Source organism: Triturus cristatus, chromosome 11 (genome assembly GCF_964204655.1).
Source record: "Triturus cristatus chromosome 11, aTriCri1.1, whole genome shotgun sequence".
NCBI lineage: Eukaryota > Metazoa > Chordata > Amphibia > Caudata > Salamandridae > Triturus > Triturus cristatus.
In genome coordinates this window covers 543,399,199-543,975,914 of record NC_140594.1, presented here as the reverse complement: position 1 = coordinate 543,975,914, position 576,716 = coordinate 543,399,199, and the positions used below count along the sequence as shown (strand labels likewise).

The 576,716-nt window shown below is 45.1% G+C and overlaps 1 protein-coding gene across 1 annotated transcript; it reads right to left on the bottom strand.

The window, feature by feature from the left end:
- Nucleotides 1-118,568: 118,568 nt before the first annotated feature.
- On the bottom strand, nucleotides 118,569-396,362 carry LOC146785048 (indoleamine 2,3-dioxygenase 2-like). The gene is made up of 10 exons (XM_085633495.1): nucleotides 396,067-396,362; nucleotides 290,669-290,764; nucleotides 258,532-258,651; nucleotides 250,979-251,097; nucleotides 240,850-240,864; nucleotides 206,553-206,652; nucleotides 168,983-169,100; nucleotides 136,965-137,016; nucleotides 133,439-133,587; nucleotides 118,569-119,289 (listed from the first exon to the last, which is right to left on the bottom strand). The coding sequence occupies exons 1-10, from the start codon at nucleotides 396,163-396,165 to the stop codon at nucleotides 118,919-118,921; spliced, it is 1,239 nt and encodes a 412-aa protein (XP_085489621.1). The 5' UTR covers nucleotides 396,166-396,362; the 3' UTR covers nucleotides 118,569-118,918.
- Nucleotides 396,363-576,716: the final 180,354 nt, after the last annotated feature.

Genomic DNA, 576,716 nt, shown 5'->3' with positions numbered 1-576,716 from the left:
GGTGGTATTGGTGGTGGTGGTACTGGTGGTGGTAGCACTGGTGGTACTGGTGGTGGTACTGGTTGTGGTGGTACTGTTGGTGATGGTACTGGTGGTGGTGGTACTGTTAGTGATGGTAGTGGTAGTGGTGGTACTGGTGGTGGTGGGGTTACTGGTGATGGTATTGCTGGTTCTGTGTTGGTTGTTGCACTGGTAAAGTTTGTACTGACAGTGGTGGTACTGGTGGTGGTGTTGATGGTAGTACTGGTGGTGGTGGTACTGGTAATGGTGGTAATACTGGTACTGATGGTGGTGGTAGTGCTTGTGGTGGTGGTACTGGTAGCAGTACTGGAAGTGGTACTGGTGGTACTGGTTCTGGTGGTACTGGTACTGGTGGTGGTACTGGTGGTGGTGATACTGGTACTGGTGGTAGTGTTGGTACTGGTGGTTGTACTGGTGGTACTGGTGGTGGTACTGGTGGTGGAGGTACTGGTGGTACTGGTGGTAATAGTACTGGTGGTGGTGGTACTGGTGGTAGTGGTGGTACTAGTGGAACTGGTCTGGTGTACTTGTACTGGTGATATTGGTGGGGGTACTGGTGGTGGTGGTACTGTTGGTAATGGTACTGGTGGTGGTGGTAATGGTGGTGGTACTGGAGGTGGTGGTTTTACTGGTGCTGGTACTGGTGGTGCTTTTGTGGGTACTGGTGGTGGTACTGGTGGTGGTCCTGTTGGTGATGGTACTGATGATGAGGTTGGTACTGGTGGTGGTACTGGTGGTGGTACTGGTGGTGGGACTGGTGGTGGGACTGGTGGTGGTACTAGTGGTAGTACTGGTGGTGGTAGTGGTACTGGTGGTACTGGTGGTACTAATGGTGGTAAACTGGTTGTATTGGTGGTGGTGGTACTGGTGGTGATAGCACTGGTGGTGGTGGTACTGCTGGAGGTACTGGTGGTGGCACTGGTTCTGGTGGTACTGTTGGTGGTACCAGTGGTGGTGGTATGGTTGGTGATGGTAGTGGTGGTGGTGGTACTTTTGGTGGTACTGGTGGTGGTGGAGTTACTGGTGCTGGTACTGTGGTGGTGGTGGTCCTGGTAAAGTTTGTACTGGCAGTGGTGGTACTGGTGGTGGTGTTACTGGTGTTGGTGGTAGTACTGGTGGTGGTGGTACTGGTAATGGTGGTAATACTGGTACTGGTGGTACTGGTGGTGGTACTGGTGTTGGTGGTACTGGTGTTGGTCATGCTGGTGGTAGTACTGGTGGTGGTAGTACTGGTGATGGTGTTACTGCTGGTGGTGGTACTGGTATCAGTACTGGTGGTGGTACAGGTGGTATTGGTTCTGGTGGTACTGGTACTGGTGGTGGTACTGGTGGTAGTGTTGGTACTGGTGGTTGTGATACTGGTGGTGGTACTTATGGTGGTACTACTAGTGGTGGTGGTACTGCTGGTGGTACCAGTGGTGGTGGAACTGGTGGTTGTACTGAGGGTGGTTGTACTGGTGATGGTGTTGGTGGTATTGGTGGTGGTACTGTAGGTGGTACTGGTGGTATTGGTGGTGATGGTGCTGGTGGTACAGGTGCTGGAGGTACTGGTAGTGATACTGGTTGTGATACTAGTGGTGGTGGTGATACTGTTGTTGATAGTACTGGTGGTGGTGTTAGTGTTGGTGGTAGTGGTACTGGTGGTAGTAGTGGTGATAGCGGTGGCGGTAGTACTGGTGTTTCTTGACTGATTGTACTGATGGTACTGGTGGTACAGGTGGTGGTACTGGTAGTGGTGGTGGTACAGGTTGTGGTGGTACTGGTAGTGGTAATGGTGGTGTGGTACTGGTGGTGGTACTGGTGGTGATGGTACTGGTGGTACTGGTACTGGTGGTGGTACAGGTTGTACTGGTAGTAGAAGTAATGGTACTGGTAGTGGTGGGGTTACTGGTGGTGGTAGCAGTGGTGGTACTGGTGATGGTACTTGTGGTGGTATTGTTGGTGATGGGACTGGTGGTGGTACTGGTGTTGGTGGTACTGTTAGTGATGTTACTGGTGGTTGTGGTACTGGTGGTGGTACTGGTGGTGCTAGTGAGGGTGGTGGTACTGGTGTTGGTGGTACTGGTGGTTATTGTAGTGGTTTTGGTGGTGGTACTGGTGGTACTTGTGGTATTGGTTCTGGTGGTTCCTTGTACTTGTGGTGCTACTGGTGGTGGTACTGGTGGTGGTGGTACTGTTGGTGATGGTACTGGTAGTGGTAGTACTGGTGGTGGTATTGTTGGTGCTACTGAGGGTGGTGGTACTGGTGTTGGTACTGGTGTTGGTACTGTTGGTGGTAATACTGGTGGTGCTACTGGTGGTAGTGGTGATGGTACTGGTTATAATGGTACTGGTTGTGGTACTGGTGGTGGTGATAGTGATGGTGTTGGTCGTACTGGTGGTAGTGGTGGTACTGATACTGGTGGTACTTGTGGTATTGGTTCTGGTGGTTCCTTGTACTTGTGGTGCTACTGGTGGTGGTACTGGTGGTGGTGGTACTGTTGGTGATGGTACTGGTAGTGGTAGTACTGGTGGTGGTATTGTTGGTGCTACTGAGGGTGGTGGTACTGGTGTTGGTACTGTTGGTGGTAATACTGGTGGTGCTACTGGTGGTAGTGGTGATGGTACTGGTTATAATGGTACTGGTTGTGGTACTGTTGGTGGTGATAGTGATGGTGTTGGTCGTACTGGTGGTAGAGGTGGTACTGATACTGGTGGTACTTGTACCGGTGGTACTACTGGTGATGGTACTGGAGGTGGTGGTACTGTTGGTAGTACTGGTGGTGGTGGTACTGTTGGTGAGGGTACTGGTGGCGGTGGTACTGGTGGTGGTACTGGTGGTAGTACTGTTGGTGCTACTGAGGTTGGTGGTACTGGTGTTGGTGATGGCACTGATGTTGGTGATGTTACTGGTGGTGGTGGTGGTACTTGTGGTGGTCCTTGTGGTACTATTGGTACTATTGGTAGTGGTGGTGGTGGTACTGCTGGTATGACCAGTGGTGGTGAAACTGGTGGTTGTACTGAGGGTGGTTGTACTGGTGATGGTGTTGGTGGTATTGGTGGTGGTGGTGGTAATGACGGTGGTACTGGTGGTATTGGTGGTGATGGTGCTGGTGGTACTGGTGCTGGAGTTACGGGTAGTGGTACTGGTTGTGAGGTGGTGGTACTGTTGGTAGCACTGGTGGTGGTGGTACTGTTGGTGAGGGTACTGGTGGTGGTGGCACTGGTGGTGGTACTGGTGGTAGTACTGTTGGTGCTACTGAGGTTGGTGGTACTGGTGTTGGTGATGGCACTGATGTTGGTGATGTTACTGGTGGTGGTGGTGGTACTTGTGGTGGTCCTTGTGGTACTATTGGTAGTGGTGGTGGTGGTACTGCTGGTGGTACCAGTGGTGGTGAAACTGGTGGTTGTACTGAGGGTGGTTGTACTGGTGATGGTGTTGGTGGTATTGGTGGTGGTGGTGGTAATGACGGTGGTACTGGTGGTATTGGTGGTGATGGTGCTGGTGGTACTGGTGCTGGAGTTACTGGTAGTGGTACTGGTTGTGATACTAGTGATGATGGTGATACTGGTGGTGATGGTACTGGTGGTGGTGTTACTGATGTTAGTGTTGGTGGTGGTGGTACTGGTGGTAGTAGTGGTGGTAGCGGTGGTGGTATTACTGGTGGTTATTGACTGATTGAACTGGTGGTACAGGTGGTGGTACTGGTAGTGGTGGTGGTACAGGTTGTGGTGGTTCTGTTGGTGAGGGTACTGGTGGTGGTACTGGTGGCAGTACTGATGGTGCTACTGAGGTTGATGGTACTGGTGTTGGTGGTGGCACTGATGTTGGTGGTGGTATTGGTGGTGGTGGTGGTACTTGTGGTGGTCCTTGTGGTACTGATGGTAGTGGTGGTGGTGGTACTGGTAGTACAGGTACTGGTAGTACTTGTACTGGCGGTACTGGTGGTGGTGGTACTTGTGGTGTAGTTGGCACTGGTGGTAGTTGTGGGACTGATGGTACTGGTAATGGTGGTACTTGTACTGGTGGTATTGGTTGTGGTACTGGTGGTGGTGGTACTGGTAGTACAGGTACTGGTAGTACTTGTACTGGTGGTACTGGTGGTGGTGGTACTTGTGGTGTAGTTGGCACTGGTGGTAGTTGTGGGACTGATGGTACTGGTAATGGTGGTACTTGTACTGGTGGTATTGGTTGTGGTACTGGTGGTGGTGGTTTTGGTAGTGGTAGTACTGGTGGTGGTACAGGTAATGGTGGTTGTGGTGATACTGGTATTGGTACTGGTGGTTTTGGTGGTACTGTTGGCGATGGTATTTGTGGTGGTGGTACTAGTGGTGCTAGTGGTACTGGTGATGGTGCTACTGGTGGTGGTACTTGTAGTGGTACTGCTGGTGGTGGTACTGATGGTGGTGGTACTGGTGGTACTGGAACTGGTGGTGGTGCTTGTACTGGTGGTAGTGGTAGTACTGGTGGTACTGGTGGTATTGGTGGTACTGGTGGTGGTACTGGTGGTAATGGTACTGGTGGTGGTACTGATGGTGGTGGAAGTGTTGGTGATGGTAGTGGTGGTGGTGTTACTGGTGGTGGTACTGGTGGTGGAGGAGTTACAGGTGCTGTTACTGTGGTGGTGGTGGTACTGGTAAAGTTTGTACTGGCACTGGTGGTACTGGTGGTGGTGTTACTGGTGTTGGTGGTAGTACTGGTGTTCGTGGTACTGGTAATAGTGATATTACGGGTACTGATGGTGGTGGTACTGGTGGTGGTACTGGAGGTGGTGGTACTGGTGATGGTACCGGTACTAGTGGTACTGGTGGTAGTGGTACTGGTGGTGGTGGTACTGGTGGTGGTGGTGCTGGTGGTAGTGGTGGTGGTACTGGCAATGGTTTTGGTGGTGGTGGTATGGGTAGTGCTGATAGTGGTGGTGGTACTGGTAGTGGTGGTGGTGGTACTGGTAGTGGTGGTACTGGTAGTAGTTGTGGTTGTGGTACTGGTGGTGGAGGTACTGGTGATTATGGCACTGGTTGTGATGGTACTGGTGATGGTACTGGTGGTGATGTTACTGGTGGTGGTAGTACTGGTGGTGGAAGTACTAGTGGTGGTGGTTCTTGTGGTGGTGGTACTGGTGGTGGTACTGGTGGTACTGGTACTGGTGGTACTGGTACTGGTGGTGGTGGCACTGGTGGTGGTGGTGGTACTGTTAGTGGTGGTGGGACTGGTAGTGATGGTGGTACTGGTAGTGGTGGTACTGGTAGTGTGGATGGTGGTTGTGGTAGTATTGGTACTGCTTGTACTGGTGGTGGAGATACTTGTACTGTTGGTACTGGTGGTAGTGGTTCTGGTGGTTGTAGTATTGGTGTTGGTGGTATCGGTGGTGGTAGTGGTGGTATTGGCGGTGGTACTGTTGTTGGTGGTGGTACTGGTGGTGGTGGTCCTTGTAGTGGTGGTGGTGGTGGCACTCGTGGTACTGGTGGTGGTGGTACTAGTTGTGGTTACTGGAGTTGGTCGTACTGGGGGTGGTGGTACTGGTGGTAGTACTGGTAATGGTAGTACTGGTATTGGTGGTACTGGTAGCAGTACTGGTGGTGGTAATTGGGGTGCTGGTGGTACTATTACTGGTACGGTGGTACTGGTGGTGATGATACTGGTAGGGGCGGTACTTGTGGTGGTACTGGTGGTGGCAATGATGGTGGTACTGGTAGTACTTGTACTGGTGGTGGTACTGGTGGTGGTGATTCTGGTTGTGGTACAGGTGGCGGTAGTGCTGGTGATGGTGGTACTGGTGGCGGTGGTACTGGTGGTACTGGTGGTGGTAGTGGTACTGATTTTGGTACTGGTAGCAGTACTGGTGGTGGAGGTACTGGTGGTACTGGTGGTAATGGTACTGGTGGTAGTACTGGTGGTGGTGGTACTGTTGGTGATAGTACTGGTGGTGATTGTACTGGTGGTGGTACTGGTAATGGCAGTTTTACTGGTGCTGGTACTGCTGGTACCGGTGGTGGTGGTGGTACTGGTAAAGTTTGTACTGGTGGTACTAGCTGTAGTGGTACTGGTGTTGGTGTTACTGGTGTTAGTGGTCGTACTGGTGTTGGTGGTACTGGTAATAGTGGTATTATGGGTACTGGTGGTACTGGTGGTGGTACTGGAGGTGGTGGTACTGGTGGTGGTGGTACTGGTAGTACTGGTGGTGGTAGTGGTGGTACTGGTGCTGGTACTGGTACTAGTCATACTGGTTGTACTGGTACTGGTGATGGTGATGGTTCTGGTGGTAGTGGTACTGGTGGTGGTAGTGAGGGTGGTGGTGGTGGTGGCTCTGCTGTTGGTGGTACTGGTGGTGCTGGTGGTACTGGTGGTGTTGCTACTGGTGGTAGTGGTGGTGGTGCTGGCAATGGTTTTGGTGGTGGTGGTATGGGTAGTGCTGATAGTGGTGGTGGTACTGGTAGTGGTGGTACTGGTAGTGGTGGTTGTTGTGGTGGTGGTACTGGTGGTGGAGGTACTGGTGATTGTGGCACTGGTGGTGATGTTACTGGTGGTGGTAGTACTGGTGGTGGTAGTACTAGTGGTGGTGGTACTGGTGGTGATGGTATTGGTTGTACTGGTACTGGTGGTACTGGTACTGGTGGTGGTGGCACTGGTGGTGGTGGTGGTACTGTTAGTGGTAGTCGTGGTGGGACTGTTAGTGATGGTGGGACTGGTAGTGGTGGCACTGGTTGTGAGGAATCGGGACCTGAGGCGCCTATCTAGCATCTAACAAACTACGAGTCCCAGCAACCCTGGAACCAGGAAATGGGCGTCTATATAAGGATGTAACGCACGGCAGAAGACGTGCGTTATTTTGAATCTGAGAATCCCCTTTCGTCGTTCGGAGCTTGGCGTCCCGGCGGGAAGTGGTATTAGCAGCACCGAAGGAGAAGAACCCGAAGACTCCACCTTCCCCGTCCCTCGGAGCTCAGCGTCCAGGCGGGGAGTGGCTGGGAGTAGCGGCGAACAACGAGGAAGCAGGTGAGAGGTGGCGGAGCTCGGCTGAGCCCACTACTGTCGGCACCTGGCAGACCTCGATACCCGGCCTTCCCCTTCTAGACTCACGCATAGGCTCGGACGAGCCTTAGTTAACCGCGCTGGAAGAGCGCATAGAGGTTTCAGGCTCGGAGGAGCGTAACTGAGGTTTTTTGATCGCGCTCGGAGGAGCGAGCGGTCGACTTTCCAAATCCGCGCAGTGAATTGCGCTATTGACCTTCTTTAGGCTCGGAGGAGCAAACCCTTGGTGTGTCCACGCTCTAAAGAGCGGAAGGTAAATTCAGGCTCGAAGGAGCTTACCTATTGGTTGTCCAGGCTCGGAGGAGCTTACCTATTGTTTGTTCAGGCTCGGAGGAGCTTACCTATGGATTGTCCAGGCTCGGAGGAGCTTACATAGTCAGACAGCGCTAGCAGCAAGACTAGGTGCTCAGTGATGCATACAAAGACTCACCGCGCTGGAAGAGCGCCTTCAACGGTCATAGAGAGAGCGAGACATTGGGCTGTATTGAGGCACCCTAGGCTAGGGACAAGACCCCAACAAGACCTAGCGTGTTGATTCTCACCAGGTGAAGGAGCGCTACAACTTAGGGGCTACAGGCGGCGGTGCCTTCACCGTGGAAGCCGATTAATACTTCTCTTTTGATACATACCCTACTGAGAGGGGACAACTCAACCGTAGCAGGGGTCTGTAGTTCAAATCACCAGAAGTGAGGTCCATTGCTCTCCCTACCTTTTGTAACCTCCTGTATTAGTGAGACCGAAAGAGAGTAGACTGTCTTGGTTGTACTGTTGTGTTGTGTTTTGTCATTTCAGAGCCTTATCCCTGCTGACGCCTTCCCCCATCCTTTCCCTCGCCTGATCACCTCTGGGCTCTGTAATCTTTTGGTTGGAGTCCGGGGAGATCTGGAGGTGGACCTCTATATCATCACCCGGATCCTGAGGAGTTCTGCAACTTGACACTGGTAGTGTGGATGGTGGTTGTGGTAGTATTGGTACTGCTTGTACTGGTGGTGGAGGTACTTGTACTGGTGGTAGTGGTTCTGGTGGTTGTGGTATTGGTGTTGGTGGTATCTGTGGTGGTAGTGGTGGTATTGGCGGTGGTACTGTTGGTGGTGGCACTGGTGGTGGTGGTCCTTGTAGTGGTGGTGGTGGTACTGTTGGTGGTGGCACTCTTGGTACTGGTGGTGGTGGTACTAGTTGTGGTACTGGAGGTGGTGGTACTGGTGGTGGTGATTCTGGTTGTAGTACCGGTGATGGTAGTACTGGTATTGGTGGTACTGGTGGTGGTGGTACTGGTAGCAGATACTGGTGGTGGTAATGTGGGTGCTGGTGGTACTGGTACTGGTACGGGTGGTACTGGTGGTGATGGTACTGGTAGGGGCGGTACTTGTGGTGGTACTGGTGGTGGCAATGATGGTGGTACTGGTAGTACTTGTACTGGTGGTGGTACTGGTGGTGGTGATTCTGGTTGTGGTACTGGTGGCGGTAGTACTGGTGATGGTGGTACTGGTGGCGGTGGTACTGGTAGCACTGGTGGTGGTAGTGGTACTGATTTTGGTACTGGTAGCGGTACTGGTGGTGGAGGTACTGGTGGTAATGGTACTGGTGGTAATGGTACTGGTGGTAGTACTGGTGGTGGTGGTACTGTTGGTGATGGTACTGGTGGTGGAGGTACTGGTGGCGGTACTGGTGGTGGCAGTTTTACTTGTGCTGGTACTGATGGTACCGGTGGTGGTGGTGGTACTGGTGAAGTTTGGACTGGTGGTACTAGCTGTAGTGGTACTAGTGGTGGTGTTACTGGTGTTAGTGGTCGTACTGGTGGTGGTACTGGTAATGGTGGTAATACTTGTACAGGTGGTGGTGGTACTGGTGGTGGTACTGGTGGTAGTACTGGTGGTGGTAGTACTGGTGGTGATGGTACTGGTGGTGGTAGTACTGGTAGCAGTACTGGTGTAGGTACTGGTGGTAGTACTGGTTCTTGTGGTGGTACTCATGGTGGTGTTGGTGGTACTCGTGGTGGTACTTGTGGTATTAGTGGTAGTGGTGTTGGTGGTACAGGTGGTACAGGTACTGGTTGTACTTGTACTGGTGGTACTGGTAGTGGTACTGGTGGTGGTGGTACTTGTGGTGTTGGAGGTACTGGTGGTAGTGGTGGTACTATTGGTAATGGCAATAGTGGTACTTGTACTGGTGGTATTGGTAGTGGTTCTGGTGGTGGTAGTACTGGTGGTGGTGGTACCCGTAATGGTGGTTGTGGTGGAACTCATGGGGGTACTGGTGGTGGTACTGGTGGTGTTGGCGGTACTGGTGGTGATGGTACTTGTGGTTGTGGTACTGGTGGTAATGGAGGTGCTAGTGGTACTACTGGTGGTGGTACTGTTAGTAGCACTGGTGGAGGTGGTACTGGTGGTGGTGGTACTTGTGGTGGTGGTAGTACCGGTTGTAGTAGTAGTACTGGTGGAACTTGTACAGGTGGTATTACTGGTGGTGGTGGTTCTGTTGGTGATGGTACTGGTGGTGATATTGGCAGTGGTGGTACTGTTGGTGATGGTGGTGGTGGTGGTGGTGTTACTGGTGCTGGTGGTACTTGTTCTGGTGGTATTGGTGGTGGTACTGGTAGTAGTGCTGCTGGTGGTGGTACTGTTGGTGATGGTACTGGTAGTGGTGGTACTGGTGGTGGTACTGGTGGTGCTACTTTGGGTTGTGGTACTGGTGTTGGTGGTGGTTTTGGTGCTGGTGGTACTGGTGGTGGTACTTGTGGTGATACATTGGGATTGGTGGTGGTACTGGTCGTATTGGTGGTAGTACTTGTAATGGTGGTATTGGTGGTACTGGTACATGTGGTATTTTTGGTGGTGGTATTGGTGGTAGTACTGGTGGTACTGGAACTAGTAGTACTGGTTGTGCTGGTACTGGTGGTACTTTTGCGGGTAGTACTGGTGGTACTGGTGGTGGTGGTACTGGTAGTGGTGGTGGTGGGGTTACTTGTGGTGGTGGTACTGATACTTGTGGTGGTGTTGCTACTGGTGGTGATGGTACTGGTGGTGGTCCTTGTGGTGGTGGTACTGTTGGTGATGGTACTGGTGATGTTCCTGGTGCTGGTACTGCTGGTTGTGGTGGTACTGGTGAAGTTTGCACTGGTGGTACTGGCAGTGGTGGTACTGGTGGTGTTGTTACTGGTGTTGGTGGTAGTACTGGTGGCGGTGGTACTGTGGAAATGTGGATTTTCCTGGTCAGTTATGTCCCCTATCTTGGACCCCAACGGTTCTATGTGCATGTCACAAGTACATGTATGTTCCCTCCAGTTCCAGTTATGAAGACGCAAATACATGTGCGTCCACCGTCAACATGTCCTCTGTCAGATCCGCCATGAACAGGCCGGATATTCCATTCCTAAATATGAAAGGCCACCGGCTTTATATGGTTCACTTATGCCATTTTTACAGTCCAGGCAAGTAGGCCCTGATTCTGCCATCGAAACTCCTCTTGCCTTCTGCCTCTGAAAGCTCCAGTCTGAGCCTGCATCTGTGACCATGAACTTTGTCTCATTCTCTGCGCGGCCCACGAAGCCTGACATCAGCCTATTCTCTGCCAAGAGCTGTATTTCACCTTCGAATTATCTGCTTCCCCCTCAGCCGATGCATTCCTGCCTAGTAGCTTAAGTAAACATTCCTCCAGTTACCAAGCAAAAGGCCCGGTTTCTCTGTCCTCATGCAAGTAATTCATAGCCCTGTTACCATGGAATATTCCTACCCCCTCGCATTTAGTGTAGACACTTAGACGCTTGTGCACGCACACACAGTCAGTATAGAATAGATTCTGTCCGAGAGCCCTTCCCTTGTGGATAACATAGTTCTTTAAACATAGGATATTAGATATGATTTGGGATTAGGTTGACATAACCCCAGACTTTTTGTCTCCACATGTAGAGCTAAATGTCAAGTCCCTTTCACCCTCTAGTTGCACGTCTATCACACGTCATGCTGCTGCGCGCGCATCTCTGCCAAGTATTTCTGCTGACATTGCGAAATCATCTCCAGGTATCCACCCACACATGACAAATTACACATTATCATCAAGTGGACGCCCACATGGACGCCCACCTTCACGCCTACTTACACGCCCACATGCTCTTATCTCATTCTCTCTTGCTCTCTTGCTTACGTACAATTGAGAAATGTATATATACTGTACTCTGTGAATAATGTTTTGAGAATATTGAGAATACTTTTCAGCCCCGTCCAGATCCTTTTTTGGTGATGGAGATATTCTCCCTTTGACTCGAGTTATTGGAATAAAGCCCTTTATGAATCTGATACCACAGACTCAGCCTCTTGCTTTATGCATGATCTTATTGATATCTGAAAAATTATGACAGCGTGATATTTTATTTACCACAGAATGGCGCCCGAACAGTTTAATCTCTTTCCCCACACGCCGGAGATGAAGGTCCTGTTTTGCCCCCTTCCATAGCCGTGATGGACTTCAAGCGTGCACGTCGCGGGTTTTCCCGCCAACTCCCTCAGGCCACCGAAGGGGACAGACTGTGACCAGGCATCCATACGAGGCGGTGAGGAACGCAGATTGTCTACCCAGAGCCCACCTGCGAGAGAGCTGCGTCCGAGGTATACAGAGGCCAACCAGGTTTTCAAAGTCCCGATGTCCAGAGGGTCCGATGTCCGCAGTCGTCGAGTCCAGTCCATTCTCCGAGGCCTTCCGTTTCAAGGAGCTACCCGGTGAGTACCATCGCCGGGGAGGCGTGTTGACGCGCACATAGGTTGTGCCGGTCAAGACGGATTTGGGTACACAAATCCGGTCTGCACTGTTTAGCAGTGTATATGTACTGTTTAGCAGTATATCAAGTATTCCGAAGTATCTAGTTATTGTCAAGAATTCTGCTTGGTGATTAGTTATGCAGACTGTCATCATTGTTGGTCATTTTTAAAGGTTAAAATGTTTAATGTTCAATGTTTAATGTGTTAAAATGTCCTGCATATTGTGGTATGAATGATTGTTCATTATTGTGCGTTTTTGTATTAAGTGTGTTCAAGACCAGGTGTCAGATCAGTTGTCAATATGCCGCTCTTTTCGAAGTTAAGACAGATTACTACTAGAAAAGGGGTGCTTGAAGAAGCAGTTCCTATTCCTCCTAGGGACACTCCAGGGCACTTTATGTATCACAAGCATGGCTTAGACGCCATATTATTCCTTGATCTATGGGTGGACTACACCAAAGAGTTACCAGAAAGTCAGAGATGGCCCGTAGCTGGGACCTGGGATGCCGAATGTATCATGAAAGTCGAAGAAGAGTTGTGGAAGAGGAAAGCTAGACAGTCACAGACAGACGCTGTTGAATTATGGCGTAAAGAATAGCATAGACGCACAGAGTAAGCGCTCAGAAAAATAGAGAAAAAGTAGGGAGGATTCAGACAAAGCCCGAGAAAGCGTATTAGTTGAGGAAGGTATCTGAGTAAAAGCAGAACAAGTAGACAGACAACGAAACACTCTTATGTAAGAGGAAATGTAGACCAGCATGAAAGGATGCCATTGAGTTTTTGGCGCAAGGAGTGACATAGAAGGACAGAGTAAGTGTTTCACGAAGCAGAGAGAAGTGGACTGGTGTCTGGAAAAGCCAAGGATGAGATGTTACAGGAGGAATTAGAGCTGGTAAAATGAGCGTAGGCTGACAGAAAAAGAAATACTGACGTTGCTGGTATTTATCCCGTCCTTTCAGAGGACCTAGCAAGAGTGGCCCCAGCAGAAAGACCAGTTATAATACATATAATAATTACATAGTAGCCCAAAGGTTCTTGAGCCCCCCACCAAATGAACAGCGCATAGCTGGTGTTTACATGGTCCAACATTTGACTACGTTGTCAATAGGAAATTGAGAGGGGTGCAGCTAGAGAAGGAGCAACTCCTGTGATTTGATGACACCCCTAATGTACAAAGTGTTAACGAAAAATAATTAGTGACAAGTTTAGCTTGGAAAAAGAATTGTGGGTATTTCGAATTTGCAAATTTTTCATGAATACAGGTTTGTGTTCTTGATGGTCCAGTGAGCCAATGTGCTGGGTCAAGTCGGTAAGATTATGACCCCCTGAGTGCAAATTGTATGTAAAAATAATTTTTCAATTGAGCGAATTATTGCAGTTTTTATGGAATTGAGTAGTCTTTTTGTCTTTGACAGCTTCAGAGTAAGGAGAAGGTGGGGGCCGTGTAGAGCAGAATGTGATACAGAAATCGGAGACAGATTCTGACCTTGTAGCCAGTGTAGGTGGGGGCCGATGAGAGGAGCAGAACAGGGCACTGCTTAGAAGGCTTCTCTGACATCGCATCTGTGTAATGCCTGCAGCTGGAGAGCCTTGGGGCCAGGAGTAGGAAAAACAAAAAAAAGATGGCTGGCAGCCCAGGCTCAGGCCGCGCTGAGGGGCTATTTTTAACTTCTCTGATAAGACAGGGCAGCTGAGAAATGTAAGTCGAGAAAGATTCCCTTGTTCTATTCTGTGCAAAACAAGTGCCCCGAGGAAATGTCTATGGAGAAGATTTGTTTTATTTTTTAGCAATTGTTATATTGCTTCTGGTCAGAAAGTAAAATGTTGCTCTTGTTTGGAATTTTAAGGGCTATGTGCCTATATAAAAACGATTTTCAAATTCAGACATTTTTGAATTGTGGCCACAAGCTGCCACCAGTTGCATTGGATAAATGATCCAGTGGTTACGGGTCTGTGAGGAAAGATGTGAGATGCATCTTCGACTAGGACATGAGGGTACATTGTGTACAAAGAAGCATAGCACATTTTTATAAAAAAAAAAAAAAAAAAAAAAAAAAAAAGAGACAGGTTCGTGTGTTCGTCATTTTTTGATTATTGTTGCTGATCCTGTGTGTCAGACTTGACGCGGTCATCATTGGGATGACCCACTGCCAGATGGGGTTGTATAGGGCAGGTAAATAAGTTATTGATTATAAACCTGACAAATTAAGCAGGCCAGAATGTTCGCATCTGAGCTGTAGGTACTGTAATTGCGCATCGCTGCTCATTTATATATGTTAGTGTAATTGTCTATGCTTTCTGTGCCTGGTATACTGATGGCTTGGCATATGTATTTTTATATATGTTTTGTTTTTGTGTTGTATTGACCAGTCTGTTTAGCGTTACTAAATTACTAAATTTCACAGACGTGATATTACCTTTATCATGCTGTCAAAATAGCAGACAACACGTTATCAGTGTATGTCTAATTGGTGTTGGAGATGAATGAAACAAAAGAAAAAGGCTATGCAAGACTAAAATATTTTTCACATAACTGCCTTTCTCTTATAGACAGGCAGCCTCGGTCATATGTTTCCAGATTGGACATTAAGGAACAATTATGATCTGTGCACTCGCATTTTAACTCTTGAAAGGCCTGTTTTAAATAAGGACTGCCACCACAGAGTGACAAATAAGGCTCGGTATTTAGGGTAATGAGAAAATATCTGACAGGATTTCCTTTTTAAAGTTTGCTTTAGTAAGCTCATTCTTGTGAGTGGTGGCCCCAAAAGTTGACTTGTTTTTAAATTAGGCTGTTTATTGTATAGGTGGAAATTATTGCAGAATTACTGATTTTTTTTTTAGCAGATGAATTATTAATTATCAACATTAACAACTGTTCTTAAACTTGGTTTTCCGAATATTTAGGTAATTTAGCATTCCTATTAGGGCCTCCTAGCATTAATATTGACTTCAGGTTGGTGTAGGTTCATGTAATAGGGACATTTGCATATGAGATGTCATTTGGCCAGCTTATGAGCTAACACAATGAGGTTTGTACATTAATTTGAAGGATTTCTCGCCGTTTCACATACGCTGTGTATCTCCTATAATTTTGCTTACGCCCAGTAGCTACACACAGGGATTAATAGTGTTGACAAGACACAGGGTTTGATAGTGTTTGACAGCAGTGAAATCTGTTTCAGATTTACTCCTGTCAAAAAGGGGGGGAATGAGGAGAATATTGGCTTTCTGCTGGCCCCTGAGGAGGTTCGCTTCCCGCTAGCCCCTTAAGAAATTAAGGAAATAGGTATGGTGCTTTCCCCTTTTTCTCATGTTTTATTGTGATCTTTCAGGGGAATTAGTTGTGGGCACCGGAACGTATTCAATTGATTTCTGGTTTTTCACAGCCCAAGACACAAAAAGACTAAAGTCCTCAAGAACACACTGTGGCATTTGAAGAATTAAAGAGAGCTTTATGTCAAGCACCAGTTTTAGCAAACCCTGATTACAACAAATCGTTTATGTTTTTTGTGACAGAGCGGGATGGAACAGCACTATCTGTCCTAACACAAGATCATGCAGGAAAACACGAGCCCTGTGCTTATTTTTCTAGTACATTAGACCCAGTAGCCCAGGCTTTGCCTGCGTGCCTAAATCAGTTGCAGTAACGGCCTTAGCCATAAGACAAAGTGACTCGATAGTGCTGGGCCACCCTCTGACAGTACAAGTACCACACGCAGTAGAGGTTCTCTTGAACCGGACACAAACACAACACCTGACTGTAGCTAGACTGACGGATTATGAGCTGACGTTATTTCAACCACACATAGAGATCAGACGATGCAACATACTGAATCCCGCTACCCTTTTGCCCTCCAGTACAGAAAGCGTTTCACCACACAACTGTGTTGAAGTAATACATACCGTGACTAAACCAAGACAAGACTTGACAGATGTTGCACTCCCAGACCCCGAGCTAACACTATATGTTGACGGCTCATGCATGAGGACAGGGGCGGGAGAATTAGTGGCAGCATATACAGTGACTGCTGATACTGTAATAATAGAGACTAAAAGAATAGACATATTGTCAGCACAAGCAGCAGAGCTCATCGCCCTGACACAAGCGTGCATAAGAGCTAAGCACCTGAGAGTAAACATTTATACCGATTTTCTGGCGAGAAAGAGGTTTCTTGACCTCTCATGGGGCCAAGATACAGCATGGCCCCCTTATTCAAGCCCTACTGGAAGCAATACATTTACCAACAGCCATAGCTATCCTAAAATGTAAAGCACATACTAGAGCCACAGATACCATTTCCCAAGGCAATGATCTGGCAGACCGAACTGCTAAACAGACAGCTCAGACCCCACTAGACATAACAAAGTTACAGGTTCAATAAGTGTCCAAAGCCATGACAGTTAGGGATCCTTCCAGGGATGTACAAGACATTCAGACACATGCTACTGTAAACGAATTAAAGAAATGATCGGAACAAGGAGGGGTACTGACTGATCAAGGTTGGATGACAAAGGGCAAATCCACATGGTTTCTTCCTGATACCATGGTACAAGTGATTATAAATACCGCACATAGTCCTGCACACTTAGGAGAGAAAGCAATGATAGATAGCTTACAGAATATATGGTTCAACAAGCACCTGCGTGCAGCAGCGAAACAAAAGGTCAGAACATGTATGATCTGTTGCCAATTCAATGCAGGTAAAGGCATTCCGATGGAACAAGGTGGATTCCATCCACCTGACCACCCTTTTGAAGTGCTCCAAATGGATTATATCCAAATAAACAGATGTAGAGGTTACAAATATGTCCTGGTACTAATGAAGCAGGTGTCCCTTCTGTTAGGGTATACCTGGAAATTCCATTGTGTGCGACATCCTGAAGCAGCAGGCCTTGTAGAAAGACATAATCAGACATTAAAATTTTGCGCAGACAAAGGTATAGACTGGATGGTAGCCCTGCCGGTTGCCCTCTTTTACATGCGAATGGTAGCTCATTCTAGAACAGGCTTATCTCCCTATGAAGTGGTCTTTGGTAGACCACCAAAATATGTGGGCACTACAATGCCTAAAAGATTACTTATGTTGACAGTAACATGCTGACAGATTACCTGGCTTCCTTGATGTCTGCACTACTCTCTTGTTGTTCGCAGGTTGCTGCCGCCTTCCCTGACAACACCCAGGTCAAAGAATACTCCATCGCTCCTGGATGACAGGCGCCAAAGTCAGTGCTCTGGACCACGGGGACGGCCGTTAAAGTCAAAAGGCGGAAAGGATGATTGCACCTTCACCACTCTTTTACAAAGGAAAAAAAAACTTTGAACTTGGATTTTGAACAACATTTTCTAGAGGAGAATGCCCAGAAGTTTCCACAAAGCTAAACCTTGATTCAAAAAGTCAGAACCCGTTTGATCAATTAAGTCCACTAGGTGGTGAAGCGGTTGAACATGTATTCTGGGTCGCATAAGATCTTGGACAATAACAAAGCAAAAATAAGAGAGCTAGATAAGAAGCAAATAGATGTATAGTGATTGTAATTTTTCAATATCTTAAGAGCATCACGATAATATGTATCAGCTTAATACTACATGCTATTTTTCCTCCTATTGCCTCACTCTTATACTCCTCCACTAATGATACCATAAAGCACACCATAAAGCACACATTTAGTGATCTGCCATCCTATGAGCTATCATATCGACTTGCCTTACGCAACAATACCTTTATTCAGATGCTGCACCATTCACATCAGACTAGCAATGCTACAGACTGCTGGGTCTGTGGCCGACTCCCCCCCTATCAGAACTATAAGGGAGTTTTGCCCCTTTATTCTCTATCCGTTCACACACAATGGCTCCTGTGGAGCATGGTTTAGTTTGATTAATTCCCTAGATTCGAATTCCGCAGTTTATCAAGACAACTGGGTATGGGGAAACCTGAACTTAGTTTTGCTTAAAGTCTGCTACCCTAACAAGGAGGGACTTCCCAAAAGAACAGGAACTGATCTAAGAAATGAAGTATATGGATTAGGTAATTTTACACTTAACCTCATGATCCTGAACGTTGAATCTGAAACTACACCAATCTTGCCCGCCATGTCCGTATTCCCAGTAAAAGAGGAATTATGTATAAGAAAGAATGGCTCCATACACATGGGCCATAGTAAATGCACCACTGTAATAAAATTCAGTGATCAAGGCAAGTCTACATTTAGAGCTTCTCGTCATTCCTACTTTATATGTGGCCAGACCGCATATATACGCCTACCTCTAGATTGGGATGGTACCTGTTACATAGCATTCCTCCTACCATCTGTTTTCCTAACTCCTCCTGATTCTCATAGAAATACTCATTTAGTACACAATAGACAGCAGAGAGATCTCCCAATTGTCAATTACACTGAAACAGCATGGGAAAAATACACAGATTTCAATAAAGGTTTCTTTCCCTATATAGGTACAGTTACCAATAGTAAGCTGATACGTAGATTAACCAGAACCCTTGAAGCAGTAGTGAACGAAACTATTCCCGCCTTAGGCAATTTAACAGAAGAGCAGTCTGCTATGCGGATTGTTGTGCTTCAAAATAGTCTTGTCCTTGACGTTATCCTGGCCGATAGGGGCGGAGCTTGTAGGGTCATCGGATCAAGCTATTGCATTTTTCATACCAGAAAATTCGCCATCTGTATATAAAGCCATAACTCGCCTTCATAAGATTGTAAGCCAGATACACCAGAATCCAGGCACCTGGACTTGGTCCGGTTGGTTTTGGAGTGTATTATCTACCTTTGGATGGAGGGTCCTATCCTTCCTAGGTATTGGCCTTCTCATACTATTCAGTTGCTGTCTATGTCTACAATGTGGACCAGCGATCTGTGGTCTGTGTGCCACATCGTGTATTCCACCACCAAGATTTCATTCAAGATCACGGAAGAAGAAAGAAGAACAAATGATGCTATATGAACAGATCAATGGATTGATGAAGATTGATATCTCTTGAAGGGCAAGTAGGGGACAAGGAGGGAATGTGGAAATGTGGATTTTCCTGGTCAGTTATGTCCCCTATCTTGGACCCCAACGGTTCTATGTGCATGTCACAAGTACATGTATGTTCCCTCCAGTTCCAGTTATGAAGACGCAAATACATGTGCGTCCACCGTCAACATGTCCTCTGTCAGATCCGCCATGAACAGGCCGGATATTCCATTCCTAAATATGAAAGGCCACCGGCTTTATATGGTTCACTTATGCCATTTTTACAGTCCAGGCAAGTAGGCCCTGATTCTGCCATCGAAACTCCTCTTGCCTTCTGCCTCTGAAAGCTCCAGTCTGAGCCTGCATCTGTGACCATGAACTTTGTCTCATTCTCTGCGCGGCCCACGAAGCCTGACATCAGCCTATTCTCTGCCAAGAGCTGTATTTCACCTTCGAATTATCTGCTTCCCCCTCAGCCGATGCATTCCTGCCTAGTAGCTTAAGTAAACATTCCTCCAGTTACCAAGCAAAAGGCCCGGTTTCTCTGTCCTCATGCAAGTAATTCATAGCCCTGTTACCATGGAATATTCCTACCCCCTCGCATTTAGTGTAGACACTTAGACGTTTGTGCACGCACACACAGTCAGTATAGAATAGATTCTGTCCGAGAGCCCTTCCCTTGTGGATAACATAGTTCTTTAAACATAGGATATTAGATATGATTTGGGATTAGGTTGACATAACCCCAGACTTTTTGTCTCCACATGTAGAGCTAAATGTCAAGTCCCTTTCACCCTCTAGTTGCACGTCTATCACACGTCATGCTGCTGCGCGCGCATCTCTGCCAAGTATTTCTGCTGACATTGCGAAATCATCTCCAGGTATCCACCCACACATGACAAATTACACATTATCATCAAGTGGACGCCCACATGGACGCCCACCTTCACGCCTACTTACACGCCCACATGCTCTTATCTCATTCTCTCTTGCTCTCTTGCTTACGTACAATTGAGAAATGTATATATACTGTACTCTGTGAATAATGTTTTGAGAATATTGAGAATACTTTTCAGCCCCGTCCAGATCCTTTTTTGGTGATGGAGATATTCTCCCTTTGACTCGAGTTATTGGAATAAAGCCCTTTATGAATCTGATACCACAGACTCAGCCTCTTGCTTTATGCATGATCTTATTGATATCTGAAAAATTATGACAGCGTGATATTTTATTTACCACAGTACTGGTGCTGGTACTGGTGGTGATGGTACTGGTGGTGGTGGTACTGGTGGTAGTACTGGTGATGGTAGTACTGGTGGTGTTAGGACTGGTGGTGGTGGCACTGTTAGAAGTACTGGTGGTGGTATTGATGGTGGTGGTACTGGTACTGTTCATTTTACTGGTGGTGGTGATACTGGTGGTGGTAGTGGTGGTGGTACTGGTGGTACTAGTGGTGGTACTGGTGGTGGTGGTACTGTTGGTGATGGTACTGGTGGTGGTGGTACTGGTGGTGGTGTTACTGGTGCTGGTACTGCTGGTTGTGGTGGTACTGGTGAAGTTTGTACTGGTGGTTCTGGCGGTGGTGGTACTGGTGGTGCTGGTGGTAGTACTTGTGTTGATGGTACTGGTGCTGGTACTGGTGGTGATGGTACTGGTGGTGGTGGTACTGGTGGTAGTACTGCTGATGGTAGTACTGGTGGTGTTGGGACTGGTGGTGGTGGCACTGTTAGAAGTACTGGTGGTGGTACTGGTGGTGGTGGTACTGGTACTGTTCATTGTACTGGTGGTGGTGATACTGGTGGAGGTAGTGGTACTGGTGGTACTAGTTGTGGTACTGGTGGTGGTGGTACTGTTGATGATGGTACTGGTGGTGGTGGTACTGGTGGTGGTGTTACTGGTGCTGGTACTACTGGTTGTGGTGGTACTGGTGAAGTTTGTACTGGTGGTTCTGGCGGTGGTGGTACTGGTTGTGCTGGTGGTAGTACTTGTGTTGATGTCACTGGTGCTGGTACTGGTGGTGATGGTACTGGTAGTGGTGGTACTGGTGGTAGTACTGGTGATGGTAGTACTGGTGGTGTTGGGACTGGTGGTGGTGGCACAGTTAGCAGTACTGGTGGTGATACTGGTGGTACTGGTGGTGGTGGAACTGGTACTGTTCGTTGTACTGGTGGTGGTGGTACTGGTGGTAGTGTTGGTACTGGTGAAGGTACTGGTGGTGGTAAAGGTCATGGTACTGGTGGTGGTACCGGTGGTGGCACTGGTGGTGGTACTGGTGGCAGTAGTACTGGTAGTGGTGGTACTCGTACTGGTGGTTGTTCTGGTACTGATGGCGGTACTGGTGGTGGTGGTACTGTTGGTGCTGGTACTGGTAGTGGTAGTACTGGTGGTGCTACTGAGGGTGGTGGTACTGGTGTTGGTACTGTTGATGGTGGTGGTACTGGTTGTGGTAGTACTGGTGGTGCTACTGGTGGTAGTGGTAATGGTGGTACTGGTTATAATGGTTTTGGTTGTGGTGCTGGTGGTGGTGATAGTGGTGGTGTTGGTGGTACTAGTGGTAGTGGTGGTACTGATACTGGTGGTACTTGTACCGGTGGTACTACTGGTGATGGTACTGGAGGTGGTGGTACTGTTGGTAGTACTGGTGGTGTTGGTGGTACTGTTGGTGATGATACTTGTGGTGATGGTACTGTGGTACTGGTGGAGGTAGTGGTACCGGTGGTGGTGGTGGTACTCGTGATGGTACTGGTAGTGGTATTGGTGGTGGAGGTAGTGGTGGTACTGGTGGTGGTGAGGGTGATGGTGGTGGTGGTCCTGGTGGTGATGGTACTGGTAGTACTGGTGGTAGTGGTACTGGTGGTAGTGGTACTGGTGGTTGTGGTATTGGTGGTGTTGGTATTGGTGGTGGTAGTGGTGGTATTGGCAGTGGTAATGTTGGTGGTGGTGGTACTTTTGGTGGTCCTGGTAGTGATGGTGGTGGTACTGGTGATGGTGGCACTCATGGTACTGGTGGTGGTGGTACTGGTGGTGGTGGTACTGGTGGTGGTGGTAGTACTGTGCTGGTGGTACTGGTGGTGGTGGTGGATGTACTGGTGGTGGTGGTGGTACTGGTGTGGTGGTGGTACTGGTGGTGGTACTGGTGGTAGTGGTACTGGGGTGTTTGTACTGGTGGTGGTGTTGGTGGTATTGATGGTGGTGGTACTGGTGTGGTGGTGGTACTGGTGGTGGTGAAACTGGTGGTGGGGATGGTACTGTTGGTGGTACTGGTGGTAGTGGCGCTGGTGGTACTAGTACTGGTGGTACTTGTGGTGGTACTGGTGGTGGTGTTACTGTGGTAGTGGTGGCACTGGTGGTGATGGTACTGGTGGTGGTGATACTGGTGGTAGTGGTGGGGGTGGTAGTGGTATTGGTGGTGGCACTGATGGTGATGTAGCAAGGACTTGTAGAAAAGACTCTTGCTCGGAAGCAATCTGCTCCTTTAACTCACTAACAAGTTACTAAAATTGTTTTGCGTAAACTAATCCGCACCACATTAATATGTGTGTTAGTGAAGCTTGCTTTTGTGATTACTAACGCAAATAGCATGAACGAAGGACTAAAGCCACTTTAAACGGGGAATCTTTACTGCGCATGCATCAGCTGCATCTATGCAGTATGACAAGCTATCGCTTGGAGGGAAATTCTTGCGCATGAGCAGAAGGCACTAAAATGGCGTCTTGAAGACTCGCGTGCATGGCATCTGCTGGTTGAAACAAAAACAAGCTATTTTACTAATGCTGATGCGGGGAAATTGTTTATTAAGCAAATAGATGGGTGGCATACAGTGAAACCATTTATTCCTGAAATTAATATTTGTCTTTTTGACTTCATCACTAGTGCGCATTTGGGCCTCTCATATATAACTGAAGTAAGCTGAGTAAAGGGAAGACTGCGCATGTCTACTGAAAGTTAACCCTGAGTGAGGTTGAACGGAAGCCAAGGTCGCAAAGTGTCCTACCCTGGGAATGGACGGTGAAAAGTTCAACAAATGTGGATTTGTATTCAGACTGTTAATCATAATTTTGCAAATAAAACATGAATGCGTGTGTGAAATAAAATTTTGAATACAAATTAAGGGGATGGGTTTGTGAACAATGGTCGAACTGATTTAGATTACATGTATGCATGGTGTGATGATCTTCCCCCCTTGTCTGACCAATTAGATTTATATATATTATTTTTACGATATTGAAACTTTAATGGGTGGTAAATGAAGAACGAACGGTATAATTGAGGTAGCTTTAGATAGTTAGTTAGAGATCGGGGAGAATTGAACGCTGTGAGCTTGGAGCGGGAGATGCTGATGCTGGGAGAGATGCCGTGAGATGCTGATGAAGAAGCCTAATGCAGAACCTCCTATCCTAATTTAATTGGGTTAGATAAGAAGATAGCAGAAGAATCTCGAGGAGGAAGAGAGTGTCAGAGAGGGGTGCGGCGCAATTGTCGGTATTCTAGAGAGGTCAACTGTCCTGTCCTGAATCCTGTCCTGAAGTCTTTGTCGCCTGATCTATCCCGGGGTACCCTTACCAGCCCTTTGGACAGGGGGTTAGTCTTCACACCATTCTTCGTAACTATAAATTTCACGTTATTTACAGATGTTCTTCTCTCTATGTCCTCTCCTTTCTGAGCATTGATTATTGCATGAGTCCGAAGTAAGTGTTTTGATGATTAATCAATTGAATTTTCTCTCCTATGAATGATAGTGACTGTACTGTAATATTGAAGTGGTTCACATGCATTTAATTCAGATAAAGATTTTAAAACTTCCACAGTCTGTGGTTATTTACTTTAGTATTAAATTGATTTTATTGGCAGAACACAAGGCAGAGCAATACAGGACAGTGTTGCCTACAACCCAGCGGGCTGGCAAATGCCTGGTCAGCGCATGACAGCAAGATAATGAACTAGAAGCACGCACAGACAGGGCTGGCCGCCTGTATAAAAAAGGGGGGAATTGGCAAACCACTCCCACTACGAATGGGTATCCACAAAATCCAGTGTGCAGCAAAGCCTGTGAGCAGTATTAAGCCAACTGCCTGTAACAGATAGTGACATAGTAGTGATTCTGCTTTTGCCAAGAAACAAAGAACAACAAAAGAAAGGAGTCAACCCCCAATCCCACCCCCACCCACCCTCCCCAGTGAGCAAAAACAAAGAAAAGGAAAGGAATCCAGCCTGTGAGCACTGTTCGATGCAGGACTCCACCTAGTCTGAAGGGGTTTGGAAGTCCAGCGGGGAGCAACCACACTAGGCGGCCGCACTGTCCTCGGGAATCAATTTCAGGATTCGGAGATAACTAGGGCAGGACAGTTCCCGGAAGTCAGTGGAGAGGATGGATAAAAGGAGATTTGGGCCAAATCTTGGCGTAGTCTGTGCAGTTCTCCAAAGTAGCCATTGAAAGTCTCTCCATGTCTAAGAGATACCATAGTTGATGCAGCCATTGCGTGTGCTCCGGAATCGTATCCGATCTCCACCCTACCAGTATCACCCGATGTGCAGTGTTCAGCGCTAGCGCCATCTGTCTCCCTCTAGTAGAGCGCAGGGGAAAGGTCAGTGCATTGGGTAGTCCTAAGAGAGTGTAAGCTGGAAGCCTGGGAATGGTGGTGTTGAAGGCCTTATCAATATCATCCAGTATTCTCTCCCAGTATCGAGTGAGCTTTGGGCAGTGCCATAACAGGTGAAGTAGGGTACCAGGGCTACTACAGCCCCGCCAGCAGAGGCCATCGCAGTGAGAGTGCCACTTGGCGAGGCGGGCTGGGTTATAGTACCAATAGGACACAGTTTCAAAAGCAGTTTCAGCGAGACCCATAGAATATGCTGTGTGGTGGTGCCTATAAAAGATATCTTCCCATTCCTTATTGGACAGTGTGCATCCCAGTTCCGCCTCCCAATGCCTCTGTCCAGCTGTGCATACTTTCCGGATGCCTAAGGTGAGAAAGGAGTATATTTCAGAAATAAGCCTGCGATCATCCTTTTTACTGATGAGCCATTTCTCAAACGGCCACATCGGTCTAATAGCCAAGGTGCGGGTTGTGCACTCGAGATCCAGTGCGTCATTTGTGAATTTAGAAAGAGATCGGAGCTGGAAAGGCCGTAGTCCCCCTTCAGGTCTTTGAAGGGGATGATACCTTAGATGTCAAATAGATGCCGTAAGTGCTTGCAACCACCCTCCAACCAGCGCGTAGTGACTCTTTTGTCCATCCCAGGTAGGAAGGCAGGGTTTGAGAAGATCGTGGTTCTTGGTGAGGAACACGTAGTCAAGTTAGCCCTCAGAGAGACCCTATTCCAGACAAGCCGAGTGAGGTGGGTAACTGGCGAGGAGTAGACCCCCCAGGCGCGATCAGGTCTTGGCAACCAGGCTTCTCGTAAGATGTGGTGGCCCGCCACGGTCTGGTCTATGAAGTCCCAGTATTTCTCTATCATAGGACGATTCCATTCCATGAGGTACCGTAGTAGTGAGGCTTGGAAGTATCGTGTAATGTTAGGCAAAGCAAGGCTGCCCTCCTTCTTAGGGCGTTGCAGCAAAGTCCTTTGCAACTGAGGGGAGATCAGGCCCCACACAAAACGCTCGATCGCGGTCTGGATGTGGCGGAGCGAGTGCGGCGGGGGTTCCAAGAGGAGCGCTTGAAAGAGATACAGGGCCCACGGTAATACATTCATTTTAACAGCAGCCAACCTCTCAAACCATGTCAAAGGCAGGCGCTGCCAGTTGGCCAAGTCCTCACGGATGAGAGAGAGGAGAGTTGTATAGTTCAGTTCCGCTGTTTTAGCGAGACTTTTGTGGAGGACCAGCCCAAAGTATGTACTACCGTCCATCACCCAGTCGAAGGCGAAGCGGGCCCGTAAGGCTTTGACTGTTGGTTGTGCTGCAGTAAGATTGAGTACTTGAGACTTCTGCATATTCATTTTAAAGCCCGAGACTTGGCTGAAGGTCCATAGGTCATCCACAATAGATGAGATCAGGGGGTGAGCCACCGAGAAAATGACGTCATAGGCGTAGAGGCTAATGAGATGGTGATCTGACCCAAACGGGATACATTGCGCTATGGGGTTATCCCGAAGCCGTTGAGGGAAGGGCTCCATATACAGGGCGAAAATCAGAGGGGAGAGGGGGCTTATCCCCATTCCCACCACAAAGTTGTCAGAGAGCAAGCCACTGACTCGAACAGCCACTGATGGAGCGCTATAAAGGCTCGCTACCCATTGCCGAATCCTGGGCCCCAGTCTGAAGCGCTCAAGAGTCGCAAATAAGTATGGCCAATGCACACGGTCGAAGGGCTTTTCTGCGTCAACCGCTAGCAGCAGGGCTTCTTCTTTAGACCGTTGCACCTTGTCAATTAAGTGGCAAATCCATTTGGTATTGTCCTCACATTGCCAACCCGGAATGAAGCCAGACTGGTCCGGCTCGACCAAGCCTGACATGCGAGAATTCAATCTGTACGCCGGAATGCTAGAGAACAGCTTTGCATCGGCATTCAGTAGGGAAATCGGCCGGTAGGAACTACAAAGCTCCGGATCATTCCCCAGCTTGGGGATGACCGAAATAGAAGCTTGCAACATAGAGGCCATAAGGGAACCCGTGTCAGCAAAGGAGTTGAACAAATGGGTGAGCAGCGGGGCGAGTTCGACACAGAAGATTTTATAAAAAAGATCGCTAAAGCCGTCAGGGCCCGGAGCCTTCTGGGGCTTCAACCGGGCAATAGCAGAGATCATCTCCTCAATATATATGGGGGCCTTCAGGGACTCTGCCTCACTGGATGGAAGAGGAGTGACCGCCGCACCCTGAAGGTACTCATTGGGATCAGGCAGCATGGAAGGTTCCGTGGTATAAAGGGTGTTGTAAAAAGATCAGAAGGCCGTCACTATTCTGGCATCATCCGTAATTGCCGACCCGTTCTCTCCCCGTATCGCTTTGATAGTCGGCGCACTCTGGCTGCAGAGGCAATGAACCAACATGCGGCCCCCTTTATTAGAGCTCACATAGTATTTGTGCTTCAGTCGGACCACTGCATGCTCAGCCCGGTCAAGATCAATAAGTGGAAGTTGGAGTCGCTCCTTTTCTAACTGCTGCCAAATTCTGGGGGCACCAGTGCGTTTATAAATTGCTTCCAGTTCTCTAACTTTAGCTTCTAGTTCCGCGTGCTTGGACTGCCTGGTCTTGTTCTCGTAAGCCGCTTTGGTGATAAGGGCCCCTCTCGCAACCAATTTAAGTGCTTCCCACACCGAGGACAGCGGCGTAGAGCCCACAACGTTAAGCGCTAGGTAGTCGGTCAGACAACGCCTAATGTCGTCCACCACTGCCGGAGATCGGAGCAGTGAGTCTTGTAAGTGCCAGTGCGAGGTGGGGGAAGACTGCACAGAGGGAAAGTGCATGGTCAAGGTAATGTGTGCATGGTCGGACAGGGAGTGGGCCTCAATGGTGGAATCTGTGTTACAAGCCCAAGCTGGCCTAACGAGGAAGTGATCTAGGCAGGCATAGGTCTTATGGGCCTCTGAGTAGTATGAAAAGTCCCGCACGTCAGGGTGCAAGCAACACCAGGCACCTCTGATCCCCGCGTCACGCAGCCACCATTCACTGACAGAGCTCCCTCACCCCAGGACCGCGAGCCTGAATGGTCCAGCCTGGCATCCATCACTAAGTTGAGGTCACTCCCCACCACCACCATAGAGTCAGGTGTGTCAGCATAGGCAGCCAGCAGAAATTTCTCCGGTCGTTCATTTGGGGAGTAGATAGATGCTACAGTGAAGTGAGAAGGCGCCATACGGAAGCGCAACGCTAGGAGGCACCCTTTGATCTCAGCGATAGGTCCCACTACAGAACCCCTGAAGCATTTGGAGAGCAGAATAGTCACCCCACCCTGCTTACTATTCCCAGAGGACCAATTCTGCAAGGGAAAGTGACTATGGTGCATGCGGTGTGGGTCGCTGTGAAGTAGGTGGGTTTCCTGAAGAAGACAAACATCACCCCCAGAGTGCTCAAACAGGGAAAGGACCACATTCCGTTTGGTGGGGTTGTTAAGTCCCCGAGCATTGAAGCTAACTACCTTGATTTACATCCAGGAAAGACGGACCCACTGGTGCTACCGTTAAGGTCCTGGGTGGAGCGATGAGGGGCAGGACTTGAAGGGGACCCCCGGGGAGAAGGAATGCAGACATCGCTGGACAAGACCAAGTGCAAAGGAAAAAAAGGCTCACGGGAGAGAGAACCCTCCCCACCCCAAAAATAGAAAGAAACCCAGTTATACCCGACTAAGTTGTATTTGTATGTACTCCAGCCCTGCTGCCTCTAGCTGCTCAGCCAGAGTGAGAGATGGTAATGGAATGTTGGTGTGCCTGTGATGCGTGGAATGCCTGGGTGTCTGAGTGGATGAGTGTTGGCAGTTAGAGATGGCTGAGCAGCTAGGCAGGCTGCTCCTGGTGGGGCTGGTACCACACCAGTGCTGGCTGGTTTCAAGTCTGATGTAACTTGGACTGAAGACTGAATAAAGAAGTCTTGAATATACATCCTGGCTCCTGGTGTCTACCTTTACAGGACACAACATATTTTGGCGACAAGCGGACTTGGACCCTAGAGACTCTTGGTACAGCACAGAAACAAAGAGACTACGAAGAAACTTCAAGAGAAACCAAGAGATCCCACAAGTCACTACATTTAAAAAGTATTTCCAGACAAGCCAGCGCCAGCCCCACCAATGTCCTTAGCAATGAACAGCCCCACCATACAATGTCATAACCAACTGACTCTTCAGCCTGGAAATACTCAAATGGATTTACATAGCTACAGCAAGTTGGAGGAGTAGTTCAACTACAACCGCATTTGGTGTTCCAGCCACAACGTTTTCTACATAAAGGATTACAGTGCGTTGGAGGAGTAGTTACACTACAGCCACATCTGGTGTTCCAGCCACATCGTTACCTACAAAAGTCGTGAGTTGGATGGGTAGCTTCGCTACAGCCAGTTGTTGGTGTTTCAGCCACATCGCTCTACAGAGTCTACAGTGTATTTAAGAAAAAGGTACATTTTTGGGATTCATCGTGATAATAATGTCAGTACAAACAGCGTGCAGTGGCTGCACAGATGAAGAACTTTTGGTGCTTAACTGACATTTGCAACATGTTGGAACTTGAACCAACATCAGTACCTACTGGCGCTACACAGGAGCAGTGTTGTTTTGCCATGAATAGTGTCTTTCCGCAACATGAGGAGCACTATTGTGTATGTTTTCACTAATCTTTGCTCTACCAGCACCATGATTGAGTGCTCCATTTACATGATTCCTGGGAGTACTTAACATGTGATGGCCGGATAAAAGGCTGAGTTTGGAGAACTTGTGAGGTGAGACAAATTTTTGTTCACATTTGTCTAGGGCAATCTTTCATCTGTTGTCTTTTAAGGTTTTACGTTACGGTTAAGTTCAGAGCGCATGCTGCGAGAATTTACTTTTACGTTTAAATTCGGAGTGCATGCTGCATGAATCTATTTTTGATTTACACTCTGTTCAAGTACGGTGTCTACAGCGTTGGTTTCACTAGTGAGGGTGGACACCTGTTTGTCTGTCATTATTGGACTCCTCTGAGACTTTATAACAGCTAGTGGTAGACAACCGCCGTGCAGCTGTTTAAAACTGTGGCACAAGCTCAACATAGCACGAGCACATTACCTGCATCTTCAGTGCCCATGTAGCCTTGCGACGCCGTGTTCTGCTGCTTGCTTGCAAACGCTGGATACATGACGTGCTTGTAAAGTCGGGCCTCAGGCCCACATTATGCTAATGAGACAGAGACGGACACCAGGGTCTATGGTACAGTAACTGGCCACGAGCACGTGCACCCGGGCCTTTTTATTAGCGGGGCCACGTCACTCGTGACACCCGTGATGGATGGGTGTTGGGTGCAGTGTGTCCAGCCCTCGAGGGAGAGACTGGGATTACAGCTTCCTGCGAACCACTAGAACGTGTCTCGCAGGACACTACATTCCTCCCCAACTTTATTGAAGGACAAATAAAAGTGTCAGTCCAACCTGTGGGGAAGAACAAACGGTTAGTTAAATACCACAGGGTCCATCCGGCTCTCGAGTCAGGTGGCAGGACGACATCAGACATGGGCTGGTGAACTTGGCTAGCATCAGGACCTTCTCCGCAGACACCCGTACTTTAACCTGAAGGACTCAGGACACGACTGCTGGCTTGGAGACGTCCTTTGCATACCGTCCGTTCGCTGACAGTGGCATGTCTTGCATGGCTCCCTCTTGGCTGACGTCCGTGATGGTCTGTGGTGAGATCTAACAGTTATTTTGGTGGGCTGCGTCATGACCATGGATGGAGTCTAACGTGAGAGTTCGCGGAGGTGTTGCTGGACCGACTGTCCCTGTGGAACTTCTTGGCTGTGACCGGTACCCTGTCGGTGGGGCAATGTCTCTTCTCGCTCTCCCGCCAGGGGAGGCCCGTCGTCGGGGTTGCTGCGGGACTATAGGAAGGCTGCACTGGAGCCGCTGCTTGTGCGCCGTCTGGGGGCAGCTGCAGGACCGCCGAGGAGCCGTTGCTTGGTCGCACGCACAACCCTCCCGGGTGGATGAGTCTTGGCCAAGACTTGCACTCGCTGCCGCGGTTCCGGTGTAGGCCAGGTTCACAGGAGATTTTGGGTTCCATTTAGTCGGCTTGTGTGGCAACGGTTTGGGACTCCAGTCCATCGGTACTCAGGGAGTGGTGCTTGACGCATGTGCCGATGGCGGGCGTGGGTGATGGTTGCCAGCCATGTGGTGATTCGGAATGACAGGTGTTGGTGACTTGCTGGGAGAGTTCAGATGTTAGGATGGACTTGGGCAGCCACGTGCCTCCGCCTTGTTGATGTTGAGTGTCCATGGCGGCTTAACACGTAGAGTGTGTTGACCCTCTCTTGCCTGGCTTGGGGGCCACTGCCGACTCCATCTTGAGGCGGTGTGAGGGCGGACACTCAGGGCACATCTTCACCCATGGCATCTGCGGACAGGAGCAGGGATGCCACTTGACTTGGACAGCCGACGCTTGGGGAGTGGGCGTTCACCTGAAGACGCGTTATGGAGATACGCGGTTTGCGACTGCTGCGGCTTACGTTCGGTTCTCTTGTGAGGCTGTGTCCAGGGACGGTGGTCCGCCTTGGTGGCTGTCAGATGTGTCAGGGTGAGTTCTTGGCTTGCTGTGAGTCCCCGGTCTTCTCCTTTTTCCGGTCTATTCAGTCTACCTGTGTCTTCCGGTTTTCCAGAGTGACAGGGCTGTCACTCTTCTTTCTTCGAGGGCGTTGTACTTGGACCTCGAGGCGGCGATGTTCGGGCGCCGGCTTCTGCCTTCGCTCCGGCGAGCTCCTTGCTTGCTGGGCGACAGGATGTCCAGTCGCGTGTCGCTGGCGCGTCTGTTGCTGTGGCGGCCGCCACGTGGAGTGTCCGACTCCTTCCTTGCCTGTCGTGGGTCACCTCCGACTCCATCTTGAGGCTGTGTTGAAGAGGACACTGTGTCGCGGACACTGTGTCGCTGCGGGTGTGACTCCTCTCTTGCCTGTTGTGGGTCACTGCCGACTCCATCTTGAGGCTGTGTTGAGGAGGACCCTGTGTTGCTTTCAGCCCACTGCGGGGCTTCGCTGGTGCAGTGGGGACGTGGTCGCTCTCTGTGCTGCATTCAGCTGTGTTTTGTTGCGGAGATGCTTCTATCTCCCGGGCGCCTGCCCGTGTTGTCGGATTCACTGGTGTGGCCTTCTGCTCGCGTCGGACCGCATGCGCTCCGCCTTCGGCGTTCTCTTCGGGCAGCTTGCGTGCCTGTGTTGTAGCTTGCGATTGTACCTGTTCACTAGTAGGAGTGGATGATGCCACCTCTTCACCAGCGGTGGCGTTGGGCAGCCACGTGTGGGGAATGCTCTGCACCAGTCTTTCTCACGCTGTTGCTGGGGCAGATCCCTGGAGACGTCGCTGTCTTAGCTGGTCGTCCATTCTTGCTAGTGGTGGCTGCCCGTGTGTAGCTCTGAGTCTCTTGTAGCTGCTTGCGGGGTTTGTCAGTCTCTCACCGCACCTTGCAGAGGTGGCAGGCAGTGCTCATGCCTCCGTTGTGTCGGTTTGTGCTGGTGCAGCTTGGGGTGTCTGGGTGGCCTCTTGAGTGTGGCAGCTGCCTGGAGACCCCGCTGTCTTCAGGGGCGTCTTGGCTGTTCACATTTGCGGGGTACCAAGGGCCGCTCTAGGCGCAGACTCCTCTGTGGGCACTTCTTGCTGTGCCTGTTATAGTCCGAGTCAACCACTGGGGTGAGCAGGCAGTCCTCCTGGTAGTGGCGGTGCGCACTCTTGGCTCTGTTGGCTGTCGTTGCTGGCTGGTGAGCCGGACGCTATGCTGTGCTCTAGTACTGCTGGTCTGTCGGGGCAGCGTAGCCACACTTGACGCTGATCTGCTGACGTCGGTCGCGGCGGGCGGTCAGCGCGCTGGACCGCTCTTTTGATGTGCCGGCGCAGACCTCTTGCAAGGAGCTCTTCGCAAACTCCTCTCGCTGATCCTGCCGCTTCTGGCAGGGTAGTGGGGTGTCAGGGGCTCTCCTCCAGTCTCTGGTGCTGCTTGGGCTGACAGTCGCAGGGCACTGCTGGCTGACTGCTCTGACCAGGCAGTATGTCTGTCCTTCAGCGCTTTGTGACTGAGGGGCTACCAGGTGGCACTGCATCTGTCGCGGTGGCTTACCCTGATTGCTTCAGGTCGTGGCTGCTGGGGGGAGCCAGTGCAGTGACTGTCCATGGCCACAGTGCGGTAGCTGAGAACACTGAGTGGTGCACTTGGTGCTAGGGTGGAGTGAGCTGCACCCTACCCTTGTGTGGGGTCTGAGGCATTCCTTACAGCTTAGCCTGGTTCAGCCTTGTCCCCAGGCTGGGGTTTTTCTGACTGCAGCGGCTCTGTGGGTGTATGGGCTTGGATCTCCCTGCTGCCCTGATGAAGTTATCGCTATTGGCTTCGCATTGCAGGCTGTTTCTCCCTTCCGTGCCTGGTTAATGCAGCTGCAGTGCCACTCGTGGTCGCTAGGTGGCAGTGCTGTGCTTCAATCTCAGAGCCCGGCAGTTCCTTCTGGACACTGCAGGCTTCTCCTCTTTACTGGCTGCGGCGGCGGTCTCGAACGGTGCTCTATCCCTCTGCTGGCGCTGAAAAAGGAAGTTAAGACACCGGGTGTCCCCCTCCTCCTACTACCGGCTAGTGCGTGTGCCCGTCCTTCCCGATTCCAGGAGCAATGTGGCGCTGTGGCCACCAGGTGGCACTGCAGCCACTTGTCGGGCGGCAGGAAGAAAACCCTTGATGGGGCCTGGAGGTTGTACGGAGTAGAGAAGCTCACCGGCAGGTAGGGAGTGCCGCCGTCTGCTTGGCTTGTGTTCAGAGTTGTCTCTCACTCACTCTCGCGGGGCCGCGGCAGGAGGTGTCAGCCTGGCGGGTGCTTGTCAAGGCTGCTTTGGCGCTGGGAGCTGATCTGTGCCACTGGATTCAGGCGCCTGCTGGTAACGAGAGCTTGCGGCCCCGTGTCTACTTCCGGACCATGCTGGTCGCTTGCGAAAGGTAGGGGGCACAGTAGGGGCAGCGCACATGGGCTGGGCGGCTCGCGACTTGCTGGCAAAAACTTAGGCGCAGGCTTCCCACAGCGAAAACAGACCTGGTTACCTCCATCGCCGGGTGGGTGTGCTTCAGGGTGACGGCCTTCTTGCTCTCACGCGCACTGCATGCACTGGGCGCCGCTTCGTGCACTGCGTTCGGGTAGCGTTTGGGCGACCAATGGTGCCTTGTGGACGGAGGAGGCACGGGGACACTCGCCACCTTCCTTCCGGCGCCGCTCAGACTCCGGTCATCACACTGCCTATTACGGTGGGCAGAAGCACTATATCGCGTCAGTGACCCCCATGCCGGCAGCATGGAGAGGTTCCCAGGGAGCTCTTCGGGGTCTTGGTTCTCCGTAGCGCCTCACCGTGAAGTGACGTTTGCAGTTCTCGCAGTGATGTTTGCAGTTCTCGCCTCGTGGCGCTGCTGCCCCTCACCGTCGTCACAGGCTATGGGCAGTGGCTGGGGGTGTGCACAGCGGTGTGGCAGCCCTGCGCCCTTTCCTCTCTCTCAGGCCACTGAGCGCCAGCTGGCATTTGCAGGGTCTCGCTGTACGGTCAGACAGGTGCCGGTGCCTCAGCCTCAGGGTATGTCACTCTCCCTCCAGCAAGGCAGATGTAGCTGTCGTGCACGGGGGTTAGTACCCCCTCGTCGCCATTGTAAAGTCGGGCCTCAGGCCCACATTATGCTAATGAGACAGAGACGGACACCAGGGTCTATGGTACAGTAACTGGCCACGAGCACGTGCACCCGGGCCTTTTTATTAGCGGGGCCACGTCACTCGTGACACCCGTGATGGATGGGTGTTGGGTGCAGTGTGTCCAGCCCTCGAGGGAGTGGCTGGGATTACAGCTTCCTGCGAACCACTAGAACGTGTCTCGCAGGACACTACAGTGCTGAGAGCCATCTGGCAGTACGTCTGCAAACGTGCCTCCATCTTGTGGTTGGTAGCCTTCTCATCGCATTTTTGACAACCACGCTGTTTTTTTTTCATCTGCCTTAATAAAGTTTTCTTTAAATCCAAAGAAGTGCGGGGACAATGCAGTGTTTCTTGGTCTGGAAGCAGTTGAGGAATCGTTGTCATCTGAGCGATTCCTTATGAAGGTCCAGTGCGACTTGGTACAGCTCAGGACTATGAGCTTACATCTTCTTGGGCGTCGTTTTAGCAGTACTTTGTGGATACACTTCCTTTGTTTGAAGCCTTCCCTATGAAAACTAAAGATACATTTTTCTGTCTTTGCTAAATGACCGTTTTTGGTGGCCTCACGGTATCCGTGATTTACGCTGTACTTTTGTGTTTGGACTTGACATTATACCATCGTCTGGACATCCTCTGAGTGGAATCCTCTGTTTGATGTGTGTCGGAGCGGATTTCACATTGCCGTTTTTTTTTTGCCACCTTTTGCTCATTGTAGAAATTCTTCTTCCGGAATCCTTCTATTTGCCTCATGTTTCATGAAGAGCCAAGGAGTGTTTTCATCAAGTCTGTGGCAGTGTGTGCTTGGTGTATCAGTGTATACACACAAGTGTCTTTGGGTGTGTTTGCGAGTGCCTGGGTATGTTACTGTATCTATCTGTGTGTGGGTAGATGTATTAGTGTATCAATGAGTGTGTGCTTACATGTGTAAGTCTATGCATGAGTGTGTCTGGGTGTGTTAATGTCTGTATCAGTGTGTGTCCAGGAATGGTAGTGTATACAACATTGCTTGGGTGGGTGTGTCACAGTCTCTATCGGTGTAAAAATGGGTGTGGGTATTGATATAGAAGAGTATGGGTGCATGAAGGTGTGAATCAATGACTAATTGGCTGTGTGAGTGCCTGTATAGGTGATAAACTGACTTAGTCGGAGGCTGCATGCAATATTGAATATGTGTGGCACTAGCTGTATAAGTAACTCACAGGCTGTGTTAGCAGTTGTTTAGATAAGTGAGTGTATGTGTCACTGTTTACAGGAGTAAGTAGATGTCTTTCTAGCTATATGGGCCAGTGATTAGATGTATCTGTAATTACATGGGAAAGTGACTGAGTATGTTAGTGATGCATGGCTGACTAGTTGTATAAGGTACTGTCGAGGTGACTGAGTGCATGTTTTATACCTGTACTAGGGAATAACGTAGTGTTTGAATATCTGTATGGGTAAGTAAAATCATGTAGTAGTTGATGTACTTGCAAGTGAGACAGTGTTTTCTTACCTGTGACACTGTGTTAGTGGTTGTGTAATCAATGTATGTGTGAATGTGTTAGAGCATGTAAAAGACTCTACCTTGGTGTATAGTTTTACAGTGTAAACCTGCTCAAATACATTGAAAGTTTTAATTGCAAAATAGGCAAAACAAAGTGGTGGAAAGCTATAGCACAATGCCTTCATGTTTAAAAACAGTCTCCATGGGCATCTCTAAGCAAACTTTCTGTAATAGAAGTGTTTTTAGACCTCAAAGACTTTCAACTGCAGTCGATATTGGAACTAAAAAAAGAACCTAAATATATGCTAGTATTTCATTTTCAAAATTACAGAAACCTAACAGTATACATCGGTAACAATGACACTATATCACAATGTAGTACAAATTTAATTCCCCCTTCTTTTTTTACTGTTCTTAGCTTTCATACTTCACCATATTTGATGGTCTGTGTGAAGCATCATCCTTGAACAGTGGGGAAAAAAAAAATCCTATAGATTGTTAAAAATTAAAACACACAAAGCTGCACAGTACAGCTCTGTAAATAAGTGACACTATGGGTTGCTCTCACTGCAATTCATTAATCAATTGTCTTAACAATAGTTAATACAATAATCTAAATAAACCTATGTTAAAAATATTTCTGGTACAATACTACAAATAAATATAAAGCACTCTTGAATTTAGGAGATTCCTTTGAAAACATTAATTCTGGTAGGCCAAATGATGTTTAAAATGCTGATGATCAATTAGACAAAATCCCATACAGTAGTTTCTTTCTACAAATAGTTGCTAGAAGTTTGATTGATGAAACAAAAAGGGATAATTGCATAGTTTTGAAGGCAGTTTTAAGTTTCTTCTTAAGGTTGTTGTGATTGAATTGTGTCCATTTAGTGTCAGTCTTTAATTAGAGAATCTAGTATTTAGATGTGTTATTAACTCCTTTTTGGAAGATAAAAGGACCATTGAATTTTGAAGAACTTTTTAAAGACATTACCCCCAATAGGCTGGATAATGTCTAAAACACTGATGAATCTCGTCCCTTTTTTTTATCCAGAATTCCTCTTTAGAACTTTGGTTGCGGAAAGAAAAGATAAGAGTTTGGTAGTTTTAGTGGAAGTTTTGGATTGTATTTAAGGTTGATGTCATAGAATTCTGTCCATGCAGTTTAGCTCTAGACAGTGTAGTGCCCAAATATTGTATTACTACCTTTGTGAAAGATAAAGGGTGAAGTAGTAAAAGTTCTTCCCGAAACTGATACTTGTCCAGCTCTGCACTGTTGTAGCATTATTTTATAAGCTATTTTCCCGTTGTTTCCAAAATCAAAGTAGACATAACATTTGATCTGCAGTTTGGGCAAGTCATGTTTTGGTTGGCCTTCTTCAACAATTTGTCAAAAGGCACAATTATGAAATCTGGTAATGTTAAATAGAGCAAACTCTCAGAATTTATTTCAGTTGTAAATGAATCACAATCTTCGGCCATAGTTTCATGTGTAACTCAGTCGAAATAAATTATGAATGTTTACATTTTCTTGTGGTAAATCTCCAAACAAAACCATAATACATTCTTGTGCATCTTGTTGAGAGCTGAGAGTAAATATTACTGATCTGTTACATAGATCTAAAAGATCTTGAATACCTGAAGCAGAATGTATGGCAGTTCTGTTAGTCAGTAAATATTGGAGTGAATGATACAGCCCAAAATATGTATTTGTTATGTTTTTTTATTTGATTTACTAGATGTGGTTAATAAAACAGTGCACTGAGAACAACATTTGCATAGCAGTTGACACTTGAACTATTTTCCAACTTGTTACCTACGATATCTCTGCCATTTTCCAGTTTTGTCACCTTAGAATCTTCTAGTCTGTCCTTGTGTTCAGGTAATCTTAAGGGTTTTGGGGGCCCTGGGCCAATCGTATTTTGGTGGACCCTGTTTTGAAAAGCTTTGAATGTATAATCCAGTTTCAGCTCTTTTATACCCTCCTTGGCCCGGTCACTTACAGTGCACAGTGATACTTGTCAAAATTCTAAATGAGTTTACATTTAATATTCAGGAATGGATGTGTTTTCAATATTTTAATATTATATAACACAGAAGTGCACTAATATTGCTACAAATAATCTCTGTGACCCCCTCCCATTTTTGCATATTTGAGGTCATATTTTGATCTAAAATAAACGTTTTTAATGGATGTTAAATGAAACACATATACAATATGTCTCCACAAACTGTCTGTAATAGACTCCCAAATGTTACCCACTTGGCAAATAAATGAAAGGAAAATTGTATTTAAAGCAATCTGTTAGAGAATTATTCAAGGTCATCAGGGAAGGATTGTGTTTAGAACAGAGCTGAGCTATTAAGGGGCCCCCTGAAAAGCTGGGGCCCTGGACCAGAGCCCACTTTGCCCATGCCTTAAAATGTTTCTGCTTGTGTCCTTTCTTTTCTTCAGCATCTGTACACTCTTGTATTCTTCTGCTTTGAACAGATTATCTGTTTCTCATTAACAGGGTGTTAGCCTAAATGAGGCATGCACTGTCTTCTTAACCAATTGTACTCTCTAACACAGCTTTATTATCAAAATCAATCAAAAACAAACCAGTCAATATTCTAACTTGCGACAATGCAACATATGACATTCCTTCTTTAAAGATAGTACTTCCAATACCAAAAGCTGCATCTACACTTATACCTTATGATTTATGGTGTGGGAAATGTTGGTGCTGCTCATGTAAGTCTTTCACTAGCAAAAAATGTACAACACATCAGCCAATGTGTTTCACGCCATCAATCTGATGAAATCTTGTGGCCAAGTATTCAACTCATCTCTATTTGGAAAATGTATAAAAATCAATAACTTTACCCATTGCTCCATTAACTAAACCTTCTTCAACACTTAAATTACACCTCAATATTACTCCACTGTTCTTGCATACATGTAAATGCTTTTTTAATCCTACAGTCCTGGATAAAGACTTCTTTAATGTTTTGCTTGTAGTTTTTCTGTGAGTAGAATGGTCACTCCCTGATTTTCAATTTTATCGACAGCTGTAATTTAGAAAATATCTTCTTTCTCCAGTTTTGGTAATTGTTCAGTGAAGTTGCAGCACTCTTGAAGTGTAGGCATTAAAGCGACTATAGATGCCTGTTCGTGAAAAAAATTGTATATTAGTTATGCTTCTGTAATGTTAGATGAATATAGTTTCTTGATGAGCCGAACTTCTAATGCCCATTCTCCATTGTTTGTTAGAACTCCTATTCTACTTTCCTTAGGAATATTTCCATAATCCTCATCAGATGCATACTGCTTATTTTCCACTCGTTCCTTGTATTCAAAACACGCATTTTGAAAACAGGTTGTCCTTTTACAGGGTCAGTTGCGGTATGTCAAATACAATCAAATGCTTTCCTCCAACGATACATCTTTGTTTGTTTTTAAAATCTGCTGCATTCTTAGCTATATGAAGGCAAGCATTAAGTTGGATACCATGCTGACATCATCAATGATTAAAATCTTCCATTTCTTCAATACTCTTGATACCTCATGGCAAACTTCACCAGATAGTTTCTGGTATTCCAGTCTGTCATGTTCAACATGTTGCATTAATAGTCAATGTAGACGTAATTTTATGTGCAGCTTATCTTGTTGGTGCTGTTAGTACACATGACAAATTGGAATCTGTAGTCTTCTGTAGATTATCTGTGAGAACTTTAATAATAAGCTTTTTCTAGTAATATATGATGTTACCGTTACTCCGCAGTTATTTACTTCAAAGTTTTAACTTCGCAAATACCATTACTACGCATGATTTCAGTTCACAAATATATACAAATACATTAAAATTGCTTTTACTTCGCAGTTAATTATTATGCATACCGTTACAACGTGTTATTGGTACTTTAAAACAAAAAATGTATAGTAATAGTAACCTATCCCCTGGCACGCACCCTAAACCCTAGAAATATCCCCTACACCCCAAAACCCTATCTCAACTTGACCCCTAAAAATATCCCATTCCCCCCAAAATCTAAATGCACCCTGAACCCCAAAAATATCCTAGCACCCCAAAACCTAAACACACCCTGAACCCTAAAATTACCCCCCACAACCAAAAACGCTAACCCACCCTGACCCCTAAAATTACCCTAGCACCCCAAAACCTAAACACACCCTGAACCCCAAAAATACCCCAGTACCCCAAAACCTTAAACGCACCCTGAATCCTCAAAATACCCCATGCACCCCAAAACCCTAACACACCCTGACCCTTAAAAATACCCCAGTACCCTAAAACCTAAACGCATCCTGAACCCTAAAATTACACCCTACATCCCAAAACCCTAACCAACCGTGACCCCTAAAATTACCCCAGCACCCCAAAACCTAAACACGCTCTGAACCCCAAAAATACCCCTGCATCCAAAAACCATAACTTCACCCTGAACCCTAAAAATACCCCCTACACCCTAAAACCCTAACCCACCCTGACCCCTAAAAATACCCCTGTACCCCAAAACTTTAATGTGCACAGTATCTCCATTATGCGTAGTAAGCGCATGCTAAGTAATGGAACATGCGTAGTGAATGCATGCTAAGTAAATGCATGCTAAGTAATGGCATCTGCAAACTAAAATATGCGTAGTAATGGTAATACAAAGTAATGACCGCGTAGTAATGACCGCGTAGTAAAGGTAGAATACTTTTTTTGAATATATGATGTTACTTAGCACGCTAAGTAATGGAACATGCGTATTAAATGCATGCTAAGTAAATCCATGCTAAGTAATGGCATCTGCAAACTAAAATATGCGCAGTAATGGTAATACGAAGTAATGACCGTGTAGTAAAGGTAGAATACCTTTTTCTAGTGCCAGCTTGACCACTGATGCAGGGTAATATTGGTTTATATGAAGAATATTCATATTGTTTCTTCTCGTGGATAAATCCTTGCTGTATTTCATCTATACCTTCATTGTAAATTTCTTTCTGTTCATTGTTCAGTTGTTATACTATCTGTTCAAAATCCGCACTTTCCTTTCTTGCTTGCAGCATTTATTTCTGCAACTCATTCATAACTATAGCTGCTTTATTTTGAATTTTTTGTTCTCCAAGAGGATCTAGACTTGTTGAAGCAGAACTTTGACTACTTTGTGAACTCTACTTGGCTATCTCAGCAGCAATGTTTTCTTCCTGTTCTATCCCTGATTTCAACATTTGCAAATATGTTTGAAAGACTGAACACTCAATACCGTCTTTCAAGGCTTTGGAGGAGTCTTCATAACAGTCATAATGTCAAAGTAAATCCACATCAGCATGCCATGGCTTGAACGACTGCAAAAGTGCCAAGTAGAAACTCTTTACTCTCTGGAGTTTGGCAACTAATCTTTCTATGGTTAATTAGATTTCATTTATTATATCTCACCAAACAGCTGTCACATCCAAGTAAGGCATTTCTCCCTTCTGTTTTTCAGTTATATTACTTCTATATGTATAATGTTGCAGTACTTCATAAAGACACATATTTTGAAGATATGGACAACTCTTGCTTAGTATATATCCAACATATTAGATTTCAGAATGTCTCTACTTTCTGGATCAAATTCTGCTAGGTACTATATTCCTGGGTAAGACTTTAATACTGTATTGTGACTGCTTGAAGACCTAGGATTACCCACACAATTCCTCTTGACTTTAAGATCAAATTAGTCAAGCTCAACTGGTCTGAGCACTCGGAGGATCCTATTTCTCTGTGGGAAAGGATTTTCGAGCTGAAACTGTGCAATTTCTTAGTAAGACTCTTCTGCAGACATCTTTTCCCACATCTCTTTCATTTCTGTTGTCTCCGATTTTGTTAAAGCAACAGAGATGGAATTTTAGATTCATATTTACATTCCACATCTTCAAAATAACAGTGTTGTATTAATTATCTCCCTTTTAGATTGCCTTAGTAAGATGATGGAGAAAGTTGTCAACACCCAACTGACCACTTATCTGGAAGAAGCAAATGTGCTTCATCCCAATCAATCCGGTTTCAGATCCCAACATTCAACCGAATCAGCCCTACTGTATACTGCTGAAGCTCTCAGAGCAGCCCTTGATCAACAACAAAATACAGTTCTGGTTCTATTAGACCTGTCGGCCGCGTTCGACATGGTCTCACATGTCATCCTCTTAGACCGTGTTAAATCTTGCGGTATCTCCCACACTGCCCTGGCCTGGCTAAAGAATTTCTTGCAGAACAGCAGACAAGTTATCACGCTTGGTCAATACAAATCTAAAGAAAAAACACTGCTCTCCGGTGTTCCTCATGGTTCCAGTCTCAGCCCTACACTTTTTAATGCCTACATTCGCCCGTTGATCAGCCTGATATCGTCCTTCAACATAGAGACCATCTCATATGCGGACGATACGCACTTAATTCTAGTCCTGGACAAAAACACCACTCAGGCGGAAGAAAACCTCTACCTATGTTTGACTGCCACTTTCTATTGGATGAAAACCAACCATCTAAAGTGCCACCTGGAAAAAAACAGAAATACTACCAATAGGGCAAGAGAATGCTTTTTCCCTGAACACCTGGTGGCCAGCTGATACCACCCCCACCTAACACAGTGAAAGTGGTCAGAAATCTCTTTTAAACAGCAATCACTGGCAGTCGCTGGAACCTGGTTTCATATCATAAAATCACTTAAGAAATTCTTTGATCGGCTTCCATTACCAGCCAGACAGACTGTTGCTGTGGCCCTAATCACGTCTAGACTGGACTACTGTAACAGCCTCTATGCAGGTACCAACAGGTCAATATTACATAAGCTTCAGATGGTTCAACACGCTGCAGCACGTCTGGTTCTGAAATCGCCAAGTAGGTCCTCTGTATCGTCAGACTTCATTCTCATATGACTGAGAATGATAATGTGAATTTACAGAAAATATGCTCTACTACAGGGATCTAATGAACAACTAGAGTGCTAACATTCAGAATTTATGGCAAATGTGTGACACATCTGAATGCCTTCTTGATGGAACCAAAGTAAAAAACTGAAAGTATTTCCTACTGAGGAGACTGCAGTAAATGAGGAAATTAGGAAACTTCATAACAAATAAGTCTCCCAAGTTGGCCACCAGAGACAAAAGAGCACAAATGTAGCACAAATATCACCCAGATGTAGCCCAAGTATAGCCCAATGACAGAATGTCCCAGAGTGTTCTTAAGAACAGCTAGAGCGCTTACTGTCTTACTTATGACAAAAGTATGGCACACCTGAAGCAATCCTGATTGGAATATACTGGTAACACTTAAAACATTTAATTTAAAAAAGAACACAATGAGGGGGTTAATTTTGCAATAGAAATTATGATTAGTGCTGAAGAAAGAAAAATTAGGGCACATTTTGAGTGACTTCTCAAATCCTCTTCTATTTCATTAAAAACTTCTGACTGAAACATGCACTTTTAATACCAGCAGCAGACTTCCGTGGTGAGCGGTAGCTTTACTACAGTAATCTAATGAGCAACTAGAGTGCTAACATTCAGAATTTATGGCAAATGTGCGACAAATCTTAATACCTTCCTGATGGAATCAAAGTAAAAAACTGAAAGCATTTCCTACTGAGCACTGTAGTAAATGAGGAAATTAGGAAACTTCATAACAAATAAATCTCCCAAGATGGCCACCAGAGACAAAAGAGCCCACATTTAGTACAAATATCACCCATATGTAGCCCAATGACAGAAGTGTGCAAAGCACTTTTTATTTTTTGTGTTTTTGCAGTTTTATTTAGTGCAGACTTGTCAGGTATTGGAGTGCTTAACATGAGCATTGGTTACATCACACAAGAACAAATTAATTTTGGTTGTAGACATGGGGAGATTAGGTGATTTGACCAGAATCACAGAATGTCGAGCTGAAGCAGAAACTTCAACCTGGTTCCCCAGTTGCAAAGTCTGCAACTCTGGAAGTAACACCACATCCTCCCAACATTTAATCAAGTGGTCAACTGGATAAAAAAACATAAAGATAGGAAATAATTTAAAAGTGCTTTGTTGCTATTTGCAAACGCAGAAAATATGTCCTCATTTTAGTTTTTTAGAGCACTAACCATCATTTCGATGCAAATAAGACCCTCTCATATATGTAATTTCTAAAGGAAATGCTCTAGGTATTAAAGTTTTGATTACATCAAGATGACGTCAGGTGTTCCACACTTTTGTAAGAAATATAGAATGTTAGCAATCTAGTTGGTCATTAGGATACTGTTGAGAGGCAGAGGCCAGGGGCACGGACCCTGAAAATTGAAGGTAGGTAGGAGGGTGCAGAAGCAACAATTTGACCACACTGGGCAGGCAGGAAGGGCAGTGGCAGCACAACAGACTGTGGAGGTCAGTGGAAAGGGGGCAGGGGCAACAAACCAACAATACAAGACTGGCAAGAGAGGCTGTGGCAATATAATAGACCATTGTGGGCAGAAGGAAGAGGCAGTGGTCGTACAACCATACATGCCAACAGACCCGATTCAGCCAGGAAACGTCCAATGTTTTTAAGCCCAAATGGGTTTTATTTGATCTGTCTCCAGTCTACAATCTTCTCTTTTTCAATTTAAGTCCAAGGGGAAATTCAATACCCCAGTTTTTTTTTCAAAATCTCCCTCGTACCAAGTTCAAAATGTTAGCAAGTATGGTACATTGGATCATGAAGGCAGGAGGAATTGGAGTAGGCACATGGACTTGGATAACAGAGGACAGGAGGGACATCGAGAGGTGCACCAAACTGACCTTACAGGGCAGGCATCAGGGTTTGCAGCAGCACAATTCACCACACAGGGCATGCGGGACAGGAGTGCAGCACAACAATCCATAGAAAGCAATAGGGAGGGGACAGGACCATGCACATGGACAACAGAGAACAGAGGGGAAAGAGGCAATGGTAGCTAGCTGACCATAATGGACAGACAGGAGAGAAAGCTGCAGCATAACAGACCATAAAGGTCAGGAGGGACGGATCAGGGGCATTACAATGGAACAGACAAGCCAGGAGGGAGGGAATAGGGGTCTGCACATGGAAACAGAGGGCTGGGGGCAATGGGGCAGGGCAGGAGCAGCAAGATGACCATGGAGGTCAGGCAGGATGGGCACTAGAAGCAAGACACACCATGGAGAGCAACAGTGAGACTATGAGGGCATACACACAGACCATGGAGGGAAGGTGGGAGGGGGTCAGGGGCAGCTAGCTGACCACACAGGGAAGGTGGGAGGGGCCGTGGCAGCACAGAAGACCATGCATGGCAAGCGGGAGGGTTAGTGGCAGCACAGTGGCTATGATGGGCAAGAAGGAGGGTACAGGGGCATGCACAAAGGACCATGGAGGATAGAAGGGAGGGTCAGGACCTGGGCACAGACAAGAGAGTTCAGGGGAAGGGGCCTCACAACAGACCACATGGGGCAGGCAGGAGCAGCAGTTGCAGCACAACAGACCAGGGAAGGCAGAAGGGTGTGGCAGTAAAATGGACCATGGAGGACAGGAGGAAGGGGATAGGGGCACGGAATGGAATGGTTCTTGGTGGCCGACAGAGGCTGGCAAATGCCCCTGTCCCGTACCCAAGGTCACAAACTTGGGAGTGTTGTTCGACAATCAGCTCAATTTTTCAGCGCATGTCATTAATCTTGCGTCCTCCTGCTCCTATTTAATAAGTTTGTTGCGGAAGATCTTCCCTTTTATTGAACCTGATCTTCGCAGGAATGTGGTAGTGGCCTTAGTGCTATCTAGAATGGATTACTGTAATGCATTGCTATTAGGGATAAACAAGACTTTGATGAGGAGATTGCAGACTCTGCAGAATGCGGCAGCCAGACTCCTGTTAGACGTCCCCAGAGATCAGTCTATCGCTGAGGGAATCAAAGCACTTCACTGGCTCCCAGTTCAGCAGCGTATATATTTTAAGGCTCTATGCCTAGTACACAAGGCTGTGTTTGGGGGGGGAGCTAAAGATGTTCAGAAGCTTTTCATTCCTTACTCCCCGGGTCGGGCACTTAGGTCCTCCACTCAAAGCCTTATTAAGTTAAATCGTGTCAGGAAAGCCAGATGGGGCGGCAGAGCCTTCTCTTTTCATGCTGCTAGTCTCTGGAACAAGCTTCCTTGTTCTCTGAAACTAATAGATAGTCATCAAGTTTTCAGAAAATTGCTAAAAACACGGCTTTTTGATGAGATCCGGTGCTAAGATGGGGTTTTTCTCTCTCTACTCACCAGCGCCAAGACGCTTCGGCATTCGTTGCGCTTTATAAATGGTTATCCTATCCTATCCTATCCTAATGTGGACAGGCAGGTTGGAGGTGGTAGGGACAGGTTACAGTCATCTGACAGGGGGGAGAGTGGCAGCTCAACAGATCACTCAGAGTAGATAGGAGTGGCTGGTCCATGGAACATGGTGGGAAAAAAGGATGGAGCAGGGGCATGCACAAAGATATTTGGAGGGCAGGGGGGAGGTGAATAGGGGTTGCAAGCTAAGCACAGAGGCTAAGCAGGAGGTCAATGATGGAGCATAGAATTGGGGAATGGAGGGCAGGAGGAGTGGACTGGTACATCATGCTAAATGGAGGGCAGTGGTAGCACATCAGACCATGCATGGCAGGAGGGAGGAGGCTAGTCCATGGATTCAGACCACAGAGGATAGGGAGAAGGTGGATGGGGCAGCAAGCTAACTGTTCAGGGAAGGCCAGTGGCAGAACAACGGCCACACAGGGTGATAATAAGGGAGCAGGGACATGGACTTGGACAATGGATGGCTAGGAGCAGGGAAGGCAGGAGCAGCAACCTTGGGTGGGGCAGCACAATGCCAGGCCCTGCTACCAACCTCCCACCATCTATTGTGATATGCATCTTACTTAACGTTAAAAAAAAACAAGAAATTTGCTGCAAAAAACAAAGATTACAGGGATGGTATAGTTAGACTCAGATTTCACTCATACACAACCAGTGAAATTCAGCAGTTATAGTTACCTGTGCTAACTATAACTTACGCCCCCGCAATGTACTGCTAATGACCTCAGACATTACATCATTCATGACATGGTCAGTTACATCACTCAGGACATCACTCATGACATCTCAAATGAGCTGTGATTGGAATGGAACTATAATCGCTAGAACTTTATTTAGGGATAGTGTGTGTATATTAACACCCCTTTTTTTCCTTTTCTTTCGTGTAAAAACCGTTATAATACGCAACGTGCCCAGATTAATATGACCGATAGCCTTTCACTTTAAAGTAATGTGTAGTCCATTGTTTATGTTGATGTTTGCAATTCTAAGTATGTTTATTATGAATAAGTCACGTTGACAAACATACAGGTATGGGGGTCACGGGGCAAGATATGCTGAAATGACATTGTGTGCATATTAACCCTTGTTTTCTTTTCTTTATTGTATCAATTCCTGAATTTTCACATCGTGACCAGGCCAATATGGCCGCCAGCATTTTGGATTAAAGTAATGCACTGCTGATAACTTCACATATTACATCACTCATGACATAGTCAGTGACATCACTGATGACATCACTGATGACATATCAAATGACATTACTAATGACATCATCTACATGATCATCTGATGCACCTCCTCACACCCTAAAATACAGACTACCATTCTTGAAACCATAGACACACCAATACTAGTACAGCTGCAATATTCTCTGCACTATGCATGCAGACCTCTAATCAGCTACATAGCTTTGATACAGTCTTTTAAATACTCAGAGAGTACCTATGCAGTCTAGGAATTCTTCTGTCTGTCCCATGCACTTCTCCATTCAACCATTCAACCATCTAGCACTATCTACATATCCTATCACTCTGCCAATACCTAAGCACTAATACATTTAGCATGCACTCTCTTTGCAGCACTGAAATACTCCAGTTATTTGTCATATACTTAAGGAATGGCCTAGCCACTAACACAAGTGCAGGTACAATATTTTATACACTATGCATGCAGACCTCTAACCAGCTACATACTATTGATACGCTCTTCTAAATACCCAGTTAGTACCTATGCAGTGTAGGAATCCTCCTGTCTGTCCCATGCACTTCTTTAATCACTTATCTACCACTATCTACTTATCCTATCACTCCACCAATACGTAAGAACTTATAAATTAAGTGTTCACTCTGTTTGCAGCACTGTCATCATTCCAGTTACAAGTGGCATTCTTATAAAATTACCTAGGCACCAACACAAGTACACATGAAATATTCTGTGCATAATCCCTACAAATCTCCAAGCAGATACATACTATTTCTCCACTCCATTAAATACTTAAGTAGTACCCATGCAGCATAGGATACCTCCTGTCAGTCTCATGCAATTCTTCAATCACCCATCCAGCACTATGTTCTTATTGTATCAGTCTGCCAATACCTAAGCACTTATGGGGCAGATTTACAAGCACCATGTGCCACCAGTACGTCACTTTTTGTAACGTAGTGCTGGCTCCAGGCACTCCTTCATATTTACAAGGAGCGGAAAAGCCACCCTGCGTGGTTTTTCCTCTCCTTGTAAATACGACCCCTTCATACACAGAACTTTGCGTTGATGGGGCGTCCCATTGGTGTTGCTGTGGGTGTTCCCACGCAACACCAATAGAACAAGACACATCTCCAGATTTATGAGAAAACGTAAATCTGGGGATGTGTGAATGCTGCGCCATCCTAGAGTTGGTGTAGCAAGGCGCAACAAGGAGAATTGTTTTCATTTCTCCTCATTTTTCCACTTTCAATGCATGCTGCATTCCACAGCATACATTGAAATAGGAAAATGCCTTTACTGATTGTTTTTGTGCAGGAAGGTGTCCCTTCCTGCACAAAAACAATCTCCACACGACACAGACATCCTTGCACCATGGTGCAAGGGTGCCTGTGTCACCGCATGGCTGCAGTTTCTGCAGCAGTGCAGAGGGAAGCACAGAGTTGCAAAATATTCATGTACATATGCCACATCCCTGTGCTTCGGAAGTGCCACAGTGCAGTGCAGCTAAAGAGCTTGCAGTGTCACGCTGCAGTACTTTCTCATAAATCTTCAGCTATAAATTCACCATACACTACTAATGCATTCTATCAGTCAATCATGCAGTATACATATATTCAACCTAACTTTCACACAATACCTTGAAATTATAGTTCTTTCTTTAACCAGATAAGGTAGTTCTGATAAGAACTTTTTTTTTTCTTCTTTTTCTTTTGTATTTTTTTTTTACAATTTTGTATTTTTTTGGGGTGTTTTTTAAAAAAATGAACAAAAAAAGAACAAATAAAACAGGAAACATTTGGAATTACTTATCATTCCAAAAACAAAAAAATTAACAATGATGGTTGCGTTGTGCAGCACAAACTGCATCCACCAACTGCTCACTAAAGCATATAAGTTTCTTACACTTCACGCAGTGTTGCTCGAGAAATGCGAATTCTGGCCTAATGTCCATTGCAGGTGTTCCTGAGGACTCTCCAGATGTACTTGCCACAGCAGGTGAGGGGTTCAAAGCAGCTCACCTCATTTTCTCCCGAGCAAGATTGAGAGGATGTGTGGTCCGGAGATGCTTGTACATAGAAGCAGTGCCAAAAAAGTATTCTTTTTCACTGCCTCTTGACAGGACTCGGTCACAAATTTTGCACTTCACCTTTCTAGCATTTACTTTCTTCTCTCCAGGTGGAAAAGTGAAGAATTTCCACACGACAGATTCCGGCCTCTGTGGACGTGGTGCCTCCTGCAAGAATTCTTCTTCAGAAGATACTTCCTCCTGCTGCTGCTGCTGTCCAGATGCCATTTTGTTTGATATTTTTTGAAAAACACCGAAAAAAACAAGCAAAAAGGTTCTTGTAGGAAAAGAGATGTCTCTATAAAGATGCTCCAACAAGAATGATTAAAATGGGTGGGGTCCTTCAATAGTTACAGTGGGAAATGTTATGAACCAATGAAATCTTTTTTTTTGAGGTCACATGGGATCCGTGCTCTCTGCCCTCACGAAGCACGCACCTGACGCGACTTCGCGAAAATATATTTAAAAATAATAAAAAAGTTTATTATAAGTACAAATATATTATTTTTATGAATATTTTCGATAGTCTCTTGCCCTAATATGTATATTAAACACACACACATATCATTTTAGAACATACAATTTTTTTGCAGGAGTCGCGCACCCAGCGCGCCCCAGCACATATATGACGTCATGCGGGACCCGCCACCGCGCAAGCATCGCGTACCGTAATGCGCATGTGTCGCGGATGCGCGGGAGCAGGAGTCACGGACTGGTCGCATACCAATCACGCACATCACATAATATTAAATGTATGTGATGTAACTGAAAAACATGCAGCCGTCGCACACCGTCCGCGGATCCTTCACAACATTTCTACAATGGCAGCTAGAATCCGCGCACCCACCGTAATGTGTACGCTTTGGGTGCGCGACTCCGAAAAAATGTTGGAAAAAAATAATTAAACAAAAAATAATATAAATAAACGAAAATAAAATATAAAACAAAAATATTAAACAATATTTCAGTTTTAATTTTAATTTTTTTTTGCAATTTTCTGAAAACTATATAATTTTATTTAATGAATAAAATATTTATAAATAAACAGTTAAAAAACTGCAGAAAATCAGTACAAAAAAATAGGTATAACTACTATTACACTTAAAAATTAGCATTTAAAAAACCTTTGAAAATCACTGAAAAAACCATAGGTGTCAGAGACGTTATAGTTAGAAATTAGCATTTAAAAAAGCTTTGGAATTCACTAAAAATACCATAGGTTTCAGAGACGTTATAGTTAGAAAATAGCATTTAAAAAAACTTAGAAATTCACAGAAAAAACCATAGGGTTCAAGGGTGTTATAGTTAGCTGGACATTTCACTCGTACAAAACCATAGACATTCCTCCGTTATAGTTAGTTCTGCTAACTATAACTCGCGCGCCCGCAATGCACTGCTGATGATGTCACATATTACATCATTCATGACATGGTCAGTGACATCCCTGATGACATCACTGATGACATCTCAAATGACATCACTGATGGCATCACTGATCACATCATCCACATGACAATCTGATACACCTCATCATACACTAATATAACCTTTCATCACTCACTGTAAAATACAGAGTACCATATTTGAAACCATTGACACACCAATACCAGTTACTACATACCCGCTCACTGATTCCTAAGTCTACACACACAACTACCCATTCAACAACAGAATCACTTATACATGCAGTCACTAATTAATAAAACACTTTCAAATGCACTTATACACATATATAGACATTGACACATCAGCAGTCATCTTAGTCGGTTATGCAGTCATCCTACTCACTCATGAAAAAAATTAATCACACTTACATTTACTCACTTACACAATTATACACACAACACCTCATTTATTCAAACACAGGGGGCCCGATTCACAGAACTAACTTAAGACAAAATCCTAAACTTACTAATTTTGGTATTCACAGAAGTTAGGATTTTGTCTTAAGTCTGTCTTAAGTTTGTCTTAAGTCTGTCTTAAGTCTGTCTTAAGTTTGTCTTAAGTCTGTCTTAAGTTTGTCTTAAGTTTGTCTTAAGTCTGTCTTAAGTCTGTCTTAAGTCTGTCTTAAGTTTGTCTTAAGACAAACTTAAGACAAAATCCTAACTTTTGTGAATATCAAAAGTAGTAAGTTTAGGATTTTATCTTAAGTTAGTTCTGTGAATCGGCCCCATAGTAACTCATAGATAATATGTTAAAAAATCACCGTTATAATTATACACTCATTCATATAGTTACACTCACAATCACTGACTCTTATATATACTAAGGGTGGGCGTAGTGGGCGTAGTGGGGCTACGTGAAGCAGCACGTAGTGTGCCCAAATCTACGCACACTACGCGCTTCGCGTAGCGCCACTACGTGCCACCCACCTCCCGCCCGCCCTCCTTTTAAATAATATCAGCAATGTAAAATAAATTAAAGTAAAGCGACTTACCGTAAGCGCGGCGTCTCCGGGGCTCCCTCTTCTTCGTTTCTAATTTCTTCTGACAAATGCGCATGCGCGAACGCCCACGCATGCGCATTTCTCTCAAGAAATGCGCATGCGCGGGTGTCCGCGCATGCGCATTTGCCAGAAGAAATTAGAAACAGAAAGAGGGAGCCCCGGAGACGCCGCGCTTACGGTAAGTCGCTTTACTTTAATTTATTTTTCATTGCTGATATTATTAAAAGGAGGGCAGGCGGGAGGTGGGTGGCGGGTGGCAAGCAGCTACGCTTCGCCCTCGGCGTGTGCGTAGCGCTGCCCTGCTTCGCCTACTTCGGAAAGTGCGAAGCAGGCAGCGCTACGTACACTACGTGGGCGAAGCGTAGTGCTACGCCCGGGGTTAATATATACTTATTTATATACACCAACTCTCACATACAATGCCTTTTATTTTTTTACTTTGTTGAAGATATACAACTAAAACATATATTCGCTCAACAACACACAAATAAATACACTCAGTCACCCAAACAACTGTTTCCACATGCACTCTTAAACCTATACACCTAGTCAATCAACCACTCACACATCTATGCACAGAGTTACACACACACCATCCAACCACACACAAACTCAGTGTCCCATACAAATACTCACCCAACTAATCAATAACTAATATACACACTCCTGTAGTTATTGACCAACTGATGCAGCATGTTATTCAACAAAAGAGACAGTGATGCATACATTCACATAGTTTAGTTACTAATCCATGTATTATATGAGACACTTTTAATTACTCACTTAAACAGACAGTCAGACAGCTACTTAATCCTCCATCCTGACAGTTATACATCCACTCAATCTTCAATACAGATTGGTATATATATAATACATATTTAATTTTCAAACTAAACCACATTCACTGGATGATGTCATCAGTGATGATATCATTGATGTCATTTGAGATGTCATCAGTGATATCATCAGTGATGTCACTGACCATGTTATGAATGATGCAATATGTGACATCATCAGCAGTGCATTGCGGGCGCGCGAGTTATAGTTAGCAGAACTAACTATAATGGAGGAATTTCTATGGTTTTGTACGAGTGAAATGGCCAGTTAACTATAACACCCCTGAAACCTATGTTTATTTCTGTGAATTTCTAAGGTTTTTTAAATGCTAATTTCTAACTATAACGTCTCTGAATCCTATGGTTTTTTCAGTGAATATATATATATATATATTTCCTACTGGCAGTCGCCAGTAGGTAGTTATAGTTAGGACCTATTATCCATAGAAAATCTGCAACATTCTATTTGGAATAACTTTAGCGCCGGTTGACGAATCTTCGTGAAATTTTCAAAACTGGTGGGGTGCTCTGGTCTGCTGCTATCCTGAAAGATTCGTCAAATGGGGGCCGAGAAAAAAGGGGATCCCTAAACGTGTTTCCCCCATGCAATTTTCCATAGGAACCTTTAATCGCAGCTATAACCCAAACTGCTGAACTGAATTACACCAAATTTGGCAAAAAGGTAGCCCTTGGTTCAGAGTCATGCTTTTTGGTTAAATGGTGTAAATCCATTAATTAGATCCTGAGAAAATCAAAAGTAAAATCACATATATATCTGGGCTGACCCTAACCACACATCTCATCGTGAGATCTGATTGGATGTCAGCACTTCATCCAAGAAGTGTTGGCAGCCATCTTGGGACCAATATACATGATAGCACCTCATTGAAAAGCATTTCAGTTAATATAAGCTTTTAAGACTTAAGTTAGATTATAAATCATTTATTGATTGTACCATGCTCATTATAGGAATTGTGGTGTGTTCTAAGGTGATTTTACCATGTGAAAAAGCCTTCTGCTGGGATATAATGAATCATGTTTGAGAGAAAACTATTTTCTCCTGCTTTTCCCACAGAGGTTTGGAAGGTGATCTATAAGCTAAACCGAGAGCATATTTTCTGTAAACTCACATTATCTTTCTCAGTCATGTGAAAATGAAGTCTGACATTCTCAGTAAAACATGCACATCCAACAAGGGCAGAGACTGTCAGTTGATTCCTTTGTGTTCTACTGTAGCTTCCCAGAGTGTTCTAAAGAACAACTAGAGCGCTAACAGTCCTACTTATGACAAACGTATTGCACACCTGAAGCCATCTTCATTGGAATAAAGTGGTAACTCTTAAAACATTTAATTTAAAAAGGAACACAATGAGGGGGTTCATTTTGCCATAGAAAGTATGATTAGTGCTGCAGAAGGGAAAATTAGGGCACATTTTGAGTGACTTCTCAAATCCTCTTCTATTTCATTAAAAATTCTGACATGCATAAAGAAACATGCACTTTCAGTACCAGCAGCAGACTTCCCTGGTGAGCAGCAGCTTTACTACAGTGATCTAATGAGCAACTAGAGTGCTAACATTCAGAATTTATGGCAAATGTGTGACACATCTGAATGCCTTCTTGATGGAACAAAGTAAAAAACTGAACTTATTTCCTACTGAGGAGACTGCAGTAAATGAGGAAATTAGGAAACTTCATAACAAATAAGTCTCCCAAGATGGCCACCAGAGACAAAAGAGCCCAAATGTAGCACAAATATCACCCAGATGTAGCCCAAGTATAGCCCAATGACAGAATATCCCAGAGTGTTCTTAAGAACAACTAGTGCGCTTACTGTCTTACTTATGACAAAAGTATGGCACACCTGAAGCCATCTTGATTGGAATAAACTGGTAACACTTAAAACATTTAATTTTAAAAGGAACACAATGAGGGGGTTAATTTTGCCATAGAAATTATGATTAGTGCTGAAGAAAGAAAAATTAGGGCACATTTTGAGTGACTTCTCAAATCCTCTTCTATTTCATTAAAAAATTCTGACATGTAGACTGAAGCATGCACTTTTAATACCAGCAGCAGAGTTCCGTGGTGAACAATAGCTTTACTCCAGTGATCTAATGAGCAACTAGAGTGCTAACATTCAGAATTTATGGCAAATGTGTGACATATCTGAATACCTTCTTGATGGAATCAAAGTAAAAAACTGAAAGCATTTCCTACTGAGGAGACTGCAGTAAATGAGGAAATAAGGAAACTTCATAACAAACAAGTCTTCCAAGACTTGTTCCGGGGTTGCTGCTTTAGGCGCCATCTTGCTTTGGGCTTCATGTTTTGTTTGCGGGCGCCATCTTGGAGCGTACTGACGCTCGGTCGGCTCAAAGGAACGCCTATTTAAGGCGGACTCGGTATCTGGACTCCGGTCAGGTACTGCCTCTACTTTTAACACGCTGTTACAAGCGTTTTTGTTCGCTCTGTATTTTAATGCTAGTTTGCTGTTTTTAGGCTTTTTATTTTCATTCCGTCCTAGCAGGACTTGGGCTCCATCCCCCCCTCCCTCTTACCGCATATAAATTGTTGGAAACACCGTCATTTGGCGGGTCCGGGGTCCGTGGGTGGTCCGGGGTTGCTGCTTTAGGCGCCATCTTGCTTTGGGCTTCATGTTTTGTTTGCGGGCGCCATCTTGGAGCGTACTGACGCTCTGTCGGCTCAAAGGAACGCCTATTTAAGGCGGACTCGGTATCTGGACTCCGGTCAGGTACTGCCTCTACTTTTAACACGCTGTTACAAGCGTTTTTGTTCGCTCTGTATTTTAATGCTAGTTTGCTGTTTTTAGGCTTTTTATTTTCATTCCGTCCTAGCAGGACTTGGGCTCCATTCCCCCCTCCCTCTTACCGCATATAAATTGTTGGAAACACCGTCATTTGGCGGGTCCGGGGTCCGTGGGTGGTCCGGGGTTGCTGCTTTAGGCGCCATCTTGCTTTGGGCTTCATGTTTTGTTTGCGGGCGCCATCTTGGAGCGTACTGACGCTCGCTCGGCTCAAAGGAACGCCTATTTAAAGTCGTCCTCTCCCGCGCAGCGGGTACGCGCAGTGGGACGCCGTCGCTTAGCCGGAGTCGTGCCTGAGTCCTGCCCGTCTGCGCCCGTCCGCGCTAAGGACGCGCAGGACGCAGCGGAGCCCTGTTAGTTGGTCTCGGGTTCGGCTCTCGCTACCATGCTGACGTATTCTGGCGATACCTTGTGGGGTATTGGTCGCTCACTTGTAAGTTGTACCCTTCCCCCTATACACCCACTAGCGGGCCCCTGTCATTGTGCGTGTGGTAGGTGGTCTTTAGATTCCCCTACCCTGAGCGCACACGAATATTCTACGGTTGCCCCCAGTAAGATCCGTGCTAAGCATTCCCTTCGCATCTTCAGCCTGAATGCCAGGTCTCTGGTGCTGCATTATCAGGCCGTGTTTGACCTGATACAGGAAGAGGCTCCGGACATCGTAGCCATCACCGAGACGTGGCTGAAGGATGACGATGCGGCCATTATCAACTTGGCATTTCCCTCTGATTTTTCGGTTTTCACCCTTAACCGATCTACTAGGGGTGGGGGTATTGCGCTGGCCTTGCGACCTGGTCTCACTGGCAGCTGGTCGGGTCTGACCATTCCGGGATGTGAAAGTGCGGTGTTCAAGATCTCGGTCACCCCACATTTTACATTCTCAGGGATGGTGGTCTATCGCCCCCCTGGGAGTGATGTGGCGTTTAGAGCGGCCTTCCCCGATGTGGTTAGTTCCTTGGTGGTAGGTTGCTCTAACTTCTCGATCTTGGGAGACCTCAACCTACATTTTGAGAACCTTACCTCCCCCTCGGTTAGCGGTATTCTTGCTGACCTGGAGGCCCTTCAATTGGTGCAATTGGTTCGTCAGTCTACCCATTTAGGCGGCCACACCTTAGATCCGTTCTTCACCAATCTGACTGACGCTGTGGTCTCCGCCGTCACACCTCTTGGCTGGACGGACCACTCTTTGGTTACCATCTGCACCCCTCTGCCGGGAATGGTTATTATTCCCCCGGCAAAGCTGGTTACAAAGCGGCAATGGAGTAAATTACGGCTGGAGGACTTACATCGTATCCTCGCTGAGGAGCCGTTAGAACCTGCAAGGCTGGTTGATTCAGGTTACGAGAAGTTCTGCTCCTGGATCTCCAAGGCGCTTGACGCCCTTATTCCTATTGCCGCCTGTAAAGTCAGCTCCAGGGACTCCAGTCCGTGGTACGATGGTGCCCTACGTATACTCAAGGGTGGTTGTAGGCGAGCAGAGAGGGCTTGGCGGAAGGCGTACGATAGCGGGAAGAAAGCTTTGTATCTCGCCTCCGTCAAAGCTTACCATCGGGCTGTTTGCCAAGCTCGGGCAGCTTACTATGCCACTGAATTTGGCAACAGCTCCAACCCCTCTAAAACCATCTTTAAAGTGTTGAAGGACCTTTTGGCAAAACGTGTCTGTACCACGACTACTGGTTCCACCTTTCACTGTGAGGCTCTTGCTCGATTTTTCCTGGAAAAGGTCGAAAACATTTATCGGACGTTCCCCTGTACAGGGCCTCCGGCAGAGCCTCCGACCAACATCTATGGTGGTACCACCTTGCACGTTTTGCCCTCGCTTACATCAGAGGAGTTTGACCTCCTGGCCCTGCAGGTTAAATCAGGGTCCCCCGCTGATCCCCTTCCAGCGACTCTTTTTAGAGAGCAGTCGTTTGTGGGACGGGCCGTGGTTCACTCCCTCATTAACATCTCGTTGGAATCGAGCACGGTACCCGCTAGCTGGAAGCGGGCAGTGGTTTCTCCCATCTTGAAGAAGCCGTCCCTGGATCCAGATAAACCTGAAAATTATAGGCCCATCTCCTTACTTCCGTGGCCGACTAAAGTGTTGGAGGCCCACGTCAACAAAGTTCTTTCTGCCCACCTTATCCGTGCTAACATCTTGGATCCCACCCAGAATGGGTTCCGTGCTGGTCACAGCACGGAGACCGCCCTCCTCTCCATGGCTGAACATCTTCGCACGGTGATGGATGCGGGACAGACAGCAGCGCTCGTCTTATTGGACTTGAGCGCCGCGTTTGATACTGTTTCGCATCCTATCCTGTTGCATCGCCTGGAGGAGATCGGGCTGGGTGGACCTGCCCTCCAGTGGTTCCGGTCTTTTCTTGACGATCGGTTCTTTAGCGTTGCCGTCCCACCGTTCCAGTCCCAATTCCATCCTTTGAAACAGGGGGTGCCGCAAGGATCCTCGCTGAGTCCCACGTTGTTTAATCTCTACGTGAGACCGCTGGCTGAGGTCGTCAAGCATTGGGGCATGACCATGGTCTCATATGCTGACGACACCCAGCTAGCGGTTACGATCAGCGGGGATGCCGACCGGGATGCCCCCAGGTTTCAGAGTGGACTTAGGGCGGTGGCGAGCTGGATGAGGAACAACTGTCTCCAGCTCAACGCCAAGAAAACAGAGATCATGATCGTGGGTAAGAGATCGGAGCTATGGGGGGACAGGTGGTGGCCTATGGAGCTGGGGCCGGCCCCCCTTCCGGTCACGGAATTAAAGAACTTAGGAGTATGGATGGATCCCTCCCTCAGCTATGTTGGCCATACGAAGAAAATTGCGGCCTGTTGCTTTGGTATCTTACGGTCGCTTCGCCCCGTTTTGAAGTTCTTTGACCATCGCACCAGGCAGCTTATCGTCCAGGCGACAGTGTTATCGCGCCTGGACTATGCCAGCTCTCTTCTGGTAGGGTCCAATGTGGCCGAGGTCACCCGCCTCCAACGTGTCCAGAACTCTGCGGCGAGAGCTATTGTTGGCCTACCCCGTTCTTGTTCTGCCTCCAGCACATTGAGATCACTGCACTGGCTGCCTATTCGGGCCAGAATCCAGTTTAAAGTGCTGTGTATGGCGTTCAAGATTTTGAGGGGGGTAGGCCCTTCTATTCTTGCGGATCTTCTGTCCTGGTATGTGCCCACTCGGCCCCTGAGATCCTTGGGTCAGGCACTTACTGTGATCCCCAGATACAGGCTGTGTCGGGTTGGCGGCCGCTCTTTCCGGGTCAGAGCAGCCGAGCTCTGGAACTCCCTTCCCCCAGAGTTGCGCCTGCTAGATGATCTTTTAGTTTTTCGTAAAGCCCTAAAAACCTTTTTGTTTTAATAACATTTTCTTTCCTCTGTGCTGTTGTGTTTTCTGTGGTGTTGCATTTTTACCTGCCGTGCGCCTGGACGCCCCTTCGCTGGGGCAGCAGTGCGCATTACAAATGTATGTAACATAACATAACAGATGGCCACCAGAGACAAAAGAGCCCAAATGCAGCACAAATATCACCCAGATGTAGCCCACATGAAGCCCAATGACAGAAGTGTGCAAAACACTTTTTATTTTTTGTGATTTTACAGTTTTACACAGTGCAGACTTGTCAGGTTTTGGAGTGCTTTACATGAGCATTGGTTACATCACACAAGAACAAATTCATTTTGGTTGTAGACATGGGGAGATTAAGTGATTTGACCAGAATCACAAAATGTCGAGCTGAAGCAGAAACTCCAACCTGGTTCCCCAGTTGCAAAGTCTGCAGCTAATTTAAAAGTGCTTTGTCGCTATTTGAAAACTCAGAAAATATGTCCTCATTTTAGTTTTTTAGAGCACTAACCATAACTTTGATGCAAATAAGACCCTCTCATATATGTAATTTCTAAAGGAAATGCTCTAGGTATTACAGTTTTGATTACATAAAGATGATGTCAGGCGTTCCACACTTTTGTAATAAATATAGAATGTTAGCAATCTAGTTGTTTATTAGGATACTGTTGAGAGGCAGAGGCCAGGGACACGGACTCTGAAAATTGAATGCAGGTTGGAGGGTGCAGAGGCAACAATTTGACCACACTGGCAGGCAGTAAGGGCAGTGGCAGCACAACAGACTATGGAGGGCAGTGGAAAGGGGGGCAGGGGAAACAAACCAACAATACAGGACTGGCAAGAGAGCTGTGGCAATATAATAGACCATTGTGGGCAAAAGGAAGAGGCAGTGGTCGTACAACCATACATGCCAACAGACCCGATTCAGCCAGGAAACATCCAATGTTTTTAAGCTCAAATGAACTTTATTTGATCTGTCTCCTGTCTACAATCTCCTCTTTTTCAATGTAACTCAAAGGGGAAAATCAATACCCCAGTTTTTTTCAAAATCTCCCTCTTACCAAGTTCAAAATGTTCGCAAGTATGGTACATTGGATCATGGAAGGCAGGAGGAATTGGGGTAGAGACATGGACTCGGATAACAGAGGAAAGGAGGGACATGGAGAGGTGCACCAAACTGACCCTACAGGGCAGGCATCAAGGGTTTGCTGCAGCACAATACATGCTGGATGGGAGTGCAGCACAACAATCCATGGAAAGCAGTAGGGAGGGGACAGGACCATGCACATGGACAACAGAGAACAGAGGGGAAAGAGGCAACGGTAGCTAGCTGACCATAATGGACAGACAGGAGAGAAAACTGCAGCATAACAGACCATAAAGGGCAAGAGGGACGGATCAGGGGCATTATAATGGAACAGACAAGCCAGGAAGGGGTGAATAGGGGTCTGCACATGGAAACAGAGGGCTGAGGGCAAGGGGGCAGGGCAGCAGCAGCAAGATGACCATGGAGGTCAGGCAGGATGGGCACTAGAAGCAAGACAAACTATGGAGAGCAACAGTGAGACTATGATGGCATACATACAGACCATGGAGGGAAGGTGGGAGGGGGTCAGTGGCAGCTAGCTGAGCACACAGGGAAGGTGGGAGGGGTCATGGTAGCACAGAAGACCATGCATGGCAAGCAGGAGGGTTAGTGGCAGCACGATGGCTATGATTGGCAAGTAGGAGGGTGCAGGGGCATACACAAAGGACCATGGAGGATAGAAGGGAGGGTCAGGACCTGGGCACAGACAAGAGAGTTCAGGGGAAGGGGCCTCACAACAGACCACGCGGGGAAGGCAGGAGGAGCAGTTGCAGCACAACAGACCAGGGAGGGCAGAAGGGTGTGGCAATAAAATGGACCATGGAGGACAGGAGGAAGGGGATAGGGGCATTGAAAGTGGACAGGCAGGGTGGAGGTGGCAGGGACAGGTTACAGTCATCTGACAATGCTAGGCAGGTGGGAGGGGAGTGGCAACTCAACAGAATTCTCAGAATAGATAGGATTGGCAGGTCCATGGAACATGGTGGGCAAAAAGGATGGAGCAGGGGCATGCACAAAGAGGGCAGGGGGAAGGAGAATAGGGGCAGCAAGCTAAGCACAAAGGCTAAAAGGAAGGTCAATGATGGAGCATAGAATTGGGCAATGGAGGGCAGGAGGAGTGGACTGGTACATCATGCTAAATGGAGGGCAGTGGCAGCACATCAGACCATGCATGGCAGGAGGGAGGAGGCTAGTCCATGTATTCAGACAACAAAGGACAGGGAGGTGGTGGATGGGGCAGCAAGCTAACTGTTCAGAAAAGGCAGGTATTAGGAACTTTATTGTTTTTAAAATGTGTGTCTGTGCGAACTACTTAAAATATGAACAAGTATGCAGCATAATCTCACTTTTATTCAGGAAGAAGAGGACGTTTGTGACTGTGACTCCGGGCTCACTTGGCAGAAACACCCCCTGACCCTCCACCCCCCCATCGTAAAATGTAATGCCCATGAAAAGGGTAGGTGAACGCAGTGTTATATAGAATATAGTCCTGAGAGCACGATTGAAAATAAAAACTAGATATAGTGTATGGTATAAACTATGCACCAAAAAGTGTGATATAAGATGAACCGGGGCATAAAATATAATATGCAATACATTGTGCGCAATGACAGATTCATTGGTGAGCGTGAGATAGCACAGGCACTAGGTCGTGCTATGCGATATGCACCTTGGAGTGTAATATGCACAGGCAGAGGTTTGTAACCTAACTAGTCTCTAAAGTTGTAAAATAAAATATGTGCTGGGAAGTGTAATGCTGCATATGCACTGTGACAAAGATATGGATCCCAGATTGTAATATGTATGGCATAGCGCTGTGAGTTATAACATAGGCATCGAGGAAGGCACATTAGATGGGGCAATATAACCCGTGCGAAGGCAAGTGTGGCATGACATATTCACGGGGTGATGTTACAGTGCACATGGGCTAGAGAGTGTCATAGCATACGCACTAGTTGGTGGAATACAACACAGAGATGTGTGGCACTCGACGGGCACTGGTGGGTGTAACACAGCATTGGGTTCAGCCAGGAGCATGCTGTGACACTCAAGTGAGGTTCGTCTTCTTTCCAGAGAGTAAAATAAAAGTTATGACACATCCGGCGGTGGATGTGTGTTTTATTAACCGTGAGGGGGGTTTCTTGCATAGTTTTGGTCAAATTTTTTTCTAATCCCCTTTGAATGGCTTGGTGTGCGTATGTATTAAATGTGCCCGTCAATAGCTAGCCATGTTTGTTTAAAAAAACAACAAGGGTGTCTACTTGGAGAGTACCCACCGGCAGGGCGCCAGGATTAGGCACAGTAGGGCGTTAGACAAGTCAGAGCTCACTAGCAGTGTAAATACATTTCACGTGGATTCATTGTATGCATAGTCGCCTTTTAACGAATATCACGCAAATCGTCATGGTGATAGGTACGTACGGTTTGTCCAGCATGTCTTAGGTGTTTCGATAAATATATATTAAAAAAAATAATAAAAAACAAAGGCCGGTCCCGGGGGATGGGGTTCCCAGGGCCATAAGTGGCCTGAGGAGGGGGCAATGCAGCACCCTCCTAAAGAAGTAAAAAAAATAAAAAAGGCCATGCCCCGGGCTTTGGTGTCCCCGGGGCCGATGAAGGCCTAGGGAGGTGGGCCACTCGGCCCCCTTCCAAATTAGTTTTTTTCAAAAAAAAAAATTAGGGGGCAGGCCCTGGGGGGTGGGGTCCACAGGGCCAATAAATTAGAAAAAGAGGGGGGGCCACACAGCCCCCCTTCTTTAAAAAAATAAATAAATAAAAGACCGGCATCGCGCTGGAGGCCACGCCCCCTCCTTGCAGCACTCTGCAAAAGCACCCCCTGTCAAGTTGTAAGTTGGGGAATTAATTCCCCTACCATACTGAGGGTCCCTCAGGGCCAACTAGCCCAACAGGTATCTCCAGTATGCACCAGGGAGCTGCGTTTCAGACAGGTGTTCTGAGGCCATGCCCCTTTTTACACCTCTCTGCAACGCAGCTCTGTGGCAATTAATGGAGGTACCTAGTGGGCTAGTTTCACCCTAGGGACCCTTAGGATTCAAGGGGACTTAATCTCTCAACTTAGAACGGCCACAGGGCACGTTTACACAGTGGTGGAGGGAGGGGACTGGACCTGAGGTGACGTGTGCAAACACGCCCTGTGGCGCGTTTTAAATTGGGGAAATAATTCCCTTTCAATCCTGAGGGACCCTAGGGGCCAACTAGCCCTCCAGGTGCTTCCAGTAAGTGCCACTGCGCTGCGTTGCAGAGAGGTGGTGTGGGCCGTGCCCCTTTTTACACCTCTCTGCAATGGCACTTACTGGACATACCTAGTGGGCTATAATGCCCCTAGGGACCCTCAGGATTCAAGGGGACTTAATCTCACAACTTAAAATGGCCACAGAGCATGTTTACACTGTGGGGAAGGAAGGGGACAGGGCCTGAGGTGACGTGTACAAACACGCCCTATGGCGCGTTTTAAGTTGGGGAAATAATTCCCCTTCAATCTTGAGGGCCCCTGGGGGCTATCTAGCCCACCAGGTGCTTCCAGTAAGCGCCACTGTGCTGTGTTGCAGAGAGGTGGTCCAGGCCGTGCCACTTTTTACACCTCTCTGCAATGCAGCTCTGTGGCGCCTACTGGAGGTACCTAGTGGGCTAGTTGGACCCTAGGGACCCCCAGGATTAAAATGAACTTAATCTCCCAACTAAAAACGGCCACAAGGCGTGTTTACACAGTGGTGAAGGGAGGGGACGGAGCCTGAGGTGACGTGGTCAAACACGCCCTGTGACACATTTTAAGTTGGGGAAATAATTCCTTTTCAATCCTGAGGGACCCTGGGGGCCATCTAACCCACCAGGTGCTTCCAGTAAGTGCCACTGCGCTACGTTGCAGAAAGGTGGTGCAGGCCGTGCCCCTTTTTACACCTCTCTGCAATGGCACTTACTGGACGTACCTAGTGGGCTATAATGCCCCTAGGGACCCTCAGGATTCAAGGGGACTTAATCTCCGAACTTAAAATGGCCACAGGGCGTGTATACACAGTGGGGGAGGGAGGGGACAGGGTCTGAGGTGACATGTACAAACACGCCCTATGGCGCGTTTTAAGTTGTGGAAATAATTCCCCTTCGATCCTGAGGGCCCCTGGGGGTTATCTAGCCCACCAGGTGCTTCCAGTAAGCGCCACTGCGCTGTGTTGCAAAGAGGTGGTCCACGCCGTGCCACTTTTTACACCTCTCTGCAACGCAGCTCTGTGGCTCTTACTGGAGGTACCTAGTGGACTAGTTGGACCCTAGGGACCCTCAGGATTCAAATGAACTTAATCTCCCAACTAAAAATGGCACAAGGTGTGTTTACACAGTGGTGAAGGGAGGGGACAGAGCCTGAGGTGACGTGTGTAAACACGCCCTGTTGCGCGTTTTAAGTTTGAGAAATAATTCACCTTCAATCCTGAGGGACCCTGTGGGCCAACTAGCCCACCAGATGCTTCCAGTAAGCGCCTCTGCACTGCGTTGCAGAGAGGTGGTTTAGGCCGTGCCCCTTTTTACATCTCTCTGCAAAGCAGCTCTGTGCCGCTTACTGGAGGTACCTAGTGGGCTAGTTGGACCCTAGGGACCCTCAGGATTCAAGGGGACTTAATCTCCCAACTTAAAATGGCCACAGGGCGTGTTTACACAGTGGGGAAGGGAGGGGACGGGGCCTGAGGTGACGTGTGCAAACACGCCCTGTGGCGCATTTTAAGAGGTACTTTTAATCCCCCTGCCCTATTATATACTAGGGGCATACAGAGGAGGTCATGCTAATCACAAGGGGACCCCAACGCATAGTGTTCCCTAGTGTATATAGGTGTTTTCACTGTATTCTAAATGTCTTTTAACATAGCATTGGCTCTAGGACTGGTTAGTCAGACTCAGTAAACACCAGTATCCGTCTGAAAAAGTTGAGGGTACTGGATGATTTTGCAACAAGGCTTCTTTCTGCTCTTCTGTTTGTTCTTTCTGCACGTTATCCTTCTTCCTGTACTTTTCTTCATCTTTCAGGACTTCTGTTGCTTCTTTCTGCATTTCTCTTTTTTCTTTCTGTGCGTTTTTTCTTCTTTCTTCACATGTCCTATCCCTGTAGGCATAGTTAGAAATTAGCATTTAAAAAACCTTTGAAATTCACTGAAAAAAACATAGGTTTCAGGCACGTTATAGTTAGGAATTAGCATTTAAAAAACCTTAGAAATTCACTGAAAAAAACATAGGTTTCAGGGGCTTTATAGTTAGCTGGACTTTTAACTCGTACAAAACCATTGAAATTCCCCCGTTATAGGTAGTTCAGCTAACTATAACTCGCAGCCCGCAATGCACTGCTGATGACATCACATATTACATCACTCATGATATGGTCAGTGACATCACTCATGACATCACTCATGACATCTCAAATGACATCACTAATGACATCACTGATGATATCATCCTTGTGATAGAGTGGCAGACCTCCTCTCACCCTAATATAACCTTTGATACACACATTCAAAAATAGAAACTAAAATGTTCAAAACGATGGACATACCAATACCAGTTACAAATACCTATTGAGTAATTCTAGGATCCACATACATATCCACTCATTCACCACCAGTCCTATACAGTCACTCATAAATGTACTCACTCATCATATGTACTCATAGACCTATACATCCTGTTACACAACACCACTCATCCATAGAGTTACTCACACACATAGTCACTCATGCTAATAAAGAATCAAACATCCATTTACTTGCATATACAGTTATACACACACCACCACACTTACTTCTACAGAAATTTACACATACTTAGTTTTTTAAACAATCACTTATAGAAACACATACTGTAAGGAATCTCGGAGCTTTCCGCAGGAGCGTCAGGAACCAGTAGAGTAAGCCTCAATCTTCCCCTGCGGTTCTCCGACTCTATCAAGCACTAGAGTCTCGGATGACACACCAGGGAAACAGGGAAACAAAACAAGGGAAGAAGGGGGTACAGTCTAGGGTTGGTTGAAGAGGACTTCAGGATAAGGCAACACTCCGCAAAATTCTGGTAACTTCGGAATTGGAACAGGTTTAATTGATGACTTCCCTCAGGAACATCAAGTTCAGTGGAAGGGTTCTCCTTTGAAGAGTGGAGGCGTGGTCTGTCTAGTGTTGCACTTCAATGGTAACACGGAACACGTTTTCTTCTGTCGAGTCGAGGTTACGGCACAGTGGTTCACGCCAGATACCCCTTCTGCCTATGGGGCGACGGATTCAGGCTCTAAGCAGACTACACGGATACAACTCGTAGGATGAGTGTAGCCAGAACATACAAAAGTGTTATCTCATAGTTCTGGAAACCACTTCAGTGGAGCAACAAACCACGGGTGACCAGGACCCACAAATACAGGTAAGGTGAAGGACAAACTACCAACATAAACCAGGAGTGGGGTAAGGTAGGGCCACTGCCGAAGAGCAGACAATGAACATCTACAAGGACATAGGCAAGGGATGGCACTGAAACGAAGGAATGGAGCTGGCAAGGATTGGGGTTAGGAAGGGGCACCGCACAGGAGCCGACAATAATCCACACAAGGAGGATTAGGCAAGGAATTGCGCGGAAACGAAGGAAGGGCGCAGACACACTCACTCGGTTGATGGGGGAGTGAGCAGATCCACGGTGAACCAGGAACTTTGTAAGTGCGGCTAAACGGGTGACGGGAATCTTGGGACACCAGGAACCGTACAGGGAACTAACTGCAACGGCGTCTCAAACGCCAACAACACGGCCGCTATCTATCTCCCAGGACGCTCACTAGAACACCCAACTCGGACTACGAAGCCTCCGGGACAGGAAACAGGAAACAACCAAACGGAAGTCAGGCAAAGGTTGCAAAGGACGGAAACAGGGCTCGGAGCTAGAACGCTAAGCGCGTTCGTTAGCGTTTCAAGTCCTTATATACTGGACCTTCGTACCCGTTCATCCTCGAAGCATGACATACTTATTCATACAGGAACTCTTTCAATCTCTCACTCTCACATATACTCACTTATATTCACCATTAGTCGCATATACTAGTTTAAAACATATGTAGTTACTCATAAAGACACTGAGACAGTCATTCACTCACTAACACACCCATACACTCACTCATCCACCCATACAGTCCTGCACACATGCTGTCTTCAACACATACAAACTGTGAGTCACTCATTCATGCATCTATGCACTACGTAATACCCCCACCAAACCATACAGACACTCAGACACTCATACTGATACTCAAAAAACCAACTAATAACCTATATAGACACTCATGTAGCTACTCGCCAACCCATGCAGCCACTTACACACAAAGTGAGAGACTGATACAGATATTTACATATTTAAACAGTACTCACTAAGCCATGTATTCACTAAGATACACTTAATCAGTCAGTTATACAATCGATTTTTCAAAAGAAAATCATCCATTTAGACACTTATATACCCGTTTATTCTTCCATCGACCTTGAGATATACATATATAAAACATATTTAATTTTCAGAAAAACACACATTCACTGGATGATGTCATCAGTGATGTCCTCAGTGATGTCATCAGTGATGTCATTAGAGATGTCATCAGTGATGTCATGAGTGATGTCACTGACCATGGCATGAGTGATGTAATATGTGACGTCATCAGCAGGGCGTTGCGGTTGCGCGAGTTATAGTTAGCTGAATTAACTATAACAGGAGAATTTCAATGGTTTTGTACGAGTGAAAAGTCCAGCTAACTATAACGCCCCTGAAACCTATGTTTTTTTCAGTGAATTTCTAAGGTTTTTAAATGCTAATTCCTAACTATAACGTGCCTGAAACCTATGTTTTTTTCAGTGAATATATATATATATCAGGATACGGTTGCTCTGCAAGCAAGCGCGCACCCGGGACTCATAAATCCTGCAAGGACACCAGCGCGCACCTCCAAATTATCGGTCTGACACGTTTCAGAAATAATTCCTTCCTCAAAGGCTTCCATCAATAATTCGCTATGCTGCTGACGCCGTCATTAGAATATCAACCCTCCAATGAGCTTTCACAATGTATTCCAGTGCATACTGGGAAATGAAATTTACAGCAGCCAACATTAAACCAAATGGTAATTGATGTGATTTATTAAAAATATTTAAATTAACCCACAACTGGGAAGAAGTGTCCATTAGCGTCCCAAATCCATGCTTGAATCCCCACTTTCCTGGCAACGGCAGATTCTGTGTCGCGTGGCCCCTTATTATCATCTCAAGGGTGGTGCACCCCTTCACGCCCGGAGCCGGCGTGTTAATATCAGGATAGGGTTGCTCTGCAAGCAAGTGCTCACCCGGGACTCAAAAATCCTGCAAGCACACCAGCGCGCACCACCACATTATCGGCCTGACGCGTTTCGGAAATAATTCCTTCCTCAAAGGCTTCCATCAATAATTCGCTATGCTGCTGACGCCGTCATTTAAATATCAATCCTCCAATGAGCTTTCACAATGTATTCCAGTGCATACTGGGAAATTAAGTTTACAGCAGCCAACATTAAACCAAATGGTAATCGATGTGATTTATTAAAAATATTTAAATTGACCCCCAACTGGGAAGAAGAGTACGTTAGCGTCCCAAATCCGTGCTTGAATCCCCACTTACCTGGCAACGGCAGATTCCGTGTCTCATGGCCCCTTATTATCAATCATCTCAAGGGTGGTGCAGCCCTTCACGCCCGGAGCCAGCGTGTTAATATCAGGAGGGTTGACTATATATATATAAATGACCATATGTGAGAGTGAGTGATTGTGAGAGTGGCTGTATGGATGAGTGGATGCTTGTATCAGTGATTGTATAAGAGAGGAAGTATGTGTTAGTATCATTGTGAATAAGCGAGGTCGTGTATGTATAACTGTATAGGTGAGTAAAGGAGAGTGTGATTGATTATTTGCATGACTGACTAGGTGTGTGAGTAACTCTAAGGGGGAGTTGAGGTAGGTGAGTGTTTGTATAGGTGTATGAGTGCATATGAAAGTGGCTGTATTGATGAGTGACTGCATGTATGAGTGACTGTATGGGTTAGTGAATGCATGTGTGTAGACCTAGGAATCAGTAAGTGGGTATATACTAACTGTTATTGGTATGTCTATGGTTTTGAGAATGGTAGTCTGTATTTTAGAGGAGGTGTATCAAAGGTTATATTAGGGTGTGAGGAGGCCATCATATGATCACATGGATGATATCATCAGTGATGTCATTTGTTTTATCACTGACTATGTCATGAGTGATGTAATATGTGACGTCATCAGCATTGCATCGCGGGGTGCGAGTTATAGTTAGCTCAACTAACTGTAATGGCCGAATTTCTCTGGTTTTGTATGAGTAAAATGTCCAACTAACTATAACGTCCCTAAAACCTGTTTTTTCAGTGAATTTCTAAGGTTTTTTAAATGCTAATTTCTAACTATAACTTCGCTGAAACTTATTGTTTTTTCAGTGAATTTATACGTTTTTTAAATGCTAATTTCTAAAATGCCTACATAGGTAAGACATGTGCAGAAAGATGAAGAAAGTTGCAGAAAGAAGCAACAGAGGTTCAGAAAGAGGCAAGAGGGGTGCAAAGAGAGGGAAGAGGGGTGCAGAAAGAGGCATGTGGGGGGCAGAAAGAAGCAAGAGATGTGCAGAAAGAAACAAAAGAAATGCAGAAAGAAAGAACAGAGGTGCAGAAAGAGGCAACAGGGGTGCAGAAAGAGGGTGGATTATTGGAGAAAGAGACAAGTGGGTGCAAAAGAAGCAAGAAAGCTACAGAAAGAAACAGAAGATATGCAGAAAGAAGGAACAGAGGTGCATAAAAAGGCAAGAGGGGTGCAGAAAGAGGTAAGAGTGGTGCAGAAAGAGGGAACATGGTTGCAGAAAGAAGTGAGAGATTTAGAAAGAAACAAAAGAAGTGCAGAAAGAAGGAACTGAGGTGCAGAAAGAGGCAAGAGGGGTGTGGGAAAAGGGGTGTGAAAGAGGCATGAGGGATGCAGAAAAAGCAACAGAGGTGCAGTAAGAAGCAACAGAGGTAAAGAAAGAGGGAAGAGGGATGGAGAAAGAGACAAGAAAAGTGCAGAAAGAAGTAACAGAGATGCAGAAAGGGCAAAGAGGGGTATGGAAAGAGGCAAGAGGCATGCCGAAAGAAGTAAGTGAGGTGCAGAAAGAAACAAAAGAAGTGCAGAAAGAAGGAACAGAGGTGCAGAAAGTGGCAAAAGGGGTGCAGAAAGACACAAAATAAGTGCAATAGGAAGAAACAGAGATTTAGAAAGAGGGAAGAGGGATGGAGAAAGAGGCAAGAGAAGTGTAGAAAGAAGCAACAGACATGAAGAAAGGGGGAAGAGGTGTGGAGAAAGAGGCAAAAGGGGTGCAGAAAGAAGCAAGAGAGGTACAGAAAGAAACATAAGAAGTGCAGAAAGAAGGGACAGAGGTGCATAAAGAGGCAGGGGGGGTGCAGAAAGAGGGAAGAGGGACGCAGAAGGAGGCAAGAGAGGTGCACAAAGAGGCAAGAGGTGTGCACAAAGAAGCGAGTGAGGTGCAGAAAGCGGCAACAGAGGTGCAGAAAGAGGCAAAATAGTTGCAGAAAGTAGAAACGATGTGCAAAAAGAGGCAAGAGGGGTACAGAAAGTGGGAAGAAGGGTACAGAAAGAGGCAAGAGAGGTACAGAAAGAAGCAAGAGGGGTGCACAAAAAAGCAAGTGAGTTGAAGAAAGAGGCAGCAGAGGTGCAGAAAGTAGATTAGATGTGCAGAAGGAGGCAAGAGAAGTGCAGAAAAAGAATGAAAGGTACAGAAATAAGCAACAGAAATGCAGAAAGAGACAAGAGAGGCGCAGAAAGTAGCAAGAAATGCTCACACACCATTAGTTCCAATTTAACACCCACATTTAGCAATAATTAATAGGTGACCATTCTAGGTCTGCAAAGGACCTTCCACCACGCTGTAACACTTGTTTCTGCATTTTTGGTAACGTTTGAGCCGTTTGAGTTAGAAATAAGGCTTTTTTTGTTCAAATCTGCAGATTAGGCAGCAGGTGATAGATTGTGTAACTAATGCAGGAAATGTTTTATTGAGCGAAAGTCGGTGCAGCCAAACAGTCATATAATTCCAGTGGCCCTGCTCATACCTCTTATTAGGTCTAGAACTGTTCCTCAGTGATGCCTTAATTTTCTTTGTCTCATTGAGTTCATAGTTTAGTTTCTATGGCAATGAGGAAGACTAAACCTGAGGTTACCACCCCACAACAGAGACTAACATACCACATAATTATTTTCCATAACACATAATCCCACTCTACATAATTCCTATATACTAAATATCACATACTTTGTATCCACATAATTTCTTCTTTTTTTTATTTTACTTGGAGATCAGGTAAATATATATTTACATTATCTGATTATTCATATATTTGCTTTACATCTGCAGCAATGGTCTCATTAATGAATTCACCTACGCTGGCATTACTATTTACATCTTTACATATTTACGCATATTTACACAGCATTTTATTCTCCTACCTTTTTCATCCAAGCTATTAAGGGATCTCATATTTTCATTCCTTTCCGTCTAGCTTTGAAACCTTTACATTTATACAGAGACATTTCCTGCTGACCTACTTTCTGTATCCTACGTACCCATTGTTGATACAAGGGGGGTTCCTTATCCTTCCATACCGTGGCTACCAACAATCTTGCCACTGCAACCATTATAAATACAAAGTCTCTCTGTGGAGTGTTTAATTCCATCCTATTGTCATACCCTAAAAGCATCAGCTTTGAAGTAATTCTTTTTTCTATATTCAAAGCTCGTAGCCAAAAGTTCTCTATACCAATTTTAAGTTCATCTTATTTCCCAAAAGAATAAAACATATGGATACTATCTGCCGGTCTAAATTGACATCTTGGGCATTCATCTGTAGTGCTCATTCCCCGACCAAACAACTTTGCTGGTGTATAATAGAGGTCATACAAAGTTTTATACTGTTGTGCTTTCAAATTTGATGACAACAGAGCCCTAATCCAGATCTTTATTATCATATCAAAATCTACCTTCCCATGTACGTACTTTTCTGCCCATTTTACCTCTATTTTCTCCATATCATCTGATGATCTCTGTAACAGTTCCACATAGAAATCCCTGATCGTGCTATCCAAACGTTTCATTACTCTCAGTATTGGTACCTCTTCCACTTTTACAGTTCCCCCTAGCGAGACCCTTTATGCGATGGTGTATCTCTATATATTTGAAACAGGAGCTTCGGTTTAGGCCAAACCTTTGAACAAGCTCCAGAAAAGTTACTTGTTCTTGATTATTATACAGATCTGCCACCTTCTCAATCCCCGCCTGCTCCCATTTCCTTGCCATCCCATCATACAATGTATGTGGGAGAAAATATGAATGCCACACTGAGGTATATTTATCATATCTAGAGATTTGACAGTGCTTCATCGCCTTTTCCCAAACCTTTATTACCCCCTGGACACACTTATACCGATTTCTTTTGCTATAGCTGGGTTCAGATTGCCTTTGAAAGAGACCTTCTGCCTCTTTCCCCATCGCCAGCTGATAGATGTTAGGTATCTTCGATCCTCCAGGCCTGTCAATTTCTGAAAAGTACAGTGTACCATGCTGTTGTAGGGCACACACCCAGTAATAAAATAATATGTTAGGAGCTCCCCCCTCCCTTCCCTAGGCAGACTCTGGAATTTAAATGCCCGTCGTATCTTTTGATAACCCCAGATAAAGTTTGAGGACATATGCTCGATTTTTTTTATTTTACTCCCAGGTAGTTCCAGCGGTATCGCTCGCATTAACTATAAAATCTTGGGGAATATCCGCATTTTTATTGCATTCATTCTACCTATAATCGTAAGATGTAGCGTATAAATTTGTCTGAGTTCAGCCTCTATTTTCCCCAATACAGAATTTATATTGATGTCCCACAAATTACCTATCTGTGATGTCACATTGACCCCTAAATGCATGGCCTTCTCTGTTACCGGAGGATCCTGCAGGTGACATTGGGAGGAGCATATAATTTGTGTTTTATCTTTATTTAGCACGTAGCCAGACTGCCTCCCAAACTTTATTGCCATACTTTCTATTTCTTTAATTGTCCCTTGCGGGTCTGATGTAACTATCCCAATATCATCTGCATACGCAAGGATCTTTGTCTCGTATCCTTGCATGATAATTGGTTTGATCGCCTAATTGTTCACAATTCTTGCTATAAATGGATCAAGATAAAATGCGAATAAAATATGAGAGCAGGGGCACCCTTGTCGCGTGCCCATAGAGATCTCGATCCTCCTTGATGTATTACCCATCAATTGAATCTGTGTATACGGTTTAAAATACATGGCTTGAATAGCCCTCAAGAATGCAGGGCCAAGCCCTCTCTTGCCCAGAGTGCCCCAAAAATATTGCCATGACACCAAGTCAAAGGCCTTTTCTGCATCCAGGAGGACCACAGCCACTTCCATAGCCTCTGCTTCTGCAATATCTAATATTGATATAACACGCCTAGTGTGGTCTGTGGTCCCCTTGCCGGGAATGAATCCACGTTGCCAAGGTGATACCAGTGGAATAGTTATACTTTGCAGCCGAGAGGCCATTATTTTAGAATATATTTTTGCGTCCGCATTCATTAACGAGATTGGGTGACAATGGCAGTTTTAATTCTTTACCCTTCTTAGGGAAAACCACCATATCTGTACCTACCACGATGCTGGTGGGATCCCGCTATATTGTATACCTAAAAATAAATCATGTAAAATAGGGAGAATCTGTATAGCTAGTAATTTATAGACTTCTACCAGTATTTTATCTGGTCCGGCAGCTTTCCCTGCAAAGAGAAATCCTAACGCCTCCTGCACCTCTTCCATAGTAATTTCTTGCTCTAATTCCTGTGCTATGTCTTCATCCAATTTAGGCAAAATAGGATTCCTATCCTCTATCTCTGCAGAATCCAACTCAGTATCCACCTGATATAATCTGCGATAAAACTCCTCAAAAACCTCCATTATCTTCTCGGAACCCTCCACTATTTGACCTTTTCTATTTTTAATTTTAAAGATATTATTTCTAACACTTTTTTGCCTTATCCTATAAGCCAGTGTTTTTCCTGTTGTCTCCCCATATTCATACATTTCCCCCTATAGGCTTTAAATATTTGGGCCACCTTCTCCTGGAAGTGGGTATTAATACCTGATTTAGCTACCGCTAACTTGATCATTTGCTCCCATATTGCCTCTTCCACACTTCCCTTTCTTATTAATAAAACATGCCCAGCTTCCAATTTTTTCAGTTTTCCGATCATTTGATCCATTACTTCTTTCCACTGCTTTCAAATTCGGGCTACATATCCTATAACTTTACCCATAAAAGCAGCTTTGAAAGTATCCCATACCATCAGACGAGCAGCGCTATATCTATTACTATCAAAGAATTCCATTGCCCATTTTTTAATATAAGAACAAAATCCCTCATCAACTAACAATTTTTTATCAAAAGACCTGGAGCTCTGTTTTTGCCTCTCCACGATTCCTCTTATTTCCAACACCAAGGGGTTATGATCAGAAAAAAGTTAGGGTAGTTTCCTAACATCTAGTTGATCCCTCAGCTGAAAAGAAGCCAAAAAATAGTCCAGTCTAACAAATGTCCTAACGGGGTGAGAAAAATACATATATCCAGGGTCTTTTTGTTTCTTTTCAATCCAGACGTTTATCAGTCCATGAGTACCTTTAAATGTGTTTATTGCTCTGTTTACTTTAGGTTTCCTCCCTGAGTACTTCTGAAACTGCGATTGTAGGTCTGCTTCTATATGTATATTAAAATCTCCACATATTACCAATGAATATGACCAAGTGGCCAATTCCACCTCCAGTTCTTCCCAAATGGTTTCATCATCTAAATTAGACACATATATGTTAACCACAGTTAGCTCCGAATTTAACTCTATTATGGCCCAACGCCCCCACTTGTCTGCTGCTGTGCGGATAACTCCCCCAACGCCCTGTTTCACATATATTTCCACTGCCCTTCTCATGGTTGTTTGCGAGGAGCACACTGCAAGGTTATATCCCCTAATTTCCAACAGATCTTTATTCTTCCAGGGAATGTGTGTCTCCTGGAGACAGATGACGTCTGGGTTTACCGTTCTAAGAATCTGAAAAACCCTTTCTCTCTTTTTCTTGTCGTTCAAGCCACCCACATTAGATGAGCATATCTGTAAACTATCCATCCCTATTTATCTTATTTCCTTTTGCTCCCCATTGCTTATCATATTTCAACGATCCTTCTTTCCCTTTATCGATATGTACACCTTATTTCCATATTTATTTAGTTTTCACCCCCCAAACCTCCCCCCTTGCCCCCATACACCCTCCTCCATCCCTATCCCCCTGTGACTCCACACACACCCCCAACCGCTACTACCCCCACACCAACCCCATATTCCCACCCAACCCCCCACCCTTCTCCCAATAAACCGGCAAAAGGGCCCATAGCCCTTGCGATGGGGAGAGACTCGCCCCTCGAATCCCCCTCTCTTCTTGTCATAATTAGATAAACAGTCTATTCAAGCAAATGATTACAGTTGCAAAAGACCCTGATAAATACATACTAAACATTGCTTAAATTAAATATTGTGAAAAAATCTCTATAGATGTTCGACTCTGAGCTTTTCCCAGATAATTTAGCGCTCTACCCTATAATTGCTCCAATAGAGCCCAAAAATTATTTTGCCTGTATTTCTGAAATAAAGAAACGTGTCCCTTGTTTACCACTTTCAATGCTGCAGGGTTCAGCAGTTAAGCGAGTGCACCTTTACTCTGGAAAGGGGTTAAAAGTTGTTGCAACTGCAACCGTTTTTCAACAGTGTGGTGGCAGAAATCAGGTCTTACAAAAAAAGTTTACCCCCTTTCCCATCCGCTTCCTATCGGGATGGGCTAAATCATATAAGGCTTGACGTGCCAAAACATAATTTAAACATATCAAAATCGCCCTAGGTCTAATTTCTGATTGTCCCCTATTTGCAGCAGTCTGCTTAAACGGAAACCTATGGGCTCTTTGCACCTCACAAACCCAATACCATGATGATAGTTCAGGGAAAGCTTCTGTGAATATTTCCACCACTAATTTTCGGACATCCGGTCCCTCCATTCCTTCTGGAATGCCCGATATCCTGAGATTATTCCTGCGTAGTTGATTTTCTAGATCAACCAGTTTATGTTGAGTGTCAACTCGATGAGAGGTAATAGCATTCAAAGTAGCTTTTTGGTCACCCATTTCGTCCTCTAGTACCAATATACGTCCCTCCGCTATTCTCTTTGAAAATTCATTACAAGTTTTGGCTATTCTCCTGACGGTGGTTTGCAGCTTACGACACGCTTTGTGTGTCTTGAGGTTCTCCCTGCGAGTTTCCGCTCTATGCTCTATTATAGACTGATATAGTGATGCCACCAAGAGTACAGGTTGCATTGATATGCTAAGGCTCACACCCTTGTTCAGACAATCATCTTCCACTACGCCAACTTGTAAAGCCTTCATTTTCCCATCATTGGTAATCGTTTGCCTTTTCTTACTTGGTGCTGTGAACATTTGCGGAACCTTTTTTTTGTTAGAGTTCATAGGGGGCTCAGCCCCCAACATCAAGCTATCCAAATCTCCAACTGCCCCCTGTAGGGCGTGTGAGAAAGTGCCATCTTTCTTGAAATGCTGATGTACTTTGACTGAGTGTGCCCTGGGCTCCTGCCAATCAGGTGCCCAGGGCCTGTGTTCCTTCCCTAAAACTACATTGAAGCCTAAACCCAATTGGCATCTCTGGCCACATGCCAACCCTGGTAAATGGTACCATAGGTACCCAGGGCACTGTGACCAGAGAAGGCCCCTAAGGGCTGCAGCACTTATTATGCCACCCTTAGAGGCCCTGTACTCTGACACACACACACACTGCCTTTGCAGGCTGAGTGTCTTGGTGCAGAACAAAACAGAGAGTCAACATGGCACACATCCCTGTGTGCCATGCCCACAAACACACTGCCCTGGCATACCTCAGTCACCCTTCTAGCTGGGTGCACTATGCCAGTGGTGTGGGTACAGGTGCATGAGCCCTGTACCCCTACAGTACCCAGGTCCATTCCTGGGCACTGTAAGTGCAGTGCTGCCATTAAGAGTATATGGTGCTGGGAGGTCGTCATCACAAACTCCACAGCACCATGATGTCTACACTGACACCTAGCAGACATGTTGCTGGACCCCTGGGTAGAGAGCCATCCGCTCTCGTGGGTCAGCAACAATGCACATCCTGGGCGAGGTGATAGCTCTCCTCCCCCAGGATGGGCAGGGGAAGCTTCAAAGGCATGCCGCCTTTGTGAGCTTCTCCAGGCCACTTGCTGTACTCAGCAAATGGCCCCCACCGGTTCTGACCCCCACTCTGGCGGGAAGACTGGCAGGAAAGCCCAAGTGAGGAAAGGGGGTGTGCCAGCCTCTGCCAACCCCACCCCTCAGGTGGGGGAGGCGAGGTGAAGCACAACTCCAGGCTCTCGCCATCATGAGGATGGGGAGCCCTACCCAATCAGGACTAGACTCCTGCCCCCCTCCCACTGGAGAGTGACCGGATAGGGGGTGTACCCACCCCAGGGAAGGGACCCATTGGTTCCTGGCCTCTACCTACCTGTAAAGCCCCTAAATTAGCATTTAGGGGCACCCTGAACCTTCCTTCCTCAGATCCCAAATCCAAAACAAGAAAGAAGTACAAAAAGAAAGAACACCTGCTGTGCAGCTGCTAACAAGAGGACAACACCAACTGACTTGGCCCCAGCCCTACAGGCCTGTCGATCCTCGAACCTGCTCCTGCTAAATCCTGGCATCTCCAGTGGTCAGCAACCTCGAAAACACTGAAGGACCTGACTGCTTTGCTCATCTACCAAGACTGGGACTCCCACGAGCAGTGGTCCTGCTCAGAAACAAGCAACAACCCCTGGTGCCAGCCAGGAACCGTGAATCCAGCACACTCTGCACCCGCTGAGCCCGGCCTGTGCCTGAGTGAACAAAGACCCCGAGGACGTCCCCCGGCGACTGTGACCAAGAATCCAGCACCCAAGGACCCTCCTCGATGCTCCTGACGACGTCTGAAGCCTCAGGACCAGGGACTCCTCCAACCTCGACCAGCAGAGGGTAAGATTTCCCCGATGCGAAAAGACACCCCTGCACCCAGCGCCCTGTGGTCCCCTGTGCCCAGCTCCTGGGTGCCTACCTAATCTACAGCTTCCCAACTTACCTCTCGAAGTGGTGGTCGCACCTGAAGAATCTCCGTACCCGAGCTTGTAGCCTTTGTTCATCTTGCAGCTTCTCCATTGAAATACCTTGAGCACCCAACAGGTCAAAAGCACCCTGCACCCAGCTGCCCGAGTGCCCCTGGAAGTGCAACATCTATCTTATCTTACTTCCCCACTTCCCCTGTGTAAGTGACCAGGAGCCCAGCTCCCACAGCCGCATGGCCTGCCTGCTAGCAGCCACCAACCAAGGGCCCCCTGCCCGCCATAGGCTAACATTGGGCCTAACGCTCTTTGCACACGGCAGCCCCTGTGCCGCTGAGGGTGTATTAACTGTACCTACCTGACCCTGGGAGACCCCTGAGTCCATGCCCAGAACCTTAACTCTGACAGTCGAGTACTTATCTGAAAGTCGATAACCTACATTGTCTCCATAGGGTAACATTGACTGGTTTCACTTGGAAATTCTTCGCAGTGTCGAGTTTTGAAACTTTTAAATATTCACAAAAAAATCGCCCGATCAAGGAAAATGAAATTACTCACCTGTTATCAGGAGAGATCCCAGTGCTGGATCTTGGTGCCCAGCACTGATCCTGAAAAGTAATTGTAACTGTACTTACCGATTATTTGATTTTCCTCCATAGGATAACGTTGCCTGGTTTTTGCCAGAAATCTTCTAAGTGTCGATTTTTGAAACACAAATATTCCTTAAAAATCGCCTGTGTAACCAAAACGATATCTTTCAACTGTTTAAAGGAAATGCACCAGGGCTGAATCTAGGATCCAACCCTGAGTAAGAAAATCATACGCAAAGTAATTGAAGTTGCATTTACTTAAAAATTCCCATTGAGCTCAATGTTATAATTGTGTTTGAATTGTGTTGCCTATTGCAACAACTGTAAATATTGCATTTAAAAGTCTATTGCTGATTGAAAGTACTCAACTAGAGCATTTCATATATTTTTATATACAAAACAATTGGCCTAGGGTTCAGTTCTTGAGTCTGTGAGACCATTTGCTGACAACAAATTCTTTACACTGTCCTCTGATACTGCCTTACTGCTCGACCAAGCTACCACTTTAAAGAGTAAGGTTATATCTAACTTTAGCCTCTGCCAACCCTCTGGGGACTGTGGACTCTGTGCACACTGAACCTTACTTGGTACAGTATATACAGAGCCACTTTCTTACAGGGCGGCTTTCATATTGCTCCCCACAGTCTCTGTGCCTGCTTTTCTGGTGCGAGCAGAGGTCTCTGTCTTGCCTCCACGCGTTGATTTTGGTGGCATATTAATCGTGTTTAGCGTGTTTAGCTGCCACAACAAACTAACTGAAATGATCACCACAGCACCGCAACACCCTTTCACAGCTTTCTCCACTCTCCCGCTTTGTCACAGCCAAAACCAGCACCCAGCAGTACCTCCTTACCTTTTTAGAAAAACAGGAGTCTCTGCTGTAATTAAATAATCACTTGCCGAGTATTCCCATCAAACGAGGCGGCTTATCGCTAGTTAATTTACTGACTTTAGCGTCTGTTTGGGCAAGAGATGCATGACTTTATCCGTACTTCACCACCGACCGCAGCCGCCAGCCTCGGATCCTCTGTTCTTGACTCCAACTCCCAGTCTCGAGAGCCACCAAGCATCTGCAGCTGCCCTCTCTGCTACGGCATCACCTCCAGCAGTTCGAACACTCAACTAACCGGCACGCCCTCCTGTGGACTTCGAGGCCCCGTCAGCACAGGATAGCTGTAGTCGTTTGTTTCCTTATCCAGGGAACGAATTTCTTAATACTTAATTTTCCGACACTTTTAGTTTTTAAGCCTCTGTCTTTTTAAGTTTCCATTTATCTTCTCCCTCCGTCGACCGCTATGAACGGGTTATCTCGAAGAGAGGGGAATTTCATTGAGGAGCTCATTGCTCACACGTCCAACCTGTGGACGCCATCTTATCCATATAATTTCATTGCACAACATACCACATATTTCCACTACACACAATATACATCCACTCCACTCCACTCCAAAAAACATTAGCAAAAAACATTTACATGTACAATGTCAATAGCTCTAACTCTCGCAAATGTGAAACCTATTACATTGCAAATGTTTCTTTAACTAGTAGTCGAGTTTGCACAGTGGTAGAGAAAGAGTGCTGGGCCTCTGACCAGCGCTCAGGAATTCCTCTGCGTAGGACGTCCCTCAGGAATAAAGTGGACTTCATCCCCCAACCAGTAGTGTGTCAGGAGTCGCGTTTACAGAGTGGTGGAGAAAAGGTGGGCGTGGCCTCGTAAGACCTCTTAGCAATCCCACTATGTGGGACTTTCTGGAGGGAACAGGGGGAGTAGTCGGCCCCCAAGGACATCTTTAGGGGCAAACTACCCCTCCTATTACCTCCAGTAAGTCCCAAACAACAGCATTGTTAAGTCCTCAAAGCAGGTCACACCCCCCTTTGACCACCAGTCTGCAAACGCCCACCCTGGTGTGCTCTTGGATGGGGATTAAAGTCCCCTTCGATGCTGGGGGTCCTTAGAGGCCAACTAGCCTATCTAACACTTCCAGTAAGCACCAGATTGTGGGATTGCTGAGATGTGAACACAGGCCATGCACTCTTTCTCCACCACTCGGAAAACACGCCTCTCGGCGTGCTCTTGGTTGAGGGATGAAGTCCCCTTGTCTCCTGAGGGTCCCTGGGCGCCAACTAGCCCTTCTGTTATCTCTTGTAAGCCCCACACAGCTGGATTGCTGAGAGTGGTCCGAGGCCACGCCCCCTTTTTGCACCACTCTGTTAACGTGCCTTCTGGTGCACTGCTGCTTGGGGAATGAAGTCCACTTTAGTCCTGAGGTCCTCTGGACACAAAAGGACCTCATTGCCTCACCAGCAGTGTGCCAAGAGGTGCATTTGCAGAGTGGTGTAAAAAGGGGCATGGACTTGGACCACCTCTCAGCAATCCTAACCTAATCCCCCAACCCAGAATGCACCAGGAGGCGCATTTGCAGAGTGGTGCAGGGAGGGGGCAGGGTCTCTGGCAAGATGCCACCTTTTTTTCTTCTTCTTTTATAGTTATAAGGGGGGCTTTGTGGTCCCCTCTTCTCTCGATACTTTATGGGCCCTGGGGACCCCATCACCAAGGGCCTGTGACATTTCTTTAAAAACAAAAAACAGGAAGTGGGTCGAGCGGCCCCCCCTCCCAAGCCCGGTTTCATCCCCGGGGACCCCTTTGCCCAGGGCATGACCACAATTTTTATTTAAAATATATATATATAAATATTTAAGGAGGGGGGCTGCGCCCCCCTGAGGCCATTATGGTCCCCGGGGACCCCATCCCCTGGGGCTGTGCATCATTTAAAAAAATATATATCTTTACGGGAGGGGGGCCTCGTTGGGCCTGGCCAGCGTTTATTTTTTTTGGTGAGATGGGCCACTTGGTCTCCCTCCTGAGCCAAATTATGGCCCCTGGGACCCCATTACCAAGGGCCTGGCCTTAAGTTGGGGACTGCGGGCGGAGCCCCAATGTCCCTGCGGTCCCAGACTTCTCCCCAGCCTCCTGTAGGAGCCTGCATTGCTTTTGGACAAGGGAAGCTGCTGACATGCAGCTAGACTTGTTCAAAAGCAATCTGCTTCGCTTCTTGCAAGCGAGAGCAGGTTTTCTGCTCTCGCTTCCATGAAGAGAAATATAGTTTGCAATGACAGGGCAGGAACCGTGCTCCCTCCCTGCCATTGCAAAATGCAATGTCCCGGGAGTGGGCACCCCAGGACATTGCTGGAATCGGCCCTGAGGGGTGGCAGTCCCCAGTGCCATGGAGTGCTCCAGGAGGGGGCCCTTGGGCCGTGTGGGTGGGTTTGAGCCCCCCGACACAATTGTGTAATGTAGCCCTGGGGAGGTGGCGGTCCCCGGGTCTTGGGGGGGGCCCATGAGGCCCCTGCCCATTAATGATGAAAGCCCAGTGGAGGTGGTGATCCCCGGGGCAAGGGGGCCCACGAGGCCCCCGTCCATTCATAAAGAAAGCCCCAGGAACTTCCATTAATAAAGAAAGCCCCAGGAAGGTGGCCATCTCCAGGGCTTTGGGGGCCCACAAGGCCCCCCAACCACAATTACTAAAACCTCGGGGAGTTGGCGGTCACCTGGGCTGCAGGGGCCCGTGTGGCCCCCGGATATATATGGCACATTGACCCCGGGACCTGGCCAAGCTGGGGGCTCACAGAAGCAAAACATGGGAGCCCACACTTCATTTTTTAAATATTTTTACAGCCGGATTTACGCACACAGCACGAATCCGGCCAAAAATATATTTTTTAATGACTTTTTTGGCCCTGGGGGTCCCTGTGGGACCCTTTGAGTAGGCCCCTTTTCTTGTTTTTTAATATTTTTTCTCCTTTTTTCTTGTGACTTGGTTCTACCGAGTCACAAGATGGCTGACAGCACTTTTTGGTTTAGAGTATTAGCAGCCAATCAAAATGAAGCTTGTGATTGAGTTGGTTTGTGAATCCTCCTCGGTCACCATATATTGATATTTTTTTTTTCTCAGGAACTACTGAGCGGATTTACAACATTTACAAAAAAGGTCGCTTTCTAAATCAAGAGCTACCTTTTTGCCAAACTTGGTGTAATTCCGTTCAGCAGTTTGGGCTGTAGCCTGTTCCAAAATATCCTATGCAAATTAACATGGATAATATGTGTTTTGGGACCCCCCTTTTTTCTCAGGCCCTCTTGATGGATCACCCCGAAACTTTCAAGTCAGGAGCTGACTGGAGCAGGGCATTAGTTTTGAAAATTTCACAAAGATTCACACAATTTCACTAAAATCACCATAAGGCTTGTCTGGATTAGTGCAAGGTGCTTCACTTAAATAGGTGTGTACCATATACTAAGTCAGCCTCTATAGTATCTGACTAGTGAGTCTGTGGGTGGCAGTGTTGGAGGTTGCTTTACTTAGGAAGAGACCCTCACTTGATGTTATTACAGGCGCCAATTCCTACCCTGCTTTTTCCTGAGACAACCTAGTGCATTTGGAGTATTCTAGTTAGAGTAGTAAACGACAATATGGAAAGCTTTTCTACCTGCACTGATGCTGATGCCTTGCCGGAAAACTTATGCTTACGAGAAAATCACAGCGGCAATATCTAATAACTTAAGAAAGGAAGTAACACTGAGAAAGAGACAGGCAAATGGTTGGTTTAACCATGATTGTACACGGGCAAAACAGAACTTGGTTAAAGCCCTACATGAAACACAGTGAGATAGGGATGAAACTAAGCGGCTTTGACTTCTATTTAAACAAGCGCTAAAAAACAGGAAGAGGGAGGTACAAGAGGAGGCCATGGCGAAGCTGAATAAAGCAGCAGAGACCAGGGATTCCAACTTATTTTGGAAGGTGATAAATTCACTTCCGTGGAAAGACGATCAAGATCCTATCGTCGAAACAGTTATTGCTCCAAAGGATTGGCTCACCCATTTTAGTGGAATTTTTAATGTATCTACTAACAAGACAGAACAGCCCTCCCCTATTGCCGTGACACCTCTTGGACAAATTAAATTGGAGGAGGTCACTATGGCAATAAATAGGATGAAGCAGGGAAAGGCCCCTGGACCCGAAGGGGTCCCAGCTGATGCATATAAAAAATATTTAGAGCTGTGGGCACCCATTTTAACCCAGGTCTGTAAAGCAGCTGCTAACGGCCACGTTCCAAAGACCTGGACAGATAATGTTATTGTCCCAATCTTTAAAAAGGGGAACCGATGTGATGCAGGATGCTACCGCCCCATATCCCTTCTGGACTCATCTGTTAAAATCATGGGACGTATAGTATTGGAAAGATTGGAGAACTGGGTAAACGATAACAACATCTTGACTGACACTCAATATGGCTTCAGGGGGATATGGGGACAGTAGAGCAATGCATAAACTTACATCTAATTATAAATAAATACAATATGGCAAAGGAAGAAAATATCCATTTATGCTTCGTAGATTTGAGTTCTGCATTTGACTGCGTAAATCATGTCAAATTATGGGAGGTCATGACGGAAATGGGCACCTTTGCCGATATTATATAATTTCTCTCACAACTTTACTCAGGGCTGACATCCAGAGTAAGATATGGAAGGGAAGGAGAATGCAGCAGACATTTTAAGGTACTAAGGGGAATATGACAAGGGTGTGTCATTGCCCCACTTTTATTTTCATTATATATAAATGGAGTCGATAAAACCCTTCAGAACCTCAACACAGATGCCCCGAAAATAGGTGCGAGATAGACCCCTCTGCTCCTGTGTGCAGATGATGCAGTTCTAATCTCGAGAACTGCAAATGGACAGCAAAAGCTGATTGAAGAGCTTGATTCATACATGGAGCAGAGGGATTTAAAGTTAAACCTCACCAAGACGTTTGGGATGACATGTGGTAAAAGGAGGGTTAAGAAAAAGACCCATTACGTCAGGAAACATAAGTTAGCTGAAGTTAAAAATTTCTCTTACTTGGGTGTTTTATTCACCACTAATTGCAACTGGATCCCCCATCTAGACCAGACCAGACTCAAACTGATCAGAACCATGGAGGCGGTTTTTAGATTTTGCAACAAGTTAGGCAGTAAACCCATTTGGGACATGTTAAAAATATACGGTTGCAAATGTTTATCTGTAGCTAATTACGACTCCTTGGTATGGGGTAATGCCAACTGTAATGGACTACAAACATGCGAAAACTACTTTCTATACCGTATGGTGGCTTCCCCAAGATCCACTTCAACATATATTCTGCACAAAGAATTATACGCATTATGTGTGACTGATCTAATTCAAGTGAGAACGCTTTGTTCTTGGCACAACATTTGGCACAAGGAAGGTTTAAAATTTACTAGGGACCTTATCATGGACTGTCTAGCTTTAGAGAACACAAACAAGATACCTTGGTTAGCTTATATGGACAGCCTATTTAAGAGCACTAACGGAGACTCATCGGCAAAAAACCCACGGTCATACTACAATTTGGTAAGAATGATGTGAAGAAAATGTATTTGGAGAGAGTAAGCCAAGTAAGAGCCGGGATAGAGGAAGGAAAAGTTAGCGTACTAAGATATGCGCTAAGACCGAGTCACTCGGCCTCCCAAACTATTTGGTAAAAGTTACAAACACGCAGGATAGATTTTATTTGACACGATTGCGGCTGGGTATAGTCCATGAAATGGTGGCTTTCCCCAAACTGAATAAATGGCAAAAAATAGAACATAAATGTCCATGTGAGGGAAAAGCCAAACAAACAACGATGCATGTTATGTTGTATTTTAAGTTTTACCAAGATATTAGAAAACAATTTTTACGTCCAATTCTTATCTCACAGAAATTATTTTTTATTAGATGCGATGAAATTTATATGTACCCTTGAAAATGAATTAATCTGTAGTGCTGTTGTTGTTTTTATAATTCAGGTCATACAAAGAAGGAAATCCTTAACATTTTTAGACCAACATGTTTATGAAACAGAATGAATGATGGCTCTGGATAAAAGGTACTTCATGATTAAGTGGGATTACTTAATGATGTGTACTGATGAAGTTCTTAACTAAAGATTATTGTATATTTTTATAAATGTGAATATACATTTTAAACTGTATCTACCTTTATGAATCCAACAAAGATTTGAATAAAGTTTTTATTGATTGATTGATGGGAGTATTCTAGTCTTCATTTGTATTCATCTACCTTAATAAGCAACCACACCTGCTAATGATTATTTATAAATGGAAAGCCCAAAAGGGAAATGGTGTTGCATCGAGTCAGATGCTCACACTAGCTCCACGTCATCCCAGCAGCATGGATTTAGCTCTTAAAAAAGCATTTTGAAGTGTCATCTGAGCTGCCACAGAAACACAGACAGAACTGATCTTGCCTGGCACATTATGTTTCCTGACTAAGCACTCAGCGCTCACAATGCAGCATCTCATCAACAACTGTAATCCAGATGAGTAAATACGCACATGTTTGAATTTGCTTAAGGTTCATCAGCCACTTTCTACGGCTTGCCCATTCACAGTTAATGTTGGTGTTGACATTTGCTATAAACCTGATGACTGGTTCTCCTCATTCCAGTTTCACAATGCAACATACCCACCTCAATGACAGGAAAAAGGCATACAACCTATTCAAAGTTGTCAGACTGGGTTCCCTGGCAATAAGTCTGGTAGAGACACCAAGGTGGTGCGCCATCATTTCACAACAGGGTGCTGAGCAGCAATCTTTGTAGGGGACTGGAATCATTGTGAGAGACATCGATCCCTGTGAGTAACATGATAATCCCCCTAATATGAGGGGTCTTTTCTTTGTACAGGTATTATATAAATGCCATGTGCTGGGCTACAAATCGAAAGTGCCATGGGAAGAAAAGTCTTGCCAATTCAGCTAAGATGGCACTTCCAGTCAGCCCCAACTCTGATGTTAACGAAGTGACTACTCAATGTCTTACCAACCTTTCTGTCTTGATAGACAATTTAGCTCCACTTTAAAGCAAAACGAAAAAGCCCATACCTTTTGCCACATGGTTCAATAATTCCCTCTATGATGAAAGAAAAATCTAAAGTACCTGGATTAGAAATGGAGACAATGGCCCTCTACCATTAATCTTTCTAATATCCGATACGCTACATTAAACTACCACAAACACATTTTCTACAAACAAATCAAATTACTTCAGAACCCGACTTGACTCTGCCAAGAACAGACCAAAGAAACTTTTGACTTAATCAGAACTACCATTAATACCCCCTCATCAACTAACATAACATTTGTTGACACTCCCAAGAAAGCAGAAGAATTTCTTCAATACTTTGATACAAAAGTTAATTTGCTCCTTGACCGTACTTCACATCCAATCCCACATGAGGAATGCAAATCCAAAGGCTCCTGGCACAGCTTTGACACCATCACCTCTAACACCCTTCTCAAGAACATTTTAAAAACAAAACCCTAGAACCACTCTCTGGACCCTATCCCAGGAGACCTCTCAAAATACCTTTACAACCACATGGTCTCCTTTTGGTCTTATCTGATTAACCTCTCTCTCAGCCAAGGTTCCTTTCCTGATGTCCTCAAAACAGGTCATTGGACCTCACTACTAAAGAAATCATCCACTCATGTGAACGACATGAGTAAATTCTGCCCAATCACCAACCTCCCTTTACTTGCTAAAATCACTGAAAGATGTGTAGTGGATCAACTCACCCAACACATCCAGAACAATAACGCTCTTGATGAATTTCAATCTGGCTTCAATCAAGCCTGCAGCACAGAAATAGCGCTGCTACATGTTATCAACGTTGCTCTCTGTGTACTTGCCTATGTTAGCTCTTGCCTCTTGATCCTGATTGACCTCTCTGCAGACTTTGACACTGTAAACCATTACACCCTTCCTAACAATCTAAAACATCAAATGGGGTTTGAAGGCGTAGTTCTTAAATGGTTTGAATCATTCTACACTGGCTGATCTCGGACAATCAAATTTGAAAACTGTTTCTCAACATCAAAGGCTGTTGATCATGGTGTCCCTGTAGGCCCTATTCTTGCTCCCACCCTAGGAGAATTACTTCAAAAGTTTGGGATTGCTTATTACCTCTATGCTGATGACACCCAACTCTACCTCAAGGTGTCCTGTGCACTTGACATTTCACTCCTCGCCACCACCCTCAACTCTAGCCAAGAATGAATGACATCTCCCCCCCTAAAACGAAATCCCTCGAAAACTGAGTTCCTTCTTATCTCAAACTCAGACTCCCCACCTCCTGTACAATCTTGGATAGATAATCCTGACATTCTGAACTGCAAACCTAGCTGATAGTACTAAATCCCTAGGAGTCATCCTATATAAAAGACTTAACCTCCATTCACAAATCAGCACCATGGTAAAAAATGCACGCTACCAGCTTCGCCTTCTCAGGGGTATCCAATGCTTCATTTCCAAACAAGACCTAAAAAACATTGCTCAATCTTTGGTACTCTCCAGACTTGACTATTGCACTTCACTCCTTGCAGGCCTCCTCAACATCCACCTTTCTCATTTGAAATCAATCCTTCATTCAGTGGCGTGCTTCGTCTACAAGGACAAGAGAAACAACCACATCACACCTATGATGATAACTCTTTGCTGACTTCCCATTAAATCCAGGTCAATTTTTAAGACTGCTTGCATCATCCATAAAGCCATTCATACTTCCAACCTTCGCTATTTAGCTAAAAGAAAAATTACATCCCAGCTGGATCAAGACCCTCACGTAATGCTGAAATCCTACTGCTTGAACCTCCGACTTTCAAAAGGGAAGGACTTATTGCACAATCTTTCTCCGGTAGTGCGAGAAGAATTTGGAACTCAGTTTATCTATACCTCCACACCCCCACCTCTTTCACATCTTCAAAAAGGACTTTAAAACCCTTCTCTTCAAAAGACACTGTTACCAATAATTCTCTGAGTTTTATGTTCCTCACTGGAGAGCTAGTTTGTCCTGTCTCTTCAATGGTGGAATATGTACTTTTGAAGCCCTAATCCCTCCAAATTTAGGTTGCAATGTGTAATCTTTAGTGAATCTTTATGTTGTACATATATAACTATCACTCTGTGTCAGTCCAAGACCATGCACATATCTGAAGGGCCAGTCACATGTCAGGTGTACCACAGAAAGGCTGGTGGGGATGTGGGACAGTTGGTCAAACCAGGTGCATCTTTGGCAGGTAGATAAGACTAAAGAAGGCACTAGTCAATTGTTTGGTGAGTCTATTACATATTGGTAAGAAAGGAGCAGAGTTAGTCACATGCCAGATGCACCTCTTTTCAAAGTCAGTCATATGTCAGGTACATCTGTAAAAAATCAGGATTTATGAGGCACAGTGAAGCATTTGACAGGTGCACCTTTGACAAACGAGATAGACTGAAACAGCATCAGCCACATCAGATTAAGTGCTGTCAGGGAGTGGGAGCTGGGTTAAAATCACGTTAAACGGGGCATATGATATCATGCTGGCTCAGGGCAGAACAGTCTGTTTTTAATTGGACTTTCTAAAATGCTACTTTTAATTCGGAATTTTTCGAGATAGGGCATGAGTGAAAAAGAGTAAAAAAACGCTCGCTGTTTCTGATGTCATTTGCCTGCCTCTCATGTAGTTATTTGGAGAAACTATGCAGTCTATCTAGTAAGATTTAACGCTGTTTGCATCATAAAAAGGACTCAAACCAATGCTAAATCCTTTTGAACTAATTTACTCTCCAGTGCTAAACTTGTTTAATGCTGGAATACACTCAAAAGTACTGCAAAACAGTGGATAGTACTGCTTTGCAAGGAGGCGTATCATGGGTGGTGCTTAGGAATTCCCATGCAACCAGCCAAGGCTTCTAGCGGCAAATCCTTTTTACTTAAAAACGTTGACTGGGTTTAGTGGGAGAAAATGGCACCCATTTAAAATAGGCACTATGAGGAGAAATGCTTTTATTTCCACTTTCTTTTCCAACTTTATATGTACGGTGCACTGTACAGCACAAATGCAAAGTTGGAAAAGATTTAAAGTTAGTCTAAACATGGTATTTTGTACTGGAACCATTCCCTCACTGGAAGGGTTCCCTCACAAAGACACCCTTGCCCTACAGTGCAAAGGTATTTCCGTGGATCAGGGCAGCATATTTCTGCACGGGCGATAGATATGACACTCTCCTGCTCTCTCTTCCACATGCAGTGCAGCACAGCCTTTGCAGCTACAGCACTGTGCTAGAAACTGGTCAATTTAACTAGGAGTTAAATGTATGTGCTTTAAACAGTGTAATAAAAAAACATCAACGTTCATGTTGGAGCCGGCCTCGTGGTGTGGTCCTGTTCCCCCTCGCTAAGCCGCACGAGGGCCCATGCACCTCGGGGCTCCTCCATTTTGGATTGTACGTGACTCTACGTAACCACCTACGTGACCCCGCTCCGCCAGGCCTCGGTCCCAGCGAGGCCCGACATCGGGGCGCCAACCCCTGGCCAGGGGAATACCACGTGAACACCTCCCCACTCCCGGCGGAGGGCAGTATCGATGGGACCCCCAACCGTCCTTCCACACCTAGGTGCGATCGCCCCACAGCTCCCTTGGGCCTGGCGCCTCTCCTGCTGGGCGTCTGGCCGCTCCCGACCCGGCCTCTCCGCCCCCCCGGGCGCAAGGGTCCGGACATCAAAGGGCTCCAGACCTATATCTGGGGCGACCCGGCAACAAGACGGCAGTTGTATCCCGGAGTCAAGAGCCCTGCTGATCGGATCGCGGCTGACCCTACGGAGAAAGACTCGTCCTGAAACCCCACTCTGAGCCCTGCTGACGACGTCGCGGCTCCATCGTGCTTAAAAGACCTTCACGAACCTTTTGGGCCCTGCTGACGCTGTCGCGGCCCGACCTTGTTGAACTTACCATCAGAGCCCAGCTGACCTCGTCGCGGCTCGACCGAAGCGGACCTACCACCGGAGCCCTGCTGACTGTGTCGCGGCTCGACCTAAGCGGAACTACCACCCGAGCCCTGCAGACACCGTCGCGGCTCCCCACGTCCGAGCTGCCTTGAGACCAGCACGCAAGGTCTGGCGCAGAGCCTCCCCGTACCAGGCTGGTACTAAGACTGTCCCGCTACCCTACCCCCACAAAGACATTGAGACTCTTTCTGGATCACTCGATCCCCCTGTAAATATATTGAATGTGCTACCATTGATAAAGAACCAAGATAAGCAACTGATACGGAGTCCGGTGTAGTGGTGTTACTGGGCCTAGTACGATCACAGGAGAAGGACCACTCCTTTGGAGGCTTCTCGGCGGCGCTCGGCTATAACTTTGCGGTAGGAAGGTGCCCCGGAGTAGTCCCCCCGACTCCCCGGTGGTCCTCCCTCTAACAGTTCATCTCTGCTCTGAGCCACTACATATGTTTATGATAAGGTAACATGGGGACGGACACGCATGCACACCTCATTGACCCAAATCATGAGTCAAGTGGAGTAGAAAACCAATTTGGATTTCTGCTCCGTCTGATCTCGACTGGCCTAATGCACCCACACCCAGGTTTCTGTGGGAGATGGAACAGTAGACCCAACTTAACTGGCCAGAAATTCCAGTCAATAAAATCACACTAGGCTTTCACTGCCACAGCAGCCATTTTTTTCTTGGGTGAGGAAGCAGCTGACCTGATTTATCCACCCAAAAATTACAACCTGTAAAATCGATTTAGGCTTCAATTGAAACAACAGAAATGCAGGGCACCGTTGCCCTGTCTAACCTCCTAAATCAAGTCGGGGTGCAATGCTCTCCTCTGCCAGTAGGTGTCTTCCTTTCCATCCCCTCTCCTGCCCTCACTACCCCACTCTCTCCACCTCTGCCCTGCACAGAAGTCCTGGCTTCTATATAACACCTGCTTAGAATAAGTGGTAAATTGGAGGAGCTAATCCCAAGGAATTGGGAATTACAAGTGTTTATTTTAAACCGGTAAGAATAGTTATTCCTCATTCCATCGTGTTTAGCTCATAATATCATGATATTGGTGGGCTGTTACTGTAGGGTACTGATAATTATGATTGAAGAGTTTGCTTCCACTAGTGTGTCCAAAATAAATCTTTTATAACTGATGTCATTGGTGTTTGTGTGGAACTTGCAGTCTTTTTGCTTTCACTATACTTGTTCTTTGTGTGAAAGACACATTCCTCGTGCACTTACGGTATCTGTTATGTGGGGGCAAGCATTTCTCAGCCTTTAATGTGGGGCAAAGAATATGGGCACCCCTTCCAACATAGTGCTCTCCCCATAAACATTAACTACCCCACCGACTCTGCGCTCTGTATTGCACTCCGCGCTCACCCCTTTCAACCTATTTGTGTATGGTGAAACAGTGTTCACCAAGCATTAATTTTGCGAAATGAGAATTGCACCGATAGCTGTGAAAAATAATTTAGGGTACAGAATGATCCCGGCTCACATCTCAGAAACCAGTACCCAACCGGTATATAATTTTATGAAACAAACCTGTTGATCTGGTAACAGAATAAAATGTCCATCACGATCGTTGATCGTCAAAAAATGAGATGTATTCCATTCCACAACATAAATATGGAACTTTCTGCTTAATGTACAAGTATAGTCATCAGAACCCAGATGTTGAACTGAATCCGATATGCGATGACAGACACACATTTGCTTCTTCAGTGCTAATAAAATGCAAAATAGGTGCTTAATCAAAGAGTCACCATTGTAATTCCAACTCAGAGGAATTAGTCCAACACCTGCAAACCATGGTGTCCTTCAACCATCAACGACAACTCAGCAACCATGGTCAGAGAGAAGAATGATTAAGTAAATCACACAGTACTTATATCCTCAAGAACAAAGAGAAAGAACCCTATGACAATGGAATCGAACGCTGTTGGAACATCGATAAGAACCCAAATCTCAAAACATGGTTTCAAAAGATAGCACTGTTATCATGTAATCTTCACTAACATGAAGAACAGCTACCGTACCCAGCATATCTATGCTTCTGCACACTCACAGATCACATACTGCTGTGTCACCACTAGTGCAAAGACCTACTCTAGTTTTGAATATTTTATACATTTCAACCTCAACATAGTCGTCTTTCCACTTCAAATAATAACCTGCCTTCCACAAAAGCTACTCAACCGCTTTAATGAAAATAAGAATAAATAACCATTCCAACAAGCTTTATTTCAGTCAGTGTAGACCATAAAAAGTAAACAGTACAAACAGTCGCAGAAAGAGCACATGGTAAAAACCAATACATGAAAATGGGAACAGAACTTGATTATAAACAGCATTAGAATTAATCACAGGAAAGGGGGTTGATAACATTCAAAATTTCATCCGGCATTTACCCCACATCATGTTGAATTAGTGGAGTTTCAGTTCATCAATAATATCCATTTTTGGAATGTAAAAAGGTTAAAAGGTAAGTTAAGAATGAGTTAAAAAGATAAAATGATTAAAATGATTAGAAAGTGACAAGATGTACACTGTGGATGTTTTATACTAGCAGTGATGAGTTTAACAACACCCTTTGCTTGTGCCACTTGGAGTTAAAAAACACACGGGAGACGGCAAAAACAATAGGTGGGTGAGCATCTGTTCTCAATATTCTAAATGCCTCCACGAACGGCCTACACCCCAGATTTCTGCAAAGTGGGACTAGCCATCGCCAATTAGTAACAATATAGGGGCAGATTTATGTTCCCTGGCGCATCCCTGCAAATCAGCATGGATGCGCCAGGGAAGATGCGTCACGCAAGTTTGCCCTTGCGCCACCGCAGATGCGCCGCATTTACAATGCAGTGCATCGTGGCGCAAGGACAAGCAGATACGTGACGCATCTGCCGGCGTAAGGTTGGCGCAGTGCTGAAGTTGCGTCGCAAGCGCGACGCAACTCCAGCACTGTTCCAACCTACCCTATCCCTAACATGGTGCGTCAAGCATTACGCCTGCTTCAAGCAGGCGCAGGGTTTTGACGCATCAGCGTTGGGAAAGTGACTCAGTGAAATCTTATAGATTATAGTCACCTACTTGGCACCCCACATACCTACCTGCTCCCTGCTGACGAGAGGCAATTACCTCGAAACACATGTCCAGGGATGGCATTATAGTGACACACTCGTGGCATAGGCATACTCACCGTTGCTACTACATTATCCAGAGTTCTATGGGGCTATTTGCGGGTATGACGAGCAGTGTGCGACCTACTTTGTTAATCACCTTTCAGTGGCGTTCCTGCAACGGAACGCCCCCCCCTGTGTCGAAACGCCCATGTGAAACCTGACGCAGGTTTCATGTGGCGCAGGGCTTTACACCATGACGCATCTCCATAGATGCGTCACGATGTAAATGGGGCGCAACGTGGCGCAGGGTTTACGCCGCCGCTGCGTCACAAAAGTGACGCAACGACGGCGTAAAAGGAGCGCAAGTCCCACATAAATCTGCCCCATAGTGCGCACACAGCAAGCTTTACATATTTTAAGTACGGTTCTGGCAACATTTAACCAAAATGAGATTTATGCCTTCTATTGTTACACTATGTTGTATTACAGATAATAATCAACAAGTAACAACATATTCTGAGCTTAAAAAATGTTTAGATGTTTACCACTGTATATGTTGCCTCTTTGTCCCTCTCTACCTTTTTTTAGACCACCATATACGCATTAAAATCCATTCCTGTGTAGGATTTGCAGATATTTGTTCAAACGATAGTATTGCATATTGCTTCCCTAGGAACAGAATTAGAAATACGAACCAATTCTAATGTCACATTTTGATCGCTTGCTACAACATACTTCTAGTGCCATCTACTGGTCAATGAGCAGCAGCATGACGCATGATGGAATTTATATAATAAAAGTAGGTACGTGTTAACTTTTCTTTAAAAGCACAAGCTGGGGTTTTGAGAATTTAAGAAGTGTAGCGTAAGGTGTACAACAATGTTATGCCTCCTTTTCATTGGTTAAAGGAAATCTGGAGGGTGCATTGAATATGCTATAAGATTCACTTTAGCACCCAGGATGTCCCGATGTGTTAAGCAGTCAACACTGGTATCAGCAGGCTACGAGTTATCACCCGACTGAGTTTATTCTGACATTCATCCTTTAAAGGTCGTTAGATTACCATTACATTGTGAAATACTAACACTTATTACAGAGCTTAGCAACGTCAGTAATTTACTGTAGAGAAAACGAGAGTGTGCTAGTGACGTGCACTAACAGAGTTTGTGAGTTGCTACTCACTGTGCGACATCATGCTCTCTCTTTTAGATTGTGAGGTCTTAGTAATAAAAAGCTGTTAGTCTACTTGGTAGAAAGAAAACAAGATCCTGGACCCTTCTCAACTTGGGTTCAGATCAGACCATAGCATGGAGATGGCCTTCTTTGCATTGATCGACTCCATAAGATGTTCTTTGGATGCTAACATTCTCTCTATGCTTGGTCTCTGAGATCTGTCACAGCTTTCAGCACTGTGTTGCATGATAAGCTGCTGCAAAAGCTAAATGAGATGGGGATTTTTGGGACAGCCTTGGAGTGGTTTCATGACTTCTTTGACAACAGATGTCAAGTCATCTCATTGGATGGCTTTAAGTCATGGACCATGTTTGTGAGAAGGTGGCCTGGTATATGCTGTCCACTAATTAAAGTGGGCACCCTGTACCAGTCCATGCGACCCTTATGATGTATGAGGTCAAAGATAACCTTATTGAAAGCTATCCTAGTGGTAGCTGTGGAGAGCAGCCTTCAGGCTTAAGCTTGAAGGAATGTACAGAAGCCTGCTTTACCAGAATATCACCTTCTAAATGACTAAATGAAAGGAGAACCACACAGTAGTTATGTAAAATATGTATTTATTAACATAAAACTCTCTACTAGTCTCTATATGAGACTATGGCACAAAGTACACAATACTGAATCAATAGAACATTCGTAAATAGCAAAATACACAGAGGGCTCCAAGGGGAGACAGAACCATATACTAAAAAAATTGTATAGCAACAATGACTTGACTAGACACAGTGCCTTGAGCCCGTAGAATCGCTGGGACCCCAAGGAACCACTCAGAGGAGTGACACAGGGAGCCCACGGAGGACGGGTGCAGTGAGGAAACACGGACACGTGCTCCGTACAACTCTATTGGAAAGTCGCGGTTGTAAAATTACAAGTTAAGGACACTTCTAAGAGGACTTCGAGCAAACCCTTTGGAACATAGGAGGTTCTAAGGCCATCCCACCAGTGAGTACTGAAGTACCCGTGTTACCTATCCCAGAGGAGCCGGGTGTATAGGGATCAAATGGTGTCGGAAACCTTTGTGGTTTTCAATGCAGAGTTGCAAAGGAAGTACTGCTGCCAGGAGGAAGAAGAATGTCCAGTGGAATCCAAACCTGGATTCGAGGTGAGAAGAACCTGAAAGCAGAGGGGACAGAGTCTGGGTCACTTCAGGTAACCAGGGGCTCAGTAGTCGAATGCCCACCGATGTCAAGTGCTTCAGGATTGAAGAAGGGTTGCTTGACTCTGCAGCCACGGGGACCAGCTTACACAGTCTACTGTAGCAGGCTTGTCATGTCAATTTGGATGGCCTCTCAGGGGTGGCATAATACATGCTTAATACATGCTTCAGCCCATGGGAGGTCTCTGGGGTACCTATGCCCTCGGTACATGGTGTACCATATACTAGGGACTGATAAGGGTACCCCAGAATCCACTCTGAAGTGTACCTAAAGAAAATGCATATCAATTTAAGGGAGAAAGCAGATAGACTGGGGTCCTGAACAGCAGGATCCCAGTCAGACTAGTCCAAAAACAGTTTGACATCAGCAAAAAGTGGGGGTAACCATAAGAAGCAGATACTACTTTCCTACAATGTTGATGACAAAGGTGTACTTCAGGGATCTCTAATCAGCCCCGCCTTGTTTTACATATATGTGGCCCCTCTTGCCAAGCTTATTAAATCCTTTAGTGTTGAAATCCTGTCTTACGCTGACAACACTCAGCTGGTTATTATTAGGCCTGGGCAAAAATTTCGTTCCGTTCGCGGAAATTGCGATATTTTGACATTTTTGCGTTCCGCGGAGAGCGCGAAAATGTCAAAAATTCCGGTTTCCGCAGCTTGGCGATAATTTGTTTCTTGCTCGCGCTGTAAAATGATACATTCTCGCGCGCGCACGATCGCCTTACCTGAATCCCTGCGTTCGCCGACAAGTTTTCTTGATCCGGTCGCGTTCTCCATGAGATGTTGTATTGTTTTTAGCCATTTGCGCTGTCTCGCGACAGTTCGCGCCCGCAGTGACGTCATGCGTCGCGCGATCACGTCTTTCTTCTCGCGATCATGCACCGCGAGAACAACTCAAAACAAGATGGCCGCGCCCGCAAGCAGCCACATGGGTAAGTTGGCGACCCGCAACCATGCAGAAAATCGCGCGAACATGCCGGAAAAAAACTTCCGCATCTTCGCGATATTTCTGCTTGTTTGCGATAATTTTAAACATTCTCGCGATAATTTGCGAAGGTTAATTCCGCAAATTCCGCCCACCCCTAGTTATTATTTCCTTCGATAATAATGTGTATAAAGTGAAGGAACACTGATGAAGGCAATAGCAGAGTGGATGTCAGATAATTACCTTCAGCCGAATGTTGAAAAGATGGAGATTATGCTTTTTGCCAAAGCACTACAAATTTGGAGTCCTGATTGGTCACCATCTGAATTAGAAAGTGCTCCTATCCCTAGTCAGATGGTAAACAATCTTGGTGTTAAGTTGGATCAAGCTCTCACAATGAAAGAGCAGGTCCTTTCTATAACAGGCACTTGCTTCATATGTTGTTTTTATTGAGGAAGAACTTCCTTTTCTACTGCAGGCTCTTGTTAGCAGGCTTGATTATGGCAATGCTATTTTAACTTCTGCCAATGAAACATTACTCACTAAGCTACACGGTGTGCAAAAGACAGCTGCATGGCTCATTCATAATCTCCCATCCAGATCTGCATCTACCCCTCTTCTAAGAACATTTGTTGGACCTGGCCCTTTTTTCAGGTTTATCTCTGTAGGAAAGTAGGATCTGCTTCTTATGGTTACCCCCACCTGTTGCTGGATGTACTAATGTTTTTGACTAGGCTGACTGGGACCCTGCTAATCAGGACCCCAGTCTATCTGCTTTCTCCTCAAACTGTTCTGCTATGTACTTTGGTACACTCCAGATTGGATACTGGGCTACCCTTGTCAGTCCCTAGTATATGGTACCCATGTACCCAGGGCATAGGTACCCCAGAAGCCCCCCCATGGGCTGAAGCATGTATTATGCCACCCATGAGAGGCCATGCAAAATGGAACCTACAGGCCTGCAATTGCAGCCTGTGTAAGTTGGTGCATGCACCACTTACTTAAGATGCATACAGGTTTACTATATCTAAGGGTCACTGCACTTAAAACCTATAAGTCACCCCTCTAGCAGGCCTTTACAATCCTGATGGCAGGATGATTAGTTCTAAGTGAGAGGTTGTCACTGCATGAGCAGAACACCCCTGCAGCCTACGAAGTCCATTCTCCCGGGTTGTCAGTGAGGCAGGCATTTACAACAAACAGAGTGTCATTATGCGACCATGTGATGACCAACTCCAAAACGGCTGAAACTAACCCTATCGTGTTTGGTGTCAAACATGTTGGAATCATACCCCCACACCGGTAATCAGTGTGGGAGGTATAATTCCACCCCTCAGAAGCGAGCTTCGTTGGGTCCCTGGTATTGCCGGTACCAGCCTTCTAGTCTCCCGGGCAGCACAAAATGGTTGCTGCCGACCAAAGACACATTTCTGCCCTCCTGCTGCTGAGCCAAGCTTGAGCAGGGGAAGGCAGAACAATAGGCATCCTGTCACAGGGAGTTGTGACCACATCCCAGACAGGATTTAGTGTATTAGGGCTGGGTTGGTGGGCTTGCAGTGACCGAAAGTCTGCATGAGGGGCACATTTGGTGTCCCTGTGCATAGTCCATTTCAAACCAGTCCTGGGAGCTGTTGACACCTGCTCTGGCACGTAACTGGACAAAGGACATGGGAGTAACCTCCCCACAGTACAGACCCACTCCTGGGAGGGTCCTCTGAATCTGTCCAACCCTCTCCCATGGGTACAAAAGGGCTTACCTGGCTGTAGGACCTTAGATTCGATGTGAACAAGCATCTGAACCAGAAACCACTGAACTTTGACTGTCTGGACACTCTGGACTTCGCTGGACTTCATTTGGGCCCGACCTCGTCTCCCTCTCAGTCTGAAGCATTATCTGTGCTTGTGCACCATACAGGATCTGTGCAGGACCTGTGGAGCATCAAGGACAACTGGAGATATCCCCCTTGGAGTGAAGGAGTCACTCCCCTGCATTTGTAGGCACCACAACCCTACTGTCTGGTCTGCTGACCCTAAGCTCCTACGGACTCTGAAGGCTTCAGCAACACAGGAGATGGGTTTCTATGTTCCTCGAGGTCTGTGATGCCCTCTCACTAAGTTTGAGGTCAGAATCCCCTATGTTGCTGCAATACCTGAACCCCTGTGCACCGTGTACATTTGCAGATACATGTTGGCCTTTCCCCACAAGTGCATTGGGCTCCGAGTAGCCCCGACCTCTGCCACCATTTCCTAACAAGAACTCTGGCCTACTCACAACGAGTGCTCCGTGGGCTGCTCTTTGGTGAAATCGCTTGAGGTCTCCTCGCGATTCCTGTGGCCCCGGCCTGTTGGTCCACTTCAGAGTGAACTTTGCTTTTCTTGGGCTCCCCTTGTTGCTCCAGCCCTTCCCTGGCTCCCCTTGCTGTGGTGTGTCTCCTGGATCTTGCTGAACCGAACCGTACCATCCTTGACCTTCTGCGTGGGTTGCCGTTGCCAAGGCTTGTTGCTGCTCCCGCCAGACTCCGACCCCTCAGTACTCAACATCCTTCATGGAGCAGCTTGTATCTGACACCTGGTCATGCTCAACATCTCCTGGTCCCCGTAGCTGCAGAGTCAAGAACTCCATCAATGCACCTTAAGCACCCAACATTACCTCCTCGTTAGTCATCCTCGCCACATGACTAATGAAGTGAGCTTCAGCTCCACCACAGAACCCTCCAAAGCAAAAGTTAGCCTCCCATGCATCCCATCCCTTCCCAATATGGCCGACCCTTACCCCTATGACACTATAAGAGATGGGCCGGGCCAACCCCAAAGCCTGTTTTTTTTGTTCTGCACTCTCTCCGGAGCGCTTCAGGTGAGTGGTGCCTGCTGTAGCAGGTGCGTGGGTCCATGGTTGGAGGTCCTGCTATAGCGGACCCTAGGGGCTTGGACTTCGTTTATTCCCCCTGCCTGTTGCCCCCGGTGTCTTTGATTATTTTCTTGTGCCGGTCAGGCTCTGCTTTAGCGAGCCGTGGGGGTTCAGGGTGGGGGGGGGGGAAATGCGTGGGATTCGAACTTTCGGTTCCCTTGTGTATGATTGTCATCCCCTTCGCCGCCCGCCTTTGTTTGTTTTCGGCGGGCGACAGCTCTGCGTCTTGGCCCTCACCTGTTACGATCTTCGTTTCCACACGATCCTTCGTTTTGCAGGTCCCTACCCCGAGCCGTGTGTTCGTCTTCCCTCGGGCGTTGGGGGGGCGGCGGCTCTGCGGAGTTTGGGACGGCCGGTTCGGCTCCGGCGCGGCGTTTCTGCAACTGCCGGAGCGGCCATGGTGTGACGCTTGTTTCCCTGCGTCCGGTTGGTCATTGTTGGATGTTTCCCTTCCGGATTGGGTGCCCTCCGGGGTCGGCGGCGTTGCTGAGCGCTGTTTTGTTTCACATGGGGGCCGGCTCGCATCCAGGGGGCGGGGCTTCGTTGCGTGTTCTCCCACCTTCCTTTTCCTTTTAAAGAGCTGGGGTTTTCATTCCCTTTCGTGCCTCACTGTGCCTGGTACGTGTGTTTGCCTTGCTGGTTTGGGCTGGGGTTTTTTTGCGCTTCCTCCAGGATGGACGGTGAGGATGTCCCTGTTGGGGATGTTCTGTCCTCCCAGGCTCCTTCGGGGGCGATTACCCTGCAGTCCATTCAGGACATGATTCAGTCCGCTGTTTCTGCTGCCTTTGCACAGCGCTCGTTGCCATGACCCTCCTCCCCTAAACGTCCACGTCTGGATCCTTCCTTGATCTCTGACACTGAGGGGGAGGAGGAGGATCTACGGGGGCACTATGTGCAGGGTCAGGAGTTGCGGGAGGTCCTGCTTCATATCAAACAGAACATGGCTTTCACTGATCCGACGGCATCGGACCTGTCTGAAGACTTCTTCTTACAATATCAGCGTAAGGAGCTGGAATCGCTGCCTCTTCATTCCTCTGTCAGAAAGGTGTTGGAGGGGGAGTGGTTGGAAGTCGACAAGCAGGCCTTCCCGCGATACCTGTCGAAACGCTATTCCATCCAGGACTTTGCCAAGGATTTCCCTTCTTCCGTCAAGGTTGACTCTCTGTTGGCGGGGCTGGCCTCGCAGGGTTCCGTCATTTCCGAGGACGCCTCACCCTCGGACCCTGTTGACAGGCGGGTGGAGGCTGCGGCCAAACGGGCTTACTCGGCGGCCAATTTCTCCATTCGCGCCTCTGCCTACTTGTCCTACACAGTTCAATCCTTGTTGAAGGATTTCCAGTCCTTGGCGGAGTTGCTTGATCAGGGGGCGGATGTGGTTCCTACCCTGGCGCTTATGGAGCAGCAGACCCGGCTCCTGTCGGACATTTCCTTTGACACCTTGGGGGCTTCTGCTGTGGCTGGAGGCGCTGCCATTCAGGCCAGGCGGCAGATTTGGTTGCGCAATTGGAAGGCGGAGGCTGCCCAAAAGGCCTTATTGATGAGGATTCCCTTCTCCGGTCCGAAGCTCTTGGGTGCTCCGCTGGAGGAGTTGGGTAAAAAGTCGGCTGAGGACAGGAAGCTGCTGGCTCCTCTTCGTTCTTCCAGGGCCCGCTTTCCGGGTCCCAAGAAGGTGTTCTCCACCTCTTCCACGCCACGGGGGGGTGCGCCCTTTCGTGGCCGGGGTCGCGGCCGGGGCGCCCCCTTCTTCTCCAAGTCCCGGTCTCAGCCTGCTGCTTCCACCTCCACTCCCAAGTCCTGACTGTCTCCTGGCCCCGCAGGGTGGCCCTCCGGTGGGCGGCCGTCTGCGCCACTTCCTTCCGGCTTGGGAGTCCTCTGTCTCGGACCTTTGGGTTGTTCGGATCGTGAGGGAGGGTCTCACCATCTCCTTCAGTTCCCCTCCTCCGGGCGCCTTCCGCGCTACCCCTCTGCCTTCTTCGCCGGTCAAGAGGGCGGCATTGCTCGCTGGCATCCAGGACCTGCTCGTGAAGGGGGCCATCCGGCCTGTTCCACCGTCTCAGCGGGGCCTCGGCGTTTACTCCATTCTGTTCCTGGTAAGAAAGGTGTCTGGGGATTTTCGGCCGGTTTTGGACTTGAAGCAGTTGAATACTTTCATTCCGCACACTAAGTTCAAAATGCTTTCTCTGCAGGAGATTCTGCCGCTGCTGGTCCAGGGGGAGGTGGTGGTGTCCCTGGATCTTTTGGATGCCTACCTCCATGTGCCAGTCCACCTGTCTTCTCAGCCCTTCCTCCGGTTCTGTGTGGGTTCTCGCCACTTCCAATTCCAGGTACTTCCTTTTGGGTTGTCTTCTGCCCCGAGGGTTTTCACCAAGGTCCTGGCGCCCTTGGTGGGCATCCTTCACCAGGAGGGGATCAGGGTTTTTCCCTACTTGGATGACTGGCTAATCTCTGCTTCTTCTTTTTCGAAGGGGAGGCTTCACGTCCGGAGGGTCTGCGAGGTCCTGTCTACCCACGGCTTCCTGATCAATCTCCGGAAATCCCACCTCGAACCTGCCCAGGACTTGGTCTTCATTGGCGGCCGTTTGGACATGCTTCAGGGCAAGGTGTTCTTGCCACTGGCTCGCCGCAATGTCTTGTGGCGGGATCTGGGGGCTCTTCTGGGGAGGGATTGTGCTCCTGTGAGTCTGTGGTTGCGGGTCCAGGGGTTGATGTCTGCTACCATCAATGTCCTCCCCTGGGCTCGCCTTCACCTGTACCCCTTGGTGAATCACCTCCTTGCTCATTGGGACCCTCGCTCCGAGGACTACGAGGCTTTGGTTCCGGTGTCTCCCCTGATCCGGTCCGACCTGGGCTGGTGGCTTGTGACGTCCCATCTGTCGGAGGGTCTTCCCTTTCTGGCCTCCCCGTCCCGGATTGTTACGACCGATGCCAGCCTCCTGGGCTGGGGGGCGACCTTGGGGTCCCGGTCGGTTCAGGGTCAGTGGGGTCCTCTGATGTCACGCTGCTCCTCCAACTACCGCGAGTTGATGGCGGTCCGGCTGGCTTGCCGGGACTTTGCTCCCTCCCTCCAGGGTCATCATGTTTTGGTGCGGACCGACAACCAGGTGGTTCGGTGTTACATCAACCACCAGGGGGGTTGCCGGGTGCGCTCCCTGTGGTTGCTGTCCCGGGAACTGTTGTCCTGGGCGGAGGGTGCGGTCTTGTCGATCAGGGCGGTCTATCTCCCGGGGTTGGAGAATGTGGTGGCGGACCACCTCAGTTGGGTCTTCACGCCCCTGAATGCCCTCTCCCTGTCGCCGTCGGTTTTTCGCCTCCTGGTGGGCCTGTTTGGTCTTCCTCGGGTGGACTTGTTCGCAGAGTCGGGGAATACCCTCCTGCCCTGCTTCTGCGCTCTCCTTCCGTGTCCGGGGGTGTGGAGGGTGGATGTTCTGTCCTTCCCGTGGCCTCGGGGTCTTATTTATGCCTTCCCTCCGTTCCCTTTGATTCCTCGGGTCCTTTGCAAGATCCGTTCGGACCATGCTCTGGTGCTCTTGGTGGTTCGCGGTTGGGTGCGCCGCTCCTGGTATCCTCTCCTGGGCGAGCTAGCGGTTCGGGCTTACTGGCCGATCCCGGACCACCCGTTCCCCTTGCGGGGCACTCCTCTGCCCAGGGAGGTGTTGCGCCGGCTCCATCTGCAGGCTTGGCTGTTGAGAGGGTGACCTTGTTGGCCCAGGGGTGCTCCCCGGGGGTGGTGGCTTTCTTGCAGGGGTCCAGGCGGTCTTCAGCCTTGTTGTCCTATTCCCGGCACTGGTCCTCTTTCTCCCGTTGGTGCGGGTTGCTGGGTTCTGACCCGGTGTCGGTGGATCCCATGAGGGTTCTGGATTTCTTGGCGGAGGGTTTTTCCCTGGGGTTGGCTCCCTCCACTCTTAGGGCTCAGTGGGCTGCCTTGCGGGTTTTCCGCAGTCCGGATCTGGACCTCCTGGAGCCTCTGGTGGCCGCTTGCTGCGCAGCTTTTCTCTGCAGCGTCCTGTGGCTGTTTGCCTTTCTCCTCCCTGGGACCTACCCTTGGTCCTGCGGGCTCTGCAAGGTCCTCCGTTTGAGCCTCTGCTGTCGGTGGACCCGAAATTCCTTACCTTCAAGGTGTTTTTTTTGGTCGCCATTGTCTCGGCCGGCCACATGGGTGAACTGGGGTCCTTTCTTCGGTCTCCCCCCTTCTTGAGGATCCTGCCGGACCGGCTGGTCCTGCGACATGATCCCCGGTTTCTGCCTAAAATTCCTTCCTTGGTGAACCGCTCGCGTGAGGTTTCCTTGCCTTCCTTCTACCCCTCGGTGGGCGTTCCCCTGTCTTTGTTGGATGTCCGGCGGGCGGTGGAGATCTACTTGGTGCGCACCGCCTCCGTGTGTCAGTGTGATAGCTTGTTTGTGACCTTTGGCCTGGTTCGGTCGGGGCACAAGCCTTCTGTTTCCACTCTCAGTCGCTGGCTGAAGCAGGCTATCGTGCTGGCTTACGGGGCCCAGGGGTCTGACCTCCCGGGGTCTATCCAGGGGCGTTCCACCCGGGGTGTCTCGGTGTCTTGGGCCTCGTTCAGGGGTGTGTCCACTGAAGAGATTTGTCGGGCGGCCACGTGGTCCTCTCCCCACATGTTCATGGAGCATTACCGAGTGGTCCTGGGGGGCTCGGTTCCTGGGGATTTTGCGGGGGCGGTCCTGTCTGCGGGTTCTTCCGCCCCTTGATTTGTCCTTCTTGGACTGTTTTATGGTGTTGTTTTCATTACACATTGTATTAAAGTTGTTTTGTTAACCTTTTACCGCCTTGGTGGTGTTTTGTGTGTACCATGAAGCCGTTTGGCTTGGGTATGTGCTCACTTCGTTAGTCATGTGGCGAGGATGACTAACGAGGAGGTAATGCCCCGATTACTCACCGGTAATCTTCATTACTCCGAGTTAGTCTTCCTCGCCACATGAGTTCCCGTCCCTCCCTCCCTGTCTGGCTATCGGCTTCATGTTTTGCTTGGTAGTTTCAGGCTTTGGGGTTGGCCCGGCCCTTCTCTTATAGTGTCATAGGGGTAAGGGTCGGTCATATTGGGAAGGGATGGGAGGCATGGGAGGCTAACTTTTGCTTTGGAGGGTTCTGTGGTGGAGCTGAAGCTCACTTCGTTAGTCATGTGGCGAGGAAGACTAACTCGGAGTAATGAAGATTACCGGTAAGTAATCGGGGCATCAATGGGCATTCGTCTACCGAGCTCCTGGTCACTCCTGGGTGACCCAGACTCTGTCCCCTCTGCTTTTAGGTACTCTTCAACCAAAATCCATCTTTGGATTCCAAAGGACACTTTTCTTCCTTCCAGCAGTGACTCTTCTTCGAAAACCTCCATTGAGTTCGACAGCAATTTCCGAAGCCACTTCAGACCTATGCACCCAGCTTCCCTGGGATATGTAACTTAGGTACCTCGGTATCCACAGGTGGTGTGGCTCTCCAACCTCCTAACTTCCATGGGGTTTCTTCGAAGTCCACTGGGAAGGATCCTTAAACTCTAAAACTTCAACCATGACTTTTCCATAAAATTGTATGGAGCACACGGTCGTTTTCCCACACTGCACCTTTACTCCGTGGGGTCCCTATTTACTCACCTTGGGTGGTTCCTTGGGGTCCCAGTGATTCTACAACCTCTTGACAATGTCTTGAATTGAGTTATGGTTCTTATACCACTTTTATTTAGTATATGGTTGGTTTGGTCCCCCCATGGTGCCCATTGTGTGTTAGTGCTATTTACTGTCATTTCTGTGCTTAAGTATTATTTGCTTTGTGATTGTCTCCGTGTAGGAGATACTGTGACGTACTAGAGAGTGCTATATTAATAAATACATATTTTTCTAACTACTGTGTGGTTCTATTTTCATTTAACCAATACTAAAAGGTTTAATTCTGGTAAAACAAACTGCTTAACATTCCTTCAAGACTGAGCCTGAAGGCTGCTCTCCACAGCTACCACTTGGATAGCTTTCTAAGGTTATATCTGACCTCTTAAATCACCATAAGGGTTGTTTGGACTGGTTCAAGGTGCCCACTTTAATTAGTGGACAACATATACCAGGCCAACTTCTCACAATCACTAAACTTTTTGCCTTTTGCCTCCTATATTTCTGACCCTGTTTCTGTTGGCTTTAGGACTCTGGGCACTTTACTACTGCTGGTCAGTGCTTAAATGCATATGCTCTCTGTGTAAATTGTAATTCTGAACGGTTCTCCATGATTATCATATTTGATTTACTGGCAAGTCCCTAATTAAGTGCACTGGGGGTACCTAATCCAGTTTCGGGCCCCTGGAGATTGTTCCTGCTACAGAAAGCTGTCAAAAACAGGCCTGGCCTGTGCATCCGAAGAGTCAATGCAGCACCTGTAGGGGGCATTAAAAATCACTGCACTCTGAGTCCTGTGCACCGAAGTCTGAGATCATCCCACCGTCTCTGATGCAGGCCCTGCTGTGCATCTAAAAAAGATTGATGCATCGTTGGACCACGGATAAGGAAAGCAAAGCATCGACATCCAGCACATCCGAATTTCCATGCATCGCACCTGTGTACCAAATCTACATCAATGCTGGGACTGCAGTAAGAAACCGACACATCACATCCCCACACAGTAGGAAACAGATTCATCACCTCCTCTCCAGTAAGGAACCAACACATCACGTCCCCTGCTTGGCAGTAAGGAACTGACTCATCACCTCCCCTGGAGCAAGTAACAGATGCATCACCTTCCCTAAACATAAGGAACTGATGCATCACCTTCCCTGGGCCTATTTTTCTTGTGAGTTTTGCCACATCCCAGGTACTTCGCAACAAAATTGATGTATCCATAGTTTCAATGGAAACTAACAGTTTTTACCTTGCAAAAGTCATATTTTGATATCTGTATGTTGGATTTTTGTTGATTTGGTCTTGTTTGGTTTAGGGAATAATACTCTATTTTTCTAAATTGGTGTTGTGTCTATTTGTGGTATTTTCACTGTGTTCCTGTGTTACAAAATCTTTACACATTGTCTCTGTAGCTTAGCTTAACTGCTCTGTGCCAAGCCATCAGAGGGTGAGCACAGGCAAACTTAAATGTGTACTTTACTTATCCTGACTAGAAGGAAGGGTCCCTACTTCAACAGGGTGCATACCGCTGCCAACTAGAGACCCCATTTCTAACAACATTACACTGACTACCTGTCAGAAAGAAATTCACATTTAGGATTGGTTTCCTCACCCACAAACCTTTAGTTGGGAAAGGACCAACGCTTTTTCCCAGTGAGGAATTTGCAATCAATGGATAAGTAGCTACTTACCATACCCTGCATTTGTGGATCAAGGTGTGGAGGCAGGTCTTTTTCTTACTTGGCCCCCACCTACTAGAATCATTTGACTTTTCACATTTGTGCACGCACTGATTACACCAACTTCAAGAAATCATCTATTTTAATCTTGCTGCCTGGTCCGGCTATTGTGTGTAGCCCGAGATATGCTGCTGGGGTGATTTGTGTGAGATATTAAATTAAAATAACATAACAACATAACATACTAACTGCTTCCAGTCGCTCAGTACTTCCATCAGCTTGTCCAAGTAAATCCTGTTTCCTAGCAAGGGCAGGTGAACACCATCATGCTGAAACAGTATCAAGCTTTCAACACTATATTTGTTCTATACCATTTCCATCTCTTTGTTTTTGCAGTACTATAAAACCTCCCTATTCATTTCTTCCTTTACCCTATAGATTGCTGCAGGCTTTCTCACCCCCAATCACCCTGGGCAGCAGGTGTGTCTATAGTACTTTTGTCCACATCAAATTATCCTTATCATCTTTAACTACTACGGGCCTATAGAATGTACCAAGCTATTTTCTTCCTGGTATATCAACATCATATCCGGCCTCTGCATTATTCTTGCATTACCCATAATACAGGCATCAACTGACCCAATCTAATGAACTCAACACCTGACCTGCTGATCGTAGTGCTGCCTGCTTTCTTGCGCCCCTGCCCAGTTCATTAATGTAGTAAACTAGGCTGCTTTTTGCCCCCATTTGTACTGCTAGATGCTGTGGTAATTGATCTGAGAGTGTGCTGAGTTCTGCTAACCCAGCCCAGCACCAGTGCTCTTGCCCTTAAACTGTAAATGTGCATTGGTACACCCATTCACAAGTGCTGATACACCACTGTAAGGCCCTTGTATATATGGTACCAATGGTACCCAGCGCAGTGATGTAAAAGGTGTACCAGGACAACAGCACTTATTGTGCCACACTGAGTGACCCAAATAAAACCGAAGTCTGCAGGACTGCCATGTGAGCCCTCCATGAGCAGCTTGCCTGCTCAAGTTTGACCATGCACACACCATGTGTGACCAGGTCACCTCACTGCATTTAATATATGTCAATCACTCCAAGAGCAGGCCTCCTATAGCCCAAGATGGAGGATGCATTATATTACATCTGTGGGAATATATGTGCAAGCATAAATTGCCCTGTAGTAGCACTCTGGATGTAACTTTACAGCAAGTGACCGGCGGTCCATAGGATAACATGTGCTGGCATGTGGACATTACCTATATGTCCATTTCCATGATGGCCCACCCGATGTATTTCATATTTGGTGCCAAACACTGTGCTTTTTATCCTCCGACATGATGGTGGTGTTGAGCTTTAACCAGCATGTACTTATGTGGCACTTTAGTCAGTGTCCACTAAGTTAACCCAGTGTTCTTGTGCCTTGGCAAGCTTTTCCGAAGGTTTCGTGCCAAGGCAGAAGTCTAACCTCATGAGGGAGAGTGTGCTGCTCCCAGAAGCCAAAGACAAATATCTGTGTGAGCAGGAGGAGTCACATCCACCCACACAAAATAGCTAGTGATCAGACCGGTGAGGCAGTCAAAAGCTTCAACGGTGTGACTGGACAAAGGAACTTGTCCCACACTCGAGGACAAAGCCTCCCCCTTCCCCAGGCAGGTGGGACAGGAGCTATGCAGGAGGTGTCCACCTCCCCAAGGCTGACCACATCTCTAGGGTGTTGTAGCTGAGGTATACAGTCAAGGATGGTTTTGGGCATCTTTAATTTAGGCTAGAAATTACGTTCTGACTAGTTTTAGTGAGATACATCCACAGAATGTGGTCACTATTGGGGTGGATTAGGGGCAGGGCTAGATGCCCATTGGCTACTAGTCCTCACACCCAATAACACCCCCTACATCCAGGACTTAAGGGGCACCCCAGAAACCAGAACCTCAGACTTGATGTGATACCAAGAAGAGACCCATTTCCACAACAGGGCAGGACTCCACAAAGCTCGGTGCTAAGCTCTGCACCTGTGCAGCCACCCTGCACCCACTGGATTTTGACTTGACCAAGGCAAGAGACCTACTCCAAAAGGAAGGTGAACATCTCTGCAAACTCCAGACTTCACCAGAATTCCTTTGGGCTAGAGGAACTTGTCCCCTGCAGTCGGCAGGCACAAACTGCAAAGTCCACGACCTTGAAGTCTTGCACCCCTAGTCTCCCGGCATCACTGCTCAAAGTCTTTGTGCAGGTGGCTTCTGGGAACTGTAGTACCGACCCTCAGTAAGGCTCAACTTCCTACAATGTTACCCTGGTCCTCTTGATGAAAATGTCCTCAACAGGAGTGCTTGCAAGTACCAAGGCTTGTTGGTGGCCAGTATGACTATAACCTGCTTTTTTCGATGCTTCAAAAGAAGAGGTTCATCTGCTCAAACAACAAACCACTCCTGTGGCTCCTTTGTAAAGATCTTACATTTGTTTTTACCTTCTCTTTGCACGCCTGCCAGCTGCAGATCTGGTTCAGTACCAAGGATAGCCAAGACCACCCCTATAGGTAGTCCCCCGAGACAGGTTGATTGAACTGTCTGGAGACTCCAGGTCCAGGGCCAGCTCATTGCTTTATTTCCAAAGTGTTTTGCTCAACTCACCAGCAAGTACCTTTTTGCTAAGGTAATCATTTCAACACCATGAGCTTCATTTGACAGCTGAAAGTGCAACTCTGCACCCCACTCCCCTGAGCCAGGTAAAATTGTGATAAATGTTGTGAACTGGTCTAAGGTCTCCGGAGACCTTAACTCTGAGTGGGTTCCTTTGAATTCACCCTCTAATGTGTTGATTACATATATATGTTTTTATAAATTGAACTCAATGTTAATAGTTTTTGCTCTGCAAATTATTGATTTATTCATTGCTTGTAAATTGATTACTCCAGCTATACTGTATGTATTGATTTCGTTTTGGTGTCTAAAATATAGATAAAAAGCAGCAATTTTTATAAACTGGTGTCAAATTTCTGTCAAGGTATGTCAGTTCCTTATTGTCCATGTTGGTGATGTAAAATGCTTAACACATGTTCCTCTAAGTAGCCTGTCTGCTCTTTGCCACTCTACCAGGAGTGGTAGAAGGTGTACTGAGAAAGTACCCGTGATCCATCTTTGTGTATTGTGTTAGTATTCCATGGTAAGGCACCCCTGCCGTACCACATAATATTTTCGCCTTGCAACAATGGTTGAGCTCTCACAACTCCAAATGCCTGTTTTCCTAAAGTTCTAAGCTATCAGACCTGCAGAATAAACGAATTAGCCATCAGTACTCACCATCTTCTTCCTAGTCTCAGGTACCCCCATGCAATCACTTTTCCATCTCCACATTCTCTTCAATATTTCCTCCCTGAAACCGCACTTGAACTCTTCCATAGCTGCAGGTATATGGAACAAATGTGTCCTGTACTTACACTCTTCTATGTACTCCTGTCGAAGACACACTTTCAGCAACCCCAAACTTGACTAGCAGGGTCTGCCCTTGTGCACACCCTGCCCTTTTCGTTTCCTCCCAGATGCAAAAAGTGCCTCCTCCGTTTCACTCGGCCACTCCTGAAGCACCAACCTGTGCCTCTTTCCCTCTCGCCCTCTGATTGGTTCTGCACTTACATACTATCACCCACATCCTGTCATGCACATGCCTCACATCCTCCCTCAACAGTCTTCTATAACTCTTTCCCCATACAACTTCTAAACACCATTATTGACTCAAAAACATGTCCGCAACTGCAGACCTAAGTAGCCAAAATAACCTACATTCTCAAATGGATGCACATACGGCTCTCACCCAGGGTACTGTTCTCCTAAATATGTAAACTATTATCATTTTCCTTTCATCCTCCACTATCCCCATTTCTCTGGCCCTGCTTTTCAAAAGCCTGCTCGCCACTTCCTCCTTAACCTCACGGAGTCCTACCCCCAAAAAATTGAACATAGAAGGCGATCACTGCCAGCTTCCCTGCTAGAGTAACTGCTGCTAACGCTTAATCCACCAAGACATTTGAACATAACATTTATGGACTCTTTGTACCCTGGGAATAAAGAATTTCTCAGACGGCTATTATTTCACATTTCATACCACTATTTTGGTACTATTCACTGTGTGATCACATAAGCACAGAGCACTTACTTTGCAACATACTACCAATATAAGCTATATTGCATACTGAATAATATATTTCTGCTGTTCATTAAATCATTTGGAACCTTTGTTAATTGCATGCCCCTGGTTCCAGGTGAGTTTTGGGCTGTCACTGTTTCATCAAAGTAATCAAGAAATGTATCACGTCAGTTTTCCTGTCTCCTGGACCTCCCTGTCATTGCTTCTCCTGTTCGCCCCTGACGCACAAACTCGGTCCATCCTTGTTGAAATGGCCAGCGACTTCCCTGTCAAATCAGGGCCGGGCGGTCCTTTTTTGCCCACTGGCTTTTCCCGATGGGCTGGAGCCACTGGAAACCGGTTTTGAACACACAGGGCCTCTGGTCCCTCTGACACTTTCACCATCTTCCCGGGATTCATTTCAGCAGGTGGGGGCTAAGAGAGAGAGCGCACAATTCGAGTGCGATTAGAGAAAGGAGAGAGTGGATAGATGAAAAAAGATAGTGCGAGAAGAGGAAAGGAGTAAGGGTGCCCGAGCCAAGGTCCGGGAGCCAAAGGAGGTTCTACGAAGACCGCGACGGCGCCCCGTTAGTCCTTCGGGCGGTTGGGGGGCCTGACCAACCGGGGGTGTGCCACAACACGCTCCGCCCCCGTCAAAAGGGGCGGGAGTATGCGACAGATCACATGATCCAAAGGATGATCTGAAAATATGTGCCGCACTGCAGGGCATCGACCCACCGTGCGTGCTGGCTCGCCAGGCGGGCGGAGCAGCGAGGGGCTGCTTGCCCTGGATCGCCCGTAAGATAACCCACTTATCGTCATACTTGTGTTGTATGAAATAAACCTGCAGCAGTTCTTCACCCACAATGAAAGTGTCAGTGTAATCTATGGGTGACGTCTGTGCATGCGTGTTGAGTGGAGCGGATGATGGTGTGGTCACTAGAACGGGCTACCACGTACCGGGAAAGAAGAAGTAGAGTGCTGGTATTTGTGTCCCACAGAAAATGAAGCGAGTCATCGCCCCAACAAGTTAGAAGGCTACCTGGCCTTGCATAGACCGGTTCGCCCACATTCATCCTCTGGGGCTGGAGCATGTTGGGCGTCAGCGCTCCTCTGAACATTGCCAGGAACTGCCCCAGAGTATCAATCTTCCCCAATCTTCCGCACCTGGGCCATCAGCCGAGATGGAGGCAGAGGATACGGCATGCCCCCGGGAGGCAGACAGCTGCCACTGCAACTGAGAGCAGGAGGAGTGCTTATGCTACACCAGCCACCTTGATGAGTGAACTTATCCCAGACAGCAAGCACTAGGAACGTGAGAACGACCTGCAACGTGCTGAAACTGTAGGTAAGTGTACTGTAGGCCCCCTGTTGGCCACCTGCCGCCACTACAGCACTGAAGAAGCGGTTTTGGCTAAGTGAGACACCAGTTGTTCTGGGCCCTCAAAGAGTGAAGGGGAGACAACTCTGTAGGATAGCCTGCACTTGGGACTGCCAGCACCTCAATGGAAAAGCACCCACAGCACCATCTAGTGGCCACAGAACCACACCGCACCCTGAGCAGCCAAACGAAAAAAAATATGCAAAAGGACGTGACAGAAACAGCCAGGACTGGTGCTAAGAGCACCACACATCCCCCAGTGGCAGTAGATCACTACAGCAGCAGCACAGAGCCCTATGAAGACAAAGCTGCACCAGCATCAAATAGACAAGCCCCACAATGAAGTACATGAAGACTGTACACATAGCGTGCAAACCCCAAACACAGTCTGATGCCTCTACAAGTGAAGAAACTGCACCACACGTCCCTGGTGCTGAACGGCCACCACCACAAGAAAGAGGAGCAAGCCCACTAACTGCCAAAAGAGGGCACCCAAGAAGAGGACGGAGTGCACAAGGTCACGTGCACAGAAGGCCGCACCAGCGAACCTGACAACATGGGCAGGCACCCAGGAGATAGAGACATCTCAGCAGAGAAGAAGCAATGCTGAAGGCAGCAGGGCAAGCCTCCACATCTCCACTGCACCAGTGAAGCCCCGCAGTGGGCCAAAGGACAGCACAGAGTGCCCTCCCTCACACTGCCTCAAGACGGAGTCACCAGGCAAGAGGAGAATCGCACACTCCATGTGGTAAGCTGCCATCACAACATGTGCTCCAACGACAGGTGACAAGTGGCCGGACACCACATCGCACAGCAAGAAGGAGCACGTCACACGAAGTGACCAACCCACCAAGCATGCCTGCATGGAGGCATGAGCAGGCGTTATGATGGCGCTGGCTTGAGACGCAATCACGACGCCCTCAAGAGAAGAGGTAACTTGCCATCCTGGCCGAGGACCACCATGGAAATCCATGAGGAGGGGATGGTGCCCGTGAACGGTCCTCAAGTAGAAGAAGCAAGTCCTACCGACAGGACAGACCTGCGAAGGGTCCGCAGAAAAAGGAAAGAACGTCCTAAGAACCGAACACGACCTGCGAAATGTTCATGTGGAGCAAACATGAGACATGTGGCAGGCCGCCACATCCGAATGATGCACCTGGTCGGAAGGAGAAGAGCATGGCATGACCCCACTCAGCGAAGAAAGGATGGAGAGTGGCACGACACCACAGGGCAAATCACCCCCACAGGTACGCAAGAAGGAAAGAAGACGAGTGAAAGGACAGAGAACTCGTGCCAGCATTGGAGAAGGTGTTCATCAGCACAAACCAGCCACGGCGTGCAGAGACGTCACTGGAGACAGCTTTGCGGGAGGACCTGCCTTAAGCCGCTAGCAAGTGCGATCTGTATCCAGGCCCCATGCTTCGCGGTTCGACCGTCCTCTCAGCTGTCACTGACTGCTTGGCATTGATAGCACCACGCCTAGCAAGTGCACCTGCTGGAAGACAACTGCAAGTGGCCACAAAGTCCCTCCAGTCCTCAATCTATGAAGTCACCGAAAGCAAGGGATCGCCGCCTGTTTGCCCAACTGAAGGAAAAGTACCATGTTCATCATCCAATGTGCATCATCACTGAGAACATCAAAGGAACATCGCACCACCAGATTGGATCCAACCACTCAAGACAGCCGGAGTTCAATGAGGCATTCCAAGTGCTGTGGGACGCTAGCCACCCAGGAATCTTCTGTGTGCCCCTGTACACCTGAAGCCTGCCGAAGAAGAGCATGCCTGACCATTGGACCATCCACCCTTAAGGGTTACACGAGGCTTGGCAGTGGCCTTGTTTGGAGTTCCGCAGCGACCCCTCAGCACAGCCTACGAAAGGCCCGCATAGCCCATGCGATCATGTGGCAATCCTGGGGCAAGGGCCTCAATGGATTTCCTCTGAGAGGAGAATCCAGGCAGGAGACACAAGTCTGAAGCTGCTCGGCTATTCGGAACTGGTAAGATCATCAAGTATGTCGCCTCCAAGGAAAGGCCTCATCCACTAAGAGCTTCCTCAATAGTTGTAGCTTTGTCGTCCCCTGGAACCTAAGTGCCTGCAAGATCTCCAAAATGGACTCCACCACTGCTCAAGATGCACTGCTATTTTGAACTTTGTAAATAGACTCCAACACCCCGAGACCAGGCCGGTCTGAACTACATTGCCGAGGTGGACTAAAGCATCCTGACCATATGGTCCAGAGCTCCAGCACTGCCCAGCATTGTTGTTTCTTTTCCATTAAAGTTTGGGAGGGATGTAGTGTCCTGCTGGACACGTTCTAGTGTTTCACCCTGTATTACACCCACACTAACACCCACCCATCACAGGCGTCACCTGTCAAGTGACCCTGCTAATAAAAGGGGCCGGGCGCACGTGCCCTGGCCCAGTTCCAGTACCCTACAACTGAGTGAGCTTGCATTATTCTGCAAGTATGTGGGCCTAGCTATCTATCTGATTATTCCTCTGCTAGCCTCTTGTTGTCATTCTCCTCTCTTACTAAACAACCTCTCATCTGGTCCCTTCACATGAATGTTCTGCTGAACAGTCTGCCCCCTTCCCGAGTCTCACAGTCCGCTCTGTGTAAAGCCAAAGTCGGTGAGCTGGGAGCAGCTCAGTGTTCCACCACCCTGCTGGCACCACCACTGTCTGACTGAAATTCCTACATGCATTGTCTTGTGCTGTCTCTCATCTTGAAAGCGGTTAGTGCTTTGACCTCTCTTGTCTCACAAATTCGACAACCCATGTCGACCACCTTATGCTCATTAGGATGATCAACTGGAAGATTGCATCACTCATCCTATGAGTACCCCGTCACTTCTGCCGCCTGTGTCCGATTACTCAGCCGTCAAGCTCCCACAACCATGATGGTGCCTCTGCTTGTTTGTCCCACACGTGAACTGCTACCTCACTGTTCCCCAGAGGCCTTGTGTCAACTGTTTTGCTTCTATCCCTGGGATAAGTCTCACCTGCTAGCATCAGCTGTCCTTAGTCTGTGTCCCTCCATTTCTTTCTAGCCAGTACCACAATATGCCACATGTGGACAGCATTCCTCCCTCCTTTACGTCCTCCAACTTCCTTCATTGGGGTGCCACCCACAACTTTTCTTTCCCTGTCACTCCTTAAAACCCTATGTCTCCTTCAGTAGCAGGCTACATCAAATCACAGCAGCCCCAAGGTTCATTGTAGAATTCAAGATAGCTGGATGCATATATTTTTTTCAGGGCAGGCTCAGTTTTCCATCCGGATTTGATGGAATAACATTGCCTGCATCCTGCAAATTCTGCCCTGCCGGATTAGGCAACCACGCGTGAAATTGCCCTGTATTGGCTAAATCATCCTTGCCATGCTAAATAGGATAATTGGCAAGACTTACAAAAGGATTTTGCATTTGCTTCTGATTCGTAAATTCAGGACATTTGCAACCACCGAAAGATCTTTTGACATGTAAAAACCTCAAATTGTGATTCAGTAACATGTTGCTTAACCGCAATTTGGATTTACAACTAAATACTGGTATGTGGAAGGGGTATGTTTAGGTCTTCCTTTTCAAATACCGATTCGAAATGAGATATATTACTGTTGCAACCAAAATCCAGTTGCAAAACATAATATCATCAGACTTCATATTTTTGCAGTAACCCATTTGCAAATGAGAAAGTGTCCATAAGGAAAACTTCTGCCCCTTTTCAATGTTGACAAAAACATTTTTAAGACTAGGTAATGGTCTTATGGACCACTGCCTACTCTTAAAAAATGTTATTTAAACTTTAACTTTTTTTGAACTCATCCCCTTTTCCTTTAAGGATAATGGGCTGCATTTAAAAACAAACAAAAAAAACAACATTGAAAAGCCGCTATAGACATTGACCACCATTTTTGTAATGGCTGCAAATCACAGTGGATCGCAATTTGCAATCTTCCTCTTTAATATTCAGGAGGTAGTTCGAAATGTGACCTGCTACGATTTAGTATTTTGCGAACTGTCTTATTAGTACATTGTTCTGTTGGCAAAATATCACACTGGCCACAAAAATACTGGTTGCAATTGTGACTAGTACTTTGCGACCAAATGCTTAGTACACCTGGCCCATGGTGCTAAGATCCATCCTCATAAGAATATTTCCTCTGAATTTCTGTTCTTTTTTAACTCCTTGCTTGGAATACCTAAAATACCGGAAGGCATTCTATCCTAGTATTTTCATAGTGGTTGACCGATTCTTCCTTCGTGGTTTCAATATTTTGTGTCAGCAAATGGAAGTTTTCAGGCATGTGTGCAAAATTATCTGCCATCTTCTTTCAAAATATTACTTCCTTTTGTCTCACTCTTTAAGGTTCTTAGAGATAAAATCGAAAGCAGGCAAAGATTAAAGAGGTAGGCTCTTTCCTCCCTTTGATCAGCACTTCCCGAACTGTTCTTTCAATCATCTTCGGAAGCTTTTAGAAAGAGTGGGACAGGCCAGAGAACCTCCCCCACTGCCTGCTGACATTGGGCTTCGACTTACTCTTAGGAGAACAATCAGAGAAGTAGCAGTTTTTGATGTTGCACCAGGGCCAAATGGCATGAGGGACCCAAATGTAGTCTAATGTTGGCTGTCAATTAGCACCCAGTTGGAGGTGGAGGGGTAAATAGCTAATTTCCTTACTTGCAATATGGCTCATGACATCAAGGCCACACCAATGATTTTGAAAGAGGAATCCTGACACTTTTCGCTATTTCTATCCATTATTAGCCCCCTCACAGACAAATTGATGATCATCTATCGCTTACCTGTTTTGCGTGCTGGTGTTTTGATCCCAAGAGACTTACAAGCTTCCAGGTAGCAGGCAGAAATGTAACAGACAGACAACATTCCTGACATCTGATTCAGTATCACACCTTCTCATAGACACATCACCCTATCTGTTGGCTGAAGGAGCTCACAACCGGTACCAACCCCAACAGGTTACGGGTCCAAGATGCTTAGGGGCATATTTATGAGATTAATTGCCTCGTTATTGCACCATGCAGTATGGGGCAAGAGTGATGCAGGTCCAACATGCGATTTATTGAGCCATGCAAGGACACCTTGCATATCCCTGAGTGTCTTCATAAAGTTGAAGTAAATCAACGCAGTACAAATCTCTGTGTTTGCGTTACTCTGCTCTTTGGAAGGCGTTTCATGGGCTTTGCATGGTGTTCCCATGCAGTTCCCATGCAACTCTCATGGTTGTAGACACATTGCCAGGTTTACCAAAAGTGGTAGACCTGAGAATGTGGCAAAAAGACACACCTTGTTGGGGGAGGTGTAATGAGGAGAAATACCTTTATTTCTTCTTGTTACTTCCTCTTTCTGTGTGCTGCATTCTGTAGCACACATAGAAGGAGGAATATGCCTCAGGGAGTAAGGTTAAACTTCCTGCACAAAAGCAATCCTGCATGAAACAGAGTGCACCATGGTACAAGGGGGCTTGCATTGGCACCAGTGCAGGGCAAAGGCAGGAATGCACTGTATTTTTTAAAATACAGCAAATTCCTGCCCTGTCAAGCAGTGCTGCAAGGTTGTTTGGAGATCCCGCTATAGAGAGTGTTGCCGTAATCCAGCCTGCTTGTGATGGATTTACTTGGTATGGAATTAAGGTGAGAAGGAAGAGGGGCAGTTAGGTAATTGTGTTACACCATAATAATCAGTGCCGTGCATGTATCGGCTCCCTATGTGTGTCTTCAGAAAAATATCAGATTCTTAACCTTTATCTCAATTTAAGAAAAACACAAGATACTTGCATGATGCATAATTGAACTTCGTGACAGTAGTCTATTCCACAGTCAGAATCGAAATTAATGAAAAAGAGCCGAAATGCTTAAAAATATGTGTTTCTTGGGTGCTGCCATGTTCTTTATCAACATAAGCCACTCAATACCATGTGCACACTTTAAATGTTTATCGTCTTTTTATTTTATTGTACTGAGTAAAATACATTTTGAAAAGTCTACATTATTTTATTAGAATTCTTTCACAATACAAGCACATGAAATAAAGTTCTGTAATGTAATAACAAATATAAATAGGCATTTTATATTTCCATTGGTACAGTTCATAAGCATGCCAATTTGTATTAAACATCCAATCACTTTGCTATGTGACACATTAAAGCTCAGTTGAAAGATGTTAAAAAAAATTTGAGTTTTTCATGGCATTACATGAATACAGTATCAGATTACATGGTGAAATACGCACGAGTCCTCTAAACACAAATTTCATCATTGACCAATGTCCTGTCTTTAAACTTTGAAGACCACTTTTTTGGTTGCGTCGCGGGCACTTTTCAAGAAACACATGACTCCAGTTCCTCCGGTACCTTTTGCTTCTAGTGAGGATGGAGGGGCAGGGAGAGGCTTGCCAGCATTCATCAATTTTGCTGCGTTTGCAGCTCTGGCATTCACTCCAGCAATAGATACATACTTGCTCACTACTGTTATGTGGTAGTTCCTTACTTCAACTAGGGCCTCTACACAGTTATTGTAAGCAATGCACAGACTGCTGTTTCCAGAGGACATTACATGCTGTTGAAGAGAAGGGATCCGCCGGATTTCTTCTAAAAAAGCCTTGTGACTTGGTGGCATGTAATCTCTCATTCTATGAAGAAATGAAGCTAAAAGAAAGAGCAAAACCGAATGTCACGAACATATTACAAGCAAATTAACTAAAAAAAAAAAACATTAAAGAAGAGATGAGTGCAGACACTGCGAACAAAATGAAAAACAAAAAAACAAAAAGAAATCAACACCTTGGTAGGAAATCTAGTCCAAGCAGTGTAACCTCTATCCCACAACAAATAATACGATTAGTAGCCGAACAGCATCAAAAGCTCTGGTTCAGAAGTCCAAGGTTGGGGCAAAATTCCGATCCCAGTGCAAATTTATGTTTCTCCAGGGATCAGAAGAATGACCACTGCAGAGATTTATGAATGTGGTCATTAGCAGGTGTGATAAACGTTAAATCCCCCACGATTTTCCCAGGTCAGTTTTTGCAGGTCAAACTTGTTGAGAATGTTGTGTAATTCAGTGTGGCATGCACTGAAATATACCTGCTAAGCCCCATTTACGAGTTAAAATGCAATGCAGCGTAGGAGGAATTCACTATATCTGGTAAATGCCTGAACCCCATTCGGTGAAGTCATAATGGGGCTAAAAGTGACTGGGGCTAAAAGGAGCTCTCATTATTAGATAATATCTTCGTACACACCCACAGCTCACTGCAGAGAACATCCATGTTCTTATTCTGAAAAAGGCCATTTAGAGCAAAAGGAGTATTCGAAAGAAATGCCCTAACATATCAGTGTCTACATGCTGAGAGACTAAAAGTCCACACTGTGTGCAACATCATGTCACACCTCAAGCCAAATCAAAGCCAACTGTATTTGTGTGAGATTTTTAAAGGGAGGAGACAGAATAATCGCCGCTGCTGACATTATGAAGGCCCCCGACACTAAAATGAGGCAAACAGACCTTCAGTTTGGCAGAGAAGGTACTCCGTCGCCATTGCTGTAAAATGTCACTATACTTCACTATGAAGTATAAATTTAGATGGATCATTAGTAATATGTCTCTCTCAACTTCACAACACATTTCCATGAAACACTTATTTCTGTATTTGTTTTTTACTTTTATATAGTACAAACCTGGCCCAAGAGCATCAATGGCAGGATGAGGGGCCGAGCTGACTGTCATCTGCCACACTTGTACTTCAAAGGCACTTTCTCAGCTCACATACAAAGGACTTCACACTAGCCTATTGAGCCCTCAGACAGACTGGGACCAAGGCAGGTAGGAAGGAAATTCCAGAACCTTCTGCAAGGGAAAAGTCCATAAGCTTCTCCTACTTTAAAGGTTAAGGGGGCAGCAAATGTAAAAATTGGACTCTCTGACCCACTCTTCAGTACACTCCTAAACCTGTGGATGCTACAGAAAAAGGACTGCCATGCTGCCCTGCTGCATAAGGCCTGCCCTGCTGTCTGAGAAGGAAGACAGGACCTGTACCCTTAGTACCAGGCTGAAGTGACTTCATGGGTCAGCAGACTCACCTTCTGTTCTGAGCTAATGGGATACAACAAGCTCCAGAGGCCTCTCTGTAACTGCTCGGCCTGCTGCACTGGGTCTGCAACTGGACCTGCCTGAGCTCTGCTGGCCTCTGCTAAAGTGAGTTCCTGATCCCCAAGGTGTGCCTTCCCCATACTAGACCCTTCGTGTGGCGTCTGTCTAACTCCTCCTTGAAGAAAGGGATTCATCCTGAAGTTATAGACTCTTCAAGATAGCAAGCAGGCACATTCAAGCCAAGAACTTGATGCCTGTGCCCAATGCCAACACGAACCTCTGGTCAACTGGATGGCCAGCTATGACCATCAATGGGAGGTGTGCAATTTCTTGCCACAGTATCGACAGCACACAGTGACTGCCAATGTGAATCTTGAGCAACAACCATCGGCGACGCCCAACAGGATCTTGGTGCTGCAGCTACGCCCATTCAAGATTCGTGGCCTGCTCTTCGCGCTGCAGCAAAGAAAATTACCAATGCTCACCCAGTTCCTCAAGGCCTGCTCCACCACAAACTGGAATCTACATGCTAGACTTTAGAGTGTAAAATTCCAGCAATATGTGGTTGGCCTGAAGTTGTTACTTTCACCCGGTTCGCATGACTAGATAATTGCGAGTGGAGCTTTGCACAATTGGCACTATACTGACCTTAAATCTTAGAAATTTCATATCTCCTGTTCTACTTTTTGGATTTTTGCTGTTTTCATGTCAAAAAAATTATAAAAGTTTACTCTATTTTTTAACACCAGTATGGGATTTTTCTTGTGGTGTTTTCACTTTATTACTGTTTGAGTGCTGCATAGATACTTTACACATTATCTCTAAGTTAAGCCTGACTGCTTATTGTGCTATGCTACAACAGGGTAAAGCAGAGGCTAATTGAGTGACTTTCGTGTTTACCTCTTACAAGGATAGTGGCTGTTGCTTGAGAGACACTAACAACCCTCTCAACCAACAATCCAATTTCTCACAAACATGAAAAATGTACTATTATAAAAAAAAAATGCATAGGCCATTGGTATAGTTGAATGATGGCAGCCACAATACTATAGCATGTTTTGGAATTATTTATGGCTACCTAAATGTTTTGAGTGTGTAGCCACCTGGACAACCTCATCTCAGGATAGACATCTCAGTGTGTATGATACCAACACCTGTTCTTATATCTTGGTTGTATTCTATTATTTCAATGCCCTCAGCACTTCTATTCAACCATTCTCTTCGTGTTTTTTGTTGGGTCCGTGGCACCAGCTTTTTTGAAATCATGCATGTTTTATTTTCTACAACATAAACACAGGAACACAAAAAAGCAATGATCTGAGACAGGTCTACACTAGATGTGTGTGTTGAGGTAATCTACACATTTGGCCCACGTAACTAAATCTACAGGATTTATTTATTAAACCATTGCCTGCTATTGTGGCATGGTTCGTCACAACAGTGCGTGAAGGTTTATTGCGTATCATTATAAAGAGAATGGTGAACAAGCCTCAATTATATTCCTTTTCACTCCTTTGTTTGTGAATGGATTTACAGGAAATCATAAAAGCTTGAAACAAAAGCATAAAAAGCTTGCTAGCTTCCAAAGAGATGCTCAGGCCGTTAACATAGAGGAAGGACAATAGCCAAGGAAGCAAGCAGGTGACAATGTCATATATAATAAATATGGACTTCTGCAAGAAGCACAAGGATAACATCAGAAATATCTTCCGTTGCTCATGGTGAAGGCATTTTTGTTTCATCTTGTTTCATCTCTTCATTGTTCTTCATTTTGTTTTATTGTGTATGTTATGGGCACAATAGTCCTGATTCCGATTTCTTCTTGTCAAATCCAATACCGATGGCTTTAGTTTGTCAAATGCTTTCAAACACCATTTTGATTTAATGCATTAGCATTTTAAAGTCAGACTTAGCTTGTGTTCTTGGATTGTGACGGTATGTGGAGGTTTGAGAAGTGACGAAAGGATCTTAGAAAGCACAGGGAGGACTTGCAATGCAGGTTTTGATACTACATGTTTTTCTATATTTGTATATGCTGCTCGCAGTTCATAGCGTTGTTTCCAAGAGTAGTTGTGACTTACTACTAAGTTACTCCTCAATATCTAAGATTAAGGCATACGTAGTCTTAGACATAATATTTGGGAACATGTCCATACAAAGTTAACCTTACTGTTTGGTGTTACCTTTAGTAACAGAGAAGAAGCCACTTTATTAACAAAATTGTTAAACATTTTGAAACTTTAGAAATAAAATAGTACATCCTTTCAACTACTTGTATTGCTAAATAAGTTTAGCATTCATAAGGTAACAATTGGAAAAATGCTTATATTCTTAAATGACACATATTTATGAATTCTAGTTAAATGCTAGATGTTAAGATCTGGGAGTAATCTGCAAGTCACGGTTCAAATTGTGACAGGGCCACCTTGGACTATCATGGTACTGAAGTTGACAAAACACATTCCATTGAGATGATATTAGTATATTCTGGTATTTACAATGCAACGGTGGTAGCAAATGTTGTATAAAAATGTCAAGTTATCATTAGAAGTAAATAATTAAGGAATTTAAAAAAAGGTTCACAAAATTGTAACCCATTTTCGAGGTGCCCCGAAAGTAGAACATCATTTAGTTTGGGCACCCATCATAACACAATTTATTTTGGTTATGCTGACACTCTTGTGTGAGGTGTGCATTTCTTTTCCTATTAGCACAGGGGAAAATGCTAAGCTCAAGATATGTAATTTGTGTTAGAACATTTTATGTAACAAAAACAAGTGTGTCCATCATGCACACCACAGGCCATGTTTAGAACACCAAATGCCCAATAGTGGTTACAAAAAAATGGGGTATTTACAAAGAGCAAACAAAACAGTATATGCGTTGTGATGTGTATTGTGTGTGGCACACAATAACTGGTAATTTTTTAAGGCATTCCAAGGCCTACACATGGGAGGTTCTGTGGTTAGAGACTCAAATCAACAGATAACATTTAATAATTTGCTGCCCTCCCAGTGCCATATTTTCTAAAAAGGAAAACCTACTCTATTCCACACACTAGAAAATACTCTTTAGAAATAGATACAGATGGAAATACTTATGGCGACACCTTCTAACAGGCCTCAAACCCAACATGAGGTGCACACTAAAGAAAGATCCTGTAAGTCAGTTAACCCCCTAAATGCATACCGGATCCCCTCACGAGTATAGTGGTTGCACTGAATGCACTTCACCTGTCTTAACCCTAGCAAGACATACACCCTAAGAACACAATGGGCCATCTCAGCAATGAGGCGATAAAAAATAATCGCCGCTTTTGCGTCCATTTTCGGGCGAAAAGCGGTGATAATTTTATCGCCTAATCAGCAAGGTCACGCTATCGCGTGAAACCTTGCATGAGCGCCTGAATTCTGAACACCCAGCTTTGCATCTCGAATGAGATGCAAAGTGGGCGTTCCTGCCCTGACATGACTGGAGAAATGTCGCTATGCGACATTTCTCCTATCATCAAGCCCCACGCTATGAAGCATAGCAGCAAGAAATGTAGCTATAACCCCTGTTAGCACTACTTTCCTTACGCCTGCTTCAGGGCTGACTTAGCCATGATATCCTATGGAAGGTGGATATCGTGACTAAGTTTGCCTAGCCCTATCATCAAGCTAACGCCAAACTTCGTGAGATTATCGCTGGGTTTCCTGCCTTTCTCAAACCTCATGCCTATTGGCTTTGTCAGACTGTCACACAATAATTAAAGGCATAAAATAGAACCAAATAAAAGAGCAAATCGATATATATACACCTCAGGATAGTGCCCCTTTTTAATAACATAAAGCATTATATACAGTCACTTACTGTCAACAATGTACATGTCAATACCCATTTCAATGTTCAACATAACTAAGTGTGCAAGGCTTTCTTCTACATTTCCCCTGTCTGAAAAACAGCAACAGAACATAGGAACAAAGATCAATGCACTATAGAACATTTAGATAGAAATCACATCCCCAGGAGAGCTTGTCTGTCAGCCAATAAGTAACTCTCCTGGAGTTACTCTTTAAAGGCCCCAGAAGACAAAGGGCTACAACAGCAACATGAACTGTGGGTTTCTGTGGGATGATGGTCAACAACTACTTCTGGGTGGCTCCTAAAGCAAATAAACTATTTCTGCAGTGCATCTGTCCTCCCTGAAGTAGAAAGGCAGTAACAGGAGGGAGTGTGAAGCACATTCCCCTTTAGAAATAAACTTCATGACACAGGACCTCCCAAAGATAGACAATAACAAAATCGCTGGTTGATGAAAATAGTTTTTAGTACCGGCAGCACCCAGGGCCCATGGGCCAGACCACCATAAAGGGAACAAACAAAGGTAGTTTTCTCTGGCCTGTTGGCCCAAACTGAACTATGTTTAATGAGTTGTGCTGGTGGTGTTAGGATCTAGCCACTATGAGTGCTGGATTAGGTCCTCTGGCCTCTACATTTTCAGCTGTTTCATGTGATCTTTCTGGTCTTTCAACTGTTCAGCACATTTTATTAGGAGCTTGATGTAGATTCTTTTCCCTCCAAAGAGGAAAGGCTCTGGGTCTGCTCTCCTGCCACTCTAGCTCTTATACCTGATTGTAAAGTGCTTTTAAAGCTTTTACACTGAGCTACCTTCCCCATAGTTCTCAAGGCAGGTTACACTCTCTATCTGCTCTACCCAGATCCTATGAATTGTGGCCACTGTCAGGGTGCTTATGTGTCCAATGGGAAACAGAGTCCCTATTCTATTTTAGAGGTTACATTTAGTCTACATTTTGGCATTTCTTTTTAACTTAGCATCTTTTTAAGATGGTGGTTTGAGTTTATTTACATTATAACGTGCAAGTATTGCGCATACATTAATATTTGAGTAGACATTATTGTGTGATAGTTTGCACTGTTAGTTCAAGGGTCATACATTTTAGAGTGCAATGTCTTTGTTTTATTATGTGCTCGTAGAAGTCAACTTTTTCCCTCCACACTAACTAAAAGTTTTTTTGCGCCTCTGGCACAGTGCAATAAGGCTGGCATTTTATTATTTAAACAGCATCCATGCTGAATACAGTGAGAGGCCCTTCATACTGAAGTTCTCATGGAAGCTACTGTGAGCTGTGACAGATGCAGCTCTGCAGATCCCAAACTTCATCCTGAGAAGGAAGAGAGCCATGCAAGAGAAGTGTGGAGGCCTGCAAACTGGGCCGGACTGAATACTGAACCTTTTGGCATGCTCCCGAGCTGGGGGCTGATGTCACTGCGGTGGGGGTTAATTTTGTTGATGGAGACCTGTGTGTGCTTCGAAATAAACAAAGCAAAACAAATTTCATTCAGCGCACGCAGGTCCCCATCAGCGAAATCAGCCCCCAGCTCGGCAGCATGTCAAAACGCCCGGTAACCAGTCCGTCCCTGCCTGCACACTCAGACGGGGTTCATTCGTTAATGCACTGAGACTGTCTTCCTGAGCTATTACACCAAGGTACGGGGTTAGATCATTCCAACAGGTCTTGTAAGAGTATTCTCAACATGCTCTCACTAGTATAGAGTTATTAGTAGGGGTGGGCAGAGCACCACGAAGTTCCGCAAGTGAGCGGGGTATTGCTCGTCCACCCCTCGCTGCGTGTAGAGCAGTCAAGGGCCTATGTTTCGGCAAATTAAATTCCGTGTTACCCTTACAGCACCTGACAAGAAGTTCTCTTTATTGTTAGAGTCCTATTAGCATTTTTATAATAACTACAGCAAAATTATGGTGCGCATGTCCTTAAGAGGACCCCCATTCACTTTAAGTAATATCCATTGGCCAGGGAGGTAGTGTCTGGTGGGGAGCATCTCCGTGGCACTGGAGAGGAGTTCAAGACCTGGCTGTTACAGTGCTTCATTTGCCTCCAGCTGCCAAAACTGTGCCTCTCTTGTGCCTGCTGCCCTTCTCCTGTGAAATTCGAGACCCTTTGGTCACTCCAGCATCTGACAACTCCAGGTCAACCCCCGGGCTGTGTGATCCACAGCCGGGTGGGGTCCTGCCTCTTGCACGAACGGATCCGCATCTACGGTCGAGTTCCTGTGGAACAGGTGCCTGAGGCGTCCAAAGCCGCCCTTCTTCTCCTTGCCACTCTATGGGGTGAGTGCTGCTGTGGGCTTCTCTCCGCAGCTCTTGGTTGAGTTCAGTGGGCCTGGGAGAATCAAGGCACGGGCTGGCTCTCCTGTGTCCTCTGCTGCTGTCTTTCACCAAGCACTTCCGGGGCAGAATGTTATGTTGGGGCTGTGGAAGGCCCATCTCAGGCTAGGAGCTTACACGCGGGACTCATTCTGGCACATTTCACTACTAAGTCATTTACTCAATTAAACCGAACCACAAACAGATGTGCACAGGCATGCGAGGCACGCAGCCTGGCTAGAATCTGCGGCCATGCAAATTCATGAGGAGGGGTTAGGGGCCAGTAGACTCCGCCATGCTGTGCATATGGAGTTTTTTGTCAAACTCAGCACCACAAGTGGAACGCCGAGTGGCAAAACTCTGCACACTCTGTTGGCAGAGCGGAATTTACTGCCCACCCCTAGTTATTAGTGATATAGGAGTAATAATAGACACAGTTTACATGGTTGAATTGTTTGTGTTTTTCACCATTCTAATAATGTTTATAACAATGATGTCTTATCTATCTAATAATCGCAGCTCATGATTTATTTACAAGGATTAGATATTTTCAATCAACATTTGAAAATGTATTCTTGTATCTTTACTTCGGGACTCCTTGGGCATGCAAAAGTGACAAACTAAAGGGTTAGTTCTCCTTCCACGAACTCCTTGGGAATCAAAGTGGTCATGTTCAAGGTTTCTGACAACATCTATAACTATGGAAATCTAGAGGTTTAGATGTGGTACTATGAGTTAGCTGAACCAACACCTACTGATGACATAAGAAGACTCAATCTCTTCATTGTGAATTTTGTTGATCCAATACACAGTCCACCTAAATTCGTAGAAACTATAAAACAAACCAGGGGTATCAAACACAGGAACAGTCCACATAAATTCCAGAGGATTCCTCTCCTCTAGAGTCCCTAGGAAGTCTACCCTTTAATGTCCCCGGAGGAGCCAGTGCCACTCGACAGTAAGATAAGGGTCTAACACAATCCAAAAAAGTGAAAGTCCACAGTGTCTTTCACTCCAAAGAGGAGTTTACCCACACAGGTTTCTTCAATTAATATATTCAGCTGTTCCCAGAGATTCCCAGAGATCTCTGCTTGTGGAAGAATGTAAAGGTGGCTGTGAACAGGTCTAATAAGTGGGCATCTTTGCCACATATTCTCTCCATGCATGATGCATCTGCCTACACAGCATCATGGATCTTTCAAAATGGAGAATTCATGTTTTGGTCAGCCACACCTCTCCTAGAGCCTGTACTTGTGCACCAGACATAGCAAGCTGTTCCTTTGCTCCAAACTTCAAAAGGAAGGCCCTCCTGAGAGTGGTCCCAGAGGTCTGTCTGCCTCTCTTTCTTTTGGGGCATGCCCTAGCTTGAAATTGTGAGTTATTAAGCCCATGCAGCAGGCTAGCCCTCAACAAATCGGCTTCTGTTTTAGGGGACGCTCTGGTGGGAGGCTTACCTACCTGCTGGTCAGCAAAGTAGTTCAGAGCCTTAATCCATCTCTTTATCCCTGAACCAATACCTATATATTTTTTTACCCAAACCACTTTCTCTCCCATGAGCAGGCTAATCCTCAGCAAATGGGCCTGTTGTCTTGGGGGAGACTCCGGGCGATATTGTGGTCTACCTGCTGGCCAGCATGGTAGTTCAAAGCCTGAAATGCTCATGCACGGGCGTCCGCGCATGCGCATTTGTCACAAGAAGTTGAAACAAGGAAGAGGGAGCCCCGGAGACGCCGCGCTTCAGGTAAGTCTCTTTACTTTTAATTATTTAACATGCAGGGTATTAATTTAAAAGGAGGGTGGGCGGGAGGCGGGCGGCGCGTACTGGGGCTACGCGGAGCGCGCGAGTGTGCGTAGATTTGGGCACATTACGCGCTGCTTCACGTAGCCCCACTACGCCCACCCTTATTTCTTATAGACACAGGAATGATGTTATGTTAAAATAAATATTTGGTCCTAGTCGCTCTAGCTTGATGGCCGGCTAGTTACTTCTTGTATCTTGATAGTTTGTGTCAATACAGCCCGAATTGCATCAGTGAATTTCCCTAGTCGGGCGACTGTTTGAGTTGTATTAGCAGAGAAGCACAAGTCTGAATCTTCTCTGCATCGTCCGGAGCCATGAGACCTGCAAATTGGGAGTACCAGGCAGTGCCACTCTCTAGCTAACTTTGGGCAGCAACGCAACAGATGAAGCCAAGATTTGCGGTGGTAACTGCAAATACGACAGGCAACTGAATTGTCTTGCTGGGCCCAGGATGGATTAAAGTCCACAATAGGCAGTGCTAGAAGTCTCATGTAAGTGATTCTTTTCCAGGGCAGAATTGTCAGGGCTTGCTCTAAATAAGGCTTAGGTTTTCCCAGGATATTAGAGACATCTAGTGTCGAAAGATTGGATTGATGGTGTAGGCTCTCCTGGTCCTTTTTGAAGGATATTCTCCTAACCTGTGTGTTCACTGTCTTTTTTCAGGCATTTGCCAGGACATCCGGATTGTGCACATGTTGGGCTTCTATTTCAAGTAGTCTTATAGCTACTGCCAACTGTGCCTGCCATGGGGAGCCATTCTCTTTAAAGATTGTTTTGATATGGGTTTTCAATGTGGATACAGAGGCACACAAAGCACTAATATAGTATTTTTAAAAGTCCCCTGAGCAGGTGATATCCAGGCAAGTTAGGCCCAGCTCCAGCCTTACTTTGGATCTCCTGGCCTGTCGTGGGAGAGCTAGAACCTTCTTGTAGGCGGAGATTTGGAGGTTTGTGAGGAGCTTGTTGAAGGTGCCGGGGAAGACTAAATGTCCATAGTTGAGAGGGAACAAGTTTTACTCTTACAACTTTCAGGATTGGTTCTGCTGTTGGACTATGAAGTCGCTGGTTTAAGCGTCGCAAACTGTAAATAATGCTGGCCCCCTTGCTTCTTAGATGTTTCAGGTGGACTGTTGGCTTTGCCCCTTCAGATTGCCTAATGCCCAGGAAGTTAAAACTTGTGCATGTTTTGATTTGCAGATCGCCTAGGCACCATTATGCTGTTTGCTTTTGGTGATACTTCCCAAAAATAAGTATCCTGGTCTTCTCCTGGTTAGCCGGAAGGTTGTTCTTTTGATTGTACCTGTGAAGCCCGTTTAGAGCTTTTTGTAGGCCAGACCGCGGGTGATCCATTATCATGATGCTGTCGACGTACTTAAGGATTTGGAGCTGCACTTTCCCCAGCTTTGGTGTTAGTAAACTTGCTCCTTTCAGGGCTTTTCCCAGGTCTGCTGTATAAAGATTAAAGAGAACAGGGGCGAGTACACACTCTTGTTTCAGGCCAGTATTGGTCAGCACCTTGGCTGTTACCGTGGTTTGGCTGGTCTCGATGCGGAACGAGGTCTCCTGATAAGTGCAATTATTGCCCTTGGCAACTGTTGGGGGATTCCCCAGGAGTCAAGTTTTTCCCACAGCTTCACTCGATCAACCTGGTCAAATGCTGCACTGTAGTCCACGAAGCAGCAAAAGAGGGGTAATAGTGCTGGCTGGGTCGCTCGATGTGACAGATGCCCCAATACTAGGATGTTATCCAGGGTGGAACTTTTGGGCCTAAAACCAGATTGAAAGAGGGGAAGAATGTTGTTTTCTTTTTCCCAGGCTTCTAGTTCTTTCAGTAGTATTCTTGTGTACACTTTCGCTTCAATGTCTACTAAAGCAATAAGACGGTATTTTTCTGGTTTCATACTATCCACTTTTTCATAAATAGAGAAGAGAATGGAACCTTTCCATGACGGTGGGACAGTTGAAGTAGCGTAAGCGTGCCTGAAAAGTGGTGTGAGCTGTTCTGCCCAGAAAACAGGTGATGCTTTAAACACTGATGCAGGGATCCCATTGGGTCCTGGGGCACCGTTTGTCCTCATTTTTTTTATCAAGATGATTACCTTGCCTCCGTGATGATAGGTGTTTTGTCGATCTTGTATGTTACCGGGAAACGTTGTTGTGGGTAAATGTGGGGCATGTTCTGGTGGTTAGAGTATAGCTGCTTTGCGTGTTTGACCCATTCCGCAGCTACCACGCCATTCTCTTTTGTCTGGCCAGTATTACTATGTTGATTTATTAGTTTCCATAGTTGGATGTGTCCCCTTTCTTTGAGGAGGGTGAATATTTTCAACCATTCTGCCTCGATTCTCTTAGCTCATATGTCCCAGACTTTCTTTCTATGTTCCGCGCAAAAAATTGTTATTGCCTGTGTTTGCTGATTTTTTGGTTCTCTTTCTTCTTGCCTTCAAGGCCTTTAAGAGGCTGCGCTTGGTTGGGTGAAGTCCTCTTGGGTGAATTTGTGAGAGGAGTCGGGGAGTGTGGATGGCCTGCCTTTGGGTGTTTCCTGATTCTCCCCTTAGGGCAAGTTTTAGTTCCTGTAGGATTGCTTTCCAGTGCTCCTGGGGGGGGTAACAGTTCATGTGACTGTGGAGTTCGACTCTTTGTGAGTAATCCACTCCATGAGTTTTGGGCCAAGATTTATAGTCCATTTTATTCTACTGAGAACTTCATGGTGCTCTTCTCCAGTTGAGGCCCCCAGTGTTTGCAGTTGTACTGTAGTTTTTTCATTTAACTGAAAGGTTACCCTCAGCGTCCTGTGGTCACTCTTGTCCCTGTTATCTACTTCGAAGTTGATAAAATATGATGCCAGGTGATCTGAGATAAAGACTTAGTCGATGGTGGACTTGTCCCTGAAGGTGGGGAAAGGGAGCCAGAGAGGGTCTGCAGCCATTTTGATAGCGTGCACAGAGACCAAGTTTTTATTGTGAGAAAGCCGCTGCAGAGGAGTTGCGCTGGAATGAGGTGGAAGATAGATTTTCGGGTTCTCTAACTCCCGTGTGTTCAGGTACCCGACTATAACTGGGTAGTGTGAGTCATATTTGTTGGAGATGATTCATTTTTGTTGTCAGTGTTTTTAGTGCTTGTTTTGTTGCTGGGAGCTGGGGTGGACATAGCAGTTGATTAACAAAAGGCGAATTGGGTTATTGTTACTTTTACGCATGCTAACGAGTGCCGCTTGCAGATCTAGGGTGTTAGTTGCAATTAAAGTTGTCTCTATTTTGCGAGCTTTATTGATAATGATTGAGAGACCGCCAGATGCTCTCCCACAGATATTGCGCTTCATGGCTGCGGAATGAAGTTCATAGAAACCTGGGAGCATTAAGGGTTTGGTTGCCCAAGTCTCTTGGAGGCACAGGATATCATTTTCTTGGAAGTATTTAATTACTGAATTGAACACAAGAAGGCTTTTTAAGCCGGCTATGTTCCAGGATATTAAGGACAGCTGAGTATTAATTCCAGGGATTCTGGTGCTGACACTGATGGTTAGCTCTCAAAACCATTTTGCAAAAGCTACTAGTAAATGATACTCAGGTAGTGAGACTCACTGAAAAACATGACTCGAAAACCTGGTGGACCAATATCAAAATTCTAGGAGGTTATGAGGGGATCTGCAACCTCTTCTTCATAGTATTAAATGATTTTCAGCTGACAAACTCTGCACTGCTCAAATTCAAGCCCTTTGAGATTGGGGAAAAATTATAATGCATGACATTGTGACCCATAAATCTCTATTCAAACCACATTATCAACTTTGGAATTCCCAGCAAATCACAAGAAAAGTATTCAAATATGTATGGACATTATCATCTTTCATGCAATTTGTAGGGACAATGATCTGCCACGCCTCCGGTGGCAATAAAGCCTTGACATTTTGCTGCCTTCACTTGTCAATTGCTACCCATTGACAAAGTGGAAGGTTTTGTAACAGTGGGAATAATGGATGGAAGCATTGTGGGGGGTAGATTGGGTCCTATGGAGCGCTGCATGTTTTCACCAATGTCCCATATGAACGTTTCCTTTTGTTTTGTCATTGTAATTGCAATGATAGCGCTTCGTAAATGCAAATGCTAGATGAAGATCAGCTGTCTAGTGTGGTCCTACCAATCTGCATTTGCACCTGGTTGCACAGATTTGCAGAATGAATTTGTCTGGTGGAGTAGGATGTTAGGGAATCTTTTTGAGAAACTGCTTTGCGATGTGCTTATTGTTAAATTCAGCACACAACAAAATATTTGTCTGCTCACATTGCATAGACTGTGCAAAAACAACCCTTCTAGGTGAATTAATCAATAATATATATGGACCATTTAGTCCCAAAGCCTCTGTTGAATTTAGCAATAGCAAGGTGTTGTAACCAGTCAAGTTCAAACACAATCCCGTAGCAAGTAAGTTGATTTCCTCTTTTTATATCTCTAGGGAACATCTATTTACTCAATGTACAATCATTTCCATTTCTCATTCAATTGCCTATCATTTCCTGAAACACTTTTTAAACCATGTGTATATTGATCATTTGCAATATTTGTAAACTCGAGATAAAATCATTTGCAATATTTGTAAACTCAAGATAAAATATCAGTGGTATTAATTTTTCCTGCAAAATATTTACTGTGATTTTAGTCATAAAAATAAAATCTCCCGCTAAAGAATGGAACATTTAGTATTTTAGTTCAACACATTATGCATATCATTTTTGACTTACCACTCTCTTGGCTATGTTGAATGCCTAAGAGTTCATCAAAGGTCTGGAGTGTTGTGCTCTGGGCAGCACTTCCTCCTGAATATGCTATTGGCTCTTCAGAGACTCCTTCATATATCAAGCCATCTGGCATTGCTGAGTTATCCTTCCAACTGCAGAAGAATATAGTTCAAAAAGAATAAGTGATTTTGCACTATGATATCTAAGAACTACATTTGCAAAGGTAGAGGTAGGTGTCATAACTAAACAAATATTGGATCCTATGTACTATTGTTTTGCAGTTTGGTAAACAGTATGAGATTTATTTCCGAATGCCAACAGTGTGATTAGAGACACCCATCTTCTAGAATGAAGCACCTTCATTTTTAAACCACTGCACATTGGTGAGACTTTGAGGGAAGATGGAACCTAAAGAAGAGGAATGAAGCGACGACTGTGTTCACTTATTGCTTCTTAAAGAGGACTACAGGCTTGTATTTTCTCAAACTCAGTTGGCTCAAGATAATGGCACATTGACCTCTCCACTCCTTCTTGGTCTGAGTCAAGGGTGGATTTGCTGTGCACCCTAAAGCAGAGCATCTCTTGGATAGCTATAGAGCAGTTTTTGCCAGGGTAAAGGGTACCTCAGACTCTGGCAATACAAGTTGGTGTCCTGTAAGTGGGTAGGAGGCCAAGGGGCTTTTGAAGTGGAGGCATTTGATAAACTCCATTTTCAGGGCCATGGGGTGATGCTAAAGAGAGACACCGGGCTTGACGTGCAGGATGTGGAGGCAATAGTTCACGTCCTTGAGCTCTTCCTCAATGGAGGAAGCACATTGAAAGTTAAAAAGCTCCAGATAAAACATCTGAAAATGTTGAAGAGAGGAGGCCCTGCAATCCACTCCTGTTAACTGAAGCATTACACGAAGAGTGAAACACAACAAACTCCATGTTAAAGTCCCATGCGGATCGCAAGAAAACTGTCTATGAGCTTCTTGCTCCTAAGGCAGCTGTCTGGTAGGTCCCCAGGCTCACTAAGTAGAGAAAAACCTAATTGCCTCCAACTGTTTCATAGATGCCCCCTTCGGAAGGCCACTGCCACAGAGGACCCGTCAATGTGTGTTTTGCATGCTATTTACCATAAGATTATGCCCCAAAGGGAGGGCAAGTGTCAATGGGGATCACCCAGCTTTCAGGTGCTACAAGGTGTGAGATACAAGACCCACCATAAAAAGCCACTGTGGAACCCCAAAACTGTGTAGAAAGACCCAGTAGAGGGATGGCAGGCATGAGATGCATCAACTCTCTCCTTTACCTCATTACCCCCAGAAGGAGCAAAGCAGAAGATGGGCAAGCACACAGTTTGCCTGCTGCCAACTGCAAGGTCTGTGTCATGACTGTAAAGGGGAAGCAGGAAGCTAGCTCCAGTGCTCCACTCCCAAAGAGCACATGGTAGGGGATGAGCAGGTGTGGAAGTACACAGTTCCCCCTGGAGAAACAGCATAGAAAATGATTATACTCTCCAAGGGACAACTTTATTTATCATACGAGGTTTGTATATGTACGTAAATTACCAATACCCATATTAAACTATAGCCAGTACTCCATAAATGAATCACATTCATTTACTATAAAGAACACTCTCTTGTATTCCAAAGTTATTCTGTTTTTCTTTTCATATTTTTCTTTACCCAAATCAATTAATTCACCATTTGCTATATATGTGATTACATTAAATAATGACAATTTTTAATACATATTTAGCTTGTCCCTAAGTCTTGGTAATTCCTAACAAGACTAACACTTCTAAATGGAAAGAACAGTTCAAGTATGTAAGCCTTGTACCAATGTCTTTTTTTTAATGACCTTGTGTATTGTTCATTTTCGCTTGTCCATCCGCTGTAGTTCAAGGTCCCAATTTCTAGGTTGTATGTGGAAAAAGGCTATTTGTAAAACGGTCAATGTGTTTCAACCTCTCATTTTCTTTTATGGGCCTTCTCAGGAAGACTTGCTCAAGGATCTAAAAATTAAAAAATTAAAAATGGTCTATATATTTCTGTTGCTCTATCCAGCAGGCTTGTCATAGTTTGCTATCCCTACGTTATATGTGGTGTATGTTTATCTCAATGACCCACGCTAGTGTGCCCTTTGGCCATAATGGTTGTAGATCTGGTCATATATGGAATTAAACATCTTCAGCGTCTTTCTGGTGCTACCGTGTACTACATAACCTGTCTGTGCCTATATCTCAAACAATGGGTGAGATCCCTGTATTGCTCGGCTATATCTGTAAAAATATGTAGGCATGTGACTGTATAACCTATTATATGACATTTATATCCATGTGACATGCCTGTTTCCATGTGTAATACATCCATATATTTTGATATTTATCACTGCAGTTCAGGAAAATATTAACATGTGTGAGAAATAAATGGACTGCCTTTTATATTTCTGAATCAAAATTTTTCACTTTTGCAGTGGTCTTCCAACATTCCATGCAAAGCCCGATAGTATAAAATCTGTAAAATCATCTCCAAACTTCCCTCAACCAATAAAAAGACATATTTGAGTGAGATTAAAAATGTTCATTATTGCAAGGATGAAAAAAAACATTTAGAGGATTGTGACTTATATTTCCGGAAATGTAGATCAATCCACTTATTCAGTACCAATTTTTAATTTATAAAACTAAATATAAGCAGTGGAAATATTTCAAATGAGCCAAACACTTATAGTGGGATCAAACGAGTGAGCGACAATCTTCAAATTCTCGAAAACATTAGTGTTGCTTTCACTCATACTAAATGCAGTATGTAACACAAAAACAATTGCAAGCTACGCAGCCAACGTATCAAAGGTACTTAGAGGACACAGGCCTATTTTGTCTGTGTAATTCTGAAAATAGTTTTTTTACTTTTCTCCTTTAATTTTCGAACATTAACATATTGACTATTTCAAACACTCTACTGTGAAAAGATTCCCTTCAATTGCATAAAATGATAAGTACATTAGTCATATCTTATGTCACAGCCCTAGGCCCCTTGTGGAGCCCTTCATGCCCCAGATAGTGGCACACTGTACATTTAAAAAAACACTGCTATATTGAATTTTATCACCAAAATTGTTTGCGAGCCAGTATGATACGTTCATTCTGTCCATCAACTGTTGTTTTTGCATTTGTCACCCGAGTGGGACGGGTATGCTCAGACGTGGGTCCCGTGCTCTCCATGTCACTGGAATCAAGCTATCCTGAGTGAAGAAGGGTGAAACCCAGAAACCGGTCCTAGGATGCTTGTTCCAGTCCAGGGAGGACCTGGCTTGGCAATACAGGCTGGACTGTTCCCATGAGGCACAGGGTCAAGACTGATTTGCATATGGTTCGGTTCAAACTGGAACGGCATGGTGAGCAAAAAAACGATGGATTTAGGCCCAGATCTCTGTACTGGGGTGAATGTATGACATTGTTCTGCATTCTGTCCATCAACTGTAGTTTTTGCATTATTAAAACACAGCTACATATTTGGATTAATTAATAATCAATACTTACCCAGAAAGAAAGATCCGCATGACAATATAAAATATTGCTGGATCAACATAATCTGAGAAAAGAAAATGTGAAGTAAGTTTTCTTGTGTCAACAAACAAATGCATCTGTCCAAACATACAGCTTTCACTAAGTTGAGGGGACTGCAGTCATAAGAAAAGCTTTGAACTTCGAGAGCCTCTTTTGCTGATCTCTCTAGGAGATTTTTAAAGGTGACCTGACAAATTCTGAATTCTTTCTACAGTTGCAACTGTTGTAGTGTAACTTCGGCAGCATGGGAATCCACACATAACAGTTAAAATAGGATTAGTTCCTTCTTTTGGCCAACAAAGGAATTCTGCCACCTGTCTGATGGTACTACGTCGAGCCAACACAGTGGTCTAGCTTATGTAATAGTAGCGGCCTGTGTATTGATACAGTGGTGAGGTGGGGGGACAGGCGTGGCAGGACAAGATGAAAACAAAAACACCTACCTGCATTGCGCCCCTCTCTTTGGAGGCACAGGCTCCCCCGACTGCACTGCAGCCAATCCGGACGCTGCTTTCACGCTGCTGAAACCAGCATCAGGATTGGCCTGAGTTCCGAGGATTTGCACTCACAGTTAGACTGGGAGCCTGTGCCTGCTGTCTCTAACCTGGCAATGCAGCTCGGGTTGAAGAGCATTCAGTGCTCATGACGATTTGGCTGGCCTGAGATGGCCAGCCAAACCATTATGCACACTGATAACAGTGCCCACCACTCCCTCTCAGTCTCTGTCACCCCCTGGCCATGCCCCCGAGAATCCACAGTAGGAGAAAATAAAACTATAAAAAACATGGTTTAGTATCATTTTATTTTTCAAGTTTTGCAGCTGCTGCTGCTGGCGGGGAGGTGACACTCCTTCATCACAGCGGAGGAGCTGCCACTGTTAAGTAATTAACGCTTCTAGGAGAATAACCTTATTTGACCCCCCACTCAATGGGGATGTAATCCAATCTTCCCTTGATGCAAAAAAATATTCTCATTCGGAAACTCAAAAGGATATTAAACCACAAAAACTGATTATTCCAAAACTCAGGGTCTGATTTCTATGATGGCAGTGAACATACACCATTGCAACAGCAACAGAGTATGCTTACAGCCAACATAATGGTGTGCCCACTAAATTTAGATTTGGACAGAAGTTTGGTTTATTCATGGTGAAGACTACTCTGTCTCCGTCATGATTAAACCCATTTGATAGCCTTGTGGCGTAAGGGTCATCGGAGTCAGAACTCTAATTCCGGCCACCTCTTATATAAGGGAGAAAATAAATGTTAGTTTTCACTGCCCATCATTGCCAAGGGAACCCTGGTGAACTGAGGCAGTGAAAAACTGCTAAATGCTTCCCTCTCACCATGGGAGAGGTCTCTCATGGCGAGGTGAGCATTTTATTTTTTATTTTCAAAAATAAAATCCTGCTGCTGGATTTTCTGTTAGAGATTGGTGCAGGGCTTCATCGTGTTAATGCAGCTTTGCCCCAAACTACAAAAAGTGCTGAAAGAACTACCGTAATGGTGGTTCCTGGAAATGCTCTAAGAAATGACCACCTGCTTGGTGGTCATTTCTAAATCCAGTGGACGGTACCTTCATAGGGGGGATAGAGTGATTAACTCTGCCGCACTGGCAGAGATGCAGGGCTTTGTGCAGATTATGAATCTGGCTCTTAGTCTTCCCTGTGTGAGTGAAGACAAATTCCACAACACAGCTTTTAAAATGTATTTAAAAAAAAGAACAGGCTACCATACCTCTATTAACAATTCTCACAATGGAGCAATTTTTACAGACTGACAGTGGGGAACTTTAAATGAAGCCAGCTGGCCCATATATAAAGACTGTTTATATGGTAAACAACCATAGCAACAAATCCTAACTGTATGCATTTTTGTAAAACGTTTCAAGTCACAAAGTAGCCTGGCAGCATCGATGTAGTGTTTTTACCTACAATGATGGAAGACCACCCCATACATAAAAGTGAATACTGTTCGCAAGAACACATGGGCATTGGGAAAATTCAAACATCCGCAAGCAAAACAAAATAAAATTGGTAGACAAAACATTGTCAACCCTGAGTCTCCATATTGAGACTATATTACTGTACCACACAAGCCATTATCACACATGGCTTTACAACCTGCTCAATACAATGCCTGCGGCACTACCACAAAAGTCTTTACCATGCAAAACTTTACCACGCATACAGTGAGATCTTAAGGATTGTGGGTGCCCTGGGCCAAACATATTTAGGGGGTCCCTGTTTGAAACAGACTTTATTTTATAATCCAATTTCAGCTCTCTCATGCCCTCTTTGGCCAGGTCACTGAATGCAGCTCCTTACTCATCGAAATTCTAAATGTGTTTAAATGTAATATTCAGGTATAGTGACTATATTGTAACACACCAGCAGCTCACTAATATTGCTGCAAATAATCTCTGTGATACCCTCCCATTTCTCATATGAGAGGCCCTGATTTGATCTAAAATAAATCATTTTATGGATATAGACTCAACATTGTTTCAGATGTAAACACATTTCTCAGCAAAATGTCTATAATACACTGTCATGCAGCACCCATGTTAAAAAATAAATTAATGGAATACGGTATTTAAAAAATCTGTTTCAGAGTTATTCAAGGTCATCAGGGAAAGACTCTGTAGAACAGGGTTTGCTCTGTCAGGGTGGCCCCTGAAAGGCGGGGGCCCTGGACCACAGCCCACTTTGCCCATGTCTTACAACATCTCTGCACGCATATGCCTTTACCACGCATGTCTTTCCAACAACGTTTTGTGAATGGTAAAGGCATGTGTGTGTGTGTGTCTATATATAACAATATTTATATATATATATACCGTTGCCTCGTTGCTCTTTCCAGTCCAGCGGGACCCTTGGGAAGTGGCGCGCACGCCGGCAGAGCATACCAGCTAATCACACAAAAGTTCCAGTAGGCGCGCTCTCAAGATATAGTACACTCGTACCACGTGAGAAGTTGCAAAAATTATTTTATACACAACGTGTTTCGTCTGCCAAGCAGTCTTGATCCCGTGTAATGTGCATACCAATCCAGTGCCTTAAAAATGCATGGTTGAAACAAACGATGGTTACATGAGGAATGCTAACATGTCGGCCATATTAGAATGGTGTCGGCAATAAAGCATGCATTGCCTAAGTAAAAATCAAATGGTACAAACACCTAGAAGAAGAAATAAGTATTTAAACCTACCTTGTGAAATACAAATAATGGCATATGTTCTGTATGTGGTAACTCAAATTGTACAGACTCCAAAAGAAGCAAGCATGTGCGACTTGGCTCACATTAATTTCCAGCCACATGTCGATGTAGTGCATGGCTCTTGTCAAAGTACAGCTATTTGTTTTCATTGATTCTGCACATGCTTGCTTCTTTTGGAGTCTGTACAATTTGAGGCACCACATACAGAACGTATGCCATTAATTATATAAAATAAACACGTTGTGGAATAAACAGTTTTTGCAACTTCTCGCATGGTTCAAGTGTACTATACCCTGAGAGCGCACCTACTGGAACTTTTGATTATAGCTTTATATGTGTATATATATATATATATATTCACTGAAAAAACCATAGGTTTCACACATGTTATAGTTAGCGGAAATTTTACTGATAAAAAACCAATGAAATTGCCCCGTTATTGTTAGTGCTGGCAACTATAACTCACGCGACCGCAATCCTCTGCTGATGCTAATACTGTATTTAGACACTTATTTGCCCATGTCTTCTTCCATACATTTTTAGCTATACATATATTACAAATATTTTTTTTTATAAAGACACATATGTCATCGGCAGAAGATTGCGGTCGCGTGAGTTATAGTTGCCAGCACTAACTATAACGGGGCAATTTCATTGGTTTTTTATCAGTAAAATTTCCGCTAACTATAACATGTGTGAAACCTATGGTTTTTTCAGTGAATTTGCAAGGTTTTTTAAATGCTAATTCCTAACTATAACGTGTGTGAAACCTATGGTTTTTTCAGTGAATTTGTACGTTTTTTTAAATGCTAAGTTACTTTACGCCATTCGAGGCGTGCGCGCCCACTTAACGCAGTTCGTTCCGTGCACGGTTTTTATCAACTTTAATAGGCCCTGTACATTTGGTGGCCTTCGGCCACCAAAAGCACAGGGGGTGGGGTCAATGTGGATAGTGTTTTTTTTATTTCGATTTTATAATTTCATGTTTTTTTTCATTAATAATAAGCCCTGTACATTGGGTGGCCGGCGGCCACCAAAAGCACAGGTGGTGGGGTCAATGTGGATAGTGTTTTTTTTATTTCGATTTTATAATTTCATGTTTTTTTTCATTAATAATAAGCCCTGTACATTGGGTGGCCGGCGGCCACCAAAAGCACAGGGGGTGGGGTAAGTGTTGATAGTGTTTTGAGATTCAATAAGCCCAGTACATTTGGTGGCCTGCAGCCACCAAAAAAACAGGGGGTGGGGTAAGTGTGGATAGTGTTTTTTTTTTTCCATTTAATTACCGTACGCGTACGGTAAGCGTACTCGGCGAAATTGCCGAAAAAAAAATATAACCGTTTTTGCTCTTTGGGGATGTTTGGGGACTCCCTCAACATGACTGTGTGGGAGGGAGTTGTCAAAACTGCCCCGTAACATGTTTTTGGGCATCAAGTTTGATAAATAACTCTCAATGCGAGAGACAAAATGGCGGACGCCGCTTCCTGGTTTCGGCCGATTCGAATGTTTACTAAGATCTAAGAGCCAATCAGAATCGCGCTCGCGCACGCCACCGTACGGTAAGCGTACGGTAAGCGTACCGTAAGCGGGCTCAGATATATATATTGATTTAAAGGCTATTTTCTCAGAATCTACTGAACAGATTTACACCAAACCTACAAAAGGCACTTCCTTGACCTAGGGACTACCTCTCTGCCAGCCGTTCGGGCTGTAGCTCATTCTAAAGGTCCTATGGAAAAATGCATGGGAAAAACGCGTTTTGGGACCCCCCTTTTATCTCAGCCCCCGCTTGACGAATCCCCCCGAGACTTTCAGGGTAGGAGCGTAGCGTAGCGCCCCACCTATTTTGAGAAATTCGCGAGGATTCCTCGACCGGCGCCAAAGTTATTCAAAATAGAATGTTGAGGTTTTCCTATGGAAACGTGGTCCTAACTATAACTACCTACTGGCGACCGCCAGTAGGTAATATATATATATATATATATATATATGAGAAGAAAAGGTTGCCCTGCATGAGACTGCACACACGGTAAGTTTACCACTTCATTGAAGACTTGCAGGTTACACAAACTCACAGCTGGAGTCCTCCCTGGAGAGCCTGACGCGTTTCGAACATTACGTTCTTAATCATAGGCACAAAACGAAGCAGCCACAGCATTGCAGAATTTATTCAATTTGAGGATGCGGATTTGTGGCGACTTTGATATGAGGTTGCCGACGAAGCGGTAAGGTCCCCTTGTTGTTGCTTACATGGGCAGTTTACTCGAGACTTGCAACTGTGGATTTTCGCTTTGCTGGGTATTATTAAGAACTTTGTATGTCAGCAACACCCACTTGGGTTTTTCATGTGTCTTTGCAGAACTTCAACCCCCAGAAGACACTTTGGTACACGCCCACTGGGGCGGGATGTTGGAAAATTGAGAAAATTGAATAAATTCTGCAATGCTGTGGCTGCTTCGTTTTGTGCCTATGATTAAGAACGTAATGTTCGAAACGCGTCAGGCTCTCCAGGGAGGACTCCAGCTGTGAGTTTGTGTAACCTGCAAGTCTTCAATGAAGTGGTAAACTTACCGTGTGTGCAGTCTCATGCAGGGCAACCTTTTCTTCTCATATATATATATATATATATATATATATATATATATATATATATATATATATATATATATCATCATCATCATAACTTTGTTCGACGGTTAAGTCATCAAAGTACATCATATAAAAATACATAAATTATTCAAATTACAGCGAATTTCCAAAAAATGTAAAATGGTTAAAATTAACATTCCATTCCATGACACAACATATAAAACTACAATATCTTTAAATATTCCCAATTTACTATAATTTATAACATATTCAACATTTCTAACACATTTAAATCAATAGTAAATATCAATATACTCAAATTAGGAAGACGTCTAAAGGCGGCTTTTAGAGCGAATTGACCATGTCCATTAGAGAAATTTCGCAACTGCTATCGCAATTGTAGGGTTAGAATCTGTACTTAAAATTCTCAGGGCGTCAACATACCTCCGAGTACCCATAAGCCGACAAATGGGTTTTATCCACATTCGGCGAGGGGCAAGATATTGAGGACAGCCAAACAAAATGTGACTGACAGATTCTTGTTGGTCCGGACACCAGGGGTATCTGTCACTTGAAGACCCCTCCCATTTCACCATAAACTGCCTAGTTGAGAGGGTACCAGCGCTAAATTGAAAATACAGTTTACGATCATATGGCCTTTCAATAACATCCCAATATTCTTCAAGCATGGGCCTGGTCTTAAATTCAAGAAAACCACCTGTGAGATTTGTTGGTAACTTTTCCAACATGATTGAATGGTGGACCATTTCCCAATATCTTGCTTTTAAAAGTTTTTTACATGTGAAGGTTGCATTTTGAGGATTATCCCACAGATCTACCATTCCCATCTTCCCTAATAGGGATCTAATCTCACTGAGCCATTTTATTTTATGAAAAGGATCATTTTTAATAATATCCATAAGGCCTCGAGCGTATTGCGTTAACTCCTCTGTACTCCATATTCTACACCAATATAACAATGGGCGCAAAATTACTAAATATTTAATCCCTTTTCTACCTAGATCCCATTGTAGAGGGATTAAAGGGGTGCTTTGTGGTACACCAGTCAATTTGCGAAAAAACTCATTTTCCACCTTGGTCAAGCGGGATACGTTTTCAAAACCCCATAGTTCAGCTCCATATAGGGCTGAACTTAACACCTTCATCCCATAGATCTCAAGAGCTGGGCGGATAGGTTTAGTCTGTGATGCTTTGAATTTTTGTAGGAGACAACCTGCTTGTTGCTGATGCTTGAGGACAGCCAGGTTAATAAGGTTATTCCAATGCATGTCTCTCTGCAAAGTCACCCCTAGGTAAGTGAAAGCGTCCACCTGTTCTAGTGGACATTTGTCCATGACTATATTGCCTCTTAAAGATCCGTGTTCATTAAACGCCATGAACTTAGTTTTGACAGTGTTTATTTCCAACCCATGCAGGCTACAAAAATCTACAAAACGCAACAAGGCTTTCTGAAGGCCGCAGGGAGTTTGAGAGATGAGCAAGGTGTCGTCCGCAAACAAGAGGACAGGGATGCGAATACCATCCAGCACCGGGGCATTGGTGGGGGTCAGAGAAAGGTAATCCACCACCCCATTGACAAAGAGCGAGAACAGGGTAGGCGCCATACCGCACCCCTGCCGCACTCCCCGCTCAATGGGGAAGGCTTCAGTAACCTCCCCCTGTATTCCCCACCGAACCCGTGCAAAAGTGTCCTCATGCATGCGGACGATCAGTGTTAATAGTTATGCGGCCATCCCCAAATCCTTCCAAACCTGCCATAATTTGTCACGTTGGGACTAGGTCAAAAGCTGCCCTCAAATCCACGAACACTGCATACAGGGACCCTTTCCCTAGGACCACAGTGCGCCAATACAAAGTTACAAAGCTAAAAACTTGGTCAATTATACGTGTTTTCCTACGAAATCCCGCCTGTAATGAACTCAAGATATTATTATCATCCATCCAAACCTACATTTTAATTAGCACTAGCCTTCCCATAATTTTTTTAATGGAATCAATCAGGCTGATAGGTCTGTAGTTACCTGGAACAGCCTTGTCCCCCTTTTTATAAACCGGCACTATTTCTGCCCCCTTCCTAGAGGAGGGAACAGCCCCGCCCAGGGCTATAGCATTTGCCAGTTGAGATATATACAGCTGCCATGTTTGCTTATCATTTAAAAAAACATCTGCGGGGATGCAGTCCATGCCTGGGGCCCTTCCATCTGTTACAGTCTCCAAAACCCTGTCCACATCTTTCAGACTAAAGGTAACATCTTTATAAAACGTAAATTGATTAGCGTGAGCGCACTCATAACTTCCACTACGTGCGTATTGTGGTTTAAAAAACTCTACCCACAAGTGTTGCACAACATTATTCTGTGGGCGTTCAGGACACCCCCCCCTATGCCATTTGAATATATCCCAAAACAATTTTGGATTCTTAGCGTCTTTCAACTCCTGCCACTTACATCTATCCCATAACTTCTTCGCCTCAATCTGAACCTTCTTATACAGCCCCCTCGCCTCTCTAACCAATGTGGGATCCCGCTTCTTTATAGCCACACCCAGATTCAATCTGGCTTGTTTACAAGCTGCATTCTACCAGCTTTCTACATTCCTTCTGTTTTTCCTATTTCCAAGGCCCGTTTACAAAAATAAAACTTCAGGTGATCAAAGAGTTTTTCATGCTCTTGGACAATGCAGGACTGGGGGTCAGCAGTCTTCACAAGGGATCCCAAATCTATCAATACTTTATTTACATCTTCCCTAATTAGCGACAAGGTCTCGGGGTACTTAGCGACCTGGCTCCACTTAAGATGTCTCTCGTCATTTGCTAGGGCTACTTCGGGGACTATACTATCATAGTTAACTACTCCCACTCTACCTATTTCCAATTTAAAGGGAGAGGTAAGTGAGTTATGATCACTCTCTAGGCGTGTAATGACAGCCATGTCCATAAGGCAATGCCATAATTTTAAATGGACAAGCAAGTAATCTATTCGGCTAGACTTATAGCCGTTGTCATACGTAAAACTTCCCTGCCTATCAGAGTGCGTGCGCCCATTGGCGGCCCTTAGATAATTTCCCATACATAATCCCTTAAATTGTATAGCCGCTTCAGTCCACTTTTTTATGGGTACCAACTCAAGTTGGGGAATACCCCATCTGGAGTCTTCCTCCTCCGTTATCTTTTGGTCCTCGTAGCCTAACGGTTCGAATGTAACATTAAAATCCCCCGCAATAAGCGGGAATGAGTTAATTGCTAGGGTCTCAATTAAGTTATCCAAGGCTGAAACTACCATCGATTTTTTACCTCCTGGGAGCCCTCTTGCATAAACATTAAAAATATCTAAACTACCACCAGCCGACAAACTAAGTCTCACCGCCAATATATATTTATTTAGAACCGGGAGTTGCCGCATATTACAACTTAGTCCCTGTTTGACCCAAATCACTAATCCTCCCATTGGCCGTCCCCTTTCTGTCAGCAGGGACAAAGAAATTCACATACCCCTTACGAAAGGCAGGTTCCACCAACCAGGTCTCTTGGAAGAGGCAGATGTCATATGTGTCAACAAAAGTGTACCAATCAGCCAAATTCAATTTGCAACCGAGACCCGCCACATTCCAAGATACCTGTGACAAAGATGAAGATCTATTGGATTTACTATAAACATTTTCAACCCCCCCTGTACCTACATCCAATTCAATTAGATATGGTGAAGTCACCATTACATTACCTTCCTGTTCTAATTGAGCTATAATCTCTGAGCTTGATTGGTTCACACCTGAATTTCGGGGTATACCTTCATATAGATTCTCATCATTCACCTGCATGACCCGTAAACATCTTTCTAGTGGTGGTGATCGACGTCAATCACAATCTTCCAATCCTGACAATACCTCAAATCAATTGCAATCTGAAAGACCCCTTACATTATTCCTATTCCAAACCCCTCTATTCGATAACAATTTCCTGGGTGCTGGAACTATTACTGGATAAAAAAAGTTCAAGGGTAATGACTGAATCACAGTGTTTGCAACCTCATAAGCCCATTTACAAATGTGATCAACAGCCCTCCGATCTCTAAAATTAATAATTATACAATCACCATCTATTGACTTTCTCCGCACCCCCACCCAATCCACTCTTCTCACAAACAATATTTCCGCAGATACGTCTGGAGGCAGAGGGCGATTTGTATTAAGCCAAAAGATACATTTGTTCTTAAGTTCCATGTACGTCTCCCCCTTATCCTGACACAACTGGGGAACACCCACAAGAACCACCACATACGGAGTAGAATCCGGTGGAAGATCAATGCATGGGAAATTTTGTGAGGGGTGCATTGCAAGGGTAGTAGCATCCCTCACCACTTGAGACTGGGTCACAGATCTCGGAACATCTGTTACCACTATCCTATCGCTAGAAGGAGGTGGATTAATAGGTTCTACTGGAGATTTATCGATGGGTAAAGATATAAGGCCAAGGCCCATAGATTTGTCATCGTTTTTTTCCTTCCCCCCTGAGAGGAAATTGGGGCTACTACGATTCCTGTTTTCTCCACTTGAGCCTTTTTAGTGTTTTTTGCTCCATTTACCCACACACCACCCCGCAATTGGCCCGATGCAAGAGCAAGTTCTAGACAAACGAATCTACTTTCAATGGTATCAAGTTTGTCATAGATTGGGAGGCAAATCTTTTTAAATATGTCCTCCAACTTGCTCCAAAAGTTAGATCCCAATTCATCTGTCGAAACATCCACTGTGGGGCTCGGAGGATCCACGTCTATTTCAACAATTGGATGGCATGTGATTGGGCTAGTTGAAGGTATTGGAGCTGAAGGACCATTAGTTTTCATAACTTTGGCTTTCCTTCCCTTTATTTGTGGTTGTGTTCCACTCCACTTCCTTTTGTGTGTTTTATTTACTGCTTGGTGACACACCCCAGCTTTATTACCATGGGCAGATCTAGTCTTAACACATGATAGCGGTGACCCAGAGTCTCTAGTGTCCAATTTAGAATTTACAGTGGCAGTAGTGCGGATTTTACGTGGCTGCAAGACAGTCCGACATCCATCCGTCTGTAAAGGGGAATTCCCCTCTCTTTCATCGGTATCTATCACTGCATCAGTAACCGATACCGAAGAGGGCAAGGGGGAACCAGCTAGGGTTAATCTACCCAGGGAAGATTGTTTACTAAGCGCAATATCCAACGATAATCTTTTTTCTGTTAGTTCGATTTCATGCGCTAAAACGGACGAAGCTCTGACAAGGAACTGGTCCAAAGTGCCTACTGTAAGACCACCCGACATAGTTTTTTTTAGAGGTTAGGCATGGATTTACAACTGGTACACTGACCTTACTTGCCGATGTTATGGGGGTGGCCTGTCCCATCCTCTCTGTTCTCGAACGGGCTCAAACGGGCCCGCCCTTGCCCGGGCTTCGCCCGTGCGCGTCCCGCGATGCGTTAAAGGTGCGTGGTTAATTACCACCGCTAGGTGGATAGGAGGTGACCGGGAAGAGGCACCAGCTGTGTCAAGAGCTAGGGCTGCTGGTCCTCGCAGTCCCGCAAGAATGTCCGCAATGCTGCTACGAGCCAATATATATTCACAGAAAAAAACATTGTTGAAGGCGGCAGACAGATGATGGGAGGTCGCCGGGAAGAGGCACCAGCTGTGTCAAGAGCTAGGGCTGCTGGTCCTCGCAGTCCCGCAAGAATGTCCACAATGCTGCTACGAGCGGCTCCCGCGAAGCGGGGGCTGCAAGCAGTTGAAGGCGGCAGGCAGATGATGGGAGGTCGCCGGGAAGAGGCACCAGCTGTGTCAAGAGCTAGGGCTGCTGGTCCTCGGCGTCCCGCAAGAATGTCCACGATGCTGCTACGAGCGGCACCTGCGAAACGGGGGCCGCGAGCAGTTGAAGGCGGCAGACAGATGATGGGAGGTTACCGGGAAGAGGCACCAGCTGTCTCAAGAGCTAGGGCTGCTGGTCCTCACAGTCCCGCAAGAATGTCCACGATGCTGCTACGAGCCAATATATATATATATATATTCACAGAAAAAAACATAGGTTTCAGGGGTGTTATAGTTAGCTGGCCATTTCACTTGTACAAAACCATAGAAATTCCTCCGTTATAGTTAGTTCTGCTAACTATAACTCGCGCGCCCGCAATGCACTGCTGATGATGTCACATCATTCATGACATGGTCAGTGACATCACTCATGACATCACTGATGACATCTCAAAGGACATCACTGATGACATCATCCAGTGAATGTAGTTTAGTTTGAAATTTAAATATGTATTATATTATCTACTGGCGGTCGCCAGTAGATAGTTATAGTTAGGACCGAGTTCCCATAGGAAATCTGAAAATTCTATTTTGAATAACTTTGGCGCCGGTTGACTTATCTCCGTGAAATTTTCAAAACTAATGGGGCGATTTGCTCAGCTCCTACCCTGAAAGTCTCGGGTGATTCGTCAAGCGGGGGCTTAGAAAAAAGGGGGGTCCCAAAACGCGTTTTCCCCATGCATTTTCCCATGGGACCTTTAGTCGAAGGTAGAGCGCGAACAGCTGAACAGAATTACTTGAAATTTAGCAAAGAGGTAGTCCTCAGGTCAGGCATGTGCCTTTTGCTTAAATGGTGTAAATCCGTGCAGTAGTTCCTGAGAAAATCAAAAGTAAAATCACATATATATCTGGGCGGAGCCTAACCACACATCTCATCGTGAGATCTGATTGGCTGTCAGCACTTCAGCCAAGAAGTGTTGGCAGCCATCTTGGGACCAATATACATGATAGCACCTCATTAAAAAGCATTACAGTTAATAGAAGGTTTTAAGACTTTAGTTACATTATAACTCATTTGTTGATGGTACCATACTCATTTTAGGAATTGTGGTGTGTTCTAAGGTGATTTTACCATGTGAAAAAGCCTTCTGCTGTGATATCATGAATCATGTTTGGGAGAAAACTATTTTCTCATGCTTTTACCACAGAGGTTTGGAAGGTGATCTATAAGCTAACTGAGAGCATATTTTCTGTAAATTCACATTATCTTTCTCAGTCATGTGAGAATGAAGTCTGACATTCTCAGTAAAACATGTACATCCAACAAGGGCAGAGACTGTCAGTTGATTTCTTTGTGTTCTACTGCAGCTTCCCAGAGTGTTCTAAAGACCAACTAGAGCGCTAACAGCCCTACTTATGACAAACGTATGGCACACCTGAAGCCATCTTGGTTGGAATAAAGTGGTAATTCTTAAAACATTTAATTTAAAAAGGAACAAAATGAGGGAGTTCATTTTGCCATAAAAAGTATGATTAGTGCTGCAGAAAAAAAATTATCCTCTTCTATTTCATTAAAAAATTCTGACCTGCAGACTAAAACATGCACTTTCAATACCAGCAGCAGACTTCCCTGGTGAGCAGTAGCTTTACTACAGTGATCTAATAAGCAACTAGAGTGCTAACATTCGGAATTTATGGCAAATTTGTGACACATCTGAATGCCTTCTTGATGGAATCAAAGTAAAAAACTGAAAGTATTTCCTACTGAGGAGACTGTAGTAAATGAGGAAATTAGGAAACATCATAACAAATAAGTCTCCCGAAATGGCCACCAGAGACAAAAGAGCCCAAATGTAGCCCAAATATCACCCAGATGTAGCCCAAGTATAGCCCAATGACAGAATGTCCCAGAGTGTTCTAACGAACAACTAGAGCGCTAACAGTCTTACTTATGACAAAAGTATGGCACGCCTGAAGCCATCTTGAATGGAATACAGTGGTAACACTTAAAACATTTAATTTACAAAGGAACACAATGAGGGGATTCACTTTGCCATCGAAATTATGATTAGTGCTGCAGAAAGAAAAATTAGGGCACATTTTGACTTCTAAAATCCTCTTCTCTGTCATAAAAACATTCTGACATGCAGACTGAAACATACACTTTGAATACCAGCAGCAGACTTCCCTGGTGAGCAGTAGATTTACTACAGTGATCTAATGAGCAACTAGAGTGCTAACATTCAGAATTTATGGCAAATGTGTGACACATCTGAATGCCTTCTTGATGGAACCAAGTAAAAAACTGAAAGTATTTCCTACTGAGGAGACTGCAGTAAATGAGGAAATTAGGAAACTTCATAACAAATAAATCTCCCAAGATGGCCACCAGAGGCAAAAGAGCCTAAATGCAGCACAAATATCACCCAGATGTAGCCCACATATAGCCCAATGACAGAAGTGTGCAAAACACTTATTTTTTGTGTATTTGCAGTTTTATATAGTGCAGACTTGTCAGGTATTGGAATGCTTTACATGAGCATTGGTTACATCACACAAGATCAAATTCATTTTGGTTGTAGACATGGGGAGATTAAGTGATTTGACCACAATCACAGAATGTTGAGCTGAAGCAGAAACTCCAACCTGGTTCCCCAGTTGCAAAGTTTGCAGCTCTGGAAGTAACACCACATCCTCTCGCCAAGGTGCAACATTTAATCAAGTGGTCAACTGGATAAAAAAACATAAAGATTACAAATAATTTAAAAGTTCCTTGTCGCTATTTGAAAACTCAGAAAATATGTCCTCATTTTAGTTTTTTAGAGCACTAGCCATAATTTTGATGCAAATAAGACCCTCTCATATATGTAATTTCTAAAGGAAATACTCTAGGTATTACAGTTTTGATTACATCAAGATGACGTCAGGCGTTTCACACTTTTGTAATAAATATAGAATGTTAGCAATCTAGTTGTTCGTTGGGATACTGTTGAGAGGCAGAGGCCAGGGGCACGGACTCTGAAAATTGAAGGCAGGTAGGAGAGTGCAGAGGCAACAATTTGACCACACTGGGCAGGCAGGAAAATCAATACTCCAGTTGTTTTTCAAAATCTCCCTCTTACCAAGTTCAAAATGTTCGCAAGTATGGTACATTGAATCATGGTAGGCCGGAGGAATTGGGGTAGGGACATGGACTCGGATAACAGAGGACAGGAGGGACATGAAGAGGTGCACCAAACTGACCCTACAGGGCAGGCATCAGGGTTTGCAGTAGCACAATACACCACACAGCGCATGCGGGACGGGAGTGCAGCACAACAATCCATAGAAAGCAATAGGGAGGGGACAGGACCATGCACATGGACAACAGAGAACAGAGGGGAAAGAGGCAATGGTAGCTGGCTGACCATAATGGACAGACAGGAGAGAAAGCTGCAGCATAACAGACCATAAAGGGCAAGAGGGACGGATCAGGGGCATTAAAATGGAACAGACAAGCCAGGAAGGGGGGAATAGGGGTCTGCACATGGAAACAGAGGGCTGGGGGCAAGGTGGCAGGGCAGGAGCAGCAAGATGACCATGGAGGTCAGGCAGGATGAGCACTAGAAACAAGACACACCATGGAGAGCAACAATGAGACTATGGTGGCATACACACAGACCATGGAGGGAAGGTGGGAGGGGGTCAGGGGCAGCTAGCTGACCACACAGGGAAGGTGGGAGGGGCCATGGCAGCACAGAAGACCATGCATGGCAAGCGGGAGGGTTAGTGGCAGCACAATGGTTATGATGGGCAAGAAGGAGGGTGCAGGGGCATGCACAAAGGACCATGGAGGATAGAAGGGAGGGTCAGGACTTGGGCACAGACAAGAGAGTTCAGGGGAAGGGGCCTCACAACAGACCACGCGGGGCAGGCAGGAGGAGCAGTTGCAGCACAACAGATCAGGGAGGGCAGAATGGTGTGGCAGTAAAATGGACCATGGAGGACAGGAGGAAGGGGATAGGGGCATGGCATGTGGACAGGCACGGTGGAGGTGGCAGGGACAGGTTACAGTCATCTGACAATGCTAGGCAGATGGGAGGGGAGTGGCAGCTCAACAGAACACTCAGAGTAGATAGGAGTGGCAGGTCCATGGAACATAGTGGGCAAAAAGGATGGAGCAGGGGCATGCACAAAGACATCGGAGGGCAGGGGGAAGGAGAATAGGGGCAGCAAGCTAAGCACAGAGGCTAAGCAGGAGGTCAATGATGGGCCATAGAATTGGGCAATGGAGGGCAGGAGGAGTAGACTGGTACATCATGCTAAATGGAGGGCAGTGGCAGCACCACAGACCATGCATGGCAGGAGGGAGGAGGCTAGTCCATGGATTCAGACAACAGAGGATAGGGAGGAGGTGGATGGGGCAGCAAGCTAACTGTTCAGAGAAGGTGGGTATTAGGAACTTAATTGTTTTTAAAATGTGTGTCTGTGCGAACTACTTAAAATATGAACAAGTATGCAGCATAATCTCACTTTTATTCAGGAAGAAGAGGAAGTTTGTGACTGTGACTCCAGGCTCACTTGGCAGAAACACCCCCTGACCCTCCACCCCCATCGCAAAATGTAATGCCTGTGAAAAGGGTAGGTGGACGCAGTGTTATATAGAACATAGTCCTGAGAGCACGATTGAAAATGAAAACTAGATGTAGTATATGGTGGTTCAGTGACTAAATATCGAGGGACAAAATATAGACTATACAAAAAATCGACACTAAAATATCGAGAGACAGAATATCGACTCCCTATCTACAAACAGGTAAGTACTAAAATATCGATTCCAAAATATAGACTGTCAAAATATAGTTAGCCAAAATATAGAATTTTTTAAATGTATTAAAAAGAATATTAAATTAATTAAATATTAAAAACAATTAAATAAAACATATATAATATAATATAAAATAGCTTAAAATGTAAACATAATATAAGTAATTTAAAAAAAGTCGAGATTTTGTTGGATACTGAGAGCGTAAAAATTACTATTCCCACTCCAGTGAGTGCAACAGTAGGGAAAGCGTTGGATAGCGTAGGGGTAAAAATTACTATTCCCACTCCAGTGAGTGCAACAGTAGGGAAAACGTTGGATAGCGTAGGGGTAAAAATTACTATTCCCACTCCAGAGAGTGCAACAGTAGGGAAAGCGTTGGATAGCGTAGAGGTAAAAATTACTATTCCCACTCCAGTGAGTGCAACAGTAGGGAAAACGTTGGATAGCGTAGGGGTAAAAATTACTATTCCCACTCCAGAGAGTGCAACAGTAGGGAAAGCGTTGGATAGTGTAGGGGTAAAAATTACTATTCCCACTCCAGTGAGTGCAACAGTAGGGAAAACGTTGGATAGCGTAGGGGTAAAAATTACTTTTCCCACTCCAGAAAGTGCAACAGTAGGGAAAGCGTTGGATAGCGTAGAGGTAAAAATTACTATTCCCACTCCAGTGAGTGCAACAGTAGGGAAAACGTTGGATAGCGTAGGGGTAAAAATTACTATTCCCACTCCAGAGAGTGCAACAGTAGGGAAAGCGTTGGATAGCGTAGAGGTAAAAATTACTATTCCCACTCCAGTGAGTGCAACAGTAGGGAAAACGTTGGATAGCGTAGGGGTAAAAATTACTATTCCAACTCCAAACGGTGCAACAGTAGGGAAAGTGTTGGATAGCGTAGAGGTAAAAATAACTATTCCCACTCCAGAGAGTGCAAAAGTAGGGAAAGTAATGATTTAAATTAAATATAAAATGACATTAATTATCAATACTGATAAAAAGGTAATTAAAAATAATTACCAATTAATAACAATTAATTACCATTTAAAAATATTAATTATCAATTGCTAAAAATTTAATACCAATTAATAATAATTAATTACCAATTACAAATTAATTATCAATTATCAATACACATAAATAAAAAATTAATTATTTACTTTATTACAATTAATTTACTTCCCACCCAATTCCCCTACAAACCCACAACCCGCTCCTATTAATAACAAATACAATTAACATAATTATCAATTAATCAATTAATATATATTAATTACCAATTAATAAAAATAAATTACTAATTAATAATTAATTATCAATTAATTAATTATCAAAACATATAAATATAATTAACATTTAATTAACCATAATTAAATTACTTCCCACCCTATTCCCCTACAAACCCACAACCCACTCCTATTAATAACAAATACAATTAACATCATTATCAATTAATCAATTAATATAAATTAATTACCAATTAATAAAAAAAAATTACCAATTAATAATTAATTATCAATTAATTAATTATCAAAACATATAAATATAATTAACATTTAATTAACCATAATTAAATTACTTCCCCACCTATTCCCCTATAAACCCACAACCCGCTACGGAATTAAATTACGCAATAATTAAATTACATAACATTCATTTGTTTAAATAAATTAAACATACATTACAACAATAATACATCATTTTAACACATATACTACCATACATAACACAAAAAAAAAATCGATATTATGGTAATCTATATTTTAAAATTCGATATTATGGTATTCGATATTTTTAAGGTCTATATTTTGGTAATCTATATTTTTAAGGTCTATATTTTGGTAATCGATATTTTGTACCCCAATTTCGATATTCTGACCTATCTATATTTTGTAGAGTCGATATTCTGTCCACTCTATATTTTAACTTCGATATTCTGGGCAGTAGATATTTTGGAATCGATATTTTGGGTGTTTACCGTATGGGGTATAAACTATGTACCAAAAAGTGTGATATAAGATGAACCGGGCGTGAAATATAAAATGCAATACATTGTGCGCAATGACAGATTCATTGGAGAGCGCGAGATAGCACAGGCACTAGCGCGTGCTATGCGATATGCGCCTTGGAGTGTAATATGCACAGGGCAGTGTTGTGTAACATAACTAGTCTCTAAAGTTGTAATATAAAATATGTGCGGGGGAGTGTAACGTTGCATATGCACTGTGACAAAGATATGGATCCCAGATTGTAATATGTATTGCATAGCGCTGTGCGTTATAACATACACATCGAGGAAGGCACGTTAGCTGGGGCAATATAACCCGTGCGAAGGCAAGTGTGGCATGACATATTCACGGGGTGGTGTTACAGTGCACATGGGCTAGAGAGTGTCATAGCATACGCACTAGCTGGTGGAATACAACACAGAGGTGTAAGGCAATCGGCGGGCACTGGTGGGTGTAACACAGCATTGGGCTCAGCCAGGAGCACGCTGTGACTCTCAAGTGAGGTTTGTCTCCTTTCCAGAGAGTAAAATAAAAAGTATTACACATCCGGCGGTGGATGAGTGTTTTATTAACCGGGAGGGGGGTTTCTTGCATAGTTTGGTCGAAATTTTGTCGAATCCCCTTTGAATGGCTTGGTGTGCGTGTATATTAAATGTGCCCTTCAATAGCTACCCATGTTTGTATAAATAAACGACAAGGGTGTCTACTTGGAGAGTACCCACCGGTGGGGGCGCCGGGATTAGGCACGGTAGGGCGTCAGACACGTCGGAGCTTCACTAGCGGTGTAAATACATTCCATGTGGATTCATTCTATGCATAGTCGCCTTTTAATGAATATCACGCAAATCGTCATGGTGATAGGTACATACGGTTTGTCCAGCATGTCCTAGGTGTTTCTATAAATATATATATTTTTAAAATAATAAAAAACAAAGGCCGGCCCTGGGGGATGGGGTCCCCGGAGCCATAAGTGGCCTGAGGAGGGGGGCAACGCAGCCCCCTCCTAAAGAATTTAAATAAAAAAAAGGCCATGACCCGGGTATTGGGGTCCCCGGGAGGGCCAAATTTATTTTTTTCAACAAAAAAAATTAGGGAGCAGGCCCTGGGGGACCCCATCCCTCAGGGCCAGTAAATTAGAAAAAGAAGGGGGGCCACACAGCCCTCCTCCTTAAAAAAAATACAATAAATAAAAGACAGGCATCGCGCTGGAGGCCACGCCCCCTCCTTGCAGCACTCTGCAAACGCGCCCCCTGGCCAGTTGTAAGTTGGGGAATTAATTCCCCTTCAATACTGAGGGTCCCTGAGGGCCAACTAGCCCAACAGGTATCTCCAGTGTGCGCCAGGGATCTGCGTTGCAGACAGGTGTTCTGAGGCTACGCCCCTTTTTACACCTCTATGCAACGCAGCTCTGTGGCGCTTACTGGAGGTACCTGGTGGGCTAGTTTGACCCTAGGGACCCTTAGGATTCAAGGGGACTTAATCTCTCAACCTAGAACGGCCACAGGGCGCGTTTACACAGTGGTGAAGGAAGGCGGCGGGGCCTGAGGTGACGTGTGCAAATACGCCCCTATGGTGCGTTTTAAGTTGGGGAAATAATTCCCCTTCAATCCTGATGTCACAGCCCACTTGCCGGGAAAACCTGGAACCCTGCCAAATCGCGTTCGAGTGCGCGGGAAGGGGAAGAACTACTAATCCCATGAGCCTTGGAACACCCGCTGACGGTGGTGACGTCAGGACGCTCGCGTGTGGCGAGCTCAAAGAGGTTCCGGGGCATCGAGGGAGCGCCGCTTACTCTTTGCCGAGAGCTGCGCTGGACGTCGTGAAGACTGGTAAGGGTGCCAAGTGCACCGACCTGCGTTCGCTGTTAAGTTGTGGCTCAACTTGATTCCTGGTGGCCTTTCCTGGCGGGGACTCGGATCGTGAGTCTCCTTGTGGCAGGTCCGTAGATTCGTCCCTGGTTCCTCCCGCGGTGAATACCCGTAGTACAGCGCAAGGCTGGTATCGGGAAACCGCTGAGGAACTTCTCCTTGGGTGCTTCCTTCCCGCGTTGGTGAACTCGTGGTACGAAGTTCGTGCGGGGAAGGAAGGCACTATTCGTGACTTTGTTAGCGGGGCTCTGTGTAGCGACACACGGGGTGCTGCTGGCTTTCTTCCCTCGTTGGTGAACTCAGGGTACGAAGTTCATGCGGGGAAGGAAGGCACTATACGGAACTTGGTGTAGCGGGGCTCTATGAATTAACCTCACGGGGTACTGCTGGACTACAAAACTTTCGTTGACAGTGTCGTGGGGGTTCCGACTCTGCCGTTTCCGGCAAGGCAGAATGCGCTGTCCTGGAACCTAATTGGAACTTATCTGAGGGTGCATGACTTAATGCATAAGTGAGTCCAACTAGCCAAGGCCTGTTGTTTAATGGTGGAATTCTCCACACCTGCGGAATTATTTTGAGAGTTTTCTTTCTTTTCAGGTACGTTTCTCATTCTTAGAGAGAGGGTGGAGTCAGGAAGGGAGTTAGGCAGGGTGTTATTCATTACTGTCCTGTTTCTGTCTTCACAGGTCTCCCTCCCTGCTGTCCCCATCCTTCCCTTCCCCCGCTGGACCACTCCATGGAGTCTGTCATGCTAAATCAGACCATGGTGGTGTCGAGAGAGGGACCCCTTTAGAGCAACGTACGATCCTGAGGATTCCGGCCTCAACACCTGAGGGCCCCTGGGGGCTAACTAGCCCACCAGGTGCTTCCAGTAAGCGCCACTGAGCTGCGTTGCAGAGAGGTGGTCCAGGCCGTGCCACTTTTTGCACCTCTTTGCAACGCAGCTCTGTGGCGCATACTGGAGGTACCTAGTGGGCTAGTTGGACCCTAGGGACCCTCAGGATTCAAATTAACTTAATCTCCCAACTAAAAACGGCCACAGGGCGTGTTTACACAGTGATGAAGGGAGGGGACGGAGCCTGAGTTAACGTGTGCAAACAAGCCCTGTGGCACGTTTTAAGTTGGGGAAATAATTCCCCTTCAATCCTGAGGGCCCCTGGGGGCTAACTAGCCCACCAGGTGCTTCCAGTAAGCGCCACTGAGCTGCGTTGCAGAGAGGTGGTCCAGGCCGTGCCACTTTTTATACCTCTCTGCAACGCAGCTCTGTGGCGCATACTGGAAGTACCTAGTGGGCTAGTTGGACCCTAGGGACCCTCAGGATTCAAATGAACTTAATCTCCCAACTAAAAACGGCCACAGGGCGTGTTTACACAGTGGGGAAGTGAGGGGACGGGGCCTGAGGTGACGTGTGCAAACACGCCCTGATGTGCGTTTTAAGAGGTAGTTTTAATCCCCTGCCCTATTATATACTATGGGCTTACAGAGGAGGTCATGCTGATCACAGGGGGACCCCAACGCATAGTGTTCCCTAGTGTATGTAGGTGTTTTCACTGTATTCTGAGTGTCTTTTCACATAGAACTGGCTCTAGGACTGGTTAGTCAGACTCAGTTACCACCAGTATCCGTCTGAAAAAGTTGAGGGTACAGGATGATTTTGCAACAAGGCTTCTTTCTGGTCTTCTGTTTGTTCTTTCTGCACGTTATCCTTCTTCCTGCACTTTTCTTCGTCTTTGAGGACTTCTGTTGCTTCTTTCTGCATTTCTTTTTTATCTTTCTGTGCGTTTTTTCTTCTTTCTTCACATGTCCTATCTCTGTAGGCATAGTTAGAAATTAGCATTTAAAAAACCTTTGAAATTCACTGAAAAAAACATAGGTTTCAGGCACGTTATAGTTAGGAATTAGCATTTAAAAAACCTTAGAAATTCACTGAAAAAACCATAGGTTTCAGGGGCGTTATAGTTAGCTGGACTTTTCACTCGTACAAAACCATTGAAATTCCCCCGTTATAGTTAGTTCAGCTAACTATAACTTGCACGCCCGCAATGCACTGCTGATGACATCACATATTACATCACTCATGACATGGTCAGTGACATCACTCATGACATCACTGATGACATCTCAAATGACATCACTAATGACATCACTGATGACATCATCCTTGTGATAGAGTGGCAGACCTCCTCTTCCCCTAATATAACCTTTGATACACACATTCAAAAATAGAAACTACAATGTTCAAAACAATGGACATACCAATACCAGTTACAACAACCTATTCAGTAATTCTAAGATCCACATACACATCCACTCATTCACCAACAGTCCTATACAGTCACTCATACATGTACTCACTCATCATATGTACTCACACACCTATACATCCTGTTACACAACGCCACTCATCCATAGAGTTACTCACATGCATAGTCATTCATGCTAATAAAGAATCAAACATCCATTTACTTGCATATACAGTTATACACACACCACCACACTTACTTCTACAGAAACTTACACATACTTAGTCTTTTAAACAATCACTTATAGAAACACATACTTATTCATACAGGAACTCTTTCAATCTCTCACTCTCACATATACTCACTTATATAACCAATAGTCACATATACTAGTTTAAAACATATGTAGTTACTCATAAAGACACTATTGAGACAGTCTATCACTCACTAAAACACCCATGCACACACTCATCCACCCATACAGTCCTGCACACATGCTGTCTTCAACACACACAAACAGCGAGTCACTCATTCATGCACCTATGCACTACGTAATACCCCCCACCGAACCATACAGACACTCAGACACTCATACTGATACTCAAAAAACCAACTAATAACCTATATAGACACTCATGTAGCTACTCACCAACCCATACAGCCACTTATACACAAAGTGAGAGACTGATACAGATATTTACACATTTAAACATTACTCACTAAGCCATGTATTCACTAAGATACACTTAATCAGTCAGTAATACAATACATTTTTCAAAAACAAATCATCCATTTAGACACTTATATACCCATTTATTCTTCCATCGACCTTGAGATATACATATATAAAACATATGTAATTTTCAGAAAAACACACATTCACTGGATGATGTCATCAGTGATGTCATTTGAGATGTCATCAGTGATGTCATGAGTGATGTCACTGACCATGTCATGAGTGATGTAATATGTGATGTCATCAGCAGTGCATTGCGGGCGCGCGAGTTATAGTTAGCTGAACTAACTATAACGGGGGAATTTCAATGGTTTTGTACGAGTGAAAAGTCCAACTAACTATAACGCCCCTGAAACCTATGTTTTTTTCAGTGAATTTCGAAGGTTTTTTAAATGCTAATTCCTAACTATAATGTGCCTGAAACCTATGGTTTTTTCAGTGAATATATATATGCACAATGCGGCGCCCCCCCAGCCTAGACTGGTTTAAAGGTACTGGGGAGAGGGAGCAGATTGACTGCTGAGAGGGTTGCCTGGCAACAGTGAAATCCACCATGTTGATCCCACAGAATAAAGGGAGCAGGTGAGTCAAAAATAGCATTATTATGTGCAAGGGCGGGTCACTGTACCTTGCTCTGGATTTTGGACTGTCTTGTTCCTGATATCGGGATTCTCTGCACAGCAACCCGAGGATTGTTGGGCAGGAAAGCGGCAAGTACTATCTGGAAGAACTTTCTCTCTCCGCTTTCTATTGCCATAACCCTCAGCCAATGAGAATCCTCGGCAGGGTTTTTAACAAAAGCCCCGCGAAAATTTACGGCTTGGAGCACACAGCAGACACCCGGCATTGAGGAAGGCATCCGCCGAAACGCGTCTGCCAGGGGCTCACAGTGTGGATATCGCGAAGATTGCTATGTGTATCCTGGTGGCATTAAACCTGAGTTTGGCAACCCTAGCATGTGTCAGACCCGTTTTTAATTAAGTGGGATTGGAGGAGTATATATATATGTATGTATGTGTTTATGTATGTGTATATATGTCTATAAGTATGTAAAAACACTTAAAACACTTAAGGCCTAATTACGAGTTTGACAGTCAATAGTGCGCCTGCCATGAATAGGGTTGTGGTGAGAAAACAAAGCTGTCCCTACAGGGCCCCCTGTTGCCTCTGTGCACTGATGCATGCATGTGGGCATATATTGTGCCCCTGTATTTTTGCACCCCCTTTGCCTGCATGGACAGAAATGCACCACATTGTACATTTCTGTCTGTGCAGTAACTGGCTGCACACACTCCTATAACAGTGCCTTTGTAAGGCTCTCCTATGAGGCTTATAAAGGCATTGCCAGCACAGGACCACCCACCATGATTACAACTCGTAATCTGGTGGGTGGACTGAATACGGGTTTGTAGGTCTTGGAGTGGGGAACTGACGTGCCAGCCCGCTCCAAAACCAGCAAGTTCGTAATCAGCCCCTTAATATTTGAAACAATTATACTTACTTTTAAAAACTTTAACAACTAATATGTCTTTACCATTCATGCCTTTACAACGAAATTCATTGTAATAGCATGCGTGGTAAAGGCATATTCATTGTAAAAACATGTGAGGTAACTGCATGCGTGGTAAAAGCATGCGGGGTTCTGGCTTTGTTGTAAGGGCTGTTCACCCGTCTTCACTCTACTTCTCTTTGATAAATATTTCAGAGCATTGAAGTATGATATGTTAACTAACTTGCAAAGTCACTTTCCTAAGACACATAGCAGATGCCTTTTATTTATAAGTTCATGACACTGAGCTATGTATTTGCTTCAAAAGATTTTCAGAAAATGGTAAACTTTATCACCCTTCTTTACTGCCAAATTCTTTCTACTTTCATGAAGTCATATATTTGTGCATTCTGGCTAGCTTTCTCACTCCAAATGTTGTCCAACATTTGCAAGGTACGCTGTTCAAAATTCCAAAAAGATGCAGCAATTGTTTGTGTCTTTTTAACAGGCTTCGACAAAATTTAAATTATGTTAACTTCGAGTAATTTTGCTTTGCTCTTGTTGCTCACAATTCATGAAAAGTTCCAATATGCCACTCCTTGTATTAACACATCATTTGTTGTACAAATTCACCACAAAATTACTGCAAAAGCGAGAAACAGCAGAACGTGTGGGACTGTTGCTGAAAATTCTTTTTTCTGATTTATCTTAGCAAAATAGAGGTCTCCATTCACAAACTGACACAAGGATGCATTTTGCACAAAAATATAGTGCTAAATGATGAATTTGCATTTCATATAAGCATTCATATTTTTCCTTAAATTTTGTGTAATTACGCAGAAATAAATGACAGGAATTTCAAAAACACCCGCTTTTTAACTTGGCATGCAGAAAATATGGATTCCACTAACTTAGATTGGTGAGCAAATGCTGGGAAAGCCTTCACTCTCACAAAGAGTGGACAATTTTGCAAAAACGAAAGTTAGTGATTGACCCTTTGTTATAGTCTATTAAAGATATGCTTTTCAAACATGCTTAACTCACTGCACTTTGCCTTGTCATAAATGCCAATTTATTTACCTCCTCAAAACAGACCTGTCAATGTATTTGGTCAAAAGAGGAAGATATGTGCACAGTTTTGAAAACACCTTTGGCAGGTGGACATGTATTAGAGAGTTGTTCCCAGGGTGGAAGTGAGAAAATTGGTTAATTGAAAATGTTAACTCATTAGTCAAAAGTGGAAATGAGTTCTTCACTAGCAGTATGTTCGTTAATGTGATAATGAATGTCTCCATCAGTAGCCAAACTCTGATACCGGATTTCTCGTGACTAGTTCGTGCTATATATTTTTTTTTTTAAAAAGTCTATGTTCACTGAATTACTGACTGCTTTCAATAAACTACCTATGCACCACACCCTGTATTAATTTCTTCCAGCTGGTTATTTTAGATATCCATGGAAGAATTCAAGCTGAAAGTTTTGCTTTCATCCCCAGACTTTCCCATTTCGAGCACAGCACTATGTGTTTCCTACAGTGCTTAATTTGAGCCGGTGGTCGTCACTGGGGCTCGTCGGCACACAATTTTGGAGCTGGCACTTATTTTTCCTCATCAGACATTGACAGAGAACCTCTAGTTGGTAGTGTGAAAATATTTCATCAGCCCAAGTCATGAGTATTTAATGGAAACAATGTCAGCAAATTCCTTGAGGTCCTAATATAGTAGCTAAAATACACCCTCGAAACTGAGGATGACAAGTAGTTTGTATTGGGCAGTTGTAGTTTAAACTTTTTACTTTGGTAGAGGAGTGTTTACTTTGGTAGACAGCAGTTATTGATACTTAGGCACTTGTTTGTGATCCATAGAGGTGGGTATAGTCATTGAGGGGGTTTAGGTGGGTTGTGAAGCTGAAGATCAGAACTTTTCCTAAGGAGCTCCTGCCACTTACCAGAAATCTTGGACTGAATTTTCAGAAAAATCATCAGAAAAACTGAAAGCACTTCTGGGTCTCTTCTGACAAAAAAATTCAAGTTTGTCACTCAACTATCATAGAAAGAACCAATATGTGGTTTTAGTAGACCTCTAAAAGAACCGAGAAGGAGTTGAGGGGATTCGATAGAATGTTGCTGATCACCCGGGTTTTTCATTTTTCATGCTTGTCGGAGGAGGGTGGCCAACACACTACTTGTTATCAAGAACTGACACTAACATCGTGCTTTCATTGTCATCTGTGGTCATGAACATGACCAATGTTTTTGTTATCACTGTGCATATCAATGTAGATACAAGATCCTTGATGGATGTAGTTGTTCTATTCACATAGCACCATGTGAGATTTCTCTTCCTGTCATTGAGACCAGCGAGAGGGCAGGCGATCCTAGTCGAGGCCATTATGAAGGATGAACAGAAACAGCTCTGCAATCGACCCGCAGTAGTTAAAGTGCATACTGTGTGATCCGTTAGTTCCCAATGCACATACATCTGTTTCCGACCCTTCAGGCCAGGGTGGCAAAGTGATCAATATGATCACTGGGGAAGACATTGATCACTTTGGCTCATTCTATTTCAAGATATTGGAGTTCAGTATTGTGTCTACACACTAAAGAAGCATACATACTTTTTACTCATGGAGGACTTTTAGAAAAGGAATGCTCTTAATTTGCAAGTGTGTGCAACTGCCGTTTTTCTTTTTTTGCACCTGTCTTTCTTCAGCCAGCAAACAACATCTGTTGGCAACTACCTGAAATAGAGAGTTTTCCCCAATTTAGTTATTGGAGAATTAGATATTTAGCGCCATGTATTATAGAGTCTACAAGTTTGATAGCTGGATCCTGATATTATCTATATTTATTTAAATTTTTGCAATGAATATACTCTGCATCTACTAGCTATACACTATACTGAGGTAATCTCTCTTAGAAGCAATGTTTTTCTCCTACAGCTAGGCTTAATATATGGTTCCATACCTGCCAAAAAAAGATTCCATGCATTCTTCTATTGTGCCTTTCTTTTACCATGTTTAACTTCTGTTTCCTGTAGAGCTTCACTAAAGCATTTCCTCAGAAGGCTTCCTGTTAGCTTGGTATGGTTCCTGCTATACAGAGTTCCGCTGCAATGCTGACGGGGAGCAAGTTACTTATGGGATCGTGTGAGCCATCAACACAGGGTGTATCACGCTCGTGGTAATGACCGCATTGTAAAGCCATGCGTGGTAAAGGCTTGCGTGGTTCCGTCATACATTTGTGAAGAAACCTCATTGATGAATTGCTGCCATAACTTTATAGCCAGTATAGGAGAAAGTTACAATATCGGGTATTATTAGTCATCTGAAAGTCCAGGAATATATGAGGTGCTGATTCCTATCAATTCTTGTGTCCCTAACTGTTTGTTCTTATTGTTGGGAAGGATTTGGTTTCTGCCTGAAGCTTGCTTGATTCAAATATTTTTAAAGAGATAATGATTCATATATATACATATGAGAATTAATGTACAGTCATCATCTTACAAACATCTATGAAATGTATTGCTGCCTGGCTGTAAGGGGATGGTTTTACAATTGAACCTTGGCTTCATTGCTAGTGCAATTTTCTATAGACCGTTGATACCCCCCCATTGTAATAGTCCATAAATTGAATCGCATAACTACTTCAGATTTGCGTTTTTTTCCTGAAACAACAAATAAAGAAATAAACAGAGCGAACAAAACTTCTATCACTATTTGACAGCTTCTGGTGGAGTGGGCAAGTCACCTTAGGTTACAGCAGTGTGACTTTCTTCAGTGTTAAGGGAAGATTATGGCGTAGTGGAGTATCCCGTATGTCTGACTCCTGTACATAGTGGTGTGTACATCTGTGCAGGGAAATCGGGGGCCCGTGCAAGAAGATGTACTCTTAGGACGGACTGGCAATGAGGACCCAGCCCATCTGTGGGGCCGTCTTGGATCAATGCAAGGGTGTACATGCATCGCTGGGTTGCTGCCCCCGCTCGAGTAGAATCTCTGTGCCATTACCCCTGCAGGCCCAACAGGGCGAGGGAGCACGGGGTGCAGGAGAGGCGGGTTCCTATCAGAGAGCCATGGTGTGAGGGTGGCCCAGTATCCTCCCCCGAGGAGGCAGCGCTGGTCCCGTCTTTCCCCCTTGATGAGGTCCAGCAGAATATTCCATGTCTCCAAGTCCCTGTCCGCATTCTCATTCATGTGAACCTGTCTAGGACTATGCTCCTCCGCTACTCCGCACTCCCGCAGGTCCGCCCTTCATTTCTCCGGGGGGGCGTGTCCATCTTCCAATAAATATCTATGCAGCGTTTTGCTAATACCAGCCCAAGCATAGCAAACTTATATTGCATGTGAGCTGTGGGCTTGGGTGTCAGGAGCACTCCCAATAGGCATCGCCTGATTGAGGCATCAATTGAGAGCTTTGTTGCTCTTCACAGGGTGTCCAGCACTATGCTCCAGTAAGAGCCGAGTCTGGGGCAGTCCCAGGTCACAAGTGGGCTCGGGAGAAGCCGCATCTGGAGCACATAGGTGCGTGTGTTGGGTCAAACCTAGCTAAACATGCGGATGTTAGGTAAGTGCGAAGCAGATAATTGAACTGCGTAAGCTTGAACAGAGCGTTACTCGATATGTCATGAACCAGCGTCAGAGCGTGTTTCCACTCTCCGTCTGTTAATGGTGTGGGCAGGTCTTCCTCCCACCTCTTCCTCGTTGGCGCCATGTCTATCTTGCAGTCTGCTTTTAGGGCCTTGTGCAGCAGGGACGAAACTTGGGTCACAAATCGTACACAACTTGTTCGATTTATCTGGCTCCATTTGGAACATAGTCCAGATTTCCAAAAAAATGCGGGTAAATATATATATATATTGAGTTCCAATTCCTTCAATTGGGATTGGGCGCCAACACCAAGGAAACGACTTGTTTGCAATTTGCTGTTCTCTTGCACTTTATTTAATCCGCTGTAAAGCGTTTCGGCATTATAGCATTATATATATATATACAGAGAAACCCATTGGACTTTGTTGCCCGTTCCCTGTAAAATAGTCAAAGATAATTAACTGTTCTCCAAGCCCTTTTCAGAGCAACACCTTTCTCATTAAGGTTTTCCAACTAATGTTTAATTTGTAAAAGAATAAGTGCCAGGGGCACTCACTGGTTGGATACTAAAAAACAAAGGGGCAGATTTACAAGCCCCTTGCGCCTCATTTACGCCGCTGATGCGTCACTTTTGTGACACAGCGGCGGCGCAAATCCTGAGTGATGGTGCGGGGTACTTACAACGTGACGCATCTGGGAGATGCGTCACGTTGTAAAGCCCTGTGCCACATGTAGGCGTTCCTGCGCAGGGGGGGGCGTTCCGGGGCAGGAACGCCTCCTAAAAGTGGCTGAGTGAAATCTACAAGATTTCACTCAGTCACTTTTAAGCCCATGCTGCGTCAAAACCCTGCGCCTGCCTGAAGCAGGCGTAAGGATTGACACAGCATTAACAAGATAGGGCCCCCCAGAGGATTGCTGGAGCTGCGTCGCGCTTGTGACGCAACTCCAGCAATGCGCCACTTTTACGGCACAGATGCGTCACGCATCTGTGCTGTTTTTGCCCCATGGTGCGCCGCATTGTAAATGCCGCGCATCCATGGTGACGGAGCTGTGGCACACAATAACTGGCGCATCCCTGCTGATATGCAGGGATGCGTCAGTTATTGTAAATATGCCCCAAAGTTTTATATTCTTCATTCTGACTCATGTCTCTTTAATCTATGACAAGTGTTCCCTGCTTCCTAATCTTACTCTTGCAGGTTCTTTTTCATCCCTGCTTTCACTTTTTGTCACGATTCTTCCGACGCTCTTTTCCTCTTTCTATCTTCTTTTGTGTTTTTGTCTGCTTTGCTCTAGATCAATGTATGATGTGGTAAAATAAGTGTTGGTCCCTGTAAATGAGTGCTGGTGAGCCCCACCTGCAACCACAAGCTCACATTAAACATTGCTCCCAGCTGTTTGACAGGCCATATATTCTGAGCATGTTTTTTGTGACATACATATTCACACTGAGATTTGTGCTTGGGCATCAATGGTGTTCGGCATGTGGCTATTGTTGTTGATCTCCTTCCTATGGGGTTGCTCAGCATTTTCTCAAAAATGTCTTCTGGTATTTTAAATTTTTGAAAAGTATTACATTGTAACTTTCAGGAAAAGGGTCTTGGAATACTAAATTAAAGGGTACTACTTTAGTTAACATGGACTAGCCAGACCATACCAAAACACTTGCTGCATAGCATTGCCGTATTAATGTACCTAGAGCCATTGAGCTACACTGGTTGGTATTTTTTCTGTAACATTTAGGATCACACCGCTGTGTTTATTAACATGTGGGCCCCAATATACGTTTTTTAACCCCATGCAAACCCGTTTGAACAGGAATCAGAATTCTGAATTGACTGATAAAGTCTGCACCCTTTGTTACATTCAGGCAATTCAAACCATATAGAATTGAACAGGGGTGAAGAGCACAGTATTTACAGTGACAGATGTGGTGCAATAAGCATCAAAATCAGCATGCATGTTATTCCACAAACAGTCGGACTAAGAAAATCTTTTCAAGCCCACTACATCCTGAAAGCTAGGAGCCACATTTGATCAATTGGAATAAGTAGCACCTACCTCTCTGAGGCACTCATGAGCAGACACATATTGTTAACAGTCAAGGCCTATATTAATGTAGTAATTGCAATCTTAAGGTAGTCACCCTGCCCAGGGGAATTCCAGGATTTCGCAGTGTAAACAGCGTGTCCCCTTGCTCGGGCAGGCCTCCGGTAGGATGTGGTTTGAGAACTTCCCACCTGCTTTGAGCATGCGTTAAATAAAAGGACTATGACAGCACTCATTAATAATGGGAAATTGAACCATTTTCCTATGTGCTGACCATAGTGAAAGCTAGGTTGTTTCAAAGGGGCATATAAAAGTATTTGTTCAGACCTTACATTTAGAATTCAATGATGAAACCTGGAATGTCAGCACAAACACAATGTTGGAATGAAGCACATATTAAATGGTCACATGCTCAATAAATTAACTTCCTAGTTTATGCTTCCACTGCATTGACAAATAAGCTATCAATATATATATTTTTTTAAATTAAGAAAGAACTAGAGACATTACTTTAAAATATGTAATTTTTCAAGTGTTCTAAAATGTTCTACTGCATACCATTTCAATTTACATTTTTGGATAAGACATTACATCTACCATGCTTCTACTATACCATGCATTTTCTTGAAGACTTCCTTCATCTTTTCCAGGGAACGCGCAATTTGTTGCAGAGCTTCTATCAGAGATTCATCATTGTTTTGCAAAATTGCATTCACAGCTTGCGCAACCCCCTAGAGAATAACAGACGAGATTACAGCATAACCTACCAATGATCTAAAACATACGTAGCCCAATTAATCACTAGATCCCATACACAAGCTGCTATGTGTATCCTATTATCCAACATAAACTTTTAGGCAATTCTGCATTATCTTTCACAAACAACTATCATTAGATTTACAGCATGACTAAATGATTAGGCACACACGTCTCCTAGCAATATGCATAATCCGCATTTTAGGTGGTCCTTTAGGGTTTTAAAAAAGAATGAGAATGACATTGTACCAGCTCTCACAGACAAGAGGTAGGACACTTCGGCATTAGCTGACATCAGGTAGTCAGGAGATGTTTCTGCCTAGGGCGAAGGAAGGTAGAAACATGGAGTTGCCTGCGTGATGTAAGATATAAGATAAATGTTTTGACCACACATGTGTACATGTGTTTTTGTATATTTTGTATTTATGTCTTGATGAGTAACATCATGATTTCAATTATCTAATACAAATACATTATGTAGGAAAAAGGCCCATTTCCGGCCTACACTGAAATATTTCATAATTATAGGAAACAGTAGGAAAAAAGTACAAGGGAAACAGAGATTAAGGGGCTGAAAATCTTGCAGTATTACATTTGAAGTTCCAGGAAGTCATCCTAAACATTCTTAAACGTATTCACACACCCCTCAGGTTACTAAATGTTTACGATGTGTGCCAAGTCAACCATACTTTGAATACAAATTTGAACATTAAATATAGGCTTCCCTTTCCAGTTGCACAACTTAAGTCTGTTACCCTTCATTGAAACTAATGATCCATATTTCTGTCTGGGTTTAAATACCTAATGTTAGAGATGCAGTTAAAAAGAATCCTCTTCAAATTGTTTCAGAGGCCCCAGTTATAAAACAAGACTAGAAAATATGCAATCTATAAACATTTACCACGATTTCAAGACACAAGGTAAAGTGTAACAGCATGCTCTATCCTGCATCCCCACCAAACATCAGACTCTTGCCAACCTAATCTTGTTAATTTCATTGCTCATCAAAATTGTTTCTGCTCTTTAAACCATTAACTTAAGGTCAGGTCCAGCTTTATGTAATTCCGTACTATAGCTGCTTAAGGGGTGTGATTCAACAATATCACGGATTGCATTATTTTACAAAAGCAATATTATTGACTGCAGAATATCACTGTAGGATTATTGAGACAATGAATGCCATAAAAATATTCAGAGCTCCCTAAATGTTGTGTTAGATAATCAAAACACTTTTTACATTTTGATGAAAGGGAAAACAATGTAGCATTATTGAGAGAATAAATGCAAACAAAAATGTCAGTGCTTCCTAAATGCTGTGTTAGGCAATCCCGCAAAATAAGATACAATTTAAAAATATAAACAATAGAAAAATCCTTCTGTCTTTAGTTTATGGTCAAAACAACAAAACCAAAATGTGTTTTTAAAGTATGCAAAAATAGGCCTATATAAAGAATTTGGTTTCCTTTGCTTAGAAAAGTGCCACCAGGCATTTGTACTCCGACAATAATTTAGCCCAGTGGTGATACCATTATCAGACATGCCTAATTAGGTCGATATTTTAATCAGTGGACTTGAGACCTTGATTTATTAATCATAGTTTGTTTCAGAAAAACGGTTTGATCATAAATGCATTTAACTCTTACCACAGTGCAACTTGTCAGAAAATTATTGAAAAAAACAGTTCAATTTAGAAATATATTAATATGCTTCGTTGTGGACCAATGCTAGTGTTAAAATACTAATAGGTTGCTTAATTCGAAAAGATCACAATTATCTGGAATTAACTTATTTGAATGCGTATGGTCCAGTGTAAGAAGGATTCCTTTAGATGAGCTAAAAAGAGATTATAATTTAACAGATTTAGAAACTGTTAAATTTCTAATTTAAGGACAAAACCTCCCTCACTAAAATCCATAAATGTTAAATGTGTAGTCAGACATAAATTGCAATAAAAAGATCTAATTTACCAAGAGCTGTTGCATGCTAGTTTCTAGATTGTGTCTGTAGATAGAAAGTCCTCTTTAAACTGGAAATAATTTCTAGACAGTGGTGTGTGTACACAGTCTAAGACAAAGCTCTTCGGTGTTATTGAATTCTATTCTGTTTCTACAAGTAAAGCCTCCAACAACACCTGGAGTGAGGCCTATTGTGGTGTGCTTGAGTACAGGGACTCTATGTCCTAAGTGACAAACAAATTTGTGTCTGGATAAAACGTGAGGTCCTGCAGCATGACAGGAATATCTTTGGTGTCTTTCACGTATGAAGGCATTTTGCTTTCCAGGGATCTCAAAAAATGGTCCTTGAAGTTTGACAATAGTTGCAAACCTAGAAAGTAGCTAGCATACCCTTTTGTTTCCTATTTCGCCCAGTTGCCCTTTTTTGTAAATAATGAATAAAGGATACACAGAAATTTGGAACAAATAATGATGACTGTACGCTCCTTCATAGAGCTGTATGTGACATGTTCCATCTCGAAAGACAGGGGTGAAATAGGCCTGAGACAGCAATTTCTGCGCTTTCATGCACATAGATGTGGCAAGTACTACTGTCGAAGATACAGGGCTAAAGGGAACTTTAATACAAGGTGCCGTTTTGATTTCCAAGACCTGTGATTTCAAAAGGAACCGTTTTTTATCTGTAGTGAGACATACACTGACTTAAAAATCACGAAAACCACTAACAATCTCAGAAGAACAGAGGACTCCAAATATATTAATGACTATAATGCTGTGATTCTTAAAATGTGAAATGCTTATAGGGACATACAGTTTGTGACAGACAAATCCATTGCTATTGCTCGATGTGTGACTTCCTACGTAACAAAATCTGAGAAAATGGAGATGAGAAAGACATATGTTGAACTTTGTTTAACAGGAGTGACTTCTCAATTTTTCCAAGGAAGCCACATAGTAGTTACACATAGAAAGGTTCACAGGGCCATAAGCTAGATTCTAGTGACCAGCGTAATGCCCCAAAGATTTAAGAAGAGTTTATTAGAGCTAGTGTGGAGTGAAAAATAAAACAAGCATTTGCAATGCAATCGGTCTCGCCTTTAGGACCTTATAAGTATTTAGCCATGCAGCATGTTATGCTGGGTGCTGTAATAGCCACTGTTGTTTAACATGGAGACTTCTACACTAATAGGCACATTACTATAATATACAAGGTTTATGATAATATTTACAAAACAGTTGCCGCCGCTCTCTTAGAGCTGAAGCGACCTAGTTAAACACATCACCACTTAAGGCCCTTAATTTCAAATTTATGCTATTAGCCGACATTTGTATCAAGTTAGTTTCAAATGCCGTAGTGCTTGAGTGATTTTTCTTTGCACACAACACTAAAACAATTAAACCAAAAAGTGGGGCTTTTGTTTTTGGTTTTTAGCCAACAAACAGGCTTTCAGCCAAGTCCAACATAACAGGATGGCACAGACTTAATGTTTTACAAAACATGACTTTTCTGGGTTGTGTGCCAAATAATTATGAAAATGTTGCTGCAGAGGATTCTGTTTCAAAGCTTTTGATATGTAAGAAATCTTAGCATACAAAGTTTAAACAAACATGGTACAATATAGGCCTGCTTGAAACAATCAAGACAGAAGCCACTGTGGCCAGTTACCAGGCTGCGCTGCAGGTACAAGCCGGGGCTGTAAGGGGCTTGTAATTAAGCCCGCTAGTTTTTCTGCACAATATTGACCCTTTTCTGGGGAAGCGGAGTGGACTCTGCAGCATAAAAACGCCACTGTCTGTTTTATTTAACTCTTGAACTGGACGACTGAAAAGTAAATTGCATGACACGGACCCGACAAAAGATATTTAAAAACCAATACAACATGTTGTATTATCTCTTTTCAACAGCCCACTATTTGAAATGTGTGTCCTGTGTCATGATCTAATCCCATAACTCAAAAATATCTTTTGGTTTGTGGACTTAGCAAGCACCAAACAAAATGTGCATACACTTTAAAGTGGACACTGTGTCCCATGGTAAAAAACAAGGCACACAGGGCATTAATGGAGGAGGGATGGTGGAGGGAGGGGGAACAAGGGCGCCCGCAGATGTATTTAAATAACTTGGCCCCTGCTTCGCGCATCATCCACAAACAAATGCAGATATTGCGAGGCACATATAAAGAAAGCGGCGCGCTAACCGCAAAACTGAAAGCAGAATAGTGTCCACAGATGCATTTAATTACAAAAAACAACCTCTTACCTGCAATAACTTCTTTGGTTCGGATTGGAAGTCACACTGCAGTTACGATAAGGATAATTTCTAACACATGGTCGTCTCTGTAAACAGGGGCCATCACACGCTACACAGTGTGATGGCCAAAATGAATACTCACTAAGCGAAATCGCCATAAGGAGAGAAGGGAGGTACTTTTACAAACTAAAACCAATACAAAGGCTAAATTTTTGAATGGCACAGCCAACAGCCAATCGAAAAAATTTAATTTTTTAATACCAATAGAATAGAATATAACATTCTTGCAGACAGCGCAAGCGCTGTCTAGGCTCAACCTAAAAATGGGTATGTAATAGACCTAGAAGATCAATAATATTGTAATAGTGTGACTTCAGTTAGAAAACATTTCATTTAGAATAATTTGCTTTGACTTTGGTCTAAAACCCTGAGTGGCATCCTGCAAAGGGAAGGTACCCCCTCGCCCTGTAGCACGGGTCTATTGTTCCTATGCCTAGGAGCCATGTACATGACTCCCCAGATGAGCATAATGATGCCTGTTAGCCAGTGCCCGTATGACTTTAAACAAAAAACCCCCACAGGAAGGGAAAGGGGGTCACCTGCCTAAGAATAAAGATGAGCACAACACGTCTCTGTCTGCCTATAGGTCAATCCCTAAAGTGGGGAGCAACATCAGAAATGTGTCAGACATAGAGAAAATATATAGAAAACAGACTGAAGAGAAAATAATACAAAACATATGTATATATATATATATATATATCCAGTTTTGCTGCTTACTTCACTCCCCAATCCTCGAGATAACAAAGCAGGCACGGACCACGGTTCTGTGCAGATTATTTTATTTTTCGCTAGTCGGCCATGACACGTTTCGGTCCCTCCTGGACCTTGATCACATGACAACGCTTACGCGCACTCCGCGATTTTTTTTTAAAATTATTAAATGTATTTTTCGTACTTTTTGGTCCTTCGTGGACCCCCTGACAAACGCTAGGGGGTCTGCAACTCTCTTCGTTGCCCCCTTTTCACGTTATCCACCTTTGTTTTTCAGTGCGAGAGACAGAAAATGGCGGCCGACACTTTCTGATTTCGACCGATTCGAATGTTTACAGTCATGTAACCACCAATCAGAATTGAGCTTGCGCACGGCACCGTACGCGTACGGTAAGCTTACCGTAAGCGCACGGAGCGCGCTTACAGATATATATATTGATTTAAATGCTATTTTCTCAGGACCTACTGAACAGATTTACACCAGACCTGCAAAAGGCACATCTCTGACCTGAGGACTACCTCTCTGCCAAATTTCAAGTAATTCTGTTCAGCCGTTCGGGCTGTAGCTCGGATTAAAGGTCCTATGGGAAAATGCATGGGGAAAACGCATTTTGGGATCCCCCTTTTTTCTCAGCCCCCGCTTGACGAATTCCCCCGAGACTTTCAGGGTAGGAGCGGAGCGGAGCGCCCCACCTATTTTGAAAACTTCGCGAGGATTCGTCAACCGGCGCCAAAGTTATTCCAAATAGAATGTTGCAGATTTCCTATGGAAACACGGTCCTAACTATAACTATCTACTGGCGACCGCCAGTAGATAATATATATATATATATATATATATATATATATATATATATATATATATATCCATTCAAACAGTTTTTGCCACGAACGAAGGAGCCCAATCAACAGGTAGGTAAAGCTTCTTTTATTCAAATCAGGGCTGCAAGCACAAGTCGGTGGGGTAAAAGCAATTCATTCAGGAGCCGACGCGTTTCGGGACTCTTCCCTTCTTCACAGGCTTAATGAAACTCAACCTGCCATGGCGAATGATGCACTTAAATGTTCAGTGAGTACCACGCCCCAGTGGGCGGGGCCACATCGCGGCAACAGCCACCACACAGCATCCTGGTACTTGAAGTGTATCTATATATTACTCAAGTGAGCCGCCATGCAGGTAATCCTTAATTCAACAGTCTTACCCCAGTGGGTTTGCTGTAATCCTCCTTAACCTGCGCAAGCACCTTGATGCCCTGATTCCAGCTCCTGTCCTGATACGATGTCGGCTTGTGACGGCATCCAGGTCTGCACGCAGCGGGGCTCCTTCACGGCCTGGCAAACGGCCGTACAAAATCCATTCAAACAGTTTTTGCCACGAACGAAGGAGCCCAATCAACAGGTAGGTAAAGCTTCTTTTATTCAAATCAGGGCTGCAAGCACAAGTCGGTGGGGTAAAAGCAATTCATTCAGGAGCCGACGCGTTTCGGGACTCTTCCCTTCTTCACAGGCTTAATGAAACTCAACCTGCCATGGCGAATGATGCACTTAAATGTTCAGTGAGTACCACGCCCCAGTGGGCGGGGCCACATCGCGGCAACAGCCACCACACAGCATCCTGGTACTTGAAGTGTATCTATATATTACTCAAGTGAGCCGCCATGCAGGTAATCCTTAATTCAACAGTCTTACCCCAGTGGGTTTGCTGTAATCCTCCTTAACCTGCGCAAGCACCTTGATGCCCTGATTCCAGCTCCTGTCCTGATACGATGTCGGCTTGTGACGTCATCCAGGTCTGCACGCAGCGGGGCTCCTTCACGGCCTGGCAAACGGCCGTACAAAATCCATTCAAACAGTTTTTGCCACGAACGAAGGAGCCCAATCAACAGGTAGGTAAAGCTTCTTTTATTCAAATCAGGGCTGCAAGCACAAGTCGGTGGGGTAAAAGCAATTCATTCAGGAGCCGACGCGTTTCGGGACTCTTCCCTTCTTCACAGGCTTAATGAAACTCAACCTGCCATGGCGAATGATGCACTTAAATGTTCAGTGAGTACCACGCCCCAGTGGGCGGGGCCACATCGCGGCAACAGCCACCACACAGCATCCTGGTACTTGAAGTGTATCTATATATTACTCAAGTGAGCCGCCATGCAGGTAATCCTTAATTCAACAGTCTTACCCCAGTGGGTTTGCTGTAATCCTCCTTAACCTGCGCAAGCACCTTGATGCCCTGATTCCAGCTCCTGTCCTGATACGATGTCGGCTTGTGACGGCATCCAGGTCTGCACGCAGCGGGGCTCCTTCACGGCCTGGCAAACGGCCGTACAAAATCCATTCAAACAGTTTTTGCCACGAACGAAGGAGCCCAATCAACAGGTAGGTAAAGCTTCTTTTATTCAAATCAGGGCTGCAAGCACAAGTCGGTGGGGTAAAAGCAATTCATTCAGGAGCCGACGCGTTTCGGGACTCTTCCCTTCTTCACAGGCTTAATGAAACTCAACCTGCCATGGCGAATGATGCACTTAAATTTTCAGTGAGTACCACGCCCCAGTGGGCGGGGCCACATCGCGGCAACAGCCACCACACAGCATCCTGGTACTTGAAGTGTATCTATATATTACTCAAGTGAGCCGCCATGCAGGTAATCCTTAGAGCTGAAGCGACCTAGTTAAACACATCACCACTTAAGGCCCTTAATTTCAAATTTATGCTATTAGCCGACATTTGTATCAAGTTAGTTTCAAATGCCGTAGTGCTTGAGTGATTTTTCTTTGCACACAACACTAAAACAATTAAACCAAAAAGTGGGGCTTTTGTTTTTGGTTTTTAGCCAACAAACAGGCTTTCAGCCAAGTCCAACATAACAGGATGGCACAGACTTAATGTTTTACAAAACATGACTTTTCTGGGTTGTGTGCCAAATAATTATGAAAATGTTGCTGCAGAGGATTCTGTTTCAAAGCTTTTGATATGTAAGAAATCTTAGCATACAAAGTTTAAACAAACATGGTACAATATAGGCCTGCTTGAAACAATCAAGACAGAAGCCACTGTGGCCAGTTACCAGGCTGCGCTGCAGGTACAAGCCGGGGCTGTAAGGGGCTTGTAATTAAGCCCGCTAGTTTTTCTGCACAATATTGACCCTTTTCTGGGGAAGCGGAGTGGACTCTGCAGCATAAAAACGCCACTGTCTGTTTTATTTAACTCTTGAACTGGACGACTGAAAAGTAAATTGCATGACACGGACCCGACAAAAGATATTTAAAAACCAATACAACATGTTGTATTATCTCTTTTCAACAGCCCACTATTTGAAATGTGTGTCCTGTGTCATGATCTAATCCCATAACTCAAAAATATCTTTTGGTTTGTGGACTTAGCAAGCACCAAACAAAATGTGCATACACTTTAAAGTGGACACTGTGTCCCATGGTAAAAAACAAGGCACACAGGGCATTAATGGAGGAGGGATGGTGGAGGGAGGGGGAACAAGGGCGCCCGCAGATGTATTTAAATAACTTGGCCCCTGCTTCGCGCATCATCCACAAACAAATGCAGATATTGCGAGGCACATATAAAGAAAGCGGCGCGCTAACCGCAAAACTGAAAGCAGAATAGTGTCCACAGATGCATTTAATTACAAAAAACAACCTCTTACCTGCAATAACTTTTTTGGTTCGGATTGGAAGTCACACTGCAGTTACGATAAGGATAATTTCTAACACATGGTCGTCTCTGTAAACAGGGGCCATCACACGCTACACAGTGTGATGGCCAAAATGAATACTCACTAAGCGAAATCGCCATAAGGAGAGAAGGGAGGTACTTTTACAACCTAAAACCAATACAAAGGCTACATTTTTGAATGGCACAGCCAACAGCCAATCGAAAAAATTTAATTTTTTAATACCAATAGAATAGAATATAACATTCTTGCAGACAGCGCAAGCGCTGTCTAGGCTCAACCTAAAAATGGGTATGTAATAGACCTAGAAGATCAATAATATTGTAATAGTGTGACTTCAGTTGGAAAACATTTCATTTAGAATAATTTGCTTTGACTTTGGTCTAAAACCCTGAGTGGCATCCTGCAAAGGGAAGGTACCCCCTCGCCCTGTAGCACGGGTCTATTGTTCCTATGCCTAGGAGCCATGTACATGACTCCCCAGATGAGCATAATGATGCCTGTTAGCCAGTGCCCGTATGACTTTAAACAAAAAACCCCCACAGGAAGGGAAAGGGGGTCACCTGCCTAAGAATAAAGATGAGCACAACACGTCTCTGTCTGCCTATAGGTCAATCCCTAAAGTGGGGAGCAACATCAGAAATGTGTCAGACATAGAGAAAATATATAGAAAACAGACTGAAGAGAAAATAATACAAAACATATGTATATATATATATATATATGAACACAGAGTTTGTAGCTGTTCCCAAGCCTCTAATTCGGCGGGCTCACAGCTGGGGTAGCCACCCCCAAAATTCTCACACGTTCAGTCCGGCGCAATCCTTCCCAGATGTATCGAAGGAATCACACAGGAGCCGTGGCCTCTATTTTCAGTGCAGATTTATTGCAGACACAAACGTCCGACGAGTTTCGGAGTAGGACACTCCTTCGTCACGTGACGAAGGAGTGTCCTACTCCGAAACGCGTCGGACGTTTGTGTCTGCAATAAATCTGCACTGAAAATAGAGGCCACGGCTCCTGTGTGATTCCTTCGATACATCTGGGAAGGATTGCGCCGGACTGAACGTGTGAGAATATATATATATATATCCAGTTTTGCTGCTTACTTCACTCCCCAATCCTCGAGATAACAAAGCAGGCACGGACCACGGTTCTGTGCAGATTATTTTATTTTTCGCTAGTCGGCCATGACACGTTTCGGTCCCTCCTGGACCTTGATCACATGACAACGCTTACGCGCACTCCGCGATTTTTTTTTAAAATTATTAAATGTATTTTTCGTACTTTTTGGTCCTTCGTGGACCCCCTGACAAACGCTAGGGGGTCTGCAACTCTCTTCGTTGCCCCCTTTTCACGTTATCCACCTTTGTTTTTCAGTGCGAGAGACAGAAAATGGCGGCCGACACTTTCTGATTTCGACCGATTCGAATGTTTACAGTCATGTAACCACCAATCAGAATTGAGCTTGCGCACGGCACCGTACGCGTACGGTAAGCTTACCGTAAGCGCACGGAGCGCGCTTACAGATATATATATTGATTTAAATGCTATTTTCTCAGGACCTACTGAACAGATTTACACCAGACCTGCAAAAGGCACATCTCTGACCTGAGGACTACCTCTCTGCCAAATTTCAAGTAATTCTGTTCAGCCGTTCGGGCTGTAGCTCGGATTAAAGGTCCTACGGGAAAATGCATGGGGAAAACGCATTTTGGGATCCCCCTTTTTTCTCAGCCCTCGCTTGACGAATTCCCCCGAGACTTTCAGGGTAGGAGCGGAGCGGAGCGCCCCACCTATTTTGAAAACTTCGCGAGGATTCGTCAACCGGCGCCAAAGTTATTCCAAATAGAATGTTGCGGATTTCCTATGGAAACACGGTCCTAACTATAACTATCTACTGGCGACCGCCAGTAGATAATATATATATATATATATATATATATATATATATATATATATATATATATATATATATATAATATATATATATATATATATTCACTGAAAAAACCATAGGTTTCACACACGTCATAGTTAGGAATTATCATTAATAAAACCTTGCAAATTCACTTAAAAAACCATAGGTTTCACACATGTTATAGTTAGCTGTACATTTCACTCGTAAAAAACCAATGAAATTCCACGTTATAGTTAGATCAGGGAATTATAACTTGCGCGCCCACAATAAACTGCTGATGACGTCACATAGTACATCACTCATGACATGGTCAGTGACATCACTCATGACATCAATGATGACATCTGAAATTACACATTGTGGATTGCGGTCGCGCAAGTTATAGTTCCCTGATCTAACTATAACGTGGAATTTCATTGGTTTTTTACGAGTGAAATGTACAGCTAACTATAACATGTGTGAAACCTATGGTTTTTTAAGTGAATTTGCAAGGTTTTGTAAATGATAATTCCTAACTATAACGTGTGTGAAACCTATGGTTTTTTCAGTGAATTTGTACGGTTTTTTAAATGCTAAGTTATGTATTTATTTTTTATTTTTTTTTCTGGTTTTTCACTATGCGCACACCCTGCGCGCACGGTGCACTTAGCGCACCGAGCGCCCACGTTGCGCAGTCCATGCCGTGCGCGCCTCGCCTTTTTTTACGCAGTAACATTTGTTTTTTTCTCCCTTGTGGGTCCTTTAATTTATTTAATAAATGTGATTGTTACTTCTTTATTTTTTTGTTTGTAATTTTTTTTGCCGTGCGCGTACGGTAAGCTTACCGTACGCGTACCCCGCGTTTTTTTTTTCAATTATTAAATTTATTTTTCATACTTTTGGGTCCTTCTTGGACCCCCTGACAAACACTAGGGGGTCTGCAACTCTCTTCGTTGCCCCCGTTTCACGTTCCACACCTTTGTTTCTCAGTGCGAGAGACAGAAAATGGCGGCCGACACTTCCTGATTTCGACCGATTCGAATGTTTACAGTCATGTAACCACCAATCAGAATTGAGCTCGCGCACGGCACCGTACGCGTACGGTAAGCTTACGGTAAGCGTACGGAGCGCGCTTACAGATATATATATTGATTTAAATGCTATTTTCTCAGGACCTACTGAATAGATTTACACCAGACCTACAAAAGGCACTTCCTTGACCTGAGGACTACCTCTCTGCCAAATTTCAAGTAATTCTGTTCAGCCGTTCGGGCTGTAGCTGTGTCTAAAGGTCCTATGGAAAAATGCATAGGGAAAACGCGTTTTGGGACCTCCCCTTTTTTCTCAGCCCCCGCTTGACGAATCCCCCCGAGACTTTCAGGGTAGGAGCGGAGCGTAGGGCCCCATTAGTTTTGAAAATTTCGCGAGGATTCGTCGACCGGCGCCAAAGTTATTCCAAATAGAATGTTGCGGATTTCCTATGGAAACACGGTCCTAACTATAACTATCTACTGGCGACCGCCAGTAGATTATATATATATATATATATATATTCAATTTATTCAGAATATGACAATTTCAAAACATTGATTGTGATTTGTGATGGTTTTTGTTATATATACATAAAATTTAAAGCAACACAAGTGGCATCATGACATAGATATATTGTATTCATAGAATCCATACAAGAACAATTGAAAGTATGGTTCACCAAAAACAATAAATAACGGCAAAAACAATTAAAACATCATCATACCAGTTGCATCCTAACACAATCTAAACAGTTAATCATACCTAAATCACATTTGCACTGCTGTCTTACTAACACAATCACACATAAAAAGAATTGCATAAGTATGTAAGCAGGAAACTGAACAACAGAACACAGTGGTATCTTATATTATAACAGTCGATAAATTAAGAAGGCGGGAACATCGCATTCATTAGTTGGTCAGGCTAAGGGGTCAGCTGGTAACCCTGTGTTAGCCAATGGGTCTACTTGCCCTCCAAAGCAAAATGACAATTTAAAAGTGTTGCTGTTGAGACATATATAAAATATGTGTCCTACTTAATAACATACAGCTCCCTTCCTTGAGGCACTATTGTCCTTCCTTAGGGGAGATGTGTATATATATATATATTTATATCTATATATTGCTAAAGGAAGTGGGGGTTATGCCATTAGTTTAAGTGGCAACATGTTGCTACCGCCCATCCAGTCTGCAGTGTCAGGATGGGAGCCATTTTGTACATTGTCACGCACAGGGTAGCACAAACAGTGCTGCAGCCCTGAGTGGACACTCCGCCTTACATACCCTCGTTAGCCTGGGTACCATATACTAGGGACCAAAGTAAGTAATTCCTTGCCAGTTGGGGTAGCCAATTCGACATATTCTTTGTATTGGGTTAGAACACTGGCAGTGAGGTCTGATTAGCAGGCCTCAGCGCACTCAAGAGTTCATAAACCAGCAGCATCAATTCAAAAATTGTGGGGGTAAAAAAGCAAAAAGAGGCATTTCCTAACACTTATCACTGTGCATCTTTGTTAAAATAACTTTTATTTTTTCTTACACTGCAACTCAAAATTTACACTGTCATCTTTCCCCTAGTCTATAATACATGGGGTATGATACATAAAGGCATGCAAAAGCACTATTGTAATACTCTTTTACACATTTGTTTATCCTACTGTAAATCATCCCTAAAACTTCTAGAATTGTAAAAAATGGGAACATTCAAGTCATAATCATATCAAATTAGCAAAAAACCTGTATGGAATGGAAACACCCAATATCATTCATGTAAGATAATTCATTCAACATGCTCAGAGGACCCAGAGTACAACAATATGCAAACAAAGTTTTATATTGTGTATTGAATGATTTATTCAATATGTCGGTCAGAAATTCTGTTCTTGTACATAAAGTCAAAGGACAGAAGTGTGTCTGGCAGCCAAACATTGTTTTGCTCCTTAACGATGCTCAGGCCAGGGGCTTTTTCACAATGATGAGTCAATCAGAGAACATAGTTCACAGTGTTAGGGAAGGACAAGCCTTCAGAGAGCTGTGTAGCACTATAGGTGGACGGGACAGCGGGTGTTCTGTAGGCCTGGTCAACATTTCAATTGTGTAGGAGTAATCAGAGTAATTTCAGTGATTCTGCATTATTCTTGGATGTGAAACTGCTTAGAAATGGGATTTCTAGTTGGCTAAGGCTTGCGCCAAAGCCAGGCAGAAACCACCAGTCTAGTCAGGGCAAGGAAGTTACACGCCAAGGATAACCCCTGCTCACCCCTTTGGTAGCTTGGCACGAGCAGTCAGGCTTATCCCGGAGGCAATGTGTAAAGCGTTTGCGTGCGCACACAGCAACAACACTCCAGGCACACCACAAAAGGAACTCCAGGCAAGGTTATATATAAAAATAGCCTTTGTATTATAATAAACACATTAGATCATAATCACATAATATACACTGTGCCAACTGGCACTGGGCAGTATCTACAGGGGATTATATACACCTAACAGGGCCAATTGGGCCTCTGTCAGAATAATCACAAATCACCAATTGTAATGTAGCACAAATAATAAATGTAGAGCACAAGCAGTAACTACTGGTAAAAGGTAGGAACACACTATGCAATAATAATCACATTAGGCCTAAAACATATTAGGCCTAAAAACCCTTAGCATAACCATATTACGCACAAACCTCATAATCATAAACATCATTAGAGGCATAGATCAGGGCATAAAGGCATTGCGCAGTAGACATCACATTTAGGCAAAAAACTACACAATGTTGCGCCAGCCTCATAAACATAAATCACATGAGGTAATAAGCGTCATCAGCATAAACACATTGGGCAATAGTCAGCATAAACGCAGTGTGCCCCAATCTGGGGCACAACACACTGGACCTGGACAAAGGCCAACTGGCCTTTCACAAGGGCTCCCAATGCCCAATGTCCAGAATGTCAGGGCGTAGGTAGGGCTACTCAATTAACCCTAGGGCTACAAAAAGCAGTAAAGCCAAGGTGCGAAATTGCACCACCTAAACGTGGCAGCTGCCCACTAATTTCTGGGCAGATGTAGAAATCAAAGAAAAGGCCTGGCACTTACTGTGCCCTCTGAACCCAAGTCCAGAACATTGCAGCTGCCCTCTGTCTGGCGGGGCAGCTGTGAGTATGCAAATAGGCCCGGGCACAATCGTGCCCTCTGGGCCTCACTGGGGCTCTCCAATTAACTCTGCCCCCTCGTTGTAGCTGCCTGCGCTCTTGCAGGGCAGCTGGGGAATGTAGGCAAAAACAAACACTGGCACTCACATGCACCTCGAGTTCCAGTGGGGCTTTGGAAACCTGCCCTCAGCAGAACTTAGCGTGGGCACCACGGTGTCTGAGGGAGCCCCTGTCGGGGGGGGGGCTCCTGGAAACAAATGCCAAACAACATTGGAGCAGTCCGCTGCCCTGCGGGACCGCTCAGCAACTGTGCCCCCAGAAAAGTTAGTACTGGCTGGAGGGGGGCGGGCACCGGCACCAAAGTACTGGCCAGACTCAGGCCCGCCTTGGAGGAGGAAGACACGGCCCCCTCTCTACTCCACTCACTGGACTGTCTTGGCTACTCCCCCGGAGGGGTCCTCTCACTCTTTGGGGGCCTCTGCACCTGCACGTGGGCTCTCTTCTTCACATGGGAGCCCCGCCAGCCACTGCAGCACTCCTCCGTACCTCACTCGGCACCACAAGGCTCTCCCTCACTCTCAGGGGCCCCAGGTGCAAACACCGCCTTTGTCCCCGCGGTCTTCTTCACTTTTCAGAAGCGCGGGGTAGGCTCCCATCCGCTTCCTTGCTGCGGTGATCACAGGAGCGCGGGGAAGGCTCCCGTCCGCAACCTGGTTCGTGGAGCACCCCGCACACACCAAGGCCGCCCTTCTGGACTTCCGGGTCGTGACGGTGATCTCGGGCGAGGTACAGGGTAGGCTCCCGTTCTTAAGCACACAAAGCGGGGTAGGCACCCGCTAGGAAGGCGCCAGCGCGGGATGGGCTCCCGCTCGTCGTTCAAGCATTAACCAGCGGGGTTTGATCTTGGCGTGTTTCCAGTCATCGGGGAACGATGCGGTTGCAAGGGAGTGGTCGATGGTGTGCCAGAGCATGGGTGCGATGGCGTCGGCGGCTCTGTTGAAAATGTGGTGGGAGCAGGGGTCCATGGGGGCACCGGAGTGGATTGAATTCATCGTCTTCAGTGTGTCTTCGGTGGTGAGGGCTGTCCAGTTGTCGATCGCTGACTTCATGGTGTTGGGGGGTGGCTGGTGAGGGTTCAGTGTGTTGGTTGTCTTCCTTGAAGTTGTCATAGATGCTCTTGATTTTGTGGTGGAAAAAGGTGCTGAGTTTGTCGCAGAGGTCTTGTGAGTGGGGATGTCGGTAGACTTACTGGTAGGTTGGGCAAACTCCTTGATGATGTTGAAGAGTTCTTTGCTGTTGTGCGCGTGGGTGGAGATTCTGTCTTCAATCACTTTTTTTCTCGTTTTTCTGATGAGTTGGTGGTGAACTTTGGTGGTGGCTCTGAAGTTGTTGTGGGCTTCTGTGGATTTGGTGTTCCTCCAGTCCTTTTCGAGGCAGCAGCAAGTGCGTCTGGACTCTCGAAGTTCGGTGTTAAACCATCTAGCTTTCTTGGCGTGGGCGTTGTTGTTTTTCTTGAGGGGGGTAAGATATTGGCGCTGTTGGTGATCCATCTCTGCAGGGTTCAGGCTGCGTCATTGGGGTTGTCGTTTTCCGCAATGGTAGGGGTGGAGTTGCTGAGTGATGAGGTTAGCTGGTCGTCGGTGATTCTGGTCCAGTTTCTTCATGGGAGTAGGTGCTGGTTTCTGTGGATGGTGGGTGTTCTGAAGGTGAAGTGGACGTATCGATGGTCAGTCCATGGGAGTTCGGTGGTGTGGCTGAAGGTGATGGAGTTTCCTGTTGTGGAGAGGGGGTCGAGGGTGTGTCCTGCTGAGTGTGTGGGTTCGGTCACGATCTGATGGAGTCCAATGTTGTGGAGGTTGGCCAGGAGGGATGTGGTGCTTGGGTCCAGTTGGTTGTCGAGGTGGAAATTGAGGTCTCTCAGCAGGGTGTAGTTGGTGGATGCGATGGCCTGCGGGGAGATGATGTCCGTGATGGATGCAGCAAAAGGTCTGCGGGGTCCTGGGGGTCGGTAGATGAGGGTTTCTCAGAGGGTGGTGGTGGGGCTGGCCATTATCTTGAAGTGAAGGTGTTCCATCAGGTCTGTGGGCTAGTCGGGGAGTGTGCTCATGCAGAGGGTGGATTTTTGGACAATGGCGATTCTTCCTCCCGGGCGGATGGGGCGGTCCTTCCTGGAGATCTTGTATCTTTGGGGGATGGCGATGGCAATGTCCAGTCCCGAGAAGGTGTTGGTCCATGTTTCGGTGAGGAAAGCTACGCTGTTGAGGAGGTACCAGATTTTGGTGGCGTGTTTTTGGAGGGATCGGACATTGAGGAGGATGCATTGCAGGGTCTTCGGTTTGGTTGTGTTCTTGCCGGTTGGGTTGCGCTGGGCCCATGGTCTTGGTGGTGCTGCCGGTGTGCCGGAAGCAGTGGCAGCTGAAAGATCCGTGGGTGTCGGCCGGTGGCGCTAGCTTGCAGTTGTTGTTGTGCCCTGGGTTGAGCGAGTGGAGTGACGCCGGGTAGTAGCATTGGCGGTGTAGAGATCCAGAGTTCCTGGCGCTGGTCACGGTCGGGACGCGGACGGGCAGATGGGCTTGCCATCTGTGTGCATTCAGCGTGCCAGCGGCCACACAGAGGCCGCCATTAAGTAGGGGTCGGGGAGGGCTGGACAGCTGGGAGGCAGGAGCGGGGATGGGTGCAGGATTGGTTGCGCTGGTCGTGCTGGGAGGAGGGGCCGCAGGGGCAGCAGCAGCTGGGAAAAACAGGCGGGAAAGTAGGAATAAGGGGGTAAAAAGGAGAAAAAATTGTGAAATAAGGTAGAAAGCAGGAAAAGCACAAAAGTGCAGAACCGATCTAAAAAAGGGTGAAAAACAAGTGAAGAACGGATCTGACAGTGGAGCGAGACAAAGGAGAACAGAGGTCCACTGGACCACCAGAGAGGCTAAGGAAATAAGTGGAAAAATGAGAAAAGGCAGAAAAAGTGCAGAACAGAATAGACAGGAGAAGCAAAAAACTAGTGAAAAAAACAGAGAAGAGAGCGGAGCAAGGCAAAGGAGAACAGGGGTCTACTGGACCACCAGGGATGAGTTGCAGGTGATCCTGCGGGTGGAGGAGGGCCTCAAACACCAGCAACACTCAAGGGGAGGGCCTCACTCAATGGTGGAGCTGCAAGGGTGGGAGAGCAATTTCACTGACAATTAGTCAGTCGTCTTGCTCCCTTAGATGCCCAAACGAAACTCACTAATTTCCCCTGTATCTTATCAATCATTAATTTGGGAAACTCAAGAGGTATACAATTCAAAATATATGTCAGATTAGGGAGTACATTCATCTTAATTAGATTCACTCTCCTATATATAGTCAAGGGTAAATTCCTCCACCTTCCAAGTATTATATCCACCTCCTTTGCTGTCTTCTCTAAATTAAACTGGGGAATATTCACCAATGGTTTAATTATACCGATGTCCAGGTATCTAAGCTTAGTTTGTATGCTTCCCTTCCAATCTGATATATTCCAGGACATTATTATGGTTTTTGCATTATTGACAAGGTACCCAGATAGTGCCCCGAAATCATTCACCAATGTTTCTACCCGAGGTATGGTTCGGACAGGATTCGCAGTAAAAATTACCAGGTTGTCAGCGTACAGAGCTACTCTATTTTTATATGTGCCCGTTCTGAAGGGACAACCTGAACATCTTGCCTCAATTTCTGGGCCAATGGCTCAATGTAAATATCAAATAATAACTGGGAAATAGGGCAGCCCTGCTGTGTACCTCTAGTTATCAGGAAACTGTGTGTAAGAGACCCATTGAGGAGAACTCTAGCTGTAGATTGTTCATATAGGGCCTTCAGCGTATTTATGAAGAGGGGGCCAAACCCCATAGTCGCCAGGACTTCCCATAGGTAGACCCAGCAAACACGATCAAAAGCCTTGGCGGCGTCCAAAGTTACTATCGCCAAATGAATTGAATGCATTGTGGCCAATTCAATACAGCCAATTGATTGCTAGGTCAGTTCATGGATTTGCCTCCCAGGAATAAGCCATTTCTGGTTGGGGTGAATAAGTTGAGGAGACAGTTTAGCAAATCTCCCTGCTAAAATGCTAACAAAGATCTTATAGTCTGCATTGAGTAGGGATATCGGGCGATATGACTCTGCCTTCCCTGGATCCTTAGATGGTTTAAGAATCAGGACCATAGTGGCTCCTTTACAGTATGCTGGAGTATTCACCGTCCCTGAATATACCAGATTGAACAAATTCTCCCAAACTGGGAGAACTTCATCGCTTAGAGATATATAAACCTCTGAAGGGATGGCATCAAAGCCAGCAGCTTTCCCATTCAAGGCTATGGTCAAAGGCTTCCCTTATCTCTTCCTGAGTGATCTGTGCTTCCAGATTACCCTTCCCTTCACTAGTCAACATTGGGAGGTCAATTGTCCCCAGCCAATCTTTAAGCTGAGAAGGTTCAGGAAAGGTGTCTATCTCATATAGCCGGGAGAAAAAAGAGATCACATGATTTTGCATCCCTTCCCAATTGTCTATCACCACCTCCAATAGGCCCTTCAGTTCTTTAATCACATTCCTAGTTCTTTCCACCCTGACCTTCCAGGCAAGCCGGGCCCCAGCTTTTTCCTTGTACTCAAGTTGCCTCATATTCCCTATCTGCCACTTAGCCCTACACTCAGAATCCAATTTGATTTTGTGATTTAGTTGCTTCTCTTCAAATCTTCTTACCAGCCTCTCCCTGTCCTCTCCCTGTCTTAAGGGTTGTATAGCAGCCTCTAGTTTGCCCACTTCTTTTTCCATTCTGGCAAGATCTACCATCTCATTTCTGTTCTTTGAGCTACCATGACTTTTTAAGGCCCCCTGTAAAAACATCCCACTCAATCCCAGGAGTTGCGGTGCCTTTGTTAATCATAAAGCATCCTGATGAACCTTTTTTTAAGGCAAGCACCACCTCCCCGTCTAAAAAAAGGGTGTGTGTAAGTGTCCATCTTATATTAGACTTTCTTCCTGGAACCTGCAGTGCCATTGATACTGGTGAGTGATCAGAGATATGGGCTGGATGGTAGGAGATCTTTTTAATATTAGCTGAAAAACTACTTTCAACCAAAAAATAATCTAATCGGGAGTGAAGGCAATATTTTTTACTGTGAAAAGTATAACCTCTCATCTTAAAGGCAGCACTTAGCCTTTGGCTAAAGGTAAGGAAGACCCTTGAGATGGGTTATTTCTCGGATTTTTCACCAATCTGGGATTCACCAGGGACGCCTGAGTGTCTTCAAGACTGGTTGCGTCTTCTACTGAGGAGGGCTGGAATTGAAGTGTGGGGGGATCTTCTGACAATGCGGGTTTGGTGCTCTGGGAAGTGCTGGTGGCAAAAACTGGTGATTCACTCTCGAGATTTAAGTATCTTCAGCTCTTCTCTTGGGTGGTGACTAAAGGGCGAGAGATAGGTGGAGTGTCGGAGTTCAAATTGAAAACACAGAAAAAGGCTCCCAGAGAAAAGGAAGGAGCTGACTGGTATTGGACTCTGCTGAAAACGGAGGATAAGAAATTAAAAGCGCCGCACGAGATCTGAGCAGAAGATATCCAGATGACGGACCCGCAATCAGGTAGACAACGATCCTTAAAGACTCTGTATAAGGTGGTTAAACCTGCAAATTTCAAAAGATACCATTTCTATACTTTAAATAGGCTGTATGGGACCCCAAAGAAACTTGCCAAGTTTGTAACAGCACCTACCCCAAGATGCCATAGATGTGGTTTGTTAAGTGCTGACGATATCCATATGTTCTATGAGTGCCCTAAATTACAGGTCTACTGGAATGCTGTTGAGAATGCTGTCAATGATATGTTGCGGACCAATATAACAATGAATCTAACATTGGTACTGATGGGACTGGATGAAGACTCCAGTCAGCTTCTCTCGGCAAATAGGAAAGATCTCATCTTTTATATGATCCTTTTAGCCAGGAGAGAGATCTGGCTAGACCCCCTTCTACCCCAGGGATGTATTTGGCTCAAGGTACTTAGTGCTGTACGTAGAATGGATACAGGACTTGAAAGGAGCTCTCGTGGTGTGAACTGGGAAGACTATCTGAACTGGCAAAAAACAACAAGGGCCTAAGCTGATGTCCAATGATTATCCCTGCATGAATCCAGTAGCCAGAGAACTGGTAGGACTGGTATGGCAGGGCTAGTTGTTAATTTGCAAGTGGCCTGAGGGTGGTACAGGTCGTACTTACTGGCACAGCTTTGCAACACTGGTGATATGAGAACAAAACAAAAATATACTGTTTATTTTCCAATACCAATTGTCTCTACATGTGTGGTGTCCCGCTAGTTAGCAACATTTCTCCAAATAGGGCTTTTCCCATTTACCTCTGTATGGAAAATATGTATACATGTCGAAGTTGCATTGTCAGTCGGAGTTTAGGAAATGCGGCTGGTGTCCCAACAACCTTCCCTCCCCCACGGCCCTGATAGGTGTTCTCAGCTGATGTTCAGTTGTGTGACTCAAATCACGGTTCACACAGAAGGGAAGCTGAAACCATAGCAAATTCTGCTGAATTTGGGAAATCTCCTTTGAACCTTGGCTCCGCAACATGAAGTATTTGTATACAGCCTGCTGTGTACTGACAAAGAAAGGGCCGAAGCTTCCAAATAATATGAAGAACAGTTTGATACTATAATACAAATTGTTTCGCCACTCAGCTAAGGTGATTTCAAATAGCCATTCTAGTACCCTCAATGCTGTGAAAAGTGTACAGTGTGTTTCCTATCTTTGCAATAGTGAATGCAAGAATCCTACCTTGTTCTTAAGTACCTCTGGCAACCTGAGCCCTCTTCCCTCCGCCAGCTGATTGGAAGTATTGACAGCCTAAAGACTGGTCAGGCCAAACAATCACTGAAGCGGGGAAAGAGTCCTGGACTGAACTAGTTCCACTTTACACAGAAAACAACTTTTTCTTGGTTATTTCTTTGCCAGAGTCTGTTTACCATTATTCAATTCATCCAGTTGATTTTTCCAAGACTCTTCAAATTATTTATGTGAATTTACATGTTACTGCTTCAGCAATTTGTTCATGAAAAAAACATATTGTGAATAAATATAGATTAGCGCACGGATATACTGGTTATGCTCCACTTGAGCAGAGGACCGTTGCCCCAGAAGCTCCAGAGCCGAAAAATAAAACAATTGTAAGGTTTGTTTATTACCATTTTGTTTTTCAGCAACTCATCCTGAACTGTCAAGACTGGGTGTGGCCAGTACTGCCAAGTGGCAGCCGCAAGGAGCTGTGCATTTTAAAATGTGTATGTCTCCTTGACCAGCCGTCCTGGGCAGGCCAGCCAGACATGCAAATTTTAAAGTTCCCTAACCTAGCTGTCTTAGACAGCTGGGTTAGAGAAGGCGCAGGCCTCCAGTGCTCTTTTGAGTGCTGGGAGAGCCTGCTCTATCCAATCCTGGCACTGCTTTCATGTTGTGAAAGTGCTGGAGCGGGTAGTACAAAATGTTGTATACCCCCCCATTCTGCATGTTTATATTAATCCAAATAATTAATTAATTGTAATATTATTAATCTGTTTGAAGTGTTAACTCACCAACTATATTAACAAGAGAAATATACGTGGGAATTGCACTTTGCATGGCTATATTAATTGTGAATTAACTAGTGTACGCATATTAATAGTAAAAATTTAGAATATTATATGTTATATGTTGCTTAAGTGACGTATTGGTGATTTGTGCTTTATTTAGTAAGTATACACCGCTCTGAGTGTTGCTTCCGCTAGATAAATACAAACACATATGGGTATTAGTAAGGGGATAACATTTTATTAGTCATTTCCATCTTTTAATTACGTTTTTGTGTTTCTTTTGTTTAAGTTGACCATTTCGGCCTATACAAGATGGCTGAACGAGACGGTAAACGTGACTGCCTTGACAACACGAGGTTCTGGGTGAAGTGGCCTGGACCTGACCCCGGGTGAACATGTACCCTCCAAGGTCATTCCGGGAACCCGTCCAAGACTAAGAGACAATGCCCAATTTAAAAGCCGGAACAAGCAAGTTTGATGACTTCATTTTCGACACCCTGAGAACTGCTCATCGCCTGTCGAAATTGACCAATTAGAACTCTCTAAACCCAATCTTGCTACAATTTTGTTAGTATTTTCATTATAAAAGTAGGTAGGGAATTAGGGTAGGATCGCACACTCGATTGCTCGTTCTATCTCGAAGCTACGACCGGCTTGCTCTTCTTTGACGAACTTGATTTTCTGACATTATGCTGATGGAGAGGACGGTGACACTGCTGGACAGCTGTTATCCTGAATCTATGAGAGACTGAATTGCGGCCTAAACTTTGCAGAAAATTTCTCTTTGACTGATTGACTTAGAGGACGACGTTAGCCAGAATAGGTAAATATGATGTTCTGAAATGCTGATGATGATTTGAACATTTCCTTCAATTTTCTTAGATAAAGTAGGATTGATTAATTTACAAATGTGTTGTGTCGATTATTTGAAGAAGAAGATTAAGAAGAAAGTAATAGAACAAAGGTAGACGAGTAAATCATCAAGCTCCAACTCAACTAAATGATCTATCTCCGTATGGAAGGGATATCTTAGGTTTAATGTCAATGTGTTAAAGGTGACGTAAAGGTATTCCTCTCATGTCAGCATTGTGAAACGTATTTTCCCTCAGAAAACAGGTCAACCGAGTGTAAGTAAATTGGTGTTATGGGCCCCACCAATGAATGTATGTGAGTGAATTGAATGCCGAGGTAGTTGATCTGTGCCGAAGGGGGAATTTGACGTTCTGCGCTGCAACAGTTTTCTGGTAGCAACACAATGGTTTTTATTGTTTTGGTTTGAGGATTATTGCTTGTAAATAGCTTATTGATTATAGGTTATTGATATTGGTTTATGTACTAATACTCTATGGTGAGTCGTGTTGAGTCTTATGTTGTTTGCACAGCTTCTGGGATGTAGGAAGTCGGAAGTTTGTAACGGTTCCGTAGTAGAGCAGAGGTAAGCGCTGTTCTCGGGAAAGACAGAATTGTTGTTATCCTGTAGGTACACAGGAAAAAACGTGTGACGATTGAAGTTGCATGACGCATTGTCTGGGTTCAATTCGGTGACATCGCTGTGTGTTGCCATTAGAGACATTTTTCTGTGTGAGAGAAGTGTGTATGATAGCGAAGGTTACTTGTGAAATTCTGGTCTTAGGTACCAGGGATCCAACTGGCATTCCGATAACGCTTATCACTGGAAAGGTAATAGGTACTTTCTGAGCTTGTTAGAAGGACAAAGGAGAGGTAAGCGCTGCTTTGTTAAAGTATGTCATAATTCTGTAGTAGGACAGACTGTTCGCTGTTCTCAGGAAAGACAGGATTCTGTGTGAATGTTCTACATTTTCTAGTGTGAAAGCGCGTGAACGAAATAGCATTCAGGTTAATTGTGAAACTCTGGGTTTATTTCTCAGGAGCATTGGGTCTCCAACTACGTGTCTTAAATTCTGGAGAAACAGTTAGCTAATGCTTGCTAGAATGGTAAGGTAGAGGGATGTGCTACTTTATCAACGGAAGAAACGATTCCGTAGTAGGGCAGAGGTAAGCGCTGCTCTCGGGAAAGACGGAATTCTCGTGGGAAAGGTCTATTGCTAATCTTTGGTTAGTGAAGCGGACAATGGAGATGTTTCATGTTGTTACTAATAGAATTGTAGAAATTGAAACAAAAACTTACTGAGCAGATTTGTAAAGGAGGGATAGACAGGAGCAGGAGCTGCCGCAGCGGCTGCTGACGTCAGAACGACCGCGCTGGGATTGGACAGTCGGTCAGAAAAGTAAAACGCTCTGGATTGGTGCGTTTGTGTGCGCCGTGCTAAGAGTAAAGAAATACAGGGTGACGTAAAACGCTCCCTATTGGTGCGTTTGTGTGAGTCGCGCTGGGATTTGAGAATTGTGACAGTGACGTAGACGCTCCGGATTGGTGCATTAGTGTGAGTCGCACTGTGATTGGATAAAATAGCGGTACAGTTTTAAGAAGAAACTAGTGAGACACGAAAAGAAAGGAAAATGTATTACGATCCACTAGAAAAAGAGAAAAAGTCATGGTTCGGGAAAATTAAGAAGTGGTTTAAGAAAGACAAACCGATCAAAACTAGGGAAGGACAGTTACTTCCTCCACCGAAAACCCCTGCATCTTTAATGATTGCAAAATATGGATATCACACCTGTATTTGGTTAGACAACTGGGTTTAAGTATACAAAGGACGACGGAATGTTAGCTTTTCCAGAACATGGTTCATTTAATTTGGCTGTTTTGAGAAATTTGAGAGAGAAAATGATGAATTTAGAACCGAGACCTAGACCGACTCAATTTGAAGCTTTGACGGAATGGGAAGACGAAATGCATGACCGAGAAAGACAGAGAAATGGTAGACGATATAGGTACTTGTTTGGCAGATCATACGGGCATGAGACGCATGTTGATCGAATGAGAAGGTGGCGGAATGCAAGTATGACTGTGGGTTTGTTTCCCGTAAGAACTGCAGGAGAGCATGAAGGACGAAAGTGTGTAGAAAACAGGCATAATGTGGAGACGAAAGGGTATGGAGGGAATGAATCCAAGGATGATGTTCTTGATGATATGTTCTATAAGAATCCACCACCATACCGACCAGAACCAGAAATATTAACTCCAAGTGCCCCAATGAAAGGAACAGTACGAATCATAAAATCGGAACCAGAGTTCCAAGATTTAGGAAGAAACAATCCTACTGGAGAGGTAGAAAAGAAGTCTGGAGGAAAATTGGATGGAGAAAATTCAGCAGAATTAGCCAAAACAACCCTAGAACTAAAGAAAATAAGAGAATTAACTAAGAATCTGGAAGCAGTAACTGTACCAAACGATAGGTCCAGTAATGCCTATTTTTAACAAGCAAAAAGACAGTGAGCATTGTTTAACAGTCCCTTATAAAAGTAATAAATCGGTTGAACAACCAAGAGTGAGTCAGAGTGAGAATCCATAGAGACAGACTATGAGTATGATTGAACCGAATTTTTCAAACAACCCGTTTGTAGGTCAGAACTGTGCAGAGAAACGTATGACAATGATGGAGACCATGTCAGAAATACAAAAACATTTTGGACAAGAAAATGCAGGGAAGCCAGTAGGACCATCAACAGAGGAGTTGAGTGAATGGTTGAGAAGCTTGCAAAAGAAAGACAAGGAATCTCAGTCAATAGATGTAGCTAAATTACGAATGGTACTGGAAGAATTAATAGTAGGAACTATCCCGACAGAGAAGTTAAAAACGTACCAAGATGAGGAATTGTTATTTCTGTGCAAAAGCGTAACATGGAGAGCGAAAAATCTTCATGAAAGATTAGGAGAAGTGGCAAATGAAATGGGTATTGATACTGAAAAGGTAAAAGCCTTACAGAAACCCTATCGAGTAGATTTCACTGAAAAAGACATTGAAAACATGAATACTACAGGACGAATAGGTCAGAATAAGGATATCATTATTTTGTTGAGAAAATGGGGAGATGTGGACAAATGGAAGAGCAGATGGTATCGTAAGCGAGACGAAGTTTCAGTAAAACATTTTCAGCCTAAAAAGAAAAAGAGAAGGTTCTGACAGAATGCCCTATGAGAGAGATTCCAGGAGGAGGATATGTTCATGTCCTATGGACTAGACAGGATATTTTGTCATTTACGAATGACTTCCCTCGACTGCGTGAAAAGCAATTCGAGTGGTATAGACAGGTAGACAGATTTGTGAAATTATCCAAAGTATTGTGGATTGATTTGAATAGCCTGTTTGACAAAATTGTACCAGTTGATTTATGGACAGAATGCAAAATAGTAATAGATTGGCCAACCCAGGAATACCCAAGGGACCCTAAGACAGGAGCTCCAGACCCTGAGGTAATGAAGAAATACAAACAGGTTATGGCATTTTTGAAGAACAAAGTGCCCCCTAAGGAGACAGATTGGGTGGAAATTGACAGAACACATCAAGAAAGCTAAGAATCAGTACATGCCTATTATGAAAGATTAATTTTAGCCTTTAAACAATTCAGTGGAGATGAGAATTTGAGTGACAAGGATTTGAGTCATTTCGTATACAGGTTTGTTTATGGTCTTCGTCCAGAAATTAGTGAAATGATAAAACAGCATACAGTAGATTGGCAAAACAAGAAAATAGACAAAGTATTGAGACATGCTAAATATTTCAGTGATGAAATTGAAGCAAAACAGCGAAAACTAAAAGAGAAGGCAATGTGGGCACAGGTAAAAGTAGCAGAGAGACAAGAAGCACAATTAGTGGAACAAGCAGGATCAAAACCGAGATTTAATCCTGGGAAAAATAAAGGGAATATTGAGGAAGCTAAAAATAAAATTCCGTGTCATGATTGCGGTAGGATAGAGCATTGGAAATCCGAGTGTAAAAATCCACCAAGTACTAATGATGAAAATTCATCCTTGAATCCACAGGTGCAGAATGAGGTGAGTGGTCAACAGCAACGACAGCAGCAGGGTGTAACACAACAGAATCAGGTGCCAAAACAACCTTTTCCACAGAACATAAGTTGCCAGAAGTATAGTAAGGAGAATGGATTCTACAACGAAGAACAGGTAAATGGGCCGCAACGCGCTAGCGCTGCTTCGCAGTATTGGCTGCAACGCGATGAAAGCGATTCAGAAGAGGGTTACTGACGGTGCCGAAGGGAGGAAGAAGAGTGCGTACTTGGCGCAACTCTAGAAGTAGACCAGACAGGCCCATTTGTAGATGGAAAGTTGATAATGAAAATATTACTTTCCTAGTTGATACTGGTGCTACTCGATCAATTGTTAGATCAGCTGATGTTAAGAATCTTCCTCTCTCGGATGAAACGATCCAAGTAGTTGGGGTCTCCAACAGACAGATTAAAACTTACCTTACAGAACCAGTTAAAGTTAGTATAGGAAATTTTCTGAAATGCACAGATTTGTAGTGTGTGACACTAGTCCTGCGAACTTGTTAGGTAGGGATTTATTGTGCAAGATGAATTGCACTATATTTTGTACTCCAGATGGAATAGCCTTTGAAACACCTGATGATGATGTGTTATATAAGATGACATTGGCAAATAAAGAAAAAGAGATTAAAGGAGCCTATGCTGTATTCAATCCTGACGAACTACCAAAAGAATTGAAACAATCAGTAAAAGCAGAAGTTTGGGACTTCACAGGAGAAGATGTAGGATTAATGAGGAATATAGATCCAGTAAAAATAACTGTAAAAGGAGCAAGTTATCCAAATGTTCCACAATATAAATTGACTCCTGAAATAATCGAAGGAGTTACTCCTGTGATTGAGAAAATGATAAGGCAAGGAATATTGAGAGAAATAATGAGTAGCCCATGTAATTCACCGATAATGGGACTGAAAAAGCCTAGTGGGAAGTTCAGAATAGTGCAAGATCTGAGAAAGATAAACTAAATTGTTGTACCATGTTGTCCCATTGCACCAAATCCATCTGTGATTTTATATCAAATTCCTCATGACGCAGAATGGTATACAGTGATTGATTTGTGCCATGCATTCTTTTCCATCCCATTACACCATGACAGCCAGCAAATTTTTGCATTTCGTTTCGGCGAGCGTATTTTGGCGTAGTGCCGAATTCCACAGGGGTATACATAGAGCCCCTCACTATTTAATCAGCTATTGAAGAAGTCTTTGGAGAGTCTGGAAATGCCTGAAAATTCAGTACTAGTCCTGTATATCGATGACCTACTTGTGGCATCGAAAACTCGTGAAGCTTGTGAGGTAGACACAGTAGCTTTGTTAAATCATTTGGCAGATGGAGGTCTAAAAGTGTCGCCATCTAAACTACAATTTTGTAAAAGAGAAGTCCAATATTTGGGACACAGCATTGAGAAAGGCCACAGGAAAATAACAATAGACAGAATCAGGATTATAAAAAGAATGAGTCCACCAATGACCCAAAGAGAAGTGAGAATGTTCCTGGGAATGGGTGGATATTGTCGTCAGTGGATAGGAAATTTTTCCTTGACTGTAAAACCTCTGGTACGACTGACAAGAAGTGATGTGAGAGATCCCAATTGATTTGAACAAAGAAGAGTTGGCAGCATTCAAGAAATTGAGAGAAGGATTGTGTGAAGCGCCTGCATTGGGTATGCCTGATTATGATAAGGAGTTTGAGTTGTATTCCAGTGAAAGAAATGGATGTGCATGGAAAACTGAGGAAACTAATTGCATAGTTTTCATCCATGTTGGACCCAGTAGCTGTAGCCCTTCCTGGGTGTCTGAAAGCAGTAGCTGCTACATGTCGAAGTTTGGAACATAGTGAAGGAATTGTGATGGGTATCCTGTGAAAGTGTTTGTGCCTCATGATGTGGCAATTGTTTTAACAAGGAGTCGTACTCAGCATATGACGCACAGCCGACTGACTAAGTATGAAAAGGTCATTTTGGGCGCAACACATGTGAGTCTTGTGAGATGCGTGAATGTGAATCCTTCAACATTGTTGCCCGATGTGGAACATGTGGAGGTAAGAGATGAAGCAGATCATGATTGTTTGGATGTACTTGATTTTTGTTCAAAACCAAGGCCTGACATAAAAGATGACCCTTTACCAGAAAGTGATTATGTCATGTTTGTTGATGGATCCTGTTTGCGAACAGATGATGGAGTGCTAAGTGCAGCATATGCAGTATGTACAGTTGCAGCAGTGATGGAAGCATCATTTTTGAAAGGAGTAAGGTTGGCCCAAGTAGCTGAACTTATCGCCCTGACTAGAGCATGTAAGATTTGGAAAAGTGTGAGAGTGACTGTGATAACTGATAGCCAATATGGCTACGGGGTGGTCCATGATTTTGGCCAAATTTGGCTGCAAAGAGGTTTCTTGACCTCAAGTGGGACTGCCATTAAGAATGCTGAAGTGGTTGGAAGGTTGCTTGAGGCAATACAGCTGCCCAGGCAATTGGCTGTGGTAAAATGTGCTGCTCATAGCTGCAGTGGTGATTACATTGCCACTGGAAACAAGTTTGCCAATGACATGGCACAGTATTGTGCACAAAATCAGAATTCAATCAATCAGGCAAAGGAAAAATAATTGGTTTCGTGTTTCCCAATGTTTACTAACACTGTGGGAACCTGGGATGAGGTAAGACAATTGCTGGAAGAAGCAGGAGAGGAAGAGGTAAAACAGTGGGTAAAAGCAGGATGTGCACCAAGAGAGAAAGATCATGTGTGGGTCTATCGAGATGGAAGACCAGTAATGCCTTATAGCATGATGTCTGCCATGGCACGGATGTATCATGGACAGGGACATATAGGGAGAGATGCCATGATTCGGTCCTTTAAACAAACTTGGTATAATGCCAAGTTCAGGCTTGTGGCGGAAAGTATCTGTCAACGATGTCTAATTTGTCAGCAATACAATCCAGGAAGAAAGACAGTGGTGAGTCTAGGAACAATAGGTCGAGAAGGAGGGCCTTTTACCAGAATGCAAGTAGATTTCATTAAGATGCCTCCTTGTAACAGATTGAGGTATGTTTTGGTAATGGTATGCCTATTCTCTAGGTGGGTAGAGGCGTTCCCAACAAGAAGAAATGATGGAATGACAGTGGCAAAATTATTGTTGAGGCAATTTATACCTATGTTTGGGTTCCCAATAACAATTGAATCAGACAGAGGAGGACATTTTCATAATGAGATCATAAAACTGATTTGTGAAGCATTGAATGTACGACAAAAACTGCATAGTGCCTACCGACCAGAGGCTTCTGGTGTAGTAGAACAAATGAATGGTACTATCAAAAACAGAATAGGGAAAATGTGTTTAGCCACAGGTATGAAATGGCCCGATGTCTTGCCTCTAGTACTCATGACTATTAGATCGATACCAGACAGAACTACTGGTTTGAGTCCTCATGAGATCATCATGGGACGCGCAATGAGACATGTATTTAAACCAGTCAACAAGCTGATGACAATAACTGATGACATGGTATTGGAATACTGTAAAAGCCTGGCTGACGCAGTTCTTTCTGTGTTTCATCAGGTTGGAGCGGATGCCACCACTCTTGAAAAGAAGCCAGCTCATGATCTAAGCCCAGGGGACTGGGTAAGGATAAAAGTACACAGAAGAAGAAACTGTTTGGTTCCCAGGTGGGGAAAACCAAGGCAAGTCTTCTTGACTACAACAACAGCTGTGAAGTGCGCTGGATTGAAGAACTGGATCCATGCAAGTCATACTTTGAGAATTCCAAATCCAGTTGACTGTAAAGAAAAGAAGTATTTTGATGAATCAGAATCCAGTACTGAGTCAGATGACGGAGAGCCAAAGGATAAAGAAGGAGAAAATTCTGAAAGGGGGGAGACAGATCCAAGGTTAACTTTGGTCCCCAGAAGTAACTCCCTAAGGAAAAGATTGCAGATTTCTGAATCCAGTTCAGACTCAGAGATAGAACAAAGAGCCCATTCATCCAAGAAAGAACAAAGGAAGAACAAAGACAAAGACAATGGAGAAACAATAAAATAAATCTGTGAGAAGGAAGTACCAGAGATGAAAGCTTGATAGAAATTCCACCTGAAACAACACCTTTAGATGGACAGGTGCCAGATACAGAGAGAGAGGGAAAGATTATTGCGGAAGTCCCCCGAGGAGGTGTAGGGAACTCCAACATCCAGTTAGAAGCAGGGACAAGCATTCAGCAGGAAGATTGCGTGACGGAGATTCGAGGAGGGACAGAAGTAGGGAAAACAAAAGAGGTGGAGAAAGAACTCGTTGAAGGTAAAAAGCAAGTCGAAACAGAGTCTGAGGAAAGTGAGGATGAAATACCAGAAGGCCGAGTTCTGAGAAAGAGACCTTGGAGAACTGAAAAGAATGATAAAGGGAGTAAACTGAAAAGAGCGGCCAAAGATGAAGTGTGGCCAAACAAAATAAAGAGACTGAGATATCGGCTGACATGTGTAAATTCGCCAAGAGCTGAACAGGTGAATGGAGTAACGAGTCAGGAAAGATCGAAAGAAGAAGAACAGACAGTAGTCAAAGAAAACAAACGAACAAGAAAGCCTAACCAGAAGTATAAATCACCGGAAAGGACATATGTGGCCCTGCCTGAAGTGAAGGAAGAGGTGGATAGCCAAGGAAATCCAGAGGTGGTTGTACCGGAAGTGGTTGAGGAAGACGAAGAATCGGAAATCCTGAGAGTTATCTTGTCCGATATTGGAGAAGAAGCGGATGTTCAGGACAACCTGTATGTTGAAAACGAAGGGAAGGTGAAAGATGATGAGATGCCAAACTGAATAAGACAAGGAAGTTACTGATGGAAAAACAATAGGACACTGAAAAATAATAAAAACTGGTAGAACCACGTAGGTGCTTAGAAGCCTAGGGGTAGAAACTAGTTGTGAAGTAGAAGAGGCTAAGTCAAAAGACACGGTTCATTTTAGAAAGATGGCAAACATAGAAAGCAGCAAAATTAGTTGTACCTTCCTTAGAAGATGGTGCAAAATGTGTTGTTGTTGTTGTACAGGATTATTAATGCTTCTTTGGAGTATTCTTGCTCTACTAATTTCATTTAAAGTTACTGTTGATACATTAGGAGGACATAGTGGTAACATAACTAAAATAGGGAAGATTCAAAAGGTAGTTCCAACTAGAATAGATAAAAACTATTTACATACAGATAGGTCAATAACAGATTTCTCTAACAATGTGTTTTCAAAGTTGTTGTATGAATATGTAAAAACTATAGACGTAAGGGATTGCTACGTTTGTATGCAATTACCTGCATCTGTATCTGAAGGGGTGACTTATCATCACCTCCCTGTAACATATGGAATAACATGTAGTGTGATAGCTAGTTTGTTTTATCAAACAGGTAAATTAGAGTATTATTTCTCAGATGTAGATACTATATTTTCACAAGTACCAGCAATTAACAAGCTAAACAAAGTAAAACCTGCAAAAGTATTAGGTGAATTTTTCTTAGAGACAAATGAACTAACGTTATAATATATATTTAGAAATAACTTGACTTGCAGTTTAAAGAAAGAGGAGAAGACATTTTTGGATATGGTTATAGACAGGGATGTATCTTGGCCCCCTTGTTGTTCACCCTTTATATAAATGCACTCGATTCCCAACTGGGAGAGGTATCTTTTGACATTCCGCGCATAGGAGACCAGGTTGTCCCGGTTCTCCTATATGCGGATGACGCAGTGCTTTTGGCTCGCACTGGAGTAGGGTTGCAAAAGTTGCTGGATGCCTTTGGAGATTTTATGCAAAATCTGGACCTTAAAATAAATGCGAAAAAATCTCAGGTCCTGATTGCGGGGAAGGGAAGGCAGAAATCCAGGGCTAAAACTTTCTTTTGTTGTGGGGAGTTGGTAAATAGGGTCTCAACATTCCCTTATTTAGGGGTTGTTTTCGATGAAAAGGGCACTTGGAACCCACAAATTAATAGCCGGAGTGTGGCATTTGCTAGGACAGTTTCAGGAGTTAGAGGCTTTGTTAAAAGATTAGGGGCTAGACCAGTTGTAGCCCTATTAAAAGTTTACCAGGCAAAATGTTTAGCTGTTGCAACGTATGGTTGCCAGATATGGGGCCACACCAACCATAACAAAATACAGCTTATCGAAAACAAGTTCCTACGAGAAACTCTTTCTGTTCCACAGTCCACTCCGACTTTCTCCACACATACGGAAGTGGGGATTGGTTTTGTGACAGACCTGATTAGAATTGCCCCTCTCCTTTATTGGCTTAAGATTTGGCTGAATAAAGAAATTACATTAAACCATGCAATATTAAATAATTGTTTAAAATTGGACAATGTAAATAAAATATCATGGCTAGCATACATAAAATCTGGGTTCCAAAAGATAGGTCGTGAGGCCCTCTTCCGCTCACCGGAAACCATCACGAAGAAGGATCTTGAAATGACCAAAATTGCCCTTGTGACCTTATTTTCCTTGGAACGTGAGGAGCTAGAAATGACAAAGCCAACAGTTAGAGCAAATTATGCCTTGATTAGTTCCCCTGGCCCTGAACCATATCTGATTGTTGTGAATGCCTCATACCACCGGTTCCTCCTAACCAGATTTAGGTTTAATTTGGTGCACTTTTTTTTGGGCTTTTTTAAAACCTGGTGCACTGTGGATCGTGCAGAACCCTGCAAATGTGATAATAGTTCAAGACAGGACACTCTACATTTTTTAATGTTCTGTAGTTTCTATAAGGATTGCAGGAGGAAGTTTTTGCTGCCGATACTGAGGGAGCAGGGTTTTAGACAGGTTAGGCCAGCACTCATGTACTTATTGCAACTAAGTACCCCACGAATTATGTTCCATGTTGCAAGCTTCCTGGTCGCAGCTTTGCGTATTAGAAAAAAAATTGTTTTTCCATTACAGATTTTAAACTAGATCTTTTTTAACTTCTTACGTACAAATTTTACAATTGTAGTTTTTACATTATTTATATTTGAATATGAAATAGGTCATATTATGATCAGGTTTCCTGGCATGAACTGTGTGTTAAATTCAATGTTTTTAATTGTGTTTGTTAGGATTGTATGTGTCTTTTATGATATTAATTTATCGAATAAAGGAATTTTGACTGACTGGATATGGTTATAGAAAGGAGATTGAAAATGCAAAGGAATGTTTCAGAAGGGAAAGTGGAGTAAACGGTTTGGGATGTAGAAACGGAGAAACATTTAAGAGGAGAATCGAGTCCAACCATGGCTTTAGATTGGCCTCAGAAAGGGAAACTGTGGATAAGAAGGAATCAGATGGCATATGACAATTATTTTCTAGGGAATAGTGAGTGCCATGATACATACCGGATCATGGGAGGATGGGGATTTAAAGGTGGAAGAGATCCAGTCTTTCCAGGACTGTATTTCATTTGTGGGAACAGGGCATATTATCGTTTGCCAGACCATTGCTATGGCACATGTTATGTTGGCCTGGTTTTTCCAAAGATTTTTCACATGGATAGAGGAGAAGATGGTGTACATAGTTTAGGTAATCATTTAGCACGAAGTAAAAGAGAGTCTTGGGCTGAAATTGTAGGTGACATTTTTGGAGCACTGATACCCGCAGTGGGAATATCTCTGAATGCAAACAAAATTAGAAAACTTTCAACAGTAGTGGATCGCTTGTCAACAAGCACCGCTGGAGGATTCTTATTGGTAAATACTAAAATGGTTGCCATGCGTGCTATGGTAATGCAAAATCGACTTGCCCTTGATATTTTATTTGCAAAAGAGGGTGGAGTCTGTGGAATACTGAAAGTTCAACATTGTTGTACATACATTCCTGACGAAAGTAAAGATTTGAAAATTTATATTAAGAACATTACAGAATTGCATGACGAAATTGTACCACTGGAGGATGAGGGTGTTTGGGAGAAGATTGGTAAGAAAATAACTGCTATTAAAGACTTTGTAGTAAAACTAGGTAGTACATTTATAGGTAAGATATTATTTCCATTAACTTGCGTGATTTCCTTAGTATTAATAATCAGACTAGGTTGTATTTGTTGTAGAAAGAATAAAAACCAGAAAAGAATAAAAAGAGAAAACTTAAGGAGAAGGGATAAGAAACAAGAAAGAGAATTTGAGGAAATAGAACTAGAAGAGTTAAAAGATAGCATGTATAAAACAGCAAAAAGAGAAGAAACAGGGGAAACTGAAATATGAATGAAACAAGAAATCAATTCGAAATTTCCGTAAAAGAATACAAAATTGTATGTTAGTGTGGTGATATAATCACCAAAGGGGGGATTGCTGGAGCGGGTAGTACAAAATTTTGTATACCCCCCCATTCTGCATGTTTATATTAATCCGAATAATTAATTAATTGTAATATTATTAATCTGTTTGAAGTGTTAACTCACCAACTATATTAACAAGAGAAATATACGTGGGAATTGCACTTTGCATGGCTATATTAATTGTGAATTAACTAGTGTACTCGTATTAATAGTAACATTTTAGAATATTATATGTTATATGTTGCTTAAGGGATGTATTGGTGATTTGTGCTTTATTTAGTAAGTATAAACCGCTCTGAGTGTTGCTTCCGCTAGATAAATACACACACATATGGGTATTAGTAAGGGGATAACATTTTATTAGTCATTTCCATCTTTTAATAATATTTTTGTGTTTCTTTTGCTTAAGTTGACCATTTCGGCCTATACAAGATGGCTGAACGAGACGGTAAACGTGACTGCCTTGACAACACGAGGTTCTGGGTGAAGTGCGCATACGTCACTGCCAGCAACAGTGGCCTGGACCTGACCCCGGGTGAACATGTACCCTCCAAGGTCATTCCGGGAACCCGTCCAAGACTAAGAGACAATGGCCAATTTAAAAGCCGGAACAAGCAAGTTTGATGACTTCATCTTTGACACCCTGAGAACTGCTCATCGCCGGTCGAAATTGACCAATTAGAACTCTCTAAACCCAATCTTGCTACAATTTTGTTAGTATTTTCATTATAAAAGTAGGTAGGGAATTAGGGTAGGATCGCACGCTCGATTGCTCGCTCTATCTTGAAGCTACGACCGGCTCGCTCTTCTTTGACGAACTTGATTTTCTGACGTTATGCTGACGGAGAGGACGGTGACACTGCCGGACAGCTGTTATCCTGAATCTATGAGAGACTGAATTGCGGCCTAAACTTTGCAGAAAATTTCTCTTTGACTGATTGACTTAGAGGACGACGTTAGCCAGAATAGGTAAATATGATGTTCTAAAATTCTGATGATGATTTTAACATTTCCTTCAATTTTCTTAGATAAAGTATGATTGATTAATTTACAAATGTGTTGTGTCGATTATTTGAAGAAGAAGATTAAGAAGAAAGTAATAGAACAAAGGTAGACGACTAAATTATCAAGCTCCAACTCAACTAAATGATCTATCTCCGTATGGGAGGGATATCTTAGGTTTAATGTCAATGCGTTAAAGGTGAGGTAAAGGTATTCCTCTCATGTCAGCGTTGTGAAACGTATTTTCCCTCAGAAAACAGGTCAACCGAGTGTAAGTATATTGGTGTTATGGGCCCCACCAATGAATGTATGTGAGTGAATTGATTGCCGAGGTAGTTGATCTGTGCCGAAGGGGGAATTTGACGTTCTGCGCTGCAACAAAAGCAGCACCAGTATTGGGTAGTTTAGTTTCCTGCATCAGGAGCTTTCAGGAAAATACCAGAAGGAAGAGGAGGCTGTCGTGCTGCAAGAAGGTAAGTGAATTCATTTTTTTGTGCCCTTCCAACCCCCGCCCGCCCCGGCATCCTCGCTACAAGCCAGCTGCCACTGGATTATGCCTGACAGCGTGTGAAACTCGCACTGCTTTCCGCCTCAACTCCAGAGCGCCTAATCGTGGCGCATTATAAATACAGTTTATAATAGACCATGATTGAGAGTTTGGGGATTTTGCCTAAGGGTATTATAGGTGTGCCACCCTGATCACCCAACCTCTTGCAACAGCAATCAGCCTCTACAGCTACAGACTAGAACCTTGGGTTTGCAGCCCTACCCATCTACACTTGCAATAACCTCTTCATACTACCATCCTTGCTGTTTCTTTGCTTATTCATGGTAACACCAATCGCTTGCTCTCCAGTGCTACTGTACTATATAATGGAAGGAAATAGTAATACTCCACCTTAATACCAGGGATTGCCTCTTTTTCAACAAGAAAGGTAACCAGAATAAATCCTCTCAAACTTTCTCCTCCAGGGAATGCAATTATGGGGTCCAGGTTCCTATTTAAGAAAAAGATAACAGGCTTCATTTAAATTATCCATGAAGTTACTACAAATCACAATGTAATATTGAAATTCCATTCTACCTTTTTTAGACAACCTATTGAGGGGCCATATCACAAATGGCTTCGCTGGTTTAGCAGAGAGCCCTGTGTTTGGTTTTATGGGCCATAGTTGGACTGGACTATAGGACAGTCAAGCAGTACCTGACAGGCTGGTCTCACAGGTCTGTGTTTGATCCATTTATCGGGCTGTGTGTGGGCCTGTTTTATGGTTTGCTGGACCAGTTTGACTGCTGATTTCCCTGATATTAAAACAAATATTGCCTGCAGCAAGCTCAAATTCATGCAATTTTACATACCTTGTAAAACACTTATACAGCATGGGCCTGAATCACAAAGATAATGTAAGTGTACAGCTTTTTGGTATTCATGAACTGCAAATTAGTTTTACAACAGTACTGTTATGGCTGTGGAGACTCTACACATAAAAAATAGGCCTCTCCTTAATCCAACATGCTCTGTACAATCTGACAGACCTTTCAGTAAGATAAACAAAAAAGGAATGTACACAAATGTCTTTGTGTCTCACAATATCAACATTAAGAATTCTTGTGTGTTGTAAGGTGAAACAATGGAAGAGAGCATTCCCCCTTCACAACTCAGAAGGAAATGTATTGATGAAGTTTGCACACAGGAATCTGTCTTTGACAAACATCTTGCACTGTGCAAGTTGTAAAACAATCATTGGCAGGAGCAGTGGCCCTATGAAAGGTCGCATGCATCTATGATTTCACTTTTTTGATGTCTCTGTTTTATGGGCATTGCAGCCCATGTCCTTTTAAAGGGCAGTTTGAAAAGTGGATTATTGATTGGGTAGGATGATGGTACACCAAAAGTAATAATGTGAGAAAGTACTTTAGTAGTTGTGGTGGATTGATGCCCACCGCAAGAAATCATTTCCACAACTACAGTCACCTGGTTGGATCTAGGCATGATTTAAGGGTGACCTTGAGGGAGTGCAGGCTGTATGCAAAAACAAGGTTTGACCTAGGTAGAAGTTTTACTTTCTCACTTAGGGGCATATTTGCAAAGAATTGTCATAGGGCAGCTCAGCAAGTCATTTTAATGTGCTGCCCTACATCAATTCAAAAGAGCAGGAATGCACCCTATTTGCAAGATATGGTGTATTCCTGTACTTTCAGCCAGCATCGCTACACAATAAGCAGCCATGCACCAATGCAGGCACCCTTGCACCATGGTGCAAGGATCTCTGCGTTGTTGGAATAATTATATTTGTGCAGAAAGGAGCATTATTGTTTTTGTGCAACAAAGAGAGCCGCCAGCTCCAAGTCAACACATTTCCATTTTATTGTCAGAAAGTGGAACATCTGATCCACAGTACTTATATTGGAGCCAAAGCCTGCTTGTAAATGTGACAGCACCTTATTTGACCTAATCAAATCCCAAAGCTTATTTAATAATTGTTTGCTGTATTTTCTTTTGGATGTTGTCAATAAGGTTTCTGGGGCGATAGTTGACTTGATATTGCCTTGAGCCCTTTTTAAAAATCTGTCGGCACAATTCACAAAAGTAATCTGAGACAAAATCCTAACTTTACGACTTTCGGTATTTACAAAAGGCATTTAGGAGTAGTAAAGTTAAGATTCCTAACTTTACTACTCATAAACAGAGACAAAATCCTAACTTCACGACTTTCGGTATTCACAAAAGGCATTTAGGAGTGGTAAAGTTAGGATTCCTAACTTTACTACACCTAAACCGAGAAAAAACATGCTTTACAACTTTCTGTATTCACAAAAGGCATTTAGGAGTAGTAACATTAGGAATCCTAACTTTACTACACCTAAACTGAGAAAAGTCAGGATTTTGTATCAAATTACTTTTGTAAATCGGGCCCTGTATTATTTCAGCCCCAACCAAAATTTAGGGATAGGGGCTCCCGCTGCAATAGCATTTGACAGAGTGTTATTGTAAAGAGCCCAAATCTGTGGTTCCGAGCATAACATGATGATCCCATCTATAGACAAAGTTTTCCCCACTTTTTGCTCTTTCAATGCTTTATTTAATTTCTCGATAGAAAAAAACACTTAGTCCTTATTATTATCAATACTGGTTTGTGGGGGATCAATACTTGCAACAGGTGCTGGCAACAGCAGTCTGCATAAAGAGCCTTAAAATGCTTAACCCAGGCCCCTGGATCAATATGGAATTTTGGGTGAGCAGGGTCTTTATGTCCCCTAAGGGTAATCAGATAACAGCATGTTCTGGCATCCTTCTCTTTAGCAGCTTCCAATAAATCCTCCCTTGCTTTAGTTTCCCAATGTGTCTTATTCGGTTTTATTGCTCTGGTTTAGTTTCATCTAGCTGATAAAATAGCAGATCTTACATTGCTCCTTAAGGCTCCAACCAGAGCAGCTTTTGCCTATTTGCAGGTATTATCAAACCATTCATGTCATTTAGGGGTGTGTCTGCGAAAACTGTGTTTCTTGTAACAAATACTTTCAAATTGGAAAATAATGCATGACCAATAAGACAAGGGTGATCTATGCAGGTATTATACTAATTGTAAACAATACCATAAATTTTAACTTACTAATGCCTCATCCTTTACAAAGTCCACCCATTGAACATTGCGTCTATTGTTAGTCAAGGTGATTGTATTGTGAATGGATAACTCAGTGTGAGTGCTAACGCTTAATAGGGTCCCTTTTAGCTTTAATACAAGGGGAAAATGATTGCTCTCATGGTGATCTAGAATCTCCATATCCATCAGTTCATAGTATCTATCATAATGTAGTCAATAGTCCCCCCTCTTAAATGATGGATTAGCTTCAGGGTCCAACTGAGTCCACCAATGACATGCTCTTAAACCATGGGTAAGCACAATGTCAGATATCTGGACTGCAGTAAGACTTAACTTAAGGTTCTTATTTTTAGAGGAATACAGGGGAATTCCACATCATTCATCTTCAGGCTGCATCAAATCGAGCAGAGGGTCATATGTTTGAAAACTACAGTTAAAATCATCTGCTATTACCTTATGAAAGCCTGACCTTAAATCTTCCAAAAGAGAGTCCAAGATTTTCATTGTTTGAGATGATTTATTACAAGAGGAATATCTACTGTAAATATTCACAAAGAGATAGGGGCTCCCCTGCTTGGGAGACAATAATAATACAAGAAGGTCTCTGGAGTCAATATCAATAGAACACAAAAGAGATACTTTAATTAGGGGTGGGCGGAATTTGCGAAATTCACTTTCGCAAATTATCGCGAAAATGTAAAAAATCTCTGCAAACATCCGGAAATATCGCGAAGATGCAGAAGTTTTTTTCCCGCCCGTTCGCGGTATTTCCTGCGTGGTCGCGGCTCGCCAACTTACCCATGCGGTTGCTCGCGGGCACGGCCATCTTGTTTTTGCTTGTCTCGCGGTGCATGATCGCGAGAAGAAAGACGTGAATGATGAATGACGTTACTGCGGACGCGAACTGTCGCGAGACAGCGCAAATGGCTACCAACAATCCAACATCTCGTGGAGAACGCGACCGGATTGGGAAAACTTGTCGGCGAACGCGGGGATTCAGGTAAGGCGATCGCACGCACGCGAGAATGTATTATTTTACAGCGCGAGCAAGCAAAACATTTCCGGAAAAATGCGGATTGTGGAAATTTTGACATTTCGCGCTCTCCGCGGAACGCGAAAATGTCAAATTATCGCAATTTCCACGAGCGGAACGGATTTTTAGCCAAGGCCTAACTTTAAGCCAGAAAAGGCCACTCGACAACCTACCTGTTTCAGAGGGAAAGGCTTCAACACTAAAAGTCATATATATCAGCTTGTGGACTTATCAACTACCCATGTTTCTTGATAGAGACAAATAGTGAACCTCTCGATGAATCGACCCCAATCGGCAAACATCAGCTTAGGTTTTATTCTTACGATGTTTCAACTCAGTAACTGTAGGCCGGCTGACAGAGCGTGTCTCTTGTTTGAAGTCAGATGATTACATACGCTATTGGGTTCTGGAATGGAAATGGACCTTGTTGGTAGATTGGCTGGGTAAGGATAACAACATTCCTCACTAGGGGAAGTAATACTATTGGAATGTTGCTAAACTGAGAACCAGTCCCCAGCACTAGGACTGAGGAGTAGTGCCTGGTTAGACGAAAGCAGGATACTGTAGCAGTCAATCAACTTCAATCAAAACACTGTCAAAGGGAATATATAAAGTGACAGCAAATGTCTAACCCTTGACACAGCCTAAGCTACCAGCGGGGGAACCCCTGTCTACCCCGAACTGCCTCCTAGCGTTGGGATCCGGGGGAGGCCACAGTTTGAAATTAATTTTGAAGCCACTGGGGGGGGGGGGGGGGGGTAGTATGCAGATATAGTGAATAAAAACCCTCCACCAGAACTTTAGATCCAAATTTTAGCTCAATGTCATCCCAGTCTTCCATCAGAGAAGAGAAACACTTTACATTGACAATGTCTGAATATACAATAGAAGAACAATGCTTAATGTTCGTATTCCAATAGATGACCTTGTTCTTCAATGAAGATCTATCTTCATATGTAATTTTGGAGCCTTCAGAATGTAAAAAGGGTAACTCTCCTGCAGTCAGACATAGTTCCAGACTCCAATAGGTGGGCCTTCTTTCTGATAGGTGGAACTAGTGGGTCCAGAGTTTACTGGGGGCGCCTGGATAGATTGAGAAAAACTTAAAGGCTGGCATGTGGAGGGTAAAAATCACCTCTTTCTGGCAGGACCCTTGAGTGTGCGAATGGCAGGCTGGTGCAAAATATGTAGAGTGGTAGGCAAAAATAAGGGCTATTCGACCTTGGAAATGGGGACAAGTGTTTGTGGTCAACATTGACCCTTGAGGGTCCCCTTGAACTCCCTCTAGGTACGGGATTGTGAAATGACCGGGGCAATATATGCGTGGCTGGAAAAGCAAGAGCCCCACTTTCTGTCAAAAGGGATTTATTAACAGTGTCCCGATATTGTTTTGCAAGAGCACATGTCATGTTCTAGACAGCTTGTTTTGAGTCTTTTATCTCATCCCTCATCGATTTGATTAGGCTGACAGCCTCCACCAGCAATGTTGGCTCTTGTGTAACTGGTAACAGGTACTGTTGAAACTTGAGTGTCAACTGAGGGAAACAAGTGAAGTTGCAGAATTTCCAATCTGTGTGAACATGCAACATTTGGAATAACCTTGATATGGACAATTTCAGAGCTAATACTAATTTCAAAAGTTTCTCTGGTGGGAAAAGCATGTGACCTTGTATTTGTTCCATCGGCCGAGCATTCTCTTGATAGCTTTCCTTTCTTTTTAAATATTACTGCCACATTCCCCCCTTTAGGAACACTATCAACAGTGAGGGGTTTAGTTGTCACTTCTTCTCTAAGGTTATCAAAATCATTGGGCACACAATTCATGGACACATATTGTTGTAGTTAGGAATGACTATGATGCAAAGGAGCACTAGACGGGCTGATTGAAGCCTTCCTTTTGCCATCACTTCGCTGGGTGGAGCGGGAGTCACAAACAAGGGGAATTCAATAAAAGCACACAGAATCAGAAATAATTACAGTACCTTTAAGCCTTATACCCATAAGAATCAATGAAGGTGTAACCTGCATTCTGTAATAAACCCAAGAGATGTGGTCTGCCCTGCCTTATTTAGTTTTTTACGTGCTTGGACAGGCCCGCCCTTGGCCCTAGCACAGCCCGCGCTGTGGGGTTCCTCAAGCGCAGCCCGCGCTGTGGGGCTCCTCATTGCGCTATATAGTGCTGACTTACTGCAGGTGGGAGAGATCGCCAGGGACCGCCTCCTGGGGCCCTGGTACTGCTGGTTCTTAAAGTCTCTGCAGGGAACAAACAGCAAAATGTACCCCAAAGTGGTAAGCTAGCTAAATAAACCAGTTGAGAGTAAAACCAATGTACATTCACTGGGGGACTAGGTAGCTGAGTCCTAGTGCCCGAAATAAAAAAGACAACAGCACCAGCGTACAAAAATAAGGGTAATCATGCAAAAAGCAAGTCATTTTTCTACAGAAAGGTTGCAAAATCTGCACTTTGAGAATGAGTCAGCACAGGTGGGAGCATGATGGCATTGCTGGACTTCATCTCAACACTGACAGATGTTTGCAATCATACAAGGATAAAATAGTGCTCAATTGATTTTTAAAGAAACAGGGTCCATGAAAATCCTTTCTAACTTCCTCTTCATTCTGTGTCAAATTAGTATATTAGAACCATGCCAATGCAGCAATGTGACCTGGCTAATTAGTTACACATTTGGCCACCAAAATTTCATTTAGAATATGGACACCAAATTTTGAAGCGATCACCATGTGTGATGCAAATTAATGTAAAATGTACCCTGTTCTTTATCAACAGCTAATTATATGGATATGGGTTGTCTTGCAATATTCTGCAGATTTTAATCATAAGTGAAAGGAGGTAAACTGAACTGAGTCAGTATTCTTTTCCATGCTAGAAGAGTAGGTCAGCTAAAAGAGATAGGTTTAAAGAGTCAAGATGAAAGACTCATTATTGGAATTATTGAGTATTACTGAACATTTGAATCATTGTGAGCTCCTAGACACTTTAAGCAGGGGAATGATTGCAACAATAGTTTTAAGATCAAGGCTGAATTATAATCTCAAATGAACAAAATGTTGATTTTAATTTTTGCACATCACACATATTTTTCAAACATGCAAATATCAATTAACTGCTCGATCGACACAAATAGGACATGCTGGCAAGCCCTTCGCAGATTCATTGGAAAGGTGCCTCTTGGTCTGATGTTGCGCTTCTATATGTTGGCAGACGTTTACACCAGACTAAGGTAATCTTCATCCTGACATTTAGTACATTTAGTATAACTGCTCACCCTCCAAACACTAGGAATATCCTGCAACACTATAGTAATTCTGAAGAGAGTTACCAATGTGAACTTCAATTGGATTTGTAAATGGTTATGCTTATTCGAAGCTCCTACAACTTGGATAGTTTCTCCCGAGAAGGGTATGTTTGGAATTTCCGCTGCTCTCACAATAGAATGGGTAGCACCAGTGTCCACTAAAAATGTGATGTCATTCCCTTCCACCTCCATCAACAAATGGAACTGAATTATCTACCGCCAAGGATGCACCAAGTACGCACTCCTCCTCCCCCCTCAGGCACCGTCATCGAGATGAGTCTGAATCACTCTCATTGCACGGCAACCAATATCGTGGAGCCAATTTCACAGTCTGATTCTTACCAATCTGGTCACCTCCGTGATATGCAGTACTCACATTGAACCTCTGCACTTGAGCATTCGCATCATTTGGCATGGGAGCTTGTGGCACCTGCAACTGTTGAGTAACTATCTGCTGCTGCGACTGTTGATTTACACCCACCTCATTCTGCATCTGTGGAATTAAGTTTTGATTATCCCCATTAATTTTTTTAGCAGATCTACACTCGTTCTTCCAATGTCCAAGCTTTCCGCACGCATGACAAGGAAACTTCTTCATTGCTTCTTCTTTATTTGTTCTTCCTCTTCCTCTTCCTTTTCCATAGATGCGGGGGTTTCAGGGTGAGAGTCATGCCTGCCCCACCTCGATCCATGGTTTGGATGGGGGCTGAGGCTTTTCAGGATGGGGGCCCAGGTCGGTGGGTGTGGTGCCACTTTCCCCCCTCTGGTTTTGCTTGGCAAGCAGGGCAGGGACAGACTAGTGCCAACCAGGGGTTGGAGGTAGGCATGGTGGAATGGTCACGGGCGGGTCAATTGGGAGGGTCTAGTGCAGCATGTCCACCCCGGCCCGAAGACAGGGAGTGCATCTTTACTGCCGGGCTGAGACAGCCGGGGACCTAAGTCAAGCGTGCTACGGCCTGGAGGGTGAGTCTGCCTGGCAAGAATACAACCCTCTGCAGGATTTGTTTCAGGAGCAATTTGGAGATGGGGTAATAGGTGATAAGTGATGGGCACAAGTGCGCAGTGTGGGGATGGAGGGGTCAGGGATTGGGACATGAACTATGATGAAGAAGGGTTGGAGGAGGGTGAGATTGTGGATGATGGTGAGTTGTTGGAAGGGAGTGACAGTGAAGATGAGTGGTGGGTAGCACCTCCTACAAGTAGAGGACAGGGGGTGCCTAATCAGAGGGGTAGTGTTGGTGTCTTGCAGGATGTACCGACAAGCACAGTGTTGATGCAGAAGGAGAGACCCGACAAGGCAGGACGGACAGATCCAGTGCAGCCCCTGATCTTAAAGCCAGGTAAGGTGGGTGAGACGTGCAAAGAGAGAACAGGTGGGTTTGCAGAAGTGGGGGTTCAAGCCACAGGATATGAGGCAGAGGTTCAAAGGGAGGGTGGTATGTGGCAGTCGATGTGTAAGTTTGTGCAGAACGAGGGTACAGGTATCGACATAGTAGGGAATGCGGCGCAAGCCACAGAGACTACTGAAACGGGAGAAGGGGAGGGTGATAGCGAATAAAAGGAGAGCAAAGACATGAGAAGGAAGATGCCATACATGGGATCACTAAACCTTTGGGGGCGCATTTGATGGCTGCTACTAAAGAGCAGATTTGAAAAGGGGAGTTGCCGGAGTTATATAAGTTGCTACATAGGGAAATACGAGCACAATAAAGATCGAAGCAGTGGGAGTATGAGCTGTCATGTAGGCCCAGGTTGACCATTAATATTGAAAAGTGGACAGTGGCTTTTCTCATTTATGCAAGCGTGTATTTTGAAAAATATCCAGAGAGGTGTGTTGCTCTGTTTAAATATCTAGACGGAGTGCAGAAGGCGCAGGTGACTTTTGGAGGATAGTTGTGGGTACGTTATAACATGGAATTTTGGGCACAACTGGCAGAGGAAGAGGATGGGGTGTGTGGACAATTGGATTATGAGTTGTTCCTGCAAACTATGACACCAGAGAGGCCAGCCCCATCAACTTGTTCGGCGAGCAGCTGGCCGTACGCCTGTTAAGTTGGATTGCTTGGAAAAATGGCTGGTCATTCTGGGGTCCAAATGGGACAGGGAATTGTTGTTGACAGGTTTCCAATTTGGTTTTTGTTTGTGTTATGAGGGTTCCCGGGGTTTGACAGTCGGCGGAAAATTTGAGATCAGTCAGAGGCCACAAGGAGTTGTTTTAGAGAAAGTTAATGAAGGAGTTGTCGGAGGACAGAATGGAGGGGCCTTTTCTGTACTGGTACTTGAGGATTTTTCCCAATTGGGGTGGTGCCCAAGAAGGAGTTGGGTGAGATTTGCATCATTCATCACCTTTCCTGGCCTGCAGGGCTGTTGATCAATGACTTCATTTCTGAGGGGTGTAGCAAAGTGCAATTTGCCTCCGTCGACTCAGCGGTCCAATTGGTCAACAAGGTGGGAAAGGGTGTCCTTATGGCAAAATGTGACATCAAATCAGCATTTTGGTTGCTTTCTGTTCACCCTGTTGTCAGTTGTTAGGCATTGAGGTTGGAGGGTAGTTTTTTGTGGACAAGGCTTTGCCGATGGGATGTTAAGTTCCCTGATCTCTGTTTGAGGCTTTTAGTTCCTTTTTGTAAACATTTCTTGTCCACGTGGCTGGAAAGGGTGTGATGATTTTTTATTGATTGGGGCTCAACATTCTGGGGATTGTCAGGAGAGTTTAGAGTTGTTCCAGGGTTTCCTGCAGGATTTGGGGGTCCCTTTAGCGCCCGAAAAGATGGTGATGCCTGTTCAGGTGATTACCTTTTAGGGCATAGAGCTGGATTCGTACAAGATGGAGATTTGTCTGCCTGATGATAAGTAGAGGCGTTGCTTGGAGCTCTTGGATGAGGTTTTAGGCAGGTCAAAAGTTCAGGTGAAGGATATGCAGATTCTGTTGGGGTACCTGACTTTTGCATGTAAGGCAGTCAGAGCCGGCAGGACATTTTGTAGAAGATTGGACTGGGCACTGTCTGGGACATCAATGCTGCATCACAGGATGAGAATCACAGCGGGGGTTCAGGATGATTTGAAGCTTTGGTGAGTGCAATGGCATTCTAATGTTGGGGCTTGGGGAGCAGATGGAGTTGTCTGAGGAGATGTTTTCAGAGGAAGCTGGCTGGCAATATTTTGGCCTTTTCTGGCAGGGGCAGTAGTACGCTGAGAAATGGCCAGAGGCGTGGACGCGGGGAGGGCGTAGCATCGCTTTCCTAGAATTGTTTCCTCTTGTGGTGGCAGTGTGCTTGTGGGGGCACTGCTTTGCGAACAGGACAGTCTGTTTTAATGTGGATAACATGGCGGTTGTTGACATTGTCAATCGGTAGTCTGCAAAGAAGCCAAAGGTGTGGCAGTTGTTGAGATTATTTGTGTTGGAATGTTTGCTTCACAACGTTACTTACAGGGCACGACAGATTCCAGAAATACACAATGAATTGCTAATGCTCTCTCTCGATTTCAGTGAATGAGGTTCTGTGGGTGGACCCTAGAGGTGAAAGAGAGGAAGACTGTGATGCCGGACCACTTGTGGGTGGGTAGTAGGCAAAAGCACGTGATGCAGCTGATCCTGGGTCCGCTATTGGATATGATACAGAAATCTTATGGACTGGTGTGGGAGGAGTTCTGCGGTCAGGGCGGTGCCCAGGTGAAGTTCGGATGGAGGTCGAGCTTAACGGGATGATGTGGTAAATTTGAACATGTCCTTGATTGACAAGGGTTTGTCGGCGGTCATGATAGCCGGTATCTTGGCGGGCATAGCCATTTTTGGGAAACTGTGGTGGGGATACAAGCCATCGGCCAGTGACATGGGAAAGTGCATCCTGGATGGGTGGTCGAGGGAGAGGGGGATGGGTGACCAGTTGAGACGGCCCATTACACTGCTCATTCTGAAGCAAGTGTTTACAGCTCTACCAAGGGTTAGTCGGGATGCATGAGAGACACTGTGTTTTCGGTAATTATGGTGTGGCGGTTTTTTGGGGCTTTTTTATGTTACAGAAGTGGTTGGCTCTGCGACACACAAGGGGATGCATTGGCGTGAGGTCCGCATGCAGTGGGAGGCAGTGCAGGTTTGGATACCCAAGTCCAAGATGAATCAGCCAAGGGCCTTTGTGTGACATTGCGAGTGTACCCCGATGTGGTGGTTTGCCCATGCAGTGGGTAAGGTTGAGAAAGTAAGGGGGTAGTTGGGAGGAGATTTGTCTGCATGAGAATGGGGAGTGTTTTCTGACTTCGCAGGTGTTGGGGGTCCTGAGAAAAGCATTGAGTTTGTTGAGCTATGAGGCAAAGGATTTCGGGATGCATTCATTCCAGATTGGGATGGCGAGGGAGGCTGAGGGCACATGTTGGACAGCAGGGGAGATTCAGCAGGTGGGACATTGGCGATCTAGCTGCTATCAACGGTATATGCATTTGTGGTGGAATTTGCATGACGACCAATAACATGAGTTTGTTTTCTCCTAGGATGCATTGCAGGCCCACTAAGAGGCCATATAGAGGTTTGGATCTGGGGGTACTCTTTTGTGAAGTGGGCAGCGAGGCAATCCATGTCAAGGCAAGGAGGAAGACAGCTGGGTCTGCCTGATATGGTGGTACAGTTGAAATTGTTTGGAAAAGTAGGCAAGCAATGGCATGAGCTATTGCCCAAGCGTAGGGACTTGTTCCAAGGAGCCCATGGCACAGACATTTTATTGGTGCACCTAGGAGAAAATGACTTAGGCAAGATGAAAGGTTTGGCTCTGGTAAAAGCTATAAAATGGCACTTGCTAGAGATTAAGACAGCGTGGGCAGGCACGACAGTGGTATTCACTGAATTGATGCCATAGAGAGTAATGAGGGGGCTAACAGGCCAAGGGCCATCGACAGAGCGGGCGAAAAAGGAGCAAGGAGTTGCAGAAGGTTTGCATGGCGCAGGGGTTTTTCTTGTTAGAACACAATGACATCAAATATGAGGCCCCTGAGCTTTTAATAGATGATAGAGTGCATTTGTCTGTTTACGGGTTGGAATTGTACCTGATGCAGATCAAGTGTATTTTAGCGGGATGCTGCAGTTGCCAATAGAAATGTAAGGTTGTTTTTTCCCCGGGGGGTGGGGGGGGGGGGGAACAGAAACTCTGGGGTTCTTCCGGTGGCGGTTTTTCCTACGTCTGTTGAAAAAGTTCATAAAAGAAAGCACAGGTCAATGTTCAGACCCAGTTAATTCTGGGGGGAGGTGAAGGAGATTTATGGAATGAGAGGACAACAGTGGTGGATGGAAGATGGATGGATGCGGGGATTTATGAGTGATGAGGTGTGATTGGAATTTGATTGGTTTGGTTTTAAAGGAGGGGTTGATTAGGGGAGGGGGGTTTTATTAGTTAATGAAATGTATAGTGAGGCCAACGCTATGAGTAATCTATATGGCATATAGCCAGGTTAATTGGGTTTTTATTGCTGTTTTGTGCACCTATTTTATTAAAGAGGCCTTTTCCACATTACAAAAGTAGTTTGTAGTTATTGGAGATGCCATCTCGCCCGATGATAGTTTTGGAGGGTGTGCGAAAGCCCTACCCTCCTAGAATATTTGGGCGGGTGGTAGTGTCTGAGAGCATAGGGCATAGAGATAGACTAGGGGGTGCGTGGCGGGGCTTAGATAGGTCCTTGGGTGACAGTTAACAGCGTTTAGGTGTCATTTTGATTCAGCACCTCCCGGTTGACAGGGTCAGAGTTAGTGTTGTCCAACCCACCTGTCCCCCTTTGTTGTTTTGTTTTAAGCCGTCGTTGATGATGTTGGAGAATGAGATAGCGAGGTAGGTTGGGGTGTTTTGTCGCTTTATGAGCAGGATTGGGCAGTTTCTCCTACATTAGTAAAAAAGGTTTGTAAAAGAAAGAACGGGTCAATGTTCAGATCCAGTTGAATTCTGTGGGGAGGGGATGGGATTTATGGAATGAGAGGACAACAGTGGTGGATGCAAGATGGATGGATGCAGGGATTTATGAAGTATGAGGTGTGATTGGATTTTGATTGGTTTGGTTTTAAAGGGGGGGGTTGATTAGAGGAGGGGGATTTTCTTAGTTAATGAAATGTATAATAAGGCCAAGGCAATGAATAGTCTGTATGGCGTAGAGCTAGGTTAATTGTTTTTTTTCCATTTTTATGCAACTGTTTTATTAAAGAGGCCTTTTCAACACAGCAAAACTACTCCGTAGTTATTGGAGACACCATCCCATCCAAATCCCAATGCTTTTATTATAATATTGCACCAGAATTGGCTAAGCCAGTGGCAGAGTCTAGCCATCTTGAAGCAGAAATTTGCACACTCATAAGATTTGCACTTTTCTTCATCTTTGAGGACTTAATCCCCCTGCCCTATTATATACTAGGGGCTTACAGAGGAGGTCATGCTAATAACAAGGGTACCCCAACGCATAGTGCTCCCTAGTGTATGTAGGTGTTTTAACTTTATTCTATGTGTCTTTTAGCATAGCACTGGCTCTAGGACTGGTTAGTCAGAGTCAGTTACCACCGGTACCCATCTGAAAAAGCTGAGGTTACAGGATGATTTTGCAACAAAGACTCTTTCTGCTCCTCTGTTTGTTCTTTCTGCACGTCTTCCTTCTTCCTGCACTTTTCTTCGTCTTTGAGGACTTCTGTTGCTTCTTTCTGCATTTCTTTTTTTTCTTTCTGTGCGTTTTTTCTTCTTTCTTCACATGTCCTATCTCTGTAGGCATAGTTAGAAATTAGCATTTAAAAAACCTTTGAAATTCACTGAAAAACCTATAGGTTTCAGGCACGTTATAGTTAGGAATTAGCATTTAAAAAACCTTAGAAATTCACTGAAAAAACCATAGGTTTCAGGGGCATTATAGTTAGCTGGACATTTCACTCATACAAAACCCTAGAAATTCCCCCGTTATAGTTAGTTCGGCTAACTATAACTCGCGCGCCCGCAATGCACTGCTGATGACTTCACATATTACATCACTCATGACATGGTCAGTGACATCTCAAATGACATCACTGATGACATCATCCAGTGAATGTGTGTCTTTCTGAAAATTAAATATGTCTTATATATGTATATCTGAAGGTCGATGGAAGAATAAATGGGTAAATAAGTGTCTAAATGGATGGGTTTTTTTGTAAAATTGTTTGTATAACTGACTGATTAAGTGTATCTTAGTGAATACATGGGTTAGCGAGTAATGTTTAAATATGTAAATATTTATTTATTTATTTATAACACTTATAGAGCGCACTATCACCTTGCAGGCATCCTGACACTAAACAAACAGGAGTGCACATAGTGTGGGTAAACCACCTAGGAGCAGACAACAACAATGTTAGCAGCTCCCCGAGAGTCGGCCGCACACACACAGCCTCGTAAAGTTGTTCAAAAAAATATCTATATCAGTCTCTCACTTTGTGTATAAGTGGCTGCATGGGTTGGTGAGTAGCTACATGAGTGTCTATATGGGTTATTAGTTTGTTTTTTGAGAATCAGTATAAGTGTCTGAGTGTCTGTATGGTTCGGTGGGGGATATTACTTAGCGCATAGATGCATAAATGAGTGACTCACTCCATGTGTTGAAGACAGCATGTGTGCAGGACTGTATGGGTGGATGAGTGTGTGTATGGGTGTGTTAGTGAGTGAATGACTGTCTCAATAGTTTCTTTATGAGTAACAACATATGTTTTATACTAGTATATGTGAGTATTGGTGTATAGAAGTGAGTATATGTGAGAGTGAGAGATTGGAAGAGTTCCTGTATAAATAATTATGTGTTTCTATAAGTGATTGTTTAAGAGAGTAAGAATGTGTACGTTTCTGTAGAAGTAAGTGTAGTGGTGTGTGTATAACTGTATATGCAAGTAAATGGATGTTTGATTCTTTATTAGCATGAGTGACTATGTGTGTGAGTAACTCTATGAATGAGTGGCAGTGTGTAACAGGATGTATAGGTGTACGACTCCCAGCATGGCTTTAGGTCGGGCCACAGCACGGAGTCGGCCCTTATTGAAATGGCCGACTCTGTGAGGTGGACGCTCGACCGAGGGTCGAGGGCGGTGTTAGTGCTGCTGGATCTTTCAGCAGCATTCGACACCGTCTCTCATAAGATCCTGCTGGGAAGGCTGGAGGACTTAGGGCTGGGCGGTTCTGTGTTGAAATGGCTGTCATCCTATCTGTCCGACCGTACACAACAAGTTTTCACCCCTCCCTTCACTTCCTCAGCCAGACCCCTCAAATGGGGAGTCCCACAGGGCTCCTCTCTAAGCCCGCTTTTGTTTAATGTCTATATCACCCCCTTGGCCAAGCTGATTTCTCAGACAGGAATTAAATCCACATCCTACGCTGATGACATTCAGCTACTTTTCACGTTCGACACCCCCTCCGTCTCTGCTTTCGAACCGCTGAAATCCTGCCTCAGAGCTATTTCTCATTGGATGGATGCCAACTCCCTCCATCTTAATGCAGGTAAAACGGAGATCCTGTTTTTTAACTCACCCTCTCCCCTGGACTCCAGCCTTTGGTGGCCAGATGAACTATGCCAAGCCCTCACGCCGAAAGACTCGGTGAGAAACCTCGGAGTTCGCTGGGACAACCATCTCAGTTTCAGCACCCAGGTACAAACAGTCGCAGCCTCCTGCTTTGCCAAAATTAGAACAATCAAACGGCTCATTAACTACCTGCCGGTGGACTGCCGTAAGACTGTGATCCAGGCATTAATCATATCCCATCTCGATTATGCCAATGCCCTCTACCTTGGCATTACGGCCGGCCTGTGTCACAAACTACAGACAGTCTAAAACACCGCCGCACGGCTGGTGGAGAGAATCCCTGCCAGACATCACATCTCTCCTCACCTCCGTAAACTGCACTGGCTGCCCATCGTAAAGAGATGCGTTTTCAAAGCAATGACGCTGGCCTTCCGTGCTTCCAAAGGCAGCGGATCAGCCCACCTGAAAAACACCTTACGTCCTTACGTTAAAACCAGGACTCTATGCTCCAACTCCCTACTTCTCCTAGAAACTCCCCGATTTAAGCGAGCCCGGGCAGGCGGTAAAACCTTTGAGGTCTGTGCCACCCAACAATGGAACAAGCTCCCCTTAGCCCTACGCAACTGCCAAGCAGAACCTGCTTTTCGCAAATCTCTGAAAACCCACCTCTTTTCTTCCTAAGACTGCTTTCCCGACCCTGTTCAGCCAGCTGTCAGAGTCTTCAGCGCCGGGATGCCCCGTTGGGGCCACTGCGCGCTTTATAAAACACACTAATAATAATAATATGAAGAGTGAGTACATGTATTAGTGACTATATAGGGCTGTTGGTGAATGAGTGGATGTGTATGTAGATCTTGGAATTACTGAATAGGTTGTTGTAACTGGTATTGGTATGTCCATTTTTTTGAAAATTTTAGTTTCTATTTTTGAATGTGTGTATCAAAGGTTATATTAGGGTGAGAGGAGGTCTGCCACTCTATCACGTGGATGATGTCATCAGTGATGTCATCAGTGATGTCATTTGAGATGTCATCAGTGAAGTCATGAGTGATGTCACTGACCATGTCATTAGTGATGTAATATGTGACGTCATCAGCAGTGCATTGCGGGCGCACAAGTTATAGTTAGCTGAACTAACTATAACGGGGGAATTTCAATGGTGTTGTTCCTAACTATAACGTGCCTGAAACCTATGGTTTTTTTAAGTGAATTTCAATGGTTTTTTAAATGCTAATTTCTAACTTTAACGTAACTGAAACCTATGGTTTTTTTAAGTGAATTTCAAAGCTTTTTTAAATGCTAGTTTCTAACTATGCCTACAGAGGTAGGAAATGTGAAGAAAGAAGAAAAAACACACAGAAAGAAGAAAAAGAAATGCAGAAAGAAGCAACTGAAGTCCTCAAAGACGAAGAAAAGTGCAGGAAGAAGGAAGATGTGGAGAAAGAACAAACAGAGGAGCAGAAAGAGTCTTTGTTGCAAAATCATCCTGTAACCTCAGCTTTTTCAGATGGGTACTGGTGGTAACTGACTCTGACTAACCAGTCCTAGAGCAAGTGCTATGGTAAAAGACACATAGAATAAAGTTAAAACACCTACATACACTAGGGAGCACTATGCGTTGGGGTACCCCTGTTATTAGCATGACCTCCGCTTTAAGCCCCTAGTATATAATAGGGCAGGGGGATTAAAACTACCTCTTAAAATGTGCCACAGGGTGCGTTTGCACACTGGTGAAAGGGGGAGCTGTGCTCACGTGTGCAAACATGCCCTATTTTTGAATGTTTGTATCAAAGGTTATATTAGGGTGAGAGGAGGTCTGCCACTCTATCACGTGGATGATGTCATCAGTGATGTCATCAGTGATGTCATTTGAGATGTCATCAGTGAAGTCATGATTGATGTCACTGACCATGTCATGAGTGATGTAATATGTGACGTCATCAGCAGTGCATTGCGGGCGCACAAGTTATAGTTAGCTGAACTAACTATAACGGGGGAATTTCAATGGTTTTGTACGAGTGAAAAGTCCAGCTAACTATAACACCCCTGAAACCTATGGTTTTTTCTGTGAATTTCTAAGGTTTTTTAAATGCTAATTCCTAACTATAACGTGCCTGAAACCTATGGTTTTTTTAAGTGAATTTCAATGGTTTTTTAAATGCTAATTTCTAACTTTAACGTAACTGAAACCTATGGTTTTTTTAAGTGAATTTCAAAGCTTTTTTAAATGCTAGTTTCTAACTATGCCTACAGGGGTAGGAAATGTGAAGAAAGAAGAAAAAACACACAGAAAGAAGAAAAAGAAATGCAGAAAGAAGCAACTGAAGTCCTCAAAGACGAAGAAAAGTGCAGGAAGAAGGAAGATGTGGAGAAAGAACAAACAGAGGAGCAGAAAGAGTCTTTGTTGCAAAATCATCCTGTAACCTCAGCTTTTTCAGATGGGTACTGGTGGTAACTGACTCTGACTAACCAGTCCTAGAGCAAGTGCTATGGTAAAAGACACATAGAATAAAGTTAAAACACCTACATACACTAGGGAGCACTATGCGTTGGGGTACCCCTGTTATTAGCATGACCTCCGCTTTAAGCCCCTAGTATATAATAGGGCAGGGGGATTAAAACTACCTCTTAAAATGTGCCACAGGGTGCGTTTGCACACTGGTGAAAGGGAGAGCTGTGCTCACGTGTGCAAACATGCCCTGTGGCCATTTTAATTTGGAGGTTAAAGTCCCCTTGAATCCTGAGTGTCCCTTGGGTACAACTAGTCCATCAGGTATCACAAGTTAGCACCACAGAGCTGCGTTGAGGAGAAAATGGGCACGGCCTGGACCACCTCTCTACAACGCAGCAAAGTGGAGCTTACTGGAAGCACCTGGTGGACTAGTTGGCCCCCATGGGCCCTCAGGATTGAAGGGGAATTATTTCCCCAATTTAAAACGCGCCATAGGGCGTGTTTGCACATGTCACCTCAGGCCCCGTCCCCTCCCTTCCCCACTGTGTAAACACGCCCTGTGGCCGTTTTAAGTTGGGAGATTAACTCCCCTTCAATCCTGAGGGTCCCTAGGGGCAACCTGCTCTCTCTTTCAAAATGCAAACCAAATTGCTTTTCAACATTGGGAGCTGCATCTTAGCAGCTCCCCAAGTGGAAAAGCAATGCCGGCTCCCGCAGGAGGCGGGGAGCCGGCTGGGACCATGGGGGTATTGGGGACCTCCCCATGGTCCCCAACGAAAGGCCAGGTCCTGGGGGATGGGGTCCCCGTGGCCATAAGTGGCCCGAAGGGGGGCCACGCGGCCCCCTCCCCAAAATGGAATGTTTAAAAAATTTATGAATTTTAAAAAGGCTGGCCCCGGGGGATGGGGTCCCCGGGGCCATAAGTGGCCTGGGGAGGGGGGCAGCACAGCCCCCTTCCAAAATATAAAAATAAATAAATAAAGGCCATGCCCCGGGGGATGGGGTCCCCGGGGCCGATTAAGGCCTTGGGAGGGGGGCCACACGGCCCCCTTTTAAATTATTTTTGTTAAAAAAAAATAAAAAGGGGTCAGGGCCTGGGAGATGGGGTCCCCAGGGCCGAAAAAATAAGAAAAGAATGGGGGCCACACAACCCCCCTTCTTAAACAAAACAATGGAGGAAAAAAACGCCATCCCGCGGAGGCCCTGCCCCCTCACTACAGCACTATGCAAACGCACCCCCTGGCGCGTTTGCAGAGGGGGAACTAATTCCCCCTGAATACGGGGGGTCCCTTGGGCCAACTAGCCCACCAGGAATCTCCAGTATGTGCCAGGGGGCTGCGTTGCAGAGAGGTGTTCTGTGGCCACGCCCCTTTTTACACCTCTCTGCAACGCAGCTCTGTGGTGCTTAATGGAGGTAGCTGGTGGGCTAGTTGCACCCCAGGGACCCTCTGGATTCAAGGGGAGTTAATCCCCCAACTTAAAACACGCCACAGGGCGCGTTTTCACAGTGGTAAAAGGAGGGGGTGGGGCCTGAGGTGATATGTGTGCAAACAAGTTAAGGAATTAATTCCTCTTCAATCCTGAGGGTCCCTGGGGGCCAACTAGCCCACCAGGTACCTCCAGTAAGCGCCACGGAGCTGCATTTCAGGAGGTGCTCAGAGGCCACGCTGCTTTTTACACCTCTCTGCAATGCAGCTCTGTGGCGCTTACTGGAGGTACCTAGTGGGCTAGTTTGTCCCTAGGGACCCTCAGGATTCAAGGGGACTTAATCTCTTAACTTAGAACGGCCACAGGGCGTATTTACACAGTGGCGAAGGGAGAGGAGGAGGCCTGAGGTGACGTGTGCAAACACACCCTGTGGCGCGTTTTAAGTTGGGGAAATAATTCCCCTTCAATCCTGAGGGCTCCAGGGGGCCAACTACTCACAAGGTGCTTCCAGTAAGCACCACTGCGCTGCGCTGCAGAGAGGTGGTCTAGGCCGTACCCCTTTTTACACCTCTCTGCAATGCAGCTAGGTGGCGCTTACTGGAGGTACCTAGTGGGCTAGTTGGACCCTAGGGACCCTCAGGATTCAAGGGGACTTAATCTCTCAACTTAAAACGGCCACAGGGCGTGTTTACACAGTGGTGAAGGGAGGGGACGGGGCCTGAGGTGAAGTGTGCAAACACGCCCTGTGGCGCATTTTAAGTTGGGGAAATAATTCCCCTTCAATCCTAAGGGACCCTGGGGGCCAACTAGCCCACCAGGTGCTTCCAGTAAGCGCCACTGCGGTGCGTTGCAGAGAGGTGGTGCTGGCTGTGCCCCTTTTTACACCTCTCTGCAATGGTGCTTACTGGACGTACCTAGTGGGCTAATTTGCCACCCATACCCAGCTCCAGTGTGAGGGTGATAAGCCTGCTGCCCCTACCGCAACGCTCATGTGATCACCCCCCGAGTGAAGTAGTGCTCTGCCGCAGCGCCGGCCCGCTGGCGACACATCACGGCACAGCGGGACACCTCCTGAAGCACCCACGCCAATAGAAGAGTGGGTCACCCTACGGCACCCCAGCAGAACCCAGGCGTCAGCGGGCCGTGCCACAGAAGAGTGCCTAAGCACGCTGGTGCACCAGAGCAACTAGAGCATCGGAGGTAGGACTGGAACTGCCCCATGAGGCCATGCTGCGTTTCACGCTGAAACCTACCCTGTGAGTGCTAGGGAGGAAATGATAGTGAAGCAGCATGAAGCGGAATAGGTCTGTGCTCCCTTACCAGCTCAGGCACGGGTAGGCCATCTCGTTTGATGCCAGCTGCACCGCAACGACGTGCCGCAGCAGAAGGCTCCAACCCCATGCAGCGACTGACCAGTGAGATAGAGCCCGGAAAATGCATATGCCTCCTGCACCCAGATGCAGCCTGCAAATGAAGAGGCCCGCCAACCTCCGACATCATGCTCATGATCGGAGAGACAGATACGGCGGCTGGAAAGCGGCACGCAGCGCCATCTGGCGGTCACCTGGGAATGCTGCAGCATCTCTCAAAAAGCAGCACAAAAGGGAAAGCACCAATCCTCCCGCATGTACAATACCATATACCACCGCCTGCAAAGTGCTAGAAAAGTGAGGGGGGCCCCAGCGCAAAAGACACTTTTGAGTTTCAGGCCAGCTCTGCCCCAAGCAACAAGAAACAGCCGGCAGTGCCCCGCATACCTTGGAGGCCGACAGAAAGGAGGGTGGTTTCCCTCCTCTGCACGGGGAGCGGAAAGAGCCGACAGCTTCAGGAAAGAACACTGGAGCCTGCGCAAGCATGAATGTTGCATCGCCACCTAGTGGCCACCAGTGGTACTCTGCCCAATAAAGTAAGTACAGGAGAGCTTGAGCCGGTGGTTGCCTGCGGAGGGGAGAGCCAGCCCTCAAAAGAACAGTGGGGCTGAATCAAGCAGCCTATTGCAGCCACAAGCCGGTCAAAGCAAAGCAGGCCCCCAGTACAACAGAGAACTGCTACCAAGTGCCTGAGCAAGCAAGGTAGTGCATGAAATAACACAACACTGCACCCAAAACTAAACTAAACAAAAAAGGAGATAGCAGGCGCCCACACCCAAGCAAATGGTCACGGCACAGCCCAACCATGAGGAGCGAAAAGAGTGGAAGACACTGAGCACTGCTCAAGACATCACAGCAATAGATTGATCAGAATAGTGCCACCTGCCCCATGGACTGCATGTCAGGTTGACATAGAGAGACTGATCAGTCTGTGGAAAGCCTGCATGAAGCAGACACAAGCGCCACCACGCAACGTCCAGCCAAGGCAAGGGGACTAAAAGTCCACAGCAGCAACGTCGACAAGAGCTCGTCTCAGCAAGGTAATCACTGATCGAGCAACAGCTCAAGGGAGGTTACCCCCACCAGAAGTGCGAGAAAGGACTGGTGCAGAGAGTGCGCCATCAGCGGTGGCCCAGCGCCACCAGCACTCCACCACAGAAGCAAGTCTATGTAAAGGTTTAGCACTGCATGCATGCTGGCCAGAGAAAAGAGGCCGCAGGTGGACAAGCGACATCCATGGAAAAGAAGAAAAAGCAGCACGTCCCCAATATGCAAACACCCACCACTAATAGAGGCAAGTGAGCATGCAAGGCACCAGCGGACACTGAATAGTAGCCCCAGCGCTGCCGGATGGGACACTAACTCAGGCCGGTCGCATTGGAGGGGTGAGACTGTTACTCCCCACAAGGAGCCTCAGGAAAGATTGATGGAGAGTGCAACCTCAGTGCCTGTCTTACGCCACAGCAAGTGAGAAGGGTGCGCCACACGCCCCTGGTGGTGAATGACTATCACCGCAAGGAAAAAGAGCAGGCACAGCCGGTGCCAGAAGAGGGTGCCCTAGCAAAGAAGAACTCGCAGTCAGAGGCACATGCCGCATGCACCCAGAAGCGCGCCTGCACAGGTGCACGCCTAGGAGGAAGGGAGACCTCTCCAAAAGCAAAGAAGCGCTGCTGGAATCAGCAGGGAGATCCCATACATCTCCGCAGAAGCAACAGTAATGGAGCCCGGACGGGGCCAAAAGGCAGCACAGTGTCCTCCCTCAAACTGCCGCAAGCAGGAGTCCTCAGTGACCCAAGGCTGACGAGAGGAGAGTTGTACACCACAAGTGGCCAGCCACCACCACAGCTCCCTACTGCCCCTGGAAGCCAGTCACTGGAGAGGGAACACCAGGAGTAGGAGTGTCAAGAAGCTGCCAGAATAAGGAGCACTGCCCGGAGAAGCCATTTCCTGGAGAGGGAACGCCCGGAGTAGGGGCGTCAAACAGCTGCCGAAAGAAGGAGCACTCAAGATGAGTGGCTGCTCACCATGCAGCCGAGAAGAGCGACTGAAGGTTCGCCTGAGTGGTCCGTAGATCATTGATGTTCAACAGCCCCATTGGCTCTGTTAGAACATGGTGCATGTCATTGCACCCGGAGAAGAAGCAGAAGAAGAGTGGAAATCGTGTCACCCAGAGGATCTGGACAAACGCAGATGTGTCAAAGACAACGAGAGGAGAAGCATGAGGACTCGTAGCACCACAAGCCAAGAATACCTCCAAAAACACCAGACAGCCACCAAGGCAGACCGATGGCCCTGGAGACAGTACAAAGGGAGAACCACAGGTAAGTCGCTGCCAGCGCAAACCGCGTTGCTCCCATCGCTTCACAATGAGACTGTCCAGCCCTGAGTGTCGGCAGTTGGAGTCAAACGGCATCCCTGCCCCTGACCGCAAATGACAGCAGTGCAAGAGAAGATTCAGAAGAGGCAGTCACGTGGCTACGACGTCCATCCAGAAACTTCCTCTCCTAGTTAATCATCGCCACCAGTCTTCCAGGCCCAATGGCAGCTATGTCATCAGTTCCATGTACATGACACTGCACTCAGCAAGATACGTGGAAGTGTAACCGGACGGTCTACACCAAGAATCGGAAAAACAGCTGAGGTCAGAAGAGAAAGTCGTGAGTGGCAGAGCCGGACGATGAAGAAAACCCAAGCTACAACAGGTGTGAGTCCTGACACAGTGACAGCAAGGGAAGAGGGGGATAACCCGAGAAGGAATTGGCAACCGCACAGCGCGAGTCCGAGAGTACGCTGCACAGACTGCGCAAACAGAATCTCAAGCCTTACGTTTCTCAGTGTGTTCATCACTCCTCCGTCAACAAATTCCCAACAGCTCAAGAAGTCCAAGTGCATGGATGCAAATGCCTCCCCCAGAGAACATGGAGGTACCTGGCCACTCCCTGCCTCAGGTGATCTACTCCAGACTAAACGCCTGCATTCATCAAGGCAAGTCATCACCCGCCTTTGTCCAGATTCACCACACGGCTGGCAACGCTACCATGCCAGTCCTCATCAAGTGCGTCTACCGACACCCTCTCGGATACACCTGGATTGGAGTCCTTCACTATTGCCAAACTAGGCAGCAAGAAAACTCAGAGGCTACCTGCTAACCTGAACTGCGGCAGCGAGAGCATGTCCTGACCAAAACCCATACACCTTTGAGGTTCGTGTGAGAGACTGGCTACTGGTTCCTCGGTGGTTTGCAGCTGCCCCCGCCTGGCACACACGCAGTCCCATCGCAGCCTACCAGCAGTTCCGTGGCAAGGGACTCCCCAGGCGGGAGAGCTGGAAGAGACATTGCCCTACCGACAGGTCACCGGACACAGCAAGACAGCCTCATAGAGACTTCAGGCGATCCAGAAATAATTCAGTGGACCTTCACCATGGACCCCCACCATGATCTTGATGCACCCAGTCAATTAACTGTTGTTATCCACCACATACCATCCTCCATGTCAGCGAAAGGAAGCTACCTTGCACTAAAGGACATGCTTACACGGGCATGTTCCCAGTGCGCAGCTGACATCTCCAAGCAAGCGTTCATGTCCTGAACAGGTCAGGTTAAATGGTGAATGCCTGCTGAGATTGTCCTGCTACAGTTGGAATCACCAGACCTTGTCTGCTGTCTCCTGGATGCCTGACCCAAGAAGCTGATGGACACTGTGGTATCTATTTCGTTGTTGTTTTATCCCTACAGGTTGAACTAATGAGCTTTTGTTTTTCATTAAAATGTTGGAGAAATGTTGTGTCCTGTGAGACACGGTCTAGTGTCTCGACAGAGACTGAGTTAGTAGCCACTCCCCTATTGGAGTGGGCACACTTGCACCCTACACGCATTCCTCACAGGCGTCACCAGCCTGCTAATAAAAGGGCCCTGGTGCATATGCTCGAGGTCAGCTGAGTACCCTTACTAACGGTGTCTGTGTCAGTCCTTTGCCATTATGTGGGCCTAGAGCCCACAACACCACACCAGGATAGAGACATCAACACATATACTAAATTATAAGTAACATTAGCAAGCACATAAAATATGTGTGAAAGAGCATTGAATGCCACTTGATATTTATGTGCATAACTGCACAATCAAAGTGCATAGTGTATTAGTGCATGATACCAAACGTACATTATTAAACGGACTTATGCATAATGCGCATAAATTAACCATGGGATTAACGCATGTTTTTTTAATTATAATTTTTGTTACGCTTCTAAGAAAATGTCATTTGGGAAATATCATTAATAACTGAACTACGAAAAAAATCCTACAAGGAATTAAACGTAAGGCGGAGATAATTATCATTAACTTAGTGTTTAGCTTATGAGTGCACCATCACGTAAAACCAAACTTTCAATGGTTCTTCAAAATCAAACATCTTTTTAAATATCGTAAATATTAAGCCAATTATATTTTAATCCAACAGAATCATAAAACGCATCTCTCAGATAGTGGATTGGCTGAATTGTAATGTGATATTTTTTCAAATGTAGAGAGAGGAGAATTCTTCCATACCAGAGAGAACACACCTTGCGCACAGATTGTGTGACGCTGAATATCTACAGCGCTCCCTAACTCCTACCTATGACTCCAAAAATACAACATTTGGATGAAGACAAACTAGAGGCATGTATGGCAATGCACAATTTAACGCTACTTCAATCAGTTCCCAAAATGTATGAAGTTGAGAACAGGCGACTCCAAGACCATCCTTGGAAGTGCTTGGTCAGAAATCCTTAAGGCTTTTTCACTCTGGTGGGAATCAAATAAGGGCTATGTATGAAGTAAATTTGATTTGCTAACAATTTACACATACTCAATTCTAGCATCAGTCTATGAAGCACGTCATTCTCCCAGCCCCCATTGTGATACCATAATGCCCCATCAGCTGCCAAAACTGACGATACTTAAAAGAACACTCTGAAATTCTGCTTGGAGGTCTAAAAAGGATTTTAGTTTACCCGCCTTCAATACTACCGCGGTTCTGAGTTATACCACAAATGTGAAGATCCATACCACTATGGGATTCGTCCAAAATGTCACTTACATAAAGGTTTCTCAAGCCAGTCTCCCCTATCATAGTAACCAAACAGGAGTTTTCAAACCAAACTAGTAAGCTAGATTTTCAAAGAAATCATGATGGGTACACCCGCTCTAATTCAAAGGACAGCATTATTTCCACCAACTCATTCAGGGAGTTCTACTGGGACAAAACAATCAGGAAAGCATGTGATAAATAATTAAAAATAAACATTTTTATAAAGAGCAAATAACGTGGCCTGAAACAGGAAAATAAACTATGTGAGCACTATCTTTTTTATTACTTGTCCTCTTATCAAGGCAGTAAAAAGTTCTATGAACCAAACAAAAATAAGTTATATATTAATGTTGAGGTGACACGAGCATCAGCAAATCAAGGTAGATTGTGACATAAAGCCCAAAATAATTGTTAATCAAAGTTTTTCTAATTGCTACCTTCCTCCCTAGTAACTATCTCAAAAATGCCCTAAATGCTAGTGCAATTGCATTTGTTGGAGTACTTTTCCAAATCCAACATATTTGACAGCAGCTCGAATATGTCATCGGGACCCTGTAAACTTTTTTACCCTAAGGCAGCTCTTCACAATACAGGTGACATGCACATTAAGGAAAAAGGCCTTGCTTCCTAGACATTCAACTTAAAATTGAGAACACACTCTGCCAGTGTGGCAGAGATGCTTTCTGGCTTTCCAACCTTGGGGTTCGAAAGCAACCCCACATATCTTAAAAGAACCACTGAACTATCCATAAGAAAGGGGATGTTTATGCACCAAAGAATTATAGATTAATCAACTTACTTGATATTGGTGAAAAGATCTTTACTAAAATAATCCTAGGCAAGTTAAAAGTCTGGGCAGAACGGGGATCAATTATTCCAGCTGAACAGGGTGGATTTAAAGAAGGCCATTCTACAATAGATCACTGTTTTGCCCTATGGGCACTGGCCCGGAAATCGATAGAGCAAAATGGGAAGTTGCACTGTTGCTTTGTCGATTTTCGGGCAGCCTTTGACTCTGTGGACCGTAATAGGTCCGGGAAGACATGATAAAATATGGAATACCGGATGGTATATTGATGATTTTAAAAGAGTTACATAGAGGGAATTTGGTCCAGGTCATTAGAGACACACAGGGGTCATTAACTCATAAGATATTTGTAGGGAACGGCCTTAGACAGGGGTGCGTTTTGGCGCCCCTGTTATTTGCAATTTTTTTAGCAGACCTGCCTGTAGTATTAGAAGTAGAAAGAAGCACAAGCCCATGAATGAATGGTAATAAAGTGCCCTGCCTTCTATATGCAGATGATCTTGTGATTCTTGACCAAACAGAAATAGGACTCCAAAGGAAATTAAATGCTTTTAAAAATTATTGTGATAGAAAGTTTTTAACTGTAAATATGGAAACAACTAAGGTTTTATGCTTTGGGAAGAGTCATAAGAATTTTAACTGGTTTTTAGGTCACAACAAATTGGAGGTAGTCAAAGAATATAGATACTTAGGCCTCTGGTTTGATGGTGAGCTAAAATGGCGTACCCATCTGGAAGCACAAAAAGCAAAAGCTTTTTTGTCAGTATGTGGACTTAAAAAATTTAACAAAGTATATGGTGATATGTCACACAGACCCATGCTAAAAGCATTCAAAGCAATGATTCCCCCGCAAGTACTGTATGGGGCAGAGGTCCTTTACCCGAGTGGTAAATGCGGGTGGGATCGGGAAGAGGAAACATTTTAAAAATATTAATGTCACTACCTAGCAGCACAATGGTCCAAGCAATTAGAATGGAGCTAGGGTTAACATCATGGAGTGTGCAGACCCAAATGTCTTTGTTAAGATTTTGGAAACGCCAGGATCCAGGGGTTGTACAGAAGGTCTCACAGTGGTGCAGAGAGGAGATTCAAACAAGTAGCCTTAGCTGGGCAAAGGAGGTGAGAAGAAATCTCCAGAGAATAGCAGTGCACCTTAATGTGAGACTCTTGCAGCAATCCCTGGTAGTCGACTTTACAAAGAGAATGCTTAGGGAACAAGGGCAGGCTTACTCAAGATCACAGGACCTAGACTATATAAAAATCGGTCCAGTGGTTAAAAAGTTCATGGGCAAACGAAGCCTGGTTTCCGTATTTAGATAATTTGCCCAACCAAGGTTTAAGATATGAAATGCTAAGGACCCGAGTTGGGAAAAAATAAAGGCCGCATTGATTGGCTCAGATGGTATTTGTAAGTGTGGGCTAGGAATAAGAAATTACATTTTGCACATATTGCTTGATTGCACATTTGTCTTAGCCATACGGAAATTGTTTTTACGCCCAATATTCTTATCACACAAATTAAATTTGCGTGCCCAAGCGGTTTGCTTACTTACAGATATGCCATCATTAGAAATTGCAATCGCATTGGGAAAATTCCTGAAGGCAACAAGAGAATTTGTAAGGGAGAAATTAAAGGAGAGGTATTAATCTTAAATGTTTATAGGGCCCTCCCATCAATGTGAATTTTTAGAAATTTTGAGATTTTTACAAATTGTGTTTAATGAACTGTGATTGTCTGAGGGTGTTACCTTCTTCTTACTTTGATGGAATTTTAATTATCGATTTGGTATAGAATTTATACTGTCCCTACCATTGGATACAAATTGTGTTTTGTACTGTTTTAAAGACTATGGTCTAAATAAACAAAGTTTTCTCTCTCTCTCACTGAACTATTCAAAGTATTAAGTGATTTCTGAAACCTGCGAAAATACTGTACACAAGAACAAAAATATAGGTAAGATGGTGATCAGGTTTGGTGGACACATTTAGAGTTGATGAAGGAAGATTGTTGATAAAAAACAATAACATGAAAGTTGCACATTACATATCTTATCTTTACAACATTGCATCGCCTATTCCACATTCCAAACAACGTTGAACTAACTTAACTACATTATTTTAAACAAACGATGTTAGAATACAGAAAGGTATGGCAAGCAAGTTCACAAAACATCCACCCACTAACACCACCTATCCCAAATGCCCTATTTGAACACCTTTTCCTTCAAATAAAGAAATGCATTTCACAAACAATTAAAAAATGAATAAATGCCTATTTCTCCAAAGCTAAGCTGAATATGAAGTGGCACCATTTTAACCTTCCAAAACATGGCACTACATTTCCCTTCGCCTAATTACCCATTAAAGGTATTGGCAAAATGTCCATGTCTGCCACTGCATATCTAAGGATTTCGACTAGGGAACAATATGTGAGCACATCTTAGATTTGAGGAAGAACAATTGGCATTTTGATTGCTGTTATGACAAAAAGGACATTAAATCTCTTCTCGGGTCCATTTTTACTATATGATTAGTGCGTCATGCTAGTCTCCTGGCCTAACTATAGTGAAAACATACTTTGTTGCAGATTTCACTCACAATGTACTCACTTTTCTGACCCCCTTTTAGAGAGCTAATGGGCATGCCTTGGCTACTGGGAATGACCATAGGTGGTTGAGGCCTTTTACTCCTGATGTTCTGGGGACCAACCTACTGTGGATACTGCTAAACTTGGCCAAGAACCAGTTCTGCACTTGACTCTTAGTGGTAGCTATGGTCGAGCAGTCAAGGCTCCTTCGAGAAGGTATGTAGATACAGGTTAGTGAACATGACTCATAACTCAAAGTACACACAGTACAAATGATCAATCAATGTCCTGTCAAATATTAGCTTTTATAGGAAAAAGCAGTATTTTTATTTCAACTTTACACAGGCAATGAAATGTGGCATTCAAATGCAACAAGGCAATCCCCTTGAGGTAGTCGGTGACAGGCAAATCCTTGTCTCACCCTTGTTTGTCTAATCCCCTTTTACTGTTGACTGCATTTGAGAATGCAAACTATGAGGCCATATTCAAATGTTCTCTCTTCTTACCTTTAAAGAACTTGGGGCAAAAGTGTGATCTTGGTGGATAGGTTACTCTATCACAAGGGTGATGGATATCCCATCCGCTGAAACATAAATCACTTAGGATATAATGGGATTTATAATTCGGCGGAGTAACCGATCTGCCAAGATCTTTGTCAGGCCCTTAGTCGAAAGTGTCTATGGTGCTGCAGCACCGTTTGTATCGTCTTACTTGCTCTCGCAGCACAGAAGAGTTCAGCAATGCAGTGGGTGCCTTCAAACGCACACCTCTGAGTCCTGCTCAGTTCGAAGAGATCTGGCTGTTCGTGGCAGTACCCTGTGGTGCAGGCTTTCTCTCTGGAGTAAAATGCCAGAGGTCTCTCAGATGTTGGAGCAGTTCCTTGCTCATGAAGAAGCTGTAAGTTGACGGGGTTAGGAAATCCTTTTTTCAGCTACCAACTGAAGTCAGCAAAGATGCAACACCATCTACCGTGTCTCTGGCAGTTTCCTCACAGCACAGGTCCATCCCGCAAGTCATAGCCTCAGTCTTTCATTCGGATGGCAGCCTGAATCCTTTGGCAATGCTGGTTCCTGCAACCCCTCCTGCAAATGGGGCTGCCATGGTAGCCCATACAGTCACAAGTCTTGGCACTATTGAAATTATACTTTACAAGTGGCCCCATCTAGCTTAAAGGACAATCCTCAGCATGGCGATACGGGTGTAGCATGACCCACACGGTGCTCCACACATGGCTGCGTCTATGGTGGCCCTCTTCTGTCCTATAGGAGTCACCAAAAACAATCCTGCATACGTGTGTGGCTCAACTGGTGCACAGCTAAATCCTCACCCATAGCACAGGTAGTCTCATGAAAGGGCTCTTCACTGGACCTTGCTCCCTCCAACGTTCTTCTCTTCCTCACAGGGCTCATTGGTCTTGGTAAGCAGGAAGGTGCCTGTGCTACAGGCTCCAGGGCAAGTGGTCTTGGTTTCCCTGGGTGATGTCCCCTCATCAGCAGGGAGACTAGCAGGCCTTGATCCTCAGTCCTGGTTGCAGACCTTCCCCTTCACAGACAGCCAGCCCGACTGCTTGGCAGAAGACACATTTTTGGGGACTCGACTTCCCCTTGTTATATTACCATTTTCCAGACACCAAATGTGATTTGGGGTCTTGTTTTTTGGAGTTTTATGTTGGGGTATTGCTTCCTTTGAAGGAAGCATTTCACATTTTCACCTTCCTTCATGAAAGAGGTCTGTCACAGCAGGAACAACTCCGAAGCTGGTTATCCACAACATAATTGATAGGGGTGATGTGAGTTTGCATCTGGATGTCAGCCACAGTGCTATATGCATCAAAAGGTTAATCCTTTAAGCCCTAGCTCTACTCTTTATGATCCTCTTACGAGTCCCATCACTCTTCCTGGGATGTGACCAGGCCCCTTTCTAGGGAACTATCACTGAATAAAAATACAGTCTTTTGAGTTATAAAGTTAGTCTCATCCTTCCCTCCAGTGTGTCTTCAACTGGCTCATAAAAAAAATGCAGCAATACACAAATATGTCTGGGGGATTCCTCTCCTCCTTGTGCTTTTACTATGCAGGCCTGGGCTTCCCAAAAGATTTTCCAGGTTCCTCCATACAATGTACCATTACAATTACATTTGACCAGTGTATACTCTAACGCACATGTACCATCCAGCACTAATACCTCTATGCAGTGCACATTTACCTGTACACATGCATTCAGTATATACCCTCAATCTGTGTGCACTGTTCATTATTGCAGCTTTCCTATATTTAACCAGGTGTTGCTTATTTTAAAGCACATCCACTGCCAGCACACACTGGCGATGTGTGCACTGCACAATTCTTCACCCTTCATGTATTGTACTTCATGCAAGCACGCATACATCCTGCACATGTGGTACTCATTACCACTACATCTCTCATGAAATGTATTCCTCTCAGGCATACATACACCCCACATATGTACTAACCACATATATACTGCACAGAACTACATCATCCGTGTACTGTACCCTTCCCAGTCACCCATTCAACTAACACACAATCACCACTCCTGCTCCATGCAGCACTCCACATTTAGCTGCTGTGGGCCAAGGGTGAGTTAAGCATACAGCAGCAGAACCTTGAAAAAGGTAAGTGAGCCAGTAGGCCTCAGTCCAGTGACACAGGGAAAGGTTCCTATTGACTACTACTAATTACTACATGGTATGCTGCTACCACTGCACTTGTGCTGCTTAACTTCTGGAGAAGGCGGAAGCTGTACACCACTATGCTGAAATTGCTTTGGGTGCACCTCCCAGTCCAACAAGACTGCAATCTGTGAGACAGGCCTAAGCCACGATGCACACACATGATCTATGTTCACTTATGAAAAAAAAATTGCATTAGGAATCCAGACAACAGTGCACTTGGGCACTAAGGGCAAGGGTACACTCTTTACCATGCAGAGGACGTTTCCATCCTAGCATCACTTAAGTTGACGCTCTTTTCAGTTAAGCAATACAGATATACAATACCAATGCCACTCACATCATAAGTTCAACACCAAAGGTCAACACCAGTACCTGAAGGGTCCCTTCTGCGACAGGCTAACTGGGTGCATATACTGGCTGGGGTGGACGGTAGTCCCACTCGCTTAGCCTGCAAATGTGTGAACACGTGTGCGCAAATGTGCAAATTCAGCCAACCCAGAGCCTCTTATCTCAGCTGCGCAGCAGTGGCCCTTGTTATACAAGGCATACACTGGTGGCTAGCACTTATGATCAATTTTAACAGAATTTACTATCAGTGATACTAAGTAGTAATTCCCACTCACATAAAAAGTCCAAAAATAGGTAGCCCAAAAGCAATAACTCCAGCGCTGTTAAGTGGTTTGGAACTCATGTTTCTACACAGATAATTAATTTGCTTCTACATAAGAGTTGGGGATGAATCTTACCCTTTCTCTTGTTATTCATGTTTCCCCCAGACTTTGATTCCCACCATCTACCAGAACATAAATAAATTGCTTCGGAGTTACTACTGCTCATCAAATAGTTGCAGTTGATCATTGGTTTGAAAAGTCCTGATCCTATGCCAATCATTTAGCATATAGCACCTATATACACCTTCTTGTATTCTCCCCCACAAAGCACTATGGTGCTGCATAAGAGCACAATGAAATATTCCCCCAGAATTTTGAGATATTATCCTGTGAAACCCAGTTCATAATAAACTTATTTTAAAATGCAAACCACAAAATATCTTAAGTATACAAGAGGAAGTCTTCCTCCATTCTTGCTTCTCTGCATAAAACATGCCACATCTAAACGACCTTTGTGCTAGCCTAAATAAACTTGCCTTCAGAAACATTAATGGCATAGAGGAGAGGAATACATCATTACAAATGTCACGCTCGTCACACTCCATTATACCCTGTTTGAGCCCCTTCCTCTCCATCTCCCTGTAATTGAGCACCTCTCTTTTTAGCCTATGGCCCAGAACAAGGACCTTCTCTGTATTTTCCACTCTCTCATGTTCCAGGTAACGACAACCGTGCCACTCTTGCCAATGTGTATGCCAGCAACGTATCTAGGCCAGGTAGCATCTTTCTTTCAAAGGCAGAGTTGTCTCCATGTGAAGACCATGGTGTAATTGCCAACCATAGGGGAGAGGATGTAGCCTTGCGGCTAGAGCGGTCGATGTCCAAAGCTGGGGAACCGGGTTCGAGTCTCGGCTACGACACTCAACATCCTGTGATTGTGGGCAAATCACTTAATCTCCCCGTGCCTAAGAAAAAAACTGAATGTGTCCTTGTGTAACGAAACTGGTGCTATGTAAAGCGCTCTGATACCCGATTTATCAGGTCTAGTTTGCGCTATATAAAACTTCCCAAAAAAATTAATAAAACTATCTGTATTACTTTTAAGTGTCTATCACAAGTCATCTGAACTCACTTTCAAACTCATGCCTTACACCTGCCTTTCCCTGCTGCCCTTTCTGTTCCTCCAATCTCTCCTTCCTTGCAGCTCTTCCATGAATTCATGGGGGTATGATATAACAAACAGGCTCCATGTAATAATTAATAAACATTTAATAACTGATCAAAGCTCCTTGAGAAAGCTGTGGTTGTAGTATGCAAGTTGCAAGCAACTTACATAGCCAACATATATATTTACATAATGTAAGAGAGAATTGAAAAACACTACTACCCAGCAAACAATCACCATTTTAAGACGTATGCTCATATTTATCTTAATCCACTACTACCACATTCAAAACACATCCATTGGTGTACATCAATATAATGAAAGGATATAAACACTATAGTCAACAATACATTGAGTAAATATTAATGTAATGAGCATAATGACAGTGCTGCAGGTCATATTACATGAATAGATACTTTCAAGTGTACTGAAGTCCACTTGACATGACAACAAAGTGACAAACACAGCAAAAAGAAGGCACAAGATGTAACTTTCAATTTTAAAATCAACATAAACTGAATGTTAATTGCAAATATATTTTATACTCACTCAATTTCTAGACCTCTGCATGGTTTTCAGGGTTAGGCAACACACCAGGTAAAAAGAAAGAAAATAATATTAAAGTGCCTGTATGAAATTAGCAAATTGACTTTAATTTTAAGGGTTATATATCCCTCACATTCATGTTGCATATAGAACAATAGTAGTAAGAAATTAATTTTTCATAGTTTAAATTTGGATGCAGTTTAGAGCGCATCCCTTGGAAATATGCATAGGCATTTTCATATTCAATCAATTGCGTAACGTGTTGATAATTACATGAAAAATAATTTGAGAAAATGATGAAACAAACTTTGAAAAGACTGAGCACTCATTACTGAAGTTGCCCTAGCTTATTGTCATTGAGCAAACTGCAAGGGATATTGAAAGTCACAAGATGTATAGCTTGGTTCAAGGGAGTAGCCAGAAAATAAACATGCCCCCCACTTTGAACACCAAGCAAGTGAGCCCAACCCACCCTACAAGCCTTGCCTTTTACACCCGAGAGTCTATCCATTCATCCTTTCACCCTTCCACCTACCAGTGAATATGCACTATTTCACCCTTATTCAGTCATCCATTAATTAATTAATCTGTCATTCAGTCTTTGCCCATTCCATCGATCCAATGAGCCATCCTTCGATCCACTCTGCCATCCTTTTATCCATCCATTCCGTTTGCCATCCATCCACTCTGCCATCCATCCAACCACTCTTCTAGCAATCCCTCAATCCACTCTGCCATCCATCCATTATCCACTCTGTTACCCATCCATCCATCCATCCATCTATGCTGCCACCTATCTATCCATCTACCCATCCAGCCACCCATCCACTCTTCCATCTATCCTCATCCACTCATCCATCCTTCCTCTTTATCATCCATCTGTGTATCTATCAATTGATCCACCCATCCAATCTGCCATCCAGTCTTCCATTCATGCATCTATCTATCCACCTATCCATCCTTCCATCCAGCATCATCCATCCATCCACTCACTCACCCATCTACTCTGCCATGCATTCAGTTTTCACCCACTCATCCAGTCATCCACCCTTTTACTCTGTCATCCTTTCACCTGTCCATTCATCTATCCAACCATCTCTTTACTCTGTCATCCTTCCACCTGTCCATCCATCCATCCAATCTGCCATCCACCTATCCGTTCACTCACTTATCCATCCATTTACTCTGCCATCCGTTCACCTGTCCATTCACCTATCTATTCATTCATCCTTTCACCTACTCATCCATCTACCGGCTCATTCATCCACTCACTCATACATCTATCTGTCCTTTGTTCCTTTCTTTCACCATTTCTTCCGTTAATTATTCCTTCCTTCTTTCCCTTTTTTCTTTACCCATCTTTCATTCATCCTTGCTCCAGTCTGCCCTTCTATTGATATTGTATTTCTTATTTTGCATTAATTATGAGCTTTTGCCCGCTGTGTTTAAGACAGAAGAGAAGCATAAACAACCCCACCTACTATAGCTGCTAAACCACGGGGTTCACGACACCCGTAGCTTGTTGGTGTTGATACATTGTTATGCATCTTATCATTCTTTAAATACTGTTTCAAAGTAATCTTGCATCCCACCCAACAGCCACTTAATAATAATAATAATCTTTATTCGGTTTTTTAGCATTGCAAAACCATAAAAGATATCATAGCATACAAATATTCACAGTAAAAATTGTTTAAAAAGTATAATTGAATATACAGTTAAAAGAAGAAAATGCAAACGGTTAGATGGTATGCGAATTAGTCCTCTGTTTTACAGGTTATTTCTGTGCCTCATGATACACTTTAGAAAATTCAAAACGTGGTAAACAGTACATTCGGAGTCCAAAGTTTGAAGTGCCAGCATAGCTGGACGGCATTGTCTGTGGCCCCATTTTTTTAGTAAAGGGATTAGCCAGATTTTACGGTGGGTATGGAAAAACTTGCAAAACAATATTGTGTGCATGGTGGACTGTTGAGAAAGATCATCACATGGGCACGGACCAATCTGAGTGTTCCAGTTATTTTTTTCAGGAAATGTCACTAGTCTGAAGAAAAGATTCATTCTGAACCTTGTTAGGAGCATCTTTTCATATGTTGTGATCTCCAGAGTCAAATATGGCTGAATTTTCGGGGACTGCTGTGTCATAATTGCGTGAGTAACAGATTTTTTCGCAATCAGCGAAGTCAGTCTAAGGGATTCCAAATGGCTCAGCGCAACTAGTTTCAGTTCTTTTTTGGATATTTCTTTCAAATTTTCGGGCGTGTGGTAGTATTTTTGTAGACCCAGGTCGGAAAACAAATGTCTTACATAAGAGAGCCAGGCTATTTTGTGAGCGTGGTCCAAATCCATAGTGTCGTGTAGAATGCTTTTGGTCAGGCTATTTTTTTCCGACAACCAAACTCGCCTCCAAAGTAAAAGAGGTTGGATTTTCATTAAATCTTCGATATATGGGATTCCCAGTTCCATGTGTGTGGCGTAGGTGGAGGTGCCTCTTGGAGTTGATAAAAGGAATCTCAAGAAGATATTCTCCTCTTTTTGTATAGAGCCGGTGGGTGTATGTCCCCAGATCCCGGCACCGTATAGTGCGATGGCTTGGCATTTCGCAGCATAAATCTGTAGCAATTCTACTGGTGGTCTTTTCCCAAGTTTATTGGAGAATTTCATCAACGCCATGATCGCTCGTTTGAAGAGATGTCTCCTGGCCTCAACCGCCGCTTTCCAGTTTAGGGCGTTATCGATCATAATGCCTAAGTAGGGATATTGTGAGGTCTTTTCGATTTTTTGATCTTTCAGAAAGATGGACTTAGTTACTTTTCTTGATCCACCGACTGCCATGACAAAAGTTTTTTTGACGTTAATGTGCAAGTCCAAGGCACCCATGAAGTCTGCGTATTTAGATAAAGATTTCTGCAGTTCGATGGGGGTACGTGCTAAAATGACTGCATCGTCCGCGTAAAGCAGCGCGGGGATCAAGCGATCTTTTGCTCTAGGGAGGTCCCTCCCCCCTCTCAACATAGTCTCTTCTAGGCCATTGGTGTACAAAGAGAAGAGGAAGGGGGCCAGGACGCAGCCTTGCCTCACTCCCCGCTCTACCCTAAATGGTGATGTCAGTTCTCCTTTTGTCCCGTACCTCACTCTCTCCGTGGCTTCACTGTATAACTCCCTCAGAAAGTCCAAAAGAGGGGGGTCTACCCCCATTGCGCTCAACAGTGACCAGAGCTTCGCGTGCGAAACGCAGTCGAATGCTGAGGACAAATCCACATATACCATGTAGATGGAACCAGGCTTAGCATGGGTATATTTTGATGTTAACAAGCTTAGATTTAGGGCCTGTTCGACAGTTCCAAAGCCCTCCCTGAACCCGAACTGTAAGTCCGAGAGGATGTTTTTGTCTTCTACCCATTGCTGTAGCTTTTCAAGAAGGACTCTGCCAACTAGTTTGCCCAGGGAGTCGAGGAGCGAAATTGGTCGGTAACACTTAGTGTCTTGTCGGTCCCCCTTCTTAAAGATTGGGACCATGATGGAAGATGACCATGACTCTAACAGACCGAGTTTCGTTGTTGCTATGCAAACTCTTGTGAGTATTGGTACCCAAAGGTCTGGAAGATGTTTAAATAAGTCGACTGGGACCCCGTCAGGGCCGGGAGCTTTCCCACTCTTACTTAAAGATAACGCCATTTCAAAATCCTGCAGCTCAACCTCTATTGAAATTGGGTAAACTACTGGGTAGATGTTAGGGTGGTGTTCTTCACTAGTAGATGTCAGTTTGAAGATTTTTGAAAAGTGGTTCACCCACGAATCCTCGTCGATGGCCACATCTATTTTTGGGCCGTTGGGGTCCGTTAGCAAGGGGGATTTAACTATTTTCCAGAATGCCTGGCTGTCTTTCAGGAGTGCACTCTTGTGCAGAGCATTCCACAGAGATTGTTTCAGTTCTTTTTTTCTTGCTTTTCTAGCGGTGTTATACTCCCGTCGAAGTTGTTGGATGTTTATTTTGTCTCTATTTGGATTTCCGAGAGCTTTCTTCAGGTTAGTCTGTGCCTTGGTACAGTCTCGATTAAACCAACCTATGGAGCTTGTTTTGTTTTGTTTAGGTGTTTTAGTTAGCAGTTTTCTGACTTGCTCTATTATTGTCTTGAAGTTTTCCACGATTTGATTCGGCTCTGCATGTGGGTCGAGACAGATCAAAATGTTATTATAGGTAGATTTTACTAACTGTTTTGTGAGAATATTGGGATCCACTTTTTCCCATTTTATGGTATATCCATTATTTTTGCCCAGTTCTAGCCTGTTCTGTGTTAGAGTTTTTGCTATAGTTGCCATTAGTGTTCTTGGTTGATTTGTTTGAAAGTTTAGACTTAGAGCAGAATGATCACTCAGATTGTTTTCCAGAATTTTAAACTTATTAATTTGATCTTTGAGGCCTTCTGAGACTATTAAGTAGTCAACGGTGGTCTCGTGGCCCCTTCCTCTGTAGGTGGGTTCTAGTTTGTTATTTGACTGTTGGATGGGGTTTATAATTTGCAGATCCAGATCGGAAAGTATTTTATTCATGGCTAGCCCCACTCCTGAATGGATAAAGTGGACTATAGGGTTCTCATATTCATCCACCATTCCGCAGGTGTCATTGTTGGGGCAGGGATGTAGGTTGAAATCTCCTCCCCAAATTATATGGGCATTTTCGATTTTCTGTTTGGGGTGCCAATGTTCGATTATTTTTTCTTGAATTAGAGAAAGAACATTCAAAAAATTGTCATCCGCTAAGTTGTTATATAAGTTGATTATTGTGATGAAGAGTTTTTTCCCAATTATGAAGGTGAGGATCTGGAAGTTTGATAATAGGTCTACCTTGATGATCTTCATTTCAGAAATTGTATTTGCTAGGTAGATTACCAGTCCCCCTTTAGGTCTACCTGAAATGCTGGGAAGGGCGGGGGATGTAAATGTCCTGTATCCCTCAAGGTGTAGGGGCGTCGTTGCCCAGGTTTCTTGTAAGCAAATGATTTGGGCGTCCTTCAAGAAACCTGCGGCCGAACCGTCCTCTATTTTGTTTCGGAGACCCGCCACGTTCCAAAAGATCACAGGAAGCTGTAAGGATGTGTTGTCTAAGGCTAAGGTTTTCATTTGTGGAGGGGCTGGAATGGAGATGGATGGGGCCAAGGTTGTTTGTGGGGGCTGCGGGGATTTAATTATTGGTCAATCCACCGTTTCCAGGCCGCTGAACCGATTCATAGTCGGTATGCCTGGCCAGTTTTGCCCATTGATGGTATCTCTATAGTTGAATCCGTATGGTTGGTGGGGTGGTCTCTCCCACTGCTCCCAGTTTCTAGGTCTGTTTTGTGGGCCCATAATCTGCCACGAAGCTTCTCTTTGCTGGTGATTCTGATTTACTGGCCACCAGGAGTTATCAGAGTCACTATGTCGCGGCAGTAGTTTTGGTCCAACGACATCTAGCTCCCACGGCTGTGGAATAGGTTTCCGCCAGATGTTATCAGTGTCGCGTATGTAATTGTTGTTATTATATCTTTTTGGGTAGAAGTATGACAAAGATCTTGTGGCGATCCCCCCTGTGGTGTTATTGTATTCCCAGGAGCAGATATGCTCAACTATACTGGGGTCCTCAAACGTGATTACAACGCAGTCTCCCCGAATAGTTTTTTTCCTATGGCCCACCCACGAGGTCCTGCTGACTGATGCTATTCTGCTTTTCCAGGGTGGCGGGACGGGGCGGTTTGTATTCAGCCAATACTGGACTTTGTTCTTCAGTGACCAGTTGGGTTCCGTCCCCTCACCTGCAAGTTCAGGGACCCCCGTCATGACTACCACATATGGACATGCCTCAGGTGGCATGTTTAAAGTAGGTCTTTGATCAGTAGTCCCTTTCGGGGCTCCTTTTGTTTTTGGTGGATTTGTGTTTGTTGTGACATGGGTTTTAGAGGCAGGTGTGTTTATGATTGGGGTATTTACTATTGATGTAGGTTGGGAATTAGTTTGTGGGGGAATGGTCAGGGGCTTGGGGATCAGTTTTTGTACAGTGGAAGGGTTTGGTACTGTAGGGAGTTTTACTGTGGGTTGTTTTTTGGTCTGCGAAAGAGGTAAGGTTACAAGTTGCTTAGGTATAGGAAGAGTATTCGTGAGATTTAAGGCTGGTTTTGAAAGGGCTTGTGGGGGTATAGGTTTAAAAGAACCGGAAATTTTTGTTAATTGAATCTCGATGTTACTAAGTCTAGTTTCTAAAGGGCGAATATAGGAATTTAGGAGGGAAGCTATCTCCTTGATTAATCTCGCTGCTTCTCTTTCTTTGCCTAGTTGTTGTGGGCTTGGGGGATCTGGAATAGAGGTATCTTGAAGGTCATGTGGTGGCTGATGTATTACTACTGCATTGTTATTTGGGGGGACAGAGTGATGGAGTAGTACTGCTGGGTTTGTATCACCAACCAAAACTGTGTGCTCAGTTGCTTTGGTGTTTTCAGTGTGGTTTAGGTTATTCCTAGCGTTCCTTTTCTTTATGGCTCCCTCCCGCCGCCCTCTCATTTGCCTTACTTCTTCAGGGGTTGGATAAGGGAAGATGTCTGGGGTTTTTTCTAGGTCACTTTCTGTGAAAGTTACAGAGAATTGGGAGGCTGAAAGGTCTACATTGTTTGGGAGGCTAAGTCTGTTTGCAGCCACAGAGGTTTGGGTTGGCGGTGGCTGTATGTCTGGAGTTCTTGCGGTTGCTAATAGTCCCATTGAGGATCGACGTGCGATTGCAAGTTCGGTTGAAACCCTCCCCTCAATTAGAGTTATACTTTGGTCAATGAATGTATTTGCTTTGGCGAGAAAATCATCCATTGGGCCTAGCAGTTTTTCTCCTATCCCGTTTTTTTTAGATTTTTTTTGCTTGCTAGATCTCGTATTCATTTTCCGATGAGTGTTTGTAGGGAGAACTTTGTATAGCGACTGTTGGCTTGTAGGAAAGGTCAGAGAAGTGATAGATACCTGTATTTGGATGTCCCAAATATAGAGCTTAGGGGGGTGGGCCGGACCGGACTCTCACGTTCTCGAACGGCCTCAAACGGCCCGCTCTTTGCCCGGTCTTCGCCCCGGAGTGCGACCCGCGCGCGTCCCGCGATGCGCGGTCCGGGGTTCGCTTTTAAGATGTGATGGATTGTGGGGGCTTGGCACTGTGAGGGGGCGCGGCTCTCGCGGGAAGAGGACCAGCTGGAGCTGTTGTATGCTGGTCCTCGCAGTCCCGGGGCCAGCGCCTCACCCTCCTCTGCGGCCACGCGATGATTGCCGGCGTCCTAGCTGATCCAGCAGCGCTGGGTAAGGATGGTTTTGCTACTCCTGTAGCGCTGGCGATATTTCAGGGCTCCAAAACAGCAAAGTCTGAAGCAATAGGGATTTGTATATCGTTGCCAACTTCTTAGCGGTGGCGTACTCTCTGCAGCGTTCCCGGTACACAATCTTAACAATAAGGCTCAACATATCTGATACTTTCATCTAGTTTAAACATTTTGGTTAATTCAATAGTGGACTCTCACAATGAACATCTCTTGCATCCCTTTCACAGCTTTGTGACTCATTGTCTCTTCATTCACTAACTCTCTGCCAAACTCCACTCTCAAAGCTCCACCCAAATACCTCAGTACTCCTGTGATGTCACCCCTTTACGAGAAACCCCTCTCAAAACCTAGTCTGCTGTGAATAAAGCAATATTTATAACCTGATTGTAGACTTGTTGAGATCACAATGTGGTTCTCAGAATGATCAAAAACGCTCTCACTGATATCTACACCTGTTTATTACGCAGTATACTTTCAACATAGGTGATTTCAACATCTAGATAGATTCTCTCATAAATGTCTGAACACAGAGTACAGTGGATGACATGGTCAGCATTCGTTCTAAGAACTGCAGCATGTTTGCGGCGGATCATGACAATGATCCCCTATTTGACTTGTTACCAATGTTCATCTTCAAACTGGCCGACCTCTTTCTTGAGTTGAGCGTGTTTTGATTGTCTTTGCCATGAAATGATCATTTGTTCCAAATTGTGGCACCTGGACCATGCTTGGCAATGTGGAAGGGTCTAGAAATATCAACAGTGCATTTTGTGGTTGACAGTTCTAAAACCTGTCATTGCACTTCTGCCTTCTGTAGCTAATCATTGTATATTGGTCAGAGTTGAGCCCAGATTATCAATGGTCTCCAGAGCTTTAAATTGCCAAATGTGTCATGATGCTGGATCCCTGATCATGCCCTGCTGGCAGCCACAATACACATATAATGAACAAGGTACCCTTCATCATAACACCTCTTGTTCTGCTGGTGATGTCCCCTCTGGAATCCAGAAATTAAACTAATACCCTGATGTTGTAGAAGTGTAAGGGAGACTACCAGCTGAATTACTTTTTCCCCATTACTGGCTACGATTCTATAAAAACACAGGGCAGAGCAACAGTCTTATTCTCTAGGAAACAGAGCTTCGGTTAGTGAAGTGTTTCTTGCATTACTTTGGTCAAGGGATGTATGGTAGGTGGCACATGGGCTTTCTCATGCAGCCACTCGTGTTTTGACACAAGCCCTATCTATAACATTTGTAGACAAGATTTTGTGATATACAAATTCCCCTTTGAAACTGCGATAAAGTTTTTCAAACTTTGCCTGTTTTCTTCAATGTACAACTCACATTCAAAGTGATAAAAGTGTTAATCTATGTCTAAGAATAGGGCTTTGTACCCCTCCAGTGCAAAACGTACCCTTGACATCATGCATACATTTTTGCACTATGGTGCAAGGGTGTGTGTGTTGGCTCGTGGCAGTCTAACATGCATCAGGGCATGTAGAAAGGTAAACAGAACCATCTTAGTTGATAACTTAGGTTGCTGCACTGTATTGTATGAAAAGTTAGAATATCTGCCCCAAGTCTGCTAAATCGTTGTACTAACTTGATACCCTACGGTAACGATTTTAAAAAAAAACATTTTTGACCACAGGGGATCTCTTGGAACAGCTTCACCTGAGCCAGGGCTCCCCAACCAACCCTGATTTACATTGTTCAGATATTGGGATTTGTTATCTGAGTCCTGTTATAGCATTCACAACATTTCCCCAAATCACTGCCAGCCGAAGAGCATTGGGTCCACAACCTTCTTTTGGTCAGTGGACCCGAAATGGATGACTATAGATGAAGCTTTCTTGTCCAATACGATTTACTTATTTTATACAGTTTGGTTAACAGCTGGTCCTCAAATCTGGGTTCTAGACCATCTGTTATAAGATCTGGTATCTCAATTTTTTTTTAACCATTCAAACCCACCCGAAATGTTTTAAATTGTTAATTTCTCAACCACTACTGAACAGAATTGCATCAAACCCTGCATGGAGTAATTGCTGCCCATCGTCACTAAAAGCTTAAAAGTCAAATCTTAAAAAATAGCTAATTAGAAAACAATTAAGAATGCTCTCCAGGCTGATGTATTTGATGGATGGGGAGAGATACTGTGACTGACGTGAAAATGAAGATATCATTCAGAAGAAAAGAAAGACGATTAGTGCAAATTAACATACACTTATTCTTAATATTAATGAAAAAATCGATCAAACAAGTACAAATATTTTTTCTTTTTTATCATTTCTGCTCTATAACAGAAGATTGGTTGATGTGCTAGGCCGTGTCAGTGTTAGGGCAAGTTAGCAAATGGTTACATTTAGTGTTAGAGTTTGAGTTAAGGTTAGTTTACAAGTGCTGCTAGGGTTTGAGGTAGAATTTGGATTAAAGTTAGTATTAGGGCTACTGCAATGGTAAGGTTTACCAGTATAAATATACTAGTTAGGGTGTTTAAAGGGCTCGTGCTATGTTTAAGGTGAGGGTTAATGTCCTGTCATTTAGGATGTTTTAGTGTGGTTTTGGGGAAAGTGCCTATGTCATAAAGTGCATGGAATAGAGGTGTTTTCCTACAGAAATTGTTATTAATATGATATAGCTATGAAGCCTCCAATATATTTTGTCTTTATGGGCAAAATTGCACTTTGTGTGATTTTGTGATCCTATGCTAGTTTACCTTTCACACTCAGACAAAAAACAGTTTTGAATCCAATTTTGAGCAAATGATACTAGATCTTGTATTTGAATGTAAACGCATCTCACCCATCAAGATTCCTTTTCTTCCAGTTAACCAACACAAAATCTGCATGCACCAAGATTGGTGGCAATCCAAGAATCTGGGAGACTTCCCAATAGGGAATGGCAAGATTTCTTGGTAACACCTACAAGACATGAATCATTAAATACATATATATATTTATTTGCTTAATGTATGATGTATGTGCTTTAATTATTATATAGGCAAATAAAGAATGAGCTATAGATTTTACTAGTAATTTATAGTCTATCAAATTTAATATCACACCATGGAACTAACATCTAAAGGAACAAGTCTGGTTACTTTTGGTATGAAATAAAATTTCTAATTTGCTACCTACTTCATAACAGCAGCATAAATCAGATTTGCATGGCATCATATAAAATGGAAATTAAATGAAAATGATACTTACACATTCAAATCAACATTTTACTTGAAACCCTTATGGGAAAGCACTTCAACATAATCAATGAAAATAGAATATCCCGTAAAAGCAAAAAAGCATTGTTCCAGTTTACTCATAGCAAATAGTATTGTGAACTGTTATGAATTTCATGAATTGCGCATTAGAAGTCAAGCCACTGTATGGCAGGCAGGAGAGAAATTAATATAGGCTGTTTCTCCACAGCCCTACTGGCCTAATCTGGAACTTAGGGGTAAAATGAACCGTGGTTTTGCCAAAAGGACAGATTTAATAATACATTTCTCCAATGGGCAGCCAACAACGACCCTGTCTCTACAAACGTTCTTAGCCTTGACTAAGAGCTAACAGGTTTTTGGGTGCCCCCCCTCACCCAATCAATGTGAGGGGTGGATTTTAAAGAAAAAAGTATTTTGTGCTTTCACCCCCAAAGATGAACAGGATTTAAATTTGGGCCTGGTGTTCTTTTCAACTGACTCTTCAAGTTTCTACTAAGGGCTGTGAAGTTCTTCTGTGCCCCTCCCACCATACATCTAAGAGTGAGGCAGCGTTCTGAACTAAGACTACTGGCATCTAACACCTGCCCCTTCGCATGTGCCCCTCTGCCATACCCAAGAGTCGGGGATTCAAATTTAAACCAATGCTTCATTTCAAATACACATCCCAGTCATTCTAAGGAGCCAGGAAGGTCTTCTGAGCCCCTGGATGAAGGGTGGATTCTTTAACAAAAAAAATAAGGTAGCAGCAAACAGATGCTCCTTTTTGTTTACTTCCACTGTGCCCACTAGAAATGAGCTGTTTTGTGACCCCTTTATCTTGCCCAATTGCAAGAGACGTTAGCAACTATAGCTATTCCTCACCACTGCCTACCTCCACAGTGAAAGGGATGTAAAACAGGAAAATGCCCCCATGAAATATGACTCAGCAGATATTAGCCACTCTAGCTCTATGTGGTCTGTCAACTGCTGCAGGCCACAGAGGACCAGGTTAGCTCAGAGATTCATTATACCCTGTTCGTCATGGTGGACATGGCACAACTCCACCTATTTAACAAAACCTGTCAATGTTGGAAATAGTGGCTCTATCACAAAATCTAAATGTACAACATTCAAATGTTAAGATACTACATTACTAAGCGCTCTCACCCCTTCCTTACTCACTTACAACAACCCTCTCTGAGTTGCTCTTTGACAGAATCTGAACAAGATTGGTCAGGTTAAAGGCAACTGGCTGTCTATAACTGTGGCATTTCTGTAGTGGCCAATTGTTATCTTATCCAAAATGTATTAAATTAGTGATCTCCTGCCAGGATCCCATTGTACATGCCTGTGGTTTGTGCCATGTTTAATAACAAACATCATAATGATCCACAAGCAGAGATTATAGGCACAGGGATTTGTTTGAAGGGCCATCCCAGGCCCTAATTTGCACCAAACTCCTGTGTACCCCAGCATTCCACCGGAGGTGCGGGAGGCAGAGCCAGCCTTCCTGACGCCTCATAGCCTTTCCTGCACTCCGGCAGCAGGGGATTTGTTTGAATGGTTGTCCGAGGCCCCCATTTGAACCAGACTCCTGTGGCTTCCAGCTGGGGTGGGACACAGTCCCCCAACATTCCATCAGGGGTGCCACAGGCAGAGACCGCCCTCTCGATGCCTCTTAGCCTTCCCTGATCTCCCGTAGCACGGGACATGCGCAGGCATACACAGGCCGCACCAAGGCCAAGGGCGGGCCCGTCTGCACCTATCAGAGCCCAGAAGAGGCTGGGCTGGGCCACCCTCTTACTTCTGAACCATGGAACCCTCAAGACCATTTTGTTGGTACTGTTGCCTGATGTTTGATGGATTGTACTGGAGTGAGTCACTACTAGGAAGGAAAGACGAGCCTTCTCAAAAGCCCCGAAAGGCACACTCAGTCTCCTACAGATGAAAAAGGTTCTATTGGGCCATTCCTGGTATCCCATCCCAGGAAGAGGCGCTCTAACGGTACTGTGTATTATAACCCACTCCAGATGGGCATCTATTCCAATTTTAGCAGGCTCAATATTGACTTATACTGACTGCTTTAAGAATCTTGCATATTGCTGCAGCTTTTTTAGTAAATTGTGCACCTAAACTATTAATGATTACATTCCATTCCCGCCATTCTAGTACACCACTGAACATTGGTGCGTCTGATGTCTCTGCCCTGCACTCTGAAAGGAAAGAAGGAGGCAGGCCTTAACTCCAAGTACTGGCCATAGGCAGACATCTTGCAGCCTTTGTCCTTCTTTCACAGCCCTACATGGCAGTTGACAATTTGGCCTGCCTTGAGCTCCCCTTCTTATAGTCCATTACTTGACACCCAATGTGATTTAGGGTCTTAGTCTGTAAAGTTTATGTTGGGGCTCTGCTTCCTTTTGAAGTGCCCACTCATGTGTCCTGCCTTTTCCCGAGAAAGCAGGAGTAACTCCATATCAGATCGCCCCACAGCACATTCCATGCGAGTGATTAGAAGCTCACACATAAACATTAGCCACAGTGTTATGTGTACCAAAGGATTACCCCAGGGTCCAACCCTACTCTTTATGATTCTCCTATCAGCCCCATCTCCTTCCTCAGATGTGTCCAAGCCTCTTTCCAGAGACCTCTCTCTGAATCACAGAGCACCATTTGTAGGGCACTAAAAAGCCGGGCTCTCCTTCCTCCAGTGTACGTCTCTCCCAGCTCACAGGAACGCAGCAATTCACAAATCTATCTAGGGGTATTCTTCTACTTACACATTCCCCTCCAGTCAGCTGTGGTCCTCCCAAAATGGAACCCAGAACCTTCCATATTTTGTACCAATCACAGCTACATATACTCCTAGCACATGCATACAACACACATGCGGTTCACAGCACTACATACAAACATAATGTAGGCCAATTGCCAGTTAGGCACACAGTAGTACTTTACATGAGTAAGCCTGTAGGCCTCACTCCAGTGATACTGGTTAAAAAGCCTGTTCACGTCTACTAATCACTACATGATATGCTGCCACCACCACAACCATGCTGTATAACTCCTGGCAAAGTCAATAGCCATTCACCACTATGAAGGTTGCCCTTTGGGGGGACCTCTCCCATTCCAACAAGACCGCAATCCGTAAGACAGGCCTATTTCATGGCACACACTCAGACATGTTTTCATATAGCAGCAAAAATCACCACCAGGAATATGGATAGCATTGAGGCTGGGGCACTCAGGACAGGGGGTGCATGTCCATCACCATGCAAGAGACTTTTCTATCCCAACAGGGTATAACCAAAGAGACATTCTTAGTGGCCTGCATTCTAAATGCCCTGCCATCCGGCCCCAATCTGTCAATAAACATCTAGGGGTAAAAATAAGTCATTTTCAGAGCACATTCATCCTGAAATTTCACATGAACTCCCCTATGCTTTGAAAATGTAAGAGCATCAATCTGTGTTATCCCTGTACTGTACCCAAAATCTGGGATACCAGCTTCTGATCTTCAGCTACGCCCCACATGCCCATTGTAATGTATCCTCCTGAAAGATTTACTTTTTCATCATTAACCCAAAGGAAGCTGGACTCCTGCCCAGCTGGCTGTGTACTTCTAATACTGGTTCAAGTAATCATTTGTACTCTCACCAAAACTATATTATGGTGCATTTGGATGCACGATTTAAGAAGATTGCCGCTCTGGAACCACGGGGCTAAGACAAGTACTATTCAATATTTCAACGTACTATCTTTATGATATGTGGGTCGTCTTTGTATCATTTTTCAAATATGTTCTGGACATCTATGAAGGATTGAAAAGTATAATGACTATATAACCAGATATACAACTTTTGAATATGAGAAATGAGCTTGATAATTTTTTTTCATTGGTTTATGATGTGCAAAAATAAAATGGTGACTTCAACTTGATATGCACCTGTAATACTTTCGTTTTCTGTCACTATGGAGCATATTTCATGCTTTTTCAAAAAGCTAATCTTATACCAGCTACCTGGAGGCAACTTGAGATTTATTGATGGTTTTCTCAAATACTGCTGTGATCATTTCCCCAGCACCCTCCCAAAATAGCTTCAATCGTACAACAACCTTCCACGACAACGTACTTTCCCCCCCAAAACTAAGGGGCATATTTACAAGCCCCTTGCGCCACTTTTGCGTCACTTTTCCCATGTTAAAAGTGACGCAAAAGTGGCGCAAGGGGCTTGTAAATCTGCCCTATGTGCTCTATAGTAGACCTATTTCTCAAAAACAAATATCCAACACTCTTAAATGTGACTGGTCTTTCTCATTCCGTCAAAATCATGGCCTTCGCTCTCCCTCGCATACTATATCAAAGATGGACAGAAATTGTGATAATATTTGTATATCTTAAGCTGGTAAAGCTGGTGCTATATTGAAATATAATGATACATGTATTAGTTATTTTGTTTTTTAAAACATCAAACTGTAAAAGGCATGTGAAGAAGCAAAGGAAGCTCTTCCGGAATCAGCATTGTTTTCGAAAAGGTGTAAACTTGTAGTCTCAGTATAGTTTTCAGAACTGATGGATTCAGGGTAAAGGGTGTAAATATGATTGAAATTCAAACCTGCTCTGCTGCACTACAGATTTCAAACTGTATTGCTCACTTTTAGATTTGTAGCTTTTTGTTCATGAAACTATCCATATACACATGGCAAATTAAATGTAGGAATGATAAGGGAAGGACATAAATGCACATACGTTCTCATTATGGGCTGCTATAATGCTGGTGTTCTACCCCAACCGATGAGTTTGTGAACGGCAGAGGCTCAAAACATGCTCTGTAGCCAGGCCCTGCATCCAACTACCCGGCATTCAGCCACAGCGATAAACACCCTTTGCCAGTGCACAGACAAGTTTGAATGCCCATCACTTATATGATGAGTCTGGTCAGCTGTGATGGCCTGCACCTACCTGTCAGTGCATCCACCCCTAGCCGCACACCCATTTAGGCTATAGGCGATGGGGGGTGGATACAGGCCCTTTCAAATAGGCAGGTCATATGCACAACTGGCCATACCTTCTTCCCCTGCCATGCACAGTCTCTGTCAGTGCCCACAAGAGTTGGATACAGGCTCTGGCCTGTGTCACTGTCCTAATTTCCCCCCTTGACCATGTAACACATTGGTTGGACAAAAGGGGCATATTTAAAAGGCCACTGAGCCACCGGAGTGCCACATTTTTTGACACTCCGGAGGTGCACAAAACTGGGCCATATTTGCAGGGCCATGCAAAGCCATCCAGGGTGGTTTTAAATGGCCTTGTAAACGTGGCCCCCTTTTACACATTAGTCTGCGTCAAAGGGGCATTTCATGGGTGTTGCTATGGGTGTTTCCACACAACACCAATGCATTCTGATGCATTTCCAGATTTACAAGGTTTCATAATCCTGGGACCGTGCCAGAAACTAATGTCTCCCCAGGGTAGGCGGCAAAGTGGCGCAACGACAAGAAATATCTCCATTTCTCCTCGTTTTTTGCTCTTTGTATGTGTGCTGCATTCTGCAGCACACATAGAAGAAGGAAATGCCCTCAATGATTGTTGATGGGCAGGAATGTGTTCCTTACATCATCCCTGCTATGCAGGCACCCTTACACCAGGGTGCAAGGGTGCCGGTGTTGGCGCTAGGCAGCCAATTGTGCGCTAGTGCAGAGGAAAGCACAGGGATTCATCTTATTGCTGTAAATACAACGCATCATGGCACTTTCATTTTGTGATGACGTAGCTCGACGCAACGACATGGCTTGCTGTGCTGCATAATTTCCTAGTAAATATGTACCAAGGTTTGGCCTGTAGCCAAACTCTCTGCTCAGCCATCTAAACATCCTACCAGGCCCTCCGTCTAACCAAAAATCTGTTTTATCACACACTTCTGATCAGCTTCTTGCTTATATCATACTTTTTTGCTTTTTCTGCTTTCAAATTAGTGTACAGTGGTGCCTTATATGTGTACATACTTTTTACTGTGCAGTACCAGTGAGCAGAATTACCTTGGGTAGTTAAAAAGAGACACAGTTCTTCATTTGCCTCCCTTTTCATTTTTTCCCCCAGATGATCTGCACAAAACTTGGCAAGCTGACACTTAGACGGATATGCTCAAGTTGTGTCAAAATTTCATGTACTTTTGACACATAGTGGCAATATTATTAGTCAACTTTTTAAATGGAAAGTAAATTTGAACATAAGTAGAATTGCAAGGCAGAGTCACACATTTGAGAAAGTAAAAAGGTATTATTACAACATTAGAGGTAACCAATTTGAGAAAACACTGATTGGTACTGCACAAATTCCCTTCTACAATTCTGTTTACAGAATAAAACAAGTGGGACAATACTCTCAATTCATGAAACCTAGTTATTGTGATTTAATCCTACTACAGTGATTTAACCTATGATGTTGACGTTAGGGTTAACACCTTTGTTTAAAGTTATTTGACATGGCAAAAGAGCATGGCATAAATCACGCATGCAGATCCAATAAGCATCCCTGTGGGACAGCTTAAGTTTTGGGCATCAGGTCAGGTATCCATGGGAGGGTGTGTGCGGGGGGGGGGGGCGGTGAGGAGGGCTGGAGGCGGTTGAAAAATATTTTTTAAACTCCTCGTCGTCTCCGCTTCTCTTCTCTTCCTGACTCCAGTCCAGATGAAGCAGGAAGCACACAGGCTCTCCTAAGCCAATCCCAATGCTGAAATTGTGATTGATCTGAGCGCCATAGATTGGCGCTCAGACGGGGGAACAGGGAATCTGTGCATGTTCCCAACCAGGGTGTCTGGTGGGGAATATGCAACGTGCGCATGACTGTTTGGCTGGGCCAAGACGGCTGGCCAAGCAGATGTGCGCCCTTAGTGTGTACAAACCACTCCTCCTCCCTGAGCCACCAGCCCCGCAGAAAATAAAAATAAAATGGTAATAATGCTGTTACCCTTTTTCATTGCTCTAAGCCTTATCAGAGTAGCCATCCCTGTGAAGGAACATGTTTCTATTTTTTAAGCGCCATCCATTTATTAAATAGAAACCAGCTGCATTGTCTACTGATTGGGAATTTCAGAAACAAGAAAGTGCAGTTTTGAACACAAATGAAAGCAAAACACGTGCCTCGAAACTGATAGCTTACCTTTACTGTGCCATTTTCGCCTTCTTGCCATACATAACCCATTGTCAGAGAACTTAGAACTAAGTGGGCTAGTCTCAGTTCTCGATGCCCTTTGAGATTCTGACTATTTAACAAAGGCATCTGAAAAGAAAAAAAAAAACATTGTGTTTTAGATTAATTGAAATTGGAACTTACTTGAAAGTAGATTTCAGTTTTGCAAAAGTGCTGGAATTTATTTTCTGGGCAGAATTCAGCAAATCAGTTCATGCAAAAGCATTGGAGGGACTCCTACGTTCAATAATATGTGTCATTCTGAGAGGACAATCTCCCGGTTGCCCTATTATCATGGTGATTCCTAGAATTCATTAATTACATGTCTTTCTTTAACGGGGCTTGTTACTGCTTATTAGTGAGTGATTTTTCCATTTCATTGTTCATTCTACATTTTCTGAACATGAACAATTATGAACAAATATATCAGTTCTCTTTCTTGCAAAGTCATAAAAACCTCAAAATCCACTCAGTCACCTCCAGGCAAGACCCAGTCTAAAAAATGCCAAAGAAAAGAAAAATCGGTACTTCAATGTTATGACGAAATCTAGTGGAAGAGGTGAGTGTGTGACACATTTGAAAGTAATAAAACCATTACAATTAAACAGTAAATCATTTTACAGTCTTAAACCAATATATAATGGGGATTGAACTAATGAAGTCTATCTCAAGTATTACTCAATGATTGTGAATAGAATCCCATCATCTAAGATAACTGATACATCGACATGAAGTTACAGTGGCAACATCTTAGTGAAGACAATCTTAGATGAGGGACTTCAAGTGGCTAAGTTGTTAACAATGCTATGATCTTAATATTTTCATTTAGCAGCAGCACAAACCTCAGCTAAAAACAGCACTACTTTCTAGTAGGGTGAATTCTGTTCCGGTATTATTTTGTTGCAACTTAAACCAATGAACAGCAGTATATTGAAAAATAAGGAAATGTAATGGAACGTCATGTTGCACTTTTTTCAAGCCACTATTGACTAGCATCCTTTTAATGCACTGCAACAACTAGCTATTAAACTAAACACAGAAAAACTGACCACAGTGTGAGAAGGATCCCATTTCATGGCGACAATATGGTGAAACATTATTTGAATAATAGTGCATTTTGCATAGCTTGATCTAGTTACAACGTTTATAGTGCATTACATGTTTCAAATCACATACACTTTCCTATGTAGTGGATGTGTTGTGAAACTGAGGCGCACTAATCTCACTTTATGCTCATCATGCAGCAGTTAAATCCTCTAAAAATGAGCGATTAAAATAATATGTTAATGTACCACTGCTGAGAAAAAATGCACCTTTTTAATAATAAATTCTTCAAGTTTCAAGTCCAGTAACTTTTGCTATATTGTGAATCAGTGGAATTAATTCAAAACATTATTTTACACTTTTATTAAAGCCACAACTATATTGCATGCCTCGTTCTTTGCACTCTATACAGTTGATAAATTACATGATCTAACTGAACGAACCCTTTTTTGCCAACTGCAGAGGTAGGTCTAGTAGCAATCTATGAAGCTACACCCTTGGGCAGGTGGCAGGAGAAGTAGCAAAGAACAAAAACATAAAATAATAGCTGGGAAAGGGTAGGTAGAATGTATTATCATCAAAATGAAAACACTTCAATTACATGAAACCCCAGAATAATTTTAGACCTGTAGATCAAGCCTACAGGTATTGATAGAAGGCACAAATAGACATAGGGCGGCCCTCAGAAACTTTCACCTACCCGTGACCCATGGTGGATTAGGTGTTCCAGATTATGATTAATAGTGAAAGGAATTTCTGCATATGTTTAGGAGGCCACACGTTTATAAAGAAATATAATTTGCATGAAAGATGATTACAAATATAGTGTATGTATAATGGATCGTGTACTTTCTATACAGACATATTATTTTAAGAGAAATGAAAAGTACTAAAACAGTAATATTAAGAAGATTGGATGAAAACGTTCTTCTGTTAAACATTTTAGAAAATTCAATGGAAATGAACAAAACATCTCAAAGGGCGAACCTTTTCATGAAATATTATCAAGGTAAATATATACTGCACAATTAGAGGTTGTCTCAAGAAATTAATATTTACAGCGAATATATTGATGATATTTTTCTGATCTGGTTAGGATCAAAACAGAAATTAGAAAATGATTTACAAATGCCCCAGGGTATTTCAGGGATAATATTTACAGCAACATGCAAACTTCAGAAATTGATTTCTAGATGTGAAATTGAAAAATGTAGAAAACAGGTGGACTTTCAATATATAAATCCAATAGACAAAAATAATCTATTTTTACCAACAAGTTCTCATCCTTGCCATTTTAAAAAACGTTTACCACAAAGCCAAATCTTTGGGTTAAAAAACGTATACCTGAAAAATCAAAGCCAGAGAATCAAAAAGAAGAGTTAAAGAAGATGTTTTTGAGGAGAACAAAACTCTAAATTTGATTTAAAATGCTTTTAAGAAAAATTGTAAAATTATAGAAAAGGACACAGAATTAAATACTTTTAAAAGGAACTTTGTTCACAAACTCTAATGACGTGAGTTTAAGAAATCACCCATTAAAATCTGCTAAGCAACTAAGTCATACAGTTATTTTCACCCAACGGAGAGGGATATATTCTTGTCCAAACTGCACGAATTGTGAATATATTTTAAATTGAGATAAAATATTTCTTCAGTGTACAGGGACAATAATAACACTTTGAAAATATTCAACCTGTGATGTAAATGACTATATTAAAATAAAATGACTACATGGACTACTTTACAAAGGAATGGTGAGGCAGCTGTATGAAAGAGGAATACAGAGGAATTGCTGTCCCCCACACATTCTACGAGAAGCTTTTTCTACCTGCCCAGACCCCCCACTTGCGCTTCTCAACAACTCTCTCAGACAAGGCACGGTCCCCGATACCTTCAAACTTGCCGAAATTGTCCCCATCCTTAAGAAACCCAACGCCGATCCCTTGATATTCAGCAACTTTCGCCCCATCTCGTTACTCCCCTACCTTAGTAAGATTCTAGAAGCTCATGTAGCTAACTGCCTTAGCTCTTTTATCGAACACTCACAGTTCCTTGACCCCTAGGAAGCAGGATTTCTACCAGCACACTCTACGGAGTTAGTTATCCTAGCAGTCATGGACGAGCTTAGGAAGGGGGCCGATCAAAACTTCACCCAGGCCCTGGTACTTCTGGATTTGTCGGCAGCCTTTGACACGGTCGATCATGATCTCCTGATCGACCGTGTCACTAATGCTGGCATCCAGGGACTGGCCCTGAGGTGGATCTCCTCCTTCCTAAACAATCGTTTCCAGTGAGTCTGTCTCGCCAGCTTCTTGGCTGAGAAAGTTAGGCTGACCTGCGGGGTTCCCCAGGGGTCTTCTCTTTCACCCCTTCTTTTTAATCTATACATGTCGCCCCTGATACATTCCTTACGCAACTGTGAAGTTGCTGCTTTTAACTACGCCGACGACCTTCAGCTGGTGTTCGAAATTGACTCCTCTGCAACCTCAGTTTCCAACTTTCAATCCACCATGAACCTCATTAGTAACTGGATGTATGCTAATCAATTAAAGCTCAACCCTGACAAGACTGAGCTGATCTTGACCGGAGGCACCTCCAATCCTTGGAACGTTAACTTCTGGCCTCCTCTCCTAGGCAATCCTTCTCACCCAGCAGAATCCGAAAAAAGCCTAGGGGTCATAATAAGCAAAGATCTGTCCATGAAATCTCAGATCAGCACGGTGGTATCGTCCTGCTTCTTTCACCTACGAAGAATCCAGAAAATTTGCAGATTCCTAACCACCGAGGCTCTAGCTCTAGTTCTCCTGGCCCTGGTCATCTCCCGTATTGACTACGCCAACTCACTCTATGTTGGCATCCCAGCTTACCAGCTCCATTGCCTACAATTGGTTCAGAACCAAGCAGCTAGGCTCATTTTCCATCAACCCAGACATCAACATGTCCGCCCCTTGATGAAGAGCCTCCACTGGCTCCAGGTGGTCAAAAGCTATGCATTCAAATTGGGATGCACCATCTTCAAAGCCCTGGCCGGTCACGGCCCGGCATTTATCTCCTCTATGATACATCGTTATACCCCCTCACGTGAACTTCGCTCCTCCCACCTGAACTTGCTCACCATCCCCACCTTCAAATGGAAAAAACACTGTGGTCTTAGATTCTCACTCCTGGCCCCTCAATTCTGGAACTCCCTTCCCACGGAGTTCCGATTAGTAATTTCTTATACCCAATTTAGAACACTCCTTAAAACCCTTCTGTTTTCTCAGGCATACGAGTAAGCGTCTGTCACTACAATACTGCCGCATCCCGTCCACAGCGCCATGAAACCGCCTGGTGTAAGCGCACTCTACGAATAACTTTAACATAACATGTAACATAACAATGAATTGCAATCAAATATAACAATGAAAAGCAAAACGTCATCAATTTCACAATGAAAATATATGACAATCTAACTAAAGGTTATTATAATTGAGAATTATGTGGGTAAAATACACTACAAACAACAGTATATAAGGACTGTTAAAGATTGAAGTTTAATAGAATTAATAGGAAGCATGCTTCTTAACAAAGCAGCACACAATTGAGGATATGTCATGCCATTACAGTGAATGTTTCTGAAACATGGGTCTAGGAACGATATCTTTCAGGTTTGATAGAACTTTAAACCACTGAGACAAGCAGAAAAGCAGATAAACATTGAATGGATGAATTTATTGAAAATTGATGTTAAATTGTGAACAGAAAATGATAAAGAATGTCTATGAGTGGTACACTAAAGAAGAGGATTCACATAAAAATGCATAGTACGAGGAACTATTATATGGAAGCTAGATAGTGTTTGTAAAGTAAAGAGTTAAAAACTGAATAAAGAAGTTAAAACTATATATTAAAAATTCCGATTGAAAGACAATGATGTAAAATAAAACTAAGTGATATATATATATATCAGTTACAAGTACATTCTGAACATTTCAAAAGTGTGTATTGACCTTGAGTATATGAATAAAATAGTGTTGGTGCATTGTTAATCCATTTAGGTTTGCATCAGAAGTTGTCCAATGTTTTTTAAGTTGTCCAAGACCTTTACAGCACTTGCTAAGGAAAACTAATATATACTTCAGAAAAAAAAATCATAAATAAGTTGTAGGATTGTATAAAGTAGCTTGTACATGCACATATATGGCTAATCAATTGGTAAATGTGAAGCTAGGAAACATGACCATTCATAACTTTGCATAATTTATTTTTAACTATACCAACCTGAAAAGAACAAAGTTGGCAACTTTAAAAAAATAAAAAGTTTCAATAACACAAAGTTCTGTACCAAGGGGTATCTGTTCTATGGTCTTCATGGACTCCAGACACTAGATCACAGCCCTGCCACAGTCAGCTTTTTTTATCCTGTGTGCTCTGTGCTGGAAGTATCCCCCGCTCTTTTGAAGTTTTGTTCCTTAGAAGGGTGCTTCATTGGCAAGCCTGGAGTGATTACTTGGAAAACTATAGGATAATTATCTGTAGATTGAGGCCTTCCCATCTCAGAGGGGTCTGCAGAGAGAAAGAGTTTACCCATTTGGGTGATGTCAGAAACTTGTCTGGATTTTGTGAATTCCGAAGTATTCATCAGTTGGAGGCTGAAGGCCTGCCTCTCTCAGAGGGAAGTTGCAGGGAAAAAAGTTAACCCCAATGAGCGATTTAAAAAAATGTCTCTGACTTTTGTGAAGATCGAAGTATTATAACTTTGCTCTTATATTGCAGGCAAAATAAAAAGCTCACTAAAGCCTAAAAATAGTTAATCTAGGTATGGAAACTGTATATCTTTCTCCACCTTTAAAGATAATAGCAAAATAGTAGCCCCTGCTGTGATCCAGGAAACATCAAAGAGAGAAGTAGGTTATCACCCTATTCAATGCAAATTCATAAGCTCTTTCCATAGACTTGAAAATGTTTATAAACATGTTCCCTTCTTCACAATAACTATTGGTGATATATGTTTAAATTTGATTGATCTTATGTAAACTACGATCCTGCATTTTAATTATTGTTAAAGGGCTGGTATTCCCTACCTGTATAGATGTCAGCTCACTGCACTTTATAAAAAAACTATGAATTTGTAATTTAGTACAAATCTTAGGCCCAACTCTGCTATTGAGATCTTGGATTGGTCCAGCAGATATGTTTTATCTTAATGTTTTATGATGAATTGCTTATATTATTGTATTTGAAATATGTAAATACTTTGTTCTTTTCTGGATGTTTTAATATCCGAATAAAGATACTTTTGATGATGATATATGTTCAGTACCCCAAGTTGTGATCAGTGCAGGGCTAGTAGGTGAACATCACTATGATGCAGGCTAAGTTTATGCTATACAAATACTCCACATATCAGACAGTTAATCCACTCTGCTTCTTGTACAGCATGTTGAAGCACCTCTGCATTCCAGAGGTTTTACAGATAATTTTGCTAGGGCAGTCATGAGATATTCAAATGATTTATGGTTCGAAAAATGAGCCAAAAAATTATTGAATGGATCTCAAACCACCTAATGAAATTGGAAAAACATAGCATACTATGAATTATAGAAAACTAAATTTTTGCAGTTTGCAAACAGGGTATACACTGTATTGTAAATGCAAAATGGATAATATGCATTGTGCACAATTCTTGAAGTGGAGGATCCAGTAAATAAAACTACCAAATCGAATCCTTAGAAATCACAATGTAAAATGTGAATATCAATTGTAAGAAAGTGGATTTTTAATTGGGGTGGATGTTAGTCTACCACAGGGACTATGTCCATAAACTTGTCAAGTTGAACACACAGATTCAGTCATTTAAACCTGATCTCACACCCTGGTAGCTACACCTCAGTGCAGACAGCTTAACTTAGGAACAGTTTATAGGTATTTAGCAGTAATAAAGCTTATAAAATGTCCAAACACAACACATTAATAATTATACAAATGATTACATTCAAATCAGGGAGCAGGATATATGATGTTTTAAAAAGCTTTTAGGCTAAAAAACACTAAGAAACTGCATAATATATATGTGTACTGTAGACCAAGACCTACACAAAAGTTGTGGATTACAATGATGCACTCAAGGCTGGCTAAGCATAGCACTAGGGCCTAGTCAACCTTTTTTTCTTGAAGTCGAAATCCTCCAGTGGAGCAAGGTTGAATGCAGTATCCAATGATGTACTCTCTCACTCGGATACCTGATAGTTGAGGTCTGTTGATTTTGGTAGAAAATTCTAATTTTGCACTTCTGCCGAAGTCTTCTTGCCGGCCCGACACCTATTATGCTATCATCCACTTATGATTTCAACATTCAACTTAGGGCCTGATATAGATCTTGGTGGATGGATTACTCCATCACAGCGGTGAGGGATAAACTGTCCACCAAATATAAATCACATAGGATATCAACGGGTTTATATTTCAGTGGACAGGATATCCATCTGCCAAGATCTAAATCAGGCCCTCAGTCTCTTCTTTTGAACTCAAAAATGTCCAGTGGGGCAAACCAGGAAACTGTGTCTGATGAAGTGCTCAGGAAATCAGATCTCTTTGCGTCGAGGTCGAGCTGAATCTCTAAAGGTCTGTCAGTCAGAAATCTTTCTAAGACGCAATTCCACCTTGATCACCTTTCAGACTCCTAGGATTTTAGGGCCAACACTAAGGGTTCAGGACTCACTTCAAAAGAGGCATCAAGCAGGGCTCAGCCATGGTCCAAATGTATCTGCTCACTGCAGGACAGGGCCTCTTGTTGGTTTTAATGTCCTTGAAGACACACAGGTCAGCCAACTGACCCTTGGAGTACACTTTCTAGTCCTGGGTATACGTTAAAGCAGGTATAGCCATTCAGGATTCCACACAGGTCACAGACTGAAGTCTTCTTCCTCTTCTGCCCTTCAGCTCTTCCACAGGTCCAGATGTGTTCTGAGGAGCTGGGGGTAGGGTATCAGTTTTGTTCAATTCACTAGATAGTAGCTGAAAGAGACTCCTGAGCACTCCCTCTCCACTAGGCACAAGGTTTCCATGGGCCAACACCTTCCTCTTTTGCATTACATTTTGTTTACCTTACTGTAAACTATGCTACAGTGCACCATTCTTTGTGAAATACAACATAGCTGAACATTTCTGGTCCTGGAGGACGCAAATGTGACACCCAGGGATGTATCTACGGCAATTAGCCCTCTCCTCTTCCTCAACCATACCAAAGGAATTCTGGGACCAGCTCCACGTCCAACTGAGATGGAGCCAGAATTAGGCCTGGGTGGCAAATTCCGTTCCGCTCGCGGAATTTGCGGAATTTCGGAGAGCGCGAAATTGCCCAAAATTCTGCTTTCCGCGACTTCGCAAAAATTTTTCTTGTTCGCGTTCTCAAAATGCGTGTTTGCAAGATATTTCTCCCCGAGCACGCAAACAGCAACTGTGAACAGGAAAAAATTATCGCGAACAAGCAATTCCGCGTGTTCGCGGAATTTCTGCATATTCGCGGAGATTTTTTGCTGTTTCGAGGAGATTTGCGTAACGCGATTACGCAAATTCCGCCCACCCCTAGCCAGAATGGCTATAGTGTGCCTTTGAATCAAAAGGCCTCTCTTCCCTTGGTCTTACTTTACACTTTAATATGAATGAATGTTTCACACTGGCCCCGTTGAAGTTTATAAAATTTCTAAACAAACTGTCCTTACATTGCGAAGATGAGTCACATTCTTCATACCCAGCTATTCCTTCTAAAAAGCCAAAGTCATTCCCGCATCTAGAAGTAGTTTTCACACATTATCAATGGGAAAGCACTGACAGGAAGAGTGGCTGCTCACAGGCTAATGTTAATGAGAGTACTAGAGCATCGGGTAGGAAATGTATTGCTTTATAAAAGTTACTTTTCTTGTGGGTTTGTCAAAAATTCAATTTGATGATTTAACTGGATTTTCAATAAATATTAATAATAGTGGTTGAAAAAACTTTGTAGTTTATTCTAAATCACTGTTACCTAAACAGCATTTTAAGTGTACTTAATTTTTCCTAAAGAAACCACTAGAGCCCATATACAGTGAAAGTAGCTTAAAATGGTTAGTTACTGTGAAAACATGTCAAATTTAAATTTGTAAATGCTACACTTTTAAATACTAGGCACCCTACCTTGCATGCTACAAGGGCTCCTTAAAGAGGACTTGGCTAATATTCAAAAGGAGGGTTCTTTCTTGTAATTTTTTTTATTTTCAGAGGTCTTCCACTGGGTTTAAGAGCTGCAGCAGTCAGGCTGCACAGGTACATCTGAAGTCAAGTTATCCTTGTGGATGGCATAATATGTGCTTTAATCTACAGGTGGCATTTCACCTTCCATACCATTGGTGCGGTACTGGAAAATTGGCTATGCCAATTGGGTATTAATTAATTTTAGTGAGTCACAGCTCATATACCTGAGACTGGACAGAAGTCACCCTGGTGCACAATTTTAGTCCAGAAAAATGGGTATTACCTTGTAATGCGAGGCATTTTCTTACACCATCTATCTCTGAACTCATCCAGTTAAACTGATTGTGACCAGAAAACACTACCTACACAAAACTGCTCAGAGAGATGTGTACGGGTTGCAGTCCAACTGGATTTCTAATTCATATTGTTGTATTGAACTAAGTCCTTATACCAAGGGGTTAGAAATTCAACCCCTGTGGCTCTGGGGCAGGGGCCAAATTATGATAATACATTGTGTAAATGGAACCTTAAATTGATTAGTCACTTTTCAGGCACAAAATACTTACATAGGAACATAGAGAAGCAGCATACCAACACCTCTGATGATATGCCATTCACATTTTAGAATTACAGAACTTGTGGAATGATATTGTGGGAGTACCCACAATTCTTGCATCTCTAGGGATAGTGCATGGTACTGCCACCTTCTCGGAGGAGACATTAAAGAGGGGTACTTGTTAGTTAAGTAACAATTGCATACCCACTTATCATGGCAGATCTCTATATCAGCCACATTTAAGTAAACGACAGTGCGCATATTTAGTTCTGTCATATATTTTGATGCCATACCTGCATCCACGGTCATGACTATTGCATCCACAAAAGTGGGGTATTATGTCAGTAATAATCAGAAACTTTGTGAAAGATCTTACCATAATGCTATACACTGAACAACACTACAATTATGAAATGCATCTCTATTGACCTAAAGGATGATGACTCTGACAATAATGATTCCCCTGCCACTGAAATGCATACTTTTTGTTATGCAGATTAGTACAGCACACTATCATCATAGAAAATATCCTGGCATGGAGCAGGTGTGAGTCCAGCCAAAACTAGGGCCTAATGAAACTATTCAAAAAGCCAGGACTTCAGCTTCCGACGGAATTCAAGAAGTGAATAGAATGCTCTTAAGTCTAGTGGGAGGGCATTCCATACTTTAAGAGTGATGTTAGAAAAGGCTCAACCACCAGATCTAGTTTTCCTTATGCGTGAGATGTGCAGAAGTAGGAATGTGGACACGCGAAGGTGTCTGGAAAGTTTGTGAAAACAGATGCGATTGTTGAGATATGCTGGGCTAGTGATATGTAATGCCTTGAAAGTGTGGGTGAGGAGTTTGAATTGTGTGAGTTTGTGCATGGGAAGCCAGTGCATCTCCTTCAGATGTTGTGTTTTATGAGTCTGGCATGTGAAGTTGTGAGCGATTCCTACCGTAGAGTTCTCAATGGTCTACAGACTTCTGGTGACATTTTGTTTATCCCTGCATAAAGGGTGTTCTAGTAGTGCATCTTACGTGTGACCAGGTTTTGTAATAGTTGGAAAGCTGGATGCAGAGGTCCTGAGATGCTGTTATAGTCCTGGATCTAGCGGCAGGGGATGAGAAGTCCTCTACTATGGTGAAAATATCCTTGGTATCATTGGAACTGTTCTCAATTTGTTTGGTCATGGCTGAGCCATTAGTGGTAGATCTTGGAGACCTGATCTGTATGTGCTTCTAATTGTATACATCATTTGTGTGAGTCTACTTCATCATTGTAGTTGCTTGCAATGGTGTTTGGATAATAGTAAATCATCTGCGTAGCAGCTGGCTTGTGAACTGGTCCTTTGGGGTTGTGACGGTCTTGAGCTGGGCTAGGGTGTCTGTGCAGGGGATGATTCATGTTATACTATGCAAACTTTATAGACTATTTATCAAACACCTCATCATTGTTGGAAATACAATCCTTCACCAGTAGCTCAACATCAAAGACATCTGTTTTATTTTCTGCCCCAACCTCCTTTTTGAACTCTTGTCTTGCCCTGGTTGAGACTGTTGTGGGCTCCTGAGCTTCCTTTTTTGAGCTTTCTTGGTCCCTTCAGAAAACAGTGATGCCTTTCAAAAGCCCGAAATGGCTGCCAAATTTCAGGAAAGATGTCATGGGTTTATCTATTTAATACGAGGATGCCCATTTGAAGCTAGAGGTGTCCACATTTGCTTATATATACATACATGCACACTCACCCACACACATTAAAACACACAGTTACAAAGACACCAATATACTCTTCCATTTCTTGGGCCGAGCCAACTGAGTCCAAAAGCTCTTCAGGTCTTGACCTAAAGACAACTGTAGTATTCTTCTGCTGCTGACTAGAGTGGACTAATTTATTCCCTTTAGCACTTCAATGGAGCACGTGGCTTTCCTTGCTCCTTTTCCTGCCAGCCTGTCCCTCTCAGCTTTATATATTTTTTTCCATTTGTGGGGCCCGACAGTTGCACAATGGTACTGGGCTTTCTAGCTTTTCTGCATGTACCACTGTCCCCATGCTGTCAACCTCCTCTCCTCCCACCACTCCATCCTTCTCCACCCTGAACTTCCCTTACTAACCCTCTCCTTTTCAACATTTTAAAATTCATTTTGCTATGTCCCAGCATCTGCAAGTTATTACCGGGATACGTGCTTCTCCATTCTGTGTATGCTTTGTGGTATATTCCCAAGGAAATGGCACAGTGCTGCACTGCATCGAATTTTGCTGTGCCACACTGCATCATTTGAAAGAAACGCAGGGATGCGCCCTATTTACACAAATATGGTGCACGCCTGTGTTTTCCATTGTGCTGCTGCTAAAAATAGCTGCGTAGCGCCAACACAGACACCCTTGCGCCATAGTGCAAAGGTGACTGTGTTGAAGGGAATGATTGTTTATGTGGAGGAAGGTGTGCCTTCCTGCACACAAACAATCTTTAAAGGTGATTTGCTCTTTCTATAAGTGCTGCAGAATGCAGCACACATAAAAAGTGCAAAAACGAGGAGAAATTCAAATATTGCTTCTCGGTGCACCAATATAATGCCTGCCTTTGCATGGTGTTAGTTTTTGGAACTGCCTCAAATTTACACATTCTTGTAAATCATGGGCAGTCTCAAAAAGCAATGGATGTTACAGTGGAACACCCACTGCAACACCCATTGCACATCCCTTTCGAAGGGTACCATATTTACAAAGTAGAGTTTAGCCATGGAAGGTTGCTTAACACTGCTTTTCAAATATGGTGCAGGGCATTGTGCCACCGGAATGTTAAAACAAGCATTTGCAATGCAATAGGTCTCGCAGTTACACGAGTTAAAGCTATTGGCATTGCAATGACAATGCCAATAGGCATTGTTATTTGCAATGTCAATAGCTCAAACTCGTGTAAATGCGAGATCTAATGACATTGCAAATGCTTGTTTCCCAGGGAAGGATCTGTGTTTATTTAGGCCTTTGTCTGCCCAGGGATTAAGCGCCGGCCCACCAGCATTGTGAACTTGGCGGCAATAAAAGCCCGCCATAACACACTGTAAAATTATTCTTACCATGGCATTACTTGCACAGTATCCTTTACAAAGTAGAATGCCGGGACTCCCCTTTCACTAATCTAAAGCCTTTTATCTCGTTCCTCGTGCGTAATGCTGCTTTTCCCCTTTCTAATTTGAAAAAAATACGAAAATGTACTTATGTTTTTTGTGACCCTTCGTGTGTTCAGTTTTTTTTTGTCCAGATGAGTTGTTAACAGTGACGCAGATAGGTGATCCGAAAACAAAAGAAACGTTTTAATTAGAGCTTCAAATTGGGGACGTTAGGCCATAAAAATATTTTTCTACGTTTTGCATAATTTTTTCCCCGTACCGTGAATTCAACCTACTTGTAAAGTTCCTAACACATTACAACCACCAGGTGGCGTAACAGCCAAGCAGACCTGTGCTTTTTGGGTGGCGCTGATATTCAGGAAGATTTAGCCGTGAGCATATGTATTGTATTAATTATTTTCCAGTACGAAAGAGCTTTGTAATCCCACTATAAAACACTCTTAAAGGCAGCCGCAGATAAGGCAAGGCCCTTTTGAAGGAGGCTCATCTTTAAGCAAAACTGTTGATGACCTGATCACGTCTCCCTTTTTAAAAGTAAAAATATAAGGCATATTTTTTGGGCTGGAGAGAGTTTTTAATTCTTCGCTGCGGCCGTTAGCGTGTCATGTGCAGAGAAGATTGTGGCTGCATCAGTGATGTGTAATGTGTTGCTTCTTGTAATTTGGAAGCTGGGGGATCAGATTCCAGTCCCGGCAGGGATGCTCAACACCCTGTGATTTTGGGCAGATGACTGCATCTCTTTGTGCCTAACAAAATGAATGCGTCAGTGTTTAACGCAACTGGTGCTCATGTAAAACGCTCTGATACCTTCGGGTCGAGTTCGCGATAAATAAATAAAAAATCAGCGTAGTATTGAATTTTGGGATGTGTAGTCATGCTTTTCTAATGGCAAGCACTAGAAAGTAAATCATAAAACATGTGAGGGGATAGTGAAGAAATACGTATGGAATCGTAAAGGAAATGATTTGGATTGAATTTACAATGAGAACAAGCAGGAAGTGGGATAAGGGAGGCGGTGGCAAAAGTTTCTCTTGTGGAAGTAATCATTTCACGGCCGCTTTGATGTTCACAGTGGCCGCGCGGCTGACTGAGAACATCAAAGCGCCCGTGAAATGTACACGCAGGCTGCCAAATGGTGCGCGCGCCCGGCGCACATGGTGCGCGCGCCCGGCGCACATGGTGCGCGCGCCCGGCGCACATGCACTGTAGTTGGGGGCCTGAAAAGCACTCAATTGCACTTCCAAATCCCCGTTTTCTATAGCTCTCGCCAGAGCAGCGCTAAAGCGCTGGCTCAGGCGAGACCTAAAAAGCGATGTTTCCATGGCACAATCCCCTTGTAAATATGCCCTTTGTGTTTTTAATTTACGGTTCTAAGATAGCTGTCCACCATCTGGAAATTGTAAATGAAATCTAAAACAGAAATGGCTACTGTCAACACAGAATTAGATGGTAAGGAAATATGAAAAATGAACACCTATGCCCCCATCATAGATGATCGCAACTTTTTCTGCAGTCAGAGGCTATCCTACTGCCATTCACAGGCACCCCTACGATATGGGTGGGGGATTTCAATTGTCTACTAGATGCAACAGTAGATAGACATCCTCCCAGGGTTGCCTCGAAGCTGAACATGACAGACACACTGCGAGGGGTGATGGACAAACTGGGGTACTCAGACACATGGCAGGTGATGTATCCGGATGAGGGAGGTTATACTTGTTACACACCAGCGCACATGGTTTTGAGCAGGCTGGATCGATTTTTACCTTCGGGTGAAGCCGCGGTACAAGCGCTTCAAATACAGGTGCTGGGACGCTGCCCCTTTCATCATGCCCCAGTGCTGTTGGAATGGGGGCCATGGTGTGACAGATCTAGGGTTCTACTATGGAGGTTACACCCACACATGTTGAAGGACAATGCCTTCAAGGGGGAACTCAGGGAAGCAGTGACCACCTTCTTTGAGACAAATTGGGGGTCTACTGATAGAAGTGGGATGGTATGGGAAACCCTAAAAATAGTGACATGTGGGGAATGCTGTAGGAGGGTGGGACCACTGCTGCGGTAACTGGAACCAGAACTAAAGCAGGAAGATAGTGCCCTAGCTGAGGTACAGAAGATGACGCCTGCGGGACCCCAGGCAATGGAACAGTTGCTGGAAGTTCACCGCCGAGTAGGTGAGATATGGGACAGACTGGATTGCTTAGTCCGTCTCGAATATCGGCGGTTGCTCCATCGGAAAGGTGATAAGGTGAGCTACTAAACGGGTATCAACACACTCCTACATACACATCTGGCAGCCATTTATGAGGAAAGCTCAGGCGTCCCCCCAGATGCCCTTACTCATTTCCTAGATGCCTTGGAGCTGCTTGGACTCACCAATGACCAGTGCAGAGGATTGGACATGGAACTTACACTGCAGGACCTGTAGGAGGCGCACTGCGATGGCCCGCTACAAATCACAGGGCCTGTATGGTCTTCCTACGGAATACTATCAAACCTCCTTGGACATATTGCTGCCTCGACTCCTAGAAACCCTGCAGGAGACTAAGAAAATAGTGTGCCTGCCCCCATCAATGAGGGAAGCACAGATAGTCATGCTCCTTAAGCCAGGAGGCGACCCATGCACACAAGTATCCTACCGGCCACTATCAATCTTAGGGGTGGATACAAAAATCTTAGCAAAGGCTCTTGCGATGCGATTGGTCAGGGTGGTCACCTATCTGGTCCACACAGACCAGTGTGGCTTTATGCCAGGACGTGGCAGTCCTAAGAACCTGTGCAGGCTGTCACACATTTTGCAAGCCATGGCTACAATGGATCTCAGGGCTGCAGTGCTCGCCTAGATATTGAAAAGACCTTTGATACCCTTAGGTGGGATTATCTTTGGGAGGTACTGTATGAATGGTGTTCGGCCAGGAATACACCACCTGTGTGCACCTCATGTATCATTTACTCTCTGCACGGGTGTGCAGTGGCAGGGTGATCTCCAAAAGGTTCTCCATTGAACGGGGCACACAGCAGGGATGCCTTTTGTCCCCCCTCTTGCTCTCTCTCTCTCAATGGAGCCGCTGGTGATTAAACTGCAACAGGATTTGTCAAACTGGGGTATAACAGTGGATAAGCAGACGCACGTGGTGTCTCTGTACGTGGATGACGCCTTTTTATATTTAACCTGACCAGAAGCGGCTATGCCTAAGTTATTAGATATACTAATTAATTTTGTGCAGTGTCCGGTCTGAAAGTCAACATTGGTAAATCAACCCTGTTCCCGTTCGCTGCATTAGCAAAAGAGGACGCAGCGGCTCTCTCTTGCATGGAATTCCTATGGAGTTTCACACACTTCCGCTACTTAGGGATTCAGGCCGTGCACTCAATAGAGGAGCAACATGACCTGAATGTTGGTGCGGTGATCAAGGGATTAAAGGTATACATAGACTTCTTAAAATCACCTCCCTTTCTAGGTCATGGGACAATCTGCGCTGGCTAGGATGATGTTCCTACCACGATGTCTGTACGTCATACAGAATTCATTCTACGTTGTTCCTGACTCCACTTGTAAGACTCCCAAGAGCCTTCTACTGGCGCTGGTATGGGCCAGAAAATGAAATAGAGTGCTATTGGAGATTCTAAAGTTAGACACCCACCAGGAAGGGATGGGCCTGCCTGACCTACAATTTTACTACATGACATCTCTCCTCCAATACTCAGCACTTTGGTGCACAGAGGGCCCCAATGTAGAGAAGGATCTCCTTGTGGATTGGGGATGAGCCAATGATCCACCGAAGTGCCTCATGATGGGATCCCGAACGCCTCCACACTACCCTTTCATGGTGAGGCAGGAGCAAGGGCCTGGGAAAGGGTGGTCACGCTGGTACTTCGCAAGGCGCCTTTTGTGCGCACCCTGCCACTGCAATGGTGGCGTGGCTACTGACAGATCCAGGAGGTTATGGACCTGACAAAATGCCATGCTGCAGGCGATTTATATTGAAATGTAACTTTCCTCACATTTAAGGAGGCACAGGAGTGCTTTGGCCTGCCAGATTGCCAATATCTGCCATACGCACAGATTACACGCACCTTACGGGAGTTGTGGAACACATTTCCAGAGGAACCAGTAGAATCACACATTGATAGCAATCCTGGACCCAGGTACGCACAGGGGCTTAATATCAATTCTATACCAGGCGCTCAAGGTTGATCAAAAAGTGGATGTCGCGCAGGTCAAGGATGGATGGCCAATAGACTTGCCAATGCCGCTCAATGGTAATGAATGGAAGAGAGCATTTGTGCAGGTACTGTTGTAAATTAAAGCAGAATGTGATTAAGCATTTACTGAAAACATTAATGCTTTCTCTTTAGATCATGTTTTCCTCGTTATGTTGACCGAAGTCCGGACTCCATTTTGTATTACCATGCTGCCACGTGTTCGCCACGAGGAGAGTCCGACCTCTGTGTTAGTTGCTCTTGTAATCTGCCTAGTAACAGTTATAAATAGCTTTCTTGTCCATCTGGTGCATGCCCAGACTTGACCACATCTGTTATAATTAGCTTTGCTTGACCATGTGTTTTCGCGGGCTTGAGGAGTGTGTTGGCTCCGCCCATGTATTGATTCAGTATCGAGAATGGCCATAAATGGTAATGTTCTTCGACCTCATGTTGTATCCACCCACTTATGAGCCCCTCTGTTGTGTATAAAAGGGGACTATGTACGCAAGTTCTTTGTGCTACTCCATGCAATACTGAAGAGTGTTGTGTGGATTGTAGGACCACCCTTAAGGGTTAATAAACGTTGTTTTTGTACTTTGCAGTTTCCGTGCCAACTTCCTTATAGATTCCGTTACAGGAGAGCGAACCCTTGTGCCTTGCGGGCCTAGCTGGGGCCTGTATTCATCAATTGGCGCCCGTCACGTGGGGCTCATCGGCGACTCGGATGCTCGAAGGACTGGTCGCGACGAAGGTGAGGAGTTTGGCCGGGGACGTGATCACTGCCAGCGGCGTCTTAGCCCTGGCATCCCGAGGTTTTTCTTCCTTCCCTTCCGAGCTGACCGTCTGGGTGGCGCCGGTCATCGACTGAGACCTCTTCTGTCGGTCCTGCCGTGAGAGCCGTTTGGGCGATTGTGGAGCTTGGCAGTTGGAACCTGGACTCTTGATTGGTAAGAACCGTTGTACGGTACTTGCTCCGAGTTTTTGAAGCCTGGGTTGGCTATTTGAGTTTGATTGATGATGACTAGTCATATTTTGAATTTGTCTTTGTGAAAATATATGCGTTGCAACACATATAGGCAGGTAATGTGGAGAAATTTCTCCGGAGCTGTGTAAACTTGGAACGGCGCAACGATTAAGTGCCATTTTTCTTTATAATATTGCATATTTTGCATTATTGCTAGCATGCCTGCTTTTAGCGCACTCCGTAAGTGGTGCTGCTGTTTGGGAAACCGGTTGAACCTCGAGGAATCTGCTCCAGCTGCCCCAGAGGGGACTCCTAATAGGGATATGTACGTGAAGCATGGTCTTTCTTCCATAATGTACAGCACGCTATGGAGGAAATACACGAAGAAGGATCCTGAGTTGCGATGGCCTTTGTATGGATCGTTTGATATACGTAAGATTGAGTATGTGGAACAGTGTATGTGTAAGCGACGTGCTCGTCAGGATATGTTTGAGTGTGTGCGATTATGGGTGAAGGAAGTGCGTGAGCGAGAGAAGCGTGAGAAAGCGCTGTTTGATAAAGAACAACGGAAGAATGATCATGTGCGAGCGCAGGAAGCGAAGCGTCGGGAGGACAAAGAGCAAACGGACAGGCAAGAGAAAGAGCGTGGGCTACAAGTTTCGGGTCAATATGTTGTTCGCCAGCCGCTTTATCCTGTCCTTAATAATTCTGATGATGATTTTTATTTGCTAGATCGCTCTCCGCCCCCTTATGTTGGCGCGTCTGCTCCACGGCCGCAAGATTCTGACCCGGCTTCGGGTAAAGTAGACACACGGTCCATGCTGTCGGCCGAGCAAATGGCTGAGCTTCGGACAATTTCCTTCCGTGCGCTTAAGGGCAAGGTATCCATGGAGGACTTATTCCAAACTTGGGGGCCGTGGCAGGAGAGAGATAAAGTGTATTTTCTGGGTCATTTCGCGGATGAAGTGATTACTGCTTTTCGAAAATATTCTAATGTCCTAGAGCCTGACGAAGTGTCTTCGGATGCCAGAGCAATACGTAACGGTGTTTTTTCTCCCTCTAAGGCTCCTGAGGCGGCTCGACGGCTGTTCGCATTACGGGACGAGGTGCTGGCCCTTAGAGAGAAAGCACGCCAACAAACGGAGGAGGAGAAGCAGTCGGATTCGTTTGCGACAGGGGGCCACCCATCCACCTCCCAGTCAGATAAGGATAACGTAGTGCATGCTAAACCAATGCGAGAGGCGGCGCCTTTGTATGTTCCTCCTAAAGGAGCGGGGACTAGCTCGGACATTAACTCCGCCGATGCTAGGGGATATTTTGTGTATAATTGGGTTTATACTCCATGGCATAGGGCCGATGTTATGGCATTAAAGAATGCGTTGCCTGACCCCCGCAAGAATCCAGCGGCCTTCTATGAGGAAGTCGAGGGGGCCTTGAATTCTTGCATTATGACCTTAGCAGATATAGACTTGTTCTTTGGTCTTATTCTACCACCGGACACGTGGCGGTCTGTCCGAAAGGTAGATGACTCGGTTGCCTTCAAGGCCCGATGGTCTGAGCTTGAGGACGAAGACAGGGAGAGGACGCCCGCACAGAAACCACCCCAGAATATTTTAGATCTCCCTGCGGCTATTGTGGCTAAGTTGAAAACAATAATCCCCCCTAAAAAGATTGACTGGAATATGTTAGCTGCATGTAAGCAGAAAACTGACGAGTCAGTTGCAGATTTCTTCACGCGCTTTGAAGAAACGTTTCATGACTTTAGTGGCCAGTCGCTTACTGACGAAACGGGCCGCCACCTTTTCGCGGACAAGTATGTAGCTAATCTGCTACCGGCAGTTGCGGCCCGGTTAAAAGCGAGTGAGAGTTCTTGGTCCTCCGCGACACCGACGGCCCTTCTGACCATCGCTCAGTATTATGAGCGTCAGGAGCACGAGGCGAAGGGCCAGGAGGAGAAGAAATCGAAAGATCTCAAAACCAAGGTGATGTTAGCACAAGTATATGGCCCGCCCCGACGGGGTAATAATAATAGAGGAAGGGGCGGATCTTATGGTCCCCCTTCGGGCCGATCTGATTTGAATAGGAACCAGTGTGCGTACTGCAAGCAGTTGGGCCATTGGGCCAGGGATTGCCCAGTGTTGCGTGCTTCGCGTCAGGGGCACACTCCGGATGGCCCGAGAGGTAGAGGGGGCTCCTCGAACTTTAGAGGGAATTCTAACGATAATGTCCGTTTCGATACTGCCGGGCAGCACCGAGATAGCTCAAATGTTTTCGATCGTCAGCACCAGTATCATGTATCGGACATCGATCGCTCGGAATATCACGATTCTCAGCATGCATAGGAATGCGTTGGATGGGGGTCCGAATCAGTTGAGGTGCCGGTCGATCAGACGGGTCCTTATGTATCGGCTGAGGTTTTAGGTTCTACTGATCAGTTCCTAGTGGATACAGGAGCGACACGTAGTGCATTGTCTAGGTACTTGGTTCCGGGGGCTCCCCCATCCGGCTCAATGGTTACATCGGTAGGGTTTGACGGTACACTCTCCCGAAGCCCTCTTTCACAGCCCCTTACATTTAAGGTTGATTGTTTTTCTGCGCCCTGTCCGTTTCTGCTTGCCCCGTATACACCGGATAACATTATGGGCCTTGATATGTTAAAGCACTTTAGGGCTACAATCCGCTGCTCCCCTGAGGGTGTGAGGGTGATCTTAAATGACAATTACCCCCGGTCTGGGCGGATGTGTACGATATCAGAGGATGCGTTGTTGGCTACCCTCCCCCGAGCTTTATGGGCGACTTCGGACACAGATGTGGGACAAATGGTGATTCCTCCGGTCTACATTAGTGTCCAGGAGGGGGCGGTGTTACCACGCCTCCCGCAGTATCGTATTTCCCAGGAGGGCGAGGAAGCTCTCATACAGATTGTGCAAGATTTGATCGCAGTAGGAGTAGTGGAAGAAGTTCCCTATAATATCTGTAACAGTCCGATTCTCCCTATTCTGAAAAAGGACACGGATGCAAAGGTCTATCGGTTTATAATTGATTTGAGGGAGGTAAACAAGATCGTGATACCTCAGTACCCGGTGGTTTCCGATATCACGACGTTGCTTACCTTGGTCCCGCCCACGGCGACCATGTTCTCCGTGATTGATTTGAAAAATGCCTTCTTTTCTATTCCCATTCACCCTGATAGCCGATTTCTTTTTGGGTTCACATTAAACAATAGATCTTATCGTTTTTGTAGAATTCCCCAGGGCTACACAGAAAGCCCTAGTATTTACAGTCAGGCTTTGAAGCGACAGTTGGACTCCTTTGTTTTACTCGAGGGGGTCGCCCTCATTCAATATGTCGACGACATCTTGTTGGCGGCTGACACCCTGGAATTGTGTGAGAAGAGCACGTTATCCCTACTTTCCTTTTTAGCATCCCACAATCATAAAGTATCTAGGAAGAAATTGCAATTCTGTAGACCAAAGGTGACTTATTTAGGTCACCTTTTGTCTAAGGAGGGGCGTGCACTCACACCAGATCGTATCCAGGTAATTTTGGACACACCGAGACCATCCACGCAGAAGGATGTGCGTGCATTTTTGGGCCTCGTTTCTTTTTGTAGACAGTGGATATTGGGATTTTCACACATAGCTAAGCCATTACTAGCTCTCTTGACAAAAGATACGCCTATCCCAATCCCTTGGTCAGATGAGTGTGATGCTGCTTTTCAGCAATTGCGACAGGCCCTTTGTTCAGCACCAGTGTTAGGGACCCCTGATTATGCTAAACCCTTTTCGTTGTATGTGCATGAGAAAGATGGATGTGCATTATCAGTTTTAGTGCAGATGCATGGTGATAAGCAGCGCCCTTGTGCATACTTTTCGGCTGTACTTGATCCTGTCGCCCGAGCATTACCAGGGTGTTTTCGCTCGGTTGCGGCGACAGCTGTGTCAATACGCCAAAGTGAAGGAATTGTGTTATCCCATAAGCTGTTGGTGTTAGTTCCCCATGCTGTTGATGCTCTGCTTAATCAAACAAAGACACAGCATTTGACCAGTGCCCGTTTAACGGGATATGAGTTGACGCTTTTGGCTCCTCATATTACGTTGAAAAGGTGCGTGACATTAAACTCGGCCACATTGTTGCCATACCCCGAGACCCAGCCTGAGGCGCAGAAAGCGCATGATTGTATTCTTGTGACTGAGGAACAAACAAAGGGTCGTATTGATCTCCAGGATACGCCCTTTTCAGATGTAGATGGAGAGTTGTGGGTAGACGGATCATGCCTGAAGCTACCAGATGGTACGACTTCAGCAGCATATGCAATTACCACGTTGCAAACGATAGTGGAGACAGCACACATACCACAGAAATCAGCTCAAGCAGCGGAACTGATAGCATTAACACGAGCATGTGAGCTCAGTACAGGATTGTGTGTGAATGTTTACACAGATAGCCGTTATGCCTTCGGAGTAGCGCACGACTTCGGCCTACTCTGGAAGGAGAGAGGGTTTCTAACGTCACATGGGGTACAGATAATGCATGGGGAGTTAGTCCACAATCTCTTAACCGCATTGACATACCCGAAGAAAATTGCCATTGTTAAGTGTAGTGCCCATAGGAAAGTAATTGATAAAGTTGGAGAAGGGAATGCGTTAGCAGACCGAGTAGCACGGGAGACTGCGATGCAGCCCGGTACTACTGCCATGTATGTAGTGAAGTCACAGGTGGAAAGATGGCGTGATGCAAAGGAAGAAGTGCGAGAAATGCAAAGGACCGCTTCCGATAAAGAGCGGGAGCAATGGGCTAGCGAGGGAGAGTTGGATGATGAGGGTTGTTGGAGAAGTAAGCAGATGGATAGATGGAAGTTACCCACGGCTTTCGTACAACCTATGGTTCAAATGGCACATGGGCTAGCACATGTTGGAGCTTCCGCAATTGTGAAATTGCTTACCCAAGTCTGGGAGCATCCAGAGATTGCTAGCACGGCAAAGAGGGTGGTGCAGACCTGTATGATCTGTCTGAAGTATAATCCAGGAAAAGGCACGCGAACTCCAGCAGGAGGATTTGCGACGCCCACTGCACCCTTTGAGGTTCTGCAGATGGATTATATCCAGCTTGAGCGCTGTAACAATTTGAAGTATGTTCTAGTAGTGGTTTGCGCTTTCAGTAAATGGGTTGAGGCGTACCCTACGAAAGATAATACTGCAATGACCACGGCGAAGCTACTGCTAAAAGAGTTTTTCCCTCGGTACGGCGTCTGTAGACTTCTGTGGAGTGATAATGGCCCTCACTTTGTAGCGGATGTTATAAAGTATGTCTTGAAGGGCCTAGGCATCACTCAGAAGTTTCATGCCGTATTCCACCCCCAGTCTGCAGGACTAGTCGAGAAGTATAATGGTACACTGAAGCTTAAGATCGCCAAAATCCAAGCTTCAACGTCTTTGACTTGGCCAGATGCCCTGCCACTGGCGTTATTGTCAATTAGGTCAGTGCCACACTCTCGAACCGGCCTTACGCCGTACGAGATAGTATTTGGACGCCCAATGAATATTTGGGGTCCACCAAGGACTAAGGCTGTGTATGATGTACCGTGTGTAATGATGAGTGATTATCTGGCACAGTTAACGGATAACTTGGTTTCTATTCATCAACAGGTCCGAGAGGCGCTCCCTGATCGGTCTACCGGCGAAGGACATGGTCTCCGGCCTGGAGATCATGTCATGGTGAAAGTCTTCGACAGAGCCAACAGTTTGGAGCCGAGATGGGTAGGACCTGAGCAAGTCCTCCTTGCAACGAGGACGGCAGTGCGAGTCTCGAACAGGAAGAATTGGATCCATTCCTTGCACTGTCGAAAGGTACCGCCCGGATTGGTGGAGTCTGCCGTGCTGACCGATCAACGAGAAATCCTAGCAGCAGAGACAGGCCGTGCTGCGGAGCCGAATGACACTGAGGAGCTCTTTCCGGACCACACGACTTTTGGAGGAAGGCGATATCATCTGCGACCAAGGAAGTGAGGTTTCCAGTACCGGGACATACTGTCAGAACGGCCCTTGGGTTAGTGAAACGGAGAGCCGATGAGGCAAGGGGGGGGATCAGCCCTGCATTAGTGTAGTGACACCCGTCTTGGCCCGCTGGTGAAGAAATCAACCGCTGCCCAAGGGGAAGAGTTCTGACAGACCTTTTAGTTTCAGGAAGATATCAGGGTATTGTTTCCTCTGACATGGAGAAGAAGAAAATCCTTTGTGCATTGGGGTTCATGCTAACAGTAGCTATCGTTGGCATAACCACATGGTTTGTGGAGGAGGTAACTCCTGCTCGGAAAACACTTGTGTTGACGACTCCAGTGCCTGCGGAGCACTACTTTTATACATTACCGTATCAAGAGTTGAAGCATCGACAGTCCTATTTAAATAACACTTTCATTCAGATGCTGCATCATACCCACGTTGCTACGAACGCTACGAACTGTTGGATATGTGGGATGATGCCAGCCCATCAGAAGAAAGGAGGTACGCCATTCATACCACTTCCTTTCTCTCATAATGGCTCTTGTAGAGCATGGTACACTTTGCTGTTTGCCACTCGGAAACCGACAGTGGGACGATTGCTTTTCAGACTCAATAAAGAATGTCATCAGGACAAAAATGGATATCCACAAGCAAATGGGACAATTTGGGAATGGGAAGAGTACCGACCAGACAATGAATCCATTCCCTATATCTTCACGAACACCAGAGACACTGTGGGGAAGGACAAATTTGTGATCCAAGTGGCACAAGCTCAAGCGGACCTGTGTGTCCAGAGTGTGGGTTTTATCCCTGTTGGTGTCAGTGATTGTTTAACTGTCTTGAATATTGACGGGTTGAACAACAGTACCTTCCTAGCGTCCCATAATACCTACTTTGTATGTGGAAATAAAGGTTATTACCGTTTGCCGGCTGGGTGGTCTGGGGTATGCTATGTATCATTCCTGTTACCTCCTGTATTCCTGGCACCCGCGTCATATCATAAGGATTTGAAATTGTTGAATAATGTGACTGTAAATAGATATAAACGTACTTTATCGATTGATGATGTGGATCAAACCGATACCAGCTTGCAACAGTATATTGATTTTAACTTAGGACTGTTTTTCTTTGTTGGAGTCGCTTTGAATAGTAGGAAGATCCGGAGATTAACAAGAGTGGTAGAAGCTGTGACTAATCAGACTGCTGCTGCTCTTGGGAATCTTACGGAAGAGTTACAAATAACTAGGATTGTTGCATTGCAGAATCGTATGGTATTGGATGTAATGTTAGCTGATCGAGGAGGAGCCTGTAAAATTATTGGAAGTAGCTGCTGTGTGTTCATCCCTCATCATACGCCATCTGTTTATAACGCCATTAACAAGCTGCATAAAATAGCAGCTGAAATCCACACAGAAAACGGCACTTGGTCCTTTTCTGGATGGTTTTGGGCGTTGGTTACTGCCTGGGGATGGAAGGTCTTGACTGGTCTCTGCATTATTATAGCAATTCTGTTCTTTTTCTGTATGTGTATTCAATGTGGACCATTGTGCTGTTCCGTATGCATTTCATTCTGCATTCCAGATAAGAAAGCTATTGCCGATGTTGCTCACCAGAAGGGTCTAGCTAAAGAGGTTAAAGGAATGATGATAATTGACATATATGATGATTATTCTTGGAAACCGGATGTCTTCAGTAAATGCTGAAAGGGTCGTCTGTTGTAAATTAAAGCAGAATGTGATTAAGCATTTACTGAAAACATTAATGCTTTCTCTTTAGATCATGTTTTCCTCGTTATGTTGACCGAAGTCCGGACTCCATTTTGTATTACCATGCTGCCACGTGTTCGCCACGAGGAGAGTCCGACCTCTGTGTTAGTTGCTCTTGTAATCTGCCTAGTAACAGTTATAAATAGCTTTCTTGTCCATCTGGTGCATGCCCAGACTTGACCACATCTGTTATAATTAGCTTTGCTTGACCATGTGTTTTCGCGGGCTTGAGGAGTGTGTTGGCTCCGCCCATGTATTGATTCAGTATCGAGAATGGCCATAAATGGTAATGTTCTTCGACCTCATGTTGTATCCACCCACTTATGAGCCCCTCTGTTGTGTATAAAAGGGGACTATGTACGCAAGTTCTTTGTGCTACTCCATGCAATACTGAAGAGTGTTGTGTGGATTGTAGGACCACCCTTAAGGGTTAATAAACGTTGTTTTTGTACTTTGCAGTTTCCGTGCCAACTTCCTTATAGATTCCGTTACAGGAGAGCGAACCCTTGTGCCTTGCGGGCCTAGCTGGGGCCTGTATTCATCAGTACGGGATGTAGCCAGCAACACCAGTTTCAAGCTCATACAATTCAACTATCTGCACATACATAACACCCCATAGACTTGTGCGCATCAATCCGGCACGCTCCACAACATGCCATTGTTGCAGCATGGAACCTGCTACCTTCCTACATATGACGTGGGATTGTCCTCGGCTTCGGCGGTACAGGAGGGTGGTACTAGAGACACTTAGAGCAGCGATGGGTCTTCAAGTTGAGAGCACTGTAAAACACTGCCTGTTGGGCGTACTCCCAACCCCAAAGATGACTAATTAAATGCACCACAGGTTTGCGAACCTGGGGCTGGTACTTGCTAGAAGGCGTATTGCGATACATTAGACACGGGCTGCTCTACCCACGATACACAAGTGTTTGGGAAATATGCAGGAGTGGGGGTTGGTGGCTGAGGAGAGAAGAATACAGTTAGTCCCCCCTGACGAGAAAACCGAGAGGGGCTTGGAAACATGGGGGCTGCTACTAACTGAATTACAACCACAGAACCTGGTAGAGGGAGAACGGGCTCCAACCCACATGCGGGCTCCCAGAGGGCGAGAGCTGGAGATGATGATGCTGCCTTAGCCACCCTAACCTCAAATCTATAGTGCACCACAACTGGTCAGGGGGGTAACAACCAACAACCAGGGTAAGCTACAAGACATATGCCATTTTCGTCCCCAGAGGGAGCCCCTGAGAGATCAAACCCCATTAGTGAGTCATAGAACGGAAGGGGACCTAGCACACCATTAGTCAACCAGCACTGTATACACTCAATATATGAGTCGACACATGGGGGCATATTATCAAGTTCCAGCGTTAAAATGAACGCCGCTTTATCGGCAGAAAACTGACGCTAAAGCGGCAATAATGGGCTTGATAATATGCCCTGGAGAATTCCAATTGAAGCCCATGTTCTGGTGTCAACATGGGCTTCTATCGGAATTCTCTAGGGCATACTATCAAGCCCATTATCGCCGCTTTAGCGATAATTTTAACGCCGCACCTTGATAATATGCCCTTTGTTCTTAAAACAATTTCAGAGAACGCCAGTCCATATGACACCAACTGATATGCTACAGATTGAACAGTTAATTGCTGCCTAGTCACGTTATGCCCTTAAGTTTTTGTTATGTTTGTGGTTTTAGATGCCTGATGGCAAAATGTAAATATAGTTTGGTTGTAATGAGAAAGATAGGGATATACAACCTTGTATTGACATGCCTTGGTAGTCACTTCATAGCACACAGCGAGAACTTGCATGAGTGCATCTAACAAAATGTTGGATATGTTGAAATGTGCAATAGACTGTGTATTGTCTGCTCAAACTGTAATGTAATGATATGGTTATTTGCAATGTAATGCTGTAGTTATCCAGCAAATTAATATTATCTGAAAAAAAAAGAAATGGCTACTGTCTATGCATCTACCTACTCAAAGCCTACACATTGAATAGGTTTCATGGGTAAGAAAGATAGGCTTTCGCAATGTTTGTTTATTTACCTCCTGTGTTTTGCAACTGACAGGGAATCCTAGAAATGTAGGCCCACAGATACAAAGTCAGACATTTACAAACATACACAGATGTACCTTCTCTAGCCCGCTGCCCACAGAACATTGTTTGTTTTTCTCTTACTTGCTCTTCCACTTTTCTAAATACTTGGACCAGTCAAGGAGGGGTCATTGTGTGGACATCAATACGGTTCCCATCAAGCACAAGTAAAAAAAGGATATGATCCAGATATTGGGACACATAGGGCCTGATTTCCAAAGGTAACTTACACTGTTGTGTAATTTCACTAACCTTTGTAGTAAATTACACTATTGCAGTAAGTTACACTTTTGTAGTAAGTGCAGCAGTACACATGGCCAACCACTGTTACTGCAACAACCTCCAAAATACTAGAGGTAGGGACGTTCTACAATAATATGTTACCACAAAAGTGTAAGTTATTACAAAAGTGAAGTTTGAGAATATAGAAAAGCTACATACTCAAAAGTGTGATTTGTGAATAGCAATAGCAGTGCATTTTGTAGTATTACTGTAGTGTATCTATCCCTGCGTTACTCTATGCAGATGAGGCAGTGCTTTCAACTTGCACATCAAGAGCACTTTGTACTTTTGTGGAGTTTTTAGTGACATTAATGAGTAAACTGAATTTAACTACGAATTTTGTGAAGTCCCATATTATGACACGTGGCCTAGGATAGAGTAATATCCCAACGCTTCTGATCGTCAGCTGCAGTATGTGCAGGTAACCTTGTCGGGCACCACCGCCCCAGTGCTGTTACCTGCACAGACCGCGGCTGCTGATCGGTAGTCATTTGTTGTAACGCATTGACAGTTCCCCTAACTAGGTGTAACCTTTGACTCTTCTGGTGCCTGGCAGTCACAGATAAGAAACTCAAGGGTAAAGCTAATTAAGTCAGCAGAAGTATTATTTGACCTATAGCAGACTGTGGGCAGGACCACACATTCTCCCTTGATCACCATTTATAAGTTGCAATGGGCCATATGCATGAACACATTTTCCCATAGACATAGAATGGGCAAAACCCTTTGATGCATCTGGCCCATTGCAATGAGTCCTACAGCTGGGTATGGAGCCTGAGTCTGGGGATATTCCAATGTACTCTCACTACAGGCGGAAGGAAACCACATACCCGGGTGGTTTCTTTGTCTCGCCCACCAGCTCACACTATGTCATCCATTCAGAATTAAGATTACAGTATATAACTGTGCCAGTGAAGCTGACTACCTTGTTGCTATGAGAGAAGATTTGGAGTAACAAGGTGGCAAGCCGAACAGGAACATTATAAAGGACTGTCTCACACTTGAGAAGGGTTTGAAGATTCCATGGATAGGCTGTACACAACATACTTTTAAAGAGCTAGGACTAGCCAATATGTTTGCTATACCATCATCTTTATCTAAGGCAGTTAGGCAGGTTGTGAAGCTCGAGTTTTGCGAATCTAGTCAGATCCAGGATCTATGTAAGGAAGCTGCTAAAAGTTCTATTAAGGATAACATTTTCTTGTCAGAAAATCTACGCTTTATTTAAACTTAACTCTGACTTCTAGGAAAGGTCACTTTTGCTTCGTTTTAGAACAGTTACAATGTGGCGTCTCCTCTGTTTCTCAAGGAGTCAGAGACTTTTTTTGCCGTACCACAATGGTAGGCCCATGTGATTGGATCTTGGCACAATCATTATTGCATTATATTTTTTTGTAGGTTTTTTCAATCGTTTTTTATTCACTTTTTAAAATAAATTTTAGTGTTTAGCATTTTAAAAAGTGTGGAGTCTCTGTGCCCTATTTGCAGCTTGTAGGCAGCGCTGACATCTGTTATTGGGTGAGCGAGTTCATATCTGACAGCAGCAATGAGTTCGCTCAAGTCTATGAATGAATTACTTTCTAGGCACTTTGATTGCTAGGCCTTGGAGGCGAGTGGCACTGTTTGGTATTTTGAGAATACTTCAGTCTCATAACTTCTCAAAAAAATAGCCGACTACTGGGCATATTGTTAAGAAACGGCATTAAAATTATCGCCGCTTTAGCGTCATAAAATTGCCGCTAAAGCGGCGATAATGGGCTTGATAATATGCCCTTGAGAATTCCAATAGAAGCCCATGTTCTGGTGTCCACATGGGCTTCTATGGGGATTCTCCAGGGCATATTATCAAGTCCATTATCGCCGCTTTAGCGGCAGTTTTCTGCCGCTAAAGCGGCGATAGTTTTAACGCCATGCTTGATAATATGCCCCTCTGTGAGGTTTTTAATTTTTGGAAGGTTGTTTAGAATTGAGACCGCCACAAGAACGTATACTGTGAGTAACATACGCTATGCTCTTCTTTTCAGAAAGACAGCTTGCGTTATTTGCATTGCTTGCATGCACTTTATTTCTGTCAATTTGTATATGCACTTTAGAGATTAAATGTCTGAAGTTGTTTTTGTTGCACTTATCTACTGTGATTGTTCTTTTCTGATTTTTATTAAAAATCGAATAAAGGCTTGTATGATTATTACAAAACATACCACAAAGTCCAATTTCATCATCATCATTAAACTTTATTTCGGTTCAATGACCATAAAAGCAACAATCATTTACACAATAAATAATACAATAAAAGAAAACATAAATGTAGAGCCAATTCAATCTTTTCAAAGTCCAATTTGTGAATTAGGCCCACAGTGTTGACCTGAACATGAGAGTCCAGGTCCGACCTTTGCCTAAGATTTCCCGCCTGCCTTATCCTTGTTATCCTCTTTTTGCTGATGATCTCAATAAGACTCATTAAGCCTGGAACATCAGGTATCACAGCAGGAGTAAGAGGATAAAGAGGAAACTGTGTCCTCTCCTGCCTCTGGCTTCAATATTTACAGTCTGGCAGGATTGGAAGATTCCAGGAAGCATGAAAATGTCAACTGTGGGTCCTCTGCACTCTCTTGGGAGATAGAGAGCTGTACGCAGATTCTCCTATAGCCAATCATCGACATGCACTTTGTAAGCCAGTTCACAGTCTAAGAAACTGCCTAATATACATGTGGCCCCACGGAGCGCTGAACTCTACATGGCTGATTTATCAAGGTTTCGCGCAACTCAGCAAGACACTTTGCTGCACTAACATACGTGAAAGGGAGAGGGAATGAATGCACCATATTTAACATAATATAGTGAATTCCTGTCCTCTTCTTGCACTGGAACACAATATGCTGCCATGGTGCAAGTGTGCTTGCATTGTAGGCATGGTTATTTTTGTACAGGAAGGGGCACCTTCCTACACAAAAACAATCCTCACATACATTTTACTCTTTCAACGAGTGAATGCAGAACACTTAGAAAGAGGAAACCACAAGGGCAAATAAAGATATTTCTCCTTGTTGCTTCCCTTGAGGGAAGGCGTAAAATTCGGAGACATTCCTAATTCTACCAGCCGTGGTAATATCTGGGAATGCGTCAGAGTACATTGGTGGAAGTGAGGTAACAACCACACTCCACCCATGTGACGCCCCTAAACTGGAGTGTAAATCAAGGCAGTGGCTTGGCTGGCTTGTGTTTCACCAAATTTACCAAGTCAATCAAAGTGGCTTGCGTGGCTTGGTAAATCTGAATCTAGGTTTTGCGTTGCCCCGAGTTGCCTTGCATGGTGCAAGAATGACACAAAACGTTGCTAGATTTGGCCCTAAATTCTTTTCTGATTCCCTAACGTCTTGTCATTCAAAAAGATGGGACACTTATGTGAAGCAGAGCACAGTTGTCAATGTGAGAAGGCTATCGGTCATGCTTTATCACTTATTGGACCCCTTTTTTTAAACCTCTGTGGTGGGTGGAAGCCTACAAAACACACACAGTCCTTGCATTCTTCGTACAAAATTACATGTTTCTACTCCTAGCATCCAGCTGTCAGCCTAGTGTGACTTTAGCCAGATCAATTGGCTGGCAGTGATAGCTGTAGTTTAAATAACTAGCTGGGAAATTGTGGGTTGCTCCATGAGTAGGCCTTTTGCTGTGCTATAACTATGAGATGATGCAGCAAAATATATTTTGTATGGAGCTATAATTTAAATAAAAGCCAACCATCCACACCAGTGACCTTTAATGTATTCTATAACTTTAATATTTATGGATATATCTTAACAGACATTTATTACTAGGACAGCATTACACTTTACAACAGCACAGAAAAATTACCTGATCAATTTTAGAGCGAAGTTGATGGTTTTCAATGAGGTAACTCAGGTCGGTTGCTATCTCCATCCATGGGGCATAATAGTTTGGAAGTTCACTCTGACAGAAAGGAAGAAAAAAGAGCAGTTAAAAGTGGTCGAAACTATGTGCAGCGCAGTTATTTAGAACACAACGGGGCAGATTTATGTTCCCTGGCGCATGCCTGCAAATCAGCATGGATGAGCCAGGGAAGATGCGTCACGCAAGTTTGCCCTTGCGCCACCGCAGATGCGCCGCATTTACAATGCGGTGCATCGTGGCGCAAGGACAAGCAGGTACGTGACGCATCTGCCAGCGTAAGGTTTGCGCAGTGCTGAAGTTGCGTCGCAAGCGCGACGCAACTCCAGCACTGTTCCAACCTACCCTATCCCTAACATGGTGCGTCAAGCCTAACGCCTGCTTCAAGCAGGCGCAGGGTTTTGACGCATCAGCGTTGGGAAAGTGACTCAGTGAAATCTTATAGATTTCACTGAGTCACTTTTCAGGGGCGTTCCTGTGACGGAACGCCCCCCCCTGTGTCGAAACGCCCACGTGAAACCTGACGCAGGTTTCAAGTGGCGCATGGCTTTACCATGACGCATCTCCATAGATGCGTCACGATGTAAATGGGGCGCAACGTGGCGCAGGGTTTACGCCGCCGCTGCGTCACAAAATTGACGCAACGGCGGCGTAAAAGGGGCGCAAGTCCCACATGAATCTGCCCCAACATATATTTGCATTTTGTAAAGTGTTCGTTCGAGGCCGAAACAGGCATCAGCATTGAAAACGGCATGGCATTTTGTCGACAATGCCCTCCACGTCTTAAAGCCGTACATTCCCTAGTGATCCCTTGGATATATTAATATCGTTTTGCAATCAGATGAAAATAGCCCTTAGATCCCCTGTTGTGAGAGTGCTACAATGCAATGTGAGCACCGTAATAGCACATTAAATAATATAGATTGTTCCACAAATATTTCATCCCTTCCGACCAAGCATAGTCAAAAGAGAACATTGGAATCGCTGTCCACATGGGACGACAGAAGCCTGTACTGTTCTTTATATCGTTTACTGTTTAAATGGAATGCTTGGGAAACAACGACTTCACTATTTCCACTTGTGGTAATTATAATCAGCTGTACGTGACATTAACAAGGTATCACTCATCTTCGGGAAACAATGCGTTGCAAGATCCTGGTGAAAGAGTAATAGGAAATAAATGTTCCCCCTAAATACAGTCAACACGCTCACCTGAAAGAGTGGGGGTATATTTTATTTGAGTGAATCCAATAAATAGGGAAGTTGATACAAAATAAAAAACTAAATTATTTTGTCATAATTTTGATGAAGAGTCCATGCAACAGAAGGCAGGGCCAAAAGAGAAAGAGCGAAAAGGCTCTCAGGCATCAAAGAATATGTATCAAACGTAAAAGTTTTGATCACAAAAAAAGCACGACTGGTAAATGATAGATGGCAGCCATTGGTGAGCACAGACGTAGATAAAAGTCCCATCCCATAAGTTTAGTAAACAATTGCAGGATTGCAAGGAACACTATGCGATCATTTGGAACATAATACCTCAAAAGATGATTTGATGGGCTTCTTCAGTGACACTTTTAATGATTGAATTAAGGAGTCCTAATGGGGCCAAAGAGGAAGACCATTTACCTCTGTAAACAGAGAGATTATGACCTTCTGTCACAGAAATATTACTGTGAATTCTAAGAATCATTGGTTAAGAAAAAAGTAATGGATTCGATGTGCGTTAGTCAGAGGAAAATATGTTATTGTGTTATTCTTTTCGTAATAGTAGTTGCTTAATATCTATTGGCATACTATTGGCTTTATTATGGCTAAAGTGAGAGGTATATTTTTCATAGTGTTGCGTTGCTCTTGCTGTAGACAAAGGGGCGCAATGGCAATGCAACACTAAAGTCAAATTTATCAAGCCACACAAGGCCACCTTGCGTGGCCTGCATAGCTTGATAAATGGCTGCCTTGCGTTTCTCTTCCCGAGGGAGGCGTTCCATGGGTGGAGCCTGGGTGTTCTCACTCCTCCACCCATTGAGGCGCATTCCCAGATTTAGAATAAGTGGTAGCCCTGGAAGTGCGTCAAATGCTAATCCTCCCCAGGAGAGGCATAACAAGGAGAAATATCTTTCTTTCTCCTAATTTTTCCTCTATGTACGCTGAATTCTACATACTGCAGTGCAGGAAGCTGGCTTGCTGTTTTGCGCTGCGTGAAAGTATGAATAATATTCCCCTGAGTTTCGAATACGTATTATAAACTATCAACAATTTTTTTTCTGTCACAAATGGGTGTATGGGAAAGGTTAGATTCGGATAAATTTGGTCATTTTAGATTGGAAGATGATAACAAGACATGTGATTATGGTGTGAGGACACTAGATGGTAGCATCGTATAGGTTTTAGAAATCTGCTATTCGAATTGTATTGCCATTTTTGTTCTCACCTCTTGGATTAAATGCATCTGATTAATTTGAAACTTGCATTCTGATAAGTAGGCTGAAGATAAGGATTTAAAAAAATTAGATGCACAAAGGCAAATTAAAGAGCACACTTGGATTTAAGTTGGTTCGGATAACTTCATAAATTATTCATTAGTAAGTGTGTCTTGATTGACTTCTTTGGATTAGTCGAATTTATTTCCTTAATTGAATGCGTGAAGTGATTCTCTTTACAGGACAAATATCAACACTACAAAAGTACTATGAGGCAATAAAAAAGCACTATAAAAGTGTGAAAAAGTTGTAAACGATGATGCTGTAAAATTCAGTGGGAAAACAAGTAACATAGATCTTGTATTTTTAAAATAAACTATGCTGCATGTTCATTACAAAAGGCAAAATGTCTCTCCTATGGTTTGCTACCAGTTCACAAACAAGACTGACTTGTGGTTGGTGTTAGACCTGGCACCATTGGCGTGGGGCTCCCTTTCATTTTTTTACTTTACCTCCTGTGTTTTGCTGTGTGTTGGACTCCATTTTTGCTGGTCTAGATGATTTGGGCACTTTTCCACGGCTGTTCAGTGCCAAAGTACAAGTGCTCCCTTTGTAAATTGTTGAAATGGATTACTGATTCCATGATTGACTGCTTTGATTTACTTGTCAGAACCTAGTACAGTGTACCATGTGTGCCCAGGGCCTGTAAATCAAATGCTGCTGGTGGAACTAGCAGCACTGATTGTTTCACCCACAGAAACAGCTTTGTAAAATGTGACACAGGCCTCCCATTGCAGAGCCTGTGTGCAGTCTGGGACTGCCATGTCGACTTGGCAAGTGCACACACTTGCCAGTCCCTAAACCTTCCCTTTTCTACATATAAGTCACCCCTCATGTAGGCCCAAGATACCCCTGCGGGCAGGGTGCGTTGTATGTGAATGGGGGCATGCCCTGAAGTGTGTGGCATATCCTGACAGTGAAAAACTGCCAATTTCGTTTTTCACTATTGCAAGGCTATCTGTTCCCATAGCACAGAATGGGGAGCTTCTTTATAACATCTTATAAACATAACTGACCCTATGAACAAGAGAGAAAAGTAAAGTTTAGTATGCCTGAACTCAGGATGATGTTAAAGTGCATCTTTGAGTGAGGGTGATTTTTACATTCTGTGTTTGAAAATACCACTTTTAGAAAGTAGGTATTTTCTTGCCTGACCATCCAGTGTGCCTCTGCTAGGTTTGTGTATTGCATGTCTGGCTTTTGGATGACAGTGGCTGGAGAGGGGCAGTGGCTCCAGAAGTATGATGAGTCAGGGCTGAGTTGAATAGACCTGGGCTGCATTTTGAGTAGGGGGAGGAGATTTCCTTTTCACCTGAATGAGTCTGGTCTGCCTACAAAAATGCTGTGTCCAACTCCTGCCAGGAAGCTGCATCAGTGAAGACAGAACTGTTTTTGGCTGGGTACAGAAACTCTCTACCTTCAGAGAACAAAGGAGTTTGTGATATATCAATATTGGGGCCCAGACCCCAGAACTTTAGATTACTTCTGGGAAATCAAGAGGACCCTTTGCCAAGGGGAAGAGCCAGATAAGTGCTGTGCTGTTTGCTGTCTGGGGTTGGCCTGCAGTGGCTACTTGCTGCCAAGGAAAGGAGAAAAGGACTTTGCGGTTTGCTTTACCACCTGCTTGAAGAAGAAGATCTCCAAGGGCTTGAAACTGAGCTTGCCTCCTGTTCAGAAGTCACAGGGACACAAAAACTTCATCCCTGCTGTCTCTCTGCATCTGGAACTGCTGTTTCAGCTGCTACAGAAGGAAATTGCAACAACGATGCTGGCGAGCGAAGCCGTAACCCGCACCGAAGACGTAGGCACCGCTTGTGAAGAGCATGACATACTGCCCGGACTTGCACTGTAGGCCCAATGCCTGCTGACGCAACACCGCATCGACTTTGAAGCCATCATCGAGGCCGCTACCTGCACCGGAGCCGAGGACACCGCTCATGACGTCCACAATGCACCGTCCTGACTCGCACCGCAGCCCCGACTTCATCAACGCCAGTGCATCATCAACGCGTCGCCGATCCTTAACGTAGGTGACTCCCAAATCCATCGACATCGCACTATCATAAGGAACCGCCACCTCGCAGCCATCCATGACGTTACCTCCCCGATACAGTAAGGAAGCGATGTCTCACCTCCCCTGCACTGCAGTAAGGAACACAGGCATCAACTCCCCTGGGGTCATAAGGGGGCAAAGCCGCAGGCACCAATGAAGCATCTCCTCCCCGATGCTGTGCACCATCTTTGCCTTCATCAATTCCAAGGTACTGTTCTTTGTGGGTCTGCTTGACTCTGGGCCCGATGCCGTGCACCTCGCGGTCGGCGCCGTTCTTTGGGATTTTCATCTGTCATGATGTCATAATAAATCCAGGTGAAGTTATTTGTTGCTAGAAGCTTGTTATGAGTGAATAACCTATTTTTAAGGCTATTTGTGATACTGTATTGTGGAATTTAGTTGTTTGATCTTGTTTTGGTTGAGATAAGGATGACTTATTTTTCTAAACTGGTGTGGTGTCCATTTGTAGTGTTTTCACTGTGTTACTGTATGTGTTCACAAATGCTTTACACACTGCCTCTGAGGTAAGCCTGTCTGCTTGTGCCAAACTACCAAGGGGGTGAGCAGGGGTTATTTTGGAAGTGTATCCCCCTTACCCTGACTAGAATCAAGGGTCCTTATTTGGACAAAGGTACCTACCTCTGCCAACTTGAGACCTCCATTTCCAACAGTAGGTCGTCAGGGCCGGACAAGGAAACAATAAGTAGCCCTGGCAAAAATAATCTAACCATCCCCACTCCCTCCATCTCTCTTTATGATTTAAATTTGTTTTATTGGCTTTCAGAAAGATAAACAATAGAAATCATTCACCCCACCTACATCGATAGGACATTGTGGCGTAATATCACGTAGGGAAAGAGACAAACTGTGGGAGGAGAGGGGAAGATGAGAAAATTGCGAATGTCTGAATGAGGAGGGAGGGGTAGAGTAGAAGCAAGGTGGGTAGTGCTGCTTGATAGTCCTGTAGTGCCATAGTGTCCTAGCCATGGTTCTGGGCAGGGAGGGGGAAGTGGGAGGAAAAAACTGAGGTGTCTTTCAAAGGGGCATGAATGATGTAATTGAGGGTGCATCTTAAAAAACGTAAGCTAAAAAGCTGAGCTTAGCATAAATTGCTACCTGACTGGTATTTTGCTTTTTCTGTCATTGCACCCAGATATATAATATAAGTACAGTACATCAACAACAAGCCAGGACTATTGGCTTTGTCAGTGGTTGTTATTTGCATAAAATAAATAAGAAACAGCTATGACTTTGTTGTATATATTATTGAAAATGCTTCAGTTCTGAAATGACGTGATGGTGAAAGAACTAAAACTAGTGTCTTCAAAGTTACATCAAAGTCTTTGAGCAGTAGTACTGTTGCGGAGTTAAGATTTTTTATTCACCCTGAGGGTGAGGGCAACAATGGAGAGCCCGATAGGGACCCTTCTTAGTACATGCTTTTAAGAACTTCTGGTGCTGAGCACCAGCAGGACCCGGTCCACTTAAAGCCCTGGTTCTGGGGATGAACGCAGTTGTCCATAGCCCAGTCTCATTAGTGCACTCAGCGCTGTTTGCATAGTGCGCAATTCGAGGAATCCACAAATAGTCCAGACAGGACAGTGGCCTGTTATCTCGTGCCAAGAATTATATGCATCAACCCCCCTTCTGCTTTGATGTCATTTTGCTACATCGGCCTCATTTTCTTTCCTTGTAAGATACTGGAGTGTCTGTTTTAAGAAGGTGCCTGCTCCTTACAATCATTGTGTGACACAAGCTCTGCATGCTAATTTTAATAGTATGATTTCCTTTTTCACTATTCTTTTAGTTTGCCTTTGTTTCCAGGATTCACCTGGTTCAGGGGTTGCTGGATTCTGGTTTGTTATTTCATTTTGCCTAATCATTTTAAACTTCAAGAGCTGACTCACTCTCAGCTATTGGGCATGCCCCCGCCGCTCCCCATGCTGGCCCTAAAACTGAATTCAAGGGCACGTTCAAGCAGCTTGTGCGTCTAAGGCAAGCCTATTTGTGCCTGCCTGGGGCCGGCATTCACCCTGCACCAGGAATCCTAGCCATATTTTTAATTATTCAAGAGAAACCAGTGCTTTGAATGGGCCAGTACTGCCTGGTACTCAGTAACAGCACTTTTTTAATGTTGAAAGGCAGAGTACCGGCACTTCTCAAGAGCAGCATAATACTTTTAATTGGAGAGTCCCAGCACTTCTCAGAAACAGCAAGCACTGTGTAATGGTTTTATTTTTAAACTGGTGCAAAGCAATTACGCCTGTGCCAAATGCCATTACTCGTGCTGACTAGTACCAGCACTAGCTATGCCCAACCGGGAACGACATATCTTCCCCTCAACTTCTCCCATTACCCAGAGCCCTAAACTAAACTGCATCGTGTTAAACACAAGCTAAGCTAACAAACACAAATATGAGCTCTTGACTACTTAGACTCTCACGTCACTGACATCTCCCTCTTAACACAAACCTAGGCAGACACGTTTTCTGACCGAGACTTTGCAGCAACTCTTTCTGTGTAGGCTGTGTTATCACTAAGTTAGATTAAGAGGGAAATCACGGTGGAGGATTAGCGATAATATTCAGAGACCATCCAGAGATCATCTGTGAACTATCCAAAACTGCTGACTGTGAAGCTCTCTCCTTTAACTGCAAACTGAATAAAACCACCATGTTTTATGGCTTACTAATTTACAGACTCCTAGCCCTATTATGAAATTCCTTGAAGCCCTTAGTGACTTGATTGAAGCAAGTATACATAATGCAAACTAGACCATAACAAGGGATTTAAATTTTCATGTGGAAGCTTTGGCCAACAAAGATTCCAAAGCGCTCATTGACAGTATGAGTGACTTTGACTTACAATTACTGGTGAATACCGAAACCCATATTGCAGGTCATTCCCTCGATGGAATTTTCTCAAATCATTTGGATTTACAGATAGAGGATATCCTCCCGGTTACCTGGTCTGACAACATGGTGGTGGGTTTTAGTATTATGGAAAAACCAAATAGATCAGTGGCAATCAACAGTGAACAGGATAGGAGGGCATGGCTAGTGCCCGGAGAAGATGGTGGCGTTCCCGTGACCTGCTCGGCAACGGTGGAGGGACTGAGAGTCTTTTCATATCTTCTTCATAACGGAATTTCTTTAAACTGAGGGAACACAGGTCGGAATATCCAGCGACACCGATGGAGTGAATTTCATCGGCAAAACTTCATTTCCCCTCCTCTGACGGGACTGACACCACCATTTTGAATTTACCTAACGAGATGAGGTGAGCGGTGGTTACCGAGTAACCTGTCTTTCACACACAAACAAACATGGAGCTTCTTCTGTGACATTTGAAGAGGGGAAAATGAGCAGAGTACCATTGGGGCACTTATAAAACGTTGTTATATTTCTCCTTTCTCTTATGCATTGCTAACAGATTTTGTTTCCTCCCACGCACTTAAGCATAACTTAACCACCTGCTCACATAATAGTGTGCTTTGCTTCTAGAGGCGAACTTTCTACCTCTGGTCTGTCAGTCATGAAAGTCATCAATTTTCACACCTTCATTTATCTTTTCTGAGGAAAAATATGTTTTCTCTTTGTTTTTGTAAACGTAACCCGAGGCAAACCAATATTTGACCTTGAGACTTATTTCCTGTATGGTAGGTGTTCATCCTGTTGCATATTACATAATGCCCATGCGCACTAACTATCTTTCCAACTCTTATTGTTACTAAGTCACAGGTCTTAAAACCAATAATACAGATGAGGTGAGATGTTCTATTATTTTGATGCCTCACTCAGTTGTTGAGATTTAGAAAAAATATTACTGTTTTGTAAGGGCAGATTGAAGAAAGTAAGACCGGTGCTGGTATCTGCAAGTCGTACATATATAATTCGCCCACAGGTGTGTGCATCTCTTGTCCAAATGGAAGATTCTGCGACTCCGTCACCCAAAACGGCTTCTTCATCTTTTTCATCTTCCACAAGCGCTTCTTCCACAGTCACTAAAGCATCAACTAAAAGGTTGAAAAAAAATCCTCCATCCCCACCAAAGCACCCGTCATCTGTATCCATGGATCTGCTCTTGGAGGAGATTCGGGCTCTGCGCCCGTTTGTTGAAGAAACACATTTCAAACTGCAAGTTTTAGTAGATGGCTGGACAAAAATGGAAGAAAGAATTACCAATGTAGAACAAAGTGTGGAAGCGAAGGGCTCATCCCTAGTCAAAGTTGACAGTCTTCATTCACAGCTCACCCCTCTACAGAAACAGGTTGAAAACCTCAAAAATAGAAATCGATGAAATAACCTTCGTATTTATGGTTTGCCGGAGGGTTATGAAGGTTCCGACCCTATTACTTTTGTCAAGCAGTTTTTGTCAAAAGTGTTACACCTACCTGAAGACACTCCCCTCAATATTCAGCGTGCACAGAGACTGGGTCCTCCGCATTCAATGTCTTCAGGTATGAGGAAACCGAGAGGGGTTATTTTGTACTTTCTTGAATATACAGATCTTCTTAAGGTGCTGTCAGCGGTCAGATCTATCAAACACATCTCTTCCTCAGGAAATCAGCTATTTTCTCACAAGACTATGTAAAATCCATGGCAGATAGGCGCAAAGAATTCCTAGTAATGAGACCAGCCTTACGTTCAATTGGAGCTCAGTTTGGCTTGCTTCATCCGTGCCTTTTCAAAGTTACTTTTAATAATAACACCATCACATACGAGGATCCAATTAAGTTACGCAGCTTTCTCAATATGCATTGTCCGGAAAAGATGGATATTCCCAGCACATGTTTTAAGGGATTCTTTCCTGGCTACTTCGAATCTTTACACCTCCTCCATTGACTCTGAATAACTATTATAATGAGTTAGTGTAAGTACAAGTCTAGTACAGTTTATTGGTTTATCTGCCTTGATAACATTTTGTTTTTCAAGTTACTTTTCTATAACATTTGCCTTAAAGTTTTGCTAAATGTTTTTATTCAATAATGTTTTGAATATTACTAATACATTTTCTTTCTTCTTACAGGCACCAGTCTCGCCTGTCTGATGTGTCTGTTTACTTTGTCGTTTTCCTCTCAGAGTCTCTCTACCTGACCCCACAGAGTTTGGATGTATCATCGTTCCATGTGGCCTCCCCCCTCCCTACTTACATGTTTTGGATTATATGTAGGTATAGTTCTCTTTTTCCTATCACTTCCCACATCACAACGTCCTTTTCTTGTCACTCTTTTGCTTCTTTACTTTGACTATACCTTACATCATGCTTCCCCTTTTCACTTCTCTTTTCTCCACTTCCTTTATTTTTCCTTTACTTATCAGTTGTCTTTCATAACATTTAACTTCATACCTATTATATGCTGTATATCCAGAATCATATATGTTTTTACTGGTTTAATTGACTTTTCATTTCACTTGATGTATCTATGTTCCTAAAAAATGTCTCTTGGAATGCCAGAGGCTTAAACTCTCCCATTAAAAAAATACAGTGAGTCCTTTCTCATCTATCTAAAATGGATGTTAGTATAGCTTTGATACAGGAATCACATCTTACAGAAAGCAAATCATTAAAGCTCAAGAGGAATTGGGTTGGAGAAATATTTTTCTCACTGTGATTTGGTAAGAGAAACGGTGTCATAACCCTATGCCATAAAGCATTGAATGTCAAACTCATCTCCCAGGAATCAGATAACGAAGGTAGATGGTTGCTTACTAATCTATCATTAGGGAAAACTCCCATATCCTTATTTAACATATATGCCCCTACCACTGGTGATGTTTCCTTTTGGTCCCGCATAACCCAAATACTCTTACAACATCCCACAGGAAATCTCATTCTTGCAGGTGATTGCAATCAAGTGATAGATCCCTTCCTGGATCAGAACTCTAAGGTTCCTTTCATCCCAAACAAACCACACAAAGCTTTCTTGCGAACAATAGAATAGAGAAACTTAGTCGACGCCTGGAGACTTTGCAACCCATCCTCAAGAGAATACTCCTTCTCTCCACCACATCAGACACAATCCAGAATTGACTATATTTTCATTACACACAACATCTCCCAATCTTTACTCTCAGCAGATATACGACCCGGTAAACGACCAAAATATAGAATCCAAAATATAGACAGGGGCAGAATATCGACTCTAAAATATAGATAGCACAGAATATCGAAATTGGGGTATGAAATATCGATTTCCATAATATGAAATGTAAAAATATAGATTTCCATAATATCGAGAAAAAAAATGAGTGTTATGTATGGTAGTATATGTGTTAAAATTATGTATTATTTTTGTAATGTATGTTTAATTTTTTTAAAGTAATGAATGTTATGTAATTTAATTGTTGCGTAATTTAATTCCTTAGCGAGTTGGGGGTTTATAGGGGAATAGGGTGGGAAGTAATGTAATAATTGTTAATTAAATATACATTTTTATTTATATGTTTTGTTAATTAATTGATTGATAATTAATTATGAATTGGTAATTAATTTTTATTAATTGGTAATTAATTTTTATTCATTGGTAATTAATTTATATTAATTGATTAATTGATAATTATGTTAATTGTATTTTTTATTAGGAGCGGGTTGTGGGTTTATAGGGGAATTGGGTGGGAAGTAATTTAATTGTAATAAAGTAAATATTAATTTTTATGTATGTGTATTGATAATTAATTGATAATTAATTTGTATTAATTGGTAATTAATTTGTATTATTTGCTAATTAATTTTTATTAATTGATAATAATGTTAATGTATTTTTTATTATTGTGAGTGGGTTGTGGGTTTATAGGAGAATTGGGTCAGAAGTAAACTAATTGTAATAAAGTAAATATTAATTTGTATTTATATGTATTGATAATTAATTGACAATTAATTATTAATTGGTAATTCATTTTTATTAATTGGTAATTGATTTTCCCCCATGGTAATTAATTTTTATGAATTGGTAATTATTTTTAATTAACTCTTTATTGGTATTGATAATTAATTTAATCTTATTTTAATATTAAATCATTACTTTCCCTACTGTTGCACTCTCAGTAGTGGGAATAGTATTTTTTACCCTCCCGCTATCCAACGCTTTCCCTACTGTTGCACTCTCTGGAGTGGGAATAGTAATTTTTACCCTCCCCTATCCAATGCTTTCCCTACTGTTGCACTCACTGGAGTTGGAATAGTAATTTTTACCTTCCCGCTATCCAACGCTTTCCCTACTGTTGCACTCTCTGGAGTGGGAATAGTAATTTGTACCCCTACACTATCCAATGCTTTCCCTACTCTTGCACTCACTGGAGTGTGAATAGTAATTTTTCCCTTTCCGCTATCCAGCGCTTTCCCTACTGTTGCACTCTCTGGAGTGCGAATAGTAATTTTTACTCTCCCGTTATCCAATGCTTTCCCTACTCTTGCACTCTTTGGAGTGGGAATAGTAATTTTGACCCCTACGCAATCCAACGTTTTCCCTACTGTTGCATTCACTGGAGTGGGAATAGTAATTTTTACCCCTACGCTATCCAACGCTTTCCCTACTGTTGCACTCACTGGAGTGGGATTCTATATTCTGTACTTCTATATTTTGGAGTCGATATTTTGGGCATTCTATATTATGTCCCTCGATATTTAGTCACTGAACCATAGGACCCATACTCATCTCTGATCATGCTCCTTTTATGCTTCAACTAGATATTCTCCAACAATCTGCGTCTCCCAAGAGATGGCGCTTCAACAACTCCTTACTTCTTGACCCCAACTTCAATACTTCTTTTATCTCTTTTGTCCAGGAATGTTTTCTAACTAATCAAACTGACGATCTCTCTTTTTGTAAAATTTGGGATGCTTTTAAAGCTACCGCTTGGGATTTTATTATTAGATAATCATCAAACAAACGCAAATCATTTAGGAGAATCCATAATGCACTTATTTATAACATCAAAACACTAGAACATATCTTTTACACATCTAAAATGGAGGCCAGTCCAGAGGATCTTATAAATGCAAAGATAGCGTTTAATAAAACTTCGACCAAAAATGCCTCTTTATTTTTATTGAAAATGAGCGCAAAATACTATGGAGACCAAAAGAAATCAGGCAAATTATTAGCCAATTATCTCAAGAGTAAGCAAAATAGGCTTCACATAGACTCCATTATCACTGACAATCAAACATCAAAACATAAAGACCCCGATATCCTTCAGGAATTTGTATGTTTCTATAAATCTCTTTACACACCAGAAAATATATCTTCAGACTCAGCTATACTCCAATATTTTTCCAATATACAGAATCACAATACTTCTCCCTCCAATCTAGATAGTTTGGAAGCCGATATTACACAAGATGTACTACTAACTTCGCTAAGGACTCTCAAAAAGGATACAGCCCCGGGCCCTGACGGATTTACAGTTGAATTTTTCTTACATTTTGCCGAATTACTTTTCCCCCATTTACACACTCTCATTTCCTCTTTCACTTCTTCTTGCAATTCATCAGGTTCATTTTTGGAGACATTGATATGTTTAATACCGAAAGAAGGCAAGGACTCCAGATACTGCAAAAATTATAGGCCAATGTCGTTAGTCAATGTGGACTATAACATTTTCTCAAATGTGTTAGCTATAAGATTAGAACCACACCTCCCTTCGCTATTAGGGAAGGAACAATCAGGTTTTGTCAAAGGTCATAATATCACAGATAACACAAGACTATTTTTCAGCATTTTATCCAAAATGCCTCATCACTCAGATTCACTAGCTTCAAATGCCCTTGACGCGGAGAAAGCCTTCGATAGAGTCTCATAGCTATTTATTTTTCATGCCCTTAAATGGTTTAGCTTTGGTCCAAAAATGATCTCCCCTATTGCTTTACTCTAATCAGAACCCAAGGCAGCTATTTCTACAAACGGTCTTGTATCTTCCTACTTCACTCTTCAAAGAGGTGTTCGCAAGGGTTGCCCTTTATCCCCTTTTATTTTTAATCCAGCGTTAGAACTTTTTCTTTCTCGGATACGATAGAATCACTCTATTACGGGATTTACATCTGCATCCCAACACATCAAATTAGCAGCATATGCGGATGACATATTGATCTTACTCTCTCAACCACAATCCTCACTCCCTGCTTTCTTAAAGGAGGTTGAAGCTTATGGCTTAGTGTTGGGGTATAAATTAAATACTGACAAATGTGAGATTATGCCTTTAACCAAATACACATTTAAAGAAGATTTTAAGATCTCCAAGTTTACATGGAACTCCAAACACATAAAATATCTTGGACTTTGGTTTTCTTACTCCATAGCTACATCTATATCTCCTAATTTAGATAAATGTATGGATAAATTAAAAACACTTACTACAAGATGGCATCCGCTTTACCTCTCTTTGTGGGGACGTTTAGACACCATTAAAATGATGCTTACCCCTATAATTATTCATATCATTTCTAACATACCGTTACATATACCAGCCAAATACTTTCCCATGATCAATTCTATATTGACAACATTCTTATGGAATAACAAAAAACAAGAATAGCATTAAAAAAATTAACACGACCAAAATCAGAGGAGGGCGTTCTCCACTTTTCCAGTTATCACAAGTCATTCCAACTGAAACATCTCTCACATTGGATTTCTGACCAATAATCTAACAGCCCATTATGGGTCGATCTCAAAGCTTCATTCATAGCATCTTTTTCATTTCAAGAATATCTTTATTTTACTCGCAAACCGCAAAAAAACTATACACCAGTAATCAAACATTCATGCAAATTATTACAAGCCACCTTTTCTTTGATCCCACATGATTGTAATATTTTTCTCAATTCCACAATTTGGCATAACAAACTCATACTCTACATAATGGAAAGTATGGAGAAATAAAGGCTTAATTTGGGTACACCAGCTATTTGATAAAGGCACACCTCTTCAATTCTCGCAGGCACAAGACTTGTACCACCTACCTGCCTCCTTCAAGCGATCTCCGACACCTGTGCTCAGCTCCCACATACACTTTCTCCATCTTCCCTATCTCATAACACATGGAATAGCTTTCTATATGTACATCCTAAAGCCTCTACCATTTATTCTCACTTAGTAAAACCTTCTATAAATAGAGAGAAATCTAAAATAGAACTCTCTTGGGAAACTGATTTGGGTGTTGAATGGCCGATCTCTTTATGGAACAAAATATGGCTAAAAATAAGGAAATCCTCTAGAGAGGCAAACACCACCCAAACTATTTTTTAATTTGCAATAGATTACTTTTTACACCTGTACGTCTACATAAGATACTTGGTGCCACTCCCAGTACATGCTGGACTTGTTCTCACGACACTGCTGACTTAAAACACATGTTATTTACATGCCCATTGGATTCAAATTTTGGGAACAGGTTTGGCCTCAAATTATCACCATTTTCAATACCACAGTTCCCCTTTCCTTTATTAAACTTATCTCAGGTAGCTTATCCCCTGACTGGCAGGACAGACACTCACATACACAAATTATAGATCTATTATTAGCCGTTGCCTTTCAACAGATAACAAAGAATTGGAAAGACACCTCCAAATTATCATATCTCACCTGGTGGTATGCTATTTGTCACAATCACAGATTAGACACGACTCTTGTTCACCCAATTTTGCTCGCCACAAAACGATTACATCTATGGTCTACTGTCACACAATTTTTAGACGATAGTGCGAAAAAATATTTTATTCCCTCACCTTCGATACAAGAAGTTGCTAAGCCTCCTTGACTTCCTTTATTTTGTATTAACATAGCTTAATATTTTTTTTCAGCAATATGTATATGATGCCATATTGAAATTATATTATACCTTCCGTTTGTTTTGTGTTATACTTATTATATACCAGATTTTCTTTGCCTTTAGGTTTTCATATGCTTTAGTGCGCTTTCTTGTTTTTTCCTTTGACTCCATTGTAACAATGTATTATCAATATCCCTAATTTCCTTTCCCTCACCTATGATATTTTTCCCTTTTATTGATTATTTGTACGAAGTATTGTTGATTGATTGCTATTCTTAAATAAACTTCTTTTGGAACTTAAAAAAACAGTGAACAGGCTATATATTTTCGGCCTGGAATAAAATCAATAGGAAAGAAATGACTTAGACGTTGGAGTCCACCAAACCATTATTAACCAGCAATCCCAATGAAACCTCAGACAGCTATTTTAAATGGATCAATAAAGTAGCTAATAAACTGGCCCCTCTTAGAGTGGTTTAAAACCATAGAGCCCGCTAACAGCTCCATGGTACTTGTCTAGGCTTAGGGAATCGAAAAAGAGCTGCCAGAGACTGGAGAAAGTTTGGAGGAGCAATTACTCCTTAGAAGAAAAAAACTAAGTATAAATTACTCATTTTGGAGAATAAGAAAATGAATAAAGCAGAAAATAACAATGACCTCACTGAAAGAATGAAATTGGTGAACAACTCCGCTAATTAGCTCTACAAAACAGGACAGATGCTCTCCTAACCCTCTACTGCTGCCATCTTAGTTCCTGGTCAGCTATGTATCAAGTTGACCAAATTCTTCAAAAATAACGTTGGGGCAGTATATAGGGACTTGATTGTGAGTCTTAGCGCTGATCTCTCATCAGGGGACGCCCCCTCAGGCATCAACTATCCGTCCCTCTGCTATTTTCCACCTCTCAGGACCGAGGGAGTGGTTGAACCAATAGGGCTTTGTCATGAAGTGCCCAACCGAGCCTTGCCTGAGGAGCATGATGTCGAGCTGTTTTCCCCGTACATATCTCCTCTCTTCTGTTTCCAGTCACCCCCGGAGTCCTATGCGCAAGACCTACGTGGTGCCTTTAAGGATCTGAAGCTTCAGGACACTCCATCTATCCATGCAATCTGGTCACATGCACCAATGGACTCTGGTTTTACGACTGAAAACCTCTTGAATTGGGACTGTCCCTGTCGAGAGGATGCTGAGACGCCAGACTCTGGGATCAGAGTCCAACCGAAGGAACAGACAAGCATCTGGATCGGAGCGAGAGAAGAACGCGATTCACTACCGAGGACGGAATACAGAGGCCCAGCGGAGACAAGAGCAAAGCTACCTGCATCGGAAAAAGAGAAGGAGTCGGACCCCATCCGGTACCGCTAATTGGCCAGTCACGTTCCTGGAGGAGCGTGGCTTTCTGAGGTACGTACGCGCCTCAGAGCTGTTCTGGGGAAAGGAACCGGTAGCCAGCTTCGGGACATAAAGGGAGGGGGGTTGTCCAAAATACACTGATTCCTATGTAACGCTGCGTGTCAGGAGTACCCCAGTCTAACAGGGTGACGCATGCAGGCAAACTCACTGGTGACAGACAACGGGTGATATTTCCCCCCACTCCTTATCCCTTACACTACAAGACCATCTGGACAGTGCTCTTCAAACCAGCCTCTCACGTGCTTGACCCGATACCCACCCAACTGACCAAAAAACTGAAACTCTCCATGGCCCCGTTCTGGTGCAAGATCATAAACAGCTCCCTGAGAACCAGCATCATACCTGAATGCCTCAAAGTTGACCAAGTAAAGCCACTACTAAAAAAACCAGGCCTTAACTCCAAGTAACTGAATAACTTCAGACCCGTCTCCAATCTCCCCCTCCTATCCAAAATCCTTGAAAATGCGTCCTCCAACAACTGACTCAGCACATAGATAGCATCAACCTTCTTGACCTCCACCTATCGGGTTTCAGAGAAGGCTATAGCACCGAGACCGCGATCCTTAACATCACAGACGACATCCACAAATCCCTTGATACCGACCAATGTTACCTCCTCATTTTCCTAGACCTATCGGCAGCCTTTGACACGGTTGATCACCAAGGGGCATATGTATCAACATCTCCATTTGCGATTCTCAAATAGCAATTTTTAAAGAATCGCTATTTGAGAATTGCAAAACGGGATGTATTTAAAAAATCGCAAAACTTTTGCGATTTCTTAAAATTCCTTAATTACGATTAGCAAATTGCGAAATCGCAATTAAGGAATACCTTCCCATTCATTTCTATGGGCCAGGAGACCCATAGGAATGAATGGGAAGTAATTCTCAAATTGCGATTCGCAATTTGCTAATCGCAATTTGAGAATAATTTCAAAGGTGCAAGGGTGTCATGATGACACCCTGATGCACCCCTGAAATGAGCATGTGTGTGCATATGACACACATACATGCCCTAAGGGCATGTATGTGCGCCACGTGGCACTTTGTAAAATTCCAAAAAGTGCATTTTTAACAGAAATCGCAAATTACCACCAACTAGAAGTTAGTGGTAATTTGCGATTTCTTAAGGATAATTCGCAATGCTTTGGTGCGTGTTACATGTCATTTAAGAAATCGAAATTTGCGATTTCTTAAATGCTTACGCAAAATTAAGAAATCGCTAAATTAGCGATTCCTTAAATTTGCGCTGAGAATTTGCCTCATACATCCCGTTTTGCGAATTTTTATTCGCAAACGCTGTTTTTTGCGAATCACAGCGTTTGCAATTAAAAATTCGGTTGATACATATGCCCCTAACTTCTCATCAAGGCTTTGCAAGAAAGGGTGAGTGCTGATGAGGTGGTCCTACGCTGGTTCTCCTCCTTCTTACACAGCCGCTCACAAAGGATAAAAATAAAAAGATTTACCTCCGACCTACACCCCATCAACGGAGGCGTCCCCCAAGGTTCAGTGCTCTGACCTCAACTGTTCAACATATACATGGAACCCCTCACCACCCTACTCAAAAATGCTAACATCCCTTTCCACCTCTATGCAGATGACAACCAGATCTATCTAGAAACCTCCTCCATAGATGACATTCACAAACTAAATGTCACTCTAAGAGAAATCCAACATTGGCTGTCACTTAACCACTTAAAATTCAACCAAGATAAAACCGAAATCCTCCGCATCCCAAACAAAGAAGAGAACCCTCATATTTCAGAATGGTGAAAAATGTGGATGCTCTTAATGGCAATCACACTCTGACCCACTCCGTTAAATCATTAGGGATCACCCTAGACTCAAAGCTCGACATGGCCAAACACATCAAGAACTCCGTAAAGAGTGCCTTTTTCAACCTGAAGCTACTTAACAAAATAAAACCATTCATCCAAACCAACGACCTCAAACAAGCCACCCAATCACTGGTGCTATCCAGACTTGTCTATGGGAATGCCACCCTCACTGGTACAACAAAATCTCATCTAGCTCCCCTCAAAACTACTCTCAACGCAGCAGCTAGAATGGTCACTGGAATCAGGAAATACGACCACATTTCATCAGCACTCAGAGAACTAAAATGGCTCCTAGTCGAATTGCGTGCCAGTTTCAGAACTGTCTGCCTCACACACAAAGCCCTGCATACAGGAAAACCTAAGTACCTGTCTGCTAACCACAAGAGGGCTGGTCAGACAAGGAACCTCAGGAGCTCCAGCACGCTACTACTCATCCCTATGAAAACACGCAAACAAAAAACTGCCGCACGGTCCTTCGCCGGAAAGGCGCCCAAAATCTGGAACGCCATCCCAGTCGGTGTCAGGACTATCTCATCCTTCACAAAATTAAAAAAACACCTAAAAGTTCTTTTCTGCAACCACTCCCTCCCGAATGGATAGCCGCCATCTAAATGCAAATCCCTGCTTGTCGTCTCTCCCAGACATTGTAGCTCTAAGACTTACCCCATCCCTGCTATTTGACCCCTAACTGCTCCTCCCCCCCACCTAAGTGGTTCAACCCCAAGACAACGTGCACTCTATGAGATTATCTCAGGACTCACGTACTACCTCAATGCTGCTCAGCACACTTGGACTTTCCGAACCTATATGTAGAATATTGCTTTATTGTATGAATCTTGCTCAAAATACTGTTGTGAAGTGCTTCGATACCCTCGGGTCAGGCTAGCGCTATATAAAACTCCTTAATAAATAAATATAGGAATAGATGTCTAGGCATTTAACCTTGTATGCTCCTTTCTCAATGACAGACCGCAATTGGTGTCCTTTGGAAACTTCACCTCAAAACACCTCAAAACCTTTTTCCGTACACTGTGGTCATCACCGAGCCCCATGCTATTTAATTTATATGTGGCTCCACTAGCAAAGTTGAATAGATCTTTTGGATTCTTGACTATCTTCTATGCTGATGACATGTGAATCATAATATCTATCACCAGCATCAGGGAGGAGGTGGCTCACTCTTTCGACTGCCTTAAGCTAAACTCTGAGAAAACAGAGGTGCTCCTTTTTGGTAAGGACACCTTGTTTTTAATAACTCTTGGTGACCTCACACTCATGGCCCTCTTTTCACACTGGTACTCAAAGTGAGGAATTTGGGAATCGTTTTTGACTCCAAACGCACATTCAATGACCAGATTAATCAACGTATTTCTTCTTGTTCTTTACTCTTAAAAACATTGAAGAAAATTATACCTTTTCATCCCCTACAATCGTCAGAAAACAGTCATCATTTCCCTGGTCCTGTTGAGGCTGGACTACTGCAATGCACTTTAATTGAGCATACAGCAAGGCTTTTTAAAGACACTTCAGAGGCTACAGAATGCTGCATTATGAATCCTCAAGAACATTAGGAAGTTTTAAACAATCTCGAAAGCATTGGAGTAGCTGCATTGACTCTCCGTCAAAATAAGAGTGGCTTTTAATGTGCTATGCACAGCACTTAAAGCTTTCTACCATGGAGTCCCAGAGTATCTGAAGGGAAAATTTGTCTGATATTCCCCAAGAAGATGTCTTCACTTGGCAGTGTCTAAAACAGTGTTGGTGCCTAAAACTCACAAAGCCTCATGGGGTGGCAGAGCTTTGCCAACTCCACTTCTCAGCTCTGGAACCAAACGCGTTGGCACCTTAGATGCCAGCCAATTTTGAAGACTTTTAGAAAGCATCCTAAAATCTGACGTTGTGCTCTTCCTCTATAGTACCCTGATCACAGGCATTTTTGCAGATCAGTCTATCATAGATACTTGCACCAAAATGCCATTGGGCATACATTGTGCTTTACAAAACAGAAAATCAAATCACGTCTTATCAAATTGGGGAAGCTTGTGTTCAATAGCCAATGTCAGTTTCTCCATGCTGAGCAGTCCCCAAAGTTTGTGGAGCCAGTACATGTGCATGGGTATCTTTTCTGTGCCTCAGTTGGACATAATGACTTGTTTAGCTGCAAACAGGGTGAGCATAACAACCCTCCTTACTTCTGTGTGGAGGGATGCGTCATAGCGCATGCCAGCCCCAATTAAACATAGCTAGGGAACTTGGGTATATCAGTCTTGTACATTTAAATATTGACTGCCAGAATGTCCACCCAATAGCGTTGTAATTTAGGGCATTGCCAGAGAATATGGATCAGAGTACCCCGATGTCCTCAGTTTGGCCAGCAGCTGTCATTCCTGTTTTGCTTCCACTTAGCCATTCTAGCTAGGCTGTAGTCCCATTGGTTTAAGTAAGGTCTCTTTCCCAGAAGCGCTATAGGTGGAGGTGCATGCTCTTTGGAGGATGTCTGTACATTCTTTAGAGGTAAAGGGTCATTCACATTCAAATATCCACCGCTGCTGGGCCGGGGATTTGGCAGTGCTTGAGGGAGTGTTTAGGAAAGCAAAAATATCAAAGAGAAGATCCTTATTTATGTGTTGAGTGTGCTGCTATTTCTCAAATGGTGTGAGAGGCCTCTAGCCTTTGGGCATATGTGGGGTTGGGTCACCCAATGGTGAAATAATGCCAATATTTTGTGTATGGTAACCCAAAGTCAGAGCGGAGTCGTGAGAAGTGCACTAATCCCTGGTGCTCAAATAAGCCCCCCACACTCTGACAATTAGTTTCCTGCTGTGGGAGATATGATTTTCCCTGTATGGCGTGGGGAAATCAAGGCTCCCCATAATAGTTGGTTTGTTGTGAAATGTGGGTGGAGAGATGTTCATCATTATAACTCTATCCAAATTCCCCATTGTTGCCCTCACTACTGGTAAGATGTAGACCCCTGGTTGATGGTGTTTTTATGGCAACCAATGAACTTTCCAAATGTGGATCCCTGCGGCCCTTGGCCAATGAAGCACTGTTTGTTTCTGTGTAGACCCAATTCCATTTCACCAGATATCTCAGTTGAGCTGCCTGATAACAAAGAGTTTAGAGGGGAATGACTAGGCCTCCCTCTGCTACAGCGAAGTAAGCATCTTTTTTGGCCATACAAGTCCTCTTGCTGTCCTATATGTAGTTCTCAATAAGTTATAATATCCCTAGTATTTGTGTGGTAGGCTGGAGGCAGAGGGTTTGCATAATGTAAAGTATCTTTTGAAGAAGTGTCACCTTGACTGCAGCTATCTGCCCAGACAGGAAATGGGACCGCTTTTACAGGATTGTATGTCGGTGTGGGCAGTACCCAAGTGAAAATCTTAATTGTGCTCCGCCGTTTTTTCAACCGTGGAATGTATCTGCAAGCCCTCATTTGGAACCTCTTGGGATGCCCATGGAAAGGGGAAGAGTAGATCTAATTGAAATTTATCACTTTGTGAAATGGGGAGGTTGAGGGCCTGTGACCTCTGCAATTTGACTTTGAAGCTAGAAACGTTACCAGATGTTGCAAGCTCTTGCAAAATTGGTGGTATAGAGGTGCGGGGTTATGTGAGTGTGATCATGATATCATCTGCATTTAGTGCTATTTTATGTTCCTGGCAGACCATGGTCATTCTGGGTATTAGATGGTTCATACGGATCCTCCCAGCCATGAGCTCCATATAGAAGCAGATAGAAGTTTGGAAAGGGGACACTCCTGTCTCATACCGCACAGAATATTAAAGGAATGTGATGTCAGCCCGTTAACCCGCACTGTTTTTGTTGGCCTAGCATAGCTGCACGATACCCAGCTTCCAAAGCAGGCCTCTACTCCTGCTTTGACCAGCAGGAGCTGGAGAAAGTGCCAGTGAGCCTGGTCGAAAGCCTAATTAGCATTGATGGCTATTAAAAGAGCTGGTACCCAGGAGCGGTGCAATTTATCAATGAGATGGACAAGACACTTCATATTATCAGTACAGCCCCTCTCTGGAATAAACCTGGCTTGTTCTTGGTCACTTCCACCCTTTCACAATTCTCCTTCTGTTTCCATTACCCAATGCTACACATGTCATGCAAAACCACAGAGAGTGCACTACAACCTGGGGATTCTGGTCCCTGACTGTCACATCTTTAACTTTCTCTCCTACGTGTTTGCTCTCATTTTGTCAGCTGGTTACCACCCAGCTCCACTTGTTGCCGTGGAAAAGTGCCATGGTTAAACCTCTCTTAAAAATGCTTCTCTTGCTAAAGAAGATTCCAAATTTTTCACCCAATATCTTAGGGAAAATTCTAGAAAAGATAGTACTTAGACAACTACATAGTTTTATCAAGGAAAAAGCATGTTACATCTTCTACAAGAAGATTTCACAATAGAGCACAGCACAGAACCAGTTGTTAAATCAGTTCTGGATGATCTGAACAGATCAACAAATCAGTGCAAGGGTAGAGCACTAGTCTTCTTGGAACTCTCCACTGCCTTTGATACTATTGGCCATTACTACCGATCTCTATACTGAAAGATACTGGAATCAATGACCTTGCACTGAAATGGCTTCATTGATCTGTAGCTGACCATTCCCAGACAGTCTTTCTCCCACCTCTTAAGTCAAAATCCATTTAGGTTCACTGTGGAGTTCTACGGTAATCAGTGCTTTCACCCCTACTTTCCAACGTGTATATGGTTCCTTTACCTTTCTTGTACATTACAAGGGAGTACAACTTTACATGTATTTTGATGAGACTCAACTTTTATTCAAATTAGCTTCTTGGCATTCATTTCATGCTCCTCGGGCCATATGCCGCCTCCCCCTTCCTGTTTCTGCTAAAGCAGATTGAAATCTAAGGATATGCACTGACACTGATCTCTCCTTGAAAATTCAGATTTCTAAGGTATCAAGCACATGTTTCTGGTCGTGTAAATGACTGCAAAACATGCTGTATATATTTCACCAGAACACCGCACATCTGTAGTTACAGTCCTATACAGTCAGGGATGGACTAGGATATACCATTTATCTTGGACTGCCTGAGAAACTTTATAGAAGTCTCCAGCTGAGTCAAATGCTGCTGCCAGTCTATTGTCTGCAACTAGAAGCAGGAACAATGTCACCACTATTCTTAGGTCTCTTCAATGGCTACCGAACAAGATAAGAATACAATTCACAGCTTTAATTACAGTGCACATGAGTAGTCACAAATCCTCAGCCCTAATTCTGGCTTCAAAGGTGAATCTTCATATCACGGCACACTAGCCAGTTTTGTATGTAAAATTAAAAAAAGGTAATCTGTCAATTTTGGGGATAGGGACTTCCCAGTGGCTGCAGTCAACAAATGGAACAGACTCAATTTGAGTCATGTTCAAATCCTTCACTGCTTTTATTGACAAAAACACAGAATAAAGTTATCTTTAAATATTAAAATTGTCTTCTTTTGGTTCTCAGCCACTTGAGAATATGATATTATCCTTTACAGAGCCATGATATCTTGGGCATACGTGCACCCAACATATGCTATTAACATAAACTTTACCATATTCTGGCCTCATATCTCTCTATTAATCAGTTGTTATTGGCCTATTATTATAATTTGGTTTCTTTTCAGCTCCTCTGTTTCACTCTCCTGTGCTGGTAGTGCCAAGTGACATGAACTGAATACAATTGTAAGCTTAAAAAATGCTTAACTCAACAACATGAGATGAATGGAATGTATGGTCCATGTGTAATGATAACTGCAAGAAAGGTTTTCTTTAACAAGAACAATTAAATGCTGTCACCTGCCCCAGCCCCTGTATGTATTCTAGTCCAGTTGCCACTTGGTAGCTATATTTAAGACAGTGTTTCCATTTAGAATGCCTTTTTCGTGTTGCTAATAACTTTGGCAAAGTTTGATGAATCTCCACAAAACTTTCCAAAACAGTGTTACTTTTTGATTAGTTTGCATATGGGAAGTTTCAGTGTGATCCATCATGTGGTGGTCGAGAAATATAGGGATCCCAAAGCACACTTTTCCCATTAATTTTTCCATAGGAATTTTTGACACAGCTACAGTCCACATGTTCACCAAATTTGTCAGAAAGCTAGATCTTGGTCCAAAAGGAATGCTTTTTGTGATTTGGTGTAAATCCGTTCTGTCCGTTTCTTGAGCAGTTCATGCAAAAAAAAAAATATATATATATCTAGCATATCTAGAGCCTCTGCGGATCCAAAAGATCTCCTGCTGAGTTCTGATCCAGGAAGTGGTGATAGCCATTCTACGGCTCATTCCAGAATCCTAAATAAAACACAAAAAGACATAAGGGCACTCTAGAGATCCCCTGATCACCTATGCCTCTTGGTGAGGTCCCAGAGGGATCCCACCTGTGGCCCAATTTTTTTTATTTTGCTGCAAATTCACAGAAGATTTGTGAATTTATTGCAAATGTAGTTTTTTTTAAATGCAGGATCATTTGCCTTTCCAAACCCCTCCCCTCCAGGTGGACCGGGGATCAGGTGGGGCAGTGTATAAATTACCTGAGGGGAGAGGGCACGTGGTCATAGTTCTCTTTAAACTGCTTGTTTGAGCTGGCATGCACATCTGGGATTCCCTCCATGCCAACACCTGCAAGCGGTATGCACTACAAAGGATTCCATCTGCATTCATTAAATGTTTTATGGGAGTCTTTCAAGTGCTGCCAATGTTTATGATATTCCACTGCTAAATGCATTTTTAAAGATCTGTGTTTTTCTTTCGAAATGCTAATGGTGGATGTTTAAATACCTGGAGGGCAGTCTTGAAACAGCAGTAGAGCATTTCCAAAGCTTCCCCTACAGTCTGAGTCCAGTCTGCCACATCTCTCTACTCCCCCCCACAGAACAAAGCATAAATGTGGCACCTTCATCCACCTCTAAGATTTCTTTTTCTAGTGCCTGTCTGGGTCTTCCTCAAGGTCCACTTTATGTTTTCTTTTCTAAGTGGAGGGTGTGTAAGGTGTGAGGTAATGTGCATTTGCACCAAGTTTGAGATGATAATGAGTAGCATTACAAGCTACCTCTATTTGAGTTTACACATTGTCATGATAAACTGAGGCACAGGAGTTTTCTGAATTTCTAATTTTGCGATGCAGAGCACAGCAGTTGTGTCTGTGCTGCTTGTGCACCGAGTTAATATCCTCTCCTTCTGCTGGTGCTTCTGCTGATGTGCACTTTTTAAATATTTTTTATTGGTGCAACAGGTTATTACCAACAGTATACACATGACAAAGCAAAAGGTGAAAAATGAGGGCAAAACGTTCTCAGGCTTAGCAATGGGTACACTTTAAGTATCGATTGAAAATACATGCCCAGACACTTAGTAGTTGAACGGTCAGGAGGGATTTTGATTACTTACCTGATATAAAAACATGACTGCAAGTAATTCATAATGTGAGCCAGAAAGGAAGGATTCACGATAGAAGTCCCATACAATAAGCCCTTACCCTCAAACCAGTTCCCGAGTGCTCCTACTCACCTCACAGACAGTTTCCGAGAGCCCAAAAAGGAAACCTGAAGGCCAACCCAGAGAGGCCGGCCCCCAGCTGGTGATCTGCCAGTTTATTCTAGAGACGTAACACTGTCACCCTCTGAGGCACCTCAGCTAGGAGGTCATGGAATCAGATTGTCTTATCTAGAAATGAGATTCACCACAGTGCATTCAGCTAGGTGATTGCAGACCAGTGGAAAAAAATAACTTTTATCCTGAAACATTGCATGATTGATGAACAATCTTGGTTGTCTAGAATGGGCCAATTTTATGGACCGATTAGAAGTCTGTGCTTCCACGGTGACTTGGGCAACAGGTTCCTTATTTCGAACTGAGTTTGTCTGCTTTGACCAACCTGCCCTTTCAGGCAGGAGAGGCTGGCCATCAGGGGGCTTGGCGACATGGATTAATACAACTCTTTCATGTTCTCCTAGAATGATTTATTGATGTTCTATTTGATGTTTTGTGTCTGAATCTGAAGTTTTCCAAAGGGGGGGTCTCTTTGTGGCTATATAATGTTTATTGCAGGAATGACAACCACAAGGCCAACCTAGCAGTTACTGATCTAGTTAACGGTCATCTGGCATCTCTCCGACCTCATGTACTTGGAATAGTGATAGGAGCCTTCAATTGTTGCTTTGAGCTAATTGATATATAACTTTATTCGGTTATTACAACCATCAAAGTGTACATCCATAAAACATTAAAAACTTATCATGTTTAAAAAACATTCTAAAACACACAGGGCATACATTCTAGTTGCTTATTTCAAACAACATTTAATAGCCCCCAATTGGATACATCGAGCCAAAGTATAAGAGATATAAAGTGGCCTGTGCTTTACAAACAATCTGGTAACATCGGCGACTATGGTTACATATGAAAAAGCGCAGTGGATTAAATCATAAGCACAGGAGCCAGATTCATTACCAAGGGGGATGTAAGTTACATATTAAGCATAAGACACTGGAGCATGTAATAAACAATTTAAAAAGCACATAGCGTTCATTCAATTACTGAACATATTAATAGATCACAACCCCCAATGAGGTTGGGCAATACCAAAGTATAAAGTGACCTGTGCTTCAGAGCAGTGCAATTATGAGTAGCAGCAAGGGACACATAGCAGAGGATACAATAAAAGCAAGTAAAAATCTCATCACAAGAATCATATACTTTATTTATTTATTTATAAAGTTTTATATACCGCGAACATGATCCCGAAGGATATCAGAGCACTTTACAATTTGAGGTAGAGGAAGGTAATAGTTGCAGTACAATCATCAGCTGGAATGCCAACCCAAACAAATCACATATGCATATCAAACAAAAAGGTTACAATCGAAAGGGCAATAAAGGGTAAGATGATAACTGGAACATAGCGAACTGGGAGGGGAGCAAGTGACTAGTAAAGCAGAATAACACCAAACGCAGGACTTAGGGTGTAAGTCCAAAGCATTACAGTAGACGATCCGAGACCCTTTTAAGGTAGGAACTTGTTCTTAAGGAATCTTTTTACTTCCAATTTGAAGGCAACCTTGGAGGAGATTCTGCGTATTTCCGGTGGGAGAGAGTTCCAGATCTTTGGCGCAGAGCCGGAGAAAGCTCGCTGACACGTTCTCTTTTTGCAAAACATCTGAGTTTTCAGGAGGAGAGAGTTAGCACTCCAAGAAGGTCTACCCCCTCCGGATAATTCTAGCTTTTGCGCTAGATAACTGGGGATTTGAAATGGAGGGCTTTGTGAGACAGACAGGCAATCTTTAGCTGAAATCTTGCTTCATAGGGCAACGAATTTAGGGATTTTACGACTGGGGAGATGTGCTTGTTTCCTTTGGTACCCGTGACCAGTCTGGCCGTGCCATTAAGTGAAGCCCTTAGTGGGGCCAAGGTATATTTTGGGAGGCCACATAGCGTAGCACTGCCATAGTCTAGCCTCGGCAAAACAAGCACTTGAATCACTTGCTTAAAGTCAGCTTGTGGGACGGAAGGTTTGAGATTCCTGAGTACCCTCATTAGGCTATTAGCACCCTTACACACATTGCTGATATGAGTTTTCATGTTCAGATGCTTGTCTAGGGTGAGTCCGAGAGATTTGGCTGAGTCAACAATGAGGGGCGAGCAGTTGAAGACAGTGAGGTGGTTCATCCAAACGTCTATCTTGGGGATGTGATTCGGGGGAGAAATTAGAAGGAATTCTGTTTTGGAGGGGTTGAGCAAGAGGTGATTCTCAGTTAACCAGTTTTGAGTATTTGTTATGGTAGAGTTGAGTGATATGAGGTTATTCGGTGAGGAGATTTCCAGAAAGAGTTGCGTATCATCCGCATACATATGGAAGAGAATGTCAGCGGAATTTAGTGCATTAACTATAGGTTCCAAGAACAAATTGAAGAGTATGGGGGATAGGGTGGACCCTTGGGGAACCCTCATAGATACTAGTGATGGCTGGGAAAAAGAGTGGTTCGCCTTACCTCTTTGGGATCTGTGGTGGAGGAAGAACGAGAACCATTGCAGCACCAAACCAGAAAGGTCCATCCTGTGCTTCAAAATGGATAGGAGGTTGTCGTGATAAACGTTTCAAACGCTGAGGAAGAGTCAAAGAGGATAAGGAGGCAGGATTCATTTTGGTTGAGCATTTTTAAATAGTCATCCATAACGTGAGTGAGAGCCGATGCGGAGCTGTGCCCACTCTGGAAGCCAGATTGGTGTTGGCCCAGGAGATGGAAATTCTCGATGTGGGCACATGGGCACAGAGTTGAGATTGGAAGAATTTTTCTAGGAGTTTGGCTAGGGTGGGAATGTTAGAGATAGGGCAGAAGTTGTTAACATCCGTACTATCTGCTGTAGGTTTTTTAGGATAGGTGTTACCTGAGCAGCTTTTAGGCAATCTGGGATCGTACCTTTTGAGAGAGACGCATTGACAATATTTGTCCAGATGGGGGTGACAAAATGCGTATTCAATTTGAGTATTAGGAGTGTTAAAAAAATGATTCCATAAGTCATTACCCAGCAGCTTTTAAGATTGTGCTTCTGTTATGCCAAGATACATCTAGAAATTTGCTAACAGCTAAAGTAATTTTAAAGGAGTTGTCAGATTTTAGGATCCTAAGAGCTACCTGGTGTCGAGTTACTCCCAAGACGCAGCATATGGGAAGAATCTACTTACCACGAGAGACTGAATACTCTGAGCAGAACAACAATAAATGTGATTTGTTCTCTTCGCCCTGTCCACATATAGGACAAACCATAGGTTCCTGTTCTTTGCCCCATTTATGGGTGAATGATCTTAGCAGAAGAGTCCCAAAATGAAAACTTAAATACAGGCTCTTGGCTAAAGAAGAGGGTATTACATCTAGATATTGCTCAAAAGATGGTATAGGTTTATGGTCAAGAAACACATTGGTTAAGTAACCTATTAAACTTCTTTTTAAATATTCATCATTAATTTGTGTCCAATAAGTAGCCTTCAGCACATTCATATCTGCTTTGTTAATTTCCATGGGGTCCTACCAATAGCTATGTAGACCCAACTTACCCAGCCATATAAATGCAAATTGAACCCAGGAGAGTAACCGAGAACCTGGCATTTTTAGTAGTTCTGAAAGTGAATCTTTATAATCGGCTAGTTCTGACGTACTCCAAAGACGGACACAATACAGTAGTATTTTAAGGAGGACCACATCTGCTATTCTTTTCAATCCCAATTCAAAATACAGTGGGATAAGGGGTAAGCTAGATGGGAGACAGACCAGTTTCCTTACAAAGTTATTTCCACCAATGGCCTGGGATTGAATATCCACATAGCCCCATATTTCAGCACCATAGAGCGCAGCACCGTGTGCCTTAGCACATAATATTTCCAAAACTGGTGATACTACGTGTGACACTTTTCACTTGAGCATTCTAATGATTGTGTTAGGCATATTCTCAATTAAAAGGCTGCTCATTTTTAAGTTGCCCAGCCACTTGTAGTTCTCCACAAGTGACACCCCCAGATACTCAAAATTGTCTACCCTTCGTAATACCTCATTGTCAACTTGGATGACCGTTTTTTTTCCTTCTCACCCCCTTACCCAACACCATAAATTTGGTCTTATTAATTTTTAGTTCAAGGCCCCTAGACTTACAGAAATCTAAAAATCTGTTGATTAAGATTTACAGGCCAATGGGTGTCGTCAAAATGAGGAGGGAGTCATCAGCGAATAATAAAATAGGTACCTTCCTATTATTCAAAGTAGGAAAATAATTTCTACAATTTTCTAAAATGACAATGACATCGTTCATATACAAGGAGAACAATGTGGGTGCAAGGACACAGCCTTGGTGCACCCCACGTTCAATTGGGATTTGTTCAGTCAGTTCATCATTTGGGCCCCAGCGGACCGGAAAAAAGTTGTTCTCGTGCAAATTACTTAGGAGTTGTACTAGGTTGGTGGGACCCCTAGTTTAAATAGAGCATACCATCACATGGAATAAGGTCAAATGCAGCTCTTAGGTCTATAAATGCTACATAGAGCTTTTGTCACTGTAATAAGACAATTTTCCAAAATAAAATCCTAAATCTAAATATCTGATCACTAGTTCTGACCTTTGGCCTAAAACTAGTTTGGAAAGGTGACATTATATTACTGGCGTCGGCCCAATTGAACAATTTATTCAGAATTTGCCTAGCGAACATTTTCAGCCCATTGTCAATCAAGCTTATTGGCCTATAATTAGCAGAGTTAATTGCGTCTCCCTTTTTGAATATGGCTTGGATCTCAGCTCCCCTCCATGGTTCAGGTAATTCTTCCCCTGTAGAAATGGCATTTGATAGAATGTTCAGGTAAATCAACCAGATTTGTGGCTCAGTCTTAAAGAAATCTCCTGGAATTTTATCAGAAACTGGTGCCTAGCCATTTTTAGTGAGTCAATTGCACTAGCTGTTTCCTCTAGGCTGATGGAAACTGGGGTAACATCAGCTTCCCGATCTATAGTTAATATCGTTGTAGGGCAGATGTGACTATTGTTTGCTCCATTGTAATTATTATCTTTTATTTTATAAAGAGCAGAGAAGTTTGCCACCCAATTTTCCTAGCATACATTGTAACAGGGGGACATCGCACTTCCTGGCTTAGTTTGCACTACCACTTTCCAGAAAGTACTATTATCCTTGATTTTACTGGCGACAAGGAGATCTTGCCAGAATTTTTCCTCCCATTCCCGTTTGGCCAGCTTCGATCGGGCTTAGATCTATCGCCTTCTGTGATGGCCAGCCTTGGGGAGCTCTAAGCTATTTTGCATTTTGTGTCAAACCATACATTCTCATTGGAGAGTTTTATATTTGTGACAGTCTCCTCCTTGTAGAAGAACTTTTGCATCTCTCCAAACAACTGGTTATGCACAGTAAAAAAGAAATATCAGCTACATTCGACCCCTCATATTGATCTAGAAAGGCAACAAACAGCCTGTATGACTCTGAGTATAGTTTTGGTTTGTCAGGACTTTTCGCCACTTAACAGAATGACGATTATTGGTTACAATAGGGGCAGGGGCAACTGAAGAAGAAGAATGATTCCATTGTTTCAAGAGCTCTCCATGTAAAGTAACCTCCAGAGAGTTATGGTCTCTTTCGGAACGCACAGTAACTTCCGTATCAGCCAACAGTGACCATATTCTCACATCAATGCGTACATAATCAATTACACTAAAGCATGTTCCCCTCTTAAAGGTTAATGCCCTGTCAGTATCGGGGATGGCACTTCCATTGCAAGCTCTGAGCCATCCACTAGTTGTTAATGATGCTACTTGGACTGCGGTCAAGAAAAGATTTTTTCTTTCCAGTCCTAACTCTGCTGGAATACCCCAGTATTAATACTCCTCTCCAGTAATCTCATTTAAGAGTGAGCAGGGTTTATAAGAGGTATTAAAGTCCCCAGCCATTATTATTCTTGTGTCCTGTTGTACAGTATCCAATGAAACGCCTAAAAGAGATTTAGTAGGGCATTTATCTTTTGATTTTGTCATTCTAACATAAATGTTAAGTAGGACCAAGAATGTCCCGTAGATAGGGTAACTATAATTAAAAGTGCTCAGCTGGTTTCACTAATACACTGAAGGAGGTAAACCTGTGTATAAAAGCTTTCTCAGTAGCCCATGTTTCTTGGAACATACACACATCATATTTCCCGATATACAATAACCAATCAGGATCGCTCATCTTTGCATTTAACCCAGCTATATTCCAAGACAAAAGATTGAGACTAGGCAGAAAACAAGTGTTGCTGTCAAATGTAAGCCCTTGTAACGAGATTACTGTCATCCTTATTGTGCAATTCAGGATAACGATCAACCCCTTTGTGAAGGTTAAGCCCATTATCGCTACTGTACTGAGTGAGTACTGCACCGCCTGTTGATTTATTACAAGAAATAGATTTGTAGTTCCTTTCACCCTGGTTTTCTTTGGTATACACACTATAGGCATTTTGATATCATCATTAATTATTGTACAAGCTCTATGACCTTGTTGGATGGATGTTGGTAAATGAGAGGTATTTCTTAGTCAATCAATTGCGTTCAAGGATGATATAGGTGAAAACAAGGGGGTAGCAGTATGCCTTGAAGCCGACATGGTCTGGGGCCCAGACCCTAGGAAGGCTAAAGTGGCCCCATGGTATACTAAAACTTGTTGGGCTGCCTGAAAAGCACTTTTGGATGCCATTAGGAGCGGCAAGACAGATTTATTCAAGGAAGAAAGGGCCTCTTCTAAAGCCTTGCTAGGCAGGGCCAATTGCGAGTATGAGATGGAGAAATGGGAAGTCCTGCTGAATGCTGTGAAATTAAAATATCATCAGCTGTTTTGGCACACTTTGGCCTGTAGGACTCAAGGTTTAGCAGCTCCGGCGAACTCCTACATCTTGGCAGCAGCATTGGTTAAACACTTTTTGGTGCTGTTTGATGGGAGTGAAAAGAACGAGGCAAGTAACCGTTCTGGTAGTATTGTGGGTCTCACTGCTATGACAGTAGAGTCCTATAGTGTGGAGAATGACCTACACAGGGTTCCCCATTTGAACCAACCGTATGTAAATTTTACCTCATCACTGCAAGGGATGTTATTAAAGCTATAGACTGGATCACTCCAGGAAAAGCGTCAGGGTTAGATAAGGTTCCTGGGGACCTGTTTAAGGTAGGTGCAGCAATTTGGGTCCCATATTTTGCTAAGTATTTTAATTGTATTCTCGAAGGCTTACCCACTCTCCCCACCTGGGAATGGGCTGAGATCGTACCAATTTATAAGAAAAGCTCACGGTCCCCGCCATCCAATTATTGGTCAGACAGCCTTATTGGCAGTTCCCTAAATGTTTTCTGTCATATACTGTTGGATAGACTGTGTGAGTGGGTTGAGGGCACAGGTCTTATAACTGCCCTCCAAGCAAGGTCATATCAGGGACCGGTACCATCAACCAAATATTTTGACTATAACTTATATACTAGAAGTAAGTTATTCTAGGAGGTGGTCAACTTTATGTATTCTTTTTTTACCTCTACACTGCCTTCGGTAATCTGGTAGCCAATTATAGAAGTGTAACGATAATGCCCCGAGCCTAGCCAAGCGAGCCCCGAGCATAGCAGGTATGAAGATCCCAACCCTCATTTTCACAGATAACACCCTACAGGTTTTCATATCCCCTACGGGTATCCAGAATCTTCTGCACCAGTTTGGTGTCTTCTGTGAGCAGAGAGGGTTTGAGATCAACCTACAAAAAACCAAGTATATGATCTTTAATTCCTGTCACATAAGCACCCAAACCTGTCTCTGTACGGTGCTCCCTTTAAGAGTGTCTCCCCTTTGAGAATTTGGGCCTCACTCTGACTGAGAATTATTGCTGGTCTGCTCAGATCCACAAGAGCAAGTTGAAGCTTGAACAGTATGCAGGGGGCATCTTGAGGGGTTTCAAGGGTTCCAGCTTTCGACCTGTATCTCCGGTCATCCAAGTTTTTAACCCGCAAGCATTAGATGGATCCCCTTATGGGAGAGAACTGTGTGTACATGAGGAGGCTACTGTACTGGAGGTGGGTGAGAACCAATTTATATGATCCTTGGCAAATCTATCTACTAGAACCCCATTCTTGCCGCTATGGCTGGATCTAGGCCAAAAGTCCATTGCCCATAAAGCAGCCCTTAGACCTTTGCTGTATTGGAGATGACTATGGGTCTCAGTGGACCTAGTTACATATTGGATGGGTTTGGAGGAGCTACTTAGGCAGCCTGGAATCTCAAGGATCTGCTAGTTTGGGCATATCAAGACCTTCCTGGTAAAGATGGGATGTGAAAACATGTGGACTAATCTGGGAGCTATGACCGGTATGCTAATAGCTGCACTCAAGTGGATCTATTTGAGGTATATAGATGGAGAATTGAGTAGGAACAGGATATTGGGCACTTGATACTCGCCTTTCTGGAATTTAAAGATGCCTTCCATATGAATGAATACACAGACTCCATTCATCTACAATTTGCAAAAACCCTGTACATTAAATTTCATTTTGGGATTCTACCACTGTGCACTTTCCCTGCTAAATGGGGGCAACAAGACAGCGATCCAAACCTGACCTCTCCTTTTTGTCCCCTGGTGAAAGAATGCATCAAACACACATTTTTGTCTGTCAGTTTTATCAAACCAACAGAAAGAAGCGGATACTACCACTCTGTTGGAGTATGGGGCTTAGAGACTTATGAGATGTTGCTAGATTCCTTAGAATGAACACAACACCCTTGATTGTGTTTGCACTGTCCCTCTTTTTAATGGGAGTATGGACAATCAGATAGGGTAGTGTGGAGCCCTGAGAACTGTACTGTACTGTCAATTGTTGTAGGTAATGTGACCCATAAAATGTTTTAGCCCCGTCCTCTAATTTATTGACCTTCCCTAATGAGGTGCTACTGGAATGCAGAAGTAGAAGCCAAATGGCTCCTGCCACATTGCGAAATTTTACGAGTAGTAATGTCTATTTATTAAGCTGTTATATGAAAGATACTTGTTAATGGTTTTTATGATAGTCTTTGAGGATTTTATTAATTTTATTGTTTAGAAGTTTTAATGAGAAATTTTTACAGCAGTATTTGCCAAATAAATAATATGCTGATTTCAGACTCCTCTCCAGTTCCTTCATAATATTTACAGGCCAGTCGAGAATGGACAGAATTAAAGATGAGTACATACTGTATTTATCCCTTCCATTAGAAACTTAGCACATCAAAATATTTCAAATAATCATAATTTTTATAAAGTAACTTGATTTGAAAGAATCAATTTGTGAGAATGCAAGTTAAACAGCGAGTGAGTGGTGAAAGAATGGTAAATGGAGTTAATGTATGAGTGAATGGCAAGTGAATGGATTTGTGGGTTTTTGAACACACATGTGACTGTCAAAGCGAGTAGAGGAATGAATAAGTAAGTAGATAAGTAAAACAGTGATTGAGCAGGTTAATGAGTGAGGAGTGAGTGTCCAAGTGATTGGGCAAGTGAGTTGGTGAGTATTTGAAGGTGGGAATGAGCATGTGAATAAAACAGTGAGGGATTTGATGGCAAATGTGCAAATTAGTGAACAAATTAGCAAACGAAAACAGCCAAATTCTGTGCAGTAAGTAGGTAAGTGGGAAAACAAAGTGAAAGAGTATGGATGCCATTAAGTTACTAAACGATAATGTAAGTGATTGAGGTGAGTGAAGGAGTGAACAAATGAGTGACTGAGCCATGATAGTGGCTTGGTGAGTGTGAGTTTACAAATGAGTGAATAAACAATAGCGTGAGTGAAGTATCAAGTGAGTGAACAAATAATGACCAAGATTTTGAAGTGGTGACTGTGAAAACAAGCATTGGCAAAGCCAATATGTTTCACCTATGCAAGGGGCATAGGCTTTGCCAATGTATTTTAAACATGTTGTACTCCAGCGTGGCTGCAGTACAGCATAGCAAAAACTTAGCAGCAGAGAGGCGAGTGGCATAGTGTGTCATAGAGTGGAATGGCGAAGAGTGGAGTAGAGTGTTGTAGAGTGGATAGCATAGCGTGGAGTTGTGTACAGTGGAGTGGCATAGAGTTGGGTGAACTGGTGTAAAGTGCATTGGCATAGAGTATTGCAGAGTATAGTGGCAGAGAGTGCAGAGGTATAGAATTCAGCAGCGTACAACGCAGCGTCGTACAATGCAGTGGGGTAGATTAGAGTGTTGCTTAGCTGCGAAACATGGCAAAGACTGCACAAGTGCAGAGTGGAGTGGTGCAGAATAGAGTGGCATAGAGTGGAGTGGTAGAGGCTGTTGTGTATTAGAGTGGCATAGAGTGGAGTTGTACAGAGTGGCATACAGTGGAGTGACATAGAGTAGACTGAACTGGTGTAATGTGCATTGGCATAGATTGTTGCAGAGAATAGTGGCGTATAGAGCAGCGGCATAGAAGTCATAGGCATACAATGCAGCATCGTAGAATGCAGTGACATAGATTTGAGTGTTACTTAGCAGAGTGACATGGCATAGAATGCACTGGTGCAGAGTGGAGTGGTGCAGAACAGAGTGACATAGAGTGCGGTGGTGTAGAGTGGGCACAGAGTGCAGTCATGTAGCGTAGTGCAGAGTAGAGTGGTACAGAGTAGAATTTAGTGCCCTAGAGTGCAGCCGCAAACAGTGCAGTGGTGTAGAGTCAAGTGCTGCAGAGTGCAATGGTGTAGAGTGGAGTGTTGCAGAGTGCAGTGATGTAGAGTGGAGTGATACAGAGCAGAATGCCATTGGGTTCAGTAGTGTAGAGTGACATAGAGTGCTTTGGCAAAGAGTGCATTAGCATAGAGTGCAGTGGCATAGAGAGGTTTTGAGTACAGTGGTGAGAGTAGAGTTCAGTAGTGTATAGTGCAGTGGCATAGAGTGAATTGGTGTATAGTGCATTGGCATAGTGTTGCAGAGTATAGTGAAGTAGATTGCAGTGGCAAAGAGTGCTTTGGTAAAGAGTGCTTTGCAAAGAGTGCATTGTCACGGAGTGCAGTGGTATAGATTGGTGGTGATTAGAGTGGTGTAGAGTGCAGTAGTGCATAGTGCAGTAGTGCATAGTGCAAGGCAGCACAGCAAAGTAGAGTGCAGTGGCATAGAGTGGCATAGAGTAGAGTGGATTGGTGTAGAGTGAATTGGCATAGAGTATTGCAGAGTATAGTGAAGTAGATTACAGTGGCATAGATTACAGATGCATAGAATTCCGCTGTGCACAATGCAACATCGTAGAATGCAGCAGCGTTGATTAGAGTGGTGTATACTAGAGTGCGGTGGCCTGGAGTTCAGTGGCCTGGAGTTCAGTGGTGCTGAGTGCAGTGTTGCCGAGTGCAGTGGTGTTGTAGATCAGAGCGGCATGGAGCAGAGGGGCAAAGAGAGCAGTGGGGTAAAGTAGTGCAGAGTAGAGTGGAACAGAGTGCAGCAGCATAGAGTACAGTGACATAGTGTGCAGTGGTGGAGAGTAGGGTAGCATAGAGTAGAGTGGCAGAGAGTGCAGTGGCATAGAGTGGTGCTGAGTGGAGTATCATCGAGTACAGTGGTGTGGAGTGGAGTAATGTGGAATTGAGTGGTGTAGAGGGCATTGGCATAGAGTGCAGTGGTGCAGAGAAGAGTGGCACAGTGTTCAGTGTCGGAGAGTGCAGTGTTGCAGAATAGAGTATTGTAGAGGGCAGTGGTGTAGAGTAGAGTGGCATAGAGAACAGTGGTGTAGAGTACAGTGGTGCTGAGTAGAGTGCAGTGGTGTCGAGTGCCATGGTTTTGAGTAGAGTGATGTAGACTGCAGTGGTGTAGAGTGGAGTAGCTCAACTGCATTAGAGTTGTGTAGGGTACATTGGCATAAAATATATTGTTTCAGATTAGAGTGAAGTGCTGAAGAGTGGAGTGGTGCAGGGTACAGTGCAGTGGCGTACAGTAGAGTGGTGTTGAGTAAATTGATGTAGAGTGCTATGGCATAGATCAAAGTGGTGCAGAATAGACTAGAGAAGCTTACAGTGGAATGGCGCAGAGAGGTAAGTGTGCATATTTGAGATTTGTTCAGGATATTTTGTGAACAACCTCGCCCATATTATCCAAGAAAGTCAAAGTATTTTGCGAAAATGCTGTGCATTTGGGCTTCAGCTTGGTGCTGTTTGAGAGACAGTCTAGTGCGTATTTCAGGTGCTGTCTAAACCACATTTGTTGCACAGTATGAGGCAAATTTTAGGGACAATCCTGTATATTTGTGAAACACTATATGGTTCAGGGCAATGCACACGTTTTTCCACATATTCAATAAGGGGATCATTCAATCAGCCAATTTCTACTATTGAAGGGAAATTTCACCAGCAGTATTTTGATCTGCATAGATCATTCTGCACCAAACAAGCAATCACATTTTTCCGCCCTAAAAATCTAAAAATATTTGAATGTTTTCGTGGCTTGGATGTGCGCCACATCAACACTGAGAAGCTTATGTGTTTAATATGAAACCAAAACTACAGGTCCCAGTGTGCCTAGAGTTATTGGAAGAAAAAGGCAGGGCTATCTACTGCTGCACATTATATGAGTTACTTGGGAGCTATGCTATAACAGCATACCAAAAATATGACTGTGTACAACGTGCAGTAGAGTAAAAATATGTGAAAATTGTGTCCGCGCTTGTTCTAAATGACTTTTTACATTTTGGTATTTTTGCATAGAGATATATATTTAGCATCAATATTTCCACGTGGCGGCCAGCAAAACTTCGACCCACACTCCTACCGGCAACTTAGGTAAAAAATAGGGGTGGGCGGAATTTGCGGAAGCGACTTCCGAAAATTATCGCGAAAATGTTAAAAATCTCCGCAAACAAGCGGAAATATCGCGAAGATGCGGAAGTTTTTTTCCGGCATGTTCGCGAGATTTTCTGCATGGTTGCGGGTCGCCAACTTACCCATGTGGTTGCTTGCGGGCGCGGCCATCTTGTTTTCAGTTGTCTCGCGGTGCATGATCGCGAGAAAAAAGACGTGATCGCGCGACGCATGACGTCACTGCGGACGCGAACTGTCGCGAGACAGCGCAAATGGCTAAAACAATACAACATCTCATGGAGAACGCGACCGGATCGGGAAAAGTTGTCGGCGAACGCGGGGATTCAGGTAAGGCGATCGCGCGCGCGCGAGAATGTATTATTTTACAGCGCGAGCAAGAACCAAATTATCGCAAAGCTGCGGAATGCTGAAATTTTGACATTTCCGCGCTCTCCGCGGAACGCAGAAATGCCAAATTATCGCAAATTCCGCGAACGGAACGGAAATTTTGCCCAGGCCTAGTAAAAAAGCTAAGGAAAATGATTGACAACCAACTTGCCATAAACTGCCAAGTGAATGCAGGCTCCGCCTCAAAATGTTGAAGAAAATCTTCAAGTTGCTCCCAGTCAACACATGTATGACCATCACCCAGGCCTTCATCACCAGGAAACTGGACTACGGCAATGCTCTGTATGTGTGAATAAACACAGAACTGACCTGGAGGCTCCAGACCATTCAAAACTCAGTACCCTAGACTCACTCAAGCTTTTTTCCTGGATTCACACTACCCTGCACTTCAGAGATCTCCACTGGCTCCCTGTCCACAAACGTGCACTCTTCAAGCTCCTCACACATGGCTAGATGGTACGTGCTTTCACTGCCAGGATACCCTTCTGGATGAGTTGTGCGCTCTACAAATACCCATAACATAACATCCTGACTGTAGCATCCCAAATTACATGACTTTGGTGCAAAAATGACAGAAAATTGCTCTAGAATTTTAAGGTCTCTTTCATATTTCCAGTCATTTGAGTCCAGAGTTCAGAATTACTACCTGAATTTTTAAATGTGGACAATGGAGAAATGTATATAAATGGCTGCAACAGTGAAAAACAAAACTAATCTCATTATAATTGTCACCATAGAGAGGGGGAATCTCAGGGAATAATTAATTATAAAGTCGGCAATAACTGTGACTCGGGGAAACATTTGCATGTCTACACTTTGCAGATGCTCTTTGTCCAAGAACTCATTTGTGATAAGATTGTACACGAGTGCTAATTAAAGGGAATATTCGGAGGTGAAAAAAGACTCAGGGGCATATCAACAAGCAGGCGATAAAAAATTAATGCCGCTTTTGCGGCCGTTTTCGGCCGAAAAGCGGCGATAATCTTATCGCCTAATCAGCAAGGTCACGCTAACGCGTGAAACCTTGCGTTAGCGTCAGGATTCCTAACACCCAGCTTTGCATCTCTAATGAGATGCAAAGGGGGCGTTCCTGACCTGGCATGACATGAGAAATGTCGCTAAGCGACATTTCTCCTATCAGCAAGCCTAACGCTATGAAGCATAGCGTCAGGAAAAGTAGCGATAACCCCTGTTATCGCTACTTTCCTTACGCCTGCTTCAGGACTGACTTAGCCATGATATCCTATGGAAGATGGATATCATGGTTAAGTTTGTGAGTCCCTATCAACTAGTTAACGTGATATTATCGCTGGGTTTCCAGCGATGATCTCACGTTAGCCAGTTAGCGCTAGGATTTTTATCGCTGATGAGATAAGCGTTGCTAAAAGCACGCTATCTCAGCGATAAAAATCGGCGCTAGCCGGCGATAATTATCCGAGCGCTAAATGCGCTCAGCGATAATTATCGCCGGTTGTTGTTGATATGCCCCTTAATTTTTTTGCCAAGCATCATTGGCAGTCATTGTGTCTTTTACAGAAGCCGTGTTTGTCAGCTTTCTGATGTCACGCATTTAGCATATTTCATCGTGTTCCCGGATCTGGATGCCTGCCAGTGGTTTCTCTTCCATCCTACTATAAAATCAATAGAAATATACATTATAATACCAGATATTTTTCTGACCCAACAGTTGTAACTTATCAAACTAAAGTACTTATTTATAATCAATCCAAGCTATTTTATACCACTTGATTTAAAAGAGGAGCGTTATGAAGTATTATGTGCAGCACTGGTTTTTCAATACTTTTTTGTAGTTGTTGCATTTATATCAAATCCCATTCTGGTTACAGAATAATTTAGACATTTTATAATGTATTGTGCGTTAATTAATGGGGGTATTATGGGTTGGATTTTGTATATTGATCAAAATGTATCAGCTTTATGCAATGCCGTACTGCACAGAATTTATCAGTGCTGCATTGCATGAAAAAAATGCAAAAAAATTGCAAAGCCATATCTAATATGAGTTGGGTGCTGATGAAGTCATTAGCCGCGGGCACACATATAATGCAGTGATAGCTCAATATTAAGGGCCTGAGTACGAGCTCCTCGTGAAATTCTGTCCCATGCGTAATCTCCTGTTTACGCATGGGTCAGAATTACGAGGGAATTTAACACATCCGAAAATTATAGGATGCATTAAATAACTCATTCTTCGTTAAATTTCACAGGGGAAAACATATGGTAGTTACCGTATCATGCAGATTTTGATGTGTTAAATTCCCAAATCTGCATGTTATTCCCAATGAACTCGTAATGGGTATTATGTATCACACCTGTGGTTTTGTTATTTATGAGGGGCAATTAATAATGCCCTAGATCATAAACTAGTCAGGTATTTTTTCCGACCTGTGAGTAGCACAGGATGGAATTACAAGTTGAGTGTTATTTAACACAACCGATAATAATTGGATGCGTTAAATATCTCAACCCCTTGTTAAACTTTAGAAGCTCAAACCTGACAAAGTTCACAGGGGGAAACCATACGGTAATTACTGTAACATGCAGATTCATTATTTACCAGGTGTGATAATTAACACCTTAGATAGTGATCAGGCCCTAAGTGTAGGCAATTTCTCTAATGTCAATGCAGTGGTGTAGCAAGGGAGTTAAGTGCTCTGGTGCAAGAACAAAATGCGGGTACCCCGTAACTGGCAAGTGCAAATGCAACAAGCCCAGTTTTCAGATAAAGAACTTTACAGCACAGTTTACCTTTGAGAGTAGCTAAAAGGTCGGTTAAGTGAACAAAAAACCTTTTTGTCTAAGAACCTCCACCCAAAATGTATTTGATAGCAAAAGTTTTAAGACATCACATAAAAATTACTGACCCAGGCTACACAACACCAAGATGGCAATGTTCCGTCGAGGTGTCTTGGTCTCAGCTCGTGTTTTCTGGTCCATTTGTCTGCACTAGTTTCTTGAGAAGCAGGTACAGTGTGTGCACGGCTGTGGTAATACTCAAGGTTCACCCTGGACACTAAAGGCAGTGTAATTATGGCTCTATCCTTTCATGTATGAACAGGCCACATATATATTTACACAAGGCCTCATGTATTAGTGTGACCTAATATGATTAGTGTGAAGTGGGGCACGGAACAGCTACAGAAAGTGCTTTTTCACTATAATCTCACATTTAAATAAATGTTTTCCTTACAGTAACATCGAATTACTGTTCCCATATATCTGTATTTATGTGGTTTAAATAATGTTAAGTCTTATGTAACCACGTATTCATTTTAATAGTACTCTGCATCCACATTGTAACTTTTTGCGTATCCATATTCATGCATTTAAATGTGTACTGAAATATTTGCTATATTGATTGGCCAAGGGCAATGTTTTTCTCTCCTCTGTAGGTGCAGTTGTATGATCTCAAGAACTGGGAAAGACACATTGAGTGTGAGAGATGGAAAGTTTCAGGAGGAATACTTTTGGCAAGAATGAAAAGCCTTAATGAACGAAGGGAGGACTACTGTTTGTACAGAATTGGGAGACACGAGGAGGATTCCAAGGATGTTCTGATATTCGGACCAAAGGAAAGGAGTTTCAAGAGTAGTTGCCAAATCTTTCTTTGTTAAGGTGGAAACTGATGAGACTTGTGATATGAGATTCTCAAATGCTCTTATTTGTGGTTTAATTGGTGATCACACTTCAGCTTTGGTCAGATTCCTTTTAGTCTCAAAAGGGTATAGACATCTTCGCGTTATCTCAGCTTTGTGGCTTTCTGCTAAAAAATACTCTCTATTTTGGAGGACTTCTATGGATGCACCGCTATGCTGACACCTTCCTACTTCACTGGATCTGATTCAGGATTCCCCAATCAGATGAGATTTAGATTTCCTCATGCATAATAGGCATTAGAACTGCAAAGTTTATACCGATCATTAGATTTTATTTCTGATTTTCTGCATTGCTATCACTGAATTCGGTGTATGTTTCAGGTTATTGAGGCTAAATGTTGTGAGACGATTTGGTCTCTCAGTAGTGATTTTGTGTTTTTCCAATATATTCTTAAGACTTGTGGCTTTTAATTTGTAACAAACCCATGCCAAATCTTGTTTACCAACTTTGGGTTCTCACTGTGTGGCCGAAGTGGTTCCACTGTTAATTGAACTTCTGGTTTATTTTAAATCCCTTTTATTGCTTAGGCACCTAAAAAGGTCTGTCGCAAGGAAATTTGGACCTAGGACTCAGTGTTCTAGCAGATGGAAGCAAAACAATGATGGTTAGATCGTAGAATAGGGGGCATTAGGAAACCTTTTTAGAGCACTTCAGACTCAGGTTCACTTTCCCTTTTTGCACCACGGCGCACTGTCAAACAGGGGTACCGGGTGCAAACAGGGCAAGTGAGCCTTACTTTGTTGAATGTGCTGCTCTCAGGGCAGCTGCTAACTTGTGCTGCTCTGGGGGCAGCGCATGTCAAGTGAAATATAGAGCGGTTGCTTCAAAGTCGCTCTGTGTTTCACAGTGCAGGTGGCAGGCATTCTGCACTTTCAAGCATGAGTAGAGCTACCTTCCTAGGCAGGTGCAGTGAATGACTACACCCATCTGCAAGGGGATGTCTGGGGGGTCCATGGAAACTCTTTCATTCCTCAGGGACTGCCCTCAGGGGACGCACTGATAGTGCGCCACCTTTTTGTGGTGCAAAATCAGTGCACCTCCTGAAGGCATATTTGCTTCTGTGTCCACATCTGTAACACAGCAGGGGCGCAGAGGCAAAGGGATTCCCTCATTTGTATGGGACCACACCCCCATGCATATAAGGTTATGCCCTCTAGTGATACCATCAGTGCTACATGTGTGACAGATCTATGAGTATTACAGAAGGGGGTGCACAAGCATATGCTGCCCCTTCTGTAATACCACAGTGCCCGAGGGGCACACACAACTGGTGAACATGCCCATTGTGCCCCCAGGGCACTTTCTGAAATACAGCTTTTGATTTTATTCCATTTAAATTAGCGGCACAGTGAAGTGAAACAATAAAAACTTGCAAATATACATGCATTTCATGTTTAGAATGCTGCTGCAGATGTGCCAATTGTTATGGCTTCTGTTGATTTTGAACCCTATCATGTGAAGAAGATACACAGCTTTGAGGTGTTGTGACAGACACATTTGCCAAGAATCAGGAGTATAACTGTACTGTACATTTTGCCTGGAATTGGTTTAATATTGCTGCAACCCTTTATATACATCTTTTTTATGTTTAACTTTCCTGCATCTTTGAGCACTGAGTTGTCTGCACTAATGTAAATATTATAACACCTGTTTGGCAATAAATGCAAGGAGTCATTTTTGACATTGAGAAAGACTGTATTGCATCATTTAGTTGTATCTTCAGGGGGTTACATAAAGGAGACCCTCGGAACCTTTTGCTTAATTCCAGAGTCCAAGAAACAGCACATGCTCTCTCATATATCTGAGCAGTTTGGAGTATGGCACTAATTTTGGAGTGAGAGGTGATTCTTTCTATGGGGCGACGTAGGGGCAGTTTCGGTAGACGTGGCATAATTGGTGTGGTTTTCACCCTACCTTTTTGCCTTCAAACCTCCAGTTTTGCTGACTTTTTATTTGCTGTCCTTAGGACTCTGCACACTGCTCCTTGTTTAACACAGGCAGGACCTAAAACGACGACATCCAAGTGGGCAACCAGTTTGCTGTTACTTAAAATAATTAAAAAAAATAATGAATTAAAAGACACTGATATAAATTTTGGACTTCAGACACCAACTTTTCAGTACACTTCTGGACCTGTGATGACTCTGCCAGAAAGACGGACTGCTGTGCTGCTGAAAGGACTGTCACTCTGATGGACTCCTGCCCTGTGGGACTACTGCCTTGCTGAACAGCTGTACTGCTGCCCACCTGCCAGAGTCAGAGGGGTTAAACCTGCACTTGAACCCGGTACTCTAAGAGTGACTCCAAGTGCTAGTCTGCTGGCCCTCTGTTCAGAGACACTGGAATACTGGAATATAACAAGCTCTCCACTACCTGAACAGGCTCCCAACCACCTGAACCAGCACCCAGATCCAGCTGGAGTAAGCCCCGGACTCCCAAGAGGTGCCCTTGAGCTCTGGACCAGTGGTGTGGCCTCAGCAGAGCAAAATTGAAGTGTTTTGGCTCTTTGAGACTGCGAACGGGCCAGTTGGCACCAAAACATTGTCCCTAGCACTGTCCACCAACGTGCAGTTACGTGAGCCTAACTCTTCACTCTGAAGCCTTAACTGCTCTTGGGAAGCACAATCACAAAGCTCGCCCTGAACATTCACAGTGACAACAGGGTCTTCGCAGTACAGCGATGACCATCTACTACACCAGCCTGCTCTTTGTGATACATCGACAACAGTCTGCAACACTTCTCTGCAGCCCCCTCCACTGCAGATGCAACTCTGTGCTGGACGGAGAAAGTAGCTTTTCAGCAGGGCTAACCTGGTCCCTCCATCATGGTTGCTCTTCCGGTCTTGCACGACTAGATAGCCATGAGTGGTGCTTTTGGCTTTTTTGGCACTACTTTCACTTAAATATTTAAAAATAACAATTGGAAGTGCTGCATAAATACTTTACACATTGCCTCTAAGTTAAGCCTGACTGCTCAGGTTCAAACTACCAGATGGTTGAGCACAGGTTAATTGGGGGTTTGCTTGTGCCTCACCCTAACGAGGACTGTGGTTGCTGCTTGAGTAGGGTTTCACCCCCCTCAAGCAGTAAACAAACTTCTCACAAGTTTGCACAAAGGCGAAAGATTGTGGGATCTCAAACCCAAGTTTCTCTACTTGGGCAAGTCGCAGAATGCCTCATCTGTGTGTACCCAGAAGCATTCAAAGAGCTATACAGAACAAGCATTGGTAAAACAAACTGGCCTGACCTTTGCAATCTAGTGTGATGGTTATTTCTATAAATATATTTCATTGCAAGCACATGCTACAAAATGAAAAATCAACATGCTGCTACCTCCACATGGCTGCCATATGCATGCAATGAAAACAAATGTCATTAAAAATCTTCACTGATTTTAGCATTTGACTTTTTATGTTAATTAGGTAACAAACCCTTTAGTTGTGCTATACCATCATAAAATATTTATTCAGTCGAACAAACCAACTATAAAGAACAGCATACATCACAATAACAATATATGAATAAGGCACAATTAAATAAAAACAGCATAAACTACAGAACAAAAACTGGGCTAAAAAACATGATATCATCTGCATTCACAAGGTCGCCAATCAGAACTTCAGTGTGTAGATGCCAAGGTTGCCCGTAGACAGCTTGACATGGTAAGTACAACATATTTGTTGAGAAGCAATTGTGAGTACATAAGAGCAGGGAGTACTTGGTTACAGTTCAGAGACCTCAGCAGTGGTAACAAGAACCTCTTTCTAGACCAACTGTAGTATTTACAAAACATGACACAGTGTAAGGTGTCCTGCGTAGACCAGTTGTCGCAGCCTTAGGACAATCTTTCACCAGTGTGCACACAGCCAAGGAGAGAGGTCAGTAAATGGTGAATTTGTTTAAAATGAAACATGGCCCGGGGAAATCAGTCATGCCGACTGATAGCCTGCACAAATTACTGCTCCATTGCCTGAACAGATTTTAAAAGCATTTGGCCCCTCACTAGAGGTTTCAACATTTCTACCCCCTCTCTGTTTGACATTGCCCACTCAGAGAACAGTGACTTTCCTTAGATGATGTACACTCATCCATGTTGTCAGCAGCTTTCAACACCATCTCTCATATGGTCTTAATTAAAAGACTGAGAGAGATTTGTGTTGGAAGAAAAGTCTTGGAATGGCTGAAGAATTTTCTGAGTGACCACACCAGAGCAGTGAATTTAGAGTCCTTTGTCTCATGAACCATAGTCTTGGATCAGAAGTGCCACAGGGATCGGTATTAAGTCCCAATCTTTTCAACATTTATGTGGCACCACTCACACAAGTGTTAAAATCCTATGGATTTGATGCCATCTCCCACGCAGATGACAGTCAGCGAGTCATCACTATGGGACCCAATCCAGAATCCACCAACGTAAGGTTCCGAGACTGTATGAATGATATCGCCATATGGATGCACAAAACTGTCTGCGGCTTCACACAAGCAAGACAGGGATTTAATTATTTGGTAAAACTCGCTCAGTATGGCTGATGACTGGTGGCCAAACTGCCTGGGCATAGTCCCACCGTCTAAGGTTATGGTCAGAAACGTGGGCATCATGGTGGACGCGGATCATTACATGAAAGAACATGTAAATGACATCACTGGCACAGGCTTCGGAATAATGCACCCGCTCAGAAAGCTATTTGTGTGGCTTGCAATTCAATCAAGAAAATCTCTAGTCCAAGTTTTGATAATCATTTGCCTTGACTATGGGAATGCATTAATGGCCTCCATGATGAAGGACTGTTTGCTAAACTTCAGGTGATTCGAAATACAGTTGCATAGTTAGTTTGTCATCTTCCACCTTAGTCGCCATCTGAACCCATTCTTAGAAACCTGCACTGGCTACCCATAAGAAAGCAATCATTGTTCAAACTAACTTGTTTGTTTGGTACATAATTCTCTTTATGGTAATGGACCCCAATGTCTACGAAGTAAACTGAAATGCTATGCCCCTACTAGGAACTTTAGATCTAGTGAGGAATGCCTGCCACAGCCTCGCCATATTTGTATGGCCAGATATGGCCGCAGATCCTTTTCATTTTTGGCTCCTTTGCACGGTATAAGCACAAATTTTAGATATCTTATAAAGTTCTTAAAACATAGTTATTTTAACTCTTATTTTTAACTGTACAATGTATTTAGGCTGCCTGGTTTTAGATTTAAACCTATAATAACTGAAACTCCCCCATCCCGAAAGGGAAATAGCCCTAACCAGTGAAAATGTATAAACACTGAAAAAACACCTGCACAACCACAAACTAAATGGCAGTCGAAGAAAGTAAGTGGAGAGTGAAAGAGTCATTTTTTTCCCCTAAAGGGCACAATACAATGTAACTTTGTTATACAAGGTAGCAGCAAGAAAGACTGGGCTAACATTATTCTGCTTCAGTTTTGTTGTTTAGGGATGTCTCTAAAATCTTGTTTCTTCTTCCTTTTGATTTTTCAGTTTTGTGGTCTTTGGTCTAAAGTTGCAGGGTTTAGAAGAATGTTTTAGGTCTTGTTTAATTATTTTTAAAACTGTATTGAATCAGGAAATATCAAAATCCTTTCCTTTGATAGCTTTATTTCGGTCAGATGACCATAAAAGCACAGATAAAATATATACAAGCATAAAATACATAAATAATTCAGAATTTGAGATAAAAAGTTATTAAACAGCAGTTATCAAAGTGAAAACAATCATGAGTACAATGTACATATTCAAGCTCTGTAAGAGGTAAAAACATTTATAGGGGTCCTAACGCCTTTAAAATTCGGTTACGCGTGTGCCAAACATTAGTCAGGAATTTTGCTAATGCGAAAACAATTGGGCCAGAGAGATCAGTTTTTAAAATTCTGTACATTGGTGCGTATTCCCTACAACCCATTTTCCTTATCAAGGGGAGGAGCCAGTATTTACGTGCTATTTTATAGGCGGGGCAGAAGAAAACCACGTGCAAATCAGTTTCTTCCATGGCATCACAAGCCGGACACTGCTTTAGGGTGGGACCCGAAGACCAGGTACTTGTGAAAAATCTGAACGGCAGTGTGCCGTATCTCCATTGGAGAAACAGCTTCCTGGTAAGTACGGGGGAGATGGAATCCAGCACCCTCTCCAGTCTATAGACATCCTTGCTCTGCATGAACACAGAAGCTAGGGACCCTTCTGCCTGGGTAGCTTGAGCCCTGTCTAATTTATATTCATGGTAAACCTTAGCCAGGGACCTTTTGGATATTTTCGGTGCGGCTCTCGCCGGGTCACTCCATAGGTCGGGGAGCCCTATTCCCACACAAATGGCTTGGATGTTTTTGACCCAGGGAATACTGAGCGCCATTGGTTCTTTCAAAAGTTCAGCCAATTCCGCCCTATATTCTACGAGATCGATACTGCTCCACAGCCTACGCCAAAATGCTAGAGGTCTCAGACTTATTTCATCAGCTAATGGTCGTAGGCCCAGATCTAGCCTCAAGGGGAGGAGCGGAGTACTGGGAGGGAGTGCGGCTATCTGTCTGATAAACTTGTTTTCCACTGATGACAGACTCTTACAGGATGTGTGGCCCCATATTTCCGCCCCATACATTATTGCTCCCCGAGCCTGGGCTTTGTATATCTGGATCAATGCCCCCAATGGACGATATGATGAACCGTTCATCATACGAGCAATACCCCCAGTGATCTGCGTGAGTTTAAGGCTTGCCCTACTCTGGTGGGATCCCCAAGTCATGGTCTCGTTAATAGTCACACCAAGGTATTCAAAGGTAGTCACTCTCTCCAGCCGTCCAGCTCCCAATTGCGGGTTTGGGCGAAGTTTTTGCCTCGGGTTCAGAACCATATATTTAGTTTTTGCCGCGTTGATTTCGAGCCCCCTATCGTTACAGAAGGCCACAAAGGAGTCGAGAATCCTCTGAATACCCATAGGGGTTTTGGATAGCAGCAGGGTGTCGTCCGCAAACATAACTGCGGGCACCCTGCTGCCATTCAATTTCGGAGCGTCAGTGTATTCAGTGGCATTCAAATGGGCGATTACCCCGTTGACAAAGAGGCAAAACAGGGTCGGTGCCAATACACAGCCCTGCCTTACCCCCCGGTCAATGGGGAATCTGTCCGTCAGTTCCCCCGCCCTCCCACACCTCACTCGGGCATAGTTGTTGTGATGCAGTCTCTGTAAGATCAAGAGGATGTCCGGGGGGACGCCCATCTCTGCCAAGATGCTCCAAAGTTTCCCCCGGGGCACCAAATCAAAAGCGGCCCGTAGGTCCACAAAAATTGTGTACAAACTACCGCCCTCGATTTTTGCTACCCGCCAGTAGACCAGATTCAATCTAAAAACCTGGTCCACTGTGGATACCCCCCTCCTAAATCCCGCCTGGTAAGGGCTAAGGGCTCCCACCTCCTCAATACAGTCCTGTAGCCTATTCAGCATCACCCTACCAAACAGCTTCTGCGTCACGTCTATCAAGTTGATTGGTCTATAGTTGGCTGGGAGGAGAGGTGAGCCCTTTTTGAAGATAGGGACCACCTCAGCCACCAGCCAAGTACTAGGGATCTCTATACCACCAATAACTCCATTGAAGAGGGCGGTAAGATAAGGGGCCCATACAGCAGGTTCCTGCTTAAACATATCCCCTGGTAGTCCGTCCAGTCCCGGCGCCTTTCCAGGGGCAAGTCCTGAAATGGCAACAATCACTTCACCGAGCGTTATCAGCTCCCCTTCATAATCCGGGAAGCCTACCGCATCGGCAACAGGGGATTCTTCCGAGTCAGGGCTATATAGAGTCTGAAAGTGAGCCTGCCATACCCCAGGAGCAATATTCGGCTCTAGTGCCGATTTTAAGTTCCCCGACCCCCCATTCACAATCCTCCAGAACAACCGATGGTCTTGGGTTACTAGTGCCTTAGTGAGTTTTTCCCACTGTTCTTCCTCCCATTCTGCCTTTGCGTGGGCAGTGAGTTTCTTATAAACTCGCCTGCATTGTTTTAGGGTATCCTCACCAAAACCCTCCTTGATTAGTTTGAGGAGCTCTATTTTTGCCCTTCTGCAGGCCAGGTTATACCATAGTGTTTTTCCTGGACGCCCCCCTTTTGCCTTTCGCGGGCTACAAGTGAGATGGGGTGCCGCAGCTTTTATAAGTTCCTCATGGGCTTTGAATAATTTACCCTGGGAGTCTTTGTTGAATGGTTCGGCGTCCAAGCAACCCACAGTTTCCAAAATGGGAATTATCCCATCATAGAGCCTAGGGAGTTTATTCTTGCTCGTGGCCAAGTGCTCCCACCTGATCCTTCTGCGGTTGTTGTCAAGGAGAAGTACAGGGGTGTTTTCTACCACATTATTCAGAGGGGCTTGGGGGCCAGGATGGACAAGGTCGAGCTCAAGTGCGTTATGATCACTATCAGACCTATCCATCACCCTGAAGTCCTGGATTGTCGGCCACTTCACTATTTGAGCCAAGACATAATCCAGGCGGGACTCTCTACCCAGCCTGTTGTAGGTGGTTTTACTGGGTATATCAGATTATATTCGCCCATTACAAGCTCTGAGTCCAAACTTCAGGGTGAGGGCTGTGATTTGCACCGCTAAAGGGGTCCACGCCTTTGGAGGTGGGGCTTCCACCATAGGGACTGACCATTTAACTTCTTCATCAGATGATAACCCATCCAATAGACCAGGGAGTGGCTCAAAGTGAGAATTAAAATCCCCTCCCACCACATAGTATGAGTCACTCGATAGGTCAGTTAGAAAATTGGAGAGTTCATCTATGGTCGGCGATTCCTTTGCATTCCCCATTGGCCTGGAATAAATGTTAATGAACACCAGTTTAACTCGGTTGGGCCATAATAGAGAAATTGCAAGGATGTCCTCAGAGTTGGTCGGCATCCGAGTTGCCACACAACCCAGATGGGATGCAACCCAAGTCGTGAGTCCTCCTGACGGCCGGCCTTTGCCCTCCCATCTCGCTGGAATAGAGAATGACATGTAGCCTTGATGGCCATGTTCCTCTCTGGCCCAGGTCTCCTGGAACATACATATGTCCCCCGACTCGATGTAATTTACCCAGTCCAAGTCTTCCAGTTTGTTAGCGAGGCCAGCGATATTCCAGCAGATTAGCCTCAAAGATCCGGAGATGTTAGGTGCCGGACCAGGAGAATTAAAAAGTGTAATTCCGGGCTCCACTGAAATCGGGGATACTAACGTAGTACTAACAGTAGGGGCCGGTAAATCAAAAGGTCTACTGCGGACATTCTCCACCAATGATGGGTCAATCGGAGTTCCAAGGGCGTTGGTAACATTATGGGCCAATAAATTATCCAAAACAGCCAGATTGTTCAGTGGCCCATCCAGTTCAACAGCAGTCGAGGTAGGTAACTTAGGAGAACTGCAAACACCACAATCCAAAGCCTTTGGCTTGTGACTAGAGAGTCAATCAACCCCATCCAAACCATTCAGGCAATTAAAGCGATTAAAATGGAAGTAGGGCCTGTCCTGTACTTGAAGATTTGGACGTTGTACATAATCCCTGTATCTATGTCTCTGTTCCACCCTCACCCACTCATCTTGTGTCGGGATGTGATGCATATGGGTAGGGGGGAAAAAAAAGGATACTGGCATGGTCTGGATAGTAGAGTCCAGTGACCTATTTATTCCTTTACAAATGTGCCGCACAGTGCCCGGGTCCTTAAAGCTTGTCAGGATACAGTCCCCTATTATTGATTTCCTAGTTTTACCTAACCAGGGGACCCTTCTTACCATAATAATCTCATTGTTAAAATGGGACGGTAGGGGTCGATTCCAATTCAGCCATTTAATGACCTTGTATTTTAGTGATTGGTAATCTTCGTTCTCCCCTAGTCTTAAGCGGGGGATGCCTGCTAGGACCACCGTTAGACTATTAGCCTCTGGCGGCAAGTCTGGTCTCCGTGGACTTGGAGCCGGCCGGCCCGGGGAGGGTAGAGAGATACCACCAACTTCTAGATTGCCGTCAATAGTCCCCGAATGGGAACTTTGAGAGGCAGAATTCATTGTCTCTCTGGGCCTATTAGATACATTGCAGCGCGGTGCCTGGTCTAAGACAGCCATTAATGGTTGCAAAGGAGGGGCAGTAGTCGCACTCTGGGGGGGAGACTTTATTATTACCCTTCGTAATTCCTTTTTTAGTAAGGTTTCCTGCGGAGGGATAAGGTCCCGTATTATTGGATTGCTTACTAACTAAGGTGTTCAGATTAGTAAGAGCTGTTTCCAATAGAGTGAGCCTACTCTCTACTTTTATCAAACTATCGCTAATGGGCTGTAGAAGAGAACGCAGTAGCGATTCTAGGCTCCCTATAGCTGTAGAAGGGTTAAGTGTGTCAGCCACTGGGATGTTTAGAATAGTAGCTCTAGTTGAACTAGAGACCTTTGAGAGAAGAGCAGTGGGGGCAGTCTTATTATCCCTCCCAGGCTGGGGTACAAGTGTGTGTTTTTTTCCGAAATCTAGATGCGACGGTTTGGCTTTCCCCCTGCCCCCCGTTGACTTTTTACTACGTTTACTCGGTGGGGGCCTGTGCAACTCTACCTCAACTCTTTGTTTAGGCTTGCTTTTCTTGGCTACATGCGGAGGTGGGGTTTGAGTGACCAGATTAACAGGAGTAGGACAAGTCCCAGAAGGGGTCATATCTAGGAGTTTTCCAGGGGCCAACTCAGGGGAAGTGGGGATGTCCCTTAATAAGAGAGGGAAGTCCTCAGGGGTCAGAGGTTTAAGACTAAGTGGGGGCGTGCCATCCTCTTGGGTAATGGGATACGGGATGATCTCTGGCAGAGGCGTATTCTTCATGGAATCAATGGAGCGCCGCCGCTCAGCCCTGCGTTTCTCCAATGAATTTTCCTTACCTACATCTTCTTTAGTAGGTTTGAAGTACTTGTCCAACGACCCTGCCTTGCAGCCCCCTTCCTTGGCAGTGGATTTGCACGGTCCTGGAGAGGGCATCCTCCTGGACTGGTTGTGTTTAGGAAGAAAGGGGTATAGCCCGGCCCGGCCTCCTTTGGCCCCTGACGGCCACACACGGCCCGCCCTTTGCCCGGGCTTTGCCCGGCGCGTCCCGCACGCGTCCCGCGAAGCGGGTCCCTCTGTGGTTTTATGCGCCTCCTGGCGCTTGCTGCACGTCACCACGTCGCGCCGCCGCTGAGGCTGCCGGGAATTGCAGTCCCGGGGCGGCGACGCGGAAGATACTGATGACCGTTTGACCCTTGGCGGTGGCGGCAATGGCGGCAATGGTGTAGCGTGGCAAGGCTCCGCAGGTAAGTCTGTGGTTAGGCTGCTCCCCCCCGCTCCGCCGGTCCCTCCGTGGTTTTATGCGCCTCCTGGCGCTTGCTGCACGTCACCACGTCGCGCCGCCGCTGAGGCTGCCGGGAATTGCAGTCCCGGGGCGGCGACGCGGAAGATACTGGTGACCGTTTGACCCTTGGCGGTGGCGGCAATGGTGTAGCGTGGCAAGGCTCCGCAGGTAAGTCTGTGGTTAGGCTGCTCCCCCCCGCTCCGCCGGTCCCTCCGTGGTTTTATGCGCCTCCTGGCGCTTGCTGCACGTCACCACGTCGCGCCGCCGCTGAGGCTGCCGGGAATTGCAGTCCCGGGGCGGCGACGCGGAAGATACTGGTGACCGTTTGACCCTTGGCGGTGGCGGCAATGGCGGCAATGGTGTAGCGTGGCAAGGCTCCGCAGGTAAGTCTGTGGTTAGGCTGCTCCCCCCCGCTCCGCCGGTCCCTCCGTGGTTTTATGCGCCTCCTGGCGCTTGCTGCACGTCACCACGTCGCGCCGCCGCTGAGGCTGCCGGGAATTGCAGTCCCGGGGCGGCGACGCGGAAGATACTGGTGACCGTTTGACCCTTGGCGGTGGCGGCAATGGCGGCAATGGTGTAGCATGGCAAGGCTCCGCAGGTAAGTCTGTGGTTAGGCTGCTCCCCTAATCATATTTGATATTTGTAGGAGAGTAGGATCTGCTTCACATGTTTACCCCCACTTTTTGCTGGTGTTTCACTTTTTTTGACTTTAGTCTGGCTGGGGACCTGCTATTCAGGGCCCCAGCCTAGCTGCTGCCTCTCTAAAATGATTCCATGTACTTTAGGTACAGTTCAGATTTGATCTGAGGTGCCCTTATAAGTCCCTAGAATATGGTATACTATGTACCCAGGGCATTGGTACCCCAGAGACCTACCAGGGGCTGAAGCATGTATTATGCCACCCCTGGAAAGCCACCCAAAATGACACAACTGGTCTGCTACTGCAGCCTGAGTAAGGTGGTGCATGCACCCTTTACCGAGATGTAGGTTTACTATATCTCACCATATACTGCACATACAAACCTATCAGTCACCCCTATGGCAGGCCTTATCAATCCTGAAGGCAGGGTGCTTGGTTATAGGTGAGGGGGTGCCCAGGCATGAGCTGAGCCCCTCTGCAGCCTTCAGAATCTCTTCTCCGGGGTTGTCAGTAGTGCAGCCTGACCATATACTCTTAAGTGCATTATAACCAAGTGGTTAATGCTAACTTTGGACTAGCTGCATGGAAACATGTCGTGTTTGCTGTCAAACACCTTGGAATCATACACCCACCCCAGTAACTGGTGTTGGAGTATGATCCCACCCGTCTAGAGGGAGAGACATGACTGTACTGGTCTACCCAGTAGAAACCTAATAGAGCCCTGGCATCACAAAATGGATGCTGCAGTCACAGACACGGGTCTGGCGTCCTGCTGCTGACCGAAACTCTGGCATGGGAGGCCTGGACAATAGGTTTCCTTTCACAGGGAGGTGTAACCACCTCCCAGACAGGCTTATGTGTATTGGGGCTGGGTGGGAGCACTCTCTGAGTGCTTTGAAGTCCTGCACTAGGGGCACATTTGGTGTCCCTGTGCATAGTCCAGCTCAAACCGGTTCAGGGGCTTCCAGCCCCTGCTCTAGCAAAAAACTGGACAAAGGAAATGGGTATAGCCACCCCTCTTTCCAAACCCACCCAGATTATGTCCAACCCCCTACCTTAGTATAAGTATGGAACCCCAGTCCTTAGGACTTTAGATTACCCTGGACAAAACTCTGAAGCTGAATCCTGGACCTTCGACGCTCTGCTCCAGACCAGAAGCATGAAGAAATCTCCCTTGGGGTCAAGGAGTGACTCCCCTGCTTGGCAGGCACCAACAAAGTATTTTGCCAGTCTGCATCATCGAAGCTCCCGCCGGACTCTGAAGTATTTGCAGCACAGGAGGAGGATTTCAACACATCTCATAGGCGGACCCGAGTCCCCAGCAAAGCTGAGACCCGCAGCCCTCGTGAGTAGCATGGAAACCGGAACTCCTTCTGCAAGTGCATTGACTTCTCGACGTATCTTGAAGGTGTGCTTGGGCTGACTTGTAGCCCCCACCTTGAGCACTAAATGCACTGAAGATTGTTGGCCTGGTCATTCCGAGTGACCCCTGGGCCGCCGTTTTGGGTTTCATCTTGAGGTCCCATCGCGATCCCTGGTCTGTTGACTGGCGGGTCCCTGAGGGGGTAACTTTGTATTTCCTTGGGCTTCCCTGGTTGCTCCAGATGTGCCCTGACTCCCAACCAAGTGGTGAGTCCCTCAGACCTTGCTGGTCCGCACCGAAGCATTACTTTTTTTTCTGCATGGGTTGCTGTTGCCAAGGCTTGTTGTGTCCAATCCGGGCACCAATGCTGCAGCACTCGACATCCTTTATGGGGTAGCTCGAATCCAGGTCCTGGTTGTCCTCGACGCCTCCTGGTCCTCGTGGATGAAGAGTCAAGCTTCACCTCTTTCACCTGAAATCACCCGACATCGGTGGGCATCTGCTCATCGCCTTCCTGGTCACTGGCTAGTGACCCAGACTCTGTCCCCACAGCTTTCAGGTTCTTCTCATCTTCGATCCAGGCTTGGATCTCTTCGGACACTTCGCATCTTCACGGCAGCAGTACTTCTTCGCCAGCTCCCATTGAAATCGACGACGCGACCCGACTCGTGGGTAAGGTAACACGAGTACTCCAGTGCTACCGTGGGTGCTAGCCCTAGAACTTCCTAAGTCCAAAAGGGTTTGGTCCTGACTCATTTGTAAGTGTCCCTAATCTTTAAAAATCTAACCACGACTTTCCCCATAGAAGCTAACGGGAGCTCGCGGCTGTGTTCACACACTGCACATGGGTGGCCCCCGTGGGTCCCCTGTGTCACTACCTTGGGTGGTTCCTTGGGGTCCCAGTGATTCTACAGGCTCTAGGCCTTGTGTCTAGTTAAGTCGTGGTTCTTATACCACTATTTTAGTGTATGGTTTGGCTCACCCCTAGGGCCTGATGTGTATGTGCGCTATTTTACTGTGATTACTGAAGTGTAACTTATGTGTTTTGACCTCTAGTCTCATAAAGAGACTAGGAGGGTGTGTTTAGTAATAAATACATATATTTTATATATATACCTGGTATGGATATCTTTCATTTAGTGACTCAAGAGATTATAGACTGGTAAAACAAGATGCTTTACATTCCTTCAAGACTTAGCCGGAAGGCTGCTCTCCACAGCTACCACTAGGATAGTTTTCAATAAAGGTTGTCTTTAACCTATAACCAATAAGGGGCTGTTTGGACTGATACAAGGTGCCCACTATAACTAGTGGACAGCATATATCAGGCCAACTTCTCACAATATTTTTCCTCCGGTTGATTCTTTCACTGATAGGTAAAATGGCTGGTTTCCTTAGAATCTTTCCCAATAAGTGCCATCACATTTACCCACAGAGAATAGGTAAAAACCCCAGTTTCTAGTAAGTCAGTATTGATAGTAGGGGAATTGCCATCACCTCAGGCTTTAAACATTCAAAGCAAGGTATAGTGACAAGTGTATGTGAAAAAAGTACTATCACCAAGCATCTGGGATAGTGGCGAAAAAATGAGACCAGAACTTTGGAAAACATGGGATACAGTATTACTTGAAATGTTGCTGCAAAAGGGTTCTTTCCAAGTTCAACAAAGAATGGAGTTATATTGTTTGTATTTGCAATGATTCAGTTACGTATATGAAAAAGTTGTTTGATGGCCTGTCAAAACCGATACCTGAGCTGAAGTGCTTCCCTGTAAGAGATCATTGCTACTTGTTAGATTGTATGCTAAAATCATCCTTACAATCTTCAGAGTTAATGAAGAATGCTTTTGACTTTCTAGTCCATTTTGATGCAGTGTTTTGTTATGCGTAGGAACTAAAACGCAAATATTTCTCATTTTGTGCTTTATGTGGCATCAAAGAAAGAGTCATCCCAACTGTATCACTTACCTTTAGCTGATGGTTCTCAGTCCAGTGGAAGGGGCTGTGAATGCTATATTATCCATGTGGCAACCGTTTACAGAATTGTTGCTGAGTAATGATGCCAAAGGCAAGAAATGTGAGGATCTTTTTTCACATATTGACAGTGATGTGCATCCTTAGATTTTTAGAGGAAAACATAACTGCTATAGTGGACATAATAATAAAATTAGAGTCTAAAATCATTTGTGTCTGCCAAGTGTTCAGCATAATTGGTGTATATGTGAAACATCTCATTGAGAGTAGGCTGGGCGACACCTTTAGTGAATTTGGCACGGTAACATTTTCCAAGTTAGAGTGCTTGCCACTTGATAAGCAAAGCAATGCTGAAGACCAATTCAGGAGCTTTTATTTTACAATGTATGAGAAATGGCATTCAATGATGCATTGAAATGTCTCTTCACCAAGCATGCAAAAACACCAGTTGATGGACAGAATGCAGAACAATGTCATGCATTCATGCCAGTACAGAGATCTGGGCCTAAATCCATCGTTTTTTGCTCACCATGCCATTCCAGTTTGAACCCAGCCATATGCAAATCAGTCTTGACCCTGTGCCTCATAGGAACAGTCTAGCCTGAACTGCCAAGCCAGGTCCTCCCTGGACTGGAAACAAGCACCCTAGGACCGGTTTCAGGGTTTCACCCCTCTTCAGCCAGGATAGCTTGAATCCAGTGGCATGGAGAGCACGGGACCAACGTCTGGGCATACCTGTCCTACTCGGGGTGACAAATGCAAAAACAACAGTTGATGGACAGAATGCAGAACTATGTCATACATTAACCCCAGTACAGAGATCTGGGCCTAAATCCATAGTTATTTTGCTCACCATGCCATTCCAATTTGAACCCAGCCATATGCAAATCAGTCTTGACCCTTTGCCTCATGGGAGCAGCCCAGCCCAAACTGCCAAGCCTGGTCCTCCCTGAACTGGAAACAAGCATCCTAGGACCGGATTTGGGGTTTCACCCCTCTTCAGCCAGGATAGCTTGATTCCAGTGGCATTGAGAACACGGGACCCACGTCTGAGCACACCCGTCCCACTCTGCCACTGGATTCAACCTAGCCTGGCTGATGAGGGCTGTTAGCTCGAAACTGGTCCCAGGATACTTGTTTCTGGTCCAGGGAAGACATGGCTTGGCAGTTCTGGCTGGACTGTTCCCTTGAGGCACAGGGTCAAGACTGATTTGCATATAGCAGTGTCTGAACTGGGGGGGCAAAATGAGCTAAAGAACAATGATGGATTCAACCCAGATCTGTGACTGGGGGTGAGTGTCTGAACATTTTTAGCGCTCCATCCATCATTTCCTTGTGTTTGTTTTGTTCGACCTAAGTTGGCAGGGTATGCCCAGACGTGGGTACCTTGCTCACTTTGCCACTGGATTTAAGCTACCCAGCTGATGAGGGTTGTTAGTCCGAAACCGGTCCCAGGATGCTTGTTTCCGGTCGCGGAAGACATGGCTAGGCAGTTCTGGCTGGACTGTTCCCATGAGGCACAGGGTCAAGACTGATTTGCATATAGCTGTGCCTGAACTGGGGTTGTAAAGTGAGCTAAAGAACGATGATGGATTCAACTCACATCTGTGACTGGGGGTGAGTGTCTGAAAAGTTTCAGCGCTCCGTCTATCATCTCCTTGTGTTTGCTTTGTTCGCTCTAAGTTGGCAGGATATGCCCAGACGTGGGTCCCTTGCTCACTTTGCCACTGGATTCAAGCTAGTCTGGCTGATGAGGACTGTTAGCCCGAAACTAGTCCCAGGATGCTTGTTTCCGGTCCAGGGAAGACATGGCTTGGCATTTCGGAATGGACTGTTCCCATGAGGCACAGTATCAAGGTTGATTTGCATATAGCTGTGTCTGAACTCGGGTGGCCAAGTGAGCTAAAGAACGATGATGGATTCAACCCAGATCTGTGACTGGGAGTGAGTGTCTGAAAAGCTTCCGCGCTCAGTCCATCATCTACTTGTGTTTGCTTTGTTCGCCGTAAGTCGGCAGGTTATGCCCAGATGTGGGTCCCTTGCTCACTTTGCCACTGGATTCAAGGTAGCCTGGCTGATGAGGGTTGTTAGCCCAGAACCGGTCCCAGGATACTTGTTTCCGGTCCAGGGAAGACATGGCTTGGCAGTTCGGGCTGGACTGTTCCCATGAGGCACAGGGTCAAGACTGATTAAGATATAGCTGTGTCTGAACTGGTGTGGCAAGGTGAGCTAAAGAACGATGATGGATTCAACCCAGATCTGTGACTGGGGATGAGTGTCTGAAATATTTCAGCGCTCCGTCCATCATCTCCTTGTGTTTGCTTTGTTCACCCTAAGTTGGCAGGGTACGCCGAGACGTGGGTCCCTGCCTCACTTTTCCACTTGATTCAAGATAGCCTGCCTGATTAGGGCTTTTAGCCGGAAAGCTGTCCCAGTATGCTTGTTTTCGGTCCAGGGAAGACATGGCTTCGCAGTTCGGGCTGGGCTGTTCCCATGAGGCACAGGATCAAGACTGATTTGCATATAGCTGTGTCTGAACTGGGCCGACAAAGTGAGCTAAAGAACGATGATGAATGAAACCCAGATCTGTTATTGGGGGTGAGCGTCTGAAAAGTTTCAGTGCTCTGTCCATCATCTCCTTGTGTTTGCTTTGTTTGCCCTAAGTTGGCAGGGTATGCCCAGACGTGGGTCCCTTGCTCACTTTGCCACTGGATTCAAGCTAGCCTGGCTGATGACGGCTGTTAGCCTGAAACCGGTCCCAGGATGCTTGTTTCCGGTCCAGGGAAGACATGGCTTGGCAGTTTGGGCTAGACTGTTCCCATGAGGCACAGGATCAAGACTGATTTGCATATAGCTGTGTCTGAACTGGGCCGGCAAAGTGAGCTAAAGAACGATGATGAATTCAACCCAGATCTGTGACTTGGGTGAGTGTCTGAAAAGTGTCAGCGCTCCGTCCATCATCTCCTTGTGTTTGCTTTGTTCGCCCTAAGTTAGCAAAGTATGCCCAGACATGGGTACCTTCCTCACTTTGCCACTGGATTCAAGCTAGCCTGGCTGATGAAGGCTGTTAGCCTGAAACCGGTCCCAGGATGCTTGTTTCCGGTCCAGGGAAGACATGGCTTGGCAGTTCGGGCTGGGCTGTTCCCATGAGGCACAGGATCAAGACTGATTTGCATATAGCTGTGTCTGAACTGGGCCGACAAAGTGAGCTAAAGAACGATGATGAATGAAACCCAGATCTGTTATTGGGGGTGAGCGTCTGAAAAGTTTCAGTGCTCTGTCCATCATCTCCTTGTGTTTGCTTTGTTTGCCCTAAGTTGGCAGGGTATGCCCAGACGTGGGTCCCTTGCTCACTTTGCCACTGGATTCAAGCTAGCCTGGCTGATGACGGCTGTTAGCCTGAAACCGGTCCCAGGATGCTTGTTTCCGGTCCAGGGAAGACATGGCTTGGCAGTTTGGGCTAGACTGTTCCCATGAGGCACAGGATCAAGACTGATTTGCATATAGCTGTGTCTGAACTGGGCCGGCAAAGTGAGCTAAAGAACGATGATGAATTCAACCCAGATCTGTGTCTTGGGTGAGTGTCTGAAAAGTGTCAGCGCTCCGTCCATCATCTCCTTGTGTTTGCTTTGTTCGCCCTAAGTTAGCAAAGTATGCCCAGACATGGGTACCTTCCTCACTTTGCCACTGGATTCAAGCTAGCCTGGCTGATGAAGGCTGTTAGCCTGAAACCGGTCCCAGGATGCTTGTTTCCGGTCCAGGGAAGACATGGCTTGGCAGTTCGGGCTAGACTGTTCCCATGAGGCACAGGATCAAGACTGATTTGCATATAGCTGTGTCTGAACTGGGCCGGCAAAGTGAGCTGAAGAACGATGATGGATTCAACCCAGATCCGTGACTGGGGGTAAGTGTCTGAAAAGTTTCTGCGCTCCATCCATTATCTCCGTGTGTTTGCTTTGCTCGCCCTAAGTTGGCAGGGTATGCCCAGACGTGGGTCCCTTGCTCACTTTGCCACTGGATTCAAGCTAGCCTGGCTGATGAGGGCTGTTAGCCTAAAACCGGTCCCAGGATGCTTGTTTGCAGTCAGGCAAGAAATGGCTTGGCAGTTCTGGCTGGACTGTTCCCATGAGGCACAAGGTCAAGACTGATTTGCATATAGCTGTGCCTGAACTGGGCTGGCAAAGTGAGCTAAAGAACGATGATGGATTCAACCCAGATCTGTGACTGGGGGTGAGTGTCTGAAAAGTTTCAGCGCTCCATCCATTATCTCCTTGTGATTGCTTTGATCGCCCTAAGTTGGCAGGGTATGCCCAGACGTGGGCCCATTGCTCACTTTGCCACTGGATTCAAGCTAGCCTGGCTGATGAGGGCTGTTAGCCCCAAACCGGTCTCAGGATGCTTGTTTCCAGTGCAGGGAAGACTTAGCTTGGCATTTCGGGCTACTCTGTTCCCATGAGGCACAGGGTCACTACAGATTTGCATATAGCTGTGTCTGAACTGCGGTGGCAAAGTGAGCTAAAAAACGATGATGAATGAAACTCAGCTCTGTTATTGGAGGTGAGCGGCTGAAAAGTTTCAGCGCTCTGTCCATCATCTCCTTGTGTTTGCTTTGTTCGCCCTAAGTTGGCAAGGTATGCCCAGACGTGGGTCCCTTGCTCACTTTGCCACTGGATTCAAGCTAGCCTGGCTGATGAGGGCTGTTAGCCTAAAACCGGTCCCAGGATGCTTGTTTGCAGTCAGGCAAGAAATGGCTTGGCAGTTCTGGCTGGACTGTTCCCATGAGGCACAAGGTCAAGACTGATTTGCATATAGCTGTGCCTGAACTGGGCTGGCAAAGTGAGCTAAAGAACGATGATGGATTCAACCCAGATCTGTGACTGGGGGTGAGTGTCTGAAAAGTTTCAGCGCTCCATCCATTATCTCCTTGTGATTGCTTTGATCGCCCTAAGTTGGCAGGGTATGCCCAGACGTGGGCCCATTGCTCACTTTGCCACTGGATTCAAGCTAGCCTGGCTGATGAGGGCTGTTAGCCCCAAACCGGTCTCAGGATGCTTGTTTCCAGTGCAGGGAAGACTTAGCTTGGCATTTCGGGCTACTCTGTTCCCATGAGGCACAGGGTCACTACAGATTTGCATATAGCTGTGTCTGAACTGCGGTGGCAAAGTGAGCTAAAAAACGATGATGAATGAAACTCAGCTCTGTTATTGGAGGTGAGCGGCTGAAAAGTTTCAGCGCTCTGTCCATCATCTCCTTGTGTTTGCTTTGTTCGCCCTAAGTTGGCAAGGTATGCCCAGACGTGGGTCCCTTGCTCACTTTGCCACTGGATTCAAGCTAGCCTGGCTGATGAAGACTGTTAGCCTGAGACTGGTCTCAGAATGATTGTTTCCATTCCAGGGAAGACATGGCTTGGCAGTTCGGGCTAGACTGTTCCCATGAGGCACAGGATCAAGACCGATTTGCAACTCGCTGTGTCTGAACTGGGCCGGCAAAGTGAGCTAAAGAACGATGATGGATTTAACCCAGATCTGTGACTTGGGTGAGTGTCTGAAAAGTGTCAGCGCTCAGTCCATCATCTCCTTGTGTTTGCTTTGCTCGCCCTAAGTTGGCAGGGTATGCCCAGACGTGGGTCCCTTGCTCACTTTGCCACTGGATTCAAGCTACTCTGGCTGATGAGGGCTGTTAGCCCAAAACCGGTCCCAGGATGCTTGTTTCCAGTCAGGGAAGAAATGGCTTGGCAGTTCTGGCTGGACTGTTCCCATGAGGCACAAGGTCAAGACTGATTTGCATATAGCTGTGCCTGAACTGGGCTGGCAAAGTGAGCTAAAGAACGATGATGGATTCAACCCAGATCTGTGACTGGGGGTGAGTGTCTGAAAAGTTTCAGCGCTCCATCCATTATCTCCTTGTGATTGCTTTGATCGCCCTAAGTTGGTAGGGTATGCCCAGACGTGGGTCCATTGCTCACTTTGCCACTGGATTCAAGATAGCCTGGCTGATGAGGGCTGTTAGCCCCAAACCGGTCTCAGGATGCTTGTTTCCAGTGCAGGGAAGACTTAGCTTGGCATTTCGGGCTGGACTGTTCCCGTGAGGCACAGGGTCACTACAGATTTGCATATAGCTGTGTCTGAACTGCGGTGGCAAAGTGAGCTAAAAAACGATGATGAATGAAACTCAGCTCTGTTATTGGAGGTGAGCAGCTGAAAAGTTTCAGCGCTCTGTCCATCATCTCCTTGTGTTTGCTTTGTTCGCCCTAAGTTGGCAAGGTATGCCCAGACGTGGGTCCCTTGCTCACTTTGCCACTAGATTCAAGCTAGCCTGGCTGATGAAGGCTGTTAGCCTGAAACTGGTCCCAGAATGCTTGTTTCCGTTCCAGGGAAGACATGGCTTGGCAGTTCGGGCTAGACTGTTCCCATGAGGCACAGGATCAAGACCGATTTGCAAATAGCTGTGTCTGAACTGGGCCAGCAAAGTGAGCTAAAGAACGATGATGGATTTAACCCAGATCTGTGACTTGGGTGAGTGTCTGAAAAGTGTCAGCGCTCAGTCCATCATCTCCTTGTGTTTGCTTTGTTCGCCCTAAGTTGGCAGGGTATGCCCAGATGTGGGTCCCTTGCTCACTTTGTCACTGGATTCAAGCTAGCCTGGTTGATGAGGGCTGTTACCCAAAACCGGTCCCAGGATGCTTGTTTCCCGTCAGGGAAGACATGGCTTGGCAGTTCTGGCTGGACTGTTCCCATGAGGCACAAGGTCAAGACTGATTTGCATATAGCTGTTTCTGAACTGGGCTGGCAAAGTGAGCTAAAGAACGATGATGGATTCAACCCAGATCTGTGACTGGGGGTGAGTGTCTGAAAAGTTTCAGTGCTCCATCCATTATCTCCTTGTGATTGCTTTGTTCGCCCTAAGCTGGCAGGGTATGCCCAGACGTGGGTCCATTGCTCACTTTGCCACTGGATTCAAGCTAGCCTGGCTGATGAGGGCTGTTAGCCCGAAACCGGTCTCAGAATGCTTGTTTCCAGTGCAGGGAAGACTTAGCTTGGCATTTCGGGCTGGACTGTTCCCATGAGGCACAGGGTCACTTCAGATTTGCATATAGCTGTGTCTGAACTGCGGTGGCAAAGTGAGCTAAAAAAGATGATGAATGAAACTCAGCTCTGTTATTGGAGGTGAGCGTCTGAAAAGTTTCAGCGCTCTGTCCATCATCTCCTTGTGTTTGCCCTAAGTTGGCAAGGTATGCCCAGACGTGGGTCCCTTGCTCACTTTGCCACTGGATTCAAGCTAGCCTGGCTGATGAAGGCTGTTAGCCTGAAACCGGTCCCAGAATGCTTGTTTCCGTTCCAGGGAAGACATGGCTTGGCAGTTCGGGCTAGACTGTTCCCATGAGGCAAAGCATCAAGACCGATTTGCATATAGCTGTGTCTGAACTGGGCTGGCAAAGTGAGCTAAAGAACGGTGATGGATTCAACCCAGATCTGTGACTTGGGTGAGTGTCTGAAAAGTGTCAGCGCTTCGTCCATCATCTCCTTTTGTTTGCTTTGTTCGCCCTAAGTTAGCAGAGTATGCCCAGACGTGGGTACCTTGCTCACTTTGCCACTGGATTCAAAGTAGCCTGGCTGATGAAGGCTGTTAGCCTGAAACCCGTCCCAGGATGCTTGTTTCCGGTCCAGGGAAGACATGGCTTGGCAGTTCCGGCAAGACTGTTCCCATGAGGCACAGGATCAAGACTGATTTGCATATAGCTGTGTCTGAACTGGGCCGGCAAAGTGAGCTAAAGAACGATGATGAATGAAACCCAGATCTGTTATTGGGAGTGAGTGTTTGAAAAGTTTCAGACCTCCGTCCATCATCTCCTTGTGTTTGCTTTGTTTGACCTAAGTTGGTTGGTATGCCCACACGTGGGTCCCTTGCTCACTTTGCCACTGGATTCAAGCTAGCCTGGCTGATGAGGGCTGTTAGCCCGAAACCGGTGCCAGGATGCTTGTTTCAAGTCAGAGAAGACATGGCTTGGCAGTTCTGGCTGGACTGTTCCCATGAGGCACAAGGTCAAGACTGATTTGCATATAGCTGTGTCTGAACTGGGCTGGCAAAGTGAGCTAAAGAACGATGATGGTTTCAACCCAGATCTGTGACTGGGGGTGAGTGTCTGAAAAGTTTCAGCGCTCCATCCATTATCTCCTTGTGGTTGATTTGTTCGCCCTAAGTCGGCAGGGTATGCCCAGACGTTGGTCCATCGCTCACTTTGCCACTGGAATCAAGCTAGCCTGGCTGATGAGGGCTGTTAGCCCGAAACCGTTCCCAGATTGCTTGTTTCCAGTCCAGGGAAGACCTGGCTTGGCATTTCGGGTTGGACTGTTCCCATGAGACACAGGGTCAAGGCTGATTTGCATATAGCTGTGTCTGAACTGGTGTGGCAAGGTGAGCTAAAGAACGATGATGGATTCAACCCAGATCTGTGACTGGGGATGAGTGTCTGAAATATTTCAGCGCTCCGTCCATCATCTCCTTGTGTTTGCTTTGTTCACCCTAAGTTGCCAGGGTGCGCCCAGACGTGGGTCCCTGGCTCACTTTTCCACTTGATTCAAGATAGCCTGCCTGATTAGGGCTGTTAGCCGGAAACCTGTCCCAGTATGCTTGTTTTTGGTCCAGGGAAGACATGGCTTCGCAGTTCGGGCTGGACTGTTCCCATGAGGCACAGGATCAAGACTGATTTGCATAAAGCTGTGTCTGAACTGGGCCGGCAAAGTGAGCTAAAGAACGATGATGGATTCAACCCAGATCTGTGACTGGGGGTGAGTGTCTGAAAAGTTTCAGCGGTCCTTCCATCATCTCCTTGTGTTTGCTTTGTTCGCCCTAAGTTGGCAGGGTATGCCCAGACGTGGGTCCATTGCTCACTTTGCCACTGGATTCAAGCTAGCCTGGCTGATGAGGGCTGTTCGCCCGAAACCGGTCCCAGATTGCTTGTTTCCGGTCCAGGGAAGACATGGCTTGGAATTTTGGGCTGGACTGTTCCCATGAGACACAGGGTCAAGGCTGATTTGCATATAGCTGTGTCTAAACTGAGGTGGCAAAGTGAGCTAAAGAACGATGATGGATTCAACCCAGATCTATGACTGGGGGTGAGTGTCTGAAAAGTTTCAGCGCTCCATCCATCATCTCCTTATGTTTGCTTTGTTCGGCAGAAGTTGGCATGGTATGCCCAGACGTGGGTCCCTTGCTCACTTTGCCACTGGATTCAAGCTAGCCTGGCTGATCAGGGCTGTTAGCCTAAAACCGGTCCCCGGATGCTTGTTTCCGGTCCAGGGAAGACTTAGCTTGGCATTTCGGGCTGGACTGTTCCCAGGAGGCACAGGGTCACAACTGATTTGCATATAGCTGTGTCTCAACTGCGGTGGCAAAGTGAGCTAAAGAACGATGATGAATGAATCCCAGAACTGTTATTGGGGGTGAGCGTCTGAAAAGTTTCAGCACTCTGTCCATCATCTCCTTGTGTTTGCTTTGTTTGCCCTAAGTTGGCAGGGTATGCCCAGACGTGGGTCCCTTGCTCACTTTGCCACTGGATTCAAGCTAGCCTGGCTGATGAAGGCTGTTAGCCTGAAACCGGTCCCAGGATGCTTGTTTCCGGTCCAGGGAAGACATGGCTTGGCAGTTTGGGCTAGACTGTTCCCATGAGGCACAGGATCAAGACTGATTTGCATATAGCTGGTCTGAACTGGGCCGGCAAAGTGAGCTAAAGAACGATGATGAATTCAACCCAGATCTGTGACTGGGGGTAAGTGTCTGAAAAGTTTCTGCGCTCCATCGATTATCTCTTTGTGTTTGCTTTGCTCGCCCTAAGTTGACAGGGTGTGCCTAGACGTGGGTCCCTTGCTCACTTTGCCACTGGATTCAAGCTAGCCTGGCTGATGAGGGCTGTTAGCCCAAAACCCGTCCCAGGAGGATTGTTTCCAGTCAGGGAAGACATGGCTTGGCAGTTCTGGCTGGACTGTTCCCATGAGGCACAAGGTCAAGACTGATTTGCATATAGCTGTGTCTGAACTGGGCTGGCAAAGTGAGCTAAAGAACGATGATGGATTCAACCCAGATCTGTGACTGGGGGTGAGTGTCTGAAAAGTTTCAGCGCTCCATCCATTATCTCCTTGTGTTTGCTTTGTTCGCCCTAAGTTGGCAGGGTATGCCCAGACGTGGGTCCATTGCTCACTTTGCCACTGGATTCAAGCTAGCCTGGCTGATGAGGGCTGTTAGCCCGAAACCGGTCTCAGGATGCTTGTTTCCAGTGCAGGGAAGACTTAGCTTGGCATTTCGGGCTGGACTGTTCCCATGAGGCACAGGGTCACTACAGATTTGCATATAGCTGTGTCTGAACTGGGGTGGCAAAGTGAGCTAAAAAACGATGATGAATGAAACTCAGGTCTGTTATTGGAGGTGAGCGTCTGAAAAGTTTCAGCGCTCTGTCCATCATCTCCTTTTGTTTGCTTTGTTCGCCCTAAGTTGGCAAGGTATGCCCAGACGTGGGTCCCTTGCTCACTTTGCCACTGGATTCAAGCTAGCCTGGCTAATGAAGGCTGTTAGCCTGAAACCGGTCCCAGAATGCTTGTTTCCGTTCCAGGGAAGACATGGCTTGGCAGTTCGGGCTAGACTGTTCCCATGAGGCACAGGATCAAGACCAATTTGCATATAGCTGTGTCTGAACTGGGACGGCAAAGTGAGCTAAAGAACGATGATGGATTCAACCCAGATCTGTGACTTGGGTGAGTGTCTGAAAAGTGTCAGCGCTCCATCCATTATCTCCTTGTGTTTGCTTTGTTCGCCCTAAGTTGGCAGGGTATGCCCAGACGTGGGTCCATTGCTCACTTTGCCACTGGATTCAAGCTAGCCTGGCTGATGAGGGCTGTTAGCCCGAAACCGGTCTCAGGATGCTTGTTTCCAGTGCAGGGAAGACTTAGCTTGGCATTTCGGGCTGGACTGTTCCCATGAGGCACAGGGTCACTACAGATTTGCATATAGCTGTGTCTGAACTGGGGTGGCAAAGTGAGCTAAAAAACGATGATGAATGAAACTCAGGTCTGTTATTGGAGGTGAGCGTCTGAAAAGTTTCAGCGCTCTGTCCATCATCTCCTTTTGTTTGCTTTGTTCGCCCTAAGTTGGCAAGGTATGCCCAGACGTGGGTCCCTTGCTCACTTTGCCACTGGATTCAAGCTAGCCTGGCTAATGAAGGCTGTTAGCCTGAAACCGGTCCCAGAATGCTTGTTTCCGTTCCAGGGAAGACATGGCTTGGCAGTTCGGGCTAGACTGTTCCCATGAGGCACAGGATCAAGACCAATTTGCATATAGCTGTGTCTGAACTGGGACGGCAAAGTGAGCTAAAGAACGATGATGGATTCAACCCAGATCTGTGACTTGGGTGAGTGTCTGAAAAGTGTCAGCGCTCCGTCCATCATCTCCTTGTGTTTGCTTTGTTCGCCCTAAGTTAGCAGAGTATGCCCAGACGTGGGTACCTTGCTCACTTTGCCACTGGATTAAAGCTAGCCTGGCTGATAAGGGCTGTTAGCCTGAAACCCGTCCCAGGATGCTTGTTTCCGGTCCAGGGAAGACATGGCTTGGCAGTTCGGGCTAGACTGCTCCCATGAGGCACAGGATGAAGACTGATTTGCATATAGCTGTGTCTGAACTGGGCCGGCAAAGTGAGCTAAAGAACGATGATGAATGAAACCCAGATCTGTTATTGGGGGTGAGTGTCTGAAAAGTTTCAGAGCTCCGTCCATCATCTCCTTGTGTTTGCTTCTTTTGACCTAGGTTGGCGGGTATGCCCACACGTGGGTCCCTTGCTCACTTTCCCACTGGATTCAAGCTAGCCTGGCTGATGAGGGCTGTTAGCCCGAAACTGGTGCCAGGATGCTTGTTTCCAGTCAGGAAAGACATGGCTTGGCAGTTCTGGCTGGACTGTTCCCATGAGGCACAAGGTCAAGACTGATTTGCATATAGCTGTGTCTGAACTGGGTTGGCAAAGTGAGCTAAAGAACGATGATGGTTTCAACCCAGATCTGTGACTGGGGGTGAGTGTCTGAAAAGTTTCAGCGCTCCATCCATTATTTCCTTGTGTTTGCTTTGTTCGCCCTAAGTTGGCAGGGTATGCCCAGACGTGGGTCCATTGCTCACTTTGCCACTGCAATCAAGCTAGCCTGGCTGATGAGGGCTGTTAGCCTGAAACCGGTCCCAGATTGCTTGTTTCCGGTCCATGGAAGACATGGCTTGGCATTTCGGGTTGGACTGTTCCCATGAGACACAGGGTCAAGGCTGATTTGCATATAGCTGTGTCTGAACTGAGGTGGCAACGTGAGCTAAAGAACGATGATGGATTCAACCCAGATCTGTGACTGGGGGTGAGTGTCTGAAAAGTTTCAGCGCTCCATCCATCATCTCCTTGTGTTTGCTTTGTTCGGCCTAATTTGGCATGGTGTGCCCAGATGTGGGTCCCTTGCTCACTTTGCCACTGGATTCAAGCTAGCCTGGCTGATGAGGGCTGTTAGCCCAAAACCGGTCCCTGGATGCTTGTTTCCAGTCCAGGGAAGACTTAGCTTGGCATTTCGGGCTGGATTGTTCCCATGAGGCACAGGATCAAGGTTGATTTGCATGTAGCTGTGTCTGAACTCGGGTGGCAAAGTGAGCTAAAGAACGATGATAGATTCAACCCAGATCTGTGACTGGGGGTGAGTATCTGAAAAGTTTCAGCGCTCCGTCCATCATCTCCTTGTGTTTGCTTTGTTTGCCCTGAGTTGGCAGGGTATGCCCAGACGTGGGTCCCTTGCTCACTTTGCCACTGGATTCAAGCTAGCCTGGCTGATGAGGGCTGTTAGCCCAAAACCGGTTCCAGGATGCTTGTTTCCAATCCAGGGAAGACTTAGCTTGGCATTTCGGGCTGGACTGTTCCCATGAGGCACAGGATCAAGGTTGATTTGCATAGAGCTGTGTCTGAACTCGGGTGGCAAAGTGAGCTAAAGAACGATGATGGATTCAACCCAGATCTGTGACTGGGGGTGAGTGTCTGAAAAGATTCAGCGCTCTGTCTATCATCTCTTTGTGCTTGCTTTGATCACCCTTAGTTGGCAGGGTATGCCCAGACGTGGGTCCATTGCTCAGTTTGCCACTGGATTTACGCTAGCCTGGCTGATGAGGCTTATTAGCCCGAAACCAGTCCCAGGATGCTTGTTTCCAATCCAGGGAAGACAAGGCTTGGCATTTTGAGCTGGACTATTCCCATGAAGCACAGGGTCAAGACTGATTTGCATATAGCTATGTCTGAAGTGGGGTGGCAAAGTGAGCTAAAGAACGATGATGAATTCAACCCAGATCTGTGACTGGGGGTGACTGTCTGAAAAGTTTCAATGCTCTGTCCATCATCTACTTTTGTTTGCTTTGTTCGCCCTAAGTCGGCAGGGTATGCCCAGATGTGGGTCCCTTGCTCACTTTGCCACAGGATTCAAGGTAGCCTGGCTGATGAGGGTTGTTAGCCCGGAACCGGTCCCAGGATGCTTGTTTCCGGTCCAGGGAAGACATGGCTTGGCAGTTCGGGCTGGACTGGTCCAATGAGGCACAGGGTGAAGACTGATTTGCATGTAGCTGTGTCTGAACTGGGGTGGCAAAGTGAGATAAAGAACGATGATGGATTCAACCCAGATCTGTAACTGGGGATGAGTGTCTGAAATATTTCAGCGCTCTGTCCATCATCTCCTTGTGTTTGCTTTGTTCGCCCTAAGTTGGCAGGGTACGCCCAGATGTGGGTCCCTGGCTCACTTTTTCACTTGATTTAAGATAGCCTGGGTGATGAGGGCTTTTAGCCGGAAACCTGTCCCAGTATGCCTGTTTTCGGTCCAGGGAAGACATGGCCTCGCAGCTCGGCCTGGATTGTTCCCATGAGGCACAGGGTCAAGACTGATTTGCATATAGCTGTGTCTAAACTGGGGTGGCAAAGTGAGCTAGAGAACAATGAGGGATTCAACCCAGATCTGTGACTGGGGGTGAGTGTCTGAAAAGCTTCAGAGCTCCGTCCATCATCTCCTTGTGTTTGCTTTTTTTTTACCTCAGTTGGCGGGTATGCCCACACTTGGGTCCCTTTCTCACTTTTCCACTGGATTCAAGCTAGCCTGGCTGATGAGGGCTGTTAGCCCGAAACCGGTGCCAGGATGCTTGTTTCCAGTCAGGGAAGACATGGCTTGGCAGTTCTGGCTGGACTGGTCCCATGAGGCACAATGTCAAGACTGATTTGCATATAGCTGTGTCCGAACTGGGCTGGCAAAGTGTGCTAAAGAACGATGATGGTTTCAACCCAGATCTGTGACTGGGGGTGAGTGTCTGAAAAGTTTCAGCGCTCCATCCATTATCTCCTTGTGGTTGATTTGTTCGCCCTAAGTTGGCAGGGTATGCCCAGACGTGGGTCCATTGCTCACTTTGCCACTGGAATCAAGCTAGCCTGGCTGATCAGGGCTGTTAGCCCAAAACCGGTCCCTGGATGCTTGTTTCTGGTCCAGGGAAGAAATGGTTTGGCAGTTCGGGTGGAACTGTTCCCAAGAGGCTTAGGGTCAAGACGGATTTGCATTTAGCTGTGTCTGAACTGGGCTGGCAAAGTGAGCTAAAGAACGATGATGGTTTCAACCCAGATCTGTGACTGGGGGTGAGTGTCTGAAAAGTTTCAGCGCTCCATCCATTATCTCCTTGTGGTTGATTTATTCGCCCTAAGTTGGCAGGGTATGCCCAGACATGGGTCCATTGCTCACTTTGCCACTGGGTTCAAGCTAGCCTGGCTGATGAGGGCTGTTATCCCGAAACCTGTCCCAGATTGCTTGTTTCGGGCTCAGGGAAGACATGGCTTGGCATTTTGCGTTGGACTGTTCCCATGAGACACAGGGTCAAGGCTGATTTGCATATAGCTGTGTCTGAACTGAGGTGGCAAAGTGAGCTAAAGAACGATGATGGATTCAACCCAGATCTGTGACTTGGGGTGAGTGTCTGAAAAGTTTCAGCGCTCCATCCATCATCTCCTTGTGTTTGCTTTGTTTGGCCTAAGTTGGCATGGTATGCCCAGATGTGGGTCCCTTGCTCACTTTGCCATTGGATTCAAGCTAGCCTGGCTGATCAGGGCTGTTAGCCCAAAACCAGTCCCCGGATGCTTGTTTCCGGTCCAGGGAAGAAATGGTTTGGCAGTTCGGGTGGAACTGTTCCCAAGAGGCTTAGGGTCAAGACGGATTTCATGTAGCTGTGTCTGAACTGGGGAGGCAAAGTGAGATAAACAACGATGATGGATAAAACCAAGATATGTGACTGGGGGTGAGTGTCTGAAAAGTTTCAGCGCTCTGTCCATCATCTCCTTGTGTTTGCTTTGTTCGCCCTAAGTTGGCAAGGTATGCCCAGACGTGGGTCCATTGCTCACTTTGCCACTGGATTCAAGCTAGCCTGGCTGATGAGGGCTATTAGCCCGCAACCGGTCTCAGGATGCTTGTTTCCAGTTCAGGGAAGACTTAGCTTGGCATTTCGGGCTGGACTGTTCCCAGGAGGCACAGGGTCAAGACTGATTTGCATATAGCTGTGTCTGAACTGGGGTGGCAAAGTGAGCTAAAGAAAGATGATGATTGAAACCCAGATCTGTTAATGGGGGTGAGCGTCTTAAAAGTTTCAGCGCTCTGTCCATCATCTCCCTGTGTTTGCTTTGTTCGCCCTAAGTTGGCAGGTTATGCCGAGACGTGGATCCCTTGCTCACTTTGCCACTGGATTCAAGCTAGCCTGGCTGATGAAGGCTGTTAGCCTGAAACCGGTCCCAGGATGCTTGTTTCCGGTGCAGGGAAGACATGGCTTGGCAGTTCGGGCTAGACTGTTCCCATGAGGCACAGGGCCAAGACTGATTTGCATATAGCTGTGTCGGAACTAGGCCGGCAAAGTGAGCTAAAGAACGATGATGGATTCAACCCAGATCTATGACTTGGGTGAGTGTCTGAAAAGTGTCAGCGCTCCGTCCATCATCTCCTTGCGTTTGCTTTGTTCGCCCTAAGTTAGCAGAGTATGCCCAGACGTGGGTACCTTGCTCACTTTGCCACTGGATTCAAGCTAGCCTGGCTGATGAGGGCTGTTAGCCCAAAAGCGGTCCCAGGATGCTTGTTTCCAGTCCAGGGAAGACTTAGCTTGGCATTTTGGGCTAGACTGTTCCCATGAGACACAGGGTCAAGACTGATTTGCATATAGCTGTATCTGAACTGGGCCGGCAAAGTTAGCTAAAGAACGATGATGGATTCAACCCAGATCTGTGACTGGGGGTGAGTGTCTGAAAATTTTCAGCGCTCCGTCCATCATCTCCTTGTGTTTGCTTTGTTTGCCCTAAGTTGGCAGTGTATGCCCAGACATGGGTCCCTTGCTCACTTTGCCACTGGATTCAAGCTAGCCTGGCTGATGAGGGCTGTTAGCCCAAAAGCGGTCCCAGGATGCTTGTTTCCAGTCCACGGAAGACTTAGCTTGGCATTTTGGGCTGGACTGTTCCCATGAGACACAGGGTCAAGACTGATTTGCTTATAGCTGTGTCTGAACTGGGGTGGCAAAGTAAGCTAAAGAACGATGATGAATGAAACCCAGATCTGTTATTGGGGGGGAACGTCTGAAAAGTTTCAGCGCTCTGTCCATTATCTCCTTGTGTTTGCTTTGTTTGCCCTAAGTTGGCAAAGTGAGCTAAAGTACGATAGTGGATTCAACTAGGCCTGGGCGAAAATTTCGTTCCGTTCGTGAAATTGCGATAATTTGACATTTTCGCGTTCTGCGGAGAGCGCGAAAATGTCGAAAATTCCGGTTTCCGCAGCTTGGCGATAATTTGTTTCTTGCTCGCGCTGTAAAATTATACATTCTCGCGCGCGCACGATCGCCTTACTTGAATCCCTGCGTTCGCCGACAAGTTTTCTTGATCCGGTCGCGTTCTCCATTAGATGTTGTATTGTTTTTAGCCATTTGCGCTGTCTCGCGACAGTTCGCGCCCGTAGTGACGTCATGCGTCGCGCGATCACGTCTTTCTTCCCCGCGATCATGCACCGCGAGACAACTCAAAACAAGATGGCCACGCCCGCAAGCAACCACTTGGGTAAGTTGGCGACCCGCAACCATGCAGAAAATCTCGCGAACATGCCGGAAAAAAACTTCCGCATCTTCGCGATATTTCCGCTTGTTTGCGATAATTTTAAACATTTTCGCGATAATTTGCAAAAGTTAATTTTGCAAATTCCGCCCACCCCTAGATTCAACCCAGATCTGTGACTTGGGTGAGTGTCTGAAAAGTGTCAGCGCTCCGTCCATCATCTTCTTGTGTTTGCTTTGTTCGCCCTAAGTTAGCAGAGTATGCCCAGACGTGGGTACCTTGCTCACTTTGCCACTGGATTCAAGCTAGCCTGGCTGATGAAGGCTGTTAGCCTGAAACCGGTCCCAAGATGCTTGTTTCCAGTCCAGGGAAGACATGGCTTGGCAGATCGGGCTGGACTGTTCCCATGAGGCACAGGGTCAAGACTGATTTGCATATAGCTGTGTTTGAACTCGGGTGGCAAAGTGAGCTAAAGTACAATAGTGGATTCAACCCAGATCTGTGACTTGGGTGAGTGTCTGAAAAGTGTCAGCGCTACGCCCATCATCTTCATGTGTTTGCTTTGTTCTCCCTAAGTTAGCAGAGCATGCCCAGACGTGGGTACCTTGCTCACTTTGCCACTGGATTCAAGCTAGCCTGGCTGATGAAGGCTGTTAGCCTGAAACCGGTCTCAGGATGCTTGTTTCCGGTCCAGGGAAGACATGGCTTGGCAGTTTGGGCTAGACTGTTCCCATGAGGCACAGGATTAAGACTAATTTGCATATAGCTGTGTCTGAACTGGGCTGGCAAAGTGAGCTAAAGAACGATGATGGATTCAACCCAGATCTGTGACTGGGGGTGAGTGTCTGAAAAGTTTCTGTGCTCCATCCATTATATAATTGTGTTTGCTTTGTTCGCCCTAAGTTGGCAGGGTATGCCCAGACGTGGGTCCATTGCTCAATTTGCCACTGGATTCAAGCTAGCCTGGCTGATGAGTGCTGTTAGCCCGAAACCGGTCCCAGATTGCTTGTTTCCGGTCCAGGGAAGACATGGCTTGGCATTTCAGGCTGGACTGTTCCCATGAGGCACAGGGTCAAAGCTGATTTGCATATAGCTGTGTCTGAACTGAGGTGGCAAAGTGAGCTAAAGAACATTGATGGATTCAACCCAGATCTGTGACTGGGGGTGAGTGTCTGAAAAGTTTCAGTGCTCCGTACATCATCTCCTTGTGTTAGCTTTGTTTGCCCTAAGTTGGCAGGGTATTCCCAGACGTGGGTCCCTTGCCCACTTTGCCACTGGATTCAAGCTAGCCTGGCTGATGAGGGCTGTTAGCCCAAAACCGGTCCCAGGATGCTTGTTTCCGGTCCAGGGAAGAAATGGTTTGGCAGTTCGGGCGGAACTGTTCCCAAGAGGCACAGGGTCAAGACGGATTTGCATATAGCTGTGTCTGAACTGGGGAGGAAAAGTGAGATAAAGAACGATGATGGATTCAACCAAGATCTGTGACTGGGGGTAAGTGTCTGAAAAGTTTGAGCACTCTGTCCATCATCTCCTTGTGTTTGCTTTGTTAGCCCTAAGTTGGGAGGGTATGCCCAGACGTTGGTCCATTGCTCACTTTGCCACTGGATTCAAGCTAGCCTGGCTGATGAGGGCTATTAGTCCGAAACCGGTCTCAGGATGCTTGTTTCCAGTCCAGGGAAGACATGTTATGTTATGTTATGTTATATTAATTTATTATGCGCACAGCTACTCCAGCCAAGGAGCGTCCCGGCGCAGAGACAAGGAGAAACATAACACAACAGGAAAAAAAGACCTAAAATGGACAACTAAAACAAGAATGTTTTAATAGCTCTCCGGAAAGACAGCAGATCATCTAACTGACGGACTTCAACTGGGAGGGTGTTCCAAATTAGTGCAGCTTTCACGCTGAAGGAACGACCCCCCGTCCGGCTGAGTCTAAATCTGGGGACCACAGCAAGGGCCTGGCCCTGAGATCGGAGACTGCGGGTGGGGACATAGAAAGAGATACAGTTGGACAAGATTTCAGGGCCTATACCTCTTAAGATTTTTAAGGCCAAACAAAGGACCTTAAAAAGAATACGCTTCCTTACAGGGAGCCAATGCAGGGAGCGGAGGACATTCGCCACCGGGCAAAATCTGGGTAGGCCAACAATGGCTCTAGCCGCAGCGTTTTGAACCCGCTGTAGGCGAGTTAACTCAGCCTGGTTGGCCCCAGCCAGGAGAGAGCTAGCGTAGTCCAGACGAGAGATGATAGTTGCCTGGACTACAAGCTGTCTGGTTGGGGCATCGAAACATTTAAGAACTGGTCTAAGTCCTCTTAACAGACCAAAACAACCGGCTGCAGTTTTTTTGGTATGCCCTACAAAGGTAAGGCCAGCGTCCAACCAGACCCCCAGATTTTTCACCTCCGACACCGAGGTCGGAGTGGGGCCCGGCTCAGAAGGCCACCACTGATCGCCCCATAGCTCTACTCCCTTCCCGACAACCATTACCTCCGTTTTTGTGGCATTAAGCTGGAGACAGTTTCCTGTCAACCAGCTAGCCACCGCCTTCAGTCCAGACTGAAACCTGGGGGCATCTTGTTGTACATCCCCGCTGAGAGTAACCGCCAGCTGAGTGTCATCGGCATATGAGACCAATATTAGGCCCCACTGCCTCGCGACATCAGCCAGCGGTCTCACGTAAAGGTTGAACAACGTGGGGCTCAGCGAGGACCCTTGCGGAACCCCCATGGCCAGAGGCTGGAAACTGGACGTGAAGGGAGGGATGGCCACACAGAAGGAGCGGTTGTCCAAGAAGGAGCGGAGCCATTGCAGCGCCAAACCACTGATACCAATCTCCTCGAGCCGATGCAGGAGGATGCTGTGAGATACCGTGTCGAAGGCGGCACTAAGATCTAACAATATCAGCGCCGCCGTCTGACCAGCATCCAACCTTGCACGCAGATGTTCCACCATCACAAGAAGAGCGGTCTCCGTGCTGTGACCAGCACGGAAGCCATTCTGTGTGGGGTCGAGGGCGTTGGTCCGGGCTAGATGTTCTGACAGGGCCAGATTAACATGGGCCTCTGTCAACTTTGCCAGCCAGGGTAGCAGCGAGATGGGACGAAAACTTTCAGGCTTAGACGGGTCCAAGGAGGGTTTTTTGATAATCGGGGACACCACCGCCTGCTTCCATTTTGTTGGAACTACCCCCGACTCCAAGTAGAGGTTGACAAGGGAACGCACAACAGGGCGTCCCATAAAGGTCTGGTCTCGAAAGAGAGCAGGCCTCACTGGATCGGATGGAGATCCAGATTTAACTTGCAAAGCAAGTTTATCAAACCCATCCGAGGTGAGAGGGGGAAATGAGAGCAGGGTGATCTGACGAGGTGTCTCATTGGAACTTCCCGACGAGACCCCAATGCTAGGGAATGTCCGATAAATAGCTTGGACTTTTCCCAAGAAATAGGAAGCAAGGGATTCGCAGTGGGAGATAGAACTCTCGGCTGTAGAGGTAGTCCGCTTAGCCATAAGATCTTTAACTGCCTTGAAGATGGCCTTTGACGGGTTGGTGCTGTTCCGGAATTCTTCGGCATAGAAGGCCGCTCGAGCACGACATATGGCCCGATGATAGAGCTTGACGGACGCGGTATATGCAGCTTTTAAATCGGCCCCATATGTCTTCCGCCAAGCCCTCTCCGCCCGTCTATTGGCTCCCTTCAAGGCGCGTAAGGCCCCATCATACCAGGGACTCGACTCACGAGGATGTATCTTAGTCGATACAATAGGTATCAGAGCGTCCAGAGCCCTAGTAAGCCAGGAGCAGAAGAGGTCATACCCCTCGTCTACATTGTTAGATGGGCCCAGGGGCTCCACTAACAGAAGACGATGAAAATCTTCCAGCCTGAGTTTATTCCAAGGTCTCCTAGGTACCCGTCTAGCTGAAGAAGTGGGAGTGGTCGCTGACACGGGACACTAGATAGACACCAGGAAATGGTCAGACCATTCTACTGGAGTAATCACAGTGATTTTAGCCTCAGTCAGATTGGTGAAAAAAGGGTCAAGTTTATGTCCCCCGATGTGAGTAGGCTGGAAAACCAGCTGGGAAAGTTGAAGAGCCTCTAAGTCCAAAGAGATGGTACGAGCTGTCAGCTCGAGCTTGGCATTTCGGGCTGGACTGTTCCCATGAGGCACAGGGTCAAGACTGATTTGCATATAGCTGTGTATGAACTGGGGTAGCAAAGTGAGCTAAAGAACGATGATGAATGAAACCCAGATCTGTTATTGGAGGTGAGCATCTGAAAAGTTTCAGCGCTCTGTCCATCATCTCCTTGTGTTTGCTTTGTTCGCCTAAATTGGCAGGTTATGCCCAGATGGGGGTCCCTTGCTCACTTTGCACTGGATTCAAGCTAGCCTGGCTGATGAGGGCTGTTAGACCTAAACCGGTCCCAGGATGCTTGTTTCCAGTCCAGGGAAGACATGGCTTGGCAGTTCGGGCTGGACTGTTCCCATGAGGCACATGGTCAAGACTGATTTGCATAAAGCTGTGTCTGAAATGGGGTGGCAAAGTGAGCTAAAGAACGAGGATGGATTCAACCCATATCTGTGTTTGGGGGTGAGTGTCTGAAAAGTTTCAGTGCTCCGTCTATCATCTCCTTGTGTTTCCTTCACCAGCCATGGTATTTCAAGTCAATGAAACCTTATTGTGGTATTCTGTACAAGTTCTAGATCCCTTCCGTAAAGGGAATCTTCTCCGTAGTTTCAAAAGTCCAGCTTCATATTTTACTGCTTTAATAACTATGAGGTCATAAGCGCCAAGTTTAACCCAAATGTTGCAAAACCTGCGCAGAGAATCGTAAATCGTCAAGTGCACCAATATTGGCATGGAAAGCTATGTCAGTGGCCAGAGTTAGCAAATTGTGTACTGGCTGTTTCGGCATTGCCCGTCTCAAGTGGCAATGTTGAAACGGCCTTTTCACAGAAAAAAGATAATATGAGAAGGAAAGAGAGGGCACACATGACCAAAGGCTCGCTGAAGAAGTATTGTATGGTGTTCTACAATATGTTTGATTTGCACAAATGTGTTTAGACCTCGTATACACTATACATACACTGACTATATAACATGCACTACTATAGTGCAAAAAACAAGCAATAATAATAGCAAAACGTTCCATAAATACCGAAAAAACACTGTTTCTGTTGTTTTTATTGGCGTCAAAATGTGTAACCACTGATAACCACAGTTTTTTTAAGGTATTGAAATCAGTTGAAAACACTGAAAAAAACCACAAGAATTTACCAAAAATAGAAATTGAATACAGGAAAGCCTACATTTATTGCTGAGAACAAAGGTACCCAAGCACACGCAGAAATTAAGTTTACATAGATTATTACGTCAAATAAAACATGTAACACAATGAGTGAATCTCCGTTTCTTTCTTGTCACTTTCTTCAATTTAATATTCTTGTTCTCATAGTAATTTCACAGTCTTCACAGTGGTTTCCAAGCCAACCCGTGTTTCGTCGCCTCTAGTATTATTGTACATGCGACTTGTTCACGGCTAGGTACAAATTGATATGGTAATTGACATTAGTCCAACTGTTAACTCAAGAAGTTGCATACATTTGTTCTTGACTTTTGTGGCTCTGGCCACAATCCTTTAGGGAGGCTGGTGGTTCTCCCCTACCCTTGAGCACCGTCACCGATTTGGAACTACACTAATACCAGGTGTACTCACTACAAGCGCCTAGTCTCTATTAAAAATACCACTGCCCAGTTCATAAATTACATTTATTGCTGTTATGACCTGTTAAAAAGAGCAGCGCCTAGAGACCGTCTCAGTGTGACTTGTTGCGCTTAATAAGAACCAATAACATAACATTCCCTGTAAATTACGTTTTTGCAGAGAATAAGAGGTCAGATAGGCATCTGCTCTCCTTAGGGCTAAAAGTGCCATCTTAATATAGGAAATCCATGGAATTCTAGATGCACCGCCCAGTGCCAAGCAATCAGATAGGATCAATCTATTTAACTTGAGATTCTACTGGTCCAGATCTTTACTCGACAAAGTAGAGGGCTGAGGACCACTAGTTCAGCAAGAAATCTAACTCCAAGCTCAGCATGTACAGATCAGGCCTGTGTACATTGAGGTACATGCTCCAATTGCCTAAGAAATATATTTTCTACCATTTGGATTAAGTCAGTTTTCACATAATCCCAAACCTCACTACCATAGCAGACCTGCGAAACATACTTAGCCGCATATATTTTATGCAAAAGTTGCGGGACCAAGAACCCAGCCTTTGAGCGAAGCAGGGCAAGGCCCCAGTCAATTTAATAAGCTTTGTCTTCTCAAGCTGGATATGCCAGTTATTCTTAGTATCAAACAATACCCCTAAATAAAGAAAAGCTGGTGCTTGCCCACAGTATGCTGGCCCACCTTAAATGTTTTGGAGCTAGTGGACCATGGGCCTGCAACTATAGCATAAGATTTTATATGACCAGGTCAAGGCTATCCATAAAAGCAGCAAATTTATCAAGGAGAATCCCGAACCCCATAGATATTGCCTTTAAGAGCACGTCATCAGAACACAACGACACCAAGAGCAACTTTGGGCCCCCTTGGGGCAAACTCACTCTGCTGCAAGAAGGGCCTCCTCAAGCCTATTAACATATGGGCTGAACAACAATAGTGCAAGGATTCTCTCCTGCCTCACCTCCCTCCCAGTGGGGAAAGACCTGGTGGCAACAGCATCGGACAAGAAATGTACTGAAGATGAAGTGTATTTGGGACTTCCAACAGAGTCACTATATTGGGTTCCACTCCTAACTCGAGAAACAGGGCCCATAGTTTAGCTCGGTTGACCCTGTCGAACATGGATGTAAGGTCCATAAATGCCAGATGTATGCTCTCTGGCTACACAACAGTGTACTTATTTATGATTAAATGAAGGTTCAAGCATTGGCTGGATGTTGACTCCCCAGACCTGAAACCATACTGGATGTCCTTTAGAATATCGTTAGCATCCAACCATGCTATGAATATATTATGTACAACCCTTCCAAGGACCTTAACTACCGCGTTGATCAGGTAGATAGGGAGATGGCATTGGGGATTGTCCTTATCCCCCATCTTAAACACAGATAATATTACCACAGAAAACCAAGAGCAAGGCACCCCTTGACATGCAGCACATTCAATACCTGGGTCAGGAGTGGGCCCCACAGCTCCACGTCCAGACACAGCAGGTCTGAAAGAATTTCATCGGGTTCAGGGGCTTTATTTCTGGTTAAACTGATAATACCTAATGTTGCCTCTTCGAGAACAAAGACCATGGGGGCATGCCCCATCCCTCGTCCTATCACCCTCCCCTCCTTTGTCAACTTGCCAAAATTGTAAACCCCTGTGAAGTGGTCTACCCTCTGTTGCTCAGATATGTTGGAACAAATAGCTAAATCTGACCGATCTGCAAACAGGGATTTGTTCACTGCCTTGTAGAAAAGAGAGGAATCTAGTTCCACTGGCTTGGATTAACTCATCCCAGACTAAGGTCTGAACAGTAGCCCTACATTTACTTACTGCCTGCTTGTAGGCCTGCCTGCTGGGCACTACCCGGCTCCTGTCTCTTGGGACCTGTTTCTAAGCTATCTACAATTGTCACAAGCACTTGGAGCATTCCCTGTCAACCCTTTTTTGTCTTGCCTACTTGCTTGAATAAGGGGAGTAGTCAGTAAATTATTTGCCTTATACAAAGGATTGCAAAATATCCATGTCAAGCGGCTGCATCTAAACAAATGGCTATCTCTTCAGATGCCTGGGAGAAAAGGGATGCCTTAAAAAGAGACGGGTCAACCTGAACCCAATTTTTTCACCTGCCTTGAGCCACAGGATAGAGTTGTCTAATGGTCCCATCGCCAGGGCCCATACTGTCCCTGTAACCCTCATGTTCCAAGACCAGGGGATTATGGTTGCTAAATGGGCTATTAAGAAGGTCAAAATTGTGAATACACAAAAATAAGGTGGCTTAAAAAAAGCAAAACTTTGATGAAGGAAGTTCAGCCCCTCCCCTTGAACGTAGGAACAATAGGATTAGGTGAACTAATCAACTTTTCCAAGGCAAACATCAAGCAATGAGAAGCTAAGAACTCATCCAGCTTCTGACCTCTGATTAAGTACACCTCGGCCTGTTGTCATCTAGCTGCAATGGACAATCACAGAAAAGACAATTAAAAACCCCTGCTAACACAGTCACACCCACACCAAACCAACCGCCCTGCTCTCCCATGTCATTCAGGGTCCCTTTAAGCTTTGAATATTCGGGACCCCTTCTAAGCGTTGTGCCATACAATAATTTTTCTTATCTGTGAAAGAGCTAAATCACAACCTAACCAAAAACTCAAACTACAGGTATCTACAATATTACAATGTCGATTAAACACTTTATAGCATCTACTGTTCCATGCAGTGGCAAAGCTAATAGGTCTCGCCTATGGGTGAGTTATTGGCTTTGCCAATTGGATGAGGGTGGGGGATGGAAGGATAGAACAGCATGATGGGTGGGGGTAGAGAACAGGAGGGTGGATGTTAGCTAAGAGTGTGGTAAAAAAAAGCTCTGTGAAGCAGTCTGCGCTGGTCAAGATATAGCTCTGTTAGATCCTTCTGTTGGTTAGGGAAGAATAAAAAGATTGGTTTTGCTTTTTCATGGGCTAGTTTTCATTGGAACAGGTGCAAGGTATGGGGTATATGTATTCGTTGTAGTATTAAAGCAAGTGAACAGGCGATGGGCTAAAAAGTTGACACGGGTTAGCGAATGTTGTTGTTGACTGCAGCTATCCAGGATGAAAGGAAACGTGTAGACAAGTTCACTCTAGGATGGAGCAGGAAGTTAAATGTTCATTTGGGAGTTCAGTTAGTTAAAGGTTAATAGAGGCAGTAAACCTGGATGCGAAGTTAAAGTTTCAAATGCAGAAGATCAGCACAGGAAAAGTGCAGACTTGCAGATTTAAGGTTTTTAGTTAGAGCGTCATTTAGGGGTAGGATGTAGGTTAACATAGGTGAACATTTGTGTATAGTGAGGCTTTAGTTTTGTAAGGCGAAAGGCCTGGAGTCGTTTATGTAATGCGCACCTGTTTCAATAAAGCAGCCTTTTTCACACAATCTAGGGTGTCAGTGAAAGGTGCTGCGCTTCCTCTGCCCCAAAAGCAAAATCACTGTGAGACAACGTTTCTGGCTAGGGGGTCTAGACCATTGGAGCGAGTGCACCTTCTGCATGGTATTCTAGTGACAGTGCATACTACCCCGCTCCATGTCCTCGTGCCCCTCAAATGTCTCTAGATTCTGCCTCTGTAAACAACCGGCAGGCAGTGCTATCATTAGACGCTGTTTGTGTGACTTGACATCCACCCTTCCCCCGCCCTTTCCTAACTCAAATGATATCGAGGGCATTCGATGGCACAAAGAGACAGACAGAGAGACACAGTGTGAACTGCTCCATACAGGCAGACATGGCACCGGCATATTAGGTATGACTGTTTTTTTCATTTAGTGCCAGAATTCCACTGAAATTTAGGGCTTCCTATTTCGCTGAACAGACGTTAAGGAAAAATCTGTTACTTTTTTTAGCTCTGTTCGAACCCCTGTTATACCTATTTTGAATTACATTTCTGCCCTTAAGTTCTAACCCATGCAAAGCATTTCGCACTGTGCTTGCATCAATTGTCCACCCACAAAAAATGCATGTATAAAAGTTGAATGACGTTGCACATCGCACAGTGGCAATTTGCCCCTAAGAAACTGATTCTAATATGGGTTGAAAATATCACATTGCGAGACTGTTTTGGTCTAGTAAATGTGTTTATTGGAAGGTCTCCGGCTGGGGGTGGGGACATGACGGGCTGCGCTGTGGGGCCTCCCGGCGCCCTTGCGAGCTTTTCACGAGGCGCGGCGGTTGGGGAGCCGGTGTCTGATCGACTTGATTTCTGATGAGAGGGGGAGGTGCTGTACATCATTTGACTTGACTATGGGAATGCATTAATGGCCTCTATGAATGAAGGACTGTTTGCTAAACTTCCGGTGATTCAAAATACGGCTGCATGGTTAGTTTGTCATCTTCCACCTTAGTTGCCATCTGAACCCATTCTTAGAAACCTGCACTGGCTCCCCATAAGAAAGCAATCATTGTTCAAACTAAATTATTTGTTTGGTACATCATTTTCTTTATGGTAATGGACCCCAATATTAAAGAAGTAAACTCAAATGCTATGCCCCCACTAGGAGCCTTAGATCTAGTGGGGAATGCCGGCTACAGCCTCGCCATATTTGTACTGCCAGATATGGTGGCAGATCCTTTTCATTTTTGGCTCCTTTGCACGGTATAAGCACACATTTTAGATATCTTGTACAGATTTTAAAACATAGTTATTTTAACTCATATTTTTAACTGTACAATATATTTAGGCTGCTTGGTTTTAGGTTTAAACCTATAATAACTGATAAAACCCCACCAAAAGGGAAATAGCCCTCACCAGTGTAAATATATAAACACTGAAAAAACACCTGCACAACCACAAACTAAATGTTAGTCAAAGAAAGTAAATGGAGAGTGAAAGAGTCACTTTGTTTTTCTTCCTGAAAGGCCCAATACAATGTAACTTTGTTATAAAACGTAACATCAAGAAAGACTGGGCTAACATTATTCTGCTGCAGTTTTGTTGTTTAGGGATATCCCTAAAATATTGTTTCTTCTTCCTTTTTATGTTTTCAGTTTTGTGGTCTTTGGTCTAAAGTTTGCAGGATTTAGAAAAATGTTTTAGGTCTTGTTTAATTATTTTATAAACTGTATAGAATCAGGAAATATTAAAATCATATTTGATATTTTGGCTGTGTTTGATTCTTTCACTGATAGGTAAAATGGCTGTTTTCATAAGAATCTTTCCCAATATGTGCCATCACATTTACACACAGAGAATAGGTAAAAACCCTTGATACATCAACCCGCAGATTCCAGTTAGTCAGTATTGATAGTAGGGGAATTGCCATCACCTCAGGCTTTAAACATTCAATGCAAGGTAAAGTGACAAGTGTATGTGAAAAGAGTGCTATCACCAAGCATCTGGGATAGTGGCGAAAAAATGACACCAGACTTTTGGAAAACATGGGACGCAGTGTTACTTGAAATGTTGCTGCAAAAGGGTTCTTTCCAAGTTCAACAAAGATTGGCGCTATATTGTTTGTATTTGCAGTGATTCAGCTACGTATATGAAAAAGTTGTTTGATGGCCTGTCAAAACCGATACCTGAGCTGAAGTGCTTCCCTATAAGAGATCATTGCTACTTGTTAGATTGTATGCTAAAAGCATCCTTACAACCTTCAGAGTTAATGAAGAATGCTTTTGACTTTTTAGTTCATTTTGATGCAGTGTTTTGTTGTGCGCAGGAACTAAATTGAAAATATTTCTCATTTTGTGCTTTATGTGGCATTAAAAAAAAAAGTCATCCCAACTGTATCACTTACAGTTAGCTGATGGTTCTCAGTCCAAGGGAAGGGGCTGTGAATGCTATATTATCCATGTGGCAACCGTTTATAGAATTGTTGCTGAGTAATGATGCCAAAGGCAAGAAATGTGAGGATCTTTGGTCACATATTGACAGTGATGTGCATTCTTAGATTTTTACATGAAAACATAAATGCTGTAGTGGACATAATAAAAAAAATTAGAGTCTGAAACCATTCTTGTCTGCCAAGTGTTCAGCATAATTGGTGTAGATGTGAAACATCTCCTTGAGAGTAGCTGGGCGACACCTTTAGTGGATTTGGCACTGTAACAATTCCATGTTAGAGTGCTTGCCACTTGATAAGCAAAGAAATGTTGAAGACCAATTCAGGAGCTTTTATTTTACAATGTATGAGAAATGGCATTCAACGTTGCCTAGAAATGTCCCTTCACCAACCATGCAAAAATAACAGTTGATGGTCAGAATGCAGAACAATGTCATACATTCACACCAATACAGAGATCTGGGCCTAAAGCCGTCGTTTTTTGCTCACCATGCCATTCCAGTTTGAACCCAGCCATATGCAAATCAGCGTTGTCCCTGTGCCTCATGCGAACAGTCTAGCCCAAACTGCCATGCCAGGTCCTCCCTGGACTGGAAACAAGCATCCTGGGACCGGTTTCAGGGTTTCACCCTTCTTCCGCCAGGATAGCTTGATTCTAGTGGCATGGAGAGCACGGGACCAACGTTTCGGCATACCCGTCCCACTCGGGGTGACAAATGCAAAAACAACAGTTGATGGACAGAATGCAGAACAATGTCACACATTCACCCCAGTACAGAGATCTGAGCCTAAATCAATCGTGTTTTTGCTCACCATGCCATTCCAATTTGAACCCAGCCATATGCAAATCAGTCTTGACCCCGTGCCTTATGGGAGCAGTCCAGCCTGAACTGCCAAGCCAGGTCCTCCCTGGACTGGTAAGAAGCAACCTAGGACCGGTTTCGGGTTTCACCCCTCTTCAGCCAGGATAGCTTGATTCCAGTGGCATGGAGAGCACGGGACCCACGTCTGGGCATACCCGTCCAACTCTGCCACTGGATTCAAGCTACCCTGGCTGATGAGGGTTGTTAGACCAAAACAGGTCCCAAGATGCTTGTTTATGGTCCAGGGACGACATGGCTTGGAAGTTTGGGCTGGACTGTTCCCATGAGGCACAGGGTCAAGACTGATTTACATATAGCTGTGTCTGGACTGGGGTGGCAAAGTGAGCTAGAGAACGATGATGGATTCAACCCAGATCTGTGACTGGGGGTGAGTGTCTGAAAAGTTTCAGCGCTCCGTCCATCATCTCCTTGTGTTTGCTTTGGTCGCCCTAAGTTGGCAGTGAATGCCCAGACATGGGTCCCTTTCTCACTTTGCCACTGGATTCAAGCTAGCCTGGCTGATGAGTGCTGTTAGCCCAAAACCGGTCCCAGGATCCTTGTTTACTGTCCAGGGAAGACATGGCTTGGCAGTTTGGGCTGGACTGTTCCCATGAGGCACAGGATCAAGACTGATTTGCATATAGGTGTTTCTGAACTGGGGTGGCAAAGTGAGCTAAAGAATGATGATGGATGCAACCCAGATCTGTGACTGGGGGTGAATGTCTGAAAAGTTTCAACGCTTCGTCCATCATCTCCTTGTGTTTGCTTTGTTCGCCCTAAGTTGGCATTGTATGCCCAGACATGGGTCCCTTTCTCACTTTGCCACTGGAATCAATCTAGCCTGGCTGATGAGGGCTGTTAGCCCGCAACCGGTCCCAGAATGCTAGTTTCCGGTCCAGGGAAGACATGGCTTGGCAGTTCAGGCTGGACTGTTCCCATGAGGCATAGGGTCAAGACTGATTTGCATATAGCTGTGTCTGAACTGGGGTGGCAAAGTGAGCTAAAGAAGGATGATGGATTCAACCCAGATCTGTGACTGGGGGTGAGTGTCTGAAAAGTTTCAGCGCTCCGTCCATCATCTCCTTGTGTTTGCTTTGTTCGCCCTAGGTTTGCAGTGTATGCCCAGACGTGGGTCCCTTGCTCACTTTGCCACTGGAATCAAACTAGCCTGGCTTATGAGGACTGTTAGCCCGAAACCAGTCCCAGGGTGCATTATTCCAGTCCAGGTAAGACATGGCTTGGCAGTTCAGGCTGGACTGTTCCCATGAGGCATAGGGTCAAGACTGATTTGCATATAGCTGTGTCTGAACTGGGGTGGCAAAGTGAGCTAAAGAAGGATGATGGATTCAACCCAGATCTGTGACTGGGGGTGAGTGTCTGAAAAGTTTCAGTGCCCCGTCCATCATCAATTTGTGTTTGCTTTGTTTGCCCTAAGTTGGCAGGGTATGCCCAGACGTGGGTTTCTTGCTCACTTTGCCACTGGATTTAAGCTAGCCTGGCTGATGAGGGCTGTTAGCCCGAAACAGGTCCCAGGATGCTTGTTTCTGGTCCAGGGAAGACATGGCTTGGCAGTTTGGGCTGGACTGTTCCCATGAGGCACAGGATCAAGACTGATTTACATACAGCTGTGGAAAACTGGGGAGGTAAAGTGAGCTAAAGAAGGATGATGGATTCAACCCAGATCTGTGACTGGGGGTGAGTGTCTGAAAAGTTTCAGCGCTCCGTCCATCATCTACTTGTGTTTGCTTTGTTCGTCATAAGTTGGCAGGGTATGCCCAGACGTGGGATCCTTGCTCAAGTTGCCACTGGATTCAAGCTAGCCTGGCTGATGAGGGCCGTTAGCCCAAAACCGGTCCCAGGATGCTTGTTTCCGGTCGAGGGAAGACATGGCTTGGCACTGGACTGTTCCCATGAGGTACAGGGTCAAGACTGATTTGCATATAGCAGTGTCTGAACTGGGATGGCAAAGTGAGCTAAATAACGATGATGGATTCGATCCAGATCTGTGACTGGGGGTGAGTGTCTGAAAAGTTTCAAAACTCCATCCATCATCTCCTTGTGTTTGCTTTGTTCGCCCTAAGTTGGCAGGGTATGCCCCGATGTGGGTCCCTTGCTCACTTTGCCACTGGATTCAAGCTAGACTGGCTGATGAGGACTGTTAGCCCGAAACCGGTCCCAGGATGCTTGTTTCCAGCCCAGGCAAGACATGGCTTTACAGTTCGGGCTGGACTGTTCCCATGAGGTACAGGTTCAACACTGATTTGCAAATAGCTGTGTCTGAACTGGGGTGGCAAAGTGAACTAAAGAAAGATGATGGATTCAACCCATATCTGTGAATGGGGGTGAGTGTCTGAAAAGTTTCAGCACTCTGTCCATCATCTCCTTATGTTTGCTTTGTTCACCCTAAGTTGGCAGTGTATGCCCAGACGTGGGTCCCTTACTCACTTTGCCACTGTATACAAACTAGCCTGATGATGAGGGCTGTTAGCCCGAAACCAGTCCCAGGATGCATGATTCCGGTCCAGGTAAGACACGGCTTGGCAGTTCGGGCTGTACTGTTCTCATGAGGCATAGGGTCAAGACTGATTTGCATATAGCTGTGTCTGAACTGGGGTGGCAAAGTGATCTAAAGAACGATGATGGATTCAACCCAGATTTGTGACTGGGGGTGAGTGTCTGAAAACTTTCAGCGCTCCGTCCATCATCTACTTGTGTTTGCTTTGTTTGTCATAAGTTGGCAGGGTATGCCCAGACCTGGGTCCCTTGCTCACTTTGCCACTGGAATCAAGCTAGCCTGGCTGATGAGGGCTGTTAGCCCGAAACCGGTCAAAGGATGCTAGTTTCCGGTCCAGGGAAGACATGGCTTGGCACTGGACTGTTCCCATGAGGTACAGGGTCAAGACTGATTTGCATATAGCAGTGTCTGAACTGGGATGGCAAAGTGAGCTAAATAACGATGATGGATTCAATCCAGATCTGTGACTGGGGGTGAATGTCTGAAAAGTTTCAGTGTCCCATCCATCATCTCCTTGTGTTTGCTTTGTTTACCCTAAGTTGGTAGGGTATTCCCAGAAGTGGGTCTCTTGCTCACTTTGCCACTGGATTCAAGCTAGCCTGGCTGAATGAGGGCTGGTAACCCAAAACAGGTCCCAGGATGCATGATTCCAGTCCAGGTAAGACATGGCTTGGCAGTTCGGGCTGGACTGTTCCCATGAGGCATAGGGTCAAGAATGATTTGCATATAGCTGTGTCTGAACTGGAGTGGCAAAGTGAGCTAAAGAAGGATGATGGATTCAACCCAGATCTGTGACTGGGGGTGAGTGTCTGAAAAGTTTCAGTGCCCCGTCCATCATCAATTTGTGTTTGCTTTGTTTGCCCTAAGTTGGCAGGGTATGCCCAGACGTGGGTCTCTTGCTCACTTTGCCACTGGATTTAAGCTAGCCTGGCTGATGAGGGCTGTTAGCCCGAAACAGGTCCCAGGATGCTTGTTTCGGGTCCAGGGAAGACATGGCTTGGCAGTTTGGGCTGGACTGTTCCCATGAGGCACAGGATCAAAACTGATTTACATATAGCTGTGGCAAACTGGGGAGGTAAAGTGAGCTAAAGAAGGATGATGGATTCAACCCAGATCTGTGACTGGGGGTGAGTGTCTGAAACGTTTCAGCGCTCCGTCCATCATCTACTTGTGTTTGCTTTGTTCGTCATAAGTTGGCAGGGTATGCCCAGACGTGGGATCCTTGCTCAAGTTGCCACTGGATTCTAGCTAGCCTGGCTGATGAGGGCCGTTAGCCCAAAACCGGTCCCAGGATGCTTGTTTCCGGTCCAGGGAAGACATGGCTTGGCACTGGACTGTTCCCATGAGGAACAGGGTCAAGACTGATTTGCATATAGCAGTGTCTGAACTGGGATGGCAAAGTGAGCTAAATAACGATGATGGATTCAATCCAGATCTGTGACTGGGGGTGAGTGTCTGAAAAGTTTCAAAACTCCGTCCATCATCTCCTTGTGTTTGCTTTGTTCGCCCTAAGTTGGCAGGGTATGCCCAGATGTGGGTCCCTTGCTCACTTTGCCACTGGATTCAAGCTAGACTGGCTGATGAGGACTGTTAGCCCGAAACCGGTCCCAGGATGCTTGTTTCCAGCCCAGGCAAGACATTGCTTTACAGTTCGGGCTGGACTGTTCCCATGAGGCACAGGTTCAACACTGATTTGCATATAGCTGTGTCTGAACTGGGGTGGCAAAGTGAACTAAAGAAGGATGATGGATTCAACCCAGATCTGTGAATGGGGTTGAGTGTCTGAAAAGTTTCAGCACTCTGTCCATCATCTCCTTATGTTTGCTTTGTTCGCACTAAGTTGGCAGTGTATGCCCAGACGTGGGTCCCTTGCTCACTTTGCCACTGGATTCAAACTAGCCTGATGATGAGGGATGTTAGCCCGAAACCAGTCCCAGGGTGCATGATTCCGGTCCAGGTAAGACATGGCTTGGCAGTTCGGGCTGTACTGTTCCCATGAGGCATAGGGTCAAGACTGATTTGCATATAGCTGTGTCTGAACTGGGGTGGCAAAGTGATCTAAAGAACGATGATGGATTCAAACCAGATTTGTGACTGGGGGTGAGTGTCTGAAAAGTTTCAGCGCTCCGTCCATTCTCTGCTTGTGTTTGCTTTGTTCGCCCTAAGTTGGCAGGGTATGCCCAGACCTGGGTCCCTTGCTCACTTTGCCACTGGAATAAAGCTAGCCTGGCTGATGAGGGCTGTTAGCCCGAAACCGGTCAAAGGATGCTAGTTTCCGGTCCAGGGAAGACATGGCTTGGCACTGGACTGTTCCCATGAGGTACAGGGTCAAGACTGATTTGCATATAGCAGTGTCTGAACTGGGATGGCAAAGTGAGCTAAATAACGATGATGGATTCAATCCAGATCTGTGACTGGGGGTGAATGTCTGAAAAGTTTCAGTGTCCCATCCATCATCTACTTGTGTTTGCTTTGTTTGTCATAAGTTGGCAGGGTATGCCCAGATGTGGGTTCCTTGCTCAAGTTGCCACTGGATTCAAGCTAGCCTGGCTGAATGAGGGCTGGTAACCCGAAACAGGTCCCAGGATGCATGATTCCAGTCCAGGTAAGACATGGCTTGGCAGTTCGGGCTGGACTGTTCCCATGAGGCATAGGGTCAAAAATGATTTGCATATAGCTGTGTCTGAACAGGGGTGGCAAAGTGAGCTAAAGAAGGATGATGGATTCAACCCAGATCTGTGACTGGGGGTGAGTGTCTGAAAAGTTTCAGCGCTCCGTCCATCATCTACTTGTGTTTGATTTGTTCGTCATAAGTTGGCAGGGTATGCCCAGACGTGGGATCCTTGCTCAAGTTGCCACTGGATTCAAGCTAGCCTGGCTGATGAGGGCCGTTAGCCCAAAACCGGTCCCAGGATGCTTGTTTCCAGTCCAGGGAAGACATGGCTTGGCACTGGACTGTTCCCATGAGCTACAGGGTCAAGACTGATTTGCATATAGCAGTGTCTGAACTGGGATGGCAAAGTGAGCTAAATAACGATGATGGATTCAATCCAGATCTGTGACTGGGGGTGAGTGTCTGAAAAGTTTCAAAACTCCGTCCATCATCTCCTTGTGTTTGCTTTGTTCGCCCTAAGTTGGCAGGGTATGCCCAGATGTGGGTCCCTTGCTCACTTTGCCACTGGATTCAAGCTAGATTGGCTGATGAGGACTGTTAGCCCGAAACCGGTCCCAGGATGCTTGTTTCCAGCCCAGGCAAGACATGGCTTTACAGTTCGGGCTGGACTGTTCCCATGAGGCACAGGTTCAACACTGATTTGCATATAGCTGTGTCTGAACTGGGGTGGCAAAGTGAACTAAAGAAGGATGATGGATTCGACCCAGATCTGTGAATGGAGGTGAGTGTCTGAAAAGTTTCAGCACTCTGTCCATCATCTCCTTATGTTTGCTTTGTTCGCCCTAAGTTGGCAGTGTATGCCCAGACGTGGGTCCCTTGCTCACTTTGCCACTGGATTCAAACTAGCCTGATGATGAGAGCTGTTAGCCCGAAACCAGTCCCAGGATGCATGATTCCGGTCCAGGTAAGACATGGCTTGGCAGTTCGGGCTGTACTTTTCCAATGAGGCATAGGGTCAAGACTGATTTGCATATAGCTGTGTCTGAACTGGGGTGGCAAAGTGATCTAAAGTACAATGATGGATAAAACCCAGATATGTGACTGGGGGTGAGTGTCTGAAAACTTTCAGCGCTCCGTCCATCATCTGCTTGTGTTTGCTTTGTTCGTCCTAAGTTGGCAGGATATGCCCAGACCTGGGTCCCTTGCTCACTTTGCCACTGGAATCAAGCTAGCCTGGCTGATGAGGGCTGTTAGCCCGAAACCGGTCAAAGGATGCTAGTTTCCGGTCCAGGTAAGACATGGCTTGGCAGTTCGGGCTGTACTTTTCCAATGAGGCATAGGGTCAAGACTGATTTGCATATAGCTGTGTCTGAACTGGGGTGGCAAAGTGATCTAAAGAACAATGATGGATAAAACCCAGATATGTGACTGTGGGTGAATGTCTGAAAAGTTTCAGTGTCCCATCCATCATCTCCTTGTGTTTGCTTTGTTTGCCCTAAGTTGGCAGGGTATTCCCTGACGTGGGTCTCTTGCTCACTTTGCCACTGGATTCAAGCTAGCCTGGCTGAATGAGGGCTGGTAACCCGAAACAGGTCCCAGGATGCATGATTCCAGTCCAGGTAAGACATGGCTTGGCAGTTCGGGCTGGACTGTTCCCATGAGGCATAGGGTCAAGAATGATTTGCATATAGCTGTGTCTGAACAGGGGTGGCAAAGTGAGCTAAAGAAGGATGATGGATTCAACCCAGATCTGTGACTGGGGGTGAGTGTCTGAAAAGTTTCAGTGCTCTGTCCATCATCTACTTGTGTTTCCTTTGTTCGTCATAAGTTGGCAGGGTATGCTCAGACATTGGTTCCTTGCTCAATTTGCCACTGTATTCAAGCTACCCTGGCTGATGAGGGCTGTTAGCCCAAAACCGGTCCCAGGATGCTAGTTTCCGGTCCAGGGAAGACATGGATTGGCAGTTCGGGCTGGGCTGTTCCCATGAGGCACAGGTTCAAGACTGATTTGCATATAGCTGTGTCTGAACTGGAGTGGCAAAGTGAGCTAAAGAAGGATGATGTATTTAACCCAGACCTGTGACTGGGGTTGAGTGTCTGAAAAGTTTCAGCGCTCCGTCCATCATCTACTTGTGTTTGCTTTGTTCGTCATAAGTTGGCAGTGTATGCCCAGACGTGGGTTCCTTGTTTAAGTTGCCACTGGATTCAAGCTAGCCTGGCTGATGAGGGCCGTTAGCCCGAAACTGGTCCAAGGATGCTTGTTTCCGGTCCAGCGAAGACATGGCTTGGCACTGGACTGTTCCCATGAGGTACAGGGTCAAGACTGATTTGCATATAGCAGTGTCTGAACTGAGATGGCAAAGTGAGCTAAATAACGATGATGGATTCAATCCAAATCTGTGACTGGGGTGAGTGTCTGAAAAGTTTCAGCACTCCGTCCATCATCTCCTTGTGTTTGCTTTGTTCGCCCTAAGTTGGCAGGGTATGCCCAGATGTGGGTCCCTTGCTCACTTTGCCACTGGATTCAAGCTAGACTGGCTGATGAGGACTGTTAGCCCGAAACCGGTCCCAGGATGTTTGTTTCCAGCCCAGGCAAGACATGGCTTTACAGTTTGGGCTGGACTATTCCCATAAAGCACAGGTTCAACACTGATTTGCATATAGCGGTGTCTGAACTGGGGTGGCAAAGTGAGCTAGAGAACAATGAGGGATTCAACCCAGATCTGTGACTGCGGGTGAGTGTCTGAAAAGTTTCAGAGCTCCGTCCATCATCTCCTTGTGTTTGCTTTGTTTGACCTAAGTTGCCGGGTATGCCCACACTTGGGTCCCTTTCTCACTTTGCCACTGGATTCAAGCTAGCCTGGCTGAATGAGGGCTGGTAACCCGAAACAGGTCCCAGGATGCATGATTCCAGTCCAGGTAAGACATGGCTTGGCAGTTCGGGCTGGACTGTTCCATGAGGCATAGGGTCAAGAATGATTTGCATATAGCTCTGTCTGAACAGGGGTGGCAAAGTGAGCTAAAGAAGGATGATGGATTCAACCCAGATCTGTGACTGGGGGTGAGTGTCTGAAAAGTTTCAGCGCTCCGTCCATCATCTGCTTGTGTTTGCTGTATTCGCCCTAAGTTGGCAGGGTATGCCCAGACCTGGGTCCCTTGCCACTTGCCACTTTGCCACTGGATTCAAGCTAGACTAGCTGATGAGGGCTGTTAGCCCGCAACCGGTCCCAGGATGCTAGTTTCCGGTGCAGGGAAGACATGGCTCGGCATTTCGGGCTGGGCTGTTCCCATGAGGCATGGGTTCAACACTGATTTGCATATAGCTGTGTCTGAACTGGGGTGGAAAAGTGTGCTAAAGAAGGATGATGGATTCAACCCAGATCTGTGACTGGGGGTGAGTGTCTGAAAAGTTTCAGCGCTCCGTCCATCATCTCCTTGTGTTTGCTTTGTTCGCCCTAGGTTTGCAGTGTATGCCCAGACGTGGGTCCCTTGCTCACTTTGCCACTGGAATCAAACTAGCCTGGCTTATGAGGACTGTTAGCCCAAAACCAGTCCCAGGGTGCATGATTCCAGTCCAGGTAAGACATGGCTTGGCAGTTCGGGCTGGACTGTTCCCATGAGGCATAGGGTCAAGACTGATTTGCATATAGCAGTGTCTAAACTGGGATGGCAAAGTGAGCTAAATAACGATGATGGATTCAATCCAGATATGTGACTGGGGGTGAGTGTCTGAATAGTTTCAGCACTCCGTCCATCATCTCCTTGTGTTTGCTTTGTTCGCCCTAAGTTGGCAGTGTATGCCCAGACGTGGGTCTCTTGCTCAGTTTGCCACTGGATTCAAACTAGCCTGGCTGATGAGGGCTGTTATCCCGAAACCAGTCCCAGGATGCATGAATCCGGTCCATGTAAGACATGGCTTGGCAGTTCGGGCTGGACTGTTCCCATGAAGCATAGGGTCAAGACTGATTTGCATATAGCTGTTTCTGAACTGGGGTGGCAAAGTGAGCTAAAGAACGATGATGGATTCAACCCATATTTGTGACTGGGGGTGAGTGTCTGAAAAGTTTCAGCGCTCTGTCCATCATCTGCTTGTGTTTGCTTTGTTTGCCCTAAGTTGGCAGGGTATGCCCAGACCTGGGTCCCTTGCTCACTTTGCCACTGGATTCAAGCTAGCCTGGCTGATGAGGGCTGTTAACCCGACACCTGTCCCAGGATGCTAGTTTCTGGTCCTGGAAAGACATGGATTGTCAGTTTGGGCTGGGCTGTTCCCATGAGCCACAGATTCAAGAATGATTTGCATATAGCTGTGTCTGAACAGGGGTGGCAAAGTGAGCTAAAGAAGGATGATGGATTCAAACCAGATCTGTGACTGGGGATGAGTGTCTGAAAAGATTCAGCGCCCCGTCCATCATCTTCTTGTGTTTGCTTTGTTTGCCCTAAGTTGGTAGGGTATGCCCAGACGTGGGTCTCTTGCTCAATTTGCCACTGGCTTCAAGCTAGCCTGGCTGATGAGGGCTGTTAGCCCAAAACCGGTCCCAGGGTGCTTGTTTCCGGTCCAGGGAAGACATGGCTTGGCAGTTCGGGCTGGACTGTTCCCATGAGTCACAGGGTCAAGACTGATTTGCATATAGCTGTGTGTGAACTGGGGTGGCAAAGTGAGCTAAAGAACGACGATGGATTCAACCGAGATCTCTCACTGGGGGTGAGTGTCTGAAAGGTTTAAGCGCTCCGTCCATCATCTCCTTGTGCTTCCTACACCAACCATGGCATTTAGAGTCAATGAAACCTCACTGTGGTACTCTGTACAAGTTCTAGATCCCTTCCGTAAAAAGGAAATCTTCTCCGTAGTTTCAAACGTGCTGCTTCATATTTTACTAATTTAATCATTCTGAGGTCATAAGCTCCATGTTTGACGCAAATGTTGCAAAGCCTGTGCAGAGAATCGTAATGTTCAAGTGCACCAGTATTGGCATGGAAAGCTATGTCAGTGGCCAGAGTTAGCAAATTGTGTACTGGCTGTTTTGGCATTGCCCGTCTCAAGTGCCAATGTTGAGAGCTTTTTCACAGAAAAAAGTTTACATGCGAAGGAAATAGAGCGCACACATGACCAAAGACTCACTAAAGAAGAATTGTATGGTGTAGTACAATAAGTTTGATTTGCACAAATGTGTTTAGACCTCGTATACACTGTACATTCACTGTCTATATACCATGCACTACTATCAGTGCAAAAAACAAGCAATAATAAAAGCAAAACGTTCCATAAACACCGGAAAAACACTGTTTCTGTTGTTTTTATTGGCGTGAAAATGTGTAATCACTGATAACCACAGTTTTTTAAGGTATTGAAATCACTTGAAAACACTGAAACAAAACACCAGAATTTACCAAAAATAGAAACTGAAAATAGGAAAGCCTACATTTATTGCTGTTATGACCTGTTAAAAAGATCAGCACCTAGAGACCCTCTCAGGGTGACTTTTTGCGCTTAATAAGAAACAATAACATAACATTCCCTGTAAATAACGTTTTTGCAGAGAATAAGGGGTCAGATAGGCATCTGCTCTCCTTAGGGCTAAAAGTGCCATCTTAATATAGGAAATCCATGGAATTCTAGATGCACCGCCCAGTGCCAAGCAATCAGAGAGGATCAATCTATTTAACTTGAGATTCTGCTGGTCCAGATTTTAACTCGACAAAGTAGAGGGCTGAAGACCACTAGTTCAGCAAGAAATCTAACTCCAAGCTCAGCATGTACAGATCAGGTCTGTGTACATTGCGCAAATTGCCTGAGAAATTCATTTTCTACTGTTTGGATTAAGTCAGTTTTCATAATCCCAAACCTCACTACCATAGCAGACCTGCGAAACATACTTAGCCACATATATTTTATGCAAAAGTTGCGGGACCAAGAACCCAGCCTTTGAGCGAACCAGGCCAAGGCCCCAGTCAATTTAATAAGCTCTTTTCTTCTCCAGCTGGATATGCCAGTTATTCTTAGTCTCAAACAATACCCCTAAATAAGGAAAAGCTGCTGCTTCCCCACAGTATGCTGGCCCACCTTAAAAGTTTTGGAGCTATTGGACCATGGGCCTGCAACTATAGCATAAGATTTTATATGGTCAGGTCAAGACTATCCATAAAAGCAGCAAATTTATCAAGGAGAACACCCAACCCCCTAGACTTTGCCTTTAAGACCACGTCATCGGAACACAATGACACCAAGAGCAACTTTGGGCCCCCTTGGGGCAAAACACACTGTGCCGCAAGAAGGGCATCCTCAAGCCTATTAACATATAGGCTGAACAAAATGGTGCAAAGATGCTCACCTGCCTCACCTCCCTCCCAGTGGGGAAAGACCTGGTGGCAACAGCATCAGGCAAGAAATGTACTGAAGATGAAGTGTATGTGGGTCTTCCAACAGAGTCACTATATTGGGCTCCACTCCTAACGCGAGCAACAGGGCCCATAGTTTAGCTCGGTTGACCCTGTCGAACATTGACGTAAGGTCCATAAATGCCAGATGTATGATCTCTGGCTACGCAACAGTGTACTTATTTATGATTAAATGAAGGTTAAAGCCTTGGCTGGATGTTGAGTCCCCAGACCAGAAATCGAACTGGATGTCCTTTAGAATATTGTTCGCATCCAACTATGCTATGAATCTATTATGTACAACCCTTCCAACGACCTTAACTACCGCGTTGATCAGTTAGATAGGGAGATGGCATTGGGGATTGTCCTTATCCCCCGCTTAAACACAGATAATATGACTGCAGAAAACCAAGAGCATGGCACCCCTTGACATGCAGCACATTCAATACCTGGGTCAGGAGTGGGCCTCACAGCTCCACATCCAGACACAGCAGGTCCAAAAGAATTTCATCGGGTTCAGGGGCTTTATTTCTGGTTAAATTGATAATACCTAATGTTGCGTCTTCAAGAGCAAAGCCCATGGGTGCATGCCCCATCTCTCTTCCTAGCACCCTCTCCTCCTTTGTCAACTTGCCAAAAGTGTAAACCCCTGTGAAGTGGTCTACCATATGTTGCTCAGATATGTGGGTACAAATAGCTAGATCTGATCCATCTGCAAACATGGATTTGTTCACTACCTTGAAGATAAGAGAGGAATCTAATTCCACTTACTTGGATTAACTCATCCTAAACTAAGGCCTGAAGAGTAGCCCTGCATTTACTTACTGCCTGCTTGTAGGCCTGCCTGCTGGGCACTACCCGGCTCCTGTCTCTAGGGACCTGTGTCAAAGCTATCTTCAATTGCCACAAGCACTTGGAGCATTCCTTGTCAACCATTTTTTGTCTTGCCTAGTTGCTTGAATAAGGGGAGTAGTCAGTAGATTCTTTGCCTTATACAAAGGCTTGCAAAATATCCATGGCAGGCGGCTTCAGCTAAACAAATGACTATCTCTTCAGATGCCTGGGAGAAAAGGGATGCCTTGAAAAGAGACGGTTCAACCTGAGCCCAATTTATTCGCCTGTTTTGATCCACAGGATAGAGCTGTCTAATAGTCCCCTCGTCAGGGCCCGTACTGTCCCTGTGACCCTCAAGTTCCAAGACCAGGGGATTATGGTTGCTAAAGGGGCTATTAACAAGGTCAAAATTGTGAATACACAAAAATATGGTGGCTAAAATAAAGCAAAACTTTGATGAAGGAAGTTCAGCCCCTCCCCTTGAACGCAGTAACAACAATAGGATTAGGTGAACTAATCAACTTTTCCAAGGCAAACACCAAGTAATGAGAAGCTAAGATCTCATCCAGATTCTGACCTTTGATAAAGTACACCTCGGCCTGTTGTCATCTAGCTGCAATGGAAAATCACAGAAATTACAATTATTATCCCCTGCTAACACAGTCACCTCCTCACCAAACCAATCACCCTGCTCTCCCATGGCATTCAGGGTCCCTTTAAACTTTGAATATTCGGGACCCCTTCTAAGCGTTGTGCCATACAATAATTTATCTTATCAGTGAAAGAGCCTAAATCACAACCTAATCAAAAACTCAAACTACAGGTATCTACAATATTACAATGTTGATTAAACATTTTATAGCATCTACTGTAACATGCAGTGTCAAAGCTAATAGGTCTCGCCTATGGGTGAGTTATTGGCTTTGCCAATTGGATGAGGGTGGGGGATGGAAGGATAGAACAGGATGATGGGTGAGGGTGGAGAACAGCAGGGTGGATGTCAGCTAAGTGTGTGGTAAAAAAAAAAGCTCTGTGAAGCAGTCAGCGCTGGTCAAGACATAGCTCTTTTAGATCCTTCTGTTGGTTAGGGAAGAATAAAAAGCAATGACTTCGGGCCAGTTGGAGGGGGATAAGAAACACTGACAGGGGTGGGAGTTGAAAAAGCAACACAGAGATGAGAGTGAAAGAAGCAACACAGAGAGAGGCTGGGAGGGGAAGAAAGAACAAAGAAAATAAAACAAATAGTACCTCATCACAACACCAACAGAGGAATGTCCCTAATCCATGTGAAGCAATCAGTACTTGGTCCATGCTCCAGCCAAAAAAAGCACAAATGAAGGCGGCTAGCGCAAATGAGAGTGACAATGAAGGACATAAATGCTAAGCAATGGGAGCACTCCAAGACCCTTGTTCAACATACACAAGTAGGACCAAAAAATGAGATGTCTAAGGGGGCAACCAAATTGTTGCAAGTGAAAATAATGTTACAAAAATTAAACACACTCAGGAGAACAAGATTTGCCACTGAAGAGAAAGGAAATTCATTTCGGTGGGTATGAAAAAAATGCACAGGCTTTGTGCAGTCACTAAAAATGAAGGTAGCCAATGGGGGAAACAGGCTCACCCACTGCCCCATGCGACATGCAGTAGTGGGCAGGAGCAAAATGGGGCTGACAACTTAACTGGCCAATCATGAAGCCCACTGACTAAAAGCTTCTCTATGTATGTGTATTATGTATGATTTTCCTTTTAGAAAAATAATATTCTATTGAATCAGCTGACACTGCATCACATGCTAGGCCAAAAGATTAGTGTTATTACATCTCCATTATCGTACGTGTTTATCAATATTGCAGTCATTCACTATAGAGAAAGCCAAGCTAACAGTCACAGCCTGTCATTAGGTGTAGCGGGTACTGGCCCCATCCCCTTTTCAAGCATGATGAATGTCTGCTGGGATGAGCAAATGTCATCCTGGCAGACACTCATAATGTTCATGTCAGGTAGCCATTTGCTTTAAAATGCGCCAATGCTCAAGTGTGTGGCAGCTTGTCCCAAGCTTTGCTGGGCTGAAGATTTCACAGCCCTGACAGCATGACCTCATCAGCCCAGTAAAGTCTTGTGAGAGATTTCTCCTCATGACAAGGGGAGCATCACTGATAGAATCATACATGTGTGCTTCAGTTTTAAGCACTGAAAGTCCCAGGGCTGTCTAGCTGTCAGTGACACCTCGTCAAAGAGTGAGATCCTGAAACTGCCATTGCCCCCATCCTACTTTCTGAAAGGTTAGCAAAGGTCCTCTTTTTATTAGCTGACCCATGACAAGGTCAGCCAAAGAGAGGAGGCAGCCGGATCTTCCGTCAGTACCTTCTTTATCCAAAGGCTACAGGAACCACAGATGCCCTAATTCTTCTCTACCCGAAGTCACCACCACAGGCTGGTAAGTGTGTTTTTGAATTATGGGTGTGTGTGTATATGCATGAACGTATTTGCATTTGCACATGCATGCTGTGAATGGGTTGTGCATGGGTTTGTGAATAGTGGGTGTATGTGCTTAGTTTGTGAATGGATGAGTGTGAGTCAGTGTACATGTAGGTGGGTGGGTGTATGTGTGTGTAAGTGGATGGGTGGAAGTGAATGTGCGTGTATCTGCCCGCCCCACTGCTCAGCCGCATTATGGGCCACCAGTGCAAGCTAACTTCAAATGAGGAGTGTCAAGACTGCATGCAATCAAATTTCATGTAAAATAAAAACAAAGACCAGCACCATCTGACAGTCTAGAGGATTTGGTCTTCAAACAAAAGTTGAAAAATGTGATTCCAGTTCTTTTTGTTGGGGTAATTTATGATGCATTTCACCTGAATCTTGGGAATGGTCCAATCAATAATTGGTGTTGCCTGGCAGGTGCAAATTTCAAGCACAGAAAACAAAGTAATTGTTGGAAGATTTTACAGCACTATGTGGATGGGGCTTGGTGTGCATCTGACCAATAGGAGTGCTGCCCCTCAGGTAATTTTGCTAGTGGTGCAGTCCATGGGCTATACTGGCTTTTTTTTAGCTAGTTTGGGCTGTGGATATGGCCCATTAAATAAAACGGACATTTTGGGACACTGCCACAATTTTGTGGTTGGTGACTCGGTGGCTGGGCATATAAAATGTTTTTTCCCCGCCCACCCACTCCTTTGTTTCTGGCTTCTGGCTTTAGGTTTTCATGCTGGTTTTGCTTTTTCATGGGCTAGTTTTCATTGGAACAGGTGCAAGGTATGGGGCATATGTATTTGTTGTAGTGTTAAAGCAGGTGCAGAGGCGATGGTGTAAAAAGTTGACAAGGGTTAGCGAATGTTGTTGTTGTTGACTGCAGCTATCCAGGATGAAAGGAAACGTGTAGACAAGTTCACTCCAGGACGGAGCAGGAAGTTCAATGTTTATTTGGGAGTTCAGTTAGTTAAAGGTTAATAGAGGCAGTAAACCTGGATGTGAAGTTAAAGATTCAAGTACAGAAGATCAGCACAGGAAAAAAGTGCAGACTTGCAGATTTAAGGTTTTTAGTTAGTGGGTCATTTAGGGGTAGGATGTAGGTTAACATAGGTGAACATATGTGTATAGTGAGGTTTTAGTTTTGTAAGGCGAAAGGCCTGGAGTCGTTTATGTAATGCGCACCTGTTTCAATAAAGCAGTCTTTTTCACACAATCTAGGGTGTCAGTGAAAGGTGCTGCTCCTCCTCTGCCCCAAAAGCAAAATCACTGTGAGACAACGTTTCTGGCTAGGGGGTCTAGACTCTAGACCATTGGAGCGAGTGCACCTTCTGCATGGTATTCTAGTGACCGTGCATACTACCCCGCTCCATGTCCTCGTGCCCCTCAAATGTCTCTAGATTCTGGCTCTGTAAACAACCGGCAGGCGGTGAATCATTAGACGCTGCTTTTGTGACTTGACATCCACCCTTCACCCGCCCTTTCCTAACTCAAATGATATCGAGGGCATTCGATGGCACAAAGAGACAGGCAGAGAGGCACAGTGTGAACTGGTCCATACAGGCAGACATGGCACCGGCATATTAGGTGTGACGGTTTTTTTCATTTGGTGCCAGAATTCCACTCACATTTAGGGCTTCCTATTTCGCTGAAAAGACTTTACATAAACCTGTTATTTTTTTGTAGCTCTGTTGTTCCAACCCCAGTTATACCTACTTTGAATTACATTTCTGCCCTTAAATTCTAACCCATGCAAAGCATTTCGCACTGTGCTTGCATCAATTTTCCACCCACAAAAAATGCATGTATAAAAGTTGAATGACGTTGCACAGCGCACAGTGGCAATTTGCCCCTAAGAAACTGATTCTGAAATGAGTTGAAAATATCTAATTGCGAAACTGTTTTGGTCTAGTAAATGTGTTCATTGGAAGGCAACACACTCTGCCAAAATCTGGTAATGCCATTGTGACAGGCTAAGAGAATCCCCTCTTTTGCAGGAGCACAACATTTGTTTTCTTTCACTTAAGACAGAAAGACCCCTTTTTAAAATTGGGAGAAGTTTTTCCCGCCAACTATGTAATAGTGAGTAGTATTATTTGTACATGTCTGACTGACTGCTCCCTTTTGCACTCCTAAAGCTTTTGTTGAACTTCCTGCGGTTTACCACAGAATTAAAAATGGAATATGATTTATGTCTGTCAGCATCCCCTATTCTTGAAAAAAAGATTTCAACATTATTCTGGTGCAAATATGCCCATTCATAGAACTGCAAACGGGTTTTTCAATAAACATCTAAATTAAGGAGGCGTTAAATGTCCTGCATCTTAATGAATAATTTGAAGTATTCTCACTTTTCCTTTTACACAGAAAATGTTTTGAACTGAGATCTTAATCTATCATTAAAATAAATCTTATAAATATGAATTACTCAACATAATTTTAAAAAGAGAGGGAGGGGCACACGATCTGCAAACAATTTAGCGCGGTTTGAAAAACATTCCCAACATAGCACAATTCAGGTAATCGGACATACATTACAACAGATCACCATGGACACCTTTCCTGCTAGAAACATTTCTTTGCTGATCGATTAGGTCATTTGAAGGAACAAACGCTACAACTTCCAGAAAGCAACAGATTGTGAAATGGAACCTAAAGCCTGGAATATATAGAGCTATCTGCTACCCTTCAATTTAGGGTGCATCACTTTCTATAGGTAGAAAATGCATCGTTCTTACCAGGGGATTTTCAACAATGAATCCATAGTCTTCAGAAATATGAAACCTGCTTAGCTTAAAAGGCAAGAGGTTTTTCGAATCACATTTGTGGTTTTCCATTGTTATGGTAAAAGTGTTCGTCGCCAGATGAAGCCACTGAGGATTCGCGCAAATGTCTTCAATTGTTATAAATCCGAATTCTCCTTGAGCTCATAAAAGCCTGCACATCAACAGAATGGGCTGCAAATGTATGCCGCAAAAACACTTTAGTACCTCTCAGTTCCAAAGTACAGCGGATTAGAGCTTTCTACGACTACACAGACTCGATCAGCATGTGCTTTAATATAGGTGACACTGTGTTGATTCAGCAAACTAGGAGTTGCCTAACCTTGCCCTGTGGGCTTGCTGCCAGCATCCAATGACATGTAAGTAAACAGAGTGAAGGACTTGAATATAGATCAGTGCAACAAAGTTGAAGCCCTAACAGACATGTCTGCTTTAGGTTTAAACACCAGCTCATCATATTTGAATTATTGAGTTATCACCGAGTCTGTACAATGATGGCATCGATTTATTGTACAATTAGACCGTCTCTTAAAAAAGCAAGTTATATTACATGACTCCGAGCTATGTGAATTTATAACAGGGTGTAGCTTGTTCCAACTCAGCCATGATCAGTAACAGGTTTTTGAAAGATCAGCAAAACAGATTGAATTCAATTAGAATGTAGATTTGAATGTATGTCAAGGGGGGCAACTGTGGTCGAATTCTCAAACGCATTTTGTGCAAATATAATAGGATGTTTGGATGTACGCCTGTAAAACACTCACAAAATATGGCCTTTTAGGAAGCAAATCAAAATATTAGCCCATAGTCCCATTATATTATTGAGGGTATAGGAAATGTGTGTAATTTACTCAATTATGGCAAAATTACTCGAAATCTCCTGTAATTACACAAAATGCATCCTTGCGTAAATTGGTGCAACAACACATGTAAACAAAGGCACCTTGAGCAATAGCTGCTCGTGTCCTGTTGTTTCCATACATTTGCAGCAAAATTAAAATTTGTATTGGAAAGTGCAAGTTCACGGTTAATTTCTACCTCAAATGCTGTGTAATTACTCAAAGTGGCTTAATGGTGTGATTTTGTGAATTTCACTTATGCCACACAATGTGAAATTCCTTGTAGAACACAGTATGCCAGTGCATGCACCATTTATTGGATGATATGGTGCAGATCTGCTCTCCACAAGTGATGTAACACAGCACCTTTACTCTCTGCATCCCACTTGCCCCATGAAGTATATGGTGTCGCAAGCTGAAGCAATACTTTGTTTTTTTGTGTGTCTTTGTTAGTGTCTTTGTAGAAGGTACAGCAGCACCAATAGGACAAGTGTTTTTTTTACACTTTGTTATACATAATCTAAAGATGCACTCACTCGCCCATTGATTTAGTACTATATATCGTAGGGCATAGTATTTCTGGAAGGAGGTTTTAGGCAGGTTTTAGACAGCGTTTAGGCACTCAGTAGAGGTGGCGTCTTGGTGGATGACTACTGCCCAGGTTCTAACTCGAGTTATGGTGGACATCTCTGAGATAGGATCAGATACTGAGAGAAGTATCTGAGGGAGAAGAAATTGGAGAAGAATTTGGAAGCTATTTTTCAGTAGGCCACTTTCATCGAATGACTTGTCTTCCAGTGATTCTGAGCATCATGGTCACAGAATTTGTACTATCCCTTTGTAAGCATAATCTGTGCTGCCAAGAGGCAGTAGCAGTATAGCAAACATAAGGAGATGATGAACGGAGCGATGAAACCTTTCAGACACTCACCCCCTGTCAGAGATCTGGGTTAAATCCGTCATCGTTCTTTAGCTTACTTCGCCACCCCAGTTCAGGCCCAACCATATGCAAATCAGTCTTAACCCTGTGCCTCTTGGGAACAGTCCAGCCCGAACTGCCGAACCAGGTCTTCACTGGACCGGAAACAAGCATCCTGGGACCAGTTTCAGGGTAACACCCATCATCAGCCAGGCTAGCTTGAATCCAGTGTCAAAGTGAGCAAGAGACCCACGTCCGGGCATACCCTGCCAACTTAGGGCAAACAAAGCAAACACAAGGAGATGATGGACAGAGCGATGAAACTTTTCAGACACTCACCCCCAGTCACAGATCTGGGTTTATTCCATAATCGTTCTTTAGCTCACTTCACCCCGGTTCTGATCCAGCCATATGCAAATCAGTCTTGACCCTGTGCCTCATGGGAGTCCAGCCCGAACTGCCAAGCCATGTCTTCACTGGACCATAAACAAGCATCTTGGGACCGATTTTGGACTAACAGCCCTCATCAGCCAGGCTAGCTTGAATCCAGTGGCAAAGTGAGCAAGGGACCCACGTCTGGGCATACCCTGCTACGGTGCTCTCCATGCCACTGGAGTCAAGCTACCCTGGCTGATGAGGTGTGTAACCCCAAAACCGGTCCTAGGATGCTTGTTTCAAGTCCAGGGAAGGCCTGGCCTGTCAGTTTGGAATGGGGATCAAAAAAATGATGGATTTAGACCCAGATCTCTGTACTGGGGTGAATGTATGAGATTGTTCTGCATTCTGTCTATCAATTGTTTTTTTGCAGTAGCAGTATAAACCATCTCAAAGAGCAGGCATGTGCAGTGGCAAACACAGACCAAGTGCTTTCTTGGTAGCCCCTCAATTTAGTTCAACCCCAAATTCCCCTGTTCACTGCAGATGCTGGATGTAAAGTCGATACAGTGAATTGTTTGCATATTGACTGCTTCCATCTCTTCCATCTTGATTTTCCTTGAGGAAATTGTGCACCAAACAAGATGTTGACTTCCTTGAGGAAATTGTGCACCACACAAATTTGCATGGCAAAGATTTTCTGAGGGAGCATGAGGCACTCTTAGGCTTCATTCTAGGGCACAAGAGTGGACTCACACTTCACTTGGGAAGTCGAAGAAATAAAAAATTAGGGATAGTGCATAAATCAAGTGATCAGTCCTACTGGTCAACTCGCACAGTTTGATTAACATTCAGATTGTATTGAAGTTTTAAAGTACCTAATTTGCATACAGAATTAAAGTATATTACCAAATTTGGCATACTCGTTAGGTACATTTCTAATACATAACATACATAAAAACCAAAACTGCACGCAGACATTCCCAGCCCCCCTATTGGCCGACATTGTTGAATACATTTACACAGTGAAAATAAAATGAAGACACAACAGCATATGAGATTGCATTTGACGTCCGGTGAAAACTATTTCCTAAGGAGTTTGCAAGGGGAGAGGGGGAAGATCTATGCCCCTGTAGGTAGCCCATCGTGACCAATTTTTTCTGTGCTTTTGTGGGCAACCCTGTCCTTGGAAGACTGCTATTTCTGCAACCATGCATGCGTCAAGCGCTTTTCGCTATTTCCCTATTGTCGGAGGGGAAGTTCCTTTCCAAAGCTGAGCGATATCCCGTTTGACAAATGTGAGCGCTAGGAAAAGTAAGTGTTGTTTGTAACGGTTCCCCCTATATCCTCTGTACTGTGAAGTAAAAATAGTCCAGAGTCCAGAGGGAAGTCCTAAGACAGCACCTCCTTAAGGCAGATCAGAACTTTACGTCAGAAGGGCTGTATTGCAGGGCAGCTCCACACCGTATAGAAATATGACCCCTCCTCCCGATGGCCACCCCCCCACCAGCCGAGCCCCAGCCCAAGACAACCCCGTAGCCCCAGGCACATGCAAGCCGGTCCGCAAGGCCCTCCCACAACTGAGACCACAGCAGCAGGTAGGAACGCTTCACAACAATGTACTCCGGCAGGCGGGAAGCAGACACACCCACAGCGCCGCCCAGACCCCCAAGCCCCCATCTCCCCACCAAAGGGTCAGGCCCCGGCCCAGGCCTCAGCAACGCTGCCTCAAAGTGCCAGCAGCAGCCCGCGACACTAGGCCCAGAACGCGCCACCTCCAAGTCAGCTCCGGTGGCCGTGCACAATCCGCTGCCGGTGATCAAGTCTCTGCCCTGCTCCGGACACACCTTGAACCACAGCAGTTCCCCAGTCATCAGATGGGTGCACCGAGTTAAGATTGTGAGGATGTAGATGGATTATAGAGGCAGACGCGCAGAGCTCGCGCAAGCTGCGTCCTCCATGCCCGCTGCCCAAGCCACGCCCCCAACATACAGTTTTTTACCGGTCATGAGAAGAGATCGTTTTTTGCTATTGCAGTGTGTGTGCAATTTCAATGATAATTCTGCTGCATTGCCGTTGGACAAGCCAGACCATGACAGGTTGTTCAAAATTCAGCCTGTTGTGAAACTATGTTTGGCAGGCTTTTAGAGATTTATACTCCTGGAAAAAATATAGCTATTGATGAGTCCTTGATTCTTTACAAAGGATAGCTGCTGTTCAGGTAGTATACACAGAGCATGTTGTGTCCTTCCATACAAAGAATTTACAGGAGCTTGTCCAACCACTCTGTAATTAAGTTTATAACCTATATGTGGACAACTTTTTTACAGAAGTTAGAGCTGTTCAAAGAGATGTACAAAGCTGGCACGGTGGCATGCAGAACAGTTTGATGTATCTGTAAAGGATTACCGCAGAGGCTTGTTTGTAAGAAGCTCCAACAATCCCAGAGCACTGCATTGCGCTCCAACAAACTGCTTGCAGTCAAATGTTCTGATAAGCAGGATGTGGACGTACTCCCTATAATCACTTGTGCACTTGATTACAACACGTAGATGGGCAGAGTGGATAAGAATGACCAGGTACTTCAGCAACACAAAGTGAGTTGTAAAGCTCGCAAATGGTGTTAAAAGCTGTTCATCCAGCTGGCAACATACAATGGGCTTCCTTGACTTTCAGTTGACCATGATTGAATGCCTTACTGCTGAAGAAGTAGGGACCTCCACCTCATCTGCTTTAGAAGATATGGTAAGGCTGCAGGATTGGCAGCTTCCCAACCGTATTCTCGCAACAGCGAGACAGACTCGTCCATGTTGTTGTTGCAAAGTCTGCCCCTAAGCAAGGTAAGAGTCAGGAGGCTTGTAATTACTGTCGCTATTGTCCATTTCAGCCAGGATCATGTTTTCCAACTTGCTTTACATTGTACTATGCAAAGTGAAGTATTGGGAAATTGAGAGAGGTGGTGCTGTCTGTGTATATACCTTTAAATGGCTGTGCATGAATACATATGCTCATGGGCCACAATTTCACTATGAAAGCAGCCTTTTAAATTGTTTCCTCTAGTTGAGAAAATCTTTGATTTGCTTAAAGTCAGCTTGACACCTTCATCACCTTTTATGATTAGTGTTTTTTTTTTAATCTAGCACTTCTGGAAGTGCTGAAACCAACCTGTATACCCTGTGAGGGCGCTCAAGTGCCTGGTCCCGATATAGTCACAACTGTGTGAGGCTCCTTGTACTGGAAGCAGTATCCAACATTCATCCGGGGAAAGGAAGGTACCACCATAATCTAAATGCCCAAATTCTTCTTCATATAAATACTGCAGGCCTGCTGAGCCCTGGGCGAGTGCCGAACTAAGAGAGTATGTCTGGGCCATGAGAACCCTCATGGCCTGCCTGGGCCTCAGCAAGATGAGGAACCCCGCAATGGGTTCAAGGCATGATACCTAATTAAAGGAGCAGACCTGGAGCCTGGCAGGCTGGGCAGGCTCGAACATGAATGATGTTACAAAACAAAGGGTAATCCCAGACACGTCACTAGGACCTGAGTAAAGTACGGTACAAGAACAAATGGCCCCAGTGGACACAAACTTGAAAATTAAATATAAACATCAACAACACCTGTTAAGTCAATTACAAACGGTAATGTTCATGTTAAAAATATTTATTCATACAATTAAGAAGCGGTGCCCCAGAGGGAAGGAAGGGAAAAATACAGCAATTTGCAAATGTGAAGGTAAGTGAGAGAGGGAGGGCAGTTGTTGATGTTTATATTTAATTTTCAAGTTTGTTTCCACTGGGGATATTTTTTTCTTGTATCATACATGAAAGATGGCAGGAGAAGAGCCAGCTGGTAGACAGCTTGGTTGGAATGGACTGAAGTAAGTCTCAAACAGGTGAGCTCTGACTGTGGGAAGTCAAACTCATAGAGATGAGGCTGAGACACTAGGCTTGAGACACCTGAGTGGGTGGAGGGCCTACACCTGCATTGCCAACATCCCTGATGAGTAGAAGGCCCAGAAGTAGCTGCTGACACTGAGTGACACATTACTTGGTTGCCCGAAATCACTGGCATTGCAAAGCACCAGTATGCCCATCTAGCAGACAGCAGAAGGAGCAGACTGCATGGGGACCACAAATCGGGAAGAAGGACCATAAGCTGGCCAACTGCTATTCAACATAAACCAGAGCAGGAACACCACAGTGGAAAGGCCAGAGTCCTCAAGGGCCGCCAAGGAGGCCGAGGAGGACCCTGGTATAAAAACACTCATGCTAAACATGCAAAAGAGCCTAACCTTCATTGATGAAAAATTGGATATGCTTACAACCAATGTGGACAAAATATCTGCCAAGCTGGACACCCATTAGGAGTGTCTCTCGTATGCTGAGACCCAAATCTCAACCCTGGAGTATGATACATTAAGCCATGAGGCAAAGAATGAAGATCTGGAGGCAAAGTCTTGCTGCAACAACCTTAGACTGCTTGACCTGCCTGAATCCACTAATACAGGGAATATGGCGAGGTACATTGGGTCCCTCCTCAAAGCCCTATTTGGAGTGGAATGCTTCTTGTTCCTCTTTTCAATAGAAAGGGTACATCACTGGGCCTGAGGACGTTCCCCCCAAGCACCACCGCGTCCAATAATAGTAAGTCTTTTAAACTATAGAGATCACAATACTGTTTTGTGAAAGGTAAGGAAAAAAGGGATCTGATCCACTAAGGAAACACCATCATCATCTCCATCTTCCCTGACTTCACCTTGGCAGAGCAGGCTGCAAGAAGAGAATACCTGCCAACAAAATGCAAACTCCAGATGGCCAGCATCCCCTATGCCATGCTCTACACAGAATGCCTCAAGATCATGTATCGCAATAACCTACACATATTCTAGTATCAATCCAATGTGGCCCCATTCATGAAGCACAGTCTGCTGGTGCTACTTCATCGGCTTTCTCACCTGACCCAGAGGACTGCCTGAGTGAGGTTGAGTAGAGTTGCCAGATGGTGAGGCGATGTCCCTACTGGCATGGACAAATCTACTTGTAAAGCCATCGGACGGAATGAGGGATCTGCAAGGTGACTTCCCCTGGGCCCCACAAGCTAAACAGGTGTTGTGAATGGATGCGGGCCACTGTTGGTCCAGCTCTTGACTAGATGGTTGCCCTGAACTCTTCACAATCTAAAACCTCTCTTCCCGCAACTGCTCTACTGCAGGGTGTTGGTATGGCAGCACTCTGGTTTCCTCCCAGGGGTAAGCACCATATGAGTTGGGTTATGTTCTTCTTGATACATGTAAGTGAGGCTATGCTATGTTGACATTGCTTGGGTCGATGGGGGGTGGATGGTTCACTGGCAGGTAAGGTGATCTGGTGTGGGAGGAGGGAGAGTGGGGTACATGGGTAATAAAACATTTGTGCAACAATATACATGATTGCGACATGGCGCACAATGCATTTCTGCAACTCAAGGGGGTGGGGGATCGTGAGTGCCATCCACATGGGGGTGTGCAGTCCCATACTGACTGATACAGTCACATGACTGACAGGAGAACCAGCACAATGACTAACTTACATCTCCACAGTTGGAATGTATGCAGGATCAATAAACCCAGAAAAATTAGGCAAGTGCTTGCCTAGCTATACAGACATCACATAGATTTGGCACTACTTCAAGAGATGCACATGTCTCCTAAGCACGCCTCCCATTTCACCTCGAAGTGGTGCACCCGTAAGGCAACAGCTGCACACTCCTTATATGCTATGGGAATGGCTCTCCTCATCATACATGATTGCCCTGCAGGTTACTGTCTGAATTGAACGATGCTCAAGGAAGGTTCAATTTGGTTCAGATGACAATTCATGGGAGGCACATAACATTAGTAAACTCTTGCGGCCCCAATAACAATGACGCTGCCTCTATAGAGCAGGTCTGGAGCCACTGTGCATCACGATCCCTGCATCACAAAATGTAGGGTGGGGATTTCAACTCAGTCCTGGAAGGGGAAATGGACTGCTTGAACCTTGTTATTAGATCCCTTCGTAAGGCAGTGGTTGCTTTGACCGCTGCCATGGAAAATGGTGACTTGGTGGACATATAGCACATCAGACGCCTGGGCGTCAACGATGGGACACACATCTCTACAGCACACGCCTCTTGGCTGGGGGTCCGGGAAACACACACATTGATGAAATTGATTGACCATTTGCCCGCACTGTCTCAGATCACTCACAAGTTAAACTCACCTTAACACTCCCTGCCCTGGCCCACAGGCCTTTCGCCTGGTGCCATTCCTTAAAAAAAGCAAACACAAGGAGATGATGGAGAGAGCACTAAATCTTTTGAGACACTCACCCCCCAGTCACAGATCTGGGTTGAATCCATCATCGTTATTTAGCTCACTTTGCCACCCCACCCCAGTTCAGACCCAGCTATATGCAAATTAGTCATGACCCTGTGCCTTATGGGAACGGTCCAGCCCGAACTGCCAAGCCAGGTCTTCCCTGGACTGGAAACAAGCATCCTGGGACCGGTCTCGGGGTAACAGCCCTCATCAGCCTGGTTCGCTTGAATCCAGTGTCAAATTGAGCAAGGGACCCACGTTTGGGCATACCCTGCCAACTTAGGGCGAACAAAGCAAACACAAGGAGATGATGGAAGGAGCACTGAAACTTTTCAGACACTCACCCTCAGTCACAGATCTTGGTTGAATCCATTATCATTCTTTAGTTCACTTCACCATCCCACTTGAGACCCAGCTATATGCAAATCAGTCTTGACCCTGTGCCTCATAGTAACAGTTCACCCCGAACAGCCAAGCCAGGCCTTCCCTGAATTGGAAACAATTATCCTTTGTGACTTTGCAACTGAGGTGGCGAAGTGAGCTAAATAACGATGATGGATTCAACCCAAATCTGTGACTAGGGGTGAGTGTCTGAAAACTGTCCTTGACAGCCTTGCTGGCTCAGGTATTTAAAGAAGATGTGAGGTCTGAAATCTCACCGTTTCTCTGGACAAAAGAGGGCTCAGTGGAGTGGACTTGTACAATCTGGGAAGCCATTAAGGAGTATCTAAGGGGAATAGGCGTTGCAAAACAACACAGTGTTTGAGAGCCCATAAACACACAGATAGACCAAGTCAAATCTGATTTTAAGTACCTAGAGGACCAATTGTCAGAGCACAGTAACTCACAAGATTTTGTTAAACTGTGGGCCAAACTAAACTAGTTGGTGGAACTCACCAACCGGGAACAAAAACATGCTTATAAGTATACCCGAGCCAGAGCTTATGGTGAGGCCGAACCGCCCAGCAGGACATTGACAGGACTATGTGGCGCACATATGACTCTGTTAGACCTGCCAGCCTTACAGTAGTCTTCCCCCAAACATTTTGCCTTTACCCCTTCTGATCTGCACACTTTACTACTGCTAACCAGTGCTAAAATGCTTACGCTGTATCCTTAAAACATAGTGGAATTTCCTTATACACAATTGGCACATTTAATTAACCTGTAAGTCCCTAGTAGTGTGGTACTATATGCACTGAGGGCTTGTAAAATAATTGCTAATTGCACTGATTGTTTCATCCACTTAAGTAGTCCCTCTAAAACATGTTTCAGGCCTGTAATTGCAGACTTTGTGTGCAGTTTTAAAACTGCCACTTTAACTTGGCAAAATAAGCATTTGGCAGGCTGGAGTCTTCCTTTCTTAAGACATATAATTAACCCCTCAATTAGACCCTGAATAGCCCAGAGGGCAGGGTGCAATGTATTTAAAAAGTGGGAGATGTACTTTTAAGTTTTACAAGTCCTGGTAGTGGAAAACTCTTAAATTCTTTTTTGCTACTGCAAGGCCTACCTTTCCCATAGAATAGCATTGGAATTACCTTATTGCATTTGATAGGCTGTAGCTTCCAATTGTGAGCATATAGGCTGGTCGAGTTTGGTGAATAAATAATTGTAATTAAAAGCCATCTTTAATGGTTAAATTGAACCTTTCATCACAGTTCTCAAAATAAAAACAGATGTCACTGGTTTGTCCCAACCATGTGGTGTCTTCTCCCTGTATCTTGGGTCACAGTGAGACAAAGGGAAGATAGATGTTGGCAGGATGGGCCACTCTGAGTTAACAAGAGGGGGGAGCTGTCACCTACCACACTTGCAAATCTCAAAGGCCCCACCTGAGCACTCGCACAAAGGGACACTAGTATATTGAGACCCCAGACAATCTGAGGCCAGAGCAGGAAGGCAGGACATTTCAAGCAGCTATGGGAAGGGGAATCTTCTGGAAGTGACTCCTACTTCAAAGTTGGCAGCAGATATACATATTGAACCTCAGACACCAACTCTTCAGTACACTACTGGACCTGTAGATTTAGCCCGGGAAAAGGACCGCTGTGCTGCTGAAAGGACTGACACTTGGCTGGACTGCTGCCCTGCTGTGCTAACCTACTGCCCTGACCTGCTGCCCTCTTGAATGGGTGAGAAACACTTGACCTGCAACTCCAAACCCAGGACCCCAGAGTGATTCTAATAGCTAGTTGGCTGGCTTTTTGATCAGAAGCCCAAGGGATATAACAGACTTTCAACAACCTTGAACCAAGCACCTACCGGAACTCTACCATCTGTAAGTTCTACCCTGTCAAGTGTTGTCACCCTGGTCATGAACTTAAACAAAGAAGGGGAACTAATAGGGCTGTTTAACGGGGTCCAGCATACATGCCCAGGAAATGTATTATAAGAAGAGTATGCTGTTCCCCAAGGAGGGACATCTTTGGGGAACAGTATGCCCTGGTTATGAACCCTTGGAAGTGTGCCTGAACATGCTCTGCTAGCCCATCTGTGGACCCAGCAAAATTGACGCATCTTGTCTGATGCACGGTGCAACCCTGAGCAGAACCACAGCATAGCCTCTCCTGCATTGACTTCCCAGGCGCAAGGACTTCGCAATACCCTTGCAGCCGCATGGGAACGAGCTGCTGCGTGATGCACCCCCTACGCAGGCTCTTCCAGCACAAGCCTCTCATCTACAGCAACCTCTCCAACAACGTAGGACATCACTTCGTAAGCCCTGCAGCTTCTGTGGGACAAGTCGGTGTGCAACAAAAGTATTGTATAAGGAAATCACATCGCAAGCTCCTTTGTCAATGGCTTCCTTGGTGACCACGCAGGACTTTACATCACTGCCTCACAGCTACTTGGAACCTACGCTGAGCAATGATTTTTAACCAGGACCTCACATCACCTCAGCTGCGTAACGCACCCTTGACAAGGGATTCTGCAACTCTTCGCAACTAGGATTTAAGGTACTCTTATTCAGTGGACCTAACTGGGTCCCTTTAGCCAGTCTGCACTCCATCACGGTCGGACTGAACTTATGACTTTGTCCAGGTCTAGTGCGACCTGATAGCCACAGTTGGCACTCTGTGCTTTTTGCTGCTATCTCACCTAAATCTTTAAAATTGCATATCACTGTTTCTAATGAGTGTATTTTTGTTGTTTTGGTCCTAAATTAGTTATTACATTTTTGTCTATTGTTACTAAATTGGTGTGGGATTTCTCTTGTGTGGTGTTTCCACTTTATTATTATTTGAAGTGCTGCATAATTACTTTACACCGTGCCTCTAAATTAAGCCTGACTGCTTTTAAGCCAAAATACCAGAAGTTAATTTGGGATTTGCATATGACTTCACCTTAACACGGATTGTGGTTGCTGCGTGAGTAGGATTTCAACCCCCTAAACCAGTAACCCAATTTTTTACTCTGGTCATCAGCAGGGACGATTTGTACTTTTGTTTGTGCAGTGCCATACAGTGATTTTGTGTTACAGTAAAATTATAGATAAGTAATCTGGGGCCAATTTAAGCCTTTCTAAATTCTCCCTTTTTTCTACTTGTCTGTTTTTCCTTTGTTCCAAAAGTAAGTTCCCTAATTCTTTGTCTCATACCATGGAAGTGGGAGGCTCAACGTGAATACCCTCAGCAGGACAGGAAGTCAGAAAGGGAGCTCAAATATCCCATTTTCTTACAGACACCATCTATAACCCAGCTACAAGTGGCACAGGACAAACACCAATCAAGGCAGGCCATATCCTCACCAAATTCTTTAAAAGCTACAACACATTATACTCCTCACGCACATGCAGCCCCTTAGAGGACTGTAATACATAGTTTGCTTGCATAGCCCTGGCTTGGCTAGAGGGCCCACCATGAAAATCCCTATACACACCAATCGAGGAGATTGCTGTTGTAATTGGGGGCTTCTCAACCTGAAATCCTGCTAGCAGTGACTGCTTTCCAGCTGAAATCTACAAAGCCTAGTCCCACCTCCTTGCCCATTTGATCCGTAAAATATATACAGAGGCGTTTGAGAAAGATATTCTACCCCTTTCATTTAGAGAGGCCATTTTTATAGCGCTCTTCAAACCAGGCAATCGCCGATAACTGCCCATCCCACTGCCCTCTGTCACTCATAAATGTGGATGCAAAAATCCTTGCCAATTCGCTCGCAAACAGAGTGCTCCTCCAGCTACCGGACTTGGTCCTCCACGATGAAGAGGGTTTTATACCCTGTAGCTCTAGTGGTCATAATCTCTTCACCCTTTTACCCTCATGCATCAACTAAACCCAGAACTGCAAGCAGTTGCAGTCTTTCTCTATGCCACAAAGGTGTTCAGTGCACTGGAATGGCCCTTCCTCTTCACTGTCCTGACAGCTACATTAGGTGGGTCAAGCTACACGGCACATTCCATGGGATTGTTATGACTAAAATAGTCTTCTTTCTGATCCCATACTACTGAAGAGAGGCACTGCACAGGGATGCCATCTTTACCCGCTTCTTTATGCCATAGCCTTGGAGCCCCTTGTGTGCGCCAACTTCATGCACAACGTGGCTTCAACTACTCACTCCAAAGTCTTACCTCACTAAATGCAGATGATGTCACCCTATATCAATGGGACCCGGCTCGCAACCTCAGGCCAGTCATTGGAGAATTCACTCTATTTAAGGTTCTAGTGTGTATCTCCTTTAACTTGAACACTTCAACAATATTCGCTCTGACCCCTGGCACGAAGTCAGCTGTCCTGGCGTTCCCTATCTCGTAGTGCACTGCATCAGTAAAGTACATGGGGGGTGTCTGTCAGCCTAAACAAAAATGTAATACTGGCTGAAAATTACAGCGTGGCCATCTCTAACATAAAGGATCATAGTAAATTGGTGGCGCTGCAACATTTTTGAGAATCGGATGTCTGGCGCTGATGAAAATGTTAATGCCAGACTGCTCTATCTTTCCTATAACGTACTGCTGGCTGGGAGGTGGGTGGCATGCACCTGAGGGTGGAGGGGACAGGGCCCTCATAACTAAGCAATGGCTATTGGATATGGTTACTGACAAAAGCAACTGGAGATGTATTAGACCATGCAGATGCCTGTATCTAGACCCAAAGATATATGGCGCCCCTGACCTCCTTCTTAATCACCTCCAACACACTGACAGACTAAGGTGGAGATCCCCACAGCCCCCCTGGCTGGCCAACAGCAGCATTGGACACAAATGCTCCCTCCTACGGAAAGAGCTGCTGTGGTATGCCTGGGGAGAGAGGGAGATAAGAAGTTGTCCAAAACATGCTCTAGAACTGCGGCACACCTCCCCCCTCCTTCTAGAACAGAACTACCATTGTACTGTCTGGTACCAAGATTCCCCAGACCTAATATTACTGTGAAGGTAGAGGCTTAGTGGCACCTGCAAGTGCCATGTCGTGCCATTCCATGCACTCCAATGTTGTTAATTACTGACAAAAGAAAAAAAAACAATGTTTCAGTAAAAACCCTTGATTTATTTGACAACGTAACACTCAGAGGTGTCAGGGTGGTTTAACTCGAATTGATTCCACTAACTTTCCCACACTGCCACAACAAAAAAGATCAATAAGAGCCCTTGCAGGCTTTTTTAATTGATGTTGATAGGCTTAGCTGCACAAGTGTGGCAGGGTTTTATTTGAGACAAGTGGGTTAACTATTGGTGGTAGGAATGCTGTGGATTCCTGCTGATTCTGGAAGTTTCCATCACAGAAATTTAAGAAAAATGTGTGGTTTTAGGCAAAGTTTGAAGCTTGCAGGGCATTGCGTGTCAGAAAACCTATTTAATTCCACATGAGGCACACTATCCTGGAATCCCTTCGGTGTCTAGTTTTTAAAAATGTCTGTGGTTGATAGGTTTCCATAGGTGGCGGCTGAGCTTGGTCCCAAACACTAGCTATCCCATCACTACTCTCTTTAAGTAGAATTTTAGGGCCTTTTGTTTCTTTTGACACCCCCACACAAGTAGGATACAGTATTTACAGGAAGACATGTGGGAAGTCTCATTGTTAGTAAATTTGCGGATCCCCAAATATTCTGGAGCTTTCCTGCATATATATATATATATCGAGCACGATCCAGCATAAATCCGTTAAACGAAAGAGCAGGAACGGACCACCACACAGCCAAGTATTCTTTTGAATTTCAGTGCTTTATTCCATATTTTCAGCCAGCATGACGCGTTTCGACCGGGAAACCCGGTCTTGATCACATGACATGCCCCGATCACCTACGTGTTTAAATACAGGTGTAATTGAACATTGGCCCCTCCCAGAAGTAAATAGGGACAACAGACTATACTCTCAAGTCATTTTAGTTACATAGTCATTGTTATATGTACATCTCTAATCCAATATCTATATTTTGCAATTTGCAGGAGTAGATGTGTGAATACAGACAATTATAAGTATAATTATACACACAATGATTTTTAAATATATTAAAAAACTTTAAAATGTTAAAATTTTCAAAATATTAAAAATTCAAAGTTCTGGTGGGCAAGTGCCCATAATCCAACATATATATATTTTTTGTTGAATCAGACAAATAGCATGAATATGCATATTAGAGCCAATGTAAACATAATAACAGTTAAGTTTAATGGGCGAGTGCCCAATATTTAACATATGTGTCCTTGTCTGTACTCAGGAAGGGGAACATGTGTATTTATATACCTGCATTTTCTTTCGTATTTACTTTTCTGATATAAAGTGCCCAGTGCAAAAACCAAAAAATCATCTAAATATAACACACTAAGAGTTTCTCAATAGGGGTTTAGCATTAATACTAAGTTAACTGTGATTAAATTTATACCTGATTATTACAGCGAAAATCATGTCTACTGTTCAGTTTCGCTAATTCTTTTAAGAGCTTCTTAACAGTACAATGCATGAAAATGGTAAATAAATAAGGATAAAAAATCGTGTGCAAATAGCAATTAACAAAGCCACCCACCTCATAAATACCAGATAAAAACCAGTAAAAACAGGTAAAACTAGTTAAGATCTAATAAAATGAAGATCGTAGCTTATATAAAAACCTTCTTACACGATTAAAACATCAATCCTAAAAACCATTATCACAAAATAAATATTAATAGACTTAAATTTCATTGATCAAATCATTTGCAGCAAGTTTAAGATACAACGTTAAAAGATGAAATTATCTGCCCTCTCATGAAGTTCCTTAAATGAAATTGTACAAATAACCCTCCATAGTTTAACTATAAAAAGTTGTGCAAATCTTCCCCAGTGTTTAAACCGTTTGGCATTTTAGTATCTAATTGTACTATATACTGGCTTTCTAATCTGCGTAGTTGTTTTTCTCTGTCGCCACCCCTGATGGATTTAGGTACGGCATCTATGACAAAATATTTGAGGTCATTTAAATTGTTTTGATGCACTAGTTTAAAATGTCGAGCCACCGGGTAGTTGGAATCAGAGTTGACAATAGCCCGTAAATGCTGAAGAATGCGGTTAAAAACTTGAAGTTTTGTACTGCCCACATATTTTAGTTCACAAGTACATTCCAGAACGTAGACCGCATAGTCAGTTTTACATGTGAACTGCCCTTTAATTTTGCATGTGTTTGTAGAGAAAGCGTCTAAAAACTCTGTTTTATTAGTGCCAAATTTACAAGCCCTACATGAGCTACACTTGTAAAAACCTGTCTTATTCGTTAGCCAGTTCGTCTTTTCTTTTTGTATTTCTGGACTAGTTTTTACAAGTGCATCCCTCATAGAGGGTGCTCTTCTAAATGTGATAGATGGTGAGTCCTGTATCTCTGATGATAACGAAATGTCAGACTTTAAAATAGGCCAATTTCTTGTAATGATGCCTCTGAATCGTTTGTGATGACAACTATACATGGTTATTAGTCTGACTACTGATTTTTCTTTTTTATTTGGTTCATCATTGGTGCTCAGAGGAATCACATCTTTGTCAATATTTGTTGTTGTGTCTGGAGGGCTTTGTATTTTGGCTAAAGCAGTTTTAAGATCATGCATTTTGTAACCTCTTGCTAAGAATCTCTCTACTGATTCATTAAGGCAAATAGTTAAATCTTGTTCATTGCTGCAAATTCTTTTAATTCTAAGAAATTCCCCATAAGGAATACTTTTGATCAAATGTCCAGGGTGGGTGCTGCTAGCATGGAGGATCGAGTTCCCAGCAGTTGTTTTTCTATGGAGTGTTGTATTAATGATATTGTTAGTAATATATATCTCAACATCCAGAAACTCAACTCTCTCTTTGCTAATGTTTGCTGTAAATTCCAGGTTAAGATTGTTGATATTAATAATGTCAACAAATTCTTGTGCTGATTCAGTGGTGCCATGCCATATTATGCAGACATCATCTATGAATCGCCACCATCTTACTATGTTTGATATGTCTGAGTTTGTCAGGATGTGTTTTAAGACATGCTCCTCCCACCAGCCTACATGCAAACATGCATAGCTGGGGGAGAAGCATGCTCCCATCGCCACGCCCCGTAGTTGTTGATAAACTTCTTTGTTGAACAAAAAGTAATTGTTATTGAGGCATATATGTATCATAGTCAATAACATTTTGTTATGTTCATTGAATTTTACATCCCTGCTATCGAGATATTGTTTTGTGGCTTTAAGGCCATCTTCATGATTGATGCTGGTATAAAGGGAGCATATATCCATCACAATAAAACAATATTCGCTGTTCCATGTAATCTCCCTAAGTTTGGTTAAAAAATGACCAGTATCCTTTATATATGAAGGAAGCAATTCCACAAAATCTCTAAGAAAAAAATCAACATACTTGGACATAGTTTCTAGTAGTCCACGTTGGGCAGATAATATAGGTCGCCCAGGTACCGGGGTTATTTGTTTATGTACTTTAGGTATGAAGTACAGCGTCGGGGTACATGGGTGATCAGTTTTCAGAAAATTATATTCTTCTTTGCTAATAAGACCCATTCTTTTCCACTGTGCTAATTCCCTAAAGACCAGATCTTTTACTGCTCTTAATTCAGAAAAAGTTGCCTTCCTATAACATAATGGATCCCCAAGATGTCTATAGGCTTCTTTAATATAGGCATCACGTGGCCAGAGCACAATATTGCCCCCTTTATCCGCATTTTTCACAATTATGTTGTTTTGCTTGTTGATTTTCTTAATTAATCTCGAATATTGTTGTTCATTATACCTTCTGTGTTTATTTTCACATGATATATTTCTGTTCAACGTTTTTAATTCATCAACAACACAGTCACTGAAAATGTCTATAGCATCCCGTGGCATAATTGGAATGAAAGTTGATGGGGAACGGAAAGGGCTGGTGGCTGGGCTGGTACTGTTAATCCCCATTTCACGAAGCTCCTCCTGTGTGTTTCCCACTGTTTCATCTGCATGGCCTGCTAATGAATAGACATTTCTCAACATAGGCACATCTGATACCTGGAATTGATTACTCGGTTGAGTCTCAATATTGATCGCTGTAGCTGTGTTAGTTGCTCTTTTAAGTTTGTGAAATTTTACAAGTTTAAGTTTACGTATAAATTTAAAAACATCAATTCGCGATTGTACATACTTAAATCCTGATTTGGGGCAGAATGAAAGTCCTAAGGCCAGGAGTTGAATTTCTGCCTTGTCGAGGTTCAAGTCAGTCAGGTTAATTACAGTGTTTTTGTTTTCTTGATTTTCTTTATTTTCTTTATTTTCTTTGTTGCTTACTTCTGGAGAGGTCTCCCCCTTCCTCTTTTGCCTCTCCAATTGCCTCTTCCGCTTGCGCCTCTCATTGCGGCGCTTGTTTCGTTTAATCCTTTTTGTTTCTGTTGTATCCTGGGCCTTAGGGTATTTTTTCGGTCCTCTATGATAAACCCCAATTCTTCAGATGGGGTAAAACTGGCAGAGTTGGTTATTCCTTCATTTGAAAGACTGCCTTCATCTGATTCACCACTGCTTACCAGAGAACTTGCATCTGTATCAGTCAAAACTATAGCATTGTCGTCATTTTGTGTTTGGGTTATTGGTGCTTTTTGACCCAAAGCTTGTTTTTTCACAGTTTCAAACTTTCTGGAGAAAGTGAATATTTTTCCCATCTCATAATCCTTCTTGTCCCTCGCGAATTTGAAAATTTTTCGCTCCTTGATGACAGTCTCATGTTTATCTAAACGTTTCTTAATGTCCTCTTTTCCTTTTTTGATAACATCTTGTTGATCCATGGTTTCAAGTTCCTGATTAAGTTTATCTATTTGTTTGACTATTTCCGCTCTGTCAATTTCCGCGTACTTTATTAGTATGCATACCATGTTCATTGATGCATCAAGATTGTTTGTGGCCCATTCTTGTAGCATCAGGGGGTTGGGGTTTTCAAACGATGGTGCAATTAGGACCCGCAACCCCCTTGGAACTCTTCCTGCCTCTTTGTACTTCTGCAGGGATTTTCCTTCCCACCATTTTGTTAGTTCCGTGCGTTGTAGTTTCTCCAATTTCCTCAAAAGTACTTGGACATTTTGTTTTTCCCCATTATCGGTGTTTGGAACGCTCTTAGTGTTTATATTGCTGCTTTCTGGTACATTTAAATACAATGCGTCCGCAGCTGCCTCGCGGTCACGGAGCACGTCTGCTGCTGTAGCCATCACGGCGTTTTCCGTATGGAACTTGTATTGTGCACTATTTGCCGAAGAGTATATATGCTTTTACTCCGCTCGGCTCGTGTTGCTTGTTTTGGACTGTGTTAAATCTCTTCACCCTCTTAAATGTCACTATTTGTAGACACTGTTCAATGTAATTGCATGCGCGCGGCTCACCTCAGAACGCCCCGGTTTCACCTCGGTCAGTCCTCCGACTCCAAAGTAATTCCCGCGTTGCTCCTACGAGGTTTCGCCGTAGCACACAGCAATCAGCAATCAGTTGTCGTATCTCTCATGTGACTTCAGGGGGGCTGGCTCTCAATACTCCTTCCGAGTTCCTCCACAAATCGCGAACGCGATGTTTGTTACCATGAGCCAGTCGCTTTCCGAAGAGGGGTCCGTATGTGGCGGTTGTAACAAAAAACCGCCAAAATGATAAATCGAGCACGATCCAGCATAAATCCGTTAAACGAAAGAGCAGGAACGGACCACCACACAGCCAAGTATTCTTTTGAATTTCAGTGCTTTATTCCATATTTTCAGCCAGCATGACGCGTTTCGACCGGGAAACCCGGTCTTGATCACATGACATGCCCCGATCACCTACGTGTTTAAATACAGGTGTAATTGAACATTGGCCCCTCCCAGAAGTAAATAGGGACAACAGACTATACTCTCAAGTCATTTTAGTTACATAGTCATTGTTATATGTACATCTCTAATCCAATATCTATATTTTGCAATTTGCAGGAGTAGATGTGTGAATACAGACAATTATAAGTATAATTATACACACAATGATTTTTAAATATATTAAAAAACTTTAAAATGTTAAAATTTTCAAAATATTAAAAATTCAAAGTTCTGGTGGGCAAGTGCCCATAATCCAACATATATATATTTTTTGTTGAATCAGACAAATAGCATGAATATGCATATTAGAGCCAATGTAAACATAATAACAGTTAATTTTATTTTATTTTTTCACATTTTGTCATTGGCAGCACCCACTGGGGTTTCATCTATTGGTTTGGACTGCATTAACCAGAGAGCCTAGCGGCACAGAGAATCTGCAATGAAAGGCGGGACTCTGTTTCAATAAATAGCAGGTGTTCCAAATCACGCTGTCTCTGCTTTCTTTGTGAACGGCTCCAAGAAGAAGGATTCACCTCCGAAACGCGTTGAGCTTGCTACAGTGTTTGTTTGGATAGCTGTTGACTGCTGCGTGGCCAGGCTGTATGGGGATACGTGATCGTGAGGGCTTTCCCACCGAGGGCAACTTTGAATGTGTTGGATTTTTTGCGGCTTGGCCCAAGTCGCGGGATTGCCCCGCCGCATCAGTGCGGACCTGCGATGTTGGGAGGACCCGGCTCGCACGAGGGAAGAGAACGCTCAACAGTTGGCCCATTGTCTGATAGCAGCAGGCACGGCGCTCCCATAGACACTGACCCACTTGGGATTTTATTTTTTCACATTTTGTCATTGGCAGCACCCACTGGGGTTTCATCTATTGGTTTGGACTGCATTAACCAGAGAGCCTAGCGGCACAGAGAATCTGCAATGAAAGGCGGGACTCTGTTTCAATAAATAGCAGGTGTTCCAAATCACGCTGTCTCTGCTTTCTTTGTGAACGGCTCCAAGAAGAAGGATTCACCTCCGAAACGCGTTGAGCTTGCTACAGTGTTTGTTTGGATAGCTGTTGACTGCTGCGTGGCCAGGCTGTATGGGGATACGTGATCGTGAGGGCTTTCCCACCGAGGGCAACTTTGAATGTGTTGGATTTTTTGCGGCTTGGCCCAAGTCGCGGGATTGCCCCGCCGCATCAGTGCGGACCTGCGATGTTGGGAGGACCCGGCTCGCACAAGGGACGAGAACGCTCAACAGTTGGCCCATTGTCTGATAGCAGCAGGCACGGCGCTCCCATAGACACTGACCCACTTGGGATTTTATTTTTTCACATTTTGTCATTGGCAGCACCCACTGGGGTTTCATCTATTGGTTTGGACTGCATTAACCAGAGAGCCTAGCGGCACAGAGAATCTGCAATGAAAGGCGGGACTCTGTTTCAATAAATAGCAGGTGTTCCAAATCACGCTGTCTCTGCTTTCTTTGTGAACGGCTCCAAGAAGAAGGATTCACCTCCGAAACGCGTTGAGCTTGCTACAGTGTTTGTTTGGATAGCTGTTGACTGCTGCGTGGCCAGGCTGTATGGGGATACGTGATCGTGAGGGCTTTCCCACCGAGGGCAACTTTGAATGTGTTGGATATATATATATATATATATATATATATATATATATATATATATATATATATATATCACCAACAAAATCCTTTCCAGGAAGTTTGGAACGCACTCACAGATCCTTTGTTAATATTCAAAATCTTCTTTATTGAGCCATCAAATCCCAAACATTACCGGGAGATAACCAACACGTTTCGCTATCAGCCGATAGCTTGTTCACGGTCAGTTTTTCACATTCAAAAACAACCAATAAAAACATCTTGATGCCATAACATGTGACTCGTGATGTCACTTACTTGGCCATAAGGCTTATGGTCATTGTAGTTCACATGTAGTACAGCCATTTCATCAACCCCAAAATTAAGACTTTTTTTGATAGGCCATTTGTGGTAAATAGATATAATACACAAGGAAGTGCATACAATATCCCTCGACTCATTTTGTGTATGTCCACTCTTTTATGTTAGCGGTATTCACAACTGTTCATTTACATATATATTTATGGCTGAAATTCGTTATTCCCTTATTTTAATTGTACATGTCTATCTGTATGTACAGCAGATTTAGCCCTCTTATAAAGGTTTGTCGCCGGGAATTATGTATATCATGCCCCATTATGGTTGCAGCATTATTGGCCTCAGGGAACGCTCAATTAGCGTTACTGTTGGTAATCAAAATTTAAAACTACACTCTGATAGGTCCCCTCAAATTAGACAAGGACTCCGGATTGTGTTAATTCAATCCTGGTATCAAGGTTGACACAGGATTATAGAATATATACATGTATATATATATATATGAAAGTCAATTATTACTTAGTGCCCTCCAGTGGGCTTAAAATTAACAGATATACAATGGTGTGTATCTGTAGGGGTGTTGTTTTCCCAAGGCTGTGTCAATTTCCCAAACCTAAGCGTAACCAGGATGTAGCTGTGTGGAGTGTCCTAGCTGCAGGGTGTTCCTACCTTATTAAATAGGTATCTTGGGTCAGATGGCTGGCTTGTAAATAGTTATGTGTATGTAGTCACTGTTTATCAATTCCCTCCTCAACTTCCTCTCTTGGGGTATCTCTCGCAGCTATGTTTCTTGTGTCATCACGTGGTCCTATAAGTGTATATATAATTCTTCGCTTTGATTAAGACCCCATGGTATGTAAGTCCTGAAGTTCAAGATTTGTCGCGATTCTCTGCGTCTCAGGTTTTTTTCTCGGTCCCTTCCTCTTTCATTTGCTGGAATTGTCTCTAGAGCATAGAAGCGTAGAGATTTCCAATCTCCTCCGTGGTGGCTTTCCATGTGTTTAGCAACCGCGTTGCTCCTGTCTTTGTTGACCGTTGCTCGTACATGTTCGAGGATTCTCTTTTTCAGTTCACATTTGGTGCTGCCAATATATTTCTTCAGGCAGGGACATTCAATTACATATACCACATATTGGCTTTTACATGTGATAAAGTCTTTGATTTGCCATTTTCTGTCATCCGGCAAATTAACCTCAGTGATGTTTTTTGCAATTTGACAAACTTTGCATGCATAGCACTTTTTGAAGCCCTTAGTTGATAGCCATTGTGTTCCCTTTTTTCTATCATGATCTTGATGGTGGCTATGGACTAGTTTGTCTCGTAGGTTCTTAGCACGTCGGAACGTGATCTGGGGATGTTTTCCCATGATTTCGCTTACAATGGGGTCCAATTGTAAGAGTTTCAAATTTTTACGAAGGATGTCCCCTATTTGTTTGGCTTCTTTGGAATGATCCAAGATTAGTCTTACTATCGGGGTCTGTTGGTTGGTTGTTCGGCTCTTATCTCCTTTGTAATTTGCATCCAAAATGATTTCTCTTTTTTTTTTTCTCATTGGCACGTTTCCAGCATTTTTGGATGATACCTTTTTTGTATCCACGATGTTTGAATCTTTTTGCTGTATTTTTGCTGAGTTCCACCCATTCCTGTTGTTCTGAACAAATTCTTCACAGTCTCAGGAATTCCCTGTAAGGGATATTGTCCTTCACCGATGTTTTGTGGAAGCTGTTTGCGTGTAAGGTTGAACTTGTAGAGGTTTCCTTCCTGTGTAACGTTGTTTGCAGTTTGTTATTAGCAACATAGATCTCTGTATCTAGGAAAATTATCCTTTCACTGCTGATGTTGTACGTGAATTTTAAGTTGGCATCTGTTGAATTCAGGATCTTGAAATATTCCTCGAATTCCTGTACCGACCCTTCCTACACTATTAGGAGGTCGTCAATGAATCTCAGCCACTTCATGATCTTATTAACAAATTTGTCGTTGTTTGGATGCCATGCCACTTGTTGCTCCCACCAACCCATGGTGAGGCATGCATATCCTGGACTGAAAGAGAAACCCATTGCGCATCCCTTGGTTTGAATGTAGATTTCATCTCCGAAAAGGAACACATTTTGGGTGAGGCACATGTGGATCATATCCATCAGCATTTGGTTATGATGTTTAAATTTGATGTCTCGTTCCTTGAGGAAATAGCTGCATGCCAATAAGCCAATTTCGTTTTCAATATTTATATAAAGCGATGTCTCGTCCATTGTGATTAACATGTATGATGTTTGCCGAGGTATTTCCTGTAGGTGTCTTAAAAGGTCCGTTGTGTCTTTCAAGTATGAGTTTAAGTTGAGTACAAAAGGCATCAAAAAGTGGTCAATATAGCTGGCTATGGGTTCCAAAAGTGATCCTTTCGCGGATACTATCGGTCGGCCAGGTGGTTTTAACGGATTTTTATGCACTTTAGGTAGGAAATATATTGTGGCTGTGATGGGATGTTCAGTGGTTAAGAATTTCCTTTCATCATCATCAATTAAGTTGGATTGTTGCCATCTCCGGATTTCTTTGTCTAGATTTTCCTTGAAGCCTTTTGTTGGATTCAACTCCAGTTTTTTGTAATATTCCTTGTTTTTCAATTGGAGATGTGCTTCTGCCACATAATCTTGGGTATCTAAGATAACAATATTACCACCCTTATCCGCCATTTTGATCGTTATTGTTTTGTCATCCATCAATTCCTTAAGGGCTGTTCTCTCTGCCCTTTTTAAGTTGTCCTGGTATTTGCTTCCCCTTATTTTGTAGATCTCTTGTACCACCACCGTTATAGTTAGTGCAGGCAACTATCACTCACGCGACCGCAATCCTCTGCTGATGACGTCAGATATTACATCACTGTATTTAGACACTTATTTACCCATGTCTTCTTCCATTAATCTTTAGCTATACATATATTACAAATATTTTTTTTTCAGAAAGACACATATGTCATCAGTGATGTAATATCTGACGTCATCAGCAGAGGATTGCGGTCGAGTGAGTTATAGTTGCCTGCACTAACTATAGTGATGTCATGAGTGATGTCACTGACCATGTCATGAGTGATGTAATATGTGACGTCATCAGCAGTGCATTGCGGGCGCGCGAGTTATAGTTAGCTGAACTAACTATAACGGGGGCATTTCAATGGTTTTGTACAAGTGAAAATTCCAGCTAACTATAACACCCCTGAAACCTATGGTTTTTTCAGTAAATATATATATATATATATATATATATATATTTTTTTTTTACCAAAGGCTCTGCAGCAGGAAAGCACTCGACAGCAGTGAGGTAAATATCCTCTTTTTATTTCATGGCGATGGTGATCAAACAACCGTCATTTTTGCTTGTCTGCCCGACGCGTTTCTGAGCTGTTCGCTCCTTCTTCATGGGCAATCTGGCAAAGCGGTTTTGTGAGGCTCAAAACGTCCCATTCCTTAGCTGCCTTTTGTAGAAACAGACTCAGGTGTTTTAGCTTAGTAGCCAACAACTCACATTGATTTCTGGGACATGTAGTTGTTATCCGCCCTTATTACACCCTCAGTGGGTCCCGCAATGTCATATTAATTGGCCAAGATCACAGTGGAAAATCCGGAACCACTGCGATGTTTAGAGCACTTCAGTGTGCCCCGGTGCGTGAATTCACCTCTGCTATTGTATGAATCTGCTGTGCCGTTTTCAGCCTCGGGAATTACGAGTCTGACAGCCCCTTTCTCCAGCGGCTCCCTCCTCCTTTCCAAAGGTGGTGCTCTCCCCACGACGAAGCTGTCGTGTGAAATAGTTTTTTTACCAAAGGCTCTGCAGCAGGAAAGCACTCGACAGCAGTGAGGTAAATATCCTCTTTTTATTTCATGGCGATGGTGATCAAACAACCGTCATTTTTGCTTGTCTGTCCGACGCGTTTCTGAGCTGTTCGCTCCTTCTTCATGGGCAATCTGGCAAAGCGGTTTTGTGAGGCTCAAAACGTCCCATTCCTTAGCTGCCGTTTGTAGAAACAGACTCAGGTGTTTTAGCTTAGTAGCCAACAACTCACATTGATTTCTGGGACATGTAGTTGTTATCTACACTTATTACACCCTCAGTGGGTCCCGCAATGTCATATTAATTGGCCAAGATCACAGTGGAAAATCCGGAACCACTGCGATGTTTAGAGCACTTCAGTGTGCCCCGGTGCGTGAATTCACCTCCGCTATTGTTTGAATCTGCTGTGCCGTTTTCAGCCTCGGGAATTACAAGTCTGACAGCCCCTTTCTCCAGCGGCTCCCTCTTCCTTTCCAAAGGTGGTGCTCTCCCCACGATGAAGCGGTCGTGTGAAATTGTTTTTTTACCAAAGGCTCTGCAGCAGGAAAGCACTCGACAGCAGTGAGGTAAATATCCTCTTTTTATTTCATGGCGATGGTGATCAAACAACCGTCATTTTTGCTTGTCTGCCCAACGCGTTTCTGAGCTGTTCGCTCCTTCTTCATGGGCAATCTGGCAAAGCAGTTTTGTGAGGCTCAAAACGTCCCATTCCTTAGCTGCCTTTTGTAGAAACAGACTCAGGTGTTTTAGCTTAGTAGCCAACAACTCACATTGATTTCTGGGACATGCAGTTGTTATCCGCCCTTATTACACCCTCAGTGGGTCCCGCAATGTCATATTAATCGGCCAAGATCACAGTGGAAAATCCGGAACCACTGCGATGTTTAGAGCACTTCAGTGTGCCCTGGTGCGTGAATTCACCTCCGATATTGTTTGAATCTGCTGCGCCGTTTTCAGCCTCGGGAATTACGAGTCTGACAGCCCCTTTCTCCAGCGGCTCCCTCCTCCTTTCCAAAGGTGGTGCTCTCCCCACGACGAAGCTGTCGTGTGAAATTGTTTATTTTTTTTTTTACCAAAGGCTCTGCAGCAGAAAGCACTCGACAGCAGTGAGGTAAATATCCTCTTTTTATTTCATGGCGATGGTGATCAAACAACTGTCATTTTTGCTTGTCTGCCCGACGCGTTTCTGAGCTGTTCGTTCCTTCTTCATGGGCAATCTGGCAAAGCGGTTTTGTGAGGCTCAAAACGTCCCATTCCTTAGCTGCCTTTTGTAGAAACAGACTCAGGTGTTTTAGCTTAGTAGCCAACAACTCACATTGATTTCTGGGACATGTAGTTGTTATCCGCCCTTATTACACCCTCAGTGGGTCCCGCAATGTCATATTAATTATATATATACAATTACCACTCAAAGGTGCATCCAGGCACCGGAAAGAGAGACGGACAACTGCTTCTTTGCTGATACTGCCAGCCGCAGTAGCGTTTTATTGTTGCATTGACAAAGTGCAAAACACGAACATGACACGTTTCGGCCAACAAGGTGGCCTTGATCACATAAATGCGTCACAAGGTAGTGACGTTTAAACAAAGCATTTGATTGACCATGTGACTTGAAGCCTACTGAGTGCATAGACATAGAGGAAATACTATATATCGTAGATATTGCTAAACAAGCTCATTGCTCCAAAGATAATGGACCGTACTGATTTACAATTAGAAAATGTAAAAATTAAAAACATAAACATCATGATTCCAAATTAGGATATTTAAATCGCAGAATGTACTAGTAATTGAAACAAAATTCCATTCTATTTTAGGAACATATACTAGAACTACTATTGATATCCTTAAATCATCATTGTATTTCCGGTCCTTACTAACATTGTTGAAATATTCAATGTAATTATAACATGCTTCTTGTGGATCTCATTTCAAAAAGCCTAAACTCTACATTAATAAATGCACAAATGCACCAAGATCCTATGAGACAATTAACCCACTAGACCAAATGAGATTTATATTTAGGAAACATGGTATGGAGGTATTACAATCATTAATAGTGAAATTTGCCTCATCATGCACATACTATCATAAAAACCCGTACAAATACTGAATTAGTAAATCTAAATAAATCAATGGTTATTTACAAACCAATGGATCATGAACAAATTATTCATATCCTCTTAAGGTACTGCCTGCAAAATTCAATAGATCTGACACATGTGCAAAAAAATCGCTATATAGTGCAAAAAGTGCAGTGCATAAAGTTAAAAAATGACCTATGAGGGAAGGCTGCATACTAATTCATTAAAGAGTTTAAGTATATACAACTGACTATATGCAAATAGGAGAGCATAAGAAAAAAAGAAGAAGAAAACCGCTCTAACTAAGGACATCACTGTATATAATCCTAATAGAATATTGACATGCACTAGACCTAGAGTGTCATCACAACTAAATCCCAACTAGGTCCAAACCTACAGACAGGGAGAAGAGGGACTACATAAGTGTGGCTGTGTACATTTATAGAAAATGATATAAATCTTCACAAATGTTCAATCCTCTAGGAGCCTTAGTATCCAGCTCAACTATATATTTGGTCTGTAACTGCCTAAGTTGTTTCTCGCGATTGCCCCCTCGTTTATTCACAGGTACACTGTCTATGACATAATATTGGAGCACGTTTAGATTGTTGCCGTGTTCCAGCTTAATGTGTCTAGCGACAGGGTATGAGGGGTCAGAATTCACTGTTGCACGTAGATGCTGCAGGATTCGCACATAAACCTGCAGCTTCGTGCTGCCTACGTAGCGAAGTCCACAACTGCACTGAAGAATGTAAACAGCATAGTCTGTGCGGCAAGTATAATGTCTCTTAAGATTTACAGGAACATCAGAAAAAGTGGTACAATAGGTTTGGTATTCACCCCAAACTTGCACGCACGACATGAGCTGCACTTGTAGAAACCCTTCTTGGGGGAAAGCCACCCATCTTTAATGTCCAATTCAGGGCTAGTTTTTACTAAATCACTACGCATTGAATGCGCTTTGCGGTACGTGATGTTAGGCTTATTAGGTAATATCTGTAGAAGCGTCACATCAGTGAGGACTATAGACCACTGTGAATTGATGATACTTTTTATAGGATTAGCTTGCCTACTGTATGTGGATATAAATCTACAGGTGACATACCCCATATTGCCCTGGCTCTCTCTATCTTCGATGTTATCTAGAGGTAAGATGGTATTGATAGGAATTCCTGATCTCGTTTGTAACAGTCATTGTCTGTCCTTAATGTTTGCCTTCTTGAGGGCTATGTCAAATATCTTAGCATTATATCCTTTCTCCAAAAACCTAGTTCCTCCTGCATCTTGCGCTGCTGCCAGTGTCTTACTGGTGCTACATGCTCTACGGGTTCTCAAAAACTCCCCGTAGGGGAGGCTGGAGATGGTATGTTGGGGATGAAAGCTGGTGGCGTGTAATAAAGTATTGCCAGCCGTAGGTTTTCTGTTTAGGCATGTCTCAATGGCTTTATTCTGTATATATACTGTGATGTCTAAAAAAGTAACTGTTACAGGATCAATGTGTGCAGTAAATTTGAGGTTTAAATTATTGCAATTAATTGCATCAATAAAGCCTTCGGCCTGAGAAGATGTTCCTTTCCAAATAAAGAATACGTCGTCAATGTACATCCACATTTGTACCACATGTTCTTCGTACAATGCCTTGTGGTCCACCCTGAGGTCATGCTCCTCCCACCAGCATACGTGCAAGCACACATAGCTCGGGGAGAAGCATGCCCCCATGGCCACGCCTTGTTTCTGCCTATAGATTTTGCCATTGAACATAAACATATTATTATGTAGACACCAGTGTATCATTTTCCATAGCATAATGTTGTGTTTATACATGGAAATACATTGTTTCCTGCATTTAAACTATCACTGTGTCTTATGCTCGTGTATAAGGTGGTAATATCAAGAGTCAAAAGCATGTACTCATTAGACCACTGTAAAGCATTCAGTTTCAACAAAAAATCTTTAGTATCCCTTAAATATGTGGGCAAATTAACAACATGTTCTTGTAAAAAATGGTCCACATATCTTGAGGTGTTTTCAAAGATACTGTCTTTGGCTGATATGATAGGACGTCCTGGAAATGGATCCATTTGTTTGTGGACTTTGGGAATGAGATAGAAAGTAGGCAATGTTGGAAATTCTTTATACAAAAAACTAAATTCATCTTTAGTAATAAGACCTTCCCGTTTCCAGATATAAAGATCATCCTTATACTCTCTGCTTATCTTTCTGACGGTAAACAGTCATAATATCGAGAAAAAAAATATCAACTGGACAGAATATAGAGTTTTTAATATAGAATGGACAGAATATCGAATTGCCAAAATATAGTGGTGAAGAATATCGAAAATCAGGTAAGAAATATCGATTTACATAATAGAAGTAAGTAATATCGACAGTCATAATATAGTTGTTAAAAATATCGAATTTTTTTATAGTGTTTTAAGTGTTAGTATATGTGTTAAAAGTATGTATCAATTTTGGAATGTATGTTTGAATATTTTTAAAGTAATGAACTTTATGTTATTTAATTTTTGTGTAATTTAATTCCGTAGCGGGGTGTGGGTTTATAGGGGGTTTAGGGTGGGAAGTTATTTAATTATAGTACATTAAATAATAATTTTTAGGAATTATTAATTATTTTTAATTTAATTTTGCGTTTTACTTCTGTAGTGGGTTGTGGAAATAGGGTGGGAAGTAATTTAATTGTTATTAAGTAATTATTAATTGGTATTGAAAATTAATTGGTTGTTGATTAATTATTAATTGGTAAATAATTTGTATTAATTAGTAATTAATTTGTATTAATTGTTTAATTGATAATTATGTTAATTGTATTAATTTATTATTTGTAGCGGGTAGTGGGTTTATAGGGGAATATGGTGGGAAGTAATTTAATTGTAAATAATTAATTATTAAAATAATTTTTGTATAATGATAATTAATGTATTATTAATTAATTAATAAATGGTATTATTTGTATTTATTAATTTTTGGTATTGAAAATTAATTGGTTGTTAATTAATTACCACTCCAGTAAGTGCAATAGTAGGGAAAGCGTTGGATAGCGGGAGGGTGAAAATAACTATTCCCACTCCAGAGAGTGCAACAGTAGGGAAAGCGTTGGATAGCGGGAGGGTAAAAATTACTATTCCCACTCCAGAGAGTGCAATAGTAGGGAAAGCATTGGATAGCGGGAGCGCAAATCTTACTATTCCCACTCCAGTGAGTGCAACAGTAGGGAAAGCGTTGGATAGTGTAGGGGTAAAAATTACTATTCCCACTCCAGAGACTGCAACAGTAGGGAAAGCATTGGATAGCATAGGGGTACAAATTCCTATTCCCACTCCAGAGAGTGCAACAGTAGGGAAAGTGTTAATTAATTATTAATAGGTAATTAATTTAAAAAAAAAATGCCGGTATTTATAATTAAGTAATTATTAAATATTATGTGATTGGTAATTAATTTTAATACGTTTTTTGTTGGTATTAATAATTAATTTATTTTTAATAAAATATTAAATTATTATTTTCCCTACTATTGCACTCACTGGAGTGGGAATAGTAATTTTTACCCCTACGCTATCCAACGCTTTCCCTACTATTGCACTCACTGGAGTGGGAATAATAATTTTTACCCCTACGCTATCCAACGCTTTCCCTACTGTTGCACTCTTTGGAGTGGGAATAGTAATTTATACCCCTATGCTATGCAACGCTTTCCCTACTGTTGCACTCACTGGAGTGGGAATAGTAAATTTTACCCTCCCGCTATCCAACGCTTTCCCTACTGTTGCACTCTCTGGAGTGGGAATAGGAATTTGTACCCCTATGCTATCCAATGCTTTCCCTACTGTTGCAGTCTCTGGAGTGGGAATAGTAATTTTTACCCCTACACTATCCAACGCTTTCCCCACTGTTGCACTCACTGGAGTGGGAATAGTAAGTTTTGCGCTCCCGCTATCCAATGCTTTCCCTACTATTGCACTCTCTGGAGTGGGAATAGTAATTTTTACCCTCCCGCTATCCAACGCTTTCCCTACTATTGCACTTACTGGAGTGGTAATAGTCAATTTTACCCGCCCGCTATCCTACGCAAAAAATATTGAATATTTTTAATTAATATTACGTTAATATACATGTATTAAATTTTTCTTTTTACTTACATTAATTATGTATTAGTTTTAAAGTTATTTAAGTACTTTTAAGTATGTTTTAGTTAATTATATGTATTATTTCATTAATTTTACATTACTTTTAAGACATTTAAAAAATTCGATATTTTGACCAACTATATTTTTTACAACGATATTTTGGATTCTATATTTTTGTACTTACCTGTTTGTAGATAGGGATTCGATATTTAGGCATTCTATATTTTTTCCTCGATATTTTGGCAGGTCGATATTCTCCTTCTCGATATTTTGTCAGTGATCCCTTTCTGGCATCTGCATCATTAGATAGTTCATAACAGTCCATATCATTGATGTGTCTGAATGCTTCCTTCTTGTATTGTGCCTTATCCCATAGGACAATGTTGCCTCCCTTGTCGGAGTTATTAATCACGACTGAAGCATTGTTTTCTAGTTTGTCCATTAGTTGAAAATACTGCTGGGTATTTTTGTGATTTAATTGATATTTCATATTTTTGGTTATGTGGTACAATGCTTTGAGTTCATCGGTGATGCGTTCATGGAAAATGTCCAGCGCATCACGGGACATAATAAGAACAAAGGAAGATGGTGCCTTAAATGGACTATTACCGGGGGCCGAAATGATGATATCCTCAGCGTCCGCAATTTCTTGTATGCTAGGCGTACACCCCCTCATTTCAATGGATTCATTGTGCAAGGCATGTAGGGCCATATGTAGGAAGCCCAATACCGGTCGGTAACGGACGATTTTCGGTAAAAATCCCGTTACCGACCGGTATTCAGGCTTTTGGTAGGATTCGGTAATTTACCGAATCGGTAATTTTACCGATTCGGTAAATACCGAATCCTGAAATGAGATGTAGGGGGAGTGTGTGGGTGTTGTGTGGATTCGTTATTTACCACCAACTAAAAGTTGGTGGTAAATGAAGAATGGCTTTGAAAAAGCATTTTTTTGCGCTTAGAAGTGTGCAATGTGGCAGACATACATGCCCTTAGGGCATGTATGTGTGCCACATGTGCACACATGCAGGAATCAGGGGTGCAACAGGGTGTCACTGTGACACCCTGCCACCCTTGATTGTGCTCCCCCATTACCGAATCGGTATTTACCGATTCGGTAATGGTAACTGGCTTCCCATTGATTCCTATGGGCCTCCTGGCCCATAGGAATCAATGGGAAGCCAGTTACCATTACCGAATCGGTAAATACCGATTCTAAAATACCGACCCATTCCGAATCGGTAAATATTACAGATGGATTACCTACATAGCATTTACCACTTCATAAATACCGAATCAGTAAAATTCGGTATTTATGAAGTGGTAAATGTTAGGCCACCTACATATGGCCCGTAATGTGGAAAGTAGCAGAATTTGATCAACAGTCAGTCCAGAATGCTCGGCTCTTGGGGGTTTGTCTTGTGCAATCTTACCATGGTTTTTAATGGTAAACAATTTAGTCAACTTGAGTTTACGAATATATTTATAAACGTCGACTCTTGTTTCCACGTAATTGAAATTGCTTTCAAGGCAAAAGCTTAGTCCCAGAGCTAGGAGTTGTTTTTCAGCTGTATTGAGTTGGATGTCGGTGAGGTTCACAATAGTTTGTCAGTTGCTCTCTGAGTCATTACCAGTTTTTATTCTTTTTCTGCTGACCTCTGCCTCTTGAATTTGGTGCATTTACGCCTTTGGTGCCTCCGGTGGTTTCTGTTCTTGAGAGTTGTGGATTTAAGTTCCTCGTACGTAATGACATTTTTCTCTGTTCTCTGATAAAATCCATTTCCTTTGCAAAGGATAAAGGGCCCAAATTTGCTCTCGTGTTTCCTTCCGCACCTCCGCTGAGGTCAGATTCGGTGTCACTGAGTATAGTACTGACATCAGAAGTAGAGGTCATAACGTTTTCTGATGTATTTGAGTTCACTTGTACTTGCTTCTGTGCCTGGATGATCCCTTTTTGCTTTTTAACGAAATCATGCTTCCGGGCAAAAGTGAAAACTTGACCCTGCTCATAGTCATTTTTATCACGAGCGAATTTAAACGCTTTTCTGGCCTTAATTGTTTCCTCTTGTTTCTTAATTTGATCCGACATCTCTTGCATGCTTTTGTCAATAGACTCCTTGTTATTGGGAGTCGTAAGTTGTTCTATTTCCTTTTTAATATGTGCAATTTCTTGGATGTTCACATCTCTATCTATTTTAGCGTATTTGACCAAAAGACAAACAATTCGCATTGAGGCTTCCATATTACTGTCTGCCCATTCTTTCAAAAGCAATGGATTCGGCCTTTCGAAGCTGGGAGCCAGCATGATTCTAAGTCCTCTCGGCACTCGTCCTGCCTTGTGATATTTTTCTAGGGATTTAATTTCCCACCACTTCGTGAGTTCGCTTAGATGATTTTTGTCTAGTGCCTTTAATAAACTTTACACATCTGAGCCCTGTTCAAGTTCTTTTGTTCTCCGGTTGCTGTTGTCAGTGATTTTAGGTAGATTATTAAACAACTCATCAGCTGCCTTCTCTCTTGCTTGCAACGCCTTGTCCGACATGGCACTTAAAATAAATGGTGATTAATACGCAAATGGGGTAATCCTTTTGCTCCGGCCTATTTTAGTATCTCGCAATTATGTACTGGAACCCACTCTGGTCAGATGGAACTTTTTACTTGCCCAATAGCGTGGAGGGAAAAACACAATTATCAAAATTACTGTCCACAATTTGCCATAATCAAGGACTCGAAACTTAATCTCTTGGCTCTCGGGTTTTTATTATCAGCATAAAGATTTGCAGATATAGAGTCCTCAATACGAGGCACAACAAGTACATAGGCACTAACACAAATGCTACTCTACGAAGAATCCGCATACGGCTAAAAATAACTAAAAGCACAATCTCTAAAAGCATGAGGTAGAACACTACCAAGCAAATGTCGATACTAGGGACACTGAACCATACCATCTCTGTCCCTACTCTGCACTAGATGACATCCCTACTTAGCAATCCCTTGAGACCCTCATCGAATAAAGGTGTCAGAGTGAAACTTCCTAAGAAGTCTTCACTTAGAGAGCTTGGTCTAAGTTGCCCCCTCTATCTCTTCGCCTAGCCGTCCTCTGCTCGGGGCTGCTCTCATCTGCTCTGCTCTCCCCTGATCTGCTCTGGTCTGCCTCCACCCTCGGGGCGCTGTCCCTAATACAGAACCCCAAGTCCCAAAACACGCCCTTTGCGCCTCCTCTTCTCCGGGGTCGACTTTCAGTACTTTTCCACAGAGCGCTGTCCAGTTCCATCGTCCATCGCTTGGCCTTGAGTCCCAGACGCCATCCGCACTAGGAGTTACGATTGGCACATTCCAATACACTCCCATGTCTGGCTTTTACTACATAAGTCAAATTACGAACAAAGAGCTTCTCTACTAACGAGCAACTGTCCTTGCACCTGGGGTGAGATCATGCAAGGCAGACATTCTTCACATCTTTTAAGTTGCAATTTACTACAGCCTAAAACCTCTACTGGAATAAATCCCTTCCTTGGCCTATTGCCCTTGGCTAACATAAGAAAATACCAGGCCTTTCGCCTCAACGATATATGCGAATTCTGGCCACTACTTCGGTTACACAAGCATGTTTAAATCACAGTATTGACATTTACGTCTTTCTTTCATGTGTGGTCAAACCAAACAGTCTACAGACACGAAGTCTAGGTTACACATTTCTAACACCACATTACATTTCACGTAGGCTAAGCTCTATACATTTCTCTAATACGGTTACAATGTGCTTGTACATAGCTAGCACTTCTATTAAAATCGATATAGGTTATACAATTCGTAATACATTGCACACAAAATACCTGAGTACACATTTGGTTATATGCGGGTGCCGACTAACAGTGAATATAACGCACCCCTACAATTTTCAAACTTCTAAGCGCTACATCAGTTCCCCCCTTTGATGACATCCGTCATCACACCATTACATTTCCATTCTTTAGGACTGATTTAAACCGCACTAGTCATAACATTGCCATGTCGGACCCCCTCCAGTTTCTTAAGACTCTCATATTGCTGCTCCTGGAGCTTCGCCATTCTTTTCTCGTTTGCTTTAAGAGCTCTTTCAACTTTGCCTCCTTGATACCACTTCCATGCCTTCACGCATCCCCACAAACAAATCACACAAACCACCGCAATGATAATTGGCTTCAACACTGATCCCAAAAATCCTCTTCCCAGATTCGCAAACCAAGTTCCCACTCGTCCAAATCCTTTTCCAATTTTCTCCCACACATTCTCCTCCGTCAAATCCATAATCTCCTTGTGAATAGTCGTGATGTTGTCTATGTACTTCCCTATCTCCTTCGTGTTGTCTGGAATATATGTGCAGCATTCCTGAACTTTCAATAATTTGCAGACTCCGCCTTCTTTGGCTAATAACACGTCTAAAGCAAGGCGATTCTGCAAAACCATATTCCGTATCGACAACATCTCTCCAGCCACCAACAACAAAGATCTCGCCGTGTTCATAGACAACTCATCAACCACAGTCGCCAACCTCCTAATCTTCACGTCATTGAACACCACACCCATACTAGGTATCATTGCTCCGTATATGTCCCCAATCACTGCACCGGCGTTTGTAGCCCTACGTTTCCTAGACTGTCGCTTCGTCTCTAACAACTCCAAGTCCTTGGTGTGATAAATCTTCGGGAATATGATAGCCAAATAGCATATGCCATACCAATTGTCGGGTAACCTGACATAAGCATTCTTCCCACATACATAATACACTGTCGGAATTACCTCTACTGGACCTTGCATAAAATTCTTAGCATGAGCTTCCACTGTAAAGGTCTGTGAACAAGTGCTATGTCCTACTTCGACCTTATCCGTCTTGGATTGAGGCCGTGCAATACACAAATTCCCTCTCTGTGCTTCATCTAACGCTATTGGTCCATAACTTCCCTTCGATCTGTGAGCTCTCTCCTCATCCGTCCAATCTACTGGGCTATCTCCGGTGTGTCGTGTCTCGGTCAACTTTCTATACCTGTCCTCTACTTGGTCTATGAATTTCTTCTCTATCTCCGATAACGCACAGGTCAGGTTATTCCTGTGAGCCTGCGCCGTATCCAGCTTCATAGTCGGTCTAAAATATTTCAGAAGTCTGTCCTCTTTCTTATCCAGATCATATCTGTTCAAATGCTTGATTGCTGGAACCTCAGGAAGTACCGTATCAAAATTTGAAAAGAAATACTCGAACTGTCTCCTGTCATAAAATAAACTGAGCAATAAACTACAAGAAATCCCATATGTCAATGGGAGATGATGATACTTGATACCCTCATCCACTGAAGCAGGCAACTGCATGCACACATAACAATCTTTCACATCCATCGCATCAATATACTCATACAACAACCTTGCATACGCGTTAAGCTTGAAATCACCCTTTGACAAATCCATGTGGAGTCTGCGAACATCTCTCAACTCCGATAATTCCTGTTCTCTAATACTGACACCACTCTGCCCTGGGGTAATAGGTGTGGGTGCTCCCTGAACCTTCCCCTCTTGCCTGTGAGCCACCATGTACGAACTTATCACTACCGCAAATATGGTGACTACTACAACTCCTATCAATGTGCCTATTATCAGTTTAGCCCTACGGTGTGTGTTTGCAGGATCTGCCATCTTCGGAATATGCTCAATGTCCAATACAGTCTCTGAAAGGATAAGTCTCTTTCTCATTAATGTCTCTTTTCGTGAACTTAGGCAAACCTCCCTAACTTTTCTTCGTTCTACAACGGAAAAATCCCTAATTTTGTTCTTCTTCCGCTCGGATCTAGGTTATCTTCTTCTCTGCTTGCAACCTTCTCAAATCAATCTAACATAAGTGCTGGTCCTAATAGTTCCAGGACTCCCTGCAATATTTCGAGCTTAAGGATGATCAGTTCTTGTGGATCCGGCATTCCCAACGCAGGAGCGCTACATAAGGCTTCTCTCAGCCTCAGAAATGATTTCAAACAGTCGTCGTCCCATGGTACCGGATCATTGACATCCTTTCGCGTCAGCCGCTGTAAAGGCTTCGCTTCAAAGGAAAAGTTTGGGATCCACTGGCGGCAATAGCCCACCATTCCCAAAAACATTCTAACTTCCCTCTGCGTCGAGGGAACTGGCATTCTCAGAATCGCATCAATGCGATCTGGAGACACTTTCCTTTTACCCTTTTCAATTCTGTGCCCCAAATACTGTACCTCAGGTAAACAGTATTGCAGCTTATTTGGAGACACCTTGTGACCGTTCTCTCCCAGAAAGTTCAACAACGCAATGGTATCGGTCCTGCAAGCGTCTTCTGTCTCTGATGCGACAAGCAGGTCGTCAATGTATTGCACCAAAACAGAGTTTTTCGGCAACACAAGACCTTCCAGATTCTTCTTTAAGAGCTGATTGAAAATCGATGGGCTCTCCGTATACCCCTGTGGGATACGACACCATGTTAATATACGATTTTCTAGCCTAAATGCAAAAAGAAATCTGCTCTCTTCATGTAGGGGGATCGAAAAGAATGCCTGACACAAGTCAATCACTGTGAACCATCCAGCTTCGCATGGGATCTGGAACAGTATCACAGATGGATTCGGTACCACTGGACAACATGGAACAACTATGTCGTTTATTTTTCGCAGGTCTTGCACTATCCTGAACTTCCCACTTGGTTTCTGCAGTCCCATAATGGGTGAATTACATGGACTACCCATGATCTCCACCAGTATTCCCTGCCTAATCATAGACTCAATCACAGGTTTAATCCCTGCAATCGTTTCAGGCGACAGTTTATACTGAGGTGTTCTCGGGAATTCTGCATTCGGTTTAACCTGTATTTTCACTGGTTCCACTCCCCTGACTAAGCCGATCTCCTCTCCGCTTAAATCCCACACATCGGTCGACACTGACTCCCTCAAATCCTGTGGAAGCTCCTCCACTGTCAAAGCTGGGTACATTTCCACGCACACCCGCTGATTTGCAACCTTAAAGGTCGCGTCATCATCCCTCGTCTGTACCTCTACTCCCCTCGGGGTACAGTAGATTGTACAATTGAGCTTACACAGTAAATCTCTTCCCAGCAAACAAACAGGACTAGAATCGCACACCACGAACTGATGTCGATCCCTAAAGTTTCCTATCCTAACTGGAATCGGTTCTGTCAAGGGGCTCACTAGCCTCTTATTCGCCACTCCAACCACTTGTATACTTTCTCCAGAGAGGGCTACCCCCGGGACCACTGCTGACCTTATGGTTGACCTGGTAGCCCCCGTATCTACCAAAAAGGTAGTCGGGCGTCCATCGAGTTCTGCTTCCACAAAGGGTCCTCTTTGATCTACCTCTAGTATGGCCCTAAGTAGGCAATCATCGTCCTGGCCCAGACTTAACTGCGCCAGCAAATCTGCATCCCTCTCCTCTTCCACTTTGAACATGGGCATCTGCAAATAAGTCCGAGCTCCCTGCTGTATGTTCTGCATCCGGGGTGGCTGGGGAACCTGCACCTGCGAGACACCGGTCCCCCCTTGCATCATTCTCGGTACAGTCACCGTCTGTACCTGCTCCGCCCCAGGGACCTGACCCATTCCTCCCTCCATCTGCGGCTGATTATAGGGGTTCAAGGGACACTCGCGCCTCCAGTGTCCCACCTGGTGACACTGGTGACAAGCAGTCGTCTTTTTTCAAGATCGCTACATCTATGCCTGTCCTAGGGTCAACGGGCCTCGGCCTTCCCTGACCCTGCATATTCTGATTCCCTGTCTGATAATTTCCCTGTCTCCGCACCACTGGACCCCCATTCGGCGGTCCCTGAGCCGCTTGCATCTGAATGAGCAATAAGTTATCCTTCATCTTCTTGTGCTTTGACTCAATCTCATCCGTGCAGTACCTGGCGTACCGCAAGATCTCATCTACAGGCTTATTCTGCCAACAGATCAAATGCTGCTGTATCATAAGACTGACCTCGGGCTTCAAACCCAGCACGAACTTAGACACAAACTGTCCCATGTCCTTCGTTTCCAGCTCATCTAGACCACTGTACTGCTTAAAAGCCTTCAAAAGTCGCTCATAAAATTCATGTACTGTCTCTTTCGGCTCCTGCACTGTCCTGTCTATCTTCACCCAATCGATGTCTTGGGGTGAAACCTTCGATTTCAACCAGGTAATTACTTTATCGTACAGCCTCATTACTACGGGTGACGGACCATTTGTAACCAGGTTCCGGTCAGGCTCATAATCCGGCCAATCAACAGCAATTTTACATGCGTTCCACAGATCTCCCGGAACCACAATATCGAATAAGGTGTTAAGATCTATCCACAACACCTTCGAAATCTTAACGAAACGCTCAACTTGCTTGTACCACTCTGCAGGCTTCTCCCTGAGCCTGGGAAAGTCATTCGTAAATGATGCCAAATCCCCCCTGCTCCATGGTACATGCACATATCCTCCATTCGCCACCTCTCTCAAGGGAAGGATCTTTACCTCCTGCAAATCTCCTTCAGAGGTTCCTCCTTTCGCTCCCCTAGAATTCCTTTTCTTTGACCATTTCTCTTCCCATTTCTCAAGCGTCAACCATGGCCGCATGGCTAGGACCAGTTCTCTAGTATGTGACCTCAGTCCAACAACCCTCTTCTCCTCTAACTCCCGCTCAGTATAATGCATCCTGTGACTTCCTTGCAACGCTCTAGTCTTGGACAAATCCACACCATATTCCTTCGCCAATCCCCTCAATTTCTCGTGAGCCATTCGTGCTTTCCGCGTCACATCTTTCGCCACGAAAAACAGGTCGTCTGGATTATAGGATACTATCCTCTCAAGAGGTAGACTTCCATATATAATTTCATCTGCCTCTGCCTTAAGCCTTACTACGTCTATCATCCCTGCCTTCAAGGCTCCTTTCAACACCTGACAACTTGCCCCACGTCCCTCATCATATTCGCATTCTGGTTCCTTCTCTCTCCTCTCTTCTGGCGTTTCTATGGGAGCAGAATAGCTCTGAAAGCCAACGGGAGTTGTCCCCGCTTGACCCATATTCCAACTCATTTGCTTCTTTGGCGGTACCCATGACCTTAAATCTGATATCGACTCCCTCAGAGTCCTCGGCCTCGCCGATCTCTCATCCTCTTCGCCCCTAGATGTGTCTGACACCGCTGCTAATGGCGTACTCCATTGTACAGGGCTTGGAGGTCGGGCCGTTGCCCCTTCCAACTCACTTTCCCCGCTTTCTCTCCTAGTTCTCTCTGCCTCTCGTTCAGGCCTCTCTCTCGCCTCTGATTCCGGACTGTATATAGACACAATCGGTCCAATGGTGACCGGTACCCTCAAGGCATCCGGTAACCTCATCTCTCTTTCAATCCTTCCGCTGGTCTCCGACTGACCCTGTGAACTCGCTGTTTCAAACGAGACCAACCCTTCCACTCGAGTCTCGGGCTGGATCGTTACCCTTCTAGTTTCTCCCCTATCACCCCACCTATCGTCCATTTCGTCTGGATTATAAGGGGGTGGTCTCTCGTCTAGCAATCTTTGCAATACACCATCATCAGAATCACTGTCCTCATCCTGTGCTTTCCCGTGCCTTATCCCCGTCTCCTCCATTAACGCGGGATACAGTTTCGCTTCCTCAATTGTCTGCACTCTCCATCTTTTCTCCGCTGCGTCCCACTTGGCGTCCTGGAACGCCCTAATCGACTTCCTCATCCTCTCCTGACTTCTTCCCTTTTCCTTATCATGCGCTGCTCTAATCCACGCATGTAATGCTTCGAACTGTGCTGGTCTTGGCAAGGGTTTTAAGGACCCCATCACCGTCTTCAGTTGGTACAGCACCGCTAATCTAAATGAGCCGTACCTCGGGAAAGCTAATTCCCCTTCTCCTCGTGTAACCTTGTGCCAATTCTCGATCCAAACTATAGTATGTAACCCCACATTCTGTGCCATGTAATGTGCCGGGGTATCCTCAGGAGGGGCTTCTTCTCCCCCACGGACAACCACATGTCTATCACCTCTACACAACTCTCGCAAAGCCCTAAGACACTTCATGATGAACAAATTCGATCTCGCGCTCTGTTTACTTCTTGTTCCCAACTCCTCCAATAACAGCGCGACTCACACCAACCGGCCTATCACAGCGCGACACCCTCTAACGTCACCTTCCTTCGTTCGCAGCAGTTCCCTTCTCCAAACTCGTTTCACGCTTACTCACATCCCCCCATTCATACACCGAAATAACCAATTAAGTTATTTCTCTGGCTGTCCGTCCACAGCCTCCGACTGTTCGTCCACAGTCTCTCGACCTTGTTGACCTCGATTGGCGCCCGTCTGCCCCCGTCCGGCCAGACAACTCGCCTCTGATAGGTTACTAACACTCCGATCTGCACACTACAACCCACGACCAGCGTTAAGTTGCCATACACACACACATTCGCTCCCCCTATCTCGGTCCAGGTGATCGATGGTACCTCACGATCTCCTTTGGGTGGTCAACAAAATCTATCTCAGGTGTCTTCTACACCACAATTCCCGGGCTGCGCGCGCTCACAGCCTGATCTCACAATCACACGACATACACAACAACTCCGCAAGACATCACACAACAAATCAACACCGCAATCTACAACATCGCATTATGGTCATACTCACTCCTGGAACTGCTGCTTTCGGCCGCATTGCTACTCGCCGTCGATGCTCATCTGCTGCCGTCTGCTGCTCGCCATCTGATGATTCAGCATCACTTATCGTCTCTTGGGCCTCAAGGGTCACTTATCCTTATCTAATCTTCCCTCGCTATCAGTAAGAAACCATCCTCGTTTGCTACCAACTGCTCCGGCCTATTTTAGTATCTCGCAATTATGTACTGGAACCCACTCTGGTCAGATGGAACTTTTTACTTGCCCAATAGCGTGGAGGGAAAAACACAATTATCAAAATTACTGTCCACAATTTGCCATAATCAAGGACTCGAAACTTAATCTCTTGGCTCTCGGGTTTTTATTATCAGCATAAAGATTTGCAGATATAGAGTCCTCAATACGAGGCACAACAAGTACATAGGCACTAACACAAATGCTACTCTACGAAGAATCCGCATACGGCTAAAAATAACTAAAAGCACAATCTCTAAAAGCATGAGGTAGAACACTACCAAGCAAATGTCGATACTAGGGACACTGAACCATACCATCTCTGTCCCTACTCTGCACTAGATGACATCCCTACTTAGCAATCCCTTGAGACCCTCATCGAATAAAGGTGTCAGAGTGAAACTTCCTAAGAAGTCTTCACTTAGAGAGCTTGGTCTAAGTTGCCCCCTCTATCTCTTCGCCTAGCCGTCCTCTGCTCGGGGCTGCTCTCATCTGCTCTGCTCTCCCCTGATCTGCTCTGGTCTGCCTCCACCCTCGGGGCGCTGTCCCTAATACAGAACCCCAAGTCCCAGAACAGGCCCTTTGCGCCTCCTCTTCTCCGGGGTCGACTTTCAGTACTTTTCCACAGAGCGCTGTCCAGTTCCATCGTCCATCGCTTGGCCTTGAGTCCCAGACGCCATCCGCACTAGGAGTTACGATTGGCACATTCCAATACACTCCCATGTCCGGCTTTTACTACATAAGTCAAATTACGAACAAAGAGCTTCTCTACTAACGAGCAACTGTCCTTGCACCTGGGGTGAGATCATGCAAGGCAGACATTCTTCACATCTTTTAAGTTGCAATTTACTACAGCCTAAAACCTCTACTGGAATAAATCCCTTCCTTGGCCTATTGCCCTTGGCTAACATAAGAAAATACCAGGCCTTTCGCCTCAACGATATATGCGAATTCTGGCCACTACTTCGGTTACACAAGCATGTTTAAATCACAGTATTGACATTTACGTCTTTCTTTCATGTGTGGTCAAACCAAACAGTCTACAGACACGAAGTCTAGGTTACACATTTCTAACACCACATTACATTTCACGTAGGCTAAGCTCTATACATTTCTCTAATACGGTTACAATGTGCTTGTACATAGCTAGCACTTCTATTAAAATCGATATAGGTTATACAATTCGTAATACATTGCACACAAAATACCTGAGTACACATTTGGTTATATGCGGGTGCCGACTAACAGTGAATATAACGCACCCCTACAATTTTCAAACTTCTAAGCGCTACATCACTTTAGTACGTTTCCCTCTGGCTCTGCAGTTTACAGCACCTCCCCACCTGCAAAGTGTGACGATATCACTCTCGACTTACTGTGAATACCTGGGCGTCCCTACGAGTCCTCCGACGCGATGTGAGTACCTCTGGTATCACAACCGAGAAAACGTGAATTGCCGTCATGCAGGGGGTTGTCCATGTAAAAGCTTGCGTGAAGCTACGAATCCAAGTGGCTTGAAGGATAGACAACCGTCTTCTGGGCGAGGGGTCCGACGCAGGAAAATCAAGCCAATCTTCCTCAGGCAAAATCCAATTACCACTCAAAGGTGCATCTAGGCACCGGAAAGAGAGTCTAGGGGTGGGCGTAGTTCGCGAAGTAGCACTTCGCAAAGCTACGCAAAGTGAAGTTCGCACTACGCGAGCTACGCGTAGCACTTCGCGAACTGCGTAGTAACATGTTCGCACTGTGCAAGATGTTGTTTTCAATGATTGCACAGTGCGGACAAGCAACCGGCACTGTGCAATCATTGAAAATGGCATCTTGCACAGTGCGAGCTGTAGTTTTCTGCTGCTCGAGTAGATTTTTACTCGAGCTTCAGCTTTCTCAACGCGAACTGGTAGTTTCTCATCGTGAGCGGTCGCGAGAATACGCGACCACTCGCAATGAGAAACCTGACCTCCTCGCGTTGGGAATCTCGCCGGGAGGTTTATTTTCCATGCTCGCGATCGCTAACTTGCAGTTGCTGATCGCAAACAAGGAAAAAGTCTCGCCGGGATGTCATTTTGCTTGCTCGCGGTCGCCAACTTGACGTTGAGGACCGCGAGCAAGCAAAAAATGACCGCAGCACTATGCAACACTACGCTACGCGTGTTCGCACTATGCTACGTGCAGTTCGCGTAGTGCGAAGTAGCACGAACTTCGCAAACTACGCGAGCGTAGCGTAGTGCTTCGCCCAGGCTTAAAAGAGAGACGGACAACTGCTTCTTTGCTGATACTGCCAGCCGCAGTAGCGTTTTATTGTTCCATTGAAAAAGTGCAAAACTCAAACATGACGCGTATCGGCCAACAAGGTGGCCTTGATCACATAAATGCGTTGCAAGGTAGTGACGTTTAAATAAAGCATTTGATTGACCATGTGACTTGAAGCCTACTGAGTGCATAGAGGAAATACTATATATCGTAGATATTGCTAGACAAGCTCATTGCTCCAAAGATAATGGACCGTACTGATTTACAATTAGAAAATGTTAAATTTAAAAACATAAACAGCATGATTGCAAATTTGGATATTTAAATCACAGAATGTACTAATAATTGAAACAAAATTCCATTCTATTTCCGGAACATATAATAGAACTACTATTGATATCCTTAAATCATCATTGTATTTCCGGTCCTTACTAACATTGTTGAAATATTCAATGTAATTATCACATGCTGAATTTTCTGCTCACGCTGCTACGCTGCTAAAATTGCTCGCACTCCAGGTAGATCCAAGCTTTTATATGTGTGTAAACATATATATATGTATATATATGTGTATATATATATATATATATATATATATATATAAATTCACTGAAAAAACCATAGGTTTCACACATGTTATAGTTAGCTGGACATTTTACTGATAAAAAACCAATGAAATTCCCCCGTAATAGTTACTGTAGGCAACTATAATTCACGCGACCGCAATCCTCTGCTGATGCTAATACTGTATTTAGACACTTATTTACCCATGTCTTCTTCCATTAAATTTTAGCTATACATATATTACAAATATTTTTTTTTCATAAAGACACATATGTCATCAGCAGAGGATTGCGGTCGCATGAGTTATAGTTGCCTACAATAACTATAACGGGGGAATTTCATTGGTTTTTTATCAGTAAAATGTCCAGCTAACTATAACGTGTGAAACCTATGGTTTTTTCAGTGAATTTGCAAGGTTTTTTAAATGCTAATTCCTAACTATAACGTGTGTGAAACCTATGGTTTTTTCAGTGAATTTGTACGGTTTTTTAAATGCTAAGTTACTTTACGCCATTCGTGGCGTGCGCGCCCACTTAACGCAGTTCGTTCCATGCGCGCACCGTGCGCGCACAGTGAGCGCGCGGTGCGCGTAGCGCACCGCGTGCCCACCCTGCGTGCACGGCACTAACTGCGTAAAGTGGGCGCGCGGTGCGCGAAGCGCACCGCGTGCTCACTGTGCGCGCACGGTGCGTGCACGGAACGAACTGCCCACGTTACGCTGGATGGGCCATGTACGCACGGTGCGCTTCGCGCACCGTGCGCGCATGGAGGACATATTATGCACTTCGTTGTGAAAGTTATTGTTTGATTTTTGGTTGTGCTATGGGAAAAAACATAAGCCATGCATAAATGGTGCCCGTTTGCACACGGGGTGTGGAGAATATGAATATTTTTTTTTTTGGCAATTTTTTTACCGTACGCGTACGGTAAGCGTAATCGGCGATTTTTCGAAAAAAATAAAAATTGCAATTTTTGTACTTGGGGGTTCTTTGAGGACACCTCCATCGAGGCTAGGTGGTTGGGAGCAGTCAAAACAGCCCCTTTATATGTTTTTTGCCTTTGTTTTTCTTCCACCCCCTCAGAGTGCGAGATAGAAAATGGCGGCCGCCGCTTCCTGGTTTCGACCATTTCGAATGTTTACTAAGATCTAACAGCCAATCAGAATCGCGCTCGCGCACGTCACCGTACGCGTACGGTAAGCGCACCGTAAGCGCACCGTAAGCTGGCTCAGATATATATATTGATTTAAAGGCTATTTTCTCAGAATCTACTGGACAGATTTACACCAAACCTACAAAAGGCACTTCTTTGACCTGTAGACTACCTCTCTGCCAAATTTCAAGGAACTCTGTTCAGCCGTTCGGGCTGTAGATGTGTCTAAAGGTCCTATGAAAAAATGCATGGGAAAAACGCGTTTTGGGACCCCCCTTTTATCTCAGCCCCCGCTTGACGAATCCCCCCAAGACTTTCAGGGTAGGAGTGGAGCGTAGCGCCCCACCTATTTTGAAAATTTCGCGAGGATTCGTCGACCGGTGCAAAAGTTATTCCAAATAGAATGTTGCGGATTTCCTATGGAAACGTGGTCCTAACTATAACTACCTACTGGCGACCGCCAGTAGGTAATATATATATATATATATATATATATATATATATATATATATATACATATATATATATATATATATATAAATGAGGAAAATGAGTGTTTTTAGCCAAAGTTTGAGGCTTGCACAGACTTCTGGGTAAAAGAAGTCATGTCATGCCACCCGTATTCTCGTGGTGTCTAGTGTACCAAAATGTGCAGGTCCTGTAGGGTTCCCTAGTTGCCGGCTGATCTAGGGGCCAAATTCCACAGCTTACCAAATTGCAAAAAAGGGTTAGCTTTCAGTGGAAAAATGTGACGTGTCCATGTTTCCTTTTGTCAGGAGGGCTAGGACGGCCCACACTAGTCAGGTACCATTTTTATTGGGCGACTTGGCGGAATGCTGGGTGGTACAACATTTGTTACTCCTTGCAGATTCCAGAAATTTTAATCACAGAAATGAGAGGAAAATGTGAGATTTTACCTGGTGTGAGCTACACTACTCATGCCACCCTCAGCTCTCCTGGGTGTCTAGTGTTCAGAAATATATGGGTTTGGTAGGTTTTCCAGGGTGTCAGCTAAGCTAAAGCCCATAATCTGCCAATACTCACATTGTAAAAAATGTATGGAGTTGGCTGGGTTAAATAGAATGCATCCTGGTCACGTTTTTGGGGTGTATTCTGTTGCAGGTGCTAGGCCCAGCCACACAAGCTATACACCCATTTTCATGGGGAGATATGTGGCACTACAGATTAGTAGAAGATTTCCAATTACCAATAGGATTTCTTCACATTTGTGTCTTCTAAATGGAAGCAAGTGTGTAAGACGAAAGACATTTTTGTAAAATACCCTCTGAATCACATGCTAGTATGCACAAATTCAGAGATGTAAAAAAGACCACTGCTTTAAATTTCAGCATCTAGAGTACATGTAGGAAATAGATAGTTTTGTCACACCCATTTTTCACTCTCTCTATCTTGCCAAATGAGTTGCTCCATATTCGCTACCCAATGAAAAACCATTGTAAGATGCAGTTCAGTTGTTGGCTCTCAGTACCTTGGGTTCTTGGAGAACCTACAAACCCTGGTGTCGGGGTCATAGAACTCCAAGGCCCACAGGCTCCATTGCCTGCAGAAACAGGAAGTGGAAGAGGTAGGGTAAGAAGCACAACATATCAAGCTTCCAATTCTTGGAGTGCGGGACACAAGGAGACTTTGTTCTTGTCAGGGACAGAGGACTCCAAGGCCCACATGTGCCGGTGCCTGCAGCAGAAGGGGCGAGAAGCACTACAAAGCACACTTTCAAATCCTGCAGTGGAGTAAACTAGGAGACTTAAAATAGTAGGAATAATGCATTTTTCCTCTTAGACTGAAGCAGAGGCAATCTCTGTAAATCGAGCCTCTTGGCATGTGCTAACACAAGATTATTTATTTACAAACTGCTTTCATTAAAATACAATGTACAGAATTTATGTTTAAGAATAAAGTAGGTTTTAATGCAAAAATCTTAGTAGGCACCATTCTTAGAAACTATAGACCGTAACCTAGTATTAAGGCCTGGACTCTTATACTGACAAATGTAAAATGCCATGTTATAACGTGAAGGCACATTGTTACGAAAATGCTCATTTTTCCCTTTAACCTACAGTTGTGAAAGTTATTTTTCTTCTTTTGCTGCATACTTTGCAACTTTGAAAGCAATTAGTTAATGAATAGATGTTGTTGTATGTAGGAGGCTGATAGTGAAGTTCACACCACAGAAGATGTTGACGACAGGGAGGATGATTCATGGGAAGAAGATTAGTGAAAAAAGAAAGGGTGTGCCCCCAACATTCAAGGACAGATGGTTAAAAGAAAATTGGGGCATATTAACAAGCCAGGCGATAAAATTATCGCCGCTTTAGCGGCAGAAAACTGCAGCTAAAACGGCAATAATGGGCTTGAGAATATGCTCTATGGAATTCCAATTGAAGCCCATGTTAAATGTGAAGGACATCTAACATGGGAATCAATTGGAATTCCATAGAGCATATTATCAATCCCATTATCGCCGTTTTAGCGGCAGTTTTCTGCCGCTAAAGCGCGATAATTTTATCGCCTGGCTTGTTAATATGCCCCATTGTACTTTGATGAGAAGATGGAGAGTAGACATGTTCCTAGGGGTGTGCTGAAATCGTATTGGTCAAGGTGAAGAAAAACATTCTTAATGTTGCAGTAGATAAAACGTGTGTTTATATTAGTGTATGTTCCTATCTTAGTCCCACAGAACCTAGATTACATTTTATCAACAGGGCACATAGAGTCTTCTCTTTCTGAATCTCTGAGAGGACAGTCTGTTCTAAGTTTCTTGGAAATCCCTTTATAAGAAGTCCTAGCTATTGTTTGATCTGCAGTTTTTTAGATGAGAATGAGAAGTCTGCCCTGGCCCTAGGCCTGGGCAGAGTTGTTAAAAAACTCTGCAACTCAACACGGAGTTCCGCTGGTGGGTGAAATTTGCTGGCACGCCTTTTCGCATTACAAAATGCAATGCAGAGTATGTCTTCCAAATCACACACCAACAGCACCACATGTTTTGCATGGGTGCAGCCATCTTATTTTCTACTCTGTTTATGATGCTTGGCCTAATTTAAATCCCTCGGTAATCGGATCACAGCAGGTTTGTGTTAAGAATGAAAAGGAGATTTGAGTTTCATCTGATGGAAAACCTGTGTTGTCTGACAGTTTGTTGTATCCTATGACACAACATGTTCATGGTCCTACACACATTGGAAGAGATGCAGTGGTTAGGCTGTTTAGACAGGATCGTTTCAATCCTCAATTCAGAGCTCTACAAGAGGAACTGTACAAGGATGTGTAACATGTTAACAGATGAATCTAGGGGGCAGAACACCTGTAACCATGAGTCATGTAGATAGATCAGATGAGCCATTTTATAGGATGCAGTTGGACTTTATCAAGATGCCTGTATGTAGCTTGCTGAAATATGCCCTGGTTATAGTGTGCATTTTCCCTTTATGGGTGGAAGTCAATCCAATATGGAGCTACAGATTTCTGGGTTTCTCTACAGTCATACCAAGGGACACGTTTTAATAATGAGGTCCTTAAAGTGTTGTGTGTGGCTCTTAAAGTGGAACAGAGATTACATTGAAGCTATCATCCAGAGGCTTCAGGAATAGTGGAGCAGGTAAATGGAACCATCAAGTCCCGATAGGCTAAAGTTTATGCTTCCATTTCCTTGAAATTGGCAAATGCATTACCATTGGTTCTGATGAGTGTACGAAGTACTCCTGAAAGAAAAACTGGATTATCGCCTCATGAAATTCACATGGGCTGCACAATGAGACTGCATGCTGTGCCTGCAAATGCACATATAAACATAGATGATATGAAACTCGATTACTGCAAAGGACTGGCTGATGTGGTTTCTCCCCCGGTTGGAGCTGTCACTGCCATTCCACACCAGGAGCAGAGTCATGACCCTAGTCCTAGTGACTGTGTTTTGGTGAAGAAGCATTTTTGAAATTCTTCTTTGAAGACAAGGTCTAAAGGTCCCTACCGGGTTATTTTGATCACGAACACTGCTGTCAAATGTGGTGGGATACCAAATTAGGTGCATGCTTCACAAACTCAGAGAGTAAGGTGTCCACATGGAGAAATTGTGGGGCAAATGTACAAAAGAATGACGGATTATGGCTTTAAGCAAAACCTGCTACGCCTTGCTCTGCCATTCTGTAAACGCAGGGATGCACCGTATACGGTTCACCCCAGCATTTCCCTTAGTGCTGGCACTAAATTAAGCTGCCTAGCGCCAACGCAGGCACCCTTGCACCATAGTGCAAGGGTGCCTGCATGGGGGAAATGATTGTTTATGTGCAGGAAGGTGACCCTTCCTGCACATAAACAATCACAAAATGGTGATTTGTAACTCCTATATATGTGCATTGTTCAGCACACACAGAAGTTGCAAATTATAATTTTTTAAATAATTGTTTATGTGCAGGAAGGGATGCCTCATTCATGGTGTTTTGCTGTTTTTATGTGTGCTGCACAATGCAGCCCACATAGAAACAGCAAAAACAAGGGCAAAAAAGCATTGCTCCTCGTTTTGCCATTTTAAGACCAGGTTTTCCCTGGCCTTAATTTTGGCACTGCCCCATGTTTACGCCACCCTTGTAAATATGAGGCAGTGTCAAAATCAATAAGTGTTGTGGTGGAACGCCCACAGCAACACCCATTGCCCACCCCATTAACGCTAAATATAGCGTGAAAGGGTGTCTTGTTTACAAGCTGGCGTTAAGCCGCATTCAGTGTAAATAAGGCGAAGCACCTATCGCCACAGGAACGTCGTAAAAAGTGATGTTCCTGTGGCAGTAGGGCTTGTGCATATGCCCATGTGTTTTCTGAGCCAGGTCAGAAAGAACCAGTGACAGCACAATCAGTAGAACAAGAATGGGGCGAAGGACAACAAGATCTCATACCAGTGCAAGTTTCTGAAATAGTGCAGGTTTGTGTGGAAGTACCCACTGGAGGAGCTGTTGGAGTTTCACAAGGACAGCTGAATGAGCCAGATGAAGGAAAAAGTGTGAGACAAGAAGAAAAAATCTGGAGATTTGAATGGCTAAGTGGTAAAAGACAACTAAGATCAGCGTATCAATCGAATGTATGCCGCCAACCATCATCAAAGGACCACCATTTAGCAGTATAAGTGACACAAAGGAGCATCAGCAGACGCTAAGGGAGTGATTTTGAGTTTGGTAGTCCATAGGGCTGCCAAGCCCGTGATGGCTACAACTGCACCGGCGGTTTAGCCGCGATATTTTGGGTTTGGCAGTTGGACCACTGCAGGCCTGCTACAACTGCCAGGGAACCGCCGTTAACCAGCGATGTTGGAGCAGTGTGAGGCAGAAATATGCTGGCAGTGACAATGCAGCACCACCAAGCAAGTTACGAGTTTCCTCTCTGCTAGCCTTTTCATGGCAGTGATCTAGCCTACAGGGACCGCTGGCACCTCAGGCCCACACAGGGGGCACATGTGATGTCCCCCTGTGTGCATACACCCCCTTTCCTGCACGGCATGTACTGAGAGTCCATGCTGTGCAGGAACGGGCTATGGCACTCCCATTGCAGTGCCTTTTACAAAGGCACCGCCATGGAACGGCCAAACCAGCAACGATGTAGTGGGAAATGGCCTATTTTTCCTATTTTTTGTGCTTTCAACCTCCTTCCAGTTAGTGGTAGAAATGGGTGTGGAACCAAAAATGGATCCCAGAAAGCTATACATTTCTAAAACTTTTTTACACAATTCTGACTTCAGCAAGAGGTCATTTGTGTAGATCCTTCAAAGTTTTCCTATAGATAGTAACAGTTGAAATAAAAAAACATAGTTGAAAAAATTGCATTTATGCATTGGGTTTCACCTGTAACTTCTTGTAAGTATGACAGATTTTTTAAAACAATATACGGTTATATCCAGAGGACACTTCGGGTTGTAGGGATATATAGGACTTGTAGGTTCACTTAGAACCCGCGGTACCTAAATCCAATAACCAATAACTGAGCTGCACCTTGAAAAGGTTTTTCATTGTGTACCGGGTATACCGCAATTCATTTGGTAAAATATAAAGAGTGAAAACTAGGTATCAAGAAGACCTATGCATTTCCAAAATAGGAACAACATATGGATTTTAGAAGCAGTGGTTATTTGCACATCTCTGAATTTGTGTGTATCCGTACTAGCATGTGAATTAGAGGCCATTGTTCAAAATGACTTCTTTTTGACACACTATCTTATATTTGGAAGAAACAAATGCATGGAAAGTAAATTGGCAATTCCACTTGTTATACTAGTCTGTGCTCCACTAAGTCTCCTGATAAAAATGGTGCCTCACTTGTGTTGGTAGGCCTGGTGTCCCTAACAGGAAACGGCCCACAACGTAACATGGACACATCACATTTTTCCAGTGAGAACTGACCGTTTTTTGGCAATGTGCCTAGCTGTGGATTTTGGACCCAGGCTCAGCCAGCACCTAGAGAAAACTAGCAAACCTTTACATTTTTGAAAACTAGACACACAGCAGAATTTAGGATAGAGTGACTTTAGTGACTCACTCCAGGTTCTGTAACCCACAATCCTTTGCAAACCTCAAACTTTGTCCACAAAATACATATTTTCATCACATTTTTGTGATGAAAAGTACTGGAATCTGGGGGGGGGAGCCAAATACTTCCACCCACAGATGATTTTCCCCAAGTCGTCCCACAAATATGGCACCTTACTTGTGTGGGTAGGACTCATGCCCACGACAGGAAATGGTGCAAAATGCAACGTGAACACATCACATTTTTCCAATAAAAGCTGACCTTTTTTTACAATCTGACAATCTGGATTTTGAGCCCTAGCTAAGCCAGCACCTATGGAAACCTAGCAAACATGTACATTTTTTAAAACTAGATTCCTAGGAGAAATAAGGATGGGGTGACTGGTGTGGCTCTCACCGGGTACTGTTACACAGAGTCCCTTGCAAACCTCAAACTTTGTAAAAAAACAACATATTTACCTCATATTTCTGTGATGGAAAGTTCCAGAATCTGTGCAGACCCACAAACTTTCATCAACCCAGCATTACCCAAAGTGTCTTGGTACAAATGATACTTCACTTATGTGGGTAGGCTTGGAGCCCGCAACATGAAACAGCCCAAAACGCAACATGGACGCATCAAATTTTTCCACCTATGGAAGCCGAACATTTTTTAAAACTAGATACTGAGGAATATCCAGGATTGGGTGACTTATTTGGCTCTCACCAGGTTCTGTTAGCCTGAGCCCCTTGCAAACCTCAAACTTTGTTAAAAAAACACATTCTCCTCACATTTAGGTGATTAAACTTTTGGAATCTGTGGAAAGCCACACACTTCCACACAACCAGCATTCTTCCAAGTCCGCCGAAAAAATTGTACCACACTTGTGTGTGTAGGCCTAGTGCCCGAGACAGAAAACGGGCCATGACGTAACGTGGACACATCACATTTATCAAGTGAAAAGTCACTTTTTTTGCAATGTGCTTAGCTGTGGATATTGAACCATAGCTCAGCCAGCAACTAGAGAAACCTAGCAAACCTTTACATTTTTGAAAACTTGACACACATGGGAAATTCTGGAAGGGGTGACTTGTGTGGCTCTCACCAATTCTGTTACAGAGAATTCCTTGCAAAACTTTAGAAAAAAAAAATATTTTCCTCACATTTCTGTAATGAAAAGTTCTGGCATCTGTGGTGAGTCACAATAAAAATGGTACCTCACTTGTCGGTCTAGGTCCCACTATAGGAAAAGGGCCAAAATGCAACGAGGACACATTTTTCAACTGAAAATTGACCCTCTTTTTTTACAATGTACCTAGCTGTGGATTTTGGGGGACCTAGCTTACCTGGCACCTATGGAAACCTAGCAAACCTGTACATGTTTTAAACCTAGCTTCCTAGGGAAATCTAGGATGGGGTGGCTTGTGTATCTCTCACCAGGTTCTGTTACCCAGAACCTCATAGTTAGTCAAAAAAAGAAAAAAATGCACATTTTCCTCACATTTCTGTGATGCAAAGTTCTGTAGGCTGCAGGGAGCCACAAACTACCATCCTCCCAGCATTTCCCAAGTCTCCAAATAAAAATGGCATTTCACTTGTGTGAGTAAGCCTTGTTCCCGCGACAGTAAACAGCACAAAATGCAATGTTGTCACATCACATTTTTCCAGTGTAATCTGACCCTTCTTTTACAATGTGCCTGATATTGTTCTGCGTTCTGTCCATCAATTGTTCTTTTTGCTTTAGCTGTGGATGTTGGACCCAGGTTCATCCAGCACCTAGGGTAACCTAGCACACCTGTACATTTTTGTGAACTACACAGCCAGGGAAATCCAGGATCGGGTGACTTGGGTGGCTCTCACCCGGTAGTGGTATGCAGAATCCCTTGGAAATCTCAAACTTTGTCAAAGGATACATATTTTCCTCATATTTCTATGATGGAGAGTTCTGGAATCTGTAGAGAGCCACAAACATACATCCTTCCAGCATTCCTCCCAGTCTACTGATAAAAATGGTACCTCACTTGTGAGGGTAGGCCTAGTGCAACATGGACTGGGCCCTTTTTTTGCAATGTGTCTACCTGTTGATTTTGGACCGAAACTCACCTGGCACTCAGAGAAACCTAGAGAACCTGTACATTTTTTAAAACTAGACAGACAGGGATATCCAGGAAGGAGTGACTTGTGGGGCTTTCACTGGAATCAGTTACCCAGAATCCGCAAGGGCTTGTAAAATAATTGCTAATTGCACTGATTGTTCCATTCACTTAAGTAGTCCCTCTAAAACATGTTTCAGGCCTGTAATTGCAGACTTTGTGTGCAGTTTTAAAACTGCTAATTTAACTTGGCAAAATAAGCATTTTCCAGGCTGGAGTCTTCCTTTCTTAAGACATATAATTAAACCCTCGATTAGACCCTAAATAGCCCAGAGGGCAGGGTGCAATGTATTTAAAAAGTGGAAGATGTACTTTTAAGTTTTACAAGTCCTGGTAGTGGAAAAATCTTAAATTCTTTTTTGCTACTGCAAGGCCTACCTCTCCCATAGAATAGCATTGGAATTACCTTATTGCATTTGATAAGCTGTAGCTTCCAATTGTGAGCATGTAGGCTGGTCGAGTTTGGTGACTAAATATTTGTAATTAAAAGCCATCTTTAATGGTAAAACTGAACCTTTCATCACAGTTCTCAAAATAAAAACAGATGTCACTGGTTTGTCCCAACCATTTGGTGTCTTCTCCCTGTATCTTGGGTCACAGTGAGACAAAGGGAAGATAGATGTTGGCAGGATGGGCCACTCTGAGTTAACAAGAGGGGGGAGCTGTCACCTACCACACTTGCAAATCTCAAAGGCCCCACCTGAGCACTCGCACAAAGGGACACTAGAATATTGAGACCCCAGACAATCTGAGGCCAGAGCCGGAAGGCAGGACATTTCATGCAGCTATGGGAAGGGGAATCTTCTGGAAGTGACTCCTACTTCAAAGTTGGCAGCAGATATAAATATTGAACCTCAGACACCAACTCTTCAGTACACTACTGGACCTGTAGATTCAGCCAGGGAAAAGGACCGCTGTGCTGCTGAAAGGACTGACACTTGGCTGGACTGCTGCCCTGCTGTACTAACCTACTGCCCTGACCTGCTGCCCTCTTGAATGGGTGAGAAGGACTTGACCTACAACTCTAAACCCAGGACTCCAGAGTGATTCTAATAGCTAGTTGGCTGGCTTTTTGATCAGAAGCCCAAGGGATATAACAGACTTTCACCAACCTTGAACCAAGCACATACCTGAACTCTACCATATGTAAGTTCTACCCTGTCAAGTGTTGTCACCCTGGTCATGAACTTAAACAAAGAAGGGGAACTAATAGGGCTGTTTAACGGGGTCCAGCATACATGCCCAGGAAATGTATTATAAGAAGAGTATGCTGTTCCCCAAGGAGGGACATCTTTGGGGAACAGTATGCCCTGGTTATGAACCCTTGGAAGTGTGCCTGAACATGCTCTGCTAGCTCATCTGTGGACCCAGCAAAATTGACGCATCTTGTCTGCTGCACGGTGCAACCCTGAGCAGAACCAAAGCATAGCCTCTCCTGCATTAACTCCCCAGGCGCAAGGACTTCGCAATACCCTTGCAGCCGCATGGGAACGAGCTGCTGCGTGATGCACCCCCTACGCAGGCCCTTCCAGCCCAAGCCTCTCATCTACAGCAACCTCTCCGACAACGCAGGATACCACTTCGTAAGCCCTGCAGCTTCTGTGGAACAAGTCGGTGTGCAACAAAAGTATTGTTTAAGGAATTCACATCGCAAGCTCCTTTGTCAATGGCTTCCATGGTGACCACGCAGGACTTTGCATCACTGCCTCACAGCTACTTGGAACCTATGCTGAGCAATGATTTTCAACCAGGACCTCACATCACCTCAGCTGCGTAACGCACCCTTGACAAAGGATTCTGCAACTCTTCGCAACCAGGATTTAAGGTACTTTTATTCAGTGGAACTAACTGGGTCCCTTTAGCCAGTCTGCATTCCATCACGGTCGGACTGAGCTTATGACTTTGTCCAGGTCTAGTGCGACCTGATAGCCACAGTTGGCACTTTGTGCTTTTTGCTGCTATCTCACCTAAATCTTTAAAATTGCATATCACTGTTTCTAATGATTGTATTTTTGTTGTTTTGGTCCTAAATTAGTTATTACATTTTTGTCTATTGTTAATAAATTGGTGTGGGATTTTTCTTGCGTGGTGTTTTCACTTTATTATTGTTTGAAGTGCTGCATAATTACTTTACACCGTGCCTCTAAATTAAGCCTAACTGCTTTTAAGCCAAGATACCAGAAGTTAATTTGGAATTTGCGTATGACTTCACCTTAACACGGATTGTGGTTGCTGCTTGAGTAGGATTTCAACCCCCTAAACTAGTAACCCAATTTTTTACACTGGTCATCAGCAGGGACGATTTGTACTTTTGTTTGTGCAGTGCCATACAGTGATTTTGTGTTACAGTAAAATTCCAGATAAGTAATCTGGGGCCAATTTAAGCCTTTCTAAATTCTCCCTATTTTCTAATTGTCTGTTTTTCCTTTGTTCCAAAAGTAAGTTCCCTAATTCTTTGTCTCATACCATGGAAGTGGGAGGCCCAATGTGAATACCCTCAGCAGGACAGGAAGTCAGAAAGGGAGCTCAAATATCCCATTTTCTTACAGACACCAACTATAACCCAGCTACAAGTGGGAAAGGACAAACACCAATCAAGGCAGGCCATATCCTCACCAAATTCTTTAAAAGCTACACCACATTATACTCCTCACGCACATGCTGCTCCTTAGAGGACTGTAATACATAGTTTGCTTGCATACCCCTGGATTGGCTAGATGGCCCACAGTGAAAATCCCTATCCACACCTACCACCAATAGAGGAGATTGTTGTTGTAATTGCGGGCTTCTCAACCTAAAATCCTGCTGGCAGTGACTGCTTTCCAGCTGAATTCTACAAAATCTACTCCCACCTCCTTGCCCATTTGATCCTTAAAATATATACAGAGGCATTTGAGAAAGATATTCTACCCCTTTCATTTAGAGAGGCCATTTTTATAGCGCTCTTCAAACCAGACAATCGCCGATAACTGACAATGCCACTGCCCTCTTTCACTCATAACTGTGGATGCAAAAATCCTTGCCAAGGCGCTCGCAAACAGAGTGCTCCTCCTGCTACCGGTCTTGGTCCTCCACGATGAAGAGGGTTTTATACCCTGTAGCTCTAGTGGTCACAATCTCTGCACCCTTTTACCCTCATGCATCAACTAAACCCAGAACTGCAAGCAGTTGCAGTCTTTCTCTATGCCACAAAGGTGTTCAATGCACTGGAATGGCCCTTCCTCTTCACTGTCCTGATAGCTACATTAGGTGGGTCAAGCTACACGGCACATTCCATGGGATTATTATGACTAAATAGTCTTCTTTCTGATCCCATACTACTGAAGAGAGGCACTGCACAGGGATGCCACCTTTACCCGCTTCTTTATGCCATAGCCTTGGAGCCCTTTGTGTGCGCCAACTTCCTGCACAACGTGGCTTCAACTTCTCACTCCAAAGTCTTACCTCACTAAATGCAGATGATGTCACCCTATATCAATGGGACCCGGCTCGCAACCTCAGCCCAGCCATTGGAGAACTCACTCTATTTAAGGTTCTAGTGTGTATCTCCTTTAACTTGAACACAATATTCGCTCTGACCCCTGGCACGAAGTCAGCTGTCCTGACGTTCCCTATCCCGCGGTGCACTGCATCAGTAAAGTACTTGGGGGGTGTCTGTCAGCCTAAACAAAAATGTAATACTGGCTGAAAATTATAGCGTGGCCATGTCTAACATAAAGGACCATAGTAAATTGGTGGCGTTGCAACATTTTTGAGAATTGGATGTCTGGCCCTGATGAAAATGTTAATCCCTTTAACGTACTGCTGGCTGAGAGGTGGGTGGCATGCACCTGAGGGTGGAGGGGACAGGGCCCTCACAACTAAGCAATGGCTATTGGATATGGTTACTGACAAAAGCAACTGGAAATGTATTAGACCATGCAGATGCCTGTATCTAGACCCAAAGATATATGGCGCCCCTGACCTCCTTCTTAATCACCTCCAACAAACTGACAGACTAAGGTGGAGATCCCCACAGCCCCCCTGGCTGGCCAACAGCAGCATTGGACACAAATGCTCCCTCCTACGGAAAGAGCTGCTGTGGTATGCCTGGGGAGAGAGGGAGATAAGAAGTTGTCCAAAACATGCTCTAGAACTTCGGCACACCTCCTCCCTCCTTCTAGAACAGAACTACCATCGTACTGTCTGGTACCAAGATTCCCCAGACCTAATATTACTGTGTGGGTAGAGGCTTAGTGGCACCTGCAAGTGCCATGTCGTGCCATTCCATGCACTCCAATGTTGTTAATTATTGACAAAAGAAAAAAAAAAGTTTCAGTAAAAACCCTTGATTTATTTGACAACGTAACACTCAGAGGTGTCAGGGTGGTTTAACTCGAATTGATTCCACTCACTTTCCCAGACTGCCACAACAAAAGAGGCCAATAAGAGCCCTTGCAGGCTTTTTTCATTGATGTTGATAGGCTTAGCTGCACAAGTGTGGCAGGGTTTTATTTGAGACAAGTGGGTTAACTATTGGTGGTTGGAATGTTGTGGATTCCTGCTGATTCTGGAAGTTTCCATCACAGAAATGTAAGAAAAATGTGTGGTTTTAGGCAAAGTTTGAAGCTTGCAGGGCATTGCGTGTCAGAAAACCTATTTAATTCCACATGAGGCACGCTATCCTGGAGTCTAGTTTTTAAAAATGTCTGTGGTTGATAGGTTTCCATAGGTGACGGCTGAGCTTGGTCCCAAACACTAGCTATCCCATCACTACTCTCTTTAAGTTGAATTTTAGGGCCTTTTGTTTCTCTTGACACTCCCACACAAGTAGGATACAGTTGTTATAGGAAGACATGTGGGAAGTCTCATTGATAGTAAATTTGCGGATCCCCAAATATTCTGGAGCTTTCCTGTATATACATATATATATATATATATATATATATATATATATATATCAAAACAAAACCCTTGCAGGCATAGAGTGACGCATAAATTATTCAAAAAAGAAGGAGAGAACTCTGGGTAGTTCCCAAGTTTAGGTGGATGGCAGCTCGTGTACAGAGCACCCTCAACACCAGCGACACTCTAAAGTTGCTCACCTCAAATGTCAGCTTTTCTATCAAAGTTTTTAAGCATAGGATTAGCACAATGCTATCCACGCCGAGATAGAAATGGACAAAGTCTTTTGCCATTTGTACTGCAAAGTCTTTAGGCATAGGATTAGCACAGTGCTATCCACGCCGAGCTGTAAAATGACAAAAGCCATTTATCACTCCAGGCACAGTATTATAGCTTTGGATTGGTAAAATACCATCCAAGCCAACCTGAAATGAATAAAAGCCACCCCTGACACGTGTTTCGCTGTCATTACAGCTCTTCAGAGAGGTTTAGCATTGTCCAGACACAAGGGAGCACCCAGTATAAATCAAAACAAAACCCTTGCAGGCATAGAGTGACGCATAAATTATGCAAAAAAGAAGGAGAGAACTCTGGGTAGTTCCCAAGTTTAGGTGGATGGCAGCTCGTGTACAGAGCACCCTCAACACCAGCGACACTCTAAAGTTGCTCACCTCAAATGTCAGCTTTTCTATCAAAGTTTTTAAGCATAGGATTAGCACAATGCTATCCACGCCGAGATAGAAATGGACAAAGTCTTTTGCCATTTGTACAGCAAAGTCTTTAAGCATAGGATTAGCACAGTGCTATCCACGCCGAGCTGTAAAATGACAAAAGCCATTTATCACTCCAGGCACAGTATTATAGCTTTGGATTGGTAAAATACCATCCAAGCCAACCTGAAATGAATAAAAGCAACCCCTGACACGTGTTTCGCTGTCATTACAGCTCTTCAGAGAGGTTTAGCTTTGTCCAGACACAAGGGAGCACCCAGTATAAGTCAAAACAAAACCCTTGCAGCCATAGAGTGACGCATAAATTATGCAAAAAAGAAGGAGAGAACTCTGGGTAGTTCCCAAGTTTAGGTGGATGGCAGCTCGTGTACAGAGCACCCTCAACACCAGCGACACTCTAAAGCTTTTGTCATTTTACAGCTCGGCTGTGCTAATCCTATGCTTAAAGACTTTGCTGTACAAATGGCAAAAGACTTTGTCCATTTCTATCTCGGCGTGGATAGCATTGTGCTAATCCTATGCTTAAAAACTTTGATAGAAAAGCTGACATTTGAGGTGAGCAACTTTAGAGTGTCGCTGGTGTTGAGGGTGCTCTGTACACGAGCTGCCATCCACCTAATCTTGGGAACTACCCAGAGTTCTCTCCTTCTTTTTTGCATATATATATATATATATATATATATATATATATATATATATATATATATATTCACTGAAAAAACCATAGGTTTCACACATGTTATAGTTAGCGGAAATTTTACTGATAAAAAACCAATGAAATTCCCCCGTTATAGTTAGTGCAGGCAACTATAACTCACGCGACCGCAATCCTCTGCTGATGCTAATACTGTATTTAGACACTTATTTGCCCATGTCTTCTTCCATAAATTTTTAGCTATACATATATTACAAATATTTTTTTTTCATAAAGACACATATGTCATCAGCAGAAGATTGCGGTCGCGTGAGTTATAGTTGCCTGCACTAACTATAACGGGGGAATTTCATTGGTTTTTTATCAGTAAAATTTCCGCTAACTATAACATGTGTGAAATCTATGTTTTTTTCAGTGAATTTGCAAGGTTTTTTAAATGCTAATTCCTAACTATAACGTGTGTGAAACCTATGGTTTTTTCAGTGAATTTGTACGGTTTTTTAAATGCTAAGTTACTTTACGCCATTCGTGGCGTGCGCGCCCAATTAACGCAGTTCGTTCCGTGCGCGCACGGTGCGCTTCGCGCACCGCGCGCCCACTTTACGCAGTTAGTGCCGTGCACGCACAGTGGGCACGCGGTGCGCTACGCGCACCGCGTGCCCACGTTACGCTAGATGGGCCATGTACGCACGATGCGCTTCGCGCACCGTGCGCACATGGAGGACATATGATGCACTTCGTTTTGAAAGGTAATATTTTAATTTTTCACACCAGTTATAAGCCATTCACAAATGGTGCCCATCGGGCACCATTTGCACACGGGGTGGGGAGAGTGTGGATAATTTTTTTTTTTTTATATTTTTTTACCGTACGCGTACGGTAAGCGTAATCGGCGAAATTAGCGAAAAAATTAAAATTTCGTTTTTGGCCTTGGGGGATCTTTGGGGACTCCCTCAACATGGCTAGGTGCTTTGGAGCTGTCCAAACAGCCCCTTTACATGTTTTTGTCCTTTGTTTTTTAATCCATACTCTCAGTGCGAGAGAGAAAATGGCGGCCGCCGCTTCCTGGTTTCGGCCGATTCGAATGTTTACTAAGATCTAAGAGCCAATCAGAATCGCGCTCGCGCACGTCACCGTCCGCGTACGGTAAGCGCACCGTAAGCTGGCTCAGATATATATATTGATTTAAAGGCTATTTTCTCAGAATCTTCTGAACAGATTTACACCAAACCTACAAAAGGCACTTCCTTGACCTGAGGACTACCTCTCTGCCAAATTTCAAGTAATTCTGTTCAGCCGTTCGGGCTGTAGCTGTGTCTAAAGGTCCTATGGAAAAATGCATGGGAAAAACGCGTTTTGGGACCCCCCTTTTATCTCAGCCCCCGCTTGAGGAATCCCCCCGAGACTTTCAGGGTAGGAGCGGAGCGTAGCGCCCCACCTATTTTGAAAAATTCGCGAGGATTCGTCGACCGGCGCAAAAGTTATTCAAAATAGAATGTTGCGGATTTCCTATGGAAACGTGGTCCTAACTATAACTACCTACTGGCGACCGCCAGTAGGTAATATATATATATATATATATGAGGAAAATGAGTGTTTTTAGCCAAAGTTTGAGGCTTGCACAGGCTTCTGGGTAAAAGAAGTCATGTCATGCCACCCGTATTCTCGTGGTGTCTAGTGTACCAAAATGTGCAGGTCCTGTAGGGTTCCCTGGTTGCAAGCTGATCTAGGGGCCACATTCTACAGCTTACCAAATTGCATAAAAGGGTTAGCTTTCAGTGGAAAAAGGTGATGTGTCCATGTTTCCTTTTGTCAGGAGGGCTAGGACGGCCCACACTAGTCAGGTACCATTTTTATTGGGCGACTTGGCGGAAGGCTGGGTGGTACAACATTTGTTACTCCTTGCAGATTCTAGAAATTTTATTCACAGAAATGAGAGGAAAATGTGAGATTTTACCTGGTGTGAGCTACACTACTCATGCCAGCCTCAGCTCTCCTGGGTGTCTAGTGTTTAGAAATATATAGGTTTGGTAGGTTTTCCAGGGTGTCAGCTAAGCTAAAGCCCATAATCTGCCAATACTCACATTGTAAAAAATTTATGGAGTTGGCTGGGTTAAATAGAATGCATCCTGGTCACGTTTTTGGGGTGTATTCTGTTGCAGGTGCTAGGCCCAGCCACACAAGCTATGCACCCGTTTTCATGGGGAGATATGTGGCACTTCAGATTAGTAGAAGATTTCCAATTACCAATAGGATTTCTTCACATTTGTGTCTTCTAAATGGAAGCAAGTGTGTAAGACGAAAGACATTTTTGTAAAATACCCTCTGAATCACATGCTAGTATGCACAAATTCAGAGATGTAAAAAAGACCACTGCTTTTAATTTCAGCATCTAGAGTAAATGTAGGAAATAGATAGTTTTGTCATACCCATTTTTCACTCTCTCTATCTTGCCAAATGAGTTGCTCCATATTCGCTACCCAATGAAAAAACATTGTAAGATGCAGTTCAGTTGTTGGCTCTCAGTACCTTGGGTTCTTGGAGAACCTACAAACCCTGGTGTCGGGGTCATAGAACTCCAAGGCCCACAGGCTCCATTGCCTGCAGAAACAGGAAGTGCAAGAGGTAGGGTAAGAAGCACAACATATCAAGCTTCCAATTCTTGGAGTGCGGGACACAAGGAGACTTTGTTCTTGTCAGGGACAGAGGACTCCAAGGCCCACATGTGCCGGTGCCTGCAGCAGAAGGGGCAAGAAGCACTACAAAGCACACTTTCAAATCCTGCAGTGGAGTAAACTAGGAGACTTAAAATAGTAGGAATAATGCATTTTCCCCTTAGACTGAAGCAGAGGCAATCTGTGTAAATCGAGCCTCTCGGCATGTGCTAACACAAGATTATTTATTTACAAACTGCTTTCATTAAAATACAATGTACAGAATTTATGTTTAAGAATAAAGTAGGTTTTAATGCAAAAATATTAGTAGGCACCATTCTTAGAAACTATAGGTCGTAACCTAGCATTAAGGCCTGGACTCTTAAACTGACATATGTCAAATTCCATGTTATAACGTGAAGGCACATTGGTACGGCACATTGTTACGAAAATGCTAATTTTTCCCTTCAACCTACAGTTGTGAAAGTTATTTTTCTTCTTTTGCTGCATACTTTGCAACTTTGAAAGCTATTAGTTAATGAATAGATGTTGTTGTATGTAGGAGGCTGATAGTGAAGTTCACACCACAGACGATGTTGACAACAGGGAGGATGATTCATGGGAAGAAGATTAGTGAAAAAAGAAAGGATGTGCCGCCAACATTCAAGGACAGATGGTTAAAAGAAAATTGTATTTTGATGAGAAGATGGAGAGTAGACATGTTCCCAGGGGTGTGCTGAAATCGTATTGGTCAAGGTGAAGAAAAAAAATCTTAATGTTGCAGTAGATAAAACGTGTGTTTATATTAGTGTATGTTCCTATCTTAGTCCCACAGAACCTAGATTACATTTTATCAACAGGGCACATAGTGTCTTCTCTTTCTGAATCTCTGAGAGGACAGTCTGTACTAAGTTTCTTGGAAATCCCTTTATAAGAAGTCCTAGCTATTGTTTGATCTGCAGTTTTTTAGATGAGAATGAGAAGTCTGCCCAGGCTCTAGGCCTGGGCAGAGTTGTTAAAAAGCTCTGCAACTCAACACGGAGTTCCGCTGGTGGGTGAAATTTGCTGGCACGCCTGTTCGCATTACAAAATGCAATGCGGAGTATGTCTTGTGTTCCAAATCACACACCAACAGCACCACGTGTTTTGCATGGATGCAGCCATCTTGTTTTCTACTCTGTTGATGATGCTTGGCCTAATTTAAATCCCTCGGTAATCGGATCACAGCAGGTTTGTGTTAAGAATGAAAAGGAGATTTGCGTTTCATCTGATGGAAGACCTGTGTTGTCTGACAGTTTGTTGTATCCTATGACACAACATGTTCATGGTCCTACACACATTGCAAGTGATGCAGCGGTTAGGCTTTTTAGACAGAACTGGTTCAATCCTCAATTCAGAGCTCTACAAGAGAAACTGTACAAGGATGTGAAACATGTTAACAGATGAATGTAGGGGGAAGAACACCTGTAACCATGAGTCATGTAGATAGATCAGGTGAGCCATTTTATAGGATGCAGTTGGACTTTATCAAGATGCCTGTATGTAGCTTGCTGAAATATGCCCTGGTTATAGTGTGCATTTTCCCTTTATGGGTGGAAGTCAATCCAATATGGAGCTACAGATTTCTGGGTTTCTCTAAAGTCATACCAAGGGACACATTTTAATAATGAGGTCCTTAAAGTGTTGTGTGTGGCTCTTAAAGTGGAACAGAGATTACATTGAAGCTATCATCCAGAGGCTTCAGGAATAGTGGAGCAGGTAAATGGAACCATCAAGTCCCGATAGGCTAAAGTTTATGCTTCCATTTCCTTGAAATGGGCAAATGCATTACCATTGGTTCTGATGAGTGTACGAAGCACTCCAGAAAGGAAAACTGGATTATCGCCTCATGAAATTCACATGGGCTGCACAATGAGACTGCCTGCTGTGCCTGCAAATGCACATATAAACATAGATGATATGAAACTCGATTACTGCAAAGGACTGGCTGATGTGGTTTCTCCCCCTGTTGGAGCTGCCACTGCCATTCCACACCAGGAGCAGAGTCATGACCCTAGTCCCCGTGACTGTGGTTTGGTCAAGAAGCATTTTTGAAATTCTTGTTTGAAGACAAGGTCTAAAGGCCCCTACCGGGTTATTTTGATCACAAACACTGCTGTCAAATGTGCTGGGTTACCAAATTAGGTGCATGCTTTACAAACTCAGAGAGTAAGATGTCCACATGGAGAAATTGTGGGGCAAATGTACAGAAGAATGACGGATCATGGCTTTAAGCAAAACCTGCTACGCCATGCTCTGCCATTCTGTAAATGAAGGGATGCACTGTATACGGTTCACCCCTGCATTTCTCCTTAGTGCTTGCACTAAATTAAGCTGCTTAGTGCCAACGCAGGCAGCCTTGCACCATAGTGCAAGGGTGCCTGCATGGAGGAAATGATTGTTTATGTGCAGGAAGGTGACCCTTCCTGCACATAAACAATCACAAAACGGTGGTTTGTATCTCCTATGTATGTGCATTGTGCAGCACACATAGAAGTTGCAAATTGTAATTTTTTTAATAAATGTTTATGTGCAGCAAGGGATGCCTCATTCATGGTGTTTTGCTGTTTTTTTGTGTGCTACACAATGCAGCCCACATAGAAACAGCAAAAACAAGGAGAAAAAAGCATTGCTCCTCGTTTTGCCATTTTAAGACCAGGTTTTCCCTGGCCTTAATTTTGGCACTGCCCCATGTATACGCCACCCTTGTAAATATCAGGCAGAGTCAAAATCAATGGGTGTTGTGGTGGAACGCCCACTGCAACACCCATTGCCCACCCCATTGACGCTAAATATAGCGTGAAAGGGTGTCTTGTTTACAAGGTGGCGTTAAGCCGCATTCAGTGTAAATAAGGCGAAGCCCCTATCACCACAGGAATGTCGTAAAAAGTGATGTTCCTGTGGCAGTAGGGGTTGTGCCTATGCCCATGTGTTTTCTGAGCCAGGTCAGAAAGCACCAGTGACAGCACAATCAGTAGAACAAGAATGGGGCAAAGAACAACAAGATCTCATACCAGTGCAAGTTTCTGAAATAGTACAGGTTTGTGTGGAAGTATCCACTGGAGGAGCTGTTGGAGTTTCGCAAGGACAGCTGAATGACCCAGATAAAGGAAAAAGTGTGAGACAAGAAGAAAAAATCTGGAAATTTGAATGGCTAAGTGGTAAAAGCCAACTAAAATCAGCGTATCAATCGAATGTATGCTGCCAGCCATCATCAAAGGACCACTGTTTAGCAGTATAAGTGACACAAAGGAGCATCAGCAGATGCTAAGGGAGAGATTTTGAGTTTGGAAGTCCATAGGGCTACCAAACCCATGATGGCTACCACTGCACCGGCGGTTTAGCCACGCTATTTTGGGTTTGGCAGTTGGACCACTGCAGGCCTGCTACAACCGCCAGGGAACCGCCGTTAACCAGCGATGTTGAAGCAGTGTGAGGCAGTAATATGCTGGCAGTGACAATGCAGCACCGCCAAGCAAGTTACGAGTTTTCTCTCTGCTAACCTTTTCATGGCAGTGATCTAGCCTACAGGGACCACTGGCACCTCAGGCTCACACAGGGGGCACATGTGATGTCTCCCTGTGTGCATACACCCCCTTTCCTGCACGGCAATTACTGAGAGTCCATGCTGTGCAGGAACGGGCTATGGAACTCCCATTGCAGTGCCTTTTACAAAGGCACCGCCATGGAACCGCCAAACCAGCAACGATGTAGTGGGAAATTGCCCATTTTTCCTATTTTTTGTGCTTTCAACCTCCTTCCAGTTAGTGGTAGAAATGGGTGTGGAACCAAAAATGGATCCCAGAAAGCTATACATTTCTAAAGCTGTTTTACAAAATTCTAAATTCAGCAAGAGGTCATTTGTGTAGACCCTTCAAAGTTTTCCTATAGATAGTAACAGTTGAAATAAAAAAAATGAGTTGAAAAAATGGCATTTATGCATTTGTTTTCACCGGTAACTTCTTGTAAGTATGACAGATTTTTTAAAACAATATATGGTTATATCCAGAGGACACTTCGGGTTGTAGGGACATATAGGACTTGTAGGTTCACTGAGAACCCGCGGTTCCCAAAGCCAATAACCAATAACTGAGCTGCACCTTGAAAAGGTTTTTCATTGTGTACCGGGTATACCGCAATTCATTTGGTAAAATATAAAGAGTGAAAAATAGGTATCAAGAAGACCTATGCATTTCCAAAATAGGAACAACATATGCATTTTAGAAGCAGTGGTTATTTGCACATCTCTGAATTTGTGTGTATCCGTACTAGCATGTGAATTAGAGGCCATTTTTCAAAATGACTTCTTTTTGACACACTTTCTTATATTTGGAAGAAACAAATGCATGGAAAGTCAATTGGCAATTCCACTTGTTATACTAGTCTGTGCTCCACTAAGTCTCTTGATAAAAATGGTGCCTCACTTGTGTTGGTAGGCCTAGTGTCCCTAACAGGAAACGGTCCACAACGTAACATGGACACATCACATTTTTCCAGTGAAAACTGACCGTTTTTTTGCAAAGTGCCTAGCTGTGGATTTTGGACCCAGGTTCAGCCAGCACCTAAAGAAAACTAGCAAACCTTTACATTTTCGAAAACTAGACACACAGCAGAATTTAGGATAGAGTGACTTTAGTGACTCACTCCAGGTTCTGCTACCCACAATCCTTTGCAAACCTCAAACTTTGTCCACAAAATACATATTTTCTTTTTTTTTTTTGAAAGAAACCTTTATTTGACTTCAAGGAGTTACAGACATGGGCCTACGACCCTTGGGCCGGCCGCTAATTAGCATGAGACGTATAATTCACCGTTATACAGATTGGTCAATCCGAGGAGCCCGTCAGTCCATCATGCTCCCAGTGAAGGCAGAAGCAATAGTTGAGTGACAATATTAAATACGGTTTCAGTTTTCAAGTTAAAACTAAAAAACATTACACACAAGCAAGGCAATAGGCATTGTAAATGTCAGGACGCGCTCCCCGGGGTAGGGAATCAATGATCAGCGGCAAAGAAGGGAGGGGGTCATGGGAACAGAGGGAAAATCAAACTGTAACTCACTCGTAACCTAACAGACGAGGAATGCTCGGCTAGGGGGACAAAGAGGCATCCAATACAACAGCCAGAGGAGGGGCACAGATGTCTCCGCGATAAGCGTTCCACGGACCCCACACCCCAGTCCATTTCCTCGGCTTGCCTCTCGCTACATACACCGTCTTTTCTCTAAACATGCACCAATCCATATTCTCCTTCCACACCGAGACCGTGGGCGGCCTCTGGGAACCCCATAACTGGGCAATATTACGTTTAGCCACCATATTCCCCAAAGTCGCCCACCGCGTCTGTGCCACATTATAATTGTTTGGCTCCCACACGTTCAGCAAGCATCTCCTAGCTTCTGGAAGCAGAGCAACGTGAGTGACCTCTTCCATTACCGCATGCACCCGACGCCAAAAGAGCGCCATCTCAGAGCATTCCCATATAACGTGAAGGAAAGTACCCGGCGAACCACAGCCACGCTTACACATCCCATCCACGGAGAAACCCATGCGCATCAGGCAGGGACCAGTGACATACACTCTATGGAGTATCTTTAGTTGTACGAACCGAAGGCGGGCCGGAATTGCCACCTCCCGCGGGGAGGCTATTGCCGAAACCCAGTCCTCATCATCTAATTCCAAACCGTCAGCCACCCAGATCTCCCTCAAGCGGGTCAACAGATCCGCCCGATCGTTGATAAGCTTTTTATAGATCAAGGAGATTGTGCTGTCAGGCACGTAGCCATCGAGCACCCTATCCTCCAACGGGGAATTTTCCGGGATAGCAGTAGCATCAGGGAAAACCGAGCGCAACGCATGACGGACCTGAGCATACCGGAAATACTCCCTATCGTTTAGCTTATATTCCGCTTTCAGCATTTCAGACGTTTTAAACTCCCCTTTCACCCAGAGGTCACTCACCTTACATATGCCAATCATATCCCATTTCTCAAACCCTTTAGTTTTGCACAAACAGACCAGCCTTTCCGAAGCATACAGTGGAGTCGCTCGAGTCAGGCGGTCCTTCCAACCCATCGCAGCATTAGCAGCATGCCACACACGTACTGCTATCTTTGTTGGGCCTGTCAACTGCACACCAGGAGACTTCGAATAGAGTGCTCTATTATAATCCCCCCCAGGCAATAGCATTTTATCCATCTGGAACGCCGGGTTCAGGGCCGGCACGTACATCTCGTGGTTCACCGCCGCCAATTGGGACGCCCAATAATATCGCTTGATATCGGGGAGTGCAATACCTCCATCATACCAAGGGAGTGTCAATTTTGTGAGAGCGATTCGGGATCGCCCGTCCCAAAACAACCGCCTCTGCAAGCTCTCCACCTCACGGAAATAGCGGGCCGGTATGACGTCGAGTGTATTTTGCAGTGCATACAGGAATCGTGGCAGCGACATCATTTTAAACAACGCCGCGAGTCCGAGCGGCGAAAGCAGAAGCCGTCGCCACCTCGAGACGTCAGCCCTCAGTCGTTGGAGTGGGGGGAGTAGGTTCCGCTCATAACGGGCCACAGGGTCCAAAGTTATGAACACTCCCAAATATTTAAACCCTGACTGCGAAATCTGGATAGGGAAGCCACGCGGAAGGAGAGGAGCATCCCCAGAGAGAACATAGACGCATGACTTGGCCCAGTTAATTACCAAGCCGGAGTTGCGACCAAATGAGTTCAGAACATCGACCAGTACTATCAAAGACTGCCGGGGAGATGTGAGGTACAGGAGAATGTCGTCCGCATAAAGAGAGATGCGATCCTCAAATTCAGGCATCCACCTAATACTGCGCAATGAGGGCTCCCATCGTAACCAGGCGGCCTGAGGTTCCAAGGCAAGTGCAAAGAGGAGGGGCGATAGCGGACAACCCTGCCGCGTGCCTCTTCCCAACCCGAAGGGTGCCGACACTCTGCCATTCACAACTACCTGAGCCAACGGTTCCTTATACAGCAACTTCACCCAACCGATAAACCCGGGGCCAAAACCAAACTTCGCAAGCGCCGCCCAAAGATACGGCCATTCTAGGGTATCGAACGCCATAGTGGCATCCAAGGACGCCAAAACGGCCGGTTCACGTATGTACTCCGCTCTGGCGAGCACTCCATGAAGACGCCTCAGGTTCAGAGCCGTATTACGGTGAGGTATGAAACCGGACTGGTCCGGATGGATCAAGTCGCCAACGACCCTAACCAGACGATTAGCTAAAACCTTAGCAAGAATTTTAGGCTCAGCATTTATTAATGAGATGGGCCTGTAAGAAATACACCGAACCCGCGGCTTCCCCTCCTTGTGAATCACAACTATGGTAGCGAGACGCTGATCATAAGGGAGGGAGCCCACGTCACGTGCCTCAAGAAACATGTCGCAGAGATGAGGCGCCATCTTGTCCGGGCGCAGTTTATACAGTTCAATGGGAAGGCCATTGGGACCCATGGCCTTGCCAGAAGCGACCGAGCGAATAGCCAAAGCAATCTCATCAGGCGACAACGTCGCATCCATCAGTACCCTATCCGCCTCTGACAAAGAAGGCAACACTATATCTCTCAGCAACAGATGAGAGTCATCCTCAAGGCCATTCGAGACTGGAGAATATACGTCGCGGAAATAAGTCGCGAAACATTCAACAATTTCCACAGGGTCAGTCACACGCACGCCATCCGCTCTCTCAATAACCGGCACCACTCGACTCGCTCTCTCCTTCTTGTCCAACCATGCAATCAATTTTCCAGCCTTGTCCCCCACATCGTATAAGCGCCCCTGTTGCTCTCTACTCATCACTTTGGCAGCGTCAGTAACCAACGCTCTATAGTCAAGCTGCTTAAGACTGAGAACATGCAACTTATCATTCGTAACACCCAGCTCCAGGTCCCCCTCCAACTTGGCTATGTCGTTTTCAAGGCAAATCACCTCTTCAGTCTTGCTTTTCTTGGAGTGGGAAATTAGATAAAGAGCCTGCCCACGGAGCACTGTTTTGAAGGCTTCCCATAACGAGACAGCAGAGGACACTGACCCCACGTTTTCAGTGAAATAGCGCACAATAGACTTGACCAGGTCCGCCCGGATTTTAGGATTACGCAGGTACCAGGGGTTAATCGGTGCCACCCTCCCCTCAGCCCCGGGGGTGACCTCAATATGCAACAGTAGTGGGGTGTGATCGGAAATACCCCGGGCCAGATGTCTTACTTCCCTAATCATCACAGCTTGGGCCACCGGCATGAGGACATAATCAAGTCTCGACAAACTCCCATGAGCCCCTGAGTGGAAAGTGTATTGCGCCTGCCCCGGGTGCAGTAGTCTCCAGCAGTCTATCAGTCCGAGGGTATCTATAAACTCACTCAGCCAGGCCTGTGCCCCCGGGAGATCCCTGGGAGGGTGACGATCCGCCCCGCTAGATACGACAGAGTTAAAATCGCCCCCCACCACCAGAACCCCCCCCGGGAGTCCCAAGACCATTCGCCCCAAATCAGCGAAAGTTACGGCCTGCAATCCTGGTGGGACATAAACAGAAACGAGCGAGAGGGTTCTGCCCTCCCATCAGCCTACAAGTGCAGCATACCGCCCTCTATCATCATGGATCACATCGTCCACCTCCAACGGGAGAGAGGCTCTAACCAAGATGCCCACCCCACGCGAGCCAGAAGTGAAACCAGAATGCACAACGAGACGATATCCCCGCCTATTCATAGCATGGCAAGAATTCCCAATGAGATGCGTTTCCTGCAGAAAGACAATATCTGGCGACAGCTGTTTCAAAAACTGCAGCACTACTCCACGTTTAATCCTATCCCCCAAGCCATTCACATTCCACGAGAGTACTCTCAATCCCCTACCCCCCATCCCAACCCCGCGCACAACTTTCCCCCCCAGAGAACACGATCCCGACCACCAGTCGTATGGCGTGACGTTGCCTTGCAGAACATTCAAACATTACCCAACTCCCCCCCTCCCCACCAACCTTCCCGTTACAACTACCCCCACCCTGCACCCCTGCATGAGCCCATGTAGCCCCCCCAACTTGCAGTGTGCCTGTCGCCCTAAACATTACCTACGCTACAAAAAGAAAACCCAGAGGAGGAAAGAGCCTCACCGAGCACCCCACAACCCCCGGGCATTGAAGGATAAGGCACTGGATAGAAACACCAAACCAAAATATGGAAGTGTCATCACAATAGTCAGTCACCGGGAACCAAAAGTCTACTCCTGGAAGAGGAGGAGCCTAGCGCGCAACCAAGATAGCCGCGTAGGTGCGAGGCTCCCGAGGACCTCCGCAACCTCCTACGTTTATCCTGTCTTCATCCTGAATCGGTTGAGGGGACTGTGTCGGTGAGCCTGAGCCAAGGTGGTACCCATTTTCCGTTCTTGAATCGGACCCCGGGGGCCGGGCTGAGCACCCACTGAAGTTTGCGGCCTACTTCTCTCCTGACCCCGGATTCGAGTTTGGGGGCGACCCAGTGGCGAAGTGAACAACAACGGCGGGCTGAGCCTGGCGAGTCGCGTACCCCACACTTTCACTTTCGCTTTTGAGTCCCCTTGTCAGCATCGCGAGTGGGATTACGGCGCGTCTTTGTGTTGTGGTGGCCTCGCTGGGAGACCCTGCCTGCCTGCCTGCGGGGACCCGCTCTGCCTTCCTGAGGTGACCCCCGGGGCTCTCGGCCTTGATTGCTTGCTCTCCACTGCGTGGCTGGTGAGGGTGCGAGATACACGACGATGGCCACGAAGCAGGATGGAGATCGGTTGAAGGCCAAGTCGACCCGGCGTGGCACCGCACATCAGGTCAACATCATGGATCGCTACACCCTCCCGAAGGGGTCTCCCGGCGGATCGCACAAGTCTTCTGAGTGCCCCCCCGGATGCCCCGGATTTGCCTACGGATCTGACTTTGCAGGACGTCATGGGCGCCATTGCTGAGATGAAGACCGCAGTGGGTCAACAATTCGACACCTTGGCCCACAAACTCGACGCGGTCCTCATCGATGTCAACCTTGTTAGAGCAGATCTCGCTAAGACAAATGACCGGGTTGACTCCTTGGCCCATACCGCGTCGGGCCTCACGACTGAGGTAGCGGCCCTTCAGACGGAGGTGCGCCGGCTCCGGCAGGCAAGTGCGATCACGGATCGGCGCCTGGAGGACTCCGAGGGCAGGGCCCGGAGGAATAACATTCACATTATCGGGGTGCCCGAGGGACGGGAGGAGTCGGCGGCGGATCTCTTTGTGGAGGACCTGATTTCTACCCATCTCCAACCTCGAGGATTGAGTAAATTCTTTGCAGTGGAGAGGGCCCATAGAGTTCCTGGTGGCAGGCCGAAGGTCGGAGCCCCTCCGCGGCCTCTTATTGCCCGTATTTTCAACTTTCGGGACAGGGATGCGATCTTGCAAGCTTTCAGACTGCAAGGGCCGCTTAAGCTGGAGAACATGGAGGTAAACTTTTATCCTGATTTCACGCAGGCGGTCCAGAAGCAGAGACTGAGCTTCCTGGGCGTCAAGCGGCGACTTCGAGACATGAACTTAAAATACGCCATGCTTTTCCCGGCCAGGCTGCGTGTGGAGGCGGATGGGCGCACTCACTTTTTTGACCGTCCTGAGACGGCCGGGGACTGGTTGGACACTTTGTCTGGGGGACATGGTCGGGATGGGAGGGGGGCGACGGGAGGAGAGTGCCCACCGGACCGGGTCTGAGGTACTGACACTGGGGCTCACTCCGGATGATGCCACTTTCGGCCAAGCGTAGGGTCTCTTGACTGTTGTGTCCTGTTTCCCCTCCATTGGAGGTTGTGCTGTGTCTCGAGGGGGTTCTCCTTCCTCCTCTAGGGGGTCTTAGTAGTTTAGTTTATACAGGGGCGATAGGCACACTGCAAGTTGGGGGGCTGTTTGGGCTCATGCAGGGGTGCAGGGAGGGGGGAGTTTTGTTTGGGATGTTGGGTTGGGGTTGGGTATTGTTTATTTGTACCACAAGGCAGAAGGATTGTTGTGCTATTTCTAAAGTGCTCTTTGGGGGGAGGTTGATCGATTTCGGCTATGATGGGGGGTAGGGGACTGAGCCTTTTGTCCTGGAATGTTAATGGACTGGGGGACAGGATAAAACGGGGGGTGGTCCTGCAGTTCTTAAAACGAATTTCACCCGATATAGTATTTCTGCAGGAAACACACCTCATTGGAAACTCCTTTCGTGCCATGAACAGACGGGGCTATCGCCTTGTGGCCCACTCGGGCTTCACGTCTGGTTCGAGGGGTGTGGGCATTATGGTTAAAACCTCGCTCCCGTTGGAAGTTGATGAGGTGCTCCATGATGATAGGGGACGTTATACGGCTCTGGTGGGTAGACTGGAGGGTAGAGTGATTGTTTTGGTCTCTGTCTATGTCCCGCCAGGGTTGCAAACAACTACTTTTGCGGATCTGGGGCGCCTCCTTCTTGGCCTGCCGGAGGGGATTCTAGTGGTTGGGGGGGATTTTAACGCCGTAGTTTCCGGAACTGAGGATCGTCACCCTCCCAGGGATCTCCCCCGTGCCCAAGCGTGGCTGTCCGGCCTCTTGGATACCCTGGGGCTGGTGGATTGTTGGCGGCTGAAACACCCTACGCAGATACAGTACACCTTTCATTCCGGGGCTCATGGCAGTCTTTCGAGGCTTGATTATGTTCTGATGCCAGCGGCACAGGCGGGTAGGGTTGGGGAGGTACAACATTTGGCTTGGGGTATCTCAGATCACTCCCCGCTCCTGTTGCACTTCGACATTATCCCGAGGGGGGAGGGGAGGGTGGTCCCGATTAATCCCTGGTACCTGCGTGACCCCACAATTCGCGCAGATTTGGTTAAATCTCTTGAGCGCTATTTTGAAGACAATGTGGGGTCTGTGTCGTCTGCGGTTTCTTTGTGGGAGGCGTTTAAGACGGTACTCCGGGGGGAGGCCCTCTCCCTCATTTCCTATTCCCGGAGGCGCGAGCGGGAGGAGGTGACCCGTATCGAAACTGAGATAACTGAGTTGGAGGGTGATCTCGAGTGTGGGGTGACGGATGACAAATTACATGCTCTCCGACTCAAACAGGCGGACTACAAGTCCCTCGTCACGGAGGCAGCCAGGGGCCTCAGTAGAGAGCAACAGGGGCGACTGTATGATGTGGATGATAAGGCTGGTAAACTGATTGCGTGGCTGGATGAAAAGGAGAGAGCGAGTCGAGTTGTCCCGTCGATTGAGAGACTGGATGGTGTGTGTGTCACTGATCCGGGAGAAATTGTTGATTGTTTCGCAGAGTATTTCCGTGGGGTGTATTCCCCGGTATCTTCCTGCTCGGAAGAAGATTCCCATGATTTGCTTAAAGACATTGCGCTGCCTTCCCTTTCGGAGGAGGATAAATTGTTGTTGGACGCGGCCCCGACATCTGAGGAGATTGCCCTCGCCATACGTTCGGTCGCCTCTGGCAAGGCCATGGGTCCTAATGGCCTTCCCATCGAATTGTACAAATTACGACCGGATACGCTGGCTCCGCATCTCCGTGCTATGTTCCTCGCGGCCCGCTCGGCGGGTTCCCTCCCGCTAGACCAGCGTCTGGCCACTATTGTGGTTATTCATAAGGAGGGGAGGCCGCGGGATGGGGTCACGTCTTACAGGCTCATTTCGCTGTTGAATGCGGAGCCAAAAATTCTTGCCAAGGTGCTGGCTAATCGGCTGGTTGGCGTGGTGTGCGATCTGATTCACCAGGACCAGTCCGGCTTTATCCCTCATCGCAACACCGCGCTCAACCTGCGGCGTTTGCATGGGCCATTTTGGCATCCTTGGACGCCACTATGGCGTTCGACACGCTTGAGTGGCCATATATTTGGGCGACGCTGGCTAAGTTTGGGTTTGGCCCGGGATTCATCGGCTGGGTGAAACTGTTATATTCCGGGCCGCTGGCGCAGGTGGCGGTGAACGGTAGAGTATCGGCTCCGTTTGAACTGGGCAGGGGCACGCGGCAGGGCTGCCCGCTGTCGCCGCTCCTCTTTGCGCTTGCCTTGGAGCCCCTGGCGGAGTGGCTGCGGTGGCACCCTTCTATTTGTGGTCTCCGATGGACCCCCGAGTATGAGGATCGCGTATCCTTTTACGCGGACGATATTCTTTTATACCTTGCTTCCCCGCGTAAATCGCTGATTGTACTAGTGGATGTGTTGCATTCCTTTGGCCGCAACTCCGGCTTAGTCATCAACTGGGCTAAATCCTGTGTGTATGTCCTCTCGGGGGAGGGTCCTATCCTTCCGCGGGGTTGTCCTATCCAGGTCGCTCCGCAGGGATTTAAGTACCTGGGTATCTTTATTACCCTGGACGCTGAGGCCCGATATAAACAGAACTTACTCCCCCCCTCCAGCGCCTGAAGGAGGACGTGGCGCGTTGGAGGCGCTTGCCACTCTCACCGCTCGGCCGTGCGGGACTGTTTAAGATGATGTCGTTGCTACGTTTCCTATACGCGTTGCAGAACACGATGGACGTCGTCCCGGCGCGCTACTTTCGTGAGGTAGAGGGTCTGCAGCGACACCTGTTCTGGGAGGGGAGGCCGCATATCGCCCTCGCGAAGCTGACGCTCCCGTGGTATGACAGGGGGGTCGCCCTCCCAGACATCAAACGGTATTACTGGGCCTCCCAGCTGGCTGCTATAAACCACGGCCTTTATGGGCCCGCCCTTAACCCGGCCTTTGAAATGGACAAACTGCTACTGCCGGGTGGCGACTATAATCGTGCGCTTTATTCTAGATCGCTCAACGCACGTTTGACGGGCCCTACGCGGGTCGCGGTACGGGTGTGGCACGCGGCAAACTTGGCGATGGGGTGGAAGGATCGGTTGACCCGGGCGACGCCACTGTATGCATCTGAGCGACTGGGCTGCCTGTGGACCTTGAAAGGCTTTGAGAAGTGGGACATGATAGACATCAGCAAGGTGGGTGATCTCTGGACGAGGGGGGGATTCAAAACGTTCGATGTGCTGCAGAGGGAATTCCAGTTGCAGGACAGGGAGTACTTTCGATATGTACAGGTCCGTCACGCGCTGGGCTCCGTATTCCCGGAGTACTCCCCTCTGGAAGATAGAGTGCTCGATGGGCATGTACCAGATGGCACGATTTCATTGATTTACAAAAAGCTCATCAACGATCGCTCGGGACTGCTGACTAGCCTTCGTGAGGCATGGGTCGCCGATGGATTGGAGCTGGATGACGAGGACTGGGTGTCTGCGGTGGCCTCCCCGAAAGAGGTGGCCATACCGGCCCGCCTTCGCTTCGTCCAGCTCAAAATACTCCATAGGGTCTATGTTACGGGGCCGGGTCTGATGCGTATGGGATATGCCGTGGATGGGCTGTGTAAGCGTGGGTGTGGTTCTTTAGGGACCTTCTTCGATACTTTGTGGGAATGCCCGGAGGTGGCGCGATTCTGGCGTGGTGTACATGCGGTGTTGCAGGCGGTCACGCATCTGACGCTGCTTCCCGAGGCGAGGAGATGTCTGCTAAATGTGTGGGAGCCGACTGACTACTCGGTGCCGCAGACGTGGTGGGTGACTCTGGGATATATGGTGGCCAAGCGTGACATAGCGCAATTGTGGGGCTCCCAGAGGTCACCAACGGTCTCGGCGTGGAAGGACAACATGGATTGGTGTATGTTTCGGGAGAAGGTAGTGTATGTGGCGAGAGGTAAGCCTGGGAAATGGGTGAGAGTGTGGGGCCCCTGGAACTCCTACCATGGCGGGATTTGTACCCCACCGCTGACGCCAGACTTGGCAGTGGCCCCGTCTCCCTAGTCTGATTGTCGCCTTGGTTCTGGGTATTGTGTCCACTTTGTTTCTGTCCCGGCCTATCCCCCCCCGCTATTCCTGTGGATCGGTAGGGTCCTCCCCAGGGGAGCTCATACTGCTGCTTTGACTTTTGCTGCCTTGTGGATTTGTTTGTAGTTTCTTATATAAAAATGGAACCGCCATTTGGGGGGTCCGGACGGTGTGGCCGCCAACGCTTCCTTCAACTCCTGTGACCTCTATCACGCTGCAGCGTGTGTTTAACCCCTTCAGCGCTGCGAGGATTCCCCCGCGGTGCTGAAGGGTTCGAGCGCGGGCGGGGCCATGACGGAACGGTTCCGTCATGAGCACAGCTCAACCGATGCTCATGACGGAACCGTTCCGTCATGAGCATCGAAGGGGTTAATAACTGTATTTCATGCTCTTCCTGTTTGCCAGCGGCCAGCCTGAAGGTTGTTGGCCCATCTTTGTATTTCTTTTGCATTCTGTAATAAAGGTTTCAAAAAAAAAAAAAAAAAAAGTCTATTCCTGTCCAGCCAAGCCCACTCCGTTCCCTTCAGTCTGTCCCTCTCGACGTCGTTGCTGAGACAGGGTATCAAGCCAAGCTCCAACCTCCTCCGGCCGATCGAAGAAATGCGTCCGCTCCTCAAACTCAACACGCAACCTGGCCGGAAAGAGCATCGCATATTTCAGGTCCATGTCTCTCAGTCGCCGTTTAACACCCATGAACTCCTGTCGCTGCTTTTGGACCAATTGTGTGAAGTCCGGGTAGAAACTTATATGAGTGTTCTCGAACTTCGTCGGCCCACTCACCCTCGAGGCCTGCAGTATAGCATCCCTGTCCCTGAAATGAAAAATTCTGGCAATGATGGGCCGTGGGGGAGCGCCTGGTTTAGGCTTACCACCCGGAACTCTATGGGCCCGCTCAACCGCAAAGAATTTACTCAAGCCTTTGGGTGCGAGATGGTTGATCACGAGGTCTTCCACGAAGAGGTCAGCCGCAGGGACCTCCGATTTCTCCGGCACCCCGATTATGCACACATTATTCCGCCGAGCCTTACTTTCAAAATCCTCCAGTCGACGGACAGACAAAGCAGTGGACGTCCGCAGATTACGGACCTCGGCTTGCAGGTCAGACACGTTCGTTACCAGACTCGACGTCGTCAGACCGATGGATTTGACCTTTTCATTCGTTTGTGAAAGGTCCGCTCTGACTAGTTTAACGTCGATCAAAACCGTGTCCAATTTATGGGCCAATGTATCGAATTGCTGGCCGAACGCCGCTTTCATCTCATCGATGGCACCCATGACGTCCTGCAATGTTAACTCCGTAGACGATCCCGGGCCATCCTTGGGTCTCTCCGGTGACTTATGCAGGCCACTAGGGGATCCTTTCGACTGGGTATAGCGGTCCATGTTGTTAGCTTGGGTATGAGCTCCCCGCCTAGTCGTCTTGGATTTTTGTTTATCGCCGTCCAATCTAGCCGCCATTGTCTGATGGTTGCCAAGGGTGTCGGCCACCAACACGATGAGCGATTCCCGGAGAGCCAATCTAGGGAGCCTCGGCGATCACGAAAGGTAGTCCAGGCTAGTGTCCAAGAGCAGGCAGGATACCCAATCGTCCCACTATAAATGCGTGCTGACAATCCGGGGCCCCTCAGTCAGTTTCAGCGAGGAGACCCGAAACCGAAAGTGACAGTATGGGGTGCGCACCGGCCCAAGTCCTGCATGCCGTTGTTGTTCACTTTCTGCCCGGGCACCACGCCAACTCGAGTCCAGGGCAAGGGCCGGAGTAGGCCGCCAACTTGGAATCTATGCTATTCCGGTTCCTGAAGTCCGATTTGGATTTGGACAACAGGTATCACCTCCACATAGGTTCGCCCGTAGAAGCCCATCGATAGAATCAGGATAAATTTAGGATAGACGTGGAAAGTTGTGGAGTCCCTCGGGAGCCCTGTGCCTACGCGGCCATCTTGGTTGCGCGCTAGGCTCCTCCCCCAAAATACATATTTTCATCACATTTTTGTGATGAAAAGTACTGGAATCTGGGGGGGGAGCCTAATACTTCCACCCACAGATGATTTTCCTCAAGTCGCCCCACAAATATGGCACCTTACTTGTGTGGGTAGGACTCATGCCCACGACAGGAAACGGTGCAAAATGCAACGTGAACACATCACATTTTTCCAATAAAAGCTGACCTTTTTTTACAATCTGACAATCTGGATTTTGAACCCTAGCTCAGCCAGCACCTATGGAAACCTAGCAAACATGTACATTTTTTAAAACTAGATTCCTAGGAGAAACAAGGATGAGGGGACTGGTGTGGCTCTCACCGGGTACTGTTACACAGAGTCCCTTGCAAACCTCAAACTTTGTATAAAAAACAACATATATACCTCATATTTCTGTGATGGAAAGTTCTAGAATCTGGGCAGACCTACAAACTTTCACCAACCCAGCATTACCCAAAGTGTCTTGGTACAAATGATACTTCACTTATATGGGTAGGCTTTGGGCCCGCAACATGAAACAGCCCAAAACGCAACATGGACACATCACATTTTTCCACCTATGGAAACCGAACATTTTTTTAAAACTAGATACTGAGGAATATCCAAGATTGGGTGACTTATTTGGCTCTCACCAGGTTCTGTTAGCCTGAGCCCCTTGCAAACCTCAAACTTTGTTAAAAAAACACATTCTCCTCACATTTAAGTGATGAAACTTTTGGAATCTGTGGAAAGCAACACACTTCCACACAACCAGCATTCTTCCAAGTCTGCCGAAAACATTGTACCGCACTTGTGTGTGTAGGCCTAGTGCCCGAGTCAGAAAACGGGCAATAACGTAACGTGGACACATCACATTTTTCAAGTGAAAAGTGACTTTTTTTGCAATGTGCCTAGCTGTGGATTTTGAACCATAGCTCAGCCAGCAACCAGAGAAACCGAGCAAACCTTTACATTTTTGAAAACTTGACACACATGGGGAATTGTGGAAGGGGTGACTCGTGTGGCTCTCACCAGTTCTGTTACAGAGAATTCCTTGCAAAACTTTGTAAACAAAACATTTTCCTCACATTTCTGTAATGGAAAGTTCTGGAATCTGTGGTGAGTCAAAAAACTCCACCCACCCAGCATTTTCAAAAGTCTCACGATAAAAATGGTACCTTACTTGTAGGTCTAGGTCCCACTACCGGAAAAGAGCCAAAATGCAACGAGGACACATTTTTCAACTGAAAATTGACCCTCTTTTTTTAACAATGTACCTAGCTGTGGATTTGGGGGGACCTAGCTTACCTGGCACCTATGGAAACCTAGCAAACCTGTACATTTTTTAAACCTCGGTAAATCTAGGATGGGGTGGTTTGTGTAACCAGGTTTTATTATCCAGAAACTCATATTTAGTAATAAAAAAAGAAAAATATGCACATTTTCCTCATATCTCTGTGATGCAAAGTTCTGTAAGCTGCAGGGAACCACAAACTACCATCCTCCCAGCATTTCCAAAGTCTCCAAATAAAAATGGCATTTCACTTGTGTGAGTAAGCCTTGTTCCGGCGACAGTAAACAGCACAAAATGCAATGTTGTCACATCACATTTTTCCAGTGTAATCTGACCCTTCTTTTACAATGTGCCTGATATTGTTCTGTGTTCTGTCCATCAATTGTTCTTTTTGCATTAGCTGTGGATGTTGGACCCAGGTTCATCCAGCACCTAGGGTAACTTAGCACACCTGTACATTTTTGTGAACTACACAGCCAGGGAAATCCAGGATCTGGTGACTTGGGTGACTCTCACCATGTAGTGGTATGCAGAATCCCTTGCAAACCTCAAACTTTGTCGAAGGATACATATTTTCCTCATATTTCTATGATGGAAAGTTCTGGAATCTACAGAGAGCCACAAACATACATCCTTCCAGCATTCCTCCCAGTCTACTGATAAAAATGGTACCTCACTTGTGAGGGTAGGCCTAGTGCAACATGAACTGGGCCCTTTTTTTGCAATGTGTCTACCTGCTGATTTTGGACCGTAACTCACCTGACACCCAGGGAAACCTAGAGAACCTGGACATTTTTTTAAACTAGACAGACAGGGATATCCAGGAAGGAGTGACTTTTGGGGCTTTCACTGGAATCAGTTACCCAGAATCCGCTTGCAGACAAAAATATCCCCCCACTTAACATTTCCTCAAGTCAGTCGATAAAAATGGTACCTAACTTGTGTGGGTAGGCATTGTGCCCATGACAGAAAACGGCCTAAAACGCAATGCTGACATGTCACATTTTTCCATTTAAAAACTGACCCTTTTTTTGCAAAGGGCGTAGCTTTAGATTTTTGACCCTAGCTCAGCCGGCACCTAGAGAAACCTAGAAAGCCTTTCCATTTTGCAATGTACCTAACCATAGATGTTGGACCATAGCTCAGCCAGCACCTAGGGAAACCTATCAAACCTCTACATTGTCTAAAACTAGACACTCAGGGAACTCCAGGATTGGGTGAATTGTGTGCTCCTACCAGGTGCTGTTACCCAGAATCCCAGTGTAATGGTCCAGCCGCGCGCTCTATCCTAAACATTCCTTTTTGATTGCAACACCAGACAATGGGGGTTAACGTCCAAGTTGTTTATTAAAGGACTGGCTCCAGTACTTCCCAAGGGGGGTGGAAGGGGTAGGGAGAGGTATACAGTCGTGACAAAGTGGTAGGGAACAACGGTAGAAGATGACAAGTCTTGGGGCTCTAGTCTTTATCCTGGGTGTTCACCAAGTCGAGGAAAGGTAGGGTGTGAGAAGTTGGCCTGGTATATGCTGTCCACTAGTTATAGTGGGCACCTTGTACCAGTCCAAACAACCCTATTGATGAATAGGTTTAAAGACAACCTTTATTGAAAGCTATCCTAGTGGTAGCTATTGAAAGCAGCCTTCAGGCTAAGTCTTGAAGGAGTATAAAGCAGCTTTGATTACCAAATTATAAACTCTTGAATCAATAAATGAAAGGACAACCACACAAAGTATTTATAAAATATATGTATTTATTTCTAAACACACTTTTAATCTCTTATTAGATTAGAGGCCAAGATACACAATAATACAGTTATAAAACGACAGTAAATAGGACAATATACAATGGGCCCCAGGGGCGGATCAAACCATATATTAAGAAAGTGGTATAAGAACCAGGACTTGACTAGGCACAGTGACTAGAGCACGTAGAATCGCTGGGACCCCAAGGAACCACCCAAGGTAGTGACACCGGAGACCCATGGGGGACGCGTGCAGTGTGAGAACACAGGCCAGAGCCCCATACTATTCTAAGGGAAAGTCGCGGTTGGAATTTTAGAAGTTAGGGACACTTAGAAGAAGACTTTGAGCAAACTCCTTTAGACTTAGGGGGTTCTAGGGACAACACCCACGGTAGCACCAGAGTACTCGAGTTACCTCACCCAGGGAAGCCGGGTGCATAGGTGTCAAATGGTGTCGGGAATCGACGTTGATTTCAATGGCGATCTGATGCAAAGTGTTGCTGCCGGGAATACGAAAAGTGTCCGGTGTGATCCAAGCCTGAATCGAAGATCAGAAGAACCAGAAAGCAGACGGGATTGAGTCTGGGTCACTTGCCAGTGACCAGGGACACAATAGACGAATTCCCACCGATGTCGGGTGTTTCAGGTGCGAAGAGGTGAAGGTTGACTCTGCAGCCACGAGGACCAGGAGTCGTCGACGATAACCAGGACCTAAATTCAAGCTGTCCCATGAAGGATGTCGAGTGCTGAGGTGTCGGTGCTCGGATTGAACCCAACAAGCCTTGGCAACAGCAACCCACGCTGAAAAGATGCTTTGGTGTGGACCAGCAAGGTCCTGGGGACTCCCCAAGTGATGGAAAGTCAGGGCACGTCTGGAGCAACCAGGTAAGCCCAATTAAAGTTAGAGTTGCCTTCACAGGTACCCACCAGTCAACAGACCAGGGATCGCGAAGGGACCTTGAGAGGAATCACACAATGCCAGCCCTTGGGACACTCGGTGAGTGTAGGCCGGTAATCTTCTATGGAGACACTGCTCGGGGTGTGGACTACAAGTAGCCCAAAGCACAGCCTCAAGGATTGACGAGAAGCATATGCACTTGCAAATGTGCACGGTGTCCAGGGGTTCTGGTTCCACGGTCCCCACGAGGGCAACAGTCTCAGCTTTGCTGGGAGCTCGGGTCAGCCTCTGAGAAGTCTGGGAACCCACCTCCTGTGTTGCAAATTCTTCAGAGTCCGGCGGGAGCTTCAGAGATGCAAACCGGTCAGATGTGTCTTAGGTGCTTGCCTTGCAGGGGAGTAACTCCTTTACTCCAAGGGAGATTGTTCAGTCATTTAGTGCCTTGTAGATCGTCGAAGTTCCAGGATTATGTAAAAAAGTTTTGTCCAGGTAAATCTAAAGTCCTGTAGCCCGGGGTTCCTATCTTATACCTAAGGAAGGGGTGGGACAATCTCTAGGGACCCACCTATGGGAGGGTCAGGAACGAGGGGTGGCTACACCCATTTCCTTTGTCCAGTTTCGTGCCAAAGAAGTGGCTGGTAGCCCCTGCAACCGGTTTGAGATGGACTATGCACAGTGACACCAAATGTGCCCCCAGTGCAGACTTCAAAGCACTCTTGGAGTGCACCCACCCAGCCCCAATACACTAAAGCCTGTCTGGGAGGTGGTCACACCTCCCTGTGACAGGAAACCTATTTTCCAGGCCTCCCCTGCCGGAGGTTTGTCCAGCAGCAGGAGGGCAGACTTGTGTCTGTGGCTGACAGCATCCATTTTGTGGTGCCAGGGTCTGTTAAGCTGGTACAGGGTATACCGGTGCTGTCATGTCTCTCCCTCTAGAAGGGTGGGATCATACTTCCACACCAGTTACTGGTGTGGGGGTATTATTCCAATGTTTTTGACACCAAACACAACATGTTTCCATGCAGCCATCCCAAAGTTAGCATTTACCGTTTGGTCATAATGCACTTAAGAGTATATGGTTTGGCTGCATCACAAACAGCCCCGGAATAAAGGTTCTGAAAGCTGCTGAGGGGCTCTGCTCATGCATGGGCACCCTTTCACATGAAACCCAGCACCCTGCCTTCAGGATTGTTACCGCCTGCCATTGGGGTGACTGATAGGTTTACATGTGCAGTGTTATGGAGAGATATAGGTAACCTATATCTCAGTAAGGGGTGTCTACACCACCTTACCCAGGCTTCAGTAGCAGACCTGGGGTGTCATTTTAGTAGGCTTCCCAGGGGTGGCACAATACATGCTGCAGCCCCTGGTAGGCCTCTGGGGCACCTATGCCCTGGGTACATAGTATACCATATACTAGAGACTTATAAGGGTACCCCAGAATCCAATCTGGAGTGTACCTAAAGTACTTGCAAACAATTTAGAGAGGAAGCAGCTAGGCTGGGGTTCTGGTTAACAGGGCCCCAGCCAGATTAAAGTCGTATAACAGTGAAACATCAGCAAAAAGTGGGGGTAACTATAAGAAGCAGATCCTACTCTCCTACATAGGGTCTTCACATCCTTCCTCTACCGTCCAGGCCGTCTCCTCTGAAGGGAACCAGGAATACAAACAAAACGATATGCAGAGTCAGGACAGGATCCTAAGGTTGCTTCACCAAAGAAAGGGGGGGAATGTGCTGCATTCACCAGTGCTCGCTTCGGTGCATGGGTGTGCGGAGGGGGAAAAACAGTGCAGTTGTGTCTGTGCCTGCTCAAAACCTCATCTACCGGCCTTTAGGAAACAAACTAGATGAGCGAATCACTTGCCTGAGCCCATGGCCAAAGGGCCGTGGGTGGGGAAGTCGCAGCCTCCGCTTTCCTCAGGGGAGTACTGGACTCTGGCGTGTTGCTCCCTGAACTGATCCCGTCAGTGCTGATCTCTCCGTCTTTGCGGTGGTTTCTTCAGTTGTTCCTTGAGTCCTTCTTACTGGCGCTCTTCCTTCCTGTCTTCTCCAATGAAAAGCGGCAATTCGGTCGGCTCCTTGGTCTCCTCCGTATACGATGATCCTCCTTGTTCTTCCGCCCCCTCTTTGGGATTCAGGATCGTTGGAAACACTCTTCCGGTTCAGTTGCGTAGAACGTGAACCTTGCTTTCGGTATGGGACAGTTTGGCGGCCATGTTGGAATTAGCGGTATAATCCCCTATACCGCTACTGGATCCATCACACCCAGGCAAACCTCAAACTTGTTAAAAAGAAAATAATAATTTGCCTCATATTTCTGTGATGGAAAGTGCTGGAATCTGCGGGAAGCCAGAAACTTCCACACACCCAGCATTTCCCCAAGTCTCTCAATAAAAACTCGAAACTCACTTGTGTGGGTAGGCCTAGTGCCAGAAAACAGAGAAGTGGCCCAAAACACAACATGGAACCATCACATTTTACCTGTAAAAACTGACCCTTTTTTTGCAATGTGCCTAGCTCCGGATTTTAGATACTCGCTCAGCCGGCACCCAGGGAAACATAGCAAACCTGTTCATTCTTTAAAACTAGACACCCCAGGGAATCCAGTATGAGGTGACTTGTGTAGCTCTCACCAGGTTCTGCTACCCTGCATCCCTTGCAAACTTCAAACTTCAAACTATGTAAAACAAATCTTCCTCACATTTCTATGATGGAAAGTTTCTGGAAGCTGCGGCAAGCCACAAACTCCTGATTCAAATGGTACTAGACTTGTGTGAGTAGGCCTAGTTCCCGCAACAGGAAATGGCCCAAAACACAATATTGACACATCACAGTTTTCAAGGTGAAAAATTAGATCCTTTTTTGCAACGTGCCTAGCTGTAAATTTTGGACCGTTTGTTCAGCCGGCGCCAAGGGAAAAGAAATCAATCAGTGGCATGCTGTCTTAACCCAATCATCCCAAAGGTCTCAGAGCTGTTTTCTCTTGATGATCGGTGTGGCTCGGTCCAATGTCGCTATTATCTGTATTGATCTCACCCACTCCACTTCTAGAGGGGGTTAGGCAAAATCTACTTAATACAGAGCTCTCTATGTGCAAGAAGAAGTAACATAAATACAAGAGCTCTATGAGCTTTTGTGAAAGCCCTGTTTCCCTCTTTCTCTAACATCTCCCCAAAAACAACCAAAACTAAGCTCATCTGAACTTCTTATCCCAAGATTCCCGATAGTGTTTTTTTGCTAAAAGATCTGGATAGAGGGACACTGCCAGAATATGTGGACTTCATTTGTGTTGACCTCAACACACTTGGGACACCTCTTCTCCACATGGGTTCCCAATTTTGAAAGTCTCTTGGGCGTCCAATAGGCCTTATGGACTGTAAAGACGCAATTCTTACTGAGTGGAGCACACTTTGCATATAGCCATAGGTAAGACATAGAAACTTGCCATATCTGATCGAGGTCCAGAGCCGGCAGTTCCCTCCTCCAGATTGCCACCGGCAGAGCTTGCACCTCCTCAGATACCCGAATCATCATCCAGTACCACTCTGATACCTCTTTTTGCAAAACTATCTTCGACTCCCACAATTTTCCGTCTTTGCTCAGTGTTTTTGCCCAACTCGTTAACTGGTAGTATTTAAATCTTGATACTGTCCCTTCCGATATTTCCTGTATAGGCTGCCAAGAAATTAGCTCCGTGTCATCTAGGGGTTGGCCCCATCTGAGGATGCCACACTCCTTTAGAGGAGTTGCTAAAGAGTCTTGGAGGCAAGCTGGGATAACCGGTGAGTTCCAAATAGGTGCGTAGTGACTAAAGTAGGGTATTTGTAGAGACCGTCTTATTTGGTGCCAAACCTTGCATGCACTCAAAAGGATCTTTAGCCTGACTTTAAAAAAAAACACTTAGGGGGGCCAAATTTAAAAAGAAAAAAAACATTAAAGTCTACGGGACCAGCTATAAGAGCCCGAAAGAGTGGTGACATCTCTGAGGTGTCTCTCAACAGTTGTCCAAAGATCTTAAGTGAAAAGCCTGATAAAACTGAAAGAGATCTGGGCTGGCTATGCCACCTACTGCCTTATTTGCTCTAACTTTTCTCCAAGCAATTCTGTGCTTCTTATTTCCTCAAATAAAACTAGTGAAATCTCCCTGAACCTTCTTAAACCACTCTTTCTTAAATTCCAGGGGTATGGTATTAAACAAAAAGGTGAACTTGGGAAGAACGGACATCTTTATCAAATTAGATCTACCGAAGAACAATAGAGGAAGGGTGCTCCAGGCCTGTAGTTGTTTCCTCACACTGGAGGCTAAATTATCAAAATTCACTTTTGCTATATTCTCTAAGTTTTGCACAATTTGAATGCCTAGATATCTCATTTTATGTCTAATTAAATCCGTTGTTATGTGTGTTTTCCACTGCGTTATCTCCGGTTTTTTGTTGATTTATGGCATAACCCAAAACCTTCCCAAATCCCTCAAGTGTTTCTCAAATTGCTGGAAGTGACGGAGCTAAGTGACCTGGAAAGATCATCAGATCGTTCGCGTACAGACCAATCTTTTTCTCTCAACCATTACACACAAAAGATGAGATATTCGTGCATGATCTTAGTTTTACTGCCAGGTTCCCAATGTATAGATCAAAAGAAGCGGCGATAGGGGGCATCCCTCTCTTGTACCCCTGCCAATGTGGAAAACTTTAGATAGATTACCATTGACTAGCACTCTGGCTGATGGGTTCTTATACAATGCTTGAACAGCTGTCAGAAAAGTTTCTCCTAAATTAAATCGTTGGATCGCCTCACGCAAAAAAAAGCCAGTTAACCCTATCAAAAGCATTTACAGCATCTAAGGTCATAACCGTCAGTGGGCTGTCATACTCTTTAGCCGGGTCAATTGCACCGAATAACTCGTGAGTCAATTCATGCAGCTGTCTCCCTTTTACAAAACCTTTCTGATCAGTGTGGACCAGAATTCCCACAACCTTATCTAGACGCTTAGTTAGTATATTGAAGTTGATCTTATAATCACTATTAAGCAGTGAAATAGGTCTATATGACTCACAAGCCCTCAAATTTTTGTTTGGTTTAAGAAGGATGGTAATGGTGATAGAGTCCCATGAAGATGGGAGATCATGGTCAGAGACAAAGATGGTATTACAAAGTTGCAGCAATATAGGAGCAAACTCTTCTTTTAGTACTGTATAGATATCATTTGGAAAAGCGTCCAGGCATGCGGCTTTCCCCTTCTTTAAGTTATTAATAGCTTTAACAACCTCTTTCATACAAATAGGGCTATTCAATTTTTCCCTTTCTGTCCCCTGGAGATATGGGAGTGAAAAATCTTGAAAAAAAACCTCAATTTGTTCCCTACTCAGTGTTGTATCTTCCGAGTATAGGTCTTGAAAAAATTGTACAAAGGCGTTTCCGATTTCACAAGCTTCCGAAATTGTTTTACCTGTGTTCTGGCAAATTAGGTCTTTTATAAAATTCCCGGATTGGTTAGCTTGGATTTTCCAAGCTAACAATTTCCCACACCCTTCCCCATATTCATAATGGGAATGACTACTGGCCTCCCATTTCCGCCTTACTATAACCTCCAGAAAATCAGCCAGCTTGGATTTTGCTAGATGTCATTTCTGCTCGATTTGGGCTATACTTGAAGGGGTGGGGGCCTGTACCAAATCATTTTGCAAAGTTTTTATGGAGTCTTCAAGAGTATTAATTTCATCCCTGACCTTCTTACTATGGGCTGAACTTAAGCTATATAAGATACCTCTAAGGAAAGCCTTATATGTATCCCAAACAATATTTAAAGGGGCTGAATTGAGGTTAAAAAGTTAAAAACTCCTTTGTGGCCTCTCTGAGGTTATCCACAACCAGAGGATCTAAAAGCAACGAACGATTAAGAGTCCATTGACGAAACGGGGCTTTGTCTCTGAACATGATCTCAAGAGATATCGCTGAGTGGTCCAATAATTTTCTTGATGTTTTTAATGATAGTTAGGCTACCAGGAAAAAATTGATCCTTGAAAGATGGCCATGTTTTTTATTGTGGAAAGTGAAATTTCGTCCTTCTGTCTCAGTCCTATTGGTCATAATCCTCCATATATCTTCAAGACCTGTGTCAGCTATCAGTTGTTTCAAGGCCCCCCTCATATTAGGAGTTGATATCGCTACCCTCTTGGAGGTTGTGTCTTGCACTGGACAAACATTAAAGGTTCCCCCAGTATGATAGGGACACCTATATCCACTAAGTGCAAAAAAAGGGTACGTAAGAGTGCGGGCGTCTAAGTTAGGGCCATAGTACCCCACAAAAGCAAACCAATCATTGAATATTTTTGCCTTAACTGTTACCCATCTGTCTGATGGATCTACAACACATCCCTCAGTATAGCTTGAATGTTTTTTTTTAAAAGAAGGGCGACCCCTTTCACAATACAGGACTGAGAAGTGTATATGCAATGCTTGATCCATTCAACAAATGGTGGGGTAACATGGTGGCCGACAGCTAGTGTAGGTCATGAGAGCTTGTCCGTGTTAGGCTGAAAGATTTTGCTTAATCAAACGTACCGGTGCCAGGGTCCTGCCTTCTACAGCAGTGAGGGTCGGGGGAGAGTGACAGTGTTTTTTTTTTTATGGCGGGGTTGCTTTTCTGAGTGCCGGTTTCTTTGTAGGTGATCTCCCTGCATTGTGCGTGACGAAGACGAGATCACGGAGAGGAGTGTGGGAAGAGGCTGCAGTGCAGCTCAGCTGGGGGTGCCACTCTGCCACGAGGATCGGCTTCACGGGAAGAAGGAGCTGCCCGTTTCCAGGTCAGGACAGGGGCTGTAGTTTTTGGCAACAGACACCACGGGGATGTCATCCAGAGCCCCCTGATGACCCCGTTAGGAGAAGGGAGCAGGTTTTTGTGAATGGTAATGCAAGTGCTAGTACGGAGGCAGGAAGTCACTCTAAGCATAAGGTGGCCACTTTCTTCAGTAACAAAAAACTAGGGAAGGGTTTGCTGTGGCGTAAATAGGTACACACAATAAAACATCTCGAGCCCTTCCCCAATCCCCACAGTCATTTTGCGGCCCCCTGGGCAAAAAACTTCTTGCGGAATAATATACCAAAGAAAGTAAGCACCAAGCCTACGAAAAAGAAGACAGAAAATATTAAAATAACTCCATCACTCCGCTCATATTTTAAAGCTCAAGCCCAAGGTTCCTTAGCAGTCTCTCTCTCAATGGCATTACTACAATCTGCTGAGAGAAGTGCTCCCCCAAAAATGATGGAGGGCTCAGGTTCCACTAAGGCAGGAGGTGACATTAGTTGATTAGAAAACAGGTTCGATCCACTGGCAGAAGGATGCCTTTCCCCAGCCCAGCTTAGCCCTATCCCCAGCTCCCGCCCCGTGACCTCAGAAAGTCATTTGCAGGCTCAGGATGGATCACCTATCACAGTTACTAAACATGCCAATAGTGCTGAACTGGACTATCTACCTTATTAACAGAGGTTAGGGAGAAGTTTGAGATTTCTGAATCAAATCAGCAAAAAATTCAGGACACCTTGGAGGCCTTGTAGGTTAACCTTACCTACTTGATGGAAAGAGTTGGGGCCTTGGAGGTTTCACTAGAGGACCTCTCCAAAAAAGTGAATGCTAATAAGGGAGAGATACAGAGTCTGAAGAACACTGAGAAGGATTTGAGAGATAAGCCGGAATCGAGATAATAATGCCAGAAAAAACAACATTCGAATTCTAAATGTTTCTGAGGGCCTCGAAGAGGGGGACATAAGGTGCTTCATGACAAACCTCTTGAAAAAATGTAACATGGAAATCGTTCAGTGCAGCTTAGAGGAGGACATTCAAAGAGTACATAGGGATCCATTCATGAGACGACCAGGAAAAAAAAATCCAAGAAGGATCCTTGTGGATTACAAATCCTATACCTTAAAAGAAAAAATCCTTGCAGGTGCCCTCAAAGCCGGAGTCTGTAAAAAAAGATGACTGGTGTTTTCGCATTAGATCAGATATTTTGCGCACTACCTAAGATAGGCAATGGGAATTGGGCAAAATCATCCAGAATTGAGGGATATGGGTGCCACTGCAAATATAAGATTCCCTGCCTCGCTGAGGGTAATGCAAAACAACAAAATGTATTTTGTATGTACCCAAGCAAAGTCACCAGGTTCCTCGACCAGAATAAAGCACAAGTATAATCCTCACTCTTTCCGCTACAGCATAGTGAGAGAGCTTATTTGAGGTAAACAACATCAGTATACCTCTAGTTTACAGGGAGGGTTCCCCGGGGTGGGGGGGTATTAAAAAGGGGGGTAAATTCACAAGGAAATGTAAATAAAGTTTTTTGCACTGGGTGGGGGAGCATGTGGGAAAAATGAAAAAAATATTCCTCTTTTGCAAATTTTAGATCAGGATTCTCTTTTCAGCTAGGCACGACTCCTAGTCTGATTGGAAAAACTAGGATTTTAGGCATTTATTTTCTAACTTATTGTTCAATATATGGTAAATTTGGATAAGCCTAGGTTTCTAAAGGTCCTATCCTGGAATGTTAATGGTCTCGGGGTTCCTGCAAGAAGTAGGAACATTTTAGAATATTTGAGAATTAAAGATAGAGACGTCTTCATCATTTAGAAATCACACTAAGCCAAGGAAGAATGGCTTGAGATCCTAAAGGATGGGGTGACTTGTGTCTCACCAGGTTCTGTTACCCAGAATCCCTTACAAACCTTAACATTTTGTAAAAACAAAAACAATATTTCTCCTCACATTTCTGTGATGGAAAACATTAACATTGTTAACATTTGTAAAAACAAAAAGAACATTTCTCCTCACATTTCTGTGATGGAAAGTTCTGGAATCTGTGGGAGGTCAAAATCTTCCACCCACCTAGCATTTACTCAAGTCTCTTGATAAAACTTTTACCTCACTTGTGTGGGTAGGCCTATTGCACCTGACAAGCAACAACCCAAAATGCAATGTGGATACTTCACATTTTTCCAATGAAATCTGACCCTTTTTTAGCAATGTATCTAGCTGTGGGTTATGGACTATAGCTCAGCCCGCACCTATGGAAACCGCTACATCTTTAAAAAAACTAGATACATATCGGAATCCAGGATGGGGTGACTTGTGGTGCTCTCTTCAGCTTCTGTTACACAGAATGCCTTGGAGACCTCAAACTTTGTAAAAAAAAAAGAAACAACTTTTCCTCACAATTCTGTTTGGAATGTTATGGAATCAGCGGGAAGTCACAAACCTCCACCCACGCAAAATTTCCCCATGTCCCTCGATAAAAATGGTACCTTACTTGTGTGGATAGGCCAAATGACCGCCATAGAAAATGGGCCAAAACTCAATGCGGACACATCACATTTTCTATTTTTGCAATGTACCTTGCTGTGGATTTTGGACCCTAGCCCAGCTGGCACCTAGAGAAACCTAGCAAACCTTTTTTGAAACTAGACACACAGCGAAATCCAGGATGGGGTGAATTGTGTGACTCTCATTAGGTTTTTTACTCAGATTCCTTTGAAATCTTCAAACTATGTAAAAAAAAACATTTCCTTACATTTCTGTTATTAGAAGTTCAGGAATCTTCAGGGAGTCAGAGACTTCCACTCACCCAGCATTCCCTCAAGTCTCCCAATAAAAATGGTACCTCACTTGTCAGCATAGGCCTTTCTCCCGAGACCGGAACTGGCCCAAAACTCAACGTGGACACATCACATTTTTCCAATGAAATCCGACCCTATTTTTTGCAATGTACCTAGCTGCTGATTTTGGACCCTAGCTTAGCTGGCACCTAGAGCAACCTAGCAAACCTTTGCAAATTTGAAAACTAGATACAGAGGAATCCAGGAGGGGTGACTTGCGTGGCTTTCACTAGATTCTGTTACCCAGAATCAATTGCAAACTTCAAACTATGTAAACAAAAATCTTTCTTATATTTCTGTGATAGACCTTTCTGGACTCTCTGGGGATCCAGAAACGTCCACTCACCCAGCTTTCCCTCAAGCCTCCCAATAAAAATGGTACCTCACTTGTGTGGTCAGACCTTGTTCCTGCTACATGAAATGGCCCAAAATGCAACTTGGACACATCACATTTTTCCAATGAAAACTGAACCTTATTTCAAGGTGTGCCTAGCTATGGATTTGGGACCCTAGCTTAGTTGGCACCTACAGAAACCTAGCAAACCTATACATATATGAAACCTAGATACTCAGGAGAATCCAGAATGGGGTGACATGTGTGGCTCTCACCAAGTGCTGTTACACAGAATCCCTTGCAAACCGCAAACCTTGTAGAAAAAAAAAACATTTTCCCTTAAATTTCTGTGATGCAACGTTCTGAAATCTATGGGGAGCCACAAACATCCACACACCCAGTATTACCCCAACTCTCCCAATAAAAATGGTACCTCACTTGTGTGTGGTAGGCCTAGTTCCTTTGACAGAGAAAGACCCAAAAAGCAATGTCGACACATCACATTTTTCCAGTGAAATCTGACCCTTTTCTTACGATGTGCTTAGCTGTGGTCCCTACCTCAGCCAGCACCTATGGAAACCTAAGTAATCTGTACATTTATTAAAACTAAACACCCAGGGAAATCCAGGATCGGGTGACTTGTGTGGCTCTTACCGGGTTCTGTTACACAGAATTCCTTTCAAACCTCAAATTTTGTAAAAACAAAATACACATTTTTTTCATACTTCTGTGATGGAAAGTTCTGGAATCTCTGGGGAGACACAAAATTCCATCTATACAGCATTTCACAAATATCCTGTTAAAGATGGTACCTCACTCGTGTGAGTAGGCCTAGTGCCCGCAGTAAGAAAATACCCAAAACGCGAAGTTGATACATCAGATTTTTCCAGTGAAATCTGACCCTTTTTTAGCAATGTATCTGGCTGTGGGTTATATACCATAGCTCATCCAGCACCTATGGAAACCTAGCAAAGCTGCATAAATTTTTCAAAACTAGATACAAATGGGAATCCAGTATAGGGTGACTTGTGTGGCTTGCTCCAGGTTCTGTTACCAAGAGTCCCTTGCAAACCTCAAACCTTGTAAAAAAACAAAAAACCTTTCCATATACTTCTGTGATGAAAAGTTATGAAATCTGCAGGGAGTCAGAAACTTCCATTCCGTCAGCATTCCTTCAAGTCCCCCAATAAAAATGGTACCTCACTTGTGTGCGTAGGCCTTGTTCCGGCGACAGGAACCCGCTCAAAATGCAACATGAACACAACACAATTTTGCAATGAAATCTGACCCTTTTTTTGCAAAGTACCTAGCTGTTGATTTTGGACCCTAGCTCAGCTGGCACCCAGAGAAACCTAGCAAACCTTTATATTTTTTAAGACTAGACACAGCGGAATCCAGGATGGGGTGACTTGTGTGGCTTTCACTAGGTTCTGTTACCCAGAATCTCTTGCAAACTTCAAACTATGTAAAAGAATATTTTTCTTACATTTCTGTGATGGAAAATTCTGGAATCTGTGGGGAGCCACAAACTTCCACCCACCCAGCATTCCCCTGAGTTTTCTGATAAAAATGGCTTCACTTGTGTGGGTAAGCCTAGTGTCCACTGCAGGAAATGAGCCAAAACATATTGCGGAGTCTTCAAATTTATGGATCACAAAATGATCTGGTTTTGAGAGGGAGTCACATGCCTTGTGGGCATCTAAGGAATTCTACCAAATCCAGAAATTTCTGAAAAATAGACTCCCTGGGGAGTCTAGGGAGTTGTGGCTTGTGTGGGTCCCTCAATGTTTGACTACCCAGAATACCCTGCACACCTAAAATTTAGCTTAATAAATCCCATTTTCCTCGCTTTTCTGTGAGGGAAAGTTGTGGGATCGCCAACCTGACCCAATTTTCCTGCCACCCAGCTTTCCCCCAGGTCTGCCAATAAAAATGCTACCTCTCTTATTGGGATGGGCCGATTACTCATGAAAGTGAAGTCTCTAAAACATATTGTGGAGACATCCAAATTATCGATTACAAAATGACCTGGTTTTGCAAGACGGTCACCTGTGTTTTTGTTCCCAGGCTCAGCAGCCATCTAGGCAAACTACCAATCCGAGACAGTTCTGAAAACTAGATACCCAGGGGATTCCAGGGAGGTGTGGCCTCCTGGTAGGATACCTGCTGTCTCCCCCAGCAGCTCTGCTGTTTTGCCGCTGCCACTGCCCTGTGCAGGTAGGTGTTTGTGACCCTCCTCCACCAGCAGGCTCCTGCCTGCGCGTCATCCCTGGTGGTCCAGTGGGAGAGCCTTGCTCTTCTGCTGGTCCGCTGTTGTCTGTCTTGTGTCTTCGCCCATTTTCTGTCTTTCGTCAGTCTTATTCCTGTTATTTGTGCCTCTGTTTATTTTGCCTGTTTATATTTTGCCTGTTGTTTGTGCCCTTGTCTGTGTCCTCCGTGTCCATTTTTGCCGTCCTCTACTGCGCTGCTGCTGCCTCTATGGCCACTATGCCCTGCTGGTTGCTGTTCCCACCTCCCAGCTGCGCTTCCCTATTTAATGGCGGGTGCTGTGCGGCCGCGTGCAGCGGGCACGCCGCTGGTGCACTGAAGGTGAACTAAAAGCAAGCCCGTCTGCGCTTATCCATGACCCGACTGCGACCAGTGCCAGGGACATGGTTCTCTGACCACCCACCACTACGACTCTGCTGTCCTCCTCACACTCAACCCTGGAAGGAACAGCAAGTGCCAGCTGTCTACTCCGGCCACTACCCATGGCCAGTTCTCCTGCTGACACTCCTGACAAACCTTCACCACCCTCTTCACGGCAACGGCCAACGTCCCCACGCCGGTCACCAGCAGACCCAAAGCCCTAACGTGCATCCTCCTCAATGTGCGCTCCCTAGCAGCCACTCAGTAGAGATCTGGGACCAACTTGACACCCTCTCGCCAGATGTTGCCTTCTTCATAGAAACATGGACCAACACCACGTCCACACCAACATCGCTATGCCATCCCCGAGGGATACAAGATCCAGAGGAAGAACCAACCCAACCACCCAGAGAGAGGACATGCCATCACACACAAGAGCTCCCTCCGACTCACCACCTCCAGCATTAGCTACTCTCTGTCCACCACTGAACACCTCCATTTCCAGATCCAGACTAGCCCCAGAATAACCTTACGAGGCACCCTCGCCTACAGACCTCCTGGACCTCGATTTGCGTTCACCACTACCATCGCCAACCTCATCATACCCCACGCCATCACCTCCATGGACTACATACTCTGCTACGCTCCTGGACAACCTCACCAACATTGGACTGCAACAAATCATCACCACCCCTACCTGCAAGGCAGGAGACATCCTAGACCCCTTCCTCACAGGAGACAACAACGTCCACTTCAGCCGCATGCAACTCATCTGAATGGACCACTACTGCAATCACTTCCACATCAAAAAACCCACTGAACCCAAACTAGCACCCCATCCACCGTGAAGGAACTGCAGCAAGATCACCAAGGAACCCCTCAACACCACCCTCAATCGCAAGCCCCCCCCACCATGACCAATGCCAACTCCGCAGCCAAAGAACTTCACAGATGGATCACCAACTGCTCAGACAAGCTCGCCTCCCTCCGCAACCCTGACAGACTGTGACCCAGGAAGGCCCCCTGGTTAACCAATGACCTCCAAGAAGCCAGATGCACCTGCAGACATTCCGAGAAGAACAGGCGAAACAACAAAACTTCAGAAGACTACTCCACTCACAAGAAATCCAGGACAGAATACCACCAACACATCAGATCCAGAAAGAGGACCTTCAGCCATAACAATATCCATGCTAACACCAGGAACTTGAAGGAGCTCTTCAATATCATCCAGGAATTCGTGAAACCACCCAGGGAAGCCAGGGATGTCACACCCTGCCAAAACCTCTGGAACAAACTCAGCTCTTACTTCCACCTGAAAATAAGAACCCTTTACAACAACTTCGACAAACAGGCACAGGACACCAAACCCACTCTGCCCCCCAGCAACGAACATCAGCCTACCATCTTGCCCTAGACTACAGTCACCACCTAAGACACCGCATCGACCATGAAAGGCATTCACTCAGGAGCACCCACGGACCCCTGCCCTCTGTACATCTTCCACAGAGCTACTGCTGCCATCGCACCGGAGCTATGACGCACCATCAACGCCTCCCTTGAAGCTTTCACATTCCCCAAAGACTGGAAACCTGCAGAAGTCAAGCCCCCCCTCAAGAAGCCCTCAGCAGATTCAACGGATCTCAAGAACTACCAACCCATCTCTCTCCTCCCCTTCACAGGCCAAAGTCACAGAAATATTCATCAACTTCAAACTAACGAAATTCATAGAAGAGAACTTCATCCTCGACCCCTCCCAATCCAGATTCTGCATCAACCACAGCACCGAGACTGCCCTACTCGCTGTCTCAGACAACATCCTCATGCTCCTTGACCAAGAACACATCACGGCCCTGATCCTGCTCCACCTCTCTGCAGCCTTCAACACAGTCTCCCACTGCACTCTCACTGCCAGACTCCACAACGCCGGCATACAGGGGACCACCCTCAACTGGCTCCACTTTTTCCTCGCCAGCAGAACCCAAAGAATCAGACTTCCTCCCTTTCTCTCTAAACCCACAGAGATCAGCTGCGGAGTACCCCAAGGATCATCGCTGAGCCCCACGCTCTTCAACATCTACATGGCCCACCTCGCTGCCATCATCAGACGACATGGACTCAGCATAGTATCCTACTCCAATGGCACCCAGGTCACACTGTCCCTCACTAAGGACCCCCTCACCTCCAAACTCAGCTCCCACGAAAGAATGAAGAACGTTGCAACCTGGATGAGCAGCAGCTGCCTGAAGCTCAATTTAGAGAAGACAAAAGTCCTCATCCTTGGACCCTCCCCTTCTGCATGGGACAACACCTGGTGGCCACCACCCTCGGCAGCCTGCCCACACCCAAACCCACTAACCACACCTATAACCTCAGCATCATACTTGACTCCTCCCTTTTCATGACCCTATAGATCAACTCCATCACCTCCACCTGCTTTAACACCCTCCATCTCTTTCGCAAAGACCTTCAGTTGGATCCCCCTAAATCAAGAAAGGCTGTCACCCATGCACTCATAACCAGCAGATTAGACTACGGAAATGCCTTCTAAGCCGGGATCAACAAATCCCTGCTGCCACAAGCTCCAGACCATACACAACACTACAGCTAGACTTGTCCTCTGCATCCCCTGACACGAACACATCACTCCACACCTGCGAGACCTCCACTGGCTCCCCTTGGAAAAGAGAGTAACTTTCAAGATAATCACCCATGAATACAAATGCCTCCACAACATCAGAACCCAATATCTCAACAAAAGAATCGCCTTCCATGTACCCAAGAGAAACCTCGGATCCGCCGACCTCGCTAAAACGCCAAGCATCCACAGAGCCAGAACAGGTGGAAGAGACTTGCCCCACGTCACAGCAAAGACCTGGAACAAGCTCCCAATGAACCTCAGACACGCACCCACTCTGCACATATTCAAGAAGACCCTCTAGACAGGGCTCTTCGATTGACCAGAGCTGCCCCCCCACCAGCGCCTTGAGACCCACATGGGTGAGTAGCATGCTTCACAATTCCCTGATTGATTGATTGATTGATTGATTGAATGTGGCTTGTGTGAATCCCCAACGTTTTCCTTCCCAGAATTCATTGCAAACCTCACATTTAGCAAAACAAATCACATTTTCCTCTCATTTCTTTGTGGGATCACAACCCCAGCACAAATTTCATATCACCCATCGTTCCCCTCGGTCTCCCAAGTAAAATGATACCTCACTTGTATGGGTGCCCAAAGCAGAGTCAACCTAATAACACATAAAAAAAGTAATTAGGCTTATCAACTCGCTGTGATTTCTCCTTAATCTCTGCACATTTTCAATCCTTCCCTGTCACAGGAACTTGGCCCACCTACACAAGTATTGCATAATTTTACTCAGTAGACTGAGGGGAACACTTGGGGGTAGGACATTTGTGCCAGCATGGTGAACCCACACAGAAATGTAAGAAAATGTGATTTGTAAAGAAAATTTGAAGCTTGCAGGGGATTCTAGGTAGGAAAATGTTGGCAGACCCATGCAAGCAACACCTCCCTGGACTCCCTAAGGTGTCTAGCTTTTAGAACTGTCTGGGTTTGGTAGGGTTCCTGTAGAAAACCATGAGGAGCCGAAACAGGAGAGGTATGTATAAGAGGACTTTATTTCAATCGCTCTTATGGATGCAACGAGTTTTTGTTTCAGGCGTGAGAGTCCTTCCTTCCTTTCCTCGGGAGGTAACGTGTGGCTTCCAGTGTTCCTCTTCTTCGTCCGTAGTCAGGTGAGGACAGCCGTCATGTAGAAAGAAACAATAAAAGAAAACAGGTGTCACGTCTGTGTACTCGGTACACAAAATGGTAGGGAATAGGGAGTGAGGGAGTAACACCGGGACCATCACTAGGGGATAGTGAAGATGTGCAGTGGGGCTGTTTAGCACACTAGACCTGTCCCTCCTTGCTAAGGGATCTAGCACCCGTTTCCCCCTTATTGAACCACCCCCGGATTCGGGCCCGTACCTCAGGGAGCCATACTCCTCCAGGAGTGTGGCTGGCGTTCTCGTGGTACCGGATGGGGTCCGGCTCCCCTTCATGGAGGTCAGGTTGGTTCCTCGGGTCGGGCTCTGGTCTCGCTGAGTCGGTCTTTCCCACAGGAGTCGTGGAGGGGTCTTCTCCCTTTAGTTTGACTGCTGCTCCGCTGGACACTATGTAGCCGTGGTTCCAAAAAAGCAACACTCTTCCGGTTTTGGACTCCGTTTAAAAGGTACACCTCTTCCTCTTCCGGGTTTCCTATTGGGTCATGTGATTCAGTCACATGGGTCATCATGGATCTGAAGAAGGGAGAAGCTGCAAAGTTAAAGGGACCGCTACAGTCCGATCTTTGCACGTCCCACGGTGACTGTAAGTAAAGAACAGGAGAGACATAAGGGGCATCTGATCACTGTCCTCTTCCTCCTCCAGTGTATGGATGTGCATTTTGCGACAGTTCCCTAGATGGGTGCCAAATCAGGGACCAAAAATGCAGGTGACCCCCCGTGCAAAACCAGATCATTTTGTGATAGATAATTGTGATGTCTCCACAATACGTTTTGGCCCCTTCCTTGTCACGGGTACTTGGCCCACCCACACAAGTGAGGTAGCATTTTTATTGGGAGACCTGGGAGAACACTGGGTGGTAGGAAACTTGTGTTGGTCTGGTGATCCCACATCATTTCCTCACAGAAATGTCATCAAAATGTGATTTTGTTTTATCTAAATTTGAGGTTAGCAGGTGATTCTGGGTAGGACATCTTTGGGGGTTTCTATGCAAGCTACACCTCCCTGGACTTCGGTGGGTGCCTAGTTTTCAGAAATGTCTGGGTTTGGTAGGTTGCCCTAGATGGCCACCAAACCTGGGACCAAAAATGCAGATGACCCCCTTGCAATTTAAGGTTGTCCCCACAATACATTTTGGGCCCTTCCCTGTCACAGGTACCTGGCCCACTCACACAAGTGAAGCAGAATATTTATCGGGAGACCTGGGGGAACACTGGGTGGTAGGAAGTTTGTGGTTTCTTTCTGAGTCTGGAAGCTTATGGAACAGTAATTCAAGGAAAACGTGTGACTTCTGTCACATTTTGAGGTTTGAAGGGCATTGTGGGTAAGAAAACTTGTTTGGATCCACAAGAGAGACACCACTGTGTACTCCCCTGGGTGTTTAGATTATGAAAATATCTAGATTTATCAGATTTTCCCTAGAGACAATGTAAACCTTGGCAGAGACAGACAAAAAAGACAAATATTACATCACAACCATCTATTTATCAAGTACATACACATATTTTTTGGATTTGATAAGAGAGAGAGCGATGGTTCAATATATAACATTTTATTAACAAGTAATTTCCAAAAATGAAATGCACTGTTAACAATTTAAAGGTCAAAAAACTTAACCAGTGACTTTCAGCTCCTGAGCTGAAAAGCTGTGTAAAGGCCTCAACCGCTTTACGGTCCATTCACACACCGTTCATGAGTGACACACACAACCATTTGCCATGCCAGTCGTGGGCTCAGCACATCACAACACTCACATCAACAGACAGCACCATTAAAGGGCCCATCACTTTAATATGCCTACAGGCCTGACACAGCAACCACACTGGCTGATGGAGTGTGTGGACTGATGTTTGGCTACCAGAGTGTGTATTGACCAGCAGCATGTCATTACTCGCACACCATAAACCAAGCACCTGCCCAAACACACCACCAACCAAGTGACAGTCCATACACACCACCTGCCAAGACCCAGGGCACGCAAACTGCCAGCCAAGTACCAGTCCACACCCACCGCCATCCAAGCACCAGTCCAGACACACAGCTACCCAAGCAACAGTCAACACACACCACCAGCCAAACACCAGTCCACACACACTACCAGCCTAGTACCAGTCCACACACACCTCCAAGTAAGCACCATTCCAAGCATGCCACCATCACATTTAGCTTTTTACAAAAAGAAAACACAAACCAATTCTAAGTATATACAAAATTACAAACACAAAAGCTCTTACTAAATATACTGCACTAATGCCAACCTTCAAACTGAACAAAATATTTAGGGGCATTTTCACAAGAAACTATCGCCGAGTCAATGGCAAGATATCGTAGCCAAAGTTGCGATATCACCCCATTCACAAGCTGGTGTCAACAGCCCACAGCACCAGTATACTTGCGATAGCAGCCACAAAAAACATCACCACAGAGGCCCCTGCAACTATCGCTAATGAGATGCAGAGTGGGCGTTCCCGTGCCAAAAGGCGCAACAACATCACATCTCAACATTCACAGTGGCCAGATAGAACTGCGATGAAAACACAAAACAGGCGATAAGGCGCGTTAGCACCAGGAAATCTACACCTGCTCTGACCTGGTGTAAAGTCGGACAGCAGCCTGCACAACAAAAGGGAGCACAGCCCACAGCTACATCAGAAGGGCAACAGATGCCATGGAGCCACCATCATGCAGCCGGGACACCCAAAAGAGCCACAAAACCCACTGACACAACCCCCAGGACCACCCCTCCCTGGTACCCCCGACCAAAGACATGCCACATCAGCTACACCTAAACATGCACAAAATAATCTGCCTGACGTCGCAAAATCACAACTGGTGACATGCATGTGTCGACATAGAAATGAGCAGCACACATTCACTTTCAAAGCAACAAATGAGAGAGAGAGAGGAAGGGGGAGAGAGAGAAGAAGAGAGGGGGAGACAGAAGAAGAGAGAGAGAGAGAGAGAGAGAGAGTGCCACCCCTGCGCACCCAGGCCACACTGCTTACCTGCTGCCACCGGTGTGTCTCAAACCACTTGCCGGTATGTATCGCAGTTCACCAGGTCACACATCTAAGTCAGAGCCATCAGCTGAAACAGAGTCCATATACATGACTGGCACAGTACACACACCTGCACAAGACAACATCGCCTGCCAACCTATGCACACCCAGGGAGAGGCACCCCAACCCCTCCCGCCGCCCATCGGAGCATGCCTGCCCATGTACACCCAGTCCTCACTCCTCACTTTCTGCCACCGGCGCGTAGATAGGAGGTCCCACCACGTGCCGCTGCAAGTCACAAGCCCAGGGCCTGTGGACAATGCACCCTCCACACCATGCAGCCACGGTCCACAGGCCAACAGGTCTCATGTTTGGTGCTGGGTTTTGATTACTCCAAGGCAGAGGACATACCAGTGCACTCGGCACCATCGCAGGCTGCACACCTGCTCAGCCCAATGGGTGCCACTAACTCCAGGATCCCGGAAGAGACATCACGTGGCGGTAGGCCCGCACTGCCCACTGGCTCTGGCCTACACTGCGGTGCAGCAGGGTACACTAAACCTGAGCTGTCCGGACCGCCGGGACGGGGCATCATCGCAGGCTGCACACCCACTCAGCAGCTTAAGGTGCCACTGACTCAGGCCTCGGATACCACCAACACTGTGCGCAACAACTCATGGGCCCTTTATGAATGAGAAGCGTGGAGCGGCCACCTTCCAGTCACCATCGGAAGAGTGGAATGTGACGTTGTCGGCCCCTTATGTTGGCAGAGTCACATGGCCAGTGACGCCTGTGCCGGATGGGTGTGATATGTGTGCAAACCTGCCATCAGGGAGTGGCTGTGACATGCTGACAACTAGGCCAGTGACCTACACACCACCAGTACATATTCCTGCGATGGGTAGCAATGATGCCCCCCCCCCCTCGGAGCGTCATCGGAGTGGTCTGGCCTGCTGTACGCCAGACCAGCGCAGGGCTTGCCACAATGACTCGTGGGCCCATGGCATTGACCAGTGCATGTCAGGACAAGGAAGTGACTTATGCGTGTGTCCCTGTTGTAGTGTTCACTGGACCCGGTACACAATATACAATGTAGCAACCTCTGACTGGCATCCCACACAATGATCATCATTGACGCAGGGAAATCACTGTCCTTACATTCATCCACACATTCATACATGATTGATGTAAGTCATAACACAGAAGTGCGTCACTGGATGTTTATTTGCAAATCCAGTGCAGTTCTGCAGCTGGAGTGGTACAGGGCAATGCCGAGCACACTTCACAATATGGGCCCGTGGAGGGCCAGCCAGAGTCCATCCGGGGATGGCATGTACTGTGGAAGATGAAGGGTACAGTCCCAAGTCTGCCCACCGTGTCTTTGGTCACCGAACAAGGATGTGGCAGTCCATGTCGCTGTCCAAGGTGAGTGCATCGGAGTGTAACGGGGGTCAGTGGAAGGTCATGAGGCCATGTGCGGCACCAAGCAGAAACAGGCCAGGTGGTGGAAATGAATGCTAGTGCCTCCTGATCACAAACCCATCCACATCCTTGTCCCCGGATGTGTGCCCTGCCCCCCGTGGGTGTTGCATCACTGGCTGCTGCACTGTGTGCCACTGACACACCAGGGTGCGGGGATGTGTATGGTGTGGGGGCAGCAGCATTCATCAGTGCCACGTCTTGCAGTGGCAATGTCATGATGGAGGTCTGCAGGGCATGATAGATCATAGCTACATTTTGATGATGTTCAGCGGTGGCTGCCATCCTTTCCGCCTCCATGCACACCATGTCCTCCATGAGCCTCCGCAAGTGTGCCAGCTCACGACTGATATCGCTGGAGCCACTCTGAGCGGACAGCTGTTCTACTCTCCATGTCATGACTCCAGCGATGTCAGTCAGGGCTCGTTGGAGACCATGGGGTGGACATAGACACCCAAGGATGGCGTCCACTTTGGCAGCCATGAGTTCGGACCTCACCCGCACCTGCTCAGCTGTCTCCCTCTGGCCCTCCAGCACACGGCGTTGGAAGGCTATTTGTTGTTCCTGGGGGACTTGGGAGGGTGCCGGGCTGTGAGTGCCTCCTGCTGAGTGGTTTGGGTGGTGGGTGGGGTCTCCTCAATGTAGCTGGGCTGCCCTGATCCTGGAGGTGAGTCGCGGATGAGGTTAATGATGTCTAGGAGGGCCTGTGCGCCGATGCTGGTGTGGTCCTCATTGTCATCAGTGAAGAGTGGCTGGAACTGCTCTGCAGGAGGTGTTGACGATGCCTCTGCGATGTGAAGGGGAGATGGTGTATTACAATGTGTCCACATGTTTGTAGCCGCATGGTACAGGTTGACATTATGACAGCATGGCATTGTACATTGTGACAGTCTGTGGGTATGTGTGAGGAGCCAGGGTCATTGTGGGTGTGTTCTGTGCCCTGCTTGATTGTGCATGTGTGCAATAGTGCCCATCTCCACCCGTCCCCCCAGTACCTGGTGGTCACTCACCCTGTCGCAGTTGTGTTGTGTCCTGTCAAGCAGTGTCCGGTTCCCCGACTCCGGCCACAGTATCCACACTGATGACTGTCGACACCAGCTCCTCCATGTCATCTAGCTCGAGCTGTGGCTCTGGGCCCCCACCTCCAGTCTGCATTGCTGCCTTCTGGTTGGTGGAGAGTTTCTCCTTGGTCTTCCGCTTGATGTCATTCCATCACCTCTTGACCTCATCCGTTGTCCGCTTGTGCTCTCCGACGGCATTCACCTTGTTGTCGATGTTCCGCCATATTCCAGTTTTGGTGCCCAATGACACGTTGGAGGTGACGAAAAGTTGTTGATGGTGTTCCCTCACCTCCGTGACTATGATCCTGTTTGCCTGCGGACTGAACTTCGTCTTCCTTGTCTTCTTGTCCTTGCCCTTCCCTGTCCCCAATGTCCCTGGCTGGTTGTCCGGGGTGCTTGTGGGGTTGCGCTTGTCCTCTGCGCCTGCTCTGGCTGCCTCCATGGTGCTTGGGTGTAGGTCAGTTTGGGTGTGGGTGTGGGTGTTTTTCTACCTTTATGGTGATTTTATCTGCCTGCCAGGTGTGTGTTGCAGACCTGGCACTGCTTATTTCTGATTTCCTCATTGCGCTTTGGCCCATCTCATGTTTTTTGGTGTTGTGGTTTTATCTCCATCTTGGTGGTTGTATCGCGGATATTGTCCGCGGTGTCGGCGGACTTTCGCATGGTACCGCCTTGTTGTGAATTCAACATTGACACAGGGTTATTTTCCCGTGATGGGCTGCGATATTAGAAGTTGCGTTACGCTCCTCTGGTGGGAGTAATCACACGTTCTTGTGAATATACCCCTCAAAACAGTACCAACCAGGCACTTCACTTTTACACTCATGGATGCTCTCAAAAACTCTTTTGCATGTGGTACATTCTAAAACATTCAGGCACACAGAGCACAGGTTTAGAAGGACACTCAGGGCAGTATATAAGAGTCTTCTTCCACTCACCTTTTCACATACAGACTCTACATCCCCTACTAGGAAAGTCTTTTTGGGGCATGGGAAGAATGTGATCAGCAAAGTGGTGATCTTTCAATCTAGCCACATCCTCCAGCACTCCAACTCTAAGAACAGTTGCCTGTTACACTCCAACAAAGCTGCCTATCACAGACTCCTGAAACTTAACAAATGTCATCTTTGACTGAAAAACAATCCTTAAATACAACACAAGCATTGAAGTGGTAAAAATGGATAGCCAACTTCTTATACCAAATGTACGTCTTACCAAGAGCAGTGTAAGGTTCCAACTTCTGATCTACTCTATCAATACCATCCATGTGCCTACTATAATCTAAAATGCACACAGGTTTGTGCACTTCAGCAACCTGACCACAAACAGACAAATGAAGTACTTTCATCATTGAAGGTAGTCAGCATGTAGACATTTCTCTTGTCTGCAAACTTCACAGCTAGAAGTTCATCACTGCACTGTCTCAAGTTTTTGACAAACCAGTAATGTTGGGTAACCTTTATGGTTAGAGAGGACAGAGTCTAATTCTACCAATTCCCCCAAAAATTGCACACCAATGTAAGTTATCTACATGTAAATGGTGACCTTTGTTAAAACATCCTCTATCAGGTTCCCACACAATTTCCTCACTAACTCTGAAAGCGGACAGACAACCGGGGGGTAATCCTGGAATACCCACCAGTGTGCACCCTGAAATTATAGACATATCCAGTCCTACTCTCACAGAGCCTATACATCTTCATTCCATAATGTGCCCTGTTGCTAAGAATGTACTGCCCAAAAACCAAACGTCCCTTGAACAAGACCAAAGATTCATCCACAGCTATTTTTTTCCCTGGAGCATAGATCTCTAAAAACCGATGTACAAAGTGATTTTGGACAGGCTGAATCTTAAAAAGACACTGATCTTGTGGCAACACTAAACCATTATCAACATAATACAACATCCAAAGCAGAAGCAAATACTCATGATTGCAGGAAAGATAGCCTTTGCCATCAAGGGACAAGTAGACCAATATGAAGACTTCAACAGTTTCCTTCTCAAGCCCATCAAAAACGTTACACCCAAGAACTTTTTCAACTCACCCAGATTTGTGGGAGTCCAGCGGGTAGCTCTAGAGTGGGACTTAAGTCTGTCACTGTTGTTGCTCAAATACTGTTCAGCATCAGTGTGCTCAACAATGTCATACAGAAATACATCATCCATAAACAACTGAAAATGTATAGGCAAAAGGTTTACAGTATCCACTTTACACCCTACCACACCAGTAAAGGCAGGCAATGACGCCCACACCATGTTTGGGGCAACCCAGAGGTACGCTCTTCCAAGGGGAAGCCTTGTAGCCCCAGGCTGCAATCCAGATGCCTATTGCTACACTATCACCACATCAGTGTCCTCCTCTTAAACAGGCCCTTCATTTGCACTGAGAGCAGATTCATCATCAGATTATTCCTCTCGAACAGAAAGTCACTGCCAGAATCTTCTACACCCTCCTCCACCTCAGATGCAGAAACAAAAGGAACAAATAATGTACAGAATGCAGAACAATGCAAACATTCACCTACAGTCCCAAAGATCTAGTTTTTATCCATCGTCACCTGAGTTTGGACCCATCCATTTGCAAATCAGTTTTGAGTATGTTCCTCATGGGAACAATCCTATCCAAACTGCCAAGCCAAGTCTTCTCTGAACCCAAAACAAGCATCCTGGGACCGGTTTCAGAGCATCACCCCTCATCAGCCAGGCTAGCTTTAATCCAGTTGTGGAGTGGGCACGGGACCCACTTCTGGTGGATATACCCTTCACACTTAGGGTGAAAAAAACAAAAGGAACATGGGCCTCCATAGATGGTCGGTTTGCCTTGGGGTGGGGAGTAGAAAATGTCGGGAAGTAAAAAAAAAAAAAAAAATCCCCAATTTGGGTTGACCTTTGCCCAAAGGCTGCCCACAATGAATCATACACAACCCTGCACTAGATGATTTTATGTCCCCCCCTGGGGGTAGATGGGCCGATCTGCCCCTGGGGGACATAAAACAGCCAAAAGTAATTTTAAAAAATTATTATCTGAAATGGGAGATCCATTCTCAAGAGGCCACCTGCAAAAATGATGTAAAAGCATCCTGGTGCTAGTGGGTTTTCTGCACCTTCAGGGGCAAATGGGCCTCAAAATAGAACCAATCTGCACCCAGGGTGCTCAGGAAACAGTCAAAAGTAATACACTAAATATTCTTAGCCCCAATAGAGGTGATCCTTGCCCTTGGGACTGCCCTAAACATAGAATGGCGATATCCCTGCTACTAGTGATTTTCTGCCCCCCCAGTGGCAGATGGACCTCCAAATAGGGCAAATCCGCCCCTGCGGGAGCAGAAAACAGACAAAAGTGGTTTTAAAAAAATGATATCCCCAATGGGGCGATCCTTGCCAAGTAACCTCCCCCATGCATAATATTACGATATCCATGGTGTAAGTGGGCTTTCTGTCCCCCCTGGGGGCAGATGGGCATAAAAAATGTCAAGTCTGGAACCGGGGGGCAGAAAACAGCCAAAAGAAATTGAAAAAGATTATTAGCTGTCAATAGGGGTGATCCTTGCCCAAGAAATTGCCACAAAACTTAAAATGACAACAACTCCTGGTGCTAGTGGATTTTCTGCACCCCCGCATCATATGGACAAATTGCCCGCGGGGGCAGAAAATGGCCCAAAATTATTACAAAAATTATATCCCCAATAGGGGCGATCTTTGCCCAAGGTTCAACCCCCAAGCATAATGTAACAACATCCTTAATGCTAGTGGGTTCTGCCCTCCCCAGGGGCAGATGTGCCTCAAAATAGGGCAATGTGCCCCCAGGAGGGACAGAAAATGGCTGAAACGAATTGCCACATTTGGAAGCGTCCCTTGCCCAAGGTTCCTTCCCTTTCCGGAAAAGAAATCCCTAGTGCTAGTGGTGGCATTCCTGCTGCACAATTGTGACCCCCATGCATGATTGTGCAGCAGGAATGCCCTGCAAAGAGACATCAGAGAGAGGAAAAACTCTTTCCTCTTCCCGATGCCTCTCTGCATGCCACAACCTAACCCTGGCTAGATAAAACGACCTGCTCCTCCGATGCGCTGGAAGCAAATGGCTTCCAGAGCGTCCGGAGGCTCTTCATGATGTAAGCGTAGGTCGTACACGCTGATTTTATCTGAATGCAGAGGGGGCATTGGGAGTGGCAGTGATAGCCCTTCCTCTTCCATCCCTGCTTGGAGGGGTTACATGGGCGGCCCACGGGGGAAGCATCAGCACTTCATCCATGGTCAGGTGTGAGGGCGGAGCAGTTCCGTCCTCAGCACATGCCCACCATGACTCAGGATGGAACTGTTCAATACTGAGCAACGAAGGGGTTAATCCTCCTTGATTTAACACACTGACAAACAGCACTGATTAAAGCAAAATATTTAAAGTTAATATTACAATTGACGTACATTGTTATTTGAACTTGAAATTGAAAAACTGCTTCAACAAGTGTTTAATTGTGTTAAAAGTTAAAAGAATTGAAAGCAATGCAAATAATAAAAAGAACTAATAAAAACAATTAAAAGAATTAATATTTCCCTGGGTCCAAGGTCTCAGTAGAAGAGAAGGGATAACATATTTAGAAGAGGTTGGAGTAACATTAGGGGTGACTTACGAAGATTATTGTAAGTAAGTTGAATGAAATATTTCTAAGTCAACTTAGGATCGAACAATTTTTGCTTTGTGCACAAGTAAAATTAAGGCAGAGGACTGAATCTGCTAGCTGCTATATTCTAGTCAAAGGTCTGACTGTAGACAAATGTGTTTCCTTACCAAAGCTAGGTGTAGGATCATTTTAGGAGTTACACTAATAGTTATAATATTGGTGATCATAACATTGGGCCTGATTCACAGAACTAAGGGGTCCATTAGGATGCGGTGCTGGCGGTGCGGAAAAATGCCTTTTTCTGCCTGCGAGACAGCGGTCCTCACATCCGCCATATTAGTATGGCCAAACATAGCCCATTTCCCGTCCGCCGTGGTGATTCACGCACTGCCATCAAAGTGCGACCGCAGCGGTGGGAGCCAATGGAGACCGTCCTGACCGCCGTACAAAGCAGGATGCCTCAAACAGCCAGTCGCACTGCAGCGGAGAAACCGCCCAACCAGAGACGGCGGGAGCTCGACAGCGGAGCGCGATACCAGATTCCCGGTACCCTCCACACGGTCCCGAACTTCATGGATCCAGCTTTACTCGTCCTCCTGGTGCTGTACATGATACATCACCAGCAAATCATGGACTGTCGCGGACGCTGTCGCAGGTACGCAACAAGACAATCCAGCACACAATCACAACACACAACACACAACACACAGGCTGATACAGAGTCCCTGTCCACACCAGACACACTGGTGGGGAAAGGAAGACATCCATAAGTGTACATACACGTCTTACCTGGCACCAAATCACCCCTCCGCATCCAGGTCACCAATCTACCGCAATCATGAAGTAATGTCCCGGTGATGTCAACGCAGTGGTGAATACGTGGGAAAACATATGCACAATGCAGAAGGCAGGGCCAGGCATGGCCAGGCCATAAAGACCACAGGGCCACACTACCACCATCCACACACTGCCCCCTGCCTACATGAATAGACATGCCATGTGCACCCCCCTGTGCGCCCCCATGCCCAACACCAAGCTAGGTGAATCCACTCCCTGCACCACACACCTAGGGAGACATCCGCAGCAGGAGTGGCTGCAGAGGAACACACAGCACAGAAGCACAGGCCCAGGGCAACACACACACCACTACAACACCACATTCATGACAATAAAGCTGAGTACAACCACAAAATGAATACACACACATAAGACGAACAAACATACCACTGGACAAACAGCCTGCCAAGTCACACAGACATACCCCACACTGACACACAGCCACATACACAGACCACATGCTACCAGCAATGGAGCAAAGTGAGGTGCACCTAAATGGGAGGTCAAGGAGACAACCAACAAGCATGTGTACATCACATGCAAGACAAGGAACAGAGAACAACACCCTCACACCATCAAGGCACACATGGCTGGCACAGTGTGTGAACACAAACCACAGTCACCCCAGTGCAACAACTCAGGGAGACAGCAAGGCAAACCATGTATAGGCACAGGGATGAAAGGAAGACCCGGAAGTCAAACTGTGAACAGCCACACATATGTATACAACAACTACACAGGAGTATGCCAGCAGCACAACACACAGAGCACATTGCATACACCATGACTGTCAACACAAATAGGACTGTTCACACATACCCTCCTCATACCTGCAGCACACAACCCCAGTGTCAGGCACACAGAAGGGTGTCAATAATGTACAGTCAATACACAGACAAACAAACACACTCCCTGGGGGTAGCCACAAACATCACACACACACAGGGATGCCAGAACCAATGTCTGAACAAAAACAACAGCCAAACACATAACACAACAGAAACACACACAGAACCACAACAAGACCACACATTACTTGTGCAGCCAAATTGTGGGAAGGCAATGGGAGCACAGCCACAACAGGAGTGCACAACCTCATCACTCAGGAACAATGCACAGACACCATGGCACGGTTGAAGTGGCACACAGAGCATGTGGCACAGTAAACCATATACACACACAAAAAACTTTATTTAGTAAGGACACTGACAAAACTGGCAACAGGAGCAACTGTCTTTATTCACATATTGTACAGATAGGCAGCAATATTAGACAAGAGCAAGGCACAAAATGCAGAGCATGCCCATGAGAAGCGCACAGTCAGGGGGCACACAGCAGTGAACGACAAGGCCAGTGGGCAGGACAAAGTGCAGAGTGATTCCATGAGAAGCTGCACAGGGAATGTGTGTGACTGTACCCTGACATGTCAGCAACACAGTTTATGGTGTCACAATGGGCAGCACAGGCACCGCTGTGGGAGAGACAGGTGTGTGAGGTTAATCAACATTCAGACTTGGCTGTCAGTCAGACTGGGAGCTGGCTGTGTGTCAGGCACATTTGGAACACTTGACTGGGGAGAGAGAGGCCCAGCTGAGTTAGAGCTATCAGTGGCTTGGCAAGCTGGAGGGCTACTTGGACCAGGTGGTGTAGTGGCACGTGGAGGTGGAGTTATGCTGACGTGAGACACAGTGTGTGTGGGAGATTGTGGAGGGGTGCCTTTTCACTTCTTGGGGATTCTAAATGGCTTGCCTGACTTTGGATCAATGGGAAGTGGTGTGGACACACAGGCACACGCAACACCAAGGCTGCTGCAGGTTCAGACGCTGGCCCTCCCTCTGGGGACGTGCTGGATCCAGTGGACGCTTTGCATGGCCTTGCCTCTGCCCCTCCATCCCCTGTTTACCAGGTGTTCCCCCTACAGTGCCCTGCTTTCCCTGCTTTACTGGGCTTGGAATGGGAGTCGAGGTAGTGGGTGAATCTGCCTTGGAGCCCTTCTTTTGAGTAGCCTTGGCAGGCACCACCTTCACAGTGGGCCCGGAAACTGTCTGCTTGTCTTTGCGAGCCACTTTTGGGACAGGAAAGTCCTTGGCTGGGGATTGCTTTGAGGCATGTGACCCTGAGGTCTGCTTTTCGCTTTTTGGGCCTTGGTGTCACCTGACAGGCTTTTCTCTTTGTGCTCTGGGGTGACTTTGGTTTTCTGTGGGGATGGTGTCTGTGACCTGGAACGCTTGGGCTGTTGCTGCTGTGTGCTACGTGTGCTGTATCATGACATAGAGGTGAGTGGGGCATAGTCACTATCGTCAGACGTGGCCACTGGCATGGGGGTGGACAAAGGGACTGGAGCTGGACTACGAGATTGTGGCAGATGAAGTGCTGCCGTCACTGCGGAGGACATTGACTGGACAGTCCGGTGCAGCCCACCTACGTCTGAATGTATGCCCTCCATGAAAGTAACCACCTGTGCCAATTTTTTGTCGTGGTCAATAAATGCATTTAGGAGAGCTGTCTGGCCTACACACAGCTGGCGCAAAAGGTCCACAGACTCAGCACTGATGGCAGCATGTGGGACAGGGGCAGAGGCAGCAGTGCCTGAGGTCAAAGACACACTTGCCCTCTTAGTGGTGCGAACACGGGCAGCACCAGAGGAAGTTGTTGGGAGGGTGGGCAATGGACGCTGTGTGGTGGACGATGATGCAGAGTCCCCGTTCCCTGTGTCCCCCAACATGGCTGCATCACCGCTGTCGTCAGATGACGTAAAACTTTGCGCTCTGGGCTGTGATTTCTCCAGCAGACTCCTGTCCCCCTCCGAGGCGCTGGTCGCATCTGTGTCACTGGGCTCCTGTGCAGCTGTTGTGCTTGTTACCCAACCACTGGTGTCTGTCCCCTGTTCCTCTGTGACCACAGGAGATGCTGCATGAGAGAGAGCGATGTAGGGCCAGTTCAGTGGCAGCAACAGAACAAACATATGCAAGCAAAGCAACACTGAGGATGACCAAGTTTACATGTTGCAGCCCACCCTGTGCAATAACACTGTGCTAACACACTTTTGTTATTCAAACAGTGCATGTAAACAAGAAAACAAGGCATAAGTGAGCCATGTGATGACCAGAGAGCACAACATCCTGTATGTGGCTCCGTACAAACACTTCAAAAGAAAGAGTATGCAGTTCCTCAGAGAAAAGTGAGGAGTGAAAGTGTGGAGAAGAGACCGTTAGGAAGAGGAATTCCTCTATTCGGAACTAGGGTCCTCACACACCCAGCAAGCTAGGTGTCATGCTTCACCATATGGACCTGCTCCTCGTCGGGCCGGCGCTGCAATGCCCGACGGGCACCCTTAAAGGGGCTCTTTAGCGGAGATCTTTAGTTCCTGGCCGTATGGTGTAGTGTGTGTGAGAGGGACCTAGTGGTGTAGATGTGAATGCGTGTGTGTGGTTAAAACAAGTTGGAAAGTCCAAAAATCGGATTTTATTAGGAGTGGCTCTCCACTTGATTAAAACGAAAACAGAGTGGCAGCTGGCTGATATTATGGTTCAGCTTGGCTATGCTCTTCTGTGGTGGTCAACATGTTTCATGCCTGGTGGTCCTAGTGATCCGTGGCAATTCTTCAGGACCTACTGAACTGTCAATTATCTACACAACGTGGTGAGTACAATTGTTACCTGCCACACGTTATATGGGAAAAGATCTCGCCATATGTCTAAGGGGACCTAGGAAAAAAAGAGATCCACGGACACTGGTTTACGTAATCCATCTAGATTTACTCCCACTAACAGTATGGTCCCCCCGGAAGTACTTACATTTGAAAAAGCTGTTCTTCGTGAGCTGGGCACGATTCCTGCTAAATGTACTTTTCACAACATGTCCAATGCGGAGTTGTCAGCAGCGAGAACCTTAGCCAATGATAACAATATCACTATCAAACAGGCTGATAAGGGTGGGGCTACTGTGATACAAAACACTACTGATTATGACCGAGAGTGTAGACGACAACTTGACAACACAAGGTACTACACTCCTATCTCCATTGATCCCACACCTAGACTTACTACCAAGATCGCCACCATCACCTTTGAGGCAGAAAGCAATGGTTGGATCAGTAGAAAGGAAGCTGAATTTCTCAATACAAAGGAGCCTAAGATCCCATACTTTTACACGCTGCCCAAAATACATAAGGGCACAACACCGGTCCCAGGACGTCCTATTGTATCTGGTATAGGTTCACTTTTGGAACCTCTGTCTAGGTTTGTTGACCATTTCTTACAACCCTTGGTCAAAAAAACTCCCTCCTATATCCGTGATACTACGGAAATCCTGCAGGTTATAGAGGAGATACACGACACAAGCAATATTGACCTATTGGTTACGCTGGACGTGGAGGCATTATATACTAATATCCTCCAGCGTGCCACTTTGACGGCAATTGAGAGTGCCCTTATGAGAGAGGAATGGACCTCACCTACCCCCATTTCCTTTGTTATGGAATGCGCCACACTGGCTCTTACTGAGAATTATTTTGAATATAACAAACAACTGTTCCACCAATCGCAGGGCACTTCGATGGGGAGCACCTTTGCCCCTAGTGTGGCCTGCATCTACATGGCCACCTTTGAGGAGGAAGTTATCAGGCACCCCAGCAACCCTTATATCAACAACTTAACTTTGTAGAGGCGCTTCATAGATGATATTTTAATCTTCTGGAAGGGGGACCGGCAGACGTGTCTTGCATTCTGCGAATGGATCAACGCACAGAATCTATTTCTGAAATTCACACATACCATCTCTGACTCCAATGTGCCTTTCTTGGATCTCAAGGTCACACTAGAGGACACAGGCCTTAGCACTACACTTTACAAGAAACCTACAGACAGGAATAGTTTACTTCTATACAGTAGCCATCACCCTAGGGCCCTCAAGGACAATTTGCCCTTTGGGCAGTTCCTCCGTATTAGGAGGAACTGTTCTTCCACTAATGATTACCTAACTGAAGCCCACCAATTGAGGTCTAACCTTAGACAAAGAGGTTATCCTGAACGCCAGGTAAAAAACTCACTTAAGAGGGCACGCAATAACCCACGAGAAACCCTACTACAACCCAATAGTAAGGAAAAGTCAGAGACATTGACCTGTGTCACATCCTTCACTCCTGACTCTACATGCATAAAAGGCATTATCAAGAAACACTGGGGGATTCTCACTGCTGGTGATCTCACTATCCCGCCCCCACGTTTTGCCTTTAAACGCACTCAAAATTTGAAGGATATCCTGATTAACACAAGACCTAGACAAACTAACCACCAGGGCCAAAGCACCCTCTGGGGTCTCCCCCCAGTGAAAGGACACTACCCTTGTGGATCGTGTACTGTATGCCATCAAACTGCGGTGATTAAGGATGTGGTTTTTTCAGACTCCTTCACTTGGAAGATACAGCGGCATACCAATTGTAACACCACTCATTGTATCTACTTAATCACCTGCCCATGTGAAAAGAGATATGTAGGCATGACCATGCGACCAGTAAAGATATGCATAACAGAGCACAAGAGTAATGTGAGATGCCAGAGAATAACCACCAAGCTTTACACTCACTGCAAAGAAACTAACCACACACCAGACTCCCTTAGATGGCTGATACTTGAGGCACACCCTAGGATCACACAGAAGGCTCTATTCAAGATCGAACAGCGATGGGTGCACCGTCTGAGGACAGACCTGGAGGGCTTGAATGATCAAATCCCATGGGCAGTACTCATGGACAGATAACACAGGCTTTCTCTCACGTTGCTACTCCGATAACTGTGTCCTCTAAGGAGTAGACTTACCATGAACACACTACCCTGGGCCTCTCCCCCGAGTGTAGTTGAGCTTTATTTCGTTTTTTGTTGTTGCCCTGTGGACACTTGATAGGTTCACTCACTCCAAGATGGCCGCCGCCATAACTTATTCATTCTACGGATGCAGCCTAACACGCCATGTACTGGCACACACTTCCGGCTAGTCGGCCCACCATCCTGATAGCGGTTGGCGTGTCTGCATGGCCACCGAGTTGTCACATCCAAGCTTCCTGGACAATGTATTCCACCCCTTAACTCAGCAGGTTTTACATCACTAATCAATGAGAAATGGTGATTTTACTTACAATGACCACATCCCAAGATGGCCGCTGCATTTGACACTCCCTTTCATAGATCCAGCTTCATGCCCTGACATTATGCACTTCCGGGTAATCTGCCCGCCCCCAACCCAACACACCAGCCTGTATATCTATCAGGTATCCTGCCGGGAATTATTCCTCCCAGGTTGAGTGGCGCGAGGGTAGGTTGACGGCCCATTCCGGCAGCAACCTTCAAGTAAGTGTTACGGCAATATTGCAGTGTTCCCGGTTGTCAGTGATGGGTCATGAGAGTGGTTTGAATGCTTATCCGTGACTCACGGGGTGATGGTTACGAGTGGATGGAATCCCGCAGTTGAACTTAGGAGTAATGACTAAGACGCGGTGTTGTCAGTGCTCCTATATATAGGTTTTGACACTATACGTTGTCAGTGCATTGCAACAGCTATTCATCAAACGGTTCTTTGGCGCACCTAGCTTGGCACTCCGTGGGGTTACGGGGCACCCCATTGTTCTTGTCGGTTTCCTCTCCACCGTGACGACAGACCGGGCCTGCCCTAGACTCCACCTGGGGTGTTGGCTACTGCGTTGTGGTGCCTTGACTCCATGGCTACGCATCTCTGGCTGGTAGATACCTTGTCTGGGCTGGCATTCACCATCCATGCGTCTCTTGTGTGACTCCATATAAGTTTCCCTCGTGGTGCTTCTTTATTATGCTACAATCCCCTCTGTATCATGGCTCGCATTACTTCAGCTCATATGACGGGATCGCACACGGGCGATATTGTTTTACGTGTGCTGACACTACATGTTGGGCCAGTTGCCCTCCATGTTCTGCTCTTTTTTGAACATTTTGTCTCTCAATAGGACACCAGAATCTTGGTGTCCCGGTGGCGCCACGGACAGGAGCAGGGATACACACCACAATAGGTGAGTACCCTGTAACTCCTCAATGTAGAAACTTGTTATTGTTTTGGAATTACTTCCTCATAGGGAATACCGCACTTCCAGTCTTCTGTTTTAATGATACTTGTTTTTAATTCACTTTCTAAGGAGAGAATCGACTAACTGTATAGTAAAGTCTTTTCACACTTGGTGACAATGGACGCATCCTTGTGTCATTTGGTCGAGGGAGTGATCACTACTGTGTGAGATCTATCTGTACAGTACTTATTTTTAATCATTGCCTATGCTTGGGTTACCTTCCTAATAATCTCTTTTTTTCCTAGGTCCCCTTAGACATATGGCGAGATCGTTTCCCATATAACGTGTGGCAGGTAACAATTGTACTCACCACGTTGTGTAGATAATTGACAGTTCAGTAGGTCCTGAAGAATTGCCACGGATCACTAGGACCACCAGGCATGAAACATGTTGACCACCACAGAAGAGCATAGCCAAGCTGAACCATAATATCAGCCAGCTGCCACTCTGTTTTCGTTTTAATCAAGTGGAGAGCCACTCCTAATAAAATCCGATTTTTGGACTTTCCAACTTGTTTTAACCACACACACGCATTCGCATCTACACCACTAGGTCCCTCTCACACACACTACACCATATGGCCAGGAACTAAAGATCTCCGCTAAAGAGCCCCTTTAAGGGTGCCCGTCGGGCATTGCAGCGCCGGCCCGACGAGGAGCAGGTCCATATGATGAAGCATGACATCTAGCTTGCTGGGTGTGTGAGGACCCTAGTTCCGAATAGAGGAATTCCTCTTCCTAACGGTCTCTTCTCCACACTTTCACTCCCCCCTTTTCTCTGAGGAACTGCATACTCTTTCTTTTGATATGATTAACTGGGCACGTATGCTGGACCTCCTGTAAATAAAAGCCCGCCAGTCCCCCCTTTTGATAACACGTCCGTACAAACACTAACACAAATAGCTCAGACCTGAAGCCCACCACCCAGAATGCCATTGAAATGCCCAGTACCCAAATAACATTAGGAAGTACAGGTAGGACAAATGCATGACAGCTGCACCCAGCACAGAGGCCAATTACAAGCCACTGCATCACACTAGCAACATCATGTAGGCCAGCGCTGGTACATGCTTGGTACACATGCTGCCACTCACAACCAAAGTCACCCTTCCCGGAATACTCACCCATAGCTTGCTGTTGATGCTCCTTCAAACATGCATCCAGCTCAGGCTGTGTCAAGGCCAAGATGCGAAACATAAGTAGTGTCATGCTGCGCCATGATAACCTGCCACTGCGAGGGAGCAGCCCCAGTGTCATCTCCGCAGCATTCTTTGCCAGCCGTGAAATGTCGTCCCACCTCTTGTGGCAGTGGGTGCGCTGGTGGTTTGATACTCCCAGACCCCGCACCTTGGTCGCAATGGCCCTCCACACGACCTTACGTTGGTGTACTTTGAGCTGCAGGCATGGGAGACAAGAGGGTGAAAACATCAGTGACACAGTGTTTTGTAACAACATCTCTCAGTACAGTAGCATGATACTGACTCATCCCAAATCCACAGATATGTCTTGCAGAGACAATAATGCATCTCACAGGGTACATTGGCATGTGAGAAGCCCCTGGAAATGCATGCAGGTGTGAGAGGGGACACAGTACCTGCACATCTCATATACAAGCAGGATGCTAGCATAGAAATCCATGTGTAGTCTGCCCACATCTACTGTCCATTTCCAGGTTGAGCAAGACATATGTCACATATCAACAAGTGTTTGTGGTGAGACTCACTGTGTCCAACACTGAGCAGGCCTCAATGACCTAGCCCTGTGAATAACTCACTGTGTCATGTATGTCGCATTGAGGGACATGATCTCACATACCCACACTCATCTCACAGGGCCAGTCGTGTAAAATCTACAGGGCTGAGATGGCTCATCGATGGAGTGTAATGAGAAAAGACATATGCAACACCCTGTACGTTCAGTGAAGTGTCCTTGTCCTTTTGGGCGGTGACTGTGCAGGCCAGGTGGGCTCACACTGAGATGGACTACAGGGACACACATAAGCAATCACTGTCCTGACTCCTGCATTACCAACTTGCTGCATCACTGTATGGCTGCCAAGACAATCAATGTCCCCCCAATCTTGATATGCATGCAGGAAATGTGTGGAATAGGGTACACCCCCCTACCCTTGGAGGAAGCATGCTAGGCAGTGCATGACACAACCCCACACTCTCAGGCACATACTACATCTGACCGACTACATGTGTGCCCCCCTTGCAGTCTCACCCCCACTGTTGAAGACTTACCACGACATTTGGGGCACCATATAGCCTTGGGTAATGTGTGAGCACCTCGTCCACCAGGACCTCCAGCTCCTTGCTTGTGAAGGGACTTGCACGGATCTTCTCAGTTCTTGCCATCACTGTAGACATGAGACAGCAGCTGCGGTGGCAGTGGGTGGTTAAGGCTGACAGGCAGCAGTCCCTGGAGGCAGCAGCAGGTGAGGGACTCAGGCATCAGTCCCTGTAGGCAGCAGCAGATGAGGGGTCTCAGGCAGCAGTCCCTGAAGGCAGCAGCAGGTGACGGGTCTCAGGCAGAAGTCCCTGGAGGCATCAGCAGGTGAGGGCTCTCAGGCAGCAGTCCCTGGAGGCATCAGCAGGTGAGGGCTCTCAGGCAGCATGCTCTGTGAGCAGTGGAAATGTGGGGCTCCCTCCCACACATTTATAGCCCCCTGGGGTCGTTTCAGGGGTCTTAAGCTGCTGCAATTGGTGTTCCAGGTCAGCCTTTTTCGAATGCATCCAATGAGCGCCACCGCAGTGGCGAAGCACGCCTACCGCGATTTTCAAAATTGTGTCAGGCAACCGCGATAGCGGTTCACATTGGTTGTAAGGGCATGGTCCATGGAGGTGACACGTCGCAGGGGACAGACGGGCGCTACCGCGGTGGTGCATCTTTCAATTGCATCCAATGAGCGGCTCCGCGGTGGTGGAGCACGCCTTTCGTGATTTTAAAAATTGCACCAGGCCATCGCGATAGCGGTTCACATTGGTTGTAAGGGCATGGTCCATGGCGGTGACACACCGCAAGGGCCAGGCGGGCACTACCGCAGTGGTGCATCTTTCAATTGCATCTAATGAGCGGATGCGCGGTGGCGGAGCACGCCTACCGTGATTATCAAAACTGCATAAGGCCACTGCGATAGCGGTTTAAATTGGTTGTAAGGGCATGGTCCATGGCGGTGAGACACCGTGGGGTCCAGGCGAGTGCTACCGCGGTTTGAGTGCCATACAGTGACATGGGTGACTGGGATTTGGGTGGCGGAGCATGCCAACCGCCATTTGAAGCTATGTAGATGCATATCACTACCGCCAGTGTGTCATGTGCATTACAATACACACTGGCAGTAGTGGTAGGTATCTACATGGCTTCAAATGGCAGGTGGCATGCTGCGCCACCTAAATCCCGGACAGTATGGGAGGTCGCTACGGCGAGGCTGCAGCATCACATTGTTGACTCTGTGCATTATTGGGTTTTTGGTGCACGTTTAAGGCACCTCCAGACACATCATGCTGTGTCAATATCAATGGTCATTTATGGACTACGAACAGTGGACACTTACATTTAATCATGGCACTGGATGTCATTGATATGGTCTCTTGTTACACATGGCATCCTTACGTAATATCTAACACAAAATGCCACACTGTATTTCCTAATGCTGCACAAAATTTACCCCAAAATTCATATCTGAGCCCATGTGTCACCCTAAATATCAATATTTCCTCATGATTTCAGCATTAATGTCATCACTGAACACATATGTCATCCTGTTGTAATTTTGGTAAGACAAATGACAGCCTTCATGTAATGTTATGGTACACACTGGCAACTCCTGCAGTGTATGTCCACATGTACATGTGGGTGATCTACCTACTCAAGGATGTTAAGTACATCAGCGCCACACATGGCATTCTGTACATTCTTATTCTTTGTCACTTGGGTATATGCCTGAGTGGATATTTGTCTACATGTCTGCCACCTGTTACCACAGTGACTTATGTTGTTGTGTCTGGTCCGTGCTCATGTTGTTAGGCCTGTCGTATGTGATTTTGTCACATGTATATTTCCACAATGGTGATTTTGTTGATATAGGATTTGAGTAGTGTGGTGTGTTCCGTTGCTACTCACCTATGACCAGTGCATTTCCATTGTTCACATCAAGAATGTTGCGTTGGATGATGGACTGCATGCAAAATTGTGGATGGGTCTTACTGCCTGTAAAATTTGTTATGGCATTTGTGAACAGTCAACAGGGGCACACCATTGCCTGCACATTGATGGAATGGGTGTGCTTTGATTTGCAGTAATTGTGGGCAGTGTTGGTGGATTGCACAAGTAGGACATGTGTGCAGTCTATTGCCACCAACACAAGTGTATATGCCTGATATGGAGTGGCAGCCATGCTTGCTCACCAGCTGTTCCTATGCAGTGTGGGTGAACTGAATGTGCTGGTAAATCAAGATGAAGAGGGAATCCAAGACAGGTGAGATGTGCCTGGATAGGGCTGCGTGTGACACTTATCCAAATCTAACATTTGTTCATTGGGAGGTCCTGGTGGCCTACAAGTGATGCACAGCCAGCAGCTTTGTCTACGGTGGGATGTTGATTGTCAGCCCCGCCAGCCTGTGTGTAATGAGGCTCAGGATGCATGTCCTTTGGGACATATGGTGTGCAATTAGATCCACTGGTGTCATGTGTCGGAGGCTGTTGTGCCTTTGTAAGGCATCCAGTCTATTAATGCACTGACTTGTTGGTATACTGGGGTGTGTTTGTCCTGGTAGTGTGGTAGGTTGGTGTTGTGGCACTGTTGTGTCTCCAACCAGCTGGATGACTATCGCCATGGCATCTGTTGTAGTTCACATGTGTCTTTGTGCAGTGCTACCTTCATACTGCATGTCACTCTTCAACTTAAGGGCAGAATAAAGGTTGACTACAGTCCCTGCTGATCACGTACCTTATCTACTTTTTGTGTGCCACATTGACAATCTGTCTGCTTGTTGAGAGTATTGGGCAGGGGTGTAATGGTGGCTTGTTACTTTGCATTATCTGTCACTGTCAGACTTTGAATTTTATTTGACAGCAGATATAGCCTGTCTGCTGATGACAGTGGCTATTGGCACATGCTTCTGAATATGGATGTGAATGTCTCTGAAAATGTGTGTCTTTGATGTGGCACTAAATCCAAAAACTGTCCCACTGAACTAGCCACATTGTGTTGTTAATGTGTCCCCTGTCATGATTGCACAAGAAGATGTGGCAGTACAGCAGCCACATGGAGGCCAGCAGTGTGTCTGCTTCCCACATGTCCTGTATCATGTACTCTCAGGGCTGGGTACACAAGAGCTTGAAATGTAACTATTATCATTCACAGAGACAGTTCCTGTATTGTTTCGACTCACTGTGCAAATACAGTACAGGTGTACGTCTATTTCGTCTCAAGGTGGCACAACATCTAACTTGCGATGTATGCTTTCAGTGATGCCAGACAATGTTGTTGCTCTGACAGGAAGAACTTTACAATTCTGTGCACATCTAATTGTGTGTTGCAATGACGTCTCCCCTTCATTTTACCTAGGAGGCGACCAAATGTGTATCGTCCCTTCACCCTGCTGGCTGACATGGAGGATAACGACATTATACGGCGATTCCGTCTGGACAGGACAAACCTACAAGACCTATGTGCAATGTTGGAGCCACACCTGCGTCCTCGCAGGACATATCCAACAGCACTCACAGCAACGGCGAAGGTGATGGCATTCCTGCATTTCCTGGCTACTGGGTCATTCCAGAACACTGTAGGCATTGCAGGGGGTATGTCCCAACCAACATTCAGCATGGTGCTACGGGATGTCCTGTTGGCTTTGATGCAACACAAGGACGATTCATACATTTCTCCAGGAGGCAGGAATTAGCAGATGTAAAGGGCGAATTTTATGCGCTTGGACACATCCCTAATGTGGTTGGTGCAATATACTGCACACATGTTGGCCTGGTTCCACCACAGGCACGGGAGCACATATACAGGAATCTGAAACATTTCCATTCCATCAATGTGCAGGTGGTGTGCCAGGCCGATATGGTCATCTCACACATCTGTGCCAAGTTTCCAGGATCAGCCCACGATTCCTACATTCTGGGCAACAGCATTGAGCCCCAGCTGATGGGCAATCTGCTTTCGGACCGGGCATGGATTGTGGGTGAGTACAAAGAGTCAAGTTATGTGCTGCTTGTGTGCTATGCTGTCCTCGGCCACATTTCAGACACTCAATCTGTATGTGTATTTCAACCTTTAGTGACTCTGCATATCCCAACGGCCCTTGGTTGCTGAGCCCACTACCCAATTCGAGTACACTAGCTGAAGTCCGCTACAACATTGCCCATGGGAGGACACGTTGGGTGGTTGAGCGAACATTTGGAATCCTGAAATGGCAATTTCACTGCCTAGACAGGACCGGAGGGGCTCTGCAGTACTCACCCATAAAGGTGTGTCCAATAGTAGTAGCATGCTGCATGCTACACAACCTGGCCTTGCTGGAGGGAATCTCCTTGATCCTGGATGATGATTACCAGCCACAGCCCCCACCTGCAATCCCCCAAATGTCGAGTGACGAGGATAGTGGAGAGGAGGAAGGTGTCGACCAGCATCAGCAGCTTATGATCAATGTTAGACTCCGGGTTGTCTGGTTGGCACAGGTAGGTACTTGTGGCAAGCAGGGAACCTTTCCTCTAGTCAGGGTAAGGGGTTACACTCCTAAAATAACCCCTGCTCACCCTCTAGGTAGCTTGGCGCGAGCAGACAAGGGTTATCTCAGAGCGTTATAGGTTAAGCATTTGTGAACACATACAGTAACCAAGTGACAATACTACAAATGGACAGCACACAGGTTTTTATATTAAAAATAAGGATTCTTTATATAGAGTTACCACAAGACCATTAAACGACACAAATACACAATACTGTTACTTTAGATGGTAGAAGTTTGCTTAGTTCTCTTAAGTTCTTAAATGCGACACTTTAAGTCAATGTACCTTAGATGCGACACGCAGGGCAACGAAAGTGTTGCAACGATGCTGATGCGATGAAGTTTTTGGTGCAAAGAAATAAAGACGTGAAGATCTTCCAGATATGTTACGCTTCTCCGATGTTGCGAGAAGACTCGACTCGATGCGTCAGCTACAGCGGCATCACCCCTTTACACGATGTGACAACAGCGGCCTTGGCAGCGGCACTCTTCTCCGACGTTTGCGAGACGCTTCCGCTCGATGCTATGCTGCAGCGGCGTCACCCCTTGCGATGCGACAACAGCAGCTCCGACGGCAGCACGCTTCTCCGTGGATGCGAGGTGCTTTTCTTGATGCGGTGCAATGCGACAACTATGATGGTTGCGATGGCGACACGCTTCTTCTTCGATGCGAGACTCTTCTCTTGATGCGGTGCAATGCGTCAGCTATGATGGCTGCGATGGCGACACGCGTCTTCGGCGTTGTGAGACACTTCCAGAATGATGCGAGACGCTTCCGCTCGATGCGATGCTGCAGCGGCGACACCCTTTGCGAGATGCTCCGACAACAGCTCCGACAGCGGCACGCTTCTCCTTCTCGAATTGCGCTTCCAGCTCCTTGCGACACGCAGTCCCTCAGAAGGCCCAACGACAGCAGCAGGCACTTCCAAAAGACTCTGGGGAGCTGGGCGTGAAGTCCACTTGTCCTGCGACTTTGTTCAGGGGGCAAGCTCAGCACAAGCCCTTGGAGATCTTTTAAGCACAAGTTGAAATAAAGTCTTTGTAGTCTTTTCTCCTCTCCTTTCAGCAGCAAGGCAACCACTGCAGGCCAATCCCCCAGGTCAGGGACAGTACTCCTCCTTACAGCTTTCCCAGTTCCTTCTCCTCAGGCAGAGGTTCTTCTTGTCAAGCAGGATCTAATCTCTTGGGAGCAGGGTCCCAATACTTATACCCCTAATTCCTTTGTTCCTCTGGGGTAGAGGGGCCTTTGCCCAGTCCAAACCAGTTCTTGAGCACTTTGTTGACATGACTCTGCCTTTCTATTCAGGGTGCAGGGCAGAGACATCAGCCGCTCCACAGGAGGTGGAGCCAGCATTGTGGTGGCAGATCACAGCCCTATTCAGAGTCCAGGTGCACTCCTCCCATCCATCTGGATGTCAATCTCTCTATTCACCACCAAGCTACCTAGCCCTGCCCCTCTGGGTTTCCCCAGCCCTGTCACTCACACAAACAGACAGGCAGATACACATCATAGCAGAGGCAGGCTGAAATGGTTAGGCAAGCAAATACCAACTTTCTAAAAGTGGTATTTGCAAACACAGAATATTAAAATAAACTTTACTAAAAGATGTATTTTATTATTCTGAGTTCAGGCATACTAAACTCAGATTTCTACCATGTTCCTTGGGTCTGTTAGGATCATAGGATGTAACAATTCTAACAGCCCATTCTGGCCTATGGAGAACAGGTAGCCTTACAATAGTGAAAAACGAAAATGGCTGTAATTCACTATTAGGACATACCACACACATCAGGGCTTGTCCTACCTTATGCTTACAATGCACCTGGCCTTGGGCCTACCATAGGGGTGACTAATATGAAGTTAAGGGAAGGTTTAGGGACTGGGAAGTGGGTGCACTTGCCCAGTCAGCATGACAGTACCAGACTGCACGCAGGTTCTGCAATGGCAGACCTTAGACACATTTTACTAGGCCGCTTCTGTGGGTGGCACAACCAGTGCTGCAAGCCCACCTGCAGCATTTGTATTTACAAGCACTGGGCACTCCTGGTGCAATTTACTGGGGTCTGACAGTAAACCAAATAAGCCAATCATGGAATCCAACCAACATATACATTTTAAATAGGGAGAGCATATGCACTTTAGCACTGATCAGCAGTGGTAAAGTGCCCAGAGTCATAGAACAGCTCAGAAAAAAATACAGGAGGAAGGCAAATATTTCAGGGATGACCCTGCAAAAAGAGCCAAGTCCAACAATCAACTACTTCACTTGATGGTGAGTGACAATGTACAACGTGGCCGTTGTCTGCTGATGTTGTGTTTGGTGAATAGGTCTATGAGAGCTTTGTGACTGCAGCGGGTTGTTGAGTCAGTGCTGGCTGCAGATGTTTTTGGAACAGGGTAGTTTGGCACAGCTACTTGATGTCGAAGTTGGTACTATTTCCCATTGTAATGTGTGCTGATTGGAGTACCTTGATGACAAGTGTAGTGTGATGGTTTATAGGCCACCAACTGAGTAGCGACTAATGTTCGGTTGTATTTTCCTAGGTCCCTTCAGCCTCTCCTTGCCTGCAGAGAATCCCTGCTCCTGTGACATTGCAATCATGGGTAACATTTTACATACTGTGATAAACATGGAGCAGAGGCAACTATATTGGTGCGTGTTGGACCTGGCCCTTTTAGCAGGTTCACCCCTAAACTTTTTGCATTTATCTTAGCCTTGGTCCCTATGTAGTGTTAGTAGTTGTAGGCCTCTAGGCACTTTAGCACTGTGTCCCCGTGTAAAGTGCGTGCACTCTGTGTTGCATTGAGGGAGACTGACCTGCCCTCCCATAGGAATGCATGGGGAATGTGTGTGTCCATGGTAGTTCCTGATGCGTGGGGAGTGCAGGGTCGAGTTTGGTATGTGCGAACTTGTGAGATTGAATGCTGCGCGATGATGTGTGTGGCGCTACTGTGTCTAGGGTAGAAGTGCCACTTCTAGAAGCTGGCATGTCTGTGTAATAAATGTGAAGTGACGGTCTGGCTTGTGATTGGCTGGTGTGCCTGGCTCCAGGAGTCAGGATGGGTCTACCCCAGTGGTGGATAGGGAGATTTACATCCAGATGGGTGGGAGAAGTGCACCTGGAACCTGAATGGGGCTGGGCCTTCCCTACACAATGCTGGCTCCACCCCCTGTGGTGCGACTGATGTCCCTAGCCTGTCCTGTGAATAGGGAGAGGGGCTGAGCAAAACAAATTGCTCAGGAACCAGTTGCATCTGGTTCGCCCCTTCCCTGCACCTTGGTAACAAAGGAAATGTGTATATAAAAAGGGGCTGTGACCCCATGTAAAGGGTTCTGCTGCTCTGATCCTGACGCTGGGGGCTGCTGCTGCTGGGCTCCAGGAGGAACCGCCACAAGGGACTGCCTCCCTGCTGGAGGGCCCTGTGTGCTGGCCTGCCTGAGCCCAGCCTTGTGCCCCCCCCCCTGAACTTGGCCTCTACCTTGAAATGGTGCCTTCCTCTTTATTGCTGGGAAGAGCGTGCCATTTTTGACCCTGGACCTGTGACTTTTACACCTGGGAGCCCTTTTTAAGGAGAGGGCTGGTGACCTTACCCTGGCGCTTACAGAGCGCTGCTATGGTGCGCCTGCAGCACTGAACTGCTCATGAGGAACTGGAAATCCCCGTCGTAAAGGATTCCCCCCCCCCCCCATTTGTGTGCGCTCGGGCGGGAGCCCACCCCGCTTTGTTATCTATTTTCCTTTGGGAGCCCACGCCGCCTATGCTGGACTCGAGCGGGAGCCCACACCACGTGACGACCGCCTCTTGAAGTTAATTAATATATTTGCTGTTCTAAATACCCCTAGCGGGTGCCCACCCCGCCAGGGACTTTACGTAGAAGTAACGGGAGCCTACCCCGTATTGTCTGGGGAAAAATAATCCAACACCGCTAATTTATGACTGCAGACTAAGCGGGAGCCCACCCCGCATCGGTACCTGGAAAATGGGTGCCCACCCCGCAGTTTTGCCTGTTCTATCGCGGGTACCCACCCAGCCACTATATTTAATTTAAACATAGACGGGAGCCCACCCCGCGCGTCAGTATTGAGGAGATCACCGCCGCAGCCCGGGCCAAGCAGGAAGTCAAGCACCCTTATGGGGGCGGGCCGCGAGACAAAAGCCGCGTCCGGAACCAGGAAGTAGTCTGGGAGCCTCGCGGGCTCCAGAACAAAGTCCCGGTCCCGAGGAGGGAGACCGGGTGAAGCCCGGCTGGATGGTAGTGCGGGGCTCCCATAAGTGGAGAGAGCCCCGCTGACGTACTGGACAGAGAGTAAGGCGGAGCGTGGGGGGTCTCGAGGCGCATTGTCGGCCCCTGCCGCATCCCAACCCCGTGTGTCGCCTAAGTATCTGGAGCCTCGGAGGCTCCATGGGAGGAGCTACAGCAAGAAAGCAGACGGGAGCCTACCCCGCGCTTCAGTAACCTGGAGGAGAGCCCAAGGAGGAGCGAAGTGCTCCCAGAGAAGGTCCCGGTGAGTGGGGCTGTGTTGTGTATCTGGGGGGGTGTAAGAGTGGGCAGAAAACAGCGCGACACTGGTGGGGTAGTTATAAGATGGTTAATGAGATATATTCAAATGTCTCGGTTTTTTTAAATGACCCAACGTCAAAGTCACGTAACAAAGGTTCCCAATCCGCAAAATAGGGGGGGTGGAGTCTTGGGCTTCTTCCTTCAGGGGGATAGGTGCTCCCTCTTTGAAGATGCTCGCGTTGTCTCCTCGGCCAGGAGTCAGTCGTTCTCCGGCGGTGATGCGGGGGTAGAACACACAAAACGAAAGAAAAAGGGACCGATTAGGAATATTCAGGTCTTGATCTGAGTGAAGGGAAGGGCGTGCGGGATATCACCATCTATCGGCTCTTGGGGTCATGAAGGGAGGGGATCCACCACCGCAAGCGGCCTTGTAGGGAGAGAGGAGCGCGCAGAGGTCAGGACTCCCCACCCGGCAGCCCCACTCCTCCCACAGCTCTATGATCGACCCACCTCCCGGTACCCAGCAAACGCTGCAGTACCTGTTCAAGCCACAGTCCTCCGGGACCGTGACAGGGCGCTTCACGGGATCGTTGGCCTCCAGGCTCCTCAGTGTTCTCGCCTTCCGGGGTCCTCGATTCTGCGGTAGTCCTTGCGTCCTCGTCTCCTCTCCGTTCCTCGACTCGTCGTTCTACTTCCTCCTTCCCGCTGACGACCCCTTCTTCATTGGCTGTCGACCTTTTCACGTCGGATGACTCAATGGGGCTCCACCCCCCTGGGTGGAGTCCGTAGCTTTCGGTCTGTTCCTGAAAGGGCCAGTACCCGGAAGGGGGAGAGTCTGGTGACGCCGTCCAAGCCGTGACAGGGTCCGGCGAATGAAAGGTGGAAACATCGGTGAGTAGGGGAGGGGAAGGCAACACCGGTGTCTCAGAGCCCGGACCCTGACACATCCCTCCCCCAGATTCGCCCCGATCGGGGCCGAATGGACAACGGGACAAGAAGTCAGCATTTGCGTTAAGGGTACCCTTCCTGTGGCGGACCACAAAGGAAAAGGGTTGGAGGGATAGGAACCATCTCATCACCCTAGGATTGTTTCCCTTGGTTTTTCTCATCCATACGAGAGGAGCGTGGTCGGTATATAAGATGAAATGGATTCCCTCGAGGTAATACCGAAGTTTATCAATCGTCCATTTGATGGCGAGACACTCCTTCTCGATGGTGGGATAGCGTTGCTCTCGCAAAAAGAGCTTCCTGCTGACATAAAGGACCGGACGTTCCGTACCGTCAAAGGCGATCTGGGAGAGGACGGCACCTATACCCACATCGGAGGCGTCCGTCTGGAGTATAAAGGGACGGGAATGGTCGGGTGAGATCAATACGGGATGGCTAGTAATAGCCGTTTTCAAGGCGTTGAAAGCAGCAAGAACTGCGGGAGATGGCACTTGCAAGGCCCTGTTGGGGACCCCTTTTTGTAACAGATCGGTAAGGGGAGCGGAAAGGGCAGAGTATTGAGGAATGAAACAGCGATAATAGCCAGTGAGACCCAAAAAGGCCCGGATCTCACGTTTTGTGGAGGGTACGGGTGTGTTGGTTATGGCTTTCACTTTTTCTTCCTGAGGTTCGAGACACCCGTTCCCGAGTACGTACCCCAGAAATCTCACTTTGTTAAACCCCACACGGGACTTCTTGGCGTTTATATGTAGTCCCGCGGCTTTTAGCGCTTGCAGTATCTGTTGAACATGTCTAAGATGGTCTTTCCAGGTGGGGCTGTAAATAACGATGTCATCCAGATACGCTGCTGAACACTGCTGATGGGGGTACAGCATTTTATTCAATAGTCTCTGAAAAGTTGCCGGGGCGCCGTGTAGCCCAAAGGGAAGTACTGTGAACTCGAACAGGCCCTCAGGAGTAGAGAAAGCCGTTTTCTCTTGATCTGTGGCTCTCAGGGGTACCTGCCAATATCCTTTTGTTAGGTCTATGGTTTATTTTTATTTTTTATTTTATAGAACTTATAATGCGCAACAGCTACCCGCAGTGGGTTTCCCGGCGCCAGGGATAGACTCAAGAAGAAAAGAAAACACAATACTATGTCAGGACCAGCTAAAACAGCAAAAAGGCTATAAAAAAAGCAGAGTCTTAAGTTTTTTCCGGAAACCAAACAAGTTGGCTTCCAGCTTAAGGGCAGTAGGCAGTGTGTTCCAAAATTTGGGGCCCAGATGGGAGAAGGACCGACCACCCATTTTTACAAGTTTAAATCTTGGGACAACAAAATCGCCATTTGCCGAGGATCGCAGCAAACGGTTAGGTTTGTAGGTTTGAACAAGACTCTTTAAATATTTTGGGGCCACGCCATGTTTGATCTTAAAAAGATAGCAAAGGGCCTTAAATTTTATGCGGCTAGGGATTCTCAACAAAAGCAGATCGCGAAGAGCCTTTGCAGCCGAGGATCTCCGTGGTAGATTGCAGAAAAGTCGTGCCGCCGAGTTTTGTACCACCTGGAGTTTATTCAAGGTAGAAGTGTCGGCACCAAGATAGAGAACATTACCGTAATCAAGGCGAGATATAACTAACGCCTGTACGACGGTTCTCTGAGTAGAGTGGGGAAGCATCCACAAAATTTTCTGAAGCCATCTTAAGATGGCAAAACAAATAGAGGCATCCTTGGTAGCTTGCTGTCTCATGGATAACTTATCATCTATAAGAAAGCCAAGGTTACGAACTACAGAGACCGGTTGTGGAAGGGGTCCCATATCACTTGGCCAGTGCTGAGGGCCCCATAACTCTTTGTTCTTTCCCAAAATGACGACCTCCGTCTTGTCACCATTCAACTTAAGTAGATGCATTTGCATCCACTCGGCGACACGCGATAATCCGTTCTTCAAGACAGATTCACAGTTGCCTTCACTGCTGGAAAGAGAAAAGACAATCTGGGTATCATTGGCGTATGAAAAGATTGTCAACCCAGCGTCCTCTACGATGGTGGCCAGGGGTCTAACATAGATGTTGAATAGCAGAGGGCTAAGTATAGACCCCTGGGGAACGCCATGTGCCGATGAACAGATGGCCGAGCAGGCTTTCGCCGAAAAGACCTGAAAAGTGCGCTCACTCAAAAATGAGGCAATCCAGGCAAGTGCAGGGCCATCTACTCCTAGGGACCGGACAGAGTTTAGAAGGATGGAATGGGACACGGTATCGAAGGCCGCACTCAAATCCAATAGGATGAGTGCAGATGTTTCCCCTCGATCAATACCGTGCCGCAACCTCTCCGTAACCCCATGGAGAGCGGTCTCAGTAGAATAGTGTGCTCGGAAGCCGGATTGAGAAGGATGCAGAAATTCCGAACTTTCCACTAGTTGGTTTAACTGAGAATTAACATGTCTTTCCAGCACCTTTGAAAAAAAAGGCAACAAGGATATGGGTCTAAAATTGGACAAGTTAGAAGTGTCCGCACCGGCCTTCTTTAGGAGGAGGACAACCATTGCGTGCTTCCATTCTGGTAACACATGAGACTCAGTCAGGGAAGCATTAAGAAGTCTCATTAGAACCCGACGGGGTTCAAGATCCAATGACTTTAGAACTCTTACTGGTATTAGATCAAGGGGGAATCCGGATCTGACACTGTTCAAACAAGTGAGGAAGGAGATATCATCAAACAGTTGCCAGTTGGTAACCTTCACCAAAGGGGAAGGTAATTCAGGCACAGCCAATTGCACCAGGTGAGGATCCATTGCTGTCAAGGGAGAACTCATAGAATCATATATGCGTTCAACCTTGGCAATAAAATACTCGGCAATGGCTTTACATGGATCTTCCTCCAAAGCTGGAGGGATCGGGACAGTGTCTGCTCCTGTTAGCTTTTTTACAACAGAAAAAAGAGTATGTGGGCAATTCTGTGCCTGCGTCACTGTACTCACAGTGTAAGTAGCCCTGGCTTTTTTACATTGGGAATGATACCCCTTCAGGGCTTCTTTGTATTCAGCCTTACAAGAAGCAGAGTAGGAATGCCTCCATTTCCTTTCAAGTGCCTTGCACTTGGCTCTTAAGATCTTCAAGTCTTCCGAGAACCAAGGTGCAGGGGGATGATGTAATCTAGTGTGCTTAGGTGTTAAAGGCAGTAAAGTAGTTATAGCACTAGTGAACAAGTGAGATATTGCCATGTTAAGCTCTGAAACAGAAGCATTGGTGTCGGGACAGGTATTGGAGAGGTACTGATTGAGCTCTACAATATCAAGTTTTCCCCACTGATGAATCAGTTCATCCTTACCACAGCTACCCTTGGCTGGACTCTTAAAAAGGGACAGGGAAAAATGAACTGCGAAGTGGTCAGACCACTCCAACGGACGAGCACTTTGAGAACAATCAAAGTGTAAATTAGAAAAAACAGGGTCCAACAGGTGACCGGCAGAATGAGTGGGCCCAGAGTTCCGTAGTGATAGATTCAGGGCTTCGAGATCATTTAAGAAATGCGTACTAAGAGTGCAACGAGGGTCTTCAAGGTGTAAGTTAAGATCACCTAAAATGGTGAAATTTGCCGCTTTAAGAAGCAAAGGAGCTATAGAATCGGCAAAAGACGACGTCCATGTACTCGCATTACCGGGGGGGGCGATAAATCAAAAGACCTGAAAAAGTAAATTGAGGATTAATTGCCAATTTAAATAAGGCAGCTTCGCAACCAGGTAGAAGAAAGGCTTCAAGCTTACACACGTAGCTAGATTTACAAATTATAGCGATGCCCCCTCCTATTCCGGAAACTCTATCTTGCCTTACTATGACATAGTTGCCAGGAACAGCAATGGCTACATCCGGGCCAGAACTGTCCTGAAGCCACGTTTCCGTACAAAATATTGCATCCGGCCTCTCATCAATAATAAAATCATGAATATGATATTTATGTTTTGAGAGAGACCTACAATTGATATTCCAAAATTGGAGTGGAGGACGAGTGAGTAGAGTTTTAGCAGCTCGTCGGCTCCCACGAGTTCGAGTGTGAGTCGACGCTTTACATCTAGTCATTTTACATGTGTAAAAATTACAACCAGAACATTTAAAATAATGAATCAGTAAAACGCAGGGAATACAGTTGACATGAGGAGGGGGGCGCAGATTTTTTAATGCCTCACCTGTATATGAGCAGATTCCTGCGAGTGAATGGCTAGCTGCCATGTTTAGTGTAAAATAAGTGGCCCCTGGACGCGTACAGACGCGGACGGGCGCAGACGGGCTAAACTCTGGCGTAAACTCCGGCTAAAATCCGGCGTCCCGCTGCGCGTATCCGCTGCGCGTCGGTGTGGCTTCCTTTTGTAGTGGTCTCGTGTCCTTGTGACCCCAGACCGCTGCAAACACACAACAGGCACCGGGCGAGATTCCCTCACCTAAGATGGCCGCCAATCTCGAGTCGGGGCAGAAGGACCCGCAAAATGCAGTGGTTTGGCAATTTTACAATGCGAGTGAGCTGAGGTGAGTGCGAGTCTGCGGGCATCACTTAAAAACAGGGAAAAACAAATTAAATAAAAAATAAATATCTAACGGGATTTTTAAAAAAATAGTACCAAAAGGACAAAATGCTCAACTAACATATGGTTGTAATGGTTGTAATGTATTGGGCTTCACCCAGTCTCTCGACCAGTTCATCTACTCTAGGGAGAGGATAAGCATCTCGCTAGGAGATAGCGTTTACCCCACGGAAGTCAATGCAAAATCATATGGACCCATCGGGTTTCGGCACCAGCATAATAGGGGAGGACCACTCACTCCGCGATGGTTGGATAACCCCCATAAGCAGCATGTTGCGGACCTCCTCGGTGACTGCTTTCCTTCTGGCGGCCGGAATGCGATACGGTTTTTGTTTTATCACTTTTCCCTCCTCGGTTATTATGCAATTTTCTAACACTCTGGTTTTTCCGTGGATGTCTGAAAATAGGGATCTGAATTCGAGGGTTACTTCTAACACTTCTTTTTGCTGGTCTTGTGTCAAGTCTGGGTTAACGACCAGGGTTTCCAAAGAACAGTCTGGTAAAGCCGGAGATGTCACTAGATGATTGGCTACGGGAAGAGGTCCTAACCATTTTTTAAAGATGTTAATGTGATATATTTGGGTCTTGTTAGGACCCAGGCGGATTCTATAGGTCGTCTTCCCAATGGTTTCTAGGACTTTAAAGGGGAAGGCAACACCGGTGTCTCAGAGCCCGGACCCTGACAGGGGGTGAGGTCGGGGCAAGTTGCCGGTGCCTTCCCCCTGGGGACACTCTTCAGAGGCACAGAGGGTGCCAGTGATTGTTGGTTGCTAACAGCTGCCCCGCACGACAGTGGGCAGCTGCGACATTTCTTTTGGGGGCATTTGTGTTTCTGAGTCCTCGAGCGGGACTCCACCATTTTTGGGGCACATTGCTGTTTGAAGGGCCAGAGGGGCACGTGTTCGCCCCTATAGTGACCATATGTTTTTCAGTTGCCCCCATGAGAGTGGGCAACTGCAACGTTTTGGGGGCGATATGAATTCAGAGAAGCCCCAGTGAGGCCCAAAGGGCACAGTTGTGCCGGGGCCTATTTGTATTTTCCCAGCTGCCCCACCAGACAGAGGGCAGCTGCAACGTTTGGTATTGACTCAGAGGGCACATTGGGTGCCCAGGCCTTTCCTTCATTCACAGCTGCGCAGCACTTAGTGCCAGCTGCCACATTTAGGCCTGATCCTGTGCTTCGCTGCTTTTGCTGTGTGCGTAGCCGCTCGGACATTCTGGACATCGGGCCTTGGAGCCCCTGTGAGAGGCCAGTTGGCCTGGGGACAGTTTTCAGGTGTTGTGCCCCCGCTTGGGGCCCACTGTGTTTGTGTTGGTAATTACCTGAGGTTTTATACCTAACCTGATGCCTAATGTGATTTATGCGTACTGTATTTATGCCCCTGAGGTTTGGGCAGGATATATTTGATTCCTAAATGTGTAGGGTATTTATGCTTAGGATGTTAGGCATAATGGGAGTTATGCTACACTGAGGGTGCCAAGTCATTTCTTCTACCAGTAGCGACTATTTGTTATTACTGATTGACTACATTTATTATTTTATGCTACAGTCATTATATGTTCTGCATTTGCTAATTTCCCTTTGTGATTGTCCTGACAGTGGCCCAATTTGGCCCTGTCGTGTATATAATCCCCTGTAGATGCTGCCCAGTGCCAGTTGGCACAGCGTATATTGTGTGATTCTGACCTAATGTGTTTATTATAATACAAAGGCTATTTTTATATATAACCTTGTGTGGAGTTCATTTTGTGGTGTGCCTGGGGTGTTGTTGCTGTGTGCGTGCGCAAAAGCTTTACATCTTGCCTCCGGGATAAGCCTGACTGCTCGTGCGAAGATACCAAGGGGGTGAGCAGGGGTTATCTTTGGCGTGTAACTTCCTTGCCCTGACTAGAGTGGTGGTTTCTGCCTGGCTTAGGCGCACGCCTTAGCCAGCCAGTAATCCCATTTCTAACAGTGCGTGATTAGTGTTTATTTACAATGGGTATCTGTGACAGAGAAGTGGATATTTACATACATGTGAATGGTGAATCAATGATGTGGCAGGGATGGTAGATGAGACAATCGAGTAAACATCACATTTTTATGGTGAAACAGACAGATGTCATTTCAACGGCAGTGTGGGTGGGGACAGGTTACAAAATCAATTGCAGGGTGAAGAGGGGTGCCATTATGGCTGGCTCCTTGTCTGGCATTTGGCAGGTGCTTTGCCACGGGATGCTCCCAAGGATTTCTTTGGACGGCCCCTTGATCTCTTGGCAGGGGGGAACACAGGTGCAGGGACAGTGGAGTCTGAGGAGTCTCCCATCTCCGTGTCCACAGGGGAGGATGTGGAATTGTCATCCTGCGGGCCACCGGAGGCAGGTGGAGGTGTTGGTCGTGCCACAGGCCTGTCCCTAAGTACCGCCACTAGCTGGCCCAAGAGGTCCACGATTTGGGACATGCGGTCCACAAGTTGGCCCATGCGGTTGTCTATGGACCTCAGCATCTGTTGTTGCTCATGGGCATCTTGCTGAGCCTGCACCAATTGTCCCTGGGCCTGTTCATAGACCCCAACAACTCTGTTGATGTGTGCGAGGAATTCGGTTCCAGGGTCCTGTTGGCTTCGAGTATCCCTCGGCCTCCCAACTGTTCTGCTGTCACGGACCTGTTGCCTCACCACTGTGGGAACCCGCAGTGGTCCATCCTGCTGAGGGGTGGGACAGGGGGCCTGGTGGGAGTTGTAGTGCTGTCTCCCAAGACACATTCCCCCTCCCTGGGAAGATGGCTATCTACCTGTTAGGTGAATGTGAGGCATACATTGGCTAACACATGCTTCTGGGTGGGGTGGAGTGCTCCATCCTGCTGAGGAGTGGGACAGAGGGCCCTGGTGGGAGTTGTAGTGCTGTCTCCCAAGACACATTCCCCCTCCCTGGGAAGATGGCTACCTACCTGTTAGGTGAAGGTGAGGCATACAATGGCTGACACATGCTTCTGGGTGTGGTAGAGTGCTCCATCCTGCTGAGGGGTGGGACTGGGAGTCCTGGTGGGAGTTGTAGTGCTATCTCCCAAGACACATTCCCCCTCCCTGGGAAGATGGCTACCTACCTGTTAGGTGAAGGCGAACAATGCAATGGCTGCCACATGCTTCTGGGTGGGTGCAGTGCTCCGTCCTGCTGAGGGGTGGGACAGGGGGCCCTGGTGGGAGTTGTAGTGCAGGCCTCCCACCCCCAAACAGCCCTCCCTGGGAAGATGGCTACCTACCTGTTAGGTGAGGGTGAGGCATACAATGGCTGACAAATGCTTCTGGGTGGGGTGCAGTGCTCCATCCTGCTGAGGGGTGGGACAGGGGGGCCTGGTGGGAATTGTAGTGCTGTCTCCCAAGACACATTCCCCCTCCCTGGGAAGATGGCTATCTACCTGTTAGATGAAGGTGAACAATGCAATGGCTGGCACATGCTTCTGGGTGGGGTGGAGTGCTCCATCTTGCTGAGGGGTGGGACAGGGGGCCCTGGTGGGAGTTGTAGTGCAGGCCTCCCACCCCCAAACAGCCCTCCCTGGGACGATGGCTCCTACCTGTTAGGTGAGGGTGAACAATGCAATGGATGACACATGCTTCTGGGTGGGTTCAGTGCTCCATCCTGCTGAGGGGTGGGACAGGGGGCCCTGGTGGGAGTTGTAGTGCAGTCCTCCCACCCCCAAACAGCCCTCCCTGGGAAGATGGCTACCTACCTGTTAGGTGAGGGTGAACAATGCAATGGCTGACACATGCTTCTGGGTGGGTGCAGTGCTCCATCCTGCTGAGGGGTAGGACAGGGCGCCCATGTGGGAGTTGTAGTGCTGTCTCCCAAGACACATTCCCCCTCTCTGTGAAGATGGCTACCCACCTGTTAGGTGAGGGTGAGGCATACAATGGCTGACACATGCTTCTGGGTGGGGTGCTGATGTTTTGGGGTGCAGTTGTGAGGGTGGTGTGGGTGGTGTGGGTGGTGTAGGTGGTGTGTGTATTGTGGTGGTGGTGTGATGTGTGCAGGTTTGCCTCTTCTTTGTTCTCTGGTGTTGGGTTCTTCAGTTGTGGAGTATTGCAAAGGATTGTGGTCGGTATATAAGATGAAATGGATTCCCTCGAGGTAATACCGAAGTTTATCAATCGTCCATTTGATGGCGAGACACTCCTTCTCGATGGTGGGATAGCGTTGCTCTCGCAAAAAGAGCTTCCTGCTGACATAAAGGACCGGACGTTCCGTACCGTCAAAGGCGATCTGGGAGAGGACGGCACCTATACCCACATCGGAGGCGTCCGTCTGGAGTATAAAGGGACGGGAATGGTCGGGTGAGATCAATACGGGATGGCTAGTAATAGCCATTTTCAAGGCGTTGAAAGCAGCAAGAACTGCGGGAGATGGCATTTGCAAGGCCCTGTTGGGGACCCCTTTTTGTAACAGATCGGTAAGGGGAGCGGAAAGGGCAGAGTATTGAGGAATGAAACAGCGATAATAGCCAGTGAGACCCAAAAAGGCCCGGATCTCACGTTTTGTGGAGGGTACGGGTGTGTTGGTTATGGCTTTCACTTTTTCTTCCTGAGGTTCGAGACACCCGTTCCCGAGTACGTACCCCAGAAATCTCACTTTGTTAAACCCCACACGGGACTTCTTGGCGTTTATATGTAGTCCCGCCCCCAGGACAGGGCGCCCATGTGGGAGTTGTAGTGCTGTCTCCCAAGACACATTCCCCCTCTCTGTGAAGATGGCTACCCACCTGTTAGGTGAGGGTGAGGCATACAATGGCTGACACATGCTTCTGGGTGGGGTGGCGTGCTCCATCCTGTTGAGGGGTGGGACAGGGTGCTCTGGTGGGAAGTTGTAGTGCTTATTGTCTGGACACATACATCACCGTTGATGTTGGGTACCTTTGTGGTGTATCAGGTTGGGTGAAGGTTATATCTGTGTGATCTGTTTAGGGTATTGTGGGGCAGAACAATGGACTTGGGCCTAGGAGGTGTAGGTTTGTGGTTGTGCAGGACAGTCCATAGAAGTGTGATGGTATACATTTGTACTTACCAGCTTCCACTTCCTTCAAGACTCTCTGGTTGCAGTATGGCAATCACCTTCTCCTCCCACTCAGAGAATGGTTTAGATGGAATGGGAGGCCCTCTCCCAGTCCTCTGAGCCAGCTCACGGTTCTTGGCCCTCTTCTTCTTGACCAGGCTCTTCAGGTCATGCCACCGCTTCTGTATTTCCTGCTTGTTGCAGGGGGTGGTCCCTACTGCATTGAACCTGTTCGCTATCCTCACCCACACTTGGGTTCTGGTGGCTAATGGTGTCTGTTGGACCATGTTACCATAGAGTTGTGGTTCAACTCTGAATATCTCATCTACCATGACTGCCAGCTCTGTTTTTGTGAATTTTGGCATTTTTTGTGGTGCCATGGTGTGTGCTGTGCTGATGTTTTGGGGTGCAGTTGTGAGGGTGGTGTGGGTGGTGTGGGTGGTGTAGGTGGTGTGTGTATTGTGTATTGTCTTCAGTTGTGGAGTATTGCAAAGGATTGTGGTCAGGTAAGGGGCTGGTTTTATGCTCAGCTATGTGGGTGTGGCAAGCTAGTGTATTGCTGTCAGGTGTGTTGTCCTGTGATTTGTTGGTTTGAATTTGCCATGGGGGGTGTCATTGTCCAGTTTTAGGTCGATTTGTGGGCAGGCCTACTTCCCTGTGTGCATTTGGTGGCCTCATTGTGTGTTTTTTTCATCGTCCGCCATTTTTTCACGGATCCTCCGCAGCGATGGCTATGCTGCAGCCCTTCCGCCGGCTGTCACATTCATCACTGTTCGCAACAGCGGCGGTCCGCTACAGCGGAACGCACCGCTGTGGAATCAAGGATATCATAATGTCACGGGCGGTTACTCCGTATGCCTGGTGGCGGTTTGTATATTTCCCGCTGCGAATACGACCGTCGCGGTCGGATTTTCACCAGTCCCATCGCTTACGGGCAGTTTTTCGATGCCTCCTACCGCCGGGGTCGGAATATTTTGGCGGTATATCATATTATGACTGGCGTTTTTCCCGCTGGTCCTGTGGGCGGTCTTTTCCCGCTACCATGGCGGTCGGGATAGTTTTCTGACCGCCATCCTAATCGGCCCCTAACTTACGACAAAATCCTAAACTTACTCATTTTGGTATTCACAGAAGGCACTTACTCATCAATGAGTAAGTGCCTTCTGTGAATACCAAAATGAGTATGTGTCTTCTGTGAAAACCAAGATGAGTAAACGGTGGTAAGTTTAGGATTTTGTCATAAGTTAGTTCTGTGAATCGGGCCCATTGTTAGTAGGATTATATTTTATACCAGAGATAGAGATTCCTGCATCTACGCTTGCAACTTCAGCATCTGCACACCAATGGATAGGCAACAGCAAAGGCTTCATTTGTAGATTATTGAAAAAAGGAATTCTCAACTAATTTTTATTCTAGATAAGTTGAAGAATGCACAGAAACTTTAGACAGGATTGTGCTACATCTGTGCTCATACACCACCTTTGGCTGCAGTCAAGGTGACTTACCACCACTTCACACTGTCATATGCAATTAGATGTAGCATTCTGCTTAGCTTATTTTATAGAAAGGAACATTTTGAATATTATTTTTCCAATTATCAACTAATTCTTTCATAAGTACCCCTACAGAAAAGCATACATTGACATGCCCAGGTGAAAGACCACAACACTGCATGGTATTTCTTTACATCATCCACTGTTATAGGCACTGTTAAGACATACAAAAACAATTTAACCTGTCTGATGAGAACATAAGAATCAACATACTTTTTTTTTTGCGTCTGGGATATGGCACCTAGAAAATATATTATGACAGAGGAACAGCAATCTCATATCTTTCATAGTAAACACAAAGATGACATTCATAAGAATGCTTGAAAGAAAGAAGAAGAATACAAAAAGAAAATGATATATCCAAAATTGAAATTAGACAGACAAAAGAAATGTGTGTTTATAAAAGGAGTAATCAATTTAGAAAGAGACACATTAGATCAGTAGTTGTCTACATACATTTGAAATTTTGGGAGGAGCTATTCAAAGTCGTACAGGGGAAGAAACAGCTATTTCACAGTTTTATTTTGTTTGTAAGCAAGATACTTAGGGGGATATGTACAAGGAAGTGGAGCGGGGAGGCGTTAGCTTTCCTGGCTTAACGCCTCTCTCCTACACTTCAGAAACGCAAGGCTGCACCATATTTACAAGAACATGGTGCAGCCTTAGGTTTCCCCCTGCGATGCGCTAAGTTTAGTAACTTAGCACCAACGCACGCACCCTAGCACCAGAGTCAGGCACCCTAGCACCAGAGTGCAAGGGTGTCTGTGTGAAGGGGAGGATTGTTTATGTTTAGGAAAGTGTCCCTTCCTGCACATAAACAATCCTAGAAATACCATTCTGTTCATTCATGTGTGCTGTTTCATGCAGCACACATGAAAGTGACAAAAATGCATTTTTTTTAAAGTTTGTTTAAGTACAGGAAGGGACACCTTCCTGTACATAAACAAACCATGGCATTTTGCTTTTTCCATATGTGCTTCATAATGCAGCACACATAAAAAAGCTAAAACAAGGAGAAATAATGCATTTCTCCTCGTTTCGCCAACTTAAGTTCAGTTTTTACTTGGTCTTAATTTTGGCGCTGCCTCCTTTGTACGCCACCCTTGTACATAGGGGGCAGCTTCAAAATGAATGGGTGTTGTGGTGGAACGCCCCGCGGCACCCACTGCCCACCCCTTTCACGCTAACCATAGCGTGAAAGAGAAAGTTATGTACAAGGCAGCGTTAAGCCACATTAAGTGGCTTAACGCTGCCTTGTACATAAGGGGCAGCCCCCATCGCTACCACAACTTCAATGTTGGGTCACATTGTGCTGGCGATAGGGGCTTGTACATATGCCCCTTAGTTTCAGTTACTTGATGTTTGGGAGGGAATTTCCTATTTTGCCTTATTGTTTCCTTAATGTACCATGTAAATAGTATAGATGCTTCAACCATGACCCCCATCTCATAGACATGAATGAAGTGTTTATGATGGAACACAGTTAGTGGAAGCAAGTTTTGGAGCTATCATACCACTTGTAGAAGTAGTTTTGAATGATGAAAAGTTAGGAAAACTGTAAACAGTAGTGAGCAACTTATTAATTAATGCATCTGGTGCTTTGCTGGCTGTTAACACCAGATGAGTGGCTATTTGATCAATGGTTTTATAAGATCAATTAGCTTTAGACATTTTGCTGGCAGAGAAAGTAGGAGTTTGCAAGATGCATACAATATAAGAGTAAAAGGATAGGAGAATTTGCAAAGAAAATTTCTGAAATGAAACCTGAATTAGAACCATTAGAAACTGCTGGGATATTGGAAAATGTAGGCAAAGGACTTTCCGCTATTGGACATTGGATTGCAACAGTAGGTGGAGGAGTTTTTATAGATATTATTGAATATGTACTTATTATAGGTGTGTACTTGATAACCTTATATGCTGTATATACATTTGTTAGATTCTGCTTAAACATAACAAGAAAGAAAGAAAGAAACTGAAAACCCAGGAAAGAATTTAAATTGGAACCGAAAATAAATAAAGAATAGAAGAAACTTAGAGAACTTGGAAAACATTAAGGTGTAAAAGAAGGCTCAACAGAGAGTGAAAGCAAACTTTAATGATTAAATTAACAAGAAAATACAATAACCCTGGTCAGACTAGCTAGGTAACACATTATGTGGCCACTGGTGACATCCTACCTTTCAAAGAAATAATTACAATCTACAGGCAGTCTGTTCATGTCAAGGAGAGCATTAAGGCTGAATTAAACAAGATGCTGGAATTGGGTGTCATTGAACCCCCAGAAAGACCCTGAGCAAGCCCAGCTGTTTTATCCCCCATACTTCACTCCCAGGGTGGAAAGAAAGAAATTAGGCTTTGAGTGGACTACAGGGGCCACAATGTTGTGACAAAAAATGATGCACATCCAATTTCTAGGACTGATGAACTAATTGACAGGTTAGGGCCCTCCAAATATCTCAGCACTTTTAATTTCACATCAGGGTATTGGTTGATAGGCCTGACCCCTTGTGCCAAAGAAAAATCAGCATTCTAATACTATGATGCCCTTTGGAGTAAGGAATGCCTCTACCACCTTCCAAAGGCTGGTGAATAAAGTCCTTTCTGAGGTGGAATCCTTTAGTGCAGCATATCTTGATGATATTGCTGTCTTTAGCTCCACCTGGCAGGATCACCTGATTCCCCTTGGGTAGATCCTGAGGGCTCTGCAGTGTGCCAGCCTTATTATCAAGGAAAGCAAGTGTCAGATAGGGCAAGGGACAGTTGTATACTTGGGCCACCTTGTAGGTGGAGGCAAAGTCTAACCCCAAAACCCAAGATCCAGACCATTCTAGACTGGGTAGCTCCAACCACCCAGACTCAAGCCAGGGCATTCCTTGGCTTGGCTGGGTACTACAACAGGTTTGTGAAGGGACGTGGCCCCCCTCATAGAAGTGACAGTCAATACAATGCCTAAAACATGTAACTGGACATTAAGCTGTCAAACGACTTTTGATACCCTGACAGAAGCAATTTGCTCAGCACCCACTCTGAAAGCTCTAGATTATACCAAGCAATTCATAGTGCAGTCAGATGCCTCTGAATATGGGATAGGAGTAATCCTGTCCCAGACCAATGATGATGGCCATGACAAACCAGTTGATTTCATTATCAGGAGGCTTCACCCCAGAGAGCAGCACTGGAGCTCCATTGTGATGGAAGTATTTGCTATGTTTTAGTTCCTGAAGAAGCTGACACCATACATGTGTAGTTATCACTCCCTTGTCCAAACTGACCACAGACCTCTCAAATGGCTTATGCAACTGAAAGTTGAAAACCCCAAACTGCTAAGGGGTCTATATCTCTATAGGGAATGGACTTTGCAGTGGAACACAACCTGGGACTGACAATGCAGATGGCCTTTCAATGTTCTTTCATTTAGAAGATGAAGATTCTCTAGGCAAAGGTTAGTCTTATCCTCAATCATTTGGGGAGGTCGTATAGGAAAGTGCCTTTTTTGACAAAGTTAGCCCCACATTTTGTCTGGTACATGATGTGATTTTGAATGAAAGTTAACTGGATCCCTGATAACCAGGTTCTCAGTGTCAGATCTCTTTTCTACATCTGTACCACGAATGGCACAGCTGCAGCAATCCCTATAAGTCCCTAGTAAATGGTAGCCCTGGTACCTAGGGCTGAGAGTACATGGGCTGGATACTTGTCATTACGAGTTGCTTATCTCCATGACGGTTTCAGAGTATTCTAAGATGTTTGGTACCAAACATCTTGTCTTAATAAATCCTCACTGATTCCAATGATACGAGAATTAGATTTATTAATAAATGCACACAGGGACACCTTAGAGGGTCCTCTGAAAACCTACCAAACACAAGAGTGGTCTCTGACTAGTCTTAGCCAGCCTGCCATCACCAAACCTGTTTCTGACCTCATGGAGCCAACGCTCTCAGAGGCCCGGAACAAAGCCTGTTCTGGGCGGAGGTGCTTCACACCTCCCAATGCAGGAATGGGCTTCTGGAATGGGAAGCTTCAAAGGTGATGCTGCTTTTAAAATGCAACTCAGGCTTATTCCAGGGCAAGATGGCTTCTGAGTGAGATCGCGGCTCTATCCTCTCCCCAGCCAGATCTCCAGTGCTCTTACCTGAAGTTCAACGTTGAAATATTATGCAGGGTGGAATCTGGTCCAGCACTAGGACCCTGGAGACTGACCATCACAATCAATCTCGCAGCTGGAACGCCGGAGCAGACTGCGCTCATTGGTGCACACTGGGCCAGCTGCTGCTTTCAGCAGCTTCTGATTGATTTGTGGCTGACATACTTGCCTTGTGCTCAGCTGCAAGGACGTCCGCCGGCAAAAATGGTGAGACATGGCGGCAGAGGTGGCAAGCAACAGACTGCCTTCCTGGCTGTTACCGCTTTATCTTCGATGACTTCCCAGCCCCTACCCTGGCATGAGACCACTCTGGAATGTCAGACGGGTGGCTAGAGGGGGACAGCCGATCCGGTAAGAGGGAAAACATTGAGGCAGTTAAAAAATAACATAAGTGAACTGGCCGGGACGTTGGAGGGTCCCTACCCCTAATTGCTAGCATATTGTCCCCCTCTGGAACTGATGGTATGCTCTTTGATGGCCAGAAAGGGGTTTTGCTGAAATGCAAGTTACCACCAACAGCGTTGCTACCTGCAGAAAGCTAAATGCCCTGTTGGAAGAACGGCACCTACAAGGGGGCAAGGATTCAGAGGGCTTACAGGAAGGTGAACAGGAAGGTGACTCTGGCTCTTGTCTACAAATAAATGAAGAGACCATCCTAGAGGCCCCACTCAAGGGAGAGGGGCTGGGTCTCCATCCAGGCCCCTCGAAATGGGACAGTATGGATGAGGTAACTGGAGCAGCAAAACCTGGTGATGCTAAGCCCCAAGCAAGAAAGTGTCTCTAGAGATCGTGCTATGTTCCCCAATGTGCCTGAGAAGTTCTTTTTCCTGACGGACGACCCAGACATCTCTTATGTCTGTGTATATGTGTTAAGTGGAGAAGGGGGAGTTAAATGGAATAGCAGCTACAGGCTAGAAGATGTATTGAGTCCTGTACATCAAAGAAATTCTCTCTCCAAAAGGGGGAAGAGAAGGAAGGAAAAGACTCCACAGGAAGTGTCCAAGAGAGGTAGCATTGGGGACCTGAGGTGGGATTCTTCTGCCAGACGGCTTAACGCCCTGAAAGAAAGGGGGGGCAGAAGAGAACTGGCTGAACTGGTCCTGGCAGGTGCTTGTGGTACATCAGAAGTTGGGAGCATGAGGGATCACTCCCTTGCTATGATTTTTCAGTCCATAAAACCCTTCCAGACGGAAGTCAAGAGTGATAACCATTGAGCCCAAATAGCTGCTAAAAAACTGCAGGGTGAAATTAGAAAAAATGGGAAAACCTGTACAGATATTGCCGAGAGAATAGTCATGATGTAAAGTCGGCTGAAAATCCTTGAAACTGAAGTGGTGGCCCTTAAGTCTCAGGGTGTAATGCAGGAGGAGACATAAAAGGATATGATGTGGAAGCTTGAAGATCAAGAGAAGTGGCAATGCCATAATAATGATCCCTGGGGGTACCCAAAGGGATAGAGGGAAATGACGCTTGGAATTATATGGTCTCCTTATTCAGCTGTGCTTTCCCCAATATGCCCTCATGGGATTGGGACAAAGAAATCCGATGTGCCCAGAGGTTTCCACTAATGTAGTCAAAATGTACCTCTAAAGAACCAGAATGACCATGAGCAATGCTTATGACAGCAACTTTCTGCTATGACAAGCAGTCAATGACCTGGCCAGTCTCACTGCAAAAAGAGAGCACGAGGGAGTGACTTTTTTCATCAGACCGTACTTTGCGCATGACACAGTAGAACGAAGGTGGCGTTTAAGGCAATTCTTTTGCTCCTTTTCAAAAATTGGGAGCTGAGCTTTATCTGCAAAAACCAGCCCCGCTGAAGATTGTCTTCAGGGGGTAGACTCATAGTTTTATTTCTGAAATTCAGGCTCGGGCATACCTAAAACAAAGATATCATGGGTAAGTCCGGGAGTGGGGTCTGGTGACACCAGGTATCATATAGGATTAATGGTGTCCCCTGTGACAGAATAGAGATTCTCCTTTTTTATTTTGTCAGACAGCAAATCGATGAATTATTGATTTCCCTTTTTGGTTGGCTGGTGAGGGGGGCATGTGGGTTGGGATTTTGTTAGATGTCACCCTGGCTCAGGCAGAGGCCTGGCTGCCTTTGCTTTTGGTGGTGGGTGGGGGGAGACAGGGTGGGGGATCTCACAACCACATGCTGGTTTCGATGGATTTGTGTTTCATGGTGTTTATTTTTAGTAGCAAACATGGTTTAAAGGAGTCAAATGATCTGCACTAGAATTGGGTAAATTATGTATAGCTACAATTAATATCTGTGGGCTTAACGACCTTAAGAAGTGACAGAATGTTGCAAAAGGGTAACAATTGCTAGCAGCAGAGATTATATGTATGCAATAGACCCATATTGAAGGTGCTCAACTCCACCTATTAAATTCGATGGGATATAGGCTGGTTGTGGGGACAACACAGAATACCAGGACGCGTGGTGTGGTTATCTTGGTGCATAACACTAGCCTGCAATTCACGTCGATAAATTTGGCTGATGAGTTATATCTGAATACCAGCTATGTAATGGGGAAACATTTACTACATGCTCAATCTATAGAAGTATTGTAGATGACCCAGGAGTACTTGATTGGGTGACTGGGGAGCTACCAATGTGGCCTCTTCCAGTAGTCCTGTGCAGGGATTTTAACATTAACATACCGGCCAATTGGACCCCGATTGCTGAAGCAGACTGGGTCAATACCTGAGGAAACCTAAGGTATTTTGGCTTTGAGGGCTCTGTGTAAAGATTATGGCCTGATTGATTTATGGAATTGGCACAAGACTTCAGATCCAGGGTATACCTTTTTCCGATACCACATCTTGCCCATACTCGATTGGATTATGTATACCCAGGCCAGGAAGGTAAACATCACTAGTGGACTTCAGCACTGATTGTGTCACCATTAATTGACAAAGTGAGAACATGACTCTAGCTCTGTCAGTGCAGCCTTGCATGAAAGGTTTAAAACTCCCTATTTCAACTGTCAAAATAACTTTTTTGATAGGCCTAAACCTTACTTTTTAATATGTGTAAGTGACTCATAAGGTTGATCTTAATTGCCGATAGGGCAGTATACATAGTAATAAAAAGAAAGACATAATTTTAATGTTGTACATTTCCTGTTAGTAAAAAATACCCCAAGTCTATTTTTACTACTGAAGATCTAAATTTCCATAGATTAACATTTGGTTACACTATTACATTTAATATGAGATAATTTTCAGCTTGGAAATAGCTACAATGCCGTTTTAAACTATCAAACTAATAGTTAATAAATCAAAAACCTTGCCAAAGTCTGATTTAAGATCACTATTAAAATAAAGGTAACTTAGGAATTGTCTTGTCATTCTGGATATGCAGGTGTCATCCAGAAACAGCTATGAAAACTATAGAATTTCCAAAACGTCGCAGCCAGGCTGGTACTCAACATCCATTGCAACAGCCACATGACACAACACCTCTGTCAACTCCACTGGCTCCCTATCAACAAGAGAATCTCTTTCAAGCACCCCACACTTGCATACAAGGCTCTCCACAACGGATGACCAGAATATCTGAACCACCGCCTCACTTTCCACACACCACACACCCAACTCGCACTGGCCTCAGCCGGACAGATCCACAAGAGGAGAACTGGAGGAAGATCCTTTTCCTACCTTGCCGCCAAGACCTGGAACACCCTGCCCCTCCACCTCAGGAAATCTGCGTCGTTGACCTAATTCAGGAAGGACCTCAAGACCAGGCTCTTCGACTGAGCCTCCAAACCCAGACGGATCAGTAGCCCGTCCCCCAGCACCTTGAGACCCTCACGGGTGAGTTGCCGCATTTTATAAATCCCTGATTAATTGATTGATTGTCTTTTACCTAAAAGCCTCTTGTAGCCTGTCACCTTTCTAACTGCTGCCTTCCTCCTTTATTAGGTGTGAATGACACTCAGGAACAGAAAACAAAAGGTCTATCTGCTGGGATGAAGTGTGACCTTCTCTGACAGTTTGGCTTAGGAGGCTGTGGCCAACAGGGCAATGCACTGCAAAGGCAGGCTGCTCTGCCAGCATGGAAGTAACTGACACAATGTCTGCCACCTTCCTGTTGCTTGTTAGCCAGCTTATCTCTGCCTTACTTAGCTTGATTTTCCTGAAGGGGATTGTTGCCCCTTTCACTAGCCCTACCTCTGCAAGGGCCAGGGATTTCTGACAAGGGGAAGATAGGTCATGCCATGTTGGTATCAAGTAGAGGGGTGAATTTTGGGATAGTTTGAAGTCAAACCCCTAGGAAGTAATATTTACGTGGGGAGGATTACCCCTGGGATCCTTATGCCTACTGGCCAGGAAGTCTACGCAACAAGCTAGTGCCAAGTATAATGGTTCTACCCTTGCAGGCATTCCTTAGAATACTTATGGACCTGTGGACAGAAAAGGACTGCAACTGCTGAATCAAATGACTGGATTTCAGAAGAAGGACTGAGTCTGCGTTTATACCTGCAGAAATAAACCACAACGTCTAGACCTGCTCCCACTTCAACCAAGTAGAGAAGTATGGACTCTAATGGCTAGTGGCTAGCTTTCGTTAAGCGCAGGTAACACAAAATTTGTAAGAGGCTTGCACCAAAGAAGAGCCAAGTTCTAATTGGATTTGCCCTGGACCCTGCTGGTGGCTTCTGGCAGATTGAGTTCTAACTCACCAAACGTTGTCTCAAAAAAGTTCTGGAAACCTTGGCTGGTCTTAGTGTGTACTCTCTTCCCCTCAAGATTGCAAAAGTGGACACTTCAAATCTTTTACTAAACTTGAACCGGAGGCTACAATAGGACCGCCGCATTCGACAACCGCCAATATTGCATCGCCAATTGAATTCAACTTGTTGGTTTGCCCTACTGAAAGCTTGACTTCTAAAAAAAATGTAAACTGCCAGAATGGAGGATTTCACTGGGACCAATGCTGAGCTGCGTCACGCTGACGTCAAGCCCTCTATTGGATCCTGTCGGCAGCCATGCAGCCGATGAGAGAATTCCTCCAGAAATGGGCTTATTACGATGTTGGTAGGAGTTGCCTTTGACCGACACGTCTTGGTCTTAGGACCGACTGACCTCTTGTCAGTGGATCTGACCACCTGATTACGATGCGACCATCACTGTTTGGTCGCCATACTCACTTTTCTCAATAGGAGCTTGTGTTATGGCTGTAAACTGGCCATAATACAGGCTCCTATAGAGAAATGTGTGTGTGTGTAAAACTCTGCACCCTGTAGCAGGCACCCCATAGTGCCTGCCACAAAGTGCAAGGTTTCCAGAGGGGGTACTCTAGGTACCCCCTCAGCCGCCAACCATAGGCCATGGAGACAAGGGGGCCCTGCTAGGGGGGAAACCTGGCATGGTAAGGCTGTGGGAAACTGTCATCGTAATCCTGATGGTGGAAACGCCATCCATAGAGGATTACGGTGTGGTACCGAGGAGGACACCAAGAGCTGGTTGAAACAGCATCAGAATGGCTGGCCAGTTTACGTTCAAACCGCCGACATCGTAAATGAGTGGTCAGACCGCAAACCGATCGTGTCTGCCAGAAAGCCTCCGACCGCAGTAGAAATGCTTTTGACTAGGGGTCGGAGGCTTTCCGACAGACATCGTAATCGAACCCTTAGCCTGAAGGTAAACTTTTCACAGGGGTGAAGCTGGTCCTATCTGAACTGCGCTTCATCACAGTCAACCTTAACTTTTGAATTTAAACCAGTCTAGCGCGTCCAAATACCTGCGGTTGGCACTTTGCAATTTTCGGCACTAGAAGACTTTAAACATTTTAAAAATCATATCTCTGGTTTCCCTGATCTGATTTTTGCCATTTTGGTGTCTATTTGGTTATTACAATTTATACTACTTTTCAAAAATTGGAGTGGGAGTTTTTTTGGGCTGAGTTTTTGACGTATTATTTGTTTTGGGTAGTAATAAACTCTTTACACTTGATTCCTTGGAGTTTAGCCTGACTGATCTATGTCACAGCTACACAGGACTGAGCTAAAGTTTAAATTAAAGTAATTTACCTGAACTCTATACAGAACAGTGACATTGCTACTTGGTGAGGTCTCAAAATCACCCCAACTAATAATCTACTTTCACACAACCACATATCCAGAAACCGTGAGATACAAAGGTGTGATGCTAACAGAACACACACTCTGTGCCTGAAGCAGGTAAAAATGTGAACTTGGGCCTGATGTAGCACAACACTGCCTGATTGTTTACACACCTTGACCCTCACATATTATTAAGTGAGGCAATGTTACCTCTACTCCAAGATGTCAGTTTCTCTGTTTGCCACTAAGGGCACGCATCTTCCTCACAGAGTTGAGGGTTCAATGCATGCTCTGCATGCTGACAGGAGCCAGCTTGGGAGCTGCCGTTTGTAAGCAGCAAGCGTACCTTTTCTCAGTAATATATTGTTAAAAAGCATGAAAAAATAGTGCACCAAAACTTGGTAAGGAGATGATTTCTTTCAAAAGGAGTAATGTGTTGTTTTTGAGAGCCATATCCTTCTTTGCAAGCAAAAATTAACTTTGTATTTTGAAAGGGCTAAGCTTTTTTTTCCTGAACATCGCTCCTTGTTATTTGGAAAATGTCTCATGTTCAATGCCAGGCTTAGGTCTAATAGTATTTTTTATTTTTTATAATTCTTTTTATTGAAAACAGGGCATGACAATCCAGCAGGAATTTCTACAATGGCAATGAAGACAAAACGATGATACAAGGTAGGCATCAAGTACGTAAGCACATAAGCAAGTAATATGTTATGGTATGTTATCGGTTTGTAGAGCGCGACAGCTGCCCCAGCAACGGGGCGTCCCGGCGCTAATTAATATAATATAATTAATATAATATAATTATAATATTAATCACAGTTCCCCAGTTCTCAGACCCAGTGTTCCAGTATGTTCTCTCGGTTGTGGGGGCACACATATCCCTCCCCTTTAATTGTTCCATTTCTCCCAGATCTGTGTCCATTTGGTGGAGCACCCCCTAGCTTCATATATGGTCTTTTCTGTAACCGTGCACCAATCCATATCTTCTTTACCCCAATCAGCTAGACGCGGTACGTCTCCCGCCTTCCACTGGCGCACTATATTTTGCTTGGCTACCATCAGTCCCAGAGTCACCCATATTTGCTCCTTGGAACTCAAGTCTGTCGGGCAACAGACATTCAAGATACATAGCTTGGTGTTGCAGTCATTGTTTTGTCCCAACACTTCAATGCGGCCCACAACTGCTAACCAATACCTTTGGATAGTCATACACTTCCAGAGCATGTGTATGAAAGTGCCTTCATGTTCACAGTTCTTGGGGCACCCTCCCTTGGTGCAATAGCCCATTCGCACCAGTAACGGGCCGGCCAGATAGGACCTATGCAGTACCTTAAATTGCACTAATCGAAGCCTTGAGGAAATGGGCACTTCTTTAGGAGAGGCCACTGCCGCGGTCCACTTTTCATCATCATCAAGCCCCGCTACGTCGTAGTCCCATTTTGCTGGAAGCCGGAGCAGCGGGTCTGCCATGTTGTTGACTAGTTTTTTATAATCAAGTGATATGGCCTTCTCTGGCAGGTCACCCTCTAAGACCCTATCCTCGAGCGGGGAGGATTCAGGTAGTGATTACCCCTGGACAGCACGGCTAGCAAAGCGTGCCTGATTTGCAAGTATATGAAATACTCAGTGCCCGCCAGTTTGTGTTCCACCTGTAGTTGGGCAAAGGGAATCATGCCGCCTGCCTTACACAAGTCTCCCACTCTAGAGAGACCTATCAGGTCCCACCGGTCAAAGCCCTTTGTGTGAATCAACTTGCCCAACTGTTCGGTGTGCCAGAGTGGTGTGGCCTGTGTGATCTTGTCCTCCCAATGCAGGCTCTTCATGGCCGCCCTCCACACCTGTACCACGTGTTCCGTGGGCCCTGTCAGTTTCGGCTTTACCGAACGTGAATATACTGCCCCTTCGAAACAAACCCCCGGTAGAGGCCATCTGTCAATTTGGAATGCTGGATCGTCCTGCGTTTTGTATGTGCACTGGTTGATAGCTGCGAGGTGGGATGGCCAGTAATATTTTTTATGTCTAGGAGGCCACTTCCCCATCGAACCACCCTAGTGTGAGCTTGTGAGTGACGTTCCAAGGTGGTTTGCCCTCCCAAAGTAGGTAGCGAAGAGTACTTTTGATTTCCCTGAAGTATGCCGACTCGACCTGTTGGTGAGCATTCCGCAAAGTGTACAAGAATCTAGGGAGGGACATAATTTTGAATAGGGCTGGGCACCCCAGAAGGGACAAAGGGAATGATTTCCAATGCTGGACGTAAATCTTGAGCCGTCGCAGGGGAGGCAGGAGGTTGCGCTCATAAAAACGGGACGGGTCCTTAGAGACCCAAATCCCCAAATATTTAAAGTCGTCTGTCGTTTCCGTAATCTGGAATCCCCGGGGAAGCTAGGGCATCGTTCCATTAAGGACATAGAGCACTGACTTGGTCTCATTTATTATATATCCGGCGAATCTGCCAAACACCAGGAAAATGTGCAATAACCTGTTCAGGGAGGCCGCCAATGACGCTAAATAGAGTAAAATACCGTCAGCATATAATGAAATGTGATCCTCCCAGCCTAGTGTCCACTGATGATGGGATCTCTCCAAACCCACATCGCCAGTGGCTCAAGGGTCAGAGCCAAAAGCAGCGGGGACAGTGGACAGCCCTGTCTTGTGCTTCTACTGAGTATAAAGGTGCAAGATTTTCTATTGTTGACTATGATTTGGGCCAGCTGTTGCTGATAGAGGAGCCGGACCAAACTAATATATCCCTGTCCCAATCCCAGCTTCCTAAGGACTGCAAATAGATAGGGCCACTCAATAGTATTGAATGCCATGGCCACATCAAGAGATACCACCACTGCATCTTCAATGATAGACATGGCTTGGCTTAGCACTCAGTGAAGTCTGCGCAGGTTAGGGGAGGTGTTTCTGACCGGCATAAATCCAGACTGGTCCAGGTGGACTAATTTTGTGATGGCCCTCAGTAAACGAGAGGCCAAGACTTTTGCCAATACCTTGGCTTACTCATTGAGCAGTGATATCGGTCTATAGGAGGAACACGTGTTGTTCGGTTTGCCATCCTTGTGGATAACCACAATCATTGCCAGTCTCTGGTCTGTGGGAAGCAATCACGCTACCTTACTCTCATGAAACATTTTAGTGAGATAGGGAGCAGTTTTACTCGACGTGAGTTTAAACAATTCAATGGGTAAGCCATTGGGGCCCGTTGCCTTGCCTCCGTGCAAGTCATGGATGGCCTTTTCTACCTACGTACTAGTTATCTCCTGATCAAGTTCAGAGCGTTCTTCATCAAAGAGTACCGGCAGTGAGATATCTCTCACGAAGGAGGTTGCCCCTTCCTCAGAGTGCTGAGACTGAGACATATAGACAGTTTGGTAGAACTGTCCAAAGGCATCTGCAATATCTTGTGGAGCAGTGAGTCGGTCCCCTGATTCCGTCTCTATCTACACCACTACGCGGCTAGCTTGGTCCCTTCAGTCTAACCAAGCTAGCAATTTACCGGCCTTAATGCCGACATCATAAATTCTACTAAGTGTGGCTCTGTGTTGTGGCTTGGCTGCATCGGTGGCTAGGTCAATATATTCCTTAATTTGAATGTGCAGAGCCTGTTTTACCTCTTCCGAATCGTGCGCCCGAAGCTGCCCCTCATCTGTAATATCTCACCTTCCAGGCGGATCATGCCTGCTCGTTTCTCCTTCCTTGACCCCACAATTTGAGCCAGAGCCACCCCCCGAATCACCATCTTGTAGGCCTCCCACAGTGTCATGGCCGAGTCCACTGACCCCTCATTTTCTTGGAAGTATAGTTCCGATTCACGTATGATTTTGTCCCTTATTTGGGGGACCTTAAGATACCATGGGTTAATTGGGGCTGTTCTGCCCGTCGTGGGCTCCCCCACCTCCAGTCGGCACAGAGTGGGCGAATGATCTGATATGCCCTTGGCTAAGTGATGTACTTCCTTAATACTATCAATCTGATGTGTCAACATTCCTATGTAGTCAATCCTGTACATACTACGGTGGGTGTGCTCCAGAATAGAAATTGTAGTGCTGTTCCACAGGATGTTGCTTCTGCCAGAGTGTCCACCAGGCCCATTGCTCCCAAGAAGCTATGAATCTGCCTACGAGAGGGAGGCAGGACCTTCTGCTAACAGTGGTCCATGGAATCAGAGACGATGGAATTAAAGTCGCCTCCGATCATTAATTTGCCCTACGGCAACTCCAAAAGGAGACTCCAGAGCTCTTTAAATGCGTGGACGTGCAGACCTGCAACCCACAGACAGAGACCAGGCTAATATTGTGCCCCTACCATGTCCCCGAGGTAGCCTCAAATCTGCCTAGGTCTTTTGTTCGAATATGATCAATCGTCTTGGGGAAGGATTTCCGCATCATTATCCTAATTTCCCTAGAACCAGACCCAAATGCGTAATGCCCCACCAGCTTAAACCCCCACCTTGACATTCCTTTACAAGCATTTCTGAGTAAGTGCGTTTCAATTAATAAAATCACGTCTGGGGAATGTCTCTTTATAAATTGGAGCACTACTCCCCTCTTGATTTTGTCCCCCAACCCGTTCACATTCCAAGACAGCAATTTGAGCCCTTGCTTAACTGCAGTTCCTATCATTGCTGTGGGTGTATGTCTATGATCGCGAGGGGAACCCCCGTCCGGTGCCACCGGTCTGTGCTGTGCCCGCTACACAACCCCCCGTTGTACATCAGGGCATCACCGCTAAGCCTATCAAGTAATTTGTCACTAGTAACTCCTGTTTTGTGATCCCTGTCTGAAATGTGTCTTGACTGGAGTACACTTCCCTCCCCCCTCCTAGCACAAGAACGTGGCGATCTCTTGTAAACAATAGGTTATATCCTGTAACAGGGAGGTTAGGTGGTTAGGTGCTCAGGATCCCCCCCATACAAGAACAACATTTCCCCCCTCTCTGCCTCCCTGCATGGCAGTTATGGAACCTCCCGCCACCCCAAACTAGCAGAGTGCCTATCTTTACCCCTAAAACTTTAAGGTGCATGTGTCCAACCTGACACCTGTTCGAGACTTTAAAGGCAAGTGTTAGAACTATAATTCAGTATACCCACAATTGCATCATTATATAACAAATGGCAGTCCCCCATCGGTAGTCAATCCACAAGTTCGTGTTCTGGGTGCGAGTGTGTTAACTAAAAGATTTCCAGCCATTACTCAGCCCCTAAGAAGCATGGCTATGGGGCCATCACATTTACTACAGCATATACAGACCAGTTCTCATTTGTCTCCTGACGCTGCTTCACGTTCGCCCGGTGGGGATCTAGCATCTGGATGACTGTGCATTTTCTCTTGTTCGTTACGTTGCCCTTGGTTACCCCTCTGTCCTGCCAGGCGCCAGCCATCTAGCCAGTCCAAAGCCTCCTCTGGAGTGGTAAAGAACCAAACCTTCCCTTCTGACTCCACTCTCAATTTGGCAGGAAAAAGCATTGCATACTTAACGTCCCTGTCTCGTAGCGCCTTCTTTAGTTCGAGAAAGCAGCGTTTTTGCTGTTGCACCCTGAGCATGAAGTCCGGTACGAAAGTCACTCTGCTCATCTGGATTTCGATTGGGGATCCTCGCTCAAGCTGTCTGCAGGATGACAGTTAAAATTCTTGCAACTATAGGTCTCAGGGGGGCACCAGGTTTCGGTCTGCCCCCAGGCACACTGTCTGCTCTCTCGACTATGAAAGATTTCAACAGCATAGTTGGTTTCAGGTAAGTAGTGACCAGATCCTCAACAAACAAGTCCCTAGATGGTTCCTCTGCTCCTTCCGGGAACCCCAGTATGCGGACGTTATTGCACCTTGAGCGTCCCTCATACTTGTCCAACTGTGCCTCCAACCTCACGCTCAGGGTCTGGAGATTGTCTACCCTCAGCTAAAGGGCAGTTGTATCAGTAACAAGGGAACCCGCAATCGCTTCAACATCTTTGAGTCTGGTATTCACGGAGCGCATGTCTGTTATGATCAGGGAGACCTCAGATGACATGGAGTCAATACTGGACTCCAACAACATCCTAACCGTCATTATGGCTGAAAAGATATCTTGCAGTGTTGGTTCTTTTGCCCCCTCTGCTGTCTGCTGTCTGCTGCTTATCAGATGTGTCTTCCCCTCCCTTGTGGGTGGCACCAGGGCCCCTGTCCCAGGCAAATGTTTCTAGTTTGGCGTGCATAGAGGCCTTGGTGTTGCGACCCCCGGATATGACCAGCTCTTGCAAGCCCAAGTGGAAGTAGGGGGAAATCAATCAGGTAGAACTTCAGCAGTGTGTGGGACAAATCTGCGGGATTGTATCCTCCAGTTAACGTTGGGTGTGGTACAGGTGAGGTTATTGGTGCTGCACCAGTGTTATGGTAAGTATACTCATACCTGTGGGTGTACAGGCTGCAACCCTCCAACTAGCTCTGAGGCGCCTATTCTGGCTGAGGTATCCATGTGGGGTTACAGGCATTCTTCTAACTCTCTGGCGAGTGCATCAGCTGCAGGACCAATTCGTCCCATGACTCTCCCTACATTCACCGCCACACCTGGGTCAACTAGGCCAAGACTAACCCCGGGCGTAGCACTACGCTTCGCCCACGTAGTGTACGTAGCGCTGCCTGCTTCGCACTTTCCGAAGTAGGCGAAGCAGGGCAGCGCTACGCACACGCCGAGGGCGAAGCGTAGCTGCTTGCCACCCGCCACCCACCTCCCGCCTGCCCTCCTTTTAATAAAATAAGCATTGAAAAATAAATTAAAGTAAGTCGACTTACCCGTAAGCGCGGCATCTCCGGGGCTCCCTCTTTCTGTTTCTAATTTCTTCTGGCAAATGCGCATGCGCGGACACCCGCGCATGCGCATTTCTCGCGAGAAATGCGCATGCGCGGGCGTCCGTGCATGCGCATTTGCCAGAAGAAATTAGAAACAGAAAGAGGGAGCCCCGGAGACGCCGCGCTTACGGGTAAGTCGACTTACTTTAATTTATTTTTCATTGCTTATATTATTTGAAAGAAGGGCGGGCGGGAGGTGGGTGGCACGTAGTGGGGCTACGCGAAGTGCGTAGTGTGCGTAGATTTGGGCACACTACGTGCTGCTTCACGTAGCCCCACTACGCCCACTACGCCCACCCTTAGCCAAGACCCCTCGTGTTACAATCACCAAAAGGCCTGCAACTGCTATCACTTGTAGCGGGCGGAAGTGGGGAGGTCAGGCCCCTTGCCACTTCTAAGTCAACCCCCCTCCATTGCGCACAATATTTCAGCGGATTCAGGGTGGGTAGTGCCGGGTCTGAAAAGGACGCCTTTCGTACTTCTTGTGATAGTCTATGATGCAGCCCTAAGAATCATGCCACCTCCGCTGCACGGCGAATCTACGTGGGGCTTCTGCCTCCCCTGTTTCTCGACCTGCCAGCTCCGAGAGTTCAAGCAGGATCCACCGTCAGAATTACACGACCCCACACTCCCACAAACAGGCCTCAGCCCTGGCGGATCCTGCACTTCCCCTCCGCACTAGGGCCCAGCACGCTCGGACCGCTCATGTACTCGACGGCTCGTCGGGTGGTGTTACAGCATCATTGGGATCGCTCCTGGGCCGGCAGGTCCTCGGCTCCGGTCCTCCTGTGAGTTGAACAATTTTGAGCTCCACCTTCCATGTAGGTTTTCACCACTCAGGGGGAATACTTATGGGTGTAGACCAGGGCCCACACACCCTTCCCCCACAGTCATGGCCGCTGCCACCGGTTGCACACTTCATCGGATCTATCTAGGCCAATTTGAGTTGAAACCAGCCATGCTGCGGTTCAAACGGCGCACGCTGGATTCATGTGCACGAATCTCTAATATGTGCCACGCCTTACATGGATATTTGAGCGGATTTACACCAGAACAGGTGCGCTCAGACAGAGCCGCCTCAAGGTGCAGCCATGATGCTCGGCGGTTGGCCACGCCCCTTTAGGTCTCATAGTTTTGATTTTAAATCTTTTGGTGTGGTTAAAAATAGGAATGAAGAATGTAAAGTGCTCCTGGTGGAAAAGTGAGGTGTGGCTCAAAGTACCTAACACTTCCACATAACAACTCCTACAACTATAGTACTATTGGTGCTCATCGGATAGCAAGTGAGGCACCAGCCCCATATATTATAAGGAAGAACACACCCCCAAAATATACCTGAAAGGGATGTTGCAGGTCACCTTGGAGGTCTGAGACTTTATAACAGCACAAGACTGGGTCTCTTGCATCCATTGACACAGAATTAATTGGTGACACATAGTAAGGTTCACTCGTCAACCAGAGTTGAAAACCAACCAACAGATTCAAAGAAGGAAAAGAGGAGTAGGGAGTAAATATTGACAGCTTGTTGGAGATAGAGATGAGAATATTTAGGTGCATAAAACAGGAGACAGGGGGAGGGGAAACACAAGGAATAGACCATCAAGGGGAGAGTGAATGCCATTTAATTGTGAAAAATTGAGGAGAGAAAGCCAAAGTGAGGCAATCAGAGAGCGTGAGAGCTAATGGGTGTGGAGGAACAGGAAAGAGAGAAATAAAAGAGGATGAGAGAAGATACAGTCAAAAACAGACAGAAAGGAAGCACAGTTTTGTTTGAAATTTCTTTAAAGACATTGTCTTTGGTGCAGTTCCTGCACATCCTTAAAAATTCCCCGCATGGTATGCTCTTCTTTAGGGCACGGGGATGGGAGCTGGTTCCATGTAGGATGCTGTTGGTTGCTGTGGGTTTTCTATATGCACTGATTTTGATGTGACTTTCCTCAATATAGACCGTAAAGTCTAGGAACTGTACTTATTTGTCACTGATATTGTGAGTGAATGATAATCTGACATTATTTTGATTCAGGATAGAGAAATATTCCCGAAATTCATTTGTTGTTCCATTCCAAATTATGAACAAGTTGTCGATGAACCGTAGCCAGAGATGGATTTTGTTGATGTATCTTTCATTGCCTTCTCCCCAAGCTATCATCTTCTGCCACCATCCCATGGTGAGGTTTGCATAGCTAGGGAGAAGGAACCCCCCATTGCGGTCCTACAGGTCTGCAGGTACATTTGTTTATCGAACATAAAGATGTTACTCCGTCGGCACAGATCTGTCATCTCTAGTATGGCTTCTGACTGTTCCTAATATTGAACATTGTGTTGTGCTAGAAAGTATTTCATGGCGGCTAGGCCCACCTCAAGGCTTACTGATGTGTACAATGACACTACATTGATTGTTACCAATAGTAGACATTTGTGCCATGTAATGTTGGCCAGATGTTTTAGGAAATCCCCTGTGTCCTTTAAGTAGGAGTTGAGTGTTGTTACCATTAGTGCCAGAATACTGTCTCTGTATATTGATAGGTTCTCATATAATGAGCAACAACTAGAGATGATTGGTCTGCCAGGTGGTTTTGTCAATGTTTTGTGTACCTTGGGCAAAAAGTAAATTGTGGGGATTATTAGATTGCCCACCGTTAGATAGCCGGCTTCCTCATCACTGATAATGCATTGCTCTCTCCATTTTTTAATTCTTTGTTGGTAATTTAATGTTAGATCATTGATGTGATTTACTGTTAGTTTTGTATATTTGCTGGTGTTGTTTAACTGTATTTTAGCCTCTTTGGTGTTTTTTCCATTATAACAATGTTACCACCCTTATCAACTGGTTTTATTTCGATTGTCTCAAAATTAATTGATTCTTTTAGGGCCTCTCGATTTACCTTTAGTTAGATTTATTTTTTGTGGAGATTGGTATTTTTTAGTTTTTTCGGATCAGATATTACAAGGTCATGATATGTGTTGATTCTGTTTCCTGGTGGTAAGTTAGGACGGAACTTAGATTTACTTCTTAACCTAGTTGTTGGATGTCCACAAGTGTTTAGTTCCAACCTATTGAGTGCATGGCTCATAGTTATCTGATTATCCGCTAGATCAATCATTAGTTCATATGAGGCTATTACATCAGGTATTAGTTCAGTGGTTAGGCTTGTCTCTGGATGTTTGCCAGTTGTAGTTTTTTGTTGATTCTTACTTTGGCAAAAACTTTGGCCAGTTTTAGTTTCCTTATAAAGTTGTATATGTCAAATTTTAATTCAGTATAGTCATGATGTTGTTCTGGGCAAAATGTAAGGCCTTTGTTATGGAGAGTTGTTTGATCTTTACTTAGCTTTAGTTTTTTGCAGATTTATAATTAAATTGTCCTTGCTTTGTTTATATATTTCTTCTGTTGATTGCCGAGAGGGTTATTTGTCTCTTTTTGCCTCCTCCTTTTATGCATTTTCATCACGTGTAGATCATGTCTTTGATTGTCCATGTCCACGTCCTCTCCCACTGCCTCTGCCCCTGTTTATACTCGGTCGTTGGTCTATGTATATCAACTTCATTTGCTCTAAAAAAGAAGTTTTGGGAATTCTGTATGTGCTTTGTTCCCCTTCACTGGTGTCTGGATCTGAATCTCTTACTGTATTATCTGATTCTATTGCTAAAGTTGGTTGGTTCCTCATTTGTTGTTTAAGAACATCAAATCGTTTAGCAAATGTCAGGATAGGGCCAATTTCATAATCACGCTTGTCTCGGATACATTTCCGGTGTTTCCTTTCTTCAATTTCATTTTCATATTAGGCAAAAGATAACATTGTAGTTAATAAATAACCGACATCAGCGGCACAAACTTGAAATTTAACTGTTTATTTATCTAGTTTAGACGTGGCCTCCAGTACTATAGGAATAAGTAAAAGCACTAAATTATCGCTACCTTGGGAATTGCTTTCATTCCAAGAATGCAAAATAAATGAATGACCATTACTCTCTGTTTTATGGAAACACCCATACTCTGAATCACTGAGGCTTCTCGGGCTGGTGAAACCGGAGATCTTAAAGAGTGACAGGATTAATTAGCCATTTGGACGTGTAGAAACCAGCAACCGGGATAGAACTAATTCAAAACTTAGTGGCAATTCCTGTCTCCGAGAATGAAAACATTACCCCTCATGGTCAGAAACAGGAGGGAAATTAATTGGAATCAACTCATGCAGACAGTGCTAGAACATTAAACGAACGGAGAACAGTTGTAAAGTTCAAGACTTGAGTAACTAGAAATTGCTAAAAGGAATAAAATTAAAGAATTACTGTGGACATGCAACACCAATAACATATGCTTTGCCTATTCCAAACCAATTGGCAACCATCGTTATAGACAACAAACATTAACCCCTCACAAACAGATAAAGGAAAGGAGGGATTTGAAACAGCCAGTGAAAGTTATCAATTTAAATCTATGAAGAACAGTTGAAAAATAAGACCACCAAAGCAAATAAAATCATGGAACATAGGGCAGCAAAATGACTACAGAAAGCAGAGACTCTATTCACTAAAGAAGGTAGAATTATGAGACCAGGCCAAGCAGACAGAGAAAAAGGAAAAAGACAGGAACTGCATGTCAAAAGCCTATTCTCACACTTGGAATGCCAGCTGAGGAAAGAAATCTCCAAAAGCTGGGAGATTATAACAATGGAAAAATATATGATGAGGTGTATCACATTGTCACGTGGATGATGTCATCAGTGATGTCATTTGAGATGTCATCAGTGATGTCATCAGTGTTGTCACTGACCATGTCATGAATGATGCAATATGTGACATCATCAGCAGTGCATTGCGGGCGCACGAGTTATAGTTAGCAGAACTAACTATAACGGAGGAATTCCTATGGTTTTGTACGAGTGAAATGGCCAGCTAACTATAACACCCCTAAATCCTATGTTATATATATATATACGGTCTCGCGTTCACCGGTAAGCTTATACGCTGCAGCCTTAATTCATATCGACACATGCAGGTTGGCAGGTTTTTGCGGGAGCAATCAGTATCTGGCCGATAGCAGGACACAGACATAACAATACGGAAACAGTGCACGGGGCTCCGTGCACTACCTTTGCATCAAATCCTGTTGTGCCACATACTGTATCGACTCAATACAACGCTCCAAGGTTTTCATTGTGATTTATAATTAGTATCAAACAAGCAATAACTAGACGTAGTCATGGCTGATGAAATGATTAAAGAACGGGAAGCAGCAGCTGCAGATTTATTTGAAAATTTACCCACAATTCCTAATAATGGACGCACTTAACCTACATCAATCAATCAACCTGAGAGCGAAGTCAAGTCACTTTTAAAGAGATTGGAGAAACTAATGAAATCAGAAATGACAAAGTGGTAGGAGCAGAAATCCTTAGAAAAATACGTAGAAGTCAATAGGGTGCCACGAGGACTGCGGATTTTACTACCTCCTAGTTTTGAAAACCCTAATCCTGAGATGTTAAAGGAATGGGCCAGCATCAATTTGGATGCTTCCATGCGGATGGTCCACATCCTCATCAAATATGCCAGAATAGACCGGGAGCTAGTAATTAAAGAAATCGGTGAAATCAATGAGAGTCTGGCCAAATTAGAATTCAAAGATTTGATTGAAAAAACAAGAACTGAGATAAAAACACGTTTAAAAAAACAAGAAGATATAATAAAAACGAGAAAAGCATTTAAATATGCACGAGACAAACAAGGCTATGAGTCTGGGCGAATCTTCACTTTCTCCAAAAAGTATGAAAGTCTAAAAATGAGAGCGCCTCTCCCAGGAATATCAAGTGGTATGCAAAATGCTTCTCGTCAGGATCAAGTGAGTGAGTCCCCCTTCGGAATCCAATTCCACTATAAGTGATATTGACTCGGATGGCAGTGACCCTGCTAGAATCCAAGGGAGAGAAGACATGGGTGCCCTCACTCCAGGAGAGTAACTGGATTTTGTACAGCGGGCGCTGCCTCAAACGCTAAGACCACGGAAGCCCGCTTCAATTCCACAACAAGAGCAAACAAGAGAAGGAAAGCTAGAAGGGAAGCCCGACTACGCAAAAAACAATCAACAGCACAAAAAGAAATGGAACAACCGGAAATAAAGTCCAACCCCAACACGGTAGTAAACTTATCTTCTATCCAATTAAATCAGGCAGAAACTCAATTATTGACATTGGGGCTCTCTTTTTGTCCTGAGAGCAATTTCAATTACGTCCAATCACGTGTTGACATATACAAATTTATCCGCAAAATGAAACTAAAAAAATATTTTGAAATAAAAAACTCTAAAAAAAAGTGCAGCACCCAGAACAACTAATGACGACGAGCCAGAATCTAATCTCACTACTTCAGACATCACTACTCTTCTAACTATGGGTAACCTAAAGGATCAAGACAACACTATTGGATCTACACAGGAGCAAGCAGCAGAATTGGGTATCAATGTTTGTGACAGAATTAAGTCCCCCTTTAAACCCAAATCCACCTTTGCCCCCATCATGCCACGTGACGCGATAGATATCTATCAAGATGTCATCATAGACGAAATAAAAAAACTACGTCTAACCACCAAAAAACGTAAAATGGGAACAAACTTTAAATTCAAACAATATCAGAATCTAATAACTAAACTGCAAAACCCAAATGAGGTTATCATCAAACAATCCGACAAAGGTGGCAATATATTGTTGTGGCCCAGGGAAGAATATTTGTTGGAAGCAGACAAACATTTAAAGGACCCCCTTTGCTATGCACAACAGTTAACAGTGTTAAAAACAACAGTTTCAAAGCAACTTTTCAAATGGAAAAGAGACAATCTGATTACCAATGATGAATTCAATTACTTACTAACAGAGTTCCCAATAACCCCAGTGATGTATTTCATACCAAAAATACACAAAGAAATCTTGCCAGTGCCAGGAAGACCTATTATCAATGCGAGAGGAGGAATTCTGGAAAAGATCTCTGAATATGTTGATTTTCACCTACAGGAATTGGTAGTCGCTCTACCTTCATATATCAAAGACACCACTCCTTTTTGGAGAAACTCAAAGACATTGATTGGTCACCTGAATATTTATTGGTGTCTCTTGATGTGTGTGCGTTGTATACCAGCATCAATCATTCAGATGGTATTAATGCAGTTAATTATTTTTTGGGGGACAGGCTAATTGAATATTATCAACATGGAAAGATGCTTGTTGAAATGATTAGGTTATGTCTTTATAACAATTATTTTCTATTCAACAAAGATATTTACCATCAGATCAGAGGAGTAGCGATGGGGGCCTGTTTTTCCCCCAGCTACGCGTGTTTACATGTGGGCTGGTGGGAGGAACAGGTCCTCAAAGTAGAACACAGGGTAATATGGGAAGAGCGCATCACAGGTTGGATGCGCTTTATCGATGACATTTTCTTTGTATGGAAAGGACCTGAAACACTGGTCAGAGAGTTTATCCATACACTTAACAATAACAAACTCAATCTCCAGTTCACGGCAGTGGTTAGCGATAGGTTCATTGATTTTTTAGATGTACAAGTATGTGTTGGTGAAGGTAGTATTGAAACTACATTGCACAGAAAGAGCACCGCTGGAAACTCAACGCTTCATGCATCTAGTTTCCATCCCTCACATTTGATAAAAAGAGACTTCGTAGAATCTGTAGCACTGACTACTACTTTGAAAAATGCATCAAAGAAAGCAAGACCAGATTCCTGGCAAGGGATACAATAATAAAGTGATTAACGCAGCTTTGGCTAAAGTTTGCATTCAATCTAGGAATGATTTCCTGACTTGCACCACTGCCATTGAAAGGAATAAGGGAGGTGTAGCCTATGAAGATACTGACAATAATTCAATGAGATTTATAACTACATATAGTAGTCAGCACAGGAAAATCAGGACTATCATTAATAAGCACTGGGCCATAATACAATCGGACATGATACTTAGTCAGTTATTTCCCGCTCCGCCAACCCTGACATTCAGAAAATCCAAATCTATGCATGATGCCTTAGTCAAATCCAGTCCAGAGTTGACAGCTCCAACTAGCAAAACTAGTACCATGTGGCTTAAACCACAAAATGGTTTTGTGAAATGCAGCACATGTAGGGCCTGCAGGTTTGGAATCAATGCCTCCCAATACACTACTGTATTTGGTGTGTCTAATAACGTAATCAAGGCCAGATACAACTGCCGTACGGAGTTTGCAGTCTATGTATTAAGCTGTACTTGCAATCTGCAATACATAGGGAGCACTAAGCTCCAGGTGCATGTACGCATCTTACAACATCTTAGAGCGATTGTCAATTCTGACATGACATATCCTGTGGCCAGACATTTCAAGGCAGTGCACATGAACAAATTGGAGGACCTCAAGTATTTTGTTATCTCTGCTGTTCCACCCATGAGAAGGGGGGCAACAGGGAAAAAGCTCTTAGACAATTAGAATACAAATTTATACTTGAATTAAACACCGCACCCCGAATGGACTGAACAATGGGGAAGAGCTATATAATTTCTTATGAGGCCATGCTTTTTGATGCGTATATGATGTCATTTCACTGTATTTTAAAAGGAATTTTTCGTGTTATTAAGGGAGGGGAACTTCTTTTAGATTGCATTTTATTGGGTTTTTGAAAAAAGTCTTTTAATATATTTATGCATTTTCTCATTTTAAGAATGTATTTTTATATATAGATCTTTTTAAAGGCTATTTATAATATTGTCAGAATAATTTAATCTTTATATATTTTTTGATAAAATCTACTAATTTCAGACAGATTGGAGGAATTTTACTGACATTGCAATTGGATCCCTTTCAACTTTATCACAATTTTCCTTTTCTTACAAAAGTCATTGATTATGTAGTCCCTTCATACCAAATCATGCCGATATGACACCAACTTTTTAGGTGACTCATACACCGTGTCATTGAGGTTTTGGCTATCTTCTGACTCCCCGGCTCTTATATCTTGTTAGTAAAATTAGATGAAACATAACTGTTGATTTAGATGTAGAACTCAGGATGTATTGAGACATCTCTTTTTTCTCTCAAAAAAATCTATACATTGCTTGTAATCTGAGAATGTATTTATTTAATGGGTTAATGAATCTTGCAACTTCCATGTCCAAATTCCCTTAAAACAATCAGGGTGATAAAATTAACCCGAGATTTTGAAATTCTTTTAAAAAACTATTATGATTTCTAATCACAATAAAAATAATTGTGATTATTTTTATATTAATTTCCAGCACTTTAAAACACTTTTATAATTTTATACGTTCTTGTGGAAATCCTCCTGCAGGGGATTGACTCTCTATGACTCGTGGCTGTAGACTTAAGGACAAAAGGTATACTCCTTCTTTCCAAAATTTTATAAAATCTATGCCTTTCAATGCTGTGCATAAAAAATGATGTTCCTGTTACATTGAGGTATTTTGCACCTATAAATGTTAGCCATTCAATGACCATCAATTAGCACATTGCATTTTGCACTTTGTAATTTATGATTCTAATTATTTTAAAATATTTATATAATTTATATAATAATTGTGGCATTTATTTGATATCATACATACAGTCACTTGATTCAAAATAATTGTATTTGAACACAATGATTTTAGAACAGTCACCCAGCAAAGAGTATTTCTTTTATGTTCACCGCATCACATGACGCAATGAGTGGTATCTGTGTAAGTGCTATATATAGTGAAGGGAAAGGGAATCTCATCATGTGATCAAGCCCACTTGTTGGGTGAAACGCGTCATGCCGCCATGCCGAAGCGTCTATCTGCTTGATTAAATAAAAGAAAACCACGCACCTACTTTGGAGTCCGTGTTCCAATTTGTGCTTTCCGATCTGGAGGAAACGACAGTGGGAACTCTGGTGTTTGTTCATATATATACATATATATATATATATATATATATATATATATATATTGCAACCACTCCCGAATTGATTCGAAATCGGACACCGACACAGGAGTTAGCTTTTGCCATTCAGCTTGTAGGTTTTATTGGTCCTTTAGCTTGACGCGTTTCGGCACACCTGCCTTGTTCACATAGGCAAACATATAAAATGAAAACTTTTTTAAACAGAAGATTCTTGGTCACATGATCGTTTTTCACATAGATATGGAAGAAAGACTGTTTTTTCTACGTATGTGAAAATACAGCTTTACATTTACCAAAGAATGGCTATGTTCTATTGTAGATACTTTAATGCATTACTAGTCATGCAAAAGTAAAAAACAATTTAAAATCCCAATTATTCACCTTTGATAACATCTCATTGGAAACATATTTGAATTTATACATCTTCAGAGATATCTTCACAATCTGTGCATCCATTTGTTGTTACAATCGCTCTGGTCTCACACTTTTGATTTATTGTGTTGTATTCATCACACAAAAAGTAAAATTCAAAAAACCACAAATGAGTATATATATACACACACTCTGGGCCAGTGCCCTTGTTTGGAGTCCAATGTCATGCCATTCATTCTGCACTGACATCAAGTAATTTCCTTCATATGTTAAATCCGTTTATCTGCCAATAAGCCAAATATATTCATTTTAGCACATATAAAAAGATTTTCATTGAGAAAAGTCAATAAAAGACAATTTTATAAAATAGTTTCTTTAAAATTAATTCATTATTAATTTCAAGTGCAAATATCGCAATCATAATAAATAAGGTGCCAATATTTCCAGCACTAGTAATACAATGTGCAACATTTTGTCAATAAAATGCAAATGCTTCTCACAGCTCACATTTTCATGTGCAAATATCGCAATTCAGAAGAAAATAAAGTGCAAGTGCTTCACAGTACTATTGATATAATGTGCAACATATTACAAATAAAGTGCAAATGCTCTGCAGTACTTTTGTTCACCTAATCCACTTATTGTAGATATTTGGCTCTTTGTTTTCCTAACTTGATCTCAATGCTATATTAAAGATGTAAATTTACTTGACACGGACTCCAAATCTGGATGTATATATATATATTCACTGAAAAAACCATAGGTTTCAGCGGCGTTATAGTTAGCTGGACTTTTCACTCATACAAAACCATTGAAATTCCCCCATTATAGTTAGTTCAGCTAACTATAACTCGCGCGCCCGCAATGCACTGCGGATGACGTCACATATTACATCACTTATGACATGGTCAGTGACATCACTCATGACATCACTGATGACATCTCAAATGACATCACTGATGACATCATCCAGTGAATGTGTGTTTTTCTGAAAATTAATTATGTTTTATATATGTATATCTCAAGGTCGATGGAAGAATAAATGGGGATATAAGTGTCTAAATGTTTGATTTGTTATGGAAAAATTGATTGTATAACTGACTGATTAAGTGTATCTTAGTGAATACATGGCTTAGTGAGTAATGTTTAAATATGTAAATATCTGTATCAGTCTCTCACTTTGTGTATAAGTGGCTGCATGGGTTGGTGAGTAGCTACATGAGTGTCTATATAGGTTAATAGTTGTTTTTTTGAGTATCAGTATGAGTGTCTGAGTGTCTGTATGGTTCGGTGGAGGGTATTATGTAGTGCATAGGTGCATGAATGAGTGACTCATTGTTTGTATGTGTTGAAGACAGCAAGTGTACAGGACTGTATGGGTGGATGAGTGTGTGTATGGGTGTGTTAGTGAGTAAATGACTGTCTCAATAGTGTCTTTATGAGTAACTACATATGTTTTACACTAGTATGTGTGACTATTGGTGTATATCAGTGAGTATATGTGAGAGTGAGTGATTGGAAGAGTTTCTGTATGGATAAGTATGTGTTTCTATAAGTGACTAAGTATGTGTAAGTTTTTGTAAAAGTAAGTGTGGTGGTGTGTGTATAACTGTATATGCAAGTACATGGATGTTTGATTCTTTATTAGCATGAGTGACTGTGTTTGAGTAACTCTAAGGATGAGTGGTGTTGTGTAACAGGATGTATAGGTGTATGAGTACATATGATGAGTGAGTACATGTATGAGTGACTGTATAGGACTATTGGTGATTGAGTGGATGTGTATGTGGATATTAGAATTACTGAATAGGTTGTTGTGACTGGTATTGGTATGTCCATTGTTTTGAAAATGTTAGTTTCTATTTTTGAATGTGTGTATCAAAGGTTATATTAGGGTGAGAGGAGGTCTGCCACTCTATCACAAGGATGATGTCATCAGTGATGTCATCAGTGATGTCATTTGAGATGTCATCAGTGATGTCATGAGTAATGTCACTGACCATGTCATGAGTGATGTAATATGTGACGTCATCAGCAGTGCATTGCGGGCGCGCAAGTTATAGTTAGCTGAACTAACTATAATGGGGGAATTTCAATGGTTTTGTATGAGTGAAAAGTCCAGCTAACTATAACGCCCCTGAAACCTATGGTTTTTTTTCAATGAATTTTCTACGTTTTTTTAAATGCTAATTCCTAACTATAACGTGCCTGAAACCTATGGTTTTTTCAGTGAGTTTCAAAGGTTTTTTAAATGCTAATTTCTAACTATGCCTACAGAGATAGGACATGTGAAGAAAGAAGAAAAAATGCACAGAAAGAAAAAAAGAAATGCAGAAAGAAGCAACAGAAGTCCTCAAAGACGAAGAAAAGTGCAGGAAGAAGGATAACGTGCAGAAAGAACAAACAGAAGAGCAGAAAGAAGCCTTGTGGCAAAATCATCCTGTACCCTCAACTTTTTCATACGGATACTGGTGGTAACTGAGTCTGATTAACCAGTCCTAGAGCCAGTGCTATGTTAAAAGACACTTAGAATACAGTGAAAACACCTACATACACTAGGGAACACTTTGCGTTGGGGTCCCCCTGTGATTAGCATGACCTCCTCTGTAAGCCCCTAGTATATAATAGGGCAGGGGGATTAAAAGTACCTCTTAAAACGCACCACAGGGCGTGTTTGCACACGTCACCTCAGGCCCCGTCCCCTCCCTTCCCCACTGTGTAAACACACCCTTTGGGCGTTTTAAGTTGGGAGATTAAGTCCCCTTGAATCCTGAGGGTCCCTAGGGTCCAACTAGACCACTAGGTACCTCCAGTAAGCGCCACAGAGCTGTGTTGCAGAGAGATGTAAAAAGGGGCACGGCCTAGACCACCTCTCTGTGATGCAGCATAGTGGCGCTTACTGGAAGCACCTGGTGGGCTAGTTGGCCCCCAGGGTCCCTCAGGATTGAAGGTGAATTATTTCCCCAACTTAAAACGTGCCACAGGGCGTGTTTGCACACGTTACCTCAGGCCCCGTCCCCTCCCTTCACCACTGTGTAAACACGCCCTGTGTGCATTTTTAGTTGGGAGATTAAGTTCATTTGAATCCTGAGGGTCCCTAGGGTCCAACTAGCCCACTAGGTACCTCCAGTAAGCGCCACAGAGCTGCGTTGAAGAGAGGTGTAAAAAGTGGCACGGCCTGGACCACCTCTCTGCAATGCAGCTCAGTGGCGCTTACTGGAAGCACCTGGTGGGCTAGTTAACCCCCAGGGGCCCTCAGGATTGAAGGGGAATTATATCCCCAACTTAAAACGTGCCATAGGGCGTGTTTGCACACGTCACCTCAGGCCCCGTCCCCTCCCTTCCCCACTGTGTAAACATGCCCTGTGGCCGTTTTAAGTTGGGAGATTAAGTCCCCTTTAATCCTGAGGGTCCCTAGGGGCAAAATAGACCACTAGGTACGTCCAGTAAGCACCATTGCAGAGAGGTGTAAAAAGGGGCACGGCCTGCACCTCCTCTCTGCAACGCAGCGCAGTGGTGCTTACTGGAAGCACCTGGTGGGCTAGTTGGCCCCCAGGGTCCCTCAGGATTGAAAGGGAATTATTTCCCCAACTTAAAATGCGCCACAGGGCGTGTTTGCACATGTCACCTCAGGCCCCGTCCGCTCCCTTCACCACTGTGTAAACGCGCCCTGTGGCCGTTTTAAGTTGAGAGATTAAGTCCCCTTGAATCCTAAGGGTCCCTTGGGTCAAACTAGCCCACTAGGTACCTCCAGTAAGCGCCACAGAGCTGCGTTGCAGAGAGGTGTAAAAAGGGGCGTGGCCTCAGAACACCTGCCTGCAACGCAGCTCCCTGGCGCATACCGGAGATACCTGTTGAGCTAGTTAGCCCTCAGGGACCCTCAGTATTGAAGGGGAATTAATTCCCCAACTTATAACTTGCCAGGGGGTGCGTTTGCAGAGTGCTGCAAGGAGGGGGCGTGGCCTCCGGCGCGATGCCGGTATTTTATTTATTTTCTTTTTTTAAGAAGGTGGTCTGTGTGACCCCCTTCTTTTTCTAATTTATTGGCCCTGGGGACCCCATCCCCCAGGGCCTGCCTCCTAATTATTTTTTTTATTTTATTTTAAATTTGGAAGGGGGCTGCGTGGCCCCCCTCCCAAGGCCTTAATCAGCCCCAGGGCATGACCTTTTTTTTTTTTTTATTCCTTAGGAGGGTGGCTGCGTTGCCCCCCTCCTTAGGCCCCTTATGGCCCGGGGGACCCTATCCCCTGGGGCCGGCCATTGTTTTTTATTATTTAAAAAAATATATATATTTATAGAAACACCTAGGACATGCTGGACAAACCGTACATACCTATCACCATGCCGATTTGCGTGATATTCATTAAAAGGTGATGATGCATACAATGAATCCACGTGGAATGTATTTACACTGCTAGTGAAGCTCTGACGTGTTTGACGCCCTACCGTGCCTAATCCTGGTGCCCCTGCCGGTGGGTACTCTACAAGTAGACACCCTTGTCGTTTATTTATACAAAAATGGGTAGCTATTGATGGGCACATTTAATACACACGCACACCAAGCCATTCAAAGGGGATTCGACAAAAATTCGACAAAAACTATGCAAGAAACCCCCCTCACAGTTAATAAAACACACATCCACCGCCGGATGTGTAATATCTTTTATTTTACTCTCTGGAAAGGAGACGAACCTCACTTGAGAGTCACAGCGCGCTCCTGGCTGAGCCCAATGCTGTGTTACACTCACCAGTTCCCGCCAAGTGCCACACACCTCTGAGTTGTATTCCACCAGCTAGTGCATATGCTATGACACTCTCTAGCCCATGTGAACTATAACACCACCCCGTGAATATGTCATGCCACACTTGCCTTCGCACGGGTTATATTGCCCCATCTAACGTGCCTTCCTCGATGCCTATGTTATAACGCACATCGCAATGCCATACATATTACAATATGGGATCCATATCTTTTTCACAGTGCATATGCAACGTTACACTCTCCAGCACATATTTTAAATTACAACTTTAGAGACTAGTTAGGTTACACAACACTGCCCTGTGCATATTATACTCCAAGGCGCATATCGCATAGCACGCGCTAGTGCCTGTGCTATCTTGCGCTCTCCATTGAATCTGTCATTGCGCACAATGTATTGCATATTATATTTCATGCCCGGTTCATCTTATATCACACTTTTTGGTGCATAGTTTATACCATACACTATATCTAGTTTTCATTTTCAATCGTGCTCTCAGGACTATGTTCTATATAACACTGCATTCACATACACTTTTCAGAGGAATTACATTTTGCGGTGGGGGGTTGAGGGTCAGGGGGTGTTTCTGCCAAGTGAGCCTGGAGTCACAATCACAAACGTCCTCTTCTTCCTGAATAAAAGTGAGATTATGCTGCATACTTGTTCATATTTTAAGTAGTTCGCACAGACACACATTTTAAAAACAATAAAGTTCCTAATACCCTCCTTCTCTGAACAGTTAGCTTGCTGTGCCATCCTCCTCCTCCCTATCCTCTGTTGTCTGAATCCATGGACTAGCCTTTTCCCTCCTGCCATGCATGGTCTGATGTGCTGCCACTGCCCTCCATTTAGCATGATGGAACAGTCCACTCCTCCTGCCCTCCATTGACCAATTCTATGCCCCATCATTGACCTCCTGCTTAGCCTCTGTGCTTAGCTTGCTGCCTCTATTCTCCTTCCCCCTGCCCTCCGATGTCTTTGTGCATGCCCCTGCTCCATCCTTTTTGCCCACCATGTTCCATGGACCTGCCACTCCTATCTACTCTGAGTGTTCTGTTGAGCTCCCACTCCCCTCCCACATGCCTAGCATTGTCAGATGACTGTAACCTGTCCCTGCCACCTTCACCTTGCCTGTCCACATGCCTTGCCCCTATCCCCTTCCTCCTGTCCTCCATGGTCCATTTTACTGCCATACCCTTCTGTCCCCCCTGGTCTGTTGTGCTGCAACTGCTCCTCCTGCCTGCCCCGCGTGGTCTGTTGTGAGGCGTATTCCCCTGAACTCTCTTGTCTGTGCCCAGGTCCTGACCCTCCCTTCTATCCTCCATGGTCCTTTGTGCATGCCCCTGCACCCTCCTTCTTGCCCATCATAGCCATTGTGCTGCCACTAACCCTCCTGCTTGCCATGCATGGTCTTCTGTGCTGCCACGGCCTCTCCCACCTTCCCTGTGTGGTCAGCTGGCTGCCCCTGACCCCTTCCCACCTTCCCTCCATGGTCTGTGTGTATGCCATCATAGTCTCACTGTTGTTCTCCATGGTGTGTCTTGCTTCTAGTGCCCATCCTGCCTGACCTCCATGGTCATCTTGCTGCTCCTGCCCTGCCCCCTTGCCCCCAGCCCTCTGTTTCCATGTGCAGACCCCTATTCCCTCCCTCCTGGCTTGTCTGTTCCATTGTAATGCCCCTGATCCATCCCTCCTGCCCTTTATGGTCTGTTATGCTGCAGCTTTCTCTCCTGTCTATCGATTATGGTCAGCTAGCTACTATTGCCTCTTTCCCCCCTGTTCTCTGTTGTCCATGTGCATGATCCTGTCCTCTCCCTATTGCTTTCTATGGATTGTTGTGCTGCACTCCCGTCCCGCAGGCCCTGTGTGGTGTATTGTGCTGCTGCAAACCCAGATGCCTGCCCGGCAGGGTCAGTTTGGTGCACCTCTCCATGTCCCTCCTGTCCTCTGTTATCCAAGTCCATGTCCCTACCCCAATTCCTGCTGCTTTCCATGATCCAATGTACCATACTTGCAAACATTTTGAACTTGGTAAGAGGGAGATTTTGAAAAGAAAACTGGGGTATTGATTTTCCCCTTTGATTTACATTGAAAAAGAGGAGATTGTAGACAGGAGACAGAACAAATAAAGCCCATTTGAGCTTAAAAACATTGGACGTATCCTGGCTGAATCGGGTCTGTTGGCATGGTCTATTATATTGCCACAGCCTCTCTTACCAGTCCTGTATTGTTGGTTTGTTGCCCCTGCCCCCCTTTCCACTGCCCTCCATAGTCTGTTGTGCTGCGCCAGCCATTCCTGCCTGCCCAGTGTGGTCAAATTGTTGCCTCTGCACCCTCCTACCTGCCTTTAATTTTCAGAGTCTGTGCCCCTGGCCTCTGCCTCTCAACAGTATCCAGACAGTTATATATCCACTCAATCTTCAATACAGATTGGTATATATATAATACATATGTACATTTCAAACAAAACCACATTTACCGGATGATGTCATCAGTGATGTCACCAGTGATGTCATTTGAGATGTCATCAGTGATGTCACTGACCATGTCATGAATGATGCTATATGTGACATCATCAGCAGTGCATTGTGGGCGCGCGAGTTATAGTTAGCAGAACTAACTATAACAGAGGAATTTCTATGGTTGTGTACGAGTGAAATGGCCAGCTAACTATAATACCCCTGAAACCTATGTTTTTTTCTGTGAATTTCTAAGGTTTTTTAAATGCTATTTTGTAACTATAACGTCTCTGAAACCTAGGGTTTTTTCAGTGAATTTCAAAGCTTTTTTAAATGCTAATTTCTAACTATAACGTCTCTGTAATCTATGTTTTTTTTTCAGTGAATTTCAAAGCTTTTTTAAATGCTAATTTTTAAGTGTGATAGTAGTTATACCTATTTTTTTGCACTGATTTTCTACAGTTTTTTAACTGTCTATTTATAATTTTTTTAATAACATTATATATTTTTCTGAAAATAGCAAAAAAAAAAATTTTTTTATTCATACTGAAATATTGATACATTTTCTTGTTTTCATTTTATATTTTAATATATTTATATTATTTTCTTTAAAAAAATCATTTTTTTTCGGAGTCGCGCACTCAAAGCGTACACATCACGGTGGGTGTGCGCATTCTAGCCGCCATTTTAGAAAAGTTGTGATGGAACCTTGGACGGTGCGCATCAGCTGCATGTTTTTCAGTTACATCATATACATTTAATGTGATGTGTGCGATTGGTATGCGACCAGTCCGCGACTCCTTCTCCCGCGCATTCGCGACACATGCGCATTATGGTATGAGATGTTTGTGCGGATGCGGGTCCCGCGTGATGTCCTATATGTGCTGTGGCGGGGGCTGGTGCGTGACTCCAGCAAAAAAAAAATTATGTTCCAAAATGAAATGTATGTGTCTTTAATATACATATTAGGGCAAGAGATTATCTAAGATATTTCATAAAAATAATATATTTGTACTTATAATAAACTTATATTATTTTTAAATGTATTTTCGCGAAGTCGGGTGCATGCATCGTGAGTGCAGAGAACCAGGTCAGCAGAGCTGCTGTAGAGCCAGAAAAACCAGTTCAGCAGAACCGTTGTAGAGCCAGAGAACCAGGTCAGCAGAGATGCTCTAGAACCTAAGAAGCAGGTCAGCAGAGCTGTTTCAGAGCCAGAGAACCAGGTCAGCAAAGCTGCTCTAGAGCCAGAGAACCAGGTCAGCAGAGCTGCTCTAGAGCCAGAGAACCAGGTCAGCAGAGCTGCTTTAGAGCCATAGAACCAGGTCAGCAGAGCTGCTCTAGAGGAAGAGAACCAGGTCAGTAGAGCTGATTTTGAGGGAGAGAACCAGGTCAGCAGAGCTGCTTTAGAGCCAGAGAACCAGGTCAGCAGAGCTGCTCTAGAGCCAGAGAACCAGGTCAGCAGAGCTGCTTTAGAGCCAGAGAACCAGGTCAGCAGAGCTGCTCTAGAGCCTAAGAACCGGGTCAGCAGAGCTGCTCTAGAGCCAGAGAACCAGAGAAACCAGGTCAGTAGAGCTGCTTTAGAGCGAGAGAACAAGGTCAGCAGAGCTGCTTTAGAGGGAGAGAACCAGGTCAGCAGAGCTGCTTTAGAGCCAAGTGACCAGGTCAGCAGAGCTGCTCTAGAGCCAGAGAACCAGGTCAGCAGAACTGCTTTAGAGTCATAGAACTGGGTCAGCAGAGCTGCTTTAGAGCCAGAGAACTAGGTCAGCAGAGCTGTTGTAGAGCCAGAGAACCAGGTCAGCAGAGCTTCTCTAGAGACTAAGAACTAGCTCAGCAGAGCTGCTCTAGAGCCAGAGAACCAGGTCAGCAGAGTTGCTGTAGAGCAAGAGAAACCAGGGCAGCAGAGCTGCTTTAGAGGGAGGGAACCAGGTCAGCAGAGCTGCTTTAGAGCCAGAGAACCAGGTCAGCAGAGCTGCTCTAGAGCCTAATAACCAGGTCATCAGAGCTGCTCTAGAGCCAGAGAACCATGTCGGCAGAACTGCTTTAGAGCCATAGAACCGGGTCAGCAGAGCTGCCTTAGAGCCAGAGAACCAGGTCAGCAGAGCTGTTGTAGAACCAGAGAACCAGATCAGCAGTGCTGCTCTGTAGCCTAAGAACTAGGTCAGCAGTTCTGCTCTAGAGCCAGAGAACCAGGTCAGCAGACCTGCTGTAGAGCCAGAGAAACCAGGTCAGGAGAGCTGCTTTAGAGGGAGAGAACCAGGTCAGCAGAGCTGCTTTAGAGCCAGAGAACCAGGTCAGCAGAGCTGCTCTAGCTGACTGTGACTGACTGAACCAGGTCAGCAGAGCTGCTCTAGCTGACACTGACTGAGTGACACTGACTGAGTGAGACTGACTGAGTGACACTGACTGAAACTGATTGACTGACACTGACTGACACTAACACTGCTTGACTGAAACTGACCGACAGACAACGACTGACACTGATTGACTGACACTGACTGTATGACACTGACTGACTGACACTGATTGACTGACACTGACTGTATGCAACTGACTGACTGACACTGATTGACTGACACTGACTGACACTAATTGACTGACACTGACTAACTGACTGACTAACTGACAGGGACTAACTGACACTGACTGACTGACACTGACTGACTACTCCCTACTACTCTACTACTCACGCTCTACTACTCTCTACTACTCTCTCTCTACTACTCACTCTCTACTACTCACTCTCTACTACTCACTCTCTACTACTCTCTCTCTACTACTCACTCTCTACTACTCTCTACTATTCACTCTCTACTATTCACTCTCTACTACTCTCTACTACTCACTCTACTACTCTCTATTACTCTCTACCACTCACTTTTTACTACTCTACTACTCACTCTCTACTACTCTCTACTGTCAAGGGCACCAAATCACTCTTACCTTCTGGAGCCTTGTTCTCTCTTACCTGAAGGTGATTTGGTGAGTTTTGCAGAGACGCTATAGACCAACCTCCCTGAACTCCTACTTACAACCAGCTATTGATTTTACGCTAAGGCCATACATAGAACTTTGGGGAGGAGGGCCGGATTCGGACGCTACTGGATCCTGTTGTCGACCTGCGAGGCAACAAGATGTAGTTTTAGGGAACACGAACTATAAGTCGACCTAAGCTTAAACTCTTTAAGTATTGCTACAAGAATTAAGTGGCGCAACGTCCTACCTGCGATTCTACGGGGATAGTCCTAGCGTCCTGATGTCTTCGTCATTGGAGATTCATTACGTGGAGTGAAGTCCGAATGTTTGGTTAAAGTGATGTCCAAATGAAGGTGGTGGA

What these genes read in the sequence shown, in the direction of transcription:
- LOC146785048 (XM_085633495.1), bottom strand. Translation starts at nt 396,165, where the DNA reads ATGGAAAACCACAAATGTGATTCGAAAAACCTCTTGCCTTTTAAGCTA. An exon ending in AGTCTTCAAGAAAATGCATG is followed by an intron (nt 137,017 to 168,982) that starts GTATAGTAGAAG and finishes TTCTTTTCTCAG; the next exon opens with ATTATGTTGATCCAGCAATA. An exon ending in TCAACATAGCCAAGAGAGTG is followed by an intron (nt 119,290 to 133,438) that starts GTAAGTCAAAAA and finishes TCTTTCTTTTAG; the next exon opens with CTTCATTTCTTCATAGAATG.